This window comes from Lynx rufus, unplaced genomic scaffold (genome assembly GCF_022079265.1).
Source record: "Lynx rufus isolate CCGP_SWC_20201006 ecotype Redwood Valley unplaced genomic scaffold, mLynRuf1.p SCAF_12, whole genome shotgun sequence".
NCBI classification, from domain to species: domain Eukaryota; kingdom Metazoa; phylum Chordata; class Mammalia; order Carnivora; family Felidae; genus Lynx; species Lynx rufus.
The window spans coordinates 68,157,167-68,677,577 of record NW_025814826.1 but is presented as its reverse complement, the minus strand read 5'-3'; the positions used below and the strand labels follow the sequence as shown (position 1 = coordinate 68,677,577).

The 520,411-nt window shown below is 59.8% G+C and overlaps 34 protein-coding genes, 1 long non-coding RNA gene and 1 other non-coding gene across 64 annotated transcripts; 18 read left to right on the top strand and 18 right to left on the bottom strand.

Moving 5' to 3' along the window:
* Positions 1-1,208: 1,208 nt before the first annotated feature.
* Positions 1,209-5,846, bottom strand: GPT (glutamic--pyruvic transaminase). Its single transcript, XM_047074353.1, has 11 exons — positions 3,869-5,846; positions 3,635-3,724; positions 3,447-3,555; positions 3,132-3,265; positions 2,723-2,966; positions 2,515-2,594; positions 2,298-2,434; positions 2,010-2,184; positions 1,759-1,914; positions 1,543-1,655; positions 1,209-1,472 (listed from the first exon to the last, which is right to left on the bottom strand). Exons 1-11 carry the CDS (start codon positions 4,028-4,030, stop codon positions 1,382-1,384), a joined length of 1,491 nt encoding a protein of 496 aa, XP_046930309.1. The 5' UTR covers positions 4,031-5,846; the 3' UTR covers positions 1,209-1,381.
* A 337-nt stretch (positions 5,847-6,183) lies between these two features.
* On the bottom strand, positions 6,184-46,678 carry PPP1R16A (protein phosphatase 1 regulatory subunit 16A). 2 transcript variants are annotated; one of them, XM_047074351.1, is made up of 11 exons: positions 46,563-46,678; positions 10,957-11,979; positions 9,658-9,728; positions 9,435-9,580; positions 8,179-8,282; positions 7,988-8,112; positions 7,774-7,899; positions 7,610-7,685; positions 7,407-7,536; positions 7,076-7,241; positions 6,184-6,818 (listed from the first exon to the last, which is right to left on the bottom strand). In XM_047074351.1, exons 2-11 carry the CDS (start codon positions 11,219-11,221, stop codon positions 6,444-6,446), a joined length of 1,584 nt encoding a protein of 527 aa, XP_046930307.1. In that variant the 5' UTR covers positions 11,222-11,979; positions 46,563-46,678; the 3' UTR covers positions 6,184-6,443. The 2 variants fall into 2 exon arrangements, with proteins under 2 accessions (XP_046930307.1, XP_046930308.1); XM_047074352.1 differs by lacking the exon at positions 46,563-46,678 and adding an exon at positions 43,318-43,407.
* Positions 46,679-48,947: 2,269 nt separating this feature from the next.
* Positions 48,948-50,705, top strand: FOXH1 (forkhead box H1). The gene is made up of 3 exons (XM_047073893.1): positions 48,948-49,316; positions 49,670-49,774; positions 49,863-50,705. Exons 1-3 carry the CDS (start codon positions 48,948-48,950, stop codon positions 50,703-50,705), a joined length of 1,317 nt encoding a protein of 438 aa, XP_046929849.1.
* A 133-nt stretch (positions 50,706-50,838) lies between these two features.
* Positions 50,839-58,429, bottom strand: KIFC2 (kinesin family member C2). Of its 2 annotated transcripts, XM_047074349.1 has the most exons (19): positions 58,030-58,429; positions 57,706-57,787; positions 57,374-57,531; positions 57,117-57,255; positions 56,831-56,955; positions 56,682-56,747; positions 56,464-56,592; positions 56,017-56,094; positions 55,787-55,901; positions 55,600-55,709; positions 55,066-55,174; positions 54,799-54,956; positions 54,546-54,619; positions 52,960-53,029; positions 52,721-52,842; positions 52,509-52,632; positions 52,243-52,372; positions 51,896-52,152; positions 50,839-51,810 (listed from the first exon to the last, which is right to left on the bottom strand). In XM_047074349.1, the coding sequence occupies exons 1-19, from the start codon at positions 58,126-58,128 to the stop codon at positions 51,556-51,558; spliced, it is 2,400 nt and encodes a 799-aa protein (XP_046930305.1). In that variant the 5' UTR covers positions 58,129-58,429; the 3' UTR covers positions 50,839-51,555. The 2 variants fall into 2 exon arrangements, with proteins under 2 accessions (XP_046930305.1, XP_046930306.1); XM_047074350.1 differs by lacking the exon at positions 54,546-54,619 and having other exon boundaries at positions 52,925-53,029; positions 58,030-58,425.
* Positions 58,430-58,689: 260 nt separating this feature from the next.
* TMEM276 (transmembrane protein 276) lies at positions 58,690-60,478 on the top strand. Its single transcript, XM_053722176.1, is given in 3 exon segments — positions 58,690-59,468; positions 59,676-60,005; positions 60,007-60,478. Coding segments are annotated over 3 exon segments (579 nt in total). The 5' UTR covers positions 58,690-59,375; the 3' UTR covers positions 60,163-60,478.
* Positions 60,479-61,681: 1,203 nt separating this feature from the next.
* LOC124507898 (cysteine and histidine-rich protein 1) lies at positions 61,682-74,179 on the top strand. The gene is made up of 4 exons (XM_047074348.1): positions 61,682-62,074; positions 70,603-70,841; positions 71,609-71,820; positions 73,421-74,179. Exons 1-4 carry the CDS (start codon positions 61,697-61,699, stop codon positions 73,810-73,812), a joined length of 1,221 nt encoding a protein of 406 aa, XP_046930304.1. The 5' UTR covers positions 61,682-61,696; the 3' UTR covers positions 73,813-74,179.
* Positions 74,180-77,954: 3,775 nt separating this feature from the next.
* Positions 77,955-91,077, top strand: TONSL (tonsoku like, DNA repair protein). Of its 2 annotated transcripts, none has more exons than XM_047074346.1 (26): positions 77,955-78,037; positions 78,132-78,227; positions 78,560-78,702; positions 79,303-79,486; positions 79,838-79,967; positions 80,135-80,306; positions 80,391-80,505; positions 81,033-81,178; positions 81,279-81,431; positions 81,673-81,798; positions 81,940-82,126; positions 83,348-83,430; positions 83,533-83,622; positions 83,972-84,044; positions 84,122-84,285; positions 84,360-84,483; positions 84,623-85,371; positions 85,467-85,543; positions 85,946-86,099; positions 86,186-86,264; positions 86,810-87,111; positions 87,272-87,443; positions 88,159-88,334; positions 88,859-88,932; positions 89,469-89,602; positions 90,819-91,077. In XM_047074346.1, exons 1-26 carry the CDS (start codon positions 78,013-78,015, stop codon positions 91,007-91,009), a joined length of 4,119 nt encoding a protein of 1,372 aa, XP_046930302.1. In that variant the 5' UTR covers positions 77,955-78,012; the 3' UTR covers positions 91,010-91,077. The 2 variants fall into 2 exon arrangements, with proteins under 2 accessions (XP_046930302.1, XP_046930301.1); XM_047074345.1 differs by having other exon boundaries at positions 85,464-85,543.
* A 286-nt stretch (positions 91,078-91,363) lies between these two features.
* On the top strand, positions 91,364-97,259 carry VPS28 (VPS28 subunit of ESCRT-I). Its single transcript, XM_047074347.1, has 10 exons — positions 91,364-91,477; positions 93,681-93,748; positions 94,378-94,406; positions 94,519-94,556; positions 94,867-94,956; positions 95,725-95,830; positions 95,952-96,053; positions 96,601-96,654; positions 96,767-96,858; positions 96,946-97,259. Exons 2-10 carry the CDS (start codon positions 93,712-93,714, stop codon positions 97,061-97,063), a joined length of 666 nt encoding a protein of 221 aa, XP_046930303.1. The 5' UTR covers positions 91,364-91,477; positions 93,681-93,711; the 3' UTR covers positions 97,064-97,259.
* Positions 97,260-101,452: 4,193 nt separating this feature from the next.
* On the top strand, positions 101,453-105,664 carry SLC39A4 (solute carrier family 39 member 4). Its single transcript, XM_047073847.1, has 12 exons — positions 101,453-101,650; positions 102,149-102,433; positions 102,903-103,098; positions 103,215-103,366; positions 103,456-103,627; positions 103,923-104,095; positions 104,256-104,393; positions 104,474-104,596; positions 104,805-104,859; positions 104,998-105,150; positions 105,257-105,444; positions 105,536-105,664. The coding sequence occupies exons 1-12, from the start codon at positions 101,453-101,455 to the stop codon at positions 105,662-105,664; spliced, it is 1,962 nt and encodes a 653-aa protein (XP_046929803.1).
* A 3,450-nt stretch (positions 105,665-109,114) lies between these two features.
* CPSF1 (cleavage and polyadenylation specific factor 1) lies at positions 109,115-127,985 on the top strand. Its single transcript, XM_047074342.1, has 38 exons — positions 109,115-109,143; positions 109,240-109,398; positions 119,780-119,807; positions 119,900-120,042; positions 120,147-120,227; positions 120,342-120,493; positions 120,573-120,719; positions 120,849-120,988; positions 121,070-121,180; positions 121,260-121,353; positions 121,475-121,562; positions 121,640-121,762; positions 121,849-121,900; positions 122,003-122,097; positions 122,169-122,243; positions 122,323-122,403; positions 122,485-122,574; positions 122,827-122,937; positions 123,013-123,154; positions 123,232-123,410; positions 123,492-123,628; positions 123,714-123,888; positions 123,964-124,170; positions 124,318-124,407; positions 124,501-124,644; positions 124,717-124,869; positions 125,707-125,823; positions 125,903-125,993; positions 126,064-126,148; positions 126,217-126,358; positions 126,443-126,595; positions 126,672-126,848; positions 126,928-126,994; positions 127,076-127,123; positions 127,197-127,352; positions 127,434-127,563; positions 127,656-127,794; positions 127,873-127,985. The coding sequence occupies exons 2-38, from the start codon at positions 109,255-109,257 to the stop codon at positions 127,918-127,920; spliced, it is 4,335 nt and encodes a 1,444-aa protein (XP_046930298.1). The 5' UTR covers positions 109,115-109,143; positions 109,240-109,254; the 3' UTR covers positions 127,921-127,985.
* Positions 127,980-145,377, bottom strand: ADCK5 (aarF domain containing kinase 5). 2 transcript variants are annotated; one of them, XM_047074344.1, is made up of 16 exons: positions 145,287-145,327; positions 141,461-141,522; positions 137,097-137,203; positions 136,133-136,282; positions 130,531-130,606; positions 130,199-130,399; positions 129,981-130,121; positions 129,780-129,893; positions 129,547-129,678; positions 129,395-129,478; positions 129,219-129,300; positions 129,062-129,140; positions 128,885-128,976; positions 128,558-128,810; positions 128,361-128,477; positions 127,980-128,274 (listed from the first exon to the last, which is right to left on the bottom strand). In XM_047074344.1, the coding sequence occupies exons 4-16, from the start codon at positions 136,231-136,233 to the stop codon at positions 128,169-128,171; spliced, it is 1,578 nt and encodes a 525-aa protein (XP_046930300.1). In that variant the 5' UTR covers positions 136,234-136,282; positions 137,097-137,203; positions 141,461-141,522; positions 145,287-145,327; the 3' UTR covers positions 127,980-128,168. The 2 variants fall into 2 exon arrangements, with proteins under 2 accessions (XP_046930300.1, XP_046930299.1); XM_047074343.1 differs by lacking the exon at positions 141,461-141,522 and having other exon boundaries at positions 145,287-145,377.
* Positions 145,378-169,491: 24,114 nt separating this feature from the next.
* On the bottom strand, positions 169,492-172,229 carry SLC52A2 (solute carrier family 52 member 2). Of its 4 annotated transcripts, none has more exons than XM_047073845.1 (5): positions 172,172-172,229; positions 171,269-171,461; positions 170,273-171,158; positions 170,054-170,177; positions 169,492-169,973 (listed from the first exon to the last, which is right to left on the bottom strand). In XM_047073845.1, exons 2-5 carry the CDS (start codon positions 171,396-171,398, stop codon positions 169,563-169,565), a joined length of 1,551 nt encoding a protein of 516 aa, XP_046929801.1. In that variant the 5' UTR covers positions 171,399-171,461; positions 172,172-172,229; the 3' UTR covers positions 169,492-169,562. The 4 variants fall into 4 exon arrangements, with proteins under 4 accessions (XP_046929801.1, XP_046929798.1, XP_046929800.1 ...); XM_047073842.1 differs by lacking the exon at positions 172,172-172,229 and adding an exon at positions 171,861-172,165; XM_047073844.1 differs by lacking the exon at positions 172,172-172,229 and adding an exon at positions 172,035-172,165.
* Positions 172,230-172,381: 152 nt separating this feature from the next.
* On the top strand, positions 172,382-175,458 carry FBXL6 (F-box and leucine rich repeat protein 6). 2 transcript variants are annotated; one of them, XM_047074341.1, is made up of 9 exons: positions 172,382-172,804; positions 173,088-173,246; positions 173,412-173,475; positions 173,784-173,915; positions 173,990-174,097; positions 174,184-174,297; positions 174,366-174,597; positions 174,673-174,919; positions 175,208-175,458. In XM_047074341.1, the coding sequence occupies exons 1-9, from the start codon at positions 172,398-172,400 to the stop codon at positions 175,356-175,358; spliced, it is 1,614 nt and encodes a 537-aa protein (XP_046930297.1). In that variant the 5' UTR covers positions 172,382-172,397; the 3' UTR covers positions 175,359-175,458. The 2 variants fall into 2 exon arrangements, with proteins under 2 accessions (XP_046930297.1, XP_046930296.1); XM_047074340.1 differs by having other exon boundaries at positions 174,366-174,919.
* Positions 175,459-175,546: 88 nt separating this feature from the next.
* TMEM249 (transmembrane protein 249) lies at positions 175,547-177,876 on the top strand. Its single transcript, XM_047073886.1, has 8 exons — positions 175,547-175,560; positions 175,655-175,821; positions 176,053-176,096; positions 176,172-176,322; positions 176,624-176,718; positions 176,831-177,026; positions 177,278-177,363; positions 177,574-177,876. The coding sequence occupies exons 1-8, from the start codon at positions 175,547-175,549 to the stop codon at positions 177,757-177,759; spliced, it is 939 nt and encodes a 312-aa protein (XP_046929842.1). The 3' UTR covers positions 177,760-177,876.
* Positions 177,877-192,893: 15,017 nt separating this feature from the next.
* SCRT1 (scratch family transcriptional repressor 1) lies at positions 192,894-195,960 on the top strand. The gene is made up of 2 exons (XM_047073841.1): positions 192,894-193,008; positions 195,023-195,960. The coding sequence occupies exons 1-2, from the start codon at positions 192,894-192,896 to the stop codon at positions 195,958-195,960; spliced, it is 1,053 nt and encodes a 350-aa protein (XP_046929797.1).
* Positions 195,961-202,274: 6,314 nt separating this feature from the next.
* On the top strand, positions 202,275-213,461 carry DGAT1 (diacylglycerol O-acyltransferase 1). Its single transcript, XM_047074339.1, has 17 exons — positions 202,275-202,681; positions 207,121-207,208; positions 209,261-209,301; positions 209,395-209,480; positions 209,564-209,616; positions 209,769-209,874; positions 210,022-210,135; positions 210,269-210,343; positions 210,431-210,534; positions 210,622-210,660; positions 210,743-210,784; positions 210,879-210,923; positions 211,013-211,125; positions 211,208-211,273; positions 211,358-211,445; positions 211,567-211,629; positions 211,726-213,461. The coding sequence occupies exons 1-17, from the start codon at positions 202,479-202,481 to the stop codon at positions 211,879-211,881; spliced, it is 1,482 nt and encodes a 493-aa protein (XP_046930295.1). The 5' UTR covers positions 202,275-202,478; the 3' UTR covers positions 211,882-213,461.
* Positions 213,462-213,635: 174 nt separating this feature from the next.
* Positions 213,636-237,432, bottom strand: HSF1 (heat shock transcription factor 1). 4 transcript variants are annotated; one of them, XM_047074335.1, is made up of 14 exons: positions 237,194-237,432; positions 219,021-219,132; positions 218,554-218,690; positions 218,077-218,201; positions 216,832-216,907; positions 216,697-216,758; positions 216,467-216,563; positions 216,242-216,378; positions 215,881-216,156; positions 215,407-215,487; positions 214,455-214,560; positions 214,318-214,383; positions 214,139-214,208; positions 213,636-214,057 (listed from the first exon to the last, which is right to left on the bottom strand). In XM_047074335.1, exons 1-14 carry the CDS (start codon positions 237,308-237,310, stop codon positions 213,852-213,854), a joined length of 1,668 nt encoding a protein of 555 aa, XP_046930291.1. In that variant the 5' UTR covers positions 237,311-237,432; the 3' UTR covers positions 213,636-213,851. The 4 variants fall into 4 exon arrangements, with proteins under 4 accessions (XP_046930291.1, XP_046930292.1, XP_046930293.1 ...); XM_047074336.1 differs by having other exon boundaries at positions 219,021-219,129; positions 237,194-237,431; XM_047074337.1 differs by lacking the exon at positions 215,407-215,487 and having other exon boundaries at positions 237,194-237,428.
* A 252-nt stretch (positions 237,433-237,684) lies between these two features.
* On the top strand, positions 237,685-262,740 carry BOP1 (BOP1 ribosomal biogenesis factor). 2 transcript variants are annotated; one of them, XM_047074332.1, is made up of 16 exons: positions 237,685-237,805; positions 238,871-239,071; positions 249,088-249,168; positions 259,790-259,944; positions 260,023-260,140; positions 260,219-260,320; positions 260,398-260,610; positions 260,700-260,861; positions 260,953-261,033; positions 261,108-261,177; positions 261,260-261,392; positions 261,501-261,681; positions 261,770-262,058; positions 262,158-262,242; positions 262,323-262,430; positions 262,523-262,740. In XM_047074332.1, the coding sequence occupies exons 1-16, from the start codon at positions 237,710-237,712 to the stop codon at positions 262,674-262,676; spliced, it is 2,229 nt and encodes a 742-aa protein (XP_046930288.1). In that variant the 5' UTR covers positions 237,685-237,709; the 3' UTR covers positions 262,677-262,740. The 2 variants fall into 2 exon arrangements, with proteins under 2 accessions (XP_046930288.1, XP_046930289.1); XM_047074333.1 differs by lacking the exon at positions 238,871-239,071.
* SCX (scleraxis bHLH transcription factor) lies at positions 256,307-258,143 on the bottom strand. Of its 2 annotated transcripts, XR_006961166.1 has the most exons (3): positions 257,571-258,143; positions 256,745-256,850; positions 256,307-256,625 (listed from the first exon to the last, which is right to left on the bottom strand). XR_006961166.1 is itself a non-coding variant. In XM_047074334.1 (2 exons), the coding sequence occupies exons 1-2, from the start codon at positions 258,141-258,143 to the stop codon at positions 256,587-256,589; spliced, it is 612 nt and encodes a 203-aa protein (XP_046930290.1). In that variant the 3' UTR covers positions 256,307-256,586. The 2 variants fall into 2 exon arrangements, 1 of the variants encoding a protein (XP_046930290.1); XM_047074334.1 differs by lacking the exon at positions 256,745-256,850.
* Positions 262,741-262,885: 145 nt separating the features above from the next.
* On the bottom strand, positions 262,886-326,238 carry MROH1 (maestro heat like repeat family member 1). 7 transcript variants are annotated; one of them, XM_047074328.1, is made up of 43 exons: positions 326,217-326,238; positions 315,058-315,124; positions 313,912-314,057; positions 308,864-308,995; positions 308,184-308,346; positions 307,917-308,015; positions 303,641-303,792; positions 302,904-303,044; positions 302,454-302,546; positions 300,485-300,563; positions 300,136-300,249; positions 290,543-290,616; positions 288,736-288,858; positions 286,980-287,087; positions 286,636-286,780; positions 286,448-286,488; positions 286,059-286,200; positions 285,734-285,786; positions 285,173-285,280; positions 284,745-284,864; positions 284,463-284,585; positions 283,519-283,665; positions 283,387-283,413; positions 282,319-282,441; positions 282,020-282,099; positions 281,809-281,920; positions 281,634-281,729; positions 280,907-281,011; positions 278,661-278,796; positions 278,443-278,555; positions 277,437-277,589; positions 272,230-272,384; positions 269,390-269,555; positions 268,613-268,809; positions 266,116-266,253; positions 265,586-265,700; positions 264,945-265,091; positions 264,530-264,718; positions 264,084-264,239; positions 263,878-264,012; positions 263,701-263,803; positions 263,547-263,612; positions 262,886-263,148 (listed from the first exon to the last, which is right to left on the bottom strand). In XM_047074328.1, the coding sequence occupies exons 2-43, from the start codon at positions 315,077-315,079 to the stop codon at positions 263,063-263,065; spliced, it is 4,923 nt and encodes a 1,640-aa protein (XP_046930284.1). In that variant the 5' UTR covers positions 315,080-315,124; positions 326,217-326,238; the 3' UTR covers positions 262,886-263,062. The 7 variants fall into 7 exon arrangements, with proteins under 7 accessions (XP_046930284.1, XP_046930281.1, XP_046930282.1 ...); XM_047074325.1 differs by lacking the exon at positions 326,217-326,238 and adding an exon at positions 326,009-326,193; XM_047074326.1 differs by lacking the exon at positions 326,217-326,238 and adding an exon at positions 326,078-326,193.
* A 2,548-nt stretch (positions 326,239-328,786) lies between these two features.
* On the top strand, positions 328,787-332,708 carry LOC124507583 (testis-specific serine/threonine-protein kinase 5-like). Its single transcript, XM_047073885.1, is given in 10 exon segments — positions 328,787-328,857; positions 329,020-329,103; positions 330,039-330,284; positions 330,608-330,715; positions 330,914-331,023; positions 331,026-331,116; positions 331,220-331,275; positions 331,530-331,662; positions 331,751-331,866; positions 332,314-332,708. Coding segments are annotated over 10 exon segments (1,410 nt in total).
* A 189-nt stretch (positions 332,709-332,897) lies between these two features.
* On the bottom strand, positions 332,898-336,403 carry HGH1 (HGH1 homolog). The gene is made up of 6 exons (XM_047074324.1): positions 335,158-336,403; positions 334,985-335,085; positions 334,780-334,878; positions 334,486-334,577; positions 334,270-334,392; positions 332,898-334,186 (listed from the first exon to the last, which is right to left on the bottom strand). Exons 1-6 carry the CDS (start codon positions 336,102-336,104, stop codon positions 334,010-334,012), a joined length of 1,539 nt encoding a protein of 512 aa, XP_046930280.1. The 5' UTR covers positions 336,105-336,403; the 3' UTR covers positions 332,898-334,009.
* A 1,657-nt stretch (positions 336,404-338,060) lies between these two features.
* On the bottom strand, positions 338,061-347,342 carry WDR97 (WD repeat domain 97). Its single transcript, XM_047074323.1, has 23 exons — positions 347,128-347,342; positions 346,799-346,926; positions 345,992-346,620; positions 345,730-345,851; positions 344,868-345,567; positions 344,655-344,797; positions 344,330-344,566; positions 344,164-344,254; positions 343,841-343,973; positions 343,623-343,744; positions 343,291-343,351; positions 342,943-343,092; positions 342,583-342,840; positions 342,375-342,500; positions 342,194-342,277; positions 340,769-340,897; positions 340,481-340,672; positions 339,925-340,401; positions 339,714-339,835; positions 339,472-339,634; positions 338,597-339,141; positions 338,450-338,511; positions 338,061-338,373 (listed from the first exon to the last, which is right to left on the bottom strand). The coding sequence occupies exons 1-23, from the start codon at positions 347,255-347,257 to the stop codon at positions 338,171-338,173; spliced, it is 5,007 nt and encodes a 1,668-aa protein (XP_046930279.1). The 5' UTR covers positions 347,258-347,342; the 3' UTR covers positions 338,061-338,170.
* Positions 347,343-347,380: 38 nt separating this feature from the next.
* Positions 347,381-350,299, bottom strand: MAF1 (MAF1 homolog, negative regulator of RNA polymerase III). Its single transcript, XM_047074322.1, has 8 exons — positions 350,209-350,299; positions 349,275-349,400; positions 349,053-349,181; positions 348,810-348,975; positions 348,549-348,670; positions 348,347-348,466; positions 348,044-348,193; positions 347,381-347,918 (listed from the first exon to the last, which is right to left on the bottom strand). The coding sequence occupies exons 2-8, from the start codon at positions 349,355-349,357 to the stop codon at positions 347,897-347,899; spliced, it is 792 nt and encodes a 263-aa protein (XP_046930278.1). The 5' UTR covers positions 349,358-349,400; positions 350,209-350,299; the 3' UTR covers positions 347,381-347,896.
* A 547-nt stretch (positions 350,300-350,846) lies between these two features.
* On the top strand, positions 350,847-355,864 carry SHARPIN (SHANK associated RH domain interactor). Of its 3 annotated transcripts, XM_047074318.1 has the most exons (9): positions 350,847-351,293; positions 351,582-351,756; positions 354,468-354,599; positions 354,677-354,818; positions 354,894-354,984; positions 355,062-355,215; positions 355,294-355,412; positions 355,501-355,626; positions 355,706-355,864. In XM_047074318.1, exons 1-9 carry the CDS (start codon positions 351,090-351,092, stop codon positions 355,787-355,789), a joined length of 1,227 nt encoding a protein of 408 aa, XP_046930274.1. In that variant the 5' UTR covers positions 350,847-351,089; the 3' UTR covers positions 355,790-355,864. The 3 variants fall into 3 exon arrangements, with proteins under 3 accessions (XP_046930274.1, XP_046930276.1, XP_046930275.1); XM_047074320.1 differs by lacking the exon at positions 351,582-351,756 and having other exon boundaries at positions 354,472-354,599; positions 354,901-354,984; XM_047074319.1 differs by lacking the exon at positions 354,468-354,599.
* Positions 355,865-356,649: 785 nt separating this feature from the next.
* LOC124507882 (cytochrome c1, heme protein, mitochondrial) lies at positions 356,650-359,075 on the bottom strand. Its single transcript, XM_047074321.1, has 7 exons — positions 358,947-359,075; positions 358,154-358,350; positions 357,942-358,068; positions 357,697-357,854; positions 357,447-357,607; positions 357,037-357,137; positions 356,650-356,951 (listed from the first exon to the last, which is right to left on the bottom strand). The coding sequence occupies exons 1-7, from the start codon at positions 359,073-359,075 to the stop codon at positions 356,847-356,849; spliced, it is 978 nt and encodes a 325-aa protein (XP_046930277.1). The 3' UTR covers positions 356,650-356,846.
* Positions 359,076-366,254: 7,179 nt separating this feature from the next.
* Positions 366,255-369,682, bottom strand: GPAA1 (glycosylphosphatidylinositol anchor attachment 1). 2 transcript variants are annotated; one of them, XM_047074315.1, is made up of 12 exons: positions 369,520-369,682; positions 369,062-369,241; positions 368,868-368,979; positions 368,528-368,675; positions 368,347-368,448; positions 368,062-368,258; positions 367,791-367,912; positions 367,542-367,695; positions 367,297-367,392; positions 366,953-367,143; positions 366,701-366,871; positions 366,255-366,589 (listed from the first exon to the last, which is right to left on the bottom strand). In XM_047074315.1, the coding sequence occupies exons 1-12, from the start codon at positions 369,591-369,593 to the stop codon at positions 366,346-366,348; spliced, it is 1,791 nt and encodes a 596-aa protein (XP_046930271.1). In that variant the 5' UTR covers positions 369,594-369,682; the 3' UTR covers positions 366,255-366,345. The 2 variants fall into 2 exon arrangements, with proteins under 2 accessions (XP_046930271.1, XP_046930270.1); XM_047074314.1 differs by having other exon boundaries at positions 367,791-367,987; positions 369,520-369,681.
* A 1,082-nt stretch (positions 369,683-370,764) lies between these two features.
* EXOSC4 (exosome component 4) lies at positions 370,765-373,155 on the bottom strand. Its single transcript, XM_047074317.1, has 3 exons — positions 372,667-373,155; positions 371,286-371,492; positions 370,765-371,173 (listed from the first exon to the last, which is right to left on the bottom strand). Exons 1-3 carry the CDS (start codon positions 372,835-372,837, stop codon positions 370,814-370,816), a joined length of 738 nt encoding a protein of 245 aa, XP_046930273.1. The 5' UTR covers positions 372,838-373,155; the 3' UTR covers positions 370,765-370,813.
* A 3,585-nt stretch (positions 373,156-376,740) lies between these two features.
* LOC124507995 (small nucleolar RNA SNORA70) lies at positions 376,741-376,872 on the bottom strand. Its single transcript, XR_006961202.1, has one exon. It is a non-coding gene; the product is annotated as a small nucleolar RNA SNORA70 (small nucleolar RNA).
* A 13,782-nt stretch (positions 376,873-390,654) lies between these two features.
* OPLAH (5-oxoprolinase, ATP-hydrolysing) lies at positions 390,655-400,602 on the top strand. The gene is made up of 27 exons (XM_047074311.1): positions 390,655-390,691; positions 391,203-391,426; positions 391,504-391,695; positions 392,255-392,354; positions 392,431-392,554; positions 392,638-392,833; positions 392,912-393,077; positions 393,192-393,330; positions 393,426-393,493; positions 393,633-393,898; positions 394,035-394,147; positions 394,235-394,405; positions 394,593-394,730; positions 394,817-394,955; positions 395,057-395,169; positions 395,397-395,548; positions 396,293-396,453; positions 396,537-396,638; positions 396,721-396,895; positions 398,434-398,618; positions 398,744-398,890; positions 398,985-399,119; positions 399,262-399,411; positions 399,503-399,660; positions 399,742-399,902; positions 400,043-400,140; positions 400,394-400,602. Exons 2-27 carry the CDS (start codon positions 391,256-391,258, stop codon positions 400,538-400,540), a joined length of 3,867 nt encoding a protein of 1,288 aa, XP_046930267.1. The 5' UTR covers positions 390,655-390,691; positions 391,203-391,255; the 3' UTR covers positions 400,541-400,602.
* Positions 400,216-402,743, bottom strand: LOC124507876 (sphingomyelin phosphodiesterase 5-like). The gene is made up of 7 exons (XM_047074312.1): positions 401,818-402,743; positions 401,650-401,722; positions 401,347-401,487; positions 401,183-401,272; positions 401,029-401,092; positions 400,815-400,950; positions 400,216-400,742 (listed from the first exon to the last, which is right to left on the bottom strand). Exons 1-7 carry the CDS (start codon positions 402,643-402,645, stop codon positions 400,650-400,652), a joined length of 1,425 nt encoding a protein of 474 aa, XP_046930268.1. The 5' UTR covers positions 402,646-402,743; the 3' UTR covers positions 400,216-400,649.
* Positions 401,631-408,468, top strand: LOC124507878 (uncharacterized). 3 transcript variants are annotated; one of them, XR_006961163.1, is made up of 4 exons: positions 401,631-401,813; positions 403,202-406,771; positions 407,322-408,166; positions 408,311-408,468. It is a non-coding gene; the product is annotated as an uncharacterized LOC124507878 (long non-coding RNA). The 3 variants fall into 3 exon arrangements; XR_006961164.1 differs by lacking the exon at positions 401,631-401,813 and adding an exon at positions 402,188-402,255; XR_006961165.1 differs by lacking the exon at positions 401,631-401,813 and having other exon boundaries at positions 402,616-404,470; positions 404,767-406,771.
* SPATC1 (spermatogenesis and centriole associated 1) lies at positions 405,044-433,230 on the bottom strand. Its single transcript, XM_047074313.1, is given in 9 exon segments — positions 405,044-405,376; positions 412,105-412,244; positions 412,362-412,557; positions 412,559-412,863; positions 412,983-413,711; positions 427,309-427,647; positions 427,872-427,993; positions 428,803-429,012; positions 430,483-433,230. Coding segments are annotated over 8 exon segments (2,250 nt in total). The 5' UTR covers positions 428,892-429,012; positions 430,483-433,230; the 3' UTR covers positions 405,044-405,046.
* A 12,024-nt stretch (positions 433,231-445,254) lies between these two features.
* GRINA (glutamate ionotropic receptor NMDA type subunit associated protein 1) lies at positions 445,255-448,575 on the bottom strand. The gene is made up of 7 exons (XM_047074309.1): positions 448,453-448,575; positions 447,099-447,456; positions 446,901-447,013; positions 446,632-446,832; positions 446,388-446,516; positions 446,083-446,226; positions 445,255-445,979 (listed from the first exon to the last, which is right to left on the bottom strand). The coding sequence occupies exons 2-7, from the start codon at positions 447,430-447,432 to the stop codon at positions 445,830-445,832; spliced, it is 1,071 nt and encodes a 356-aa protein (XP_046930265.1). The 5' UTR covers positions 447,433-447,456; positions 448,453-448,575; the 3' UTR covers positions 445,255-445,829.
* Positions 448,576-451,568: 2,993 nt separating this feature from the next.
* On the top strand, positions 451,569-457,988 carry PARP10 (poly(ADP-ribose) polymerase family member 10). The gene is given in 19 exon segments (XM_053722175.1): positions 451,569-451,656; positions 451,738-451,913; positions 452,033-452,136; positions 452,138-452,202; positions 452,205-452,285; positions 452,362-452,599; positions 452,601-452,674; positions 452,677-452,978; positions 453,092-453,216; positions 453,218-453,339; positions 453,460-453,480; positions 453,483-453,522; positions 453,684-453,886; positions 453,889-454,086; positions 454,894-454,961; positions 457,417-457,549; positions 457,552-457,620; positions 457,623-457,663; positions 457,761-457,988. Coding segments are annotated over 19 exon segments (2,376 nt in total).
* Positions 457,989-458,443: 455 nt separating this feature from the next.
* Positions 458,444-515,062, top strand: PLEC (plectin). Of its 5 annotated transcripts, XM_047074305.1 has the most exons (33): positions 458,444-458,511; positions 459,667-459,865; positions 490,927-490,988; positions 491,370-491,459; positions 492,293-492,370; positions 492,457-492,549; positions 493,850-494,016; positions 494,703-494,818; positions 494,899-495,005; positions 495,090-495,209; positions 495,287-495,382; positions 495,541-495,668; positions 495,924-496,017; positions 496,488-496,642; positions 496,737-497,046; positions 497,135-497,212; positions 497,303-497,464; positions 497,598-497,702; positions 497,810-497,905; positions 498,103-498,228; positions 499,343-499,495; positions 499,590-499,744; positions 499,830-499,956; positions 500,059-500,242; positions 500,320-500,477; positions 500,592-500,770; positions 501,930-502,068; positions 502,157-502,513; positions 502,596-502,679; positions 502,852-502,956; positions 503,057-503,155; positions 504,135-507,515; positions 507,632-515,062. In XM_047074305.1, the coding sequence occupies exons 2-33, from the start codon at positions 459,673-459,675 to the stop codon at positions 513,848-513,850; spliced, it is 13,716 nt and encodes a 4,571-aa protein (XP_046930261.1). In that variant the 5' UTR covers positions 458,444-458,511; positions 459,667-459,672; the 3' UTR covers positions 513,851-515,062. The 5 variants fall into 5 exon arrangements, with proteins under 5 accessions (XP_046930261.1, XP_046930260.1, XP_046930264.1 ...); XM_047074304.1 differs by lacking the exons at positions 458,444-458,511; positions 459,667-459,865 and adding an exon at positions 479,411-480,072; XM_047074308.1 differs by lacking the exons at positions 458,444-458,511; positions 459,667-459,865 and adding an exon at positions 485,638-485,764.
* Positions 515,063-520,411: the final 5,349 nt, after the last annotated feature.

The window sequence follows — 520,411 nt, the reverse complement described above, 5'->3', positions numbered from 1 at the left end:
AGGCCAGGAGAGGAGGGCAGGCGGGCCCGAGTCTTGCCAGACTCCAGCCGGCTCTGTGGAGGGACGCGCCCCTCCAAGCGTTTCATGCCTTCTCTCCCCTGCCCAGAGCTGCATCCCAGAGGGCTCCCGAGGCCCAGAGGAGGTAGCGGGTGTGGCCCAGGGTTAGGAACCACCTCCAGAGCAGACAGAGCTAGAGTGCTAGTACTGGCTCCTAACCCTTGACCCCCTGAAGCCAGCCCAACCCTGAGAGCGACAGCTGGTGCAGCCACCGAGTGGGTCTCCTGTCACTTCAACAAGTTTCCTCGTCTGTAAAAAGGGGACTGCCATCCCTCCGTAAGAAGACTGCAGTGACCCACAGAGTGCGCACACCGTAGACACTAATCCTTGCTCTAGTGGCAAGGACAGAGGGCTGCACACCCGCCAGGGCCTGGGCCTCCCCAGGGTGCCCCTTTGTCAGCATTTTACACACTCGTGTTTCCACCCCTGCCCTTGGGCGCTTGGGCTTGGGAGGGGCCTCCACCCTCACTGGCCCCAGGACTGCATTTGCGCTAGGATATCACATCTCACACTTCAAATCCATACAAACAAAGCAAGAGTCGCTTGCTCATTCTTCCTCCCCTCCCCTCCCCTCCCCTGCTTTCCAGCAGCCTCAGGTGGCAGCACCAGGCCATCTGCCCATTTAGGAGGAAGACCAAGACGTCCTCCCTTGAGTGCTGCCCACCCATCCAGCCAGCTCCAGCCTACAGTTCACTGCTGCCAGGAGAGAGGTGGACAGTACACCAAGGGGAGCCAGGCCAGGGGACACAGCTTTCTGTGTCTTCCTTAGGCTACTGTTTCTGATGTGGCCACCCTGGGACTCAGTTCCCCTGTTTCTTTGTCCAGCGTCATCACCAACCCTAACGGAAAGGCCCAGTACCTTCCTTCACACCTCCTTCTCTTCCTAATTTTTATGTGAAGTTTGCCACTCTCTGCCTTGGGACCAGACACCAGAGTGGAAACGCAGCCCATGAGAGGCACCGCATCTGTTGTAAGGTCGCCTCCTCTGGGAGCCCTCCTTGACCACTCCTCCTGAAGGCTGACAAATGTCACCCACCCACCCCCCAGCCCCGCCGCGCAGGCTCTCCAGGCCCGCACAGAACCCCAGCTCAGAAAGGAACTCCGGAGTGGACAAAGGCAGGGGAAGCTCATACAGGTACGCACACCTGAAGTAGTCAGGCTGCTTCATAGCTTTATTGGGGGCCTGCAGAAAGGCAGGGGGCCCAGCCCCGCAGGCAGCAGGAGCAAGTCCTGAGGGCTCCAGAGACCCCCAGGGCCCTGGGCATGGTAAGTCCAGGGTCGGCCCTGCCGGCCCAGCCTGGCCCCAAAGCGGGGAGGGGAATGGTTAGGAGTACTCTCGGGTGAACTTGGCGTGGAACTGGCTCAGCTTCTCCAGCAGAGGCCGCAGCTTCTCCAAGGGGGGCAGAATGGTCATCCTAAAAAGGGCGGGAGGTAAGCAGAGGTGTCGCGGGCTGCGGGGAGGAGCCGCGCGGGGCCGGGCCTCACCGGAAGTGGTAGGTGCCTTCCTTCTGCCCGAAGCCACTCCCGGGCACCACGCAGATGCCGGTCTCCTCCAGAAGGCGCAAGCAGAAGAACATGTCGGGCGCCAGGCCCAGCTCCTGAGGTCGGGCGGCGGGGAGGAGCGGTCAGGGCTCGGCGCCCAGGCCCCGCCCTCCCCCGGGGGCCCCGCCCCGCCCCGCCCCGCCGGTCTAGGCCCCGGACCTGAGCGTGCTGCACGGCGCGCGGGGGCAGCTGCACGCGAGGGAAGGAGTACATGGCGCCCTGCACCGGGTTGCAGCGGATGCCGGGAGCCTCGTTGAAAACTTGCTCCGTGAGCTTGGCCTTCGCCGCCAGCTCGGCCAGGACCGCCTGCCTCTCCTGCGGCGGCGGAGGGCGGGCCGATCAGGCGGGGCCGGGCCGCGGTCGCGCAGCCCCCTCCGCACCCCCGCCCCCCTGGGCTCTTCCCCGCTCACCGCCTGGAACTGCGCGAAGGAGGGCTCCGAGGGTGCGGGAGGGCTGACCACCACGTCCAGCAGGAGCTGGCCCGGCACCGGCGGGCACAGCCGCACGCTCATCAGTTTCTGCATCTGGGACTGCACCGCGGGGTCCATGTTCACCACCTCCACGTAGCCGCCGCGGAACCCACACCTGCGGAAGAGGACAGATGTCCAGGCAGGGTCGGCGAGGCGGGGGGGTGGGGGGGGAAGGGGGCAGGCCGAGGATGGAGGCCGCGAGCCCTCTCCCGCCCGGCCTGCACGCACTCTCCCATGTAGCCTTTGGAGACCGAGTGGAAGGAGGCGAGCTCCTGCTGCGCCGCGTAGGGCGGCCCCATCTCCGTGAGCACCTTCTTGAACGAGTGGAACTGCGAGCCCTCCGCGTACACGTTGTCTTGGTACACCTGGGCGGGCGGACGGGCGTCACGGGGGGCAGCCGCTGCTGCCCTCCGACCGCAAGCCCCAGGCGAGCCCCTGCCAGCACCTCATCCGCCATCAGGAAGAGGCGCTCCTCAAAGGCGAAGCGAATCACGGCCTCGATGCACTCGCGGGCTTGCACCTGCCCTGGGGCGCGGGACATGCAGCAGGTCCGGGTCAGACTCGGGGCGCGGCGCTCAGCGGGGAGGGGGAGCAGGGAGAGAGGGCAGACTGACCGCGGCGGGGGAGGGGGTGGGGGGGAACGGGCGGCGCACCAGTGGGGTTGCCGGGGTTGATAACGCAGAGTGCGCGGGGGCAGCAATGATCCCGCGCCTGGGCCAGGGCGCGCCGCAGCTCGGCCACGTCGAGGGCCCACGCGCGCTCCTCGTCCAGGTAGTAATCCACCTGCACAGCGTTGAGCTCGGCCAGCGCGGCCGAGTAGAGCGGGTACTGAGGGATGGGGATGAGCACACCCGTGCGCGTGCGACCCTCTCCAGCCACCAGCAACTTCAGCACCGTCTGCAGGCCGGATGGGGAGGGGAAGGGAAGACAAGGTTGGTGAGGCCAGGGGCTGCACCTGTCCCCCGCCCCGCCTGGAACCGGTGCCAGGGTGCCAGGAGGAACAGAGTCCTGCCGGCCGCCCAGAAAGAGCCCCGGTGTCCTCCTGCCTCGGCCCTGGCCTACCACGATGGCGTCGCTGGCCCCGGTGGACAGGTAAATGTTACTGGGGTCCGCGGGAATGCCTCCGTCGCGCCGCTCGATGTACCTCGCTACATCCTCCCGGATCAGCTGGATGCCTGAGCTGATGCTGTAGGCCCCTGAGCCAGGAGGCGGGGCAGAGCGGGTGGGAAGAGAGGACACGTGAGGTCCCTTAGCAGCCCTCCCAAAGATCTCCGCCCCTTCCAAGCGGGTGGGCGGATCCACCCCTCCCTTGGGACAGCCTCCCTCCAGCTCCTGCTCCTCCCTGGGGCTTTGGCTGGTTGGGGCACTGGCACTTACCCAGGCTGTGTCCCCCGCACGCCTGCAAGATACGCTCAGCCCTTCTCTTGGCATCCTCGGGGAAGTCCGGGCTGTTCAGGAGATCAGGGTGGACGCAGAGGGCCAGGACCTGGGAGGAGCGAATGCTGAGGCCCGAGCACGTGGGCCGAGGGGGGAGAGGCGCCGGGGCAATGGCGAGCCAGCCTCACCTGACGCAGGAAGGTGATGGGCTTCTGCCCCATGGCCTGTGCATCCCCGATGTTGGCGCGAATGACCTCAGTGAAGGGCTTCTTTACCCCCTAAGAGGGAGGGGGCACAGGCAGTGAGAACGGAGCCTTTATTACTCTGGCAGGTCCTTGTCCTACGTGACTCTGGGGAGGAATGGAGCCGACTCAGCTGCCCAGGTGGAGCCTGGAGGACAATGGTGGGGCCCAGAGCCATACCTGCCGCAGCTCCTGCTCCAGCTCAAGGGCACGCAGCACGATGGGACCTCGCACCGCATACTCCACCTTCCGAACACAGGGGTTCATGGTGTCCAGCGTCAGCACCTTCTCCTTCAGCCCGTTCATTGCAACCTGGCTGTGGTCACCTGCCCTCAAGGCCATGACCCTACTCAGACCAGGCAGGAAGGTCAGGATGCGGCAGGATTCGGAAGTGGGGATAAGGGTAGCTGGATCCGGGCTCAGTGGGCTGGGGCTGGAAAGAGGGAGCCTGGGTAGGGGGGCTCAAGGTAAAGGGCACCCTCTTCACTGCAGCCTGCTGGCCCCACTGAACGGGACAGAAAAGGCTGAAGAAGGAGCTGGGGCCACTGGGCCCCGCCCCACCAGTCTGGGCACAGTTCTGCCCCAGGGAGCCATAGGGAGTGCATGAGGAGGCAGGCGGGGCTTGGGGCGAGGCCCAGTGCCCGCCCAGTGGCGCGCAGTGTCCCCACGATGGGGGGAGCAGGAGACCTACGTGGGGGGTAGGGACAGACAGAAGGTTCAAGAAGCTCTAAGGGACTCAGCCTGTGGGGGTGGGGGAGGTGCGCTGAGTGCCCTGAGGGGTTGGCAGGGCTGAGCAGGGCTAAGCCCCGAGGGGAGACGGAGCTGGGGCCTCTGGAGATTTACCCCAGCAGGGCTCTGCCAGGGCCGAGCCCTCTCAGGCCCCCCATCTTTGCTTGGGCTAGCAGGCCTGTCTCCCAGGCAACTGAGCCAGGCCTCTATAGAATCCTGGGGTTATCGGGGGAGGGGAGCAAAAGCTCAGATGCAGGGTTCCATCCGGCCCCTCCCAGGCTGGCAACCATGGCCCATAGGCTGCAAGAGCCCTGTGGTTGGACCTTGGTCCCAGATCAGCAACTGGTAGAGGCCAGAGTCTCCGGGCTGACGTGTTGGAGGCGGGGGCAGGGCAGCTCTGGGCCTTTGGAGGGCCCTCGGACACCTGGGACACCTGGGACACCTCCACTGCTCTTGGTGGCTGTCCTGCCCTTTCACCAGGCCCCAGCCTAGAGCTGCCCTTGGGTATCCACACCACAGGCCAGGTGACCTCAGTTCCCCTTCCCTGGAGCTCCTGATTGGTAGAGACAAGGGGAAGCAAACAGTGATAGGCCCTCTGAGCCCCACCTTCCCAGGCCCTGAAGGGAGCTGATAGGCCATGCCCAGGGGTGGCTACCCCAACTGCTGACATCTGACAAGGTCAAGGCACCAGCCCTTTGACAGGGGCTGTGGGCAGCCAGTCAGGCCCGGGCTCCTTGGCTCCCGCTGGCTGGAAAGGGAAGAACAGGACCCCCAAGCAGCCAGCCGGTGTCTCACCTCGCACCCCTCGTCTCGGCTCTGTGCTACCTCGGGCCCCCAGCGCACAGGCCTGCCCCTCCAGGACCCAGCAGCCCCAGGCGGAGCCGGCCCCCTCCCGCCCCTGGCAGGAAGGCCCAAGTGGCAGCTGTGTTAGCAGGTGGGCCTTGGCAGCTGCACCGCCCCACACACTAAATTTACCCAGCAGCCTACCCGCTGGCCCGCCCCAGTCCTGCCGAGGACACCCCTCCAACCACTGATGCTCAGGAAAGGGAGGGCCCTGCAGACACAAGGCTGACTGGGTCAATATCCACTGGGGAGGAGAAGGTGACCTCAGCCCATTTCACCCAGCTCTGGTGGCCATGCAAAGCTGCCCACCACGGACAAATGAGCTGGAAGTGCCCTCAGCCCTCCCACTCGAGGCCCCTAAAGGGCCCCTGTCACCCTGACACATCGTGCCCAGCCAGCTCAGAATCTGGGCGGCCAACCACTGGCCCCCTCTGCCAGCCCGGGCAGAGGCTGGCGGCCAGGTCCCGGGATCAGGGCTACAGGCCAGGAACAGGGGACTCATCCCCCAGGGAGGTTTCTGACTCTGGCCTTGTACTGATTCTCCCCTCCGGCTATGGCTCGAGTCTTGTGGAAACACCCCCCCCACCTGCCCTTCCGAGCCAGGATCCCTGCCCCTCTGGCATGGATACCCCCAGCCGTGACCCACCCCCCCCCCGCCCCCTGCCAAGGAATGTCCTTCCAGAGCTCCCTGCTCCTCTCCGGGAAGTGAAGAGTTACAGAGGAGCCTCCAGGAGGCTGAGAGGCAGGAAGGAGGGTGCAGCATAGGCCAGGCTCCTCGCCCAGTGGCCGTGGGCCTCACCCCTACGCAGTGCCAGGCAGCCACAAGCACCTACAGGCCCCGAACAGGGACAGGCACACCCAGGAACAGCAACACGGCACTCCCCACCCTCGGGACAGCGGCCCAGCTGACACACACGACAAGGCAGGTGGCAAAACAGCCCTTTATCAAGTCACAGGATGAAACTAGGTCACTGCAGCCAGGAGCCCCCAGGATGGCTTCTGCCACAGGCTCATCCCTGAGTGAAGACGCTGGCATCCTAGATGCAGGAAACAGGGAAGGCCCTGCACCGGCCGCCCCTGAATAGCAGCACCGGGCACACACTGGGGTCTCCGGAGCGGGGTCCCGAGGTAGCCTCTGGCTGGGCCTGGCAACGGGACCCTCACCACTCTCCGTGCCAGCCCCTCACATGAGCAGGCAGCACGGCCTCTTCCCCGTGGGGGCCTCCTCCGAGGGTGCCGTGAGCTTAAGCAGGGGCGGATCTCCGCCAGCCCTGGAGCTGCGCTCGGGCTGGGGGGTCTCGGCGTCCACATGTAGGCCGGACTCCGGGACCTCGGGCCCCTCGGGTGGGGGCCGTTGCAGCTTGGCAGCAGCTCGCTGGCGCTTCAGCTCCGCCAGGGTGTGGTGGGCCTTGGCCCGGGCCAGGGCGTCAGGCGCTGTGCCGTCCAGGGGGCTCAGCTGGTAGGAGACACTCCGGTCCAGCCGCTTGGAGTACAGGTGTCGCCCTGGGGTGCCTCCAACTTGGCCGTTGTGTGGCCTGGCCAACTCAGGGTCCTCCTCCTGTTGGGGAAGCGTGGGCCCAGAGGCCATCAGGAAGGCCTTCTCTGGCCTCCCTTGGCCTTGGGCCCCAGCATGCACGGTGGTCAGGTGGCAGAAATGAGAGTGGGGGCAGGAGCCGCCCCTGTGGCACACTAGCCCTGTTTATGGGCACAGGGACACTGCTCCCGCCGGCTAGGGAGTCACCAATGTCACCACCCAGAGAGGGCAGGGCCTAGGCCCCCAGCCAGCATGCCGGAGGTGGACGGCGCAGGGCTCACCTCGCCGGACGTGGGTCGCAGCTCTGCATCCGTCTGGCCGTCTTCGTCCTCCTCGGGTGGTTCTGGGCTGGTGGGTGGTGGCTGTTGCCACACGATGGCCTCCTGGGCATGCTCCCTACGGTACAGGCTGGTGCGCTGGGTCAGGCTCACCCTCCTCACCACCTTTCTGGGGGAGGGTCGGGGGAAAGGCTGTCACTCGCCCCGCAGACTGCCCAGAGCTCCAGCTGGCACCTGAGCGCCGCCGGCGGGGGCAGGGGTGGGGGTGGGGGGGCGGGAGGGGGGGGGGGTCTGCCCGCGGAGGGTAGGACACCGGGGTCGACTGCGCGCTCACCCCCGGCTGCCCGCGCTGGAGGTGCGGCGGCGCAGCAGAGAGCGCTGGCGGCCCTGGGCGCGCAGGAGCGCATCGTGCTTGTGCTTCAGCTCCAGCAGCTTGGTCCGCACCTCCTCGTCCCCACACACGTCTGGGGAGAAGTGGGTGGTCACCGGTGCCCTCTCAGCCACCCTCTACAACCGGCGGAGGCGGCCCCAGCTCACCAAGAGGTGTCTCGTCCATCAGAGACCTCCCGTTCAGGTCGGCCCCGTGCGCCACGAGCAGCTCCAGCAGGTGCACCTGAGGGGCCAGCGAGCCCGGGCTGCTGAAGGCCTCAGAGGCAGGAGCCGCCGGCCCGGGCCCGGCTGCCCCCGCCCCCGGCGCTCACCTGGCCCCAGTAGGCAGCCGCGTGCAGCGGCTCCCAGCCGTCCTGGTCCTTGGCGCTCAGGCTGGCTCGGTGTTGAAGCAGCAGGGTGGCCGCCTCACTGAACCCGTTGGCGGCAGCGATGTGGAGCTGCAGGCACACCGCCCGGCCCTGAGTCCCCGCCATGCCCCTCCAGCGGCCACCTCCCGACCTGCAACCCACGTGGCCCCATCGTCACCAGCGTGGCCCCGTGGTCCCGGGGGGCGTCGATGTCGGCCCCTGCCTGCAGCAGGCTTCGGATGTCGTCCAGCATGCGCAGCTCCGGCAAGGCCCGGGCTTCCTCGATGCCATCCTGGGTAATGCCTGCAAGGCAGCGGGGCTCAGAGCTGGCACCCGGGCACCCTGGCAGGCAGGTGGGGCCGTACTCACCGCGGTCGGCCATGGCTGTCTCAAGGCAGTCCAGCGTCCGCTCATCCTCACACAGGTCGTAAGGCATGTTCCCGTCAGTGTTGACGGCCAGGAGGTCAGCACCACTGCACGCAGAATGGACAGGGGCTTTGGCCACAGAACGCTTCTCCCCCACGGAGGCCTCCAGTCCACCCGCTGCAGAGGCCCTCGGCCTAGGGCTGCTCTCCTGGACGGTGTGGGTTGAATGTGGAGGAGGCCCAGGCCCCTGGTGCCCCTGGGACCATCTGGCTGTGGACCTCAGCTCTGGATCCTGTACTCACACCAGGCAGGCCACCCCCCAGTCTCCACCCACGTCTGAGCTCCAGGTTCCTGACACCCATCTGTCCCTGTCAACCTGCACAACGGGCCCACGTACCAGGGGGCACTGCTGGGACTCTAGAAGCCTTGGGGAGCAAAAGACAGAGGGAGGAGAGCCCAGATGACAGAAGACAGCTGCAGAGAACGGGGCTCAGGCAGGAACATGGCCCCAGGGAAAGACAGGGAGCTGAAGGGAGCCCAGAACACAAAGGTGGGAGCTCGCTGTGGAGAGGAGCAGGGAGGGGGTAGGGGCTGTCTGTGCACATCTATCCCTCCTACTCTGCGGCATCTGTGTGTGAAGGGGAGAGACTGCCACCCGCCCACACACCCACCATCAGCACCTGGACCACTCCGAGGACAGCCTGGGCCCCTGGCCGTCTGCTCTACTACAGGGGTCCCTATGGGGGGATTCCTGGATGCCCCTTTCTGTTCACCAAGGCCTGTGTCCGAAGCAGCTCTGCCCTGCTCCGCCCTCCTTGTCAAAGGCCCCACCTCCGTCTTCACCACTGCCACCCCCATCATTCTGCCCAGAGTGGCAGTTCTCTGGGCAGACCCCAGGGAGGACCGGAGCTAGAGGTCAAGGCCTGCCCTCAAGGAGTTCCCAAACCCCTAAGAGTGCTCGGCAGGAGGGTGTGCCCAGGCTGACAGCCTGCCGGGCAGACAACCACACTGCCCTGGGCACACGCTTGTCCCCTTGGCGTCAGTGTCTGCAGCCTCTGCCCAGGCCCTGATCTCCACCAGCATGAAGTCAGGGTAGGCAAGGGTGAGAGGGAACACAAGAGGCCAAGGGCCAAGTGTGCTTCCTGTGGAGGGGACAACAGGCTCGTGTCTCAGGAAGAACTACTATCTGCGAGGAAGGCCCTGCCCGCTGGCCTGGCTGCGGCCCCTCCCCAGCTCTGGCCACACCAGCGGGGCCCTACCGGGCAATGAGCAGCTCCACCAGGTGCAGGTGGCCACAGGTGGCCGCGGCGTGCAGGGGTGTCCAGCTTTCGCTGTCACGGGCGTTGACCTCGGCCCCGGCGTCCAGCAGCTGCCGTACCACGTCCCGGAAGTCATCGATGCAGCTCTACGAACCACAGAGCCTGAGGCCAGCGCCCCGGCCAGCGCCCCCTCCTCTCCCACCCCACCCTCGGCGTGGCTGACCTGGTGCAGCGCCGTCAGGCCATCCTCGTTGGCCAGGTCAGGGCTGACCCCGCTCTCGAGGAACTGGCGGACTGTGAGAAGGGGGCGGGAAGCGTGGTCAGGACGCAGGGCTAGGGGTCCTGCCAGGCCAACACTGTTCAGCCCGGGCGCCAGGTACCTGGGCGGACTGCTGTGCCACAGCCGGGAGCAGAGAGTGGTGAGGAAGACAGAGGTGTGGGTGGCAAGAGGGACACCCGAGTCCAGGCTGAGGGCTCAAGAGTCGGGGCTCTGGGTATCTGTCGGCCCCCAGGTGGGCATACACAGCAGCCCTCTGCCCCCAGCACCTAGCAGGACCCACCCCTCCTGAATCAGGGCACTCCCAGCCCTCAGGCTCCCGTGTGAGCGCAGGCCCCCTGCCCAGCTGCAGCCTGCAGTGTGGGCCCCAGGCATCCAGGCCCACCCCCTCCAAGGTCTCCCTCAGTAGAGCTGATCCCTGTCCTCACTCTTCAGTGGTCCCATCTGGGGCCTAGCCTGTCACCAAGGTCATCCCAGACCTCCTTACTGGCCTGGCCCTCCCAGATACGCTCCATGGGCAGCAGGGTGATGCACCCCACTTCCCACAGTTCCCTGAGCCTGGGCCAGCGGCACACCCACCACGCCCTCCTCTACCGCCCCTGCCTTGAGGCACTGCCTGCCTCTCCTTGCCCTCTGCACCCCAGCCTCTGCCCTGGAGGACGGCAGGACGAGCCTTCAGGAGCCCCTCAGGGACAGCAGAGGGGCCATGAGCACACAGGGTGCAGGGGAGGAACGAGGAGCCTGTCACTGCCCAGGGCGGTCCTGATGGGGAGGAAGAAGTCAAAGATGGGCAGAGGCAGGTGTCGAGAGGGCTGGCCTGCGGGGACCCCTGACCCCGCACTCTAACCTGCTGAGGTGGGCGTGGCCACCCTCCTTTACACAGGTGGAGACAGGGCCCAAGCAGGTGGTGGCCAGGCCTCTCCTGGTCATCGCCCAGCACCCTGGCCAGAGGCACCGAAGAGGATGGGCCACTCCCAGCCCACCTGAGCCAAGCCCTGGGCACTGCCCCGAGCTCCTGTGGGCTCCCCGATGCCCCTGCCCAATCCCATCAGCCTCACCCCTGCAGCAGCACCCCAGTGTGCTGCGCCATCACGGGTGAGCCTCAAGTGGCCGACCACTGAGAGCAAGCGCCCGAGGACACCAGGCCAGCCCCGGGGCCTCCGCAGGACAGCACTGTGCCCTCCGCAGCTCTCTCCAGGACTGAGGTGGAGGACAGGGTCTGCCCTTGGGCTCAGCCATGCTCACCTTCCTCCAGGTCATTTCGGGCAGCAGCCTCCAGGAGGGCAACGCTGGGAGGGAAAAGGACCCGCTTCTGTGGCCGGCCGCTGGCTGCCTCCTTCCATGGCCGCGGCCGCTCCTGGCGGCCCTTCTTGCCCTGGGCCTCCTTCTCAGCCTGGGCCCACATCTTCACCTGCTGGGCACGCCGCTTCTGGGCGTGCTTCAGCCGCTCCTGTGTGCTCATCCTGCCCACCATGGGCATCTCTGCCAGCAGCTCCAGGTGCTCGGCCATGGCGGGGGCCGCCTGCCCGGGGGACTGCTCGGGGCACCAGGTGGGGGAGCACCGGGGCCAGACTGGGCCTGAGGGGTGGGGCAGCTGGCTGGACTGGCACCCTTGGGGGCATCCCCTCCCCAAGGCTCAGTGGTGCCCTCCGCCCCTGGCAAGGCTGGGTCACGAGGCCCCACGCCGTGACCAGGCCCGGGCAGAAAGGGCAGGGTGGGAGGGCACCTGCTGCCTGCCTCTCAAGAGCCCCGGCACCTCGGCTACTCAATGGGCAGGGCCTCACCTCCCTCTTGGGGTCAGGGTGCACAGCCTGTGGGAAGCAGCCCACGACCTGGCCAGCCTCGGTCCAGGGTCTGAAGCTAATTACCTAGATAAGAGAGGTGCAGCGTCCTGGCACTTGGATGAGGGTGAAGCGGGGGCAGGGCAATGGGCAGAGGCCCCCTCACCTTCCAGGCCTTAGGATCCTGGGTGGGGCCTGGGAGCAGCCATGGCCTGGCCTCCCCTCCCCTCTCCCTCACTCTTCCAGGGTCAGCACGTTAGTGCTAACAGGGGGGTGTGGCCAGAGGGCGGGCCCCACAGCCACAGAGAAACCGGGGCAGGGCGTGCCCTCAGAGTCCTGGGGTCTCGGCCCCGAGTGCCCAGGAGTGAGACTGTGTGAGCAGCCAGGGTACCAAGGGCACGGCAGGCCTGGCGACTATGTCTTCAGGAGGGCCTCCTTTTGGAAGAGCAGTTGATCAGGCCGCAGACAGCAGGTGGCATCCACCAGCCTGTGGAGGAGAAACAGGAAACAAACACATCAAGGCTGGCTCCAGGTGGGGCAGGCCAGCAGGGAAGAACACTAGCCCTGCCCTGTCCCAGCCAGGGCCACGGGACACATGGGACAACATTCCTGGCAGGGGGTGAGGGGGCTCACTCAGAGTTCCCAGAAAGGGCAGTGCAGCTGAGAGCAGAGAGCAAGGACCGCTGTGCTGACAGCCACAACGGAGACTTCCCCGAGAGGCTGCCCCTCCAGGGAGTTGTTCTCCGCAAGTTTCTCAAGGCCCCAGGCTCTGACCCTGGTCCCCACGGCCACACTGACCTATCTGCCCCAGGCTTGACTGCACAAAGTCACGGTCTCCTTGGGCTCTCCTGGAAGTGCTCCGAGGGCTGTGCCAGCTACAAACCAGGGCGAGCGCCCGTCTTCTGCGAGATTATCCTTCCCTCCTGGCCACTCACAGCCCCTCCCTTCATGCTCCCCCCACCCCCAGGAAGCAGGCCACCCCACACACACTTGGCCACAAGGTGTGACTGTCACCTCTCTGGGCCTTCCAGGGAAGCTGACCTGAACAGCCCACCCCAAGAGACCATCAGCAAGGAGCAAGGCAGGGGAGGGGGCCCACAGAGGATGTGACGATGCCCCACCCACAAGGAAGGTGGCCCACCTACAGGCCCCACAGGGCTGCAGGGGCCAGGTTCACTTCTCAAAGGCAAGGACAGGCACCAGTCCCAGAGCCACCACCCAACTGCCAAGTTTAGCAAGATTTAGAAGGCATCATCCACCCCATCACTCTACAGACAAAAAGATTCTGATGCCCGCGTCCTACAGAAAACCAAGAGCAATCAGCTGTGCAAACCGAATACACGTCTTCTGGTTTATTCATTTTAAAGGCCATCCATGAGAACTCATCGCTGAGCAGGATCTGGAGAGCACCCCCTTCCCCCAACTAAGCCACAACAGGAAGAACCCCACAGCTAACATGGGTCCTCAGCCCCCAACTCTGGCGGCCCCAGCCTCCTGAAGCCCTGGTGTGCTGTGGGCCCCTCCAGCAGCACTCCTGGCTGTTAGATGCCCAAGGGCAGTCTCCATGTACCCTTGGGCAGGTCCTCGGGCTGACGACTATCTCCTCTAGAGCCCCAGTGACCCTAGGGTGACCCGGGGAGTCCCAGGAAAACACTGCAGTGGATGCCGGATGCCAGGACAGTCTCCCTCAAGGAGTGACACAGTGCCCAGTGCCTGGCCCCTCCGGGCTCAGCCCTAAGCTTTCTGGCCCCCAGCCCCCTCCCAGCCACAGTCCGGGAACAGCTGCCACAAGTACAAGAGTTGACCCTTAGCTGAGCCACCAAGGCCAGGGTGGCTTAGTGGAGTCCCACCGAATGGCCACGACGCCACACCCACGTTGCAGGGTGGTGGGGGGTGCGGGACGGTGGTGGGGGGCAGGTAAGCAAGGCTTCTCCTGCCTCGTCTACAAATTTTCCCCCAAGTCTCTCTGGAATGTCAGAGAGAATCTGAGTGGGTTTTTTTCCAGGTCTCAGCTCTGTGCCCAGGTAAGCCGCACAGGAGTGTGGGAGTGAGATGGGAAAGACAAGAGGAGCCTGAGGACAGCCCTCCCCCCTCAGCCCGCACCACTGGGCCATCCCCAAAGACTGTGGCTGAAGGCGCAGGACCCAGAGCCCAGCCCGGCGTGAACAGACCCATGCTGGCCTGAGTGTCTCTGCAGCCTTGCCGCATGACCCCCACAGCGCCTCCAGCAGGCCCCATTTGCTACACAGGGAAACTGAGGCCATGCTTACACCCAAAGCCCCCTGTTGACTACTTCACCACATCACACCCTCAGCGTCTGGGTGAGGATTAGAGATGGTGCCACAAGAGCCCGGAGCCATGGCTTCACTCGCCCACGGCCTTGTTCAGAGAGGGCAAGAGACTGGCGGTGGAGGCTGGGGGAGTCCACCTGCTGGGGGGCCACACAGGCAGCACGGGGTGGTCACTGCAGGGAGCACAGAGGGCCACTGCAGGGAGCACGGGGGGGGGGGTCACTGCAGGCAGCGGGGGGGGGGCACACAGGGAGCACGGGGGGCCACTGTAGGGAGCATGGGGGCCACTGCAGGGAGCACGAGGGGCCACACAGGGAGCACGGGTGGCCACGCAGCACTAAGCAGGGGTGGGGGGGAGGCTGCTTCAACACACAGCCACGGAGGGCAGGATCCACCTCTGTCCTCACACCAAAATCAACTCCAGACTCATCAGAGACACAGACCTAAGGAAAACTAAAGCCACAGGAGTACAAGAAGGAAAGAGTATCTGTGTGATCCCAGCAAAGGGGAAAGCCTTTCCAAACTGGACACAAAACGCAGGAACAAAAACAGAAAACCGATCAATCCAGTTGCACTACATGTTCCAAATGCACAGAAAAACAAAGCAAATCAAAGCAAAACCTTACAGGGGCCCTTGGGGGGGGCTCAGTCGGTCAAGCGTCTGACTCTTGACTTCCACTCAGGTCATGATCTCACAGTTGGTGAGTTCGAGCCCCAAGTTGGGGTCTATGCTGACAGCACAGAGCCTGCTTGGGATTCTCTCTCTCTCTGCCCCTCCCCTGCTCTCGCACACTCTCTCTCTCAAAATAAATAAACTTAAAAAAAAAAAAAACAACTACAAAACCAGAAAACACATGGTCAGCTGGCCAAAATATTTACAATAAACATGACAAAGTGGTCCTCAAGTCAAGTGGCGGGGCAGTCCAAGGCAGTTGACAAGACAAAGGGCACAGATCCCATCAGAAACATCCAGTCAGACAGTCGCCTCCCTAATAATTAACAGTAGGATGGGAGCTTGGACAGCACACATGGCTGGGCCACAGAGGCCAGCCTCTAGAGAGCATAAAAGGCTGTAGACCAAACACTCTGTTCGAGATACTTCCCTGTGGATACACCTGCCACTACTCAGAAGACAAAGGTGAAGACACCACTGCCAGCCCAGCAGAAGACCCCTCGGAGAACTGGCAAGGACACGGTGGGGGCTCCACCTCCTCAGACCTCGGCTGAGATGGAAGGGAACACAGAGATAGGCTGGATGAGGGGAGCAGCATCGAGGAGGGGGCTTCTGACCCTGTTCTCAACCCCCCGGTTCTGAAACCCTCGCCACCAATGACCTCAGCCCTGTTTCTGGGCCTTCACTCTCCCTTGGGAGTCCCAGGTCCCCTCCACCCTGCTCCCTTCCCGCCAGCCTTCTCTCCCCACCTCAGCCACCCCCCCCCCGCCCCATTTCTCGCTGTGGCCTGCAGCCCCCTCCCCCCTCCTCTCCATAAGAGTCCCAGCCGACGACGACGTGAGCCATCAGCTGTGCCTACCACCCACACCAGCCCTTGCTGTGGGCATCGCCCCACCGCCGCGCCAGGCCTGAATTCCTGGTGGTCTCAATATTCCCGTGACCATGTTCAACGCCCTGCCCCCCAGTCTCGACCTCTTCTTCCTGCCAAAGGCCTCGCCCTCTGCCCCAATTATGCCCTCGACCCTGTCACCACCAGTAACTGTCCCCTGACCCCCACTCTGGCATTTCGGCTCAACACCCCCTTCTCAGGCCAGCACCTGCCCCAGCTCAGTCCTGCTGACCCTAGCACTCCAGAGCCCCCACGTCCTCATCTGCAACTTCAGGCCGTACTCAGCCATCACACACTCTGTGACCCTCCTGACTTACAGCGCCCAGATGGGAAGCCCGGCCTGTCCAGCACCACTGCCCCAGCCCCGAACGAACCAGCAGAGCCAGGAACTGAAGGCCACACATCAGACAAGCGCAGGGCCCACTCTGTGGAGGCTGCTTTTAGGCAGCAGGCTTGAGCAATGGAAGCCTGAGTAAGTAAGGGCACTCGTGGCGACCACCCACGGGGCTGAGTACAAACAGGCCCCTCACGACCCGCCTCAAAACAGCCACAGGTCCCAGCTGACCACAGTGGGTTACTGACAACCCGGCAGTTACCAAAAGAAAATTCTATAGTTTCCATACCTCCTCACTCCCTGACTGAGCTACAGCTCCCCCCACCCCCACCCCCCCGCTCCTGACAGTCTCCGCTTTGCTGTCCTGCCTGCTGCAGTGTGTTCAATAAACTTCTGTCTCCTTTGTTCTGTCTTGGATGAACTGTGTCACCGTCCAGGTGGCCAGCGTCCACCCAACTGGGAGCCCCACACACTCCATGGCACTACTTCTTCCAGAAACCTCACAGCTTCCCTTGCCTCTTCTCCCATATTTTCATGCTCAGCTGCTGACACGTTTCATGAGAAGACAGAAGCCTTTAGACACAGATGTCCACCTAGTCCAACGACCCACCTGCCACTGGCCCCCCGCCACAGTGCTTCACCCCACAGCAAAGACCCAGACCCATGCCCAGTGGACCTCTCTAGGACCCGTCTTCCAACGTCGGCTCTCTCCTGCCTCTGGGTCCTGCCATCCCAACCTAATTGAAAAACAACAAACCTGCTGGATGAGACAAGGATATTTGTATCACTACTTCGAGTCATATTTGTACTAAACTTCTGGCTAGTGCACCTGGGCACGAAAAAGAAAGAAATGGAATAAGGATAGGAAGGGTGGAAAAAACTCATTATGTGCAAATGACATTGTGTAGGATAAAAACCTGAAAGGTCTTTTTCTTTTTTAAATGTTTATTGAGAGAGGGAACCAGAGCATGCATGAGCAGGGGGAAGGGCAGAGAGAGAGAGGGAGAGAGAGAATCCCAAGCAGGCCCCATCCATACTGTCAGTGCAGAGTCTGACGTGAGATCACGAACCTGAGCTGAAATCAAGAGACAGATGCTCAACAACTGAGCCACCCAGATGCCCTGAAAGATCCTCTAGGAAAACTATTGAAATTAATTAAAACAGAAGAATATTGGTAAATACAAGAGTAATGTAAAAAATAATTGTATCAGGGCGTCTGGGTGACTCAGTTGAGTGTCTGACTGTTGATTTCTGCTCAGGTTGTGATCCCAGGGTCATGGGATGGAGCCCCTTGTCAGGCTCCGTACTCAGTTTGAGATAAGATCCTCTCCTCTCCTCTCCTCTCCTCTCCTCTCCTCTCCTCTCCTCTCCTCTCCTCTCCTCTCCTCTCCTCTCCTCCCCTCTCTCCTCTCCTCTCCCCTCCCCCCTCCCCTCCCCTTCCCCAACTCTCCTCTGCCCCTCTTTCCCCTTTGCACTCTCTAAAATAAAATTAAAAGATTTTTTTTTAAAAAAAGAAAGAGGGGCGCCTGGGTGGCGCAGTCGGTTAAGCGTCCGACTTCAGCCAGGTCACGATCTCGCCGTCCATGAGTTCGAGCCCCGTGTCAGGCTCTGGGCTGATGGCTCAGAGCCTGGAGCCTGTTTCCGATTCTGTGTCTCCCTCTCTCTCTGCCCCTCCCCCGTTCATGCTCTGTCTCTCTCTGTCCCAAAAAAAATAAATAAACGTTGAAAAAAAATTTTTTTTAAAAAAAGAAAGTGGGCAAAAGGTATGAACAGACGTTTCACTGAAGGGGATATACATATGGCAAAAATGCCCATGAGAAGATCTTCAACAGCATCAGCCATCAGGAAAATGTAAATTAAAACCACAGTGAGATATCGCCGCATGTCTATCTGAATGGCAAGGGTTTAAAGAAAATGGGTCTCACACACTGCTGATGGGCATGTAAAATGGCACAGCCACTCTGGAAAACAGTTCGGCAGTTTCTTACAAAGAGTAAATGTGTGTTTACCATAGGACCCAGGAGGGGCACTCTTGGGCATTTGTCCTAGAGAAATGACATCCAAGTTTACACAAACACCTGAACATGAACTTCATAGCAACTTTATTAGTAATAGCCCCAAACTGGAAACACCCCAGCCCTTCAACGGAACTCTGGTCTACCCACATCATGGGACACTCTTCAGCAATGAAAGGGTCCAACTATGGATGCACACAGCCTGGGTGGTCTCAAGGGCACTGGGCACCTAACAGTCACACCCCATGTGATCCCAGTGATAAAATATCCTCGATGTGGTCAGATCCTAGGGTGTGGGGTGGGGGCTGAGGGAGAAGATGGCCATGGTTACCCAGGCAGCACAGGGTCCTTGTCGTGGAGCTGCTCTGCACCTTGATTCTGGTGGTGACAAAAACCCACACGTGTGACAAGAATGCGCAGAAGTAAACACACACGTGTGTGCACACACATCCAGGCACACATAAAACTGGAAAAATCAGTGTGGACGCTAGTGTCCCAGACGTCTTCAGGGGACTGTCTCTCTGAACTACTTCCTACAACTGAATGTAAACCTGCAGTGATCTCCAAATAATGTTTAAAAATAAAAAGAGTGAAAAAAGGATGGCCTGGAGAAGGAAGTGGTATTGGCAATACATAACCAATCGATAGAAGAACTACTAAAAAGCAAAAGGAAACCTTCCGCCAAACAGGGAATGGGCCAACGACCTTCCAAGACCCCCTCACGTCATCCACAGAAGGTGCCCCGCCCCGCCCGCCAGGCCATCAGCCACCAGGGAGACACTCCCTCAAGAGCTGGGGAAGGCACCGGGGACCTGTGGCTGTCCCGGAATGGTATCCACATCCTCCAACAGCCACCCCACTGCAGGCACTGCCCTAGAAGAAGCGTGCCCGGGTCCCACACTGAACCTGCTCCAGGGGCATGGCTGTACAGGACATTCCCAGGAGAGCTGGCCAACTGGGACACTGGGCTGTGGGCTCAAATGCTCAATCGATGTCCATCTCCCTGAAGCTTCAGGAAACGCATGCTCAAGGGTCAAGGGCACACATGGCTCCCTGAGCACCTGGCCTCATTGGCAGTGGGGAACCCCCAGGATCATTCCAACAGAATGGGAGGGATCGGCCGCCACATAACTCGCCTGTCACAGCATCAGGATGACCTTCAGAGACCTGCTCTGTGAGGCTGGGGGGATCATCATCCTCACTTGGCCCAGGGCACCAGAGGATTCTCAGGGGAGGAGCCACATCCACACTGTGCCACGGTCACCTGTCATTCTAGGCTTTGAAGTCTCTCAAAGCCAACACAGGAATGGGGTTAACGGCCTCCTACTCTCAAAGCGTCCTTCCTCCATGTCCTAATCTCTCAGAGTGGCATATGCCTGTTCCTCTGTCCTTCTGCCTGTCTCCCACCACAGTCTCAGGGACCCATTACGGGCAGCCCCTTGGTGGACCTAACTCCAGTTCTGCCTGTGCTACTGCCTGGGGCCTGGGACCTCCTCCGGTCCCTCAGACTCCCCTGGTACCAGCCTCCACCACCCAGGAGAACCCCAGGACGGGAGTGCCTGCTCTGGTTACGTCCTTGGCACTAGCCAACCCCACCATGGCTCAACGACCCTGCCACCACAACGGCTACCAAGGCAGACCTGGGCTCCAGAAAGCCCACATTCCCTGCTCATTCACTCGTTTCTTCCACAAGCAGCAGTCCAGCTCCTGCCTCTCCAGGCTGGCATTCAAGGGAAGGGCGCTAGGTGACCATTTACAAGGTGCCATCCCATGGGCAGGAAGGAGCAACCAGTCTGAGTGAAGGGTCAGCATAAAGGCCCAGAGGGAAGACACCTGGTGAGTTCGAGAACTAGGAAGCAGGTAACAGCAGGAGTGGGGAGGCCCACGGGATGGCCCACGGCGTGGCTGGACCCTCTTGCCAGGGAGGGGAGGGGAGGCCCCGAGAGGCAAGGCCGGAGCTACCCCTGGGCCCCGACTCCCACTGGGTCTGTATCTTTCACAGGTGCTGCTCTGCTCCCAGCTGGAGCTCCAGCCTGTCTCCACACCGCAGCCCCAGGGCACTGAAAATGCTAACCTCAACCCCCTCACCTCTGCATGAAGCACCCCCATGGTCCCGACAGCCCCACGGAAGGCCAGGGCTCAGACACACAGCCCAGACGCCCTGGACTCAGGGCCTGCACAGGTTTCCACCCCAGCACTCGGCAGCCCTGCTCGTCACCCTGGCGGGACGCCCTCCCACCACTGTGCGGCCAGCCTGGATCTCATGGCAGCCGTGCGTGCCTGGGCCCGGGACGGACAGGCTTCCAACATTTCCCCCAGTGTGTCGGGGCCCCCTCCGAAAAGTCTTTTTTACGGGGAAGTGTGATACAAACACAGAAGATACCCAACACACACCTAAACTGGAGGCAGAACCATGCGAGCGCTACCCCCTCAGGACGGGGTCAGGGCCTCCCCTCACTCTTCTGGCGATCGCTACCTCGGGTGTGGTTTTTCTACCTATGTGTCCACGCACACCTTCCAGGCACGGGAGCACGGCACGTCCAGTCGGAGCTCTGTGGCTCTAAGGGGTTGGCCTCTTATGACTGTAACAGTCCGTTATGGGACCGTACACGCTCCAATTCACTTTTCTTCCGTCCTGACCTCCAACTGTCCCAGCACCGCTTGTGTGGTGGCTGCTTCCCCGCACACTGCTCTGTGGCGCCACCTTGGACATAAAGCAAGTTCCCACACATCTGAGGCTGTTCTAGATTCTCGACTCTGTTCCACTGGTCCATTTATCGGTCCCTGAGCCTGCACGAGGTGTCCTACATGCTGTGGCTCTATAACCCATCTCCTCTCTGGCTCCCTGGCCTCCCATCAAGGACTAACTCACCCGGTCTCAGCTTCCTCTGAGACCCTCACAAAGAGCCTACATCCTTTCTCAGCGGTCTCCGTGCTCCTCGGAGCCCCCTACCATGACACAGACCTGTAGAGCCAGACAAAATGCAAGCTCTCCGGGATTCTAACCCACAGAATGAAATTTCGCTCCGCTCAGTCACAACTGCCGTGTGACAATCCTGCGAGGGGGTCCTGGGAGTGAGGCCCCGGGGGCCAGAGCAGGCTCTAGACACAGGCAGGGACCACAGCGAGCTCTGGTGGCAGTGCCCACGAGGGGCCAGAGTCCGGCGGGCCTCTCCCCAGAAACCAGAGGCTCCAAGCCTCCCTCTCCCCTTTCCTCACCCTTTGCCACCCAGCTCCAAAATAAACTGAATGAACTAACAGCAAGGTGTCAGGGGCCTAGACGCCCTAATGAAAGAAACTTGGCTGGAGGCATCTGCACTTGAAAAGAGGCTCACTGAGGACTGAAGGGAAAAGCCAGCTCTTGGCTAGGAGACAGAAAGGACTTCCAGAAGCTCCAGGTCACCTGGAGGCCAACACAGGCTCCAGTCCCTCAGCAGCCGCACTGTCCCATGGTAGCCTCGGTTAGCCTAGTCCCTCCAATGGGCCAGGACCCCATCATGCAGATCTGGAAAGCAAAGTCCGTCAGATACAATAAGGGCAAAACCACAACGCTGTAACCCTGGGTCTGCTCTGACTCAAACCTCTCTCCCCAACAGACGATGACCCTTGCGCCTCGGAAGGAAGGGAAGCTGGGGGCGTGAGGGGTGGAAGAGGCATGGGGGCCACACAGCCTTAGAGCAAGAGATGTGTGGATCTGAGCACACACGTGCCCAGGGCGAGACCCCGCCCCCCCATAAACCCAGTGGGAGAACTAGAGGGGCATCAGAGAGAAAGGGAGTTCATGATTAGCATACAGATTCCTGGAAGCTGGAGGCAAGAATGGTGAACAGAGAGGACGGCGAGAGGGTGTGTCCATGCAACAATGGAGGTCAGAAAAACTCAAGGACATGATACAGGGGACAGGTGACACATAAAACAGCAGAATCCCCATGAGCCTGAAGCCAGCAAGAACACTGTTCTTCTAGGGGTACAGGACCTGGGTGACGGGACACACAGACAAGAGCCCATAGTTCTGCATCTGGCCTAACTCTGCAACAGAAAGACTGACATCGTTTCCAACTTTTGCAACACAGGATTATGAACAACGTGACAATGTAACTTCTACCACACTTGCCTTGTAAACGTGGTGGCATAGTCCACTTTAGGACATACACGCAAAAGAACTGAGGACAGGGACTCAGATATCTGTGCACCAATGTTCACAGCAACATCATTCCCAATAGCCAAAAAGCAGAAACAACTCAAATGTCCCCTGACAAAAGAAAAGATAAACCAAATGTGGTATATACGTACAAGGGAATATTCAGTCATAATAAAAGAAGGAAAATCTGATACATGCTACAAACGTATCTGACCAAAGGGCACATGTAGTAGGATTCCACGTCTATGAAGTACCTGGAATAGGTAAATTCACAGAGACAGACACAGAAAGAATGGTGGTTGTCAGGGGCTGGCAGACAGGGGTGGGAATTGTTTAAAAATGACAGGGTTTCTGGGGCGCCTGGGTGGCTCAGTCGGTTGAGTGTCCAACTTCAGCTCAGGGCATGATCTCACATTTCATGAGTTCGAGTCCCGCATCGGGCCACTTGGAGCCTGAAGCCTGCTTCTGATTCTGTATCTCCCTCTCTCTCTGCTCCTCCCCCACTCATGCTCTGTCTCTCTCTGTCTCAGAAACAAATAAACATCAAAAAAAAAATTTTTTTTAGGGGCGCCTGGGTGGCTCAGTCGGTTAAGCGTCGGACTTCAGCTCAGGTCACGATCTCACGGTCCGTGAGTTCGAGCCCCGCGTTGGGCTCTGGGCTGACGGCTCAGAGCCTGGAGCCTGCTTCCGATTCTGTGTCTCCCTCTCTCTCTCTGACCCTCCCCCGTTCATGCTCTGTCTCTCTCTGTCTCAAAAATAAATAAACTTAAAAAAAAATTTTTTTTTAATGACAGAGTTTCTGTTTCGGTTGGTTAAAAAGTTCTGAAAATGGGTATTGATGATGGCTGCACAATACTGCAAATGTACTCAATGCTACTGAATTGTACCTAAAAATGGTTACAATGTTAAATTTTATATTACGTACATTTTACCACAATTAAGGGAAAAAAACAGTAGGGGTGCCTGGGTAGTCTAGTTGGTTAAGCATCCAACTTTGGCTCAGGTCATGATCTCCCGGTTCGGGAGTTTGAGCCCCACATTGAGCTCTGTGCCGTCAGCACCAGTCTGCTTCGGATCCTCTGTCTTCCTCTCTCTGCTCTTCCCTTGCATGCCTTCTCTGTCTTCCTTCTCAAAACGATTATTCAGTTTTGAGAGAGAGAGAGAGCAAGTGTAAGTGGGGTAAGGACAGAGGGAGGGAGACAGAGGATCCGAAGCAGGCTCCACGCTATCTGTACAGAGCCCAACGCGGGGCTCAAACTCACGACCGTAAGACCATGACCTGGGCCCAAATCAAGAGTTGGCCACTTAACCCAATGAGCACCCAGGTGTTCCGCATTAAGAAAATCAGACAAACAAACAAAGTAAAAGGCACGGGGGACTAGAGGAAGAGGAGGAAAAGTGCCAGCTCCAAACCCCCCCTTGAACGAGGCAGGCCAGGCTGCTGAGAACTGCTGGAGCAGGATGGAGGTTCCCCACATCCTGTTTTCAATAATCATGTTACTGGCAGTGATGCTGGTATTTTTACCCTAAGACCATCCTAGGCTTATTGTGGGATGCAACAGATAAGTAGCTCACACCTATCGCTTGTAAGATAACAGTACTGTCATCCTGGCTCACAGAGAACCAAGATTCCGGGCATGGGAGAAAAAAAGATACAAACGTAAGAGTAAGGAGGTAAAGTTCCTGTGGTCCTAAATATGACCTGGAAGCCCCCATATAAACTTGTAATGTGGGGGTACCTGGGCGGCTAGGTCAGTGAGGCCTCAGACTCTTGATTTTGGTCCAGTCATGATCTCACGATTCGTGAGATCGAGCCCCACGTTGGGCTCTGTGCTGACAGCACGGAGCCTGTTTGGGATTCTTCTCTCCCTCTCTCTGCCCCTCCCCTGCTTGCATGCCCTTTCTCAAAATAAATAAAAGCTTAAAAAAAAAAAAAAAGAGTTTTCTTTCTACAAAAAGATTTAAAAAATATTTACAGAGTGAATGATATATTTGAGATTTGCTTCAAAATAACATAAAAAGTTTAGGTGAAACAAAACTGTCATGAGTTGGTAATTGTTGAAGTTGGGTGATGAATATGTGGGGACCATTATATCCTGTCTACATGTATAGACATTTGAAATTTTCCATTAGTAAAAGCTAAAATTTTTTTTTTTTTATTTTACCAGGGTAGACCATATGCTGGGACATAATCCAAGATTCAGCAGATTGATAAGGAATGAAAGCACACAGAATATGTTTACCAACCACAATGGAATTAAATTAGAAATCAATAACAAAAATATATCTAGAAAAACTCCCAAATATTTGGAAGCTTAAAAGCATATTTCTAAATAACCTACAGGCTAAGGTAGAAATCAAAATGGAAATTAGAACATATTTTGAGCTGAATGAAAATGTAAACATAACATATCAAAATATGTGAGATGCAGTTAAAGCAGTGCTTGGAAGGAAATATTTACCTTTGAAAGTTTAAATAAGAAGGTCAAATCAATGACCTAAGCTTCCACTTAAGAAGCTAGAAAAAGAGGGGAAAATTGGGGCACCTGGGTGGCTCAGTCAGTTAAACGTCAGACTCTTGATCTCAGCTCAGGTCTTGATCTCAGGGTTGTGAGTTCAAGCCCCTTTTTGGGCTCCACATTGGGTGTGAAGCTTACTTAAAACAAAACAAAATAATGTAGTAGTAGTAGTAGTAGTAGTAGTAGTAGTAGTAGTAGTAGTAATAGCAATAAAAAAGAGAGGAAAATTAAACCCAAAGTAAGTAAAATACAATACTAATAAGAACAGAAAATAATTAAATAGAAAATAGACAAATAGAGGAAAATGTTGAAACTAAAAGCTGTTCCTTTGAAAATCTCAATAAAATTGATACTCTTACTCAACTGATCAAGAAAGGAAAAGACAAAAACTACCAACATCATGAATGAAAAAGTGGACATCACTACAGATCTTACAGACCATTAAAAAGATTAAAATGACAGTGTTCTGAACAATTTATGACAATAAATTCAACAACTTAGGTCAAGGGTCAACAAACTATAACCCATAGACCAAATCTGGTCTACCACATGTTACTATAACTGAAGCTTTATGAGAATATAGCTATACTAGCTTGTTTATGTATTGTCTATGGCTGTTTTGTGCTACCACAACATAGTTGAGTAGCTGCAACAGAGACCACATGACCTGAAAAGCCTAAAATATTTACCATTTGGCCTTGTATGGAAAAAACTGCCATGTTTAACTTAGATAAATGGGCAAATTACCTGAATGAAACAAATTATCAAAATGAATTCAAGAAGAAACAGAAAATTTGAATAGCCCTGTATCTATTAAAGAAATTAAATTTACAGTAAGAAACTTTCCCCAAAAAAGTAACTCTAAGCCCAGATGGTTTCACTGGTAAATTACATCAAACACTTAAGGTAGAAATAATACCAAATCTACAAAAGCCCTTTCTAAAAATAGAAGAGAAAGGAACACGTCCCTAAGTCATTTTGTAAGGCCACTATTACCCTGACACTAAAACCAAAGACATAACAAGTTAAGAATACTATATACCAGGGTGCCTGGGTGGCTCAGTGGCTTAATCATCTTGACTTCAGCTCAGGTCATGATCTCAGAGTTTGTGAGTTCGAGCCCCACATGGGACTCTGTGCTGACAGCATGAAGCCTGCTTTGGACCCTCTGTCTCCCTCACTCTCTACTCCTCACCGTCCCCTGCTTGTGTGTGCACGTACTCTCCCCTACCCCCCACCCCACCCTGTCTCTCTCCAAAATAAACAAACATTAAAAAAAAATACTACACACCAATTTATTTATGAATAGCTTCAAAAATCCTTTTAACATTATTATCAAATTGAAACCAGCAATATATAAGAAGAATAATACATCATGACCAAGTCGGGTATATTTCAAGAATAAAAAATTGGTTTAACACTTTAAAACTCAAAATACAATCAAATCAATAAAAGTAGAGAATGCATTTGGCAAAATCCAACATCTGATCATGATAAAAATCAAACAAACTTTGGGGCTCCTGGTGGCCAGTCAGTTGAGCATCTAACTCTTGATTTCAGCTCAAGTCACCATCCCAGGATCATGGGATCAAGCCTTGCATCAGGCTCTACACTGAGCGTGGAGCCTGCTTAAAATTCTCATTCTCTCTCTCTCTCTCTCTCTCTCTCTCTCTCTCTCTCCCTCCCTCCCTCAATTGCACTTTCTCTGTAAAATTAAACAAACAAAAAAACTTTGAAAACTAGGAATAGAAGGAAAATTCCTCAGCTAAATCATGCCTAATGGGAAAGGAACGAACACTTTCCTCCTAGGATCAGGGACACCAATCCTGTTCAACCTTGTACTAGAGGTCCCAGCCAGTGCACTAAGCCAAGAAACAAAAAGCATGCAAATTGGAAAGGAAAATGTAAGACTCTTTAGATTCAGAAAGCATGTAGAAAGGTATGTAGAAGATATGTAGAAAATCCTTAGGAGGGCACCAGGGGGCTCAGTCAGTTAAACAGCCAACTCTTGGGTTTCAGCTCAGGTCATGATCTCACAGTTCGGGGGTTTGAGCCCCGAGTCAGTCTCTACACTGACAGCACACAGCCTGCTTGGGATTCTCTCTCTCCCTCTCTCTCTGCCCCTCCCCCACTCGTGCTCTGTCTCTCTCAAAATAAATAAATAAGCTTAAGAAAATCCTTAGGTATCTACAATAGAGATACTAGAATAAAGAAGTATATTTAGCAAGGCTGTGAAATACAAGGACAATGTCAAAATTAACTGTATGTCTGTACTGGCAACGAACAACTGGAAAGTGTAAAATGTTCATTATTATCTACAAAATTAATATCACAAAGTATGGAATACTTTGATACTCCCTTCAAAAAGTAGAGCCTAGAGCGCCTGGGGGGCTCAGTTGGCTGAGCGTCCGACTTCGGCTCAGGTCATGATCTCACGGTTTGTGGGTTTGACCCCCACGTCGGGCTCTGTGCTGACAGCTCGGAGCCTGGAGCCTGCTTTGGCTTCTGTGTCTCCCTCTCTCTCTGCCCCTCCCCCTATTCATACTCCATCTCTGTCTCAAAAATAAATAAATGTGAAAAAAAATTAAAAACAAAAAAAGGTAGAGCCTAATCCACTTCTCCCTCAGTATGGGTTGGATTTAGTTACTCACTTCTTTTTTAAGTTTATTTATTTTGAGAGAGGCAGAGCATGAGCGGGACAGTGGCAGAGAGAGAAGGAGAGAGAGAGAATCCCAAGCAGGCTCTACACTGTCAGTGCAGAACCCAATGTGGGACTCAAACTCACAAACCTCAAGATCAGGACCTAAGCCGAAATCAAGACTCTCAACCAACTGAGCCACCCGGGAGCCCCTGGGTACTCACTTCTAACAAACAGAAAACAAACAAAAGCAGAAATGGCAGTGGATAACTTCAGAGGTTAGGTCATAAAAGGTCATGCAGCCTCTTGCTTGCCCTCTCTTGGATCTCTGAGGCTGGAGGAAATTAGCTAGTATGCTGAGGCACTTGAGGAGTCTATGGAAAAGCCCGTGAGCGAGAGCTGGGGACAGCTAGCTTGTGAGCAGGTCCTCCGGCCCCAGTCCAGCCCTCAGCTGATGCAGCCCTGGCTATCCTAACGCAACCACATGATAACTTGAACGGGAACCACCTAGCTAAGCCATTTTTGAATTCCTGACCTACAGCAGCTGTTAGATAACAAATGTCTGCTGTTTCAAGCCCCTATCTTTTAGGGTAACGTGATACACATCAATAGACAATACAGTGTGAAATTAATAAAACGAAACCTTATTTAGAATGGAGTCTGGCGGCCAGCAGAGGGAGCTCTCGTGTCAATTACGCACCCACCAGGAGCCTTCCAGGGGGCTACTGCTTTCCTGCCTCTGCCTGCTGCAGGACTTTTAGTTGCCAACAGCCCCTCCTTCTCACCCCCTTTCCTCCCTAAAGAGCCTTGCTCTCCTGTGCTTTGCAGACCTGCCTGTGCTTCTGACAGAGCTTTCTTGTCCCGGGATGCAATTCCCTGCTATTCCCAAATAAACCCATTTTCACGGATAAAATAAGTGGCAGTTTGGGGCGCCTGGGTGGCTCAGTCGGTTAAGCATCTGACTTCGGCTCAGGTCATGATCTCGCAGTCTGTGAGTTTGAGCCCCGCGTCCGGCTCTGTGCTGACAGCTCAGAGCCTGGAGCCTGCTTCAGATTCTGTGTCTCCCTCTCTCTCTGACCCTCCCCCGTTCATGCTGTCTCTCCCTGTCTCAAAAATAAATAAATATAAAAAAAAAAAAAAGTGGCAGTTTTATCTTTAAGGTTAACATTACTTGGTGATCAGAAGTGAGGCCCGGAAGACCCCCAACAAATCTGAGGCTGTTGGGCAAGCAGGTACTCGTACCCACAGCGCCAACTGAGCTCAGTGCTTTCTTACCCACCCTGAAGTGTGAGGGGAAATTTTCTCCTAGATTCCAAGCTCTCCTCTCTGTTCGAGCTCTCAATGCTGTTCAGTGTCTGTTTCAAGGCCTTGTTTTTTTTTTTTTTTTTTTTTTTTAATTTTTTTTTTCAACGTTTATTTATTTTTGGGACAGAGAGAGACAGAGCATGAACGGGGGAGGGGCAGAGAGAGAGGGAGACACAGAATCGGAAACAGGCTCCAGGCTCTGAGCCATCAGCCCAGAGCCTGACGCGGGGCTCGAACTCCCGGACCGCGAGATCGTGACCTGGCTGAAGTCGGACGCTTAACCGACTGCGCCACCCAGGCGCCCCAAGGCCTTGTTTTTTTCTGAGAATAACCCATTTGGCCTCAGTCCGACTCCCACTTGGAACTAGACTGTTCCTTTTGGAACCATGCTGGCCTTTGGTCTGATTCCTTCTGGAGCCAGGCTGTTCCCACTGAAAGTGTGCTGTTTAGGGATTATTCTCTTTGCTCTAGAGAAAAGCCTCTAGGGATCATAAGTGCTTTGAGTATGTCCTCCCTACTGGTTTTAAGTTTGAAAACTATGGTCTCAGGGCACCCAGGTGGCTCATCTGGTTAAGCATCCAACTCTTAATTTCGGCTCAGCTCATGATCTCACAGTTCGTGAGTTTGAGCCCCACGTCAGGCTCTGTGCTGACAGAGCAGAGTCTGCTTGGAATTCTCTCTCTCTCTCTGCCTCTCTGCTGTGCTCACTCTCTCTCAAAATAAACAAACATTTAAAAACTATGGTCTCAGGTGGCTCAGTTGGTCAAGCATCCGACTTTGGCTCAGGTCATGATCTCATGGCTCGTGAGTTCGAGCCCCCGGTTGGGCTCTGGGCTGATAGCTCAGAGCCTGGAGCCTGCTTCAGTTTCTGCCTCTGTGTGTGTGTGTGTGTGTGTGTGTGTGTGTGTGTGTGTGTGTCTGCCCTTCCCCCGCCTCATGCTCTGTCTCTCTGTCTCAAAAATAAAGAAACAATAAAAAAAATTATAAAATAAGGGGGGGAGCACCTGGGTGGCTCAGTTGGTTGGGCGTCCAACTTCAGCTCAGGTCATGATCTCACAGGTTCGAGAGTTCGAGCCCCACATCAGGCTCTGTGCTGACAGCTCAATGCCTGGAGCCTGCTTCAGATTCTATGTCTCCCTCTCTCTCTCTGCCCCTCCCCTGCTCGTGCTCTGTCTCTGTCTCTCAAAAAGTGAATAAACGTTAAAAAAAATATTTAAAAAAATAAATAAAAATAAAAACTATGGTCTCTCCACATGCTCATTTATAAGTAAATGGACTGACTTAACCAAAAGTAATTTAGAACTTTAATGGCCATTATGGGGAAGGGAGGGGAAGGGAGGGGAAGGGAAGGGAAGGGAGATACTCTGAATGGGATGCCTACTTTATTTTATTTTATTTTATTTTATTTTATTTTACTTTATTTTATTTTATTTTTATTAATTTTTGAGGCAGAGAGAGACAGAGCATGAGCAGGGGAGGGGCAGAGAGAGAGGGAGACACAGAATCTGAACCAGGCTCCAGGCTCTGAGCTGTCAGCACAGAGCGTTGCCGACACGGGGCTCGAACTCACAGGGTGTGAGATCATGACCTGGGCTGAAGTCAGACACTTAACCGACTGAGCTACCCAGGCGCCCCAGGGATGCCTACTTTATTATATAAAAAAAAATATTTTTTAATGTTTATTTATTTTTGACAGATAAAGAGACAGAGCATGAGCAGGGGAGGGCAGAGAGAGAGGGAGACACAGAATCTGAAGCAGGCTCCAGGCTCCGAGCTGTCAGCACAGAGCCCGATGCAGGGCTCGAACCCACAGACCGCGAGATCATGACCTCAGCTGAAGTCAGACGCTCAACCAACTGAGCCACCCAGGCACCCCTTGGGATGCCTACTTTAAATGGTATCTTGAGGCTCCCAAATGTTTTCAGGATTCTAAATTTGCCTCTTTGAAAAATACTATTTTGGGCACTGGGGTGGCTCAGTCAGTTGACTGTCTGACTTCAGCTCAGGTCATGATCTCATGGTTTCAGAGTTCGAGCCCCGTATCAGGCTGTCTGCTGTCAGTGCTGAGCCTGCTTCAGATCCTCTGTCCCCCACTGCCCTCCGTCCTCTGCCCCTCTCCTGCTCATACCTTCTCTCTCAAAAATAAATAAACATTACAAAAAAGAAAAGAAAGATACTATTTCTCTTTTAAATGTATTCATTTATTTTGAGAGAGAGAGAGAGAGAGAGAGAGAGAGAGAGAGCACCCACACGCAGAGGAGGGGCAGAGAGAGAGGGAGAGAGAGAGAATCCCAAGCAGGCTCCACACTGTCCGCATGGAGCCCGACTCAAGGCTCAAACTCACTGGCCGGGACACCATGACCCGAGCGAGATCAAGAGACCAACACTTAACTGATGGGCCCACCCAGGCGCGCCGAAAAATACTGTTTCTAAGTTAACTGAGGCAAACCAACAATTAACAGGAGTCACAATGGCTTCTGAGGCCTCCTGCCCCTTCCCCATCCTCTTTGTCTGCAGACGCAGCAGCTACTTACGCCCAGTGCTTTTTTCCTTTCTCTGCCAAACTTGCCTTTTCCTTTGAACCTCTCCCCTCTCCCCCCTCTACTGAATCTATTAAAACTTGGCCCTTCAAAGTTAAGTCTTCTGGGGGCGCCTGGGTGGCTCAGGGGGTTGAGCATCCGACTGTTGATTTCAGCTCAAGTCATGATCCGAGGGTTGTGGGTTCGAGCCCCGTGTAAGGCTCTGTGCTGACAGTACGGAACCTGCTTGAGATTCTCACTCTCTCCCTCTCTCTCTGCCCCTCCCCACCCTCTCTCCTCCATTCTCTCTCTCTCAAAATAAATAAATAAACATTAAAAACAAAAAGTAAAGTAACTGAAGACTCTCCTGGGTTTGCTGAAGAGTTTAACATAGTGATTCAAACTTCTCTACCTGGTCTCTCAGATTTTTATCAATTAGGCCACACATATTGGTGAGTGCCAGGCCAAATGTAGGATAAAGCTAGCCAAAAGGGAACATCCTGGAGGGATCTTAGAGAAACAAACCCCTAGCTGTGGGCAAGATACCAGCACACTAGCTAGAAACCTCTACAGAGCAAGGACAGGTGAGCCAAATTTGGACTCTTAACTGCCAGAGCCACCCAGATGGCCCTCAACAGCTTTTCTCAAGCCTGCAGACTGGAATAAAAGTCAGGCTTGTACACAGAAGCCTGATGAACCTGTTCATAATTACAACTGGCTCCAAACTGTCTTTAAAAAAACTTCTGGTCCTCCTTCAGCAACTGGCTCCACCCAGGGAGCGCTCAACTCTGCGGTTACAAACAGGCTAAAGTGGTCTTTCTCCTTTAGTTAAAAGGACCAGGATGCAACGATGTCAGCCCCAGATTTAATCTGGCAGACCACATCAGTCATATGCTAGATGAGTCACATAACAGAAAGACCAATAAAATTCTTAATTTTCAACTCTGGGAAAGAAGCTCCCGGAACAAACCAAACCCCTCAAGTCTCTGTTGTCACCGCAGAGTGCCAGGACACCGGCAGAGCACTCCAGGTGCCCTCAGCCCTCTCGCCAGCCTTTGCAAAGTCCTCATTCCCCATGGTGGGGCTCCGAGGGACTACAAGGCTCTTCACGGCCCTCCCTCTTGGGATCAGCTTGGAGAAACCACTCCATAGATCAGGAATGAATGTTTCTGTCCTAACGGACAGCACAGCTACAATCCTGGTGCCCGGCTACCTGCCTCGAGGTACTCAAACAGCTCAGACAGTCGGGGTCTCTAGTAAACTTGTAATAAACCTGTCTCTGAGCCCACTCTCTGTCTAGGCCTCTGAGAGACACCTACCCTTTTCTCCTTAGTTCTTCCAACCTATTCAGTTATTGGATTGAGGTCTTAGAAAAGTATCATGCCAGAATTTTTTTCTCACAAAGGAGGAAAATAATTCTAGGATTTTACAACAGTAATCAAAATAGCCAACCAGGGCAGTTAAATCACGCTTTGCTGTCTTTTATTTTCTGTTTCTGACTCTCACTGCCACCCTGTTTATGGGCAAAATCCTCAACTGATATTTGCAGAATCCACAAGGCACCTCCCCTCAAGATTCCAATGGATCCCTCGAGGGGTGTCTGGGGGGCTTGGGTCATGATCTCACGGCTTGTGAGCTCGAGCCCCGCGTGGGGTTCTGTGCTGACAGCTCAGAGCCTGGAGCCTGCTTCACATTCTGTGTCTCCCTCTCTCTTTGCCCCTCTTGCACTCATGCATTTTCTCTCTCTCTCTCTCTCTCTCTCATAAGTAAATAAATAAATACATAAATAAGCAAGCAAACAAACAAACAAACAAACGTTAAAAAAAAAAATAGGTCACCTCAAACCCTCTCCCCAGAATTAATACCTATAGGTAAGCCCTGGAAGGCATCAAGCCCATAACAGGTTAGGAGGCTTAGGGCCCCATCATCCCCTGCACTAGTCCCTGTAATACCATTTTACCTGTAAGAAAACCCAATGGCCACAGAAGGGAAGTTTGTCCAGAACCTCCCAGCAATAAATAACACTGTTATCCCTCAACACCCTCTTGTTCCTAACCCACATGTGCTAACGTCCATTCCCAATGAAAGCAAATTTTTCACTGTAATTGACCGAAGAGTACATTTAGTTTTCCAGCCGATAAGGATAGCCAGCCAGAATCTGTTTCCCTTCACTTGGGAAGAACAGGAATCCGCCCGGACAGTAATGCCCTAGGCCTACAGAGACTTCTTCTTACTTTTCACAAACCTTAAAAGCCAATTTGGATGACAGCAAGTTTTCTGCAGGCTCTACTTTGTCACAATATGTAGATGATTTGCTTCTCTGCTCCCCTCCTCCTGCCACTTCACAGGAGAGCATCCACATGTTAAAACTTTTGGCCTTAAAGAGACAGAAAGTGGGAATGCAAGCTGGTGCAGCCATTTTGGAAAACAGTATGGAGGTTCCTCAAAAAACTAAAAATAGAACTACCCTATGACCCAGGAATTGCACTACTAGGCATTTACCCACGGGATGCAGGTGTGCTGTTTCAAAGGGACACATGCACCCCCATGTTTATAGCAGCACTATCGCCAAGAGCCAAAGTATGGAAAGAGCCCAAATGTCCATCGATGGATGAATGGATAAAGATGACGTGGTTTATATATACAATGGAGTATCACTCGGCAATCAAAAAGAATGAAATCTTGCCACTGGCAACTACGTGGATGGAACAGGAGGGTATTATGCTAAGTGAAATTAGTCAGAGAAAGGCAAATATCATATGATTTCACTCATGAAGACTTTAAGAGGCAAAACAGAGGAACATAAAGGAAGGGAAACAAAAAGAATATAAAAACAGGGAGGGGGATAAAACATAAGAGACTCATAAATATGGAGAACAGAGGGTTACTGGAGGGGTTGTGGGAGGAGAGATGGGCTAATTGGGTAAGGGGCATTAAGAAATCCACTTCTGAAATCATTGTTGCACTATATGCTAACTAATTTGGATGTAAATTATATTAAAAAATAAATAAGTAAAATAAAATATTGTTGTTCAATCTCCAAATTAAAACAAAAAGAGAGAGAGAGAGAGAGAGAGAGAGACAGTCTCTCTGAACCCCACAAAAAAACCTTCAATTTGCTCAAACTCAGGTTCAATACTTTGGGCATCTGATCTTGAAGGAAAGACTACATTTGGACCCAGACAAAACCCCTCATGACTGCTTAATGCTGACAGATCACCTTCTGACCCCCATGACAATTTGCAGGAAACTCCTTTAGCCAATGCAGATGTTTCATAGTCTACTAATGGTTCTTAAAGGATGAAAATGGGACTGGCTGGCTCAGTCAGTGGACCATGTGACTCTTGATCTTAAGGTCATAGGTTCAAGCCCCACGTTGGGTGTAGAGATTATTTAAAAATTTTTTAAAAATCTTAAAAAAAAAAAAAAAGAACGGGGCGTCGGTGGCTCAGTCGGTTGAGCATCTGACTTTGGCTCAGGTCATGATCTTGCCGTCTGGTCTGTGGGTTCGAGCCCCACAAGGGGCTCCGTGCTGACAGCTCAGAGTCCGGAGCCTGCTTCAGATTCTGAGTCTCCCTCTCTCTCTGCCCCTCCCCTGCTCGCGCTCTGTCTCTTTCTGTCTTTGTCTCTGTCTCTCTCTCTCAAAAATTAATAAACATTTTTTTAAATGTTAAAACGATAAAGGATGAAAATGGTAAATATGGTGCTGGGTATACTATTGCACCCTCTTGAAGTCACTGAGACGGCACCTTGACCTCCGGCCACTCCAACACGATAGCCTGAGCTCTGCAGCTTACTCTAGCTTGTATCTTCATCCATGACAAAACCAGAAACATTTTCCATAGAAAAAATGCTGCTTTCAAGGAAACCAATGGCCAAAACCTTTGTCATGGTCCAAAAGGATGTTCTCCCAAATGATGATTTGGAAAAGTTGATAAGAGATATCCAAGAATTGGCCCCAGAGATGAAAAACAGTATTGGAAATCTAGTAATTACCGGCTCAACAAGAAGAGAACTCTGGTTTGAACCAAATAACAATCCAGCCTTCCCAGAAATTCTAAAGTTCGCACTACCTCCCTCCATACATGCATTAAATCATGGTCTACTGACAGAATGGTAGCATTCATGAACCACTATCTGTGGAGAAATAGAAGAAAGGGTGCCCATAGCATCTACCTTGCTTTCCCACCAATCCAAAGTATAATCCAGGGAAATCTGTTCACACAAGTGGATTTCACACAGCTTTCCCATCTCGCAGGTATAAATATATATGTTTTAGTCATGGTTTGTATGGTTTCTCACTGGACCAAAGCTTTCTTTTCTAGACGGGCCAATGCTTCTTCTGTGGCTAACATTCTATTAGAAAAGGGAGCGCCTGGGTGGCTCAGTCGGTTAAGCGTCTGACTTCAGCTCAGGTCATGATCTCAAGGTTCATGGGTTCTAGCCCCGTGTCAGGCTCTGTGCTGACAGCTCAGAGCCTGGAGCCTGGTTCAGATTCTGTGTCTCCCTCTCTCTCTGTTCCTCCCCTGCTCATGCTCTGTCTCTCTCAACAATAAATAAACATTAAAAAAAAAATTACATTCTATTAGAAAAGATTATCCCTACCCAGGGATCTCCTCTTGAACTTTGCAGTCATCAGGGAACTCATTTCACTGGCCAGTTCAACAACACATTCAATTTGTACCCTACCTTCAATCCTCAGAGTTGGCTGGGTGTACTAACTGTGGCATTGAAACTCAACTAGCACAGTTGGTAGGGACCCTCCAAGTACCTTGGCTAAAAGCATTGCCATTAGTCCTTCTAAACCTCAGATTCACTCCCTTGGAAACTCACAAGTTTTTAGCCTTTGAGGTAGTCATAAGACATCCAGTGCACTTGGCTTCTCCCTCCTTTGACTGACAGTTGAAAAAAGAAGATGTATTTCAATATTGTAAAGCTATAATTGCTTCTAATAAAAGCAACCATGCTTTGGGGAGCCTGGCTGGCTCAGTTGGTAGAGCATGTGACTCTTGATCTCGGGTTATGAGTTTGAGCCCCACACTGGGTGTAGAAATTACTTAAACAAAAATGAATAAAATCTTTAAAAAAAAAAAAAAAAAAAAAAAAAAGAAGTAACCATGCTTTGATAATCTCTTCACCGTGCATTCCCAGGAGACAATGACCTGGAGCATCACACCTTGTAACCTGAACATTTTAGACTCTAACTTCTCTGAAAAGGCCCTTATCAGGTCCTGTGACCACCCTTTGTTCACCAAAGTCTTTGGAAGAGACTCTTGGATTCACGTGATACATCTAAAGAAAGCACCAGAGCCTGCCTAGCCCTGCACATCTGGTCACCTGGAATAAAGACCCCCCCAAACTGAGGCAGACGGCATCTGAAGAGACAGCTTTCCTAAGACGTCCAGACTAGGCCTCTGTACCTTTTTCTCACTGTTGTTTCTTATCTCTTTTTCATGGAAAGACAATGCCCTTGTCTGCATTTCCCAAGCCCTTGGGAAAGGGGGAAACTTCTATGATTATGGCCCTTCAGAAACAACCTCATCGTGATCCCATGAGAAATTAATTTTTCACTTGCTTTTTCTGAAGGGCTAGAAGGTTCAGAATTCACAAAAGTCTTCTTTCAACTGAAATATTAACTGACTTTGGATTCTTATTCAAATTCACGCCTCTGAATTTGCAACCCTATAGGCTATACTATCTGATCTGTAACACGTTTGGTTCCAAACAATTCTTTTGAGATAACAATTCTGTTTTAAACCATCTTTGAAGTTTTGCTGTTTTGCACAAAATTCATCAGCTATCGCTTCATGTTTATACCGTCACTGCACCTTCTCAAATGCACCTGGTTAGTTCCTCAGTGTGCTCCTCTGCCTTCATGAAGGTCTAGGTGGAGACCTCCAGGGGTATCTGGGGGTCTCAGTCGGTTAAGCGTCAGACTCTTGATTTCGGCTCAGGTCACGATCTCACAGTTCGTGGGATTGAGCTCTGTGTTGGGATGTGCACACGCACTTGGTCTCTCTCAAAATAAACACTAAAAAAAAGCGGGGGGTGGGGTCACCTGGGTGGCTCAGTCAGTTAAGCATCCGACTTCGGCTCAGGTCATGATCTTGCGGTTTGGGAATTGGAGCCCGGCATTGGGCTCTGTGCTGACAGCTCAGAGCCTGAAGCCTGGTTCAGATTGTGTCTCCCTCTCTCTCTCTGCCCATCCCCCACTCTCACTCTGTCTCTCTCTCTCTTTCTCTCAAAAATAAATAAACATTTTTGGCACAAAAACAGACACTCAGATCAATGGAACAGAATAGAGAACCCAGAAATGGACTCACAAACGTATGGCCAACTAATCTTTGACGAAGCAGTAAAGAATAGCCAATGGAATAAGGACAGTCTCTTCAGCTGGGAAAACTGGACAGCAACATGCAGAAGAATGAACCTGGACCACTTTCTTACACCAGACACAAAAATAAACTCAAAATGGATGAAAGGCCTAAATGTAAGACAGGAAACCATCAAAATCCTCAAGGAGAAAGCAGGCAAAAACTTCTTTGATTTTGGCCACAGCAACTTCTTACTCAACACGTCTCTGGAAGCAAGGGAAACAGAAGCAAAAATGAACTATTGGGACCTCATCAAAATAAAAAGCTTCTGCACAGCAAAGGAAATAATCAGCAAAACTAAAAGGCAACCGACACAATGGGAGAAGATATTTGCAAACGACATATCAGATAAAGAGTTAGTATCCAAAATCTAGAAAGAACTTGTCAAACTCAGCACCCAAAAAACAATCCAGTGAAGAAATGGGCAAAAGACATGAATAGACACTTCTCCAAGGAAGACATCCAGATGGCCAACCAACACATGAAAAAATGCTTATCATCACTCATCATCAGGAAAATACAAATCAAAACCACAATGAGATGATACCACCTCACACCTGTCAGAATGGCTAACATTAACAACTCAGGCAACAACAGATGTTGGCAAGGATGCGAGGATGCGGAGAAAGAGGATCTCTTTTGCATTGTTGGTGGGAATGCAAGCTGGTGCAGCTGCTCTGGAAAACAGTACGGAGGTTCCTCAAAAAATTAAAAATAGAACTACCCTATGACCCAGCAATTGCACTACTAGGTATTTACCCAAGGGATACAGGTATGCTGTTTTGAAGGGACACATGCACCCCAATGTTTAGAGCAGTGCTATCACCAATAGCCAAAGTATGGAAAGAGCCCAAATGTCCATTGATGGATGAATGGATAAAAAAGATGTGGGGGCGCCTGGGTGGCTCAGTCTGTTGGGCGTCCAACTTCGGCTCAGGTCATGATCTCGCGGTTCATGAGTTCGAGCCCCCACTTCGGGCTCCATGCTCACAGCTTGGAGCCTGAAGCCTGTTTTGGATTCTGTGTCTCCCTCTCTCTCTCCTCCTCCCCTGCTTGCACCCTATCTCTCTCTCAAAAATAAATAAACATTAAAAAAAAAACTTAAAAAAATATGGGGGCGCCTGGGTGGCTCAGTTGGGTAAGGCTCAGGTCATGAGCTCACGGTTCATGAGTTTGAGCCCCACATCAGGCTCCGTGCTGATGGTGTGAAGCCCGCTTGGGATTCTCTCTCTCTCCCTGTCTCTCTGCCCCTCCTCTGCTCTAACTCTCTCTCAAAATAAATAAATAAACTTAAACAAATTTTTTAATAAAAAAAATATATGGAAGACAGATGGGAAGTACCTTTGAGTTCTCTGTCCTAACCTTCTTTGTTACTCAAATGTGGCCTTAAGTGAAATGCTGTGCAGTTTCCTTCTCACATAGGACATGACGATCAGGAAAAGTCTTCCCTGGTACTAAGGGGCAAAACCAGCAAATGTGGAGAACCTGCCTCTTGATTAGTGACACCCGCAAAGAGAGATTTTAATCAAAAGGGGATGTGAGGATCAGTAATGAGAAGTCAGTCGGGAGGCCAGCAGGGGGAGTCCTCGCTGACCCCGCCCCACTGCTCATCAATTGCACATCTCTTAGGAGGAGACAAACCATGCCCAGCCTTACTGCTTTACTACCCTAGCAAGAAGATTTCATTCTCCTGCAGCAACAGCCCAGCCAATGATAAGCCAGTATACTTACAACCCCCAGTTTACTCCAACCCCCCTCTCCTCTATAAAACGGCGGTCCTCTGCTTTGCTCTATTCCTCCCCTTCCTTGTGTACACTTGCCTGTGGCTTGCTTGTCCGAGATTGCAATTCTCTGCTATACACAAATAAACACAAATTTTTGCTGGCAAAATAAATGCATTTTTACTTTTATGGTTAACAACCGAGAACTAAATAAATGTAGAAATATACTATTTTCTATATTGTTAAAATATCAATTCTCCCCAAAATAGATCTAAAGCTTCAATACAATCCCAATCAAAATCTCAGAGAGCCATTTGGAAAAACTGACAAGCTAATTCTAAAATTTATATAGAACTGCTTAATATCTTGAAGAGCCAAAATGACTTGAAAAAGAGAAGAAGCTGGGCGCCCAGGTGGCTCGGTTGAGCATCTGACTCTTGATTTCAGCTCAGGTCATGATCCCAGGGTCGTGGGATTGAGCCCCACATCAAGCTCTGCACTGAGCATGGAGCCTGCTTAAGATTCTTTCTCTCTCTCTCTCTCTCTCTCTCTCTCTCTCTCTCCCCCTCTGCCCCTCTTCCCCATTCATGCTCGCTCACTCTCTCTCTCAAATAAAAAAGAGAGAAGACAAGTTGGACAACTTACACTACTTGATCTCAAGAATTATTATAAAGCTCTAATAATCAGGTCTGTGGGATATTAGCATAGGATCAATGAACAACATAGAAAATTCCTGAAAATACACCCACGAATAAACCGTCAGTTGATTTTTTTTTTAATATTTATTTATTTTGAGAGACAGCAAGCGAGCGAGAGAGCAGGGGAGGGTCAGACAGAGAGAGAGAGAGAGAGAGAGACAAAGAGCGAGAGAATCCCAAGTGGGCTCTTTGCTGTCAGCACCCAGCCCAAGGTGGGGCTCGATCTCACAACCATGAGATCATGACCTGAGCTGAAATCAAGAACCGATGGTCAACTTAGCCACCCAGGTGCCCCTCAATTGATTTTTTTAAATTAATTTTATTTTTTTAATTTACATCCAAATTAGTTAGCATATAGTGCAACAATGATTCCTTAGTGCCCCTCCCCCATTTAGCCCATCCCCCCTCCCACAACCCCTCCAGTAACCCTCTGTTCTCCATATTTAAGAGTCTCTTATGCTTTGTCCCCATCCCTGTTTTTATATTATTTTTATTCCCTTCACTTACGTTCATCTGTTTTGTCTCTTAAAGTCTTCATGAGTGAAATCATATGATATTTGCCTTTCTCTGACTAATTTCACTTAGCATAATACCCTCCCGTTCCATCCACGCAGTTGCAAATGGCAAGATTTCATTCTTTTTGATTGCCGAGTGATACTCCATTGTATATATAAACCACATCATCTTTTTTTTTTTTTAAATTTTTTTTTTTCAACGTTTATTTATTTTTGGGACAGAGAGAGACAGAGCATGAACGGGGGAGGGGCAGAGAGAGAGGGAGACACAGAATCGGAAACAGGCTCCAGGCTCTGAGCCATCAGCCCAGAGCCCGACGCGGGGCTCGAACTCACGGACCGCGAGATCGTGACCTGGCTGAAGTCGGACGCTTAAACCGACTGCGCCACCCAGGCGCCCCTAAACCACATCATCTTTATCCATTCATCCATCGATGGACATTTGGGCTCTTTCCATACTTTTGGCTCTTGTCGATAGTGCTGCTATAAACACTGGGGTGCATGTGTCCCTTGGAAACAGCACACCTGCATCCCGTGGGTAAATGCCTAGTAGTGCAATTGCTGGGTGGTGGGGTAGTTCTATTTTTAGTTTTTTGAGGAACCTCCATACTGTTTTCCAGAGTGGCTGCACCAGCTTGCATTCCCATCTCAATTGATTTTTTTTTTAATTTTTTTTCAACGTTTATTTATTTTTGGGACAGAGAGAGACAGAGCATGAATGGGGGAGGGGCAGAGAGAGAGGGAGACACAGAATCGGAAACAGGCTCCAGGCTCCGAGCCGTCAGCCCAGAGCCTGACGCGGGGCTCGAACTCGCGGACCGCGACATCGTGACCTGGCTGAAGTCGGACGCTTAACCGACTGCGCCACGCAGGCGCCCCTCAATTGATTTTTAACAAAGATCTTAAGGTAACACAATGGGGAGAGGATGGTCTTCAAAACACGGTGCTAGAATGACAGCATATACATGTGGAAAACTACGACACTTCCTCTACTCACACCATAAAGGAAAAAACACTGACAAACTGGACTTCATCAAAATTAAAAGTGTCCCCTGCTTAAGATACTGGTAAGAAAATTAAAAGGCAAGTCATAGACTGTGGGAACAAATTTGCAACATATATATATATATATATATATATATATATATATATAATCTATATATATATATATATATATGTATATATGTACATATATATGTATATATATGGCAAAGAACCCACATCCTGAATATGTAAAGAATTCTTAAAACTTGATAAGATAAACGATCCATATTGTAAGGGCAAAAGATTTGAACAGACACTTCACAAAAGAAGATATACAAATGGCCAGTAAAACACATTTGAAAAGATACTCAACACCATGGTCATTGGGGAAATGTAAATTAAAGTTTCAATGAGCTACCGTCTCACATCCACGAAAGTGGCTAAACTTTAAAAGGATGGCAACACTGAATTGAGAACAAGGAACAACTGGGAACATAAAATGATAGCAAACGTTTTGGCAAATAATTTGGCACTTTCTTATGTAGTTACTTATACACTTCGACCCATCGTTTCTATCATTTCAGCAAGAGAAATAAACATACATCCACATATAGACTTGTATACATGAATATTCACAGCAGCTTTATTCACAATAGCCCCAAACTGGAGAGAAACGAAATGCTCATCGACAGACGTAACTACAGCTCAAATAATGGTATATCTATTCGGTGGAACCGCGCAGCAAAGAGTGACCTACTGATACCTGTACCACCTCAATTTCCAAACATTATGCCTGGTGAAGGAAGTCAAACACAAAGTGTTCACTCCACGGCATTCCATTTACGTGAATTCTAAAAAAGGGACACTGAAGCTACAGTAACAGCAGATCAGTAGTTGCCTGGGGCCCAGTGGAGGGAGGACTGGCCACAGAGGAATGAGGGAACTTCTGAGGGTGGGAGAATGTTGTACATCTGGACTATGGTGGATTTACAAAGATGTGTACATCTACCAAAACCCAGCAGACCACACATAAAATAGATGTTTTATTATATGTAAGTTATACCTCAATAAAGTTTGATGTGAAAAAAAGTACCCATTCCCAAAGTTTTATCCTGGCCTCTACACCCTATGTGGTCTGGCCCCTGCTGGCCTCGCCATCTCCTTGCACGCCTCCCTCTCCACCTTCCACTCTATACCTGCTTCCTGCTTCCTGCTTCCTGCTTCCTGCTTTCTACACCTCGGAAACCTCCAGCTCCAGAGACCACAGTGGCTGGGAGCTGAGTTCAGGAACCAGACTCAAACTCTGGGTTTGAAGCAGTGGGAAGCTGAGGAGACCGGTCAAGTTTCTTGACCTCTTTTCCTCAGTTTTCTTATCCATAAACGGAATGGTAATAGTCCTTTCTTCACAATGTCCTGAGAAGGATTCAGTGAGTTGACGCAGCATTTTCGGTGTCTAGCACAGGGCTGGCATACTACTTCCTGCCATCTGGTTTTATACGGCCCATGAGCTAAGACTTACTTTTACATTTTTTAATAACTGGGAAAAAAGTATTTTTTGACACATGAAAATGATAAGAAACTCAAATTTCAACATCGACGAATAAGGTTTTGTTGAAAGAGAACACTCGCACTTGTACTGTCTGTGGCTCCCTTCCCACAAAGTCGCAGACTTAGAAGCTGCATCGGAGACCACATGCCTGCAAAGCCTAAAGTATTTACTATCCAGCTTTTCACAGAAAAAAACCACCACCACCCTGCCAACCTCTGGTCTAGCATGTGTCCATCTTCAGCGTCAGTCCCACTTTGCATTAGCTGTTCCTTGTATCTGGAAGGGTCTTCCACCAGATCTTAGGGTAGCTCACTCCCTTTCTGTAACTCAGACTGCAACTGAAACGTTACCTCCTTAGAGGTCTTCTGTGGTTACCTTGTCACTCTCCTATCTTTTCCCTCTGTTCTAACGTTTGACATGTCCTTCCCCCCCAAGTTCTTGGAACTGAACCTCATGCCTGACTCTCAGGAAGTGCTCAGTAACTGGGTTCCTGGCACTTCCTGACCGAAGGTAACCCAGGAGACTCTGAGCTTGTGGGGGAGCTGGTGTGATGGAAGAGACCATCACTCAGCGGCGCATATGGGTGTGTCAGGAGGTTCATCAGCCATGGCAAGGCTCTGCCCCCGGCCCTGATGCACAAGGAGGGACACCGAAACCTACCCGTACAATGGGAGGGCTCTGCAGGAGACTGAGCCTTCATCTGAGGCCTGGAGGCTCCCAGGGAGTCCCTTGCATCCACACCATCCTCCCTTCCTTCAAAACAGGAAGAGGTTCTGGGTAAGGGGGTGGGGGAGGTGAAGCTTACACAGCATATCACGCAAAGTCAACAAAACCATAATGGTCATATCAAAGAAAGGCCCAGGCCTCAGGGAATCCTGGGACGGCAAGTTGGGGCTGAGCGTGGAGAAGACACAGGCCTCTTCAAGCCACTCTGCACTCAGTGCAACCACCTCCACTCTGCAGCCCAGCCCCCTTCTATCTGCAGGGACCGTGAAGTCATCAGTTACTCCTCTGCCCAAGTCCAAATGCTTCTGGACCTCCATGGACCTCCCTATTCAAGCCAACTCCCATCCCTCCACCTCCCCCACACTCTCCTCTCCTTCACACTGAAACTTCCTTGAAGACTTGTCTGCAGGCCTTATCTCCATGACCCCACCTCCCACGTGCTCTCCGCCAGCACCAATGTGCTTTGTCTGTCACAGCTGCCAAGGAAGGACACAGCCCAGAATCCAGCATCCCCCATCGGACCTTTTTATACCTGCCCTAACAGGGTGCCTGCTCCATGGGACCCTCTCCCCTGGGCATCTGGAGAGCCGGACATTCCTGTATCTCTCTGTCCTTCTTTCTCAGCTGCTCTGTTGATGAGAACTTGCCCAAGGTCACAGAGCTTAGAAGGGGTGGGGGAAGGTTTGTTCTCTCCCTTCCACCACCACACAAGAGTTAAGTATGGTGGCGGCATAACACACACATGGAAAAGTGCTCAGGGGTCAACCGAAGGGGCACAGGATGGGAACTACTCTGCACAGACAGGTGAGTGTTATTCAGAAGTCCACGAGGAAGTTTCAAGAAGCAAAGTACAAGAATCAGATTTGCATTTCAGATCAATCACTCTAAGATGAGAAGAAGGGGGGCAAGGGGCTACAACAGAGCCAAGACCAGTGAGGGGCAACTGCTATAATCCCAGAGACAGGCTATGTGGTGGAAGGGATGGACAGGAAGAGCCAGAATCAAGAATATCTGGGAAGAAGTTCTGAGAGAGCCTGGAGGTGAGGGAAGAGCCTCCGAGATGTCTTACTTTGGCTAACGAGTGAACCGTGGCACAGGCACCAGGGTGGGGTGCTGCAGACAGCAAGGTGGAGTCACTCGGGTCCAGCGGGGGCCTGTGTCAAGCAGCGACACAGGCAGTGAAGGACACCGCCGCTACGAGATCTCGGCCAGACCGGCATCAGCGGACACCCCGGAACTGACGACAAGCAGAAGCAGAGGAGGTCCGCTGGGGCCCCGGGACCAACTGAACCCCCTTCAAAGGGGCAGACTTTTGCAGCAAACCGTCAGACTCTTCAGACACGACCCCTCTATGTGTGACCACCTCAAAAGGGCAGCTGCGGCCGAGGCCTCTGCCCGACCGGTCTCCGAACAGCCCCGAGACCCTTCAGGGCTTGAACGTGATGAGCAGTGAGTGCCGAGAGCCGGCTCGGACGGGACCGAGGCTTCCTCTCCACTGTGCGCCCGCAGACTGACTTGGCGTTTGTCCCCCTTCCGTTGCCTGGTCTGTCGTGTGGCCTGTCTCGTGTTCTGCTCCAGGTGCCGTGGAAGAAGCCAAGTTAATCACGTGGCGAAACGTCCCTGCGTTTGGAACCCAGAACCTGCTCTATGATGGCGTCAGCCTTGTTGGGTGACTGAATAAAGCCGTCACTGTGGAAAGACACAACCCGTGTGTGCGCCTTCACAGCGTGCTCATGACAGGGCTCTCAGGGAGAGTGGGGACACATCAATGTTACCACTGCCGCCAAAATCCACCCAGCCAAATGCACCCTTGTATTTGGTGTGCTATAGGCTGAAGTTCCCAAACACACACAGTGGAGACAGGCTGTCGGAAGAGACCAAGGACTCAAATCCCTAGAACACAGCTTCCAGTGTAGAGCCTAGAGGCACAGCGGCCCTCTTCCTAGGTGCCTGGCAGGGAGAGCAAAGTCCAGGCACACCCCGAGCAGGTGAGGGATGAGGCCATGACCGACCAGCGGAGCCAGGGGAGGAGGCTCCAGCCAACAGGGAGGAAATCCAGCCCCTGCACAGGAAGGGAAGGGAGGAAGCACTTTCTAAAGCTTCCCCATCCCAGCTGTGAGCAAGAGCTTGGGGAGCAGAGAAAGGGGGACACAGCCTCACAATGAGGAGCCCAGAGGTGGCCTTTGTGCAAGCTCCTTCAGGCAGCCACCAGCCCCTTCCGTAACTCGGCCCGAGAGCTCCAGGCAGGGGCTCCCCTCGGTGCCCCTGAAGCGCACTAGGCAGCACAGCCAGGAGCACACAAGCCTCTTCAGCATTTCTGGGATTCAGAGAAACACACCAATCCTGCCCAGGGAGGACACCCACGAGGGCTCACTGCTCGGCCAAGACAGGGGCTGACAAGGGCAGCACGGTGCTCCCACAGCCACCTCCCCCCTCAAGCTAAAGCTCCCGTAAAAGTAAGGCAGGAGCTTTGAGGAGGGCCAGCCCTTCTCAGGCTTCCCTGAGCCTGGCATGGCTCCAGGCACGCCTCCCCTCTCTGCACCCATGGAAATTAATCCCACGGTTGCCTCAGCCTCTGCTCCAGGACCCAGAGGAGCCCAAACCAGTCACGGATACTCCGCCACGGGCCTGGAGCACACGGCCCGGCACTCTCCGCACGCCAGAGCTTCTCACTCTGACCCCAGTCTGTGAGGAGGAGCCCAGGATCCCCACGAGTGAGGTCACCCGAAGCCCTGAGAGGCTCCAGTTTCTCCTCTGGCCGAACTCCAAAGCCCACACAAAGCCCGGGCGTGTCACTCCCGCCGGCCTTCATTTCCTGGCTGCAAATGGAGATAAGTCTGGCGCTGCCCACCTGGCCAACAGGTTGCAAAAATGAAAACAACTCCACAGACAAAACGTGAAATGCCCTACCGGCGGCCTTCACAGGCGGCCACTTCCAGAAGCCGGTCCTGACCCCTTGGCGCCCTCGGCACCCGACTGGAGCCTGGACAGACTTGTGCCCTGGGCCTGGCCTCTCCGTGTGCCGGCCAGACACCGCGCCCTGCCTTCGGTACCTCTCACCTTGCTCTACCGCGCTCGTCTCCCCTCTGCCCGCTCAGCTCTGCCCCCCTCCCCCCGCCCCTCTCTCCCCCGGGCCGGGTCCCCTCTACCGCCGCAGGCCCCGGAAGTGCGCGCCTCACCTTCCGCCTCGCGCAGCCCGCCGCAGCGTAGACGATCAGATCCCGGCGACCGGTCAGTCGGCCCCGCGTTCCTCTGGGCGCCGCGGGGGCGGGCCCCGCGCCCGGCTCTCGCCATGGCAACGCTACACTTCCGGGCCGCACCGCCCAGAGCCGGAAGCCGCGGCGCCCCCTGGGAGCCAGGGGGCGTGGCCGAGCTGCCAGGGGGCGGGGATTGCCCTTGGAGGTTGGCGGTCCGCGGTGTTGTGTGAACCTCTAGCGGGGGCATCCTCGGCGCGGATAGGGTGGAAAGGGCAAGCAGTCAAAAGGCTCTCGGGAGGCGGTCATCTATTTATGCTGAGCTTTTAAGGAAAAGTCGGGGTTCACCCGACAAAGCAGAGTCATCACGAACAGAGGGGGAAGCATGCCTATAGGTGGAAGGACCCGGTGCATTGGAGCAACGGGAAGGTGGTGGTTTGGGAGAGCGGAGGAGAATAGTCAGATATGAGTAGTCCGGACACAAGGAGCTTTGAACGTCAAACCAAGCAAAGGAGGACCCGTAAGGGAGGGAGGGGTGACTTAAGACTTGTAGGAGAGAAAGACGTCTTTGCTGATGGAGTGAGGCTAGGAGGCCATAGATAGCAACAGCATGGTTAGACACAAGGACCCCCTCAACTAGAGCTCTGGGAACTTAAAAGAGGTGACATCGGAGTTCAAGGGAATCCATGTGACATCTGAAGGGAGAGTCTGAGAATGAGGGGAGTGTGTGGAACTTCACATTACATCATCCTTTTCAGCCCCAAACTTCCTCCTCCAGTGCACCTCTACCACTCATGCCTTCCCTCAGCACCTTCCATCAGTTGGGTACCTACTGCAGATTTTCAACCATTTAAGAGTATAATGTGGGCGGGGGGGGGGGGGACTGCCCAAGAAAAGCTGAATTCTTGAAGTAGTGATATACTTCATATCATAGTGATAACAGCATCAGCCACCACTGCTAGTGTCCTGGGCCTGATACCCCCTTGGGCAAACTTGCTGGTAAGGAGCAGGGCTGGACCTTGGGGCATGGTACAGAGCATAGGTCTTGACGGACTCAAAGGCCTTAACAGATCAGATAGCCAGAGAGAAGGTGAAGGGACAGAATAGGGTGTGGGAGGAGCACCTGTCTGGCTCAGTCAGTAGAGCATGTGACTCTTGATCTCAGGGTCATGAGTTCAAGCCCCATGTTGGGCGTGGAGCCAACTTAAAGAGTAAGAAGAGAAGAATAGGGTCTGGGAGTTAAGAGGACCAGTCAGTATCAGGGCACCTGCCAGAGGCATTTTTCTGGAACCGCACTTCTAGGGAAGGTCCTGTGCCTGCTAAAACCCTCAGAGGCTCTAGCCAGGCCCAAGCAGCGAGTGCTGACCCCTCAGACCTCCCCAGCCTGAGCCTCCACTCTCCTACCTAGAGTGTCCCATCTCCACTCAGGCCAGCCTCCACCTGCCCGGGGAACATCTTCTATCTAGACTAAGCTTCATGTCCCTGTGGCTATCTGAGAATCCCTTCCTGTGTACTCAGGCAAGGCACCTGCACTCACTCCTGTCCAGAATGAAGCCAGATGGTCCTTGCACACTCCCCTGGGCAGGAACTATGACCCATGAAGCTCTATCCTCAAGGTCTGGCACCAAGAGGTGTCCAGTAAACCCCTAAACCCCTCCAGCTAGACTTCTTCCCCCCCCCCCCCCCCCGCCCATGCGCACACACACACCCAGGAGCACTGCCCAAGTGCCCCCAGAAGAACAAGAGGCATCGTCCTGGTAGCAACCTTAAGAGGATTGGACCCAGAGGACCAAAAGAGGAGGAGAGAGGCAAGCCTGCCTCCAAGAAGTCCTCTGGAGCCAGGCAGGTCCAGCTCACCCAGGGCCAGAGGGGTGCACATTTAATAATGAGAGCTGTTCGGCTCCCACTGTTAACAGGCACCATGGAGGTGAGGAAAGCAGCCTCCAAGACCTTGGGAATCTGCCGGGGCCCTGCAGCAACCCCTGGGAAAATTTCTTGAATCCACTACCTCCCTATTTTGTTCTGAGGTTTCCTCCAGGAAGCCCTCCCAGACCACCATCTAGGCCCTGGAAGCTGCTCAGCCTTGAACTCCCAGCAGGCCCCACCTATTCTTGGCAAGTCAGTTTTGAGTAAATCAACTCCCTCATCTATTAAATGGGAGCCTGAAGGCCAACCCAGACAGACAGGATAAAGTAACTATGGGTCACTGGCCCCTTCCAAAGGCTTTTCCTCCCAGCTTGTAGGGGGTGCTTAAGGCAGCCCAGGGGTGAGGAATGAGGCCCTGGGTGGCTGCCTGCAGCCCCCACTGGAATCTTCCCTGCCCCTCCCTTCCAGATTAACTGAAACCTGCTAATTGTGGCAGCCTTCTGCATGCTCCCTTCCCCCACCGACGATTCGTCCCTCCTTTTGCCTCCCCTCCCCTCCCCCTTCCATCCGAATGATAAAGGGTCTGGCCCGCCAGACCCGCGGGCCTCAGGCCCTCAGCCCTGCCTCACGCTACATAACCCCATTGCCTTGTGCCGTCCACGGGGCCGGGCCCCTGCCCACGTTGGTTGCCTCCCCTGCATGGGGCCCTGCAGCAACCCACGCCTGGGGCTTCCTGGGTCGGAGTCGTCATCGCAGCCCCCGAAGAGGAGGAAGAAGAGATACCTGCGTCATGACAAGCCCCCCTACACCTACTTGGCCATGATTGCCTTGGTGATCCAGGCCGCACCCTCCCGCAGGCTGAAGCTGGCCCAGGTGAGAGGGACCCCCATTCTCCCTCACACTCGGTGATTGGACCTTTCTCCAGACCCGTCCCCCACCTATTCCTAAGCTCAGGCTCCGGCCTCCGACCCCACCTTACCCTACCCAGCTAAGTCAGTGGGGCCAGTCCCGGCCTGGGCACCAGGGGGGAAGGAGTTGAGGTGCTCGGGCAGGACCCTTCCCTCGATCCTTTTCTCCCTCCGGCGCAGAGGTGTTCTGTTAATGGGGGGGGGGGGGGGGCGGCGCGACGCTCCTAAGTCAGGCTGTGGGGGAGGGGCGGTGCTGCCCCACTTTGCGTCCCGGTTCAGGGCGCCGGCCCAGCCACCCACCCCCGGTCCGTGTTTCAGATCATCCGTCAGGTCCAGGCTGCATTCCCCTTCTTCAGGGACGACTACGAGGGCTGGAAGGATTCCATCCGCCACAACCTCTCCTCCAACCGATGCTTCCGCAAGGTGGGGTAGGGCGAGGGTCGGAGCCCGGGCGGAAATCCTGAGTATCTGGGGTCGGACGGCCCCACCCAAGCCTCCCCACCCCCTCCAGGTGCCTAAAGATCCTGCGAAACCCCAGGCCAAGGGCAACTTCTGGGCGGTCGACGTGAGCCTGATCCCGGCCGAGGCGCTGCGGCTGCAGAACACGGCCCTGTGCCGTCGCTGGCAGAGCAGGGGCGTGCGGGGAGCCTTCGCCAAGGACCTGGGCCCCTACGTGCTGCACGGCTGGCCCTACCGGCCGCCCAGTCCTCAGGCGCAGCCCAGTCCTCAGCCACCACCCAGTCCTCAGCAGCCGCCCAGTGAGGGCTTCAGCATAAAGTCTCTGCTAAGGGACCCCAGGGAGGGGGTGCCACAGAGCAGCCCGGGTCACACAGGATCTGGGCACAGTGGGGAGAAGGTGGTGCCTGCTCCACCCCTGCGCTCTGAGAGGCCTCTGTGGCCCCTCTGCCCCCTTCCCGGGTCCAAAAAAACAGATAGGGAGACTAATTCGCAGGGGGGAACCAGCAGGCCTTCACCCCTCTCCCCTGAGCACAGAGCCTGGCCCCTCCACTTACTGCAGGGTTCCCCAGATGCTGGGGGACTGCCTGGTGGGAGTCACAGGGCCTCACTTTGGGGGCAGCTGCCCACCTCCTACTTGCCCATCTACACTCCCAATGTGGTAATGCCCTTGGCTCCGCTACCACCCACATCTTGTCCCCAGTGCCCACCTTCTACTAGCCCAGCCTTCTGGGGGGTGGCCCCTGAAACCCATGCCCCCCCAGGGCTGCTCTGGGATCTAGATGCCCTCTTCCAGGGGGTGCCACCCAACAAGAGCATCTACGATGTGTGGGTTAGCCACTCCCAGGATCCAGCTGCTTCCAGCCCAGGCTGGCTACTCTCCTGGTACAGCCTGTGAGGCCCCCCCGGGGCAGGGGCTGCTTCCCTCTCCTACCCCTTCCTGCCACCACTGGCTTGTTGGGGAACCAAGGCCAAGAGGACCCAGAGGTGTTCTGTGGCCACAGCAGCTTTGAAACACCAGGCACCAGCGATGCTGAGAATCCACGATATTTATTGGACTACCCCACAAAGGTGGTGGTCTGGCTAGGCACCACCCTGGCCCCCAGGGTCCGTCATGCCTCCCCTACCCCCAGAGGCAAGGCTGGAAAGAGTGGGGACTTTGCTTGCAGTAGCCCCTTCCTGATCCCACTTTCTCTGACCCTCTCTGTCCGTCCATCCTTCCTTCCATCCATCCATCACCATGTGTCACTTCCTCTCCCTGGCTCCACGCTGGGGGAGGGAGAACCTAATGGTGGCTCCAGCCTGTCCTGTCCTCCCTCATCTGCCTGGGAATGAGGTAGCACCTTTTTGGGGAAAAGAAATCAAGACCCTACTCGTTTTGGGTGGTGGTAGTGGGGAAGATAACAGTAAAGGAGTAGACAACATTTTAATGCCAAGTCTGATTTTTGGTGATGGGGTGGTGATCTGGAGGGTAAGCACTTGGTCGTCGGGGGTCTACCTCCCAGGGCTCTCTCATCCCCTGCTGTGCGCCGAGATAACAGCAAATGGTGATAAGGAGGAAACTGAGGGCCTGGGGGAGGGAGGGCCAATCACGCCCCTAGGCTTGATACTCCTCGGGGGGGGGGGGGGCAGGGGAGCCAACTCTGGGGGGGGGCAGCGGGCCCCCCCCAGAGATCGAGGAGGTTGTGAGGGCGTAAGAGATTTGCTGCCTCTGCCGGCAGAGGCGGACTGCAACTCCGGGGGCTAAACTACAAGGGCGCGTCCTTTTGGGTCCCGAGGCCCGAGCTGGAGCCGCTGCCCGGGCCGGGTCCCGGAGGGCTGCCGGGGGACGGCGTAGGAGTGCAGGGGGTCCCGGTAAGTGGCGTGTCGGTGCTGAGCGAAGAGGGCGTCCCGGAGCGCGGGGCCCTGCAGCGCCGGGCTGGCCCCAGCTCCACTCGGCCCACTCGCTCGGCGAACTTGAGCGAGCACACGGTCTCGCCGAGATCCTCGGGCCGCGTGGAAATCTGCGGGGAAGCGGCGCTGGTGGGCGGGCCCGGGGCGGGCGGCGCCGGGCTTGCAAACCACCCTCCCGCGCCTGCGGCCGCCCACCTGCAACAACAGCACCGCGGTGGCGCCAGGCCCGAGCGCCGGCTGCAGCAGGCGCGTGAGCTGCGAATCGCGGAAGGGCACGTGGGGCCGGCGGGCGCGCAGCGCGGCCATCACGCCTCCCAGGGCCAGCAGCGAGCGGTTGATAGTCCGGGCCTCCCGCAGACGCTGGGCGCCGTCTCGGTCTCCGCGCGACGGGCCGGCCGCCCCTGCCTTCCAGGCACGCTCCGATCCGGCCAGGTCCACCAGGTGCAGTGTGCCTGCAGGGGCGAGCGAGCCCGTCGTGGAGGGAGCCCTGGTTTCGGGTGCTGCGAGGCCCCCCCGCAGGGCTCAGGCGCGCGCTGCGGTACCTGCGGTGCCTGGACCGCGCGGTGGGGACGCCGTACGCAGTGTCAGTGTGACCAGGGCATGCGACCGTGAGCTGTGCGGGTTCTTGGTGGTGGCGGCGGTGGCCCGGTTGCTCCTCCCCAGGCTCAGCATCTGGAGGGCGGAGCGATAGGGCCTGCCTGCTGCCGGGTCTGCGTCCCCAGGTGGGAGCACAGGCGGGGCCCTGAAGGCCTGCGGGGAGGCGGTGGGTGGGGGTGGGGTGAGTGCAATGCCACCCGGGCAGCCTTACCTGGTGAAGCATCTCCAGGTCGGGCACGTCCCAGTAGGTGAGGCCAGCCACCTGAATGCCCCCCTGGCCTGCTGGGCCCTGCCTCACGGCCAGGCGCTCAGGAGGCCCTGGGGCTAGCAGGTCCCTGCAGAGAAAGAGAAGGGCTTGGTTTCTGAGGGTCCTAGGGTCACTGACAGGGCACAGGGTACGGAGGAGGCGCTGCAGGCCCTGACCTGACAGCCTCATTGTAGATCTCCACCATGCTGAGAGTCACACGGTGCTGCCCTTCAGTCCCCATCTCCTGGAACAGTGACTGCAGTGCCCTAGGAGCTATGCCAGGGTCCTCTGGTGGGCCCTGGGCACAGGGTGGGGTGCCACATCAGGCTCCCATCCGAGCCCCTGGCCCCAGGAGCCACCCAGGGTCCCCCCCTTCCCACCTCCATACTGTAGGTCTTCCCTGTCCCTGTCTGACCGTAGGTGAAAATGCAGACACTGTAGCCTTGGAGGCAGGACAGCACGGCTGGCTCCAGCTCCCTGAAGACCTAGGGGTAGGAGGGGTGGGAGGAATCCTAAGCCCCAGGACCTGAGACACAGTTGGAAGGAAGCTTGATTCCCCTGGGAGGTTGGCCCTAGGGGAGCATGGTGGAAGTGTGGATCTCCCAACAGGTAGAAGACGCTCCCCGGAGAAGGTGGCATTTAACAAGAATTTGCCAGGCAAAGAAGGGAAGGGATGTGACAAAAGAAGAAACAGGAGATGCAGGGCACTGGAATTCTGAGGTCCACTAGGGAGGCCCAGGGAGCAGCAGCCAAGAGCCCAAATGGTGGGCTTGGCTGCCAGGTTCAAACCCCAGGTGTGATTGGAAGCAAAGCACATATCGTCCTTTCAGGCCAAGATTTTCCTTCTGTAAGGTGATGACTATAGTGGCACCTGCTGTAGGGAGTAAAGGGGAGCATGTACCAAGAGGCCTAGCAGCATTTGGCTTACAAATGATCAGCCCAGAAAGGCTCCACAGGTGTGCAGGTTGGTGGCCAGCCAAGATCACTGGAACCCTGGCCTTGCAAGGGTGCAGAGAGGCGGCTGAGGGGGAGGCGGGGCTGGGACTTGTATCCTGTTGGCAACCGGACCCCAACGGCAGCCTTTTGAGCAGCAACATGGCCAGCTTTTGTGGCCCGGGGGGCTGGCAACTGAATAGCCTGTGAGTTCTGCCTCATGCGTTGGCTGCCAACAATGAGGGCAGAATCCAGAATTGCCAGTGAGGTCACCAAGATTCCATGAACGGAAGGAAGCACTGGGGGTAACCGTGATGGAGGGACTGTGGTGCCCTTGCAGAGATGGGAAACACAGGTGAGGGGGCCCAGTGAAAGATGCCTTTGTTTCCTTTATTCAGACCCATTGAACTGGAGAGCCCTGTCCAGAGGGCTTCCCAGAAAGCAGCGGACAAGGGGGGCCTGCACAGGGCTGCTAAAGCTTGGGATGCAGGCTGAGGCCAGGGGAAGTGTGTGAAATAGAGAAATAGGTGAAAAACAGCTGTGGTGCTCCAGGAAGTGGGGGAGGGAGCCCTGACCACCTGCCAAATACTCATCACACAGTGTCCCTGTGAGGCCAGGTTGGAATCTGTTAGCGCTGCCCCTTCCCTAATCCCCTCCCAGCTCTGAGCCTCCATTTCCTGAGCTTTGGAAGTTCTGATGGGGAAGCATGTAGACAGAGACAGGGAGTGTGCGAAGGCCAGGTGGCTGGCGGGCCTGGCAGGAAAGGGGAGGAGGGAAGGAAGCAGGGTCTGCACCAGGCAGTGGGAGAGCACTGGGGCTGGACACCACCTGCTCACCCTTACGCCCTCACTGCCTTCTTGGCCACAGGGCAAGGAGGTGAGCCTACCCTCAAAGCTGGCCCACTCCCCCAGGGCTGGAAGAGGGGGAAGGAGGTCACAGCAGTGTCCCCACCACAGCAACACCCTAGCTGTGCTCTGCAGCCAGCTCTGCATGAGCAGTAACCATCATCTCAGACAAGTTCATCTTCCTTAGTTTCTTGGTAAAAAAGTTACTTTTTAAAATGTTGACCTTCCTGTTAAATCAGAAAAGGCTCGTTTCCACTGGAACTGCAGAGCTTGGTGGGGGGACGCAGATGGAAATTTCTGGAAGGAAAGGAGGTACCCAGCTAGGTTGTCATTCCTGCCTCCCAGATCTTCCTGCTCCCTTCCCTTCGCTGAAGTCCAGCCACTGGGGAAGCCAGATGAAAGGGGAAACCCGAAGCCTCTTCGGACTCTGGGGCAGCATGAGGGAAGGTCAGCACAGGGCAAGGGCGGAGCATCACCTCCTCCTGGCTGGCCTCTGGAGAGAAGACCCAGTCCAGGCGGAAGCGACGCTGGCGCCCTCGATAGCAGGTGGTGACAGTGCCGCTGGGGCCAGGCTCCAAGCTCACCAGGCTGGAGGGTGTCCCTGGCCTCAGTCGACACAGCACACGGATATTTCCTGGGATGGAGATCAGATCAGTAGGCTGCCTCCCACGCCCCGAAGCGTGCAGAGGCTCCACTTCCTCCAGCTTGCCGCCCCACTCCTCCACTTCCCAAGCCTGCCATACCCTTGAGCTCCAGCAGCCGCCCCGGGCATCCAGTTGGGGGCCCCTGCTGCTCCTCAGGGAGCTGAGTCCCAGCCCCTCCAGCTGACAGAGCCCCCAGGGCCCAGGATACCTGGTGGAATAGGGATGCGAGGAAGTGGGGGCAGCAAAGGAACTGGGGGTGGGGCGGGTGCTGAGGGCAATATGGTACCACCAGCTGTGGTGACCTACAACTTTCAGTGGCTTTGAGCCCCTAGGGGCATCATACAGTGGGCCCAGGATGGAGACTCAGAATCTCAGGAGGGAAGACCTTTGTCTCCTCTGGGGTTGGCCATCTTATGAGGGGTTTACAGTCCCCCCAGTTTGCACAGACAGAAATGAGATCACACCCAGGGTGTGTGAGATCACAAGCTGTTCTGGTTCCAGAGCCTACAACCTCCATTAGAGCAGGCAGCTCCCGGGGGCTGGGAAGGAAGAAAGAACAAGGGCTCCCCATGGAAGAACAGTGACTGGGCTGCCCAGAGAGCATGTTCTGGAGAGAGGGCAGATGGTCCTGACCTGGCCCCGGGCCTCACTGAGCGAACACTGACAGCTCTGGGTAAATGTGCTGACCAGTCCTCGGAGGTCCCCACAGCCCTGTCGCAGACTGGCCATACGTGCCCGAAGTCCTGGCAGGGAGAGTTTGTTGTGAGGGAAAGCCCAGACCACATGGCCTTCCCATGAGCCCTCTGGACCCCGCCCTTACCTGCCAGCTGCCCAAGCATCTGCTGCAGCTCCCGTCTGCAGTTCTGCTCAGTCTCCTGCTGGAGCTGCCGAAGGGCCCCCCGAAGGCCCTGCAGCTGCACCTCCTGCACCCCCAGCTGTCCCACCCAATTCCACCCCTGTCACTGAGGAAATAGGCACTTACCAGGCCCTGCCTCAGATACCCCCCTCCCAGTGCACCAGGACTTCCCGGCCCCTGGGCTCAGCGCCCACCTGGACCTGAAGTGCTTCTGTGGTGTCCTGGGCTTCCTGAAGCCGACTCTGGAGCTCCACCAATGCCTCTGCCTCCTCCTGTGGGAAGGGTGGGAGCTGTGTCAGCTATGGAGCCAGGAGGGAACTCAGGGAGGGGCACTCCAGCAGCCCCATTTCATGGATGGGGAAGTCAAACAGACAGGCAGAGCTGCTCATGAATTCATGTCTCCCAACCCCAGACAGGACTCCTTTTCCCAAGTCCCTCTGCTCTTCTGGGGTCCATCACTTGGAAAGCCATGGGACAGGGTCGAGGTATTCTCCCATGGGCATTGGTCCCTTGTTGGGGCAACTTTGCCCCCTGCCTCCCTTCCAGCAGCGTTAGATCCTGAGGAAGCGTGGGCAGTGTTGCAGGAAGCCAAGTGTTCAGGAGCCCCAGACTGCAAAAATGGTAGCAGCTAAGGAGGATACCTGGGGGGCCCTGGTGGAGGGGCCAGGGCCCCAGTGCAGCAGAAGGTCCCGAGTGAGGCTCAGGCTCTGTTTCAGAGCCTCATTCTCCAGGGTTAGATGCTGAACCCTTTTCTCTGAGTCTGTCGCCCCCTGGCGGAGAAAGAGGCCCTCTAACTCACCTGAAAGCTGGGGCCCCCTCTCGTGTCCCCCTCCTGGAGCCCCACCCCCAGCAGCCTTACCACGCCCAGGCGCAAGCGGCCCAGCTCCTCTTCCTGCAGTTCGAGTTGCTGCTTCAGCTCCTCTAGCTGGGAAGGAGGGAGGGGCACAGGGTGGAGCATGTCCTTCCACTCCCTCCCACCCCAGTCCTGGGCCCTTCCGGGCCCCTCACCTGTCCAAGGATGAGCTGCTCCAGCCGCTGCCAAGCTCTCTGGTCCTCCTCCAACTGGGGAGGGTTCTGCCCTTGGGCCTCACCCCTTGGTGAAAGGGAAGGGCTTTCTTCTTGAGGTGGGGATCCTGGGGTGGGGTGGACCCAGTTAGGACTGATCAGGTCTCTAACCTGAAGGAGGGGACACCTCGGGAGCAAGGCTGGGCATGGGCCCCGAACAACGAGCCACTCAGTTTCTGCTGGACTTCACTCCCTCCACTCCCTTTTCAACTCACTACTCCTTACGCACCAGCAGGTGTGGGAGGCTGCACCTCCGAGGCTGGATGAATACCCTGGGGCAGGGCCTGCCTCCCCCTGGGGCTCCGAATCCATGCCAGGAGGGCCAAGAGCTGACCGGTCACCGTCAACAGTGGCGGGACATCGCTCGGCTGTAAAGGAGATAAGAATCGGAGCGAAGGAGACTGAGGTGATGACAGCCATGGGGAGACCCAGGACTAAGGATAGAGTATGAGTTTCCCGAGGAAGGACGCTCGGCAAACCGCTCACCTTGCTCAGGTCAGGGTTCCGGCAGCTCTCTTCCGCCCCCAGCTGGACGGAGAGGAACTCAGCAAGACGCACGAGAGCCTCTTCCAGGGAGACCTCGGTAGAGCGGCCCTCGGCTCCCTCTTCCGGCCCATCCTCAGACTCAGAGCAGCCTGTGAGGCCTGATAGCGGGAAAGGGAGGCTTGCGGTTCACGTGTTGGAGGGTAGGCCACCAGAAGGCACCAGCTGTGTTCCTCCCTCCCAAAGAGGTCACGGGCACCCCTCCCTCTCTCCGACGGCAGGGTTTTCTCACGGTCCCGGGGACGCAGCTCTCCCGATGCACCGACAGCACCTACCGACCAGGCCTGTCAGCTCTGTCCACAGTTCTGCCGTGGGCTGGTCGGGGCGGCGGCGACCCCCGGGCTTGCCACCGGCACTCTAGGGAGGGAGCAGCGAGACCCCGAAGGAGTGGGTAGGCAGCCTGTGGGGCTCTTTCCCCCCAGGAACCTGGCCAAGGGAGTTGCGGCTGAGGTCTCCGCTTCCAACACCAGAAGAGAGACGGGGTCCTCGGCACGGCCCTCCTCCCCAGCGTCGGCGCCCTGGGAACGTGCGCTGCGCGGGCCCGCAAAACCCGCTCTCGAGAAGGGGGTCGCGGGCTGTGCAGCGCCGGCTCCGCTCACCTGGGCGGGGTCCCCGGGGTCGCTGGCCACCGCAGCCCCGCCATCCCTACGGAAGAGGCTGTAGAAGATGTAGATGAGCAGCGAGTAGAAGGCGTACATGGGAGCGCGGGGCGGCAGAGGGCCCCGCTTCGCGCCGCCCCGCGTCCCGGCGCCCCGACTCCGCGCCCGCGCGGTGCAAAGCCGGTGCGCATGCTCGAGACGGCCGCCCCCACGGCCCCGCTCCCGCGGGTGGAGGACGCGCGCGCGAGGAAAGGGGATGCCAGAAACAGGGGCCCCCGGGGCTGCACCCGGACACCTGCCCCGCGCCTCCCACTCCCACTTCACGGAGACCCCGGGCTGAAAGCGCCCACGGCCTCCACACACCCCCTCCTCGGAATCCTTCCTAAGCCTCGGCGGAGGCCCCCACAGCTCTCGCCCCTTAGAGCCATCAGCCCCGGGGAATCCAAGAGCCCCTCCCCACGTAACCCCTTCCTCATAGCTCCGCCCCAGTCCCGCCCAGATCTCTTCACAGCCCCTCCCCACTCATCCCTCCCCTCCCAGCTCCGCCCATACCGCTCACAGCCAATCCCCTCCCCTCAAGGCTCCGCCCACGACCCTCCCCTTTCTCGGGCCCATCCCTTCACAGCTCCTCCCCTCACCACAGAGTCCCTCCAAACCACTTGGCTATCGCACCGGGGCCGTGGTACAGAGCGGCCTCCTCCTAGTCGCCTCTCCGCCCTGACAACCTCTTCTTGCTGTCCTAGAACGTCCTCTTCGTCCAGGCCCCGCCCCCCCCACCCGCCGCTCTAGCCTCCGCTCCTCTCGTTGGTTCGCGCCCGGACAGCGCCGGGAGGAAGCCGGAGACCCGGCGGCAGCCGGCGGGTGGCAGGGTGGCAGGGTGGCGGGCGACGCCAATCTACAGCTCGCCCCTGGGGTGGGGCCTCGCAGCTCAGCCACCGCTGACGGCCTGCGCCCTAGCTCCTTCCAGGCCAGGTTCTGAAAACGGCGCTTCCCAGAGCGCAGAGACCAGGCCGAGTGGGCCTGCGCGCAACTCTCCCCAAGGTCTGGCACCCCGACTTGGATTCCAGGGCCCCAGAACTCACGTCTAACCAGGTCAGGCCCTGCGCCGCTTTTTCCCTTCTTTTCCCAGCCAAATTAGGTTCTTCCTCCCCACAATTGTGTCCAGTGGCCCCAGGGCTCTGGAAAGTTTCGGGTGAGCCTTTCCCAATATTTAGAAATGGGGCTCTGGAAACTGGTAGTCCTGGAGAGTCTCGCTTAGGGCTCCTGGTCGCCGGCTTCTGCGTTTTCTTCCAATCCAAAGTTGAAGATCCCCTTCTTGTTTCACATTTACTACCACCCGAGGTGGCATGGCCCCCAAGCCGTGGAGTGAGTGGAGCACGACCCTGTCCCACCTAGCGCTGGGAGTGGTGTCTCTGCACGCAGCGGTGAGCACTGCCCAGGTGAGTACACTGGGGCCAGGCAGGGGTGTATCCCACTCCCAGATTGCAATGACCTGGATCAGGTCCAGTTACCCGGATCAGGGAAAGGGTGGTGGGAGGTTGACTGTGGGGGCCAGGGTTGCATGAGACTTCCACACTCTTCCCTCCTTAAAGGGAAGTCCTGGCTACCTGCCCCCCCCCCATCTCCTCCTATCCTTGTGCTGACAGGCAAGTCGAGGGGCCGCTGCTGGCTTCCTGCTCCAGGCCTTGGCCTCTGCCACCTTGCTGGCCCCAGGGCTGGGCACAGATGAAGACTGTCTTGCTGGAGCCTGGGTGGCCACTGTCATCGGCCTGCCCCTTCTGGCCTTCGATTTCCACTGGGTGAATGGGGACCGCTCCTCTGCCAACCTACTCCTGGGAGGAGGAATGGTGCTGGCAGTGGCTGGTGACCACCTTGGTGCTGAGGGCCGTTCTGTAGCTGGTCAGGCAGTGGTGCTGGTGGTTGCAGTGACGATCCTCATTGTGGCTGTTTTCACGACCAACACTTATGGAATGTGGGGGGGGCGCAATGTTGGGGGCTGCAGGCCTCCTGAGCCGGCTGGAGGAGGACAAAGTTCTGCTGCTTCCAAAGGAGGATGTCTGTCGCTGTGCCCTGGCTGCAGGCAGTTGGGCCTACCACCGAGCCCTGCACACACAGCGCCTGCAGTGGGAGTGATGTTTGCAGACAGCAAGGTGGGGCTTCAGCCCTGGCTACCACCTTCCCCTCCCACAGGCCTGCTCCTATGGGCCTCCTCCCCTAAGGACGGACTCTCTTGCCTCCCAAAGAGAGCTTGCTGCACGGTGATGGATGCCTTGGCCAGGAGACAGAGTCTGGGCACTGTCCCTCCTCTGGCTGAGTTTGGGGACTCACCTAGACAAGAATTAAGGAGATGGGGCCCCAGGCACGTTTTGGGGCCTGATGCCAGGCAGGCCATGGTTTTGGATTCAGAGAGAGGCTTGGTCTCCAATAAACCTTAGGGATTCAGCAGGAATATGGAATCTGCCCATTCTTGAAAGGGATCGAGGGAGGGGTCCTCCAGTGAGTTTTCTAAAGCTCCAGGGCAGCAACTGGTTTCCCTGTGCAAAGAAAGGGGCTGCCCTGGAACTAGCCCTGGGGCATCACCCAGCCTGACCTCCTGCTGTCACCTTTGTCGGGAGGGCCCCTAGATTGAGAAGACCTACTTCTGGGCCCTTGCTCTCTTGGGACATAGTAGCGTTCTGAATATCCTTGGTACAACCTGGCAGGTGGCACTCTGGGACAGTGACCTTCACGGGCTGCCTGTTGGGGTGGGGGCAGGGAAGGGCTGTATTACAGCTGTATTACAGCTGTCCTCAGAACTGCACAATCCCACTCAGCTGACTTGACATGTACTCATCTGCCCGCTCGCCTGTGTAAGGCAGGTCCTGATTTCCCAAGACCCTCACTTTTCTCAATGGACCCCTCCTCAGCTCCTAACCCCAGGGTTAGGAAATGGGTTTGGGCAGAACAGTGGGTTAGATTCGGGGTCCAGGGTCCTTTCTCGAGATATTCTATGCTTGCGTCTATTCTATGCGTGCTTCCTGTGGAAGCACACCTGGTCCCACACAAGAAGGACCTGAGTGGCCGACGGGGTTTTTCACTCCAGCGAGCCAGGCCAGAGATTCTTGCACGCAAGCATGAGTGTTGGAGGACAAAAGCGCAAGCACATCCCAACGTGGCGGTCCAGGGATGCCCACCAACCGGGTGGCCTCGGCTAGTGGGCCGCACCCTAGACGGACCGGAAGCGGCGCGCACGCCCCCAACCCTAGGATTTCCCTGCCCCGAGCGCGCGCCCCTCCGCAGGTCGCCCTGGGCCCCGCCCTCTTCCTGCCTACTTTCTGCAGGGGCGGGCCCTCGGGCGTCTCTGCGCGCCCATTGGGTCTGGCTGACGTGCCATCTAGCCCTGGGCGGCTCTCCCATTGGCCCCGCACGGCTCACGTGACAGGGAGACCGAGGGGGCGGTGGCGGCGGCAGGGGGAACGAGCAGCGAAAACAAAGATGGCGGCCGCGCCGGGGTCGGTGGCCGCGGCGGCTTCGGGGCGACGCGCGGGCCAGACCCACTGAGGCGGCGGCGCAGGGAGCGGGGTTGCGGGGTCGCGGCGGCAGCGAGAGGGCGGCGGGAGCGCGCGGCGCCCCTAACCTCCAGCCGCGGGTGCGCGCCGGCACCCGCCCGCCGGGCCGACCGGCCGCGATGTCCGGCGCGGAGGAGGCCGGCGGGGGCGGGCCGGCCGCGGGGTCTGCCGGCGCCGTGCCAGCTGGGGCCGGGGTCGGGGCTGGGGTCGGGGTCGGGGCCGGGCCAGGGGCGGCCGCGGGGCCGGCGGCGGCAGCGGCTCTAGGCGAGGCGGCGGGGCCCGGGCTCCCGGACGAGGCGGGCCTGGCAGGCGCCCGGCAGCTGCAGGAGGCGGCCGGCGACCCCGACGCGCCGCCCAAGAAGCGGCTGCGGGCGGCCGAGGCAGCCGAGGCGGCGGCGGCGGCGGCAGCGGCGGGCAGCGGGAAGCTGGAGGAGCGTCTCTACTCGGTGCTGTGCTGCACCGTCTGCCTGGACCTGCCTAAGGCCTCCGTGTACCAGGTAGGGCCGCCGGCCCGACCCCGACCCAGCCCGGCTGCAGCCCCGCCGCGGCCGCCCCCCTCCCTGGGCACCGCGTATCCTCGGAAGGCAGGTCTGAGCTCCGGGGCCCAGCAGTCGGGATACCGGCGGCTCTTCGGAAGCTTTACATTCTCCTTCTGTTAGCACTTTATTTCCTACTGCTAACCAGCTTCTTGTACTGACTTCTCTTGTTCCCAGATCCGAATCTTTCGCTTCTTCACTTTTCGGGTTTCCCCACTGCCCCCACCTCAGCACTCCCCAGCTCACCCTCTCAAGCTGCCCCCAGGGAAAGCTGGTGACAGATACCCACATTCCGCGCCCCTTCGCTCTCCTCCCCCCGCCCCCCCCGCCCCCCCCCCCCCCCCCAGCCTGCTTCCCTCATTCTTGAGCTCCCTGGGCTTGGGGAGACCCTGGTCTTTCCTCTTCACTCAACAGCTCTTTCTCTATTCTTTTAGTAGCCACACCCCCGAAACCTGCCTTCAAGCTCTTGTCATGTACCTTCCACCTCTTTATTGAAAGAACTCTCTTTGCCTTTCATTTTGGAAGAGAATTGAAAGGAGTGGATCACCTCTTTTCCCTTCCCCTCATTTCTTCCTCTGGGTGAACTACCTGCATCAAACCCCACAGTCTGGGTCCCTCCTCTCTTCCCAGGCTGACCTTATGCTTTCTGTATATGCTATGCCTTAAGTTAGATTCCCACCCCTTCCTACTTTACCCACACCAGGCCTGGCTTCTCAGGCTACCAGCACTCCAGGAGGTGTGTCCACCCTCCTTTTACCATCTGAGAATCCAGAATGTTGGCTTGACTCCGTCCTTAACCAGCCACAGCCATCAGAGAGGGGACTTGGCCCAGGTGGATCTTACATGGGCGTCACAGAGCAGCAGGGGCCACACCTTGGCCCTAGAATTAGTTTACAGTGTGCTCTCTTCTTTGTCCACCTGTCTCTCTCCCCACCCCCAGCCCTCTGATAGGCTTCCTCCCAGAATCCTTTTGAGGAATGGAACAGGTTCTCGGTCACCTTTCTTTGCACTTATAGGACTGGTGATGGCTGATGGGGCTTTGTTCTGTTACTCAAACAGGGGGCCATGGGCGAGAGGGCCGTTTTTGTAGTAAGCAGTACCGGGCTAACCTGGGTTGCCATTTCCCCCGCCTCTAGATCTCCAAATCCTTTCCTGCTTTGGCATGACGTAGCTTAGGAGGACCCTGGTGTACCCAGGTGACAGAGGAAAGAGAAGGCATTGGCAGGGAAGTGGGTTGAGTTCTTTGGGATGAGGGCACTGGCTCTCTGCCTAACCTCCTGGCCAGAGGCCTGCCTTAGCTCAGGAATACCACAGGCCTTCTGACCCAATTGGAGGAGCACTTCCCATGGACCCGCAGCCTTGGAGGGACCCTTCAGGAATTGTCCCCTCTCCAGCCCATTTTCTCCTTGCCGGTGACCTTTTGATCCTCTCAGGTGGAAGAAGTCTTCCTTCCTTGGGTCTTAAATGAGAGCCCAAAAAAGCCAAGCCAATGATGGGTTGTGGAGGAGGGTCCCAGGGGAATTTGGGGTTCTCCCCCCGTCCTGTGAGTGGGCTAGACCTGGCCCTGGCACGATGACAGGCCACATGGTGCTGCTTCCTGGTCCACTCAGCACAGAGAGCCAAAGCTGTGCCTCTGGCCAGAGCTACCGGTGATGGGGCCTCTGAGCCTGGCTGGTTCAAACCGGCCTGCAGTGTGCTGGGAGCTGAGCTCCGTCCTGGGCAGACTGGAGGCAGGCAGCTAAACAGCCGTGATGGAGAGAGTAGAGGAGCTGAGATAGCCCTGACCTGTGGCCTTCCCATGACCTAGTGGGCTCTGCTCAGCAGCTTCCCTGGAAACAGGCCTGCTGAGCAAGGAGAGACCATGACGCTGAACTGTAGGCTTTAGCACCGGCCCCTGCCCTACCTCCATTCTTCCAAAGTGACAGCTGGGCCTTGATAGGGAGTTGTTTCTCTCTCATCTCTGGATGCCTAGAGAAAGCTCTAGAACATGTGATCAGTGGTAGAGCCCTTGGCTCTAGAAGGGTTGACTAGAGTCCTGCCACGGATCGGAACGTGCTTTGGTTGCTGGAAGCCATGCCGTGGGTGGGGGCATGCCTGGCATGGATGTATAGCAGTGCCCACGAGGGGCCTGAGGGATGAGCTGGAGGAAGGAGGGAAGGCTTCTTGGTGGCTCCCCACCGCGTGTGACCTGGAGGGGGCATTGAGGGTAGGGGTGGGGACGAGCCTGGATGCATCTGAGCTGGGTTTGCTCCCAGGAGGATCTGGTCATAAATGGCGTAGGCCCTATACATGCTGTCTCCTAACCTTCTTCATGTCCCTGGTTGGGTCCCACTGCTGACCATTATCTCTTGGCCTGGCCTCAGCCCCTCCATTTCTGGGGGTCTTCTTTGGTATGCCGTGTTGACTGTCCTTTTCTGATGGGCTGGTCTCAGGCATGTGATGTGTTCCATTCTCTGTTCCTACCAGCAACGTTTCTCCTGACTCCACCAGGACACACAGCTTGGAGCAGGCACCAGCCACGCTGTGCGTCTGGGGACTGTCTCAGATGGTGCCCAGCTCTGGGGTGAGGAGAATTACCAGTGGCCATGGTGAGCCCAGTGCACCGTGCCTGGCTGGGTCTGCAGGGGACAATTCCATGGGCCTCTGGAGTTGGCTGAGTGCGTGGCAACTTGAGAGTGCTGTGGCCACCAGCCCCCACATCCATGCCACCAGGGGAGCCTTGGTGGTGGCAAGAGCTCACCTGGAGCAGACTTCTCCGGCTGTTGTGGAGCCTGAGCCCCTGGCTTCACACAGCTGGCCCTCCCACACATCTAGCACATCAAACCACACACCTGCTTTCGTATAAGAGCAAGGCAGTCATGCAAATGGTTTTCACCATGGCCTACTTTAAGGTAGGTCAGGTCAGATCAAGGACAGAGTAGGTTCAGCAGATGCTGGCTTTGATGTTCTTTGTGTGGGCGTTGGGTGTGTCCTTGGTGACTGGCCCGACATCTCCAGAGTCGGCAGCACCCAGGTGGGGGCAGGAGGACTGGAGTTGCAACAGGGACACTCACGCAGGAGTGAGCAACAGGCACCTGCTGTAGATACAGAACTGTGGTGCCAGGGCGATGTGACCTGGCCCCCTCGGCATATGGGAGCGCCTCCTCTGGGGGAAACAAAGGCAGCCTTTCTGGTGACTGGAGCATTGAAGATGCAACCTTATCCTGATCTCCTTCCCAGGCTGTCCCCCAACCCTACACACAAGGCCCAGTGTGTCCTCTGTGTGACACACCTGGTATGACCCTGCAGACATCGCCTAGGCCCTCAGCTGTGGTCCAGCATCTGGAGGGAAGGGCCACAAGCTCTCCCAACCCCTCGCTGGGCTCTCTGCCAGAAAAAGTTCCCCGTGACCTCCATCAGGGTGAAGGAGTAGGCAGGGGGGTCTTTCACAGGCTGTGGCCCCAACTGGCTTTCTGGCCCACCACTCCTGGCCTCAGACCTTGGCCTGCCAGCAACACACCTCACCCCTCCAGCCTTTTGCTCCTGTGCCCCTTCCGCCTGCGTGCCCCGTCCCCACTCCTACTTCTCTTCTGGGGCCCTACAGAGGCAGTGACCCTGTTCTGTAGCCATTGTCTCTCCCTGCTACAGGATGCTTGTCCTCGCTTCACGGGGCACTTGCCAGTTTCTGCCCTGTGGGAGCACAGGGGATGTCTTGCTGTGCCTCTCGCCCCCAGGCCTCCGGTCTCCACCAGGACCTGCCTCATGCCCTGGCGCAAGGGGACTGGATACTTGATTGGCAGTCACGTTGGTAAAAAAAAAAAAAAAAAAAACCTAGGAAACGGGTGGGTCCACCTCTGTCCAGGCTCCAGCCAGTGTGCTCACAGGCCTTGGGGGGCATCCCGTCACTGTCAGCATGCCTGATGCTGCAGGCTCTATTCTAAATGATGTTTAAGGAATCCCCTGCGGGGCTGCCTGCCCACCTGGCCTGGGATTCTCTTCTCTAGCTCCTGGCTCTCGCCTTGAGGTGAGAAAGGTAGCAGAAAAGAGCTACAGAAGTGTATCTGCCTAGGTATCTGAAACAAGAGCATAGAGAGGGCAAAGTTTCTGGACTCTGGCCACATGAGAAGTTTTATTTTTTCGTGGTGGTGGTTTGTCACTTGAGTTGCCTTTTGATCCAGGGCGTATCCACATTCTGAGCAAGAGCCTCAGTCCTGACTCCGGGGTTAGCATGATGACAGGAGCCCAAGGTCCGGGGCTTAAAACCAGAAATGTGGTGGAGAGCTAGAGTCCTGGCTTTACCTAAAACACCTTTGTTCCTTGGACACAGTGAGGTCCCTCTTAGGCCACCTGAGTTAAGAGATTGAGGAGACCTCAGGCCAAACGTGGGGGGTGTGGAGTGCCCTGCAGCCCTGATGGGCATGGTGAAGGGGGGCCTGCAGCTGGGCTAAGGAGCAGTTTTGCGGTTAGTGCCCTCAGCTATGCTTTTGATGGTGAGCTGCTCTCACGGGCCTAGGATTTGAGGGGACGATGTATGCCAGGCTTGAAAGAGGGCCTGAAAGGCCGACTGACCAAGGCTTGGTTTCCAGAAGGCAGGGTGGGGTGGCTGGGTGTTTTCTAAGACCCTCTCATAGCCCAAGGCCTGGGGTCAGGGCTCCCCACTCATGAGTCTGGAAGGTACGTTCAGCTCCTTAGCCCAGGGGGAAGCTGACCTGGGTGCCTGTAAGCTGCCTGTGCCCAGGTAGAGAGAGGGAGGGACCGCTGGGTGACGTCCTGCAGGGACGGGTACAAATGCCCATTCCTGGGCCATTTGCGGAGCGCTTTGGAGGGGATTGCTGTGGCTTGGATGGGGCTAGGGACTTCAGGGGTGAGGGAGGGGCTTTTGCTGAAATTGCACACCTGTGCCAGGAGTCCCTTCTGAGGCTCTGCAGGTGGGGGCCTTGTGACTGGCCGGCCAGGCTCTGCTCTGTGATGGCCATGGTGAGTGTTTATTCTGTGCCTGTCATGTGTTGGGGGCCAAGCCATGCTGTGGTACGTGTTGTCTCACCCCACATGATGAAGTGAGTCGGTCTTTGTCATTCTTTGTGCCTAAGTAGAGTGAGGCCCAGAGAGCGAAGCAACAAGCCAGGGTTATGCTGCTGGTGACCTATAGGCTAGAGTCTAAGCCACCATCTGTCCTGGGAGGCTCTGTAATGTTCTGAGTTGGGAGGCCCTTCTTCCTGCCCCTCCTCCCATCAGGATCTTACCGGCAGCCCGGGTGGGCGCCGCAGGAGCTGCTTCTTGGGGTACCCAGGCTCTTGGGAGCTTGGCTCTAGCATGTGGAGTGGGACATTCTGGCCTGTTCTGGCTGGGGCTGTCCATCAAAGGCTTGGCGGGCAGCTGATACTGTGCAAAGCCCTTTGGGACTCAGCTTCTGGCTGGGCAAATCAGGGTAGGTGCAGTCCAGCCTAGCCACTGAGGAGGCTGGGTCTACATTAGCACGTGGCCAGGCCTGCATGTGGAGTCAGGGTCTTGCTCGGGAGGACAGTGAGGGCCTGGATAGCAGGGAGGGCTCTGGAGCCTGGTGACTGCCCTGCTGTGGACAGATCTCCTGGGCTGGGTGTCAGCTGGACCCAGGCCAGCCACCTTGTTTCCACCCAGGAGCATCCCGTGGGTACCTGGTGAGGCGCTGGCTGTGTGTGGGTATCAGCTTGTCTCTTGGCCGGGCTGCAGCATCTTGCTGGCTCACTGTCTTCCAGCTCTCAACTGAGCTGTTGGGATCTACGGGGCAGGGGCCCTACCTCTCCCCCAAGGAGGGCAAGTTTCAGTGCTTCTTTGTGGAATCCTATCACCTAAACCCGTGTTGGGTCTAGAGGCTGCAGGAGGAAAGGGGTGGGAGCTGGCGTGAGAGCTTGGATGTTCCTGCAGCCCCCGAGCTCTAAGGAGGGGCCTATTGGGAGGGGTATGCAGGCCACCTCTCTCTGCCTCAGAATAGCGGGGTTTCAGGGCAGTGCCGGGAGGTGAGCAGTCACACACGTGGTAACCTTGGTGTTCCTCAGGTCTTAGGATGCCATCCAAGCCTCTCACCCTCAGGTCCACACACCCCCAGCTGGGCCACCCTGAAATAGAAGAGATGCCAGGTGGGTGTTGTCGCTGTTCTGCTCAGGCCAGTGGTGACTGCAGAGCTGTGCCCTGCCCGGGCAACCTCTCACCAGGAAGCATCGAGAACTAGAGTGCATATGGAGTGGTGTGGGGCCCCGGGCCCTGCGGGGACGGGGGGGGGGGGGGGCGGGGGGAGGGGGGGGCAGGGTCTCATAGTGTGCATCTGGCCAGGCTTCCTCATTGAGGGTGCCGGGCACTGGTCGTGGCTTCACTGAATGTGGTTCTCTGTGGTTTGGCCTCCCTTCTAGGGGGCGGCCTGAAGTCTCCCCCTCCTGTGAGTTAGTAGTTAGATCGCGTGTTCAGCTTCCCTGTGCCTTCTGCACACCCCAGCAGTCTTCTCTCTGGGGCTCGGGTTTGGCGAACCCAGGCCTCTGTCGGGCTCAGGCCCGCGGTGGGGGCTGTGATTAAAGGTATGCCCCAGGCCCTTGGTCTCTGTGCTTCCTACAGGGTGGCAGGGGCCTATGGCATCTGTGTCCCCCTCCTCTCCAGTCACCGCATCTCTGGCTTCTCCACTGCCCTCTGGGAGTAGACAGGGTAGACTGCCTTTCCAGCCTGCTCCTCCTGTGAGCAGGCCTCAGCCCTTCCCAACTACTTCTCGGATCCCTTGGGTAACTGGCAAGGTGCTGGCTGAATGTGGGTATTGGCTTGTCCCTTGGCTGGGCCAGCAGCACTCTGCACCTAGCCTGTGTGTCCAGTGCTGGCACAGGCCCACCCCCGTCAGACCCTTTTCCTCCAAACCTGAGCCCAGCCAGCGCCTCTTCCACATCTTGCACATTTTAATTTTTGACCTGACTTAGAAATTGAGATTTTAGTGCAGATAATCTGTGGGGCGTTTGTGTGGACGCGGATTCAACGTGTGAGGCCTTTGTCCCCAACCAGCCTACCCCCACCGGTCCTCAGCACGTAAGTCCCACCACTCACTAGACCCCAGGCCTGGCATATGGGTGCCAAGAGCTCACAGCCTACCCTAGCTCCCCAGCTCTGGGTGCACAGCCCCCTGAAGTGGTGGGATGGCAGCGGGTGTTTACTGAGGACCCCGTGTGTGTGGATGTGGCCAGGCCTTTACTGCACTGCACCCCCCTCCCAGAAGGGTCCTGGACCTCAAGGGAAGCTTGTGGCCCAGTGGCTTTCTGGAGGTTTGCCACAGCCTGTGAGCCCAGGCTAGCTGCTGGCGAGACCTCTGATGGCGCTGTCTGCCCTTTTACCCCCAGCTGGCTGTGGGAGAGTCTCCAAGTGGAAATCCAGCCACCCTTGGCAGAACCCCCATGTGTCCCCTCAATGTTCCCTGACCTCTGCTCCTCCCCATCTGCCGCTGCAGGTTTTTACTAGTCAGGATCAGGTCTAGGGAAGGTGTGTCTGCCCTCAGGGGACACTCAGCTCAAGTCTTTGCTCTTGTGTCTCTTGGTTTCTCTGTGGGCCTCTCCTGCCCTTCTTACCAGGAGCCCCTGGAGGGCCAACCCCACAGCCTGTGTATCTCTCTCGACGGCACCAAGTGAGCACTCAGGAGGTATGTGTGGAATCAGTCAGAGACCCAACACAGGACTTGAGCAGGCAGCCCACTGCCCACACGCGCAAGGACTCCCAGCAAGGCGCAGGTTGCTGGCAGACAGTGTCTCGGCCTCAGATCTGCGGGTTCACAAAACGAGGGGGCCCGGCTCCTACCGACCTAGTTCAGCGATATGTCCTGCCTGTAGCTCCCATTCTCCCCTCCAGGCATGCCCTGTGCCCACACATCCTTGTCCCAGGCCAGCTGGGCCTCCTCACCTGCCACAGCTCTGTGCAGTTTTTAGGAAGTCCCTTGCCGGTAGCCAGCCTTACTGTGTGGGTGGCAACTACACTCTCGCCAGTGCTGGCCAAGGAGGGCTGGAGTGGAGGGGCCAGGCCCCCAGCCGCCAGCACAGGGGAGCAGTGTCTACTGCCCCACTTGACAGCTGCTGGCCAAGTGCCACAGCCATGCCCAGACAAGAGCCTGTGTTCCTGTAGGCGTCCCGAAATCAGGGCCTCTGGGGGACTCTCGAGGCAGTCCCTAGCTCCTGGGATGGGAAGAGGCCAGGCTTCAAGCCCCAGTGTGGCCAAACCAATCACCACTAGTGGGCCTGCCTCGGTGGAGATCTGTTACCTCTGTAAGCCACGAGGGGCCACTTTTGAGTCACCCACCTCTCCACAGGAGCTCCATCGGCCGTGTCTTTGCAGTGTTCCAGGAAAAAGGCCTGTCCTACCTGAGCAGTGGCTCTGTTTGCTAAACAACAGCGTGCCTGTGCCTCTCCTCGCCAGCAGTCCCTTCTGCAGCTGGAGCTGGCAGGGCATGCTGGTGCGTGCGTGTGTGCACGTCCTGCAAGTCTGTGAGCTCATCTCCCTTTCCTTCTTCGCAGTGTACTAACGGTCACTTGATGTGCGCTGGCTGTTTTATCCACCTACTAGCAGATGCCCGGCTGAAGGAGGAGCAGGCCACGTGCCCTAACTGTCGTTGTGAGATCAGTAAGAGCCTCTGCTGCCGCAACCTGGCTGTGGAGAAAGCCGTGAGCGAGCTGCCCTCCGAGTGTGGCTTCTGCCTGCGCCAGTTTCCCCGCTCCCTCCTGGAGAGGCACCAGAAAGAGGAGTGCCAGGACAGGTAACCGCCTGGGCCGGCCTGCCCACCAGAGGCTTAGCCACGCGTGTGGGGCCCAGGACGGGTCTGGAGGCCACCCTGGTGCAGGCGAGGCCGCAGCATGTGGGATGCTCTGGCTGTGTTGCCCTGGCCTTGGGTTCTGCACACATGGCCCGGTGACAGCCTAGAAGGAATGGGCTAGGGTGGAGCTACACAGGACCCAGGCCCTCGACGGGCTGGGGGTGGGGGTGGGGCCCCACAGAGGGCAGGGGGCTTGGATCTGGACCCAGTGCCTGTTTGGACAGCACCCTGGCTCTCCAGGGTTCTCTGGCTGCACGGTGGCCTCTTAGAGGCTATCTGTCCTTGGCATCCTGGGGCCCAGGAGAGCATGACAAGTTCTAGGAACTTGGTGTGAAGCTGCACGGGCACCCCCACCCAGCCCCTGCTGGTTGACACTGCCATCTGCCAGTAGGGCCAGGCCACCGAGCCTCGCTTGGCGTGAAGCTGCATAGGGTGCAAGACCATGGTCAGTGGCCACTGTTATTAAGCAGGAGAGAGAGTCCTCACAGCAAAGGGTGTAGGTGGCCTGTGTAGCCACAGCTCTCATGTGCTACTTTTCTCTCACACACACTCTGACCCCTTCCTGAGAGCTGGCACATGGGGAAAATGGCCTTCGGGGGTTAGTCTGTATATGAGCAGGGCTAGGCAGAGGCCCACCTTTGGAGGACCACTGGGCAGAGCCACCTCCCGCAGGGCGCAGGCCGTGACCACGGTGCTCGCCTCCTCCCTAGGGTGACCCAGTGCAAATATAAGCGCATCGGCTGCCCGTGGCATGGCCCCTTCCACGAGCTGACGGTGCATGAGGCTGCGTGCGCCCACCCAACCAAGACGGGCAACGAGCTGATGGAGATCCTAGACGAGATGGACCAGAGCCACCGCAAGGAGATGCAGCTCTACAACAGCATCTTCAGCCTGCTCAGCTTTGAGAAGATCGGTTACACAGGTGAGGCGCCCCACGGCCCACTGCATGCCACACAGGCTGAGGGGGGGTGCGGCCGCTGGGAGCCTGGGGAGCAGTGGGCTCTGAGCAGTGAGCACAGGCCATGCTGGATGGCCAGGCTCTGGACAAGCTTTTGGCGAATGGGAGGACACCTTGGGGGCGAAGATGTGCCAGAGGCCGAGCAGGGGATGGGCCGGGGCAGGACCCCGGGGGCACCTGCATGGCTCTCAGAGGCCCTCTCACCTGTCCTCCCCTCCCCGGCCCTGCCACCCTAATGACGTGGCATCCTACTGCGTGGGGCTGCACAGCCTTGGGACAGTCAGGGTCTAAGCAGAAGGTGGGTGTGTCTTGGAGGGCCCGGGAGCTAGAGGCCTGTCCTGTGGAGCCAAAGGCGAGAAGAGCACTCAGCACATCCGGTCCTGCCTGCAGGCAATTACTGCAGTGGCCTCGGGCTTCCTGAGGCCATCGAGAAGATGCTCAGGGGCGGGGCTCCTGAATGAGCTGAGGGTGCCCGGCTCAAAATGCAGAGCCGGGAGTGGACGCCCAGAGACGGGCAGGCTGGACCGCACTCGGGCCCACTGGATCTCATGGGCTCTCCGGGCCACGGCCACTGCCTTTGGACATGCTGGGGAGCAGGAACCAGGCCAGAGCCTGGTCCAGACACAGAGAACAGCGAGAAGCACCTGCTGCCACTGGGGCCACTCAGGGAGACTACGACCCTCTACTACTCAGCCCACACCAGGCAGCCGGCTCAGAGCGTCAAGGGCGGTCGCAGGCAACCAGTCACACCATGCTGCCTGGACTAGGCCTTGGCTAGGTGTAGGCCTGCACAGGCCCGGGAGGCCGAGGGCCAGCAGCCTCAGCAGCAGCAGGTCATGGCCCCTGGTTAGTTGCAGCCTCAGCTGCCCTGGCGGGCGCCATGGCACAAACAGTCCGGGCCGGGCCTTGTGGGTCTGGGCAGGCCAAGGCATCATGATTGTGGCGGTGGCTGGGCAGGGATCCTCGTCCACACAGGAAGGACTGGCCACCTCCGTGGAGGGACTCGCGGGCCGTGGGCCCCGGGCTGTGCTGAGAGAACTGTGTGACAGCACAGGAGCCCAGCACTGGGCCACACGCCAGCGCTCTGCCTTGCGCCCCGTGCGGGCTCACGTGCCGCCTGCCTGCCTGCCCGCCCGACCGCCCGCCGGCTTCTCTGGCAGCTCTGTATCAGAACCAATAAAGTGCACTTGTTCTCAGAACGCATCCTGTCTGTGTGTCTGCTTACCCACGCCCCTGGGTGGGCCTCCCTCTGCCTGGGCTGGGCCCTGGGGGAGGCGAAGAGGGAGGCCGGCGGGGGTCGGGCCGCTCACTTCTTTCAGCCTCTGGACTCCCTGCAGCTAATGCGTGTTACTTCTGTTTGTAGTTGTTTCCCCCAAAGCTTGTGTGCGCCTCCATTTGCCATAATTGCGTTTGATTTGCCTTGTGACAAGTAGAGCACGCTGTGTCCTCCTGGTAAGTCGCCTTCCTCCCTGGCTGAGCCTGCATCCTCGGCCTTCGGAAGGCACCGCCACCCGGCCCCACCCACACTGACTGCCGGCTCTTCCCGGCCTGTCTGTCTCCACAGAGGTCCAGTTTCGGCCATACCGCACAGATGACTTCATCACGCGCCTGTACTACGAGACGCCAAGGTTCACGGTGCTGAACCAGACGTGGGTCCTGAAGGCACGCGTGAACGACTCGGAGCGGAACCCCAACCTGTCATGCAAGCGCACGCTCTCCTTCCAGCTCCTCCTCAAGAGCAAGGTCACGGCGCCCCTGGAGTGCTCCTTCCTGCTGCTCAAGGGCCCGTACGATGATGTAAAGATCAGCCCCGTCATCTACCACTTTGTCTTCACCAACGAGAGCAACGAGACGGACTACGTGCCACTGCCCATCGTCGACTCTGTGGAGTGCAACAAGCTGCTAGCCGCCAAGAACATCAACCTGCGGCTCTTCCTGTTCCAGATACAGAAGTAGGCGGCGCCGCGCTGCCCGCGCCTGCCCCGCAGCGGCCTCGCAGTGCCGTCTGACCGTTTTAGCAGAGGAGAAGGAACAGATGCAAACATTGGGAAGGTCTGCATGCGTGTGCGAAGGTGTGAGTGCTCTCACCTCGCCCTCCGCCCCGCCTCCCCTGTCCCAGGCACCGGAGGCCGGGCCGCCTGCAGAGGAGACGGTGGCTCAGGGACACAATGGGGCTAAGCCCGTGGCCATGCCCTGGCCCCCATGGCGCAGTGAGGCGCACCGTCTGCTCTGGGCTGCGCCCGGCCCCTGGGCCGGGCTCAGGGAGCACGCTGACTTCAGACGGCATATTTGATTGCAATTAAAAAGGCACCCTTGTTTCCTACTTTCTGTTTTGTTCGAGGGAAAGGTGTGGCTGTAATTGGACATCGGGGGAGCTTTGGTTTGGCCTGGGGGTCAGAGCCCGCAGGTCCTTGTTATTACGCCTCCACGCACGCCCCCCGCCAGAGACTCGGAGACACTGCCCCCTCTGTCACAGGCTTGGGCAGGGGAGCAAGCAGGACCCGGGTCTTGCAGCAGCCCCAGCGCACACATGCGTGCAACCACGCACACACACACACACGCACACACACACACACCAGCTGCTCCAGAGAGATAGGACTTGGCCGCCAGGGCTCAGCAGATGCTTCGGAATGCAGGGTGAAATTCTGTCTCTTTCCAGGAAAACAAAATTAAACTCTTCACAGGCTCTTCTATAAGTTATGTAAATTTAGCAAGAGAGAATCTATTTTCTGTATTCAGCCTTGAAAGCGCAGCCTCCCCAGCCTGTGAGGGAAGCTGTGGGGGCCGCAGGCAGTGAGCTAGCCTGGCTGGGAGGTTTCCAGTGGGCTGGCCATCCCCGAGCTCCTATCAGGAACTGGCTGCCACCTCCCAGAGGTCAGTCCCTGGGCGACGTGGCTTCTCACTGGAGGGAGCTCTTCACGGCCTCAGTGAGCAGTGAGCAGGCCCCGTGTGGGGGCCTCACAGGGAGGGTAGGAGCCCTGTGTGGAGGACCCTGAGACCTTCGGAGCCGCTGGAAAGGGGAAAGCTTGGCTCCCCTCCTTTGCTTAGGAGACACATCTCTTTTGCGATAGGGTTCTGCTGCTTCAATACCAAAGAACCGTTTCCTTCGACCCAGGCCTGGCCTATCCCACGCTTCAGAGCAGTCTCTGCCCTCCTCCACCAGCCTCGCTCCCCATTTCCGGGGCCCTGTAGGCTCAGCACTTGGGGCAGCCCTGACAGTAAGCGTGCAGAGCCGCAGGCCTGGCCTTTCCCTGTGGTCCCTCCCTCTCCTGGCCCGAGAGTTGGGGGCTGAAAAATAGAGGTAAGGAGCCATGCATGGGGTAGAGTGAGAGTCTCATCCCAGTGCCTAGCTCAGGCAGCCCTCTGAGCCAATTTTCACCCCAGGGCAGCTCGCTTAGTTCTACTGAGAAGACTATTTAGCTTCCTGTTTCCAGTCTAGGGCGTGGGGCTTATGGGGCAACCCCCTCCTGCAAGGCCACCTGTGCCTGGCCACTGAGGACACCCAGAGGTGCTACACTTGGTTTCCTACCCTCCACAAAGACCCCGTGCCCTGGCCCCCAACACATCCTTGGGAGCACACCCTGGCATGAGTCCCCCTGTCCTCAAGTGCTGCCCACCACCTCCCCCCCCCCCCCCCCGCCACACACACACCTGGCAGATACAGAGGATGACATTCAGGTAGCTGTGTGCTAGGTCTTGTGTGTAGAGGGGATGGTCCCATGTCCCTGGATCTCTGCATCTCTCAAGGATGGACACCCTCTGTGTAGGGTTTCTGGATTTCTAAGTGACCATGTTGGGGAGAAGTCAGGGTAGGGGCAGGCTTGCCTGGTCCGCCTGTAATTTAGGTTTGTGTGTGAGAGATTTGAGTTGGCAGAGGAGCAGCGCCCGAAGGCTCTCCTGGGTGGGGTAGGGTGGGAGGCAACATCTCTATGCAGGTCAGGTATGTGGCTGCCAGAGGGGACCAGGCCGGGGGCTGCAGGAGGGAGAAACCAAGGCCAGCTGGGCCTTCTGCGCCCTATCCCCACAGTCCTAGGGCTAGCAGCTCTTAGATGGGGGTGGTAGATGGGCTGGGCTCTGCAGCACCAGGGCTCCCGGGTTGCCGGGGGCATACAGCCCACTATTTCTGGCAGCGCAAGGGCATGTCTGGGGGGTGCCCAAGAGGAGTAGTAACACATCCCAGCATCGCCTTCCCCAACACAGCCCCCACTCTGACGGTCACCTCAGCAGCCGAGCCTTACATCCTGGTGGAGGCAGGTACCTTGGGAGATTGTAGTGTGTCGTGGCCACTCTTGGAAGCTGATGCCACAAACCTACTTGTGGCATCTCACCGGGGTCATCGATTTACTGGGGATTTCCCAACCTCCTTGTTAGGAGAGAACACCAGTGTTCTGTCTCCAGGACCCCTTGCCATTTGGCATCCTGAGCTAGAGAGAGTGGGGGTGCAACCTTGGCAGATGTGGAGGAGGCCTGGGGGCACACAGCAGGCTGCCCCCTCCGCCATCACCACTCCCCTATGTGCACTACATCCCTCAGTTCACCCAAGTGAGACATTTGCAAAAATAATAAAAATAATTTTTTAAAGAGGAAAGCGAGAGGTGTTTTTATCATTGTGGGAAATGACTTACATGTCACTATCATGGTCTGCGTTCTCTTTGGATATTTTCTGTATGTAACTATATAGTTTCAAAAAAATTCCAAACCGTGTTTTGTCTGTGTTTCCTTATGTGAAAAGCCAGCCTCATGGATGCATTTCCCTGGGTGAAGCCAGCATCCTGGGCAGGACTCAGCTGCTGCCCCTGCCGGCCCCCACTCCTTGGACCCTGCTCAGTACTGCCCCACATACACATCTTGTCTGACCAGTGGGAAAGCTGAGGCATAGAGAAGTGGGGTCCTCTCTGGGCTGTCTTGTGAACGCTGACATTGGAAGGGGAGCCCCAACACAGTCTCTGCCCTTGGCCTATTGAGCTGAGCCAGTCTCTACCCCCGTTGGCCTCGCTCTCTCACCCCTACCACATCTCCACTTACCCCTCACTGTGCTCCTCACACTCCAGCAGCCTGCCCTCCAAGCAGCTCTTTTGGTTTCAGGGCCTCCCTGTTGCGCTCCCCACCCACCAGACCCAACTAGGGACCTGCAGAGCCCTTCACCCTTCCAAGAGAAGAGGGTTCCCTGGATCCAACTTCCCATCTCCTGCAGTTCCTCAGACTTGCCCTTGCCCCCGCTCCTTGCAGCCTCATCACCGGTCCTGGGCAGTCTTCCCTAGACCCACAGACCCATCTACCCCCTCTCTCACTTCCTCCACTGTGGGCCTCATGGTTCATCCACCGGCTGAGAGTTCTACCCTATTGGGTCTGTTTTGACTTCCACAGAAAATAAATGCAGCCACCTCACACTCTTTCCGGGCCTCCCCTGGGGTCTTTGGACACCAGTCTCATCACCCTGCATCCGGGGCTGGATGTGCTGTGTAGTGGGGACTGAAACCTCTAAGGCATGGCAGGTGTTGGTTCCTCAAAGCAGTGGATACAGGACAGGCATTTAGAGGTCTGAGGCCCGGGTGCACCAAGCCCTCAAGAGTTCGTTGTGTGCGCACTGAGGAAGAAGTACTTTGTTCACTTTGGAAGACACATCCATCCCCCCTTTTCCCCCAAAACACGGGGGGTTGTGTCCTTGAACGCGACGGCTCTGGGGCTGCATTCGCGGCTGTTCCGCGGGCTCTGTGAAAAGGGGCGTATTTGATTACATGCACATATCCAAGTACTCAAGGGTATTAGATCGTAGATCCCTTCATTTCCTTTTATATGAAGGCAGTGTGTCTCCCACGTAAAGTCGCTCACGCAGATAGGCTTTGCGCGTGTGTGAGTGGTTAGCGGCAGTACGAGCGCAGGAGACCGCACCCCAAGGGCGGCTGCGGGGCCGGGATCAGGGGTGAGGATGGGGCTCAGCTTCCACGCGACCCCAAGAGCCTACGGAGGTGCCGATCCTCCCGCCGCCCTCTCACTGTCCTTCCTGACCGGACGTCAGCCGGACTACAGCTCCCACGATGCCTCGGGCGGCTGGACTACATTTCCCGGGATGCCCCCCGCCTGGCGGGGGCGGAGCCGCGGCGGCGGCGGCAGGGAACGCGGGAAGTCCGGATCCCCGCGCGCGGCTGATCGAAGATGAATGTGGAGCGCGAGCTTCGTCGTGAGTCTCCGGGCGGAATGCTGGGCGAGGAGAGGGTCTGGCCCACTCAGGCGAAGAAGCTTAGCGTTCCTGCCTCGTCTCCCTCTCTCTGCAGAGCTGAGCAAGGCCAAGGCCAAGGCCCAGAGAAGCGGGCAGCTGCGGGACGAGGCCGCCCTCTCCCACCAGCTGGGGGAGCTCCTGGCCAGCCATGGTACGTGCCCCGGGCCTGGCCCATCTTGTGGTCCAGGGCCGGGAGAACTGTAGGGCTGGAGGTCGGAGCCCTGGGGGGCAGGAAGGGATGGGGGACCGGGCGAGCCAGCGGGGACGGGGGTGGGGGTGGGGAGAGGGGGGCGGAAGGCCGAGGGCAGGGGCCAGGAACCTTGCTGAGCCAGCCGCCCAGGGCCGGCCACGACCTCGCTCGCCCTCGCTCGCCCTCGCTCGCCCTCGCTCGCCCTCGCTCGCCCTCGCTCGCCCTCGCTCGCCCTCGCAGCCTCTGGCCGACTGCCCAGCCAGGGCTGAAGCCTGCCGCGCCTGCCTGCCCAGGCCGCTACGCAGAGGCCCTGCGAGAGCACCAGCATGAGCTACAGCTCCTGGAGAGCATCGATGACCCTCTGGGCTGTGCCGTGGCCCACCGCAAGATCGGAGAGCGACTGGCTGAGCTGGAGGATTACTCAGCTGCCCTGAAGGTGGGCAGAGCCCACTCCCACCCCCAGCACCCATGCTGACCACACCCGGCCCTGCAGAGCCCACACTTCGAGCTGGTCCCTTTCTGAGGAGAGAAGCACAGTTTTCACTGTCTTGGCCTCTGGCTAGAGGGGGACACGCTTGGACGTGGCCTCTTCAGGCAGCCCTGTGTCAGGGAATTGTAGTCTGGTCTTTGGGTAGGCACATCACAGCCTGGGAGTCTGGCCCCACAAACCATTAACGAACATAACACTTGAGCTGTGTTTGTGTTTGTGGGACAGCTGGGGAGTTGGCACAACTGTCCACAAAGGGCCTGCTCGGGTCCTGGCGAGTGGGGCTGCAACAGCCCAGCTAACTCCCAGTCAGCGTCTCCTCCATATGATGATGATGGCTGGTTGGAGTGTGGCACCGCTGTCCCCACAGGCGGCCCATGGCACAGAGGATATGGGACTTGCGCAGCCTGGCTTTGTCCTGCTCTGTGGGGATTTGGGGGGTGTAGGGGGTTCTCCTTGGCAGAGGTAGGCGCCTCCTGGAGTTGGGGTACATATGGGATTTGCTTGAGGTGGGAGCTGGCTCACAATGGCTATTCCTTTGCACCCCAGCACCAGCACCGCTACTTGGAGCTGGCCCGTTCCCTGTCTAATCATACTGAGCTGCAGAGGGCCTGGGCCACCATTGGCCGCACTTACCTGGACATCTATGACCACTGTCAGTCACAGGACGCCTTGCTGCAGGCACAGACTGCCTTTGAGAAGAGCTTGGCTATTGTGGACGAGAAGCTGCAGGGTGAGGGCCCTCAGAGGCCAGGCCTTCCCAACCTCTGCCTCCTGACCTGCTAGCAGAGGAGGCCACGGCTCCAGTGTCTGCTCTGTCTGTATGGTGGGTTCTACTTGCCTGGGCCCACCCTTTGCTAGGCTGAGATCTGTCCTCAAAGCCTCCCATGAGGAGGTGCATGGCCTGTGCTCCCCACATCCTCACATCTGGGCGTTGTCTGCTCCTTCCCACGCTCTGTCTACAGCAGGAGCTTGTCACCACAGCAAGAGACAGGAAGAGGGGTGGGGGAGAGGCTGCACAGACCCCGAGTTAGATACCCCAAGTGGGGATGAGGCCCTGAGGATTTGTGGGGGCACCTTCTAGGGACGCTGACCAAGCGAGAGCTGAGTGAGATGAGGACCCGACTCTACCTCAACCTGGGCCTCACTTTCGAGAGCCTGCAGCAGATGGCCCCGTGCAATGACTATTTCCGGAAGAGCATCTTCCTTGCCGAGTAAGGCCTCCGCCCCTGGAGGAAGGAGCCTCCTGAGAGAGCACCGCCTGCCCTCCCTGCTCACCTGCCGCGCGTCTGTGGCATAGAGCAGGCTTGGCTTAGCATCAGCAGCTACATGTCAGCGCTTGGGTGCCCCCAGTCACTCTGAGCCCTGTCGCCTCCCACAGGCAGAACCGCCTCTACGAGGACCTATTCCGTGCCCGCTACAACCTGGGTGCCATCCACTGGCGCCGAGGGCAGCACTCCCAAGCCATGCGCTGCCTGGAGGGGGCCCGTGAGTGCGCACGTGCCCTGAGGAAGGAGCTCATGGAGAGCGACTGCTGCGTGCTCATCTCGCAGGTGCCCACTTACAGCTCTGGGCCTTGCCTGCCGAGGGGCTCGGGCTCCAGGGAGCCTGCAATCTCACCTTTCTTTTCTCCCCAGATCTTCCAAGACCTGGGGGACTTTTTGGCTGCCAAAAGAGCCCTGAAGAAAGCCTACAGGCTGGGCTTTCAGAAGCCTTTGCAGAAGGCGGCGATCTGCCGGACCCTTAAATATGGTGAGCCTTGGAAGGGGACCCAGGGTGCTGAACTTCCCCCGGAAGGGGTGAGGAGATGGCGGCACCAGTGTGAGGCCTTTTCCTGCTCCCCACCCCCTTCTTGTTGGGAAGAGGGCCCCCCATCTCTCAGAGCCTTCAGCATGGTGTGTCAGAGGGGGGACACATTGAGGGTGCTCAGGAGGCTGGCTGGGCATTTATAGACGAGCCAGGATCTTTTGGGCAAGGCGGAGACGAAAGTGTTGCCAGAGAGGATGGGAGAGCAGACGGCGCATGTGGCCCGTGAGGACTGACAAGTGGCAGGAGCTAGTAGCTCCCCTTGTGAGCCAGGTGCTTCTTCGAGGTGTCAGTTACTAGTTTCCTGATCCATGCAGTAAGTCCACGAGGTGTGTTTTGTTACTGCCCCCTTACCTAGGGGCGAGCAGAGGCCTAGAGACAGTGGACGGCCCACCCAGGGCTCACGAGTCACAGGTGGCGGTCGGGTCGGGGCCCCACGCTGTGTCCCCTCTTCACTAAGGCTCTTCTTGCAGTGCTGGCAGTGGTCCAGCTGCAGCAGCAGCTGCAAGAGTCGGAGGCCAGTGACCCCCGGCGTGCCATGGGCATCTGTGAGCAGCTGGGGGACCTGTTCTCTAAGGCAGGCGACTTCCCCAAGGCGGCCGAGGCCTACCAGAAGCAGGTGTGCGTCCCCTGCTGGGGCGGGAGGAAAGGGGCGGTCGGGACACTCTGGGCTGGTGGGGTGTGAGGCAGCCCTGGCCTCGCTGTCACTGCCTCCACAGCTGTATTTTGCAGAACTGCTAAGCAGGCCGGGGCCCGAGCTGGCCGTCATCCACGTGTCCCTGGCCGCCACCTTGGGAGACATGAAGGACCACCGCCGGGCCGTGTCCCACTATGAACAGGAGCTGAGGCTGCGTGGTGGCGACGCCCTGGAGGTGAGCAGTAATGGCGTCCGGTCCCACCCGGGGTGCAGAGGGGCTATGCGAGTAGGTCTCCACGGCTCTGCCTCAGGACCGCCACTCTCGAGCGTTTGTGTGGACAGGCATTCCCTTTCTAGGGCTGCCGTCCTCCTGTTTCGTGGGGGCAGCAGTGGGAGCTGGGCCTTGGCCGGGGCCAGTTCCATGGGGCGGACAGCAGCCACAAAGCTCATCCCTCCTCCTCCTCCTCCTGCTCCAGGAGGCCAAGACCTGGTTAAACATTGCGCTATCCCGAGAGGAGGCCGGCGATGCCTATGAGCTGCTGGCACCATGCTTCCAAAAGGCTCTCAGCTGTGCCCAGCAGGCCCAGCGGCCCCAGCTGCAGGTACAGAAGCCCATCCACGCACGTGGAACCCCCCAGTGCAGCTTTCCTGCGACCTGCCTGTCCTCGTCCCCCACCCCCATCTCCCCGTTCAGGGTGTCTAGTGCCCCTGGAGCCCTGAACTGGGCATCCCCTGCCCCTCAGAGGCAGGTCTTACAGCACCTTCACAGCGTGCAGCTAAGGCTGCAGCCCCAGGAGGCCCCTGGCACTGAAGCCAGGCTGCAGGAGCTGAGTGTGCCCAGAGACCAGGAGGAGGACGAGGATAAGGAGGAGGAGGAGGAGGGCGATGGTGACACCCCCGAGGCCAGCGACGTGGAGCTCTCGGAGAGTGGTGAGGCCCGAATGCTGCCTTGGCCCCTATGCCAGCTGCACGTGGCATTTCCTCCCTGACACCTGCTGGGGCTGGGCCCTGGGCTGGGCCGGGCGAGGGTGGAGTCCTCATTGGGGCTGCTCACCGGCTCGCGACAGGAGGATTCAGCCTTGTGGAGGAAGGGCGGTCTGTGCTGGTAGATGGAAGAGGGGAGTGGGGGCGGGGGGCTCTGGGGCAGCTCCGGAACCTTCCTGGAGGAGTCATTGATGGGAAGGCTAGTGGGTGTCTGCTGGGGAAGGAGGTGCAGGGTCAGACCTGGAGAAGTGGCACCACGAGAGGAGGGCACAGGGCAGACAAGAGGGGAGTGGAGACAGCACGCTGGCTGCCAGGCACAGGAGCTCAGCACTTCCTGAAACCCTTGAGAGCTGGTGCAGGCTTTCTCTCAAGGCTGGCAGGGTCAGCCTTGTGGGAGGTGGGTGTGCAGGATAGGCTGGAGCCATCACCCAGGGGGTGCCGGGCTGGTGGGTGCAAGCCGGTGGCTCGCTTCTGGCTGAGAGGCGGGAGGTGGGAGACCTGTCCCTGGGGCCACAAGGAACAAGTTCAGTTTTGAATTTGAGGGGCTTCCAGAACCTCTCAGTGAGCGGCCAACGGCTGTGGGAAGGTTATGCCATGCTTTAGAAGGGGGTTAGGCTGCGTGTCACCGGTATGTGGGTGTAGGCAGCCAGAGGAGAGTTAGAGGACCAAAGCGGGAACTATAGGTAATACCACTCAGCAAGTGGTCACGTAAGAGGAGCCCGTGAAATAGAAGAAGGTTCTAGCAAAGACCAGCAGCAGAGGGAGTAGAGGACAAGAGCAGAGAAGAGGAGTGGGGTCAGCCAAGTGAGTTGGGGGAGGCAGATGCAGACAGGAAGGCCAGGCACGTGCAGGTGGAGGGCACCTGGGCTCACGGGATGAGCTATTTGTAATGTGAGCGTGACTTGGCCCAACAAGGGTGCTTCCCAGGAGGGGACAGAAGTCTGGGGTGGGGAGATCCTCAGCACATGATGGATAGGGGTCAGGTGGGCAGAAAGGTCGGGTGCATCCCCTGTGGGCCGGGGGTCTGTGAGTGAGGAACAACCACGGACAGGGCTGGGAGTGGAATAGCAGTCCACACTGGACCCCCATCCTCCAGGCCTGGAAGGTCAGGGGAGCCTGGGGACGGGGGGGCTTGGCTTACGTGGAATGGGCCGGGCTCTGTTCCAGAGGGTGATGCTGAGGGCTGGTCCCAGCAGCCGGAGGAGGACGAGGAGCTGCGGGCCTGCCTGGGCCGGCAGAGGGTGAACAAGGTGAGGATGGTGTGGGGGTACTGCGTGTGTCCCTCCCATGCTTGCCAGGACTGCCTGGTCCCCTCACACCTCTGCTTCCTGTCCTGGGACAACTGTCCACAGTGGAACCGGCGCAATGACGTTGGGGAGACTCTGCTACACCGAGCTTGCATCGAGGGCCGCCTGGGTCGTGTCCAGGACCTTGTAAGGCAGGTGGGTCTGCTGCCTCGTTCTAGCTACTCTGTGGGTCATGGGGACGCTCTCCTGGGGTGCACTGTCTCCCTGAGGGGATAGGGCAGGGCATGGGGGCTGCAGGGTGCATCGTGGCTGCTGGGCCTGCACAAGTCCCTTTAGGGGCCTCCCTGAGATGATGCATCCTGTGTGGGGACCACCTCTCTCCGCTAGGACCTAGGCCAGGGCAGAGCCAGGCCTGAGGGTAGACTTACGGGGCCCGTTCTGAGTTCTGAGACCCAGGCCCTGGCTCTCCTGGGACCTCAGAGCCCCACAGTGAGGCCAGCCTGAGGGATACTCAGGTTAGGCTCCTTCCCATCCTTGGTCTCAGGGCCACCCCCTGAACCCTCGGGACTACTGTGGCTGGACACCCCTGCATGAGGCCTGCAATTACGGGCATCTGGGTGAGTACGGGGCTGGTACGTGCCAAGGACGGGGGCCAACAAAGGCTGGGAGCTAGCGCACATCTCCTGGCCCACAGACATTGTCCGCTTCCTGCTGGACCACGGGGCTGTGGTAGATGACCCAGGCGGCCAGGGCTGTGAAGGCATCACCCCTCTGCACGATGCCCTCAACTGCGGCCACTTCGAGGTGGCTGAACTGCTCATTGAACGGGGAGCGTCAGTCACACTCCGAACCACGAAGGTGAGTGGGGGTACAGGCCAGGCCGTGGCGGGTGGGGTGCTCCTGCCGGCCCTGCTCAGCCAACCGCCACGCAGGGGCACAGCCCACTGGAGACACTGCAGCAGTGGGTGAAGCTGTATGGCAAGGATCTGGACAGCGAAACCCGAGAGAAGGCTGGTGCCATGGAGAGGCTGCTCCGGGCGGCCCCCTCAGGCCGAGGCAAGTACAGACCGTCTGCCCCTGGGGACGGCTCTCCCTGACCTGAGAGTGCCCCAGGCCCTGATTCCAAGTGACGTCTTAGCATGGGTGGTTGGGTAGTGACGGACGCTGCCTCACACGAGATTCTTTCCCCCCACAGCTCCCCACGGCTCCCAGGCTCCCCACGCTCTTCCACGTAACCAGCTGTTTGACCCTGAGGTCTCTCCTCCCTCGAGCCCCTGCCCAGGACCCCCAGAGACCTCTCAGGCTCGTGCCAGGGTCTCTCTGGGGCAGACAGTTCCAGCTGTGACCAGGCCTCGGAGGAGCAGGCACAAACTGGCCAGCAGTAGCAGCTCAGAGGGTGAGGACAACCCAGGCCCCCCCCGACCGAACCAGAAGAGGCCCCGGCATTCTGTCCAGCCACAACAGGACAAAGCCTGGACGCCCGGATCCACCAGCAACCGGGAGGCGGCGGCAGCGAGTGCTCCCTGGGTGGGCGTCCGAGGCGTGGGCAGTGCCCAGAGCTGCCACCTGGGGTCCGGCCCACCTTGGGGTCCAGGCGAGGCCACCCTGCAACGGCCAGCACTCATCCCTGAAGAGGAGTGTCTGGCCTCAGACTGGCTGGAGGACGACTCACCACTGCTCCACAGCCGCCAGGATGGCCATCTGCCCCGCTCCCCAGGCAGTGGTGACAGTACCGGTCGTAGTGCCTCGGGGTCAGGCAACAAGAGCTCCAGCAGGCCCCGGGCCCGGGCCAGGCAGAGCCGGCTGCCCCGTCTCAGGAGTTGCGGTGCACTGGTCAGGGCAGGTGGAGACGGTAGCTCGGCTGCAGAGCCTCCGTGGAGCCCGGATGTCTCCAGGGCCTCGGGGCCCAGTGGGGAGAAGAGCCCTGTGGCGGGCCAGCCCTCGGTGGGTGCACTCCCTGGGTGGGGGCGGTGGGGGCAGTGAGGCTAGACGGCTGTGTTTTCTGACTGAGGCTGTTGTGCCCTGCCCCCACCCAGCAGGGTCCGTCTTTGCCCCCTCCCATCCGGGTGCGAGTGCGAGTTCAGGACAGTCTTTTCCTCATCCCTGTCCCACACAGGTAAGGCGTCACGTGCCCTCCGAGTCCCAGCTTCCCCGGCACCCCTGGGAGAACCCTCACGTTTGCAGATCAGATGGCGCGGGTCGCAAGGGCTTACTTTGACTTGCGTCACCTTGCTGTCCAGGGGCCCTCCCATGGCTGACGTGAGGTTGCAGGCCAGGGCAAGAGTGCCCCGCAGGAGCACAGACAGGGCACTGGAGTGGTTAGGCCAGGCCCCGTGGCCCCTAGGAAAAGCGTGGAAGAGCTGCAGAGAGCACGGGCATGTCCTGGGCAGGGGCAGCGGGAGGGGAGGGGAGGGAGCCAGACAGAAGAGCTATAGACCTAGAGATGGCAGGACCCCAGGGGCTTTTCCTCAGTGTGTGCAGGGACCCGGCCAGCTCAGCTTCCCCTTTGTCCCTGCAGCAGGGAGGTCCACTCTGTGGCCTGGCTGGCTGATCAGGCTGCCCAGCGCTACTGCCAGGCCTGTGGGCTGCTGCCGAGGCTCGTCTTGCGAAAGGAGGGAGCCTTGCTGGCCCCACAGGACCCCATCCCTGATGTGCTACAGAGCAACGAGGAGGTGAGTGGTAGGAGCCTGGGCCCTGAGCACAGGAGAGCCCCCAGCGTGGGGGGCCCCCGGGGCTGTTTAGTGACGGTGCTTTGCAGGTATTGGCTGAGGTGACTTCGTGGGACCTCCCCCCGCTGGCTGACCGCTACCGCAGGGCCTGCCAGAGCCTGCAGCAAGGTAGGAGCCCAGGAGAGCCTCAGGTGGCCTGGGCAGAGGGGCTGGGTGTTCATGGTCCACTTTCGTGTGCCACTCCCAGGTCTGTGGGCCTAATGTCCCAGAGCCCTAGATATCCACCGAGGCACCGTCCCCCCGACATCTGGCCTCAGGTTTTCCTCCTCTGCCCAGTGCCCACACGTGTGGGTGTTCCCCAACACTGGCCCTGTGGGAGGCGGGATGGCATAGAGTCACCAGAGCCACTGAAGGGTAGGTCCAGGGTGGCTCTCCAAGGGAGCTTGCCTTGGGCCCTGAGATACGGCGGTGACAGAGGTTGGAGCCCTGCCGAGAGGACCTGACAAGTCAGAGAAGGGACATCCCCACCCACCAGCCACGCGTGGGGGCTCAAGTGATGCTGGGCCCACAGGCTTGTGGGATTGGGCTCTGCAGCACCTCTGGGGTGTCCCAGGGCTCATGAGTGAGGAGGGAGATGTTTGGTTTGACCCCCCAAGATTCCTAGGGCAGAACGGCAGGTTCTGGTCCTGGTGACGCTATATCCCCCCCTCCAGAGGAGCACCAGGAGGTGCTCCAGGCCATGGAGTGCCAGGGCTCGGGCCCCTCATTCAGCGCCTGCTCCCTGGCCCTGCGCCAGACCCAGCTCACCCCACTGCTGCGGGCCCTGAAGCTGCACGCGGCTCTCCGGGAGCTGCACCTGGCAGGGAACCGGCTGGGGGATGGATGTGCTGCTGAGCTGCTGGCCGCCCTGGGCACCATGCCTGGCCTGATTCTCCTCGATCTCTCTTCCAATCACCTGGGCCCTGAAGGCCTACGCCAGCTTGCCACAGGCCTCCTGGGGCAGACCACCTTGCAGGTAGAGGCATGGGGAGCGGCAGGCTGGCAACAGGGCGGCATCAGAACGTTTGCAATCAGCCCGTCGTTGGGTGGGAAGGTGCAGTGGCGAGTGCTGACCTCTGCCCAGCTCTGGGATGGCAAGGAGACCAGATTCTCCAGGGGGCCCATGTCTTCCACAGAACTTGGAGGAGCTGGACTTAAGCATGAACCCTCTCGGGGATGGCAGTGGTCAGGCCCTGGCATTCATCCTGCAAGCCTGCCCCTCCCTCAGTACCTTGCATCTCCAGGCCTGTGGCTTTGGCCCCAGCTTCTTCCTGAGCCACCAGGCAGCCCTAGGTAGTGCCTTCCAAGGTGAGCTGATGGGCATGTCCACTCCCTGGCCCCAGGGTTCCAGTTGCCATCAGAAGGGCATGTCCAGGGGCACAGAGAGCCTTGAGCAAGAGGGGCCCCGGGCGACCAGGCGTGGTGTCTAGGAGCACATAGGTGGATGTGCTAGGTCTTCCTGGGCTCGGGTCATTCCCCTAGGACGTGCCATGGGCCGCTGTCCCTGTCTCCCTATTCTCACCGGCTCTTAGCGTTCCGTTTGCCTTAGATGATCCCACCACGGACACTGAGGCCGTGGAGAGCCTGAGAGACTGAGAGACTGGGAACTAGGAGTCCTCCAGGGGGCCTTTCTGCAGAAGTGGTGGGCTAGGAAGTGGGGCTTGGGGATGTGAGAGCAACAGCAGAGGAGAGGCTGGGATTAGGGCAGCAGGAGGTGCTCTCCAACCCCACCCCATCATTCACAGACACCCTGGCCCAGGGCCTGTCTCAGGTACTCCGTCCTGGCTTGGGCTGGGGGAGGCAGGTAGCCCAGAGATGGTGGGGAGAGGGTGGGCTCGGGAGTCTGGCCCTGTCCCCTCCCTGCCTGGGAAACCCCAGGTGGGAGTTCCCTCAGTTCTGCATGCACAAAATCTCAGGGATGATAGCTTCCCCAGAGGGATCATGAAGGTGTTGGGCCTGGGACTGCAGCTGGGCTGGGTTGGTGACCGTGTGTGGCTGACAGTGGTTCTGGTCCCCCGTGCAGACGCCAAGCACCTGAAGACACTGTCTCTGTCCTACAACATCCTGGGCGCCAGTGCCTTGGCCCAGGCCCTGCAGAGCCTGCCCGCTCACACCCTCCAGCGCCTGGAGCTTAGCTCTGTGGCAGCTGGCAAGAGTGGCTCCGACCTCGTAGAGCCTGTGGTCAGATTCCTGACTAAGGTGTGTGTGCGGCTGGCGGGAGAGGGGTGGGGGCGGGGGGTGCCATGGCAAAGCAAGGCTGGGCTGTCCGGGCTACAGTTCCGCACCTGAGACCTGGCAGGGGTAGGAGCAGCCTGGGAAGAGGGTTGCAGGTCCAGAAAGAGCAGCTGTGGGTGAAGCTTTTGGGAGAGCTGCCTGCCTCGGGCTGTGAACTCCTGGCCGGCAGGAAAGGTGCCTGGGACCCCAGGCAGATCCCAAGGTCTGGCCAGGCTTCCTAGGGCTCTCTCCCCTGACTCTTCCATGTGGGGCTGATCCCTGTGATTTTCACATGTCGGGTATGACTTAGAAGGGGAGGCGTTTCCTTTTGATTTTCACATTGAAGGGATGCTGCTCCCCTCTGGTGCCTTGGGGGTCAGGCAGTCTTTGGCCCCTTGTTTCTGAGGAAGAAGGAAGGTATCTGACCTGGGTTTGGGTCCTCTGCTGGGAGGCAGAGAGGGTAGGTGCCCCACTCAACCCTACTCCTTTTGGGCCTCTGCTGTGTCTAGGAAGGCTGTGCTCTGACTCACTTGAGCCTGTCTGCAAACCACCTGGGCGACAAGGCGGTGAGAGAACTGAGCAGGTAATGCTGTGCCACCCACTCCTGCACTATTCTGAGGGAGTCTGATCTCAAGTCCCAGTACCCTGGAGCGCTGGGTTGGGCAGGGAAGGGAGGTGAGCTTGGGGACCTACCCGAGGCCCTGGTAGTAACAACTGGTAGTAACAGCTTCTTCCCCTCACTCCTTCCAGCTTTCAAGCCTGCCTCCTTGTGTTTCTTCTTCCCGTACTCCTGAGGCTCCTGACAGCCTTTCCCATTACCCTTTGTTGTAGCAGCCCATACCGGGGCCACTCATGACCCTCCAGCCTCAGCTGGCTCTTGGCGGTGTTGGGCACCCAAGCCAGGGAGGCATATACCCAGGCCTGGTCACTATGGTCCTGGCCCTTGGCAGTGTCCAGCTGGCCCTAGAGAAGTACTTGCACCTGTGCATACTGGGGCAGAGCCTATAGGGCCTGGCCTATGGCTCCCAGAGCTGTGGTTTGTCTGGGGCAGCTTTCTGCAGTACTGGGGGCCTCCCTCCCTAGAGGCTGACCCCTTTATTTCTTCCCTTGTTGTCTTAGATGCCTTCCTCTTTGCCCCTCACTCATTTCACTGGACCTGTCTGCCAACCCTGAGATTGGCCGTGTTGGCCTGGAGGAGCTCCTGTCTGCCCTCCAGGTGCGGCCCCAAGGCCTCAGTTTCCTTGGCCTGTCAGGTGAGCTTGGGGACCTACCCGAAGCCCTGGTGCTTCCTCTAAATGGGCTGTCACTGCTACCAGCCAGATGGCAAAGGTGGGCTGGGCTCCTTTAGTTAGATACAGTGGGGAACAGTGACCAGTGTGACTGGAAGGGGGTATAAGCCCGGTTCCTAACACAGGGCAGGGAGGACCATGGGGGCTTTGCCTTTGGCCTGTTCAGCCTGAACCTCAGAGACCATGGTGACTGGGGTAGGGGGACGGGGGTGGGTCCCCTTTCACAAGGATTTCCTAATTACCATTGGCAAAAAGACAGAGCTCAAGATCAGGATGGCAAAAACTTGCCACCGAGGGATTTTCCCACTTGCAGGCAGGGCCTGCCCTGACTCTACCTTCCCAGCCTGTGTATTCTCATTTTGGCCACACCCAGGCACAGTACCCTACCAGAGCTGCCTTGACGATGACCCCAGGAGACATTAATTTGGTAAACTGGCCACCCAATAGCCTGACACATCCAGCCAGGGCTTGGGGCAGGAGAGTACCAGGCTTTGCCCTCTAGGAGGATAAGGACTAGGAGTGGGTGTGTACATAGGGAACCCCTGGGTTCCTCCTGCTCCTCACTCCCACCCCACAAGGCCAAGCCGGCTCCTCCAAGAAGGCAGCCCTGAAGGCAAGCTGGTGGGATATCTGCACACAGCTAAGGGGCTGCTTCCCACACACCTGGCATCTGTACCTGTCCTCTCCCCTAGCTCCCTAGGGTCCTGAGCCTGTTGGGCACTCTGGCCTCCCTGGAGATCAAACCTTGACAGCTTAGTGTCTGTCCTCTTAAGACCCACAGGCATTCCTATAGTGTCCATTTTACAGATGGAAAGACCCCAGGCATTGTCATAGAAACTGTCAGAGGCACAGATGTGATTGCAGCATTTATTTTAGCCAGTCTCCCTCCTGCCTGCCTACTGGCTATGAAAGGAGCCCACGGACCGGGTGGCCTCTCTGGAAGCACGCCCGCCTTCCTAGGGTGTTAGTGGGCCTCTCCTGGGCATCTGCCCAAGCACCTGGTTGTAGCCCCTGGGGCTCAGGGGAAGTGGCCTCTTCCTGAGGACCACGTTGGTAGAAAAGAACACAGGCCTGGGAGTTCCATAGGTGTACTGAGAACGCCACTGGCTCCTGCGGGATTTCCCCGTCTACCTCGCTGGGGCCTGCTCCCTGAGACCAGCTCCCCCCTCCCCCCCTGCAGGCTGTGCTGTCCAGGGCCCCCTGGGCCTGGGCCTCTGGGACAGGATCACTACGCAGCTCCAGGAGCTGCAGCTGTGCAGCAGACGCCTCTCCACCGAGGACCGTGACGCCCTGCGCCAGCTGCTGCCCGGCCAGCCTGGAAGTGCGTGCACACTGGACCGAGGGACCCAGCTCTTCTACCGGCGCCTCTGACAGGCGGCGCTGCCCTTGCCCTGCAACGCACCCTCGCCTCAAATAAACGATCGCCGCTGCTGCCTCCACCCCCGCTGCTGCCTGGAAGGCGGGTGGGAGGGGGAAAGCGGGGGTTCACTTTGCTGTAGGGGAGCTGAGAGCCCGCTGGAACTGGGGGCAGCTCTGGTCATTTGGTGGTTACGCGGAGAGGGCAGTCTCCTTTCCCGGAGCCCCTTCCCGTCTGTGGGTTGTACGGCCGCGGGCGTGGCCAGGAGTCGGGACGCGCCCATTTCCGGGTGCGCAGGCGCGGACGTCATGGTGGTAGTCGATTGGGAGGGAGGTGTGCTCAGGAGCAGACCTTGGTGATCGAGCGTAGATTGCGGGAGCTAGGGGTAAATGCGTGCGCAGGCGCAAACGTCAAAGAGAGCGCCGAGCGGTCGATTGGGAGCGCGGCGCCGCGGGTCCCCCCGACCGGCAGAGCGAGCGCAGGTACCCCGGGCCGGGTGGGGCGAACTAGGAAGGGCCAGCTGAACCGGATGGGAAAAGGCCGCTGGGCTAGGTCCGTGCGCGTCGTCTTGTCGCACAGGGTCCCCCTCGCGCCCAGGCACCTCGTTCCTCATCTTGGGGTAGTCTCTTTAGTCCCGGCCCCGCCCGGCGTTGCGAAGCCATTTCCCCGGGTTTGACGCCCCTGAGAGCGGCGTTCCCAGCGGGCGGGAGCCCCGGGTGTGTCCCGCGGGTGCCGGTCCGTCCCGAGCCGCACGCGGACCTCGCGTGCACCCTCCGCATCCGGTCGGGCCTCACCCCCACGGTCCGCCCCACTCGGGGCGCCTCATTGCTCGCTTGGACCCGGGGGCAGCCTGGGCGGCATCTACACAGTCAAATGTGGGCATTATCTAGAAACTCGCTTTTCGGTTCAGTGTCCGGCCTCTGAGATTTAGCTATATGTTCGTTTGTAGCTAGGGGACATTCGTTTTCGCGACAGAGTGGAATCCCGCCGTAGAACTGCAGGCGCTTTCTTTATTTCTCCGCTCTTCAGTCCTCTCCGCCCGGGCACCCCCTCTTGGAAGCTCGGGACGGGTTGCTGAGTAGTCTCCCAGCTGCCACCCGCTGGACTTCTGTAATGCATCCGCCTTCCCTGACAAGATCCCTCCCTCGGAGACGTGCTCCTTAACCCTTTCCCTCTGGTCCCTCTGATCCCTGGGTACCCTAGGGCTCCAGCCTGGGCTGCTTTCTCTCTTCGTTCCCCTGTTAATCGTCCCCTGTGTGACGCCACCTACCCCCAGTGTCAGGCGTCAGCGGTGCTAGCTAGCCTGGCCTCTCCTCTGGCCTGAACTGCCTCAGCACACCCTGGATGACTGTGGAGCCTCTGGAACCCCACACAGCAGCGCCAGGGCGAGCGTTCCTGGGAGCCTGCTCCTTTTCCATCTCTTCCGACTCAGCTCACGTGACTGTCATTGGGCCAGAAATAGGGCACTTGTTCTTGATTCCTTTTCAACTAACATTCTGTTTCAAATACTTCTTCGGTGGGTTTGGTTTCACGTCCAAAGCATGGCTGAAACTGACTCTAGGCACTGCATCAACTACCTGAGTGGGCAGGACCCTCCCAGCGGCCTCATGCTTTTGTTCTTTCTCAGCCCACTTCCCCCCTGGGAGCCCCAAGAGCTTATGTTTAATCTGTCAGTCCCGCTGCGTTAGTATAAAACTCAGTTCTGATCGCCAGAGCTGTGTACCTTGGTTCCGCCTCCATCCTCATTCGGAAAGCTCTGTCCCCCGCTTGTCTATCCCTCTCACTGCATTCCTCTGAAAGGCCTTGTGTTATTTACGCTTTTCTCTCTGCCCAAATGCTCCTCCCCTGGTCTTCTGAAACTTGCCACCTTCTTATCTTCTGCCTTGCATCCTTCAGTGCGCCCCCACCCCTCGCCACTGGTCTCTCCTCTCCTGAGATGCTCCTCAGCACCCACTTCCTCCTGACAGTCTCTAGGGCAGAACTGGTGTTCTCACCACAGCACATAACACCTTGTGTGTTCATCACTATGATGTAGGCAGGCCAGGTCCAGGGGCTCAGAGGGGGTCCCTGCTGGACCAGCCAAGAGGGTCCTTACCTTCACACAGGTTAGAAATCAAATGTGAGCCTGAAGGAAGTGAGAACAGAGTTTATTGAATAGCATAACTGACAGAGCATAGCAGAGGGAGCATCTGGGAAATTCGGAAAGCAAAGAATAGTGAGTCTCTGATTGGGGTCAGGAGTTTTTATTGAGGGTTATGTCCTCTCAGGCATCCAGACATTGGTCGGGACAAAGACATATCCTGGGGGTCTTGACATCAAGATGTCTAAAGTCCCATGGCAATGGCCTGGAATATGCACAGGACAGCCTTGCCCGGTCACTCTTCAGATGTTATCTACTGTGCTGACTCCAAAGAAATTATTAACTTCTTGACCTTTACAAGGTAGACATACATCGTTTGTGCTATAAGGCATGTGCAAGGCAGGGGTACAGGTGCTAGCTAGAATAAAAGCAGAATAGGACGTAAAAAAGCAGATATTCGTGAAGTTCTTCAGTTCCCCTATCTCAGCTATCTCTCGTCTGACTCTGACTCTGCTGAGGGCAGGGAAGCTCTTCATGAGGTCCAGCACATGAGACCCAGGGGTGTTAGGGGTCACCTTTGATTTGGCATTGGCTCTACTCCCCAGGTCTCTGCTGTGGCCCCCTGAGCCCTACAAGATGTTTCACGGGATCCCAGCCACTCCAGGCATGGGAGGTGAGTGTGGCCCAAGCTGGACCCAGGGACCCAGAGGGTCCAGGCTTTCAGGCCCTGCTGCAGAGGCCAAGGGTTGGGGGGGTGGGGTGGGGGAGGAGCTATAAGTGTCTCCCCCATACAAGCCTCAGTGGGCAGCTAGGGACTGGTGCAGTTTATCACCAGGGGGCCCAGAGATGACCTCCAGGTGGGACCCACTTGGCACAAAGATAAGAGCTTTAGTGTGGCTGGAACCTCAGGGGGTCCTGGGTATCCTGGAGTCAAGCCAGGGGAAAGGTCACAAAGCATGTGACAAACATCATTTGTGCCCTGTCCCTGCACCGTAAGCAAGGTGTGGTGACCCTGCTATAGAGTGAGGTAACTGAGGAGCAGCAGTGGAATGAGGAACCAGGCCTGGCATGTGTCTCCCTGGCTCCAGAGGAGTGTCGTGTGCTCAGGTCCCCCACTCCGCGACAAGTTGGCGGGGTGCTGGGAGTAGAATTCTATCTTCCAGTTCCCTCTGGGCTCTTTGGGATGTTTCACAGGGTGAGGCCTTGGGTGGGCTAATGAAATGGGGCTGGGATTAGGGCCAGTGGACAAGCCCCCTGGGGTTGCCTTTGCGGCCAGCTTGCTAGCTCTCTGCTCTGTTGCAGCCCCTGGAAACAAGCCGGAGCTATATGAGGTGAGTGGCAGATGTCCACCTGGCCAGCATTGGCCAGCACCCGTGTGAGCCTCACCTAGACCCCGCAGCCACCCTGGTACCATGGGCTGACACACTGTCCTCTCTCCAATAGGAGGTGAAGCTGTACAAGAACGCCCGGGAACGGGAGAAGTGAGTCCCGCCCCTGGACTGCCCCCACCCAACACACACTCTCTCACACACACACACACACACACACACACACACACCACACACACACACACACACACCATGTTCACCTGCCTCCCCTGAGTAACTTCCCCCAACCTCTGGACCACCCCCATTCTGGGGTCAGGCTGGCGAAACAGTTCCCAAGGAGCCTCTGCTGGGGCAGGGGGGGAGAGGCCGCTGAAATGCAGAGCTCTGCCACAGCTTCACCTGGGAGGGCTAGTGCCCTCCCTGGGCTTTGGTAGCCGTGGCCTGATGGACACACTATCCTCAGATATGACAACATGGCGGAGCTGTTTGCGGTTGTGAAGACAATGCAGGCTCTGGAGAAGGCATACATCAAGGACTGCGTCACCCCCAACGAGTGAGAGCCCACTGACCTTGCACCGGTGATAAGAGCCAGTCTGTGGAAGCTTGTTTCTGCCTTCCAGGGCATGGGTGCTCAGGAGGAAGCAAGAGCAGGGGTCTGAGGCCTGAGCTGGGGATTCGTATGGATCCTGCCTCCTCCAGGCTGTGAGGGGGTCCACTCCTGTGGGAACCACCCAGCACAAGGAGGCTGCCCCTGGGTGCTTGTGGCTTTGGCACCATCTCAGCCAGGAAGTCCTAGTCGTGGTACAGAAGTGTCTCAGGAGGAGAGACCTGTCTACCACCTTGGTCGGGGGTTCCCCCTGTGCCGGGGGCTCTCCCTGGGCACAGATGTCCTCATTGACAAAAGGGCTTCAGAAGGCAAGCAGAAGGGTCAGGGAGATCAGCATGTGAGGCGCTGTTGGCCAGGCCTGGCACTTAGGAGATACACGGGGCCTTTGTTCAGTGAGATAGGCCTGCCTTGTAGGTCCACAAGCTGTCGATGTGGAGGTGTGGCCAGTGTATTCCAGAAGAGGGGGCTGGCCAGGCTTCTGCCTGGGTCTGGGCTCATCCCGTGTGGCAGCCAGCCATATTTGGGCCACTTCCCTCTTCTGCTTACTGTCCTCCCAAGGTCTTGTATTTAGACTCCAAGGGAAGCCTCAGCCTTCGTGGCCCATCTCTGATCTCTCTGAGAGCTGCCCTGTGTCTGGATGGGCCGAGAGAGAGAGAGAGGAGGTGTGGGCAGGGCTGGCCTGTACTGAGGGCAGCAGCCTGGCCCTCTCCCTAGGTACACTGCAGCCTGTTCTCGGCTCCTGGTCCAGTACAAAGCCGCCTTCCGGCAGGTTCAGGGCGCAGAAATCAGCTCCATTGATGAATTCTGCCGCAAGTTCCGTGTGAGTGAGCTGGCCCCTCCATTTCCCGGGGAACAGCAGGCGGGAGGTGTGGGTGCTGTTGGGGAGGGTCTGGCCACCTGCCCCGTGAGGCCCAGTACCCATGGTACCCGCCCTCCCTCAGCTGGACTGCCCACTCGCCATGGAGAGGATCAAAGAGGACCGTCCTATCACCATCAAAGATGACAAGGGCAACCTGAACCGCTGCATTGCAGACGTGGTCTCGGTGCGCTCCCGCGGCCTCGGGGAGCTATGAGGGGCCAGAGGGGCTCCTGCGGCCTCGGGGGCCTACGAGAGGTCAGGGGGGCCAACGCTGCCTTGCCGTGGCCACCGTGTACACAGAAGCCCGGGGCTCCCAGGGCTGCGCAGCCCTCACACACACCGGGAGGGGGTCTTCATAGTTAGGAATGAGGGGTGGGCAGGACCTTCTCCCTGGGCAGCATCCAAGAGAGACCCCTGTGGGAGGCACCGAGGGTCAGTGCAGCCAGGGTTCCCATGCACCCACAGCTCCAGGAGGCCTAGCCAAAACCCTGTGGGCCAGGTGGCATAGAGGAGAGCTCATGGGCTATGGGAACAGGGGGGTCCAGCAGGGACCCAGTGACCAGATAGCCAAGGAGAGAGGCTGAGGAGGGAGACAACGGGCCAGACGGGCTGGGTGGGGGCTGACCTGGGCCTGGCCCCGCAGAGGAACCAGGCCCGCGAGCTGCAAGGAGTCCCCCACCCTGAGCCCCTACGGCGGGTCTGTGGTACCTCACACACACACTTCTTCCCAGCTCTTCATCACGGTTATGGACAAACTGCGCCTGGAGATCCGTGCCATGGATGAGGTGCGGCTCCCGGAGGGGACAGAGGGATGGAGGGGTGGCTTGGAGAAGGGAGTGGCAGGGGCGGGGGTAGGAGAGGGTTCCTGGCAGAGGAAGCCGAGCGTCCTGTCCACAGATCCAGCCTGATCTGCGGGAGCTGATGGAGACCATGCACCGCATGAGCCACCTGCCCCCCGACTTCGAGGGCCGCCAGACCGTCAGCCAGTGGTGAGCATCCCTGCCCGAGACTTCCCTGCCCCGCCAAGGACCGAGAAGCCCCTCCCGTGCACACACCTCAGTGCTGTGCTCCCACAGGCTGCAGACCCTGAGCGGCATGTCGGCCTCTGATGAGCTAGATGACTCCCAGGTGCGCCAGATGCTCTTTGACCTGGAGTCGGCCTACAACGCCTTCAACCGCTTCCTGCATGCCTGAGGCCCCCTGTCCCGGGGTCTGGGGAGGAAGGCTCTCCGGTGGGCCCGGTGGAGGGGCTGCAGCTGCGCTCCACGCTCGACCCCTGGGTGGTCTGCATGCGCCTTGCTGTTCATAGCAGCTCCTCCGTCTGTGTGTCCGTCCACCCCAGAGCTCTCTCCCTGCCCTCCCCACAATAAAGATGCTTTCTCACCCCCCATGCCTGCTGTGGCTGCCCTCCCCCAGCCGGGCCTGCCCTGCCTTTTTGTCTTCCCTCTGGGCCTCGGGTGGGATCCTGCCTCGCTGGAGCACAGAGGCTCTGAACGTGCGGCCCGTTCCTCAGGAAAGGGTCTGACGCCAGCTTCCCTGGGTGATTGGGAGCAGGGGCCAGGTAAGGCTTGAATCTGACCACAGAGGAGGCTGCCTTTCACATCCGCTTCCCCACCCTTCACCTGAGAGCTCTAAGCAGCTGGGGGGCCGGAACACTGCTGTGCTGCCCCCGGTACCTCTCCCCGCCCTGGGGGACGCCACAGGCCAGCGCAGGGCATTGTCCTTGTAGTGGTTCACCGGGGCCCCAGTAGATGACTCACGGGACAGACAGTTTGTCCTGCCCACCACAGAGGGTGTCCCTTGCTCGGGAGCAAGGTCAGGTGGGGGAAGCAACGGTCCTCGGGTGGGGACACGGGTGTTCACGGGCCGATGCTGGCTCAGTTACCAGTGTTTACTGCACCTGCTGCGAGGCCAGGGGCTGTCAACCCTGCAGAAGCCCTGGCCCCCGGCGTCACAGCCACCTCCTCACAGGCAGCTGGCAGCAAGCCACAGACCCAAGGCTCTGGATTCCGGGGTGCATCGGGTCACGTTTTGGCAACTACGGCACTGGGATGAGGGACAGGCTAGAGCTTAATTGTAGCATTCCTTTTTCCTAGTAGTACTTCTGGATGTCTGTAGCATTAAAGGCAATCAAGTAAGGTGTGTAGTGTTTCGGATGGTGATAAAGTCTGTGTGTGAACTGGCTGCCAGTTGGGGAGGTGCCATTTTGCACGGGGCAGGCGGTCAAGGATAGCAGAGTCGGCAAGGAAGAGAGGAGTAGAGAGCCATTTGGCAGAAGGGGGGCAGAGAGGCCAGGTGAGGACTTGGGATTGTACCTGGAGCCCTGGATGCCAGCAGGGGCCTCAGAGCGGAGGCGTGCCCCGTGTCCTTTGGGTCTTAGTAGGGAAAGACAGCAGAGAGCGGCGACTGGCATGGGGGGCCTGGCCCGGTGGGGGCTGGGGGGGCAGAGAAGGGTCCTTCGGTTCTGGGTGTGGGCCGTGCTGTGTGTCACACCCACAGTGTTTGCTGCTGGGCTGGATGCGGTGTGCAGTGAACACCCAGGCCTTGCACTAGAACAGCTAGACCTAGGAGGAGCTCCTGTGGACATGTGGACACCTGCACCCAGAGGGGCTCCGTGAGGGTGTGGCCAGAGCTGTCGGCACAGGCGGCATCTAATTGTGTCAGCTGGCCAAGGGCATCAGGTGGGTGGCTGGACATCAGAAGCTGGAGTTTCAGAATGAAGGAAGTGAACACGATGAAGGCTTTTTAGCTCCATGGCAAAAACTCACTCTGATAGGTGCCAGGAACTGTACCCAAGAGGCCCTGGGACTGGTACTGTCACAGTTGGAGGTTGGGGATAGAAACACCACAAAGGAGCGGAAGAAGGGATGGCTGGGGCCAAGGAAACCCAGAGACGCCCTAGCCGCGGACAGGCAGCTGGGTCCAGGGCAGACTGAGATGGGGAAACTCGCCACTAAGAGGCCTGGGGAGCCCTCGGGGACTTTGACAGGATTGGGGTGGGGGGGGCTTCAGGGGAGCCTGGAAGAGACTGCCAGTGCCAGAGACCCCAGATCCTGATGTCGATGGCAGCTGAAGGGGCAACGGAGGTTGTTTTGGTCGGTACGGTTTTTTCTTTTTACTGTAATTAAGCGCAACATAAAATTTGCCTTTTTTGGTAAAGATTTTATTTTTTTTTGTGGGGCTTGAACTCCACAACCCTGGGATCAAGAGCCACACGCTTTACCGACTGAGCCAGCCAGGCGCCCCGACCATTTTAAACGTTTTAAAGCTCAGCGGCATGAAGTACACTAAGAATGCTGTACAGCGATCACCACATCCAGACAGAAACTGTCCTCAGTAAACACTAGCTCCCCGTTCCCCTTCCCCAGCCCCTGGCCGCCACCATCCTGCCTTCTGTCCCTAGATTTTGACTAGGTGCCTCCTACAAGTGGAGTCATACAGGGTTTATTTTTTTTGCGATTGGCTTATTCATGTTGTACATGTGTCAAAAATTTTTTAAAGTGCTATCCCCAATGTGGCGCTTGAATTCACGACACTGAGATCAAGAGTCACAGGCTGTACCAACTGAGCCTGCCAGATGCCCCTAAGTTTCCTTCCTTTTTAAGGCTGAGTTCGCCCTCCCCCCACCCCCCATTCATGCTGGATGGCACCACAGTGTGATATCCCTGGGTCCTAAGGAGGGCCTGGGGCAGAGGAGATAGGAAGAGCCTGCCAGGGTTCCCGTTATATTACATAGACCGTATTTCATTCATCCATCCATCCTTCAGTGGACACCTGGGTTGTTTCTGGGTTTTGGAGGTTGAACTAGTGCTGCTATGGACACAGGTGTGTCTGAAGACAGGAGGGACTGCAGTGTGCATGTTGGATGATGGGATGGTGTAGGAAGGGCCCAGGGACACAAGAGAGGGTGCAGCACCCAGAGGGTGACCCCAGCACCAGGGAGGGGGCAGTCAGATGTGCAGGGGCACTGGTGATGCCTTCTGCGGCCGCTCTGGGCTGGGATGGAGGGCATCTGCTGGGAGAGGTGGAGGGTGCGTGAAGCAAAGGAATATGGGCCAGCATGAAGTTCCTGAGGTCAAAGGGGCTGCCCCAGGGAGTGCCAGCCACAAGCCTCAATGGCTCACGCAATTCTGCCCCTCAGCCCAGGGACCTGGGAAGGCCAGCCTAGAAGGCTGGTCTGAGATCTTTGCCCAGAAGTAATAGACCCTTGAGCAGTGGGTGGCCTGAGGCAGCAGCCAGGTCCCCAGTTCCTGCTGCAGCCAGCCCCGTGGTCCTGGTGCAGTGGGGTAGGAAAAAGGCCAGTTTGTGCCTACAGTCTCCAGAGTGCCTGAATCTCTCCAGCTTCCCTCCTTGCTGACTCAGGGTTCCAAGAATCATCCAAATCCCTGTCAGGCTCTTCCTATCTCCTCTGCCCAAGCCCCTTCTTAGGACCCAGGGGTATCACACTGTGGTGCCATCCAGCATGAATGTGTGGGGGTGCGGGGGCGACCTCAGGCCCAGGACTCTGCCCTCAGCATGATGCCCTGCCCTGGGCCCACGGGACTCTGGGGACAGAGTCCCTTGGGCCTTGGCTCCCAGCTGCCCCAGGGCTTCACCTCTTCCATCCCAACCACACCTCACAGGGCTCAGGGTCAGTGGCCAGCTGAACCAGGTGGGGAAGGGGACGCCCACACACTCCCTCCAGGAAGCAAAAAAAAAAACCCCACAAAGGCTGCCCTGAGACCTGGCCAGGGGTGCGAGCTGGCTCCCTGGGGCCTGCCCCTCCCCTGCCAACCAGGCAGAGATAAGCCAAGAGGTTCAAAGGCCAGAGACGGAGCCAACAGGGAGGGGCGGGTGCAGAGCTGGCAGTAACAGCCCTCCCTGGAGCCCCTGGGCCTGGAGCTTGGGATCCTGCCAGGAAAGCCCAAGAGACCTCTGCCAGGAGGCAGCAAGCAGAAGGCCCAGTGGGCTCCCCTTGCATCCTGTGGGGATTTGGCCATTTCCTCAGGCGTTTTCCCCAGAGTTTGGGAAGGGGAGGACGACTCCCCAACGCATGGGAGAAGAGGGCCCCACCTCCCCACCCCCAACTGGGACCTAAGGCTAAGGGTGGGGTGAGGGTGTCTAAGCTGCCTGAACCAAGGAAGCCAAGCAGGGAAGGGGCTGAGAGGGGAGTGGGGCAGGGGTGTGTTCAGGCCTCTCAGGTGGAATGTTGGGGACCTCTGGCCCAGGCCCCCCTTGTTGGCGGCAGACCTTAGAGAGAGGGTTACCCCTCGGGCATAGAAAACACAGCCCTGCCCCACAGTTCTGCAGAGCCACAGACAAGCTAGCAGATGCCCAGGCTGTCCTTGCAGAGGAAGGGGCCCAGCTCTTGCCCCCCACGGGCAGTGGCTCCAACCTCGGGGAGGACCTGTGGCTGGAATGGTTAACCTGAGGTGCCTCAGTCAGCCAATCACAGAGCCCTGCAGGAAAAATACCTGGGAGAGGTCCTCACGCGTTCGGGCGGGTCAGAGCCCAGCCCCAGTCCGGCCCTAGGCGACCCGAGAGCCCCAGCCAGCCCTGGCGTCAGCGGCCTCCCCAGAGCACAGAGTGCACAGGGGCCTCAGCATGACCATGACAGTCCTGGTTCGACTCCAGCTGGGGCTGCTGCTGTCTGTGCTGATGGTGACCATGGTGGCAGCTCAGCCTACCCGTCTGCTGACCTTGCTGTCCTCGGGCCAGGGTGTTCTGGACCGTGTGGTGCTGGGCAGCCTGTTAAATACACTGGCGGACCGTGTGCACTGCGCCGACGGGCCGTGTGGAAAGGTAATTGCCGCACCCGATGGGTCCCCCGGCCCAGGCCCGCTCCGCCCCAGGGCTGGAAGCAAAGGGCCTGGGCAAACTCCAGGAGGCGGGCCGAGGCGAGGCCGGGTGGCCAAGCACCCAGGCCCTGCCTGCAGGCCAGCGCCCACCTTCCTCTGCTCTGAGTTCAGACAGGCCTGCGCTCCCAGGATCGGGGGCTGTGACGGATACATATAGCTCCAGGATCCCAGGGCCGCCTCCTCCGTCAGTCCCCAGGCCATCAAACTGGCAGTGGTTCCGGGAAGAAGCCACCCTGGGATGGGTGGACCACGGCCCCGAGCCCTTTTGTGTGTGTGTGTGTGTGTGTGTGTGTGTGTAATCGAGAGGGTGGTGACGGTGGGAGTGTGTGAAAGAGTGATGATGGAGGGGTGGGTGGGAGAGAGGGAGGGCGAGACCAGTGTGTGCGGGCCCCACAGGGAAGCAGGCAGCTCCCTGACCATAGGCACCTGTCTCTGCCCATAGTGCCTCTCTGTGGATGATGCCCTGGCCCTGGGCAGGCCTGAGAAGCCAGGGCTCCCCGGGGGGGCAGTCCTGGAGCACAGGCACATCGCCCGCTTCAGTGCCGCCGCTGCCCTCTACCTCAGTGACCCCAAGGGCACATGTGCAGATGTCCAGGCTGGCCGCTGGGCCACCCGTGCTGACCATCTCTTGGCCCTGTTGGAGGGCCCCAAGGCCCTGACCCCGGGCCTGAGCAGGCTGCTGCAAAGGATTCAGGCCCAGGCTGCTGGCTGGCCTGCTGCAGAGAAGGTGAGGGCCTGGGTAGGTGGGGCAGAGGGACTAGATGGGGAAGACCTAAGGGGATCCAAGGAGAAAGGAGACCACTTAGGGGGCTGGGCCTGGCTGCAGTGGGCAGAACATCCCACAAAGCCTTCCTGGACACCTGGGGGAGTCTGGGGACCTACTTGGGAGGCTCAGGGATCACAAATGGATGTTCGATACCACTCAGGACAGGGGCCTGGGGAGCCCCCGGGGCCCTCAACAGACAGGGGCTGAGAAGAATCCTGGGCCCATAGGGAGGGCCCTCGGGGAGGGGTCAGACCCAGCACAGGCCGTAGGCTGGCAGGGTTAGGTGGTGGTGCTCTGAGAAGCCTGATCTGGCACCGTGTGAGGGCGGGTCTCGGGGTCGGTGGCATGCAAGGGCACTAGGGTTGATGGTAGAGCTGGAGGCCAGGAAGGCCACCCTGCAGGCAAGGCTGAGCCCTGACCCCTCCCCCAGGCCTGTGTGGACCTGCCCCGGCTGCTGGAGGAGGCAGCAGGGGCAGGAGCTCCCAGCAACCCTGGCCTGGTCCTGGCCGCCCTGTTGGACCATGTCAGCAGTGGGTCCTGTCTCCATGCCCTGCCGACCCCCCAGTACTTTGTAGACTTTGTGTTCCGGCAGCACAGTGGCGAGAGTCCCGACATCACACTGGCTGGTGAGGCTGCGGCGGGGCCAGAGAGTTGGGGGCACCCTGAGTCCCCGACCTCCGTGTCCTTGGGGAGGGCAGGCCTGGAGCCCATACACACTCTGTGATTCTGTCCCCCCTGCCAGAGCTGGAGGCCTTGATGCAGCGCCTGGGGGTAGGGAGAGTGGCGGAGACACACAGTGACCACGGCGACCATGGTCATCTGGGAAAGGGGGCCAACCACCGGGGCCCTGTGCCCCCTGCCACCCCTAACGGCAGCTCCAGCATGTGGGACACAGTGAGCAGCCCCTGCACCACCGTCCCGGGGAGAGGTGGGGGCTCATGGGTCTGCTCAGGTCCCTGACCCCCCTTCCTGCCGCCCCTCAGGTATGCCTGAGTGCCAGTGAAGTGATGGCCGTGTACGGGCTCTCCGAGCAGGCGGGGGTGACTCCAGAGCTCTGGGCCCAACTGAGCCCGGCCCTGCTCCAGCAGCAACTAAGTGGGGCCTGCAGCCCCCAGTCCAGTCCCCCCACTCAGGACCAGCTCAGTCAGGCGGAAAGTGAGTGCCCGCCTCCCCAGTTGTGCCCGCTTGCCGTACCCATCGGTGCTGGGCGCTGGTGCCACAGAGGTGGGGCCTCACGGGGAGGAGGAAGTGGCCGCTGGGGTCCCAGGGAAGTGTGGGGGCCTAGATGGGCAGAGGATGGGGCTTCGAGGGTTAGCGTAAGCAGAGGAGCGGCCGGAGCCTGACCACCTGCGTCCCCGGCGAGCCGGCTCCGGGGCCCTGCTCGGACACCCTCCCCTGGGAAGCAAGGAAGGCTCCCATCTCAGCCCCGTGGCCCCCGCTCCCTCTCCAGGATATCTGTACGGCTCCCTCGCCACGCTGCTCATCTGCCTCTGTGCCACTTTCGGCCTCCTGCTTCTGACCTGCGCCACCTACGGCGCTGCCTCCCACTACATCATCCAGACCCTCCTGAGCATGGCTGTGGGTGCACTCACGGGGGACGCCACCCTGCACCTGACACCCAAGGTCCGCCGCTGCCCCTCCCTCCCCAGACGGGAATTTCCCTGCCCAGTCCTTCGAGGCCCATCCTCCTGGAGACAGCCCTTCCTGTCTCCCTGGCCTCTCCGTCCTTGCCCCCGGGGGTGGGTGGGGTGGGGGAGGCCCTCAAGCCCCCTTCCCTCCCCAGGTGCTAGGGCTGCACACGCACAGCGGGGAGGCCCTTGGCCCACAGTCCACCTGGCGCCTTGTGGCCGTGCTGGGTGGCCTCTACACCTTCTTCCTGTTTGAGAACCTCTTCAACCTCTTGCTGCCCCTGGACCCTGAGGTCAGGTGGGAGCTGGAGGTGGTGGGTGGATGGGGCGGAGTCATGGAGGCCCATTGGGCCCTGAGCCACTGTCCCCACAGGACTCAAAGGGTGGGCCCTGCAGCCACAGCCACGGTGGCCACAGCCACGGAGTGTCCCTGCAGCTAGCGCCCAGCGAGCTCCGGCCGCCTAAGCAGCCCCACGAAGGCTCTCGCGCAGACCTGGTGAGCTGGCCCTTCCCCAGTGTCTCCACCCCACACGGAGTTTCCCCTGCGAGAACCCCTTGCTGCCCCCGCCCCCGCCCCCGCCCCGCCTCCACCCCAGCGCTTCTGTCCGTGGCCGCCTCTGTTGCTGATCAGGAGACCCAGCCCCGCCACGCCCCTCCTCACCTCCCTGCCCAGGGGCTCATCCACACGGACCTACCCCCTCCAGGTGACGGAGGAGAGCCCGGAGCTGCTGAGCTCGGAGCCCCGGAGACTGAGCTCAGGTGAGCCCCGAGGGAAGCCCCAGAAGGATTAGGGGCTACGGATTTGTGCCGAGCGCCAGCGCGGGCCTGGGGAGCAGAGGTGGGGGCGCCGAGGTGGGGGACCAGGTCGGCGCCGACCCACGTCCACCACACCCGCAGAGCTGAGATTGCTGCCCTACGTGATCACGCTGGGCGACGCCTTGCACAACTTCGCCGATGGGCTCGCCGTGGGCGCCGCCTTCGCGTCCTCCTGGAAGACCGGGCTGGCCACCTCGCTGGCCGTGTTCTGCCACGAGGTGCCACACGAGCTGGGTGAGCAGCGCGAGGCGGGGCCTGGGGACCCGGCCGCCGGCCAGGGGCGGGGCCTGCCCGGCTGTGGGCGGGCCTCTCGGCCTGACCCCCGATCCGCCCACCCCAGGGGATTTCGCCGCCCTGCTGCACGCGGGGCTGTCGGTGCGCCGGGCTTTGCTGCTGAACTTGGCCTCAGCGCTGACTGCCTTCGTCGGCCTCTACGTGGCGCTCGCTGTCGACGTCGGAGAGGACAGTGAGGCCTGGATCCTGGCGGTGGCCACTGGCCTCTTCCTCTACGTGGCGCTCTGCGACATGGTCAGGACTGAGGGCGGGAGTCGGCTGCCCCGGGGGTGAGCCGAGCAGGGGCTCAGAGCTGGTCGCTCACCTGTGCCTGACTCCTCCTCAGCTTCCAGCCATGCTTCATGTGCGGGACCGGCGGCCCTGGCTCCTCTTCCTGCTGCACAACATGGGTCTGCTGGGCGGCTGGACCGTCCTGCTGCTGCTGTCGCTGTATGAGGACAACATCACCCTCTGATGCCCACCACCCCCCCCCACTCTCGGGCCCTTGATGCTGGCTGCTGGCCCCCTGGGCTTTCTCAGCTCCTTGGGTGTGCCAGCCAGCGTGGAACCTGTAGCTGGGTACCCAGAGAGCCCCAGGCCTTTGAGAGTCTCCCTCTCACATGCCCCAGCATCCCTATTCAATAAAAATATTCTTGCCCTTGGAGCCCACTGCTTTCCTTGCTGTTAGGGAAGTTTCTCCCACCAAGAAAGGCAGCGGGGCGGGGGGCGGGGGGGGGCAGTACCTCTCTTTCCCCCTGGGGCTCCGATGAGGCACCAGGAGCCTGTGCTAAGGGATCTCCAGGCAGCCAGCCCCAGTCCTGCGTGGGGAAATGTGGGAGCCCTGTGTGGGGAGTGGACTCAGAAAAATTGGCCAGAGTCTGCAGGTAGCAGGGGGACCCGGTCTCCAATCAGGAATCAGACTTGTTTAACTTCTCACAGAAGGGCCGAAACAAGCACCGTGCTCACAGAGACGAGGGTTTATCACTACTTGGAGGTAGTCGGACCCGAGTATGTGACAGCCCGTGGTCAGTGGGGCCCCAGCCCCTTCTGACTCTGCTGCACTGTCCTCGGCACAAGTGTCCATCCTCACAGACCCTTGTAGTCCCCTAAGGTTGTAGCTCAGCCTATCACAAATTAGGTGCCTTAAAACAACAGAAATTTATTTTCTCACAGTTCTGGAGGCAGAAGTCTAAATTCAAAGTGTCCGTAAGCCGTGCTCCTTCTCAACTCTCTATTTTTTTGATGTTTATTTGTTTTGAGAGAGCATGAGTGAACAAGCGGGGGTGGGGCAGAGAAAGAGAGAGAATCCCAAGCAGGCTCTGTACTATCAGCACAGAGCCCGACGCGGGGCTTGAACTCATGACCTCAGGTGAAATCAAGAGTCGGATGTTCAACCAGCTGAGCCTCCCAGGTGCCCCTGCTGCTCAACTCTCTAGAGACAATCTATCACATGAGGCTGTCCTGGCTTCTGGCGGCCACGTGTGGTTTGGGTCTTGTAGCAGGCATAGCTCCAGTCTTCCTCCATCTTGTGACCTTCTCTGTTGTACCTCTTCTCTTCTGATGACACCAGTCCTACCGATTACCAGCGTGCCTACTCCAGTATGACCTCATCTGAACTAATTCCATCTGTCGATGATTCCATTTCCAAATAAAAGTCACATTTTGAAGTACCGAGGGTTAGGTTTCCAACATATCTTTTTTTGGGATCACAATTCAATCCACAACACCCCTCACAGTCCAAAATGGCTGCCAGAGCCCTAGCCCTTAAATGCACTTTCCAGGTAGCAGAAAGGAGGTGGGAGGAAAGACCAAAAAGAGGAAGGGGTCCAGGGGACATCAGATTCGGCCTGTTGTTCACACACACAGACACAGAAGCGCGAGAGTGGAAGTCAGTCTTATGTTACGCTCCGTGGGTCCACCTGTGCTGGAGGGAGGTGGAGGCTGCATGCCAGTAATCTGTGGCAAAGCACGCAGAAAAGGCCACATCTGAGAACTCCCGGGCCTGACCCCGGTAGACAGACGCTCCGGCCTCTCCAAGAGGTATTGATTCTCCAAGAATCTTCACCAACAGCACAAAAGAGAAATGTGGGAACTACCACCTTCCTCCTAAACCTGGTCTACAACACGGAGATGGCCTCTTGGCACGGAAGGAAGGTGCAGAAAAACCACTGCCTCCCAGCACAGCGCTGCCTCAGAGGAGCAAGAGCATGGCCTGTAGTGTCCACTAGCCCCAGGGCCCAAGCTCAGGGTCAGAGGGCAAGGCCAGGGCTTGTACTGGCATTCCCCCCCCCCCCCCACCGCCAGCCTTGGACGATTCTTCAGCCCATCATGGTCCCTCCCCAGCAACTTCAAGCCCCAGATCTGCTGATAGGCCCCTACCTTCATCTCTCATTGAGAAAGTACATCCACCCGGCAGGCTCACCTCTGTCTTCCCACTGCCAACCTTGCAACCTCCTGGTTCCGCTGCCCACCTTCTCCTCTCCTCTGACTGGGATGGAGCCTCATCCTATCCACCGCTGCCCTCCCCGGGACTGTGCTCCTTCAGGATCTCCAGCCTTCTCTGCACTGACCACCTCTCTCACAGATGAGTTCTTGTTCATTTGTTAGGGCATTTTCCAATGTGCCAAGCTCCGGTCCGAGGGTTCTGTGGGCCCTGATTTTTTCAATCATCACAGACGTCCTATGATGTGGGCACCATGACTGTGCCCATCCGACAGAGATGCCAAACTTAGTGTCCCGGCTACAGTTTTTCTTATGACCTTTAAAGGGGTTTGGTGTGGCTCAGGGGTCACACGCCTGCCTGGGCATTCGAGTGACCCCTTTGTCCACTACAAAAGGGTCAGCCTTGTTGCTGACACGAGCAAGTGGGCAGATATGGGTGCAACATAAACCATGTTTCTATGTCATTTTCTTGGGTGTAACTATACTTTTTTTTTTTAACTCATTATAATTTTTATTCGAGAGAGAGAGAGAGAGAGAGAGAGAGAGCGCGAGCACACACAGGAGCACGGGAGAGGGGCGGGGGAGAATCCCAAGCAGGCTCCAGGCTCAGCGCGTAGCCGGACGTGGGGCTGGATCCCATGACTCTGATCATGCCCTGAGCCGAAATCAAGAGTCAACAGACTGAGCCACCCAGACGCCCCTTACTTGTTTTATTTCTTATTATTCCATTCCTAAGTCCCAGGCCTGTACAACGGTACCCAGGGCGAGTCCCTGCCAAGCGAGGAGACATCTCCGTTAGCTGTGCTTGGTCGTGGCTCCAGAGTCTTCCACGTGGGCAACTGTGCTGGGCCTGGGGAGGAAGCAGAGGACGGGAAGGGCGAAAATCGCTGCCCTGGGGCGAGCGCTCACGTTGTAGAGGGCGGACCGGCATACCTGCAGGGCGAGACCTCCTCGGGAGGCGGCAGGGACGCGGCCAGTCATCTCTCCGGGAAGCTTTCCCGATCCCCGGACTGCTCGGGCCGCCGCGGCCCTTGCCGAGAGCCTCACTGGGCGCATGTCTTCCCTCACGGCCTCCACACCGCGAGGCTCTCCTGGCCCACCCGGGCACCGCGTCTCGCCCACGCGGGCCTGGTGGGGGCAAGTCGCCTCTTCCTGCGGCCTAGACCCTCCTCGGTGACCCCACCCTGCGTCGGGGAGAGCGGCCCCCGGCCCAGCGGTCCCTGAGCCGCCGCACCCCCAGCCCCGTTTCCAACCCCGCCGCCGGCTTCTCCAGGGAGCCGAGCGCAGAGCGAGCTCGGGGTTTCGGGGCTCCGGACGCAGAGCCTCGGAGCAGAGCCGCGAGGCTGCCCTGCCACCCCCTAGCCACCGGGGGTCGCTGTCGCGCGCGCAGCCACTCTGCCGCCGCGGCGCTGTGCAGGCGCGGGAGCCCGGAACCCGGGCGCTCAGCTTCCGGGTCCGGCCGGGCCGCGTCCGCCGCGGTGCGGTTCCCCCACGAGCCGGCTCAACTGCCAGGTGGGCGGGCGCGCGTGCGCGCGCGCGGCCGGGGAGGGGGCGCCGGGCCGGGACCGTGCGCGGCGGCCCTGCTCATCCCGTCGCGTCCCCGCGCAGCTCGGGCTCGGCGCCATGTACGCCGTGTACAAGCAGGCGCACCCGCCCACCGGCCTGGAGTTCTCCATGTACTGCAACTTCTTCAACAACAGCGAGCGCAACCTCGTGGTGGCCGGCACCTCGCAGCTCTACGTGTACCGTCTCAACCGCGACGCCGAGGTAGGTGCGGGCCGCGCCGGCCCCTCGCAGCTCCCTGCAGCCTCCCGAGTACTCGCCGAGGGCGGCGCGCGGCGGCGGACGGAGAAGCGAGCCCCGCCGAGCGCGGCGGCCTCCGGGGCGGCTCTCCGCGCCGCAGCGCTCCGCCTGCCTTCCGCTCCCCGCGCCCGTGCGTCTTCTGTGCTCTGCGGTCTTTGCAGCAAATCACGCAAGCGCCTACTGTGTGCTGGGCAGTGGAGGTACAGCGGTGAGCAAAAGCTACCAAGACTCGGCGGCAGAGACCGCGCGCGAAGTAGAAACACACCTATAAACAGGCTTGGAGGTTGGAGCGAGTGCAGCTGAGGTAGAGGAGGGAACGAGGGAGACCAGAGTGTCAGTCCGACAGGAAGACTGACAAAGACGGGACAAAGTTCCTGGCCAGAGGAACGAGGCTGGGTCTCGTGTGGGGCCAGAGAGCCCACAGGAGTTTTTCTAGAGTGTGATGGACCCATCCGTAGAGGAAACAAGTGCTCTGGTTGCCCAAGCGGTGAGAGTTGGTCCACGAAAGTTTCTTGCCAGAGCTGGTTTCTTACCTGTTCTCAAGGGGGCAGTAAGACTTCTCCAGGCACAAGGATGGGGAATGGAGGGTGTTCCGGGCCGAAGGAATAGCCGGCACACAGGCCAGAGCAGCTGAGGATGGCGGGGGCAGGCACGGTTGGACTGGGGTGTAGAGCGGAAGTGGGGTGGGGGGAAGAAGGCACATCGTGGTCAGGATGGTTGACCCCAGAGCAGGGAGGAATCACCGAAGGCTTTGAGTAGGGGCTGACGCAGCATGCACGTGGGGTCAGAGGGGCGGACGGAAGGAGGCTGACCTTCCTGGGCACCTACTTCAGGACACGTGTGTTTGTTTTTGCATTAAATATGTAGAGTACTAGGGGCGCCTGGGTGGCTCAGTCGGAAGAGCATAGGACTCTTGATCTTGGGGTCATGAGTTTGAGCCCCGTGTTTGGCGTAGAGGTTACTAAAAGTGATTGAATGAATCCGTCAGTCCCCATATTGTATGAGAGCGTCTTTGCTGTAATCACTAAACTAGAGTTTTTTCACTCCTATGTTCCAATAAAGTTCCCCCTTCTCTGATGCCTGTCATCCTTTGGAGACAAATGGGAAGCATTTACATCGTTATATATTTAAAAAATTTTTTTACATTTATTTTTGATAGAGACAGAGCACAAGTGGGGGAGGGGCAGAGAGAGAGGGAGAGAGAGAGAGAGAGGAAGACAGAGAATATGAAGCAGGCTCCAGGCTCTGAGTTGTCAGCACAGCCTGACGTGGGGCTCGAACTCACAAACTGCGAGATCATGACCTGAGCCGAAGTCAGAAGCTTAACCGAGCCACCCAGTCACCCCTACATCATTATATTTTTTACATAAGGTTTCACAGCCCACTGGAATTCGCTCGAGTCTTTTCAGCAGATGTTTGTTAAGCTTGTTTTGGGAGATGTTGGTGAGCACTACAGATAGAGAGGCTTGCCCTTGTGGTGCTGCTGTTCCAGTGGGTGACAGACCGCACACAGCCAGTAATACCATGGGCTAGAGTTCGTTTATTTGTTTTGTTTTTTTTGTTTATTTTTGAGAGAGAGAGAGAGCGAGAGTGCGTGCGTGCATGAGTGGTGGAGGGGCAGAGACAGGGAGACACAGAATCTGAATCAGGCTCCAGGCTCTGAGCTGTCAGCACAGAGGCTGATGCTGGGCTGGAACCCATCCATGAACTGCGAGATCATGACCAGAGTCGAAGTCAGATGTTTAACTGACTGAGCCACCCAGGCGCCCCCCGCCTTGGGCTATAGTTTAAAGTGCTGCGGAAAGCATCAGAGCAGGGTCGGGGAGTAGGGAGCCAGGTGTGGTGTTAAATTTTGCCTCCTTGCAGAGTTGAGATTTGAGTAGGCAAGGAGGAGGGGCTGGAGAGAGCTTTGTGGGTGTCAGGTGAAGGTTCCAGGCAGGTGAAGGCCTTAGGGCAGTAGGGACTGGTGTTCCAGAACCAGCCAAGAGATGGGGCACCTGGGTAGCTCCGTTGTTTAAGCGTCTGACTCTGGATTTCAGCTCAGATCATGATCCCCCAGTTTGTGAGTTCAAGCCCCACATCGGGCTTTGCACTGGCAGTGTGGAGTCTGCTTCGGATTTTCTCTCTCTTTCACTCTGCCCCTCCCCAGCTCTCTCTCTAAAAGTAAATAAATAAACTAAAAAAAAAAAAAAGGAACAGAACCAGCCAAAAGGCCCCGAGGAAAAGAGGAGTGAGTGCAGAGGGGCGCCTGGCTGACTCAGTTGGTGGAGCAGGTGACTGACTCTTGATCTCAGGGTCATGGGTTCGAGCCCCACAGTGGCTGTAGAGATTACTTAAAAAAAAAAAAAAAAAAGAGGGGCGCCTGGGTGGTGTCAGTTAAGCGTCTGACTTCAGCTCAGGTCATGATCTCGCGGTTCATGAGTTCAAGCCCCGCATCGGGCTCTGTGCTGTCAGCCCAGAGCCTGGAGCTTGTTTCAGATTCTGTGTCTCCCTCTCTCTCTCTGCCTCCCCCCCCCCCCCGCTTGTGCTCTGTCTTTCTCTGTCTCTCAAAACTAAATAAAAACTTTAAAAAAAAAAAAAAAAGAGTGAGGAGAAGACAGAAGGTCAGAAAGGTGGTGAGGTGGGGGCCCGGTATCAGCGTGTTGAGCTTTTAGGCCAATGTAGCGATTGACTGCTAACTCTGAGGTGAGGTTAAGGAGTGACAGGACCTGTGTTTTGCAAAGGTCACTCTAGGTGCTGTGTTGAAGAGTCTGTAGGGAGGTGGGAGGGGGGCCTGCAGGGAGACCGGTCAGCAGCATCAGGTGGTCGGTTGGTGGAAAGCAGTCAGATTCAGGATGGACAGGATGTGGGATGTGAAGGGGTGAGGCGCCACGGGCAATGCTGAGGTTTTGCCAGGGTGCAGTTTTGGTCTGAGCACCGGGAGGGGCGGAGTTGCTGTGACCTGACATGGCGAAAGGGACGTAGGAGCTCCTCTTGGGACATCATGTTCCTTGTTGCATAACAGGGAAGGCACCCCCAAACTTAGAAACTTAAAACAACAGACGATATCCCCCAACTTCTGGGGGTCAGTGGGTGGCCCCCGCTCAGTCTCTCGCCGCAGTTCATGTTGGCCAGGGCTGCCGTCCTCCGAAGGTCCTTGTGGGCTCGGAGCTTCTGCTTCTTACTCACACAGCCGGCTGTCGGAAGGAGGCCTCGGTCCGTCACGCGAGCCTCACCACAGGGCGGCCTCCCCCAGAATGAAGGCTGAGAGAGAGAACCGCTCACCCGGGTGAAAGCACAGTGTCTTCGTAACCTAATCTGTACATGGCACGCCGTCCCTTCTGTCTCAGTGGGAAGGGCTCACAGGTAATGGTCTCTGAGAGGCTGGAGCCGTTGGGACTTTCTTGGACTCCAGACGCTGACAGGTGTACCGGGGTGCCGACGGAACAGCGCACTTCGAGGTTGCGGGAGAGTTAGAGCAGCAGTCGTGCTGAGGAGCAGGGTGTGGCCTGGAGCTGAAGTTGGGCCCGTCAGACCCTCCAGCTGGTTGGGGTCACCCAGAAGGTGGCCATCTGGGCCCTGGGGTGCCCCGGCGTTGAGCGGTTGGGAAGAAGAGAGGAGGCCGAGGAAGACTTGGAGGAGGTGTGGCCAGGGAGGAGGGAGGAAAGCCCAAGCCCAGAGGAGGTGGCAGATTGGGACCCTGGGTCTCCCACTGCTGGGCCTCGGGTGAGGCCCATGATCTGGAGGCCCTGGCGACTCTTGACAGGGGCGTTGGGGATGTGGGCCTGCAGGGTTCAGAGCCGAGCAGAGAAAGAGAATTAGTACCGGTGAACATAGACAGCTTTCTGGAGATTTGTGCAAAGAGGGAATCAAAGAGATGGAGTGGTGACTGGCGGGAGAAGAGGGTTTTCGAAAGACGAGTGGGAGAGCAGGGTGTTGCCCGCCGGCGCGGAATCAGCCAGTGCAGCAGGCTCGCCAGCCTCCCCCACTCGCGGCCCACTGAGACCCACGGGAGCTTTGTACACCCTCAGGGTTGCGAGAATTCAGGAATTCCAGACTGCGTGTGGCTGCGAAGGCCAAGGCAGGTAGTTGCTGTTTGGCCCATCGTAGGAACGTTTGCAACTCTCGGGTCAGAGAAGCGTGTGGGGCGGGAGGTGGAGCTGATGGGGGGAAGCTGGAGAGGGCTCCTCGGGTGGGTGAGAGCGCTCGGGATCGGTCTGGTCATTGCCGTGGAGGCTGCCCCGGAGCTTCCAACAGCAGTCTGGTACCACGGACGCATACGTCTGTGAGTCCCTTGGGGGTTTGGACAGGGCACAGTGTGGACCGTGGAGGCACCTGGCCTATGCTCTGTGAGGTCTGGGCTTCCACTGGGTGACTTGAAGGGTTGGGGGCAAGCCGGGTGTGTCTGTCTCTGTCTCTCTGCTCCTCTGTCCCCACGCAGCTGGCTTGGTTTTCCTGGCATGGTGGCCTCGAGGTGGTTGGGCCTCTTAACTTGGAGTGCTTGCTTACTCGGAGGAAGAAGCTGCCAGTGATCCCAAGGGCCGGGCCCTGGGGAACCTGGTCCCCCTTCCGCACGGCCTGTTGTTGTTCAGAGCTGCCTCCAGTCCAGACTCAGGAGGGGGGCGATGGGCCCCGTTGAGGCTGTCTTCAGTCTGCCCCCGTGGAATCTAGTGCAGGTGGCTGCAGTGGGGTGACAGGAGTGGGGAAGTCCTGGAGCACAAAGCGGGTGGGGATGTGTGTGGGGTGGGCAGTGTGGCTGGGGCCTCCGTCCTTTGGGTGAGCTGGGAAGCAAGGGCAGTTCTGTCAAGAGGCAGGGGGTGCAGAGCAGAGAAGCTGTGTGTGGGAGGGGGGTGAGTGCGTGGCCTGGGGCCGCCTAAGGGGTGCAACTGGGCAGCAGGAGAGGCCCCTGTGACCTTTGGGAGGGAAAATACATTGTGGTTGATTGAAATTAACAGAAGCCCCAGCTAAATAGAAAATAGATCACGGTTATGGATGGAAAGTCTCCACGTTGTATAGATGTCAGCTTTCCTCAGGTTAACCCATAAATTCAGTGTCTTCGAAGTGGCAGTAGGTTTCTCATTAGATTTAGTAATCTGATTCTCAAATTTACATGGAAGAGCCAAAAATGAAGAATATCTAGGATAGTTTTTAAAAAATTTTTGAAGTTTATTTATTTATTGGGGGGGGGTGTGGAGAGGGGGAGAGGGAAAGAGAGTGAGAATCCCAAGCAGGCTCTGCACTGTCAGTGCAGACCCCCATGTGGGACTTGCACCCACGAACTGTGAGATCATGACCTGAGCTGAAACCAGGAGTCGGAGGCTTAACTGACTGAGCCACCCAGGTGCCCCTAAGATGATTTTAAAATGACCAACGGGCACTTGCCCCATAGGACTGTCGAGAATTTTGTGTGTTGTACGTGTGTTATTAGGTACATACGAGACAAATTTAGCGTTATTTTGGGGGTTGCCTGGGTGGCTCAGTGGGTTGAGTGTCCAACTCTTAATTTCAGCTCAGGTCATGGTGCCAGGGTTGTGGGATCGAGACCAGTGTCGGACTCTGTGCTGATCATGGAGCCTGCTTAAGATTCTCTCCCTCTGCCCCCTCCCCATTGCATTTTTTTCCTCTCTCTGAAGTAAAAAAAAAATAATGTTTTAATTTTGAACTGAACTTTTTGTGATGAAATATCCCTTTTTGCCTTTTTGTTTCTAATATTTTTTGCCTTAAAATCTAGTCTGTCCAATAGCAGTGTAGCTATCTCAACTTTGTTCCCGTTTTTTGTTTTTTTGTTTTTTGGGGTTTCTTTTGGCGTGAATCTCTACACCCAATGTGCGACTTGAACTCGCCACCCGGAGTTCAAGATCGAAGTCCGCATGCTCCAGTGACTGAGCCAGCCAGGGGCCCCTCTTTTTCTTTTTTTTAAATCTGTGTCCCTACATTGAAAGTGACTCCACAGCAGATAGTGGGTGTTATCATTTTGCAGTTTCTGTCCCCTAATTGGGTGTTTGGCAGGTGTACACTTAATGTAATTTTGTGTGTACTTGAGCTTGAATCACTGTCTGTCTCACTGTCTTTCTAACCACACCCTCATTCTTTTTCCTTTTCTGTGCTTTGTTTTGGGTAAGTGAGGACTTTTTAAGTCATCTTATCTTCCTGTTGGCTTTTAGTTACGTGTTTCGTATTATTTTCTAGTGATGTTAACAGTTACGCTAGGCCTCCTGGATTTATTACAGTTTGGCTTAGATGAGCATTTTTGCTGCTCCCGGAACAGTATAAAATCCTTTATACTTTAGCCCTGTTTATCTCCCTGAGCCCCTGGTTTGACCTACGTTATCAGCCCTGCAGTACGTTATTACTGTTTTTAGCCTCTCGATTTTACATCATTTCAGACTCGAGAGAAGTTTCAAGAGCATTCATTTCCAATGTACCTTTACCCACAGTCCCAGATGGAACATTGTGCCATATCTGCTTGCTTGCTTCTCTTTTTTTCCCTAAGCCTGGAGAGTAAGTCGTAGACAGGAGGCCTCTCAGCTCCTGGAGGTCAGCGCGTCCTGTGCACCCTGACAGCATGGAGGTCTGTCTCTTGCACAGCCACAGAACAGTGGTCTGATGACGACAGTGACACTGGGAGAAGGCCAGGCCTGGTCAGATCCTGCCAATTTACCCCGGTATGACGTCTTTTGTAACAGAAGATGTCTCTTTGTATAGTCACTGGGCTGCTGGCTTGGATGGCGGGGTTCCCCCCGGAACATCACTGCGTTTCCCGTGGTAACTACTAAGTACCTCGTGGGACATATTTTGAGGTTGTGTAAACGTTGTCTTACTCCTCAAACTTTAATTTACTCCTGTTGGTTCCACCGATGGTTTTTGTTTCGGCTGCTTTTCCTGCCTCTTCCCTCTTCTAATTGTGTGGGCTTCCTGCCGCCAAGAGTGCTCCTTTCTCCCACGCGTCCTTCATCCCCTTATATCCTCCCAGCCTTATGAGCTCTTAGCAGCTTATAATCCTTTTTTATGCTGGGCTTTTCAACCTGAAGAACTTCCTTTAATAATCCTGCAGGTTTTCTGCTGGCCGTGAGTTTGCTCCACTTTTGTATTGGAAATGCCTTTATCTCAGCTTCCTTTTCGAGGGGCATTTTCACTGGGTTTAGAATTCTAGGTTAATTGTTTCCTTTCGGCGCTTTCAAGATGTTATTCCACCGTCTGTGGCTTGTATGGTTTCTGGTGAAAATCAACTTTTATGGGGGCACCTGGGTGGCTTAGTTAAGCGTCTGACCCTTGATTTCCGCTCAGGTCATGATCCCATGATCCCAGGGATTGAGTCCCTGGTTGGGCTCTGTGCTGAGTGTGGAGCCTGCTTGGGATTCCCCCCTCCCCCCCCCCCCCCCCGCGCTTGCTTGAGAGTTCTCTCCCTCTCTCCCTCTCTCCCTCTCTCCCTCTCTCCTTCTCTCCCTCTCTCTCTCTCTCTCTCTCTCTCCCTCCCTCTCTCTCCCTCCCGCCCTAAAAAAAAAAAAAAAGTGAAAACCAGCTTTTATGAAGGTGATGTCTCCTTTTTCCTCTGGCTCCTTTTAAGGTCTTTTTCTTTGTCCTTGGTTTTGTCTTTTTTTTTTTTTTAAATTTTTTTTTTAACGTTTATTTATTTTTGAGACAGAGCATGAACAGGGGAGGGGCAGAGAGAGAGGGAGACACAGAATCTGAAACAGGCTCCAGGCTCTGAGCTGTCAGCACAGAGCCCGACGTGGGGCTCGAACTCACAGACCGTGAGATCATGACCTGAGCCGAAGTCGGACACTTAACCGACCAAGCCACCCAGGCGCTCCCTTGGTTTTGTCTTTTTACTGTGATGCACCTGGTTGTAGTTTTGTTTTCTTTCTCTTTTTTCAACAAGAAAGAAATGGCTTACTCCTGTGGCAGGGCATTTGTAAACATAGGGCTGAAGTCTAGGTCAGGGGGCTCTGTCCAGGGCCGGGGCCAGGACGAGAAATGGCGTGTTTTCTGGACTTGCCTGTTCTCCTCCTGTATATCCCCTCTCACCCATTGTCCTTCCTCTCTGGTTGTGGCTTCGTTATTATTATTGTTGTCGTTGTTATTATTATCTTTTTACTCAAGCTTATTTATTTATTTTGAGAGACAGCGAGAGCATGAGCAGGGGAGGGGCAGAGAGACAGGGAAAGAGAATCCCAAGCAGGCTCCGCACTGTCAGTGCAGAGCCCGACATGGGGTTTGAACTCAGGAATCGAGAGATCATGACCTGAGCTGAAATCAAGAGTTGGACGCTTACCCGACTGAGCCACCCGGGCACCCCTGGTTTGCTTTATATTTATCTTGTTTTGGGGTTTGCTGCTCTTCTTGAGTCTGTAGATTGATGCTTTTCGTCAGTTTTGGAAAACGATTGGTCAACATCTTCATTTATTGATTCTGCCCTTCCCCTTGCTCCGTCGATGCCAGTGGTATGTTAGAGCATTTGACTAGGTCCATATGTCTTTTGAAGTTCTTCAAGATTTTCACTCTGCATTTTGCTTGTGGGTGGGACTACAGTTGGTCTGTATGTGTTGACCTCACCCCCGGCAAGGGGAGTGTGGGTGTCCCGGCTGGTCCTGGTCACAGAGGTGACTGGGACACTTCACTCCAGTGGGACCTTGTTGAAGGGTTGTTGTAGATGTCCCTTGTTTGGTTGAGGAAGTTGCATTCTTGGCTTACTAAGAATTAAAAAAAAATTTTTTTTTAACGTTTATTTATTTTTAAGACAGAGACAGAGCATGAACGGGGGAGGGCCAGAGAGAGAGGAAGACACAGAATCTGAAACAGGCTCCAGGCTCTGAGCGGTCAGCACAGAGCCCGACGCGGGGCTCGAACTCATGGACCGTGGGATCATGACCTGAGCCGAAGTCGGACGCTTAACCGACTGAGCCACCCAGGCGCCCCTTTAATTTTGATGTTTATTTATGTTTGAGAGAGAGGCAGAGTGTGAGTGGGGGAGGGGCAGAGAGAGGGGGAGACACAGAATCAGAAGCAGGCTCCAGGCTCTGAGCTGTCAGCACAGAGCCCAAAGCGGGACTTGAACTCGTGAACTGCGAGATCATGACCTGAACCGAAGTCGGACGCTCAACCGACTGAGCCACTCAGGCGCCCCAATGTTTATTTATTTTTGGGAGACAGAGAGAGAGAGAGAGGGAGAGAAGGGGTGGGGGAGGAGCAGAGACAGAGAGGGAGACACAGAATCCGGAGCAGGCTCCGGGCTCCAAGCTGTCAGCACAGAGCCCGACACGGGGCTTGAACTCACAGACTGCGAGATCATGACCTGAGCCAAAGTCAGACACTTAACTGACTGAGCCACCCAGGAGCCCCTCTTTTCTTTAAGAAGGCTCCGTGCCTAGCGTGGGGCTTGAACTCATGACCCTGAGATCAAGAGTCACGTGCTCTCCTGACTGAGCCAGCCAGGCACCCCCTAAAATGCCTTTTCTGAAATGAGTTAATTATTTGGCTTTTCTCAAGCAGCTCTTTTCAGGACGTTGCCCAGTAGCACAAGTATGTCATTAAAAACGATCTTGTTTCTTGTTATTAAAATTTCTACTTTGCTTTGAAGTGACGATTTACGAGTGTGTGTGTGTCAGTGTGTTGTTACCACTAACAGAAAACAGTCTCTTATGGACACGAAAACGTACCGAAGCTTGGAGCCCTTGTTTTTCTGTAAAAGAAAAACGTGCCCCTGCGTGGCGGTACCGCCAAGCCCTCTGTGTGGCACAGAGGACGGCTGCACTTGCCGCGGTTTCATTACCCGAGGTTACGGACGCTCTGCGTTCTGGATAGCGCAGTCCGGACGCCCTCTCCCACCCTGGGGAGGCCCTGGCCGGCTGCGGGATCGGGCGAGGCCACGGCTCTCTGCGGCAGCATGCCCGGCGCAGGCTCAGTGGGCACCCTACGTGTCAGGGGAGCCGGGGGCGGTCGCTCGTGGTCGGCAGCTGGTGGCAGCTCTCAGGGCAAGCTGGACGCCTGTCTTGTAGAGTGATGCCCGTGCTGTGGCTGGGCCCAGGGGTGAGTTTGTGGGGGGCACGGCCAGGCAGGTTTGAGGGTGCACGGAGAGAGCTGCCATCCAGCCTCTGACCCTGAGCACTGCTAGCATCGGAGTGAGCGGGCTGTCGGGAAGCCAAGTTGGGGACTCAGGCTGTGAGCACGAGTTTGTGCACGTTGGGTTGGGGTGTGCACGGCTGTCTCTAGAAGTGTCTGGAAGCATGGTCCCCACTGCAGTGAGGGTTTGGGCAGGGCTGGCCCTGCGTTGTCTCCCCTCCTGGTCCCACCATGAGGTAGGACTCGCAGATGTCTGGCTGCAGCAGTGTGGTTTCACTGCCCACCCTCCTCTTCCCTCTCCCAGGCGCCAACCAAGAATGACAGGAGCACAGGTGAGTGCGGGGGAGGCTGCCCTGGCCCCAGACCTGGGGCCGTGGGGGCTGGGGTGCGGGCCCAGAGCTGTACCCACCGGCCTCTCCCCCAGAGGGAAAGGCCCACCGGGAGCACCGGGAAAAGCTGGAGCTGGTGGCTTCCTTCTCCTTCTTCGGCAACGTCATGTCTATGGCCAGCGTGCAGCTGGCGGGTGCCAAGCGGGATGCCCTGCTCCTGAGCTTTAAGGATGCCAAGGTAGGTGATGGCCTTGGAGGTGGGAGTGGGTGTGGGAGGCCTGTGGGGGGAGGGGGGATTGGGGGGAGGGGAGTCTGGGGCCATAGCTCTGACCTGCCCTCCAGCTGTCGGTGGTGGAGTATGACCCAGGCACCCATGATCTGAAGACCCTGTCTCTACACTACTTTGAGGAGCCTGAGCTACGGGTAGGTCCAGGCCGTGCCCCCAGCCCTCCCTGCCCCCCTCCCTCCCGCCCCAGCCCGTTGCCCCCTGCTCCCCTCCTATCCCCAGGCTGGCCTAGCGGTGCCCTCTGCCCCCAGGATGGGTTCGTGCAGAATGTGCATACGCCGCGGGTGCGGGTGGACCCCGACGGACGCTGCGCGGCCATGCTCATCTACGGCACACGCCTGGTGGTCCTGCCCTTCCGCAGGGAGAGCCTGGCCGAGGAGCACGAGGGGCTCATGGGGGAGGGGTGAGTACTGGGGCAGGGGAGGGGCTCGTCCAACCGGAGCTCTCTCCTTCCTCCGCCCACTAAAGCCTGTCGCCCCCAGGCAGAGGTCCAGCTTCCTGCCCAGCTACATCATCGACGTGCGCGGCTTGGACGAGAAGCTGCTCAACATCGTAGACCTGCAGTTCCTGCACGGCTATTACGAGCCCACCCTGCTCATCTTGTTCGAGCCCAACCAGACCTGGCCTGGGTGAGGCCCCTCTGCTGTGGCTGCAGCTGCCAAGGCCTGGGGTGGGTCTCATTTGGGACTAGGACTGGGCCACCCCGCCCTTGGAGTGCTGTGACTGGCCCCCTGGCTGACCTACTTCTTTGTCCCCAGGCGGGTGGCTGTGCGGCAGGACACGTGCTCCATTGTGGCCATTTCACTGAACATCACGCAGAAGGTCCACCCTGTCATCTGGTCTCTCACCAGCCTCCCCTTCGACTGCACGCAGGCCCTCGCTGTGCCCAAGCCCATCGGTGAGCCCCTATGGGGCTGGGGGTGGGGGGGGGGGTGGGGGGAGGGCGCCGAGCCCCGCCCACCAGCATGTCCATTTCCAGGTGGGGTGGTGGTCTTTGCTGTCAACTCGTTGCTGTACCTGAACCAGAGCGTCCCCCCATACGGAGTGGCTCTCAACGGCCTCACCACCGGCACCACCGCCTTTCCCCTCCGTGAGTGTGGGCTGGGGCAGGACCGCAGGGCAGGGAGGGCAGGAGGGCTGCGGAGTCTGTCTAACCGCACCCTGCACAGGCACCCAGGAGGGCGTGCGGATCACCCTCGACTGTGCCCAGGCAGCCTTCATTTCCTACGACAAGATGGTCATCTCCCTCAAGGGTGGTGAGATGTGAGTCTCCCTCCCTTCGGTGAGCCCCGTGCCCTCCGCCCTGCCCACACCCTCCCTTCGGTGAGTCCCGTGCCCCCCCCCCCGAGCCCTGCCCCCGGCTCAGTGCTCCCCGTCCTGGCAGTTACGTGCTGACCCTCATCACGGACGGCATGCGCAGTGTCCGCGCCTTCCACTTCGACAAGGCGGCCGCCAGTGTCCTTACCACCAGCGTGAGTTGGGACTGGGTGGGTGGGAGGTGGCCCTGGGTCTGGGCCTGGTTTCACCCTGACCGCCCACTGGTCTTCAGATGGTCACCATGGAGCCTGGGTACCTGTTCCTCGGCTCTCGCCTGGGCAACTCGCTCCTCCTCAAGTACACAGAGAAGCTACAGGAACCTCCGGCCAGCGCCGTCCGAGAGGCTGCTGACAAGGTGGGTGCCCGGGGCCTGTCAGGACGCTGGCCTCTTGTGCAGGGCCAGCCTCAGAGGGCTGCTCACTGTCCCCTCCTGCCTCGCAGGAAGAGCCTCCCTCGAAGAAGAAGCGAGTGGACTCCACGGTGGGCTGGTCAGGTGAGGACAGGCCTGCACGGGACAGGGAGGGGCTGGTGGGGTTAGGCCTGGCGGCCAGGCAACCGGGCGTCCTGGCCCGACGGGGTCTCTTGTCTGCTGCAGGGGGCAAGTCGGTGCCTCAGGACGAGGTGGATGAGATTGAAGTATACGGCAGCGAGGCCCAGTCGGGCACACAGCTGGCCACTTACTCTTTTGAGGTGAGGTTGGGCACAGGGAGGGGCCTCCCACGCCAGCCGGCCTGCCTGCCTGAGCACTGCTGTGTCTGCAGGTATGTGACAGCATCCTCAACATCGGACCCTGTGCCAACGCTGCCATGGGCGAGCCTGCTTTCCTCTCTGAAGAGGTGCTTTTGGGTGAAGAGATGGGGGGCAAGGGGCTCACGCAGCAGTGGGGCCCTGTCCTCACTCTGAGCTGCTGTGCAGTTCCAGAACAGCCCCGAGCCAGACTTGGAGATCGTGGTGTGCTCCGGCTATGGGAAGAATGGGGCCCTGTCGGTCCTACAGGTATGTGGGGGCTGGCGGTATGGTGCCTCCTGGCGGGACCTGGGTGAACTGATACCCCCCGCCCCCCATTCGTCCTTCTAGAAGAGCATCCGGCCCCAGGTGGTGACAACGTTTGAGCTTCCTGGCTGCTATGACATGTGGACAGTCATCGCCCCTGTGCGCAAGGAGCAAGTAGGTGTATCCCGGGCTGGTGAGGAGGCCCTGAGTGGGGCAGGTGACCCGTTGCTGCGTCCACATGGACTCAGCCTGAGCGTGCGGGTGGCTTGGAGGCAGTGGGGCCCAGGACAGGGCTGGCCGTGACATTTCAGGCAGGCCTGGGTGCACACTTGCTCTGGTTTGGCTGGGGGTCTGCCCTCCCCCCACCCTCTTCCCAGGCACCCCTGGTTGGGTGGTGTGATTCCTGCTCTCCTTCTGCTGTCACAGGAGGAGACCTCTAAGGGGGAGGGCGCAGAGCAGGAGCCTAGCACTCTTGAGGCGGAAGACGATGGACGAAGACACGGGTTCCTTATCCTGAGCCGGGAAGACTCCACCATGGTAAGGGGTGGGGGTCCCGCAGCCTGGGGCGGGGTCCCACGGTGAGCGTGCGCCTCACTCTCCCATTACCTGCAGATCCTGCAGACAGGGCAGGAGATCATGGAGCTGGACACTAGTGGCTTTGCTACGCAGGGCCCCACGGTCTTTGCTGGCAACATTGGGGACAATCGCTACATCGTGCAGGTGTCGCCGCTCGGCATCCGCCTGTTGGAAGGAGGTGGGCTCGGGCGGGTGGGCAGGTGGGCAAGGGTGGGCGGTGCTGACCACCCGGTGCTGACCGTCCTGTGCCCACAGTGAACCAGCTGCACTTCATCCCCGTGGACTTGGGCTCCCCCATCGTGCAGTGTGCCGTGGCTGACCCTTACGTGGTCATCATGAGTGCCGAGGGCCACGTCACCATGTTCCTGCTCAAGAGCGACTCATATGGGGGTCGTCACCACCGCTTGGCGCTGCACAAGCCCCCGCTGCACCATGTGAGCCACCCTCCCCTCGCCACGCCCACAGCCTGCTGACTCCCCTTCCCCCGGAGCTGAGCCCCGCCCCTCTCCCTGCAGCAGTCCAAGGTGATCACGCTCTGCGTGTACCGTGACGTCAGCGGCATGTTCACCACTGAGAGCCGCCTGGGCGGGGCCCGTGATGACCTGGGGGGCCGCAGTGGCTCAGAGGCGGAGGGCCAGGGCTCCGAAACCAGGTATTCTGGGTGGCCGGGGCACGGGCTGGGGCCAGGTTCCCTGTGGCAGGCCACGCGTGACCTGTCTTCCGGCCCCGGCCTCCAGCCCCACGGTGGACGATGAGGAGGAGATGCTGTACGGGGACTCGGGCTCCCTCTTCAGCCCCAGCAAGGAGGAGGCCCGAAGGAGCAGCCAACCCCCTGCTGACCGGGACCCTACCCCATTCCGGGCCGAGCCCACTCACTGGTGCCTACTGGTGCGGGAAAACGGAACCCTGGAGGTGTGTGATGCCCTGCACCCCACGCAGCTCCCTGTCCCCTGCTCCCTGCGGCTGCTAATCCCACTCCCCACACAGATCTACCAGCTCCCTGACTGGCGGCTGGTGTTCCTGGTGAAGAACTTTCCCGTGGGGCAGCGGGTCCTGGTGGACAGCTCCTTTGGTCAGCCCACCACACAGGCTGAGGCCCGGAAGGAGGAGGCCACGCGCCAGGGGGAGCTGCCCCTTGTCAAGGAGGTGCTGTTGGTGGCGCTGGGGAGCCGCCAGAGCAGGCCCTACCTCCTGGTGAGTATGGGCCCTCTGTCCCCTCATGGCGGCTCTGCATCGCCCCCCTGCCCCTCCCCCTATGACCCTGCAGGGCGCCCCCCCTTTCCCGTGGTGACCCCACAGCGCGCCTTTCCTTTCCCCTGGTGACCCCTCACTGCCGCACAGGTGCACGTGGACCAGGAGCTGCTCATCTACGAGGCCTTCCCCCATGACTCCCAGCTCGGCCAGGGAAACCTCAAAGTCCGTTTCAAGAAGGTGCGGTGACCGGGTTGTGCTGGGTGTGGGGTGGATGTGGAACGTGTGAGGGGGGAGACCCGGCCCTCATGGTGCACACACCTCCACCCCCAGGTCCCTCACAACATCAACTTCCGTGAGAAGAAGCCAAAGCCATCCAAGAAGAAAGTGGAAGGCGGCAGCGCTGAGGAGGGGGCTGGGGCCCGTGGCCGTGTGGCACGGTTCCGATACTTCGAGGACATTTATGGCTACTCAGGGGTAGGCAGGTGGCTTTATGGGGGGCCCGTGGGGGGTGCAGATGGGGCTTCCTCTCATAGTACCTGCCTTCAGGTGTTCATCTGTGGCCCGTCGCCTCACTGGCTCCTGGTGACTGGCCGGGGGGCCCTGCGGCTGCACCCCATGGGCATCGATGGTCCCATTGACTCCTTTGCCCCATTCCACAACGTCAACTGCCCCCGTGGATTCCTGTACTTCAACAGACAGGTAGGGAGACCCCAGGACTGAGGCTGCTTCACGTTGCCCTCCTCACTTCCATCTGACACACACCAGTGATGCCTGGGTCAGGAAGAGGTGCGGGGGCCCCCGAAATGAGGCCCTCAACAGCCCGTCACAGGGCAGGATCCTGGGTTTCATCTGGAGGGTCAGGGAGCTGTCTAGACAGTGGACAGGGCCAGGGTCAAAGAGGTGCAACCTGGGGCTTAACACTGGGAAAGCTTGAAGGACAGGGCAGGCGGCAGTGGAGACCGTAGCCCACAAGGGCACCCGTTTGCGGGGCCAAGGCCTAGTCACTGCTCTGTGGCTCAGACCCCAGCCCTGCCCTTCAGGAGCTGTGTGACTCTGGGCGAGACACCCACTCTCTCCGAGCCTCCCATTTCCTCCTCCACGATGCCAGTATGTTGATAGAGGTGACCCCAGGTGACTGAGAAAACAGCGATGATAGCACGGCCAGGGCTTTGTAGATGCTGACACGCTTGGGACCGTGGGTGAAGGGGGGCCCTGGCAGGGGCTCCCTTGCCCGTCTGTGCAGACTCTGGTGTGGTCAGTGTACCGGTAAGCTTTTGCTTCTAGCCTCTAGCTTCCTGTGAGCCTGGTCCTCCCTTGCCCTGGCCCAGACAAGTCTGTGGCCAGCATCCCAGTCCTGGGTGAGCCTGGGGGAGGGGACAGCAAGCCGGTGAAGCACAGGACAGCTGGTCTCAGCCCCTTGCGCACACCTGTGCCAGTAGAGCTGAGGGCTGTCCGCACGGAGCCCTCAGAAGCCTGGGATTTGCCTGGCCTTTGGCGGGTGCCTGGCTTCCCTGACCCTTGTACCCCGCCTCCCAGGGTGAGCTGAGGATCAGCGTCCTGCCTGCCTACTTGTCATACGACGCCCCGTGGCCTGTCAGGAAGATCCCACTGCGCTGCACAGCCCACTATGTGGCTTACCACGTGGAGTCCAAGGTCTGACCCCGTCCCCTCGAGGCCAGAGACCCTCTGGGTCTTGCCTCCGGCCTGCCCGTGACGCCCTCCACTCTCCCAGGTGTATGCTGTTGCCACCAGCACCAACATGCCGTGCACCCGCATCCCACGCATGACCGGCGAAGAGAAGGAGTTTGAGACTATTGAGAGAGGTGCGAGATGCCCAGAGGGGGGCTTGCCGTTCGGGATGCCCACCCTGACCGTCGCCTTTTGTCCTTGCAGACGACCGGTACATCCACCCGCAGCAGGAGGCCTTCTCCATCCAGCTCATCTCCCCAGTCAGCTGGGAGGCCATCCCTAATGCCAGGTGGGGCTGGGTCTGGCTGGGGACCCGGGGCCAGCCCCTAGGCTGCATCCTGACCCTGTCGTGTGCAGGATCGAGCTGGAGGAGTGGGAGCACGTGACCTGCATGAAGACGGTGTCGCTGCGCAGTGAGGAGACCGTGTCCGGCCTCAAGGGCTACGTGGCTGCTGGGACCTGCCTCATGCAGGGGGAGGAAGTCACGTGCCGAGGGCGGGTAAGGGGCTAGCAGGAGGGGGCGGGCCGTGCCCGGCAGCCCCAGCACCGACCCTGTGCCTCACCCACCCTCCTTCCCCGGCAGATCCTGATCATGGATGTGATCGAGGTGGTGCCTGAGCCTGGCCAACCCCTGACCAAGAACAAGTTCAAAGTCCTGTATGAGAAGGAGCAGAAAGGGCCAGTAACTGCCCTCTGCCACTGCAACGGCCACCTAGTGTCTGCCATCGGCCAGAAGGTGTGCCCTCTCCCACTGCCCTGCCGAGTCCTGCCCGCTGCCTTCCGCTCGCTGCCTACTCCTTCTGTCCCCCTAGATCTTCCTGTGGAGCCTGCGGGCCAGCGAGCTGACCGGCATGGCCTTCATCGACACCCAGCTCTACATCCACCAGATGATCAGCGTCAAGAACTTCATCCTGGCCGCCGACGTCATGAAGAGCATTTCGCTGCTGCGCTACCAGGAGGAGAGCAAGACACTGAGCCTTGTGTCCCGGGTACCCGTGGGGCCTGCGCACAGTGCTGGGTGGGTGCTGGCCTCAGGCCGACCTTGACACCCCTCCTCCCCGTCCTCAGGATGCCAAGCCCCTGGAGGTGTACAGTGTGGACTTCATGGTGGACAACGCCCAACTGGGCTTCCTGGGTGAGCACGGGGCCTGGGGAGCTTTGGGGTCTTTCAGACCTTGCGGGTGGCCGGGCTGACCCTGGGCGCTCTGCTCCCCAGTGTCTGACCGTGACCGCAACCTCATGGTGTACATGTACCTGCCAGAAGGTGAGTGTTCCCTCTTCCCCTTTTGTGGGGCTGGGGGTTGGGCGGGCAGTGACCTGAGCTCCCTCCGGCTTAGCCAAAGAGAGCTTTGGGGGCATGCGCCTGCTCCGCCGGGCGGACTTCCACGTGGGCGCCCACGTGAACACGTTCTGGAGGACCCCATGCCGGGGGGCTGCCGAGGGACCAAGCAAGAAGTCAGTCGTGTGGGAGAACAAGCACATCACGTGGTTCGGTGAGTCCCGGGTCAGATGGGGGCGGGTGTGTGGCGCGGGGCAGGGGACGGTCAGCCCGGCTCACCCCGTGCCTCCCGCAGCCACGTTGGACGGCGGCATCGGGCTGCTACTGCCCATGCAGGAGAAGACCTACCGGCGGCTGCTAATGCTTCAGAACGCGCTGACCACCATGCTGCCCCACCACGCCGGCCTCAACCCCAGGGCCTTCCGGTGAGTTTGCCCCGCTCCCTCCCCCAACTCCTCTTCCCCCCCCCACCCCACCCCCCACGTCCTGCTGCCCTGCTGCCTGCCTGCCTCCCCAGGATGCTGCATGTGGACCGGCGCATCCTGCAGAACGCGGTGCGCAACGTCCTGGACGGGGAGCTGCTCAACCGCTACCTGTACCTCAGCACCATGGAGCGCGGCGAGCTGGCCAAGAAGATCGGCACCACCCCCGACATCGTAAGCCCACCCCGTCTGCCCCGCCCCGCCCTCCCCACTGCCCCCTACCCCCTCACCAGCCCCTCTCTCTCTCTGCAGATCCTGGAGGACCTGCTGGAGACGGACCGCGTCACCGCCCACTTCTAGACCCACCCCCGTGCACCACCCCCACCCCTTTTTGTACAAAACACGAGGAAAAAGAGTGATTTGAAGAGAGTTTGTGGTCATTACAGGGTCTCCCGGCTGGGCTGTGGCCACAGCCCCGTGTTGTCCCCCACACCTGCTCCAGGCCACCGCTGCCTCAGCGCCCCTGGTCTTGGGGCACGTGCACCTTCAACCCTGATCTGTTGCTTGGACGCTGGGTGAGCTCTGAGGTCTGCTGTCCCTGGGGCTCCCTAGGTCTCCAGGTACTGGGAGAGCTCCTGGGTCTCCGGCAGGAGGCCCAGCTGGAACAACAGCCGAACCAGGAGGGCAGTGAGCCGCATCGATAGGGTCTCCACCCTGGGGTGGGAGGGCAGAGGGGTCACAGGTTGGTGGGGAGCAGGTATTGGCGGCCTGCCCCAGCCTGCCCCCTCCCACCCCCTCACCTTAGGGCCACTTCAAATTTGAATGTCTCCCAGATGACCTTGATGTGGCGCAGGAGGCTGGCACCGTAGACGCTCTGGTACGCCACACCCGCCAGGCGGCTCCAGCCCCTGACCGCACTGCCCAGAGACACGGTCGGTCCGGCACAGTCATTCCACCCCCCGCCACCCCCCCCCGGGCATCACCAGCCAGCGCCCACCTCTTGGCCATGAGGAAGTAGCGGTCAACGGGGGCGCCCAGGGTGGTGGTGATGGCGCGCACGGTGTTGATGTTGCGCAGCACGAGCAGCATGGACCGCGGCAGGGCCTTGAGCACCCGCACGATGTCCGCGAAGTGCTCTCGCGCCATGGCCTGCATGTAGGCTGCCTCCTCGCGGCTCAGCAGGTGCGAGCGCCACAGCTGCCCCAGGCGCACCGGCCGCTGCATGAGCATCTCGGAGAAGAGGATATAGTCTGGGGGGGCGGGGGGACAGTGAGCCAGGCCCGCGCGCCCCGCGAGCCCACACGCCTGCACGCCCCAGCCTCACCTTGCACCCCAAGTGCGGCTGCGTGTGTCTTCATTGCCGCATCGTCCCTCAGGATGATGGCCCGCCACAGCTGGCACAGGGCTGCCCGGTCCCTAGGGGAGCTCAGCAGTAAGGCCAGAGGGCCCCGGCCAGTGCCCCCCCCCCCCCACCTCCCCCCCCCCCTTGCTCCCTGCTTACTTCTCATCCAGAAACTGGTAGAGCCCATGGTCCAGCAGCACCAGCTGTGCCTTCCCATCTGGGCCTTTCCGCACCAGGACTAGGGACACAGCACATTGGCTCTCGCCCCCCTACCCCTGGCCCCCCACCCTCACCCCGGGGTGGGGGTTCTTCCTACCATTGCCAGGGTGGGGGTCAGAGTGGATGAAGCCTGTGTAAAATATCTGCTCGGCAAAAGTCTGAATGAGCTTCTCTGCTATCTGGAGAGAGAACGGGACTACGCCACCATGGCCCTGTGCTCAGGGCGCCCACACACCCCTCCCACATCCACGCGCCGACGCGCACGGCACTCACGTCCTTCACTGCCAGCCCCATGGTCTTGATGGCCTCCACATCGTTGACCTTGCAGCCTTCACAGAATTCAGCTGTCAGCACACGCTGGGAGAGAGCAAGTGGCTGAGCTCAGCAGGCCCGTACGTTCCCACCCAGGAGGGGGCCCAGCCCACCTTGCTGGACGTGTCCCAGTACACGCGGGGGACCACGATATAGCGGAAGTGCTGCAGCTCCTGTGCACAGCGCTCAGCGTTTCGGCCCTCGTTCTCGAAGTCCAGCTCCTGGGCCAGGGTGCCCTTCAGGTCCTGGGGGCCACATGGGCAGCTGGGGGTCCAGGTCAGGGACCAGCCCACCCCCAGCACACACGTGCAGACACTGCTCCAGCCTGCCTCTGGGCAGCGGTTACCTGGAGGACCCAGCTGAAGCCGAAGCTGGGGTGCATGAACTCGATGAGCTGGAGCAGGAGCTCCAGAGTGTGGATGTCGCCGTCAAAGCGGTCCCGCAGATCGATGTACTGCACCTGCGTCAGGCAAGGCTGCAGGGAGGACCCAGGGCCGCCACCACAGCCCCAGAGCCCGCTGTGGAGCGGCCCCCCCCCCCCCCATACCTTCACAGCCACGGCCGTGCCGTCGTGCAGCTTGGCTCGGTGCACCTGGGCCAGGCTCGCAGCAGCGATCGGCTCGTAGTCAAACTCCTGGAAGAGCTTGTGGGGTAGGGCCTGGAAGTCTTCAAGGAACAGCTCGTCCACCTGGCACGAGAGGCTTCTTGGAGCAGCGTGGGGGCCGCTGCAAGGCCCCCAGCTCCCAGCCCAAGAGTAGGGCTCACCTCCCGGAAGCCGCGGGTGAGGGCCCTGTCCTCCAGCACACGCAGGGTCCTGATATACTCCGGGGGCAGCAGGTGGTTGAAGGAGCACAGCCCCTGGCCCAGCTTCACGTAGAGGCCCCCGTTGCTGATGGCCCCGGCCACCAGCGCATCAGCCGCCCGCTGGTGACATGCAGACATCACCTCCAAGTACCCCGGGCTGTTCTGACCACAGGCATGGAGGGAAGGGATGGGGGCAGGCAGGCGCCTCCTTAGTGCCCCCAACACCTACCTCCACCTGGCCTGTCCCCTTCCCCTGGCCCTCCCCCCACCGTGGCCAGGACACGGGGACAAACCTCTTCCACCCCTCGCAGGACGACGTTTGCACACCACCAGTAGTCCAGGGAGATCTGGAGGCCGACCCTCAGAGACCTGTGGGCACAGGCTGTCCTCAGCCCTTGGCAGGCACTGGGCCTCAGACCCCCCACTAGCCCACCAGACCAAAGTGAGCACGTGGCAGGGGCTGTGGGGATCACAGGCCGGACCAGGACACAGAGGACGGGCTCTGGTCTAGCCTCCTTGCTCCCGGACAGCATTGTCGGCAGGGCGGTCTCCGTTCCTGGTCTGCACAACGGGCAGCCCGCGTCCATGCAACCCCTGTCCCTGAACGCGCATCAGCGAGCATCCAGGATGTCTGGGGACGGCTCGCGCCCTACCAGTCAGGCATGGCTTCTTTCTCATTCTTTCACAGCACCTGAGAACTGGTGCAGCGGTGATGGCCGGCAAGCTGGCTGCTGTCACCAGCTCCTATGTGCAGATGTGACCTGGCTCCAGGCCCCTCCGTACTGCTGGCCCTGCCTCTGTACTCAGCCTCCTTTCCCGGACTGGGCTCTGCCAGCCCCCCAGGCACTCTCCACACGTCCCCGGACAGCTCCACGGAGCTGTCCTGGGGGCCCAGGCCCCTCCTTATGACAGCGAGGGTACTCGCTCCCCGCCCTCCAGGCTGTGGACAGGGACCCTGGGTCTGGAGAGGGAAAAAAACCAGGGCTGAGTCCAGGCCTCTGGCGTCACAGACCACAGACCCTCAGACCTTTGAGTGGGGTGTGGGGCTCCTGTTCTTCAGGAAAAAGCCCTGAGAGGACCTGAGGCCACTGGTCAAGCCAAACCTCTACCTCCCTGCCTCTCGGCCACCTCTGCCACAGAAGGGTCGGAATTAAAAGGCAGGAAGGAATAGGCTGCTAGATCCTGGATAGGTTTGCTTCCTTGCTGCAGTACACGCTGCTCCCAGCAGTCACGTAGAGCAGCGTGTGAGTTCAGCCCATGCCCCGTGCCTTCCAGACTGTCCCCCGTAGACCAGCTCTGCCCCACTCACCCCCCAGCCCGACACAGGAAACAAACAGGATTGCCTGTGAAGAAGGGAATGCATGGTTGGCAGGGTGAGCAAGGACACAGGATTTCTCTGAGCTCCACAGACGCAGGGGAGAGGGCTTCCCTCCCTGAATAATTCAGTCCAAAAGCCAATGCAAGGTCTGCAAAGGTGGGGGGGGGGGGGCTGGGTAACTGCTTCACGCAAGGTGACCGATCGAATAAGCCACTAAATTAAAGACGGGGAAGCCAGGATTCTCCCAGTTGGAGAAGGGCGTCACAGATATAGAAAAGGAGAGAATGAGAAAGGTCCCTGTGGGGAAGTATCTGTGTGAAAGCAAGGTTTGGCAGGAAACAAACACACCTAAGTACGCGCGTGTGCACACATTCACGTGCCCTAACGGCCCCCAGCGCTAGTCTGGGAGGGCCTGGGAGCACACACACCCAACGTCTACATCATCCTTAAGACCCTTCTCCCACTCCCTTGGAGAGAAGCTGACTCCAGGCCTGGGAAAGAACAAGATGAGCCTGGAGTATCTCAGTGCAAAAGGAGGAACCAAATGCTCCAGAAATGGAGACATGCCAAAAGGATTCAGGGGTAGGAATTGATGGGAGAAAAGAAAATAAAAAGCTGAGATGTTAATGGCAAAATCTACGTTCACTGCATAGTGTCTCCAATTCCACTGTTTTTTAAGTGTTTACTATAAAATGTTGGAGATAGAAGGAAGGATGTACACCTGAAACAAATAGTACACTATGTTAGCTCATTGGAATTTAGATAAAAACTTGGGGGGGGGGAGGAAAAAAAGGATCGCAAAGACCAGGTTGAAGGGGCTCCCACCAGCCAATCCCGGAGCAGTAGGCAACAAAAAAATCCACAGTGATGTCAACAGAGAGCGACCCACAGAATAAAAAATCCATGAGTCCAGACTGACACGAATAAATGGGGAAAAGAAATTTTTTTCTTACAGTACAATGACAACTAACAAACGTGGAAAGACTGAATTAGAAAAAAACACCATCTGGCGAACACATAAGAATGAATTCACCTGAGACGCCCCGGGAGCCCTGAGGCGGTGGGCAAGGGGCGGCAGGAACAGACATCGACATGACGCAAAGACTAGGAACCAAACAGCAAAGCTCACTGGGACGCACTGAAACCATGTGCCACCTGACAGGTGCAGAACGGTGTCATTTCCGTGCTGTTCCTGCCCAAACGCACCAACTGAATCCAGCTGTGAGCACGCATCAGACAAACCCAACCAGAGAGGCCTTCTACAAAAGGGGTCAGCAGAACTTTTCTTTACAGAGTATTTTGGGCTTTATGAGCCACACGGTCTCCACTCTGCCGTTGTAGCGAAAGCAGCCGCAGGCAACGTGTACACAACAGACGTGACTACGGTTCCAAGAAAGCTTGATTTATAAAACACGCAGCAGCCACTTTTGGCCACAGTTTGCTGACCCCTGTTGTACATTACCGGCCTATAAGCCTCCAGATGTGTCAAGGTCACGTGTAATGAAGAATTAGCTTTATTCAGAAGGGCCTGCCTGGCCTTTGCCCCAAGCTCCTGGCAGGGGGCCTCTAAAACCGTGGGATTTCCTGAGTGACAGGAGAGTCCGATTCGTGATGGGCCAGGATGGTTCATGCTAACGAAGAGCTCAGATCTCTAGAAAGATCAACCATGTGACTAGAGTTTTGGGGGCTCTGAGCCAAGATATCAGCCCAGCTGGGGAGGGGAGGGAGACTGGACCCTGAGTTCAATCAGGAGGCCAATGATTCAGTTGTTCCTATGTAATGGAACTCCACTAAGAACTGCTTGCCGAAGCTCAGGGAATACCCAAATGCACGGTCACACAACAACAAGGCAGGAGTGGGGGTGTAACGTGTCACTGAGGACATGGGAGCTCTGAGTTTGGGACTCTCCTGGACCTTACTCTGTCCATCTCTTCCTTGGGCTCATCCTAATTTGTATCTTTTTTGCTTTGATAACAACATAATCCAGAGGCCAGAACTTTCCTGAGTTCTGTGATTTGTCCTAAGGAACTATCGAAACTGTCTATGGGGATCCCTGAGGACAGCCCTAGGCACACATGGGGGTCTGGGGGACCATGCTTGACCTCAAGTTTAGCCATAACAGCCAAGGAGAGGAGCGCCTGGTTGGCTCAGTCGGTTAAGCATACAACTCTTCATTTTGGCTCAGGTCATTATCTTGCGGTTTGTGGGTTTGAGCCCACATCGGGCTCCACACTGTTAGTGTGGAGCCTGCTTGGTATTCTCTCTCTCCCTCTGCCTCTCTCTCTGTCTCAAAGTAAATAAATCAACTTGAAAAAAAAGAGCCAAAGAGACAAGGGGGAATGTTCCAGACCGCAGGAGATTAGAGATGGGCCTAGCATGGGATCCTTGTGCTAAAAAGGTTATTGCCATACGTGTGAATGAGCTAAGGTGGTTAGAGGCTTATAACGTATCAGCTTCCTGACTGTGCTTATGGAGAACGTCCTTGTTTAGGAAATACACTCAAGGTTTCAGGGATAATGGAGCACACTGACAACTTATTTGCAGACGTTTCAAGGAAAAAGAAAAAGTTCTTTTGTATTATTCTTACAACTTTTCTGGATATTTGAAATTGTATCCAAAAAAGGAAAGCCCAAAAGTTTCTGAAAAGTTAAAATTAAGTAAGCGGTGGGATAAGAAACCAAGGCCTTGGTGTGAACTTTCCACCACCCCCGTCTTTGAGTCCTCACACATGTACGACATGTTCTGATCTCTGCTCTCTGCACCAGAACAAGCCCCCGACTCTCCTGGTGCTGAGCCGGTCCTGACCTGCCCCTGGCCTGTGCTCCGTCCGTGGCTCCTGAGTACACAGTGCCCCTTACTCCAGAGGCCCTGTGGTCACCCTGTGCCCAGCCTGCCTCTCCTAGCAACTGCTGGGGCTTACAGCTGACAAGGACAGCTCCCCTCCCTCTAATCCCAGCTCAGCCTCAGAAAGCAAGCTGTAAAATTACATTTTCTTTTTAAAGGTTTAACTTTTTTTTTTTTTTTTTTTTTTGAGAAAGAGAGAGAGAGCGTGAGCAGGGGAGGAGCAGAGAGAAGGAGACACAGAATCTGAAGAAGGCTGCAGGCTCTGAGCTGTCAGCACAGAGCCCAACATGGGGCTCGAACCCACGAACCGTGAGATCATGACCTGAGCCGAAGTCGGACGCTTAACCGACTGCGCCACCCACGCGCCCCTGTAAAATTACATTTTCTCAGGAAGGAAGCAGAGAAGACAGGCATGCCAAGCCTGCTGACGGGCCACCCGATGCTGGGAAACAACAGCACATGAGAGGCAGAAGGTGAGACAAGCCCAGACCTGCTGAGTGCGCATTTCAGAAGCAGGCTGCATGGGGACAGTCCCCAACAGTCCTGCACAGTCCCACGTGGCGGAGGCTCACAGGAGACAAGACTCCGGGCCTGCCCTCGTCAACCTGAGGGCTGTGGAGACTGTGCAACCCTGCAGGACAGAGAAGTCATGGCCCAGAAGCTGCCCTCGAGCAAACCTGACCACCTAGGGAGACAGCCATCAGTGAGCTAAGAAGTGATGGGTTTGTGTCCTCACAGCAGGAAGTGGTCAGGCATTCAGCTCTCCAGCCATCTATGGCCTCCATTAGCATAAACCTCAGAGAAGTTTCTGGCTAAGTGCTGAAGGCCTTAGCAGTCCTAAACCTTCCCTTGAGAAATGACCCAGGTTTGAGAGGCTGCAGGTGCTCAGAGCTGGCAGAGCAGGACCACCCCCACACCCCGACCCCGCAGCCACCTTGACCAAGGTCTCCTGTGAGCCGCTCTGCTGAGCAATCACGTGCACCCCCGGCCCAGCCCGACAGTGGGTTTCGCTAGAAGGAGGAGGTTTCACTCAACGCCAAGAGCTGCTCGTCAGGACTTCTGGCTGTAGGAGCTCCTGGATCTGACCAACAGCAGAAATGTCTAAGGTGCTCCAACAGGAAGATCACCCTTACTGCCTCCCTCCAAGAATCTTGCACTGAGACATAAGGGAGCATGAAAAGGGCCTTTAGTTTAAGGCACCCTTGATATTAACGACCAGACACAGTCCAGCTCTAGTCCAGTCCAATGGGAGTACAGGAGGCATAACAGCCCTCCTCTCGGAGCCCCAATCCTCTCTGGATGCCAGCTTTCCGTGGGGGCGAGGAGGGGGAGGAGGAGGGAGAGGACGAGAGGGGCGAGAGGGGGGAGGGGGAGGAGCGGGGGCGAGGAGGGGGAGGAGGAGGGGAGGAGGCGGTGGTGGCAGCAGCCCGTCTGCCCACCAGCTGGCCGAAGCCTGAGGCAGGGGAGGCACCAGCTCTCCTCCCCCCAGCTGGTCAAAGCTGATCTGAAGGGTCTGCAGAGGTGCGGCCCGTGTGGGCGGCTCACCGGCACTTCGCCCACGTGGACCCTGCGGCGCTCAGCTGCCTCGGCCGGCGGCACGAGGGCGCCTGGAAGGCAGCCTGCAAGCGCCAAGCGGAACCCCAACCCTTCCTGGCCCCAGCTCGAGCCCACACGTGTCGTGTCGGGACGGGGCTGCGCCGGGGAGGAACCGCGCCGCCCCCAGCCCCTTTTACCTGCTGAAGCGCCCGACACCGTCCACTACAAGCCTCATCCTTCTCTTCTCCTGAGGCTCTGCGGTGAAATAGCGGATCCCAAGAAGCAGGGGTACCCCCATCACCGTGGCAGACAGCGCCTTCCTCCACAGGGGCCGGCGTCTCAGGGACCTGGAGGGAGACAGGTACATGGCTCATGGCTCAGGTTACTTCGCTCCTGCCCCTGCCCACCGGGGCCCGGCTCTGCAGCTAACACGGGTTCCGGGTGCCCACGTGGACACTCGAGTGTTGCCGGTCACCTTGGACGCCGGGCTCCGAGGGGCCGCTGAGCACAGGAGGGGGCCCCTTGGCTCCATGGGAAGCAGCTCGCAGGCAGAGCTGTGACCCTCGCGGGACCGGGGCCTCCTGCGCCGTACGGAGCTATAGCCCGTCACCTCCACGACGGCCCAACCAGACGGCAGAGCGTCAGACAGCGGCGCGGGGCAACACGCACAGGTGACGGCTACTACGGTGCGAGGCCGCCAGGAGCCCAGCATCCAGTCACACGTCTGCCCCAGGCTCACCAAGCAGCAGCTCCACCGGGCCCGGATCCGGCCTCCTGACACCGCCCCTCAAGGCTGCCCCACCCCACCCACGGGCCCCAGGCCCGGAACCCCCTCACCCACGTTTCTTGCTGCCTCCACCCCTGGCTGTGGCCCCATCCACCGCACTCCCGCCCTCCTGCACCGGCCTGGACCGGGCATTCTGTCTTCTCAGAGCACACGGCTCTAGCTGCGGTCTACCGGCCGCCGCTGGCCGGGAGTCCTGCCCCGCGAACTCTGGGCCCTGGCGGCGGGGGTTCCAAGCCACCTCACCAAAGAGCAAACGATCTGTCTTGGGGTGGAAGCAGAGAAGCCCAGCCTTGGGCCACACAAGACAGGTCTTCCCTCCCTGCCTGGCAAGAAGCACGCGCCCTCGAGGGCACCTGTGGCTGCGGAGAACTCACCACCTTGCAGGCAGGACCCCGAGGCTTCTCCTGAAGAAGGTGGCAGGGGACGGGCAGGGCTCCTGCCCGCTCCGCAGCAGGGCAGAGTGGACGCGGCAGAGCTGGGCCTGCAGGGTGAGCGAGCGGCAAGGGGTCAGACGCGGCAAGAACTCGCCCTCCAGCTTCCTGCTGCCCCGGCATTCCCAGGCCTGGATCTGAGGGGCACCTGTGCCTTCCGGTGCCCAAATATGCCATCGAAGCAAGTCAGCATTGCCGGGCCCTGTGCGCGGGGCCCGGCCTGCATGTCTGACTCAGGAAGGCAAAGACCATGCCATCTCCTGCGAGTAAGGCCAAGATCCGGGAATCCCAGGAGACAAGGAAAGGCTACACACAGTCTGCACCTCGACAGGTCACTAGAGACATCCCCGCCTCTGACACGCCTCAGTCCCTGCCTGACACTCCACTGGGGCCCTGGGACCTATGACGCCCGCCTCTGACACCCCTCAGTCCCTGCCTCTGACACTCCACTGGGGCCCTGCGACCTATGATTTACTCTTTTTCTGCTGTTTGCCCACTGACCAGCAGCCTCAGGAAGTCATTCTTAATTTCTAAAGGAAAGATCAATAATGCTTCATCACACAATCAGAAAGATGTCAGGGGGCACCTGGGTAGCTCAGTCGGTTAAGCATCCGACTCTTAGTTTAAGCTCAGGTCATGATCTTGCAGTTCGTGGGTTCGGGCCCGCGTGGGGCTCTGTGCTGACAGCGTGGAGCCTGCTTGGGATTCTCTCTCCCCCATCCCTTCTCTCTCTGCCTCTGCCTCTCTCTCTCAAAATAAATAAATAAAGGAAAGGAAGAAAGGAAGGGAGGGAGGGAGGGAGGGAGGGAGGGGCGGAGGGAGGAAGACAGATGTCAGACTCTCAGGTGGAAGGCCAGAAGCAGGAAAAAGTTGTTCTGAGAGCACGTGCTAGGACCCAGAAGCAGGGACCCGGAGCGGGGCAGATGCACCGAACCAGAAAGAGTGCAGGGACTGCCTGGGGCGCCGCTTACTCCAGTGGCCATGGAAACCTCATGGCTCTCCTGCCCCGACAGCCTTGCTCTCTCGATCTTATTTTAATTATGAAATAAGAGTTCCTCAACCACAAATTCCCCAACTGCAAATTCTCCTTTTAGGGAAGAAAAGGTGGTGCGTAGTAAGTCATGACCCACGGCACAGATGCTAACGTTATCATCGTGAAGCCAGGCCCAAATAAGGAACTGACTTTCCTAACATTTTCTGGCCAATGCACACAGCCCTGAAGACAATTTCAAGGACTGCAAAACAACACAAAAGTCAAAGGAAAAGGTCCATGACCTATTGTCCCAAGAGGAGAGCGCAGGCTGACAGAAAACCTCTGCTCAGCAAGGCCACACACAGTGAGTGCAGATGCCCAAGGAAACCCCACAGAGGCCAGAAAGGCAGCCACAGGCAGAAGGACGGGGGCAGGCAGAGTCCCTAGGCTTTCTGTGCAAGGGACAGCATGGCCCAGCGCCCCCACCGCCCTCAGGGCACCCCACCCCCCCACCGCCCTCCAGCCCACGTGACCTGATTTGGCCACGCTGAGGCTCACCAGAAGAGGAAGCCCAGAGAATGGGCGTCTGTGAGCTCAGACATCTGGGGGACAGCTGCTCTGAACACTAGTATGTACCTGCAGGATGTGTGGTTCCCGCCAGGGTCTGCCACCTTGTTTGTCACACCCAGACCGCACACTCCCCTCAGACGCAGCTCTGTCCAGGCTCCGTCCGGCCCCCGCCTGTTCCCTTCAAGGTCTTCGGATATCGTACGCCTCACCTGATCCCGCATCTTCTAGCACACATACGCATCGAACAAACCCTGCCAGAGATGCCCAGGGTGACACCGGATCCTGCATGTGACCAGGGACCTCAGACAAATGCAGACAAAGCCCAGAAGTCACAAGGACAGTGTGAGGGCACAGGGAGGGAGGATCCGTGACCTGGCAGCAAGTGGGACTTCCACGTGGACACCGAAGACGGTCTTCTATGCAGAGGACGTGGGTTCAGGGAAGGCCTGAAGCCAGGAGAGCACAGGGCACCTCTGGGGAGGAGAGGTCCGCGTGGAGACACTGTATGCTCACAGGTGCAGCGGGGAGGGGGGCCGCTGCCCGAAAAGACCAGACTGGGGAGCAAGGTGAGCTGGGGCCAGGCAGGGCACCCCAAGGGGCCCTGGGGGTTTCCTGCAGGGAATGGACGACGTGCTGGGGAGGTCAGCCCATGAGGAGGGGGCTGGGTGATGGAGCCAAGTGGATTCAAGACAAGTGCGAGGGACCGGCAAGACGGCCCAAGGCTGGTGCCTGAGAGCCTGGGAGTGTCGCGATGCCGTCACTCGCCAGCTGCCCGAAATTCTGGCCAGCCAGAGCTGTGCTAGGAATCTGATCTCTGGAAGACAGTGAGCCCACTGAGTAAGAACAAGCCCACCGAGCAAGAACTGACGACAGCCACCAGCTGCCAGCCACTGGAGCCCAGCACTCAGTATCAGTGACCCTGAGCACACCCAACAAGTAGATCCAGGCCGTGGGACATTCTGTAAACAGCCTGCTCTCTTCAGAAAGTCATTAGGACCCATGACTTGGGAACACTGGTGCTGGGCACGGCCATTTGTTAATTATCTCTACTTCTGTAAATATTTTCCGGTTTTTATAACAAGAAGTTAAAAAAAAAGCCACAAGAAAGAAAAGCGGGAAGACTTCCAGATCGAGAGGCTAAATAGACATGATACCGCGACGACGCACTTCAGGCTAAAAAAAGGCGCCTGCAAACACATTTCTGGGCAAATGAGCAAGTCAGAATATGGACAGACATTACAGGATTATTGTTCACATCTTTAGGCACGATTAAGCGAGAATCTTCTTGTTGAGGGCATGCACACTGGAATGTTTAGAGACTGTTTATGTCTGCAACCTACTTTGAAATGGTCCAATGACAACAAAATACACAATTTCAAACAAAAATAAGAACAACTAGGGCAGGATATTAAAAACGGGTGGATCTAGGTGGCCAGTAACTGGACAATTGACGATGTGGCAGCGTTCTGTCAGAGTGTGTCCCTATATTTAAACTTTCTCATGATCAAAGCTGCTATGATGCTCCAAGTCCCAGCCAGGAAGGTGGCATTGTTTTTGTGGTTTTTTTAAATTTATTTTTTAAATGTTTATTTATTTTTGAGAGAGAGAGAGAGAGAGAGAGAGAGAGAGCGCGCGCGAGCACACATGCTTGCAAGCAGGGGAGGGGCAAAAAGAGGGAGACAGAGGATCTGATGCGGGGCTCGAACTCACAAACCTTGAGATTATGCCCTGATCTCAAAGTCAGATGCTCAGCCAACTGAGCCACCCAAGGGCCCCTGTTGTTTTTTTGACTTAACTTTTTACCTTTTTAATTATCCTATCGTTTCCTTTATAAACTTTTAGTTCGTTGCAATCACTTACAAAGCTTTGTGTAGTTAACACAAATGACTAAACTACGAATTCTCTACTTGAAATATAGTCACAAACTTTTACCACCTCCTCCAAATGCAAATACTTTTATACGCTTTCAATTCTATTTTTAACCTTCCTGACTTTTATGTTATTGTCACGCATTTTTTAAAGTTTATTTTAGTTTCAGTATAGTTAACACACCAGGTCGGATCAGCTTCAGGTGTAGGATATGACTCGGCACCTCCATAGGCCACCCGGTGCTCATCCCAAGTGCACTGCTTCACCCATCCCTCACTCCCTCTGGTGGCCAGCAGTGTGTTCTCCGGAGTGCAGAGTCTGTATTTTGGTTTGTCTGTTTCCCCCTTGTACTTGTTCTGTTTCTTAAATTCTATGTGAGTGAAATCACACAGTATGTCTTCCTCTGACTGACTTACTTTGTTTAGCATTATTACTCTCTGGCTCTATCTGTGTTGTTGCACATGGCAAGATTTCATTCCTTTTTATGGCTGAGTAATATTCTGGTGTGTGTGTGTGTGTGTGTGTGTGTGTGTGTGCACGCGCGCGCGTGTGTGTTCGCACGTGCGCACATCTTCTTTACCCAGTCATCAGTCGGTGGACACTACAACTGCTCCCGTATCTTGGCTACTGCAAATACGCTGCAATAAACACCAGGGTGTATGTGTCCCTGTGAATTAGTGTTTCTGTATTTTGGAGGGAAAATAGCTAGTAGTGCAATTACTGGACGGGAGGGTGGTTCTATTTTTAACTTTCTGAGGAACCTCCACACTGTTTTCCGCAGTGGCTGCACCAGTTTGCATTCCCACCAATAGTGTACAAGGGTTCCTTTTTCTCCGCGTCTGAGGAAGGTGGCATTTTGAAGATGAGGCAGCTGGTGCAGGGCAGGGGTACTCACCGGGGGGGACTGTGTGCCCAGGACGTCTGGCACTGTTTGGAGACACTCTTAGCTGCCACAACCTGGGGAAAGGGGTGCTCTCGGTATTGAATGGGTGGAGGCCAGGGACACTGCTCGACACCACCCAGTGCCCAGGGTGGCCCTGCCCTAGAGACTCAGGCGGAGCCAAGGCTGAGGAGCTGGGGCAGACTATGAACCCAGACTTCTGAGCCTGTTAACTGGGATGCAGGCTCCGGCAAATGCTATCTGTGCAGTGTGTGTGGGTAAGTTACTTCCCTCTCTGTACCTTAGTTTCCCCATCTGTAAAGCAAGGACCACTGTACTATTAACGTACAGGACAAGTGAACTGACATTTGCAAAGCAGTCTGCACAGTGCCCAGCCCACACGACAGGCCAGGCAGATGGGCATGCTGAGGTCACGCTGGGGTCAAGGAGAAGCTACTCTCCACAGCCTTCCTGTGCCATGCCACCTGTGGGTCCCCATGCCCTTACTCTCCTGCCAACAGCCTTGTCCCCACAAGCCCACACCACCTAACATGAAGAAGTACATACCTGCTAGATTAAAGAGAACTACTTATATTAAAAGATCATCAGCCTCTTACTGCTTTTTCACAAGGAAGAAAAGCGGTTAGCCAAGAAGATGAGAGAGACTATTTCCAACATACGTAAAACTTGGAGATCGGTTATATACAGAATATGCAGAAATGCTTTAGTTAACTGGAGAAGGGTATGAGCAAAGTGAGAGGGCAGAAGAGTTCCGATGGGTTCATTGGTTCAGAGGCTGCACCACTGCAGGTGAAGCAGGAAAACGCCCAAAGCCGATGGACAACGATTATTCTGAGACATCAGCTTTCAGAAGGGAAGGGAATGATCGGGGAGCTATTCCAGCCAACGAACTGGAGGAACAGAGCAAAAGGCCTCACGACTCGGAGGCTGAAGCAAGGGTTGGCCGGGAGTGCAGCCTGCCAGCACCAGGCGTGGCTGCCTGAAGACCAGGGGCTGACCCCAGACTCCCCAGAAGCCCAGACCCTCCGGATGGCCCTGTGAGCGCTGAGCGGGAGGGGCCACGCTCGTGTTCTTTCACGGAGGAGAATGCTAAATCTGAATTATCTTTTATAACTGAGCACATAGTAATAAATAACACATTTATGACTAAAGCACAAGGCCCTGGCTGCGCCCCAAGCTTCAGGGTGGGGGAGGCCAGAAAGGTAACAGCCCCGGCCATAGCCCCCAGTAACAGTTTTCTGTTTTCTTAGATGAAGCTGCAGCAGGAGTGACTCCTCAGTCACCTTCCCATAACAAAGATCCCTCTGGTGGACCCCAGACAGCCCACGCAGCACCAGGCCCAGGCCTTTGTCCAGGCTGCTATTCTGCCTGGAACACCCTTCGCCAGACCCTAAATTCATTAGTCCTGTCTGTCATCCCCCCATCCGCCTCTGCACCTTGCACACACCTCTCCTGCTGTCCTTATCACACTGGAGTGTGACTGTTAGCTTATAGTCTCTGCCCCCCACCAGACTGTGCAGGGCTCACCTCTCCATCATCTCTGTGCTTCTAGGATCTAGTGCAGTGCCTGTTAGATAAAGCAGGAACTCGAGGAAGGCTTGTTGAATTGAGACAAACGGTGCTAAGCACAGAACGAACTAGCACCCCCACATGGCCCAGCCTTGGATGCTAGGTGAGCAATATGCACAGTCAGGTAAGAGATGACAGCAGCCCGGCTCTGGACAGGACTTCTAGGAAGAGGCCTCATGCTGACAACTCCAGAGCCCCCACCAGGGTCCACAGGCACATTCCAGAACCTGGCTCCCTCCAGTCTGGGATGCCCAGTGCTCCTCAAGCTATCCCCATCACCCAAGAGACATCCCCAAAGCCCAAAGAAGGCATGTGGCTATAAACACAGGGCAGAATTTGCAGCCAGACCTTCGAGGAACCAGCCCAGGACAACGGCCACCACATCACATATAACCCAAACCACCCAGAGCTTGGGCACCAGGACACACCAGCAAACAGGAAGAGAGAGAGCTGTGGCTCCCCAGAATATCCCCCCCCACACACACACCAGGCCTTCTCACCAGGACGGCCACATGCCCTGGCTTGCCTGGGACAGTCCTGGCGCATGCGTGTCTCAACGGCCACCACTTCAGAGCCTTCCAGTTTGCATGAGCTGAACTGGGCCTCCTCTACCCCAGCCTCTCATGCTTTCTTAGAGCGTGTGCACAGCCTGCCTGCAGACACAGTGTTCATCTGGAACTCAGCTAACAACCTATAAAGTAGCAACAACAACAAAAAGCTCTCAGTAGTCAGAATCAAACAGATATTCCAAAGTCAAAGACAAGCTGAGCTGCCGGTTTTTCTAGCACCCTGTCGATCACTGCAGGCGACCCAGCCCAAAGCGAGAAGAAGCAACTGCTGAACCTCACGATGAGGCCCTAAAACAGGAAAACTAGAGGTGACGAGAACCCGGGCACTTTCCAGCAGGGAGGAAACCAAGGCACAGCAGTGTTCCCGTGGGTAGGAAGTGAGACTGGAGAGGGCTCTGAGGGCCACGAACAGCCTGCCCTTTCTTTTCCAAGGGTCTGTGGCCTCTTGGCACCAGTCAGGACCCAGAAGCTGAATGGGCTCTGCTCCACTCGGCGGCTGTGAGCAGCCCCCGATCAGAAGCTAACGCCTGCCTGCTCCTTAGGCTGCCGGATTAAGTGACCCGACTATGTGCAGAAGGTCCGTAAGCTGTAAAGCTGTGCCCAGGCCCACTCGGCGTCTCTCTGCTGGACTCGGACTAACCCTGTTCCACCTCAGACTACAACGCCTGTGCAGGGCAGCTACTCCTGGCAAGGCACGACGCCGACTCGGCTAGGCTCACTGGACGAACACAAGCTCTGCGCAAAGCTCCAAGGTGAAGGTGTCTTCAGCTCTAAGCCCTCTGACGAAAAGCCCAGATCCCTGGGGAGGCCGTGGCTAGGACCTGGGTCAGTGATCGTGACAGCCGGTTTAAATGGTGCCCGTCCTAACTGCAGATACAACACAAGGGGAGGCCCAACCAAGACAGAACTCGAGTAGCACCGCGATGGCAGGACAGCCGAGGGCCAGGCGGAAGTCTGGGTGGGGGTGGGGGACAGACCGCCTCCGAGCCAGGGCCGCTGTCAGCCCACCGGAGACACCGCGGCCCCCACACTCCCCAGAGTCCTCTCATCTCCTCGCAAGCCGGGGGCAGGCGTCAGCTCAGGACGGTCTCAGGTGGCTTGGTGGCCAGGGGCAGGGTTCCCAGGGGAGCAGGCAGAAGGAAAGATGGGGACTCCGGTCTGGGATTCTGGCAGAGATGAAGCAGTGAGGGGTAGGAAGGGTATCCATCGGTCCAGGAAGCCAGGGCAGACTGCCCTGGGAAAAGGTGTGTCTCTGGACAGCGGTGTCCACGAGGGGATACGGTTTAGAGTTTGTCTCCGAGGCGGGTCCCTAACCCAGCACACGTGCTTCCGGCGAGAGGAGAGAGCTCTGCGGTGGGCTCGGGCTCCTAGGTGGTACCCAGCATCTCCCAACACAGCCTAGGGGCTTCTACCCTGAGGAACAGGGACTCTGAGAGATGTGAAGGACGCCCCCGAGAGCCCTGGGGGCCTCTGCCGGGCAGGGGGTCAGGGTCCCGGGGAGGGGGGGTTGTGGGGGGAGGGTCCCTGACAGGTGGGAGCGACGGTCCCGGGGCGGGGAGGAAGTGTCGGTGGGTTGTGAGGGTCCCTGACGGCGCCCAGGACGGGGCGGCTCTGGGGTGGCTCCGAGGGCTCCGGACGGAGACTGACGGGATCTGTGGCGCCCGCGCGGGGGGACGACTCACCGGCCGCCACATCTTCCAGGCCGCCGCTCGGCTCCCGCTCGCCGCAGACTCGCGTCTTCCGGCCCAGCAGTCCCCGCGAGGCGGGGAGCAGGGCGCACGCGCGCCCGGCCCCGAAGGCGGTGGGCGGAGCCCGAGGCCACGCCCCCGCGTGCTGTCCTCCGCGGCGGAGCAGCGCCTCCTGGCGGCGCCCGTGAGCTTGCTTCAGGGCTTGGACAGCGCCAGGCGCCTGGGCCGGGGAGGACGCGGCCCGGGCGGCGGCGGCCAGTCGGACAGGCAGTTCCCGGGTCAGGGCCCACTGCCGCTCGGGACGGGGAGTGGGGGGTCTTCTCCCACCCGGATGGAAGCTGAGGCTCGGGGAGGTCTGCGCACTCGCTCCCCAGGAGCTCACAGCGTGGGCGGACGCCGGAGGGAGATGGGAGCGCACGGCGGGCAGGGGGCCGCTGCTCAGAGAGCCGGAGCCCCGCCGGTAGGGCGGGGAGGGGCGGCCCGCCAGCTCAGCACAGCTGTGCCACGGGTTAGGGTGAAACTGCTTTGCGGCTCGCTTTCCTCGCTGCAAAATGAGGCTGTGACTGAGTTGCCGAGGCAGCTCCTTGTTCCGTGCAATGCCCTTGTTCCTTGGACCCAAGCCGGGGATGCCTCGGAGCGCCTGCTGTGTGCGGGGCGTCAGGGAAGGCGGGCAGTCCAACACGCCGGGATTGGGGCGCACAGGGCAGGCAAGGCCCACGGGCAGTCTTCTTCCTCCCGCACCCGCCCGCCAGCCGGCCCGGACGGCAGGGCAGGACGCCGTCCCCTCCCCTCAAAGGCCCTCTGAGCCCGGGCCGGTGCTCCTCCTCCCTCCTCTCACCCCTGCCAGGGTAACCCCACTCGCTCGGGGTTCTCTCCTCAGGCAGTCAAAACCCCGCCTCCCCGGTACCCCAGCCTGCTACCACCCAGCGGCGCTTCCCCAAAGGCCGCCTCAGCGCCGAGCTCGCGCCGCCCCCCTCCCGGCACCTCCTCTCGGCAGCCACGCCCCTCGAGGTCGGGGACTCGGGGACGGAGCCTCCAGCTGCCTGGCCGTCCTGCAGCGGCCGCCCTGGGCCTGTGTCCCCTGCTGCACACCTGCTAGCCCCACCGTCACGTGGACTGCCCTGAAAGCTTTCTCCACGTTGGCCGATCCCACCTGGCAGCTCCTCCCCTTCCTCCCACATTGTTCCTTTCCTCCAGCACGGCCCCCTCTCCTCCCACCTGGTTCCTCCCTCTCCTCGTAGTTCCTCCCCGTCCAGCCCAGTGGTGCCTGCTTTTGGTCGCTACCCCTGGGCCAAGTGAAGCCAGCGTCTCCGGCCACGGGACACACCACCCCAGGTCTCTTCTGCTACAACATGGCTGGCTATCCAGAAGCACCTTGTTCCCGTTGTCCGCAGTATGACAAATGCTGGGCTCCATACTCTGGCCGAACACAGACAGCTGCCTTCACTGTTTTGTGGTGGTTGTTGTTGTCGTTGTTGTTGTTCTGTCTGCCTTGCCAGGAAGACAGTCTTCACCACCGCGTCCCTGGAGTCCAGGCCATGGCCTGACAGTGGAACTTGAGCCCCTCCCAAGGCCAGGCTTTCTGGAATGTTCCCAGTTGCCCACATTGAGCCTCCTCACCTAACCCCACAATGTTTAATGAAACAGGTCCAGGAGTTACCCCGTATGGAAATGCTCCCCGGGTGTCTGAGACGTGACCCTAGCAAGGCTGAGAGTAGCAACATGAGCTCCGACACGGACACTCAGGAAGCCTGGGCCACCTGCCCTGGGGCTGGGAGTGGAGGTGGGTGAGGGGCTTTCTTGTCCACTTTTGGGAAACAAGGGACAGCCAGTTACCACTCCCCAGACTCACAAAGGAATGACCTCCGTTCTGTTGCCACATCAGAGGACCCTAGTACTGACTGGGGCTCCTGTCCCAGGCACAGGCACCTGGACTGAATGGGGGGCTCTACCCCTGGTGGTGCTATGTGAAGTTATTTCCCCAAAACTGAGGCAGCTGGGTCCCAGGAACAAGAAAACCTTCTACCAAGTGACCACTACTCCTGGTCCACCCAAACCGCACACACAGTCCACTCCAGTGCTGTCCGCCAGTCCCCCATGCCAAGCACATCTCCCGAATCTCCCAGCAGCCCTGTGTTCCCAGGCCTTTGAGTCTACAAAACTGTTGTTGTTTTTTAATGGATTTACTAAGAAGCATGACTCTCACACAAACATAAACGAACATGTGTCTGATGACTGAACGGTGTTCCTGCAAAAGACAGGTCCAGGTCCTAACCTCTGCATTTTGTGATAGGACTTTATTTGGAAATAGGGGTGTTATGGATGTAATTGAGGTAAGGTTCTCCTGATGAGATCATCCTGGAGGAGGATGGGCTCTAAGTCCAGTGGCTGGTGTCTTTAGAAGAGAGAAAGAGACCTGAGACACGGGGAGAAGCCGATGTGAAGGCAGAGTTGGAGACAGAGGGATGTGGCCACGAACCAAGGGACACCCAGGATCACTGGCAACACCATAAGCAGGGAAGGGCCTTGGAACGGGGTCTGCCTCAACATCCAGAAAGAGCCAGCCCTGTCAACACCTTGATTTCAGGTCTCTGGCTTCCAGCACTCTCATGGAATAAATTTCTGTCATTGTAAGCCACCAAGTTTGTGGTGATTTGTTTCATCATTCCTTTTTTTTTTTTAATGTTTAATGTTTATTTATTTTTGAGAGAGAAACAGAGTGCGAGCAGGGGAGGGGCAGAGAGAGAGGGAGACACAGAATCCGAAGCAGGATTCAGGCTCTGAGCTGTCGGCACAGAGTCCGATGTGGGGCTAGAACCCAGGAGCTGTGAGATCATGACCTGAGCCGAAGTCAGATGCTTAACCGACTGAGCCACCCAGGCGCACCTGTTTCATCATTCCTAAAAAACCAGTACAGTGTGTCAAAGGTTGACTAAACTCTTAACTAATGAGAGAACAAGGAAGTGACTACAGATTCAAAACCCACAAGTTTATGTGGAGTAAAGAGATGATGAAATGAATTTTTTCTTTTATTTATTTATTTATTTAAAATATATTTTTAAGTAACTTTTACAGCCAACATGGGGCTCGAACTCACAACCCTAAGATCAAGAGTCACACACTCTACCAACTGAGCCAGCCAGGTGCCCCTGTTTGTTTGTTTTTAAAATTCCGTTTTATAATCTGTAAAATAAAGTGTTTATGACACTTACATTTTTTGAAATGAATTTAAACATAGATGGAGATTGGCATTTTCCACACACAAAAAAGCAATCGAATCTCCACCGAACCACATTTATTCACAAATCTATGAAAACGAAATGTCTGCATTGTTATTGGTCATCTACGATTCAGAGAGCTGTAAGACAGCTCCGAGGGGATGAGAGGTAGATCTGGTAGAATCAGAATTGAATAATCCAGAAAGGTGGACTCTGACCAGGTGTGGTTTTCTGTTAGAAATACCACTAATGTGGGGCACCTGGGTGGCTCAGTCGCTTGAGCGTCTGACTCTTGATCTCAGCTCAGGTCATGATCTCACGGTATTTATTACATGGTACTAATACATTTTGTTTATTCCAAAATTTAAAGTGCTTATTACTGTCTCCTCCCAACTTCCAATTAAAAACAATTTTTTTTTTCATGGGACACACGGGTGGCTCGGTTGAACATCCGACTTCAGCTCAGGTCATGATCTCACCGTTAGTGAGTTTGAGCCCCACAACAGGCTCACTGCTGTCAGCACAGAGCCCTCTTCGGATCCTCTGTCCTCCTTTCTCTCTGCACCTCCCCCACTTGTGCTCTCTCTCAAAAATAAATAAGTATTTTAAAAATTTTCAAGAGAGAGAGAGCGCACGCTCATGTGTGCATGCACATGAGTGTGTGTGGGGAGAGAGAGAGAGAGAGAGAGAGAGAGAGAATTCCAAGCAGGCTCCGCACTGTCAGCACAGAGCCCCATGCGGGGCTCAAACCCACAAACTGTGAGTTCGTGACCTGGGCTGAAATCAAGTCAGAGGTCTGACTGAGCCACCCAGGCCCCCAAAAATAAACGTTTAAAAAAATAAATAAGGAGTGCCTGGGAGGCTCTGTCAGTTAAGCGTCTGACTCGTGGTTTCAGCTCAGGTCATGATCTTGTGATTCATGAGCTCAAGCCCCAAGGTGGGCCCTGCGCTGATGGTGCAGAGCCTGCTTGGGATTCTGTCTCTCTCCCTCTCCCTCTACTCCTCCCCTGCTTGTGTTTCCTCTCACTCTCAAAAATAAATAAATAAACTTAAAAAAATTTTTTTTTCAAATAAGATCACTCTGGGCCATAAAATGAGGCTGGTCTTAGTAAGTGTGATCCAGTCATTTATGTGGGTGTAACAAGTGTTAAACCATAGATTTGCTTTGCTGGAAGTTTTCATAAGAAATCTCGGAGTGAAGTTTCAAAAGTCTCTATTATTCTCCCAAGGTGCGAAACACAATACCTATTAGTTGGGTGAATTTCTACATTCCTGAACCTGCTAGGAAGTGAGTCTTCCTGACCACCTCCTGTAAGGCCCAGAATCCGAGGAGGGTTTTGAGTCTTTTTTTTTTTTTTTTTTTTTTTTTTTTTTAGTGTGGCTAAAGTTTTCTCACTTTTGTTGATCTTTTCAAAGAACCAGCTCCTGCTCACTTGATTTTTTTAGTTTCTGTTTCATTTATTTTTGCTGTAATGTTTATTATTTTCTTCCTCATATTTGTTTTGGTCTCTGTTCTTCTGTTTCTAGCTATTTCAGGTGTAAAGTTAGGTTGTTTATTTGAGATTTTTCTTGCTTCTTGATGTAGGCCTGTATTGCTATAAACTTCCCTCTCCCTCTTAGATCAGTTTTGCTGCATCCCAAAGATTTTGGACAAGTGTGTGTTCATTTTTATTTGTCTCCATGTAGTTTGTAATTTCCTCTCTGCTCTCTTAGTTGGCCCACTCCTCGTTTAGCAGCATGTTATTTAGCTTCCATGTGTCTGTGCTCTTTCCAGATTTTTTCTTGTGGTTGATTTCTTTTGGTTGCAAAAGATGCATGATATGACTTCAATCTCTTTGAATTTGTTGAGACTTGTTTTGTGGCCTAACATGTGATCTATTCTGGAGAATGTTCCGTGTGCACTTGAAAAGAATGTGTATTGCAATCCCTATCAAAATAACACCAGCATTCTTCACAGAGCTAGAACAAACAATCCCAAGATTTGTATGGCACCAGAAAAGACCCTGAATAGCCAAAGCAATCTTCAAAAAGAAAACCAAAGCGGGAGGCATCACAATCCTGGACTTCAGCTGTATTGCAAAGCTGTAATCATCAAGGCAGTGTTGTACTAGCACAAAAACAGACACTCAGATGAATGGAACACAATAGAGAACCCAGAAATGGACCCACAAATGTATGGTCAACTAATCTTTGACAAAGCAGGAAAGAATATCCAATGGAATAAAGACAGTCTCTTCAGCAAGTGGTACTGGGAAAACTGGACAGCGACACGCAGAAGAATGAATCTGGACCACTTCCTTACACCAGACACAAAAATAACCTCAAAATGGATGGAAGGCCTAAATGTAAGACAGGAAGCCATCAAAATCCTCAAGGAGAAAGCGGGCAAAAACCTCTTTGATCTTGCTCGCAGCAACTTCTTACTCAACACGTCTCCGGAGGCAAGGGAAACAAAAGCAAAAATGAACTACTGGGACCTCATCAAAATAAAAAGCTTCTGCACAGCGAAGGAAACAATCAGCAAAACTAAAAGGCAACTGACAGAATGGGAGAAGATATTTGCAAATGACATATCAGATAAAGGGTTAGCATCCAAAATCTATAAAGAACTTATCGAACTCAACACCCAAAAAACAAATAATCCAGTGAAGAAATGGGGAAAAGACATGAATAGACACTTCTCCAAACAAGACATCCAGATGGCCAACCAACACATGAAAAAATGCTTATCATCACCCATTATCAGGGAAATACAAATCAAAACCACAGTGAGATATCACTTCACACCTGTCAGAATGGCTAACATTAACAAATCAGGCAACAACAGATGTTGGCGAGGATGCGGAGAAAGAGGATATCTTTTGCATTGTTGGTGGGAATGCAAACTGGTGCAGCCACTCTGGAAAACAGTCTGGAGGTTCCTCAAAAAATTAAAAATAGAACTACCCTAAACCCAGCAATTGCACTACTAGGTAACTATCCAAGGGATACAGCTGTGCTGATTCGAAGGGGCACATGCACCCCCATGTTTATAGCAGTGCTACCAACAATAGCCAAAGTATGGAAAGAGCCAAATGTCCATTGACTGATGAATGGATAAAGAAGATGTGGTATCTATATACAATGGAGTATTACTCACCAATCAAAAAGAATGATATCTCACCATTTGCAACTACGTGGATAGAACTAGAGGGTATTATGCTAAGCAAAGTCAGAGAAAGACAAATATCATGTGACTTCACTAGTATGAGGAATTTAAGATACAAAACAGATGAACATAAAGGAAGGAAGCAAAAGAAATATAAAAATAGGGAGGGGACAAAACATAAGAGACTCTTAAATATAGAGAACAAACAAAGAGTTGCTGGAGGGCTTGTTGGAGGGAGGATGGGCTAAATAGGTAAGGGGCATTAAGGAATCTACTCCTGAAATCATTGTTGCACTATATGCTAACTAACTTGGATGTAAATTAAAGAAGAAAAAGAAAAAGAAAAAGAAAAGAATGTGTATTCTACCCTTTTAAGATGAAGTGTTCTGACTATATCTGTTAGATTCATCTGGTCCAATGTGTCTTCAAAGTCATTATTTCCTTGTTGATTTTCTATTTGGATGAGTCGTGCATTGACATAAGTGGGGTGTTGAAGTCCCCTACTATTATTGTGTTATGATTGATTGCTAACTTTATGTTTGTTATCAGCTGCTTTATGTTTTGGGTATTCCCATCTTGGGTGTATAAATATTTACAATTGTTATATCTTCTTGTTGGATTGTCCCTTTTATGATTATGTAGTTTCCTTCTTTGTCTCTTATTGCAGGCTTTGGCTTTTTTTTAGGTTTATTTATTTATTTTGAGACACTGTGAGAGAGAGCGAGAGAGAGAGAGAGCAAGAGAGAGGGCAGGAGCAGGGGAGGGACAGAGAGAGAGGGAGAGAGAGAGAATCCCAAGCAGGCTCTGCCCTGTCAGCATGAAGCCCAACACAGGGCTCAATCTCACAGACTGGACCATGAGATCATGACCTGAGCCCAAATCAAGAGTCAGATGCTTAACCTGCTGAGACACCCAGGTGCCCTGCAGGCTTTGTTTATAGTCTATTCTGTTGATATACGTGTTGCTGTCCCAGCAACTTCCACTTACATGATTAATCCTTTCCCACCCCTTCATTTTCAACTGCAGATGTCCTTACATCTGAAATAGGTATCTTGTAGGCATCATAAATATGGGTCTTGCCTTTTTTTTAAAAATGTGTATTTTTGAAAGAGAGAGAGAGGGAGGAAGGGAGAATGAGCTGGGGAGGGGCAGAGAGAGAGGGGGACAAAAGATCTGAAGTGGGATCTGTGCTGACAGCAGAGAGCCCAACATGGGGGCTTGAGCCCACAAACCATGAGATCATGACCTGAGTTGAAGTCAGACGCTTAACCAACTGAGCCACCCAGGTGCCCCGGGTCTTGCCTTTTTATCCGTTCTATCACCCTGTGTCTTTTGATTGGAGTGTTTAGTCCATTTACATTGAAATTAATTATTGACAGGTAGGTATTTCTTGCCATTTTGTTTCTTGTTTTATGGTGGTTTTTGTGGTTCTCTGTTCCTTTCTTCTCTAGCTCTCTTCTCTCACGTCTTGCTGGCTTCCTTTAGTGGTTGGATTCCTTTCTCTTTATTTTTTGTGTATATATTATAGGTTTTTGAGTTGTGGTTACCATTAGGTTTGTACACAACCTCCTCTGCATATAGCAGTCAGTCTGTGTTAAGTTGATGATAGCTTAAGTTTGAACGCATTCTTTACTCCTCCCCACCCCACCATGTTTTAGGCATATGGCATCATACTTGACAACCTTTTATTTTGTGAATCCTTTGACTGACTTTTATAGATATACTTAATTTTGCTGCTTTTGTGCTTCCTACTTTTTTTTTTACTCTTACTCACGGTCTTTTCTTTCCACTCAGAGTTCCCTTTAACATTTTTTGTAGGACTGGTTTAGTGGTGATGAGTTCCTTTAATTTTTGTTTGTCTGGGAAGCTCTTTCTCTCACCTTCTGTTCTTTTTTTTTTTTTTAACATTTATTTATTTTTTAACGTTTATTTATTTTTGGGACAGAGAGAGACAGAGCATGAACGGGGGAGGGTCAGAGAGAGAGGGAGACACAGAATCTGAAACAGGCTCCAGGCTCTGAGCAGTCAGCACAGAGCCCGACGCGGGGCTCGAACTCACGGACCGCGAGATCGTGACCTAAGCCGAAGTCGGACGTTTAACCGACTGAGCCACCCAGGCGCCCCTCTCTCACCTTCTGTTCTAAATGATAGCCTTGCTGGATAGAGAATTCTGGCTGAAAGTTTTTTTTCTTTCAGCACTTTGAATATATTATACCATTCCCTCTGGCCTGCAACGTTTCTGCTGAAAAATCCCCTGATAGCCCTATGGGGTTTCCCTTATATGTAACAGTTTTTCTTTCCTGTTGCTGCTCTTAAAATTCTCTCTTTATCACTACTTTTTGCCATTTTGATTACTATGTGTCTTGGTTTGGACTTCCTTGGGTTGATTTTGTTGGAGGCTCTCTGTGCCTCGTGCATCTGGATTTTTGTTTTCTTCCCCAGATTTCAGAAGTTTTCAGCTGTTATTTCTTCAAGTTAATTTTCTTCCCCCTTTTCTCTTTCTTCCTTTTCTGGGGTCCCTATCATGCGAATGTTATTATATTTGATGGTGTTGCTGAGTTCCCTTAACCTAGTCTCAGTTTTTATTATTCCTTTTTCTTTTTGCTGTTCAGCTTGGGTGCTTTCCATTAGTCTATCCTCCAGGTCACTAATCTGTTCTTCTGCTTCCTCTAATCTGCTATTTATTATTCCTTTTGATATATTTTTATTTTCAGTATTGAGTTCTTCATCTCTAATCAGTTCTTCTTTGTTTTCCATCTGTTTGGTGAGGGTCTCACTGAGGTCCTCCACTCTTTTCTCAAGCCCAGTGAGTATCTTTATGACCATTACTTTAAATTCTCTATCAGGCATATTACTTACCTCCATTTCATTTAGGTGTCTTACTGCGGTTTTGTCCTGTTCTTTCATTTGGGACACATTTCTCTGTCTCCTCATTTTGTCTAACTCTCTGTGTCTGTTCCTATGTTTTAGGAAATTCAGCTACAACTCTTGTTCTGGAAAGTAGTGGCCCTTAAGAAGAAGTCCTATAGTGCAATGTCCCCCGTTCACCCAAAACTGGTGCTTCGGGGTCTCTTCCATGTATGTTGCATGCACCCTACTACTGTGACTGAGCCACTTTTTTCTTCAGTCCATTCATCTGTAATGGCTCTCTTTGCCTGTTGTGGGCAGGGTTTGGTCCCTGTGTTGTTAGTGGGCCAGTCTGGGGCCATCTTGTGCTTCAGTTGAGTCAGACCAGGCATTTGCCAGAGCTGTGGCAGCACTGAACTGCAGGGCACCTTCTCTGTGTTGTCCCCTGAGCTTTTACTGAAGTCAGACTAGGAGATTTTTTTTTTTCCAGACTAGGAGAGTTTTGTAGGCTGTGACTCCATAAAGTCAACCCAAGCTCCATAGAAGTGGTCAATCATACCTGATTAGTGAGTGACACTCTCAGCATAGCAGTCTGAAAGACCTTGAGTGCATAGCTGGTTTTTCCAATTTTGTCTTGGTAAAAAGGAGGATAAGCTACTGAACATATGTAAATATCTATAGCGCCATGAAAGGTACAACACTCAGTTTCTGACTATCAGGGTCAAGGAGGTGACTCAGTGAGAATTGAATGTCATTTAAATGGAATATTGGGGCACCTGGCCAGGTAGAAGCACATGAGATTATTCATCTTGGGGTTGTGAGTTCAGGCCCACACTGAGTGTAGAGATGACTTAAATAAATAAACAAACTCTAAAACAAACAAACATGTAGATAAGTGGAATATTACTCAGAATGAGATCTTGCCATTTGCAACAATATCAATGGACCCAGAAGGTATTATGCTAAGTAAAGTAAGTCAGACAGAGAAAGACAAATACCACATGATTTTACTTATATGTGAGATCTAAGAAACAAAACAAATGAACAAATAAACAAACAAAAGACCCATAAATACAGAGAACAAAATGGTGACTGCCAGAGGGGAGGTAGATGGGGGAATGGGCAAAATGCGTGAAGGGGAGTGGGAGATACAGGTTTCCAGTTATGGAATGAATAAGCCATGGGTATGAAAGGTACAGCACAGGGAATATAGCCAATGATATCGTAACAGTATTATACGGTGACAGATGGTAGCTACACTTGTGGTAAGCACAGCATAACATATAGAGTTACCAAATCACTATGTGACACACCTGAAATTAATGTGACATTGTGTGTTAACTATACTTCAGTTAAAAAAAAAACTGAGGGGGTGTCTGGCTGATGCAACCAGGGTGTGCAACTCTTGAGCTCAGGGTTGTGAGTTTGAGCCCCACATTAGGTGTAGAGATTACTTAAAAACAAAATATTTTAAAATATAAAGATTGCATTTCAGTTTATAGAAAGAGTCTACCAAATTGATATGGTTACAAATAGCTTGAGGGAAAGAGAAAGGGCCTCGTTAGGTACCCAGGAAATAGAACATTAAAACGTCAATGGTATTCAGGCAAATGACCGTAGTGACATTTGCCTTACCTGCACACACAGTCTTGTTAGCAATCCTTGGTCTGCTGGGTTTGGAGTGAGCATCCAGCCCATGGAATCAGCTTCTTCTTGGTGAGAGACACTAACTCAGCCCCAGAAGTGGTTTGAAAGTCACCTGAGTGATGCCAGCAGAAGCTGTACCCAGGGTCCATTCTCCAAGTGGTCAATAGTTCGAAGTCTGCTTCTTTTTCTAGGGGGTTTTGGGACTGTCCTTAATTGAAGACACAGCCTCCCCCCTGTGGCTGACTGCAGAGCCTCAGGCCAAACAAAAGATGACAGAGACTCAGTGGATGTGGTTAATTTACTACTGAACATTTTCAAATGTAAGAGGTCTTATGAGAGTTCAAAATAAGAATAATGCAACCGATAAAGAAATTTGGTTGTTTCTGTGACATGCAAGGCAAAGATCATAAAACGAATTTTTAAAAAATGTAGATAAAATCTCTTTAAACCCGTTTAAACCTGATTTAACCTGTTTTCAGAGAAGATGGTTAATGTTACATCTGATTTATAAATGTGGGTGAATAATATCTACAGTGGAAAAAAATTACGATATATAACAGTAATTCTGAGGCAAAATATACACCAAAGCCAAAGAATATGCCAAAAACACCAGTAAAGTAATTCAGTGAGTCTGAAGCAGGGCTAAGATACCTGTATTTTTTATAAAACTCCATGGATGAGTCTGATGTGCATCCCAGGTTGAGAACCCAGAATTAGAAGGTGCTAGATTCAGATTACAGAAGTCAGAATGGGCTGAGCTAGATTTAAATAATAACTGAAAGTTGGTGATTAATATTGCACTCCTGTTGCCAAAGACCATCAGGCAAAGGGCCAGCAGGACTCCTGCAAACGTAGGGACATGTGGCAGACCTACTGCATGTTGTGACAGATGTTTCACTGAGGTTAAAACATTATGGACAATGTGAACTTTGGCAAATCTCCAGGGACTTCCCATGGCGCTTTCCCATGGAGTATGTGATTTCTAAAATGTTTTTGTTAAAACCTTTTTACCTGTACAAATTTGACCTGGAGAAGGCTGAGCACCTCCTCTGTTAGGATGCCTCTTTACAATAATGGCATATCTAACAAACATGATTAATTCTAGAGTCTCTCTTTTCATAAAGTAAGAGGTCACGGGGCTCCTCGGTGGGTTGAGTGTCTGACTCTTGATTTCAGCTCAGGTCATGATCTCACAGTTTGTGGGATTGAGCCCTGTGCCAGGCTCTATGCTAACAGCGCAGAGCCTGCTTGGGATTCTTCTCTCTCTCTCTCTCTCTCTCTCTCTCTCCTCGCCCTTCCCCTGCTTACGTGCACGCGCGCATACACACACACTCTCTCTCTTACAAAATAAACATTAAAAAGAATAATAGTAAATATAAACGTTTTTAATTTTGATGAAGTCCAATTTATCCACTTTTCCTTTTGTATGCTTTTAGATTCTGAAATTTTATTCCTATGTTTTCTTCCAAGAATTTCATAGTTGCAACTCTTTTTTTTTTAATTTTTTTTTCAAAGTTTTTATTTATTTTTGGGACAGAGAGAGACAGAGCATGAACGGGAGAGGGGCAGAGAGAGAGGGAGACACAGAATCGGAAGCAGGCTCCAGGCTCTGAGCCATCAGCCCAGAGCCTGACGCGGGGCTTGAACTCACGGAGCGCGAGATCGTGACCTGGCTGAAGTCGGACGCCTAACCGACTGCGCCACCCAGGCGCCCCCATAGTTGCAACTCTTAAATTTAGCTCTATGGTCTGTTTTGAGTTAATTTTTGCATATGGTGTGATGTAGGGGTTCAACTTCATTCTTTTGCTTGTGGATGTCCAATTGTATAAAAGATTATTCTTTCAACATTGAATTGTCTTGGCACCTTGTCAAAAATCAAATAACCATAAGTGTAATGTACCATCTGAACTTCAGAGTCTACCTTATTGACCTTGCGTGTATTCTTACGTTGGTACCATACTGCCCAGTCTTTTTTTTTTTTTTTAAGTAATCTCCATGCCCAACATGGGGCTTGAAATCATGACCCTGAGATCAAGAGTCACATACTCCACCAACTGATCCAGCCAGGACATCAGTACTGCCCAATCTTTTGTTTTTTTAAATGTTCATTTATTTATTTTGAGAGAGAGAGAGAGAGAGAGGTGGGGGGTGGGGGTGGGGGTGGGGGTGGGGAGAGAATCCCAAGCAGGCTCCTCACTGTCAGCACAGAGCCAGATGCAGGGTTTGAGCTCATGCCGTGAGATCGTGACCTGAGCCAAAATTGAGTTGGACGCTTAACCGACTGAGGCACCCAGGTGTCCCCATAATTTCTCTTCAAATTGTTCATTGTTAGTGTATATAAATACAACTGATCTCTGTATATTGATCTTGTATCTACAACCCTGTTAACTTCCTTTTTAGTTCTAACAGGTTTTTGTGAATTCCTTAAGATTTTCTATACCTAGAATCATGTCATCTGAGAATAGAAATACTTTTACTTCTTCTTTTCCAGTATAGATGTCTTTTATAAATATTTCCTGCCTAATTACCTTGACCAGGACCTCCAGTACAATGATGATTAGAAATAGCGAGCAAACATCCTGATCTTGTTCCTGACCGTAAGAGAAAACCTTTCGGTCTTTCCCCAGTGATACGACGGTAGTTGTGGGTTTCTTCTGTCCGTCCTTTATCAGGTTGAGGAATTTCTCTCCTAATCCTAGTTTGTTGGGTGTTTGTTTGTTTTACCATGAAAGGGTGTTAGACTTCATTAAATGCTTTTTCTGATGCTAATTGAGATAGTCGTGGGTTTTGTCCTTTATTTTATTAATATGGTGTACTATATTGGTTGATTCTCATATCTTTTTTCAAAATGTTTATTCCTTTTTGAGAGAGAGAGAGAGAGAGCAGGGGAGGGGCAGAGAGACAGGGAGACACAGAAACTTAAGCAGGCTCCAGGCTCTGAGCTGTCAGCACAGAGCTGGATGCAGGGTTCAAACCCACAAACTGTGAGATCATGACCTGAGCCACACAGGTGCCCCTGATTTTCATGTCTTAAGCCAGCTGTCATTCCTGGGATAAATCCCACTTGTTCAGATGATATATTCCTTTTTAGATTCTGCTGCATTCAGACTGCTAGTATTTGGTGCAGGTATCTGTGCCCACGTTCATAAGGAATACTGGTCTATAGCTTTCATTTCTTACGATATATCTGTCTGATTTTGGTACTCTAATCTTTATTATTTCCTCCCTTCTGCTTGTTTTGGGTTTACTCTTCTTTTTCTGATTTCTTAAGGTAGAAATTAAGGTGTTCTTAAGTTATTACTTAACGTTTGTTTATTTATTTATCTTTGAGAGAGAGCATGCAAACGGGGGGGCAGAGAGACAGAGGGAGACAGAGAATCCAAAGCAGGCTCAGGCTCCAAGTTGTCAGCACAGAGCCCAACGTGGGGCTCGAACTCATAAATTGTGAGATCACGACCGGAGCCGAAGTCGGACGCTTAACCGACTGAGCCACCCAGATGCCCCCAGAAATTAAGGTTATTGATTTGAGATTTTTTTCTTTTCAGTTTACTGATCTAAATTTTCCTCTAAACACACCTTTCACTGTATTATATATATTTTTTGTATATAGTATATTCATTTTCATTCATATCAAAGTATTTTCTAATTTCCCTTGTGATTTCTTCCTTGGCCCATTGGTTATTCAGAAGTGCAGTTTAATTTCTACATACTTGTGGATTTTCCAGCTTTCCTTCTGTTATTGATTTCTAATTTTTAATTTTTTAAATTGTAATTTGTAGCCAGAGAACGTACTCTATGATTTCAATGCTTCTAGAATTTTTAAAAACTATTTATTTTTGAGAGAGAGAGAAAGAGCATGAGCAGGGGAAGGGCAGAGAGGGAGACACAGAATCCAAAGCAGCTGTCAGCACAGAGCCTGATGGGGACCCGAACTCGTGAACCGCGAGATCATGACCTGAGTCAGACGCTTAACCGACCGAGCCACCCAGGCACCCCAATCCTTCTACATTTATTGAGACTTGTTTTATGGCCTGACACAAGGTCTGTCCGGGATAATGTTCCATGCTCACCTGAGAACAATTTGTATTATGCCGTTGCTGGGTGGAGTGTTTTCAAGAAGTCATTTTACGATGGTTGGATAACAGTGTTATTCAAATATTCAATTTCTTGTTGATTTTCTGATCTAGTTCTTTTACCCATTATTGTGAGTAGGGCATTAAAATCTACGAATATTATTCCTGAATTATTCATTTCTCCCTTCAATTTTGTCAGTTTTTGCTGTATGTATTTCAGGACTCTGTTGTTAAGTGTATGTATGTTTATAATAATTATTTCTGGGCTGACATTTTACGTTTCACTTTTTTTAATGTTCGTTCGTTTTTGAGGAGGGGGGAGGGACAGAGAAAGAGAGAGACAGAATCTGAAACAGGCTCCAGGCTCCGAGCTGTCATCACAGAGCCCGACGTGGAGCTCCAGCTCATGAACCGTGAGATCACGACCGGAGCCGAAGTCGGACGCTTAACCGACTGAGCCACCCAGGTGCCCAGACATTTTAATTACTGTAAAGTGTCCTTCTTTAGCTCTAGCAACAATTTTTGCTTTAGTCTATTTTGTTTGGGGGCGCTTTGGTGACTCAGTTGGTTAAGTGTATGACTTCGGCTCGGGTCTTGATCTCATGGTGAGTTCAAGCCCCACGTCCGGCTCTGTGCTGACAGCTCGGAGCCTGGAGCCTGCTTCAGATTCTATGTCTCTCTCTCTGCCCCTCCCCTGCTCGTGCACTGTCTCTCGAAAATAAACATGTAAAAACTTAAAAAATAAATAAAATGAAGGCTATTTTGTTTAAAATTAGTATAGCTACTCTAGCTCTCTTTTGGTTACTGTTTACATGGAATATCTTTTTCCATCCTTTAACTTTTAACCTAATTGTAATTGAATGTAAAATGCCTTTTGTAGACAGTAAAATGTGAAGTCATTTAAAAAATCCATTCTGGGGGCGCCTGGGTGGCTCAGTCGGTTAAGCGTCCGACTTCGGCTCAGGTCGTGATCTCGCGGTCCGTGAGTTCGAGCCCCGCGTCGGGCTCTGTGCTGACAGCTCAGAGCCTGGAGCCTGTTTCCGATTCTGTGTCTCCCTCTCTCTCTGACCCTCCCCCGTTCATGCTCTGTCTCTCTCTGTCTCAAAAATAAATAAATGTTAAAAAAAATAAAAATAAAAAATCCATTCTGTGTGTAGTCTGTTGACATTTAATGTACGGACTGATTAGGTTAAGATTTACATTTGCATTTTGCAATGTGTTTTCCTGTGTCTTTTTGTCCCTCTGTTCCTCCATTATTGCCTTCTTTTGTGCTATTTTCTAGTGTACTATTTTTTCTTGTTATTTCTTTTACTATGTATTTTCGTTATTTTCTTAATGATTTCCCTGGGGATCAAACACTTTTATTTATGAAAATCTTGTTCATATTAGTACCAACCTAATTTCAATAATATATAAGAATTTTACTCATATATTTACTCCCATGTATCTCCATTCCATCCTTTCTTTTTGCCGTTATTGTCACATGAATTATAGGTTTATGTTATAAATCCATCAACGTGGGTTTATGATTATTGCTTTATGCAATTATATTTGAAGTCAGGACAAATAAGTTAAAAATGCATGAATACTGAATTCTGTATTTACTTACGTAGTTATCTTTACTTACAAGTGCTCTTTTTTATGTGGAATTAAGTTACTGTTTAGTGTCGTTTCATTTCAGCCTGAAGGATCACCTTTAGTATTTCATATGGGGAAGGTCTGCTGATGACAAATTGGTTTTTTTCCTCTCAGTTTTTATTTCTCTGGGGATGTCTTAATTTTCCTTCATATCTGAAGGAGAGTTTTGCCGAACACACAATTCTTTGTCAACAGATTTTTCTTTCGACACATTGAGGAGGTCATCCTACAACCTCCATGATGTTTGATGAGAAATAAGTTGTTAGTCTTGCTGAAGATCCCTCGTAGATGGTGAATCCCTTCTCTCTTGCTGTTTTTAAGATCGTCAGTCTTTGACTTTTGGCAGTTTGATTATAATGTCTCTAGGTGTGGACTCCCCTTTTTTATCCCACTTGGAGTGAGTTGAGTTTCTTATATGTTATATTAACATTTTCATTAAATTTGTAAAGTTTTCAGCCATTCTTTTTAAATGTTATTTCAGAGTGAGAGAGCATGTGAACAGGGTAGAGGGACAGAGGGAGAGTGAGAGATTATCAAGCAGGCTCCACATTCAGTGTGGACCCCGATGCAGGGCTCGATCCCACGACCCTGGGGTCATGGCCCGAGCCAAGATCATAAGTCGGAAACTCAACTGGCTCAGCCACCCAGGCACCCCTCTTTTTTTTTTTTTTAAGTTTTAAGTAATCTCTGCACCCAACATGGGCTCAAACTCATGACCCCGAGATCAGGAGTCGCATGCTCCACTGACTGAGCCCGCCAGGTGCCCCTCAGCCATTGTTTCTTTAAGTATTTTTTCTGCTACTTTCTCTCCTCTCCTTTTGGGACTCCCATCATGTGTATGTTTGGTATACTTGATGGTATCCCATATGATTCTGAGGCTCTGTTCATTTTTCTTCATTCTTTCTTCATTTTCTTCCCTAGGCTGGATAATGTCAATTGACCTATCTTCAAGTTTGCTGATTTTTTCTTCTGCCAGCTCAAATCTGCTATCGGCCTCTTTAATGATAATAGCTGAATGGTCAAAAACAAAAAATTAACAATCCAGATTCTCCACTGTGTCCCATCCAATAGACACTAGATGTCTATAAATCGTTAGTTCGTTTACAGAGCTCACCAAATGGTCAGACCATGAAACCAATAACCCCCTTGCTCCACTGCTGTCAGCAATCAGGAATAACTTACTGGCCACAAACAAAACCCACAAAATAACTTGAGAGGAAAGTTATAATTAGAAAAATTACATTTAGAAAATCACAAATCTAGGGGCACCTGGGTGGCTCAGTCAGTTCAGCGTCCAACTTCAGCTCATGAGTCATGATCTCACGGTTTGTGGGTTTGAGACCCTCATTGAGCTCTGTGTTGACAGCTCAGAGTCTGGAGCCTGCCTTGGATTCTGTGTCTCCCTCTCTCTCTGCCCTCCCCCCACTCACACTCTGTCTCTCAAAAAATGAATAAACGTTAAAAAAAATAAAGAAAATCACAATTCTAGGGGTGCCTGGGTGGCTCAGTCAGTTAAGCATCTGATTTCAGCTCAGGTCATGATCTCACTATCCGTGGGTTCGAGCCCCACGTTGGGCTGTGTGCTGACCGCTCAGAGCCTGGAGCCTGCTTCAGATTCTGAGTCTCCCTGACTCTCTGCCCCTTCCCTGCTCACACTTTGTCTCTCCTTCAAGAATAAACATTAAAAAAAAAAGAGAGGGGCGCCTGGGTGGCGCAGTCGGTTAAGCGTCCGACTTCAGCCAGGTCACGATCTCGCGGTCCGTGAGTTCGAGCCCCGCGTCGGGCTCTGGGCTGATGGCTCAGAGCCTGGAGCCTGTTTCCCATTCTGTGTCTCCCTCTCTCTCTGCCCCTCCCCCGTTCATGCTCTGTCTCTCTCTGTCCCAAAAATAAATAAACGTTGAAAAAAAAAATTAAAAAAAAAAAAAAAGAGAGAGAGAGAATCACAATTGTATTGCCACTTCAGACTCCTCTGTAGAAACCAAGAGCAGACATGCCTGGGCTTAGCCTGTGAGGTATAAACTCGGGAAACACAGCTCACCCAGGTCAGTCAGGGGGTTCACTGGCCATCTTGGCGGAGGACCTCCAAAACCGTTACAGGATAACATTCAGGAAAATGCAGAATCATTTTTCTTTTAGTTCTTTTAATGTTTTTAATTATTTATTAAACATTTTTTACTATCTATTTTTGAGTGAGAGAGAGAGAGAGAGCCTGAGTTGGGGGGGGGGAGGGAGGGAGGGAGGGAGAGAGAGAGAGAGAGAATCTGAAATAGGCTCCAGGTTCTGAGCTGTCAGCACAGAGCCTGACACAGGGCTCGAACTCAGAAACAGCGAGGTCTTGACCTAGGCCAAAGTCAGACGCTTAACCATCTGAGCCACCCAGGTGTTCCTGTTTTTACTTATTTTTGAGAGAGAGAGAGATGGAGAGAATGAGTGGGGGAGGGGCAAAGAGAGAAGGGGACAGAGGATCCAAGCAGACTCTCCACTGACAGCAAGCCCTATGTGGGGCTCGAACTCACAAACTGTGAGATCACGCATGACCTGAGCTGAAGTCAGACACTCAACCAACTCAGCCACCCAGGCACCCCAGAAAGAGGCAGAATCTTAACTCATACACGTATAAAATTAACACGTTAAAGACCTTAAGTCATTTTAAAAACGAGATTCAGGAATGTTACAATTCCTTCAAAGACATCAAAGAATCACAAATCTATATAGAATAAAGAAACGTTGGAGTTAAAGGAAACGACTTTTTCCACAACTGGAGGAGAGAAATCACTTGAACTTCCACAGGGACAGAATTCATTTTCAAGTCTATGGAAAACAATTATTTCCATTGCTACTAGTTATCTACAGAGTTGTAAAATGGGTTGAAGACAACTGAGAGGCACCAACCTCATAAATCCAAGAGCCTGGCAAGATGTGCTTTAAACAGAGCATAGCTTTCCTTAGAGACACCAGTAATCTGCTCTGCTCATTTAGACTTTTTTTTTTTTTTTTTTTTTTTTTTTTTTTTTTTTAGGTAGGCTTCACACCCAGCATGGAGCCCAACGCAAGGCTTGAACTCACAACCCTGAGATCAAGTGTCACGAGTCTGAGCTGAGATCAAGTCGGACGCTTAACCAATGGAGCCCCCAGGCGCCCCTGTTCATTCAGTTTTGAACTTTTTACAGCCTGGGCCCCATCCCCTAAATGCCCCTGATTTTCAGGCCCCAGGATTCCCAGACTCCAAGCCCCTCCCCGAACCCTGCTCCCAGACCACCTCCCCAAACCCCAAGTTTCATCTCTTGTCACCCCAGCGACAAGTCTAGTCTCCACCTGCCACATCCTCAGGCCCCAATTCCTCAAGGTCTTGGCCCTCGAATCCCCCCACTCAATTCTCCCCAGTTTGCTCTAGCACAGCTCTGATGGCAACTCCCACGGACTGGAAGCCAGACCGCCTCCCACCCTGCCCAGAGCCCCTGTGCTTCTAGCACACCCGGCGAAAGGGGAGGCCCAGTGATGGTTGAGCTTGGCTGACCTCTGGCGCGGTGGGTGGAGGGGAGAGGGACGGTGACCTTTCATTCAGAAAAATAAAGCGTGATGTGACGTTCCTCACGTCAAGAGTCCTGGGGCCAGGTGCCACCACACTGCTTGGGAGAGTGACCCAGCCGAGCGGGCCATCCTCATTCAGCACAGCGGACCCTCAAGGGGAAGCCCACCCCCGCTCCATGTTGAGGAGAGCTCAGCGGGCGGGGGTGCCCGGCTCCGGGCTCCCAGCCCGACAGTCATCTCACCACCAGCTCGCCCCACTCCTGAAGGGTCCCCCCACCTCACCACAGACCACAGGCACCTTTCTCCCCCTCTCTGCTCTTCAGGGGAGGCTTCCAGACCCCCAGCTTCTCTGAGTACCTGCTTTCTTTTCCCCTCTGCATTTGTCTGCAACACCTTCTCTTCTCTGCCCTGTGTTCTCATGCCTTCTGGAGGCTGGCTGGAGGCCTGCCTCCCCAGAGACTTGCGTGCACTCAGCCCTTTGCAGCCACACCACACTCTCAGCAGGTGCCATCCACAGAATGACTTTTCAGAGAGAACATTCGGGAGGGCTCAGGGGGTGCCAGGAGGCGCCGGGCAGGAAATCTCTTCCAATCTGCTTTCGGAACTAGCTTAGTTTTCTCACCGCCCTTGCAAAGGGGTATAAATTTCAAGTTGTTCGTAGCTTTTCACTGAGTCAAAATGCTCATACTTTCTGCAAACAGAAAAAACACTTCCCCTGGGAGCGGGCCCGGGGAACTTATCTGGGTAGTCGAGCTGAGGAAGTCCCTGCCTGCCACCTGCCTGGCTGGGCTCTGGGTGTTCTTCTGAGAGGCTCAGATGCCTGGGGAACTCTCCCTTGCTGTCAGGAGCAGGTCAGGGAAGCACTCTGCTAAGGAGCTGGGATGGCCTACTAGAGGGAGGGTCACGGGCAGTGGGACAGGGAGAGTCGCCAGAATGATGAACTCTCCCCCAGGCAAGGAAGGATGGACCACTGCTGGGTGTCCAAAGGTCTGAGCTCCCTGAGTGTCTCAGGGAAGGGACGCCCTCCACCACGCCCTCAGCTGTGACGGACAGCAACCCACTCTCCTTTGCTTAAACAAGCAAGAAATCGTGGGCCCACATAACTTGGAAGTCCAAGGGTCTGGCCTCAGGGGTGACTGGATCCAGGCGATGCCAGCATGTCTAGGCTCTGCCTCCCTCCACCTCTCCCCCTGCTCGCCTCTGGGCTGCCTTCCTTCCCAGGCGCGCTCCCCGAATAGTCTGGGTAGCTTTTCATAGTTCTTGGCATGACGGACACACTAGGGGAGATGTCACGGTAGGCCCTGATTTGCTCCACAGAGGCAACGTCCCTCAGTACGGTGGCAACGGGCAGGAGGCGTGCACCCGGACTGGATCACCTGGGCCACCCACCCAACCACAGGGTGGAGGCAGGTGGTCCTGTGACTAACGCCCCATCAGAACCCCCTGGAAGGTGCAGGGGAGAGAACAAGGCCAGTGCTTGGAGCAGGGGACACCCAAGTGGCCTGTGGCCTCAGGCAGTTAGCTTCCCTGAGACAGGGTGGACGCGACCAGAACAGCTGATTCTGGAGACCCAGACGCTCCCACATTCCCGTTTCTGGTGCCACAAAAGCTAGGAGGTCCTTTTGAATCCCATGGAGGAGAGGAAGCCCCCCAGAAAGCTATCATCCTGTGTCCCCAGTCAGGCAGCGGGGGCCCCGAGCAGAGGAGAACGAGAACGCAAGCATCTCATTTTCCGGGAGTCGGAGCCCACACCTCCCCGGGGACCCCGCAGGACTGAGGACAGTGAAGGCTCTACCTTTCCTCATCCCACCAAAGCCAGGTGAGGCCTATCCGGACACTCGCGAGCTCTGTCTCGGGTGCGGTGGCCACACGCCTGGGAGAGGGGGCTGCACGGGGCAGATTCTGAGGAACCAAGGAGCCTGCTGCCGGTGGTGGCACAGGCAACAGTGGCCCTGAGGCTCAGGCCTCGCTCCTGCCCAGGGAGTGCCCTCTGGGGACAGCCAGGCACCAAAGGTCCTGCCTCAGCCACTGCCTCCCCTCTGGGTCTCCTTCAAATTCCCCCAGCCCTGAGTTTGAGAAAGCCTTTGGGCAGGGCTGTGAGCCTGAGTGGCTGGCTATCTGCTGTCCAGCTGGAGGTGTGGGCACCCTGGCGACCAGCTTCAAGTAGGGAGAGTGTGCCGTGGCAGCTCTCGAGAACTTGGCTCTTCGGCATCTCCCTCCCCTAGTTACTTCCCACGAGGCGCTAACAGGAAGGCCCTCGAGGCTTCTAAGGGCAGTGGCTTCCTCAAATTGTCTACCTCCAGCCCTGGCCTCAGGCTCAGGGCCACCTGCCCCTCTCTCCAGGAGACCGTGCATGTCCCACACAGCCTTCCTCCTTTGTCGCCCCCTGGCCTGGTACAGCTAGTACAAAGGCACACGTGCGCAGACGGGAGGCTCTCGCAAATACCTTTGATCATCTCCTGATGGAAGAGAGGGCAGGACGGAACTGGGAGGCAGCTCCACAAGCTTCAGTCCCAAGGTGGGCCGGGGACAGTGCTAATGGGTCTGAGGGCAGAGGCTGTGCCGAGGCGCGTGGCTACCCGCCCCTGCCACCCCCACCCCCCATGCCCTCATCCTCCTCCCTCAGAATCTCTCCACTGACAACCACCAAAGGCACTTAGGCAGCTCGCACCCCACCTGCCAGCCCCCACTCCCAAAGGCAAACAGCCACATGAACCCCCCTGCCCCTGCCTTTTTTCTAGGCCATCAGCATCCCAGGAGGCTAAGGCCTGGCAGGTGGCCTCCCGTCCTCAGCACTGAGCTGTGTCTGAGCTACTTGGGAGCCTGACTCCACCCAATACTTGACGTGACCCCAGACCAGAGGCTCCAGTGGTTAGGGCCTGGGGGTCCTTCCCTCCTTCCTGCTCAGCTGGTCCTGTTAAGCGGGGGGGAGAATAAGGAGCCTTCAAAAGCCCACATGCAGGCCAAGTCAAGGACAGGCAGCTTCTGAAGTTTAGAAGGGGCGTGCGGAAACCAGAACAATCGTGGGAAGGGGCTGGGTCAGCAGGAGCAGGAGCCGCTATTCCCAGCCCCCACAGTCATCAGGTGAGGTCCTTGCAGCTATGGGCTCCCTGCTGCAGAAATGACACCCCTTGTCTGGGAGAATGGGATCTCAATTCCACACCAGTCACGCCGGATCACAGCTCAGGCGTCCCGCCTCCCCTGTGGAGCCCGTGTCCCCCATGGGTCTCTGCTTCCTGCTGGCCTAGGCAGCCAAGAGGAGGGGCCAGAAGCCCCGGCCCTTGTTCACTGCAGCTTCCTCTCCTGAACCCCTGCAGCCCTCGGTGCAGGAGATCGACGCAGCCCGCCACAGGCTGCGGTAAGGGCTACGGCTCTGCTCCCTGTGGACGTGAGGCAAGCACAGACCCAGACCATTGTCCCAGCACTGCGGCAGATGTAGGCCGCTCAGGGGCAGGGGCCATTTACCAGAAGCCCAGAAAAAAGGTAGCTGCTGCCTGTCTGTCTGAATAAAGAGCTTGGAATGTTTACAGGCTTGATCACACAAGGAGCTAGAAACTAAAGGCCTGCGGCTCAGGAAAAGGAGCGATGCTTCTGACCAGAAGGATCCCAAGATTGGCTGAAGCCTCACACCCCAGTCTCTTCTAAGCCCCACTCACTGAGCCCCTCTGTGCCTGCACCTGGCGAGAAGCCCCTGGCAGGATGCTCCCGCAAAGGGACAGACGCTACGATTGCTAGGTCACAAAAAGACAGCCCATTCTGCCCGACCCTCGCACCCAGCTGGCCCAGCACAGCACACAGCCCAGACACGCTTGCTCAACAGTGGCCCTGCTGGGAAGAGGCCTCGCCACGCAGCTGCACATCCTGGATGAGCTGACGTTGGGTGGGTGCCACACTGCCTCTGACCGCCACAGCCTGTTCTCTGAGGAAATTCCGAAGAGCAATGGAGGGAGGGGGGCAAGAGTCTGGGGCTCAGAGGGCGCAACCCCAGGACGTAGGAGAGCAACCGGCCAGGGGTGACGCGGCCCCGATGGACAGTCCAAGTCACCCCAGCTCCGTGGAGGTCTGTCTGCACAGAGAGAGGTGCTACACAAGTCCGCTACTCTGACCCAGGAAACGATTTATTGTGCAAAGCCCACACAGGCTCCAGGCCCGGGCCGAGTCCGAAGCTCTAGCTGGGCCCTGGCTCTGGGCCTGTTCTGTGGTCCCCACCCTGGCCAGTGTCTGCTGTGGAGTGTACGGGTGTCCGTGAGCGTGCCCATGTGTGAAGAGGGCCTCCTTGGGTCATGGGCGCTCGGGCGTTGTGGCATCCCAGCCCGAAGTCAGGTCCCCATCTGCTCAGGCTTAGGGACCACACTGGTCCACACAGTCCTTCCCGCTGCGGAACACGTGATAGATGCTGGTGGGAGGGAACATGGCGACAGCACCGAGCAGGGAGCCCACCTGGATGGCCACACCAGCTGCCAGCAATGCCGGCCGGCCGCCACCATGCAGCAGGGAGCTGGCGGCCACCTTCACGTACGAGAACACGCCCAAACACAGCACCCAAGACAGCACCTGGGAGGGTGGACACGGCAGCAGGCTGAGCAGGAGATGCTCGCTGCTCTGAGGCAAACCCCCTCCCCACTGCCACCCTCTCTGCTTCAGTGTCCCAGTACTTACCACGAGGACCACTCCTGCGGAGGTGCCCACCAGGGGTGGGCAAGGACTCAGGACTGCCAGCGCCATCAGATAGGCCCCAAAGAGCATGCCCAGCACGGAGAGACCTCCCAGCCCTGCCAGAGACCTGCAGGGGCGGAGCGGAAACTCAGGGCTGGCTGCACCACGGCCCAGCCCCTATCCTTCAACGCCACCCTAAGCGGCCTGGGCATCCACGTGTACCTGCACAGGACGCCCATGGCCAGGAAGCAGGCGAGGGGGTTGGCAGCACTGCCCAGCACCACCGCCAAGTGGTAGGCCAGGCGCCCATAGGGCAAGCAGGAAAAACTCTGCACGGCAGGCAGCACGCCATTGGTCAGTGCGTTGGTGACGGCCAGCAGGCCCAGCAGGCAGGCTCTGTGCACGGGGAGCAGCCCGTGGGCCTCAGGGTCTGGGCTAGCAGTGGCGCCTGTTGCTTGGCTCGGTGACTCCCGCAGTGGCAAGGCCTCTTCCTCCTCCTCCTCCTCCTCCTCCTCCTCCACTCTGGGGGCTCTCACCTGCAGGTCAGACTCTGGACCTGCTGTGGGTACAGACGGTGGCGACGGCAACAGCAGCAGAAGACCCTGGAAGGCGGCAGCTGAAGTGACCAGAAGGGCGGTCAGCATCCAGAAAAAGGTGCTGGCAGGAAAACGCTCCGGGAAGTCGTGGGGGAGCCAGAGGGTGCCACTGTTGGGAGCTGGCAGACATTCAAGGTGGCCTACACCCTGCACTAAGGCCAGCACGCAGGGCAGCAGGGCACTGAGGCCCTGACCCAGGAAGAAAGAGCGCAGGAAGGGAGGTGGGAGGTGGCTCAGGAAGGGCAAGAAAGTGACGTTAGAGGCACAGCAGGCCAGTGCCAGCACCAAGGCCAGTGTTAGGAAGGCCACAGAGTGGAGCTGCCCTGCCACTGGGGCCACGTGGTGCCACAGTGGGGCCAGCAGGGCTGTGCCCACCACGCTCAGTGCCTGCACCACCTGGATGGGGGCCTGCTCGCTCTTGCCAGGGGCCAGCCGTCTCCACAGGGTCACCACCAGCAGACCCAGGTTCCCCAGCGCTACAAGCACAGAGAGATAGGATGGGAGGCTCCAACCTGCAGGGAAGGGAGATCACGTCAGGGGCTAGATGCTCAGGGACAAAGAGCAGCTGCCATCCACCTCACCTGGCACATGTCCCCCCACTTCCCTGCACACTCCCACTCACCCTCAGGAAGGTCTTTTACCACCACAGGCAGCTCCACCCAGATCCCGTTGATGGCCGCCCAAGAACCCATGCCAAAGAGGGCCACCAGCAGGTGGGTCAATACCAGACGGCCCAGCGGGGGTGCTGCCATTCAGCCCGAGGCTGGGTCCTTCCGAACAGGACAGGGTCACACAGCCTGCTCCTCTTTCCCCACCTAGGTCCAAACAAAAAACAAAAAACAAACAAACACAACGCTTCAGTTCTTCTGGGACCTCATGACTTCTTCCACCTTGAAAGTTAGTAGACCCGTATTCGGGATCACAGACCAGAAACGCAGAACTGGACTCTGAAGAGGACCAGACCGCCTAGACCAGGAAAACGGGAAGGTGCCCGGGGGTGGGGGCTGAGGTTGAGACGGGCCAAACATACCAAACAGCACGGCTAGGTGTGCGAGCAGAGAAGCAGAAAGCCTGCCCAAAGCGCCAACGGCCCCAGAGGAAGATGGGGAAAGAAAGACCCGATCTGCGGGTCTGAGTAGCCCAGACCACCACCACCCTCACTCCAAAACGGACACGACTCCGAGACAGAGACACCCATCAGGCGCCGCGCACACCTCCGCGGCTTCTGCGCCCAAATGGGAGACCGAGGCTTCAGCGAGACCCAGTACCGCAGGAGTCAAGACCCGCGCGGCGGGGAGGGGAGGGCCCGGCGCCGCCCCTCTCTGCATCAGGTGGGCAGCGAGGAGCCGGCCCGTGCGCAGGGGTGCGTGCGCCTCCTGATCCAGCACCTGCGCGCTCCCCGACCCGACAGCCAGTCGTCTCGCCACGCTACGAGGGCGCTGCCTCCGGCCCAGGATCGCAGCCTCGACCCAGAGCCGGTGGGACTGGGAAACGCTGCCCGGACGGAGCGAAAACTCCAACCCACCGTGCCAGGGACAAGGAAGCCGCGGGGGCCAGCCCCCGGCATGGCCTGTCGCCGGAAGCCCCGCCCCGGAAGTCAGTGCTGAGCCGACGCGGAGGGGATTGGCCCGGGGCCCAGGCCCCGCCTTTACGCGGGCACGCTGCGCCTCCGCCCGGCGGCCTCGCCTGTTCCGCCACAGGCCCCGCCCCATCCGCTCCCCTGGGGCGGCCCGGGAGTTTGACCGGTAGCTATGGCTCCCGGGGTGGCGCGGCGAGCTCGGCGGCGGCCCCCGCGCAGCGTACGGAGCGCACGGCCGGTCGGGGTGCGGGCTCGCTCGGCGGAGGACTGGTGGTGGGACCGGCTGGCGCCGAGCGGCTCCGGTTACCATCTGCTGCAGTCGGACAGCATGCTCCTGGTGCTGCCCGGCCCTGGGCCTGCCCGCACTCGCGTGCAGAGGCGTGCAGCCCGCCGCACTCAGCGGCCAGTGCCCCCAGCGTCCCGCGCCGCGGCGGTCAAGGCTAGGCCCAGACCTGCTCCGGTTTCGGAGCCGCAGCAGGGGCCCGACCCAGGCTGGGGCGACCGCATCCCCCTGGAAATCTTGCTGCAGATTTTCGGGCTGCTGGTGGCGTCCGATGGGCCCATGCCCTTCCTCGGCAGGTACCCCAGGCCCAACGAGCGCAGCAGCATGGCTCAGGCTGACCTCTTGGCCACCGAGCGGGTGGCTGAGGCGGGGGCCGAGGGCGAAGCCATCTGAGCGTTCACACACGCAGACGAGAGAGCACAGTCTCTCACGAGGTCCAGTTAGAGCCCCGAGGGCCTGTCTTTGTGCTGAGGTGTCTGCAGCGTTGTGAGAATAAAATGGGACAGGTTACTCCTCTTAGAAAACCCCACAGCGGCGGCTACGGAAAGGCCCAGCCCCTCAGCAGAGATTTTCTCCCAGGGCTGCACGCGTGTGCCGCCGCTGGCACGAAGCTGCCTCCCAGCCTGCGCTCTGGCACACCGTGACCCTGTCGCCCCCGTTGGCTGGCCGCCTCGCCAAGAGCGGAGCCAAGGCGGAGAAGAAGCTTCTCGCTTCTCTGGAATGGCTTATGCCCAATCGGTGAGACGTTCCCTCTTTTCTTTTATGCCCTCATTTCATCTCTGTGGCTTGTACAAAGCCCCAAGCCCCTTCGTGTTTCCACATACCAAAGTGATGGGTGGGGAGGACGCCAGCGGAGGGGCACCGTGGGAATACTACGCAGCTCTGCCTCTGCTGTCGGCCCAGGTTTTCACAGCTCCAGAGGCTGACCCTCATCCACTGGAAGTCCCAGGTACACCCTGTGTTGAAGGTGAGAGCTCTGGACTGCCCTCCGCACCAGTCATGACACTTTGGGGTTGCCCAGTACTTCCAGGGAGTGGGGCAGGCACATGGAGCCCAATGTTGCCCCGTGGGGAGGCCTGCCCGGTTCTCATTTCCTGTTGTTTGTTTCAGTAGAGAGGTGTTAGAAGTGGGAGCACCCATGTTGGCCTGGCATGGGCAGGAAGGAGATCATAGTTGAGTCACCAAAGAGGGTTTGATGTCAGCCACTGGTTTCTTTCCTTTGTGGACCACAGCTTGCCTTCCCCCCAATCTCTGCCGGTGCTCTGTCTTCCCCAGCTGGTTAGCGAGTCCTGTCCTCGGCTCACCTTCCTCAAGCTTTCTGATTGCCACGGTGTGACCCCTGATACGTTGGTCATGCTAGCCAAAGCCTGCCCCCAGCTCCACAGCCTGGATATACAGCACTCCATGGTGAGCCCTATGTCCCCAGGGGCCCTGAAGAAGCCTGGGCCGAGGTGACAGGTACCCATGTGCTGGGTTCCCAGGTGGAGTCTACAGCCGTGGTGAGCTTCTTGGAGGAGGCAGGGCCCCGAATGTGCAAGCTGTGGCTGACTTACAGCTCCCAGACGACAGCCATCTTGGGTGCGCTGCTGGTAGGTTGGTGGCAGGTAGGAGCAGAACCAGACGCTGCGCCAGGCCAGCCGGGCCGCTGACCCTGTGTTCTCTTCCACCTCTGTAGGGCGGCTGCTGCCCCCAGCTCCGGGTCCTGGAGGTGAGCACTGGCATCAACCGCAACAGCACTCCTCTCCAGCTGCCTGTCGAGGCCCTGCAGAAAGGCTGCCCCCAGCTGCAGGTACCCGACACCCCTCTTCTCCCACCTGCCACTCTCCCTCCCCACCTGCAGCCTAGGCCTTGCTCCAGGTGCTGCGGCTACTGAACTTGACGTGGCTGCCCAAGCCTTCCGGGCGAGTGGTGACTCCTGGCCCAGGCTTCCCCAGTCTTGAGGAGCTCTGCCTCGCCGGCTCCAGCTGCAACTTTGTAAGCAACGAAGCCCTGGGCCGCCTGCTCCACCATTCCCCCAACCTGCGCCTGCTGGATCTTCGCGGCTGTGCCCGCATCACACCTGGTGGCCTGCATGATCTGCCATGTCAAGGTCAGCTTTCTCTGGGCAGGAGGGGTGTGGGTACCCTTGCCCACCCCACAGCTCATGCCTGCTCTTCACCTCCAGACCTGGAGCAGCTTCACCTGGGTCTTTACGGCACGTCAGACAGGCTGACTCTAGCCAAAGAGGGCAGCCATCTGTTGACCCAGAAATGGTGCCACGCTCTGCGGGAACTGGACTTGAGTGGCCAGGGCTTCAGCGAGAAGGACCTGGAGCAGGCCTTGGCCGCCTTCTCAGTCACGCCTGGGGCCTCACACCCAGCCTTGTGCTCGCTCAACCTCAGGGGCACCCGGGTCACACCGAGCACAGTCAGGTCAGCCTCCCCTCCCTCGGTCCTTGCAATCAGTACAGCTTGCCTCCCTGACAAGCCTGGTTTGCAAGCTTCAGGGATCCAAAAGGGGAGCACATACGGACCAAGCCCCTGCTCAGGATTGACCTTAGGGATGCCAAGGGGGAACTGGGCTCGGGCCTCAGTGGCTGGGGGTGGCAAAGCCAGTTGTGGCATGGGCAGAGAGGGCTCCTTACCCGGGCCTAGCCCTGCCAGGGCCTGGGTCTTTTGGAGCCAGTGGCTCAACTCCCCATGGCCTGCCCTGCCCCACAGCTCTGTGATCAGCAGCTGCCCAGGCCTGCTGTACCTCAACCTGGAGTCCTGCCGCTGCCTTCCCCGGGGCCTGAAGCGGGCCTACCGAGGCCAGGAGGAAGTCCAGTGGTGCCTGGAGCAGCTGCTCACCAGCCCCCCTTCTTCCAGCTAGGCAGTTCCAGACCTCAGACCCTCGGGCAGCCTGCGGCGCCCTCCACCCTTTTCCAGTTGCGATGTTTGAACGTTTTGTTACAATAAAACATTTTTAGGAACTCTGTGTGGTCCTTGGGGTGTGGTTGAGAGGACAGGTACTGTGCCTGAGGAACCATTCAGGGCTAGGGCTGGGGGAGAGCTTGTGCCATGGGGGAGGGGTGGTCTGCCAGGGCTCCTGAGGCTGCGTGTGCTGGTGCCTTGCTGACTCGCTGCTGGGCTTGAGTCTTGGACTGGGTGTGTGTATCCTGTTCTCAGGGACACTGAGATATGTTTGTGCCTGTGGTTGTGCTTGAAGCTCTGCCTGGGCAGAAGTGGCAGTGGAAAGGGGGAGGCCCTACTCAGCCACGGGGTTCAGTGTGGGGCGCCTGCCTGCAGATACCTCTGCAGCTTAGGCCTGGGACATCCAGCCACCTTCCCTTCAGGTGAGGATTGTGAACCGGGCTGCTCAGGGGGCCGCTGGTGGTGTGGGGACTGGCGGGGAAGAGCACGCTCACTTCAGGGTGGGGCTCGAGGACTCCCGGCAGAAGGGACAGTCAACAGAACAGCCCCTTCTGGAACGCGCTGTGCAGAACTTCTAGAACCCGGGCTTCGCCCAGCCTACACCAGCCTACACCACCACCTGGTGTCTCTCTCCTCTTCTCTTTGTCTGAAAGCCGCTCCTTCCTGGACCGCAGCCCTGGAGCCTTTCTTCTCCCAGGTAGAAGTGCGACTGTGAGCCTCTGGGCGGTGCCAACCTCCTAGCAGCCCAGCTGACCCTCTGTGCCTACCCCAGACCCCCAAGGGCCGGGTTGGCGGCCTGCCCACCACCTCCGGCGGCAAGCGCTTCCAGCTCTGGGCCCTAGGACTGTTCTGCACCGAGCGCCACCTGGCCAAGCGCCTTAAGAACAACAGCTTCTACCCGTTCATCCAACAGCAGCCCAATGGTGCGCGCGGACCCGGAACCCGAGCAGGGCGGGTGCGGGAGCCGGGGGCCTAACGTCTGAACCTGGTGGCGGAAAATCCCGGGCGGGGTTGGCGGCGGAGGGGGCGGGCCTGGACCCGGGGTCTGCGTGGGGGCGGGGCCTGGAGTCGGAAGGGGCGGGGGCGGGGGCGGGGCCGAGCCCTGGGCTGGCGGCGACGCAGCTTGCTCGGGGCCGGCTGCTCCGGGCGGAGCTCCGGCGCCACCCCCGCCGGCTGCCAGAGGGGACCGGCTGTCTTCACGCACCGCCACCGCGCCGCCCCCAGTCTTCGTGCTTGAGTACTACCTGGACACGCTGTGGAAGGGGACACTGCTCTTCGTCGTCTGCCTCCTCCTCGTCAGCTTCGGCTTCGTGAGCCAGGTCTGAACTCCTGGGCCCGCCCCCCACGGCCTTCCTCCCGGGGGGCTGGACTCACCTCGCGGTGCCCCGCCCCCGAAACCCCGGGCTGCTCAGGTCCCTGTGGCTGCCGCAGGTGCAGAAGCAGGAGACTTGGGGCTTCCCCGCGTGCGGAGTGGTCGTCGGCCTGTGGCTCATGATTTCGTCTTTGCCGCGGCGCCGCCTGGTGCTGAACCACACGCGTGGCACGTACCACTTCTCCGTCCAGGGCCGCACCGTGTGCCAGGGCCCCATGCACCTAGTCTACGTGCGCCTGGCGCTCAGCTCCGACGGTGAAGCCCGGCGCGGCCACGGACGGTGGGCGGGGGGAAGGGTGTGCAAAGGAAACAGCTCCGGGAGTGTGGCGGGGCTGGCTAGACGGCCCACTGTCCCCCCGACCCCGCCACGGTCCTCAGAGCCACACACACACACACACACACACACGCGCCCCTTCTCCCCTCCCTCATCCCCCCCCCCCCAGCTCTCTCCCCACCGGAGCTGCTATCCCCTAGAGCCTCTGGCTGAGCCCCTTGCCCCTCTCCAGCTTATGGAAGGTGCTTCTTCCAGTTGGTTCTATGCGGCCACAAGCTGGAGCCGCTGGTGCTGGTGCAGCTGTCGGAGCGCTACGAGGTGGGTCTTGCCCCAGTCCACCCTGGGGCCCCTTCCCTCCTTGGTTCCACAGGAGGCCTGCCACTGCTGAGGGTCTTCAGATGGGGCCATTTCCCAGGCAGAGTGTGAATACCACGTGGTCCTTGGCCCAGACTTTAGTGCTGGCAGCTGGTGGAGAGGTGACAGGTCCTCTCGGTCCAGGTGAGAGCTCACCGCCACCCGTTCCCACAGCAAATGGAATACTTGGGCCGTCACATTGCCCGGAAACTCAACATCAATTACTTTGACTGCCTGGCCAAGTCGTACAGGCACGTGGTCCGTCACTGGCCGCTGGGGGCCACCTTCAGCCCCGGCATCGTGCAGCGCAAGACCGGCACTTATGGCCAACAGACCTTGCAGTCTGACCTGGACGTGTGATTCTGAAGGCAGGTGCCCCAGCGCTGCCCCTGCCCCTCAGGCGTACAGTCTCCCTTTCCCTGTGATTTCCCACCTTCACTGGACCTTAGTCTTCCCCTCAATAAAGCCACCTCTTGCTTCCAGGCAAGTGTTTCCTCTGCGGGGGGGGGGGGGGGGGGGGAGGGGGGGGAGGCACAGCTCGGGGGCCTCAGGGAGCAAACCTCGGAGTTTTGAGCTGGTTGAGGGTAACCGGAGGAGCAGGGTGAGTAATGAACAGCAGCGCCGCCAGGAATTTGGAGTCCTCACTGGACAGGTGTGGGACCCACGGCCTCCCTTGAGCAGCAACACTCACCTGGTCCTGTCCGGGCTCGGGAGTGCAGAACAGTGAGCAGCGTGCAGGGGTCAGAATTTGACTGGTCAGCCTGACTCGGTGCCTGGTCCCGTCAGCAGTGGGATGGAGCACAGCTACAGGTCCAGCCTTGTGCCCAGGGTACAGCTTGGCAGACGGCCCCCAGAGTTGCTGCTTCAGTGCTCCTAGGGAGTAAGCTGTGGAGCCCTAGACCAGAGCTCAAGCCTGCCGTGCGGTGCAGGCCCGTGTGTCCCTGGAGCTTGCCCCCCACACCTGCTGGAATACCAGTCCCATATGCCCTAATCCAGTGGGTGTTCCCACGTCCTGGGCACGGGGAGCTGCTGCGGGCGCAGAGAGGGCAGTAGGCCATCGGGGACCCAGCAGAAGTGGCAGCTGGCGCTGTCCGCGTGGCTCTCTTGGTCAGCATGTCCCCCTCAGCGCCATGCTGGTGACCCGAGTCTTTGGGCATCGTGTCAGTGAGTGTCACTGGAACCAGAACCTTCAGGCCCCATGTAAACTGAAAATGCGGAGCCCCTTGTTAAAAAGTTACTGGGGCGCCTGGTGGCTCAGTTGGTTAAGCATCGACTCTTGATTTTCCGCTCAGATCATGATCTCACAGTTCATGGGATTGAGCCCTGCGTTGGGCTCTGTGCTGGCAGTGCTGAGCCTGCTTGGGATTCTCTCTCTCTGTCTGTCTGCCTCTTTTCTCGTTCTCTCTCTCTCTCTCTCAAAATAAATAAGTTTTAAAAATAATTATTAAGAATTTCCAGAAGGAGACGCTAGAGTATCAAACCCAGTATGGGGGAGCCTGGCTGGCTAGTCAGTAGAGCATGTGACTCAGGTTCTCTGGGTTGTGAGTTCAAGCCCCACATTGGGGTAGAGTTTGCTTAATTAAAACAAACAAAACGACAACAACAAAACCCCGTATGGGCTGGGATTGGGGCCCTGTGTGACTGCCCAGGTCACACATGCTATGAAGCTGGCCCTCCCTGGAACCATGGCTCAGAGCCACTCACTGACCAACTCCTGATCCTCAAGCTGGCCAAACCCAGTGGGGCACCAGCATCCCTGCCTGTCCCCAGCAGGGTCCAGGGACTGCTGGAATTGCTTTAGGCAGTCCCGGGGAGCAATTGTTATTCATGGCACAAATGCAGGGTCCTCTTGCCCCTCTGAAGAGGGTCTAAGTTGTCTGCCTACAGACAGACAGAGTGCCCTGCTTTTACCAGGGGGACAGACTGGAGAGGGTGGACAGAGCTCAGCAGTGATGGGGTTGGGACAGGTTGGGGGACAATGTTATGCGGGAAGGTGACAAGTGTAGGCCATGGGACTAGCCTGACTGGGTGAGTGCCATGTGACTGAGCCAGACCTGGGGCGCCCAGGCTGCCTGTCAGTTTTGGGTGGGTTAGAAGGGCATGCCAGTCCCTTGGGCTCTGGGAGGCTGCTCAGATCTCTCAGCCTTCAGGTTGCGGACTCAGTTTCATCTAGGAAGGCAAAGTTCCCTCCCTCCTGGAGCTGACGATCATAAGAGGCACATCTATTGAGGAGCTAACTTCTATACCGCTGAAGTGGCTGGAGGTGGGGTGGTGTCCTCTAGCCGGGGGGGGGGGGGGTGTCAGGGAAGACCTTTCCAAGGATGCAGCACTTGAGCTGATACAAGGAGGCGGGGGTCATGTGGAGCTCTGGGGAAGGGGACAGGAAGTGTAAAGGTATCATGCAGGAACAAATTTCTTGGCTGGGCAGAAGATGAGAGGATTGGGAAAACATGGCAATTGTAAGCAGGCTCTCCTTGCCCATCCTGCACTAGGCATACGGTCCCACAGAATAAAGACTGCATTTCCTACTCTCCATTGCAGATAGATATATGTGGTCTTGAGACTAATTCCTGGCCGATGCAATATAAGAATCAGTATGTATAATTTCCAACTGTGTCCTTAAAGGGAGGGGTTTGGTATCTTTGCCATTTCCTTTTTTCTTATGGCCTGGAATGCACCCACAATGACTGGAGCTCAAGCAACCAACTTAGACCGTGAGGTAGAACGCATGTGTTGAGGATAGCGATGCAACAAGATAGAATTGTGGAACTTGAAGACTGTGCAACTGTCCTGCCAACTCTGGATGGCTTATGTAGAACTCTATGCAAAAGAGAAAAACTTGGGGCACCTGGGGGGCTCGGTTAAGTGCCTGACTTCAGCTCAGGTCACGATCTCGCAGTTTGTGGGTTCAAGCCCCGCGTTGGGCTCTGTGCTGACGGCTCTGAGCCTGGAGCCTGCTTCGGATTCTGCGTCTCCGTCTCTCTCTGCCCCTCCCCTGTTTGCACCCTCCCTCTCTCTCTCAAATAAACATGAAAAATAAAGTAAGTAAAGGATGAGTATAGTTTTGTGTTTTTCTCCAGCAGAGTTTTGCTGCTTGGATGCAGGGGTGGAATAGGCAGATAGCTTGGTCTAACAAGGGTTGGAGATTACTAAGGACAGTATTGTAGGAGTGTGGGGTCAAGGGAGCGGTTGTCATTTTGGGCCATGGGACCTGAGCTGGGCAGGCAGAAAGTGAGGACAGGAGTCGAGGGGCAAAGAACAAGGGCCTCAGTTCTCTATTGCCGCATAACCAACCACCCTACACTTAAGGGCTTAAAGCAGCAAATGCTTTCTCATTGTTTTGCCGATTGGGTGGGCCCAGCCGGCTGGTGACCCCGCGTGTAGCTGGGGTGCTCGTGGCTGCATCAGCTGCAGCTCGGCTGGGGCCAGATGTCTAGGTTGACCCCCATCCTCCAGGGCCTCTTTCCAAGTGGTGCCTGATCATTCAGCAGACTATTTTGCTCCTGGTTTCCAAGAGAGAGAGTTGCAAGAGGACTAGCCCCGGTGCCCCACAATCCCATTATACCTCTGCATGCATCACTCGCGCTAATATCCCAATGGCCAAGCCCAGAGAGTCAGTGTGGAAGCGGTCTACCAAGTACATGAAAACCAGCTTTATGGGGGTCATGATTGTAGGCAGTCCATGACAGACCACCCTCCACGGCCCCCCAGTATGTCACCTTGGCACCCAGTTCAGTCCTCGAGTCCGGGATCTTGCATCTAAGTCAAGTCCAGGTGCAAATGAGGGTTCCCAGGTGTCCTTCCGGGGGTTCAACCCAGCTGTGTGGATGCTCAGTGCAGAGACCTGTGAACTAAAAAGAAAAAAAGAAAAAAACAAGCTCTCTCCCCTCCCCCCACCCCATGTGCCTCAATGAGACCGGCAGACTATCTTCAATAGACACTTCTATGAAAATACGGGGGAAGCCTTGGGTGTGGGCTGGGTTTAGTCACTTGCACCCAAAGAACAGAGTATGGAAGAGGAAAAACAATAACTTTAAAGTAGAAAAACCTGGCAGACACCGCCTTAAGCAGGCGATTAAGGTTAACGTCATCAGTGATAAGTCGTGCTGACATCGTGTACTCTCTGTTCTGATACAAGGAGAAGACCACATCACCTCTGTGATCTCCTCTCCAAACCCTAAGCTCCAGGCTAACTGCAGGAGAACATCACACAAACCTCAGGTGAAGGACATTCTACAGAAGTGACCGTACTGTCAATCAAGGTCATGAAAAGGAAGGAAAGACCAAGAAATCCTCAGACCACAGGAGACTAAGGAGACTAAATGCAATGTGGTGCCTTGAACTGGTTGCTGCAACCAATGAAATGTTAGCATATAAAAAAGGGGGAGGGGCGCCTGGGTGGCTCAGGCGGTTGAGCGGCCAACTTCAGTACGGGTCTTGATCTCGCAGTTAGTGGGTTCAAGCCCCGCATCGGGCTCTGTGTTGACAGCTCGGAACCCGGAGCCTGTTTCCGATTCTAGGTCTCCCTCTCTCTCTGCCCCTCCCCTGCTCGCTGTCTCTCAAAAATGAATAAACGTTTAAAAAAATTTAAACAAAACACAGCAAACTCCAAATAAAGCCTGGAGCTCCATCAATAGTAACATACTAGTGTTGGCTTCTTGGTTTGTGACAAACGTACCACAGAAATGTAAGATACTAACATTAGGGGAAGATGAGGGGAGAGTGTACAGGAAGTATCTGTATTATCTTTGCAACTTTTCTGTAAATGTAAATTTATTCTGAAGTAGAAAGTTTATTTAACAATTTTTTTCAAGACAAAACACTTTTATTTCTTTATATTAAACATAATTTATTGTCAAATTGGTTTCCATACAACACCCAGTGCTCATCCCAACATATTTAAAATTTTTAATGTTCATTCATTTTGGAGAGAGAGAGAGAGAGCACGAGTGATGGAGGGGCAGAGAGAGAGAGGGAGACACAGAATCCGAAGCAGCTCCAGGCTCCGAGCTGCCAGCACAGAGCCCGATGCGGGGCTCGAACCCACGAACCGCGAGATCACGACCTGAGCCGAAGTCGGACACTTAACTGACTGAGCCCCCCAGGCGCCCCTGAAGCACAAAGTTTATTTAAAAAACGGGAGGGGTGGGAAGTATGTAGCAATTATGGTCAGTAGAAATTCTGCAATGCAGTTGAGCCCCCGTTGCTAGACATCTGCTCCGGGAGGAAGCCTTCCCTGACCAGGACCCATCTATGCTTTCCGCTAGTAACTTCCTGGTTGGTTGGTCTCAGAGGCCCCTGACTCTGCTCTCTCACTTCTTGGCTCTCTCCTGAGTCACCCTTTCTTTTCCATAGGAAATGGCCCGTGTTCTGACTTACTATCTGCACACAGAAATTTTGAACCCTAAAGGTGCTTTTTCATTTTGAACAATCTCTATCTCTTTTAGTCCAAGACAGTATGATTCCTTTAAAAACCCCATGTAGGTTTTCTGTATATCAAATTATACCCCAGTACATTGAACAAGATGTACATCAAGACGTCTTTTCTAGGCAGACCTCATTTTACTTGGATTGCAAATCAGAGCGTTGCTGGGGTTTGTTTGTTTGTTTGTTTGTTTAAGTCATCTCTACACACAACATGGGGCCCCAATCACGGCCCAGAGATCAAGAGTCACACCTCTTCTGACTGAGCCAGTCGGAAGCCCGGAGTGCTGTTGACAGTGTCCCTGAGATCCTTAGAAGCCCTTTTCTCGAGCTGACGGGGTCTACGAGATCCTGCTTTACGTCTCTCGGGGGTCTTAGGGCTTCACTTTGGACTTCATCTGTACATTGAGAACGCATTTCTGTGGTGGTGCTCTGGGTCTGATCTTTGCTCAGAGGCCATTTCTCACTCTGAGTGCCTTTTACAAGCTGGAGAGACTGGGAATGAAAAAACATTTTACTTTTCAATCCAGCAAGTCCTAAGTAGGAAATAGTTTCTCTAAATTCTTCATGAAAACTAAACAGTTCCCTCTCCAGCTCATTCATCGCTTGTGATATCATTCATTGTGAAAATAAGCCAGCTGGCACTGCACTGGTTTCCTACGACTGCCGGGTGGATGAAAATAACAGCACTATATTTTCTCATGCTCCTGGAGACCAGAAGTCTGAAATCCAGGTGAAGGCAGGACTGGTTCCTGCCAGAGTCGCTGAGTGAGAATCTGTTCCAGGCCCCTCTTCCAGCTTCTCGTGGTGCTGGCGGTCCTTGGTGTCCCTCGGCTGATCTCCCTCCGCTTCTCATGATGGTCTTTTGTCTTGTGTGTGTGGTTTATCTCCTTGTAAAGACGCCGGGCCTGTTGAATTAAAGCTCCCCCCTACTCCAGTTATGACCTCCTCTTAACCAATTACATCTGTAATGACTTTATTTCCAGATGGGTCACATCCCGAAATACTGGGGGCTAGGACTTCGACAGAGCTGTGTTTTCTTTTGGTCGTTGTTTTGTTTGTTTGGTTTTGCAGGTGACACGATTCAACACGTGGCAGGCCTTCTCACCGTTTTCCTGGAAAGCTCGCCCAGAACCAGCTCATTAAGTACATTTTCCATCTTCCGTGTGGCGGTAGGCAGCCGTCTCACTGATTTTTCTGCTAACGTGGGTCCACACTCTATAGCCTCTGCTAACAGTCTCCTCAATCTGGGTGCCCCGGGAGCAGCCATGGCCTTCGGCTCAGTGGGACTGTAGCTGTGTCCCTGGCAGAGACGCTCATCCTGTGGGACTGACCCCGGAGCTGTGGGGACAGAGAGCCCAAGCTCCCAGTGGTTCACTGGGCGGAGTGTGTGTGTGGGGGGGGGAGCCACGTATGCTCTTGCCCCGTGGTTCCCGGACCCGTGCGGCCCGCCGGCAGGGACAGGTGCGTCACACCCTAGTAGCGCAGCCCCTCCTGGACGTTTCTTCTGAAGAACACTGTAACCCACTACAGCTCTTTTGGGGTTTAGTGCTTGCGCCCCTTTCCATGCCCACAACATGTGTTGGGATGGGTTAAGCTACGGCTTTCATTCGAGCCACAGGCTCTGGGGTGGGAAGTGGAGGCCGACCCTAAGGGCGTCTCTGAGGTCTGAAGAGGGCATGGTCCCTGTACATCTTCAAGGAGAGGAAGCACTTCTGCAGGCCCAGATCAGGGGGTCCGGGAATCCAAGATGTCCAGCTATCCGCATCCCACGTGTCAGGCTGTCCTTCATCCCCAACCGGGACGTGGTCCCGGCACAGCTTTTGCCGAAAGGTTAGCCTTCTTTGAAACAACCCTCTCGATCCCTGGCAACATTCTTTATTTGGAAATCTGCTTTGTCCAGTATGAACACAGCACCCTGCCTTCTTTAGCGCTTACGTGGGGGACTTTCCCGCCCTGATTCTGACTCGTCTTTACGCACCACCCGCTTGCTGTTGGCGGCATGTAACCGGGCCCTGCTGTATCTGAGCCAGCGCACGGCCTCTGCCTTGCAGTCGGGCGCTCCCGTCATTTCCAGGTAACGTGACGACTGACACGGCTGCTTCGGACCCATCTCGCCGTGTGCCTTCCTTCTCCTCCTTCTCCGCCGCCTTCTGGATTTGTCGAGAATTTTGTATGATTTCTTTTCCTTGCTATCGCCTGCCACTGTCGTGCTGTTTTCATTTCCTTACTCCTTACAGATACATCTTTACCTCCTCACAGTCCACGTTCCAGTGACTTTGCCACTTCACTTAGGCTGTAAGAACTCTGCCTCCTGTCCTCCCATTTCCCCGCCCAAACACCATCCTATCTAGGTACACATTTTACTTCCATACATGTTATAAATTTCACATACATTGTTAATTCTATTTAATCATTTGCTTATCTTTTAAATAAAAAGAAACAAATTTAAAAAAATTTTTATATTTATTTATTTATTTATTTATTTATTTCAACGTTTATTTATTTTTGGGACAGAGAGAGACAGAGCATGAACGGGGGAGGGGCAGAGAGAGAGGGAGACACAGAATCGGAAACAGGCTCCAGGCTCTGAGCCATCAGCCCAGAGCCTGATGCGGGGCTCGAACTCCCGGACCGCGAGATCGTGACCTGGCTGAAGTCGGACGCTTAACCGACTGCGCCACCCAGGCGCCCCTATATTTATTTATTTCTGAGACAGAGACAGAGCATGAGAAGGGGAGGGACAGAGAGAGAGGGAGACACGGAATCAGAAGCAGGTCCAGGCTCTGAGCTGTCAGCACAGAGCCCGACGCGAGGCTCGAACTCACAGACCGTGAGATCATGACCTGAGCCGAAGTCGGTCGCTCAACCGACTGAGCCACCCAGGAGCTCCGAAACAAATTTTTTTAAAAGTTTTATTTATTTACGTAATCCCTACACCCAACGTGGGGCTCCAACTCATGGCCCCAAGATCAAGATTTGCCACTAAGCCAGCCAGGCACCCCAGAAACAAAGTTCTTACATTTACCTAGTTACAATTTCCATACTTTTCATTTCCTTGTGGAGATCTAGATTTTCATCTGGTGTCACTTTCTTCTGTCTGTCAGACTCTCTTTAGGATTTCTTGTAGTGTGGGTCAGCTGGTGATGAATTCTTACAGCCTTCGGGTGTCTGAAAAGTCTATTTAATCTGTGTTTTTGAAAGATATTTTCATTGGGTATAGAATTCTAGGTTGACAATGTTTTTCTTCCAGCACTTTGTTTTACTTAAAAAAAAAAAATTTTTTTTTAAATGTTTACTTATTTTTGAGAGGAGGGGGATAGGGGCAGAGAGAGAGGGAGACACAGAATCCGAAGCAGGCCCCAGGCTCTGAGCTGTCAGCACAGAGCCTGATGCGGGGCTCAAATTCAAGAACTGTGAGATCATGACCTGAGCTGAAGTCAGACACTCAACTGACTGAGCCACCCAGGCACCCGAATGTTTACTTATTTTTGAGAGGAGGGGGGTAGGGGCAGAGAGAGAAGGAGACAGAATCTGATGCAGGCTCCAGGCTCTGAGCTGTCAACGCAGAGCCCGACGCGGGACTCAAACTCACAAACCCTGAGATCATGACCTGAGCCCGAGTCGGATGCTCAACTGACTGAGCCACCCCGGTGCCCCTCTTCTATCTTTAAAGGAAGGTGCCCCTTTAAAGATGTTGCCCCACAGTCTGCTAGGTTAGGTCTTGCTTTATTTCCATGGGAAATCTGTCGTCGTTATTTTTGCTCCTTTGTACATAGCATGTGTTGATTTCTGCCCTCACCCCTGGCTGGCTGCTTTTAATAGTTCCTTTTATCCTTTGATGATGATGTGCCTTCGTGCGGTGCTCTTCCCGTAACATATGCTTAGGGTTTGTTGACCTTCTTGGGTTTGTCACTTTATAATTTTCATCAAATCTGGAAGCGTTTTGACCATTTCTACGTTTTTTTCCCCCAATCCCTCTTCCCTCCCGGGATCCCGTCACATGCATATTAAGCCATGCGAAGTAAGGCCACAGCCCACTAATGTCCTGCTCTGCCTCTTCCTGTTCAGCCTTTTCTTCCTCTGTGTTCTAGAGAAAATGTGGAAAGTGTGCAACCCCAGGGGGAGGTCAGGGAGGTGGGGGCAGGAAGGTCCACACGGGAGTAAGAACTACAAAGTTGTCAGCTGACCCCTGGCCGAGCTTCCAAGGAACACAGCCTGTTCACTGCTACCCGAGTGTTCCCCCTGGTCGCCCTCTCTTCCCTGCACCTCCTCCCCTCCCCCAGGGCCCACTCTCCTGCTCCTCCTTCCCTCTCAAGCTTCCTTTACAAGTCCCCCAAAGAACTGTCCCGGAGAGAGACGGAAGTGTCCTGTGTCTCGATAGGGGCATTGGTTAAAAGAGCACTTGTATTTGTTAAAACGGATGGAACCTCCACACGTAAGGCATTGTACTGAAACTCTGTCTCGGGCTTGCAATGAGGCCAGAGGGTCTGACCAGTTCAGGCAGTTGGGCCCCTTGGAACAAAGTAGGACCTGGGCCACTTGGGCCTCTCTGATGGCCCTAAACACAGGCAGCTGAGGGGACATCCTTTCTGAAGCAAGAAGGGGGCAGTGCCCTGTCACATCTGGTGCCCCCAGCCGGGGCTGGGTCAGCTCAGGGCTGGGGCAGAGGCTCCCTCACACAAGTCCTGTGTCACTCTGTGCTCTCATGTCATTGTTTACTTGCCAAGAGAAAAGTGGCATTTTGTGGTATGACATCTGAGATTTGGTGAGGGGGGGGGGGAAGGGGGCAGAAAAGAATCCAGACTGGCTGTGAGCCGGTCTTGGGTGATGGTGGTGACGGCCACATGTGTCATTATCTGACTTTCTGCACTATTATGTACATCTGATATTTTCTATAATAAAAACATTTTTAAAAACCCTGAAATTTGTATCTTGTTTAATTTGCATGTTTTTTCTGGTAAGGTCTCTTATTTATTGTGTAGTAAATTGCCTGTTAACCCCTTGAGGGTGTCAGCATCTTTGTTCTGTAGAATTCATTTATAGCAACTATTCTAGAATCAGAATATTAACTCCTTGTTATACAAATACTGTACTTCCTGCACTTTGATGTTTGATCTTTGTTTCTCCTTGTGTTTTCCAAGTAGACAATTTTAGTTGCCTTGTGGTCTCACCTCTCCCTTGTAGCTCCAAAGCTCCTGTCCCAGCGGGAACCTGTTCTGCCTCACGCCCTCGTCCTCACCTAGTACACATCACCTGTTCTGGAATCCAGTCAGGCACCAGCAACCCCTCCCACCAATGACCTCAGCCCTGTTTCTGGGCCTTCACTCTCCCTTGGGAGTCCCAGGTCCCCTCCACCCTGCTCCCTTCCCGCCAGCCTTCTCTCCCCACCTCAGCCACCCCCCCCCACCCCATTTCTCGCTGTGGCCTGCAGCCCCCTCCCCCCTCCTCTCCATAAGAGTCCCAGCCGACGACGTGAGCCATCAGCTGTGCCTACCACCCACACCAGCCCTTGCTGTGGGCATCGCCCCACCGCCGCGCCAGGCCTGAATTCCTGGTGGTCTCAATATTCCCGTGACCATGTTCAACGCCCTGCCCCCCAGTCTCGACCTCTTCTTCCTGCCAAAGGCCTCGCCCTCTGCCCCAATTATGCCCTCGACCCTGTCACCACCAGTAACTGTCCCCTGACCCCCGCTCTGGCATTTCGGCTCAACACCCCCTTCTCAGGCCAGCACCTGCCCCAGCTCAGTCCTGCTGACCCTAGCACTCCAGAGCCCCCACGTCCTCACTCTGTTTGGATGCCACAGTCACTGCCACCTCTCCCTTGCACACCCCCTTGGCTCAGATGCCCCTTTCAGAAGCTCACTCGGCAAAAGCCCAAACCTGGATAAATCCAACCGTTTTGCTTACTACCCCCCGCCCCGGGCTTCCTGCTGTTCCTCAAAGATCTGCGACCCCATCTCCTCCGGAGCAGAGGCCAAAGCACACACTGTCTCCCAGGCCTGGTCTCTGAGCCTTCCTGCTCTCACTCTCCAAGCTATGGTCTACTCATCCTTCTGGTTAGCATCTGCGTCCTGGGCTGGACCACAGGCTCTAGGAGCAGGTGGAGAGTGGATGCTCCGAGCTGCGAGTCTCACCCCACGGATAGGAAACCGGGGGGTTGAGCCAGAATGAGCAGGTCAGGGACAGCCCACTATGCGCACAGGATCTGAACTAGCTTCCAGGTAAACAAAACACCACTCCCCCACCCTACAGGAGAGAAGGCTGAGGAAGGGGGTTTGGGTGCCAAGGAGGCAGACCAAAAGAGGCTCCTAACCAGGGTGGGATCTTGGCAGCCAGGGAGAGGGATTCCGAAGGAGGAATGGACCCTCTAGGCTAGGCTAGACTGGACTGGAGCTCAACTAGAGTGCAGGCAGGTGAGACAGTGGCCACAGGGCCCACGAATGAGCACACCCAGGGCCCCTGGCTCTGCTGGAGGGTGGGGTGCTGGGGACATAACACTGCGAGTCTCTCCTTTGGCCACATGGGGCCTGCACAGGGCTGGAGGTGGCACACCCAGAAGCAGAGGGAGGCAGGACATAAAACCAATACCACATCCCCCCACCCCAGATGGGTAAGAGGCTAGAGGTCAGAGGGAACAGAGTCTCTGAGGACCAGAGACTCTGTGGGGACAGGGTGGAGAGACCAAGCACGCTGGGTGCTAAGGCCCTGAGGGTCAGAGTATCCCTCAACTGGCTGGGTCTTCTGGGAGCCAAAGCAGCCTTGTTGGACCCTGTCCTCTCCTGCAACAAAGTCCCCTCCCCACCTCCCCCACTCCGCCTCCAACCCTCAGCGGGAGATTCAGGGTGGCCTCCAGTGGAGGAGAGCTGAAACTTTCCACAGGCATGAGAATCACCATCTCTCCCAGCTGGACCCCAGGACTGGGGCGCAGCGACCTTGGGGATGTCGGCAGGGGAGGGAGGGGTGCTGGAAAGGAGGTGGAGCGAGGAGGCCCAAGTAATTGAGCCCGGGCCGCATGTGCGTTCTGCACGCTGGCCACTGCGGACTGATGGCCAAGGCCCGGGCCCACCTGCCCCTCCCCGCCAGGCGCCCCGAGGGGCTGCGGACTCCACCCAAACGAGAGCGATCAAGGGCTGCCCGAATAGTCCCCTCGGGAGCACGCGGCCGTGGGACACATGTGTCCGTGCTCTGACGCCCTGTCCGTCAAGAGGGTTTGGAGCCCAGGGGGCGGGGAAATTGACAGGGAGGCGGGGACTCGGACAGCGAGCCAGGGGATGGAGGGACAGAGAAGTTGGATGGAGGGATAGAAAAATGACGAAAGAGGTGAAGGGGGGAGGCACAGAAGACGTGGACAGGACAGCTGGCTGAGCGGAAGAATGACGGAAGGGGTCGGGGAAATGCAAGCACAAGGCTGGGGGACAGGGCGACCGGGACCGGCGGAGGGGACAGGGGTGTAGTCAGAAGGAGTTAGGGGGCGGGTCGTCCGAGAGGAGACGGCAGAGGGGGGCCGGAGGGGGGGGGGGACGGGGCTGGTGAAGGGACTGCGCCGGGCACGTTCCGCCGGCGCCCGGAGGGTTTGCCCGGTAATTAGGCCTCGGTCCAGATGGGCCCCCAGTCCCGCAATCAAAATGCTAATTGGCCCCGCGCCTCCGGCTGCGCCTCGGCCGGGCCCCCCCTGGGAGCGAGCGGGGACGATAGTCTCTACCGAGGCTGGGGGGGGGGTCCCCGTCCCCGCCCCCACTTTGGGCCTCGCCGGCTGCGGCTCCGCGATAAGGGGGCGGCGGCGCCCGGTCCCCGCCCCTCGGGGACTCCTGCCACGCAAGATGAATATCCAGCCGCGGCCGCTGCCACAAAGCGGCCCTGGAGTCTCCGCCGCGCCCCCCCCCCCCCCCATGCGGGGCCAGCTCGCTCACACCCTCGCTCGCGTGGCTCCGGGGCCGAGGCGCGGGCGGAAGCGGGGCGCCGGCAGACGGCTGCGTGGCTCCCGGCGCCGCACTCCCCGCACGCGCCCGCACGCACGCTCCCGGTGCGGCCCGCCCGCCGCGCGCTCCCGGCCGGTGTCCGCGGTCCCGCCGAGCCGCCCTGCACAAGGTCACTGCGTGCAGCGACGGGTGCGCGCGCGCCCCCACCTTGCACGCGCTCCCGGCTCGGCCGCGCCCGGACACTCCCCGGAGCCGCCCCCGCGACCTTGGTACTCAGTGACAGCAGGCCGCGCGGAGGCGCGCTCCGAAAGAGCGTGGACACCCGAACCACCCGGCGCAGGCGAGGGAGGGGACAATGGCAGCGCCGGGCTCTAATTGAGGACATATGTCCCCGCGCGCGGCCATTGTGCGGCCTGGAGCCCCCGACACCCCCCGCTCCCGGCCATTGGCGGCTGGGCCTGACGTCATGGGGGCTGCAAACTCGGGGCGGGCGGCCGCGGGAAGGGTTATCCGCCTGGTTGCGGAGCCGCCGGGGGGAGCTGCGGCCGCGCGGAAGGGTGTAAAACCACCAATGAAGTCGCATTTCCAGAGCAAGGGCATGGCAGCCCCTCTCCCCCTTCACAGCCCGCTCGCTGCGTCGCCGCTGCACTCGACATCCACCCCTTGGGAAAGAGGCGGGGGTGGAGGGAGGCCTCTCCAGCGGGCACGGGGTCAGCCCGGGTGACCGAGTGGCAGGGAGACACTGCGGCACGGGGCGCGCGCTGCGCTTCCACACTGCGCTTTCGCTGCCTCAGCATTCGCTCCTTCGCCTCACGCCTCCCCCTCTCGCCCCCGAAGATCCCTAGCCTCCATACCCGAAAGCTAGGCAGGCTGGACCAGACTGGGATCCGCCCTGCGTTCCTCCCCCAAAAGATCCCCAGTCCGGGGCGCAGGACTCCCAGGCCTGTTTCTGCCTCTCCCCCCACGCACGACAATGCCGCAGACCGCTGGGCCTCTATTCCCGAAGCTGCCTGGGGGAAATCCACACACGCGGGGGCCGCGGCATCCCCAAGACCCCTCCCAGGAGACCCTGGACGGGCCCGGCCCTGCGCAGCCATTTCCGCCGGCCTCCCCTCCCTCCCCTCCCTCCCCCTCCCTCAGCTTCTGGGCTTTAAAAGCCGGAGGCTGGGCCCGGCCGCAGGCAGAGGCGGCCGCGGGCGCAGGAGGCCGGGCCCTGGAGCTGTCCGAGCGCCGAGCCCCGCCCCCGGAGCCCCCGTCCCTCCCTCTCTCCTTCCCTCGGCCCGCCTTCCCTGCGCACCCCTCCCCCCGAGGACCCCCGCCCCCCGCTCGCCGCCGCCGCCGCCGCCGCCGCCGCTCGCTCGGGCTGCAGAACAATAAAGCAAGCCTCCCAGAGACCCCCGCCGAGGACCCCCGCCTGGCGGCAGAGCCCCCGCGGCCCGCCCCTCGCCGCCCGCGGCGGCTGAGCGCGCCCGGTCGCTGGCCGAGGTGCTGGCCGGGCCGGCGCTGGCCGCGGTGCTGAAGCTGCTGGCGCTCCCGCCGCCGCCGCCGCCGCCGCCGCCGCCGCCGCCGCCGCCGCCGCGTTCCCCGGGCCCGGCGCCTCCACCCCCAGGGGCATGGGGGGTCGCTGACTGAGGCTCCGCCGCGGCGGTGGGGGGGGAGGGGAAGGGGGCCGCGGAGCCGGGCCAGCCCTGCACCCACTCGCAGCCTCCGGGCCCGGGACGGAGCCGCTCCCCCCTTCCCCACCCCCCACCCCCCGGCCTCCTCCCCCGCCTGTCCAGGGGCGGCACTGCGGGCTGGGAAGCCGGGACCAGAGGAGGGAAGGAAAGAAGGAAGGAAGGAAGGAAGGAAAGAAGGAAGGAAGGAAAGAAGGAAGGAAGAAGGAAGAGAGGAGAAGAGAAAAGAAGAGAAGAGAGAAGAGAAGAGAAGAGAAGAAGGAAGGAAAAGAAGAGGCGTCCAGAGGAGGAGAGGAGGAAAGGCAGGGCAGGCAGGAGAAGAGAGGACGGCACTCCAGCGGCAGCATCCAAAGGCCAGAGTGGGGACCCGTGCTGCCTCCGCCGCTCCTCGGATGGTGACGGGGCCCCGCCGCGGCCGCAGCCCCCCCCGCGCCCCGGCTCCGCAGGCCCGCAGCGCCGGAGCCCCGCAGGAATCATGCCCAGGTCCTTCCTGGTCAAGAAGGTCAAACTTGACACGTTCTCCTCGGCGGACCTCGAGAGCTCCTACGGGCGCGCCCGCAGCGACCTCGGAGTGCGACTGCACGAGAAAGGTGCGAGCTGGGCTGAGTCTGGGGGCAGCAAGGGGCCCAAGGCAATAGCTGGAAGGGGCAGAGGGCCAGAGTGTGGGGCTGGAGGGGTCAGGAGCCCCCGGAAATAGACCCGAGGTAAGCAGAACCAGAAGGAGGCAGTGGCTGGAGCCGGACTGTGGAGGAGGGTGGGGAGAGGGGAAAGCAGAGGCAGGCCAGAACAGAGCCAAGACCCGGGCAGGGAGAGTGTCAGTGCAGGAGAGAAGGTGGGGAACAAAGGTCAGAAATAGAAAGTACCCCACACCTTGAGCATGCGAGGACATATACAGTCATATGGGCACTTGCTGACATGACAGGACCTGGATGCATGCAAACCCACACCCAGAAACCTGGGCCTTCCTCAGTATCCTCTCTCTCTCTCTCTCTCTCCCTCTCTCTCCCCCTCTCTCTTTTGGCTATGGTTAGCAGAATGCTGTGAGTTCCAGGGAGTAGGCATGGGTCCAGTGGGGGCCGCCACCTGTCAGGACTAAGGTACCAGCAGAGGCAGCAGCAGTATTTCCCCTGCAACCAGGGTCAGGGAGGAGAATGTGAGCAGGAGGGTTGTAGGTAGGGAGGTCCATGGTGCTGGTGTCAGGGGGAGGCTCTTTGTGTAAGGGTGCCCAAGTTCAAGGACAACTGTTAGCATGCAGGCAAGAGAGCTGGGGGTGCCAGCAGCGTGGGGTGGCAGAACCAGTGTGACCTGAGCCTGTGTGAGCCTGTGTGTGAGCCTGTGTGCGCCCATGTGACTGCGTGCAGCCATGTGACTGTGTGCGCTTGTGTGTGACCCTGTATGAGTGTGTGCCTGCCTGTGTGCCACTACATGGGACCATGTGACTCTGAGGCTGCTGGGCACCCATGTGACTGGCGACCCTGGCTGAGAGTGTGTCCAGGGTGGCCGCATGTGTGACCCTGCATGAGTAGGTGGTTTGCCGGGATCTTCGTGCAACCCACCCGGTGAGGGCACTCCAGGGTTGACCGTGGCTGGGAGGCTGGGTGTAACCCTGAAGAAGCCAGAGGCAGCATCGTTCGGTGTGTGCATTTGTGACTCTGAGGCTGTGAGATTCATCTTGTGCCTTGAGAACAAGTGCAGTTGCCAGCATGAATGATGCTGCCTGCCTGCAGCTTGTCCCACGGAAGGTGTCCCCTTGCGGAATGCCCCTGCACTCTCCAACAACACAGCGGCTCCCTGGTCACTTGTCCTGAGGCTTGGGAAGGCGCCCACAACGGGTTAGGGCCTGGGGGAAGAGGGCAATGTGTGACAAGGTAGGACCCAGGGGATGACCGAAGGGAGCTGGGGAAGAAGGAGAGTGGATGGAGGAAGATAAGGCTGGAGCTGGAAGGGGGTCAAGTTCAGTGAGTAGTAGGAGACCTGGGAGGTAAGAAGGAGGGTGGAGAGGGTAGGAGGGCCTGCCGGAGGCAGAAGTCTTCAGGGCTTGTTGGGGGGCCTAGGGGACCAAGGAGGGGCAGCATCAAGGCTGGGCGCGAGTTCCAGGTGCCTCGGGGAAGAGCAGTTGGGAACCTCGAGAGGCGGGAGCTACGGGGTCCCTCGGTGGGCGGTCCTGGCTTTGTGCGCTGCGGGTCCGCAGTGTGTTGCATAATCAGGGAAAACTGCTGAAGTGGGGAGAACCCGAGGGGGAGGAGGGGTGGAAGAAGGAGGGCGAGGGAAGCGCCGCCCCTCCCCCCTGACCTTGAGGCTCCGCGGAAGGGGGGCAGCCGCACCCGAGGATGCGCCTCTTTCCCTCCCCCTGTGAGGGTGGGGCCGGCGGGCGGCGGGGGCGGAGCCGGGGCCCAGCCCAGTCTCATCTCTCCTCTCTTCTCTTCCCCTCCCTGCCTCCTCCGTCCTCCTGGCCCCGCGGTACCCCGGCCCCTTCTCCTTTGTCCTTCTTCTGGTCCCCTCCTTCCCGGACCCCGTGTCTCCCGCCGCCTGCCCGTGTGTGTCTCGCCCGCTGCCCGCCTCCCCTCCCTCTGTGTCTGCCTGTCTGTCCGCCTCGGCCCTCAGGATACCTCAGCGACTACGCGGGGCCCGCCTCCGTCTACGATGGCGATGCCGAGGCGGCCTTGCTCAAAGGGCCGTCCCCAGAGCCCATGTACGCGGCGGCCGTGCGTGGAGAACTGGGCCCGGCGGCCGCGGGCTCGGCACCACCTCCCACCCCGCGCCCAGAGCTGGCCACAGCCGCGGGCGGCTACATCAACGGCGACGCGGCGGTCAGCGAGGGCTACGCGGCTGACGCCTTCTTCATCACCGACGGGCGCTCGCGCCGTAAAGCAGCCAACGCCGCCGCTCCCTCCACGGCCTCCGCGGCGGCTCCCGACGGCGACGGCGGAGGCGGGGCCGGGGCGGGCGCGCGCGGCGCGGGGGCCGGGGCCGCGGGCCGGGGCGGCGCGCGCGCGGGGGTGAGCACGGAGGCGCGCGCGGGGCCCGGGGCCGGCGGCGCAGGGGGCCGGCACGCGTGCGGCGAGTGCGGGAAAACGTACGCCACGTCGTCGAACCTGAGCCGCCACAAGCAGACGCACCGCAGCCTGGACAGTCAGCTGGCGCGGCGCTGCCCGACGTGCGGCAAGGTGTACGTGTCCATGCCGGCCATGGCCATGCACCTGCTCACGCACGACCTGCGCCACAAGTGCGGCGTGTGCGGCAAGGCCTTCTCGAGGCCCTGGCTGCTGCAGGGCCACATGCGCTCCCACACCGGCGAGAAGCCCTTCGGCTGCGCGCACTGCGGCAAGGCCTTCGCAGACCGCTCCAACCTGCGCGCGCACATGCAGACGCACTCGGCCTTCAAGCACTTCCAGTGCAAGCGCTGCAAAAAGAGCTTCGCGCTCAAGTCCTATCTCAACAAGCACTACGAGTCCGCATGCTTCAAGGGCGGCGCGGGCGGGGGCGGCCCCGCGGCCCAGGCGCCCGCCGCCTCGCCGCAGCTCAGCCCCGTGCAGGCCTAGGGCGGCGGTGCCTCCGCCAGCCCAGCCGGGGCGGCTCTCAGCAATACGGGCCCCCAGGGAAGTCTCCGCCAGCGCCCGGGCGGGGGGGGGCGGGGGGGCGGAGGGCGGGCCCCTCCTCACAGCAATAGAGGGAGGGGGCCCGGCCCCGCCCCGCCCGCCAGGGGCCTTGTCGGCCCCTTCAAGCAATAGGGTCCTGAGGGGAGACCCACCCCGAACCCCCTCCCTTCCCCTCCAGGGTGCCCCAGGCTTTTTCCCAGCAATAGGGTCAAGGAGACCCAGAACCGAACCTCATCTCCGAGTTAGGTCTCTGAAGACCGGGGTGGGGTGAGGTGGGGAGCACCCCCCCTCCTCCCTCCTCTGCGCCCCTGGATCGCGTCGCAGAGACTCAGGTCTTCCCCACTCCTTTCCCAAACCTTCCAAGGGCCAGGCCTGCGGCCTAGACGTCCGGGGAGCAGACCGGGGAGGGGGGGGAGGAAGAGGGGGTAGAGCAGGAGGGAGGGGCCTGCAGAGGCGTCCCTACTCCTCAGTCTTCGCTGAAGCCCAGGAGTGATAGACGCGTTGGGGATCGGGGAGAGAGGCGGACGGCGGCACCCCTCTCCCTCGGGTTCTTTCTGGGGCCTCAGTCCAAGCCGCTCTCCCACCCTCGCCCCGCATCCTCTGCCAAATCCGAATTCTTCCAGCCCAGCTTCCCGGGCTCTGTCCTTCATAACGAATAATAATGACGCATATCGAATCGCATGGACTTATCCGACCTCCTCAGACCCCACTCCCGCCCTGCCCCGGGGCCCCCTCCCTCGTCCCCCGGCATTCGGTGTTGGAGGACGGATCCTGGGGCCCGGCAGGCAGGCCTGGGCACGGCCCATTACACACCTCTCTGTATTCGCTTTGCGGGTAAAGCCCCCTGGGGGGGTTGCGGACGCGTCGGGTTTCTTTCTTTCTGTATTTGTACGTTTTATTTATGAACGGATTGCACTCGGGTCAGGGAAGGGGCGCTGAGGCCCCCATCCTTCCCGCCGACGCCCGGGGCTTGGGATGTCCGGGATCACTTTCCCCGCCCCCGAACCCCGCCCCCACCTGGGCCCCACCCTCGAGCCCCAGGCCCCGCCCCCACTCTGTTGCCAACTTTCGCCCGTCTATGCCAAAGCCTCGGCGGCGACCCCGCCCCAAGGGCCCGCCCCATTGGCCGCCGCCTTTGTGACGTCACTGCATGCAGCCCCAGCCCTCCTCCCGTCCCTTCCCGGGGCTGCCCGCTCCCTCTCCCTCTTAGTTAGTCCGATGCCGACTATAGAGCAATAATGCGCACTGCATGCGAAGCTGCCGCCGCCTCTAGAGTTACTGAGAATCAGGTATCCCCCTGCCCTATCCACCCCATAGGCCCCTAGATCAGGGACATTGCGCGGGGCCGGACGCGCAGACTTTCTTCCCCTCCTCCTCCCTACTCCCCCCACGGCAGAGCCCTGCGGGTGTAATGGTTCCAGGGGGCAGGGGCGGGGTGGTTGCCCCCAAGACCCCTCCTTCAGTCATCCATTACCCACCAACTGTTCATTGGGCACCTACTATGTGCCAGGCCCGCTGCAGAGTCGGCCAGGGATGCAGCCGCCTGCAGGGGCTGCACGCTCGTGACAGGCGTCCATCAGGTTTGGGTGGGCCAAGGAGGGCCGCACATGCAGAGAAAGGCCTGGCCCCTAGACCCAACCCTGCATCCCCTTTACCTCTTCCCCACCCCGGCCCGGGTCCAGTGCTGGGTGCACTTGGGCTCTACCTTTGACTTGGGCCTAGCGTTCTCAGCTCAGGTGGCACAGACCCAGGGCCCCCAAGGCCCAGCGCGACCAGGGCCACCCATAACGACTCTCAGTCCTTCCATCTCTCGGCCACTTAGGCTCTGCTGTGTGGGGCCAAGGCCCCAGGCCAGACAAAAGGTGCACACTGCAGTGTATGACCTGGTCAGCGCCACCCCAGTGGGCACCGAGTTGCCGCCGAGCCGCACCTGCAGGAGCAGACTGAGGGCCCAGCGCAGCAGGGCCCGTATCCAAACCCTCTATACCGCAACTCGTGTCCACACAGCTCCCAAGCTGGGGCCTGCCCTCCTGTGCTGGGCACACCCGCATGCACACGCACACACAGGCGCCCCACCCAACCCCCACACGCCTGTCTACCTACCTAAGGAGAAGGCCAGAGGGCCGTGGGCCGGCCAGGGTCTCCCGCTTCTCCGTACACCCCGCCGCCGTGGAAAGCCATGGGCCCCCTCCCGCCCCCATAACTAAGCAGCACAATAACCGACTTAGCGAATTCAGGTAGAAGGAACGTTTAGGTAGCACCTATTTTGTACTGATTCTACGAGTAGGGCCCGAGATGCGGGGGCCCTCGGGTGGGGGTTGCGGCCGCCGGCCTGCCCCGCCCCCACCCCCGCCTGCGCCCCGCCGCCTTGTACATACTCCCACCCGGAACAGGCCGGGATTTTTACTCGGGCCGCGCCCCTCTTCCGCCCCCGTTTGGGGCTGGGCCGGCCGGACAGACGGACGGACGGACAGACCTCCTTCCTAAGCACAATAGCACCAGCTCCCCGGAGCGCCGCACCTCCACGAGGAGAATAAATGCCACTCTTGATAGAACTTGGAGTGTCGGGTTGATGTATCCAGTGCCGGGCCCATGCCACAGGGGGTGCTGGGATGTCTGGGGGGCGGCTTCCTAGCCCTAATGCATCCCAGAGGCAAGGTTGGTGCAGGTCCAGTGCTGGGAGTGGCAGCCTGCCCACACAGCCCTGAGGCCATGTCACTACCTTTCGTGAGGGTGTGGCACTGTCCCCTTGCTCGGGAGGGCTATCTTCTTCCCCATGGGAGGGCCAGCTTGGCAGGCCAAGCCACGGGAGAACCGCCCCCCCCCCCCCCCCCCCCCCCCCCCCCCCGTGCAAAGCAGCTGGCAGGTTAGTCTGCTCTGGGCCAGGAACTGGGGTTAGGGTTAGGCTCTGCTGTTCGGCTCTGCTTAGGATCTCCAGCCTGAATTCAGGCCTGGCCCAAGAGTGATCTAGAATCACCCGAGTAGGTACAGCAGGGCCTGCAGAGGTGTGTCTGCTCTTCCCATAGGGGTTCCTGCTGCTCCTCAGGCTTGACAGCCACCAACAAGCCCTTCTCAATGCCAGTGGAGAAAATGGGAACGGGAGAAGGTGCGAAGTGTGGCCTCTTTCTGCTTCCTGCTGCTCACATCTTGACCCCCACTGTCTGAGGAGGCCTCCACAGACAGCTGACTCATGCTGCTTCTGGGGAGGGGCCACCCAGGGGACAGAGAGGCTTCCACAGCCACCCACAGCCCTCAAGCTCTAGACAGGATGAATTGAATTGAGATGAGGGGTGGGACTGTGCTGGTCAGGGACAGGCCAGGAACAGGGACCCCCCCTGCCCCAGCAATGCCCCCTGATACTCAGGTTGGCAGGTATGAGCTGAGAGGCCCAAAGTCTTTGGAGACATGAAGTCAAGCCAGGTCCTCCCAGAGCCAGCTGAACCCCAGCAGAGACAGGCCTGCCGAGACTTCATCAGAGTGGACAGCAGGGGCGCCTGACCTTCAGGAGGATGTCAGTGGGTAGGCTGCTCGTGGTGGGGCTCACATGGAGGTGGGCACCCTCTTCTGGGGAGCACTGTCAACAGTAAAACCCTAGGAGTGAAAGCCCCTGTTATTGGTAGAGGTCAGGGACCTTTGACCTTCACTGTCCCCAGGCTGGGGTAAGCATTCGCCAAATTTGCACGTGAACAATCAGCGGGGAGAACAGCTTATCCAAGGCCTGCCTTTGACATAAGTCCTGTCCCAGTACCTCACCCAGCCTACACCTGGAGTCACCCCTGGGTGGGTGCCAATGGCAGGGAGGAATGCCCATTCCTTCCCAGCTTTGGAGTCTAGACTGGTGATTTCTGCTTCTTCAGGACCCTGAGGGGCAGTGGGGGTGGAAGGATGAAGGCTGACTCCCTGAGGCCTGGGATGAGTCCAACCCTCAGTCTCCACAGACTTCCGTGGACAGGGCTTTGTATCCCAAAGAATGGGCCGCATGGTCTGCTAACCACCATGTCCCACGTCTCCCGGCTGGCCGCACCCTTCACAGACCTCAGTGGCCTGCCTGTGGCACCTCAGCCACAGGTTGAGGTTCTAACCTCTGAACCTCTTCCAGCCAGGCCTGCAAGGCTCCTGGCCTCTAGTCCCTTAATCAGTTGCTGCCCCTGGCAGGGAAATCCCCACTGAGCTTTCTTCCACAACCCCTCTTGTACACCTTCGTCACCAAGAAACCCCACCTACCTTAACCTTTACCCTCTCCCCTGGTGCCCTGGATCCTAAGGTAACTGGAGCTTCCGGGGTAGGGGGAATTCTAAAGCTGCTGCACTGGCCCGCTCTCCCTCCCAAGGCCTGGCCCACACTCTCCCACAGGCAATGTCCCCCTCCAGGACCAGCCCACACCAGTACTGAGGCTCTTCCTTATTGGTGTTCTCACAGCCTGTGCCTACCTCTTAACTTGATGCCTGGCTTTCCTCTCACTCAACTCCAGTGCCAGAACCTTGGCTGTCCCACCAGTTCCCCACCAGACTGGTCCTCCCTGGTGATCCCTTGTCCACTCTGCTTGCTTTACTCCCACTGCCACTTGACAGCCGACGGTTTGGAGCTGGGGTGTGGGCACAGGCAGCTGCCTCCAACATGACCCTTCACTCATTATTGACTACTGCACTCGGCCTCTGCAGGCCTCCTGGAAGCCCGAGTCGCCAATCTCTGCCCGCCTGGGCGGGGCCTCCAGTTCTTGGCGCTGTATTGAAGGATGGCACGGCCAGAAGGCACGCAGAGACTCGTGGGTGTGTGTGGCAGAGCTCCCAGGGCTCACTCCTCCATGCTGGCCTCCCGAGAGGACCCTCTCCTTTGTTCCCCCTCCGTTGGGATCAGTACTCAGAAAGGCCTAGCTCTGCCTGGCCCAGACCACCCAATGAATAGATGAGAGTTTTGGAAGACTGGATAGGAGACAAGATTGATCCTGACTCACCCAAGTTGAGCTGCGTGGGTGTGTGGGAATGGCTCTCCAGCCCCAGTCAGGGCAGCCCGGTTACTCGAAGCCACCTATCAGATAGCCCTAGCCTGCCAGGTAGAGATGCTAGGCTGGTTATCAGTCCTAGATGGCCCAGTGGCAACAGGAACGTGTCACTAGGGGGCCCAGGCACTGTGGTGAAGGTGGTGGAACAGGGGTGTGCCCGGGGAGAAAGGCAGTGGCCAGCCCATGGAGGCCACTAACCTGAGGCTGAACCTCTCAGTTTATTTGCTTCTAGACAGGTGCTCTTGGTCCTGCTCACCTTGGGAGTGAATGGCTAACGCATTTTGCTGCTGGGTAAACCCTCCCTCAGCCTCCAGTGAACCCTCACACTCTGAAATCCAGGGTGCTCACACTCCATGCCCTATGCAAAGATGTGTGTCAAGCTAAGGTGGAAGGCACACTTGCTCCCTAGCGGGGTGTACTGTGCGGTTGTGGAATGATACGGAAGCCTCTGGGTCCCCACCATCCGACACTCCAGGCTCCACGAGCCCTGGCAAAACTCGCCGGAGTGGAAGTGAGGGAGGCCCTGCAAGTCTGTGGAGGTGGGTGCAAGGGGGGCCGGGTGGAGGCGGGCCACAGTGTGGCCACGCGGGGATGGGAGTGGGGGGGGGGGCTGCACCTTCCCTGTCCTTGCAGGGCACTTTGAGGTAGGGTCAGTGGGCCGGGCAGGCTTCCCAGGGACACGGGGCCTGGGAGGGCTTTCTCTTGCTCCATCTTTTGGTCCGGCGCTTGTTGGAACAACCTAAGCCGAAGTAAAGAGGGTGCTTCTGCGGTGGTAACCAGAGGGCTCGTGGAGCACAACTGCGTCGCGCCGCGCGCTCCGGGACCAACACGCTGGGTGGTGGGCGAGGCGAATCCCCAGGGACGTGGGCGGCCGGACGGTAACGCAAGAGGCATTTCTCCATAATCTACACCCCACACTGCGCGCCTCGGCTGGGGAATGACGAAACCCGGTGTTTACACAGTGGGAGAAGAAGCAGGCAAGCGGTCAGGGGCGGCCCGCAGCTGCCAGGAAGCCTGACGAGTTCCGCAGAGACGCTGAGGCCCGCGGGGCAGTGGCCCCGTCGCGGGCCGTCCGCCAGCAGACACGCTCCCGCCTGAGCCCCGCTATCGTGACTCCCAGCGTGCGCCGCGCTGGGCGGCCCCGGCTCCCAGGGTGCCGCGCGCGGGGGGGGGGGGGGGGGACCACGACTCCCAGAATGCCCCTCGCGCCCGCGGACTACAAACGGGCGCGCGCCGCCGCGGCTGGCCAGTTAGAGGCTCCCGGAGAGACCAGACCGTGGTCCTCGGGCTGCCCGGAGGGCGCGCGCTGATTGGCGGCCCGGGCCTGCGCGCGGGCTACGGCGTCCGGCAGGGGGCGGTGGCGGCCGTTGGCCGAGAGTCCGGAGGCGGGGCCGCGGGCCTTGGGCGCTGCGAGCCCGGCGGGCCACGACTCGGCCGGGACGGGGTGCGGGCTGAGGCAATGGGCGACCGCGGCGGCGCGGGCGGCTCCCGGCGCCGGAGGACGGGTTCACGGCCTTCGAGCCAGGGCGGCGGTGGGCCCACGGTGGCGGAAGAGGAGGTGCGGGACGTGGGCGCCGGGGGAGACGCGCCGGCGCCGACTCCGGCCCCGGACAAGGGCGAGGACGGAGACTCCGACGTGGGCAGCGGCCACTGGGATCTGAGGTAGCGAGGCGTCTCACCCCTAACCCCTGCCCGAGACCCTCCCCACATCCCCGGGCGTGACCGCAGCAGCGCGGGCTCCGAGTCGGAGAGCCTGGCTCCCGGACTTTGGCGTGGACAGGTGTGCCCCCCTTGGGCCCCTGCGGGGGAACTGAGGCATAGGAGTGGAGAGTCACTTGCCAAGGTCACCCACGTGGGGGCCAGAGGGGAGCCGGGGGCAGTCCGGCTTTCAGACCCCCACCCCTCTCTCTACACATCCTCATGTGGGTCCTTAGGCTCTTCCTCAGGGTAACTCAGGACGCTGACCCCCAGGCCGGCTGGCTTCTGCTACGCACAAGTTTTCTGTGTCTGGAAGAAGGAGGGATCAGGTCGTTTGTAATTGAGGAGGTCTCTCCTGGGGGTTGTGAGGGGTGCCTTGGTGGTAGGAGGTCTCCCATAGGAGGGTGGACCTGCTGGGGAGGCAGCCGGCAGGAGCCTGGGACTGCCTGAGGGTCGGCACAGGGCAGCGTGAGAGTCTTTCTCTCCCTGCAGACCCTCCCAAGAGTCGTCTTCGAGGGGGTCCCTTCCTCCCTTCCTGACACACTCGTCCCTCCGTCACCCAGTGCCTGGCTGGGCTGGGGCCCTGCTTACCTTGTCAGAACAAGTTGGGTCCTATGTTGGGACTCTCAACCCCTGGTTGGGGTACAGGAGAGGGGTTCGAAGTGCCCACAGGTGGGCACCCTGTTTATCTGAAGGTCTGGCGGGAAGGGGTTGGGGGAGGAAACCTGACTGACTGGGAGGACTTGGAAGGACAGGGTGTCGGCTGCCTCCAACCTCCTTCTCCCACTTCTGGCCTTCAGTGTGGCCCGGGTGTCCTCGGGGGCTCTGGCTTTGGGGGCGCCTTTGGGGCTAGAGCTTATCAAGGAGGAAGTGGGCAACTAGGCAGTCTGTTGGCAAGGATTTGCTCTCTCAGTACCCAAGAACGGAGGCTTTCTTCACTGTGCTGAGAGGGTGGGTGAGGCGGCCAGGGGCCTTGCCCTTGTGGTGCTCCCAGTCCACCTGAGAGATAAGATGATGTCAGCACTGAGCAGTGTGAGCAAAGGTCAGGCCCAGAGTCCCTGAAGGTGCTGTGGCCGAGGAGCAGAAGCGAGGAGGAGCGTGCCTTTCCTGCAGGGGCGGGGGTGGGGGGGGCGGGGAAAGGGGCTTGTTTCCTGCGGGCCTGGGAAGGTGCTGAAGGAGGCTGCAAAGGACCGAGGGTCCTGGAGTCCCCTCTGCTAAGTGCTGGTCAGGAGGCAGGGGCGTGGCTAGCATGCTCTCCTCCAGAGGTGGCAGGAGTTGGTGTCCTTTTGTGTAAGATGGGGAGTGCTGACTTTGGGCCAAGTTGCCACTCTGGGATGGGCAGTCACTTCCCTGCTCTGCCAGGGCCAGCTGTCCAGAAGCCTCTCCCATGTCCCTGAGAGCTGGGCTGAGCAAGTGGCAGCCCCGTCTGCCAGGCCTGGAAGTCTGGGCCCCCTGGGAAGAGGAGCAGTAGATGGCAGGGGTGGGCCTGCCCAGGGCTGGGGAGGGAGCTGGCAAGGACGGTCCTCTCCTGGTCTCCAGGTCGTGCAGGCTGTGTGTGCTTGTTTCTCAAAGGCCGATGACCCAGGGCCCAGAGGGCCGCCAGGGTCAGAGCTGGCTCTGGCTGCCCTCCTGGGATTTGGCTCCTACTCATCTCCTTGTCAGCCTCCTCTCAATTGTCTCCCCTCCTTTCTGCTTATTGCCTTTCCCTCCATATTCCTCCTTGCTCCCTGGGCTCTAGGCCTCCTCCCCTCCCTGCACTTCCTGCTCGCCTTGGCCTGGGCAGGTGGGTCAGGCTCTGGGTGTGAACTCATTTCTTCCGGGCCATGGCCAGGTGTGGCTCTGGGGCAGGAAGGAGAGGGCACCCCACACACTGCCCGTGCCATCTGGCTCTCTGTTCATGGACACTCCCAGCAGGGCCTCTCCCAGGGTGTTTGTTCCTGGGTTGCCCTCTGTTTCTTCCTTTCCACTGGGGTCTTCCCAGATGCAGAGCCTGCCTCCTTACCTTGTACCCCAGGGCTCAGCCCCGAGGCCCGGTGAAGGAAGTGCTGAGGAAGTGGCAGCTGGGAGGAGAGCTGACAGCCTGCCCCCTCCTGGCTCCCCTTGGCCCTGGAATTGGACCACGTGGTCCCCAGTTGTGATCCACACTTGAGGGCTGTGCCCCTGGGGAAGCTTTGAACTTTGGCCAGGCTTAGTTTTCCTTTGCACCTACCTCCCAAAGTTGATGGGAGAGTTGAGTGAGATGATACATGTGATGAGTTACAGTGGCCCTGGGGAGCAGGTGTGGGACCGCTGGAAGGCACAGAGGTGTGGGTGGCCCTGGTAGTAGGGGAGAGGGTGACAAAGGTAGCTCTGGAGACTGTGGCCATATCCTGCCTGCCTGCCCTCTGGCCCACTGCTGCTGAGCGCACCGGCAAGGCTGGGCCTTATGGGTTTTGGTGGGTGGTGGGCTTCCTTCCCTGGGTCTCTGATGTGCGTGGAAGTGGGGTTGCCTGGGGCAGGGGGATGGTCGGGAGCCCTGTGGGGGGACCTAGGGAGTGGGTGTGGGCAGGTTGGGAAGGCCTTGAGAGCCTGACACAGGAATCTGAAAAAGCTTTTATAATATCATTTGGTGTCAGATTTGGAAAACAATACCCGTTTCCACCCCTGTTTTCATCTTAGAGATTGCTGAAAATAAAGCCGGCATGGTCTCCTTGGTGGCCCGAAGCGGGCAAGGGGTCACACTGTTGTGAAACGTTGTGCAGATGGGGGTGGCAGGTTGTGGCACCAGGGCCTCTGGGACACTTCCAGTGAAAGTGGACAGATTCAAACTTGGCGGAAGGGCTGGGGAGGCCCCTGTCTAGTGGACAGGCCCAGAGATTGTCCCCTCTGGGGAGTGAGGCCCTGGACCTGTGCTGGCCTCACAGGAAAGCAAGTGCAGAGACTCGGGGAGAAGAGGGCCCCTGTGGCCTCACCGCCAGGCCCAGGACAGACTGGGAAGCTGGATGCAAGGAGGTCAGACATGGGCCAGGTGCGGTACAGACCTTGCCACTGCTCTCGCTAAAGAGTGCTGAGTAGCATCTCAGCCTTTCCAGTCCCTCACTTCCTGTGTGGCGCTGTCTAGGTGTTGACCCCGACCAAAGGAAGGCTTGCCACTGAGGTGGGGTCAGCACTGAGAGGACATCTGTGCTGTCGTGACTCTGGTGTGTGCACCTGAGCCCACTTTTCCTACCTGGGTGTCTCAAGAGGTGGAGATGTGTGTCCCTGGCCTCATGTCTTACAAAACCGGAGGCCTTGCTCAATGTTGTGTGGGGCTTCCTGGTGGCATGGCAGCTGGGGTGGGGTGGGGCCGCACACAGAGAGAGCTGGGAGCTGAGTCTGGGCCTTGCCCCAGCCGTGCTGTGGCCCTTCCTCTACCTCTGTGTCACCCGGAGGATCAGGCAGGGATGTGAGAGTCTGCTTATGTGTCCCCGACCTCAGCAGTAGGTGGGAACTCTCATGGGTGGGCACTGAAGTTGCCTTTTCCTGCTTCTGGGGGAGACCTCTCTGCCCTTAGGCATCTGGCACCTGGGTGGGCTCCTCTCACCCCCCTCGCTCTGGGCAGGAACACAGCGCTCATCCTGTGGCCGAGCTGGGACAGGTTATGATTTTTTAGAAACAATTGGAGGCTACGTGAACGTATGAGGGTTGGGCCTCTGACCCCGGGAAGGTGCATGTAAGTCCAGGTGCTCAGCTGGCCTTGGCCGGGATCCCTGTGCACCCTCAAAGCTGTGTAGGCCAAATGGAGGAGGAGGTTGTCTGAGGTCGGGTGGGGGGGGGGCCCTCAGGGTGCTGGGTGGTAGGATAGGCTGACTCGGTGAGGCCCTCGCTTCTGCACAGCATTGCAGGTGGGCCTATAGATCCTGGAATGGACTCTTCCTGTGGGCCTATCACCACTCTGTAGCCAGCGTTCGTGGTGGCAGCCAGAGGCCTCTGGGGAGTGAGGCCAGGCTCTTGGCCTGGGGTGCTCCAGCTGCACGTAGCCCTGGGCTGGGCAGGGCCAGCTGTGCTGTTCTTGTTTGTGGCATGACCCTGCCCACTGCCTGGGAGGCCAGGCTTCTGGTGGCCCTGAGAGCTCGTCCCTGCCTGGCTCTCCTGTGACTGTAGATGGGGAGTAGGATGTGTGGGCAGAAGAGAGGGCTGGGTGGGACCCGGACCACCCTGCTGGGCCAGGATGGGTGAGAGCCGCTCAGGGGAAGGGGCTGGGGTCTGCCCTGCCCTGGGCCCTGAGGTTGGCTCCTGAGGGGCTGAACTTGGCTGGGCTCTTGGGCCCTGACCTGCCCTTGGACTTGGAGGAGTGAGCCCGCTTTTGGTCCTGCCCAGGGTTCTCATGGCCCAGGGTGCTCTGCCGGTGCCTACTTACGAGGGTGTGCCTCCTGCCCTACCAGGTGCCACCGCCTGCAAGATTCTTTGTTCAGCTCTGACAGTGGCTTTAGCAACTATCGTGGGATCCTGAACTGGTGTGTGGTGATGCTGGTGAGTAGCATGGTATCGGAGTAGGTGGCCCTGTGGCCAGGGCTCCGTTCGGGGCTGACCTTTGCCTGGGTACCAGCTCTGCCCTCTGGGGGAAAGGGGCCAGCGCTTATGTGGCTGGGTTGTGTGGGGCACTGGGCTGGTGGGGGGAAAGTTATGGTGATGGTCCCTGCATCGGCCACACACGCAACTCTCGTCCCTGTTGAACCCAGGAATAGCACATGTGAGTGGTCTTGGGGGTCCAAAAAAGAGTTTCTTCTGCTGTTCTGAATGGCCCTTGTGGGCGTGGGACCCCTGGCAGGCCTGGCCTGGCGGGGAGCAGGGTTTAGTGGATGGCTCTTGGGCTTAGTCTGGCAGCCCCAAGCCCCGACTCTGAGGGCACCTGGCCTCTCTCCCTCAGCCTTTGTCCTAGGTGCCCCCACGGAGGGATTAGACGGAGCTCTTGCCTCCACCTCACCGTGTGGCCTGGCTGTGGCCCCTGCCTCTGGGGCCCGGTTCCCGCTGGCACCTTGTGGGGGTGGGGCCAGCAGCCCTGGCCCAGAAACGGCTAGAGCCCAGGGCTCAAAGGGGCAAGCCCACAGGGTGGGGCGGGGGGCAAGCTCCTGTCTGGGTCCAGCCCCCACCGCTCAGACTGATGTGGCCAGAGACCTTTGACCCTTGCCCCGACATGACGGCCTCGGGTACGGCTCCGGTGGTTACCCGTGTGGAAGGGGCTCCAGGCACACCCACGCCCTCCCTGCCGGTGGCCCCAGGAGGCTCTCCAGGGAGCTGTGGGGGGCAACACAGTCTGGTGGGTGGGAAGCTGGCTAGGCAAGGGGATGGTGGGTCAAACGCCTGCCTGACGTCATCTCAGGAGGTGTTGTGTCCTTGGCCTCTGGAGGCCATGCTTGGGCTGGGTTTGTACTGGCAGCCTGAGCGGCAACCTGTGTTCCCTGCAGCCCTTGGGCCTGCCTGGCCCTTTGGCGCAGACCCAAAACCTTTCCCCTGCTTCCGGTGCCTGGCGCAGACCCAAAACCTTTCCCCTGCTTCTGGTGCCTCCACTGCCCCCTTGCTGAAGGAGATTGTGTCCCATGTTTAGGCTGCTTGCTGCGTCCCTCCGTGGCCTGGGCCTTGAGGTGAGCGCTGCCCGTTAGCAGCTCTGGCTCCTGCCTGCTGTGGGCTCTCAGGACAGGCCACTACCAGGTGTGACGGCAGCACATCTGTGCCTGGCAGGAGGTTGGCAGGTCAGGCGGGTGGCCCGGGAGGGCAGGACCCCCGTCCCTGTTTGTCATCTCTGTGCGAAGTCCTTACCTGGCAGTCAGGGGACCCATGAGTGTCCCCTTGCTGGCATCACTTTTCCACAGGACCTACCATGAGCCCTGGTCAGGGCCTGAGCTTGGGGCACTTGGCAGGGTGTGTGTGTTGTGGGTGGAGGAGGAGACCCGGGTGCCTGCAGAGGGAAGCCGCTCCCCAGCCCCAGGCTGGAGCCAGGAGCCCAGCTTGAGGGGGTTTCTGCCCTTGGAAGCTGCTCTGGGGCCACGTGCCCAGGCTTGGATGCTACAGGGATAGCGGGAGAGGGGCAGGGGCCCAAGCACCAGGTGGCACTCCAGGCCTGGCTGCTGAGCCCCTTAGAACTCTGGTTCGCTGCTTCTCCCCACTCCCCAGGGTGTGGGCACCCCTGGTGTGGCACCTGCCGCTCACCCAGGCACTGCAAGTTTTGGGTGAGGCACTGCAAGGACATTCTTGGGCAGGCTTGGGCCTTGGGGCCGTCACCAACTCAGTGGGACAGATGAGGGCTGCTAGGCGTCAGGTCATTTTGCAACACTGCAGACGCCAGTATCGTGTCTGGGGTGATGCGGGCAATGGCAAGACTTGCTGTCCCTGCACCAGTGTGGGGTGAGGTGGATGGTAAGTCTCAGCGTTGGCGTGGAGGTCAGACAGGGCTTGCGTCCTGGGTTTGCAGGTGCGGGTTGCCATCCGGACCCAGGGCTCCTGCCGCTATAGGTGCTGGGACGAGCTGGGGTGGGTGCCCTGTGGCCAAGGCTCATGGGGCTGTGCCCTTCCTCTCTCTTGCAGATCTTGAGCAATGCACGGTTATTTTTAGAAAACCTCATCAAGTGAGTATCTTCCCCAGGGCCCCTACCCTGCCCCTGAGGCCTCTCCCCACCTGCTCAGGCCCTCATCCCCACCCCCCACCCCCCCATCCCCAGGTATGGCATCTTGGTGGACCCCATCCAGGTGGTGTCTCTGTTCCTGAAGGACCCCTACAGCTGGCCCGCCCTGTGTCTAATTATTGGTGAGCTGGGAGCCAGGGAGGGCTTCGGGTGGGGACAGGCCTTGACCTGGGCCTGAATCGCCCCATGGCACTTCCATCCTCAGTGGCCAATGTCTTTGCTGTGGCTGCATTCCAGGTGGAGAAGCGCCTGGCAGTGGTAAGCAGTGCCTTCGTGTCCCCTGCCCTGCCTAGAGGTCTGCTCTCCTCATTAGGCCTGTGTTTCAGGCTGTGTGTAGCTTCCCTGGGAGGGCCTGTGCCCAGGGAGTGGGGGCTCTGGCTGAGCACGCTGCCCCCGCCCCCCCCCCCCAGGGTGCCTTGACGGAACAGGCAGGGTTGCTGCTGCACGTGGTCAACCTGGCCACCATTCTCTGCTTCCCGGCTGCTGTGGCCTTGCTGCTTGAGTCCATCACTCCAGGTGTGCCCCTTCCCTCATCCCACCCGTTCCCACCTGTCTTGGGCCCGCAGGAGAGACCCAGGTCAACCACAGGGGCTGTGCCTGTGGCCGTGGCTCTCCCGCGGGTGGTGTGGGGGGGTATGTGGCCTGAGCCTGCCTCTCCCGCAGTGGGCTCCGTGCTGGCTCTGATGGTGTACACCATCCTCTTCCTCAAGCTCTTCTCCTACCGGGACGTCAACCTGTGGTGCCGAGAGCGAAAAGCTAAGGCCAAAGCCAAGTCTGGTGAGGGGCTGCCTGGGGCTGGGGCCTTGGAGCCTGTGCCACCTGCCACGGGGTCAGACCTGGGCAGCAGCGAGGCCTCACACGCCACCCCCCCACCCCCCACCCCCCCCCCCCCGCCCCAACTTGCTTGTAGCTTCTGCAGGTAAGAAGGCCAACGGGGGAGCGGCCCCGCGCACCGTGAGCTACCCAGACAACCTGACCTACCGTGGTGAGGACCCTTCCCGGGGTGTGGCTAGAGGGCAGCCAGGGAGGGATAGCGTGCAGCAGGCCCCCTAGCCCCGCCCTGCCATTCCAGATCTGTACTACTTCCTCTTTGCTCCTACTCTGTGCTACGAGCTCAACTTTCCCCGTTCTCCCCGCATCCGAAAGCGCTTCCTGCTGCGGCGGCTCCTTGAGATGGTGAGATGGAGGCGGGGCGGTGGTGCCTCGAGGGCTTGGGGTCTGCTGGCTGCCGGGGGACTCAGCCTGCTGCTCTTCTTCCCGCAGCTGTTCTTGACTCAGCTGCAGGTGGGGCTGATCCAGCAGGTATGCGGGGCCGGCGGGCCGGGCCGGGCCGGAGCGGGAGCTCAGGGTAGCCAGGGGGCTGACGGCGTGCCCTCTTTTGCAGTGGATGGTCCCCACCATCCAGAACTCCATGAAGCCTTTCAAGGTGAGGGGTCAGGCTCTCCTGTGGTGGGGTGGGGGAGGACGGGTGGGGCTGCGCGCGGCCGGCCCCGGGAGCCAGCTCAGCTCTGTCTCCGCAGGATATGGATTATTCACGCATCGTTGAGCGCCTGCTGAAGCTGGCGGTGAGCCACGGGGCTGGGTAGGGTGGGGCACGAGTGAGCCGGTGGGCGGGGTGTTCTGGAACCTGGCACCTGCCTCCCCCCAACCACAGGTCCCCAACCACCTCATCTGGCTCATCTTCTTCTACTGGTTCTTCCACTCCTGCATGAACGCCGTGGCTGAGCTCATGCAGTTTGGAGACCGGGAGTTCTACCGGGACTGGTGGTGGGTGGCCTTGGGCGTGGGGCTGGGGGCTGGGCCGGGCCATGGTGCCAGCCGGTCACTCGCTCCCGCTGTCTGTTCCTAGGAACTCTGAGTCCGTCACTTACTTCTGGCAGAACTGGAACATCCCTGTGCACAAGTGGTGCCTCAGGTGGGCGCGGGCGGGAATGTGCCTGGTGGGCGTGCAGTTTCGTGTGGTCCCGGGCACCCATCCCACGGCCCCCTCCCTCCACAGGCACTTCTACAAGCCCATGCTTCGACGGGGCAGCAGCAAGTGGGTAGCCAGGATGGGGGTGTTCTTTGCCTCGGCCTTCTTCCATGAGGTCAGTGCTCTGCAGGCATCATGGCCTCACCTTAGGGGTGTGTGTGTGTGTGTGTGTGTGTGTGTGTGTGTGTGTGTGTTTTAGCCCGAAGTGGCAGCTGATCCTTTCACTCCCCCTGCAGTACCTGGTGAGCATCCCCCTGCACATGTTCCGCCTCTGGGCCTTCACAGGCATGATGGCTCAGGTGAGCGTTCCCTCTGCAGCCACCCTCTCCCGCTGCCCCGGGAGCCGCCAGCCCTCTGGTCACTATGGCCCACTGACCGTGGCCCCGTGTCCCCAGATACCCCTGGCATGGATAGTGAGCCGCCTCTTCCAGGGAAACTACGGCAACGCAGCTGTGTGGCTGACGCTCATCATTGGGCAGCCAGTGGCCGTGCTCATGTATGTCCACGACTACTACGTGCTCAACTACGAGGCCCCGGTGGTCGCGGCCTGAGCTGCCCCACAGCAGGTCCTCGCTGCCGATGGCCAGGGCCCATCACCCACCTGTGTGCTAGGGAGGGGGCTCGGCTGTCCACTGCCTCCTCCCAGCCACGCCCCCCTCCCCCGGAAGGCCTCTCTGCCCTCATGGGGCTCCTTCCTGCCCTGCTCAGGGATGGCAGACCAGGCACAGGCCAGCGCTGGTGGGAAGTGCCAGTGCCCCAGGAATCTGTGTGATCCTGCCCAGGGGTCTGAGGAACTCAATAAAGTACTGTCCAGAGTGGCTGCCCTCAACCTGCTGGGGTTGTGGGGTGCTAGTTGTGCTCTTGGGAGGGGGAGCTGGGTCCCACTGGCCTTACTGGTGCCTATGCCCGTGTCTCCTGGGGTGCTGTGTCCTGGAACACCGCCGGGCAGGGCACCATGGTGATGTTGAGGCTGGGGATGGGGGCCAGGTATTGGTGGTCAGGCAGATTCCTCCTCCTGGCACACAGCTCATCACAGGTGGCAACTCCCATTTGCCTAACAAGGCTCAGCGGAGGTGACACACCCTGACCTTGTCACTGCCCTTGTTAACCTTGTGTGCGAGTTTGTGGGGGGTGGTGATTAGCTCAGAGCTCCGTGGTCCCTGTGATAGGGCCTCAGTAGAGGCTGACCAAGGACTTCCCGGCAGCGGACCTTGGCCCGGGGTCGTGGCTGGAGACTGGGGTGTGTAAGAGGGTCAAGAGTCAGGACCAACCAGGGGGCTGGCGGAGTTGAACTGCATGTCGAGTGCAGTTCTCAGACAAGGCCATGGAGCTCACAGAGGCTGTCAACGGACCCTTGGGGAGCTGCTGCTGCCCCTAGGGTGGCTACATGCTGGGGTGCTCACCGGGGACAGATGCAGAGCCTCGGGGACCCTTGCCTCTTGGAGGAGGCAGGTGGCCTGGCCCAAGCCTTGACCTGGGTCTCCCTCATGAGCACACGCATCCGTGGAGATGCTTCAACACCAGCTCTCTGCACCTTCTGGGTGCTGTTGGCCTGAGGCCTGCCCCTTCTCTGTACTGGAAACCCCAAGGCCCTGTTGGGTCAGATGTGCCCTGACTCACAGATGTGGCCTGAGAAGACAGGGGTCTTCAGGAGGTGTCTGGGCGGCCGCCTCAAGACCTGTGCTGCCCCTGCCCCACCCAGCACCTGTTCAACTCCACATCCTCCTTCCCTTTGGCTATAGTGGAGTTGCCACGGTGGGGATGGGGGATGGGGAAGGCTCCCTTGGGGGTGGGGGGAGGGGTTCCTTTTTGGATCCCAGGGTGGAGGCAGTGTCTCCCTGGCCCCTGCTGAGGACGGTGAGCAGGGAGTGAACTCCTGGGGGCACAGATCATCAGGCAGGCTGCTCTGGCCTGTCACCTCCCCACCCCTCGGCACCCAACCCTTCCCCCCAAACCAGTCCAGTGCCTTGTGAATGCATGAAAAACGGGGTGCCTCTGCCGAGAAGATGTGCACAGCCTGCCTGTCTGTCCATGCCCCACCTGATCCCATGTGGGGAGGCCTTGGGCAGGGCATTCCTGTGGGTCTGTCCCACCACCCCCTCCCTCGTCCTTTAATAAAGAATTCTGAGCACACACGGGTCCTGTGGAGTCAGGCGCACACGGCTATGCCCTGGACATCTACCTTCTCCCCGAGGAGACCATCATGGCTCAGACTTCCAGCCCCCTTCTGAGAACCCCCGCCCTGGGGCCCTCCCCCCCCCCGGGGGGGGGTGTGGCAGGAGGAAACAGACGCAGGAGGCCACCATGTAGAGCCTGTCGTTTATAGGTCTCTGCCGGTCTCGTCCGTCTGTCTGTCCATGTATGTGTTTCTCTCTACTGAAGGGGCAAGGGGAACTCTCACGTAAAAATCCAAAATACAATCCTGCCTGGGAACGGCCACAGCGAGGGGCAGTCCACGCGTGGCTGTAAGGCCTCGAGCTGCCACGGCACACAGGGCTGCCCAGCCTTCGCCCTGGGGCCTCTAGGAGACAGTGGGGTCCTTGGCTTTGGGGGGTTCAGAGCCCGTCAGCAGGGAGATGGTGGGGTCATCTGCGTAGTCGTCCCCCTCCGAGAAGTAGGAACCCTCCCCCAGCTCGAAGAGCACGGGCAGGTCGCTGCTTCCCATATCCACGGAGCCCGGGTCCACCAAGAACAGAGGTTGCGCCGTGTAGTGCACCAGCTGCTTCCCTGAGGGTGGGGGCTGGGTCAGGGCACTGGCGGGTGGGGACACTGGGCTGGGGCAGGGCAGGGGCTCAGGGCTTGGCTCACCTGAGTCAGGGCTGCTGTTCTCTGCCTCAAGGGGCCTGGGGGGCTCCTGGGGAGAGAGGAGCTCCTGGATCTGCCAGGGCAGGAGGGGGCAGAGTGAAGGTTCCTGCTCCCTGCCCGCCCCCCTCCCCCCCCTCCCCCCCCTCCCCCCCCTCCCCCCCCCCCCCGCCCCGCCTACGCACGCTGGCCAGGCTGCTGTCAAGGTCGGGCAGGCTCATGTCGGGCACTGTCACTGAGGGGCTGAACAGCTGCAGGGAAGGGAGGGCGGTCAGGCTGCGCCCGTGAGCTGTGAGCAGGGTGGGGGTAGGGAGGCACTCACGTCCAGCAGGGCGCTCGTGTCCACACTGAAGCCGTGGCTTGTCAGCATGGTCTGCAGGTTGTCCAGATTGGAGTCCATGGCGTCCAAGTGGTCACTGAGCTCGGTCCTAGCCAGAATGAGGAGGGCAGGTAAAGTGGAGCCCTAGGCACCCCCAGCCAGGTGCCCCCCTGCTGGTGATCACACCCACCAGACAGAGAGGGGCTGTCCTCAGCTATACCCCCACCCCGCTTGGGCTCACGGGAAGCCCTCCGAGGCGGGGCCCCATCGCACACCTGGTGTGGGCCTGGGGGGAACGTGTGTGGGAAAGGGCCAGGGTGCTTGGTCACTGGGGCGAGAGCGGCTCAGGCTGTGCCAGCCGGTCCTGTCGCTGTGAGGCCCAGTAAGGCCTCTGACAGCACTAAACGGCTGAGCCAAAATGACAGGGGGGCTCAGGATGGGCTGGGGGCGGTGTTCAGGCTCGGCAAGGTCTTGTGTCTACGTTGGAAGACAGCAGGGATGGGGAGAGGGAGCTGCGGGCAGGGTACGGAGGGCTGGTCTCTACTCTGGTGCATGCCGGGAAAGAGACCTGGGTCTGGAGGCTGTGGCCGAGAAGGCCCCGGGCCACCTGGTGGACCTGTGCCGTTGGACAGGTGGCCAGGCTGGCTCTGGGAGGTGTCCACAGGGCCCTGCCCCAACCTGAGAGGAAGCCAGTCAGCACGGCAGCCAGGAGCCTGGCTGCACCAGTGGCAGTGCCGGGCGGGGAGGCCCATCTCTGTCGGTCAGTGAGCTGGGGCACCGGCTTGGGCCCCAGAGCCTGGGGTGGGGGGGCTGCTCCCTGCTGCACAGGGCCCGGGACGCCCGTTCACCAGGCAGGGCCAAGTGCTCACGGCCAGGCCAGGGTCTGGTCCGAAGCTGGGGAGGGGCCTGAGCTCTGGCGGAGCCCTCCTCCCTCCCCAGTGGGGACGGCGCTAACCCTGGCTGGACTCGGCCATGCAGAGAGGAGGGGCAGGGGAAGAGGCGGGCGACCCCAGACATCTGTGGAGCGCGAGCCAAACTGCAAGATACAAAGACAAGAGCCCCCCGATTGCAGGTGGGGGCCAGGTGGACTCCGTGCCCCCCGCCCTTGCTTGCCTGGCCTCTGGGGCAAGCCCTCTGCTGGGCAGGACAGATGCAGTGGCCTGTCGCAGGAAGGGGTGACAGCAGCGGCCAGAGCGGCTCAGAAAGCAGGTGCGACAGACCTGCAAGGCTGCACACCCTTGGCTCCTGAGGCCCTGGGGATGTGGGACAACGGGCTCTGAGCTCAGGGCCGGGTCTGCTGGCTCACCCCCCGGCGCCCCTGCGCCCACAGCCTGACGACCGCCCCACACCAGCCCTCCAGGACAGCGCTAGCTAGAGGCCCAGACGTGCTTCCTGAGGCTGCGGCGGAGGCGGGTGGGGCGGCACTCACTTGTCCAGGCAGGCTACGCTGAGGCACTTCTCAGGGGCCGAGGCAGGTGGGGGCGAGGGTGAGGGGCGACGGCCCCCCGCATCCGTGAGGGGTGTGGCCGGGGCGGCAGGGGCAGGCTCGCTTTCCCGCAGGATGGAGTCAATGAGGGCGGTCGGGGACAGGGGTATCTCCACAACAGAGGACGGGTGTCCAGGACTGGCCTCCTCCACCCGGGGGCTCCGAGGAGGACTCGGGGGCTCCTCCTTGACGCGTACCAGGGGGCTGCCGGACACTGGCCTGCACGTCGGGGGACACACACGTCAGCAGCTGCCGCCTCTGTGGGCCCACCCTTCTCCTGACGGTTGGGTGACGTGGCCCCCACCTCTCATCTACGCTTCCGCCTGGGGAGGCCAAAGGGCTGCCGGGGGCCAGCTCGGTGATGTCGGAGATGATGGGTCCGGAGTTGGCGACGGTGTCTGGGGAGTAGAGGCTGGAGCTGCTGTAGGCCGGGGAGGGAGCCTGCCATCAAAGGGAGGTGACCTGTGTGGCAGGCGATGCAGCACGTGCCTGCCCCGCCCAGGCCAGTCCTGCCGCGCCCGGCGCTCACCGAGTAGGGGCCCGAGCCATGGATGTGCTCCAGGGAGTATTGGCGGCCGTACTTGGGCATGGAATGTGCCGCACTGCTGTCGTTCAGCATCAGGGGGCTGCGGGGGGGGAGGGCGGTAAGGGGTGGGCTTAGGTGCCTCCCCGAGACCTCAGGGCCACCCGGGCCTCAGCCAGGGGGAGACAGGGTGGCCCTGGGCCCCGTGCTGGGGACGGGCACCCCCTGTGCCTCACATCTTTCTCTTCACCCCCAGGATCCGGTTGGACTGCACCAGTGAGATGAGGAACTGGATGAGCTGTGGGCAGAAGGGCACAGTTAGCCTGGCCCTGCGAGGGGCCCGCCAGGCTCCCCCTAGGCCTGCCGCACACCTTGTTGACGACTTTCTGCTGCTGGGCGTGCTTCTGCCGCAGGCTGGCCACTTCCCGCCACAGGGCCTCGTTCTCGCTGTAACACAGTGGGCGTGGTCAGCAGTGCTGGGGGCCCTCCACAGAACCCCCCCACCCCGTCCCGCCCTGGGCAGGCGTGGGGTCTGGGGTGCGGCGGTAACAGGGCTGGGGGCAGACCGCCAGGGAGGACACGCAGGGGTGTGTCAGTTGTGGGGGCGGAGGCAGAGCACAGGACTGGGTGTGTTGGGTGGACCCCAGGGTCCTGGCTGAGACCTCCTGGACACCCTTGAGTGTTGCGCACCCCCCCCCCCCCCCCGTCCCTCTGAGCCATCTCTGCCCCACCTGAACCTGAGGAGAGGAGGGAAGGCCAGGGGTACAGAGCAGCATATGGCAGCTGTCCTATGCCCGTCCTATGTCACTAGGTCTGGGTGAGCAGGGCTGTGAGCAGCCTGGCCCTTCTGATGGGCCCCCAAGTGTCTTACTGACATGGAATTGCCCCTCTTGGCCTCGACCTGCAAGGCACCCATGTCCCGGGAGGCCAAGTTCACCTGGCCCCACACCCAGATGTCCTACAGCCAGAGGCTTCTGCCAGCCCCAAATGTGGAGAGAGCGCCCAGGAGCCTCTTCCAGGACTTGGGGGTCATGAGGACCTGCCCCCTGAGAGGCTTTCGGGCCACACCAAGCTGAGGACAGCCACCCTAGGCTGCGGTTCCTGAGGTCCCCGGGGCCCCCAAGTGCATAGGAGGCGGCCCAGGCCAGCCCTGTTAGGGGTCCTGGTTGAGGAGGGGAGCACAGGACCGGTTACTGGTGGCCAAACGTGCCCCAGCGGCAGTGGGGGCCAGCGGGAGCGTTGGCGCTGTGGGGGCGGTGAAGACCAGCCACCCCGGCCTGTGGAGTGCACACTCGGGACGCAGTGTGAGGAGCCGAAAGGGGAGGCAGGTGCCAGGAGCCCAGCTCTGCCCGTTGGGGCGGGAACTGGGTTAGACCCTGTCTCCCAGGGCGCGCGCACAAGTCCAAATGTAATTCTGCGCTTGGGAGAAGCCTGGAGCGTCCCTGTCTCAGACTGTAGGAGGCAGGGCTGGTGGGAAGGGGCCCCAGGAGGGGGTGGCCAGTTCCCAGGCCCGCACCTCTCCTGTCTGCTCTTTCCTCAGGCTGCCTCCCACGGGTCCCCTTGTCCCGCCACGTCCCCTGCCAGGCGCCCCCCTGCACGTGCCGCATGGAACCTACTGCTTCATGGCCAGGAGTTTGGAGTCCATGCTCTCCTGCTTCCCCTTCATGAGCTGGACGTCAGTCAGCAACTTGGTGACACTGTCTTGGCGGATCTTTATGTCCTCATTCTTCAGGGTGGATACCTGGGACCCGGTGGGGGCGGGGGGGACGGGGAAACAGTTACTGAGATGCCCACCCCCCCCCCCCCGGGGGAAGAGGGGAGGGCCTGGGATGCCGCAGAAGGGCCAAGGGGCTGGGCTGGCAGTCTGGAGAGGGGCCTTCAATGTGGTGGCTGATGGGGGAACGGCCAAGGGGAGTCCCAGATGGACAAGCAGGGAGGAGAGGGCCCATCAGGAGGAGGGCTCAGGGCGGCCAGGCCAGCAGCTGACTGCCCTTAGCAGTCGTAGGTCCAGCAGGACAGCAAGTAGCCGCTGCTCCCTCTCATAGTCTGGAGGAAGGTCTGAGGAGGCAGAGAAAGGGAGGCGGACTACTCACGCTGGTCACTTTCCTCTTGATGTTCTCAAGGAGCTGCTCCTGGCCACGCAGGAAGCACGGGTGCTGGAACTCAGTGTCGTCCCTCTCTGGCTTGACCAGGCCACCCTGCTCAATGTGGACCACCTTCCGGAAGCCGTCTGCACATGACGGGGTGGAGCAGCTCTGCCTCAGGGCCGGGCACCGCCCCACCGAGGGACAAAGGGAGGGGTCCGGGAGGAGGGCTATGCCTGGCACGGCTCTGGTCACACCACTGCCTGCGGCAGCTGGGTGGTCTTGGTCTAAGGGAGACCCCACACCCCAGACGACAAGCCCTCACCAGTGTGTGCGCCTGTGTCTGGCTGGGACTTCAGAGACTCTTCCCTGAGACTCTGCTCCCCTGGGAAGAGGCGCCCTGGCCGCAGGCCCCCCAGATGCGCCAGGCTCTGCATCATGCCCCGCCCCACACGCCCAGATAGCAGGGTACTCACACATGTTGAGCTGCCGCACGAAGCTGGCCATATTGTTGTGCTTGAAGTACTTGGGCAGCACCTCCTTGGCAAACTGGCCCTGGTCGAACACGTGGAAGCTGTTCCCGCTCTGCTGGGAGGCACGCGGCAGAGTCACACGCAGCCCACGAGGCACAAGTCCCCAGATGTGCCCGGTCCCTCTGCTCCTGCGTGTGCCCTGCTGGAGGCCCGGGACTGGGTGACAGAAGCCACACGGCCAGAGAGATGAGGGGACCTCATCGCAGCCAGGAAGCCCTGCCCCGGGGCTCCCGAAGTTGCCTGAAACACGCGGCACCTCACGCCCAGTCTTTAGGGGACCTTGTTTTTGCTTTAATCAGATTTCCCCCAGGAACAACCAAGACCCCAAGGTGAGGCAGCCAAGAAAATGGGAGGAAAACACACAGTTGTATTCAGAAATGCAACCTCGTTCTTCTTTCGGCATCTGAGGCGGGAAAAAGAGGTTGTGAAATGGTCACTGCGTTACTCATCTTCTATCCCCTCATTTTTTAAAAACACACATTTTTAAAATTTTTATTTATTTTTGAGAGAGAGAGAAAAAAGGGGGTGAGTGGGGGAGGGGAAGAGAGAGACTCCCAAGCAGGCTCCGCACTGTCAGTGCAGGGCCTGACACGGGCCTCGAACCCACGAACCTGAGCCGAAACCATGAGTCAGATGCTCAATCGGCTGAGGCACCAGTCACCCCCATCTTCTTTCTGACCTCAATCCAGAAGCTACCAGGAAGGTTGGCAAGGCCAGCCTCTGCTGGAAGGGCCTTGGGGTGTGGGGCAGGGTCCTGGAACAGGGCCAGAGAGTGGTGAGGGGAGGAGGGGGTGGGGGGTGACAGGACATGCTACCCTTGAGTCCACCAGGGACACTGGGCATGGCTTCCCCCATCGAAGAAGGGGCTGAAGGTAAGGAGAGAGAGAAGCCAGAGGAACCCCGGTGGTAGGCGAAAGCTAGAGCCTTGTGTGTCCACACACGTGCGTGCATGTGAAAATGAACCCAGATATAAGCATGTGAAGGGGTGGAGAAGGTGGAGAAAGGGCCTCTGAGAAGTCTTCTCCTCCAAAGAAGCAGTAAGAAAACCGGCCAAAACGTTACAGTGCGCTTTTTCAGAACTCTGAAAATCAACAGCAACACGGGAAGCCTTTATTCAAGAAAAATGACTCTCCTGCAGTAAGATCAGTGAGCTTTGTGGTGTTTCGACTTGCCCTGTTCCCGCTTCCCCTCCTGTAGCCCCATTCCCAGAGAACTACTCTCGGACCAGTCAGCTCCCTGGGAGCTTGCACTTGTAAAGCTGTCTTTGCTTGACTTGACCCAAAGCTCTCCCAGTACAAAAAGCCTTTTCCTTAGGGATGTTTGTTGATGACATCAAAAGAGGATTTCAAAACTTTGTGGTTGTTTCAGGCAGAGGATAACAGGGCAAAAAACAGGCTAGCTAGAAAACCTCAAAAGGAAGAGCTAGGGAATGAGACCTCGAGAGGGGTTTTGAGAAGCTCCAAAACATTCCTGGGCATCCGGAAGTCACACGCACGCGTAGGGCCGTGTGGACAATCAGGGAAGACCTGACGTGGCCCTAGGCGCGCACCTCTGGCTGACTTGGAGGCTCTGCACAAGCAGGAAGCAGAGGACAAAGCAGAGGCGCCACCTACCTGGGCTGTGTGCCGAATGCAATAAATCCCCCAACACCTACACGGGGTCCCCCGGCAAAGAACAGGGCATTTATTGGTTCCAGGGGGCAAGGGAAATTTCTGTTCCCTTGACTAGCTCACTACTAAGCTAGCCAAGCAGACTTCAGTGGTCACGAACAACGAAGACCATAAGTCATCCAGAATTCATTCAGAAAAGTCACTAAACAAACAAATACCAGCAACTACAAGAAATAGCAACAGCAACAAATCTGGGGAGGAGGGAGAATCTGATATTCAGAACCTAACACATACCACATTATATTAATTCAAAGTCCAGTTTCCAATGAAAAAGTATGAAACCTGCAAAGAAACAAGACATGGCCTATACACTAGGGAAAAAAAGCAATCAATTGAAACCATCCCTAATGAAACTTGTAAGTTGGATTTACTAGACAAGGACTTTAAGTCAACAATTTCAAATCTGTTCAAAGAATGAAATGAAATGGCAGCTAAACAAATAAAGGAAAGCATGAGAACATCTCGCGGAATGAAGAATACCAATAAAGATAAAAATGAACCAAATCTGAATTAAAAAATATAATTGCACCAACTTATGCCCAATGGAAGTCTCAGGAGAGAAAAGGACAGAAAGAATAGCTGAAGGAATAATGGCCCCAAATTTCCTAAGTTTGATAAAAAACGTCCAGGAAGCTAAACAAACTCCATTAAAAAAAAAAAAAAAAAGATTAAAACTGATTTCTCATCAGAATCCACGGAGGCCACAAGGCAACAGGATTACATTTAAAGGGGCCAAAAGGAGGGGCACCTGGGGGGGGGCTCTGTCAGTTACATGTCTAACTCTTGGTTTCAGCTCAGATCATCACCTCATGGTTCATGGGATCAAGCCCTGCGTCAGGCCCCATGCTGGCAGTGCAGAGCCTGCTTGGGAGTCTTTCTTTCTCTACCCCTACCCCGCTCTTGCTCTCTCTCTCAAAATAAATAAACTTAAAAAAAAAAAAAGTAAAGGGGCTGGAAGGAAAAAAACCGGTCAACCAAGAATTGTATATCCAGCAAAGCCTCACTTTGAAAAGTAAGGAGCAGGGGCGCCTGGGTGGCTCAGTCAGTTAAGCATCTGACTCAGAGCTCCAGGCTCAGAGCCTGCTTCGGATTCTGTCTCCTCTTTCTGCCCCTGCCCCACTCATGCTGTGTGTGTGTGTGTGGGGGGGGGGGGTGTCTGAAAAATAAACAAACATAAAAAAAGTTTAAAAAAAAGAAAAGGAAGGAGCAATTTCCATTTCTGGGATTCAAGTGTGAGATCTACTGAACCACTCCCAAGTGAAACAAAGCTTTTTTTTTTCTTTTTTTTAATTTTTAATGTTTTTAAATTTATTTTTGAGAGAGAGAGAGAGGGAGAGAGAGAGAGGGAGAGAGAGAGGGAGGGAGGGAATGAGTGGGCAAGGGGCAGAGAGAGAAAGAGACACAGAATCCGAAGTAGGCTCCAGGGTCTGAGCTGTCAGCACAGAGCCCGACGCGGGGCTCGAACTCACAAACTGTGAGATCATGACCTGAGCTGAAGTCGGATGCTTAACCAACTGGGCCACCCAGGCACCCCTATTTTTTCCTTTTTAAAAGTTTACTTATTTTTGAGACAGTGTGCTTGTGCAAGTGGTGGAGGGGCAGAGAGAGGGAGACAGAGAACCCCAAGCACGCCCTGCACTGCCAGCACAGAGCCTGACACGGGGCTCAATCCCATGAACTGTGAGATTTCCTCGGGAGAGAGGCAGTCAGAAGGAAAGAGAGCTCTGAAGGGGCTCCCCAAGGGAACTCACTTTATTTGAAACAAAACGTAAGGAAGTTCAAGCGTAAGGCTGCTCTTGAAAACAACGGCACCTCTTGGTTCAGAGTAACCAGCTCAACCAGGCCCAGCCTGTTCTACAGGAGAGAGGCAGCTCACAGCCCTCCCAGAGTCAGAACAAACCTCAAAGACAGGCCTTCAACACTACCACTGGTTGAATTTAATTGGGTTAGACCGCTCAACAATTTGTGCCCTGGGGCACCGTCAAAAAACACCACCACAATCAGGCAGTAATTAGAGCCTAAAGTCTGGGTGTAATACCCTGGGAGGCAGTAGAGTTAACACTGAGGTCAAAGAGAATGCAGACTTCACTAAAATAACCCAGCTAAGTCACAAAACAAACCAGCACAAAACAAAAACAAGCGTGGGGGGCAGGTGGGTGGTGGGTGGGGTGGTCATCCAGAAGTACTACATTACCTAAAATATACTTTTTCAACAAAACTATGAGACACGAAAAGAAGCAGCAAAGTGTGACCTGTGCACAAGGGAAAGGAGAAAAAGCCAACAGAAACGGAGCGTGAGAGGGACAAGGTGTAAAGTTTCCTCAAGACTTCGAAGCAAACATCACCTATATGTTTAAAGATGAGGTGACAGTGCCTTGCCAAAGAGAGAATCGCAACAAAGAGACAGGACTTGTAAAGCAGAGTCAGATGAAAATTCCAGAGCCCAACAGTACAATAACCAAAATGAGGAATTTACTAGAAAGACTCAACAGCAGATGTGAACTGGCAGAACAAAGAAATCAACAAATTTGAAAATGGATTGATAGAGATGATGAAAGCAGAAGGACAGAGAGAAAACAGAGTAAAGAAAAATGAAAGGAGTCTCAAAAAAACAAAACAAAACAAAACCCAAAACCTTTAACTGCCTCAGCGTACGTGTAAATGGAGTACATTTCATCACAGGAAAGAAGGACCAGAACAAATACTAAAAGAAATAAGGCCTGAAAACTTCCCAAATTTGCTTCCAAAAATCAATAGACATGGTATGCCATTCCTGAGATCAACTCTGCTTTGTTTCGTAAGTGTTTTTACAGGGGCGCCTGGGTGGCTCAGTCAGTTGAGCGTCCAACTTCAGCTCAGGTCATGATCTCACGGTCTGTGGGTTCGAGCCCTGCATTGGGCTCAGTGCTGACAGCTCAGTCTGGAGCCTGCTTCGGATCCTGTGTCTCCCTCTCTCTCTGCCCCTCCCCCACTCTGTCTCACTCTCTCAAAAATAAATAAATGTAAAAACAAAAATAAGTGTTTTTATAATCCTATAGTTTTGGTATACAGATCCCTGCATGTTTTACTATGCTTGTATTTAAGTTCTCATCTTTTAAAAAAATTTAAAAATGCTTATTTTTGAGGGGGGGCAGTGTGAGAGGCAGAGAGACGGAGGCAGACACAGAATCCGAAGCAGGCTCCAGGCTCCAAGCTGTCAGCACACAGCCTGACGTGGGGCTTGAACTCCCGAGCCATGAGATCATGACCAGAGCCAAAATCATCTGCTTAACGACTGAGCCACCCAGGCTCCCCAGTAGTCTTTTGGAGCAACTGTAAATGATATTAAAAAACAAAACACATCAATTTCCTATTGTTCGTTAGAAATGCAATTGATTTTTGTATGTTGACCTTGTATCTAGTGACCCTGCAAAACTCAATTCTTTAGTTTTAGGAGTATTTTTATAGATTTCTTGAGATTTTTCTGTGTGGACAATCATGCCATCTATAAATAAGGTCAGTTTTATTTCTTGCTCTCCAATATATATTCTTTTAACTTCTTTTTCTTGTCTTCAATTACTAGATAGGACTTCCAGTACAATGCTAATTAGAACTGGTGAAAATAGAATTGTACCTTGTTCTATCTTAGGGGAAAAGCATTCAGTCTCTCCTAACATTAAGTATGATGTTAGGTGTAGATCCTTTTTTTGTTATCGGGCTGAGTATGTTCCCCACTATTCTCAGTTTCCTGAGTTTTTTGTTTTTTGGTTTTTTTTTTTTTATAAATGAACATCAAATTTGTCAAATATTTTTTCTGCAAACAATATGATCATGTGGCTTTTCTTCTTTACGTTGTTAACACAGTGGATTACACTGACTTAATTTTAAAATCCTGGACCACCCTTCCATTTCTGGAATAAGTTCCTTGTGTTGTGACATCACTCTTTTTATATGTTGCTAGATTTGCTTACATTTTACAGAAAACATTATGAAAAATGCTGGTTCTTAGTTTTCTTAGACTATTTTTGTCTAAGTTTTAAAAAAGTTCATTTTTAAATAACTTCTATACCAAACATGGGGCTCAAACTCATAACCCTGATATCAAAAGTCACGTGATCTTCCAACTGAGCCAGCAGGTACCCCTGTGTGTGTTTTAAGGTTTATGTATTTTTGAGACAGAGAAAGACAGAGTATGAGCAGGGAAGGGGCAGAGAGAGAGGGAGACACAGAATCCTTAGCAGGCACCAGGCTCTGAGCTGTCGTCAGAGCCGGCCGGGGGTGGGGGGTGGGGTGGCTCCAACCCACAAACTGTGAGATCATGACCTGAGCCAAAGTTGTGGGGCTTGAATCCACGAACCATGAAATCATGACCTGAGCTGAAGTCCGTTGCTTAACCAAATGAGCCACCTAGGTGCCCCCCCAGGTGCCCCTGTGTTTGATACCAAGGTAATGCTTGCCTCACAAAATGAGCTGCGAAGTGTTCCCTCCTTTGGTTTTCTGGAGAAAGTTGTGTATAATTGGTGTTATTTCTTCTTCAAATGTTTAAATTTGGCAGTAAAATCATTTGGGCCTGGACTTTTCTTTTTAGGAGGTTTATGACTAGGAATTCAACTTCTTTAATAGAGTTAGGACCGTTAAGGTTATCCATTTCACCTTGGGCAAGTTTTGACACTTTATGGTTTTTAAGGGAATTGGTCCATTTTTATCCACGTTGCCAAATGCACACGCATACAGCTGCTCAAAGCACTTCCTTATTACCCTCAAACCGTCAGAGGGGTCTGCCGTGACACATATCCTCTTTGTTCCTGATATTGGCAATTCAGGTCTTGTCTGTCAGTCATGCTACAAGTCACCAATTTTTATCTTTTCAGAGGATCAGTTTTTGAATTAATTTATTTTACTGTTTTACCATTTTCGGTTTCAGTGACTTCTTCTGTTGTCTTTCTCATTTCCTTCCTTATGCTTGCTTTGGGTTTACTTTGCTTTTTTTTCTACTTTCTTAAGGTGGAAGCTTAGAAGCCATTCTTATTTTCTAATGGGATCACTTAATTGTATAACTTGCCTCTGAGCACTGCGTTAGGTGCTCTCACATTTTCAGGGAGCAGGCATTTGGTGGACTGCTGGGGGACATCCGTGGGACAGGAGATGGAGTCCCCCTCGGATGGAAGATGGAAGAAAAGACTGCTCCTTCTAGGGCTGCACACTCTCTCTCAGTCTTGACGGAGGCGCTCCCAGGCTGCATCTGTCATCCATGCGCATGATGTAGACCGTGTCTTGTCTCGTCCCCAGGACAAAGTGTTTGCTGAGTTACACTCTTGCTGACTAGGTATCTCTACATAACTGGCCACCAGGGACACCCCCCCACCCCACATTTTTCAAACGGGAAGATACAATTACATCAAGTTTATAATTTAAAATGCATAGCTTGATCCACTTTTGACATACAATTGTTTACCACCACATGCGAGAACCGAAGACATTTCCATCACCCCCGAAATTATCCTTATGCCCCTCTGTGGTCAACCCCCACCCCAGGCAACCACTGACCTCATCTTTGCTCCCCTGGATTTGCCTTTGCCAGAATATCACATAAATGAAATCACAGAGTATGCAGCCTTTTGTGTTTGGTGCCTTGCACTTAGCACAACAGAATGCTTTCAAGGTTCGGCCACAGAGTCTCCCGGAAAGCTGTTCACTCCTCTTCAGTGCTGAGTGGAGCTCCCTGCGGGGGGCGCCGCCGCTTGTCCGGCCACTCCCCAGCAGGCTGACCTGTGGGTCGTGTCCTATTTTTGGCTCTTGTGAATAAAAGTGCTATAAACATTTGCATTCGGGTCTTTACTTTTTTTTAATGTTTATTTACTTTTGAGAGAGAGAGAGAGAGACAGAGTGCGAACAGGGGAGGGGCAGAGAGCAAGGGGGACACGGAATCTGGAGCAGGCTCCAGGCTTCGAGTTATTAGCACAGAGCTGGACGTGGGGCTTGAACTCACCAACCAGGAGATTATGACATGACCTAAGCTGAAGTTGGACGCTTAACCAACTGAGTCATTCAGGTTTTTTCCTTCTAGAAGTTTTCTAGTCTTAGCTTTTACATTTCAGTCTGATTCATTTCAGTCAGTGTTTGTACACGGTGTGAGGCACATGGCGAGCTCACATCTGTGTTTACAGGCGCCCAATTATTCCAGCACCACGTGTGGAAAGACTATTCCTATAGAATTGCAATGGCACCTTTGTCAAAAATCAATGAACTTTAAATGGGTGGGTCTCTTTCTGGATTCTCTAGTCTGTTCTGTTTATATGTTTACAGTTATGCCAATTTCACTCAGTGCCGATTATTACAGCTTTATAGTAAATTGTGAAATCAATTTGTGTGAGCATTCCAATTGTTCTCCTTTAAAAAAATGTCTGAAGGGGTGCCCGGGTGGTTCATTTGGTTAAGTGGCCAACTTTGGCTCGGGTCATGATCTCTCACCGTTCGAGGGTTCGAGCCCCACATTGGGCTTTGTGCTGACAGTGCAGAGCCTGCTTGGGATTCCCTCTCCCTGTCTCTCCCTGTCCCTCCCCCACTTTTGTTTGTTCTCTCCCCCCCCCAACCAAAGTGAATAAATAAACTTAAAAAAAACTGTCTATTCTCTGTTGAGAATGTTTGGCTTTGCTTTTTCATATAAACTCTAGCAGGGATCACTTTACCAACATTTACAAAAATGTCTGCCGAGATTTTACTGGGATTGTGTGAAATCTGTTTTTATCTTACCAACACCGGGTCTTCTGTTTATGACCGTGGCATTTCTCTCCATTTACTTAGATCCTCTTTAATTTTTCTCAGCAGTGTTCTATAGCTTTCCGTGCACAAATTTTATACATGGTTTACAAGGTCCACACCCGTGGTAACTGGTCTACAGGCAGCCCCCAATGATCCCTGCCTCTGGGGGCTCACACCTTGTGCTGCCTTCTCCTGTGCTGTGGCTGGGTTGTTCTTGGTGACCACCAGCACTTAACAGGTGACATGTATCCGAGAACACATTACAAAGGCCACACTGGATCCCTTGCTCCGGGAGCAGCAGGCTGACAGGCCGAGGGAGCAGGCTGAGGGGCTCCTGTGGTGAGGAATGGAAGCCACTTGCCACCACGCACTTGAGCGAACTCAGAAGTGGGTCTCTCTTTGCAGCTGAGCCTCGAAGTGCCTGCAGTCTCGTGAGAGACCTCGCGTCAGAATCAGCTCGTGACTCTCAGAAACTGTGAGACGTTTGCTGTTTAAAGCAGTTAGGTTTGGAGACAACTGGTTACACAGCAAGAGATAATACGGCCAGTAAGTATTTTGTGTTTTTTTAATGCTATTGTTAAATATTTCCATTTTCAAGGGTTCATTGCTAGTATACAGAAATAGAATTGGTTTTTTTTACATTAACCTTGAATCCTGTGACCTCAGCAAACTCATTTACTAGTTCTAATCACTTTGGTATTTTCTTTTTTTTGTAGATTTCTTGGGACTTTCTAAGCAAATTACAATGTTTTCTATAAACAGAGCCAGTTCTATGTCCTACCTTCCAATTTCTCGGTCTTTTATTTACTTATATCTGCCAGACTACCCGACCAGGGTGTCACACACATCGTTGAAGAGGAGTGGCAGAAGCACCTGCTTTTTCAGGGTTAAGTACAATGTCAGCTGTAGGTTTTCATAGCCGCTTCCTATTAGGCTGTGGAAATGCCCTTCCCAGTTTGCTGAGCTTTTACCACAAAGTGAGTGTTGAGTTTGTCCAATGTTTCCCCTGCCACCATTAAGGCGTCGTGCGGGTTTTCTTCTCTTTGTCCGCTGATGCGGTGAGTTACAGTGGGTTCTGAATGCCCACCAGACTTCATCCACAGAGCTCCCTTCTGGCCTCGCATCTCACAGGTGCTGAGTCAGTGTTGTTCTGGTCTGGGTCCCTCTCTGTGCAATTCTTTCTTTTTCTGGCTGCTTTTACGATTTTTTCTTCATCGGTTTTCAGTAATTTGTTAGTGATATGCCCTGGGTCTTTTTGTTCGTTTGTTTTTTGTGTGTGCTTATCCTCCTTAGGAATTCTTACAAGTTTTGGATCTGTGGGTTCACAGCTTTCCAAAGATTTGGACAACTATGTCTAAGCATTCCCTCTCCCGTTACTCTGGAACTCCACTTGTGTGTCAGGCTATGCGATATCATCCCCGTGAGGCTCTGCTTCTGCTCACTATTTCCAGTGTTGTTTTTCCCTGTACATCACCATGGACAGCATCTACGCTTACTCTCGTTCAGTGATCTTTTCTTCTGCAGAATCTAATCCGCTATTAATCCCCAGTAGTGACGTACAAAAAAAAAAGCTTTGAATTTTAGAATAACTTTACTTTTTTTATTTTCGTTTTTTTAAGAGTAACTTGAGATTTACAGAAAAGTTGGGAAGACAGTACAGAGCTCTCACATAGCCCTCACGCCGTTGTTAACAGTGTTAACTAACACTGTTGTCACAAGGAAAGAATCAATATGCAGGTTTCCCCTGCTGCCCGGAAGTACGGCGTTCCTATGCCAACATTCACAAAGCCAAGAATTACTGTTAATTGACATGGAAAAATTTAGAGTATTCCCAGACCCAAAAAATCACCTCTCTTCAGCTTTTCTGATACCTAAGAACACATCTTGCAAACAGATGCACAAACGAAGCAGAGATGAATCACAAATGCTCACGGACACAGAGCACTAGCTCTAGCAGCTTGATGCGAGATCTGAACACAGTTCCTGAGCAAGGAGCTTGGCGCGGCCACCCCTGCTGCTCGGAGCGCACGCTGCCTCTGTAACAGCTCGCTGCAAAATCAATGCTGGATGCTATTTTTGCTTTTGCCTTTTTTTGTAAAAATGAAACTCCTCTTCGGATTTCTTTCAGTTAGTGAAAACAGATAGTAATGTAGGTCTTTTGTTATAAAAGTGAATAGCGTAAAATGAACTCCCTCTCAAAAAAAAGTGGGATATTGGGGCGCCTGGGTGGCGCAGTCGGTTAAGCGTCCGACTTCAGCCAGGTCACGATCTCGCGGTCCGGGAGTTCGAGCCCCGCATCAGGCTCTGGGCTGATGGCTCAGAGCCTGGAGGCTGTTTCCGATTCTGTGTCTCCCTCTCTCTCTGCCCCTCCCCCGTTCATGCTTTGTCTCTCTCTGTCCCAAAAATAAATAAACGTTGAAAAAAAAATTTAAAAAAAAAGTGGGATACCTGCACTTTATTATTTACTAAATAAAGTCTCTATCTTATTCAGATCTCCTTAGTTTTTACCTACTATCCTTCTGTCCCAGAACTTCACCTAAGAGATTACACCACACTTTGTTGTTACGTCTCCTTACGTTCCTCTTGGCTATGACAGTCTCTTTGACTTTTCTGGTTTCTCATGACCTTGACAGTTTTGAGGAGTACCAGTCCAGTATTTTGTAGAATTTCCCTCAATTTGGATTTGTCCTGTGTCTTTTCCTCACAGTTATGAGGTTAGTTGGGGTTACAGAAGGTTCTGGAGAGGAAGACCATAGAGGTTAAGTGCCTTTGTCATCACACCACGGCTGGACACTTACATGAGGCCATGTCTGTCGGGGGTCTCCACTGTAGTTTACCCCCCACCCTTTCCCACTCGGTGCTTCTTGGAAGTCACTGTGTGTAGGCCACAGGTACAGGTGGGGAGATATGTGTCACCTCCCTGGAGGGAGTGTCTACACAAATAATGTGGAATTCTGCACGATAGACTTTTCCATTGCCATTTTATTTGCTCCTTCCTCCCTCTCTCTCTCTCTCTCTCTCTCTTCCACTGTCTTCATGGTTTTGCTTTGCTTCTTTGAGCACTCAATATTTTTACAATTGCTTTAAGGTCTTTGTTGGCGAGTTCCCATCACCCCTGGGAACACAGCTACGACTCCCCTTCTTTGTCACAGGATGCACTCTCACGCCCATTGGCTCATCTGTTAGTTCTGACTGGGCCCTGGACACGGGGGTCTTTACGTTGCATCTGGGTTTTGTGGTATTCCTCCTGAGAGTGTTTCGTGTGGATCAGCCTGATCCTTTCAAGGCTTGTCTTTACACTCGGTTACACTGCATTTGGGGCAGCCTTTCTTAATTCAGTCCCACCTCCAACTTGTAGGTCTTCTGGTCCTTGTTGAACGCTCCACGTGTTCAACATGGTTCCTCTGCTCTGGCTGTGAGAATTCAGGTAACTCATGGCCCTGTCTGAGCTCTCCTCAGTGACTGTTCCTTCCCTAGAAGGTTCTCAGGCTGGCTTCATAGGTCTCCTCCTGTGGATGGGTGAACCAGAACTCTGCTGAAGCCTGAAGGGGCTCACGTGCAGACTCCTGGAGCTCTTTCTTAGGCCAGCTCCCTTCTCTGGTACCACACCTTGCAAATTCTAGATGCCTCAGTTTCTCCAAAGTCTGGGCTGTTAAGTTTCCCCTTTCTGTGCTGGAGTTTGAAAACTGCCTCTAGGTAGAAAGACTGGAACCTGTGTGGCTCACCTGTCCTTGTTTTCCAATCCTGAACACTGTTCAAGGGTTAAGCCCACATTGCACGTGTCCTGTAAGCCCTACCTGAAGGGCCATCAGGAGTTTCAGATGTCTCCTGGTGAATCCATCACAGAACCCGATGTTCTCTCTCCCTGCCTCGTGGTTCAAGGCCCCGCCTTCTCTGCTGCCTCCAGGGAATCCTGGAGGTGATCTTAGCTTTTCCTAAAAAGGCCTCTGATTAGAAATACGGAAGGAACAGGGAGAAGTGAGTGCCCATCTGCTTGCTGGTAACCAATGCCCTCACCCTGAAATGCATTTTTTTTAAAAAAAGTAAACTCTAGGGGCGCCTGGGTGGCGCAGTCGGTTAAGCGTCCGACTTCAGCCAGGTCACGATCTCGCGGTCCGTGAGTTCGAGCCCCGCGTCAGGCTCTGGGCTGATGGCTCGGAGCCTGGAGCCTGCTTCCGGCTCTGTGTCTCCCTCTCTCTCTGCCCCTCCCCCGTTCATGCTCTGTCTCTCTCTGTCCCAAAAATAAAATAAAAACGTTGAAAAAAAAAATTAAAAAAAAAAAAGTAAACTCTGGGGGCTCCTGGATAGCCAGTCGGTTGAGCATCTGACTCTTGGTTTTGACTCAGGTCATGATCCCATGGTCGTGGGATTGAGCCCCATGTTGGGCTCCACACTGAGTGTGGGGTCTGCTTAGGATTCTTTCTCCCCCTCTGCCCCTCTCCTCAGCATTCATGTGCTCTTGATAAATAAATAAATAAATAAATAAATAAGTAAGTAAGTAAGTAAATAAGTAAATAAATAACAACGACCCACAAAACTCTACACCCAGCATGGGGCTTGAATTCACAACCTCAAGATCCAACAGTTGCATGCTCCATGCACTGAGCAGGTTGGGTGCCCCAAGATGCACTTCTTGGTAACTGCCAAGTCTCATTAAATTTGGAGCCTCTGGTCTTATTTTTGATGGCCCTGGGAACAACCTAAAATGAATGCAAAATTCTGCAGGGATGTATGTTTTTACAGACAGGGTCTCTGTCTTTGAGTATTTTCTCCAAGGGCTCCACGACCCCAAAGGGTTAACAACCACTGTATTCCATGAGGGAATACCACTGCATTTTTCAAGTATCTGCCCCAGGACACCTTAGTCCCCCGTTTTTGTTCCTCAAAAGTCAATCCAAAGACCAGTCTGCACGATGTGCTCCGTTCTGAATGTGGCTGGCCGACTACTCTCTGGGTTCCAGGAACACGGGCATTAGAGGCAGTGAGAGTCTGGCTGGAGCCAACGTGGCCACAGAAGCAGAGAAATCCGGGTGTAGAGTGAGGTGTCAGGGGGCGTGAGGCTGGTCCAGAAAGGGAGAGCCACTGAGGACCCCCTCCTCTACCCTGGCTGTGTCCTTATCTCAGTGTGAGACCATCTGCACCATCACGTCCTTTTCTGGTTTCTGCTTAAGTTCACTTTATTAGTTCCTGCAACACAGGCACCAATACATCCCTCCTAATCCTTGGCCCTCTGGCCACTGGCCCCGGGACTCACACCTCCAGACCATCGAGCACGTGCAGGTTAGTGACTCTGCTCACTCTGACAGCTTTCAGGGTCAAGAAAGGAAGAGTCGGTGGTGCTGGCTGCTGTGCTACCAGGACTGGGAAGCATTTGAGGGCAGCTTTCCTCGTTTCACAGCCTCCTTCCAGAGCTGGAGAGAATCCCGCAGCCAGAGCTGGAAGCCCCAGGGTGTATGGAGCGTGAGGACCCTGGCTCAGTCCCTGGTGATACACGACGGGAGCTCTTTGCACCTCCCAGGGTGGGTCCTGCAGGTTCCACTGCCCCCTCCCTGGTCCTTTAATAAAGAGTTCTGAGCACACCCGTCAACGGCCCAGACTTCCAGCCCCCTTCTGAGAAGCCCCGCCCTGGGCCCCTCCCCCCTCCCCACCCCGGGGCCGCGGGGGGGGGGGGGGGGGGCAGGAGGAAACAGACGCAGGAGGCCACCATGTAGAGCCTGTCGTTTATAGGTCTCTGCCGGTCTCGTCCATCTGTCTGTCCATGTATATGTTTATGTCTACAGAAGAAGAAGGGGAACTCTCACGTAAAAATCCAAAATACAATTCTGCCTGTGAACGCCTGCGGCACAGGGCAGTCCAAGCGTAGCAAGGGTCTAACTAAGAAAGCAGGTGAGGGTGGGGCCGGCGTCTTGAAGTGTGGAGCGCCGGGAGAAGGCAGTCAGAGAGCAAGAGCTGGCCATCACCGGGAAGATGGTGGCCTTCAGGTCCAGTTTAACCAATCCCCAGCTTTCTTTGCTAAGTTTCCTAATGTCTTTGAGACTCAGTTTTCTTCTCTACGAAATAGCCATTTGTCACCTTCCGGCATGGCTGTGGATGGAGAACAGATACAAAAAGGCTCAGTTTAACCTCACGCTGCAGGCAAGGTCTGGACAAGCACACCTGTGCTGCTCTTGGCAGCTGGTCCTGCAGCCGTCTGGGTTCAGGGAGGCCCTGGGAGCCTCCGGGCCCTGCCATGTGCCTCCCAGCCTGCCACTGGGGAGCACTAACCCGGGGTGCCCCTTCAGCATTTTGGCTCAACTGACAGATCCCCAAGGGCAAGATCCAGAGGGCCTGCCCGGTCCTGCCGGCTGTCTGAGAACGAGCTCAGCAGGCCTCACCTGGCTCTCAATGCCAGGAGAGGAGGAGTGTTCCTGCCAGTCATGGGAGCTCTGGAAATGTTCCATGGCCAGCTCTGAGTGTACGGGTTGCACGCAGACCCGTTCGAGTAGTCTCACAGGGAGCTGATGACCTAACTACAGGAAGTGCTGTGCCTAGGACTCTCCACCCAGAGACCCAGCCCCTCCAGAGTGAGCCTCCGACCGCTGGCACTTCAAGGGCCATCTGGGACAGGCCCTGGCCTTGGCGACCTCCAGTTCCTAGGCCTCCACCTCCACACAATCCTATTAGGTTCATTCCTGCTCCCAAAGAAAAGAGAATTGCACAGAGCAGACCGGTACCAGGGTGGGGCCAGAGAGGCGCCCAAGGCCAAAATTTAAGGAGCCCCCCCACCAGGGCCTCCTACACGTGGCCCTAAGAAAAAGTGCCTCCTTAAACTGTGCCGTCAAGCACCTCCCAGCCTCACCCAGGCCTGATCCCTAGGCCAGACAGGCCCAATTCACAGAGAGTCCCAGTGGGTGTGGGTGGTAAGGGGAACAGCACAGGCTGCTGGTCAGAAGCGCTGGGGCACACCCACAGGCTACACTCATGCTCACCGAGTTCCGTCCCTACAGCAGCAGGAGCTGCGGGGTCTTGTGGGACCTCTAAGGACCCGCTGAGATGCCGTGCCCAGGGTGTCTTTAACTGTATGAGGATCTGAGAGTGAGTAAGCCAACACGACTGTCTGGGGGCAGTGACCTGTTGGTCTGTCCTTCAGGCTGGGCACAAGAAGCCCAACGCTCTGGGAACGCAAGCTGGTGCAGCCACTCTGGAAAACAGTACGGAGGTTCCTCAAAAAACTAAAAATAGAACTACCTTACGACCCAGCAATTGCACTACTAGGCATTTATCCAAGGGATACAGGTGTGCTGTTTCGAAGGGACACATGCACCCCCATGTTTACAGCAGCACTATCACCAATAGCCAAAGTACGGAAAGAGCCCAAATGTCCATCGATGGATAAACGGATAAAGACGCGGTATATATATACAATGGAGTATTACTCGGCAATCAAAAAGAATGACATCTTGCCATTTGCAACTATGTGGATGGAACTGGAAGTTATTATGCTAAGTGAAATTAGTCAGAGAAAGGCAAATATCATGTGACTTCACTCATGAAGAGTTTAAGAGACAAAACAGATAAACATAAGGGAAGGGAAACAAAAATAACATTAAAACAGGAAGGAGGACAAAACAGAAGACTCATAAATATGGTGAACAAACTGAGGGTTACTGGAGGGGTTGTGGGAGGGGGGATGGGCTAAATGGGTAAGGGGCATTAAGGAACCTAACCCCTGAAATCATTGTTGCACTATATGCTAACTAATTTGGATGTTAATTTAAAATAATAATAATAAAAAAGCCCAACGCTCTTTGGACCTGGCCCCACTGGCCAGGGTTTCTGGGGATGAACCGCTTCCCCCACCTTATTCACCTTTGAGAGTCAAGCACCAATCCTCTGACTGCCCCTTGTCCCTTAGGTCAAACGTGGTGAGTCTCTCTTGGTAGGACTGAGAGAAAACTTCCAACACAAAGGAAAAAACACCAAAAGCAAAGACATCAGAGCTTTCCAAGGCCTCTGAGAGCCGGACTCCGGGCCATAAGTCTGCAGAAGGCCCTGTGTGAACTTTTTTGACAGAGGCCACAGGTATAGGACCATCTCCTGTCTCTGAGCCAGGCAGCCCAACAGCCTGGAAAAGGGCTTCCTTCCACTGCTGAGCTACTGTTGTGATTTCTCTATTCACTGCTGGTGCCAGCCCTTACCACTATGTCCTGCTTGACCTGCATACAAACCAGGAAGGATCAAATACTTGTGCTCCAGCTGGTTCCCCATCCCCCTGCCTGGGGTTCATGGGTGGTGCAGCCACTCTAAGTGAAGGCTGTCACAGGCCTGACCATTCCTGTTCAAAGGCCTTGCCCAGAACACAGGCTGTGGGTCCTGGAGAGTACGCTGGTGACACTTCACCCACTCGCCTCACAATCTCTAAGCAGAAAAAGAGAGCAGATTAAGGGGCACCCTAGCAGGTGGGGTGGATCACCCTAGTAGGATTAGGCTTGGAATATTCCAGAGCATTTCTGATGCCCCTCCCTGGTCTGGGTTAAGAGTGTGTCCTGGGAGTTAGGGGAAGGAAAAAGAGGAAGAAGGAAGATAAAAGAAGACAGAAATATGAGCCCACTCCCTTGGGTCAGAAAAATGCAAGGTCTGGAACGAGTGGATGGCACTAACACGGCAGCCTTTGGGAAAGCATGCTGCCCCTCTTCGGGACTCCAGTCTGTCATCAGAGTAAACAGGCAGTGCACTGAGAAATGGAGAGTGCCCACACAGGCATGTCACTGAAACCAACACAAAGCGTCTCCCAAAAGAATGCTGCATGATATCTAGTTTCTTTATTCCCAGTCTTCAGGCAGCAAACTTGAGCAAACAGACCGCCCAAGAGAGAACTTGGCCTCCAGCTAGGGGCTAGCTTCAAGCTAAACATTTCTTCATTCCTAATGGCCTAAGAGCATGAAGGAGAAGTACTTAACAAAGTCTGAGAAACCCAGCGTTTTGGCCCTCAGGAGGTCAAAGCGTATTTGGAGGCACCCATAGGCTCTGCATGACCAGAGTGGCCTTTCTTCAGGTCACCCACTTGCCAGCTTGGGGTATGGCTCTGGCCTTCCCAGACACGACATCACAGCTCGGATGGGAACAGCAGATTCTGAGCTTCAACTCCATACACACTCTCTGATTTACCTCTGCAAAACCGGAGCCGTCCGGTCTTGCAGGGTCAAACCATGTAAACAAGCCTGCTGCCAGGCAACTGGAGACAAGGACTTGAATAAACTCGTCCTGTGAAGAATGAAAACCAAAGCTGCTCTAGGAAAGCCCAACTCTACTATCTCTGGACATGGGTTCAAGATCAATCTGAACTTTATGACGTTTTACTTTCTGTTTTCGCTCCCTTTCCTTTCGCACTAGAGCAACGCCCTCCGATTCACGCGCCACGTCCTAATTTTCTCCAAATAGCTGCCGACCACACCACCCTGGAAACTCATTTGAGAAGATTCAGAGGATCACCTAGGCTGACTGTTCGCCAGCGAGATTGGGTACTGTTCTAAGGACAGACACACTTCCGCGATTGTTCAACACTTAGCGAAAGACCAAAGAAGAGGCCCTTCCTCCCCAGCCCAGGGACACTTGGCGCGGCAGGGGCCGACAAGGAGCGGGCCCCGCACGTTTTCCTCCGAACCCTGACCCTGAGCTCCCGCCCCCACATCCCACCCCTCACGGGGACTCGCCCCACCCCCTCACCGGGCTCCAGCAGATAAGCGCGTCGGTGTCTGGGTCGCTCACGAGGGTCCACAGCTTGGTCAGGAAGGCCGGGACGTTGCTGGGCCCCGCCGCGCCGGGGCCCACGGGCAGGTCCATACCGTGCAAGGCGGGGAGAGGCGGTGGTGACGACCGCGAAATGGGGCCGAGGGCCGGGCTAGCGCCGCCGCCGCGCCTGCCGCCGGGGCAGCGCCACCGCCGCCGTCCGCTGCGCACACACGGCCCCGCGGCCTAGCATGGCCGCCGCCATCTTGCGACGGGCGCGTTCCCGCCGGCGCCGCCCGCCCGCGTCACCCCGGCGCGCGCACGCCGGCCCCGCCCCAGGCCCGCGCGTTCCTGCCGCCGCGCGCCTGCGCCCGCTGGCCCCGCCCCGCCCCACCAATCGGCCCGGGCGGGGCGGGACCGGCCGCGCCCCCTGACCCCGCAGGCCCCGCCCCCAGTCCCCACGCTGCCGGCGCTGCCGGAAGTGGCGGCGCGGGTCCGGACTAGCCGGGTAGCATGGCGGGTGCTCGGGGCGCGGGGCGTGCGGCGGCCACGGGGACGCGGCCTGGGAAGCGGCCGTCGGAGCCCGAGCCGGAGTTGGAGCCGGAGGAGGTGACAGCGGGGACGGGGACGGGGCCGGGCGGCGGGTCGGGCGGCGGGGTCGGGCGGCGGGGCCTGTGGCCGCACGTGGTGGCTCTTCTGCACACGGCGAGGCCGCCCGGCGCGCTGCGGGCCCGGGGATGCGAGAAAGAAGGGGCCGTCTGTCCGCTGCTGGAGGTGGCCTCGTGGCGAGCGTCCTTGGCAGCAAGCACCTGCGCAGGGGGTGGCTGGAGTGGGAGGCGGAGTAGAGGTGGCATCTGTGCAGCAGCCTCTCAGACCCTTTGAATTATGCGTCCTGCCGTTGTGTAAATATCTACACATCTACACGGCGCTTAATGCGATAGGCGTATTCTGAAGGTAAGAGACGAGATTGAAAGAGCCTGCCTGGAACCCAGGGTTTACTGCATTGGACATGATTTTAAGTGGACTCACGGCCACGCCTGCTGTCCAGCTAACCCCAGGTCGGTTGCGTGATGTCATTACATCTGGGTTGTAGAAAGTGTTAGGAGGCATGTACAGCAGCCTTTCTCAACCGACCCCACTTAGCTGTGTCATCAGGCTCCCGCGTCACCTGGTCGGGTGCCCTCCTGCCCTACCAGGAGGTAGCTGTGGGCACCAGACTTGGTTGCTTCCACCACCTGGTCCGTACTTCGAGGAGCTGTTTGCCTTTGCGGTATTTGTTTGCTGTCATCACTGTGCACCTGAGTAAACGCCAGAGGTAGACGGTGCGGCGAGCTGTAGCAGGGTCGTGTCCGTGGTAACTAGGTCGCGTACCGTGGGGTAACTTTTATGTGTCCAAGAAGGTGAGGGAGTTGCAAACTTAAGAAATAGCGAGTCCGTGACTCTGTGCTTCAGTGCTTCCTCAAGGTGTACGATTTCCTGTCGTTCAACCTTTTCTGGTAAAGGCAGTGACCAGGTCACGAACTGTATGCCGTGTCCTGCAGAGTCAGGGATGAGATGCTGTCCGGTGAGCAGAGCTCTGCTGAAGAAGCCTGAGGGCTGTGGCCTTGGAGCAGGGTGCCTGGTGGGCGGAGGGTGGGTTGGACACCTGGCTGTCACCAACACTGCTTCTTGCAGACCGCCCTCGTCTCCGCGTCGGCCGCCAGCCTCCGGGATGGCAGTGATTCTGGCCTGTCTGAGAGCGAGGAGAGCGTGTTCTCAGGCCTGCAGGATTCCGGCAGCGACAGTAGTGAGGATGACCCAGCCGAGGGAGAGGATGGGGCCAGCGGTGATGACAGCCCCAGCAGGATGGAGGAGACCTCTGGGCAGCAGGTGCAGGTGGGTGAGTGAGGAGCCTCCTGGTGGGCCCTTCTGGCATGAAGGTGGCCAGGAAAGAAAGCGACCCCCAGGCCTCGGGCTCTCAGCGTCCTCACTGCTGTTTTCGAGCTTCCTGGTTGGAGCTGGAGCGCTCCGAGTCGGGTGCTGTTTTTCACAGTTATGCGCTCTGTTCTCAGGAACTCGAAAAGTCCACCTCCCCGGGCCTCCCCCTCAGGTGATTCTGACGTCACCTTTCCATAGGACTCAGCCCTCTCTGCTAGACTCAGTCGCAGCCTGGGTTTCCCAGGGGCAAAGCCTGAGGTGGGGATTCATGCGCAAGAGACTGTCTGGCGGGAGCTCCCAGGACACACATGAGGGAGCCGGCCCGACAGGAGCGCCGTTCCACTCGAGCCTGGCCCCAGAGAGCCTTGCCGGTTGACGCTTCGGCATCGTGCCCACCCCTGTGGTGATGGGGAAGGGGTACTTCGGCTCTTGTCTCAAGCGAGAAAAATGAGAGAAAAGCTTAAACTAAAATAGGACATTAGCTGTTTGGAGTGTTTTAGTTACTGGTTTTAAAAGTTTATTTATTTATTTTGAGAGAGAGACTATCACCAGTGGGCTCCCTGCTGTCAGCACTGAGCCCCAGGTGGGGCTCGAACTCACGACCCTGAGATCAGGACCTGAGCCGAAATCAAGAGTCGGACACTCAACGGACAGCCACCCTGGCGCCCCTGGAATGTTGTAGAAAGTAGTTTATAACTATATTTCCAGTGGGTCTCGTGTTCTGGAAGTTACGACTTTGAATCATACAGAAGTCCACCCCCTTAATAGAAACCAAAAAGCCGTGCTTGTTCTGTTTCCTGGGAAGAAAAGATTTAAAGTCACATTTCAACCTTCCACTCACTCAAGCCTTAGTTGTAATGCTGGTGTGCAGGGAGAGATGTGTTTACTGTAGTGACCATGGTTTGTAGGGTGATGGCCAACGATTTTTCCCTCTTTTTAACTTTATAAAATTATAAAATAGGGGCGCCTGGGTGGCTCCGTCCGTTAAGCATCTGACTTTTGCTCGGATCATGATCTCATGGATCGTGAGTTCAAGCCCCGTTTGGGGCTCTGTGCTGACAGCGTGGAGCCTGCCCCAGATCCCCTGTCCCCTCTCTCCCTGCCCCTCCCCTGTTTGAGCATTGTGCGTGTCCTCTCTCAAAGATATATAAACATTTAAAAACATTACAAAATACACTTTCTTGACAAAAATTACATGTTTTCTCAGCACTGTTCGGTACAGAGTGGGAGTTCTCATTCCCTGCATTTGCTGTGGTTCGTGACCACAGCTAACAGTTTCATCACCTTCCCGTGTCTTTTCTCCTCCTTTTAAAGTTAAGGGTCCACACACTGACATATTTGTTTAATTTAATTAATTAACGTATTTTTTAAGCAGGTTACACGCTCAACGTGGGGCTTGAACTCATGACCCTGAGATCAAGTCACATGCTCTACAGATAGAGCCAGGTAGGTGCCCCAATTTTTTTTTTGAAAAAAATTTTTTTAAAGTGTATTTTTACTTGAGGGAGGGAGGGAAAGAGAGAGAGAGAGGGAGCCCATGCGCATGCAAGTTGGGGAGGGGCAGAGAGAGAAGGAAAGAGGATCCAAATTAGGCTCCGTGCTTATAGCACAGAGCCTGACGCAGGGCTCGAAATCAACCGTGAGATCATCAACTAAGCTGAAGTCAGATGATTAACCGACGGAGCCACCCGGTCGTCCCCCCATTTTTTTTTTTTTTTTTTACAAAGGGTTTTTTGTCTTTGTTTATAAACAGAATTTTAAGAGTAATTTTTAAAAGTTAAATAAGTTTTGGGGCACTTGGCTGACTCGGTCAATAGGTAGAGCACACAGTCTTGATCCAGGTCCTGAGTTCAAGCCCTGTGTTGGGTGTGGAGCCTACTTAAAAAAAATTAAGTAACTTTTTTAATAAACATTTCTTTCTTTTTTTTTTTTTTTAAACCTTTATTAATTTTTGAGAGAGAATGTGAGCGGGGGTTGGCGGGGGCAGAGAGAGGGAGACACAGAATCTGAAGCAGGCTCCGGGCTCTGAGCTGTCAGCACAGAGCCCGACGTGGGGCTCGAACCCATGGAAGCGAGTTGATGACCTGAAGTCAGGTCAGACAAATGAAGTCAGACACTCAAATGACTGAACTGCCCGGGCGCCCCTTTAATGGAAATTTTTTTTTAAGTTCTCTAAATGAGGTAACAGTGCAGGTACCTCAAGAGGATGTCCAGGGGGTCTGATGGAAGGGGCGCATTCTGCGTGTGCCCACGCTCTGTCCCTTCTGAGCTGCTGGGCACGTGCTTGTCCACATGGGTCCTTCTCAGGTTTCTGTGCCAACGTGGCCGGGTGTTCCCTGCAGGGCCGCCTTCTCGGTCTGCTTGCCGGGCCATCCAGCAGGGACTGGGGCCACAGCCCAGGAGAGAGCAGATGCCTTCCCTTGTCAGAAGGTGGGGCGCAGCCCTCCGTCCGGGGGAGCTGGCTCTGCGGCAGCCTGGCCTGCCCCCCACTTGAAGCCGGGACCGGGGCCCCTCCGGTGTGTGCCATGCGGGGGCGGCTTCAGGACTTCACCCTCCTCGTCTCCTGCCTGGGAGGTGTCCCTCCTTCCTGCTCACGCCCAGGCCGTAAGGCCATCCCTGTCTCTTGTGGGCAGTCCTGGACACGAGACCCACGAGCCATGAGCGGTTCTGAGTCCCACACACACCCTGGATGGCCACCTCAGGGTCCTGCCCTGCCCTGTGCCAGTCAGTGTTCACATCTCTGGCTTTTTTATGCTTTCATTGAGGGGTACAGGTGGCCTGTATTGGAGCACTTCCTGTTCTAATCACAGTTGTCACGCTTAGGTTTGAACTCCTCAAGGCAGAGAGAGGGGATTGAGGTGTGGGGGGAGTGTTCTCTCGCTTAGTGGAAATCTCCCTGTCTCTCCTTTTTTCCACCTGTTCCTCAAGCCTTTCACACCCATCCACCTGATTGAGCTGGTTCCCCCTCCGCGTTTTCTGCCCACACCCCCTCTTTGGATGGTCTGAGCCCCGTTTGCAGCACGTAGCCTCGTAGCCAGAAACTGAGCCAGCAGCAAGTCACCGCTTCCCGTGTGTTCCTATCTGCCCGAACGTGGCCGTATGGGGCGTCCAGAGTGGCCCCCATGACAGCCCCGGTCAGGCCTGCACTCCACCGTCTGAAGCCCTATGATGGGGGGGTTCCCCTGGGTCAAGGTCCTCTCGGGGTTTCACCTGCTGTAGCTAGGGGCCTGCTACCTGTCACACCATGGAGGCTTTTGTCAAGATGTCAACCTGTCTTGACAAGGTGTTCCTGCCACCCGCACGGGCCATCAACCCAAGACCCACTTCCGTTGAGCAGCTTCTAGAATCGGTGTCCCTACCACTGTCAGCTCTATGGGTCCCTGCCAGCAGTGATGCCAGCTTCTGCTCGTGTCTTTGGTGGGTGTCCCAGCTTTTTAACAGGAAGCCCCAGCGTTCTCTGGCTTCTGGCCGTGGCCGCCTCTGTGGTCTTGCAAACAGTGGCTGTAGGTGAGCTGCTTGTCAGGTCGAAGTGGCGTTTTCCCAGGGACCCACTCCAGCTTGTACGACCAAGCACAATGTTCTTCCGCTCTTCCTCCCGCTCCGGTGCCTCCTTCCTGGGGCTTGGTTCTTGCTAGGTGCTGACGGCCACTGTGCCGTGAGGCTTTGCAGTAACTTCTCTCCCCGCTGCGTGCTCCCGTCTGTGACTTGGCTCCCGTCGCCGTTTCTTCCACTTCCTGTACACAAGCTGTCTCCAGGCTCCCCCCACTTCCAAGGAAGCAGGTGGCCACACTGCTTCACGTGTCTGAAGGGCATCCTGCCTCATTGTCAGGCTGCGTTCTAACGTCACATCAAGGACACACATCCTGGGGCAGAGGCCAGCAGGAAATAGGTGCTAATTGTGGGTACGGTCCTCTGGGCTTTTCCGACTGTCTCTGATGCCCCCTGGCCCAGACACACTGATCAAGTGACGCAGGCTGCCGAGGACCTGTGCAGGCGGGGGCTGCCGTATTTGCCTAATGGTTCTGGGAGGTATGGGGCTGATAGGTCATTGTCCGGGGACCTTGCCCCATAAGTCCGTCCACGGGTTCCACGTGTGGCTGCCACAGGCCATCCCGGGCAGGCCACGAACATCCTGCTGGGACCCTCCACACGTGATCGTGGATGGCCAGGTGGTCACAGGCGTGTTCTCTGGAGACTGCCCTGAGTGTCCACCTTCCTTTCCCACGGGGAGAGATGGGGTTACGTGGCCCAGGTGCTCAGGGTCACCCACTTCGGTGTCTGGCTGCCCTGGGTGCCACCGTCGGCGAGCTCCTCCTCCACTTCCTCCTGGGGGTTTGGTGGCCGTGCAGATGTGTCCACTACTTTGTTAGGGTTGCGTGGAATATGTGACGTGCATGGTAGGGACACAGCAGAGCGCTCGCTCGGGAGCTCCTGAGGGTCGTTCCTCCCGCCCTGCCCTGCCTTCTGCTCCTGCACGAGGGTGAGGACTGTTTCCGGTCCCTGGGTCTCTCCAGGGTGTTCTTCGCACATCCAGGCGCCCGTTTGTGTCGTGTCTGATGGCTTCCTAACTGCCGTCTTCTGTCCTGCTCTTCTCTGTCTCAGGACCACCCTCGCGCGCGGTGCCTGCAGCGTGCACGGGCCGCCAGTGGGTGGGCACTTGTGACCTTGTGCTGTCCCGGTGGTCTTGCGATGCTCCCCTCGTTTGCTTGCACGTGCAAGCAGGTGTTCGGATACGTTCCGGGAAGCATCTCTGGGTCAAAGGCCGATGCGTTTTTAGCGGAAGGAAAGTGTGCTATTTGAACTCGCCACACCCCCCGAGGCACCTGTTTCCCATCCCACCGAGACAGTGCGTGGTGAAACCTCAGTGTTTTCTTACTCTAATACGTGGAAAGTGGCCTCGTGTTGCACTGTGATTTTTTTCTTAAGTTGGGAACGAGGCATCTTTTCCTGTGTTTCTGGGAGCATGGTTCCGGCTGTGTGCCCCCCAAGACACAGTTTCCATCACTGTCCTATTTCTCGAAGGTCAGGCTCTGCAGGCCCCACTTCTGTTCCCCTTCACGTGGGTCAGGGAGTGCCACGTGGACCCCTGGCGTTGGGGGCCTTGCATCCCCTCCCCGAGCCCCGCCCTCTGCTCCCCACGGGCTCCAGCTCAAGGCCGAGGTGGGGCCCAGCCCCTGCCCCTCGCTCTGTGCACGGCGCGTCTGCAAGCCTGCCCCAGCCGGACGGTCCTCGGCACACGCTCACTGAAGGAGGCTGTAGAGGGGCCCCGTGCTGCGTGTTCCCTGTGTGCCGGGTGTCACCTCTGCCCCACCCCCCCGCCCAGCCTCTCCCTGGCTCTCGGCCGCCTGCCTGCGTCCCTCCTGTGTCCACTCTCAGGCATGGGGAGCTTCCTCAGGCTCCCCCCGCCCCAGCCCGCCGACCCCTGCCCTCCCTGCTCCCGGATCCCTGGCTTCCTGCTTGGCAGGCAGGAGCGTGCTCCCTTGCCGGCGTCCTCCCCGGCAGCTCTCTGCGGTCCCCTGGGAAAGGCGAGGTCCTCGTGCTTCTTCTGGACTGCTTGTGTTGAGTGGATTTGTGTATTGAAAGTCGTCTTACCCTTTTGTGCTTGTTTAGGACCCATTTTTCCTCCTTGTTGTATTTACTTGGGTCCTTGTTTACGTGGGGTTTTCCTACTTTGTTTCTTTCGTTCAGAAGTTCCCATTGTTGGCTCATTAGTCTGCTCACCGCGTTCAAGAATGCGACCATACAAGTGATCGTGCCCGTGAGTAGTGTTCTGTAGGTATTTCAGGAAGAGTTCTGCCTGTTGTGTGCTGCAGACCTGCGGGCAGAAGGGGCCCGCCTGGGTCTTGGCACCGGTGGAGCTGTGGCTTGTGGGAGGCAGCTGGGGGCACATCCGATGACTGTCCCCAGCTAGTTAATGGAGCGCCTACCATAGGAGCGAGGATGCGGCCCCGTGGGGGAGGGGAGGCAGTGGTTCCTCCACCTGCCCTGCCACCTCCAGGCATGACACATTTTGTGGCACTCTCATTTCTGGGGATCAGAGTTCAGGCAGGGTGAGGAGCTGTCGTGTCCGGGTGACATCGTCAGTGGGATTGGGGGTTCCCACAGCCTCCCTCAGCCGCGTCCCTCCAGGGTTCTGGTGTGTTCTGTCTAGCAGGACCATCAGTCATCACACCCCTTGTTTGGGGGGCTCAGGTGAGGGTCCTGAGGAAGAAATCTGGGGCCTCTCCACTCGTGTCCAGGCTGGGGCAACCTGCATGATGGGCACTCACTGGGCAAGTCTGCCTGCCCGTCTGGGACGTCCCCACCGTCGGGGCTCTGAGGACAGGCTGTCTGTTACACGGGGCAGATGTGCAGGAGCTTCATGGTCTGGACCCAGAACTCACGCATCGTCAGTCGGGGCTGCTCTCCTCGGACAGGTGAGCCGGCCACAAGCCCGCTCAGATTTGGGGAGGGGGCACGTAGACTGCCCCTTGGTGGGAGGAAAGTCAAAGATTTGCAGCTATGGTTTGGAACAGCTACAGCGTCCACCCCCGCCATCCCTCTCGGACCCTTACCTCGTGGCCGTGTTGGCCGTGGCCTCGGCCCGAGGGTCTCGTGTGAACCAGGTCTAGGTGCCGGCAGGTCCTCGGCCTCCTCCCCTGCGGCCACGTGCAGCAGTGGCTTCGAGTCCCACTCAGTTTTTCTGTTGTAAATGGGGAAGCGGGTCGCCCTGCGTGGTCAGCGGTCTCTGGTGTCCTGATGTTGGCCAGGCAAGGGCAACCATCTCCTTGTGCTGGGCCGGGTCCTGCTCCGGGGCATGACCCTGGCCCCGAGTCTCCCTCCTTTATCTCTGAGAAATGAGGGGTGTTCTTATCTCATGTTCTCTCTGGCCTTGGTGGGCCCCGGTGGTGCATGTTCTCTAACACGTGTACCTCCTCGGCGTCAGTCCGTGCTCCTGGTCAGACTGGCATGTGCGCGGACGGGCGTGTGCACGGAGCTCTTCGACCCCGGCCCTTCCCTGAGCTGGGCCCTGAGGAGGCTCCGCAGCAGCGAGGGCCAGTCCGGAGGGTCTGCGGATCAGGTTCTTGGAGGCTCCTTTGTGCACGGGGTCTTTGCTCCTCCCCTGGGTCGCTGAGAACATGTGTTACCAGTAGCGCTCTGGATGTGACCCCTGCTCCGAGGTGTCAGGGACACTCCCGAGCCCGGCACGCCTCCGGTGGACCTTCAGGGTGTGGTGGCTGCTGTTTCCTTTCTTCTGAGTCTCTTGACAGCACCCTCTTGTGAGCAGTCCTGCCCGGGACCCCGCAGGGAGGGCCGTGCAGGGAGCAAAGTTTCAGCTTGGCTGACCTAGTCTGAGCCAGCACAGCCCGCGTCGGGAGGTCGGGGAGCCTGTGTTGTCACATGCGTGCTTGGCGGTGGCAGTGGGGTGTGGCCGGGCTGGGTCTGTTGCAGCTGCAATGAGATGCCATTTGGGCTGTCAGAACCCCTTCGGGGCCCCTGCCTCGGTCTTCACGGTGTATTACAGTCTTGGGGGTGGGTAGAGAAGCAGGAGCGAGTTCCCCTGAGGACCAGGTCCAGAGGCCGCCCAGGATTCAGGGACACGGCCTGACCCGGGCTCCCAGTGCTGTCTGCCCCGTGGCCCTTCACCCAGGGGTGCCCGCTGCTTGTTCCGCTCCGAGGTGGTCCCGGCCTGCTGCCCAGCTGTCGACACGGCCTCCCTCTCCCTAGTGCTCGGCGTGCCCTTGCGTGCCTCTGGCCCTGCCTGGACACTGGCCCCCAGACTGCCTGCCTGCTGCTGGCCTCTTTGCTGATGCCCCACAGTTCCTTGCGCCACTGTACACGGGTCTGCCCTTCGCTCCTGCTGTGCCCTGGCCGGGGGGGCACTCGTCGACAGAAGGCTGCCTCTGTCTGTGTCCACCAGTGTGTCCAATGTGGGCACATTGAGGGGGCAGTGCCACGCAGGGCTGAGCCTGTCTTGAGGTGGGTGCTCGTGTCCTGCAGACGGTGTGGGTCTGGGCAGACCCCGGCCTCCTGGATTCTGCGCCTGAGGACCACTGTCTCCGACGGTGGCAGGGCTGCGCCGAGTGAGAGACAGGAGGCAAGGATGGTGGGGCCCCCGTTCTTGGGTTCGCGTCCTTTCGTGTTTCACGTTCCTTTTAAGTTGTCTTTTAAAATTTTCCTTTTCCTGAATGCCCAGCAAAGGGTCTCCAGGCTGTGAAGGGGTTGCTCCCGGAGCCGCCCCTGGATCCTGGAGCTGGGCTGCGCCCGCGCCTCTGCTGCCCCCTGGTGGCCACCGTGCTGCCTGCAGCACCACTTCTGGAGAGAGACCAAGGAGGGCTGGGGGTCCAGCTCTTTTGTGTGGGAACTTGCTGCCCGCTGCTGGGGTGCCCCTCCTTGCCGGGTCCGGCCTGTCTCTGGCTCCCTGCGCCCCCTCCTTGCCAGGGACCGGCCTGTCTCTGGCTCCCTGTGCCTGCACGCTTGCCCGGGGCGCTGGCCACACCCAGCATAGGACGATGTGGGGTGCGCTGGAGGACAAGGGGACCCCATGACCGTGGCCTGAGGCGCAGGTGATGTAGGGCTCTGCAGGGTTCAGTGCTGCTGGAGAGCATCAGCAGGCCTGGTTCTGTGGGCGGCCGTGGAGCCTGGCCGGGGCCGCCACCGTGGACCTGCCGGCCGTGGTCTGGCGTTGGGGGCACTTGCTGAGGAGGCCTGGTGCCCGGCCCTGAGCCTGGGGCAGGTGTGCCCCTGGGCCGCTGCTGCAGGCGGAGCTCCCTTCGGGCAAGGATGGGAGGAGAGCTCTGGGCCCTCCTTGCCCCCCACCCACGGCCCGCACCCATCAGGCGGTGCTGACCCACTTTTAGCGGGCACGGCTCCCACAGCGCGTGCAGCATGGGGAGCGGGGTGGGGGAGACATGGAAACCGAATCCCGCCTTGTTCCTGGCCTGGAGAAAAACTTAGTCTCCCACCCTCCTTATACTGAGGGAAAAAACAGGCGAGAGGAAGAGCCGCCTCGCAGGCCCTTGGCTCTTGCCCGGCCAGGGGGAGCGGGGCTCCGGCGGGGGCGCCGCGCTCAGGGGCTCCTGCTCCAGAGTACTTTACTGCGCCCAGGAGTGAGAGGCAGGGCTGTTTTCCCCATCAGTCCTGGTTCCGGTACACCCGATCCCCCCACCCCGTGAGGGAAGGATCTGTTTTCCAGGTTAGGGTGTGAACGTTCAGTGGCGCCCACTCACTGACCTGGTGGACCGGGGTCAGCCTGGGGCCGTGGACACGTGGGTGGGTGGGTGCCAGAGGGCTGTGTCCCCCGCAGCGTTCTGCAGGTTAGGGGGCGCCTCTCTCTCAGCTGCTGCAGACCGGAGGCCGCCTTGGGAGGAGGGTCTTGCCCTAGGAGTGAGCCGGCTGTGGCCTCGTGACCACCAGCAGCAGGTGCCACAGGCCTGCCTCCAGAGCGGCTGGCCTGGGTGTGGGTGACCCCCCTGCCCTGCCCTCACTTGCTGCCCCCGAGTGGCCTCTCCCACCTTGCCCCTGGACCCTGGGCTCTCCTGAACCTGGCAGGGCCGGGTAGGGGCTGTCGGGCCAGGAGCCCTGCAGCCGGTTTTTTCGTTAACTGGTGCGGGGGTGGCCAGGCCCTCAGCTGGTGGCTTTGTTGCTGACTGTTCCTTTTCCAGTCTGGCACCAGGTGTCAGCCCTTCCCTGGGGTCCTTCCTTGGAGGAACTTGAATGTAGTGACGGGGCTGGCCCTTGACAGGACCCCAGGTGAGGCCCACGAGGCCTGCTTAGACCTGGGGTGACCCTGATCTTGTCTTGAGGCCCAGGGCCAGGTTGGAGCTGCCTAGAGATTGGGGGCGGCGGGAACCTCGGCCTCAGCATCAGCGAGAGGGATAGTTTGTTCCCGAGCCTCCAGTCCCAAGGAGGGGCCAAGGGACTTCGGGCCTGGGCTCTGTCCGAGGTCAGAGGGCATCACATCCTGACATAACAATTGTCCCTTCTCTCTACAGGCTGGCATCCCTTCCCCAAGGACAGAGGTGGCGAGAGCTAAGGGCTACGAAGAGTACGCGGAAGACAGCTCTGATGAGGAGGTGCGGGCTGGGCTTGCCTCCTCCCCAGGGGGGCTGTGCTGTGCTGGGTACAGAGGAGTCAGGCCACAGTGAGGGGCCCCCCTCGTGGTTTGGGAGAGCGATTTTGGGGTCAGGACACCTGTCTGCAGGAGGGTGAGTGTGTGTGGGATCACTAGGAAAGGAGGGAGGGTGGATGTGATGCAGTGGACCCCCAGGTGTGTCTGTGGGGCGGCCCCTGATGCTGGGGTCCCCCGTGCGCTCTGCGGAGGCTGTGCTTGTGCTCTCGGTGGGCACGGAGAGGTTGGGGCCGGGGTGGCTTCTGTCGCACCAGCTGGCCTGTGCTGGGCCTCGGGGGGTGACGGGTCTGGGTGCTGAGGGCAGGAGGTGGGTGGCCTTTGGGTGTTCCGCCCCCGCTCTCCTCGGTGTCCTCGAGGAGTGGCCTGATGTGGCTCCAGTGAATCCGGTCGCTCCTTCACGTTTGTCGTCTGAAGGGACAAGCGTGGCGGTGCGCAAGTGGTGCCCAGTCTGGCGTCCGGAGGCCCTGGTGTGTGGGCCAGAGGCTCAGCTCCCTGGGCCTGCCTGATGTGGGAGGGCTGGAGGCTGAGGAGCTCTGAGCCCGGAGGTGGCCATCTCCTCCTGCCTGTCCCCTCCCACGTGTGTCCCAGTCACCGGCGGGGCTGTGGCCCCGCGCCTCCCAGGGCCCCGGTGGGCGCCCAGGTGTGTGCCTCTTTGGAGCTGCAGGGGGATGGCTTTGGCGCATGGCTTGCAGGGACAGCGGCACTCCAGAGCTGCCTGTCAGGGGCTGTCCCGGGGCCTGGGGAGGCACGCGCCCCCTCCCCTGTTCGGCCTCCGCCCCCACCCTCACGCTCTCTTGGCAGCGGCTGCAGGAGCCTTGGCTGCCCGCCCGATCTGGCCTCTGTGCGTTTAGAGAACAGAGACAAAACAAAATAAATTGGTTTCCTGGCCGGAGCAGCGGGCGCACACGGTGAGGGGGGGCCAGCGCAGTGCGGCTCCCTGCCTGTCTCCCCCCTCCCAGGGGCTCTGGCTGTCGGCAGCCACATCCTGTCGGCTACTTTTTTATATTTGGTATTTTGAGAAATCGATGATGGTTGTAAATGGAGTGCAGAGGCGGGGGAGGGGCCTCGGCCTGCCCACAGGGAGGCGCTCCTCCCGGCCCGGCCTGCGGGGGCCGCTTCCTCTGGCAATGACTATCCCATATGTGTGAGTGACAGGAGGGGGCCCGATGCCCGCCTTCCTGAGCTCTGCCAGCACGGCCGGCCTGCGGCTCGAGGGGGCGGCAGAGCCCAGCCTTCAGGAGCCGCGCCAGGCCCGGCGGACGCTTCCCTGAGCAGCACGTGTGCCTGGGGTGCTCCGGGTCCTTCCGTGCTGACTTTGTGGGTGTCTCTGCCATCCTGGCAAAGCGGGGTGGGCTTCAGGGAACAGGCCTGGGGGCCAGGCGGCGAGGGGTCCCGTCGGGCACCTGAACAGACCCGGCGCAGAGCATAGGGCTCGGGGGCCGCCGTCCGGGCACATTCCTGGTGTCAGAGCTACACCTTCTCCCTGCAGCGTGCTTAGAGGTGGTCGGCACCGGGTGGACCCCACTCGGGCTCTGGCCGGCGGCAGAGGTGTCCTCACGGGTTTCGTGCTCCTGGGAGAGAGAATCTTCTTGGATGCTGCTGTGTGGTGGCCACACCTGGAGTCCCTTCCCCTGGGCCCTGCCCCGCCCCGCCCCACCCCTGGGTCTGGATCTGAGGCCTGAGCTGGTGTGTGCTGGGGCTTCTGGACCCTCTGACTGCTGGCCTCGGCTTTGGGGAGCCCCCCACCCCAGATGCTGACTGATGAGTGGCAGTCTGCCCTCGTGGGATGGTCTGAGTCCTGTTTCCGTACGTTTGCCCTCCTCAGTCCCCCAGACTCACATCCCAAGCCACGTTGGGGCCCAAGTCCCCTGGACGTGCCGCTGGGTCTGGCGGGGGGCCTGGAGTGGGGGGAGTCCGGAGCAGCCGCGGGCTGTGTCCACCCCACCCCCACACGTCCACCTCACTCCTCTCCCACGGCACCGCACCTCACAGACGTGATCTCATCCAGCCGCCGGACCCGGGGGAGGTGGGGCGGGGTGGGGGGAGGGGGCCGGCGGCCTTCGCGGCATCGGGGCCCCTCTTTGTTCCAGGCAGCTGGGAGAAACTGAGGCCGGCGAGAGGTGAGAGGTGAGGGGTGGCTGTTGAACTCTGGCCAGGGAGACCGGGAGGCATCCACCTCATCCCAGTCCCTGAGCCCCAGGGCCTGACCCCCTCCCGTCCACCGTGGGACCCTCCTGTGCCCGGAGAGACCTCCGCGGCGGGCGGGGGCCGGGCCGCAGCCCTGGCCGGCTCCGCGGCGCCCTGGCCTCCAAGTAACTTGGGATCCCGCGGGGACGAGCCCAGGCCTGTCTGCATCCAGAGCCCGCGATCCCCTCTGCTCTCTCGCCAAACGGCCGTTAATGGCTTCTCCCAGCTACTGAACCGGCAGCTGCCTCCAGCGCTGGCGGCCTCCCGCTCCTCCCGGGGCCGCCGCCCCGCCCATCCTGGCCGCCCGCGCGCTCCGAGCGCTTGCGTCGCTGCTGGCAGCGGGAGCCTGTCGGCTCAGGTTTCGGGCTGTTTGTGGAGAGCGCCCGGCGCTCAGCCTGCTCGTGTCGGCCTGACACCCCCACAGCCGGCCCGCAAGCGGGGCCGCCGGCCAGGCTCTGGTCTGTCCCTTCCCGCCGGTCTGACCCACGGCCTTGCAGGTGGTGGCCACAGGGTGCACTGGGTGTGACGGCTGTGACCGCAGAGTGCCCCTCGGTGCCTCTGCCCGGCTCCGCCTCTGAGCCAGGCCTGCGGTGCCCGGTCGGAGGCACGCCCTCCTCTCCCCAGTGCTGCCCCCCCTTCCCCCCCCCCCTCCTGCTGCCTCCTTCCTTAGGAGAGAGGATTCCCTCCCGGGGGTGGGGGCGGGGGCGGGGGCAGTGAGGAGCGTGCAGTGGCTGAAGTAGCTGTCCCTTAAGAGGGATGTGGTACGTGTCCAGGGATAGCCCCGGGTCTCTCAGTGCGGGGCCCGTGTGGCCGCTGGCAGGTGAAGGGGGGGCTGATTCAGAGCCCCGGCACGTGGGTGGTGGAGGCCCCGGCCTGTTGCTCGTGCCCACTCGGAGCCAGTTTCCTTGACAGCAGGAACCCAGCGGGGCAGGTGGGTGGGAGAGTGCCTGGAGGGACCGGAGGGTTTGCCCTGGGGCTGGAGGTGTGGCTGCTGGCTTGTGGAGGGAAAGGTGGTGGGGGGGGGGGAGGGGAGTGACCGCAGAGGGGGCTGGGGACAGGGGCCACAGGTAGGGGCTGGCTGTGTGCAGGCAGTGCTTGGGGCTGAGGTGAGTCCTCCGGGGTAAGATTCTGGAGCTCGCTGGAGATGGGACGGGGGCAGGTGTGGAGCTCTGGGGACCAACCTGAAGCAGCAGCAGCTCTTTGAATAGTGGGTCTTGGAACGGGGTCTCCACCACTCAGCCGGGGGCCCCGAGCCTGGGCCCCCACGCAGCACTCCAGAGGGGTTTCTGGGAGCGCCTGCCTGCAGGTAGTCAAGAGTCAGAGGGCCCCAGGTGGGACTGCTCACTGCACCTTGATCAGCCCCAGGAGAGGGGCAGGTGGGTGGGGGTCTGGGGTAGCCGAAGACCTGGGAGCTGGGGCAGCTTCGGCACCCTCTGCCCACCGCGTGGACCCCGTGGGGGCCAGGCAGTGGGCTGGAGGCCTCTGTGCTAGCACGTGATGGCTCGGGCGGGCCTGGCCGGCAGCACTTTCGAGAGCGACGGGCAGATGGGGGTGATGGTGTCTGGGGTCGGCCTCTGTGGAGGTGCCCTGCTACCTGGGTTAGCAAATGTGAGTGGCGGTCTGATGGAGGAGGTTTGGGAAGGTGGCTCCGAGCTCCCTGCTGGGGTCTCCTCACCTGGCTTTGGCCTTTGGGGCGGGAAGAGGCCGAGTAGGACCTGGCTTTCTTCCCTTTGGCCCGTGAACCAAGACTCATCCTGCTGGAACCTTCGATGGGTTCCGAGGCAGCAGGTGAGCCTGGGGCACACAGCCCGGCCTCCTCTGCCCGGTGCTCTGACAGAGATTAAACACCATGGAGGAGCGAGGAGAGGCCGAGGCTCAGGAAGGCTGAGTGGTGCTCAGAGACAGGCGGGAGCTTCGTGCAGGGGGAGCGGAGCGAACACTGCCGGCATTGTAATCGGAGAGGGGCAAGGGAAAAGAGAGAGCCTGAGCGAGGGCGGCTGACCCCACGCTCCCAGGGGACAGGTGGGAGAGGCAGAACGAGGAGAGAGTGAAGGATTCCAGAGGTGGGCCGGCTTCCTCTCTCGCAGACAGACACGGGAGGGAGGTGGGCAGCCGGCCAGCGCCCTACCTGCAGTTCCAATCTGCGGTCCTGACAGCTGCAGCCACTTTGGGGAGGGGGAGGGGAGGGGCTCCTCGAGAGCGGAAAAATCCCAGCCGACACATCAGCCAGTTGTTGCTTGCCGCTTGTGTCCGGTGCAGTCTGGGGGGTGGGGTCCCCCGCTGGCCTCATCCCACAGGCTTGTGCTTGGGGCACAGAGGCCCCCCCCAGGAGAAGCACGGGGGTGTCTGTGTCCTCAGCCTGTACTCCGAGCTCGGTGCCTGACCTGGAGGGGTCGGTAGGTGCTTGCCCCCGCGGGGTCACATGTGCTTCCTGGCAGCCCACAGGTGCTGAGCAGGGTGGGGGCCGGCTGGCCTGCGGGCTGAGGCCTGGTGATGAATCATGTGGTGCCGCCAGCAGCTCATTCCCCCGGCCGGGGACAGGGAGCTGACAGCCGGGGCCGATCAGAGTGTTTCCAGCCCAGCTTGGCCCACAGAGGCGGCTGCTGGCCCAGGGCGCGGGCTCGGCCCCTCCTTTCCAGCTGTCTCTGGGGCGCGCACGCAGGGAACCCGGGGTCTTTGTCCCTCTCAGTGGACGACGAGGCTGGCCTTCTGGGAGGGAGGCAGGGCCTGCAGCGGGCACAGAGCACCTGCCGCCCCAGCCCAGCCGCCGTAGTAGCTGAGTGGACTCCGGTGGGGCTGCTGGGCTCGGGCTCGGGCTCTGGCTGGCCCTCCACCCCCGCCACCCGCCCCCCCCCCCCCCCCCCCCCCCCCCGTCTGGTTTGAATTTCTGGAGCAGTGAAGGGTGACGGAGCGCTCCTCCCCCGCCCCTCCGCTCTCTCCTGTTGGCTGGCGGGCCAGGCCCTCGCCGCCGCCGCTGCCGCCGCCGCCCGCCGCCGCTGCTGCTACCGGTGCAGCTCGGGGAGCGCCGGGCCCACTGCCCAGGCCCGAGTCGGCCAAGCTGCAGCCACTGTTCTAGTCACAGGCCCTGCCGTGGAGAGCTGGGCCTGTGTGCCCTGGGCCCTGACGGGCTGGGTCTCTGGGGACCATCCTTCTGTCTTCTCCCACCCGTTTTCCGGATTCGGAAGACCCCCCGCAGGGTCCTCCTGACACCCCGTCAGCTCTGGGGCTCGGGGTCCCCTCCGTTTGCGCTCTCAGCCTCGTGTGTGGGTGCGGCACTGCGCTGTGGTCGCAAGGTGGGCGCCCGCTCGGGTACTCGTCATCTTGGGGGGCTTCATGAGGGGGGTCTGCGGCCCCCCATCCAGGCTCGGGTGTGGAGATGTGATTCTAGTAGGGGAGGGGCAGGTGGGCCATGCCCCCTCCCCCCACCCCCACAGAACCGCACCCGGTGCCCAGTGAAGCAGGGGGGTGAGCACAAAGATCCTGGGGTACACCTGCCTCCCTGGACACCTCCCCCAGGTCCCGCCTGGGAGGAGAGGGGATGCCTTTCTCAGCCCCCCATCTGGACCCCCGTGTCTCCGGCCTGGGTCCTGGCTCCCCAGGCAGGCGGGTGGGGTGGGGGCTTCTGCAGTGACCCGGCTTGCCCTCTCCCTCCTTCCTCTGGCCAGCTGTAGGCTCCTGCAGGATTAAGGAAAGGAAATTTGGGGTTGGGTTTCTCTCCGAATGGAACCTGCCGTGGCGACTTTTTATCCTGTTATATTTCTATCACGTTGGACAGAGCCCCCCTCTAGCCCTTAATGGCTCTGGCTTTGAGAATTTCCTCCAGAATTACTCCACCACTTCCTGCTTTGCAGGTCCCCGGAGCCCCTCTGTGCAGAGGAGGGGGGCAGCTCTGGGCCTGCCCTGTTGGGGTGCCCACGTGGGCCTTAGCACCTGGCCTCTCCCCGGGGCCCGGGGGAGTGTGTCAGTGGGGGCCCCTGAGCCTGTGCTGAGGGCTGGGAGGGCCCAGGGCCGACACCTGGCGCCCTCGGCCATTCCCTACCCGGTCTGGCCGGAAGTCAGGCTGCTGGCCCGCCTGGCCAGCGTGGGGGAGGTGGCTCGTGGAAGGCCGCCCCCTGCCTTTCTTCTGTGCTGTGCCAGCAGAGCTGGAGCCACTAAACCGTAATTGTCACCTGCAGGATTTTAATGGTCAGCCAGCTGTGCACAGCTCGGGGAGGGGGCCTGAAATTGCCCTCCTCACAGGCAGGTGGGGCCTTTGGAGGAGCTCGGCGGAGCAGGGCGGTGGGCGGCCAGGGTTCCTTTCCGTGTGAGCAGCGCTGCAAGTGGCTGGGTGTAGGGCTGGGGGAGCCAGGGCAGCCCCCGCAGGGGTGGGCACCCCGAGGTGCCTGCAGATGGGTGCCACCTGGCCCGCACCCTTAGGCCCGCCGAGGCTCGGAGACCCGCTCCAACGGCAGTGCCCCTCACTCAGCCTCTTGGCTGAGCGTCCACTTCTTGGGTCTCTGCGGCGAAGGGTGAGGCCCCAAGGCTTGGCATGATTGTGCTGCCGGCCCTGGATTCCTCACCCCTGCAGGGGAGGCATGGGCGCCAGGCAGGCCCTGGGAGTGGAGGCCGGACTGCTTGGTCCCTTGCCGTGGGGCAGTGGGCTCCCTCTCTCCTTTCCTAGCCTTGCTCTCCCCCACCCGTCTCCTTCAGCCACCAGGCCGGGAGGAGGTACCTCGCTGTGCTCAGGCCTGGGAGGGACGGCCCAGCCCCTGGAAGGTGGACGCCTTCCCTGGGAGCTGGTGCCTCTGGGCCCAGGGAGGATGGGGCACGAAGAGACCGCCCTGAGAGCTGGGAGTGTGGTCTTGGGCTGGGCTCAGGCTGGATTCTGAACCTTCCAGAAAACAGTGCTTCCACGGTTGGACGATATTGTTTTGTTTTTAATTACACAAAGTTTCCAGACTTTATATTATCATATCAAAGACACAAAATACCAGCACGTAGTGACCAGAAGAAAACCCAGGTAGGAAGCCAGCACGGAAGGTTCCAGTGGACCTGGGCCAGCTGGGCCAGTGCAGAGTCCTGCCGCCGCTTGTCCGTCCATTGGCCCCAGAGGAGCCTGAGGCGCCCTCACAGGAGGCCTGTGCCTGAGTCGGGTCCACGGGGGGGCTCTCTGTGGAGAGCCCAGCGGCGTCGCCTCTAACTCCGAATCGTAGTCTTTCTGTCTCGGTCCTTGCTCTGCAGAGGGGAGGGGGTGGTGTCAGGGCCCGGGTGGAGACCCAGTGCCAGCCCGCGCCTGGGCTTCCCCGCTGGGTGCTGTCTCGGGTGGCGGGTGCTGCACCCCCTTCCGCGCTCACCCCGGCGTCCCCGTGCACTTTGGGGAAGAGAGCACGGTGCTGCACAGCCGAAACTGTAAAATTAAGTTTCCCAGATGTTCAGGCCCCAGGAGCTCACGCGTGCCGTCTGGAGAGGAAATGGGGATCGGGAAAAGCCGCGCCGCGTTTTCTCCCTGCTCACCCTGCTTTTCCGGTGCCACCGAGCGCAGCAGCAGCAGCTGTAAATCACAGCCGGCCAGCGCTCCCGCAACGTGCCCCTCTCCCCCAGCCTGTCTGCAGACCCCACAGCCACACAGAGGTCTGAGTGGGCAGCCCCAGGGGCGTGGGCCAGGGCCGGAGGAGAGGCAGCAGGTGCCCGATAAGCCTTAGGCCGGCGCCAGGGGCTGTGGCAGGGCCAACGGATTAGGGGGGTGATGTCCCCTTCCTTCGGGGACAGGGTGGGTGGCCAGAGTCGCTTGAACTCTGGTCTGCTCCCAGCCTCTTCCAGTTTTAGTGGCCTCCCTGCTTCGTAGACTGCCGCTTCCCCCCCCACCCCCCCACCTGACCCTGGGTGGCCCTCTTCGGTCCCCGTGGGAACCTGTGGCCCTGGGGGGGGGGGGAGGCCCAAGAAGGTCCAGCCCTGCCTGCTCCAGCTGGGCCCTTGCTGGGCTCCTCCCTCCCCGGGGCCCCGGGGCACAGTAGGTCACAGGTGCGGCCGGGGGTGGGTGGGGATGGGGGGGCGCTCTGCCTGCCTCTGGCCCCACTCTCTGCCCGACAGGTGTGGGTAGTAGCTAGGGTCCTACGGAAGCAGGGGCCGCCACATCCTCCTCGCCTCTCTTCCCACGGATGCCCGGTGGGCGACACTCACCAACTTTCTCTGGTTGCTGAGGCAGAAGGTACAGATCTGTTTGGGCTGGGCGTTCTCGCCGTCGCGGGTGGGGGGTGGTGGGGGCGGCGGCGGGGGGCTGCCGGGGCGCGCAGCGTGGAAGAAGGCAGGCCCCGAGTGGCACGGCTGCCCGTCGCCGCAGGCCTCGCCCACCAGCAGCACGTTGCCCAGGTGCGAGATGTAGCTGGAGGCCAGGCGCAGCGTCTCGATCTTGGAGAGCTTGCGGTCGGCCGGCTCCGTGGGGATGAGCGTGCGCAGAGCCGTGAAGGCCGTGTTCACGCTGTTGGTGCGGTCCCGCTCGCGCGCGTTCGCTGTGTGCCGCTGCCGGGGCTCGCGGCCCGGCCGCCCCCCGGGCCCCGGGGCGCCGCCCCCCGCCCGCCTGCCCCCGGCCCGCCTCCGGGTGCCCTGGAGGCCGCAGCGCGCCGCGTGCACGCGGCAGGGCTTCTCGTCGGAGCCCGAGCTCTCGCTGCCACGGTCCTCGTCCTCCGACAGCGGGCTCACCTCGGGGTACAGGTAGCGGCCGGGCGGCGCCGAGCGCAGCATGGCGAAGGACATGGGGCCGGCGGGCGCGCCGTCAGCTCCGCCTTGCGCGGCGCATGCCGCCAGCCGCGCGGCCGCCCGGGGGGCCGGGGAGGCGCGGGTCTCGGTGGCCCGCGGTGGCGGCTGCGGCGCCGCGCGCACGTGTGCGTCCCGGGCTGGAGCTGGGCCGCGGGCCGGGCCTTTATAGTGGCGGCGGCCCCTCCCCCGCGCCGGCCCGCCCTCCTCCCCGCCTCCCAGCCCCCGGAGGCCGCACGGAGCAGGGGCCCTCGTCCCTCTGCCTTCTCGCGCCACGCTGAAGAAGCCTGGAGCATCTCGCTTCCTCTGGGGACGCGGGGAAGCGGGAATCCCCTGATGGGTGGTACCAGGGCTCTGCAGCTCCCTCCCTCTCCCTCAGCGGAGGGGGGGGGGGTGGGGAGGTGGGCAGGAGCAGGTCACAAGTGGGACCCATGACCCAGGCTGGTCTTCTCCCCTGGCACGATCAAGTTAACTCAGATGCCCTGGCCCTGGTGCCTGGCCACACCCTGTTTGTCTGTCTCTCCCTCCTGTGTACACTTGAGCCTTTTGTGCCAGGCAGAGTGGGGAGGGGGTACAGAGGAGCCCTGAGGGGTGGAGTCGTGTGTGGGGTCACCCGGTGGCACACGTTCTGGCGTCAGCTGTACTCTCTGCCCGGGACCCTCCTCTTTCCCAGCTCCTGCCTGTATCCCTGCTCTGGGAACCCCCCACCCCCACCCCCACCCCCACCCCGCCATTCCCGTTTTGCATGCTCCGGGGTGTGTTCAATACAGGGATGGCCGCATGGACTGGAATTGGGCCTGTGTAGAGTGGGAGCCCCCCCCTCCTGTGCAGAGGAGGACAGGGGCACGGGGGTGTGCCTGGAAGATGGGCTTGCTGGGAGAGGAGTACACAAGTCGGCAGGGCTGGGCTGGGCAGGTGCAGATGGGGAGAGCCCGGGGGGCGGGGGGGTCCTGTGCCCCTTGCAAGGGGCCTTTGGGCTCCCTGCTGCGCTCAGTCTCATCTGGGCCCCTCCCCCTGTGGCCACTGTTCAGGAAGCGGCCGCCTGGGCAGCAGTCTCCGTGCTGGGCGGAGGGAGGGTGGTGGCTGGCAGGGGCCTCGACCAGGAATGTGTGTCCAGGAATGTGGCTGCTCTGGGATGGGGGGGGGGATGGGGGGCGGCGGGCAGCACCAGGGAGGGTTGCGGGGGGGGGGGTCCCTGAATGTCTGCAGGGCAGAAGGCAGTGGTTTCTCCCTCCCCTTGGAGCGGGTTGTGGGGTCTTCCCTGAGTCCCTGCCCGTGGCTACCCGTTTTTGCCTAAGGCCCCCACCAGGGGAGGGAGCCCATGGGCGATGAGGTCACCCTTGTCTGTGGCTGCCCAGAGTCCTGGCCAAGGAATCCAGGGGGGAGGCTCTGGGGTTGGCACCACTTCAGTGGAAAATGTGAAGGTACAGCTCCGGCGCCTCTGAGGGCCAGTCAGGGGGGCGGTGGGGGACAGCACTGGCCGCCGTGCCACGTCACACCCCAGGGAGAGGGCCTGTGTCAGGGTGCCTGGGGACTGTCCCCCCGGCCTCCTTAGGGACCCGCCCTTGCCTGAGACTTGGGGAGCTTGAAGGGAGGGGTGGGCACGGTGGGTGCCCGGTGCCGACGCGCTGGCCTGCTGCCCCCAGGACATCCGGAACACGGTGGGCAATGTGCCCCTGGAGTGGTACGAGGACTTCCCCCACGTGGGCTATGACCTGGACGGCAGGCGCATCTACAAGCCCCTGCGTACCCGTGACGAGCTGGACCAGTTCCTGGACAAAATGGACAACCCTGATTACTGGTGAGCAGGCTCGGGGCAGGGCCTGTGGGGTCAGGGCAGGGGGGGCCCGGAGCTTGGCTCTGACAGGTGGCTCCCCAGGCGCACGGTGCAGGACCGGACGACGGGTCACGACGTGCGGCTGACGGACGAGCAGGTGGCCCTGGTGCGGCGGCTGCAGAGCGGCCAGTTTGGGGACGTGAGCTTCGACCCGTATGAGGTAGGTGGCAGCAGCTCGCCCCGGGGGTCCGGGGCGGCTGCGGGGCCCCGGCCCACACATCTGTGTCTGTCCCTCCAGCCTGCCGTGGACTTCTTCAGCGGGGACCTGATGGTCCACCCAGTGACCAACCGTCCCGCTGACAAGCGCAGCTTCATCCCGTCCCTGGTGGAGAAGGAGAAGGTGGGTGCAGCGCTGCATCCGGGGCCGTGCGCCCCTGCGCCCCCCGTGCCCCGAGCCGACCTGGTCTGCCCTTGCAGGTGTCTCGCATGGTGCACGCCATCAAGATGGGCTGGATCCAGCCTCGCCGGCCCCAGGGCCCCACGCCCAGCTTCTACGACCTGTGGGCGCAGGAAGACCCCGACGCCGTGCTGGGCCGGCACAAGATGCACGTGCCCGCTCCGAAGCTGGCCCTACCCGGCCACGCGGAGTCCTACAACCCGCCTCCAGAGTACCTGCTCAGCGAGGACGAGGTGGGCCTCGCGCCACGGCGGGTGGGGGTGGGGGGCACTGGGCCCCGGCCCCGGCCCCGAGCTCCCAGCTCCCCCCCCCGTCTCCGCAGCGTCTGGCGTGGGAGCAGCAGGAGCCGGGCGAGAGGAGGCTCAACTTCCTGCCACACAGGTTCCCGAGCCTGCGGGCCGTACCCGCGTACGGCCGCTTCATCCAGGAACGGTTCGAGCGCTGCCTTGACCTCTACCTGTGCCCACGGCAGCGCAAGATGAGGGTATGTGGGCCGGGGGGGGGGGGGGGGGGAGGTGCGCCCGGGCAGGGGCACAGGACGTGGGGATGGGGTGACTGTGCGCTCTCCTATCCAGGTGAACGTGGACCCGGAAGACCTCATCCCTAAACTGCCGAGGCCGCGGGACCTGCAGCCTTTCCCCACGTGCCAGGCCCTGGTAGGCTGTCGGGCGGGCGGGTGGGGGAGGGAGTGCGTGGGTGCGTCCGTCTCCTTACTCCTCCTCCTCTGTAGGTCTACAGGGGCCACAGCGACCTTGTCCGCTGCCTTAGTGTATCCCCGGAGGGCCAGTGGCTGGCTTCAGGTGAGCCTGAGGTGGGGGCACTCCCAGCTCGGGGGGCCGGGTGGGAGGACCAGGTGGCGAAGGCCTTGTTCGCTGCGTCCAGGCTCCGACGATGGCTCCGTGCGGCTCTGGGAGGTGGCTACCGCCCGCTGCATGAGGACCGTGCCCGTGGGGGGCGTGGTGAGGAGCATCGCCTGGAACCCTCACCCTACCCTCTGCCTGGTGGCTGTGGCGGTGTAAGTGCGAGGCCCCGGGGGGGCGCCGGTGGGGGGGGGGGGGGGAGGGGAGGGGGGCGGCGGGCACGGGCCCGAGCCTCAGGGGCTGTGTGTCACTCTGGCCTGCAGAGAGGACTCGGTGTTGCTACTGAACCCGGCGCTGGGGGACCGGCTAGTGGTGGGCGGCACGGACCAGCTGCTGAGCACCTTCGTCCCGCCCCAGGAGCCCGCCGTGCAGCCTGCCAGCTGGCTGGAGGCCTCGGAGGAGGAGCGCCAGAGGGGCCTGCGGCTGCGCGTCTCCCACGGCAAGGTGCGGGGGCTGCGGGGTCAGGACGTGCGGGGCGGGGGGGAGCGGTGGCGGCCGGGGGACCCAGCTCAGCCAGCGTCGCTTCCTGCAGCCAGTGACGCAGGTGACGTGGCACGGGCGTGGGGACTACATGGCCGTGGTGCTGGCCACCGCCGGCCACACACAGGTGCTGATCCATCAGCTGAGCCGGCGCCGCAGCCAGAGCCCCTTCCGCCGCAGCCACGGACAGGTGCAGCGGGTGGCCTTCCACCCTGTCCGCCCCTTCCTGCTGGTGGCTTCCCAGCGTGGCGTCCGCCTTTACCACCTGCTGCGCCAGGAGCTCACCAAGAAGCTGAGACCGAACTGCAAATGGGTGTCCAGCCTGGCGGTGCACCCCGCAGGTGAGGGCGTTGTGGGGGGGGGGGTGTTGTGGGGGGGGGGGTGTTGTGGGGGGGGGGAGCGTGCACCCCGCAGGTCCTCACGACCCCATCTGCTCCCAGGGGACAATGTCATCTGTGGCAGCTATGACAGCAAGCTGGTGTGGTTCGACCTGGACCTTTCCAGCGAGCCGTACAGGGTACTGAGGTGAGGCGCCTATGCGGATGTGGGTGCTGGCCTGTCCCTCCCCTGCCCTAGCTTGCCCTCACCCCGCCCCCGCCCTGCAGGCACCACAAGAAGGCCCTGCGGGCTGTGGCCTTCCATGCCCGGTACCCGCTCTTTGCATCTGGCTCCGACGACGGGAGCATCATCGTCTGCCATGGGATGGTGTACAAGTGAGTGCTGGACCTGCCCCCCCCCCCCCCCCCCCCCCCCCCGCCTGGGGGCTGCGCTTCCCTGACCCGAGTCCCTCTCCCCTCCCCCACAGTGATCTGCTGCAGAACCCACTGCTGGTGCCTGTGAAGGTGCTGCGGGGGCACACGCTGACCCGAGACCTGGGCGTTCTGGACGTGGCCTTCCACCCCACCCAGCCGTGGGTCTTCTCCTCCGGGGCCGACGGCACTGTCCGCCTCTTCACCTAGGCCACCCTGCGTCCCCAGGCGCACGTGTGTTCGGGACCCTTAATAGAGGTGTTCTCCCTGCTGACCGGTGGTGTGACCTTGACTTGGGCTTCCTGACCAGCTCCCACCCCCCCACCCCATAGCTTGGGGCCTTTTACGCCTGGTGCGCAGGGGCACCCCACTGACCCACCCCACCAGGGCAGGCTACGTCCTGGCACGCCTACGCCAGCTGCTGAGGAGCGGATGGCTTTATTGGAAACCAGGGGTTACAGCAGCTTGCCTGCCCTCCCGGCCTCCAGGGGCCTTGTCTGGAATGGCAGGGGTTGGACCCTTGGCAGCAGGGAGCTCCTCAGGGCCCCATCGTGGGGGTTCAGGCGCAGACCCGGGCTGGCACTGCCGCGGGAGCCTCAGGCGAACTTGACCAGGCGGCCCAGGGTCTCGGCAGCCTTCGCGCGCACCAGGGGGGCTGGGTCCTTGAGCAGGAGCTGCAGCGCTGGGGGACGGGGAGCCACTATCAGGGTGTCCCGGCCCCGCCCCCTTCCCGGTGCCTGGAGCCTGGGGGGCCAGGACCCCGTGGTGCACCCCCGCCTTGTGCGGGGGGCCACCCGCCCACCGCCCTCCTAAGACAGGCCTCTGCCGGGAGCGCCTGGGAGCCAACGGAAAGATAGTTTTTCCTTTTTTAGTGTTTTTTAAGCTCTTTTGGAACAGTTAAGAAGTTTCCGTGAATTACTAGAGACGATGAGGTCACCAGTGACAGGGGAAAAATCCTTGAAATCCAGGAAAATCACTTAGTCCCCTGGTGCCCACAGGTCAGGGAGGCCCCTTACAGGCGGCAGGTTGGGGGGGCGGGGCTCAGCAGCCAACAGGTTGGGGGGGCGGGGCGGGGCTCACCTGCCGTGATCTGCTCCAGGTCCACCTGTGGCTGGTGCTCGGGCTCCGCGTGCAGCACCAGGAACCCTGCGGCAAGGGCAGGGCAGGGGCAGGGCAGGGTCAGGGTAGGGCAGGGGCTCACACAGGTAGAAGGGGACGGTGGGGCAGGGCTCACCCATGAGCATGGGGGCGGCAGCACGGACGTCCTCCCAGCTGCTCTTGAAGTAGAAGAGGCTGGTGGCCGCCAGGCGGCCCAGCAGTTCCGGGAAGTGGTACATCTGCACAGAAGGCCTTCGGTCTCGGTCCCGGGCCCCCGGCCCCCTCCCCGGTACCCAGTGCGCCCCACCCTCACCAGGAGCTTGCAGGTGGCGTTGAGGAACTCCCCGAAGTGCAGGCCCCGGCCCTCCTGTAGGTGCTTCTGGAAGACGGCCGCCAGCTCTTCATGCTGCAGGTTGGGGCCGCACAGGCGCAGGGCGAACCTGCAGGCCTGCAGGGCGTGAACTTGAGTCCCTGACCCGTGAGCGGGGCCCGGCTCGCTCGTCCCCGCCGGTGACTCACGTTGGTCACAGGGGCTTGGGGATCCTGCAGGTGCAGCAGCAGGGGCACCAGCCCAGCAACAACCTGCTCCAGGAAGACGTCTTCACAGCCCCCGTGGCACACCTGGTTGAGGTGCCCAAAGAGGCGGATGGACGCAGAGCGGAGCTCCGTCTTCTCCTGGTGGGGCGGGGCGGGAGGGCAGGTGTCAGCCAGCGCCGGGCTTCGGGCCCCCTCCCTGGGCCACCCTCCTTGTCCCTGTGGCACGGGCGCCTGGGGACTGACCGAGACAGGCTGGCATGGGGAGCAGCTCCAGGCTGAGACCAGCCCTGAGCTCTAGGGGTGGGGTGGAGGTGGGGGTGCCACGGCCCGCGGGGGCCCGGGGAGCAGGCTCCAGGCCGCCTGGCAGGGGTGGGGGGAGGGGGGAGGCCGACCGGCCTGTCGGAGCCCCTGCACCCTGCCCGGCCTACGCTGTCGAAGAAGGGCCGGATCCGGATGGCAACGTGCAGCAGCACGGAGCGCAGGTCCTGGCGCTTCACCAGCTCCAGGAGCCTTGCCAGGCCCACCATGGCCTCCAGGGCCACCAGGCTGTGAGGGTCGTCCCTGTCGTCCAGCCCGCCGATCATGGCTGTCAGGAGCTGGGGGCCGTGGGCCTGCACCTGGGGGTGCCCCACACCCAGCTGTCACGGGGCCAGGGGGACCCGGCTCCCCACCCCGCAGGCTCGCCCCCGCTGTGCTGCTCAGTGGGCCACCTCCCTGAAGGTCCCCGCTGCCCACACGGTGTCTGTCTGGGTCTCCCTGCCCACCGCAGCTCTTCTGTCCCTAAGCCACAGGCAGGGCAGCGGGGACTGGGGGGGGGGTGCGGTGACTGCCCTGCCCACTCACCTTCTCCGGGGAGCTGGAGGCGATGTTGGCCAGGCCTCGCAGCACCAGCCGCCGCACGCTGGCGCTCGTGTCCTTCTGCCGCGCCGCCAGGTTGTCCAGCAGCGACTCCAGAAGCATCAGGTCGTTCACCACGTTGCTGTTGAGCAGCTGAAGGCAGAGGTGCTGTGACCGCCTGCCACTGACCCTCCCCCACCCCGGCCGGTCCGGGCTGCCTCCGCAGCGGCGCCTGCTCCCCGCCACCGGGCAGCTCACACGCACGAGGAGTGGACGTGGCAGAGGCCAACTCAGGGCCCCCCTTGGTTCTCTCCAGTTCCCGACCCCGGCCACACCCCAGCTCCCGATGCCGTGGCCTTTGGGCAAGTCTTGGCATTGTCGGCCACAAGGGGGCATCCAAGGGAGGCTCGGGCCTTGTGGCTGCTGGTGCGTCCCCCCTGAGGGCCCAGCACAGACCGCACAGCCGAGGCCTCCACTGAACAGAGTGGGATTGTCACCAGGCCTGGCCCGGCGGCCTCTGGACCCAGCAGCGCCCAGCGGGAACTGGGCGATGGCCCTGGCTGGGGAGGCCGGTGCCTGCCTGTGTGGAGGGGGCTTCCTTCCCCACCCTCCCAGGCCCTCAGCAGATCGGAACAAGTGACAAGTACCTCGGCCAGGAACGCTGTGGAGGTGACCCTCTGGATCTCATACACACTGCTCTGTGTGCACACGAGCGCCTTCATCACCAGGGGCAGCCGGGGGCCTGCACACTTGGCCATGGCGCTGTGGAAGGAGGCCACACAGCACAGGTGCTGGGACCTCGGGCTGCTCCAAAGCCACCCAAGCCGACGCGGACCCAAGGGGTTGCCCCCACCTCCCAGCCCGCTTGGTCAAGGGCCCCGGCCCAGAAGGCCCTCGCCCCAGGTGCCGAACCCTGAATATCCTGCCTCCCTAGCATCCTAGCCCACCTCACCAGGCCTCCGTAGAGGGGCCTTCCCGCTGCCCCCCACCCCGAGACTGTCCACGTGGCCAGAAGCTCAGAGCTGCGTTGGTGGCCTCTCCGCTTCCACACACGTGGCAGAGGCCCCAAGCTGGGCTCACTGGCTCCCAGGTGCCCCTAGATATCTGCTGTCAGAGAGCCTGGCCTACTGTGCCTCAGCGGTGCTGGAGCCTGTGTGCAGGGGCACGGCCCCCTTACCTGGCCAGCCGGGTGACCCCCTCCTCGTGTCCTGCCGAGGTCCTGAGCAGCTGCCAGCCCCCCTCCAGCTCCACACGCCGCACCACGTCCTCATTACCCCCCCGGAGCAGCATAGCCTGCAGAGCATCCACCGCGCAGCTGCGGGACACGCGGGGGTGGGTTTGGGGGGCGGGGTGAGGGCGGCAGAGGCCCCGTGTGTCCCTCTGCTCCGTACCATACGCACAGACCCGTGCTCTTGGGGAGCAGCCTCCCCTCCTTTCTGGTCTCAAGCTGCTGAGACATCTGGCCACCCATCCCCCACGATGGGCAGCGTCCCCAAGACCCTCTGGAAGCAGGCAGGGCCCTCCGGCACTTTTAGGGTAACAACCAACAGCTTTTGTCCCTTGCTCTAAAGACCTTCATTAATTAAACTAAGATGAGAAGAAAAAGAGAACAAAATCGTTAACAAAAATGAACCCAAAAGACAGATCGGCGTCTGACTCTTCTTGGCTGGGCAGCACGGAGCCTTCGGATGAGTGCCTGGGAAACCCAGCGTCGGTGGGCAGGGCGGAGCAGGGGCTCCAAAGGCCTGGGGCTGTGGCTGCACCACAGACGTGTCTGGCCTCAGACGTGCCCGACAGCCACCCTGAGAATCAGGCTCTGTTCCTGCACCCAAGTCCCCTGCTTTCGCGTGCGCGCAGCCACACCCACCCTGGGACACCCCGGAGCCCAAGGAGGGGACCACAGATGGGACTCTGTGCCAGCGAGGAAGGGCCTCCCACCTGGGAGCCAGGATGTGCCCGGCTCCCTCTAGAAACTCGGCCAGGGCTGGGCCGGGCCGGGCTGGGCTGAGCCTGCTGCTGTGCGTGCCCCCACGGCCCTGCAGGCACTTGGCGGCGGGCAGGCCGCAGGGGCACGGCCCGTGGTCCCGGGTCGGGGGTGGGGGGTTGGGGGGTGGGGAGCAGCATCGGTCTGGCACCCGGGAGAACCTCACGCCAAAGCCCGAGGCCCGAAGAGAGCTCGTCGGGGCTCTCGGAACCCCACGCGGGGAGCCTCGGGGCCATAGCAGCCCCGGCCCGGTGTCGACCTCGCCCCTGCGAGTGGCCACCCCTCACTCCAGGCCTCACACCGGCCTGCGGATGCGTGTGGCCCCGCACCGCCGGCCCTGGGAGCTCCCGGCCCAGGGTGGACGCTTGACCTGACACGGCCAGCAACCGAGGTAGGGGCATCCACCAGGTGGCCTGCCTTTGGCCAAGACGGCTCATTTAGGGCGATTTTTGGCTACGGCCAATCTAAAGTGGGGAGATGCAGGTTTGGCCGAGAAGGCGCCTCCCTGGCTCGTCCACCCCGCTGCCCGGAGCTCTTACGGATGCGGCCCGTACCGTGGCCTGACGGGCCTCCTCTACCTGCGCCTGGCTCTGCGCGCGTCTCAGCTCAGGGGGTGGCAGCCCAGGGACCCCGCTGAGGGCTCGCGAGCCGTGGCGTGCGGTCCCGGCGGTGTCTGCCAGCGCATTCGCATTTTCTGCTCGGTCTGCGCAGAGCCGGGCGGGCTCCGGGCTCCGGCACGCGGCCCCTCCCAGAGCGCCCGGGCCCGGGCCGCTCCGGCGGCGGGGCGGGGCGTACTGACGCTGCCCCCGTCTGTCCCCACCACGGGGCACGGGGCCCGTCCGGCCCCACGGGCCCGGAACGGGTGGGGAGCTCTGCAGGCCCTGGGGTATCAGCTTCCTCCCTTTGCCCTGTGGCCCCGGGGCCGTCGTTTGGGCTCCGAAGTGCCACTATGGTGGGCCCAGGGACGACCCCAGGGACCGACGCCCGAGCTGTTGAAGCCCTCCGCCCACCACCTCCCTCAAGCAGCCCCACCCTGCCTGTCCCGCTCTCCCGCCCCAGGGCCCACTTGACAGACCACCAGGGCCCATACCCCCAAAAAGAGCAGAGAGGGAAGGTGCCTGCACAGGCCAGTGGTGTGGGGGCTGGGGACCTGACCCCTGTAAGGGGGCCCTGGGGAGAGGCGGTGAGGCCACTGCACGCCTTCTGCCTGAAGAAGCCGCTCTGGTGCAGAGCGTAGAAGGAGCAGGGACCCAGGGCTGAGCACCGAGGCTGCAGACACGGGGGTGGAGGTGGGGGCTCAGCCCAGGCCCCACATGCACCCCGAATACTCCCTGTAGCCCCACCTCCCGAAAGGCGGTGCTACTCTGGGCCCACCTGAGTGTCCCCACACAGCCCCCGCGGGCCACCCTGAGGACGGCACCGCCCCACAGACTTGGGGCCGCCTCTCCCACGGTGCCTGTCCCAGACACAGCCCGAGGAAACCGCACCGTCAGGGTGGACAGTGTAGCCTGGAACATCATCCCCGGGGTGGGGGGCGGCGGGGGGGGGGGGTCCCAGCTCCCCAGGCACACACTAGCTCCTGAGTCTGAGTCGGGGCCCCAGCGTGGTGCCCGCCCTTCCCATCCCGTACGCCCCCGCCAGGACGCCAGGCACGCAGCGGTGCTGCGGCGGCAGAGGAGGAGCCGGTTACCTGCAGGGCTCGAGGCTCCTGGGGGCCACGGCCGAGCCCACGCTCCTCCTCTCCTTGGCCTGCAGGCTCCGGGGCAGCAGGACGCCCAGGGTGCAGCTGACCCGCAGCAGGAGCGCGGCAAACAGCTGTGGGTACAGCTCGAGCACCGCGGGCCCAGACTCCAGGGCGCTCAGGACCTCGTGCAGGGCACACGTGGCCTGCGGACAGGGGCCGCTTCAGGCTCAGCCCTCCCGCCGGAGCCCTTTCTTAACGGGGCTGGCGACGGTGAAGGCTGGGCTCTGCACCCCAGAACCGCACCAGCCCGAAGCCCCCGCCGGGCTGAGAGGTCTCGGTCCTGGGGCGGGCGGGGCGGGGGGGGGGGGGGGGGAGGGGGAGCGGGAGGCCCCCGGGGCAGGAGGCAGGCACGGGGGCAGCGTGACCCCCTTGGGGACAGGCCTCCGACCATCTGCCCTTGCTTCCATAGCGGGAGGAGGAGGAAATTCTCACAGCTGCTTTTGCTGCTGGAAATGTTGCCAAGCCAGGCTTGCTTTTTTCCGCAGGATGAAACGGAGCGGTTTCCCTTGGGGACCAACACCTGTGGGGCCTTTACGAGCCTGGGCTCCGAGCTGGCCTGGCTCCGGCGCCCCCATTAGCTGCCAGGTGCCCGAGGGGTGGCACCCAGGCCCCCTGTGGGGTCCTCCTCCCGCCAGGGGCAGCGCGGCCCCTCACCCGGCCCCCTCACCACGCAGGGAGCAGGCAGAAGGGGGCAATGCGCATCAGCCCCGGGGCCCCACTCACCGCAAGGGGCAGCAGCGTGGCCTCGCGGCCAGGAGAGCTGCTTAGCAGGAAGGCCCGGGTCTCCTTGAACGGGACGTCCCTGCTCATCTTCTCCAGGAGCAGCCCCAGGACCTGTGTGGTGAGGCTGGGCTCCAGGGCCAGCGCCCGCCACAGGGTGCAGGTGTGGCTGCCGCAGGGCAGAAGGACAGTCACCTCCAGGCCACCGCCGGCTCGGCTCCACACCCCAGATGCACCCACAAGACTCCAAGGGCTCCGCTCCGGGCAGGCGGTGCCCCGACCTCGCATCCCAACGAACCCACCCCGTCCCCCGACCCCGGTGAGCAGCACTGGCAACAAAGGGCAGGGAGAAAAGTCTCGGCCTGAACAGAGGCCCTGAAGTCCCCCGGGAGCTGCCAGAAGCAAACAGGAGGCTTTCCTGCAGGAGACAGGCCTCATTCGGCCTCGGGGGCGAGACCCCGCAGAAGCCACAGCCCTTAATACGCTTACAGACCGAAACGACAGACCTCAAGCACCTAATGGGAACCGGAAACTCCAAAACTCGATAAGCAACTTCCAAAATTTATTTGGAGAGAGAGCAGGGCAGAGGGGCAGACAGAACCCCCAGCAGGCTCTGCAGCGTCAGCAGAGCCCAACGCGAGACCCGAACTCACGAACCGTGAGTTCACGACCTGAGCCAAAACCAAGAGTCGGTCACTTAACCCACGGAGGCCCCCCCCTCCGCCCTGAGGTGCCCCTCGATAAGCAACTCTGAAAGAGAACCCACGGCCCTTCGGAAACGACACACGGGACGCTGCGCCCTGCAGAGGCAACTGGCGCCAGCCTGAGCAGAGCAGGGGTGACGTGGGACAAGTGGAAGGTCACGGGAAGAAGTCACCTGAAGTCAGCACAAGAAAGACCACAGTGGAAACTCAGAGACCAGAACCAGAGACGTGAGGGGTGGGGTGACAGGCTGTCCCGGAAGCACAGGGTGGAGAGAGGATCTGAAAAGACAAGGGCTGGCAAGTGTTCAGAACGCACGAGGATGAAGGAAAGCGGGCTGCGGGCCCCTGCCGGCAACAGGCAGGACACCAGTGACAAGCGCCCGGCCCGTGCGCAGCGGAGAAAAGCCGGCGGGCTCCCTTCAGAACGACAGCACTAGTGAGTCCCGTGGGAGCCAGAGAACAGCCGCGTGCCCCCTCCCGGCACGGGAGACCGGCCCAACCCAAACGCCGACCCTACCAAAGTAATATCCCCGGAGGGCGGCCAGAGGAACGTGTCTTCCGATGGCCAGTAAAGAGCTCGCCCCCCCGCAGTCTGGAGGACCTACTTCAGGTGAAGGAAAGCGAGGGGCCAAGATGCCACCAGGAGAGAGGGACACCGGGGAGGCACGGGGCTTCGCCGCTGGGCAGCCCCGTCCACCTGCATCCAGGGCAGGGCACGGCACGCTTCCGACACAGACACCAACGCGGAGGCGAATGGGTGTGCCACGTTCCGAGAATACTTCGCGTGCGGGCAAATTTTAATCCCGTGTGATTTTCACACATCGTGAAATACTCTTTAAAAAATTTTTTTTCTAACCGTTTGTAAGTTTAAAATTCATTCTTGGCTCGCCAGCCGTACAAAAACAGGCGGCGGGTCACATCTGGCCCCCTGCGCCAGGACCGTCCGGCTCCTGGACGCGGCCGGCGTGTCGCCCACGGCTGCATGCAGCGCAGCATGACGACGAGCAGCGGCACGTGCACCGCGAAGACAGCGCGCTACCCCGAGGAAGCCAGGAGAAAATTCCGTACGATTCTGCTTACACTGATTCTGTTTGAGTTCAAGATCAGGCAAAATGCCTGTCTGACGGCAGCAGTCAGACAGCGGCGACCTTCGGGTTCCGAGGAGGGCCGGGCGGGAGCCGCCTGGGGGATGGCCGCCTGCAGGCACGGGACGCTGCAGCCAGTGGTGCGGACAGTGTGTGCTCTTCAGCGAGAAGCAGGTGGCAGGTGCGTGAGCAGACCCAGCAGGGGCACTGACGGCGGGCAACACGCGACCCTACCCTGTCCTGTAGGTGAGGACGTGCGGGGGGGGGGGGGGGGGGGGTGGCGGGCAAAGGCCCGGGCTGCCCGAAGGGAGGCAGTCGTGAGCCAGGCTCTGCGCACACGGGGTCACTCTCAGGGCAACCACTAGAACAGAAAGAGGGCTGACAACTTCCAAACTAATTCAGGGCAAGACCAATCTATAAAAAGAGCCCGTCGGCCACAAGACACAAGAAAGACGATCAGGACAGAAGAGGAGCGGCAAAGAGGGGTCCCCGCTGAGGCTGCCGTCCCGTCCCACCGCGTCGGTGGGGAGATGCAGCCACTTACGCTGGAAGGACAGATGGACGAGGAAAGGTTGGCGGGGACGGGATGGAAATGCAGAAGGCACTCCCGGGGAGGAGGGGTCGTGACCGTGCGCTCACCCCCGCCCAGCGGCACACCCCCAGAGTGGACACGCGTCAGGGAGAATGGCGGCGCCCGACGGCGGGCAGACGGTACCAACCGCGCCGGGGTCCGAGACCACTCCCAGCCCTGCGCACAGCAAAGGCAGGACCAGGGCATGGTCCTCGGCCGGGAGAGACGCTCTCCTGTGAGGCTCGTGGGCGGAAACTCGGGAGCTGGGGGTGTGAGTGGGGGTGCACGGGGTGGGGGGCTGGGGATGGCGACAGGCGCCCTGCAGAAGAGAAGCGGGGACAGAGAACGCGGGAAGGGGCCAGGGGTGCCGGGGCGCCACGCGGGGCAGACGGGACCCTCGAGTGCCGAGTCTGGGCTGACCTCGGCTTGCGGCCCAGGCGGCCGGGACCCCATCCACCCCAAAGGCCGGCAGGCGCAGGGTACCTGTCAAAGGGCAGGGGGCCGCCCAGGAGGCTGGACACCACGGCCGCGCAGTGCTGGGACGCCAGGAGGTACACGCTGTGCTGTGCGGCCTGCAGGACGTGCTCCTCTCGGGTCTCCTGCAGCTTCGAGCGCAGAACACTCACGATCTCGGGCACCTGTGGGGCGGGGCGCGCGGGGGTCAGGCCCTGGGCACACCCACCCCAGGAGGCGTTCCAGCGCCATCAGAGCCGCCAGCTGTGAGCCCCCCAGCCAGGGTCACGGGGGGCGGGAATCCCGCGGGATCACCGCCGGCCACCACGGAGAGAGATGCCACGTCCCGGTGCGGGGACCCAGATTCCACGTGGGAGGCCACCAGAGCGGAGCGCGTGCCAGGGTGCACACGGGCAGCGTTCGCGTGACACACGGAGCACGGAGGCCGGCAGCTGCGATGGCCCCGCACGCCCCCACGTGGGGACGCAAGCCCCGGGCCCCTGGAGGCAGCGCGCGGCCGCCCTCGCCCAGCAAAGGCAAGGTAAGCGGTGGGCTGCGACAGCGAGGACCAGGAAGGGGACGCTCGTTCTTGGACCGCGGCTGGCAGGCTGCTGTCATCCCAGAAGCGAGAGGGGCCATCCGGTGCAAGAAGGGGCAGCCAGAGCACAGCCCAGGCCCCGACGCGGCAAGCGGGCCCTCTTCTGGGCACGGGCTTGTCACTGCGGGTGCCCAGGGCTCTTGGGAAAGGGGTGCCAGGCCCCACCACGGGGATCGCCTACTGCCCCGGCTGCGCAGCGGGAAGACACCACAGTCCAAGACGACAGCAGACAGACGGCGGCAGGGACACAGTCCCTGGACAGGGACAGCCAGCCGACTGTGGACTCGGCCACCTCCCAGGTGCCCGGGCGGAGCCGGCCGAGGAGCCCACCCGACGGCCGGGCAGCAGGAGGAGCAGGGAGGTACAGGTCTTGGCTCCGACCTGGAACCTTCCAGGCCAGGCCCACGCCTGCTCGTGTGGTAGAGTCTTGCAAGCGTGCGGGGCACAAGAGGTGCGCAACTCGGATGTTAGGAAACGTGGGAGGCCACGTGCCTGGAGTGGGGCAGGCCAGCGGTCCCTACCCGGCCATGGGGACCGGTGTCCTTACCACCGTTTCTCGAAAGGCTTGTCACCACGATGACACTCGCTTCACAACTGTGGGTGCAGCAAGTGGATCCTGCTCCCACTGCCCGCCCTCTCCCCCCCCCCCAGCTGCCGGGGTAGAGAGTGTCCCTAACCCCGGCCCCAGGGCTCTGGCAGGAAGGAGGTGTTTTCCACACCGGCTGGGCCGGGGCCTGGCTCCCACCGATGCAGGAACATCCGTGGGCCCTTCCCGTCCGAGTTCACTGCTGAAGCGGCCAAGGCCAGCGGCGCTCCCCCTTCCCCTGGGCTCCCGGCCTGGACACACGCCTCGCTCGTGCACGTAACGTTCCCGCCCTCCGGCACTAACGTAACCGTGGATCTTCCCCACGTGCGTCCGTCCCAGGGCGGGTTTTCGAGCCGGACCGTGGCGGCTTCTCCTCCTTCCTTCACTTCGCTGCCTCCTCTCCGGGATGTTGGCTCTTTCCCCGACTTGTCTCCTCAGAGGTGTTTCTAATCGTCTCCGTGGGTTTATCTGTCCTCTCTAGCGTTTTCCTTGCTCTTGCGGATTTTCTTCGGCGGCCGGAACCCACTGGGGCGCGTGAACGGCTCCGATCCGTGCGACTCGTGAGCGTGGCAGCAGGCCCCGGTGCTCGGCCGCGGGGGGCCCGCGGGCCGGGGTCTGTGCCGGTGAGCCGGCTCCGTCCGGTCTCAGCCGGGGGTCTGCGTTCCGACGGCCCGTGCGCCCTCCACCTTCCGGGCAGCTCCAGGGCTCACCTTCACCGGCCCTGCGCCCGTGCCCCAGGCTGAGGTCCACCCCTCACGGCGCGCTCTCTTCACGGCTCCGCCGAGAGCGGATTTTGACTGTGCATATTTTGACTGTGGAAGCCTCCATAAAAATCCCAAAAGAGCGGATGGAGAGAGAGCGGATTTTGACTCCGCCGAGCCAGGACGCGCCACGCAGTCCAGCCCTCGGCGGTCTCTCGTACAGACACAGGGTCGTGCCGCGCGAGGACACTGCCATCACCCCAGAGAAGCTGCGTGTGCGTTAACCACCCGGCCCCGGCCCCTGACCCCCTCCCGGCCCTGCGGACTCACACACTAGGTGGCCTCTGGTGGCTGCTGTCTTTCACGGGGCACGACGTTTTCAAGGCTCATCCACGCGGAGCGTGTTTCATACTTCACTCCTCCGGGTTGCCGAGCAGCATTTCAGCGTACAGGTGGGATGTGTTTTATTTCTGTTTATTAACCGACAGACATTCAGGTTCCTTCATTTGGCCATTAAGCACGACGCTGCCGTGAGCGTCTACGTGCCGGTCTTCGCGGCCACGTCTGTCTCCACGTCTCTCGGGCACGCGCCTGAGCCGGGGGCCGCCGGGCGGCCTCCACAGCAGCAGCCCCGTTTCGTTTGCAGAGGGTCTCCTCTCACCTGTTCCCCTTGGCTTCGCCAGCACACGTCCCTCCAGCCCAGAGAAGGCCGTTCTCCTCCCTCCCGAGACGACCCAGGTCAGGAGCCGGCGCTCTCCCGTCTTGCCCTCTGCGCTCACGCTACGACACGCTCTGTTTCACCATTGCTGCACGCTGGGGCCGGGGGCCCTCGGTCCGGTCACGCCGCCCGCCAAGACCACGTTTTCTGATTCCGTGTCGGAGACATTCAACAGTGTCCTGGTGTCCCTAAGAGGGCCCCCTGCCAAGGCCTCTCAGGGCAGGGAGGAAAGTGGTGGCCCGCGTGACCTCCGCGGGTGCAGGATGCGAGCGTGCCCGTCACGCGGAAGACGGAGGTGCGTGTCACAGACGCGCTGAAGCACGAGCCCGGCCGTCAGCAGTCCCGCTCCGTGGGGCGAGGGGGGTGCGTGTCGTGTCTGTGGGCCGAAGCTGGGAAGGGTACCGTGCAGGCGGCAGCACCCTGAGCCCCCGCCGGCTGGTGAGGCACGCCGGGCCCATGAAAGGAGCCTTCCTCTGTCGGGAACGGGGGCTCCAAAAAAACAAACCAGGCAGAAGCTTCACGACAACGGATTTGGTGGTGATTTCTTGGCCATGACACCCAAGGAACAGGCAACGAAGGCAAAAACCTAGGCCTGCGTCGGATCGAAAACCTTTTGCGCACGAGGAGCACCTGGCAACTCCTGATCTCAGGGCCTAGGTTCAACGCACCCCCCACCCCCCACCCCAGGCATGGAGCCTCTTACAAAACGACAACTTTTAGGTGTCTGAGGACACAATCGAGGGCTACAGAATGGGAGAACACTCCCGGGTCAGACACCCGATACTGTGCCGGTGGCCAGGCCATACAGAGAACCGCACAGCCAACAACAGACCAAACAACGTCATCTCAAAATGGGCGAAGGTCACAGACAGGTCTCCCAGAAGACAGACAAATGGCCAAGTGCATCGTCAGCAATCCTGAGGGAAATGAAGTCAAAACCACTCTGAGGTGCCACCTCACACCCAGCAGGAGGGCTGCGACCAACAAAACAAAAAACAAGTGTGGGTGAGGATGCGGGGAAAGGGAGCCCTCTGCACGGCTGGCGGGAACGCGAACCGGTGCAGCCGCCGTGGGAACAGAGGAGGCTCCTCCAAACGTTCAAAGAGGCCTGAACGACCCAGCGCCCCCGCCGTGGGCAATTCACCCAAGGGCCAGCCGTCCGCACACCCGTTACAGCCGCACTCACAGCCGGATGGACACACGGAGTGCGGCCCGTGTACCCACGCACCAGGAACACCAGCGGCCCCGGCCTCCAAACTGGCCCGTCCCCTCCGCGCGCATGGGGCCTCCGGGGCCCCTTTCTACCACTCAGGTCCAAGCGGGGGGGCCCCGCTGAGTGAATAAAATCCAAGCCTTCCCCCAGCAAACCCTACCGTGGCCGTGCCCTCCCGTCACACCTGCGGCCCGTTGACAAGTGTCTCCTGAGGGGACACTCTCTCTCTCCAGGGGTCACCACGCACAGCTCTCCTGCCACGTGGCCCTTTCTGATGCTCTTCCACCTTCTCCGTCAGCAAACTCCTGTTCGTCCCTCCCTGAGAAGGTACTGGTGACATACACATGTCCGTGTGCCCACGTGTGCGTGCGTATCTCTGACAGAGAACTCGTATCCGGAATATATAAAGTACTGGCACAAATCAACAGGAGAAACACAGACAACCCAGAATAAAAATGGGCAAGACGCGGGCGTCTCCAGCTGCGCACGGCACACGCGTACAAAAGCGTTCAGCTTCACAGGCCACCAGAGAAACGCGAGTCCCGCTCAACATGGAGCCGCCACTCACCCCCAGGACGACGCGGACCGGTGCCGGCAACGGCGCGGCCTCTCCCGGCGTGTCCCCGACAGAAACACACCCTCATGCGGCCCACGGCAACGCGGCCCCTCCTGGGAACTGCACGCGTGCCCCCTGAGGCGGCAGCCAGGCGGTGCGCAGGCGCGGGCGACGGTGTGCGTGACCTCACGCCGGCAGGGGCGGCACACGAGGGCACGAAGGGTGCGAGTCCGTCTCTACGGGGTACGAACCAGCCGGTGCTCCGCACTGCAGGGAGGCAGGGGCAGCCTGCGGGGTGTCGGCTTGGGGGACCAGGGACTCCGGAGCGGGCGGACGCCTGTGCGTGCACATCCGTGGGGACCCCCAGGACAAGTCCGTGCTCTGCTGGGACGCTCCACTTCCAGAGGGAGCCTCAAACCCCTCCCGGCCAACAGGTCCGCCTCTCGGGGATTCACAGGGCGGGCGTGGTAGCAGCCACCCGACCCCTGGGGCCCGCCTCGCACCCGCGGGGACCCGAGCGCGGAACGTGCGTGTCAGCTGTCGCTGCACACGCGCTGACGCAGGGCCCCTGCGGACGCACGACTGGGAACAACTACGCAGACGGCCACCTGAGCTCCCAAGGGCACACAGAGGTGACAGGGTGAACGGGAAGGCCACAAGGAGCAGGCGGCACGTGAGCGCCCCGGGCAGGGCCCCCGTGGGCCAGCCAGCTGTGGGACTCTCCGAAGGGCCCGGAGCAGAGGGCCCAGCCAGCGCCCACTCGCCGCGGGGCTCCGCGCCCCCCGCATTTTCCTTCCCCTTCCCCTTCCTTTTTCCGGGCCCCAGCCCGGCCCCTCCCCTCCCTGCCCCGCCCCGCCCCCCTCACCTTCTCCTGGAGCATGCTCCCTCGCTCCCTCAGCAGGCAGTTGACCGTGATGGTAGCCGCCCTCGAACAGTTCTTGTCCGGGTCTCCCAGACTCTCAAACAAGGTCAGCAGGAGGCTGATGAGTTGCTCTGGCGGGAGGCGCTTGGCAATAATCTAGGACGACGGCTGTGTCAGAAGAACTGAGCCGGTGGGGACACAGACCCGGCATCCCGGGGTCGGGGGCTGCCGGGTGCCTCCTCCAGCCGCCCTCGCCCCCTCGTGGGTGCGGGGGCGAGGTGGCGGCTCACGCACAGGAGGCGCGCCGGGGCCGAAGCCTGGCCCTGCCGGGACACGGGGTGCCTCAAGGACCCGCCTGACCCAGGCCCCTGGAAGGCAGTCTGGGGGCGGCTGCCCTCCTGACCCGTGGGGTGGCCTGCAGGTGTCCAGACTGCAGGGTCAAGGGTGGGGGGTGGCACATCCACCCTGAGCAGCCCAGCCACGGACCGGAGCCCCCTCCTCGTCTGGTCAGCACAGCAGAGCGAGCCACTCATTAAAGCAGACAGACAGCACACAGAATGGAAGGGACACAAAACCACAAACGGCAGCCGCGCCACGTCTGGCCTCAGCCGCACACCTCCCACTCCGCCCGGAGTCCCCCAGGGCTGCGTCTTTTCCTCCCGCGGAGTCCTCCCTCCCCACCCAGGAAGGGCCCCGTTCACCCCCTCCCCTCCTTCTTCCGCAGGAGAGCACGCCGCCTCGGGACCCGAGGGCCGGGTCCAGACACCAGATGGAGTAGGAGGGCCGTCCCGGCGTGGGGGCTCACAGCGCAGGCTGGGGCAGCTTCCTCGGCTCTCTGGAGCCGGCAGCTGAGCTCCTGACGCCCCTGCTGCTGGGCCTCGGAGGGCTGACCCCAGGAAGGTGGAAGCAGGGCCAGCCCGCTGGCCCCGTGGCACACCCGCCCGGCGCCCTGCAGAGCCCGTGGCGTGCTCGGAGCTGGCTGCTGTGACGGCGCCACCCCGGCGGGTACCTGGGCTATGCTGTGGCAGGTGTGGAAGAGGACGGCGGGGTCGGGGTGCACGAGGCCTTCTCTGAGGGCGAGGAGCTGCTCGGCCACATCGTCCCGGTAGTCACGGGAGAAGCCTTCAGAGGCAAGGCAGAGGGAGGCCGGGCAGGTGCTTCCCCGGCCCCCAAGGCCCAGGCTCCACCCCTCCTCCCTCCAGCAGCTCTGTCCAGCCAGGGGCTCACCCTCATAGCCCAGCTGGAGGTACAGCAGGGCGTGGACGCAGCTCACAGCCTCCTGGCGGGTGGCAGGCCACAAGTCCGCGCACCGTGGGGAGAAGAGGCCAATGAGGAGGCCCAGGTTGTGGAAGGGCACCAGGGCCTGGAGAGGCAGAAGGAGGGGGCCCTCGTGCAACACTGGGGGGGGGACAGAGAGGAGGGCCGGGCCCCCCAAGATGCCAGGAGTGGGCAGGTGTCCCTGCACCAGCTGGACCCAGGCACAGGCAGGGGTGTGACCAGTACAGCTCCTCGGTGAGCTGCTCCCCTGCCAGGACCCCTAAGAGGAGGAGGGTCCGGTAGCAGGTGTGTGCAGGCAGAGGGGCGATCAGGAGATAAAGAGGGAGTCCCCACGGGCAGCAGAGGGGGGCAGGGCTCTGCTGATCCTGGCCAGGAGGTGTGGGACGTTCCCTCCCCTAGAACACAGGTCCCGTCAGGTGAAGGGCTGCGTGAGATCTCCTTTCGCCCTAGCGGGGTCCCGGGCCCGTCTTCCGGGGCCTAGTCTTCCTGGCCAGATACAGAGCCCTGCCTGCCCCACACTGAACAAACGGCCTCGCGACATCAGTCGCACACCCCTCGGTCTCCTGCCTCCACCTGCCCCCATCGGCCCGCCACGCATGAGGCCTCCTGGGGAAGCGCCCGCACCCTGTCCGTGCACAGGCGCCTTTAAGGGAGAGTCAGGCTCCGCTGCTCTGAGGGCTCGGCTGAAGGCCCTCACCCCAGCCGTAGGCTGCAGGGAGGACCTTGGGGGCTAGCCACCGTTCCTCCCAGCGAGACCAGACATCTGTCACCCCACACACAAAGGTGAACTCTACTTAGACTGGGCTTATGTGAAAAGCAGGCCAGGAAAGCATTTGTGGGAAAAGGCCGCCTAAGCTCGCTCAGAAGCGAAAACCATCCAGACACATGCGGCAGGTCCAGCGAGACAATCAGGGTCTGGGTAGGTGAAAAAAAACAAAGCAAAACAAACAAAAAACCAAGAGAAAAGACCACAAGCATCTACTCCTGATAAACATCCTCATTAAGACAGACCAGGGGTGCCCAGGTCGCTCCGTCGGTTAGGCCGACTTTGGCTCAGGTCACGATCTCACTGTCCGTGAGCTTGAGCCCCAAGATGGGCTTCGTGCGGATGGCTGCATACCCTGCTTGGGATTCTCTCTCCGCGCCCCTCCTCTCCTCTCCCACCCGTGTGCGTTCTCCCTCTCACAAAGTAACAGATAAAAAAAGAAAGACGCAGCTGGAACAGGATAGAGAATGCCTAGCAGTGCAACTATCTAGAGGCCGGGGGCTGCTGTCAGTCCCCACTTTGTTCTGGAAACACCAGGCAACACGAGAGGCCGAGAGGCACAGGGGTTGGGGGCAAAGGCCAAATTATCAGCATCTGTAAGCGACACGACCGTGCTTCTGGAAGCACAGGAGAACTAACCAACGCTCATTAGAAACGACGACGGGGTCTTACGAACCGCCTCGCGTCTCAGAGTCCACAAATCCACGCTTTCCGTGGGCACCAGCTACAGTCAGTTACTGACAGCGCTTGCAGAAAGCGCTTCACTGGCAAACGCACCAAAATCTCTCACGGCAGAGCCGCGTGAAGATGCCGTCCCGCGTTTCCGAGCGGCCTGGGTGGAAAGACCCATTACTGACGGACGCTCAACGAGTTAATCCATCGGTCCCACGCAATCCCTACCAAAATCACAACAGGGATGTTTCAGGACGACGCGAAATTTATCCGAGGATCACCTAGACCAACGGCCTTGTGCGCACAGCCGCGAAGCCCCGACAGCGTGGCCCCGAGCCCCCCCGCCACCCCCCCTCCGCAGACGCCGAAGTGCCAGACACCCACGCGCTTCCCGGACTGAGCCCCTTCGCAGCCCACCCCTACCGCTCCAGACCCCCTGCCTCTGCCCAAACGTCCTCGCTTTCTTTTACCCCGCCCCCACCTCCCCTTCTCCGCAGCTGACGCGGGGGCTCCCGAGGAGAGGGGTGCCCGTCAGGTTTTACTCTGAGCGGCCAGCCCTGAGGACGACTCCCGGTCCTGACCGGCCCTCTGTGCACGTCTCCGGAAAGAGGATGGTGGGGGCCCCCGGAATGTGGAACCGCCAGAGGAGCACCAGGGAGCTGGGAGGGTGCTGTGGGACGTGGGGGCCACACACAGCAGCCCCCAGGCCAGGGGACCCAGGACCGAGGCCGGGGCAGGGGAGTCGCCTGGTACTCACGCTGACGTGCAGGTGCTCCAGGAAGTGCTGCAGCAGGCAAGCGCTCAGGCCCAGCGCCCGCACCCTCTCGTGGCCCCGTGGGGACCTGATCCACGGGCTCAGGTGCTGGGGGAGAGGGGGCTTCGCATGGGTGCCGGGGCAGGGGTGAGCCCGGGAAGCAGCAGCCTGCGCGCTGCGGGCGGCTCAGCATCCCTGCCGGGCCGCCCGTCCCCGGCCGGCGGGCCAGGTCACGGCAGGTCGCCTGCTACAGCTGGGGCCCTGTCCCCGTCCTGTTGGCCCGGCCCACAGACGTGGCCGCCCCAGGCGGACCGAGAGCGAACCAGGCCTACCAGGGGACGGGCCGCTTTTGCAAGCAGGTCAGTCTCGCCCCTGCAACTGCAGCGCCGGAAACGGCAGGGAGGGGTGCGGCTTGGCTACCACGTGCCCGCTCCGCCATGCCGACAGCCCTAGACGGCCAGGAGCTCACATCGGTGCCTGAGTGGTCTCTCCATCCCCGTGCCACGCGGTGGAGGGGAGGCGACGATAGGCCCCTGTGTGGGCCCACCCCCATCCGCCCACCCGTCCAGGCAGGGCAGCCCTCCTGTTCACAGACGCCCCTCCCATACACTGGCAGAGAGCACCAAACTCCCCAGCGCCCCCGGAGCAGGCAGCGCCAGGAAAACCAGGCATGGGGCCGGCTGCCGGGGTCGGGGGGGCACCCCCGGGGCAGGGCACACCCACAGCACACCTCCACCATGATCTGCAGGCCCTGCGGGGTCATGTTCCGCCGAAGGAGGCTTGTCAGCAGATCCTCAAGGGCGTGCATGGTGTCCAGGTACAGGGACTAGAAAGAGATGAGGCCACCAGTGACCCCGGTGCCTGCAGCGGCCTGCCCGCTGCCCGCCGTGGATGCAGGGTGATACCTCCTGGCGGTCCTCCTCCCCCTCGGGCTCAGGCAGCACAGCCATGACGCTGTGTAGACAGCCGCGGATCAAGTCCGCCTGCACTCGCTCTTCCAGCGCTGGCTCCAGGGAGCTGAACCGCAGTCAAGGCCCCGTGCCACACCCCTTGTCCAGAGGGCACGTGCACAGAGGGCCCCCCCACAGCCCCCCTCACACCCAGAGGAAAGGATACACCAGGTAAGTGCAGGCAAGCATGGCCTTCTTCCGAATGGGCGTTCTCAGGGAGTCTGGGGGCTCTGCCTTGATGAACTCCTAGGGGAGCCAGCCCCGCGACTCAGCCCTTGGCCCAAGCGCCAGCCTTCCTCCTGGTCAGCCATCTGCCCGGCGCTGGCTTCTGGCCAACTCTGTCCCCCAACCCAAGTGGGTGCCGGGCCCCTCGCTGCACGCAGTCGTCTCCAGGCCCAACTCCCCCGTCTAGGGCCGCGCCCTGGGAGCCACCCTAGCACCGGCCGGGCCCCGCCCAGAGCTCACCATCATCTGTGCCACCAGCTCGGCTTTCCTCGAGAAGTGGAAAGAGCCAGCTTGGGCACTGCTGCAGATGGCCTGGCTGGCCATGCACACACTCTGGATGAGACACAGCTTCAGAGCCGGGTCCTGGAAGGACACAGGACTGCAGGGGGGGGCCACCAACGCCCGCCCCCACAGCACAGCTCTGCCCCGAGGTGGGCGGCCGCTGCCTCTCGGCCCTGGGGGTGGAATCCAGAACAGGAGGCCACCCAGAGTGACAGCCCTCAGGCCCCGCAGCCACACACGTTCCTCCCTGAGGGGCTCTCAGCCTGTCCTCCTCCAGCTCTTGCCACGCAGACCAGGGGGCCTGGAGCCCCTGCGGCACTCAGCTCTCCGCCTGGCTCGGGCAGACAGCACGCTGTGTCCCCTGCACCCTGGGGTGTGGCTGGAAGGGCATCTCAAGGTGGGAGGAGAAGGGAACACGCCCAAGAAGAGCCCCGGCAGAGCGGGACTGTCCCCTGCCTGTCCCACCGACTCGGCCTCTGGGGAGTCAGGAAAGGGGGTGTGGGGAGCTGTCCTGGGGACACGAAGTCCAGGAAGAGACAAGTCTCAGAATACCCTCCCCTCCAGCCAACCCCAGGAGACCCCAGAGGGTCTGCTCTTCAAGGGGAAGGCCCAGCCACTCCTAGAGAGGCGTTAGTGCCCAGTTAGTGCCAGAGATCCCAGAGAGGAAACACGTTAGTGAGGCTCGGCAGGAGGTGGGCGTCGTGAGCATCGGGGAGCAGAGCCCCAGCCTGTGGGCCTGCCAGCCAGCCGCTCAGAAGCCCTCCGGCCATCTTCTGTCCACCCACCACCCAGCATCCAGGCCGGGACACTAGCTCCTGGGCCCCTACTGTGGCTGTAGGAGGAGAAGCTGCTCCAAGGTGAGTGGGGACCCGTCCTGGCGCGATGCTCCCAGATGCTATCCCTGGGGACTGGGACCGGGGAGCCCCAGGGGGCGTCCCCCTGGCTTCCGCCCCTGAAGCTCACAACCAGGCCAGCCCAGAGAAAAGAGAAAAGGCATAGTTCACACTTAACTCCTACACACTGTACCTTGGTCTCTACCTTTATTCCCAGAACCTGAACAACAAAAGTGAAGGGAGTTAAAACGCGAAGCTCTGGCGGTGACGTCCCTGCCCCGCCTGCATGGCGCCCCCCACGCAAGCAGTCTGCCGAGGCGCCCACCTTGGTGCTGAAGTACTGGAATATGTTCCGGAGGATGTCCGACTCGACCTTGGCCAGCACCAGCTCGCGGGGGGCCCGTGCTGCCACGTGGCCGTAACACAGGATCAGGGTTGACTTCACCTTTTCCACCTCATTCTCACTTCGGTCCTGAGAGGCCAGAGGGGTCGGCAGGGCCTCAGTTACAGGCCATTACCTGCCCCCAATAGGAAGCCTTGCGCTCAGAACCCCCAGGTCCCTCTGGAAGAAGGGCTGAGCTGGCCAGCAATGTCAGAGGCATAACCGAAGGAGCGGAGGGCGCCATCGGAGAGTCCCTCCGCCGGGGACAGAACGGGACAGGCAGGCCAGCCACGGGCCCGCTGGGGACAAAGCAGCAGAAGGGAAAGCACTGAGCAGTGGACCACTATGGGAGAGGTGGGCAGAAGGGAGGGCTGGGAGCTGACAGCCAACTCGGGGGCCGGGGCAGGGGGGGCAGGGGCCCCTGCCCTCTCAGTGGCTGCTCTGGAGCCCTCCCACCCGGCCCGGACTTGAGATTCTGTAACTGCAACAGGCACCGGGAGACGAGGACTGGGGTGGCGGACGGGGCAGTGGTCCATGCCCCTTGCATCAGGCTTCCCCAAGAATGCAGCCTTCGCTGGCCACCAGGGGGCAGAGGACACGCAGACAGCAGGAGGGCAGTCCCATCCTGGCCCCTGGGAGCCCCTCAGAGCCCATGGCCAGCACAGGACTGCCCCTTGTCATACCCACCAGCCCCACCCACAAAGAGGCATGGACCGGATGCCACCTCCCTGCCCTGCCCCCAACCGGCAGCGTGCCTGAGCCCAGGAAGCTCCAGAACCCGCAGCCGCAGGACCCCAAATCACAGCAGCACAGCCAAGACAGAAGCACGGCTGGTCCCACCCAGATGCCCCCCACCACCGCCCCAGCGGTCACCCTGACCCCCGTACCTTAAAAATGTTGAAAATGCCGGTGGACCTTCTGAACACATCTGACCTCATGAAGTCCTCCAGCTGGGCCAGGACATCATCCAGGTGAGAGGTGGCACAGATCCCAAAGCAACAGGCCAGGCCCTGGGAGACGCACAGATGCACTCACACCTGGGCAAGGACAGGGGTGGGAAGGAGCACCCTGCACACGCACACGCTCCAGAGAGGTGCAGTCACACACGCACGCACACACACACACACTGAGTGCCTGAAGGGGGAGAGAGGCTCTGGGGAGGGCACCACCTCGCGCTCGGCCTCCTCCTGGTGTCTGGCCGTCTCCAGAAGCTCTTGCAGATGCTTCCTCACCACCTCCTTGCTCGAAGCGGCACCCAGCGTGGTTCCAATGCATTTATACAGGAAGTTCTGCAACAGGGCCAAGGAGCACAGCCGCGCCCGACGCCTGAGTGCGGGAGCGCCAAGCAGATGTGGGAGGGGCTGCCGGGCACCCACGACGGTGGCCACCGCGAGGAGTGGGGGTGACGGGCTCCTGCACCCCCAGCCGTGGGCCTCTGGGAGGAGGCTCACGGGCCGTCCCTCTCTGGCTCTGCCAGGGCCACAGGCCACTGGAGACAGGTTCGTGCAGAAGATCACATGGAATCAAGGCAAAAGAACAGTAGCCTAAGGACGCTGCCCAGAACCCCCCCCCCCGGGGCACCCCCTCCTCCGTGCACCTTCTCCTGGGGCGTCCCGTTGTAGCAGGGCAGCTGTCTGCACATCTCTAGGCTCAGCTGGCAAATCCACGTGTTGTCAGACACGACAGCCAGAGTGTCCCGAAGGAACTGTGGGCAGGGGCCAAAGCAGTGAGGGGCCAGGAATGCAGCCCTTCACGGGGCCGGGGAGGGCACTGAGGCCCCGTGACGTCACGTGCAGTGACCTCAGGGTGGTCCTGTGCTGTGGCTCTGAATGGTCTGTTGATGACCTTCAAGCCCAGGCAGAGCAAACCCTGGGTGGTCAGACATGCGGTGGGCCTGGCAGGGGACAGGAGAGAGGATTCCCGGGCCACAGAAGCTCAAAGCCCCTGAAATCTGGCTCTGTCACAGCAGGGTGAGCGACCTGTGAGGGCAGCAGCAGGTGGTTCCCCCCAGCCCCCCCTCGTAGCTCCCCCATCCTCCCCCGCCCCCCCCCCAGCGCCTACTGAGCTCCCTGAGCTGTCCTGACCCAGGCTGGAGAGGCCTCCACCCCCAAGACAGGCCACGGCCTTGCCCTCCCCCCCCCCCCGCCCCCATCCTCACCGCCAGCAGCCTTTCCTCCCACTCCTTCTGGGACAGGGTCTCTTCAGTATGTTCTGAAACGACCAGTCATGTTGTCAGCTCGGCCCGCGCCCATCGATAGAAGCAGAGTTCACCCAGAGCCTCCCGGGCTGGCCTCGCCCTGTGTTCAGGAGGACCAAGGCGCTCCCACACCCCAGATGCTCCCAGGGGACACCCTGCAGGGAACGCCTTCCCCGCCTTGTGTCCTGAACCTCCGTGGGGACCGTTTCTTCCACCTCAGAAAACGTGGTCTCTCCAACCCGGACGCAAACCGGCAGAGGAACACCACCCGCGCCCGGAGCCTCACCATCCAGGTGTTCCAGCAGCAGGGGGACGGTGGTGGCCCACCGCTGACCCAGCTGAGGGTGGATGTTACGATGCAGGACGCTCAGGAGACGCAGCGAGGCGGCCCCGCGGCCGTCCCCCAGGTAGGGGTTGGAAGACACGGTCTGAGGTAAGTAGAGGTGGGAGCTCTAGACCCGAGGGGCCACCGTGCCCCGCAGAGCCGCCCTCCCGGGGAGGCGGAGGCAGAGACGGCTCAGGTCCCCCCAACCCCATGGGGAGCACCTGCGAGACAGCAGGGGTCAGGGGACAGGGGGACCGAGGGGAGCGCCCAGGCCTTCCCAGACCCCCTCGGTGTGCCGTGGTCAGGGGACACGGCGCCACCGGCACAGAGCGCCGAAGCGCAACGCTTACCAGGAGTCTCGTGGTGATGGCGTAGGGTGAAGGGAGGGTCACTGGAAAGGACGGGGGAGAAACGCTCAGGGGGCCGCCTGCCCACAGAGCCCCCGGCCCCTGACTGCACCTGGGGCGGGGCGGACTTGGGGGCGGCTGCGAGGGTGGGGTCAGGCATCAGGGGTGGCACGGGGAGAGCAGGGGCGCACCGTTGCTGTCGTACTGGATGAGGAAGGCATCGGCCCCCACCTCCTCCCTCTTCTGGGCCAGGTGCACGAGGCTCCTGCAGAGCGGGGTCAGCGCCCCGGTGAATCGCACGGGGGTGAGAAACTCGAGCAGGTGCGGCCAGAGGACCTGGGGGCAGAGCCGGGGTCTGTCGGCGGCGCGGCTGCAGGAGCTCCCACCGGGCGCCGCGGGGGCTCGGCAAGGTCGTGGGGGGGGAGGGAGGCGAGCGCCCCTGCCCCTGCAGCTGCGCACTGCAGGGTTCAGCGGTCGCAGGGCCAGAAGGTCAGGAGGGGGGAGCGGTCACTCAGAGGGGGGTCTGCACACTCACGTGGCTCATCCTGTCCACGGTGGTGCTGACCAGGTAGAGGGTGCTGATGCTGACGTCCCGCACACTGTCCGTGGCGGGGTCCTCGCTGTCGGGACCCGGCTTCTGAGGCTGGTGTGGGGGGGGGGGGGGGGGCAAAGGCAGGCGCACGCGTGGGGCCACCACCGCTCTACGCGGCTGTGGGCTCTGGGCCGTGAGGACACGGCCCGTGTGCGAACAGGGCAGACCCTGTCCGGCACCTGCCGGGGGCAGGTAACACACACTGCGCTGAAACTGCCCAAGGACGCGGGCTCACCTGGCTGAGCTCTCGTCCCCAGAATAGAGGAAACCTTGCACGTTCCCTGCCAGCCACGGGCTTCGGCAACACTGACACGCGTAGAAAAAGGGAGGCCTTCGTGGAAATGACAACCACCTGAGAAGACTCCCATTTTCTACCAACTTGCGCAGCCTGACGTGGCTGACGGTTCGGCCAGAGACGCCTGCTGTCCTCTCTGGTGAGACGGCGCCCCAGAGCCCAGCTCCCTGGGCAGGTTCCAGGCAGGAAAATGACTCCTGTTCTCTAAACGTTCTGTCCGAGCCTTCCGTCTGTGCTTTCAAATACCAAGAAGCAAGCACCGAACAACCAAGAGACAGCAGAACTTCGATGACTGTAGCAGACCTACAGTCCTCACGCAGACGTCAAAGGCCAAAAGCAGAAAAAATAGGGGTGCTTAGGCCTCGAATGACAATTTTAAAGCATGTTCTATAAATGTAGATAGAACTTCATACTGAACAAACATGAACCACTTTGGAGGTCTGATCATCTGCTAGATCAAAAGGACAATCTCTCAACGATTTTTTTTTTTTTTTTTTTTTAATGATTTTGCTTTTTTAAGTAACCTCCGTGCCCAGTGTGGGGCTTGGACTCACAACCCCGAGATCAAGGGCGGCTCGCTCCTCCCGACAGAACCCGCCAGGTGGCCCTCCCAACAGAGTCTCAAAAGCAGGAATAAACCTGGTTAGATTCACAAGAGACAGTACAATAAAAGTACAAGTCCGCAGTGGCCGCAGAAAGCTACTCACCTGGACAGATTTTAATATCCTAATAGACACCTTCAAATCCCCAAAACACTGGGAACTAATAGGCTACACCAGAGGACTCGATTCTCTCCAGCTTAGGCCCCACAGCCCCAAAGCGGCGGTGACAATGCAGAGGCCAGAATCAGCCAAAGCAGCAGTGGACCTGGCCCCCCACAGGCCTGCGGGAGCAGCGCCCAGCGGGACCCCCTTCCCGAGGGCCGGCAGCATCCACTAGCGCGGGTTACACCCCGGCATTTCAACCTAACCACAGAGGCCCATGTGGGGACATACGTGTCCCCTCTGAGCTGACCTGGGCAGGCAGGTGGCTCTGTGGGCACGAGAGCCCAGGCCAGGGCGGGCTCAAGGCCGTGACACTGAGACCACCCCGTCATGCCTGCGTGTTCCTGCCGTCAACCTTGCTCTCCCTCGAGAAGAAACTTGGATTTGCTCGGTAACGCTTTTAACACAAAAGCCCCAGGGAGGACCAAGCGTCTGTTCTGCCTCTTTTCTGAGTGCTGGGAGCTAAGGAAGCGGGGCGCTGCGGCTTGGAGGCCCCACCTCAGACACGGGAGACAGGTGCTCGGCACGCGGACCGAGGCCCCGCGCACGGACCCACCCGCCTGCCCTCTGGCCAGGCCTGCTCCCAAGAGGCCGCCAGCTCGGGAGCCCCAGGGAGGGTGGGTGAGGGGCCTGCCCTTACCTCGGCCTCGGGGGGCAGCGCGCACTGCTGCACGATGTACGCGACCATGGCCTCTCCTCCAGGCTGTTCCAGGTAGCCGTGGTGTGCCATGGCACTGATCACCTGCACCACTGCCCGCTTCACCTGCCCGGACCCGAGGGGGGTCAGGGAGGCTCCCCGAAGGGAGCCCTGGCCAGCACCACAGCAGTCCAGCCGGGAGGGGGGAAGCTCTCCCTCTCCTCTGCCTGTGCCCGCCCCTGCAGCCACACCTGTGCCACAGCTAAACGTGCACCTGTACCAGCACCCACGCCCACACCGGATCCGCCTCGGTGCCTCGTCCTCCCTGCCCCGCAGCTGCGCAAGCGGCCCTCCGGCCAGCCTGTGCACACGCTCACGTCCTCAGCGGAGGGCCTCCCGCCCCCCACACCTCCCCCTTTTCCTGGGCACTGGACATGCTGCTACTCTGGCTCTAGACATGCCTCCCCTCTGCCCCCCGCCCCCGCCCCCGCCCCGGCGCAGGACTGCTGTCCCTCAGGGCGGGCACCTCTCTGGTGCTTCGGGGCGAGGACCCCGAATCTGCAGCTGTTTCCCAAACGTTCCTGGGATTGAGCCCGCTGCCCAGCCCCCCTCAGTGGCCCTGCCTGGTGGCTCAAAGGCACAGCCAGGTCACTGTGGCCGAAAACCCTCTTCCCCAGAGCCGGCACTCTCCCCGGCCCTCCTGCTTCTTCCGGAGCCCTGGGGCACAGACCCTGCTCTAATGCCCCCTCCCTGGGGTCCTCAGGTCCTCACGACACCTCTCCTTTGCACGTCAGGTCAAATGTCACTGCCCTGGGCCTCCTTGGCCACTCACAGCTGTGTGTCATCCCCCGTTATACGTGTGCCCCGAGTGACTGTGGGAAGGGGCAGATGTGGGCGAGCAAACCATCCGGTCGCATAATGAGCGCTCGGGATGAATGCATCTGGCCACGGGCACTGTTGGTGGTACACGGTGTGGCCCTCTCAGGGGTGTCCCGGAGCAGCATCAGCGAGCAGGAAGGGATTCCGGGGACTGTGCATGGGAGTCTGGGACACGTGTGGCCTCAGTGGTTTGGGCTCCATTTGGGTAGTTTCTAAAATCCTCACGGAAGGTCCCAAAGAGCAGGCCTGATGATGGAGCCTGGTTAACCTGGTGTGCAGGAAGGGTCGCCCCTGCCCTCGGCTGCTGGGAGGTCCCCGCCAAGCCCGGGGACATCCAGAGTCCAGCGTCCTTGTTTCCCCGGGGCTCTGGGCCACACGGGATCGGCTCGGCCTCCCGAGGGGCCGGAGACTGAGGTCAGCCACGCGGGCAGTGAACCGGGTCTACGCGACGGAAGCCAGATAAAGGCCTCGCACGCCGGGGCTGGGGGCTTCCCCGGTTGGCGACGCTGGTGCGTGCCATCACGTCGCTGCCAGGGGAGCCAACGCTGCCCACGACCCCGCGGGGAGAGGGCGGTTCGCACCCTCCTGGGCCCTGCCCGGTGCGCCCCAACCCCTGGCTGATGGTGGTGTGTGTCCTTTCCCCGTGAAAAACCTGACTGCGAGCGTGACGCCCCCCCGGGGGTGCTGGGAGTCCTCCTGGAGGACGACCCAAACCGAGGGGGTCCGGGGACCACTGCCCCACTCCGTGTCTCGTTAACTGTATAAGGAGTAGGATGTGGCGAGTCAAGGACTGACCGCTCAGTGGTGTGCCCTCCCTCTGATGTCTGGGTGTGGCTGAGGGGCTGCTGCCTGGTCAGTGACACCTCCCAGCCCAGCCCGGCCACACTTCCTGCAGCTTCTCGCGGTGGAGCTCAGGCAGCGCCCCGTCTACCTTGCTGTTGGTGTCCAGAAGAGGAAGCCTCATGGAGGAGAGAATAAAGGGCTTCTTCACTTCCATCTGAGAAGCTGCAAGAAACCAGCAGAGGGTTCGGTCTCCCCAGCACGATGAGGCTGGCCAGCCCGCCCACCCCCACAAGGCCCAAGACCTCATCACCAGGGTCCGGCTCAGCATGGCCCTCAGCACGGGGAAGGGACGGCGCCTAAGCACAGCCCACCCACTTTCTGGGGGACAAATGACCTTCTTCCCAAATAACACTATTTTGCCCAATAAAAAGCTAGAAGATTGGTAATTTAGGGCAGCAGGCGAAAGAGTGTACTGAGTCAGGTCAAGCCAGGTTCAAGGGCGGGGACTCCAACAGCACCCCAGTCCCAGCAGGCCTGGTAAAACCTGCAGGTGCACACATTTCCAGTTTTGCTCACACTGCTGGTCTGAGGACCCCACCTTGAGAAGCAGCAACATAACCCTCTGTTTCCCGATATACGTTTTTTAAATGTATGTTTGTTTGTTTATTTATTTATTTATTTATTAATGTTTATTTTTTGAGAGAGAAAGAGAGAGACAGCGTGTGCAGGGGAGGGGCAGAGAGAGAGGGAGACACAGAATCGGAAGCAGGCCCCAGGCTCCGAGCTGTCAGCACAGAGCCCGACGCGGGGCTTGAACTCCCGAACCGTGAGATCGTGACCTGAGCCGAAGTCGGACGCTCAACCGACTGAGCCACCCAGGCGCCCCTAAAGGTTTTATTTTTAAATAATCTTCACACCCAATGTGGGCCCCGAACACACAAAACTCCAAGATCAAGAGCTGCACGTGCTGCTAACTGAGCCAGCCGGGCGCCCCAGGGACGGCACTCTTCTTCCACATGACGACCCCGGGAGAGAGGTCACTCCACTCCGACCCCTCTCGCACCACGAGCCTGGGGCTCCCGGGCCGCTTCTGGCCCGGGTGCCTGTCGCACACGCCCGCGTCCAGCACCAAGCATGGCACCAGCCGGCTGTAAGACGGCGAGGGTGGGCTCCCGCGACGCAGTAACAGCAGGAGACGCGCACCACACATGCTGGGAAAACACGACTCCAGACCCAGCTGCGAGACAAGCCGCCCCTTTGGTAAGAGGCTGCAAAGGACCCTCGTGCACGCCCAGCGGGACAGCAGAGCCGGAGCCACAGGAGGGCGGAGGAAGGTTACGCAGACGCTCGGGAGGGCAGGAGGCGGCCTGCGAAGTGGCCACCGGGGCGGAGAAGAGAAACACAACACGCAAGCAGAGACCTCGTGCCCTCAATGCGCAAGAGAAGCCCAGGCGATCGATGACGAAAACACAGGCAGAGCAACAGAAAAGTGGGCAAGAGAGCTGACCAAGCCCCCACCACCGACGTGTGATGCCACCGGACCCACCACCTGCTGGCCGGGGAGGTGGGGGACGGCAGCCCAGGGGGCAAAGACAGAGAGGGCCAGGCACCGCAGACCCCCGTGTGAGACCCGGAGCCGGCCGGGTGCCGTCGCGAACGCTGAGGGTCCGCACAAGTCCACTGGAGCCAGGACGTCCGCGCGGGATGTCAAGCCTGGCTCGGTCCAGGCTACGAGCTAGGTCACAGCACCGACGGCAGCCAGGGGACACCAAAAACATCCTACTGGGTGAGGGCGCGAGACGAAGCTTCTTGGTTCCCCCACGTGATGCTCCCGACGGGCGTGACATATCCTCGCACCGCGGGAGCGCACAGCAGGGGTGGGGTGCCACTACGGGGCTCGGGGCTCGCAGAGGGGCCAGATGTCCCTGACCATGCATGTGCTCTGGGAGCTTTCGTTCACATTTTACATTCTCAGGAAAAGGTTACAAAAGAGCAAAAAATGCAAACCACTCAATAGAAAATCGCACAGATTGTGGCAGGAAAAGGGATTGGGGTGGGGGGGGCAACAGACCAGGGCTCAAGGGCGTGGGGACACGGCCAAGGACTGACATCAATCCAGTGCCACGTCCCTGAGGCTCAGAACAACAGATGAGTATCAAAGTGCGAGCGAACACAATGTCCCCCCCATCTTCCTGCCACGCAGATGACGGCCCTTGACACAGTGCTGTCACCCGCAGCTTCGACGCGCGGCTCGAGTTTACGCGGAGGCCAGCCGTGAGCCAGGCCCTTGCAACATGCTGAGAGAGCAGCACAGAGCAAGGCAGACGTGGCCCTGCCCCCGAATAGTGTGTGTCCTAACAGGGGGGACAAGAGACACAAGCAGATAATGAATGAGACCATCACCAGCTGTATTAATGTCCCGCAAGGTACTGACGAGAGGCAGAGAAGCACAGCGTCAACGGGGTACCCGGTCTGGACAGGCAGTCAGGGTCCGGGGCCCTTCTGAAGGAGGCACATGGGAGCTAAGAGCCCGGCAGGGTGCAGGGGAGGGAGCCCCCCGCTCCAGGACGCCCGGGGTGGCTGAGCAGACAGCGCACTACAGTCCGAGCAGGGGCTGCTGGGGCAGCAGCGGAGGGGAGGCCGTGGTCAAGAGGCGGCGCCCTGCTCTCTCCACGGTGCTTGACCCTGAGTGACCAACATCAGGGCATTCGAGTAAAATTACTGGACTTTAGAAATAAAGAAGAAACCCTCTGGATGTCTGAAAACGAAACAAAACAATAAAAAAACCCCACACACGTCACACAAGAGGAAAGAGAATGAGGTTAACGTTGGCCTTGAACAAGAAGTGTTTGCGCCAGAATAGACTATGAGATGAACACGGTGCCCAGGTGAATCTGAATCTCAGATAAACAACAAATCATCTCTTAGTGCAAGACTGTCCCGTGTAACATTTGGTGCATCTTGTGTTTATAAACCTGGCAACCCTACGTCACAAGAAAACAGAGTAATGACAAGGAAATGTGAACAAAGGATTTTATAATCATCAAAACTAAGTGTCACGTACAAAAAGCACAAATAACACTTTATCAACACGAGCCTTCCCTGTGGACTCCGCCAGAGAATAGGCCTCGGGCAAGGAGAAGCATCCTCTCTGCAGCTGCCAGGAGGACAATGACGAACAAGGGCCGAGCAGGGGAGAGGACGGCAGGGGCTGGCCGCCTGCCGGGACAGCGCAGACGCGGCTGCGGCACAAAGCCGTGGCACAGGGAGGGCGAGGAAAGTACATGCAAAATACCCGCCGTGCGCTCACCCACATCAGTGGTGACAGCATCGGCCTCTAGGGTTAGTTACGTGTGTAACACGAGGGAAGACGAGAGCGTCTGGGATGTTCTAATTCTGCGTGGCTTGAGAACCAGATTCATGGGAGGAAGGAGATGCAGATGTAAGAGAAAAGAGTAAATGGAAAGACTCGCTCGTCGGGCTGCGGAACCGGAAACATCAGTACGAACTCCGGGCTTTTCTACCTTCTGTCTCTACTGGTCACGCTATTTGGTCCCATCTCCTGAAAAGGCCTGGAACGGTGACCACCCAGAAGTAACAAGCACCCGACTACTGTCTTTGAGGGCAGTTTCTCACTGAGGACATAGGGCTTTTTGGAGAAATGGCTGATTCCAGGTCTGGGGCAAGAAATATCTAAGATGAGCCTGGAACACCAGCCGCCCAAGACCCTGAGGTCATGCCCAAGGACTCGACTCGGAAGAGGCTGACGTGATCCAAAGGTGACACAATGTGAGCATCACTGGTATGGATCGCACTGAACCGAAACCCATTAAATGTGTTAAAATCCATGAATGTGTAAGATTTTTTTAAAAGGGCCGCCTGGGTGGCTCTGTGGGTTGAGCGTCTGACTTCGGTTCAGGTCATGATCTCCCAGTTCCGGGGTTCAAGCCCCGCCATCAGGCTCGCTGCTCTCGGCAAAGAACTGGCTTAGGATTCTCTGTCTCCCTCTCTCTCTGCCTCTACCCTGTACTCTCTCTCTCAAAAATAAATAAACATTTTTCAAAAAGGCTTGAATGGGGGGCTTGTTGTTTAATGGGGACCGTTTCCATTTTGCAGGATGAAGAGAGTTTAGGAGATGAGCTGCCCAGTGGGAACGGGATTAACGCTGCTGAAGTATACACCTGAAGATGGTTGGGGTGGTAAATTTTGGGTGTTTTATAACAATTATAAACAAAATGGCCACAGTCCAAAAAGAGACATAAATGTACATACCAACTGTTTTAATGACTAAACCTCGGGTGTACATGTCAGTGATAGATCATCAAAACTACAAGGAAGTGGTTACTATACAATCAGGAGAACTTACTTATCAGGTGGGTGAAGAGGTTCTTACTGGAACAGGAGGGTGTAGGGAAGGGCTTCCGCAGTGACGAGTTCAGTTCAAGAGCCCTGATTATAAATACAGAAGTGTTTGTATTTTTTTTAAGGTTATTTATTTTGAGAGAGAATGAGTGGGGGAGTGACAGAGAGAGAGAGAGAGAGGGAGAGAGGGAGAGAGAGAATCCCAAGCAGGCTCCGTGCTGTCAGCACAGAGCCCGACGTGGGGCTCAAACCCACAAACCGTGAGATCATGAGCTGAGCCTAAATCAGGTGTAGGACACTCAACCGACTGAGCCACCAGGTGCCCCAGAGGTGTTGGGTTAAAACGAGCTATTGGGGCGCCTGGGTGGCTCAGTCGGTTAAGTGGCCGACTTCAGCCCAGGTCACGATCTCGCGGTCTGTGAGTTCAAGCCCCGCGTCGGGCTCTGGGCTGATGGCTCAGAGCCTGGATGCCTGCTTCCGATTCTGTGTCTCCCTCTCTCTCTGCCCCTCCCCCATTCATGCTCTGTCTCTCTCTGTCTCAAAAATAAATAAAAGTTAAAAAAAAATTTTTTTTTAAATTAAAAATTAAAAAAAAAATTAAAAAAAAAAAAAAACAAAAACGAGCCGTTAAGTCATATGTTTATATTCCGTGGTTTCTGCCTGTGATCCATCTTATACCGAAAAGATTTTTTTTAATGGAGACGAGCAGTCTTGAACAGAGTTGAAGGCGGTGCACTCCCAGACCAGAAGACCTCCTACGAAGACACAACGATTCAGGGCGCGTGCTGTTGGTGTGGGGAGGTCCGTGGGACAGAAGAGTCCCTGAAAGACACCTGCTAACCCGTAATGTCGAGTCCCTACTCTTAGTACCTCGGAATGTGATTTTGCTTGGAATAGGGTCCCTGGAGGTACGATTCGTTAGGTCAGGATGAGGCCACACTGGAGTAGGGTGGGCCTTTGCTCCAACACCACTGTGCCCTCACGAAAGGGGAATCTGGGACACAGGCACACAGGGAGGTGCCCGCAGGGATGAAGACGCAAACGGAGGTCAGGGCGGCGCCGCCACAAGCCGGGCGATGCCAAGGGCCCCAGGAGCTCCGGAAGCTGGGCGGGGGCCTGGGACAGGTTCTCCCTCACCCTGCTGGCACTCGGACCTCTGACACCGAGACTCGTGGTGACAGTGACACCGTGAGACAATACACCGTGGCTCAGGCACCCAGGTGGCGGTACTTCGCTAAGGCAGCCCCAGAAGACCAGTACGTCCAGAAAGCACTAGAACGACGGGGAAAGGAAAGTCTGCACAACAAGCAGTGCTGGGGCCACAGGGTGCCCATGTGAAGATAAGTCTTCGCTCCCTGCAGCTCACACCATCCCCAAAATTAATTAGAAATGAATCAAAGAACCGAATGTGCGAGTTCAAACAATAAAGCTCCTAGAAGAAAAGAGAGAATCTTCACGTCCTCTGGAAGGGCAGAGTCTTCTTAGACACAAAGGTGCTGACCCCAGGAGGAGGCACACCCCATCTACACGGATCTGACAAACGACTCGTAGACATGACCATAAGAAAAAAAAAAACCCAGTTTTAAAATGGGCAGAAGACTTGGACCAAAACGATATCTGAAGGCCAACAGGCACACAGAAAGATGCTCACCCACTCTACTCTTAGAAAATTCCAGTTCGAGCCGTGGAGAGGCACCGCTATCACACAGACACCAACACGGTGAAAATGAAGACTCCGGGCCACGGCCGGAGCGGGCCGGGAAGCCAGGGTTGCTGCAGCCAGCCCCCCCCCCCCGCCCCATGTACTGCGCAGGGCTGAGCGTGACTATCGGGTAAAACCATATGGCCTTTCCGGGAATATTAAACATGCACTTGTCCCACGGCCCCGAAATTCCACACCTGGAGGTATGAGCGCACACGCCCACACACTGGTCCATCCAAGAATGTTCACACCAGCCTTCTTCATAATCTCCCCAAACCGGGAACGATCCACACCCACTAACAAAAAAACATGTTTTACTCACAAGACATGATGGAATATATCTCAAAAATATCATGCTTGGTGAGAGAAGACGGACACAAAGGTCACCTGCTATAGTGAACTCATTTACATGAAATCCCAGTACAGGCAGAATCAATTTAGGGTAGAGGTGCTTCTGTCTGAAAACAACCACGAGGAGACTCTGGGTTCCGGAAACACTCCACAGTTTGAGTAACGGTCACGTGCTTGAACAACATGTAAAATGTCACCAAGTTGTACACTTGAGATTTGTGCATTAAAAAAAATTTTTTTTAATGTTTATTTATTTTTGATACAGAGACAGAGCATGAGTGGGGGAGGGTCAGAGAGAGAGGGAGACACAGAATCCCAAGCAGGCTCCAGGCTCCGAGCTGTCAGCACAGAGCCGCACATGGGGCTCGAACTCACAGACCGTGAGATCATGACCTGAGCCGAAGTCAGATGCTCAACCGACTGAGCCACCCAGGCGCCCCGAGATTTGTGCATTTTACTGAATGCAATTTGTTCTCAATATTAGAAAGTGAAGTTCTTTTTTTTTAATCTTTTTTTTGAATGTTAGTTACTTTTGAGAGAGAGAGAGAGACAGAGTGCGAGCGGGGGAGGGAAAGAGAGAGGGAGACACAGAATCCGAAGCAGGCTCCAGGCTCTGAGCTGTCAGCACAGAGCCCAACATAGGGCTTGAACCCACGAACCACGAGATCATGACTCCAGCCGAAGCTGGGCGCTCAACCAACCGAGCCACCCAGGCGCCCCTAGAAAGTGAAATTCTGAAGAAAAAAACAAAACAGGAACCAGAGGCCAAAATACTTGAAAGCATTTGATGTAAAAGGTACAGAAGGCAGGCAAAGAGGCAAAGAGAACACAGCACACCTGACAGGGCGCTAAAGAGGAGTCTGGAAACAGCTGAGTATCGAAAGCCTGTTAAAAAAATCCCAAGACAAAATAAGATCGGAAACTACGGACCGAAAGGGCACTTCACAGACGTGGGCAGAATATCGCCCCAGAACAGCCAACACAGTCAATAAAATTTCTGGATTTAGAATAAAAAAATAAAAATCCTTTGGACATCCAGGCAAAACAAACCAAATCGCTTGCGAGGAAAATGAGTACCAGATTTCTCAGTGACAGTAACCGAGGCTAAGGGACAATGCAGCAAGGAAAGAAAGCGAGAGGCAGGAACCTCGCGTGCGGCCAGTCCGACGGAACCGCAGAGCCCACCCACGCAGGACACGGCTTCCCAGACCACAGTGCCTGGGAATCCAACTACGGCCCCAACTTTTTAGTCATATTACAGCGTTTTGCTTCTTTAATTTTTTAAATGTTTATTTACTTTTGAGAGAGAGAGAGAGAGACAGAGAACGAGTGGGGAGGTGCAGAGAGAGGGGGGGACAGAGGAGCCCAATGCAGGCTCAAACTCTTGAACTGTGAGATCATCACCCGAGCCGAAGTCGGACGCTCAACTGACTGAGCCACCCAGGCACCCCTAAACAGAATGGCTTCATCCACTAAGTTGAGCATATGCGTACCTTACAACATGAGACTCTACTCCTAGGTGCGCACTCAGCTGAATGTGCACAGGACAAACGTCACTGGTAGCATCGTGCATGACAACAGATGCCACGGGATACAGCCCGTCACCTGCCTGCAGTGGGGCGGTGGAGCATAGACTGACCCCCTGGAACACTTCACGGAAAGGGAAGGAGTGGGCCACGCCACACGAACACGTCCACAGACAGAGTGTCGAGGGCCGGAAGCCAGGGACGAAGTAGTTCACGTGCTAGGATCCTATCTGCACCGCATGTCAGAAGTCGAGCCGGGGCTCCAGGCCTGCGGGGCCGTGCCGGGGCCTCACAGGCTCGTTAAGCTGAACGGCAGAAGCGTGTGCTGTTTGGTACGGGGCTTGCACTTCAAAATACAAGTAATAAAGCACACTGACGCTAGTAACTCTCTAAGGTATAGTACAGAGTGAGAAAGCGTGCTTTTGAACGGTGTCATTTGAGACTTAGAAAGTCTATTTCTTTACACACACACGCACATAAATGCCCAGAGAGGGAACCCACAAATAAAACCCATGAGCGCAAGAGAGTCTGAGAGCATGAAGGCCGCGGGGCGATCGGCAAAGGACGGGCAGTGCCCTCAGTCGCGGGGAAGTCCAAGCATCTGAACGCACAGTAGCTGTTGTGCCTGCGCCCAGTCCCGCCACCAACACGGCGGCCACGGCCCGAGCGGCAGGCAGGTCCCTCCACCTCCCTCACCCTCAGCTTCCTGATCAGTGAAACCAGGCTCGTGTGGGGGCCGCGGGAACCAGGCGAGGGTGCACTGCACTTCCTGTGTGGCCGCCACCGTCCTCCGAGGTCAGGAGCCCTCCCCCACGAGTCGGCGCGCTGCTGGCTTCGCGGCACACTCTGGGCCGCAGCCCCGGCTGCCACCGTCCTCCCGTGTCCCTGCCTCTTCCCAAGGGGCATCGTTCCAAGTTCCATAAGATGTGCCCCGGGTCCACAGGCACTGTGTGTGACCCAGCACCGACCCACAGTGAACCTCGCGGGACAGGGGTCAGCATACGTGTTCCCTAGAGGGCCAAGCAGAAGCTATTTTAGGCCAGGGCGCCTGGGGGGCTCAGTCTGTTGAGTGTCTGACCTCGGCTCAGGTCATGATCTCACGGATCTTGAGTTCGAGCCCTGCGTCAGGCTCTGCGCTGACGGCTGGGAGTCTGCTTTGGGTCCTCTGCCCCTCCCCCACTCACACTCGCCTTCTCTCCCTCCCTGTCTCAAAAATGAGTAAACATTAAAAAAAAAAGAAACAAAACTATCTTAGGCTTCAAGGAACATATGTGACCTCTGTCATATCCTTCTTTGCTCTTACGACCTGTTAACGTGAAAAATCCACTCACAGCTTGGGCTGTCTGAACGCAGGCTGCAGGCCTACCGTGGCCCATGGCCAGTGTTTACCGACCAAAACTTATGGAAAAACACAAGCTCGGGTGTGAAAAATGTCCAGGCTGTTGCTGGTTAGATTAACCTCGGAAGCGGAAGGCGGAACCCTTCCATGTGACTGTGCGGGAGCCAGACACACACAGATCGCAAGGCACTCTGCAGGACAGCCGGCCCGCACCCTTCACAGAGCCCCGCACCCAGGACACAGATCACCAGTGCGTGTCCCTGACCGGCACCCGCCCCCCAGGGGCAGTCGTGACAGACAACGACATCGGGCCTGGGGGTGAGCGGCCAGCGCCTGGCCCAGCCCCGGCGTCCACAGCCACCTATCAAAGGCCAACGTCCCCAGATCGGAGCAAGATCCTTTCGCCCAAAAGATGGTCACTATCTGCCTCTTTCAGGCGCTGCCCCACACTGGCCACTCACCAGCTGAGTTGATGACGTGCCTCACGACCTGCAGGGTGCCCACGCGGGTCCTCTCGTTGTTGGCATCGAGCTTGGGCAGCAGGAAGGCCAGCAGGCGGTCAGGCGAACAGCACGCTGCCGGGCAAGCACAGAGCCAAATAATCATTTGTAATAATCTTTGCTCCCTGCTCACTGTTGGCACCTGCAAGCCCCGGGGTCCTCCCGGGGGCTGCAGCCCACACACCGAAGCCTCCTCACCTCCAACCCACGCCCAAAGCTGCCACCACCCCATGCACACGAGCGGTCCACCGGCCCCCACGTGAGCAGACGTTCGTGTCCGCAGATGGCCCCGCGTGGGCTGCCGGCTTACCCAGCACAGTGAAGCAGCGTAACACCTCCTTTCGGTTGCTCACCACCAGAGGGCTGGACGACTCCACGGGCACACAGATCTGCTCCAAGGGACAGACGGCAGCAGTTACAGGGGATGCTGCCGTCTCCCAACGGCCCAGCTAGCCGGGAGGGAAGGTCCCTCCTACGGTACCCAGGCCTCATGGCCTCTACCTCCCCCACGGCCGGTCGGCTCGCTCCGGCTCTTTCTCATGGGGCTACAGGGATGCACTTGCCCCCGTGGTCAGAGGCCCTCGCGTCTCCAGGGAAGAGAGTCTTGGCCCCTTCAAACCGCCTTTTCCCACCAGCAGCCAGGACACAGCCTCCCACTTCCTTTGGGCACAGGCAGGAAAACATTAATCTCCAGAATATAGAAAGTACTAGAAACCAAAACACCTAGCGTTGGTTCATCCAAAATTATTAAAAAAAAGAAAAAAAAAAACCACACAAAACAAAAACAAAAACTGAAGAAGCTATGGGCAGATGTGTCTTTGGGGTCCCCTGCGTCCCAGCGGGGGACATGGAAGGTCCCCGCCTCCCCCACCCCCAGCATCCCAGTCCCCCTGGTCACAGTCATGACAGCAGGGCCTCTGCACAAAAGGCTCAATGGCAATTCTTCGGGACAGCCCATCTTACAAAGAGGTGGCCAACAGTGCAGAGCATGTCCCCAGAGCCACAGGCCCCACCCCAAGCTGGACCCTGCTAGCTCTCAGAGAACGGCGGGGAAGGTGGGTGCAGGTGCTGGCCCCAGGGCCCGGCCCCAGGCTCCCGGGCACCTCCTCGTTATTCCCGTTGTGGAGACTCAGGGGGTCCCAGAAGGCACGGCAGCAGCCTCCCACCTGCTCCCCGGGAGCTCTCCCTCCGGGGAAAGCCAGCTGCCGAGCGGCCAGAACACTCAAGCGGCCCAGGGAGAGAGCCACCAGCCAGGGAGGAGGCCTCCAGCGCACGGCCAGGTGAGGGCACCATCGTGGAAACAGACCCCCTGGCCCCGGTCGAGCCTTCAAGCTGTGACCACGGGAGGCCCCAAGCCAGAACCGAGCAGAGGAGCTGGGCCTGGGCCCCTGGCCGGTAGTGACCGTGGATAACAACGGTTGCTGCCTTAAGACGCTAAGTTTTAGAACACTTGGTTACACAACAGAAGAGGTGCAAAGGGTAGTCATCTGGAAAAAAGATAAAACTGGACTCTCACTGTTTCCCTAAAATAAATTCCAAGTGGATTAAACTATACAAGTACATTGGAAAATGGGAGAATCTGAAAAATAGTTTGCAGAATTCAAAAGGCTTTTCTAACTGTAAGAAAACCTACGTTAGAACGTAACAGACAGACGTGTAATGATGTAAAAATTAAATAATTTCGCACGGCAGAAGATATCATAAATGGAGTCAAATGATGAAAGACAAAGTAGGAACAAGAATTTTACGTGAACAATAAAAGACCGTCAGTAACTGCTACAGGTCAATATGGGAAAACCCAAAACCCAACAGAAAGACAGACACGAAGGGACAGCCCTAAGAAAGGCGAGTATCTCCCTTCTCAGCTGTGGTCTACTTGTGTTTCCCTTTTAACCCCTTCTCCACAGACCATCACTCCTTCTTCCCCACAGGCTCTCTTCTCAGCTAGGCCCACACCCACGACTCAGAGAACACCCTGGCTTCCGCACGACTGGGCTGGACCACCCATCCCACTCTTGCTGCCTGCAAGCCTCAGCAGACCAGAACCCCCGTCCCTGCCATACCAGCCCCATCCACAGTGCGTCCCCAGGGCCCCTGTCCCAGGGGCCCTGCCCCCAGCGCCCCTCCCCCCAGCATGCCCTCCTGTACCCGCCCCAGGAGCCCCAGCCTGCCCCATCTCAGGTGCGACCCCCCCCCGCCCCGCCCCGGTCCTGCCCCCCCCCGGCCCCTCCACGTCCTGTCCCACGGTGTCCCCTGGTCCTGCCCCCTGCACATCCTACCTGAGCGTGTAGAGCTGCCAGGAGCGCGTCCAGCTGGGCCTCCAGCGTGCGGCTGCCCACGCTCACCGCAGCCTCAAGGATCTGGCCCAGGCTCTGCCCAAGACGGGGAGGAGAGAGGCCATCGGGCCTATGTCAAACCCCCCAGCCCCACCTCCTGGCCACAAAGACCCCACCTCAGGGCTCAAATAAGGAATCCCTACCTCCACGTCAAGAACAAAGACAGGAGGAGAAGGCTCAGAACGGCGGCACGGACTTGGGGTAAGGCCAAGGTGAAGGTGCCCTGGGCAGGGCAGGGCAGTGAGGAGAAACGTGCCTGGGCCCCACCCACCACTGAGTCCAACAGCCCTCTCTGCGCTTCCCCTCCCGGGTGTCCACACCCTCCCACCTGAGCCGGGTGGGCACCGGTCGGTGGACAGAGCTCTGCACAGGCCGCGGCGTGCAGGCGCGCACCTTGGACACGTGGAAGGTCTCGGCGTGCTTCCTGTAGAGGGCCAGGACCCCCGGCAGCAGCTTGGGGAGCTGCTCCTCCAGCTTCTCACTGGGCAGCAGGTGGCTCATGGGCCCCAGAGCCTCCACCACGGCGAGCCGGAGCTGCGAGGAAACAGCAAATGATGCTCACGTCCAAACCAGCACGGCAATGCTGGGAGGTGCCCCGAGCGGAAAGGCAAGAGGCCTTCACCAAGAACCCAGGGTCGGAACGAGGAAACCCCGGGTACCCTGTGACCAGGGGGTCCGAAAGGGGTCCGAAGGCAGAGAGGTCAGAGTGACCACGGCCAGGGTCTGGACGGTGGCCAGGCCGGGGAGGCCGTGAAGGCAACACCCACAGGGGACTCGTCACGCCTCAGCTCAGCCCGCTACCCGGACGGTCCGGGAGCCTCCGGGCAGAGTGGGGTCGGAGGGCAGGAAATAAGCCATATTCTGGGAAGACCTCACACAGGACACCTCCACTCCCTGAAGAGGCTCCCGCCTCCCGAGCCGGGGTGGGGGGTGGGGGAGGGGACACGGATCGGGCACCGGGAAGCATGTGTCCATAGCTGTCTCCACCCCGCTCCCCGCAGTCCCCTCCCCCAAAGCCTGCAAAACGGCACACGAGGCTCAGGCCTCGTGGAGGTGGGCCGAGCTCAGGGGTGGGAGACGGCAGCCGGCAGGGTGAGGCCACGGGTTCCGACAGACTGCAGAGGTTATACCTTGGCCTCACGGCTCTGTAGCCAGTGGTTAAAGAGGATGTCGTAGGCACTGAAGATGTCAGTGGCAAAGGTGTCCTTCCTGACCGTGGGGTCTGGGGCTTGGTCCAGGTTGGCCAGGTACTCCAGGGTGCTCTCGCTGAAGTGCTGCAGAGCTACCACAGGGCGGGTGGCTGTAATACGCCTGCACCGCCGCCCCTTCTAACGCCCCCCCCCCCCCCCCCCCCCGCAGGACACCTTCCTGAGACCGGGGCTAAGTGCGGGGCTCCGGGACTATGCCGGCATGGAGGGTCCCTCCACATCCACGTCCGTCCCAGAATCTCAGGAAGGGACCTTTTCTGGGAACGAGGATCTCTGCAGGGATAACTACATAAGATGTGACCGTGTCGGGTAGGGTGGGCCGTAAATCCAACACAACCGTGTCTCGGGAAGAGAGCACACAGACCACAAAGAAGACGGCAGAGTGACAGCAGGGCACAGTCTGGGGCCCACCTCCAGATGCTGGGGGAGGGACGAGGAACAGAGTCTCTCTCTGAGCCCCGAGGAAGGGCTCCGAGTAACACTTTGATCTCAGGCTTCTGGCCTCCAGAACCGTAAGAATACGTTCCTCTTTTTCTTTTTTTTTCAAAGATTTTATTTTTAAGTAATCTCTACATCCAACGTGGGGCTCGAACTTACAACCCTGAGATCGAGAGTCACTCGCTCCACCGACCAAGCTGGCCAGGCGCCCTGCATTTCTAAGTGGCACTGTGTGACAGCAGCCATACAGACCTGGCACAGACACCGACGTCCCCAAACGGCCTCGGTTCACAGCGCCCACCGCGAGGCAAAAAGAGGAGGTGCTGTGCCCACCTCACTCCTCACAGACAGACACAAATAACACACAGTTTGCAAGGGTCGCTGTGCCCAGAAGTCCCGGGTGCAGGGGGCGTGGGAGGGCACTGAAGGTGCAGAGTGTCGGGCTGAGGCAGGGCGGGCCGAGACAGTGGTGTCTACGAAAGTGGCTGTGCTTGGGGACATCCAGGTGGGCAAGTCTGTGCACAGATGAAGACCTACGAGTGGTCAGCAAGGGCTGAACCCGGGGCCAAAGGAAAGGACGGGGATAAGAGGAGAGAGGCGAGGCCAGGCCCCTGTCACGCAGCCCTGAGAAGGGCAGGGTAGCGGAGGAGCTGGGGGGGTGGGCGGGGCACTGCACCAGCCCCTGCCCAGCACGGCTCTCACCCAGGCCACTTACACAGCTAACTTCTCAGCCGGGGCTCCCCAGTCCGACAGAGAGAACAAGCCTGATCCCTGTGTGTATGTGACGGCAATCAGCCACAAGTTCCCAAGACACAGAAGCTAAAGAAAAAGTTTTCTGAGGAAGAGAGAGTTCACATGTGTACAAGTGCTTGTGCGAGCAGGGGAGGGGCAGAGAGAGACGGGGAGAGAGAATCCCAGGCAGGCCCCACACTCACTGCGGAGTCAGATGTGGGGCTCGATCCCATGACCCGGGGATCGGCACCTGAGCCAAAATCACAGTCGGACACTCAGCTGACTGAGCCACCCAGGCGCCCCAACAACTTTTAGAAGAAAATCGCCTCCCGGAGGGAGCACTCCTGTGCCACCGGCCGCCCTTCTGCTTAGGAGGGGCTCTCGGAGGGTCCAGCCCAGGCAGACTCCGGCCCCACCAGAGCACGAGGAGGCCTCGCGTCCCCACCTGCCGCACGGCCCCTGTTGCTTGGAGGAGGGACGCAGCCCCGGCCCTCTTCCTCCCTGTCCACCCGACGCTCTGGCCTCCTTGAGCTCTGTAGTCAGGAGGCCGCTCACGGACCTGCGTCTCTCAGCACCTTGTAGCGAGGCGTTTCAGGAAAACGGACCACTCTATTGCCGGAGTGGCCGGAAGCAGGAAGCGAGCCCCCCAGGTTGTTACTAGGTTTTACTTTTTGATCCGTTATGCACACACACACCTGGGGTAGAAGGGCAGTTCTCGCATACCGGCCCCTCTCCTCCAGAAGCGTGCACGGCTGGTCTTCCCCCTGCTAACAACGCCGGGGCGGCCAGCTCACTTCATACCAGCTTCGTTTCCCTCGGGGCCTTCCGCTTTTCCAGGCAGGGGTCACCGACCAACCTCTACCTCCTGCCGGCACCCCGGGTCTCCCCCGGCCACGCCCGACAGGGCCGCGCCACTCAGACAGCCGTGGGCAAGGTGCCGGCGGGGGAGAAGGCCGTCCCACTCCTCTGTGTCCTCTCGGACCACTTTCCCCACCAAAGTGTCTTGGTGTGGACGCTGGGAGGTCCCTTCCTTCTGGAAGCCGCAGCTCCGGGGCATCTGTTACTTGAATGAGGCCTCATGGCCTGGCCTGCCACCCCTTCCCCCTCTGTCTCCCGTTTTCCAGGTTCGCGTTTTTGCTCTATTTTCTGGGGCATTCCTCGACCTTCTCTTCCATTCTCGCTGCCATCTGTCGTCGCTTCTCTGACCCCGAGAAGCTCAGCTGTACTCCCTGAATGCGGCTACTTCCCGGCAACACGCCCTGCTCTCACCTCACCCCCCGAGGGAGTCATCATGCCTGGTCTTTTGTGCCCGTTTTCTTCTCCCTGGACTGTCTGCTCGCCCAGGTCTTGGAGCTCTGTTTATGCTGCTGCCGCCGTCGCTCTGGGAGACGCTGGTCGCGGGCAGCAATCCGGGGCCGCCGTCAGTGCCACACGGTGTGGTCAGGCTGGCCGCGCACCGGCTGTCCGGGGGACGCCGTCTCCACCTCCGGGCGTTCTGGCTCTTCTCCCTCCAACCACAGCGTCAGCAGACGCAACCGGGAAGGACCCTGGGGCACCAACTTCTGTTCGTGGCCCCGGGCCAGCAGACACGGGAGGCCTCGGCCCCCTCACGGCCCACCATGCCAGCGGGAAGGGCCGCTCCTCCTCCAACGGCAGGCGGGAGCGTCCGTCAGCGGAGAGCACCACGTGCCCCGCAGACAGCACGTCCGGCGCAGAGCGAATGCTGCTCACACACGACGGACGCGGACGCGGTAAAACCGTCGGTGGCATTAGAAGGGTCGGTTCTTCGGCACCTCGGGCCGGCCCCCCGCTCGCGGCCTCGGCAGCTGCAGGGATGGAGCTGCGTCCTTCCCGAGGAGCCCTCGGCTGCGACGCGGGGTCTCCTTACTCCCCCTCCAGCCTGGATGCGCCGTCCTAGGTGACCTCCCAGCTCCCCACCCCCCCTTGCTTCCAGCACCTGCAAACACATCCCCACGCCCCACCTTCTGGGTCCTGCTCTGCCATCCAGCCCAGTGGGAATCCCCGGCTCAGCTGTCCCAGGACCCTGACGAAAATTCTCGTTACCCGAAACCAGGTCAAGGAGGGTTCCTACAGTTTAACCCGGGGAGTCTGCCATCACCCGCGGTGGGAGGAGCGCGTGAGAAGAAGACAGGAAGGAGGCCGTGGCAGGGACAAGGGACATGGGAGCGAGGAGCCGCAAGGACGGCCGGCAGGAGCTGGAGCCCCTCCCCGGGGCCCCAGGATCCGAAGCCCCCGCGAGCGGGGCGGACGAGGGCCCCGGGCTCCAGTATGCTGCTGTGAAAGGCCCCAGGCACCCCCAAGTACACGGCAGGGAGTGGGGGCAGCAGGCCGGCCGGCAAGTACCCGACAAGCCCTCAGCTGAGCTCCAGGTGCCCTGACCCTGTCCAGTCACCACACCCTTCCCTTACCGAGGACCCTCCTAACCGGAGCCCTGCTCCCCACTCAGCGCCAGGGCTGCGGGCGTTCCAGAGGGAGCCACGCAATGTGGGCGCAGCCGCCCACGGCACCTTCCACGCTTCAGGACCCTCTGCCCTCCTCCCAACAGGAACGCCTCCCTTGCCTCGAAGGGCCCGCCGTGAGGAGCCATCCCCCCCGCACCCCCTCCACACCGTGCACGGACCCCGCCCTGAGAAGCCGTCCCTGCTGAGTGCACAGAGGGCAGCAGACCCGGGAGGGAGGGGAGTAAGGACCCCTTTCGGAGATGCCCAGTACTGAGCAGGGAGAGATGTGGGAAGTCTCTGCGGCTCTGGGGAGCTTTCTTCCCGCACCCCCGCAAGCGTCCCGGCCTCGGGGAACCACGCTGTGAGGTACAGGGGCCCTGCCAGCGGACAGAAGCAGCCGGACGCCCAGGCCGAGTCCCCCCTGCAGCAGTGCCCACCCGCCCACACGTCCACAGCCACCCAGGGCCGCTCAGCCCTCCTCCGCCGCCCAGAGGACTCATGACCCTCCCCAGACCCAAGGGGTGGGCAGGCGGCTCCCAGCCCCCGCCCCGGAGACCCCATCTTACCACAGCAAAACGCCACCCTCATCGTATCGTTCTTGGCCATGCCCAGCATGGGGAGCATGGTGCTCAGGATGGACGTCAGGAAGGGCACCATGCCGAACACTGCAAAATGGGGGGGGGGGGCGTCAGGGAACCCCCGCTTCACCTGGCCTGGCCGCCGTGCGCCCGCCCCGTGCCCCCAGGCCACACGGCCCGGGGCGGGTGGTGGAGAGGTCCCCCCTCCCCCACTCGCTCCGGAATGCCGGTGGGGGCAGGCCAGGCGGAACCTACCGTTGGAAGCCGCCAGGTTGGCGAGGGTCTGCACGACGAAGTAGTGCGGCAGGGCCCCAGGCTGGAACTTGCTCAGCACCTCCTCCATCACCAGGCCGATGAACTGCTTCCCAACAGCCACCAGGACGTTGCTGGCAGCCTGCTGCCAGTCACACACCAAGTCCTGTACCCCCCGCCCCGAAAACGTGCACTGATGCCCCGATCAAGCAAGGGACACAGGACCTCACCCTGAAATTGCCCAAGAAGCAACAATGGGACGTCGTGCCCTGTTCTCAGGCTCCCCGTGAGCACCTGCTACAGAACTCTCCCAAGCCCCCTCCCCCAGTATCCCCTGCTCCCCCCTCCCCCCAGGAGCCGAGCACCTGCCCCCTCCACCTGCAGGGAAAGGAAAGTGCTGCCACCGGGAGCCGGCCCCGCGCAGAGCCTGGCAACGTCCTCCTCACGCTGGGGGGCCGGCACCGGTGCCCTTGCATCTGCCCTGAGAGTTCCAGAAGTTTGTCTCTGCTCCAGCTCCACCTCTACACTTATGGGCGGGCCTCCCCATCCCAGCAGGGCACTCAGTGTGCAGGAAGGGGCGGCCGGCCCAAGGCAGCCAGATGCGAGCCCACGTTCCCAATGCGCTCGGGTCAAAGTCCTAGGAAAGAAGCTCCCCTCCCCGAGCAGGCAGGTGCCCCCCATACCTTCACCCTGGTCATCTCGCTGGAGGCCAGGAAGATGACAGCCCTGGCCATGTCCTTGTCCAGGTCACTGATGTGACTGCTCACGACCGTCTCCATGGCCCTCAGGATCATCGTCCGGTAAGGATGTGCCAACTGACCAGAGAAACCATCGAGGAAGGTCCTGGAAGGGGAGCTCGCACCCAGGCAGCCTGCTGACACCTGCTTTCTCTATAGGGGTGACTCAACTCACAGTCACCCCTGGCTGCCCCAACGCGGGAGGTCAGGGCACGCCTGGCCACTCCTCATGCCCCCAGACTCTCGGGGCCTCGCACAGGAAAGGACCGTGAGAAGCGGGTGAGGGCACGAGGTCGTCAGCAGGTGCCAGGAGTGTTCTGTGCAACACCCGCAGTGAACAGATGGTGGCCCTCGTGCTGTGGCCGGGGTCTCCGGGCCAGAAGCTCTCCTGCCCCGAGAGGTCCTATCACAACAGAGTTTGCTGCCACCAGGAAGTTTTGGGGCTCCCCAGGGAGACCGGTCAGAGGAGACTGCTTGACAGGCCCTCTCCTCACTCAGGCGCGCCCCGCCCCGAGGGGGCCTTGTCTGTCACACCCCTCCCCACGCTTCTTCCGACCTCGCCCCAAGGGCTGAGGCTGGACGGTAAAATGACGGCACTGCCGGCCCTGTCCTAGGGCTCCTCCCCTGCTCCGGGTGGGCCCTCCACCCGCCCAGACACAGTCCTCGTCGGCACCTGGCAGCCGTGGCCCCACCTGGCACTCATCCTCGCCTCAACTGAGGACGTGCGGTGACGGCTGGGAGCGGGGTCCGGGGCCAGGAAGCCAAGGTGCCTCGCTGCAAGGACAGACCGCAGCAGAGGTGAGGTGAACAGAGCAGGGCGCAGCCAAGGGAGAGGCTCCATCGGGCCAGGAGCCCCGGGGCGCTCACGGAGACCGGAGGGGAGGGCAAGAAACAGGCAGGGGGCAGGGAAAGACCAAGACCGGCCTTCCCGTGAGGACCTCCCGCCCCCAGGAGCGGGGCATCCAGGTGGAGGGGGGTCCGGCACACACGGCAGCACGCGGTGCCCTGGTCTGTGCCGGGACAGGACTGAGCCTGGGCGACCAGAGGAAAAGGGGCCAGAAAGACGCGCGACTTGGGCTGGTGGAGGGCGCTCTGTAAAAGCAGGGGTTCCCTCCCACGGAGGCCACCAGCAGCCTCCTGCACTGTGGGGCCCACCCATGGGCACGACTTTTGTTCCTGAAAAGAGCCAACGCAGATGGTAAACACCTCTAGATGGACGAACAGATCCCACGAAACCTGCCTCAGATTCCCGGGGGAAAGCTCCAGTGTTAGCTTTTGTTCTCCGGGTGATAAACTGCGTTAAAATTCATTTGACCACATACACAAAGGTTTTTCCCGGGCTCTCGATTCTATTGCATTCGTCTCTACGCCCGTCTCTCTGCCCCGTCTCTCTGCCCGTCTCTCTGCCCTGTCTCTACGCCCGTCTCTCTGCCCCGTCTCTCTGCCCCGTCTCTCTGCCCGTCTCTACGCCCCATCTCTACGCCCGTCTCTCTGCCCGTCTCTACGCCCGTCTCTCTGCCCGTCTCTCTGCCCCGTCTCTCTGCCCGTCTCTCTGCCCCGTCTCTCTGCCCGTCTCTCTGCCCCGTCTCTACGCCCGTCTCTCTGCCCGTCTCTCTGCCCCGTCTCTCTGCCCGTCTCTACGCCCGTCTCTCTGCCCGTCTCTCTGCCCCATCTCTCTGCCCGTCTCTCTGCCCGTCTCTCTGCCCCGTCTCTATGCCCGTCTCTCTGCCCCGTCTCTCTGCCCGTCTCTCTGCCCGTCTCTACGCCCGTCTCTCTGCCCCGTCTCTCTGCCCGTCTCTCTGCCCCGTCTCTCTGCCCCGTCTCTACGCCCGTCTCTCTGCCCCGTCTCTCTGCCCGTCTCTCTGCCCCGTCTCTCTGCCCCGTCTCTCTGCCCGTCTCTCTGCCCCGTCTCTCTGCCCGTCTCTCTGCCCCGTCTCTCTGCCCCGTCTCTCTGCCCCGTCTCTACGCCCGTCTCTCTGCCCATCTCTCTGCCCCGTCTCTACGCCTGTCTCTCTGCCCCATCTCTCTGCCCCGTCTCTATGCCCGTCTCTCTGCCCGTCTCTACGCCCGTCTCTCTGCCCGTCTCTCTGCCCCGTCTCTCTGCCCCGTCTCTACGCCCATCTCTCTGCCCCGTCTCTCTGCCCCATCTCTACGCCCGTCTCTCTGCCTGTCTCTCTGCCCCGTCTCTCTGCCCGTCTCTACGCCCGTCTCTCTGCCCCGTCTCTCTGCCCCGTCTCTCTGCCCGTCACTACGCCCATCTCTCTGCCCCGTCTCTCTGCCCATCTCTCGGCCGGTCTCCACCGTGGTGTTCGGCTCCAGCGGCCCTGTAGTAGGCCTTGAAGTGAACGAGTGTGAGTCCCCAGCTCTGTTCTTTTTCAAGACTGTTTTGGCTGTTCAGGATCCCTTGAGGTTTCGTCTGACTGTTAGGATGGCTTTTTCTATTTCTGCAAAAACCATCCCTGGGATTTTGATGGGGATCGCAACAGTCGCCTATTTTTAAAGAAAAAGGTTTTCTGTTTCCATTTTACGTTGCCCTTAAAGTTCAACGGGCAGAACACTAGCCCCATCGGAACAAGATGTAGTGCTCCGCGGCACGCGGTGATAAAGCCACGGGCCTGTCACCCGAGCAGGGCGGGAACCGCGCTGGGGTGGCCCAGGGACCGGCCGGCCCAGAGCGGGCGTGGGAGATTTCCGGCTCCACACTCTCACGTGCTGCCAGCAAGCCCGTCGTCCCGCCTTCCCCCCAGCGCTGACCGGTTCTGCTCAAGAGCTGCTCAAGAACCTGCGCCGGGTTATCTGCAGGAAGGACCTTCGCCACGGGACGCAAAGGTCGGACAGTCACCACATGGTCCCGATGCATGAGGTGACTACCAGCACCCGTCTGAGGTCCTGACCTGGGTCAGTGGAGGAGTCGACTCGCTGCTGAGCACGCTGGGATTTTAACCCCTAGCAGAATAACTCAGCGCCAAGTAAACTCTCACACACGTCTCTCTCTCGGAATAAATAAACAAACATGTAAAAAACAAACGAAAGACCTCCCTTGTGTTAGGATGAGATTCTACAGAAAACCAGACACGAATGCATGAAGTTGAAACCAGCCAAAAAAAAGAGAACAAACAGAAGAAAACCTTTAGTTACCAGTTCAAAGTTTGATTTTGCTATTGCTACAAACCGTCTCCCCAAAATGCCTGTGCTGAAACCTAACCCCAAGGTGACAGTATTGGGAGGAGGGTCTTCAGGAAGCGAGCAGGTCAGGAGGGTGCAGCCTCAGGGTTGGGATTAGTGCCTTCTAAAGAGGCTCCAGAGAGCTCCCTCCTCCCTTCTGCCGTGTGAGGACAGGGTGAGGAGAGGGCCGCCTATAGAGTAAGAAGCGGGTCCCCACCGCACACAGAACCTGCCGGCACCGTGACCTCGGACTCCCGGCCTCCAGAACTGTGAGAGACCCGAGCCTGCTCGTGCTGGAGGGACCCTGACCGACCCAGACGACTACTTCCGCCTCTGTTCCGCCAGCCACTTCGCGCCCATGGGCCTGAGAGCCACCGTGCAGGGACGGTCTGTCCCCGTGTGCGCCCCGCCCACGCCTTTTCCAGGGAGTCAGTGGGAGGTGAAACCCCATAACGCACGCACGGTGTGAGGATGCCAGGCAGGCGGCAGGAACTGGGGGCAGGGGGGGGGGGAGGCGTAGGGACAGAGAGAGGTGTCTGGCGAGGAGCTCAGTCGAGAGGACAGAACTTCCCACTTCATAACTTTTACTGCAAACACGCAAACGTGAAAGGGACAGCTTTCTTCTTAAAGTGGTGAAAGAAAACCCAAAAGGCTGGAAGAAGTGCAAAACCCTAGATGAGCCAGAAAACGGCCAGCACGAAGCCCACGACGTCTTGCTGCGTACGGGTCGCTAACAATCACAGAGGCTCTCAGCCACACACGGGAGGGCCAGCGCCCGGCACGTGAGCAGCGCGAAGCTCCACGAAGCCACGGAAGAGCCGCGGTGGACACGCACAGAGCCCGAGCACGAGCGTGCCCTCTCCCCCCTCGCTCTATGCAGTCCCCACGGGCGGCCCTAGTGTGCATACGCGCACATAAAAGGCCAGAAAGGCTAAGAGAGCCAAAGCTGGGATGGGGGGGGGGGTGGCCCTAAGCTGCCGTATGATCAGCTCAGTGGCCGCCTGCTGGGACTGACCTACTGCCTAGGAGATGGCGGTCCCACATGAGAGAGAAGTAGCTCCCGCCGTACAGAGATCCCCTTTGCCACCTCAAAGTATTAGATCGAACACAAGGAAAACTGGTCTTTTAAGGCTGTGAAAGTGCCTCTCCCTCCGAGGAAGGGCCCAAAGCACACCGAAAACAACTAGAGCCGCACACAACCACTTCAGACCCGGGGCCGGCGGCGACTCCGGAACAGAGAGCTGGCTCCCAGCGTCCTCTGCGGCACCGACGGGCACGCCCGCGTCCCTGCAGGGCTGCCCTGGTCACGGCCAGCACGGGGGGCCCCGCGGTCCGAGGGAGGGCGGCGAGGGAGAGGGCCCGGGCTCCGCGGGTGGCCCCGCTTCGAACGCCTTCCACCCTCCCTCACGCGCTCGCCCACCCGTTCCTCTGGCGGTCCCTGACGGCGAGTGGCCTGCCCTCTCTCCCTTGGAGGACAGCACAGACCCCGGCGAGGAGAGCTGCCCGTCCTCGAGCCAGCGAGTGAGCGGGGACGCCGACACAGCCTGGGCTCGTGAGCAGCTGGATGCCGTGCGGCTGACCGCCTGACGTGCCCACCCGGTGCCCCCGCGACGGGACGGACCCACAGGCCACAAGTTGAGGCGGCTCGCGTGTCCCGGAAATGCCCCGTGTCGGGGGAACTTGGACCGGAAGGGGCGGCTTTCTACTCACAGCAACCGGGACCCCGGCTTGGCAGCCACCCCTCCCCTACAGACCCCGCCCCGAGGGCCCCGGAGCGCCTAGGGGAGCGGCTCACCCCCCGACACCCGCCAGCCACGGGCCGGGAATACCTTCTCGTGCTGCCACAGGTACTCCTCACAGGCTCGGAGCACCTCCGCTGGCTGCGCCTCTCCGAGGGCGCACAGGGCGCCACAGACCTGCTCCTGCACCAGAGGGTCCTTGTCGGTGATGGCCTCCAGCAGGACGGTGGACAGCTCTACGGAGACAAAGCCCGGCGTGCGTGCTCAGGCCCGGCCGACCCCGCCAGCCACCGCCTCGGCCTGTGAGTTGGAGGACGCCTACCCTTCCCCGACCCCTGTACTTTCCCGTTGCCCCAGCAACCTCCCCCAGGCCCCACCGCCTGGCCACCTCGCACACGTCGGCCGCACACACCCGAGGCACTCTTGCACACACACTGCCTCCCTCCGGCCTGCTCGCCAGGGTCTCTGTCTGGGACCCACTGGCCGGCTGCTCCGAGGCCACCCTGGCTAACCCCTGACCTTCCGTCCCAGGCTGTTTGCTTCGTGCCCCCCCCCCCCCCCCCACCGACCGTGGCTGCTGTAAAAAGCAGGTGTTATAGACTCAGGGCTAGGTGGCCATCTGCCCCACACCGGGCAGCACCCCAGGTCTGCCACCTGCCCCCAGAGACAACTCTCCACCGTCCCATCCCTGCTGGTCAATGCTCCACACTCAGAGCCAGACCTCTCCGGCTCGGTGCCCCCGGACAGGACCCTGCCATCCTCAGTGTCCCCAGAGCCCAGGGCCCGGGGCCTGCGAACGGCGCTTATGGATCCTCACTCCTGGGGGAGGCGCTCTGTGGGGCGAGGACGTCTCTCCCCTCGCCTCAGCAAACCGCTGGCCCTGGGGGCAGGGACAGGGTGGACAGCCAGGGTGGCTGCTGGACCCAGGTCTTGTGTAGAAAGGGGCAGAGGCACAGGGCCCCCCTACTCAGAGCACAAAGCCCCCTTCACCCGGCAAACATCACTCCCCACACCACACGGAGCCTGCAGCCCAATCGGCCCCCTCTGATTCAGCAGCTACGCAGACAACGACCTCGTTTTCTTTTCTTTACCGAGAGCTCGGAGAGAGCCTGTTCACGCCATGCGACAGTGCCTCCCTCAAAGCCCGTTCACTCAACGCCACGCTCGGCCGGGTCCCAGACTCCAAGCTGGCAGGCGCTCCACTGCCCCATGTCCCTGCCCAGCCCACTCACTCACTCTTCACGTAGGGCTCTGCCATCTCGGCCGCCTCACCGGCGTCGGCTCGGGCAGCTTCTTCTCAAACCTGGAGTAACCGAAAACACATTTAAACCGTAAGAGTCCTCGGTTTACAGGCCGTCACTGTGTTTGTATAAACCACGATTTCAGGGGCGCCTGGGGGCTCGGGTAAGCGGCCGACTCTTGATGTCAGCTCAGGTTACGATCTCACGATTTATGGGATGGAGCCCCCCATCAGGCTCTGTGCTGACAGCGCAGAGCCTGCTTGGGATTCCCTCTCTCTCTGACCCTCCCCTGCTCACACACTCTCTCCCTCCCTGTCTCAAAAATAAATAAATAAGTAAGCTTAAAAAAACAGGCGTGAAACAGGACATCAGTGCCTTCTCGCGAGGGAGCCATCTGGCACACGGCAGATGGCGGTCACGGAGGGCGGAAGGCGCCCTCCCCCCACGGTTCCCAGCTCCCCTCTGCCGCACCCGGCAGCCCGGCCAGGGTGATGTGAGCCCGCACGGTGAGAGGGGCAGAGGTGCCCCCCGACTCCACCTACAGCAGCTTCCGTCACTCTGTAAACGAGAGAGGGCGCGCACCAGGCTGACGTCACCCGTCACCCGCAGTCTGTGCACAGCAGGGAAACCTGTCCCCGAGAGCCAAGGACAAGGCGGATCACCACAGGCTTGACACCCCGTGCCTGAGAATTCTAGCACAACGAGAGACGCTGGGAGGGCAGCATGGGGTCTGGTGGGTTCACTGGCAGAGGAAACCAACCATCCAAACCGCCCCTGGCATTTGAGAGATGTGGCTTTCAGGCACTACACGCGTCGAGGCAGCCCTTGCAGCAGATGGGCCCCGAGAGTAAAACCCACCAGGAGGCAAATGCCCCTGCCTCTTCAGCGCAGGGCCACGCTCGGACCTACGTGACACTCTCCAAGGTCCTATAAGGTCAGAGGGACCTCAGGCCCTCAGCGCTGTAGCTGATGGCTTTCTAACACTGATGTCTTCCGTGAGCTGGCAATCCCACCGCCCCTCGATGGGTCACCTCCATCTTGGACCCTCCCCTGATCACCTCTCATCCATAAAAGGACAGAGACGAGAGAGGAGGTGCCATGACCTGGCCCTAACCAAGCAAGAGGACACTCATCTGGCTACGAACACAGGAAGGAAGGAAGTGAGAAATCCCGGGGCGAGTGGTGGCAGAATTATAAGTGAGTGACAACACCACACATGCCCAGGAAGGCAGACCGGCCCAAGCACACACACGTGTCCCACCAAAACCTCAATGAGATGACCAGAGAAGATGCAAGTACTTTTTTTCAATTTTTAAAAAGATTTTACTTTCAAGTCATCTCTACATCCAACATGGGGCCCAAGCTCACAGCCCCGAGATCAAGAGCCCCGTGCTCCACGACTGAGCCAGCCAGGTACCCCGAAGATGCAAGTTTTAAAAGAATAAACCCACAAGAACACTAGAAAACAAGATAAAATTAGCAAACCAGAAATCTCCAGGAATCCCAGGCAGAGAGAAAGCAGAAGGAGAAGACACTGGTTCAAAGACGCTGGCATCAGCAAGGTGTTTCCCCTTTCTTCCTGGAAAGCATCTAAAAGTAACAAGGAAAACAAGAAATAGAAACACACATTTCACTTGTGGCAGAGCAAGAAGGCGGCCAAAAAACCCAAACCCACAAAGGATGAAGGGCTGAAAGGTCGCAGCCATCAGGCAGGGTATGAAGTATGCTGGCAGCAGGTTCCAGAAAGAATCCGAAGATCTTCTCAAAGGCAGTGGCGACACATGCTCAGACAGAACCCAAATCCCGATGCCTAGACCTGGTCTGCATCTACGAGACAAGCGGCTGTTCCCAGAGGGGACACGGCTGCCTGTCTCCACTACCCAGGAAGAAACAGGGTTAAACCAACTCAAATTCCAAGTTCGAAACGCTCTTCCTACAAGTGCAAAAGGCCACGTGCACCCAACTCAAACAGGAGCAAAGAGTAAGGAATAAGTGTAAGAGGCTTCAGCTCCCAGCCCAGACGGGAGTAACGGACCAACTGCCCTCCTGACCCAAACCACTAGAAAGCTGGACGAGGGGCGCCTGGGTGGCGCAGTCGGTTAAGCGTCCGACTTCAGCCAGGTCACGATCTCGCGGTCCGTGAGTTCGAGCCCCGCGTCAGGCTCTGGGCTGATGGCTCGGAGCCTGGAGCCTGCTTCCGATTCTGTGTGTCCCTCTCTCTCTGCCCCTCCCCCGTTCATGCTCTGTCTCTCTCTGTCCCAAAAATAAATAAACGTTGAAAAAAAAAAATTTAAAAAAAAAAAAAAAAAAAAAAAGAAAGCTGGACGAAACACATGGACCTGCAGTTCTCAGGGTGACAGACGTCAGGAAATGAAGGATGGGAGCCCTGTAGCCACTCCAGCTCACGGCCCGGAGGGTGCATCCAGGCTGAGGAGGAATCACCGGGACCCGGCAATACCCCCGGCTTGAGACAACTGGGAGCATCTTGGGAGACCTAGGTCCTGCCAGTCTATAGACGCTAGCACCACAGAGAACTCCAGAGATCTGCAGAGGGTCCTGGCGGACTTACTGGTCAGTGCTGGGCAGCAGAGTAATGTCCCCAAAGATGCCTACGTCCTCACCCCCAGAACCTGTGAATATGTTACATGTCAAAAGGGACTCAGCAGATGGGATTAAGGGTACAGACCCTGAGGTGGGGGGACTCCCCTGGCTTATGCGGGTGAGACTAGCGAAAGGGTGTATGTAAATCCTTAAACTGCAGAGAACCCCTCCCAGCGGGGCAAAGAGAGGAGATGGAAGGAGGAGGAGGAGAAATTTGAAACGTGAGAAGGATTCAACCCCCCCCCCCCGGCTGGCTTTAAAGACAGAGGAAGGAGGCTCTGGACCACATAATTTGGGTGGCCTCTAAAAGCCGGACGTGTCCCTTAGTTTACAGCCAGCAAGGAAACAGGGACTTCGGTCCTACAGCCACAACGAACCAAATTGTGCCAACAACGTGAAAGAGCAGGAGAGATTCTCCCCAGAGACCCCAGCAAGGAGCACGGCCCTACTGCCTCCAGCCTAAAGTTCTCAGGGACTCTAGGATAATACATATACATCATTTAAGGCACTAAGTCCGTGGTAACTTATCATAGCAGCAACAGATAACTGATTCAAGCACCATATCTGAGAAAAAACTACCAAAGCCAGGGAAAGAACTACCCAAAAAACCCAGCAGAAACAATCGCCAGAACTCACAACAGACCAGGAACGGGGCTGTTCCCAGCAGCCCAAGGGGAAAACGTCAAAATTCAGAGCATTGGGAAGAGCACTCAAAAGGGTTTTGCCTTGGTAAAAAAATAAAATTAGCCATAGGCTAAACGCTGTCTGCTCTCACCTAACAAAGCTAAAAGTAAGACCTGAAGGGGCGCCTGGGTGGCTCAGTCAGTTAAGGGTTTGACTTCAGCTCAGGTCGGGATCTCATGGTTCGTGAGTTCAAGCCCCACATCGGGTTCTCTGCTGTCAGCTCGCAGCCCACTTCAGATCCTCTGTCTCCCTCTCTCTCTGCGCTCCCCCCCCCACTCACACTTTCTCTTTCTCTCTATATATATGTCTCTCAAAAATAAATAAACATTTAAAAACAAATAAAGTGGGGCACCTGGATGGCTCAGTCGGTTAAGCGGCCGACTTTGGCTCAGGTCATGATCTCATGGTTCGTGGGTTCGAGCCCCGTGTTGGACCCTGTGCGGACAGCTCAGAGCCTGGAGCCTGCTTCGGATTCTGGGTCTCCCTCTCTGCTCCTCCCCCACTCACGCTCTGTCCGTCTCTCTCTCAAAAATAAATAAAGCTTAAAACAAATTTTTTTAAATAAATAAAAACAAAAAAAGACCTGAAAAGATCAAATTGTTCCCAAGTAACTTAGCTACATCCCAGCAAAGTTCAAGAATAATAGCAACACAAAAATACCTATCACCAGCAAGGTAAAATAACGATGTCTGACATCCAGCAAAAAATTACTCGGCATGCAAAGCAAAAAATAAAAAACAAACAAAAAAAAAAACCCCAAAAAACATAAAAGGAAACAAAACAAAAACAACCCACAATGAGAATGAATCAGTCAATATAAACTGATCCAGAAACGATGCAGAAGAATTCATAGACAAGGACAGCTAGACAGTTATAACTGTATTTCACAAGAAACCACAGGAAAGACCACACATGTTAGCATAAAGAGGTTAAAAGGCTGGGCAAAGAAAAACGAGGCCGACACCAGTCGCAAGAAAGCTGGAGTAACTATATGGATAGACAGAGTAGGTTTCAGAGGCATAACGATCCTAAACGTTTATGTGCCTAATAGCAGAACTTCAAAAATCACAAAGCCAGAACGAATAGAAATGCAAAATGAAATAGAAAAATAGAAATTATAGTAGAGATTTCTCTATAACTGACAAAACAATTGTACAGATAATCAGTAAGGGTACAGAAGACCTGAACAATACTGTCAACCGACTTGACCTAAGTAGTATTTATAGAACCATCCATTCATCACAAGTAGTATATTCCTCCCAAAAGCACATGGAATGCTAACCAAGACTGACTACATTCTGGGCATTAAAACAAATCTCGGCAAATTTAAAAAGTCAAAAATCTTCCCGTAGAGGGGCACCTGGGTGGCTCAGTCAGTTAAGCGTCCAATTTCGGCTCAGGTTGTGATCTCGCGGTTCATGAGTTTGAGTCCCGCATCAGGCTCTGCACTGGTGGTGCGGAGCCTGCTTGAGATTCTCTCTCTCCCTCTCTCTGTCCCTTCCCCGTTTGCTCCCTCTGTCTCAAAATAAATAAACTTAAAAAAATAAAAAAATAAATCCTCCCAAAGAGAAAGTTCTAGATGAAAGGCCTAAATGACTTCCCTGGGGAATTCTACCAAACATTTAAGGAAGAAATAATACCAACTCTACACAAATTCTTCCAAGAAAATTGAAAACAAGGGAATACTTCCCAACTGATTCTATGAGGCCAGCATTACTCTGATAACAAAAGCAGGCAAAGTTATTACAAATAATGAAAATCATAGGCCAATATCCCTCACAGGCACAAATGTAAAAATTCTTAACAATATTTTACCAAATCATCCAATAACATATAAGAAGAATAGTACATCAGGGGCGCCTGGGGGACTCCGTTGGTTAAGCATCCAACTCTCGGTTTCAGCTCAGGGCATCATCTCGTGGTTCATCAGTTCAAGCCCCATGTCAGGCTCTGTGCTGACAGCAGAGACAAAACAGATGAACATAAGGGAAGGGAATAAAAATAATATAAAAACAGGGAAGGGGACAAAGCATAAGAGACTCATAAATATGGAGAAGAAACTGAGGGTTACTGGAGGGGTTGTGGGAGGGGGATGGGCATTAAGGAATCTACTCCTGAAATCATGCTGCACTATATGCTAACTAACTTAGAGGTAAGCTAAAAAATATATATGTATATAATATTTTCACTATGAATAAATTATATGCAACATTAAAAAAAGAAAAATAGGGGCTCCTGGGTGGCTCAGTCTGTTGAGTATCTGACTCTTGATTTCGACTCAGGTCATGATCCCAGGGTCATGGGATCGGGCCCTGCATTGGGCTCCACACTGAACGTGCGGCCTGCTTAAGATTCTCTCTCTCTCCCTCAGCCCCTCTCTCCCGCTCACGCGCTAAAATAAAATTTTTAAAAAGTTAAAGAAAACTTAAATAAATGGAGAGATATACTGTGCTAAGATATCAGTTGTTCCTAAATGGATCTACAAATGCATTCCAGTCAAAATCCTAGCAGGCTTTTTGTAGAAATGGACGAACTAATTCTAAAATTCACCTGAAAGTGTGAAGACTTAGAATTGCCAGAACATTTCTGGAAAAAAAAATTGGGGGACGTACCCTACCTGACATCAAGACTTATATGGCCAATTGATTTTTAACAAAGGTACAAAGTCTATTCAGGGGAGAAGGGATAGTCTTGTCAACAAATAGTGTTGCACAGCTGGGCATCTGCATCCAATAAAACAAACCTCAGTCTAAACTTCACACTACGTATAAAAACTCAAAATGATTTACAGACCGAAACGTAAAAGTTAAAACTGTAAAACTTGAGGGAGGAAAAAAAAAAAAGAAGAAAATCTCCATGACTGACACCAAAGGCAAAATCTACGCCAAAAAAAAAAAAAAAGACTTGATAAACTTAAATTCATCAAAAAACTTCTCCTCTTCGAATACACTGTTAAGGGGATGAAATTAATGGCACCAAGTCACACCCCTCGGTGACAGACACAGTGTAATAAACGTCAGCACCCCCCACTGCCCTCCTTCCCCTCCTTCTGCCCTTCACTCAGGCGGTAGACGCCCTACTGCCCGCTGAGGTCCTGTACCCCGCCTGTCTCATGGACCGTCCTGCCTGGGCCACCCCCCCCACACCTCCTCCGTGCCCAGAGTGCTGACCTTTACAAACGCTGACCCCAGCAGGCCTCACCGCGACTTACCAGTCCTCCTGCTGCCCACAGAACCTAACGCCTTCACCATGGGCTGTCGTGACCCAGACCCAGGCCCAAGCCCCTCTCTGCTTCTTTCTCCGTCCTTTACGTTCTAGGTGTCCTGGCCACCTGCAAACCCCTGGCCACGGCCTGGACTCTCAGCACCTCTGCAAGGACGTCCTGCCTGGCCTCTACCACGGGACTCCTGCTCACCCAACCTTCCGGCAAGTGATGGGATGTTCCCACAACCCTTTGTTCACACGATGAATATAAGATCAGTTGTATGTTCCAGTTTCCCTGTCTTCTCCACTGCACTGCAAGGGAAAAAGTTTTGGTTTTTACCCTTAGTGCGCGCAGAATTTTTTTAAATACTGCTCATTGAAGGAATAAAATCAAAATCCTTCCGTATGATTCAATATTGTAAAACTGTCAACTTTCTGAATGTGTAAATATATGATTCAGGATACTGGAGGGTACTTGATGCAATGGTTCCAAAATTCATAGAGAAGAATTAACACGGGGGCGCCTAGGTGGCTCAGTCGGTTGAAGAGCTGACTCGGTTTCAGCTCAGGTCATGATCTCACAGTTTGTGAGTTCAAGCTCCACATGGGGCTCTGTACTGTCAGTGCAGAGCCTGCTTGGGATTCTTTCTCTCCTTCTCTCTCTGCCCCTCCCCACTCACATGCTCGCTGGCTCTCTCTAATATAAATAAATAAACTTAAAAAAAGAATGAACATACACGAATAGCCAATTAAACTTTTTAAAGTATATGAAGAGGATTTATATTAAAGTGTACTAAATCAACAGAACTATATAGAAAGTCCAGAAATGAACACCAATAAGGAGGTAAACGTATTATACAAGAAAGGGTTTTACATCCTACAGACAGATTAGTCAACAATAAATAGCATTGAAATAGCTAAACACTAGGGAAAACGTTAGCCTCCCCACATCCTTCTTTATTCCAACACGAAGTCTAGATGCACATAAGAGTTAAATGGAAAAATGAAATGTAAAAGTCCTGGCAGAAAATACAGGCAGGGGCACCTGGCTGGCTCAGCCCATGGAGTATGTGGCTCTTGACCTTGGGGGCATGAGTTTGAGCGCCACACTGAATACAGAGATTGCTTAAATAAATACAGTTTAAAAAACAAAGAAAATATAGGTAAATATTTTATCGTCTTGAAGTAGAAAAGGACGTTCCAAGCCCCACACAAAAACACAGACACCTTAATGAACACTGCTCAGTTTGACAATATAAAAGTTTAAAGTTTCTGAAGGTCAAAAGCATACATAAGACTTGAAAACCATATACGTACACTTATACCTAAGCACACAAGCCTCCGTGCGCACACAACTCATCCAACCACCAGAGCAGAAGGTGAACAAAAGAGAAAGAAGGACAACTCACTCACAACAGGTGTAACAAGAGGAAAACGTGTCCCACATTAACATGCAGAGGAGCTCACCTACATCAGGATGACAGCAGGAAAATGGACAAAGAGGGTACACAATTCCGGAAGAGACAGCCGGCAGAGGGGCAAGCCCTGGCCTCCCCCGCACTGGCAGGCAGCTTAGTTCAGGACCCGGGCACGGGCTCCATTCGTGTCACAAGGGAAAGGCTTGCAGGGAGGCCTCCTGCTCCACCAGCATCGGACGTCATCGGTGCCGTAGTCACTGCACAGCGGGGACAGGCAGCAGAGCCTGTGGGACATCTGCTGAGAGCCCTAAGGGTCACACCGTGCGATCGCGTCACCCATCTTCTGACACCCACCTTCTATCTACAGAAACCCTCACACAAGTGCACAGAGATGTTAAAAGAAACACAAATACCAATCAGAGATCTGCTCAGATTTGTATAAAAAAAAACAAAAACAACCAATGAGAGAAAGTGGTGGGTAGGTACATTCGTATGAACCACAGTGCAAGGAGCAGAGCTTGACCATCAAACGGAAAAGGAGAGTGTGCCCAGCTGAGCAAGACCAGTTTTGTAGGGTCCCGTCCGCTGCCCCTGCCCCAGGCCGGGTGGCCCGTGTGCTGACACTGGACCCACAGGGGCAGCAGCACAGACGCTGCTCTCTATGAAGACAAACCAACGGCGAGCAGACTGCTGACGGCAAACCAAGACGAAGGCTCTGCAGGGGAAGAGGGTGCAGAGACAAGGAAGGGTCTGGAAGGCACCCTGCATCTCACGGGCAGCGTGTGCCGAGCACTGACCGCCCGGGCGGTACCTTAGAGGCACCATCTCTTTTAACGCACACAGAGAGAGACACATCGCTAGGTAACAGCAGGGCGGGACCCAGCCGGGACCCACGCCCTGAAGCGCCCGCAGAGGTCACGAGGGCAGGGTTCACAGGGTCTTCCCTGTCTGCATCCTACACCCTGTAGCGAAGCGGAGAAGCGGCTTCCTCCTCATTCACCTCAACTAAACAGTCACTGAACCGCATTTAGTAAGCCGACCAGGTGCCGTCCAAGCCCAGAGTCCAAGCCCCCGGCTTGAAGGGCACCCAGGTGTATTATGGTTGCCACATGGCACGCGGAGGGCACAGAGATGCTGGGCCAACTGCAGCGAAGTGTCAGAAGGGGGCATGGGAGGTGAGGAGGCCATGGGCACCACTGCCCAGAGGCAGCCATGAGTCCACCTGACAGGCGTGTGGGAGACTGGGAAGTGAGGGCACCCTGTGGGGTCACAGGAATGCCCCCCACCCCCGCAGCAGGCCCCGGGACTTCCCCTCTAGCACAGGAGCCAGAGGAAGAATAGACTTCCAGAGTTACCAACAAGGACGTGGGCTGATGACCTGGGAGAGGCAGTCCACGGCTCGTTGCTCACAGTCACTTGATTACGCTATTTCTCAACGTTAGTCATGCCAAGCTGTGTCACCGGGTTCACACGCAACCCCCCAAAGCCAGGTAGCCCTCCAGCTCGGCAAAGAAACCACAGTCCTTGTAACTCCGGCAGCCGGTATCCCCTAAGCACCGGCCAGGAGCCACGGGGGCTTTCCTGGAGCCCCCACCCCAAAGAGATCAAATAACTTGGCTCATGGGACTCACGAGATCTGCGGCTGCAGACCAGCCTCAACCCGACTGCTCACCTGGGCCTCAGCGGACCGTAGGCCTGAAAACCAAGCGCAAACACCTGCTTCCAAGCACACGGGACTAGCGATGCATGCAGGTGCCACCTCTGATCCAACCATGTTTGCAGACAGCTAACAGCCCCGGGGGGGGGGGGGGTGGGATGAGAAACTGAGGTGCAGGTCTGAACAAGCCGGCAGCCTGCATATTGGTTTCAAGGTAACCAAGTGAGCTCAACTCCGGTCACTCCTCTGTGATACCACGGAGAGACGGGAGACCCCGGCCCGCTTGAACCACGACGGCCTGAGGCCTGGAAAGGAGGACGCTGCGGAGAGCAGCATGCTCAGGCCCCTGGGCTGCCAGGACTACAGGCGTGAGATGGAACCACATCACAGTCAAGCCGCTGCTGAAGTTTCGCATGACTGGCGCTTCCCACGGGGGTCTCCTGGGGCCCAGTGCCCGCTGGGCATCCCCATCTGGACCAGGCGCCACCACTCAACCCCGACAGCTCTAGCACTCAACTCACCACCTTTACCCCTGACCTCTCCATGGCCCCCAACCCACCTGCCATGTCTTCCTGTCACCAGGCGCTCAGATATCTGGGCCAGGAACCAGCACCACCCCTTCCTGTTTCTCCACCTTGGCCGGGCACTCTACGGTCCGCTCACTGACCCTCTTCTTCTCACCCCTACCACCATCCCTTTCCAAGGTGGTCGCTGCCTCCAAGACTGTTGCCCCAAAGCCAGCCTCCACCGCAGCCCCACCTGCCCCTCCCCAACCGCCACACAGCCACGCCTCTGTGCCCCCCCACCCCTCTGTACTCAGCTCGCTTGAGCGGGTCAGCCCCGCCCCCACCTTGGCTAGGCTGGCGAAGGGGAGAGTGTGCAAGTGTGTTCAGTCCAGCCCTGCTCGCTCCGACAGAGCCCTCTCCTGGGGGCCTACCGCTGCACTGCAGGAAGGTCGGAGCCCAGCATCCGGGCCTGGGGGCCAGCCCCGGCCGCGCACCACCCAGCTCTCCCCTGGACTTGAGAGCTGGGTTTCCTGCGGCCCTTCCAGCTTTGCGACCTACACTCTGTGACCAATAATCCTCGTGACTTTGGACAAATTACTTCCCCGCTCCGGACCGCCTCCCTGAATGTCGGAGAAATCGGAAATGCAATGCCCCCTGAGCTTTGGGGGCTCTCAGAGTTCAGGCTTGGCTTGCTCCATTGGACACCCCGGTGTCCTCGCGGCGGGGAGCAGGGGCGCGGACCTCACACCTCCCAGGGAGGGCACGGGCACCGGACTCGGCATCCCGAGTCTGCGTGAGGAAGGTGAGGGGCCAGGCAGCCGGGCCTCTTCCGGCTTGTGACGCGGCAAATCCGGCTCCTCCGGGGACTGGACGCACCTGAGCCCAGGGAAGGGGGCGGGCTCGGCCCCGCGACGCCCGGGACCCTCCTCGCGCTCGTCCGCTGACCTTGGAGAGGCGCCTCCCGACTTGGATTCCCGCGCGGCCCGGCCGAGGGGGTGGCCCCCAGACTCTCGGGCCCAGGCTCCCCCGAGGGGCGCCTCTGCGAGCGAGCGCCGCCGGTCCCCGGCTCCCGGTCGCCGTTTACCTGAGAAGCTGCGGCCGCGGCGGCCCGGGCGCCGCCCTCCCGCCAAGCCCCGGACCGGAGTGGGCGGGGCCGCACGCCGAGCCCGCCCCCGCCGCCCTCCGCCAACCGCGGCCCGGCGCGCGGCAGTCCGGCCCCGCCCCCACACGATCTCTGCGCTCATTGGCCGGAGTCGCGTCCCTCTCCCCCTCTCTCCACCCCGCCCACCAGGCCCCAGAGAGCAGGAGTGCGCAAACTCCGCCTCGTGCTCCGCCCCGCCCCCGGTCGCCCAGAGCCCGCAGCTGCTGACTGTTGGGCCCGAGCGCGGCCGAGCTGGCCGCTAGGGGTGCGGCCGGTCACTGCGCAGGCGCGGGGCGTGCACTTCCCTCTTCCTCCGCCCGGGACCTGGCCTCCTCCCCCGGTCTGTTCCTGTCCTCCTTGGGCACTGACACCTCAAAGATGTCTGCACGCGGCTCCACGCGCCGGGGAACGCACCGGGGGCCGCACCGGGGACTCGGGCTCGGCGCGTCACGGTGCTCCAAGCCAGTCCCCTCGCAAACGCACACCTGTCCAGGCGCACACGCCAGGTGGACCCAACCTGGACACACACGAGCAGTATCGTGCCCTATTATCTCTCACACAGGAATGCACCCACTGAACACGCAACAAATAGCCAGAGACCCCGGGGCCGTCGACTCCTCCGCGAACAGATAGATGCACGTTTAGTCGGCCAACGAGATGAGCAGGTCTCTGCATTGGGGACCCGGGGCTCTGGAGAGAAGAGCAGATAGGTGATAAGCAAACAAGACACACCAAGCACTGTGAGGCGGCGCAGCTGGCAGGTGGAAGGAGGTGTGTTCGGACTCAGAAGGGAAGAAGCTGCGAGAGAGCTGCACCCCAGGCAGGGACACTGGCACCTGCACACCCTCAAAGGCTGAAATCATGTAGACATGTCTAACCAAAAAAAAAAAAAAAAAGAGTGGCGTTCCAGAAGCTCAGAAAGTGAGAAGAACGACTTGTGAAGGAAGTGGCCAACAGCACAACATCCAGGGCCCAACAAATGTCTTCATCTTGCAGCAGGTTGTGTCTGCAGAGAGCTGTGGGTGATGGTGTGGGGTGCAAAGTAGGGGCCCTGCTGCACACACTGGGGCAGGGGGGCTGCTGAACAGTGCAGGGAGGGACATTCTTTGTCCAAAGAGAGAAGGCATTCAGCTTGCTCTGTTGCAGGGATGGAACCCAAAAGACAGGGACAGAATCCAGAAGGCTGATGGTGAGGGGAGGCGCTCTGCAGAGGGGGGCTGGCTCCTCAGGAAGAGCACTAACCACTCCAGCCCGTCACTGGGTGAAAGGGGGAGGGGCTGACCACAGCATCTAGAAGTTGCTAGGGCGGTGCAGGAGGCAGGCCTTTTGGAAGCTCACATCTGGAGGACTCGCTTTCCTTACCAAGCCCTGCCTCAGCACCCCATGGCCAGTGCCCAGCATGGCCCTCTGGCTCTGCCCCCCTCCCCAGCCTCAGCCAGACTTCACGCCCCAAGGGCACAGGCTGTCCCAGCACACATCACAGCTGTCATTTGACTTTATTACGTTACATATATATATTTAAAAAAAATTTTAATGTTTATTTTTGAGAGAGAGACAGAGCACTAGTGGGGGAGGGACAGAGAGAGGAGAGGGAGACACAGAATCCAAAGCAGGGTCCAGGCTCTGAGCTGGGTCAGAGCAGGGTCCAGGCTCTGAGCTGTCAGCACATAGACCGACACAGGCCTCGAACTCAGTAACTGTGAGATCATGACCTGAGCTGAAGTCAGACGCTTAACGGACTGAGCCACCCAGGCGCCCCACGTTACATATATTTTTAATGTTTATTTTTGAGAGAGACAGAGTGCGAGCAGGGAATGGGCAGAGAGAGAGGGAGACGCAGAATCCGAAGCAGCTCCGGGCTCCGAGCTGTCAGCACAGAGCCTGAAGCAGGGCTCGAACCTACCAGCCGTGGATCATGACCTGAGCTGAAGTCAGATGCTTAACGGAAGGAGCCACCCAGGCACCCCAGCTTTCCTACATTAATGCCAATCTCTATGAGAGAAACGCCCATGTCTGTGACTTGCTCCCAAGTGCTGAGCACCAAGCCAGGCACATGATGGGTGCTCAATGAATTTCATAGAATTGATGAATGACTGAGAGTACAGAGAGGGGAGGGCAGGAAAGACTTTGCAAAGGGAGGGTGGACGGAGCGGGGTCCTGCCTGTCTCCTCACAATTCTCACTGGCTTCCAGTTGTGTTCTGGCACTGATGGGAGTTGGGAAGCTCAGAGGGGCATGGTTCCCCGGCTCCACAGCAGCAACTCAGAGGCACAGACACCCCCGGCCAGAGCCACACGGTTTTCCCTTTTGCTAACACCTAACGCCTGAATAACAGCCCCTCTGCTCGAAACCAGGAGCCATTTCTCTTTCCTACCCCCTCAGTCAGCAAGGAACCTGTTAGTCTGCCCATTTTCCATGTCGCAGGCAACTTGCCCAACAAGGGCGGTGGGTGGGCAAGGGAATATTAAGCAGAAGCCTACTCTAAGGCGGCTCTGGTCCAACAGGGATCAGAAAATGGGTCCGTCCTACCAGGGCGTCCCCAGGCCTTCACTGCAACAGGCACACTGTGACCGCTGTGGATCCCGGTGGGGAACAAGTCAAGTCCACAGATTCACCAAGCCCTCCACCAAGACCCAGGCTCTCCTGCTGTCTCCAGGACAGCAGCCCATAGCACTGTGCCCTCTAGCTCACAGCAGAAAGGCTGCATGTTTGAACCTCCACTGCCCAAACTGTCACCCGTAAAACAGGAATCACTTGGTGGTGATCCGGTTTGAGCCCCCGGATGTGAACGCCCACCATGGGATGGGCATGTTGGGCACGGCCTGTGAACAGTAAGCAGGGCTGAGGGAGGCGGCAGCCACAACTCCTGTGACTCTTTAGGGCAGTGCCTGGCACAAGGCAGGTGCTCAGGCCAACATTAGCTGCTACTGCCCAGGGCAACGGTGCCCAGAGAAGACTCTGGAGGCCAGGGGAAGAAGGGCCGACCACGTTGGCTACCGTCTCCTAGAGCTGGAGGGTTTGAGGTGGGGGCTCAGACCAGGACTGTTGCTTGCCTTGGGGATGTGTCCAAGTCTCCAGAGAGCTCTGGGGGGCAAGGCCTCTTGCAGTTGACCTTGGCCTGGGTGAGAGAAGCTTCTAGGCCACAGCAGAAGAAAGCCAGAGGGCTCCCACCCAATGCCCTTCTGGCTCAGCCTCTCCGGCAGCCCGCCTGGCTGCCACCTTGGTACCCTCTCAAAGCACGAGGGGGCTTTGCTGAAACAGTTGCTAGTATGTGTTGTGCTTCCTTTTCTTTCTTGATGTCCTTAGAGACCCTGCTGGCCTTCCTGTGGCTACCCTCCCCACATGCTCCCCACAAGCTTCTTTAAAGGTCCCTGTGGCCAGTCACGTTTCGGATGGCCCACAGAGGCCTCACCCTGCCTCAAGGATTCTCACCCCACAAAGAGTGGACCCTACAGGGGACAAGGTCGGTTCCGGCAAGACGTTCTCAGGGAAGGCAGGTCCTGGGGGAGAGAAGGACACCCCTCTTCGAGGGCACAATGCAGGGGCAGCTCTAGAACCCTCCATTCTAGAATCTGCCCCTGCTTTCCCAGAGTCTGCCCTGCCCCACACCAGTCCACGGCTGTGTTAGCCTCCCACCCCGAGCTCTCAGCCCTGGTCACTGCCTGGCCTCTGCCCCGGTCCCACCAGCCTCCTCCAGCCCTGTCGCCCTAGCCCATCTGACACAAGTCAGGCCTCAGCCCTGCTCCCTGACCCCAACTCCCTGCAGTGAGCTGGACCGCCCTGCCCCCTTCCATGGCACCCTGCCCTCCGTGAAGGGCAGTGCCAGGCGAAAGCTGGGCCAGCGAAACTTCATGGAGCAGGTGCGTGAATGCAGGGACAATGGCTACCTGCTCTCTTCCAGGAAGATCGGCTCTGGGGCCTTCTCCAAAGTCTACCTGGCCTGTGCCACACGTGAGCGCATGCAGCACAACGCCAAGCTGGCCTCCGACCTGCGGGGCAAGCACCGTGCCATGGTGAGGTGGGCAGCAGGCTCGGCCACCGCCCTCTAGCCCAGCCCCAGTGGGCCCTGTCCTAACCCCGCTGAGGCACCTTCCTGCTGATCTGGCGTCCTCTCTGGAGGCCAAGGCTCCTGCAAGCTGGCTACTCCCAGTTCCAGAACCCCTTGAGCACATCAGTGCCAGGAAAGAAGGGGAAGGCCAGCACTGCCCCCCGAGCATGCTGCTTCCCAACCTCACCCCAGCCAAGCTTGGCAATGTGCACAAAGGACACGGGGCCTGTCCGTGTCCCCCTCCAGGGGCTGTGGTCTACACACAACGGCCACCCCCCACCCCTGCGGGTGGCTGTCAAGATCATCTCCACCGCCGAGGCCCCTGTGGAGTTCTCCCAAAAGTTCCCGCCTCGTGAAATATCATCACTCAATGCTACCTATAGGCACCCGGATGTGGTAGGCAGAGGCCCCGACCCAGCCTGTGCCCGTCCTGCCCATCCCCCGCTGCCAGCCGTCACCATTCCAGCTGCCCAGGCCCACCCCCTCTTCCACCCAGGACCCCTCTGCTTGGGGCTCAGCCCCATCCCCAGACCCCGATCCAATGCACCGGACAGCCCCTCCTTGGGTGACAGCAGGCGGGTGGGGGCCTGGCGGGTGCAGCTGTACGAGACCCACCAGAACAGCCGGCGCTCCTCCTTGGTGCTGGAGCTGGCGGCCCGCGGCGACCTGTCGGAACACATCAACTGGGCGTCGGAACGCCGCTGCAGCCGGGGCTGGGTGGGGAGGAGGCCCGCAGACTGTTGTGGCAGCTCGTCAGTGCCGTGGCCCACTGCTGCGGCTCCGGCATGGTGCATCGGTGAGGGCGCTGCCGCCTCTGCAGCCTACTCCACACCCGCATCGAGAGGCCACCCGTCTGAGCCCAGGGCCAGCACCCCTTCCCCTTCCCCTTCCCCATGCAGGGATCTGAAGTGCGAGAATATCCTCCTAGATGACCGAGGCCTCCTAAAGCTGACCGGTGAGCCTTTGGCCCAGCCCCTACCCTCTTCCCTAGATTATCCTGACTCGTGACCCAGCTGGACCCTCCACCCTCCCAGGAGGCCCAGCCCCACCCCTGCCCACAGCCGCACTTGCAGAAACCTGCACACGCCACGTCTGCCCCCCAGTCATCCCGCCCGAGCCCTCGCTCTCTCGCCCTCCTGCTCCTCACCTGGGGGACTGCCTGCCCTGTGCCCAAGCCCCACCCCACCCCACCCCTTCCCCACTGCAAAGACTTTGGCTTCGCCAGCCATTGGGGCCTCAAGAGCTTGCTGCCGAGCACCTTCTGTGGCTCCGTGGCCTATACAGCCCCGGAGATCCTCGTGAGCAAGAAGCGCAATGGGGAGCAGGCTGACCCGCGGAGCCTGTGAGTGGCGGCCGCAGGCACCCCATCGTAGGCAGGACCCGCGGGAGGGCAGGGGAGGGGGCACGCCCTGAGGAGCCTGTGCCCCCAGGGGCATCACCCTTTGCGCCACGGTGACCGGGAAGCTGCCCTTCAAGGAGCACCAGACCCACCGCATGCGGCACCTGACGCACCATGGCCCCACCTTCAGGCCGGGCATGTCCCCAGGTGAGTGAGGACACCCTGTGTCCCTCCCGGGCCCCAGCTCGGGCCTGGAAAGTAGGCAAGAGAGACCTGGGTCCAGAGAAGGGTCATGCTGCGTGGAGGGAGTGGCGTGGGAGACTGACCTGGCACCCCACCCCCAACCCAGGCTGGTAAATGGACCACAGCAACCAGGGGACAGGGAAGCCGGGCTAGAGGACGCCCCGATTCAGACTCCTTGCCTGGAAAGGCAGCGGCCCCACCGAGCTCTGCACCAGCCCAGGGCACGCTGCCCTCCCTCTCCGCGCCCCGATCTCACGATGGTGAAGCACTGACTCTCTCCAGGCATTTGGGGGGTCCGAGTGGGCTGACTCCTCTACGCTGCCAGCCATCACCGTTGTTGATGGTGATGGACGCGGCTGGGGGGAAGAGAGTGGGCGGTGGGAGGCCACAGCTGCGAGCCCTCACCCACAGAGTGCCGGGACCCGATCCGGGGCCTGCTGCAGCTTCGCCCGTGTGCGCGCCTGGGCCTGCAGCACGTGGCCGCGCACTGCTGGATGCTGCCCGCCACGCACGCGCTCTCTGGCACCACGCGCAGGCTGCCGCCGGGTAGGGTGGGGGCCCTGGGAGGGGGGTGTGGGCAGGCGGCCGGCCCCTCGGCGCCCCTCCTGATCCCCCACTGCTGTCGGCTGCAGAGAAGCCAGCTAAGCTTGAGCACTCGGAGCCCGGCAGAGACTCGGAGCCTCCGAGGCGGCGCCCCCGGCACTGCTTCTGGGCCTCCGCCTGGGCCGCAGAGGCCGACCCAAGAAGAGGTGCGGGCTCTGCCCAGCTGGGGCTCTGGAGCGCGAGGACAGCCAGCCTGGGGGTAGGCGCCTCCAGGTAGCTCCTATCGCGGAGCTCCACATCTGCCATCAGGACCACGCCTGGGCACTACCTGGCATGGGTGGGCAGAGGCGAGGCCAGATAAAGCGTTTATTTTGTGGAGGGGATGTGGATGTCTCTGTGCAGGAAGGGCAACCAGCCACGGGGAACCATCCCAGGAGAACAGAGAACACGCCTCCGTGCCACGTTTTTAGTTGAGAGGAGAAGAAAACTACAGAGAATACCAGAGAGGAAAGAGATACCTCGTACCCGCGAAGCGACCGGCCTCAACGGGAGGAACCGGAGTGGACCCCCAGCTTCGCAGGCAGTGCCAGGACTGAGGACACGCGGAGTGGGGGGTGCTGGGAGCTCTCGCGGCAGCGGCACTCCAGTGCCAGAGCGCAAGGGGCCTGGGAAGGCCAGGACTCTGGAATCCTGTGCCAAAGATGGCCCTGGGAAAGGAGCGCGGCAGGGGGAGGGCCACACTGACCCTCTACCAGGCCTGGAGTGGCAGCTTTAGAACGGAGGGACCACACAAGGAGCTGGGGAAGGACAAGGTTCTTGGGCCCATAGGAGGCTCCAAGGTGACAAAGGGCAGGAAGGGGAGAGGTCTGCTTAAGAGCGAGGATGCAGGCACATCACAGAGACACTCTGAGTGTGTCAGGCAAAGGGCTCGGACACTCAAGGAAGCCTTCCGAGGACAGGGCCCGATCAGAGCGGACAGCAAGTACGTCACAGCAGGGCGGGCCAGAGAAGACAGCAAGGGGCTGAGGGCCGTCCTGGGGCACAGGTCAAGCAGGAAGGTGGAGAGAATGATGGGAACACAGCGCCCAGCAAGCACTCCAAGGACAGACCAGGGGGTCACAGCCCTAGGAGATCCCAGGACAGGCTGATGCCGAAAGTCTCACGAGGTCAGTCCTTTGAGGCTGGGTCTCAGGCAGGGCACGTTGAGGACCCCAGAATAGAGGACTTGGGGTGGGCCTGGCAGCAAAGGGTACTGCTTATACCTGGACGCCCACCGATGCACAGACCTCGACGGTGCCCTCCGGGGCTGCTCGGGCTTGCACTGTTTATCCGTCCCGCCCGTGAGCCATCTTCCTGGAGGCACCTGAGAGTCCTGGAGCACGGCTAGCTCTGACTGACCAGCGCCGCTCCAAGCAACCGGAGTTGCTGGAAGTCACGGGGCACAAAGAGGTCCCCTCGCCCTCCCAGGCGTATTGGACCTTCACCCCAGAGACCTCTCGGCAGGGAACAACCTCTGAGCAAGGAGACCCAGAGGCCCACAGCTGGCCGCGGGAAGGCCCGGAGCTCAGGTGGGTGTAGCGCCTCCAGCTCGTGGCTCCGGAGCCAGCTCCTCTGACCGCTCCCGGGTGTGCCGTTCCTGCTCCTGGCGGTCCAGCCGCCGCAGCTGCTGTTCCACGTCTTCAGGCACCTGCACCTCCAGCAGGTTTTCCATGCCCTGCTCTGGCTCATCCCCAATGAGCACCTGCCAGCAGGGGAGGCAGGTGAGCAGCCGGGGCTGGCGCACCGCGGACATCCCGCCCCCTTCCCCACCAACCCCGCCCCCACCTGAATGAGTTTCTCGCAGGCCACCCGCACGTCGGGCTCCGGCTCCCAGCTGTGTAGCTCACGCAGGATCAGGTAGGCTCCCTGGTTCCTCACCTGCTGCCGACCGGGTGCTGTGGCTGTCAGCTGAGAGAGGGCAAAGGTTATCCAGATATGAGCGTGCCCGCGCGTGTGTGGCATGTTAGGAGCCGGCATGAATACAGCAGGGCCTCTGCTCACCAGCATGATGGCTTCAATGAGCATCTTTCGGATGTCGGCATCAGGCTCCCTCTGCTTGTCTGGCGGCAGGTACTGCAGGTCAACGGGCAGCCCTAGGGGTGTGTGTGCGAGCCACTGGGTGCCAGCACCAGGCATCAGGCCAGACCCAACCTGGGTTAGCCCCGTTCGTGCTCAGCAACTCCCTGGCTGGAAGGTTTCAGCCAGGTCAAGCCCTGGGCATCTTCTCCCTCCCCCCCCCCCCACTGGCGTCCCCTTCTGCCCAGCGAACCCTGAGGCTCCACCCAAGCCACTCACGCTCCATCTCCTCCTCGGAGAAGTCCTCGGGGCCAGCCAGGGGCAGCAGCAAGAAAGGGAGAATGTCCACCTCGGGCCCAAGCAACCACTCGTGGTGTCCTGGAGGGGAGGGGGAACAGGAACGGGGGGGGGGTCAGTCTAGCGGGGCCCCAAAGCCATCTCTCCGTCCCATCCCCCCAAACGCCACACCCCCACCCCTACTCACGATGCTCGAAGCAGCAGTTTCGGAGAGTCCCCACCACCCCGCCCCTGCGCACGGAGGAGTCTGGGAATTGGGTAAGGGGCAGCAGCCGCTGGACCACGCACCTGAAGGAAGGGATCGCTCAGTGCCATCCCTGTTCACCTCCACCCCCTCCCCGCGGGAGCCCCGGGCTTCACCTGTCGGGGTCCAGCAGGAAGGCGCGCGCCGCGGGACGCTGGCTGAGGTTGGAGAGCATTGGCCCCAGGTAATGCAGGGGCGCGCGGGCGTTGTAGCCAGGCGTGCACAGCGCGCGCACCAGCCGCCCCAGGCCTGACTCCCCCGGCTCCGCGACCTCCAGCGCTGCCATCAGCGCGGCACACGGCGCCGGCTCTCGGCTGAGGTTGGCCAGCACGGCGGCCGCCTCCTCGGCCCAGGGCCACTGTGGATCCAACGCGCGGCCCAGCAGGCGGGCAGGCAGCTCGGGCTCGGCCTGCAGCAACGGCTCGTGCAGGCCGGGCTCGGCAGCGAGGTTGACGAGGGCGCGAGCGGCGTCGCGCGCCGGGGCCGGGGCCGGGGCCGCGGCCAGCTCGACCAGCGCCCGCAGCAGAGCCGCCTGGCCGGCCAGCAGCGTCCGCCCGGGCCCGGAGCCGGTCAGCTCCAGCACGTGCCGCGCCGCCTCCGCCTGCAGGTCCGCCCGCGCCCCGGGCGCCAGGAAGGGCAGCAGCTTCGCCACCTCCGCCTCCAGGCCGGCCTCCGGCATCGGCGACCCTGCGGAAGCTAGCCCACTAGCCAACGCGCCCGCGCCAGTCCTGGCCTCCCCCATGCCCGCGCGGATCACCCCAGCCGCCACCCGGCCTGAGACCCGGCCCGTCAGAGGAACGGAAGCCGCAGCCACCAGTCGGGAGGCTGCCCACTCCGCGCGCGCGGGGCTGGGTCGGCGTGCGGAGGCGGGGCCGGCGCCCGGAGGCGGAGCCACACCGAGGGCCTGCGCGTTGTGGACTGCGTGCTCCGCCCCCAGCCCCACGCCGCGGCCGAGGGTGGCCCTGGAGGCGCCCGCAAGGAATCGTCGCATGTGGTGTGACCCCGGTCCTAGGGGGACCAACCAGCCAGTGGTAGCTGACGGATTACGTGGCCCCTCTTCCATCGTGGGTGGGGCAGAGTTCTATCCTCACTGGAAGAGTCACATGGTCCATTACTTTGACTTTTTTTTTTTTTTTTTAAGTAATTTCTACCCCCCAGTGTGGGGCTCGAACTCACACCCCGGCACCAAGAGTCGCATGTTCCTTAGACTGAGCCAGGAAGGCGCCCCTGGTTGACTTTCTAATGTTAGACCAGCCTGTATTTCCTGACGTAACCTCCACCTGGTCATGATATATTTTCATTTTTTTTTTTTTTAATTTTTTTTTCAACGTTTATTTATTTTTGGGACAGAGAGAGACAGAGCATGAACGGGGGAGGGGCAGAGAGAGAGGGAGACACAGAATCGGAAACAGGCTCCAGGCTCTGAGCCATCAGCCCAGAGCCCGACGCGGGGCTCGAACTCACGGACCGCGAGATCGTGACCTGGCTGAAGTCGGACGCTTAACCGACTGCGCCACCCAGGCGCCCCTATTTTCATTTTTTAAATGTTTATTTTGAGGGGCGCCTGGGTGGCGCAGTCGGTTAATCGTCGGACTGCGGCTCAGGCCATGATCTGGTGGTTTGTGGGTTTGGAGCCCCAGGTCAGGCTCTGTGCTGATATGGAAAAGCCTGGAGCCTGCTTCGAATTCGGTATCTCCTTCTCTCTCTCTGTCAAAAATAAGCATTAAAAAAAGAGTTCGTGGGAAGGCATGGGAGTGGGGGAGGGGGAGAGGGGGAGAGAGAGTCCCAAACAGGCTCTGTGCTACTTTGCACTGATCTCCTGACTGGAATCGTGACCTGAGCCCAAACCAAGAGTCAGAGGCTTAAGTGGCTGAGCCACCTAGACGACCCTCTCATGTTGGTATTTTTACAAATATATCTATTTTTACTTATTTTCTCAAGCTCTATGCCCAATGTGGGACTTGAACTCCTGAGTTCAAGAGTCACACACTCTACCAACTGAGCCAGCCAGGTGCCCCTCTCATGTTGGTATTTTAAAAAGAACTTAATGGCTTTATAACTTAAAGCATGAAACACCTGTAGCAGCAGACCGCCCTAGGCCTCCTGGTCCTTGTCTTAGCTGGCATGGGTCCTTTTATACAAAGGTCCTGGGGCTTCTTGCCCTACTCTGCGAGGAAAGGGCCACCCTCTTGGCAGCCCCAGAACAAGAGCGCCCGCACAGTTCAGGGCCTGGGGCGGGCGGGTTGCAGACAAATTCTAACCAGAAAGCCATGGAGAAGAAACTTCTGAAGTCGGAGGCTGAAAACATTCACAGGAAACAAACTGCTGCTTGACGGCCCAAAAGAAGGATGTAAAAGCTAGACTGGCCCTTCGCAAAGGCACACCCCACAGCCAGTGCACACCTGGGCCCTACGAGTTGTCTGGCCAGTGTCCTGGGAGCTTTCGACAGCTCAGAAGGAAGCCAAGGCCCTCTGAGCCCTCTGAGACTTCACATACAAGGTATGTCTCCTGACAATTTTCAGGTAGAAGGGTCCAAAGGGTTGCTGTCCCTCTATTGCTTCTTGAATAAAGCACATGGGACTCCATCAATTCCTCTCCCTTCCAACCCAAGGGTAACCAAGGCACCAACAGATTCTGGTCTCACCTCCGGCAAACAACTGCAGGCTCCCCTCTCTTACACTTACACACACACACACACACCCCTGTGGTCACCTAGACCCTCCCACTCCCTCCATGCCTGGCCACTTGCTGGCCCACAAGTTCCCACTGCCATCTTGACCTCAGTAATTTACTGACAAACACTGGCTGAGTGCCTGAGCAGGGACATGCCCGCATGGGATAAGCCCCTCTCCAGGCAGACAGCCCCCGCCCCCCCCCAAGTGCTGACCATGCCAGACTCCGGCGTGGCCCTGGCTCCTGCCTTGCACATGCAGCTGGCCACTGGGAGATTCACAAGACACAAGCAGGACCCCCCCCCCCGTGCACCCTTGCAGCCCCCAAAGATGAAGGTGGCACCCAGTTTTCTGGCCACGACCTCTGGACTTTATTTCTAGGGGGAGAACAGTTGGCTGGAAAGCGGCTTCCTGACTCCAGGCTGGAGGGAAGAAGAGACTGGGGCCACCAGCCTGGTCAACTGTAGCTGTCGGGGTTCGTGTCATCTGGCAGAAAGTAGCGCTGTAAAGCAGGCTGCAGGAGCAGTGGGGGCAGCGGACGGGCAGGCCTGGGCCAGGCCGGGGGGAAGGGACGAATGTCCACCCTCGGCAGGGGCAGTTTCAGCATGCGGATGGAGCCATGGAGGGCACTGCCCACCCGGAGCCGGGACGGCATCCGGCCTGTGGGCCAGCAGGACAGTGAGGTCTCAGGCTGAGGTGGAAGTCAAGGTCTGGTTCTCCCCCTGTCCCTACTCACCTCTCAGTCTCATCGGAGACCTCTGGACCTTGGCCTCCTGAAGCCGGAGGATAGGATAGTGCCTGGAGGGGTAAGGAAGTGGGTCTGGCCCCGTCAGCCCCTCAGCTGCCCCACACAGGCCCTGTCCCGGCCTGGTGGCCCCCTCACCAGCGATCCCAGGGCTGCGGTAGCACTGTGTTGGGCACAGGTGGGCGCAAGCTCAGGCATGGGCTCTCGGGCTCCTCCTGCAGGCGACTCTGCTGCCGGGCCCGCTGCTGCTCACAGAAGAAGTTGAGCGCATCGATCGGCCTCAGGTCCAGCATCTGCGACTGTGACCAGTCCGTCTGCTCCAGTGGCAGTGGCTTATCCGGCAGCGCAGTGGGTACTGAGGGGTGCAGATGGACCTCGGACGAGGGGCAGAAGTGTCGCAGTGTCTCTGACAGCGTGCGTCTGGTCCGCCGGAAGCACATTGGTGGAAGCATTCGCTGGGCCTGGGACCCAAGGGTGGCCAAGTCCAGCTCCCCAGGTGAGACCACCAGTGAGGGGGCCCAGGAATGGGCTGAGGGTGTCACCGAGACATGAAAAGGTGACCCAGAAAGCACGGAAATCTGAGACGGGGCCTCCTTGGGAGGAGGGTAAAGTGCCGAGGTCCTGGAGACCTTGGGCAGCACCTCTGACAGCTCGGCTACTACAGAAGGCTGCAAGGATTCCATCTGTGGGGGAAACAGCCAGTTGAAGATGCCGCCACGCCCAAGGCAGAGGCTCTCCCTCCCCCAGCAGGGAGGCCTGAGTGGCGCTGCCCCTGGCCCCAAGCTTCCGACCTGGCTGCAGACTGCCTCCTGGGGAGGAGCAGGAAGATCCCCAGAGACGCGGGGTTGGGGGACAACAGGAGAGGACCGATGAGCACAGGTACAGAGCAAGCCGAAGAGCCGGCCAGCCGTACCTGGATCCCCCCCACCCCGACTTGGGAAAAGCCTAGGGAGAAAACAAGAGGCTCCACTGGCAAGTGGCCGCCCTCCCCCCCCCCCCCCATCCACCGGGACCTGTAGCCGCTCCGTCATTTCCTCCAGCTTCTGGCAGCAGCGTTGGCGCAGTGCAGCCTTGCAGTTGGCGTCCGGGCCCTGGACCCAGGTCGTCATCTCCTTGAACAGGAAGCCCTGCGGATCCTGAAGGCCTAGCCCTTCCAGCAGCTTCTTGAGCCAGGGCCTGGGACAGTGGTGAGCAGCTAGCTTATCCAGAAGCCTTCCTCAGCTGGTGGTGAGGATGAGTAAGGAGCAAAACTCACCGGCAGGAGGCTGGCGAGTAGAGGAAGTAGGACATGAGCTCCAGCACCACCTCGTGGGACTCCAGGGAGCAGGCCAGAAGGAGCTGCAACGCCAGCATCACGAACCGCTTCTGCGTCAGGTCCTGAGCGCAGAGGGGCGAAGCAGCCGGGTAGGTGCTGGAGGCCCGGGGCGGGCCGGTGGGCGGGGCTGGGGGCGGGGCCAGGGGTGCACCTCGAGGCTGGGGGGCTGGTCCAGGTTGAGCGAGCGCTCCAGGACGCCCCGCAGCCGGTTACAGAGGTCTCTGCTCACGTCAGGCAGCAGCCGCAGCAGCGCTCCCAGGATGTGCACGCGGTCTGCCCAGGAGGCCTCGTCCAGCAGGTCCATGAGCAGCGAGGCCAGGCCCTCCGCCGTGCCCACTTCGGGATACACCTGTGATACCCAGCGCCGAGGCCCTGTTCCTTGCACTGCCCACCTCCCCGCCAGCCTGTGCTTCCCAGGTGCCCGAGACCCCCGAACCTTCAGGTTGAAGATGGGGAACAGCTTTTTGAACCAGTTCTGGCAGACGAAAAACTGCAGAAACCTGGGCAGATGGCCGTAGCGCTCTTCCCAGAGCGAGCGCCTGAAGGGGTACGAGGGGCCCCGCGAGGCCTGGGTCCCGGCGGAGGCGTCACGAGAGTGCAAGGGCTTCGGGGTCCAATCCTCGGGGCTCTGCGGGGCAGCGGCAGCAGCTGCAGGCCCCCCTCTCCGCTCCTGACCTTGGCAGCCCCGGGGCCTAGTGGGTGCCTACCTTGGCCTCCTCCAACTCGGAGAGGTGCCCGCGTGGGCTCAGGGAGTCGGAGGCCCAGTCCAGATACAGCTCGTCGTCCTCCTCCTCCTCCACCTCCTCTTCCCCCAACCACCGGATCAGCTTCTGCTGCCACTTGGCGTGCCACTGCCTCCCGCGTCGTCGTGGCAGCCACATGTCCTGGCTCCCACCTGGCTGCAGAGGGGAGAGCACGGGTGGCCGCTGGCATGCGGCAGGAACTCGGGCCCCCTTCCACAGAGCCCAGGAGCGAGCCCCCCGGTCCTGCCTTGCCTGGTGTCTGCCGTGGCTGGTGAGCGGGGCGGGGGCTCCGAGGCCGCTGACCTCCCTGTGCGGCCACATCTGCTGCAGCACCACGGAGTTGGGCACGCTGCCGGGGAAGTGGACGGGCCTGCGCGAGGGCTGCAGGTGGACACGGCGGGGTGGCCTGAGAACCCGAACTCCACCCGCCCTCCCACCCCCCTCGGTGGCCAGTCCAGCTCCGCGGCCGGGTCTCCGGGAGCTGAACCGGGCTCGCGCCCCCGTCCACGTGCACCTGTGTAACACCCCCGGACCGTGCAGACTGGGAACTAAAACTTCATCCTCCTTTTGAAAGAGGAACTGCATGGAGCTGGGCAGAGGCTCAACAGTGGACTGCGGCCCTGAGCTCTCGGGCGCAAGTGGACACTCTAGCTGCTGGGTGGGTAGAACGTGCAACCCTTGATCTTAGGGTTGTGAGTTCAAGCCCCACACTGGGCTTGAAAATAAAATCTTGCGAAAAAAGGACACTCCGTGAAAACTGGTTTCCGGTAACCAGACTAAAGTGCCCAGAAAAGCAGTGACGTGTACAACGTGATTACATCTTCTAGCCACAACTTTTAGAAAGCAACCTGTGTGAGTTCCCTAATGCCTCTGCAATTTGCGAGTGAAGACCCCTGGCTTTTGCTCGTCAACAGGACTCAATCTGGGTTGCTACCAAATCTGTGCTACCCGGATCGTGACTCCCTGTTTTCTCAGTCAACACCCAAAACGCTCAGACAGGCAAAGAGAACCTTTAGAAACCAGGTGGAAGGACAGTCAAGGGAGGCATCAGCTGTGACGACTGAGGAGGAAATCTGGGCAGCCTCTGGGGAGCCATGACACCCCCACACCCTCTCCACGGGACTTGGCCCCCAGCCCTGGAACCGGGATGTCCATAAGAATTGGTGCTAGGAGCCTGGAGAGGTGGGCTGAGGGTTTGGGTAGATGGCACGGCTGCAGGAAGGATCGGCGACACCCCCCCGCCCCGGGCAGATGACAGTGCCAGCGTGTGCAGGGAGTCTGGGATGGAGACGTTGGGAAGCTGGCAGAGTGCAAGGGGCCAGCTCCTGTGGCCTCTGCTCCTGTAAAGGGAGAGGACTCTGGTCTTCCAGACAGTCCGTATGGCACCGGCTCACCCAGCACTTTCACTGGGGAGGAGGTGTGCCGGCACAATGAGCTGGCAGAGGCCTTGGCTGTGCCTAGTGTCTTCTTTGGGAGTCTCTGGCCCTCTGGCCGCTGGCCCCCAGAAAGCAAGGAGTCAGGGCCCACAGACAATAGCACCACAGCTGGGCTGGCCAGGAGGTGGGGGGAGGGCGACAGGCGGCTCGTACGTAGGTCAGACTGGACCAGGAGGTCTGCAGCAGAGGGACGAGGGGGTGCGTGAGAAGGCTGCCACCAGAGAGAGCAAGGGACCCTTACCTCATAGGGCTGAATGGTAGCAGGAAAGAAGCCTCGGAGGTTGGAGAGGAGCTCCTCGGGCCGCCTCTTCATCAGGAGGGGGATCTGGGACAGCAGAGGGGCTCAGAGCCAAGCGTGGGCCCCCAGTGCCCCTGCAGCTCTGCTCCTGGGTGGGCAGCCCCCACCCGCCTGGGCGCCTCACCCTGTGCTGCACGTGGGGGGATGGTAGGCCCGGGACCACAGGCTTCTCCCCTCGGAGCCGCTCCAACTGCAGCTGCAGGTCTAGACTGCGGCCCAGGCTGCCGCTCAGAGAGGAGCGGGCCAGCAGCTGAGGGGAGGGAGGAGGAGTCGCAGGGTGGGGGGCAGGGTCATGGGGGCAGGGTCGAGGTGGGAGGGGCGGGAGGCCTTACCTGGGAGGCCCTGCCGTGCACCCCCCGGTGGGGGTGGGGGGTGGGCAAGGGGACTCGGGGAGGGGGGGCGAAGCGCTGGCCCCCGGTCCCCAGGTCCTGCAAGGGGCGAGCTGCCGGCCCTCTTAGGGCTTCGGTGCAGACCTCAGCCTGCCTAAGATTGAGGGCAGCTGTGGGCGAGGCACACACATCGCAGCTCTCTCTCTCCAGTGTGAGGGTCACAGTACTCCATTGCTGGGACTCTCTTCCAGAACGCATGCCCTGGAAGGGGTGCAAAAGGGATAGGCAGGGGTGAGGGGTGAGGCCCCGGGGTGAAGGGAACGGCTGGAGTCTGGGCTGAGGCTGGGGAGGCTCTATACCCACCAGCAAGCCAGGGCCATAGACGAAACGCAGATAGTTGTCAAAGGCCTCCTGCCGCTGTTGCCAGGAGGGTGGGGGCTGGGCTGCGGGGACCACCAGCCCCAGTCTCAGCATCTGAAGGTCTTCATCCCGGGAAACTAGGGCTTCTAGGTCCTGGGTGGGGGTTAGGGGTCAGCCCATTCCTCCTTCAGTCTTGCCATCTGCTTTCCAGACAGCCACGGGATCCCACGCCTGCCCCAGGGGCTGAAGGAGAGTGGCCTGAGCCCAGGGAAGGTTGCAGGGCTGGGGCTTTGGGACGGTGAGGGGGTTGGGGGTTGGGGGTTGGGGGTTGGGGGTTGGGACCCACCCCACCTCCTCCAACACTGGCTGCTGAGGTGTGGCCGTCTGGTGATGGATGAAAGACAAGTCCGTGCTGCAGACAGGGATGGGCACAGGTGGGACACTAGCTGTCATCACCAGGGGGACTGGGCAGAGGCTGGGACCAGCACCTGGGGGTGGGCATGGCCAGGCCTCTGTCAGAACACAGCCCAACAGCCAGGAGTGGGGATGCCAGGGCTGGGACAGGTTGGGGTGGTCTAAGTGGCCTGGGAGCTCTGGGTCCCCGAGCTGGGTGCAGGCAGCCAGGCCCTGACTCGGGGGAGCTAGGCAGGGGCCTCTAGAACAGTTCAGCTGGGCCAGCAGACCTAAGACTGGCCACCCCACGTAGGCTGGCGAGCCTCTGCAGCTGGGCTGAGGTCAGCGACTCCTGGGTGGTCAGTGGCAGGGGAGGGTCATCCACCACATCAGGGACCTTCCGGCATAGCTTCTGAACAGGAGAAAGAAACCTACAGCTCTGGCCTGGGGGGGCCTGTCTGCCCACAGCAGCCTCACTCTGCCCAGGAATCCTGTGCCCACTGCATACCTTAACCAAGTAAGATGTGGGCAGGTAGAGCCTATGGGACACCAGGCAGAGTCGGGAGCCCAGAGCCAGCACCAGGTCCCCACTGTCGCTGCAGAAGGTCAGGGCCTGAGGGGCGCCATTCAGCCGCAGGAGCCTGGAGGGAGTGGCCAGGGCGAGAATCCAGCCCTGCTCCAGAGGAGGAAACTGAGACACGACACTAGCAGGGGCAAGCCCCCTTTCCCCTGTCCAGCCTCTGGGCTCTGCTGGGGGCAGAGGTAGGGGAGCCCTGCTGGCTGCCGACAGGCTCCCAACACCCCCCCCCCCACTTCCCAGCCCCAACCCACCTCAGCAGGCGATTCTCGGCTGTCCAGATGCGGATGGTGCAGTCCAGGCTGGAACAGGCATACAGCTTGAGTGTGGGACAGCAACACAGGCCTGAGGGACCAGGGCTCAGCGTGAGGGACCAGGGCCAGAGGATGGCCTGGGCTTTATTTTTGGCCTGCCCCTCACCAGTGATGTGGTCCGTGGGGTCATCCTGGGGCCGGTGATCGTAGCGGAGGCTGTTGCCCAGGCCAAACTGCACCAGGCCGTAGGTGGCGCTGTCTGGGTCCTCAAAGCCCACAGTCACCCGCTTCCCCAGAGCGCAGAGCACCGTCGCCGGGTGGCAGCAAGAGAAGGTTCGCAGCAGGCAGAGGCTCTCCTCAGCATAGGGGAAGACACGCCACATCTTCACGGTCAAGTCTCCGCCTGCTCAGGTGGGAGGCAGGACTGCGCCTTTGTCTGGGGAGGGAAGGGGTTCCCAGGCCAGCCCCCTGGGGGGAGGAGAGATGCTGACCAGAGGACACAATGCAGTTCCAGGTAGATGCAATGGCGGTGACGGGGCCCGGGCTGTGTGCCTCGGTTTGGAAGACGGGCTTCGACCAGCGCCACTCAAGGACCGACAGGGTGCCATCCGTGTGCCCCACCACGGGCAGGTACCTACGCATGACATTAGCCAGTCGGCGCGGGCACCATCACCTTGCCCCACGTGGGCGGCTCCGGCACCCACCGGTTTTTGTCCTTCCGGGGTCGGGCCAGGTCACTGAGGCACAGCTCGCCCCCATGCTGGCGTACGATCTGCCAGCTGGCGAATGCGCTGCTGGGGTCTGTGAGGTGGCTGTATAGGTGCAGGCAGCAGGGCCTGGGCGCAGGGGCCGGGGGCGGGCACACCCGGTTTAGCACGCGCATGGGGCATCGTGCAGCGTTGGCACACACCAGGTGCCCGGCGCGTGTCAGCAGCCACAGTGCTTCGCGCGGTAGGCAATAAAGCAGCGAGGCTGCGCCGTCCTCCGGTTCGAGCAGCAGCGCGCTCACCGTGCGCCCGGTGGCGACCGACACGAGGTAGACCGAGCCATCGGCGCATGCGCACACAAGGCGCATAGGCAGCGGCGGGCGCGCGGGCGCGGGCAGCGCGGGCGCGGTCTGCAGGTGGAGCACCGGCGCTGACAGCTGCGCCAACGGCGAGTAGAGCTCGCGAAGGAGCCACAGCTCCACGCTGCTCGCGCTCAAAGAGAGCACTGGCCAGCCGGGGCCAGCGGGCGCCAGCAGGCGGTTCACGTGCCCAGATGGCACCCCTCGGCCCCGGCTGCCCAGCGCCACCTCGCCCACCTGTGCTGACGCCTGCAGGTCCCACGTGCGCAGCGTCCCATCCTGCGAGGCTGACAGGACTAGGGCGGTGTTCGGCAGCACGGCCACAGCTGTCACTGGGCCTGTGGGAGGGGCACCAGGGGATCAGGGAAGGGGAGCGGGCGGCCCGGGATGCAGCCGGTGCAGAGAAGCTCGGGGAAGGGCTGACGGAGACTCCCGACCGCCGGAGCTCTTACGCAGGGTGGAGAGAGAACGGGCCTCAGAGCCTAAGTGGTATGGCGCACCTGTGTGGCCCACGAACACCATCCGGACCTGCCAGTCGGCCTCCCACACCTTCACTGTGCTGTCGCCAGAAGCCGTCACCATGGCCTCTACCTCCTTGCAGTAGGCCAGGTCCGAGATGGTGCTGAAGGGGAAGAGAGGCCTCCGCAGACTCAGCACCCCCTGGTGTGTGAGCCCCGGCGCCCCTCCATGACTTGTTTTCCCTCCTGGATTCACCCGTCCTCTCTCGCCCCACCTTCCTCCCAGTCCCTAGGCACCCCTCACGTTTTATGCAGGTCCCGACGCACGTCTACGAGAGCCCAGCTGTCCAGAGCAAAGGTGAGCACAGCCGAGCCACAGGCCGCGAAGCAGCATGGGGCTTGGTGGGAGGGCAAGGGCCCGAGAACCAAACGGGTGACTGCACCTGCAGGGCTTGGTGGCAGCTGCAGAGGTGACCCACACGGCACCAGGCAGCGGCCTCCTGAACGGAACTTCCAGAGCACCAGGCTGCCGCCTTCCTCTGCCACCAGCAACAGCCCCAGGCTGGGCACCGGCAGACAGCAGACGGGCTGGTGGCCCGGCACCCTGCCCACCCCTGGCTTGCTCAGCCACAGCAGGCTGAGGTCAGGCCTTAGTATGGCCAGCCCCTCGGGGCCCCAGCCCACGAAGCGGCCCACAGCACCCAGAGGGCCTGGCACCGCCACCAGCCCCGTGAGCACTGCTGGGGCACACAGCTTCTCGTAAGCCCAGCCGTCTTCTCTGTGCAGGTGCAGGCGGCCCGCACCATCCAGCACCACGAAGCGTCTGCCCGCTGGGTCCTGCGCCACTGATCGCAGCCCAGCTGCCACCGTCAGGTGGCGCAGCGGCTCCAGCCCGTGTGTCAAGCGGCCCACGCACAGCTCGGCTCTCTTTTCCTGCGGGCAGGGGCGAGCAGGCCTGCATTCAGCTGGGGGAGGGGGGGTGCTGGAGGAGAGGTAGTGCCCCTGCCTAGGGGAGCCAAGGGGATCCGGGCTGGGGGCATCCTAGGGACAGCGAGGGGAAGAAATGGGCCAGAAAAGAGGCCTCGAGGCAGGTGCCACAGGCAAGCCCCACCTTTTCCACGAAGTCTCGGAGGCCCGTACGCAGGAGTAGCCATAGCTGGCGGGCACGGGCGCGCGGGGTCATGTTCTGCCACCGCAAGCTGCTGGTAAAAAGCCCTGGGACCGGCTCCGAAAACGACTCTGCGGGTCAGCAGTGGAAACACTGTCGGTGTGTGGTCTTGGGCCCCAAACTCTGGAGGCTGTAGGCAGCCAGGGGCCCTCCCGAGTGCCTCGCCAGGTTAGGGGACTCCCCACGGAGTGTTGTGTCGCGGCAGACAGAACCGGTGCCTGAGCGAGGCCTGTCACGTGGGGATCTGGGCCGGCGAGGCCAGGCCACCTCACCATTCTTCTCCTTGAGCAGCCCTGGATCCGGGACGTCATAGCTGTCGGCATCACACAAGTCGAGATCCAGGATCAGGCTGTCGCCTTCTACTGAAAAGGGGTTGCTGACATCTGACACTCCGGTCTCCATTTTGGCCTCTGCAGGTCCGGCCCGCTCAACAGCCCCTAGGACCGTTGCTAGGATACCGGAGGCAGTAGCCCCGCCCTTGACGCAGACCCCGCCCCACACGCAGCACGGAGTCTAGGTCCCCACTAAATCACAGAAATTTTTTATTGGAAACAAACCAGCTGCAGCAAAGTGACACTCAGTGCACGCTGCCCAACGGGCAGGGTACGGGGGGAGGGTGGTACAGGTGGGCGTCGGGGGCTGGCCAAGCCCGGCGTGGTGACCGCAGGGGCCTGCTTACTGGGTCTCGGGCCCTTTGGGCTGGAGTGTGCAGGCCCAGGCCTGATCCGGCACGAAATACAAAAATAAACTCTGTAGTCCAGCTGTCCCTGCCGGTGTCAGTTCGTCGGGGCAGGGCAGTGGCTCTTCCCACCAGGCCCTGTGCTGTCCAGCCCGACCACAACATGGGCAGCTGGAGCCCGTGGGAGTGAGCAGCCGTCTGCGGGCGGGAGCCAAAGGGCTAGGTGGGCGTGGCCTTGGGCGGCGCTGCAGCCTTGGCAAGCCCGGGATGACCACCAGCTGGGGAGGCCTCGGGGCACCCTCAGGTGAGGGTTCCAGGCACTGGCTGAAGCTGAACGAAGCCGGGGCCTCTGCTCCTCGTCCTCACATACAGATCACCGGGACCCTGGGCAGAAGACGGCACACAGTGAGCTTCCAGAGCCAGCTCCCAGGAGGTCAGGCAGAGGGGCACCCACTCTGTGCTCTCGACCCCTGGCTACAGAGAGCCAGGCCACAGCCACCGTCACACACCTGTCCTCCTCCATGGCGCTGGTCTCCTCGGGTCCGCCCTCGCTGCCTCCACTTCCGCTCTCTTCTTCCTCCTCCTCCTCTTCCTCCTCCTCCTCGCCCAGCTCCATGTCTAGCTCGTTGCCGGCCTCCGAGGGAGTATACGTGGATCCGCTGGGGGAGGTGTGGGAACGGGTCTTAGGACTGCCTGTCCCTGACCCGTTGCTGACCCCAGGGAGGACAAAGTCAGCAGCGGGGTGGGTACAGCTGGGGAAGTGGCAGGTGACAAAGCAGGGGCTAAGGGAAAGGAGGCGGCCAGGCGCCCACCTGATGGACCGGCAGCTGAAGAACACGACCCGCTTCAGCCGCTTGTTGTAGAAGAAGTAGTTGAAGGACCAGAGGCTGCCATCCTCCCCAAAGGGGTCTGAGTCCAAATCCGGGTTGTAACTGCAGAGCGTGGGACGAGAAGTGGCATGAAGGCCCAAGTGCCACGTACACCCACGGCCCTCCTGCAGGAATGGCGGCCCACCTGTAGATGTCACACTCGGACAGGCAGATCTCCTCATCTACCGCGTTCCAGAGCTGCGGCTTCAGGGCCTTGAAGTCCTCCCGGACGGCCGAAAACAGGCTGCAGTTGACTGCGTTCACCACCTAGGATGGTCACGGTTGGGACTGGCTAGGACGCAGAACGGGAGGCATGAACTGGGCAGAACCCAGGGGCCACTATAAGTCGGAAGGACAGTCGAGACAGCTGTGGGGCTGCGGGTCCCTCCCCCCACCTGACCCTCACCCAGCTGAGGCTGGGTTCCCTGCTGAACTCATGGCTTCGGGCTGTGCTGAAGTCATAGTCAGGCCGGAAGGACTCGTTGAGCGTGGCAATCAGGTAGAAGAGCGTCTTGCGGCTGCACTTGTCGCTCAGCGGGCCCTCATCCTCACCACCTTGGCTCTTGCTCAGTCTGCAGAGAGAGAAGCATCAGCCCAGCACTGCCCTGAACCCCACAGCCCACAGCAGGCACGCTCTGCGGCAGCTTACCTGCTGGGGCTGAGGCCCGACGTCTGGGGTGGAGACAGCGCCTCCAGCACGTGGGGCTGGCCCTCCTGGCAGAACTGCTTAAACATGTGCTTGTCGTCTCCCGCCATCTTACACGAGTAGCTCTCAATCCTGCAAGGGGCACGTGGGACCACGGAGCATGCCACCCATCAGGCTCCACTCAAGGGTCTCTGAGACACCAGCCTACACAACCCCCCACCTCACCTGCCAATGATGTGGGCGTCTCCAGTCTCCACTGTCAGCTGCGAGTTGATGGCTTCGAAGCTCGAGTTCTCCAACAGCTTCATGTCCTTGGGGAGGGGGTCCTGCGCTCAGAGGGGCTAGTGCTGCCTGAGGGTGGGAGACCGGTCCATGAGTATCTGGCCCCTGGGGCTCAGCCTCTGGCCTCCCAACCGGGTAGGTGGAGCCGCTGTAAACAAGCCGGGTCCCTCCTGTGGCTTACTCCTAAGCCCTCCGCGTTGGTAGGAGAGGCGGATTAGATCCTGTTACCTGAGAGTGGTGAGCTGAGGCTCTGGCTCGGCCAACACTCTCCCCGTCCCCATACCTGGGGGCGCACCAAAGATCTTGCTCATCCTGGGGCCTCTGGTTTATCTCCCTGGACACTGCCCACCGCGACAGAAGAGCCTCCTCCACCGTTAGGGGTGAGGGTCACTGTGAGCCCCCAAAAGTGCGGGACTCCTGCAGTACCCCTCCGGCCAAGCTCCTCAGCTAGGCTAATAACCCGCACCGGGTTAGGATCCAGGACACCTGGGGCTGGGGCCCTGCGGTCACCTGGGCGCAGCGCTCTTCCCTGTTCTACAGGCTCTCTATCCAGGTAAAGAGGAGAGCCATAGGCTTCCTCCGTTCTTCCCCGCGCCTAATTTCTTCGTAAATTAGTGACGCCACGGAACAGAGGCAGGCACCAAGACCCCCGAAGGGGCCGGTCGGCCGGCCGCTAGCGCTCCAGCGTCAGCCTGGCCGCACCCGCCTCTCCGCCGGGCTAAAGGGAAACCCCAGCCTAGTCGCGGAGAACTACAAATCCCAGGAGGCAGTGCGCCCCGGGACTCGCGCACGCGCGCACGCTCGCGGGCGCGAAGACCGCTGGGGGCTGGAGTTCTGAAGGCCCCGACACGGCGCCGGTCACAGAGCGGACACCTACCTGCTTGCGCAGCGCTCAGTGTGGCCGGGCCGGGTCTGGCCGGTTGACTTCGGCGCGGGTAAGGAGGCGGTGTGGGCTCCGGGCAGCTCGGGCTCCTCAGGACCGGAGGGCGGCGCCGCGGCCTCCGTTCGGGCCGCACTGTATCCGGGGGAAGAAGCTCCGCGACGACGTCCCGTTACTCCCGGCCCTGCCGGCCCTGCCGGGCTGCCACCGCGACATAGCCTCGCCCCTGGAAGGCGACCGACTATCGCGACCGACCTGCCCGCCGACCGCCACAGAAGGCCCGAGAGAGCAAAGGACCGAGCGAGCGACCTCTGCCTCTCCGGGCCGGACAACAACAAGCGTCCGCAAGGTCCGGCCCCCCGCCCCTGAATGGCCTGGTCCAGCCGCCGGGATCGAGAGCTCGGCTAGCCATTGGGGGCGTCTCCCGCCGTTCACTCCTACCGTCCACGTCTACTGGCTGCCCTGCCTGTCCGTCACTCTTCGAGGCCGTGCGAGCCCACCTCCCTTCCTGGCGCTCATTGGCTGCGCCTCCTCGCTCATCCCGCCCCTGGTGTCAGCCCGCCTTCCCAGGAGTGGCTGGCGGACCAACGCGGGGCCCGCCCGCCGGGCAACCTGCGGCTCGGAAGGAGCCTGGGAATAGCGTCTAGCCCCGGACCGGCGCGGGGGGTAGACGCGGACCGTTCGGCTGCAGCCCCCGCCCGCCGAGCCTCTAGGTCGTGTCCATCCTGGGTAAGACAGGAGGGTCAGAGCCGGGCCCCGACGCTCTGGCCACGGCCGGAACCCCAGGCTCGCGGCCCCAGTTTCCGGTCGGCGGAGGCGCTCAGGGGCCCGAGCCCACGGAAGCGGGCTTGGGGGTCGGGGCCGGGGCCGGACAGGAGATGGCGCCGCCTGCGGGTGGCGCGGCGGCGGCCTCGGACCCGGACTCGGACTCGGCCGCGGTGCTCCTGGCTGTGCACGCCGCGGTGAGGCCGCTGGGCGCGGGGCCGGACGCCGAGGCACAGCTGCGCAGGCTGCAGCTGAGCGCGGATCCCGAGCGGCCCGGGCGTTTCCGGCTGGAGCTGCTGGGCTCGGGACCCGGCGCGGTGAGTGGGGGCGGCGGGGGCGCGGGGCCCTGGGCCAGTCCCCTCCGCTAGACAGCTTTGTGCCCTTGAGCAGTTCTCTTTCCCTTGTTGCCGTTTCCTCGCCTGTAAAGTGGGGGTAAATGCTCCGCTACCTATCTTTATAGGAGTTCTGTGAGGGCTTCCTAAGGTGATAGGAGTAAGGGTCTTAGGACGGGGCACGTGGCCTGTAAATGTTACGTGGTGCTCCTTTGGTCATCATGCAGGGTGTGCTGGCGGGAGGCACTGAGCCCGCACTCTCCCCTTCCTCAGGTCAGTTTGGAGTGGCCCTTGGAGTCAGTTTCCTACACGGTCCGAGGTCCCAGCCAGCATGAGCTGCAGCCCCCGCCAGGAGGGCCTGGGACCCTCAGCCTGCACTTCCTCAACCCTCAGGAAGCTCAGCGGTGGGCAGCTCTAGTCCGAGGTGCCACCATGGAGGGACAGAATGGTTAGTGCTCTGGAGCGAAGACTCCTTTTGGCTGGCCGGGCACTGCGAGTGCTGGGAGAGAACGAAAGTAGCCCAAGCCCCCCAGGCCTGGATGGGGGAAGGAGTGGGGAAAGCTGGGCCCACCGTACCCCCTTTTGGGTCCTGGGAAGGCTCCCAGGAGGGAGAAGGTGGAGAAAAGGAGAACAGGCTGGAAAGCTTGAAAAGCTGGAGCCTGGAGTAGCAGACAGATGTGGAGGCCCAGCAGGCAGGCCCTCAGGGTCTGAGTGAGGAGTGCATCAGGAGCATGGAAATGTACTCAGTGGAGAGTGACAGGTTCAGATTCGAGCTACTGAAGACTGGTTGAGGGGCGCCTGTCGGTTAAGTGTCTGACTTCGGCTCAGGTCTGATCTCAACGTCCGTGGGTTCCAGCCCTGCATTGGGCTCTGTGCTGACCGCTCGGAGCCTGGAGCCTGCTTTGGATTTTGTGTCTGTCTGTCTGTCTCTCTCTCTCTCTCTCCCTCCCTCCCCCCCCCTCCCCCCCCGTCCCGCGTGCGTGCGCACTTTCTCTTTCTCACTCTCAAAAACATTAAAAAAAAAAAAAAGTAAAAGACTGGTTGAGACCTCCCTTTGTGTGGGGGTGGTGTAGCAGATAGGGCTGGAGAGAAGGGTGTTTTCAGAGATGCTTAGGAGATGGAATTGGCTGGATTTCATGGCTTTTAAATGGAAGAATTCATGGTTGAGAAAGAAAGCTGGAGAAACAAGGTACTATGGAACTCCCAGACAGAGGCCCTACGTGGAAGGGAATGGAGGTGGCTAGGTTCTTACACATCTGTGGGGAGAAGAACCAGGTGGATCTGGGCTGGGGTGGGGCCCTGGAGAGGTAAAGATTGGCAGTAGCAAAGTTCAACCCAGGTCACCAGGAGAGAGAAGCAAGAGAGGGTCTGACGGGTAGATAATGCAGCAAGGAAAGGAAAGGAAAGGAAAGGAAAGGAAAGGAAAGGAAAGGAAAGGAAAGGGCCCGCAGACGTGTCAGAAGATCTGCCAGAGGGAAAAGAAGAGCCTTACCATGAGACGTAAGAGAGGCCCAGACAACACAGCACTTGCAGAAGGAGAAAGACGTCCTTCGTTCGTTCGTTCATCAGATGTGTATCCTGGCACCCGCTCTGTGCTGAGCATGTTAGGCTTTGGAGACTTAGCGTGAATGAGACTTGGACTTCCTGCCCTCTTGGGACTTGAATTTCCAGAGAGGAGAACGTATAACATTGGTAAGCATAGACTTGTGGTGCACACAGCATAGCGTACAGGCTTCTGGAATCGCTACGTATACCTGGTACTAGTGTAACCTTGTGCGTCAAAACATTTAAGTTGGAAAACAAGTAAAATTCTGCCAGATGGTGGAAGAAGAGAGGAGTTTGCAATTTACACACATCTTTTTTTTTTTTTTTAAAGTTTATTTATTTGAGAGAGAGAAAGACAGAATCCCAAGCAGGCTCCACACTGTTAGCACAGAGCCCAACACAGGGATCAAACTCGCGAACCTGTGAGATTGTGTCCTGAGCCGAAATCGAGAGTCAGATGCTTAACCAACAGAGCCACCCAGGTGCCCCGGGAGGGGTTTGCAATTTAAAATTGGGTGGCAGAGGGGCGCCTGGGTGGCGCAGTCGGTTAAGCGTCCGACTTCAGCCAGGTCACGATCTCGCGGTCCGTGAGTTCGAGCCCCGCGTCAGGCTCTGGGCTGATGGCTCAGAGCCTGGAGCCTGCTTCCGATTCTGTGTCTCCCTCTCTCTCTGCCCCTCGCCCGTTCATGCTCTGTCTCTCTCTGTCCCAAAAATAAATAAACGTTGAAAAAAAAAAAAATTTAAAAAAAAAATAAAATTGGGTGGCAGGGAAAGTCTCATTAAGGTGATGGTTGAATGAAACTCGAAGGTCCTCGTGTGATCACACCCACGTGGCCAGGAAGCAGCAGGCACCAAAGTCCCGAGGCAAGTGTGTGTGTTGTGTGTGTATGTGTGTGTGATCTTTGGGACTAGGTCAAGGCTGGGCCAGGCCTGGTCCTGGGTGCTCAGGGGTCCTGTTCATCACAGTGGGCAGATAGCTCAGAACACTGAGGGCCTGAGGTCGTCACAGGAGCTGCAGGACAGGTAGGCTGGGCCTCAGGAGGAAGGTAAGGGGAGACACAGGTGTCCTGCCAGGCAGTGGCCCAGGGGGTTTTCTGGGGATGGGAGCAGCCCGAGGTGTTCTGTGCTGGTGGTAGAGCCAGTTGAGAGGAGGGGTGTCCCTGAGGGCACCAAGAGACTACCTGATTGCAGGCCTCCTGGTGAGCAAGGGGCAGGCTTCTGAGGACCTGTTTTGGTTCCGCAGTGAGGCCAAGGGAGCATCCCTGGCTGGCTTAGAGGGCATGTAGAGGCCAAGGGAAGTGGCCTGGCTTCTTTGGAGGAGGGGCATAGGTGAGGCTAGACAGTAGAAGCATGCAGAAGCATTCCAGAGCAAGGAAAAGCCAAGTGCAGCTTCAGCTCTGAGAGGAGTTGGTAGGAACCTTTTAGGGGTTTTTGAGGGCCAGGGTTGGGTGGGGGGAGGCCTGGCTTAATGTGTGGCCAAACGCCAGGGAATGGGGTGTGAGCTAGGAGGTGGCAAAAGTCCCGGAAACCTGGTCAGCAGAGGCCTGGGTGAGTAACTCGGCTTGGGGGCCGAGTCACAGGAGACCCCAGCCCAGCCCTCATCTTCCCTCCTAGGCAGCCTGCCCCAAGCCCTGGGCCTAGAAATGTGCCCTGTTTCCCCGCCCAGTCCCCCTGGAGTGCCCACACTCCGGGCCCCACAACCCAAGGTGGATCTTTGCTGGAGCCCTGGAGACTTGACGGAGAAAGGTAAAGGCAGGTGGCTGGAGGGGGTTGGAAGCAGCAGTCTGTGCTCAGCCCTGATGGCTTTTTGTCTCTCCCTGCAGAGGAGCTGGTGGGGCGCCTGGCCCAAGCCATCGAGGGTGGGGACGAGAAGGGGGCAGCCCAAGCAGCGGCCACCCTGGCCCGACATCATGTGGCTCTGAGTGTCCAGCTCCAGGAGGCCTGCTTCCCTCCTGGCCCCATCAGGTGAGGTCTTCTTTACCCTGCCATCCTAGCCCTCCCGGGTCCCCGTCCTCCCTCCTGACCTATACTCTGGCCCAGGCTACAGGTGACAGTTGAGGACGCCGCGTCCTCTGCCCACGTCTCACTGCACGTTCACCCCCGCTGCACCATTGCGACCCTCCAGGAGCAGGTAAGCATGGGGTCGGGGGGAGCCCTGTGCGGGGCAAGGGGCCTTCGAGTGACGCTGCCTTGATGCTCCGGCCCCAGGTGTTCTCGGAGTTTGGCTTCCCACCAGCTGTGCAGCGCTGGGTCATTGGGCGGCGCCTGTGTGTGCCCGAGTGCAGCCTTGCTTCCTACGGGGTCCAGCGGGATGGGGACCCCGCTTTCCTCTACCTGCTCTCAGCCCCGCGAGAAGCCCCAGGTCAGTCCTTGGTGTGGATGGGATGAGGAGGGGAGGCGCAGCCCGACACGCCCCCGAGCCCCACCTCCTCTTCCACAGGACGCAGCCCTCAGTGTCCCCAGAAGATGGATGGGGAACTAAGTCGCCTGTTTCCTCAGTCACTGGGGCAGCCCAGAGCTCCTCTGCCAGCCACCTCCAGCCTCCCCAGCCCCCTTCAGGTAGGTGAGGGACTGGGCACCCTGGGCCTGGGATTCTCTGGGCATCAGAAGGAAAGGGTAAGCAGCAACGATTTCCCCACCTCCACAGCCTGGCTGGTCCTGCCCTTCCTGCACGTTCATCAATGCTCCCAGCCGACCCGGCTGTGAGATGTGCAGCACCCAGAAGCCCTGCACTTGGGACCCCCTTCCTGCAGTTTCCACCCCGCTGGCAAAGGTACCAGAGGCTGAGGAAGGGAGGGGGATGGGCAGGGGGATAGGACAAGCAGAATGACTTCTCTTTCCCTCACCCCCAGGTCACAAGGAGAGAGGATGGCCCTGTCCCTCCAGGCTCAAGGTCCCTGGACCCCCTCCTAAAACTCTCAGGAGACCTTTGCTGACTGCTTAGCCCTAGGGGTCAAGCCAGGGTTGTGGAGGGGCCACAATCTGGAGTCATTAAAGGCACTTCTGAGCCAGTTGAGTACCCCTTCCCTGTGCCTTTGTGCGGATCGATCTGCTGGGAGGACAGAGTGTGGGCATCGCCCCCTTGGGACTCAACTTGGCGGAGGCAGGGCCTGGTCGTCAGCTGGTGGGACATCCCAACCAGGCCCAGGTGACTATGCTTAGCCTCCAGATCCCAGAGATCCTGGAAACACATGGGGCTGGGATCTCTTCCCAGAACCCAAGGGCACACAGAGCCCCCTCCCTAACACCTGGCCATGCCTCCTGTTGTCCACCCGGAAACCCTCAGGCACACCCTCTCCTTGCTTCCACCTGGCTCTTGCCCTTCCCAGTGGCCACCAGTCTTAGGCTATTCCAGCCAGGATGTCCCTCACGTTCCCTCCTGGGGACAAGAAAAGCTCAGAAGCTAGGACCCGAGTGCTGCCACCGCCACCCTCCCCTTGCCCTCACAGCCTACTCCTACCGCTTGCCTCGTTTGTCTGACCCAGACTCACCCCAGCCGCCCTGTGGGTTGCCAGGAGGTGCTGTCCCAGAATACCTCTACCCTGCCCCCTCCAGTTGTCCAGCCAAGAGATCAGGAGCACACTCTGGGTGGCCTCTGCCTAGCTCTGCCTCCTCAGCACTGCTGCCGGCTGCCTCCCTTCCCCACCTCCAGTGCTGCCTGCCACCTCCCAGTCCCCAGCCTGTACACGGCAGTGTCGGTCACACTGCATGGGACGACCCTGACAGCTCGAGAGCAAAGGTCTTAGTCCCAGAGTCCCCTGCAAACGTGTGCTCCCATCACACAATAGCTCAAACATGTGTTGAGAAACTTAATTTATTTCCATGATGGGGGCTGAAGGATCTGGAGCTAGAACCTGGTCTCTTGCCCCTTTCCCTCTTGTCCCAAAGAGAGGAGCTTGGCCAAGCGGGCCAGCTGAGGCCTGAACAGGTCCAGGGTGGCTCCTTGGCTTGCGGGCCTGTTCAGGCAAGACGGCAAGCAGACGTTGGGCAGGGTCACTTGGGTGGCCGATATGCCAGCTTCCGGCTCTTCAGGACTGACCACTTATGCCGCTTCATGGCATAGACCAGAGGCAATAGCAAGCCCATCATCATCAACATCTGGGGATGAGGCAGGCTCAGGAGGAGGAGGCAGAAAGGACCCCAGCCCATTTCCCAGCCCCTCTCCCACGCCCGGCCATTTCACCTTGAGCCCCATGCGTTTGCGATGGTCATGCTCTGGCTCGGATGCCCAGCGCAGGAAGGTACACACATCCTTGGCTACCTGGGACATGGTAGCTGGGGTGCCTGAGCCAAGAATGAGTGTTAAGGGCTGCCCTTGGGGGTCCCTCCCCAACCTGGTACAGCCCTAGAGCAATCTCCTCCATGCAGCTGAGATGGGCTCCAGACCGAGGCTTCAAAACCAATGGGACCCCCCCCTCCCCCCAGCACGCAGGGGCCTGGGCTAGACGGGGTTGCGAAGGCTGCCCGTAAGCTGGCTCGGTGCTGGAGCCAAGAAGAGTGCACGACCTCTTTCTGTGCATGACACAGAAAGCATCCCCGGCAGTGGGAAAAGGAAGACCCGGCTTGTCCGCACCCAGGGTGGGGGCTGCTCACCATCGTCATACTCCAGGACCTCAGTGTAGATGGGAGGAGCCATGCCGATGGCCTGGCCAGGAAAGTAGGGGTTGAAATAGAGACCTTCTCGCAATGACACACCAGTGGGCGGCTCGCAGTAGCCGGTTAGCAGGGAGAAGACGTAGTCCTCACCACCGTGCCTGGGACCAGATCCATGCCCTCCTCAGCCCTGGCACAAGGTGGACTTTCCTGCCCCCTCCCCACACCGCCCCGCAGGCAGCCAGCGTACCTAGCTCGCACGATGTAGCTGAGGTCAGGGGGCAGTGCTCCATTGTTGGCTGCTCGAGCGGCCTCAGGGTTGGGGTAGGGCTTGGGGAAGTAGTCAGACAGCTTCCCTGGCCGCATGAACATCTCCCCATCCTCGTTGGGGCCGTCCTGAACCTCCACCTGCCACCAAGAGCCCCGTCACAGCCCTGCCGTCCACCGCAGCCGGAGCCCCAATCCCCGGGGTCCTCCTCATCCCCAGACCCACACCTCTTCTGCGAGCGCCTTAGCTTCATCTTCCGTGTAGCAGACACCCACCAGGTGGCGGAAGGCCACGTAGTCCATGCTGTGGCAGGAGGAGCACACCTGCTTATACACCTGGAAACCCCTCCGGATACTAAAGAAAGGGATAGGGTTAGGGGCGCCAGGGCCTCCGCCCCACCAGACCGCCCAGAAACCACCCCAGTCAGCCGGCAGCACACCTGGTGTGGTCCAGGGAAGACAGGAAGCCACGGTGGGACCACGGATAGCTGGGGGGGTGCAGCTCCAGGTCACTGGCGCTCACGGCCGAATGCAGAGCCACGGCTAGCCCTGCACCCCCTGCCGCCAGCATGCCCAACGCTGAGAGCATCACTTTCCGGCCCCGGGACAGACCGGCCTTCGACGACAAGGACACTGCCTGCAAGAGCCCCGCTCAGCGCCTGCCAGAACACCACCCGGCCCTACCTGGGGATCTGACTCTCAGCGCCTGCCTCTCCCCACCCATCCACCCGCGCCCGCCAGCTCCTGCGGAGCACCACTGCCCACCCCGCTCCAGCCCACTGCCGGCTCCTCGACCGTGATTCGGCCCCGAGGAGGGGGCGCAAGGCATGGTTTTGGATCCGGGGCTGGGGATGAGGTCGATGTAAAGCAAGGGTGCCGGGGCAGGCCAAGGTCACAAGCCGCGGTCCGAGGTCAGGCTGAGGTCACTTCAGGACGCAGGCCGTCTGGAAGGCCGGAGCGGGCCTGGGCGCGCCCCCCGGAGAAAGCCCCCGGCCCCGAGCCGGCAGCGAGCCCGCCCCGCCGCCCCCCACGCTCGGTACCCGGCGCCTCCGCTGGTCGGGGGAGTGGGCGCCTGGTCCTGCTCCCCGGCGCCCCATATCGGCAGGCGGCGGGGGTCCGGCGGGGGCGCCGGAGGCCGCTCCCTCGCTGCTGGGCCCGCGCCCAGAGCCTCCCCGCCGTGACCTTCAGGGGCTGCGGGGCCACACCGCGGCCGGGGCCGCGGCCAGCGCTCACCTGTGGCGTCCGCAGCGGGAGCTGGCAGGGCCGCGCGCCGCACAGCAAACTCCGGGCCCGCGCGCCCGGCAGCCCCGCGCCCCGCGGGCCCAGCACCGCCCCGCGAAGCGAAGCCGCCGCCGCCGCCATGTCGGCCCTCTTCAGCGCGGCCGCTGCTCCCGTCGGCCCCTGCGGCGCCGCGGGAGCCCAAACGTCGCGAGAGCCTGGGAGGGCAGGGGCGGGCCGGGGCCTGTCCGTCAGGTAGTCGTGGAAACCGGAAGTAGGGTGGGAACCAGTGGTGTCTTCCTGCGGGCAGCACCTGCTGTCGCGGCCTGTCCGCTGCCCGGACGCGGTTCTTCCGGCCTCGGCGGTGCTTAGTCCTTTACGCTCGGGCCCCTCAGTCCGGCGTCCACGGCATCTTCGAGGCCATCGCTCACTTTCGTCCAGCAATATTTCCAGACCTGGCGCGGTGGCCATCCGTGTCGCAGCGCCTACAGACCCCTAGAGCGAAGGGGCGGCCTGCCGGGGCCAATCAGCAAGGTGGGGTGGGGGTCTCGAGGCCCACTGCCGCGGTCTCTTTCGCCCCGGTCAGGGTCCCCACTCCGGTGGAGCGTGAGCAGTGCCGGAAGGCTGGGGCCTCCGGGCTTCTGTCCCCCACCCGGCCCGGCCCACACGCGTGGTTGTGGTGGCGGTTCTCCAGGCTGAGCAGGGGTTTGACAAGGATTTATTAGGCACTTATTATTACCCAGAAACTGTCAGATGCAGGAGCCGTGACTATGACAGCCAAGGGTCCCTCAAAAAATTACGGTCGGCCTTCATTGAGAATGGAGGAGTAAGGACCTCGGAAAATCTGCATCCCCTTCCCCCTATAAAAGCAAGGAAAAGGGGCGCCTGGGTGGCGCAGTCGGTTAAGCGTCCGACTTCAGCCAGGTCACGATCTCGCGGTCCGTGAGTTCGAGCCCCGCGTCGGGCTCTGGGCTGATGGCTCGGAGCCTGGAGCCTGTTCCGATTCTGTGTCTCCCTCTCTCTCTGCCCCTCGCCCGTTCATGCTCTGTCTCTCTCTGTCCCAAAAATAAATAAACGTTGAAAAAAAAAATACTTTAAAAAAGCAAGGAAAAGACTAGCAGAAGTTGTTGGAGTCAACTTTTTCAGAATTCTGGAAATTAATCAAAGGAGTGCAGCATCCCGACAGTGTTTATTGAAGAAAACTGAATCTCGGTAAGAACAGTGAGTTTTGCGGTGTTCTGGTTAAGGCTACTCTCCAGCCCAGTGGTAACCTTGGAAATTACAGCCCACATTCCTGGTAGAATGGAGCAGGGAGACATAATCCTGTAGAGGGAGCAGAACACCTTCCTTGCAAATAATTGCCATGATTTAACTTGTCTGAGGGCTCCCTGGAAGACCCCTCTTACAAAGCTCACTCAGCTTGCCTAGGGCCAATGGTCTATGCCCTGAGGATGTTTGCTGAAGGCAGTTGCAGGCAAGTTGTAATTTCAAAGCTGCCGGGAGCAATGGATAACAGCTGCACCTGATAATAGAGTAACCAAAAAGCTTAAAAGGAAGAGCTGGGGAATACAGTGTCCACAGGGATGTTCAAAAGCCCTACATATTTCTGGAATATAGAAGGTCACAAACATAAATAGGGTGTGCACGGGCTCATGAAAGACCTGAAAAAGCATCAAATGCTTACCTCTGGCTGGCCTTGAGGCTCTGCACATAGGGAAGTGGAGCCTCAGACAGTTGCAAACAGGGGGCTTTGGTGCTGAAAGGCATATGCCCCAACAAGTACACAGAGCTATTTGGGAAAGACTGGGAAGTTTATGGATTTTAGGCATTTAAGAAAATCTCTGTCCGATCATCAGCTGAGCATAGGAACTTTAGTGGCTACACGTGACATTACAGACTAGACAGAACAAGTTCAGAAAAACCACTACACGAGTTCAACTACTACAAGCAGCAACAACAAAACCTGGCATCTGATTTCTAAAATCACAACATTAAAAATGAAAGGCCTGTAGGACACCAGTAAGCATACCAACCTATGCATAATTCTCAGGAACAGAGAAGAGAAAGGGGCAGAAAGAATATCTGAAAAAATAATGCCTGAAAAATTCCTAAATTTGATGAAAAACATGAATCTGCACATCTAGGAAGTTCAGTGAACTCTAAGTAGGATAAACTAAAAAGGATCCATTCTTAGACACATCATAAATTGTTGAAAGCCAAAGAAAAAGACTCTTGAGAGCAGCAAAAGAGAAGCGATTCATCACATACAAGTGATCCCCAATAAAATTACCTATTTCACATCACAAACCATGGAGGTCAAAAGGCAGTAGAATGACATATTCCAAGTGCTGAAAGAGTAAACCTACCAGGGGCACCTGGGAGGCTCAGTTGGTGGCAGTATGTGACTCTTGATCTTGGGATTGAGGGTTGGAGACCCACCCTGGGTGTAGAGTTTACCTAAAAATACAATCTTAAAAAAATAATAAATGTAAATGGATTAAAGTCTCCAATTTCAAGGCAGAGATTGTCATAATGGCTTTTATACACACACACACACACACAACTCTATGGTGTCTGTAAGAAACAACCTTTATTTCTTTTTAATTTAAGAGAGAGTGTGCACATACGCATGCACTGGAGCAGGAGGGGTAGAGAAAGAGGGAGAGAGAGAATCCTGAGCAGGCTCCACGCTGTCAGCATGGAGCTGGACTCGGGGCTCGATCTCATGAACCATGAAATCATGTCCTGAGCTGAAATCAAGAGTTGGATGCTTAACTGACTGAGCCACCCAGGCACCCCTGTAAGAAACAAACTCTATTATTTATTGTTATTATTATTATTATTATTATTTTAAGTAGGCTTTGTGCCCAGCACAGAGCCCAATGCGGGGCTTGAACTCATGACTGTGAGATCAAGACCTGAGCTGAAATCAAGAGTCAGATGCTTAACCAACTGAGCCACCCAGGCACCCCAAGAAACAAACTTTAGAATCAAAGACACAAGTAGAAAGTAAAAATGTGGAAAAAGATATACCATACCAACAGTAATCAAAGGAGAGCTGGAGTGGCTATACTAATATCAAATAGTATAGACTTTAAGACAAAAATTGATACAAGAATTAAAGAAGGACATTTCATAATGAAAAAAGGACCAACTCCTCAAGAAGACCTAACAATTGTAAAGATATGTTTGCCTAACAGCGCCCCGAAATACACGAAGCAAAAGTTGACAGAATGGAAAGGAGAAGTAGGCAATTTAACAATAATAATTGGAGACTTCAATATGCCACTTTCAGTAATTGATAGAACTAGACAGAAGCTCAGCAAAGAAGGAAGAGTTGAAAAACTGAACAATGCCGACTAGACTTAAACATCAATGAACCACTCTTCCAGCAGAAGAGTACATATTCTTCTCAAGTGCATATGAAACATTCTTCAGGACAGACCATATGTTAGAAAATAAAACCAGTCTCACTCATTTTTTAATGTTTATTTATTTTGAGAGAGAGAGAGAGAATGAGCAGGGAAGGGGCAGAGAGGGAGGGGGAGAGAGAATCCCAAGCAGGCTCCACTATGTCAGCACAGAGCCCGACACAGGACTTCACGTTAGGAAGCCTGAGATTATGACCTGAGCCTAAATCAATATCAGGCGCTTAACCAACTGAGCTACCCAGTAAATCTAAAAGTAGTAAAATCATACAAAATACGTTTTCTCACCACAACAGAATGAAATTAAAAGTCAGTAACAGAAATTTGGGGAACTCATAAATATGTGAAAGTTACATAACATATTACTTTTAATGTTCTATTTATTTTGGGGGGGGGGGGGGGACAGAGGATCCAAAGAGGGCTCTGCACTGAGAGCAGTGAGCCTGATGTGGGGCTCGTACCTAAAAACTGTGAGATCATGACCTGAGCCAAAGTCGAATACTCAACCAACTGAGCCACTCAAGCTCCCCTAACATATTGCTAAATAACCAGTTAAAGAAATCACAGGAAAAATTAGAAAATGAGGTGAATAAAAACAAAACATACGGGATGTATCAAAAGCAGTGCTAAGAAGAAAATTTAGAGCTCCAAATTCCACTTCTAGGTGTATGCCCAAGAGAAAACATATGTCCACACAAAAACTTGTTCATGACTGTTGATAGGCACATTGTTCATAACAGCCAAAAAGAGGAAATAACCCAAATGTCCATCAACTGATAAACGGGTAGAGTGTGGCATGTCCATTACGTGGAACATTATTTGGCCATAGAAAGGAAGTTGTGACACATATGTATGAGGGCATTCATATTAAAGTGCAGATTAGGCAAATCTGGAATTAGAAAGTAGATTAATGGTGTCAGGGGCTGGAAGGAGAGAAGTAGGGTACAGGTTGCTTTTTGGGGCAAGGACAATGTTGAAAAGGAGCAAGCACAGGCCTTGGAGACCAAGGTGGGGAGTTTGGTTCTATCCTGGGGGTGATGGGCATCCCCTGAAGAGAGACTAGGTTGACCCTGGGTCCAGGCCTGGGCGAGCGTGCTAGGGGAGAAGGTGTATGTGGGGTGGGAGGTGTTCAGGTTGAATACTGTGACTTAGAGGTGACCATCACACATTCAGGAGGCAGAGGTGACACACTGGGGCCTGGCAGGAAGCAGGAGACAGGACCTGAGTGGGGGTATGAAGGTAGCTGGGGCTTGCAGAAGCAGTTTTGGATAATGGTGTCCAGAGCGGTCCCCAAGTTGTCTACATTGGAGCCTCGGGAGGAGTGGGGGTAACCAGGCAAATGGCTTGAGAAGAGCACAGGAAGCCTGGGACACCGAGGTGAGTTGCTAGAGGCGTCCCAGGGCCAAGTAGAGCATCCGCACGGAGCCTGGTTGTGGGGAGGCTGCCGGGTGTTAAGTGGGTGGAGGGTGGCCTGCCGGCTGGGGCCTTCACCTCACCCTCCTGTGCTCACCCCACCTCCCAACACAGGCGATCCTCTAGCCCCTGCGGAAGCTGTCAGGTCTGCCCCCTGGAGCCTCCTTCTGGACCTCCAGGTCGTCTCCCTCTGATTTCCCTTCATTCAACAAATACAGATGAACATTCTACCGTGTATCTGGCCCTGAGCTGGAAAAGTAGCAGGAAATAAGACAGTGTTCCTGCCCCCCCCCCCCATGACACTTCTGTTCTGGGGCCTAGAAAGCAAGCAACAAAGGAGTATGTACTACTAAGTACTGATTATCAACACAATAGTGAAATACTCCCAAATTCACCCAGCGGACACCCTCCACTCTGAGTCCTCACGTGAGTTGGGCTCAGCAATGGTCCCTCTTGTATTGGTTGGAACTAGATCTGAGTGTCAGAAAACTCCAAAGGACAGTGGCTTACACAAGGTACAAGTCTGTTTCCCTTTCTAGTAGATGAAGCCCAGTTTAGCAACCCAGGGCTGTGTGAAGCCCAGGGAGTCCCTGCTCCTCTCCATCCATTCTCGACACGGGCTGGACCTCATGTCCTAGACACAATTCACGTTCCAACCATCAGTTCCACATCCCTGTGGGCAAGAGAAAGGATGGGGCTCAGAGGGCCAGTCTCTCTGCGTGAGGTCTTTGCTTGGTGTTCACCCTGGAAGCTTCTTGTTTATCCTGCCGGCCACAGCATAGTCACGTGGCCACACCTCAAAGCACAGGATTCAAAATTGGGCTGTATGACTCCAGAGAACAGATACTGGGTTCGAGGTACAGGCCCTACCACCCCATCAAGTAGAGCGTTTATGTATGACCTATACTCACCGCTATACGCCTGACCTACATTTCCACAGCCTAACATTTCCTTGTTTTAAGAAATGTATTGTACAGGTGACATTGCTGAAAATCAGAATAGAAATCTTGCTTTCCTGACAAACCAACTCTGTCATTCCCATGGTCTCAGAATTTTTTGTACAAAGAGTTCTGCACAAGTTCAGAATACAGTTGAGATGATCTCTGTGCTTCTGCCCCCACTTGTGTGTTCCCTGATTTAATAGATTTTCATGATTTGTGCTTTAAGTGACTGATCAAGGCCAAAGCCTGGGGAAAAGGCTTGGGAGGGATTCTGGAGTCCCTTGGAAGGGATACTAGCTCACAAAGAGAGAGACAACAGACCAAGGCAAAACAGAGGTTTTTGTGCGTCTTAGAAGACAGGAGGACTCTTGTCCTGTGACTTATCCGAGCACAGGGTTGACAGAAGCCAGCCTGGGAGGCACGCTGGGAGGCTGGGGGCTGCAAGTCTCTTCCCAGCCCCGGGGGAGGTGGGGCAGAACAGTTTGTTCAACACTGAAGGGACCAGAGGTTCCGGCCGGACTTGGGAACAGTGGGCAAAGACAGGCTCCTGGCCCCAGTGGGGTCTCCAACGCCCATGCTGCACCCCCACCCCCAACAATGCTGGACAGAGAGCATGTGGCCCCCTCAGCAGAGAGCCAGCAGTGACCCACAGAGGGTTGGGTCTGGGGGCTAGAGCTTCCTCCCAGACCCACCGTTCTGGGTGTGACACCGAAGGGCCACGGGTCCTGAGCGGACTCCCCAGGCGGGGCAGCTCTGCCTTCCTTCCACACTGAGGCCGGTAGGAGGTTGACTGGTCTAGCCGCCACATCAGGCGCTGGCAGGGGTGCCTTGGCCCTCGAGGAGTTGCCTCTTGACCTGATGTGACCCTGAAAAGCAACATTTTGCTTTTCTCCCCTCCAGAATGGACACTAGACATTCCAGTTCCTTTCAGGGGTCTCGGTATGTGGCCCACCTGCTCCTAGGCGATGCCGATGCCGGGTGGGGCTCTACCGCTCCACCTCGGCCCTGCCTCTCACGGGTGGCTGGCTGGCCTGGGCCAGTTGGCTCCAGGGAAGCTGGGCGGGGCCACTCCCGGGCCTTGGCGGGTGCCATTCCCCATGCCCCAGGGCTTTTCTGCAGGGCTCCAGCTCAAGCCCTTCTGCGCCTTCAGCTCCAGTGCTGAAGACAGAGCAGTGTGGTCTCTGGGCACTTCAGATCCCATCAGGCCCCAAGCCATACCCACCACAGCGCTTCCTCCTACCCGGCACCCTGCCTCCCACTGTGATACGCAGGGAGCTCCCATAATGCGCGTGGGGCTGGGGCCAGGGCAGGGTCTACACGTGCCATTTCCAGATGCCGAGCCCAGTGTCCATCCGAGGCTCTCCCTGGAGGCTGATGTGGCGGCTGGGGCCCTCATTCCTGCCAGCAGCAAGTGGGCCAGGGCAGTGCCCTCCAGGAAGGAGGTATGTGGCAATGCCAGGCCCTCAGACAGAGCTTTTTGTCCACGTGCCTAGGAGCTCCAAAAGGACAGCAGACAGCGGGCCACGAGCCCTAACAGCAGCTGAAAACAAAACACCTGTTTATTTCCCAAAAAGAGAACACCGGGTGCTTGGGGAGTCCCCACCCCGGTCTGTACCACGGGACAGCCACACGTCACTTCCAGAAGAGCACGTTCCAGAAGAGCAGCCAGCAGGGATAGAGGCCCAGAGCCAAGAGCGGGAAGAGCAGGGCGCCGTAGGTGTGGTGGTCCAGCACGCCCTGCGCCAGTGCCGCCAGGAAGAGCTGCCAGCCCTCGGCCGGCGACAGCGGGGCCTCCTGCAGCTCCCGCCAGAGGAACAAGCACCCCAGGAGAGTGGCCGCGGGGCTCGTCAGCACCAGCAGGGCGGCATACAGCGGCCTGGGGGGAGAGGCAGGGTCGGGCCGGGCTCTGTGGCGAGCAGCACGGGCCCCGGGTTGGGGGCAGGGCGCCTCGCGTGGACTTCTGCGACGGGGGCCGAGCGGCACGCACCGGGGCCCACAGGGGTGGGTGAGCGCGGCAGCGGGCACCATGGTGGCGGCCAGCAGGAAGCCCAGCGAGAAATTGGTGAGGGCGACGCAGGCCAACTGTAGCGCCAGGTAGATGAGAGCCACTAGCTTCAGTGCCATCCAGCCTCTGTCTGGGGCCTGTGCGCCCATCACCCTGCAAGACAAGGGGCTCAGAGGCAGCTGCCTGTGTGTCCAGGGTACCCTCTGTCCCCGCCCGGCCGGCCCGGCTGCTCACCGGTGGGTGCTGTGTGGAAGGGCCAGGCCGGCCGCATAGATGGCCAGCAGCGTCAGCACCACGGCCTCGGCCTCGGCCACGGGGAAGTGCTGGGTAGCCACGTGTTGGCCCAGCACTGGCAGGACGTAGAGGGCCAGGCCCGTGGCCTGTGAGATCAGCAAGGGAGCCACAAGCGAGGCCAGCCCCACGCTCTGCAAGGGCACATGGACACTTGGGACCTGGGCCCTAGGGCCAGGGGGGCCCCGAGGATCCTCACCAACACCCCACCGGTGGAGACTGGGTGGCAGCAGTACCAATCACCGGAACCCCAGGAGCCCTCCCCAGCAGGAGTGGGGGGCCATCACCTGTGCCGGAGGGACGGGAGGACCAGGTCCAGAGGCGCCCCCAGCCTCCTGAGGGCCCGCTCCGGCCTCATGCAACTGCATCCACAGTTCCAGAGCGTGGTCTAGTCAAGGACCCTGACGAGAGCTGTGATGGGATCTGCCCGGCGGGGGCCCCAGGGCCCATCCCACTCCCCCACTCCAAGGCCCACGGGCTCTCCCAGCCTAGAGTGGAGGGGACCCGAGGCCGGCCGCCCGTCAGAGGATATCTTGAGACCAAGGACCAAGAGCAAAAAGCCAGCAGCGGGCATGTAGAGGCCGATGGAGACGAAGCGCGAGAGCGCGGGGAGCACGTAGAAGAAGAAGGACTGGTGCAGGCGCTCCAGAAGGTGGTTGAGCTTGCGGAACATGCCCTCTAGGGCCCTGCCGGCGTGGGGCAGCGTCAGGGCCAGCCGGACCCCCCGGCACCCCCTCGCCCCCCCTAAGCAAGGAAGGGGGGAGGACCAGAAGCCACTTACTTGCCCACTGCCACTAAGTCATACTTATACTGTCGGAAGCTATTGATGCCACGTATGGTCAGGGCCTCCACACGGTAGCGCAGGAAGAGGCCGTGAGCGCCATGGGGGCGGCCAGAGGCCTGCTGCAGAGTCATGAGCAGGAGTGTCTGCAGACCCTGCAGCGGCCCGTCTACCGACGTCCAGTCCTGGGGCTGCAGCTTAGAGGGTTTGGGGACGAGGTCAGATGACCCCCACACAGGTCCCAGGCTGCCCAGGCAGGCGGCCCCCTTACCTTGCCCTGCAGAGTACACAGCAGTCCCCCTTTCTGACAGAAAGTCTGGAAGAGGTTGAGCAGATCGAGATTGGGCAGCTGCCCGTTGAGCCCCTCCACGGCCACATCGAGGCTAGTGACCACGTCGCTACTGAGCTCCAGGGCCAGGGCTGCCTGGATGGCCCCAGCCCGGCCCTGCAGAGGGGATGACTGCATGCCTGTAGGAGCAGGTGAATGAGGTGCCAACGGAGGGCTGGCGCGTGCAGTGGCCCTGAGAGAGGGGCGGGGCAGGGCAAGAGCACCCACCGGTGACGTTGGTGTCGTGGTAGGCCTCAAGCCAAGCCTCAGTGCCCAGAAGGTCTTGCTCTGTCACCAGGAAGATGATGTCTTTGGCCCAGTAAATCTGCCCTGAGGACCAGAAGCTGGTCAGCAAGGCCTGGTACAGAGGCCGAACCCTCCCTTGCCAGCAGTAGCCCCTGAGCCTCACCCCGAAAGTGGGCAGCAAGCGCCAGCAGCAGCCCCACAGCCTGGCTGTTGGTAGAGTCGGGGCCGCAGGGTACAGTGAGCACCAGGGATTCGGTGCTGGCGGCGCGTGGGGCCCGCAGGATGCCATACACGTTGGTACCGGCCACCATCTGTATGCAGTATTGGCGGGGAAGCCTCAGCACCACCCCACCCTAGAGTGCTGAAGCCTCTCCCCTTTTCGCCCTAGGATGCCCGTTAGGAATTTCCTGGGCCCCAGGACCTGGCACCACTGAGCTTCCCGGTCCCAAGCCACCCTCTCAAGGTCTTTTTTGGTCCCAGACACATCCTCTCCCCCACAGTACATAGCGCTCGCGGGTCTCATCAGGAAAGGGCAGTTTCCGGGAGAAACTCTGCGTGTAGACCTCCAGCCCCACTGACCGCATCGTCCGCTCCAGCCAGGCCACTGGCAGAGCCCTGGAGGCACAAAGAGAACCTTTAAGAGCTCCCTGACTTTGACCACCACTGTTTTCCCCAGACCCACAGCTCTACCGCTCACCCCGTCTTCCTGCGGTGGGCAGCGAAGTCTCGGGCGAAGCCTCGGGCACGCTCTCCGCCCGCAAACTGCTCCTCCACCATGGTGGAGCCCATGGCGTTCTCCGACATGTATGTGCGCTGGGTCAGGGGCGGAAAAGCCAGCGCCAGGAACCAGGCGATCCCCGCCACGTAGCTCAGCACGCTGCAGGGAGAGGGGACGGAGGAGACCGGCGGAGCGTTAGGGGATTCTGACACCGCGGCCCGTGGCCTCCACCTCTGCACCGGGGGTGGCGGGGGCGTGTGTGAGGGACCTGGCCCTGGAGTCCGGGGACCCGGGACATCGGACGGGAGAGCTGAGCCCCGGGCCTGCTGCCCCGAGCGATGCCGGCGGGAACGACGCGACTGGCGCTAGCAGCCGGAGGGGCCGCCGGAGGGGCCGCCGGCGGCCGCAGCGCCGGGTTCCCCGGGCCCCGCCCTTACCAGAGCGGCGCGTTGAGGCGCAGCACGAGGCGGGCGAGGGCGCGCCGGCGCACCGGGTCCGACAGGAGGCCCATGGCGAGGAGGGGCGGCTCCGGGACCGCGCTCGCCCGGCCGGCTGCAGCCCCGGGGCCCGGCGCCTCGCGCCTGCCCGACGGGAACCGGCGCGCCCGCACGCACTTCCGCTCCCGAAGGCCAACGCGCCGCCGCGCATGCGCGGAACGGAAGCGGTACTCGGGCGGGCCGGAGAGCGGTCTCCAGGGGAAGTAGCGGGAGGTGTATACTACGCGAGCAAAGCAGTGGAGACCGCTGGCTGCTGGCCGGGGGCAGCGAGAAAGCTCCGATTTGCAGAATCAGAGAGGGGATGAATAGGGCGGGAGGGAGGAAAACCGCAGAGCACGGAGGCTGCTGGCAGTGACAGGTCCAAATGCCTGGGGTGGGTAGACAGGAAGAGGGCTTCCGTGGACCGCGAAGCCAAGGCATTGGCTGATTCGCTTCTGTGGATGTCGGTCAAATATGGTGAACGCAGAAGTGAAGTCAGTGTGAGTCCAGCACCGAGGTCATCAGGGCCAGATGACCACAGGGAGGAAGGTGCAGATAGTACCGTTGGCCAAAATGGGTTTCAAAGGAGCTGGGACATGTGGAGTAGAAACTGGGGGGCACTCCTATTCAGATCAAGAGATGCCAGAGACATTAGGGGAGAAGCAGCCCCTGGGGGAGAGCTGCAGGGGCTGGTGTTCAGTGCTCAGGCAGGTGCGCGCGCGCGCGTGTGTGTGTGTGTGTGTGTGTAGACAAGACCCCCTTAGACAACATGTATCTATTGTACTTTTGGAGCCCGAGACTAAGTAGGCCCAAAGGGCTCCTAGGTTGAACGGGGCCATTCAGTCCAAGCCATAGTCAAGACGATGTGAGACACGGCCCCCACACCTCCATGGTGGGTTCCCAGAGCCAGCTTGAATTCTCCCTCAGCCCTTGTTGAACTCAGGGCCTCGGGTGTGCGGGGGTGAAAACAGACTCCAGAGTCTATTGGCTTGGCCATTACAGGCCATGCTCAGCTGCCTTGAACCCTGCCTGGCACAATTGCTCTTCATCCACGGACACACTCCCCCGACCTTCTTCTTCAGGGTTTGAATCTTGAGGTTGCAGGCATGTGTGGGAGATGGTCCCTTTCCCCCCCCACCCCCCCACCCCCGGAGCAAGTACCAAGCCACGCTGGGAGGGTGTGGAAGTGCTACCGGGCGATCAAAGTACAGCGCACTGTGTGTGAGTTTTATTCCGGGCCCGGGGGGCCAGACGCTCAGTCCCCTAGCAAAATGGAGGCCTCCCGTACATGCTGCCGAACCACACGGTCCAGCAGGGTGTGCACGTCACGGGCAGCCCGGGCAGCAGCCTCCAGCACCTGCTCCAGGTGGTCTTCGTGCAGCCTGGCGTCCATTTCAAGCAGTGCAAGCTGGCCTGAGGCTGGCAGCAGGGCCAGGGCGAGCTGGGGGCCACCAGCTGCCTCCTCCACGTGGCTGAGGTCCGCCAGGGCCGTGCTGTCCACAAAGCCAGCCGAGCAGGCGCACACGAAGTCCCGCATGGGTATCCCGGCGTCCAGCACTGCCAGCGTGGCTGCATTCACGCAAGCTGCGTAGGTCCCACCGTCGGCCTGCAGCACCTGCAGGAACCGCGCCCACCAGCGGCATCAGCGTATCGGGCTCTTGACCGCGGACTCCCAACCCCCACCCCATCCCTCTCCCTCCCCAGGCGGATAGCTGCTGCCTGCTCACCTGCACATAGATATCGATCTGGGAGCGTGGGTGCAGCTGTGTAAGGATGGCCGCCTCGAAGGTCTGACGCAGCTGCAGGCCCATCTCACAAGACTTACGGTCCCCATGTGGTCGCCGCTTGCGTTCGCCCGTGCTGAAGGTCGCAGAACTATACTGACAGTTCACCAGGGCCCTGTCAGGCAGGGCTCGTGCCCGGGAGCCCCGGATCTGGGGGAGGAAGGACACATGAGCCAGCCTCACTCCTGCCAGCTCGCACTACACCTTCCTCTAGCTCAGGCCCCGGACCTCAGGCTCCTTCCCACCCCTCCTCCTTCTTCCAACATCTCAACAACACAGCTACTTTACCTTCAAACGCCCCACAGGAGGGCCACTTGGCCCATCTCTAAGCCATCATCCCCCCTCAGGTCTCCCCGTTTCCATCCTCGCCTCATCCCCTCCCAGCCCATTCTCCATTTGTAGCCAGGGCCGGTATATTCACAAGTATCAAGTCTGACTTTGTCTCCTCTACACGCTCACATATGGTACTGCCTTCCCAAAGCTTCCCCATCACGTGACACAAAATCATAAATACTTTCCCTGGTCTGCGAAGCGGTGAGTTCTCACCCTCCTAGAAAGCCCTCAATCTCACTTTGAGTAATCCCCCACCTCCCACCAGCAGCCTTTCCACTCTGCAGACGTGCCGTGTTTGTTTCCACCCCAGTGGTCTTCCCTTCTCCAGCAACGGAGACAAGTCCCTTCGGGGCGCCTGGGTGGCTCAGTCGGTTAAGCGTCCGACTTCAGCTCAGGTCACGATCTCACGGTCCGTGAGTTCGAGCCCTGCGTCGGGCTCTGGGCTCATGGCTCAGAGCCTGGAGCCTGCTTCCGATTCTGTCTCCCTCTCTCTCTGCCCCTCCCCCGTTCATGCTCTGCCTCTCTGTCTCAAAAATAAATAAACGTTAAAAAAAAATGTTTAAAAAAAATAAAAATAAAGTCCCTGTCCTCACGGAGTTAGACTGCCGTCTGAAGTGACCGATTACCGAAAGGCAGGGAAGTGTGTGGTCGTAGGGGAGGGGGCTTGCCACGTGAGGAAGGCGGTCTGGGGAGGCGTCACCCGGAGGATGACGTCAGAGTAGAGCGCAGAGAGAGGACGCGAACGCGGGAGAGCGCGGGGCGCTTTGAGGAAGAGCAAAGAGGAGGGCAGGGCGGAGGGGAGAGAGGCCGGTGAGAAAGGCGGGGACCACGGTGCACCACGCTGCCAGGACTTTGGCTCTGGAGCCGAGCGAGCGGCGGCGGCCCTGAAGATGGGCTGGGTGGACGCGGCGCGCGCCGGCTGTCGCCTCGGCATCTTCAGCTCAGCCTGGAGGCCCCGCGCACCCCGCCCAGCTCGCGCACGCCCACTCGCCTCGTGCGGCCCGTAGACCACCGCCAGCGCCTTGGTGTTGCCTTGCTCGATGTAGGCCGAGCCGTCGGCCTGCGCGAACACGCCCATCCGCGCCTGGATCTTGCGCAGCTCCCCGGCGCGCCGTCCGTCTACCCGGTAGCCCTGATCCGACAGCAGCTCCAGGCCCGCCATGTCGCCCGGCCGCTAGCCACGCTTCCGCCTCCCGCAAAACTACAGTTCCCGGCGGCTCTGACCCTCCCTTCCGACCTCCCGGCGGCCTGCGGTTTCCGGCGGCCGAACGCCCCACTTCCGGCCTCGGAGCACTAGGGTGCCGTGCGGCCCCGCTTGCCCTACTTCCTGCCGCGGGAGTCTTGGGCGGTGCCGACCGGGGGCCCGAGCGCTGTGCCCGCGGGCGTTTTGGGGCGCTGTCCCACGGCTGCCAGAGGTGGAGACCGGCAGGGAGAAGGGTCCCCCGGCCGCGCCCCTTCGGGTTTGTCGCGGGGGCGGTTTTAACGCTCACCCCCCCCCCCCGCCCGAGACCTCCCCGGACTTTGCCGCACGCGCCTACACCAGGTCCCAGAGGGCCGGGACCTGCCGCGCCCGGCCACTCCTGCACCCCACCTTCGGGGACCGCGCCTGCGCCCTGCCTGCTAGTCCCTGGCCGCGGAGGCTCCTCGGAGGTTGGGCGGGAGAGCGCAGCGCCTGCTGCGGGATGCGGCGTCCCGTCAGCGCTGATTTTCTTGCTCTTCCGCAGCCGTAAAGGCATGCGTTCTCCCAAGCCGAGACACGCTTTGTGTTTTCTTACCGCTTAGGTTTTACATTTGTACATTTAAAAAAATTGACACATAATCTGTACGGTACACACACATGCTCATACTCCTTTGATAGAGCGTTTAAGATTTTCTTTCCCATGTTGGCTGAGTTCTTTCTGCCCGCATCCCCTCTGCCCCCACACCCTCTTCCTTACCGTAATAAATAGTTCTTTCCAGGTTTTTCTCCAGACTCAAATGTGATCACATGTGAATCAAGCACAGATACACGCCGTTGTACAGTCATGTAGCATTTGGATCTGTGGTGGTTATTACTATTTAATGGGAATCTTATATGCACTTTTCTGTTTCTCACTCAACACCTTATGAAATCCACGTAATCTTGTGGAACTCTCATTAATTTTTGATTGCCAGGGATGTATCCCCGCTACTGCCCCACGTGGGCAGGGGGTGCCTGTCGAGGGGCTTAGGCAGTGGGGATAGAATCCCACAATGCGGATTCCCTGAATGAAGCGTAAACGTGAGAGTTCCTTTTTCCCCTCTCTTCCCACCAAGAGTAACTGTTACATTTTTACATAATCCTTGCCAGTCCTGAGTGTTCCTGACTTCACCTCTCTTTCCCCTATCCTGACTTGGTGTATTCCAGCACCTGGTGGCAATCCCACAGGAGGGAACTGCCAGTGTGTCTATAGGGGGGAGATATGAGGGGTTTTCCTCCCCAGGTACCTCCTGCTCCAGGTGTCTCTGGTTCCCAGTGGTCAAGGTCCCCAGCAGGAGGCTCGTGTCCCCCCTTCCAGCGGCATGACTCAGCTCCTCTGCAGTGCTCAGGAAGCCAGAGCCCGTGCTCCAACTTTGGAAGTGGGAAGATGAGCCGAAAGGGTTGCCACACACTGAGAGGAGGTGCTAGGAGGAAAGTGCACAGGCCCCGCTGCCAGCATGCCCTCCGTTTACATCCAGCTCCCGCAAAGCCGGAAAACGGGCCACCCTTTTCCTCTGAGGATGAAGATAGCCTCACCCTTTCCAAAAGGGGTTGCGTGGAGTTTGCATGTCTGTTTATCTCTTGCTGCATAACCTTAGTGACTTCAAATAACAAAAAATTATATTATCAGACCTTGCAATCCAGAGGATTGCCTGGGCTCATCTAGGTGGTTTGCACTGGGGATCTTTCCTGCCCGTGGTCACCGTGGACACTGACAGGTGTGGTCTTGAGGGCTTCCTCTCTCGCATCTTTCGTGGTTGTTGCTGGCTGTTGGCCAGGGCCTCACTGGGCCCGTGAGACAGCATACCTGCCCACAGCCTCTCCATGCACCCCATGCTTCCTGGAAGCATGGCGCCTGGGTTCTACGGTGACCTCAGAAGACAAGGTGGACACGTGGTGTTTTAAGACCTAGCCCCAGAAGTCACATAGTGTTATTCCCACCAGACTGCATGGGTCAAGGTGGTCACAAAGGTCTTGCCCAGGCTCAAGGGGAGGGACACGGACCCTGCCCCTCAATAGAAGCAGGATTAACGTCATGTCCGGAGAAAAGCGGGCAGAATGGACACAGTGTAATAGCAGGAGCCCAAGTCCTGCAAGCACAGCGTCCCCGCCGAGGTGGTGGTCTCTGAGCTGAGTACAGCACAAAAGCTGTGAGTCGGCCACGGCCCTGCCACTGTCCCTGGTCTAAGGCTATGATGGCCACCGTCCTCCGCAACCCCCCACCCACAGTCTCCCTGCCGTCAGTTCTTCGGCCGGACCCAGCCGGTTACTGGTGGTTTGATCCAGCCTTTTTCTCTCAGCGGTTTGAGCTCGGATTGTCCCCGTCCTTGCTGGGTCAAGATTGCAGTAGTTGTCCATTGACACAGGTGGAAACCCTACAGGGGTCCCCGCATGTGTCCTGCCCCAGTTGCACACCCAAGACAATCAGAATAAGGTTGGTCCTGGCCTGCAGAGCCCCGAGCTCCAAGTGGCTGGGTGATGGCTCTTCCCTCCAGATCAGTGGAACCCTTGTTGTCCTTCGGTGGAAGCGTCCCCTCCACCCCGGCTTCCAGCCTGGCAGCGTCTCCAGTTTAGGGGGCCATTCCTGCCCCCCTGGATTCTCTGACCCTGTGTTGTAAACACAGGTAGATCCAGGTTTGGGGGGCCTCACACTTGTACAGATTTGGGAGCTGTGTCGGGAATTCCGGGCCACTCCTGGATTCAGTGATTTGCTTGGAGGACTTGTAGAATTTGGCACAGACTGTTGAACTTGTGGCTGAGCTTTATTCCAGAGAACGGGTGGTAATCAGCATCAGCAAAGGAACATGTGGCAAAATCAGGGCAACAAGCACAGCTTCCAGAACCCTCTCCCAGAGACCCCGCAGGACACACTCCCAATTCCCACAGCAGCAGGCGGTGACAGCATGTGTGGAATGCTGCCCACTGGGATGCTCACCGGAGACTCAGCACCCAGGGTGTTCACAGGGGGCTGGTCGTGTTGGCGCCCTCTGCCTGGCACAAACCCCGATTCCTAATGCCTAGGAGGAAGTCAGGAGTTCCCCATAAGCCATATTTATTTGTTGAGTTTAGGCTCAATGGGCCACTCTTAGGGAACGGCAGGAACCTTCTGGAAACTGAAGCTCCCAGACACCAGCTAACCCCGTGAGCACATCTTCCGAAGGAGAGCCGTCTCAGCCCCGCCGTGTTAACTCTTTCCTGCATAGTGCTGTTTTCAACAAATAGAAGACAAAATCACATACGCGAAATTAAGTGAACAGAGTGACAAGAGAAACCCTAATACGTAACGTAAATTTTTAGAGTTCACCAAAAGCACAAACATCACAAAACAAAGATCAACATAATGTCGTGAATTGTCTTCCCGAAATATTTCTCTAACACGTTTCCCTTATGCTTTTGGGGGGTTTTTTCGGTTTGCTTTTTGTTTATTCAGGCAGGAAGCAGGATTTATTGGTGGGCATGAATGGGGACAGGCAGTCTGAAGTTCTCGTGAGTGCAGAGCCCGCCATTTGTCCAAGGGGCCGTGATGAGGGATGTATTTGACCCCATAGCCATCTGGGATGGACAGCTTTTCAGCCACCATGTCTTCAGATTCGTCCGCATTAAACTCAGTAAAGCCCCACTTCTTGGAGACGTGGATCTTCTGGTGGCCAGGGAACTTGAACTTGGCCCTGCGAGGGGCCTCCGTCACAGGCCCCTTGTTCGCAGCTTGGTACGGATGGACACGACGACTTGGCCAGTGCGCACCCCCGGCCACTGTGCCCTGGGGCTTTCCAAAGACACCCCGCATACCTGTCTGCAGCCTAGATTGGAGAAAGCATGTGATCAGACATCAATCTCCACTTGAAGCGCTGTCTCCGCGGTCCCTTAGGGCCACCCGTGCAGTCAGTAGGCTGCACACACTACCGGGGAGGCTGCTGTTGGCCGCCATCGCACAGCAGCCTCCGCGGGGAAAGGCACAGCCAGAAACCCTGACACCGAGGACAGCACAGACGCGTCCCGACAGCGTCCCACCCTCAGAGGGGCTAATAGTCGGCTGGGAGTGTGCAGGACCCTCAACGGGCTGTCACTTTCCCATTAGACTGAAGGGGAACTTGGGAAGATAGGTGAGTCCAGGGTCGTGAGCTCGTTGCCCCAGGCCATCAGCTCTAACTGGGGTCCCTAGCGTGCAGCGCTAGCCAGTGGGAGGTACGGCAAGCCTGGGCAAGCCAGGAGGGTGGTGCTAGCAGAGGGACTCTGGGTGGGAGGGTCCAGGGTCACGGGTCACTGCTGCACGGGTGGGGTGTTTAGCAGCAGCAGTGAAAGCTGTGCAGAACCACCCGCTGACCCCCGGCCACTCCACTCACGGGCATTTGCCTAAGCAAAGCTGTGATGTCTTTGTCTGCTAAGTGCAAAATCTGGGCTTCAAAAAGCAATTAGTGTTACCTATCTCTCCCGGGCAACTACCACACGATCCTGGTCCCTTGCACAGTTCAGGATTTTCTGTTGAAAACTGGACACTTAAATTTTTTTTTTAAGCTTACTTATTTATTTTGAGAGAGAGAGAGGGACAGAGAGCACATGTGGGGTAGGGGCAGAGAGAGAGAGAGAGAGAGGGACAGAGAGACAGAATTCTAAGCACTTTCCGCGCTGTCCGCACGGAGCCTGACGAGGGGCTCGAACTCATGAATTGTGAGATCATGACCTGAGCCCGGATCAAGAATCAGATACTTAACCAACCGAGCCACCCAGGCGCCCTGAAAACTGGACATTTTAGACGAGCCGTTATAGTGACTGTGGATTATGATTGGTTCATCATTTGTTGATCTTGCTGTTTTGTTAGTTTATTTGTCCAGTGGCTTCGTTTATTATTATTTTGTTAGTTTTCATGTCTAGTCTGGACAGTTCCGTGAAGTCTATTCCTCCACAGTGCGTAGCCTATGATGTCACTACTCAGATCCCCACCACCCGGGTCTCATACTGAAGCCTGGCTGCCTAGAAGTCACACGTGGGTCAGGACAGCTTGGGGTTCAGCCACCAACCGGGCAAAGATTGTGCTTAAGCGACCCCCCGCCAGTGAGGTGCCATCCACGGCTGATGGGTCAGCGTGCGGCTGGAGAACGCCTCGTGTCCAGCCGGTGTATTAGGCTGAGGGATACCCTCCAAGGCCCCAGTCCCCCAAAGCTATGAGTGTTACCTTACGTGGCAAAAGGAATCTTGCAGGTAAGATTAAGTTGAGGATCTTGAGATGGGAAGACTGTCGGGGATTATCCAGGCGGGCCCTCAGTGTCATCGCGAGTATCCCCTTTAGTCTGGTCGCCAAAGAAGAGAAGGCAAAGTGTGGAGACAGAGACTGGAGCGATGTAGCCCCAAGCGCACAGCATGGAACGAATTCCCCCCCCCCTCCCCGGGCCCTCCAGAAGGAACCATTCCCGCGAGCACCTCGATTTTAACCCATAGCACTCGTCTGGAGCTTCTGGCCTCCAGAACTGTAAGAGAATAAATGTGTGTCGTTTTAAGCCTTCGAGTTTGTGGTCATTTGCTGGAGGCTTTTCATAACTTTTCAGCACGAAGATCTCAACATTGACTCCTACGGCACCACACTCAACACCCAAAGGAAGTCAGTCCTGGGCGGGGTCTGGGGGAACTGGGGGCCGGACAGAGGAAATGCCCCTGGTCTTCAAGTGTGTGTTAGGGGGATGGTAGCCTCAGCTTGTCCTGCCCAGTGTGGACCCTCTCACGTAGGGCTGGGCGCCGGGGGGAGGGGAGTCCCCACGTTCTCGGCTAAACCCTGTCAGGATGGAACTTTCATGGTTGGGAACAGGGCTTGGGAGGGAGGAGGTTCTGGCTCAAATGCCACACATTCTGCTCTTCTCACCAACACTTACTAGACCTCCTAGGATAAATGCCGCTTGCCCTTTGGTCAAAATCCGGAGTCAGCGGGTCCCACAGCCCTCCTGGAAGTCCTGCCCCTGCCAGGCCTCTCGAGGTCAAGGGTTGATGCAGGCGTGCTGTCACTTCTACCGCATTCTTCTGGGCAAAATGAGGCCCAAGGGCCAGTCCAGACTCCAGGGGCTGATAACCGGATCTCGTTTCTTCCAGGGAGGGCGGTGTGTGTACCTCCCGTGGCAGCCCGTGTTTCGCCATCTACCCCCGGGTGCGGACACCCCCGGGGCTCCTCCGGTACGTGGGAGGGGCTACTTCTGCGCCCCAGGGGCCGCGCAAGATTCAGCCTCGGGGCCCCGCGTCTGTCGGAGGAGAGTGTGCGGCAGCCCCGCCTGGGCCACAGGTCCTGGATTCCCTCCACCCGGAGGCCGTGCGCCTTTGCCGTTGCCTCAAGTGCAACGGCTGGGCACGACATCAGTGTGTTAATTCATAGCTCTCCCAGCCAGGAGTCTTGGTACGGCGGTCGCATCGAGACACTGGACTTCAATGACCATCTGATGTGACTTCCTTTCAGCTTGAAGAATTGTCTTTTTGTTAAGTTTGAGGTAAAATGGATAGATAACATTATACAGAAATTTCAGGCATACGATCTTATATTCGACATCTGTATACACTACAAAGTGACCACCACCAGAAGACGACCAATATCACCATACAGTCGATCCACTCACACATTTTGCCCCCCCCAACCATCAGTCTGTTCTCTGTATCTATGAATTTATGTTTTGCTTTGTTCGTTCAGATTCCACAGGAGTAAAATCATATATTTGTCTTTCTCTGCCCAACTTATGTCCTGTGGCATAATACCCTCAACTCCATCCATGTTATCAAAAAAAGGCAAGATTTTATTTTTTTTTCTGGCTGAGTAATATTCTATGAGGTGTGTGTGTGTGTGTGTGTGTGTGTGTGTAACATCCTCTTTATCCATTCATCCACTGATGGACACTTGGGTTGTTTCTATATCTTGATGACTGTAAGTAATGCTGCTATGCACATAAGGGTGCAGATATCTTTTTTGAATTATTGTTTTTGTTCTCTTCAGAAAAGCGTCCAGAAGTGGAATGGCTGGGTCATGCGGCAATTCTACTCTTAATTTTTTGAGGAACTTCCATACTGTTGTCCACAGTGTCTACACCAATTTCCACTCCCACCAACAGTGCGCGAGGGTTGTCTTTTTTCCCACATCCTGGCCAACACGTGTGATTTCTAGCCATTCTAACAGGTGAGAGGCGGTGTCCGTCTCATCGTGGTTTTGGTTTGCACTTCCCTAATAATTAGCGATGTTGGACGTCTTTTCATGTGTCCGTCGGCCACCTGTTTGTCTTTGGAAAAATATCTATTCAGATCCTCCGCCCATTTTTAAATCAGGTTGTTTTTTTTAAATTGTTGAGTTGTATGAGTTCCTTACTTTTTATGAGTTCTTTATATATTTTGAATATTAAGCCCTTATTAGATGTAGGACCTGCAAGTATCTTCTGTTCAGTCGCTACCTTTTCTTTCTGGTTCTGGTTTCCTTTGCGGTGCAGAAGCTTTTTAGTTTCCCGTTTGTTTATGTTTGCTTTTTGTTTCCCTTTCTTTGGAGTCAGATCCACAAATATATTGCTAAGACCAGTGTCAAGGAGCTGACTGCCTATGTTTTCGCCTAGGAATTTTATGGTTTCAGGTCTTATACTCAAGCCTTTAGTTCATTTTGAGTTAATTTTGTGTATAGCGTAAGATAGTAGTCAAGTTTCATTCCTTTGCATGCGGCTGTCCAGTTTTCCCAGCACCATTTATTGAAGAGATCGTCCTTTCTCCATTGTATGTTCTTGGCTTCTTCATATTAAATGAATTGTTTATATGTGTGTGGGTTTATTTCTGGGCTCTCAGTTTTTCATTGATCTGTGTGTCTGTTTTTATTCCAATACCATACTGTTTTGAGTACTATAGCTTTGTAGTATAGTTTGGAGTCAGAAAGCATGATACCTTTGGCTTTGTTCTTTTTCAGGATTGTTTTGGCTATTTGGGATTTTTTTGGTGGTTCCTACAAATTTTAGAATTATTTATTCTAGTTCTGTGAAAAATGTCATTGGAATTTTGATAGAGATTACATTGAATCTGTAGATTGCTTTGGATGGTATGGACATTTTAACAATAGTAATTCTTCCAATCCATGATCATGGGATATCTTTCCACTTCTTTGTGCTGTTTTCAATTTTCTGTCATCAGTGTCTCATAGTCTTCAGTGTTCAGATTTCACTTCCTTGGTTAAACTTATTTCTAGGTATTTTATTCTTTTTGATGCAATTGTAAGTAGGATTGCTTTCTTAATTTACGTTTTTTATAGGTAATTATTGGTATATAGAAATACCACACACAAAAAAGAAATGTCACAGATTTCTGTAAATTGAGTTTGTATCCTACAACCTTATTGAATGTGTTGATTAGTTCTAATAGGTTTTTGGTGGAGAATTTAGAGTTTTCTATATAGTATTACATCATCTTCAAATAATGACATTTTTACCTCTTTATTTCAAATTTAGATGCTTTTTATTTACTTATCCTGCCTTATTGTTATGGCTGGGATTTCCAATACTGTATTGAATAAATGTGGTAAGAGTGGACATTCTTGTCTTGTTCCTGATCTTAGAGGGAAGGCTTTCAGTTTGTCACGGGTGAGTATGATGTTAGCCATGGGCTTTTCATATATGACCTTTATTATGTTGATGTTCCCACTATACCCAATTTGTTGAGAATTTTGATCATAAGTGGATGTTGAATTTTGCCAAATGCATTTTTCATATCTATTGAGATGATCATATGGATTTTCTTCTTCCTTTTGTCAATGTAGTGTATCATGTTGATTGATTTGTGGATGTTGAACAAATAAATAAATCCTACTTAATCATGGTGTATGATCCTTGTAATGTATTGTTTAATTCAGTTTGTTGATATTTTGTTGAGGATTATTGTGTCTATGATTATAAAAAAATATTGTCCTGTAATTTTCTTTTTTGTTGTTGTTGTTGTGTCCTTGTCTGTTTTTGGTATCAGGGTAATGCTAGCCTTGTAAAAGGAGTTTCAAAGTGTTCTCTCTTCTTCAATTCTTTGGAAGAGTTTGAGAAGGATAGGTATTAAATTTTTTTTTGTATGTTTGATAGAATTCACCAGCAAAAACATCTAGTCTTGGACTTTTGTTTGTTGGGAGGTTTCTGATTACTGATTCAATCTCCTTACTAGAAATAAGTGTATTCAGATTTTCTATTTCTTCCTGATTCAGTCTTAGAAAATTGTATGTTTCTAAGAGTTTATCTATTTCTTCTAGGTTGTCCAATTTGTTGACATTTAATTGTTCATAGTAGTTTCTTACGATTCTTTGTATTTCTGTGGTATCAATTGTAACTTCTCTTTCTGTCTGTCTTTATTTGATCCCTCTATCTTTTTTTTTCTTGGTTAGTCTAGCTAAAGGTTTGTAGGTTTTTATCTTTTCAAAGAACGATTAATCTTTTCTATTCTCTTTTTAGTCTTTATTTATTTCTGCTCTTATCTTTATTATTTCCTTCCTTCAACTAACTTTAGGCTTTGCTTGTTCTTTTTCTAGTTCTTTTAGGTGTAAAGTTAGATTGTTTGTTTGAGATTTTTCTTCTTGAGGTAGGCCTGTACTGCTATGAACTTCCCTCTTAGAACTGATTTTGCTGTATCCACAGATTTTTGGCATGTTACATTTTTTTTCAAGTATATTTATTTTGAGAGAGAGAGAAAGTGCGAGTTAGGGAGGGGCAGAGAGAGAGAGGGAGGGAGAGAGAATCCCAAGCAGGCTGCACACTGTCAGCATGGAGCCCAATGCGGGGCTTGAACCCACGAAATGTGAGATGATGACCTGAGCCGAAGTCAGATGCTTAACTGACTGAGCCACCCATGCGCCCCTGACATGTTACATCTCTGTTTTCATTTGTCTCTAGGTGTTTTTTTTAATATCTTCATTGACTTATTTGATGACCCATTGTTTGTTCAGTTGCATGTTGTTTGATTTTTAAAAAAGATTTTCAGTAATCTCTATACCCAATGTGGGGCTCAAACTTATAACCCCAAGATTGAGAGTTGCCACCCAGGTGTCCCTATTTTTAAACATTTTTAATGTTTATTTTTATTTTTGAGAGACAGAGAGAGAGAACATGCGAGCGGCGAAGGGGCAGAGAGAGAGGAAGACAGAGAATCTAAAGCAGACTCTGTGCTGTCAGGAAAAAGCCAGATGTGGGGCTCAAACCCACAAACCATGAGATCATGGCCTGAGCCGAACTTGGATGCTCAACCAGCTGAGCCACCCAGGTGCCCCCAAGTTTTATTTTTAAGTAATCTCTATACCCAACATGGGGCTTGAACTTACAACCCCAAAATCAAGAGTCACACGCTCCATGGACTGAACCAGCCAGGTGCCCCCATGTTTTGTATTTTTGATGTCACATTTTACATCTTTTCTATTTTTGGTATCGCTTAACTAATTATTGTAGTTTTACTCCTGATTACTTTCGTCTTTTAACCTTCATACTTGCTTTATAAGTGATTGATCCAGTATCTTTACTATATATGTACATTTCCAGTGAGATTTTTACTTTCATGTGTTTTCTTATTATTAATTAGTGCTATTTCTTTTCAGTTTTAAGCAGGCCCTTTAACATTTATCATAAGTCTAGGGGCTCACGGGTGGCTCAGTCAGTTGAGCATCCGACTCATGTTTTCAACTCAGGTCATGATTTCATGGTTCTGGGTTCAAGCCCCATATCGGGCTCTGTGCTGACAGTGCAGACCCTGCTGGGGATTCTCTCTCTCCACCCCTCCCCCTCTCTTTCTCTCAAAAATGAATAAATAAACTTTAAAAGATTATCATAAGTCCAGTTTAGTGGTGATGAACTCCCTTAGTTTTTCCTTATCTGGGAAACTCTTTTCTTAAAGTTTATTTATTTTGAGAGAGAGAGAGAGAGCACAAGTGGGGGAGAGGCAGAGAGAGAGGAACAGAGAGAACCCCAAGCAGGCTCCACGCTGTCAGCTCAGAGGCCAATGTGGGGTCCATTTCACAAACTGTGAGATCATGACCGGAGCCCAAATCAAGAGTCTGATGCTTAACCGACTGAGCCACCCAGGTGCCCCTTATCTGAAAAACTCTTACTTGTCCCTTCAATTCTGAACGATAACCTTGCTGGAGAGAGAATGCTTGGCTGGACGTTCTCTCCTTTCAGCACTTTGAATATGTCATGTCACTCCCTTCTGACCCGCAATGTTTTTGCTGAAAAATCTGCTGAGAGCCTTATGGGGTTTCCCTTATAAGTAACAGGTTGCTTTTTCTTGCTGCTTTTAAGATTCCCTCTTTAACCTCTACCACTTTGATTATAGTGTGCCTTGGTGTGGATCTCTTCAGGTTCACCTTATTTGGAACTTTCTGGGATTCCTAGGCCTGGATGTCTGTTTCCTTCCCCAGGTTGGGGAAGGTTTGAGATTAGTATTTCTTATTTCTTCAGATAAGTTTCCTGGATCTCTCTTTCTCTTCTTCTGGGATCCTCATAACACAAATGTTATTTTGCTTGGTGTTGTCCCAAAGTTCCCTCAAGTTATCTTCACTTTTTAAAAATCTTTTTTCTTTTTGCTGCGGTGTCTGGGTTCCATTGTTTTATCTTCCGGCTCACTGTTCCATTCTTTTGCTTCATACAGTCTTCTGTTGAGCCCCTCTAGTATATTTTTCAGTTTAGTTGTTGTATTCTTCTTTCTGTGACTTCTCTTTTGTACTTTAGTGTATTTTTTATCTTTGTGTTGAAGTTTGCGCTGTCTCACCCATTCTTCTCCTGAGTTTGCTGAGCATCTTTGTGACCATTACTTTGAAATCAGATTGCTTATCTGTTTCATTTAACAGATAAGGTTTTGCTTTGTTCACTCACTGGGAACATATTCCTCTGTCTCCTCATTTTACTTGACTCTCTGTATTTGTTTCCATGTATTAGGCAAATCAGCTGCCTTCCCCGGTCTTGAAGGAGTGGCTTTGTGTAGAAGATGTCCTGTGGGATTCAGAAACACTATCCCCTCTGGCCACCAGAGCCAGGTGCTCAAGCAGCGTCCTCTCTGTGAGTGACAGGAGCCCACCTGCTATGGTGGGGTCACACTGTGGCTTAGAGGTGGGCGGGGCTCTCACCTGGCCCAGCTGTGGAGTGGTCATGGTGGTGGTGGGTGGGCAGGACCCTCAGCAATCTGTGCTCTCTGGTGCTAATGAGTTAGAATCAGATCACAAAAATGGTGCCTGTGGTAGCTCTGTCTCTGGACAGAGTCTCAACAAACAAGTTCCTTCCTCTCTGAAAAAAAATTTAGGATTAGTAAATGGGTCTCATTCATATATGGTCTACGTGCTTTTCAAGCTGCTGTTTTTGCACTGGGTCCTGGGGTGAGTCAGTCTGTGTGTGAGGTTTGTTTTTTTTTTTTTTTCATTTTTTTCAATGTTTATTTTTGAGAGACACAGAGAGACAAAGTGTGAGTAGGGAAGGGGCAGAGAGAGAGAGGGAGACACAGAATCTGAAGCAGGCTCTAGGCTCTGAGCTGTCAGCACAGAGCCCAACAGGGGACTCAAACCCAAGAACCACAAGATCATGACCTGAGCCAATATCACGAGTCGGATGCTTAACCGACTGAGCCACCCAGGTGCCCCTCCTCTACCTGTTTCAATGCTGCCATTTAATCCTTTGTTGTGGAGGCTTTGTTCATCCAGCTTCCAGGGCTTTTTCAGAAGACATTTCTCCACGTGTAGTTGTCAATTTGTTGTGTCCTTGGAAGGAGATGACTTCAGGATCTTCCACGTGTCCATGTTGTGAAGAACTTTCTTTAGTATTCCTCGTAAGATAGGTCTTCTAGCAGCAAATTCTCTGTCTTTGTTTATCTTGGACTGTCTCTATTTTACCTTAATTTCCAAAAGATCATTTTCCAGAATCTAGGATTCTTGCTTGAGTCATTCTTTCCGGAACTTGGAGTATGTCATCTGGTTTCCTGCCTCTGTTGTTTCTGACGGGGAGTTGGGTGTTCATCTTATTGTTGTTTTCATCTGTGAGGAGTCATTTTAATCCTGTGACTTTGGAGGTTTTCTCTTGGTCTTTTAGTGTTGTGACTGTGATATGCCAGCTCCTAGAGGCCACCCGCACTCCTTGCCACGGGGCCCCCTCAGCAGTGGGGACTCTCCCGGGCATGGAATCTCCTTCACCAGGAAGAGACCTATTCTTTTAAGGACCCACCTGATTCAGTGAGTCTCATCCAAGGTAATCTCCCTTTATTCCTCAGCTGTGCCACATAAATAACCGAATCATGGGGTAAAATCCTTTTTATTCTGGGATTATGCAGGGCCCGTGACCTCGGGGGCCTTAGTATTCTGCTCACAGACCAGTCCCGGCCGCGACTGCCCTGAGCCTGTCACGCCCTTGAGGTAAGATGTCTAGTCCTTTCAGAAATACTCGACTCCGTCATGGTCAGAATCAGGACACTTCCTAGTTATAGGAACTGTTAAAATTGTCACCATTTCCTTTGAGATTGAGCACGGGTCCCACCCCGTCCCCTGGGGCACTGCTGTCAGCCTCCCCTGCAGTCTGCTCTGTGAAGACCCCCGGAGCTGGCCAGGCCACATTTAAGCAGCCGGGGAAGGGCGTGCAAATCCCAGGAGGACTTCGGGTCTACAGGTGGCAACTGTGCTGAGGGGGTCAGCGGCAGGAGATGATGGCGAAGTAAACGCCAATCATAATACAAGGAAAGGACAGACAATGACAGCGGAGGCAGAGAGCTGTGCCGGTAGAGGGCACATGGCATGAAAGAAGGAAGTCCTTCATATGCTCTAAAACGTAAGCTGGGTGGTTACTCTTTGGGGTGGTTCCCCTGCGGCGGGGGCGTGCCGTGGGGCCTGCGGGGTATAGCATACTTTCCGGGCGGCCTGCCCTCCACCTGACACAGCTGCCCCTGCCATCCCTGCCCCATCTCTGTGCCTCCAGCCCTGTCCTGATGCACTTGCCGACTTAGCCGCGTCCCCCGGACCCTGACCCACCACCCCCCGCCCCTGCCTCGCTGTGCAGCTCCTGCTATTTCTAGGCCAGAGGCGCCCCTCCCGCGGGGCAGCTCAAACAGCCACTGTCCTGGCCCCTTGAGATGTCCTGCTGGCTGTGTGACCACCTCGGGGACCGAGCCGTCGCCCAGCCCCGTGAGCCGGCACGGGCAGGGGGGGAGGCTGCAGCTGGGGGCCAGCGGGCAGCCAGATGGGGGATGGGGAGGCCTGGGTCTTTTACTCCCACTCCCTGCAGCACCTCCGTGCCAGGCTGGCATAACGAAGCTTCCGTCCTCCAAGAGGGCCATCCCAGGAGGACTCCAGGCTCTCGGCAGGTCTGGGCTCCTCTAGTCATTTGGCCCTCAGGGACCAGAGGTCAGAGGTCAGGTGTGCCCTGCTCAAGGGGCCTTGGCTCTGACACCCGGAATGCGGCTGAGGCCCGGGGGCAGGGGCGGCCGCTGACCTCACAATGACGGGGTCCGCTACTCCTGGCCAGGCGACAGCTGCTGGCAGCTGCCCCCCCTGCTGCCGGGCATGTCCCCCCTCAGCAGCTACGAGGGTCTGCGGCGGGAGATCCAGCGGCTGGCCCAGGAGAATGAAGAGTTGCGACGGCTTGTGCAGCTCATCCAGGAGAACCAGGAGCTGAAGCTGGTGCTCCAGACCCGGGGCAGAGGCCTGGGCTTCTGTGGCTCCGGGCTCCTGGCCGAGGTGGCCACCAGCCCCCGGCTGCCCCGGCGCAGAACCATCAAGTTCAAGGATGCCGAAAGAGGTGAGGAGCGCCAGGGCCCGCGGGGGCTCTTCTCAGATGCCCACGAGGCTTCACTCATTCAAGCTTGTGCCAAGACAGGGGAAAGCGGCGGGGGCGGGGGGGCGGGGGGGTCCCTGCTCCCGTGGGGCGATGGCTCGTCAGGTGCGGAAGGTGCTGAGGAGTGATGCGGGGGCCGGGGCCTCTTTAGGAAGGCAGCGGGGAGACAGTAACATCTCCGAGAAAGTGACATTGGAGCAGGACTGGACCAAAGTGAAGGGGCCACAAGGCTGGGGTAGAGCTGAGGGAATGGTCCGTGCAAAGGCCCTGAGGTGGCAGCGGGTCGAGTGTGTTGAGGCACAGTGCTGAGGCACACTGGAGAGCAGGTGAGGACCAGGAGGGTCTTCTAGGTCGGGGTCGTTCTCCTGGTGAGAAATCACAGGCTTGGCTAGAAGGGGGAGTGAACAGTGCCGGGGGCTCTGGATATACTTGGGCGGGTTGGGCGTGCTGGTGGGAAAGTGGCACTTGAAGGCAGTTCCTAGGGTTTGAGCAGTGCAACTGGGGCGCTCCCCCTGGCACGGGCAGGCTGAGGGGACCCCAGCTCTCATGGGGACAGGCACCACGCTTCCCGGAAGCCTCTGGCTGTGCAGATCCACCGGGAGATACAAGTGGCCAGGGAGCGTGTGGGCCATGTCAGTCCTGGCACAGTGTCCCGTCCCTGCTTCTGAGGGCCCGGAGATGTTAACAGGCAGAGAATGGTCTCCGGAGAGGCGGTTCAGGGAGTGTGGGCTGCTCCATCAAACCACCACAGGCTGGCGACTTCAACAATCCACTTCCCACAGTTCTGGAGGCTGGAAGTCGGAGATCAGGGCGCCGGCACGGTTCTTGGCGAGGCTCTCTTGCTGGCTGAGAGCTGGCCACTGTCCGGCTGTGTCCTCACATTCTGGAGACAACCCCTTCCGTCTCTTGTTAGAGGGCACTAATGCCATCATGGGGACCCATCCTCATGACTTTGTCACCCCCCTAAGGTCCGGTAGGCTTCAGTACAGGAAGTTAGGCAGGACACAGTTCAGGGCAGAGCAGAGGGGAACGTCTCAGGACACACGCGTCAAGAAGATGCGGTAAAGGAGGCTGGCAGGAGGGAGTCGGTGAGGCGGGTCAGGACCCCATGCAGAAGGGGCTTCCCAGAGACAGAAGTGGGGAGCGGGTGGACGCACAGGGAGGCCAGAGGCCTGGGCACTGGGGCGGCTCAGGGGGGCTTCTCTGGTCTTGCCTGATGTGATTTGTGGGCCTGGAGGCTAGTGGAGGTGGCGGGGGGCCCTTCCACGGACGTGCACCCTGAGGAGCAGAGCGCTTGCGGTGCTGCTGGAGGGGCGTGGGGGCGGGGCCTCTAGAAGACACGGTTGGGCGCTGAGGGTCACCAGCCGTGGGCTGAAGACGGGCGTGGGGGCGGCCAGGCTGACGCAGTGAGGAGGCCTGGCTGAGACCATGGGCAGCCTGGCCGAGTACGCACCCCAGGGGTGGTGGTGTGGGTGGGTCGTTGGAAGCCTCTCCGGATGGACTCTCAGCTGAGCATCAGGACGAAGACGCCACGTGGGGGAGTTGGCGGAGACGGGCAGGTGGGACAGTCACCCAGTGATGGGGGAGCGTGGGCTGGATGCACCTGCCGTGGAGGCGTGAATGGAGACCCGGTGGGGGCTGCAGGCGGGGGTCCTGCCTGCAGTGGGGCCGCCGACCGCCATCTCGTGGTTAGCTCAGAGCCGGGAGGGTAGAAGGTCCTGTGCGGTGGCCACAGTGACGGTCTAGGCATCCAGCTGGACGAGAGGGATGGGGAAGGTGACAGGGAGGTCAAGGGGGTGGGGGTCTGGGGTCAGTACCTTGGCTGGCACCTGCCGCCGGGGGCACAGTCATCTGGGCACGGTCACAGCCCATCCTCCGCGGCGCGCGCGCAGGGCGGCTCAAGTCCTAGGTCCAAGCAGGGCTGGCGGTGGCGAGAGACCGACGGAGCCTGCGCTGGTGGGAGAGGCCACGGGCCACCGTCAGAAGGCGTGAGGTGGGGTCGGAGGCCACAGACACTGCCACTGCCCTGAGTCGCTGAGTCTCTTGTGTCTTTCTCGGTGCAGTTCTTTCCAAACCCCTCACCCCCCACCACGTGCACAGAGAGAGGCTGCAGAGGCTCCGGTCAGAAGGGAGCCCCCGCTGCTGCCCGGGGTGCGGCCCCACCTCGCTCTCACCTCCAGGGACCAAGCAGGCCTCCAGCGCCAGCAAGGCTCCCAGGGGAGGGGGAAGTCTGGGGCGCGTGGGTGGGTGCCCCTGCCTGTCTGGCCATCTGGCCTGGCACCTTGGGTGAAGCCCCCTTCACCCGCTGTTCCCTCTGCTTGGGTCTCCCCCCTCGCCCCATCCCCACTATTGCCCCCTGGGAGCTCTAGACGGCCTGCTCCTGGCCCTGCACGGTGGGTGTCCACTCCGAGCCTGGACACCTTCTGCCCCTGGGGAGACAGGCCAGGGTGGGGCACGCTTCGCCTCATCGTCCGGGCACCGGTCACGGCTTCTGGGGACATCGGCCCTGATGTTGTGAGGGTCCCGGGGCGCCCAGCCTGGGCTGTGGCAAGGCTGGCCCTGGGCGGGCAGCAGCGGGGTTGACGGCTGCGGAGGGGCCCTTGCCCGCGGCCCCTCCACGACTCCCCTCCCCAGCCCCGTCCCTCACGGCGTGACTGCCCCGCGCCAGGGTGCAGCCCGAGCTCGTCTGGGCTCTTACTTCTTCGGAGGGTGGCCTGCTCCGCCTTCCCCGGGGCACCTCGAGTGGCCGGCTGAACCGAGGTGGCCGGCGGCCGGGGACGCGCCAGCACGGAGCCGCCCCTGGCCCAGCTCGGCCCCGCGCCCCGCGGTCCCCCGGCGTGGCTCCCGGCGGAGGAGGGAGGCGGCTCCCGGCGAGCCGAGCCTGACGCAACCCGGAGGGCCGTGGGCGGCGGGACCGGTCGGGCGGGGGGCGGGCCCCGCTTCCGGGCGGGGGGAGGGGGGGGTGCGGCGGGCAGGGCCGGGAGGGAGCGCGGCCCGAGCGGACCGCGAGCGCCTGGGAGCCGACCCGCCAGGTGGGCCCCGCACCCGGACCCTCCAGGGCCCCGCTTCTCCCCGCCTCCCCCCCCCCCCCCCCCCGCCCCGGCCGCCAGTCCCGCCCCCTCCCAGGCGCAGGCCCCGCCCCGTGCCCCCTGTCCCACTCGGCCTGGGCCCCAAGGTCGAGCGACTGGGGAAGTCACCTGCCCCCAGCCCCCGTGCCTCCTCGTGCTATAGGAGCCCAGACCCACCAGCCCGTGGGCTCCCCGGGGCGCCTCCGCCTCTGGCGGGTCCGGGGATTAGCGCCGCAAGCCGGGGCCCTGAGAACAGGGTAGGGGGGGGGGCGTTAGGTCTGGCGCCCCCCACCTGCCCGGCTGCGGCCGCGCCTCAGGCGGCGCTCTGAGCTGGGCCTGCAGCCCCGGGCTCGGCCCGGGCGCCTCCTCCAACCCCCCACCCCCACCCCTTGCTCCCCTCAGCCCGGCTCTGCCCAAGGCTCCCAAGCCGCGGGTGACCCCCGGGCCTGTCGCCTGATCTGCTGTCTCCCTCCAGTTCTCCCAGGACTGCCGGCTGAAGAGTCAGTGCTGGACTCCAGCCCTGTCACCATGGGCAGCCCCGAGGGGCGTTTCCACTTCGCCATCGACCGTGGAGGCACCTTCACAGATGTCTTTGCCCAGTGCCCTGGGGGGCAAGTGAGGGTCTTGAAGCTGCTCTCAGAGGACCCCGCCAACTATGCGGACGCCCCTACTGAGGGCATCCGCCGCATCCTGGAGCAGGTGGCCAGGGCAGGGCAGAGGAGCGGGCTGGGGAGGGACCTGGGACCGGGGCCTGACGCTGACCCTGTGGTTCCCAGGAAGGAGGCGTGCTGTTGCCGCGGGACCAGCCCCTGGACACCAGCCGCATTGCCAGCATCCGCATGGGCACCACGGTGGCCACCAACGCGTTGCTGGAGCGGCGGGGGGAGCGGGTGGCGCTGCTGGTGACGCGTGGTTTCCGAGACCTGCTACACGTGGGCACCCAGGCCCGAGAGGACCTCTTTGACCTGGTGAGCGCACCCACTCCAGCTGATGGCTGCGTCGTGCAGCTCATGGTTTCCCAGGGATGCCGTGGCCCCTCGGGAGGGCAGCCCTTGGAAGGGTCAGTGTTGGCCCCAGGCTAGCAGCTTATAGGCAGAGAGAAGGTTCCAGACACTCCTAGCAGGCACTCTGTCCCCCAAGCCCTCAGAGTGGTCACAATGTCTTGCTCCTGTCTGTCACCATGCCCTGTTCTGGGTCCTGGGTGTGGAGCACCCCAAGACATACTGTTCGGGGTGAGGGGTAGGAGCCACCCCCACTCTCCCACTCCCCTACCCCCACCCCTACTGCTGGGCCCCTCCAGGGAGCTGCCCTTGCGGGGGTGGCAGTTGGCTGCACTCAGGTGCCTGGGGGCAGAGAGCCACTCCTTGGGGGTGGGGGGGCCTTGCTGGGGCTGGCCCCGTCTGTGTCTCCTGGGCCTATGGACTGGACTGCCGGGACACATCCCCTCGCCCGCACTGCCCCACCCGCGCAGGACCCCAGCAAGGACCCTCGGGCCTGGGTGTCCTCTGAGCCTCCGCCTGTCCCCAGGCCGTGCCCATGCCTGAGGTGCTGTACGAAGAGGTGCTGGAGGTGGACGAGCGCGTGGTGCTGTATCGCGGGGAGCCAGGTGCCGGGACACCTGTCAAAGGTGCGGGTGCCTCGGGGCTGGGGGCACGGGGGCAGCAGGGTGGGCCTTTGACGGATGGTAACGGGCCTCCTGGCAGGCCGCACGGGGGACCTGCTGGAGGTGCGGCAGCCTGTGGACCTTGGGGCTCTGCGTGGGAAGCTGGAGGGACTCCTGTCCCGAGGCGTCCGCAGCCTGGCCGTGGTGCTCATGCACTCCTACACGTGAGCGTGGCTTGGCCGGGGCTCTGGGCGGTGGGCCGGAGGCCGTGGGCAAGAGGCGAAGCGCCGTGGGGTCGTCATTACAGGTGGGCCCAGCATGAGCAGCAGGTGGGCGCACTGGCCCGGGAGCTGGGCTTCACCCACGTGTCACTGTCCTCGGACACCATGCCCATGGTGCGCATCGTGCCTCGGGGGCACACGGCCTGTGCCGACGCCTACCTTACCCCCACCATCCAGCGTTACGTGCAGGGTTTCCGCCGTGGCTTCCAGGGCCAGCTCAAGGTGAGGCCCCCTGCCGGCCCGCTCCGCCCGCCCCACCCCTGCCTGCCCGGCCCCTTACTGGCTGCCGCTCTCCCACAGGACGTGCAGGTGCTGTTCATGCGCTCCGATGGTGGCCTGGCGCCCATGGAGTCCTTCAGCGGCTCCCGGGCTGTGCTCTCTGGCCCCGCTGGGGGTGTGGTTGGCTACTCGGCCACCACCTACCGGGTGGAAGGCGGCCAGCCCGTCATCGGCTTTGACATGGGAGGTACGGAGGCCGGACGGGTGGGGTCAGGAGGAGTCTCCAGCGCGGCCCCCCGGGGCTGAGCAACGCGGGCGTCCAGGTCTGTGCGGTGACTCCTCCCACCTCTCTCTCCTCCAGGCACATCCACCGACGTGAGCCGCTACGCTGGGGAGTTTGAGCATGTCTTTGAGGCCAGCACGGCTGGTGTCACCCTCCAGGCCCCTCAGCTGGACATCAACACGGTGGCAGCTGGTGGGGGCTCCCGCCTCTTCTTCAGGTCAGCCCCCGCACCTGGGTTGGGCACTCCCCTGCCCCCCGCCCCCAGCCCTGCCTCCCAACCCACCTCTAAGTCCCGTCCTCCCTGCCCCAAAGGTCCGGCCTCTTTGTGGTGGGGCCTGAGTCTGCAGGAGCCCATCCCGGCCCCGCCTGCTACCGCAAAGGTAAGAGCTGGTACCTGCCCCGCCGGGCCCCTTCCCACGCTGCCCAGGCCTACCTCCGCCCCCCCACCCCCACCCCGCCGCCCTTCAGCCCTGACCCTGCTGCCCAGCCCCCAACCCCCACACCCCGCACACCTCCCAGGGGGCCCCGTGACGGTGACGGATGCCAATCTGGTTCTGGGTCGCCTACTGCCTGCCTCCTTCCCCTGCATTTTTGGGCCGGGAGAGGACCAGCCACTGTCCTCTGAGGCCTCCCGAAAGGCCCTGGAGGCCGTGGCCGCTGAGGTCAACAGCTTCCTGACCAACGGGCCTGGCCCGGCCTCCCCGCTGAGCCTGGAGGAGGTAGCCATGGGGTTCGTGCGTGTGGCCAACGAGGCCATGTGCCGGCCCATCCGCGCACTCACGCAGGTATGCCCGCCTTTGCCCTCGCCTTCGCCTGCCCTGCCCCCCACCCCCTCACCTCCCACTCAGGCAACCCCATCAGGGTGAGGGGTGGGGGGCCAGACAGGGCAGGGCGCGCCACCGACCCCCTCTGGCTTCCCAGGCAAGAGGCCACGACCCCTCGGCCCACGTGCTGGCTTGCTTTGGGGGAGCTGGCGGGCAGCACGCGTGCGCCATTGCCCGAGCCCTGGGCATGGACACCGTGCACATTCACAGGTACGTCTGGGAGTGGTGCGCCTGCCGGGGGTGGGGGGCTGGCTTTGGGAGGCACCCCCACGTAGCCGAGGCCCCCCGTCTACGTAGGCACAGCGGGCTGCTGTCAGCGCTGGGGCTGGCCCTGGCGGACGTGGTGCACGAGGCGCAGGAGCCGTGTTCCTTGCCCTACGCACCTGAGACCTTTGTGCAGCTGGACCAGAGGCTGAGCCGCCTGGAGGAGCAGTGTGTGGACGCCCTGCGGGCCCAGGGCTTTCCCAGGTGGGGCTCACAGGGGGCAGTGGAGGGGGGAGCTGGGCCAGGCAGGAGGCTGGCAGCATCCCAGCCACCCCCTAGTCGGCCTTCCCGCCCGACGTGCCGGGTGGCGTGGTCCGGGAGGGCTGGCGGACGCGGGACGGGAGTCCCCGGGGCACCGTGTGTGAGTGGCCCGCCCGCCCCGCTGCTGCAGGTCCCAGATCAGCACCGAGAGCTTCCTGCATCTCCGCTATCAGGGCACGGACTGTGCCCTCATGGTGTCTGCCCACCGGCACCCGGCCGCTGCCCGCTCGCCCCGTGCTGGCGACTTTGGGGCCGCCTTCGTGGAGAGGTATGCGAGCTCTGCGTCCCGGGAGCCCTGGCGGGTGGCCTACCGGCCCGGCCCTGATCGTTTCCTCGGGGCCGGCGGACGTGCAGGTACATGAGAGAGTTTGGCTTCGTCATCCCCGAGCGGCCGGTGGTGGTGGACGACGTGCGTGTGAGGGGCACTGGCCGCAGCGGCCTTCGCCTCGAGGATGTTCCCAGAGCTCAGACCGGGCCTCCCCGCATAGACAAGGTGGGCGGCTCTGCCTCGCAGGGACAAGGGGACGGGTGTGGAGGGGGAGAGGCAGGGAGGGGCTGCACCTGGGAACCTCACTCATCCCACGCCCTCCTCAGATGACCCAGTGCTACTTTGAGGGGGGCTACCAGGAGACCCCTGTGTACCTGCTGGGAGAGCTGGCCTATGGGCACAAGCTTCAGGGGCCCTGCCTCATCATCGACAGCAACAGGTGGGCTGAAGCCTGGCCAGGGTGGGGCCGTGGTGGGTGCAGTTGCCGGGGCCTGGTGAGCTCAGGGGCCCTGCAGGGGCTCTCTGGCCCGAGGCTGCAGGAACAGAAAGGACTCCGGCGTCCCGTTATGGTTGGGTGTCCCCCGGCCTGGGGACGTGGGGTCCCTATTTGGGACGGGAGGGGGGGTCTGGCTCGGCGCCCCCAGCCTCTTGCGCCCCTGCCTTCAGCACCGTCCTGGTGGAGCCAGGCTGCCAGGCAGAGGTGACTGATACCGGGGACATCCGCATCTCTGTGGGGGCTGAAGTCCCGAGCCTGGTGGGCGCCCAGCTTGACCCCATCCACCTGTCCATCTTCTCTCACCGCTTCATGAGCATTGCTGGTGAGTGGCTGCCCGGTCCCCACGGCCCTGCTCCCTGGGCAGAGGTAGTGCAGGCACGTGGCTGGCAGGCCGTGCAGAGAGAGACAAAGTGTGGCCCGGGGAAGGGGCAGAAGTGGAGTCCCCGCTGGCGACAGGGCCGCCCTGGGACGGCCAGCCCCACCGCACCAGCCGGCCTTGGGCAGTGGGAGCACCTAACTCCCGCCAGCAGTCATGGGGCCTGAGATCGCCATCCTGTCTGTGGACGGAAAGAGGCTCGGCCCGGTGAGCCCTTCTACGCAGGGTCGGCTGGGGCTTGCTCGCCCCGAGTCCTGTGCCTCAGCACCGATTTCTTGCTGTGCTAGGCAAGGTGGAGAGTTGACGTGGGGTACCGGGTTCTTGGTGAGGCCCTGAGCAGGGATGGAGAGGAAGGGGGGGCACCTCTCACACAGGCAAGACACGGGGCCCGCCTGCAGCCTCGCTGTGTCCGCCGGGCCACCACCGCCTTCGGGTCCTGGGTCTGGGTGTCAGAGGCCTTGAAGGCAGCAGTCCTGCCTCTTCGTCCTCTAGGGGTGTGCCGCGCCGGTGGGTGGGCGGGCGGGGCGGGGCCGTGCCGCGGGCGGGGCGGGGCCGCGAGTGGGCGGGCGGGGCGGGGCTGTGCCGCGGGTGGGCGGGCGGGGCGGGGCGGGGCCGTGCCGCGGGGGCGGGGCGGGGCGGGGCCGCGGGCGGGGCGGGGCCAGCGGGTGCCCGCTCATTCTGTGCCCCCAGAGCAGATGGGCCGCATCCTGCAGCGCACAGCCATCTCCACCAACATCAAGGAGCGTCTGGACTTCTCCTGTGCCCTCTTCGGGCCCGATGGGGGGCTGGTGTCCAACGCCCCCCACATCCCCGTGCACCTGGGCGCCATGCAGGAGACCGTACAGTTCCAGGTTCGGCGGCCCACCTCTCGGCCTCCCTGACCCCTCCCCTCGCCTCCGCCCCTGCCGCCTCCACAAGTGTCTTCTGGTCTCAGATCCAGCACCTGGGGGCCGACCTCCACCCTGGTGACGTGCTGCTGAGCAACCACCCGAGCGCTGGGGGCAGCCACCTGCCAGACCTGACCGTCATCACCCCGGTGAAGGCCGCTGCCTGGGTGTCTCCGGGGGTGGGGGCGGCGCGGGCTGCTAGCACAGCTCACGGTCGCTCTCCACCCCCAGGTGTTTTGGCCGGGTCAGACTCGGCCTGTGTTCTACGTGGCAAGCCGTGGGCACCATGCGGACATTGGGGGCATCACGCCGGGCTCCATGCCTCCCCACTCCACCACACTGCAGCAGGAGGGCGCCGTCTTTCTGTCTTTCAAACTCGTCCAGGGAGGAGTCTTCCAAGAGGAGGGTGAGTGGGAGTGGGCTTGGAGTGACCTCGAGGTCGGGGGGGGGGGGGGGTAGTTCAGTGGACCAGGCCGATCGGGGCGCTGTGGCAGCGAGTGAGTGGCGGAGGCCTGCCTTGAGGCTGGGGGAGCCGGGGTAGCGACCCCAGAGTGGTAGCAGATCATCTTTCAGAGATGATCGGAGGCACTGAGGTGAGCTCCTTCTGGGCCCAGGAAGGCTCAATGGTTTTGGGGGTGGGGAGCTGGCCAGGACAGTCACAGGACTGGGCACAGGAGGGAGAGGGGCTGTTTCAAGGTCAGCAGCTGCTCACGGTGGTGTCTGCCTTGTGTTTGCACTGGGTCTGTGGGCTACAGAGCAGTGAGAACGGGGGCCAGGGCCTGCAGACTCGCGGAGAACTTTCCTGGGCCTGCACTGGTCTGCCCTACACCATGAAAGTCCCCAGCCCATGTGCAGAGTAGATGGGGGGTTGAAGGCTTGGAGTGGGGAGTGGGGTAGGGGGCGGCTGCAGCTGTGCTGAATGATACTGACCCTCAAGCAGGGCAGAAGTGGGGGTAGGTAGGGACAACTGTTTTGGAGATCAAGGTTGGTATTTGATGGGATCTAGGGATGAAGATGAGAAGTCAAGTTCAGACAGCCGGAAGGTGGAGGGAGGCTGTGTCACTGAGTCGGCACAGAGCAGTGAAGTTGGGACAGAAGCCCAGGGACAGGGGCAGTGAAAACAGCTGGTCTGAGGCTGCAGGTGTCTAGGAGCCCAGGCAGGCATCTGGGAGTGAGAGGAGGCAGCGGGGGGGGGGGGGGGGGTGACAGAGCCACAGGCTGCCGTGGGCGGAGGACACAAAGAGAGTGACCCAGGCCTGGTCATTCCCTTGGTCAGTGTGTGTGGTGGGGGCAGAGGGCAGGGGGCAGGGATCATGGGAGGGATATGTGCAGGCACGTGACAGAAGACGCAGTGGCCAGGGAGCCTCAGCGGATACTGTAACCTAGGTTAGGGAGAGAGTCCTTGCCTGGGTCTCTGGGGATCGCCAGGGGGCGGACGCCTGGTTCAAATTTGTTTGGAGGTGGGGCAGGAGGCCCAGAGAGCTAGCTGATGCTCTTGCAAAGTGGTTGAGAGGGGGCCAGTGAGGGCCATCGGACTGAGGGCAGTATGAGTTGGGGCGGGTCAGGGGAAGTGTTTCTTCTCCCGGGAGTGGGGAGGGAAGCCCAGAAAAGGCAGGAGGGAGTGGGGCAGAAGGAGTTAAAGGTAAGAGGACCCCCCTGCTCCTCCTCAGGCACCTCCAGTTCCTGTGAGGTCACAGGAAAAGCCTAGGGTGCCCTGGGGGGCTGGGCTTTGGGAAGAAGGTTGAGCAGATGGCAGGAGGCTGTGGGTTTGGGGGTGCCGGGGGTGGGTGTCAGCAGGGTTGTGGGGGGCCAGGGAAGGGCCAACGTGGGGAACTCCCCATAGTGCCCAGCAGAGGAGGAGTAGGTATGGACCAGGGCACTGGGCAGCGCAGCCCCCCATCCGACCGGGTGGAGGGTGGCTCAGCGGTGACCCCATCCGTGCAGCGGTAACTGAGGCCCTGCAGGCCCCAGGCAAGATTCCCGGCTGCAGCGGCACGAGGAACTTGCACGACAACCTGTCGGACCTCCGCGCCCAGGTGGCCGCCAACCAGAAGGGCATCCAGCTGGTGGGAGAGCTCATCGGGCAGTACGGCCTGGGTGTGGTGCAGGCCTACATGGGCCACATTCAGGTGGGCCTGGGGCGCAGGAGCAGGGGGCAGCTCTGTACCTGCCCCCTGGCGGCCAGGCGGGGAGGTGGGCAGCCCCCGCCCACCTGGAAGGCAGCGTGGCTGCCGCTGAACGTCCCGTCTGCCAGGCGAACGCGGAGCTGGCTGTGCGGGATATGCTGCGGGCCTTCGGAACCTCCCGGCAGGCCCGAGGCCTGCCCCTGGAGGTGTCAGCAGAGGACCACATGGATGATGGTTCCCCCATCCGGCTCCGCGTGCAGATCAACCTGAGTCAGGTCAGGCCGCAGCAACGGGGCCGTGGGCACCCGACGCGTGGCCGCGGGGCTGCTGCTGACCCACCTCTCTCCCCCACCCCCACCCCGTGGGCAGGGCAGCGCAGTGTTTGACTTCAGCGGCACGGGGCCTGAGGTCATCGGCAACCTCAACGCTCCTCGGGCCATCACGCTGTCCGCCCTCATCTACTGCCTGCGGTGCCTGGTGGGCCGCGACATCCCGCTCAACCAGGTGCGCGGCGAGTGCTGTGTCCCTGAGCGAGCCTGGGGGCGGGGTCGGCCCGACACCGGACTGCTCTAGGAGCGCGGGGGTAGGGCGACGTTTATTGCCCAACCGCCCTGAGAGCCGCCCCCCCCCCCGCCCCCCACCTCAGGGCTGCCTGGCGCCAGTGCGCGTCGTGATTCCCAGAGGCTGCATTCTGGATCCGTCCCCCGAAGCGGCCGTGGTGGGTGGCAACGTGCTCACGTCGCAGCGCGTGGTGGACGTCATCCTGGGGGCCTTTGGGGCCTGCGCCGCCTCCCAGGTGTGGCGGGTGGGTGGGCACGCTTGGGGCCGCGGGCGGGGAGGGTCTCGGATGCCTCCAGCCTAGCGCAAATGCCGTTCGCCCCTGCCAGGGCTGCATGAACAACGTGACCCTGGGCAACGCCCACATGGGCTACTACGAGACGGTGGCGGGCGGCGCGGGCGCGGGCCCCGGCTGGCACGGGCGCAGCGGCGTGCACAGCCACATGACCAACACGCGCATCACCGACCCCGAGATCCTGGAGAGCAGGTGGGTGGTGAGGGCGCGGCCGGGGCGGGGAGCAGGAGCCCGAGCCCGGGTGGACCGTTCTGAACCCCCTGGCCCGCGCAGGTACCCAGTCATCCTGCGCAGCTTCGAGCTGAGGCAGGGGTCCGGGGGCCGCGGGCGCTTCCGAGGCGGGGACGGCGTCGTCCGCGAGCTGCTCTTCCGCGAGGAGGCGCTGCTGTCCGTGCTGACCGAGCGTCGCGCCTTCCGGCCTTACGGCCTCCACGGTGAGCGGCAGCGTCCCTGGATCCCCGACTCCCGCCCCACCCACCCACTTCTGCACGGTGTCCTCCCCTCTGCCCGCCCGCCGCCTCTGCCCCTCCCTTCCTTGCCTTCCGGGCCAGCCTCACTTTGCCTCTTCCCGCAGGGGGCGAGCCCGGAGCCCGGGGCCTAAACCTGCTGATTCGCAAGGACGGCCGGACGGTGAATCTGGGCGGAAAGACGTCGGTGCCCGTGTTCCCCGGGGTAAGGATTGACATCTGTCCTTCCTCATTCCCGCGCGCCCTCCAGCGGCCCCCTTTCCACAGAGGGTGAGCAGAGTTGCAAAAATAACCAGCGTCTGAATTTAATTTGGTTTCCGAAGGAGAGGGCGCGCAGTGGGCCTCCGTGGGCCAGGCCGGCCGCCGTGAATGCGCTGCCCCGGTGGGGATGGGACTGCAGCGAGAGGCAGGGTTGGGGGCGTCCACGCCCGCAGTGAGCCTGTCCCTCTGCTCCACAGGACGTGTTCTGCCTCCACACACCAGGCGGGGGCGGCTACGGGGACCCGGAGGACCCCGCCCCACCGCCGGGGTCGCCCCCGCAGCCCCCAGCCTTCTCTGAGCGCGGCAGCGTCTACGAGTACCGCAGAGCCCAGGAGGCGGTGTGAGGGAGGGCCCCCACAATAAACAGCGAAGTCACCGCGTTCCCGCGGCAGCCGGCCAGGCTCACGCTCTGCGTCCGCGTCCGTCTTTCCAACTGTCGCCTGCGAGCCTGCGTCAGGAGGGCACGGAAACTCGGAGGCGAAGTCCCACGGCCAGGTGGTCTGTGAGCCCCGCCAGGGCGGTGCTGAACGTCACCTGTTCCACCTCCTGGGGGCGGGAGTCAGACTGAGGAGTCGCCCTAGCTGCAGCCGGCCCAGCGCCCTGAATTCTGGCACTTACTGGGCTCAGCGGGCCTCCGACCGCTCCCCGGTACATGATGTAGTCCAGGCGCCGGCCCCGCCAGGGCTCAGCCCGGCGGCCTCCGCCCAGAGGGCCCGCCAGGTAGCGGCGGCGCCCTTCCTCCTGCTCCAGGGCCCTGAGGAGGGGTGGTGTCACCAAGGCCAGGACTCCCCGGCGTTCCGGGCGGCGTCTGACCCCCCAGATCGCCACTCACCTCCTTAACATCTCCGGGGAGCAGGCCACCGAGTGGCGGAGGGTGGAGGTGCTCAGTATTGTGCCTGGGGGAGGGCGGGCGGAGGGCGGTGTCAGCGGCAGCCGCGGCCCTCGAACCGCACCCAGGTCGGCTCCCCACCCGGTTGCCCGCGTACCCAGAGCCCAGGGCTGATCCCGGCGCGTGCCCAGCCGGCAGGGGTCCCGGAAGTGGCTGAAGAGCTGGTGCTCCTGCTCCTGCGCGTGGTCTGCGGGGCGAGATCAGCGCGTGGTGGGCGGGGCCAGGCCGCCCCGCCCCCGCCCCGCCGCAGCCTGCCCTCACCTGAGGAGCAGTTGTCGAAGTTTAGGTCGCCCAGGAGCACGCTGAAGGCCACGGCCTCGCCACTCTCGCGGCTCTCGGCTTCAAACTGCTCGATCCAGTCCAGTAGGAGCGTCAGCTGTTTACAGCGCAAGGGCCCGTCCTCTGCGAGGGCGGGAACGGAAGGCTCAGCGGGGCCGCGCTCCCCGCCCCCCCCCACCCACCCTCCCCGGGGCTCGCGGTGCCGCGGGCAGTGAACCAACGGTCGGGGGCGCGGAGAGGCCAGACGGCCTGCCCACGCGCCGACGATCCCGTCCTCGGGCTCACCACTCGGCGCATGCAAGTGCGTGCAGTGCAGGAAGCCCACGACGCGGCGCCCGTCCAGGATGCCCACCTGCGCCTGCAACACCACGGAGGGCCCCAGCAACCGTCGCCAGTTCGAGCCCACGCCAGCCCTCTCCCCGCCAGGAGGCGCCGCGGCGGTTGGGCAGGTACCTGTGCGGAAAGCAGTCCCTTGGAGGCCAGCGCGTCCTCGCGACGGGCGTGGGGGAAGGACCGGAAGGCGGCGCGCAGCAGCGGGTAGCGCGAGGCCAGCAGCAGCCCGCTGCCGAGCAGCTTGAGGTGCGGCCCGGGCTGCAGGCCACACGAGCCCACGTCGTGCAGCACCGGGCCCAGACTGGGCGCTAGGCGGCTCACGAGGCGGTGCGCCGAGCGCAGGTCGAACACCTCCTGCAGGCACACGAATTCCAGACCTGCCGGCACCTCGGCTGTCAGCACTCCGCGGGGCGCCCCCGGCCCCGGCGGACTGCTGCCAGTGGCCCCGCAGCGCGAGGGCCGCAGGCCGGCGAGCAGCGCGGCGCCCACAGCCTCGGCCCGCCGCTGGCTGTGCTTCAAGCTGCTGAAGCGCGCCAGCCCGTCGGGGAGCAGGCACAGGTTGGCGCTGAGGAAGCTGAAGCAGCGCGCGGGCGCGGCCGGGGGGCGCCAGGGCGCGGGGGGCTCCCAGCACTGCGGCGGGGGCTGGTAGCAGAAGGGGCGGCGCCAGGTCTGCAGGGGCAGCCAGAGCGGCAGCCCGAGCAGGGCGGGGGGCAGGCCGCCCAGCAGCAGCAGCAGCAGCGCGGCCCCAGCGCCGGCAGCGGCCTTCAGCCGCCGCAGGCCGCTCGGGCGCGCGGTCGGCGCGCAGCAGCCCAGCAGCCGGTCCAGGGCCCAGTAAGCCGGGAAGAGCAGGGCTCGAGCCAGGCGGTGGAGGGCGTGCAGTCCCGGGTGCGGGAAGGGAGAGGGCCGTGGGGCCGCGGACGCTGGGGGCCAGTCCGGAAGGGTCTGCATGCTGTGCGGGGCCCCTCCGCCTCGCGGCGCCCCTGCGACCCAGTGGCTGCCGGCGTGCGTCCGCGGGAGCTGCGGGGGTGTCACGGGGGTCAAGGTTACGTGGCGCCACCTGTGCGCGGAACGGCGTAGGTGCCGCGCCCCGGGATCGCTGGGGCGCGGGCGCAGGCGGCAACCGGCGCGCCCGGGAAGCCGCGCTCTCCTCTCCCGCGCGGAGTCTGGGCGGCCGTTGGAGGGAACAAAAGGGAAAGCGAAAGAGACCCTGGTTTCGCAGCCCCGCCCCCAGAGCCTCCTCGCCCCACTCTGCCCCGCCCTCCCCTGTCCGCCACCGGGAGAGCCCCCAGACCTGCCCGACGCGAGCGGGGATTGGGGTGCAGCCTACGGCGGATGGAGAGCGACCCTCTTTCGTGCAGGCGGGCGCAGCGCCGGTGGAGGCAGTGCGGTGCGTGCTGCGTCCCGCTCCCTCCGCCGGCCCGCAAGTCCGCGCGGAATTGCCGGCGCCCTCCAGCGGCCCTGACTTCGGGGTCTACCCCAGCACCACCCGTCTCCCGGGGTTCAGGTGTCCCGCAAGCGAGTTCAGAGACACAGCTCCAGAGGAGGGACGGACTCAGAACGCCCTAATCTGCCACCCCGTGAGAGCCCGGCAGAGCTGCCCTAAGAGGCCCGTCCCCCGTGGTGACAGACCGCTCCGTGACCCTACCCCGAGGAGCTTCCAGTCGGGAGGTGAGGGGCCGTTGGTGCGGATTTGCGCCGCCGCAGCCTCAGGACACGTGAGCCACATGGAAATGAGCTCCCCATCCGGGGGCCCTCTTGTACCTGCTTCCTTGGTTCCCAGGACCCTGCTGCCCCGCTCTCTGTCAGGTGCTGCCGGGCCCTGCTTGGGCCCGCCTCTGAATCATTTGAGCCGTGAACCACAGCCCACCGCCCTCCCGGTTGGGTCTTAAATTGCCCAGGAGTTTGGATCTGGGCAGCCATTCACGACTGCTGCCAGGGAGGAGGAGGGACTTCTGCCCCCCACCCCACCCCCAATTCTCCAGGAGTCCCTGATCCCCTTTAGAAACCAAGATCTGGTGCTGGGCGTGTTCACCGCGACTGTCGCGTCCTGCTGCTAGGCCTTGTCGGCAGACAGCTAGGAGGTTTCCGTCTCTAGATCTCACACTTCTCTGTGTGGAGTCCTTCCCTGCCTTTCCGCGGGGGTCTGGCTGGATCCCCTGAAGTAGCAGGCCTGGAGTGGAGAGGGCGGGGAGCTCCCGCGCCAGAAGGCCCTAGCACACCCCACAACCCTCTCCCTCCCTGCCTTCCTTGCTGGTTGCTGATACGCCGCCTCTGGTTGAACCTTGGGACTCTTCTGTTCCCTCAGAGCGCTCTGGCTGGCAAGCACCGGCGTTCCGGGAGCCTCCTCGCCTGGGGTCCTCACTCCCACCTCCTCAGCCCACCCCTTGCCTCCTATCGCAGCTCCAGCCTCCTTCCCTTCCTCGGGCAGGTCCTCTCCTTTACCTCTCGTGGGCCAGAGGCCACTCTGTGGGCTTTACCCCACTGCCCATCTCTCGTGCACACCCTGGCAAGGACCCCCATCCTGGCCTCCAGTCCTCAGTTTGCTGCACTATCCACAGGCCCCTCCCCTTAGTCTGCAGGTCACCCCTGGCGGAGTCCCATTTTACACGCCCCCGCCCTCTGCCGCGCTCCCTTGGGCTTTCCCGTTCTGCCTGCGCTCTGCCCCCGCCCCTGCCGCAGGTGGGTTCTGCCGGCTCCGGCTCTGAGGCTCGGAACCCTGTGGAGCCTTAGGAATCGGCCACATCTCCCTGGGCTGCCCCTCGCTAGGATTTGGGTGAGTCTACTTTCTCCGGGGTCCCGTCCATCTAATGTCCCCTTGCCCTTAGTGAGGGTCCAGGAGCCCTCCCTGCCCCCTCTCCCGCCGCCCTCTTCCTGGCCTGGGACAGAGGGAAGGGTTCCCACGTCCACATCCTTGTCTTCTGCCTTCCACTCCGCACCCAGGCTTTAGCTCTCTGTACAGCGCTAACGCTGCTGGCACAGCCACGGCCCTCCCCTGCCGGGTCGGCTCCTCCTTGCTTCCTGCTCTTCCCCCTCCGAGTCTCAGGGGGCTCCTGCTGCTCTCACCCGCAGGCCGGCGGCAGCTGGGGACCTTTGAACACCACCCCCCTCAGCGGACAGCTGCCAAGCTTTGGTCTTGGGGCTCTCTCCGAGGACCCCGGGGTGGGCCTGGAGCCCCAGGGCAAGCAGGATTGAAGGGGTGCGGGGGGAGGAGGTGCTGGTGGGCCACCCCGGCGGAGGCAGCACCCCCAGGAGTTCTGGCCCGGGGCCCAGCGGCTAGCGTGTGTGGGCAGCTTTAATGGCCTGGCACCGAGGAGCGGGGCAGAGCGGGCCTGGCTGGCCGGAGCCGGCATCACCAGATGAACATAGGCTTGCCATCGTCATGCGCCAGCTGGTTGAGGCAGGAGAGCAGCAGCAGGGCGTCGGTGAGCATGCCGGGGTGCACGGTCTCCACCAGCACGCGCTGCAGGAAGTCCACGGTGTAGGAGCCGCCCTCGGACGCGGCCAGCTCTGGCCTCTCACGCAGGATCCCGTAGGCGTTCACCAGCTGCTCGGTGAGCGCCGGGTGCACCCGCCCGTCGTAGCCCAGGCTCTGCAGCCGGTTCATGATGCTTACGTAGCGCTGCGTGAGTGTCCGGCACAGCTCTTCATCCAGCTTGTGGTCGCTGGGGTTCAGGGAGGCCTGAGGGGAGAGCGGCCGTCAGGGCCCCTCCTGCTCCCACCGCCACAAAGGCAAGAGAGGGGCAGGTGCGGCCGAGGGGTGTGGCTGTGGCGATGTGCTGGAGGGAGGTGTCCCGGAGGCCCTGGGAGAGAGGTCTGGGGACCGGCAGCAACCCGGTGGGTCTCCGCCCGCTTCTTTACTGCCCGTGCCTTCCAACCGGGCAGTGACTGCATCCCGCGGCATCTCGCCAGGAGAGCGGCCCCTCCTCCCCACTCCTGCCGTTGCCTCTCGGGCATGTGACCTGGACGTTCAGTCAGGGCCCCGGCTCAGAAGGGCCCACACTCAGCTTAATGTCCTGCTGTAGCCATCTTGAAGTTCTTTATAGGTTTTGAACAGAGAGCCCTGTATTTTCATTTTCACCGAGTCCTGCACATTACGTCTCTGTCACACGAGCAGCTGCCCCCAGGCCCACAGAATGTCAGGTCTGAGGTAGATGGGGTCTCTTGCCTGAGGCCCTCCTACACGTCCCACCTCTTGGGGCCAGGCCTGACCTGCAAGGTCCCCACTCTGGCCCTGCTCATCCCCTTCCAACCGTTCCTGGATGCCCACCTGCTGGTTCCTAACCTGCTGGGACGAGCTGCTGAGGCGTCACTTTCTCCGAGAATGTCCCCTGTCCTTTCCTCCCCAGGTGGCCTTGTGAATAGAGCCCTGGACTCCTGGCTCGGCTCGGCCAAAGTAACGCCTGACCGCTGGCAATCGTACCTGGAGCCCTGTGCTCAGCACCCCCGCTGCACGGTCACTAGAGTAAGCTCATCTCCCTGCCTCTAGGCTCCTCCCGGCCCCCGAGCCTTCTCCCTCCTTTCGCCTGCTCCTGTGCCGTCAGGCAGGCTGCAGGAGTTCAGCCACCATCTGTGGGTGACAAGTGGGGCCGCTGGACGGCGCGGAGCACAGTGAGTGGGTAGCTTTAAGCCCCAGCCCCCCAGGACATCAGAACCCATTATCTGCTCACTCCGGGGCTGTGGCTGAGCTCCTGCTGTGTGCCAGACGCGGCGCGTGGAGCTCCAGACAGGAGCAGAAGTCGGGGGTGGGCACCCTGCGCCCACCCTGCCAGGGTACTGGACGGGGAAGAGCAGTGTGGGCACACTTACACTGAGACGCAAGGCTGCGGCTGCCCCGAGGAGGTGACCTCTTGAGAGTGGAGCACAGGTGAGGCAAGTGAGGGGGGACAAGCAGGACAAGCACTCCACAGGAGCGAGGGAGCAGCGGGCACCGAAGCAAGAGAGGGGGAGGGCTCTGTTCTGCAGATAATTCGCAGCCCTCCCCTGTGCAGGGCACCATACCAGGTGATGGGATTCAAGTGTGAGCAAAGCCCTCTGAGTTTATGGTGATGACAGCGCCAAGGAGAGGGACGCTACTGTGAGTGTTGCCGCGGGGAGGGGACTCTGGAGGGGAGAGGGTGCTGGGCTGAGGTCTGAGGGACGAGGATCTCAGGAGGAAAGAAACTTCCAGGACAAGGATACAGCATGCGTGGCTTGGAAGGTACCAGGAGGCGGAGCACAGAGCAAGGAGAGGGGCCCACAGGGAGGGCCGGGTTCAGGGACCGCTTCTGTCCCCACGCTGGGTCTGAGCCTCCCCTGCTCTGACACGGAGGAAAGCACACCACCTGACAGCTGCTTTGAAGAGTAAAGGAAATGTCTCTAGGGGTGCTGAGCACAGCATCTGTACTGGTGTGCACCCCCTTGAGGCGGTCCCGGCTCCAGGGGACACATCGGTGGGCTCTCACGTTGAGCAGAATTGTGTTTCAAAGGAATGGAGGAGGGGTGACATAGTTGGCCAGGATGAGGGAAGGAGGCAGCAAAGCCATCTCAGTGCCTAGCTCCCAGCCTCAACTCTCCTGCCCCCCGTAGCATGTGTCACCCCCTGGACCTGTAGCATACATATTTATGGCTTTTCTTATTTATTGAAGGCCTCCCCAGGAGTGGGCGAGCTCCTGGAGCGCAGAGACCGTCTGACATAAACTTGGTATGCACTGAATGCTCCATAATAGGAGTGAAGAGATGGAGGGGAAGGATAGTAAGGTGCCAGCAGTTTAGTCCAGGGCCTAGGTGAATGTAGACGCAGGCGTATACATGGGAAACATCTTTAGAGGGAGACTCAGCAGAGGACCTGGTGCTGGACCAGATGTGGAGGAGAGAACAGGCGCTACCAAATACGCACGCACCTGCAAGAAACTGAGCACATGTGTTCACCACCCAGTCTTTCCATTCTGGAAACGACGCCGACCACGTGTTCAGTGCTAAGGGAAACGGCGGCAAAGGTTCAGCCGTTGTTCCCGTTAGGAAGCAACGCTCAAGGGGCGGCCGCACGTCCCTCAGAGGGCGGAGACTGGAGTGTGCATCCTGACTCTTGGGTTAGAGAGAAAATCCAAAGCAGTTTGTGAAATCCTTACACCTGAGAAGCCCCCGCCCGTGGGTGGGAGGCCACCGGGCCGGGCGGGTCCACCTGCTGCACCACTGGTTAAATATAGAGCGAACTGCCTTGCCCCACACGTATTTCCAAACACAGGCTGTGTAAAATAAAATGACTTAAGTGCTCAGCCCAAGAAGGAGGAATAAAGCAAACCAAAAGGAAGCAGAAGGAAAGAAAGAGCTGAACCGAGGAAACAGAATCCTAAGGATCAACAGAGGATCAGCAAGAAAACCCCGCGAGCGCACCGAAGCCCCGCCTTCCCCTGCGGAGGGAAACTCCCACCTGCGACCCCGCGTCCGCGACGGCCGCAAGGCCTGACGTCACCGAGACCGGGCCAATGGGGTGAGACTGGGACCGTCAGCCCCGCCCCCTGGGCGGAGTCCGGGACCCGGGGCCCAGACGCGCGCCAGGGGGTGGGCAGCGGCCGCCGCCCCACGGGGAGAGGGACACGCGGCTTCCTGACGTCCCTTCTTTCTGTCACGGCAGTTCGGCGTGTTCGCGAGATAAGTAGCGAAGCTGCAGAAGTCGTAAATAACCTAAAACGGCATCTGGAGGCGTTAAAAACACGAGGGTGGGGCGCCTGGGGGGCTCAGCTGGTTAAGCGTGGGACTTCGGCCCAGGTCATGATCTCACGGCTCATGAGTTCAAGCCCCACGTTAGCTCAGAGCCTGGATCCTGTTTTGGATTCTGTGTCTCCCCGCGCCCCCCCCCCCGCTGCCCCTCCCACACCTGATCGCGCGCCCTCTTTCTCCCCCTCTCTCAAAAACAAAAACACCAGGATACAGTGCGGTTTATGATCAGAATACCTTCTCATGTGTCCTTCCGAAATGTTAAAAGGGAGGGAGGGAAAACTCGTGTGATCTTTTCAATGAAAGGCAGAAAATACATTCATAAAAGTATTCATGATTAAGAAAACCCCCCAAAGGTGTCAATGAATGAGGAAGAGGAAAAACTTAACCTGATGTGGCAGGGGCTGAAGCTGCCTCATCAGGCTTCCGTTCTAGTAATTCTAGTGCTTTTCTGAAGCTGAAAGCCTTTTCCAGACTCGCCTGTGGCTTAGGGACCTCTGCGACCTGGGCTTCTGCCCAGCAGGGCCCGTGAGTGGAACTTGCAGGCGGATGTGGATGCCGGGAGACAGTGGTGCCCAGGGGGAGCAGGGGTCCCCGAGAGTGCAGTGGCTATGACCCTGGTTCTTCAGGGGCAGCCATATCAACTTCTGTGCCCAGTTTTGTGTCCTCACCTAAACATGTATAATAAACCTCTTTCTGTTTACATCAGCTAGTGTTGATTCTGTTATCTGCAACCAAGAACTGTGACTGAAGAAGATTTGGCAAAAAGCCTGGACACACATTGTACTTAATGGGCAGACTTGACGTGTGTGTTTGCAGTCAAGCCAGAAACAGGATGAGGTTGCTGTATTATCTGCTTCTTGTAAACACTGTACAATATGACCGTCTACATAGAAAAGCCAAGATGATATACAGGCTATTAGAACCAGAACAAGAGTTTGGCGTGGTAGCTGGAAACAAACCATCATCCAAACACCACAACTGTTGTCAGCAGGCCAGTGCGTGGGGCTCCAGAGAGCACTAGGGGGCCCAGGACCCAGCTGGACACAGCCATGAGGTGCCTCTGTGACCCTCACACGGGTGCTGGGCTCAGGTCTGCTGTGATTGCAAGCTGAGAGGAAGGTACTCGGAGCACCCCACCCCCACCTGGAGCAGAAGATGTTTGCAGCTGGGGAGAAGAGGTGACAGGTCTGGGCACCGGAACAACTTTTAGTTGAGTTTAAAAGATGGCACAGCTGACTGTGAACTTATAAAACAGATGACCAGATTCATTGAAAACAGTCAACAAGTCCTCATTCGGCAACGGGGCTCTATTGAAACTTGTCAGTCGTCAAACTATCCAGCATTCGTGAAGCAAACGAGCCAGGTTCGGACACCAGGTTTGACCAGGGGTGGTGGGTCTGGATAGAATTTAGGGATTCTAACAACGACCAACACTGGAGTTCACCGCGCAGAAAAACAAGATGTTTTCAGAAAAGGAAATAAAAGTCTAGGCAAAGTGGAATTGGATCCTGATAGGAATCAACAAATGGGCCAGGCCAGCAGGCAGGATGGATGGCCTTGAGAGCGTTCGTGCTCCTCGGGTGGAACCAGACAGGGTCACCCTGCGGCGGGCCAGCTGGGGGAGTGTCAGACCCCGAAGACAACGTCTGTGCGGGTGGGCTCGGCAGGGCGCTTCTCAGGAGCTTGGGCACAAGTGTAGGACCCTGGCAGCACTGGTCATTGCTGATGGAAGGTGAATGGGGCCAATGGCTCCGGGACTGGGGACGGAATGAGTGTTTGGTGCCAGCCACAGCCCCTCCCCCACAAGCACTGGCCCAGGGGGCACCGAGCTCCTTGACTTCCTCAGACGCCGGAGAAGAGTGCCTTCGGTACATCCCGCCCTCATCTCCCTGCCTCTCCTCTAGGAGTTACCGGCTGGTGCTGTGACTGTGGAGTCCTGGGCAGAACTGCCGGCTGCCGCTAAGTGGAGAGGGGCCGCGGACCAGAGGGCTCGCACGGCGGACTCAGGGCAGAGTCCCGTGTCAACGGTGATACGTCTTTATCACCTTCCGTCTAAAGGTGGGTTTCAAACAGTGGGAAAGCTCTACCACACTTTAAACCAGACATTGTAATCCAATGTCCTCTTCGCCAACTGGATACCAGCTGCAACACTGTAGAGACGTAAATATTGTGCTTACGCCCGTGTTGTTTGCCGGTTTCTAACTAGCCGTGGCCAGTCTGCACTTGAGACCCAGCCTTGGCGGCGGGGGTCCTGGCTGTGCATCAAGGACCCTCAACGTGACCACGGTGGGCCCCACTGACATGGGCAGCAGAAATGGCAGGGGTATCAGAACAACCGACACCGTAAAGACGTGAAACGTCCCCCTGTTCAATCTGGGAAGTGATGCAGAACCAAATACTTGAATGAGGTTTTTCCTGGAGCTTGACGGGTGCTCCTAAAATTCACACTGAGCGAGAGGCCCAGAGGAGCTGAAACAATCTGGAAGAAGAGAGGTGCCGGGCTCTGTCACTGCACCAAGGAGGACAGCATGGGCTGGGGACAGTCAGAGCAGCGGTTGGAGAGCCCCCACACATGGGGCTGGGTTGGGGGGGGTGGGTAGCGGGATGGATTCAGGGCTGGGCCCAGCCCTCTACCGCTGTAGCTTTAAGGGAGTCATGAAAAGTACAAACAAAGGGAAAGGTAGATTATTCTGACCACATTAAAATTAAAAACGGAACCAAAGGACACACACACCAAAGGAAAAGGCGAGCTCAAAACCGGGACTCAGATGAGCCCACGGTAGCCCTGAGCTATTCCTGCCGATCACACACCAGGTCTATAGTCTACAGATAAAAACGCTGGAGAGAAAGTGGCCAGGAACAGAGGCCTGTTTCCCAAGGAAAGCCCCAAAGGCTCGCCTCTCCCGTCCCCCGGCGTGGGGGCCCAGCCAGAGTTGGCGCGCTGGTGGGAGAGGAGGCACAGGCGATCGATCGTTCTGGACAGCCTCCTCTGGGCATCCAGCCAGGCACAGCCCACACCCCGTGACGGCTCCCCTCCCAGTGTCTTCCAAGGCTCCCAGTGCCCTGGACACCTTTCGGCCACTGGGGCTGAACACCAAGCTTCCCGCACTCGGTGGCGAGGTAGGCGTGCCCAGAGAAGCCCTGTCTGCCGTGTCCCTCACAGGAAGCAGGCTCAGTGGATGGCGTGCTAAGAATGTACCGGAACGAGCCTGGGCCTGAGGTCCCTGGTCATGAGGCCACCAGCTGCTCAGAGGTTCTGGGACCTGTCTACCCTGTGCCACCTCAGTGACCCTAGAGGGCACCAGCAGCGGTGGGGAGGTGGGGGGGGGGGTAGGCATCAGCTCTGTTAGTGGGGGAAGGGCCCCTGGGAATGAGGGCTGGCCATCTGGAAGCCACTGCAGTGGCGAAGGGGGGCAGTGCAGACGTGACCGTGCTCAGGACCCTGCCCTGCACCGTCCCCTGGGGAGGCCACGTGGCTGGGCCCACAGGCTCCTGCTGCCAGGCGCCCTGGACACCTTTCGGCCACCGGGGCTGAACGCCATGCCTCCTCCACCACAGGGTGCCCGCGGACTCTGATGGGCTTGGCAGGCTGGCGCGCAGGGCCCCCCCCCCCCGGCGGCTCCTCCAAGGCCCGCACCCCCCCCCCCCGACCCTAACGGGTGACAGGGGCAGGGCCTCTGTGGTGAGGGGGAACCGGGCACCGGGCACCTGGATGATCTTCTCTGGGATGTTGGAGACGGTGAAGCCGTACAGGCGCACGCGCTCGGGGAAGATACTGGACAGGATCCTGCGGTCCAGCTGGAAGGCGATCTCCCCCACCAGCCGCTCCCAGGCCAGCCGCCTCGACTCTGAGGACAACAGGAGGTGGAGGGAGTGGTCCTCGGCCCAGGCCGGGGCCAGGGAGGGCCACAGGGGCAGCGGGGGAGACCCGGCCCGACTGGTGTTGCTGCACTTGTGTCACAGACCTCGGGGGCTGTCCGGAAACTTGCTGATCTTCCTGTGGGCTAGCTTCCGTTCCAACTCCACCATGCTTTTCCGAGATGTTTCTGTGCCGCGTGGACCCCGGGGGTCGTTGACTGAAGCCGGGGAGGACGAGGTTCGAGGTGGGGAATGGGGATTTCGAGGAGGGGAGTGGGGGGTGGATGAGGGCTGGGTGGGGGGGGTGGTGTGCCCGGGTGGGGGACGGGGGTGGGCACTGGGCAACGTGGGTGGTGCCGGGGGAGGCGTAGTCGGTGGTAGCTTGGGGGGCAGCAGTAGGGGCGACGGGGGCAGGGGCAGGAACTGCTTGTCCCTGGGGGGCACCGGGCTGGGCCCGGGCGTCCGAGGTGCTGAAGGAGAAGGCCGTCCCGGGGCCAGCTGCGCCCTTGGTCTCCATGGGGGTAGAGGTGTGCAAGGGCACGCCCACAAATGTCACGCCGAGAGGCTCCAGGTCCTGGGTCGGCTGTGGGTGCTCAGTGGACATTGGGACTAGTGACGTTGTGGGGCAGAGAGGAGAGAAGGAGGGTCAGAGCAAGTCAGGACCCAGGACCGGCCTGGCGGGGGCTGGGGGTGCCCTCCTGTCCCTCCCCCCGCCCTGCACCGGGTACCTTTGGTGGTGCCAGCAGGCCCTGCTCCAGCGGAGGGATGGGGTCCAGACGGGCATCCTCGGAACGGCTCTGTCAGCCGCACCCTCTGGGCCTCCGGCAGCACCAGATTGCTCACGGGGTTGGCCACAAGGTTCTGAGAAACACCTAGAGGGGCAGCTGTGGAGGTGAGCAGAGGGCTGCTCAGAGAGATGGCCACTGTGCCTGTCGTAGGTGCCATCAGGGGGCTGCCCGGGGTCAGGGGGCCGGTGGAGGCCGTGCCCATGGAGCTGCCCAGTATGCCTCCTGGGGCCACTGCCAGGGGCCCGGCCAGGGGGCTGCTCGGGGTCGGGGGGCCGGTGGAGGGCAGGCCCATGGAGCTTCCCAGCGTGCCTCTTGGGGACACTGCCATGAGGCCGGCCAGGGTGCTGCTCGGAGTCAGAGGGCCGGTGGAGACCGTGCCCATGGAGCCGCCCAGTGTGCCTCCTGGGGCCACTGCCAGGGGCCTGGCCAGGGGGCTGCTCGGAGTCAGGGGGCCGGTCAGGACGCTGGAGAACAGGCCGCTCGGTGACATGGGCCCTGGACCGGGCAGCAAGGTGCTGAAGGGGCCCGTCAGGGGGCTCACGATGGGGCCTGCCGTGGGGCCGGGCTGCGGGCTGTTTAGCATGTCGGCCAGGGGTGCCAGAGCCACAGCGCCCACTTCTTCCAGGACGGGCTCGTGTGCTGCTGCCGGGGACGGGGGCAGGAAGACACCTGGGGGACACAGAGAAAGCACTGAGACCCCGGCGGGCCCGCTGGGGGAGGGCCCGGGTGCTTGCCTGCCTCTGACGAGCTGACCAGCTCTGCACCTGTCTCTTGGGTGGCCGGACAATGACCCTCCCCCGCTGACGGGGTCTGTGGCGCGACTCGGCAGATCCCACCGGAGGGTCTGGCCCGCTTCTTCTCCGTCCTCTGAGGCAGCCTTGTCCCCCTGGGCTCACTTCTCTGCACACCTGCCCCCCCACCAAGTCACAGGGACCTTCCACAGCTGCCCAGCCCTCCATGTGCCCATTGCACTGAGCTACTGACCCCTCACTGAGGAGGGTCTCCTGGCGGTGGTCCCCCAGGTGGCCAAGTGGACCCATCCATTCCCTGGTGGGGAGCAGTGGGCCCGGGCCTCCTGACCACTGTCCTTGTGGGGACAGCAGAGCTGCACCAGGTGTGGGACCCTCAGGGAGGCCAGAGCTGGGACAGGCACGGAGCCTCAGCGGCACCGATGGTGGCTCGTCCCTGCCTGCCCGCAGTGTCCCCGGGAATAGCGAATGCAGGTTCAAGAGGGCGGGCTGGCCCAGACACGGCTGCTTCATACTCCTGGGTCCCTGGGCGGGGGTGGGGGGGGCAGACAGCCCATTTCCCTTGGGTTCCTGAGGAGCGAGCCCTTGAGTGACCACTGTTTTGGGGGAGAAGACCCCTGGGGGCACGGAAGCTGGGGGAGGGCGCAGTGTGAAAACTGGCAGTTAGGCGGTTGTCGTTAGGCGTCACGCGCTCGCTCACTGCAGAGAAAGAATGGAGCTACGGAAAAGTCCAAAGAAAGATCAGAAACCGTCGTAGTCCTGTCATCCTGCCGTTAGGCGTGATGAAAAGCTCCGCGTTGCCTTGAAGACTCTCTCCGTGAGTTTATAGATCAGGGGTAGACGGACCTTGTCTATTAAGGGCTGGTGGTGAATACGGCCAGTTTTGCGTCCGGTCTCTCTTGTGACCAATCACCTTGGGGGCTGTGGTACCGGCGTGGCCCCAGACGTCACGGAAACAAATACGGTGGGTCTGTACCAATAAAACTTTATTCAGAGACGCTGATGTTTGAGTTTTGGGTACTTTCCGCATGTCCAGAAATAGTATTCCTCTGATTCTCCTTCAATCACTTAAAACCGTAAACTCTGTTCTTTGCTCCTGGGCCGTCTCTGTCGCCCGTGTCCTTCCGTCCACTTGTCGTCCGCTGGGCCCCCACGCGGCCTTCCAGCGGCACCCTTCTCTGAGGACGCTGCTCCGTGGCCGCTGCGGTTCCCAGCTCCCCCACCTGCCACCATGTGGAGCCTCCTCGATCGATGGGCATCAAATTGACCAATTTTCCCAATGACAACTAATTCTACTACCTAAATCTTTTTTTTATTAAGTTTTCAATTTCAATTCCAGTCACTTAACAAACAGTGTAATATTAGATTTTGGAAAATAACATAGAAAACCGTCCCTTCCATACATCACAAGTGCACCCCTTCATCCCCCCCCACCTAGCTCACCCGCCCCCCACTCCCCTCCCCTCTGGTGACCTGCAGTGTCTTCTCTGGAGTTCAGAGTCTGTTTCTCGCTTTGCCTCTCTGTTTCTCTCTTTCTTTCTTTCTTCCCCCCCATTTGCTCGTTTGGTTTTTTCTTCAATTCCACATGTGAGTGAAATCACATTGTCTTTCTCTGACAGACTTATCTTGCTTAGAACAATACTCTCTAGCTTCGTCCATGTTATTGCAAATGGCAAGATTTCATTCTGTTCTTGGCTGAGTAATAAATAGTCCGTCGTGTGTATACACACGTCTTCTTCATCCATCCATCAGTCGACGGACACTTGGGCTCTTTCCGTAACTTGGCTATTGTTGAAAGTGCTGCCACAAACACTGGGGCATCGAATCTGTATTTTTGCGTCCTTTGGGTAAATACCTAGTAGTGCAATTGCTGGGTTGAAGAGTAGCTCTGTTTTCAACGTTTTGAGGACCCCCCCCCCATGCTGATCTCCAGAGCGGCTGCACCAGTTTGCATTCCCACCAGCAGGGCGAAAGGATTCTGCTTCCTCCACATCCTCGCCCACGCCTGTGGCTTCTGGTGTCGTTGATTTCGTTCTGACTGTGAGGTGATGGCTCCTTGTGGTTTGGGCGTCTCCCTGACGGTGAGTGATGCTGAGGTTATACTACAAAAGTCCTTCTTACCGATTCTTCCCCCTGAAAGTAGACATCCTAGAGGTCCTTAACGCACACTGCTAAATCTACCTTCTTTAAGACCCCTCAGAAACATTGTGGCATTCCCCCCGGAAGTCCCTGGGCTGTGGCTCAGACGTCTGCCCAGGGACCGTGTGGCAAAAGGTCCGGTCACTTTACTTTTGTTTCAAGTTTTGTTACTTGTGTTTTCCAAACGAATACATTAGAATTGCACAATCAAGTCAAGCAGTCGGTTGGTTCTTTTACGATTTCTGGTTTTGGCTTTTTGGAGATTTTTGCTTTAGGATCAAAGAGACAATGAAAGTGTGGGCCAAAGAGAAGGAGCCGTGGGGAGGAAGAGCCCGAAAGGGAAGGGCAGCGGGGCGCAGGTTAGGGGAGGGCCTCAAGGAGCCGAGGACAGGACGAGGACGGCAGGAGGAAGCAGGGACGCAGGTGGGACCCGGGCCGTCTGTCCTGCTGGGCTGTCTCCCCTGAGGGTCCGGATGATGTGGGAGAGGAGCCGCACAGTCGGGAACCTCAGGAGCGTCCAGTGGTGCCCCCCCAGCGCAACCAGCCCCCCCCCCAGACCTGGGGATCAGGTTCCCATGTGGCTGGCCCCCCACGTCTCTCCTCCGTGTCCCTCTAAGACGTCCCCACTCGTCATCTCCCTCCATTTTCTCCTCTTGCTCCCACACCCTCTCCGGCCAGGCTTTCTCCCTCCTTCCACCCGGACACTCACTGAGGGCAGCGGCGGCCCCACACTGCAGAACCCGCCGCCGGTTTTCAGGCCCCACCTTCCTCGTGGGTGGTGCTCACACAACGGAGCGCTCCTCCTCCGTGAAACCCCGTCTTGGTTTGGCATCAGGCTCCCGGTGACCTGGTTTCCTCCAGGTTCCGCCGGCCCCGCCTCATCTGCCTTCCCGGGGCGCCTCGGGCTCCCCGAGTCTGCTCGTCCTCGGCGAGCCCATGTGTCGTGGGCACCGGGGACCGGCCCCATGGCCCGCTGGCTCCTCAGGCTGGACCCCAGGCGGTGCAGTCAGCCCCAACACTCGTCATCAGGCACACCCCGCCTCCCGCCTGCTTGCCGCACCCGCTCGTGGGCCCTGAGTCGTGCACGCGCACCCCTGCACGGCCTCGCCCTGGTCCATACCAACGGTGCCCGGCCAGACCGTCGCAGGAACCTCCCGGCTGGTCTCCTGATGCCAGCTCTCGCCCTCCAACGTCTGCCAGTGTGTACCAGTTAAAGTGCCCATCAGCTCACCATCTTGTTTTTAGTGCTAGATCATTCGGGGCCCTCCATGATCTGGCCCGTCACCTCTCTGACCTCAGTTCTCCCCGTCTCCCCCTTGCACACTCTGCTTCTGCCCCTGGGGCTCCTTTCTGCTCCGGGAGCGCTCCGGGCACACGCAGGCCTCCGTCTGTGCGCTGACTGTTCCCTCGGCCTGGAGCGCTCGACCCGCTGCGTGGCGGCCCCGCGCTCCACCCATGCCGTCATTCGCCATTCGTCATTCGTGACCTCCTCGGTGAGGTCCTCCATCCGAAATCACCAGTCCCCTCACCCCAGCCGTCCCGTTCCCTTCTCCTGCGCTATTTCCTCCTGAGAGGCTGTGGATGCTCTACATTGACTTACAGTTTGACCCGTCTCCCCCCATTAGAACGGACGCCTCGTAAGGGCAGGGGTGGGTCTGTGGGCCACTGTGTCCCTCCTCCTAGAACAGTGCGTGGGCCACAGCAAGTGTTCCATAAAGAAGAAGAAAATGATGTGTATGCGAGTGGAGATGAAACTTGGTGATGAAAAAGAAATTGGTCAGGATAGGAACTGAGATCTATCTGTGCCTTCAACCACTGAGAGCTTAATCGGACCACAGAAGGAAGTGTCCACAGAATGACCAGAGAAACTGTGGCCACTGAGAGAGCCATACAAGATCCAAAATTCAATCAGATAGCATGTCACTATCTGAACAAGGGTTGTGTGGTCCTCAGGATACAGAGAGTGCCAGATTCATCAGGGTCTACAAAAGTCAACTGTATTTCCAAACATTTACAATGAATATTTCAAAAATAAAAAACAGCATCAAAAGAATAAAATATTTAGAAATAAATTTAACAAAAGAAATGTAGGGCCCCTGGGTGGCTCGGTTGGTTAAGCATCTGACTTCGGCTCAGGTCACGATCTCACGGTCTGTGGGTTCGAGCCCAACATCAGGCTCTGTGCTGACAGCTCAGAGCCTGACGCCTGCTTCGCATTCTGTGTCTCCCTCTCTCTCTGCTCCCCCCCCCCACTCGCACTCTGTCTCTCTCTGTTTCTCAAAAATGAATAAAGGAAAAAAAAAGAAATGCAAAGCATATTGTCTGAAAACTACATTTTTAAAAAAGTTTATTGTTTTTTTTTTGAGAGAGAGAGAGAGCACAAGTAGGGGAGGGGCAGAGAGAGAGGGAGACACAGAATCGGAAGCAGGCTCCAGGCTCCGAGCCGTCAGCACAGAGCCCGATGCGGGGTTTGAACCCATGAACTGTGAGATCATGACCCGAGGTGAAGTAGGACGCTTAACTGACTGAGCCCCCCAGATGCCCCAAACTACAAGCATTTTTGAAAGAAATTAAAGAAGATCTAAATAAACAGAAAAACGTCCCACGTTCACAAATTGGAAGCCAATTTATATTAATTTATATTGGAAGTAACAATATTAATATTGTTGCTAGCAGTGCTCTCCAGGTTTATCTGCAGATTCAGTGCAATCTCCGTCAGGATGCAAACTGACTTCTTTGTAGAGACGGCCGAGCTGAACCTTACATTCACAAGGAATTGCAAGGGACCCAGAACGGCCAAAGCCACATTTTAAAAAAGAGAACTCATTGTTACAATCACTGCTTAGCCTGCACTTCACTCTCTTACACTACCTTAAAAAAAAAAAAAAAAAAAAACAGAGAGAAGAAAGAAGCGAAGGAAGGAAGGAAGCAAGTTAGTTGAGGACTCAGTTTCAGATTTCAAAACTTGCTACAGTAATCAAGATTCTGTGACTCTGGCATAAGGAGGGACATATAGATAAATGGAATGGAATAGGGAGTCCAGAAATAAACCCATGTATCTGTGGTCTCGTTTTTGATGAAGAGGCCAAAACAATTCAATAGGGAAAGCATAATCTTTTCAAAAAATGGGGCTGGGACAACTGGAATCCACGTGTGAAAGAATGAAGTTGGACGCTTACCTCCTATCATATGCAAAAGTTAAATGGATCAAGGCTTTACTGTAAGAGCTAAAACTGTAAAATTCTTCGAAGGAAACAGGGGCAGGAGTGCTTGGGCGGCTCAGTTGGTTGAACATCCAACTTCAGGTCACGACCTCATGGTTTGTGGGTTCGAGCCCCACATTGGGTTCTGCATTCTCAGTGGAGAGCCTGCTTGGGATTCTCGCTCTTTCCTCTCTCTCTGACCCTCCCCCACTCGTGCTCTCTCTCTCTCTCAAAACAAAATAAATACACTGAAAAAAAAAAAAAAAAGAAGACATAGGGGTAAATTTCCATGACCTTGGATTTGGCCATGGAGTCTTAAAAGTGATCCCAAAAGCGTGAGCAACGAAAGAAGCAATAGATGAGATGGACGTCATCCAAATTAAAAGCTTCTGCTTCAAAAGACACCTTCGAGAAGGTAAAAAAGACAACCACGGAACGGGAGAAAACACTTGCAGGTCACGTATTTGGTAAGGGACTTGGATTTAGAAAGCACTCTTACAAGTCAGTAATAAAAAGATAAATGGCCCAACTTAAAAACGGGCAAAGGACATGAACAGACATTTCTCAAAGATGATATACAAATGGCCAATAAGCACAGAAAAGATGTTCAGCATTATTATGCACCGGGGAAATGCAAATCAAAACCACTTCACACTCTAGGATGGCTATAATTAAAAAATCAGATAATAAGTATTGGCAAGGATATAGAGAAATTGGAACACTCATACATTGCTGGTGCGAATGAAAAATAGTGCAGCCACTTTGGGAGACGATCTGGCAGTTTCTCGAACAGTTAAACATAGAGTTACCATATGACCGAGCAATGCTACTCTTAGATATATACCCCAGAGAAATGGAAACATAAATCCACACAGAAACTCATATATGGATGTTTACAGCAGTGTGATCCATGGTACCCCCAAAAGAGGAAACAATCCAAAAGTCCATCAACTGACGAATAAACAAAATGTTGTGTAGCCATTAACGAAATATTATTCATCCCCGAAACAACAAAAAAACCGCAATCCCAACTAAAAGTACTGATTTATGCCACAACATGGATAAACCTTGAAAACATTATGCTCAGTGAGAGAAACCTCACCCAAAAGCCACGTATGTGTGATTCATTTATAAGAAATATCCAGTGGGGCACCTGGGCGGCTCAGTCGGTTAAGCGTCCAACTCTTGATCTCCGCTCAGGTCTTGATCTCAGGGTCACGAGTTCAAGGCCCACTCTGGGCTCCACGTTAGGCGTGAAGCCTACTTAAAAAAAAAAAATAATAATCCATGGGGCGCCTGGGTGGCTCAGTCGGTTAAGCGGCCGACTTCGGCTCAGGTCATGATCTCGCGGTCCGTGAGTTCGAGCCCCGCGAGTTCGAGCCCCGCGTCGGGCTCTGTGCTGACAGCTCAGAGCCTGGAGCCTGCTTCCGATTCTGTGTCTCCCTCTCTCTCCGACCCTCCCCCATTCATGCTCTGTCTCTCTCTGTCTCAAAAATAAATAAACATTAAAAAAATTAAAAAAAAATCCAGAATAGGCAAATTCATAAACACAGAAAGCAGATAAATGGTTGCTGAGAGTTGTGAAGGGGTAGGCGGTAGCAGCTAGCTGACAGGTTTCTTCTTGGGCTGACGGAAGCGTTCTCAAATTGTGGTGCTTTGTACACACCTTGAGTATACAAAAATCTGCTGGATCACACACTTTTAAGTGGGCAAATTGTATGGTATGCGAATTGTATCTCAATAAAGTTGTTATACTGCTGGCCACCAGAGGGGGTGGGGGATGGGTGAAGCAGTGCACTCGGGATCAGCACTGGGTGCTCTGGGTGCACTGGGCGGCGTATGGAGGTGCTGAGTCATTATATCCTACACCTGAAGCTGATCCGACCCGCTGTGTTAACTAACGGGAGTGCAGATCAAAACCAAAACCAACAACAAAAAAGAATGTATAGTATTTCTGAAGATGGGTGTGAAGATAGAGATAAAAAGAGAAGGACCAATAGAAAATCCACTTAGCAACAAATCCCCTCTTCGCCTCAGCTTGGTGGATGACTGCCTTGTTTATTCTCACCCCCACTGAAGTCTGCGGTTTTATTCTCTGGAGAGGTCTCTAAACGGCAGGAAAACAGGCCCACACCCTCACCCTGGCCCTAAAACAACAAACAAACAAACAAACAACCCTACCCCTTATTGTGGCCCTAAACCAGACCCTAATCCTGGATCTGAGGGAAAAAGATGTAGTGTAAATACACAAGGGAACATTACTCAGCCACGAAGAGGAAGGAAATCTTGCCGTTTGCAAGGACGCAGATGGAGCTAGAGGGTATTAGTGTCAGCGAAATAAATCAGAGAAAGATTTCACTCACATATGGAATTTAAGAAACAAAAAGATGAAAGCCTCAAAAAACAAGGGAGGGAGAGGCAAACCAAGAAACAGACTCTTCAGTACAGAGAACCCACCGCTGCGGGAGGGGAGGGGTGGGGGGTGAAGGGTCGCAGGTGGGGTGAGCACCAGGTGGTGCGTGGGAGGGTTGATCACGTGGCGTACACCTGGCGCTGGGATCGCACAGCAGGGGCTGCCTGGAATCTACATAAAAACTTAGGAGATTTCAGTCCCATAGCTTTGCATCCTAATGCAAAATGTACTTGTGATTGTTTTAATCTTTTCCTAATTTGTATCTAATTGATTTAGATTTGCAAGTTGAAATCTTCCTAGGCTTAGGTACAGTATTAGAGCCTCAAAGAGTTTTAGATTCACCGTGTTTATAGTTTATTTTATAGGTAAGAATTACCTAGGGTCTAAGAAGGTTTGCTCGTTACATCGGAAGATTAATGTTAAAACGATAAGCAAATGTCTTAGATTTGCAAATGCAGCTTACAACGTTTTAAAGTGCTTAACTGGGACACCTGGGTGGCTCAGTCCGTTAAGCTTTGGGCTCTAGATTTCAGCTCAGGTCATGACCTCACAGTTCACGGGCTTGAGCCCTGAGTTGGGCTCTGCCTTAAAGTGAGGAGTCTGCTGGAGATTCTCTCTCTGTGCCCCCCCCCCAAAAAACTGTCTTTCTTTCTCAAAAGTAAATAAACTCAAAAAATTTTTTTAATAAATAAATTGCTTGACTGAACTCTGATCCCCCCAACCTGCTCCTCTAGGGCAGTCCCTCGCTTCCCTCCGAGGCCCCATTGGAGTCCTCAGGTCAGCAAGGCCCAGGGGTAGACCCTGGCCCGGCATCCCGCCCAGGGTCCTCTGGCCTCCACCCCGCCCCCCTGAGGGAGGCGGTCGCCGGTCTCCACAAAAACCGGGTTCTCCCACGGCAGGGGACGGGGCCCTCGCAGTAGCGAGATCCTCACGGGGCCAAGACGAGGCGAGGCCCGAGGGCCCTCATGGGGCGGGGCCGTCACGAGGCGGGGCCAGAGCACTGGGCGGGGCCGTCATGAGGCGGGGCTAGAGCCCTGGGCAGGCCCTCACCGGGCAGGACCCGAAAAGGGCGGGGCCGTCATGAGGTGGAGCCAGAACACTGGGCGGAGCCCTCATGGGGCGGGGCCTTCAGGAGGCGGGGCCAGGGCACTGGGCGGGGCCGACACGAGGCGGGTCCAGAGCACCGGCGGGGCCCTCACGGGGCGGGGCCAGATCACTGGGAGGAGGATCTGCGTGGAGGCGGGGCCAGAGCATCACAGCTACAGTGTTTGACCCGGGAAAATGGAGAGGGAAGCTGGGCCACAGAGGGGAGAGTGGTCAGTGGCTTTAGCTGAGGGTTCCAAGATTGCTGGGGCGACAGGAAGGGGGGAAAGAGCCAAAGGGGATGATGACAGGGCCTGGGAGAGAGGGCTGGCCCTGAGTGGGGGTCTAGTCCTGGGGGCCTGGTGGGGGGATGGGTCTCGATGGCCGGGAGGGGTGTCCAGGAGGAGGACGGATCCTAAGAGGAGGACGGTCCCCAGGGGGGGTGGGTCCTGGGAGGATAGGCCTAGGGTGCTTAGAGTCAGATCCTGGGATGGGAGGTAGAGGGGGGGTCAGGGTAGGGATAGGAGCCAGGTGGGAGTTTGTATCCCGGAGACCATGGTCCTGAGGGGGAGTTGATCCTGATCCTGAGGGGTGTGAGAAGATTTGAGGAGGGTGGCTGGGATTCTGATGCAGGAGGGACGGGTCCTGGGGAGGTGGGGAGTATGGAGAAGGCCCCGAGAGGATGGACAGACTTGGAGGGGAGGGAAGCCCCTGGTTTGGGGGCAGCAAAGGGGTGGGGGAGGTGGTGGGGAGCAGGGGTGGTAAAAAGGAAGTAGGCCGCACCCCGCGGCAGAAAACTTCCACCTGCCTGAAGCTCCCAAGAGGATAGACAGAGGGCAGCAGGGGCTGGGAACAGAGTGGGCCTGGGTAGAGAAGGAGTCCGGGTGGGGGAGGTCCCGGCACAAAGAGGAGCGGAGCCCTGCCCCCCCAGCTGACCTGTCCTGACAGCCACTGTTGTGGTCCCTTGTGCACTCAGTTTGGCCCTCATTTCCTCCCTACTCCAACAGCCCTGATTTCCCATCCGTCTTCCATCTGCTGGGACATCCCAGGGCAGGGCTCCTGGAGCCCAAATCCCATCCTGACTCCACCTCCCACCTGCCATGCTTCCAGGGCCAAGGCCTGAACCTCGTGGCACCTGTTTTTCCCTGTGAAGTTCATTCCGCCTGCTCTGGTTACCCACACTGAGCGTGCAGGAGTGCCTTCTGCCCCGCTCAGAACACTTGGCACCCGGCTTGGAGCCTCTCTGGATCTCGAGCACACGGGCGTCTTCGTTGCCTCCGCGTCCCACAGCTCAGCTGGCCTCCGTTTCCCTCTGTGAGGTGCCCAAACCCGTCCTTGCTCCGCCTGCCTGCGTCCCTGCCGCCTCCCCTGCCTCCAGAGCCCCAAGCAAACGCTGCTGACCAAGTTGGTGGCTTGCCGCCTTTACGGTCTAAGGGGTCCAAGGGGTCCAAGGCGGGTGGCACCATCCGAGCTCCCTGCACAGCCAGACGGGCCCCCCCGGGTCCCACTCTCAGCTCCCGCCGCATCCACGGTGTCACACCTTCCTCATCTTCGGCTCCCACGGTGTCATTTTTCCAGGGAGAATGGAAGCCATGGTTCCGGTTTCCTCAGCCTCCTGCCCTCCCTCCCCTCTGTAGGGGCACCTCCCAGCGCCTCTCCTGGCTCCTTCCCGCCGCAGAGGGACAAGGTCAGGTCTCGGCCATCTTGAGGAGCCTGGCTGCGTCCGAGCAGCTCCTGTCTGCCCCCAGCCGCGCTTCGGGAACGGAGCGTCAGCCGCCTACTGTGCCGTTTTCTCCGTCACTCCTCACTCTTCACCTCACAGCCCGGGCCGCTAGCACCTGTGGCGGAGGTCAAGTCTAACCGAGCTCGTTCACACCAGGTCAGCAGAGGCCCCGGACTCTTCAGCCTTTATTCTGTTGACACTCTGCCCCCTCGAAGCTGTGCCTTGGCTTCTGTGACATCACACTCTGAGGTTTCCCTCGTCTCCCCGCTTCTCTCATGCACTGGCTGCGCTCGCCCCTCTCAGGTGGCCTCACCCCTCCTGCGGCTTCAGTGGTCAATACTCCTGAACCTTCTCCCTCCAGCCCTGACGTCTGCCGGAGCTTCAGGACTGTGTCGCCGCCGCTGCCTGGTGGCTCCACGCAGGCGTCTTCCCAGCCGGGGGTAGCCCTGCGCCGCTCGAGCACAGGCACAGCCCGGGCTGCCTCTCCCGCGGGGATGGGCCTGAGCCCCGCACCGCGGGCCTGAGCCTACCCAGAGTGCAAGGGCGAGCCCGGAAAGAGGAACTGGAGGTTGAGCTCACAAGAGGCAATCAAGAATGAAAGCCTGACTCCACGAGGAAGGTGAGTCACAAGGAGCAGGCAGAAGCAGGAAGTGGCCTGAGAAAGAGAAAGTTCCTCCGAGGCCACCACAGGGATCCTCCTTCGCTGGGCGCGGGGACGGAGAGTTCCGCAGTCTCAGGAGGTCACGCTGCCAGGCACCCCACCGCCTCTGCCCGAACGGAGACACCTTCTGGACTCCCTTGTCCGTCCTGCACATCCAAGCAGTTAGCTTGAGTCAGTTTCTCTTTGCCCCTAGTTCGGCCGCGGTCTGCCACCCGCAGGGCTGCGAGGGCCTCAGCGTCCGCCGGCGCGGCCTCGCTCTCGTCTCCTCCGAATCCCGTCCCCACAGCAGCTGGAGGGACCCTTCCGCAGCAGGAGCTCGCTCACTCCGCCACAACCACCCGGCCCTGCTCTCTGCCCTTAGGAACCGGCCTGTGTCCCCACTGATCTGACCTCTGCTGACCTCTTTAGCCGTACTGCTCAGTGTCACTGGCCCTGATAATACCCCACACAGTCACGGATATAACCACATAGATTTCACACACACAGATACAACCACATGGACACTCACAGATACAATCACACGATTCTCACACAGTACAAACACACTTAGCCGCCCCCCGCCCCCCACGCACCCAGTACGCTCACCCACACACAGCCTGGGCGTCAGCCTCACTGACCGGTCCCGCGTCCCTGCTGCCCCCTGGTCCTGGCGTTTGCAGGAGCTGCTGCTTGCCCGCTAATGCCTTCCCACCACCGTGGGCTCACCCCCTCCAGAAAGCCTTTCCTAACCCCCTAAGCCAGGCCCCTCAGGAGGGGGAAGAACCAACGTGGCCCAAGGATTCTGTTAAGAATCAAGCCCAAAAGGAGAAGACTTACTTTTTTGTGAAGCTTTGAGATTTATTTTGTATCTCCCCGGGTCTTTATTTTTGCCGACGCATTGTCTCAGTCGTTACAATAAAGTCTTTCCAAGGAGAGGCCTGTGCTCTTGTGGCCAGTGAGGGGGTGAAGGCCGCACGGATGAACAGTGTGGTTCAAGAGCAGGGAAGCCGGTGTGTGGAGACCAGAGGGAGGCAGCTTCCAAGAGTAAGGGCCTGGCGTGGGACCCTCAGGGCAGGAGCACAGACCTGGGAGGGCTTAGCGTCCCAGTGGAAAGGCCAAGTTCTCAATCAGAAACGTGTGGTTGGGAGTGAGCCGAGTGCCAGGGAGTTGCTGGGCCTGCACGACTCTCTGCAGGGGCCTCCAGCCCCGTGGAGGATGGGGGCCCGTGCTGGGCTGGCTGGCGGTGGAGCGCGGGGCCCGGGCTGGCCCGGAGCAGGGGGTGGGTGACGCTGCCGAGGGTAAACCCAGAAAGAGGGAGGTCATCGGTCCCAAATTGCACGCAGAGGTTTAGAAGGATGTGGCACTTAGGAAGCCACCTGTGACCTTCCCGGAGCAGCTGAGTGTTGTGGCCCACGGCCGAGCTGCAGGGGCCCCAGGATGGGCAGAGTCCTCCTCTCGGGGAGGAAGACCATTCTGGGCCCGACTGGGGACGAAGAGGCCAGTGGGAGGGCGGGGCGCAGGGCCTTCTCTGGCACAGGGAGGACCCTGTCGGGAGGGCACGGCTGCGGTGTGACCACTGCAGGGTTTTATCGCCGGCTCGCCCCGTGTAACCTTCACAGCACACTGCCAGCCGCCGACTCCTATCGCCTCACCGTGGGGCCTTGCCACCCCCAGAAATTCCCCCTCCGTTATCTTCAGTGCCAGCCAGTTTCTGCCCACAGCTTTCTGTCCCCAGCCCCTCCCTGCCCCTATCACCACACTCAGCCTCGTGGCCTCCCAGCCCCCTCCTGGCTCAGTCCCTGCTCCCGAGGCCCCAGCCTGCCGATCACCACTTTTTCTGCAAATGCCCGCTAGTGCTTTGCCTCTTCCGTCTCACCCTACATCTTCTCCAGCCCCAGGGCTCTGCCACACGCTAATGACTCCCAGACCTCAGCTTCGGTCCTGGTTTCTGTCCCTGGCTCCTGGATCTGGGCTGTCTGTCAGTGGCCATCTCTAGGCGCAGGGCCCTGGGGGGTGCTCGGGGGGAGGGAGGAGGGGGAAGGAGGGCAAGCGACACACTAGACCCAGGAGCGCGGCACATTTGGATCCCACAGCTGGGAAATTCGCAGCCTTTGGGGCTGCTTGGACGGTCAGCCTAGAGGAGGGGGGCGAGCGGGGCCTCCTCCCATCAGGGTGCAGGAATTGGTGCCCAGCTCTGCCCTCCGTCCCGATGGTCCTGTGTCCTCCCCTGGTGGGGCCACCGTCCCACCCGCTCGGTACTATCCGTGCCCTGTCTCCAGGACTCCCAGAGACCCCCTCCCCGCCCCAGTCTCTTACAGTTTCCCTGGTGTTGAGGAGTGGCCGCCATCTGGCCGAACCCGGCGCTGAAGCCGCTGATGCCCAGGCCGCCCGCCTGCGTCTTGATCGCCGACTTGAGCTCGTGATTCTCCCGAATGAGCCGCACCAGCTTCTTTAGCTCCTCGTTCTCCCTCACCAGCCTCTCGATCTGATGCCGGAGCCCCTCATAATTGGCGAGTAGAGACATGCCCCGGGGCAACGGGATGGGTGCAGCCCGAGTCGGGGCTCTGCACCTGGAGACTGCCCAGGGCCCCGGGCCTCGCCCGGGCGGGAGGAGGGCACCAGGGTTTGCCAGAGGCAAGGCTGGCCCAGTGGGCCCTGGGTATTGTGAGGTCAGAGGCTGTGCCCCGCTCCCGGCCCTCTCTGCTCTGCCAGGCTCAGCCCTCCGTGCTCCAGGCCTGTGCACAGGTCCTGCCTCGGCTGGGATGCACCGACCCCACCTGTGTCTGCAGGGGCCTGCTCCCTCAAGCGTCCTGTCACCCCAGCGAGCTCATTCTGCCCTCTAGGCTTCCCTGCAGCCACGCCCCCATCACAGCGCTTACCTGGCTCTGTGCACTTGGCTGCTGGTGCTGTTGGGCTCACTTTACGGTGACGTGGGTGTGCTGTAGCTCCCCAGCACCCAGCAGACGGCCTAGGTGCACGGCAGGTGGGTAACCAGTGATCTGTGGAGTGGAAACTCATCACCCGTCTTCCTGGCTAGGGCACCCTTTCCTTGGGACGCTGGGCACACCTGGAGCTAGCCTGTTGGCCTCTCTCCAGGACATTCTACCTTGGGCCCCTGGACAGTGGCCATACTTTCTTCCAACCCAGGTGCTCAAAGCCTGTCTCTGACTGCTGGCCTGGGGGCTCCCTTGTCCACGCTCCTGGCTCCCTATAGCTTGGAGTCTCCGCTTCTGGTGACTCGGGGCCCCACCCTTCCCCCCACGGCACCCGCGTGAGTTCAAGACCCAAGACTGTGTTCTTCGGCAGGTCGTCAGGTTTCGGGAATTCAGACCTGGGAGTCCCCGTCATGTTCCCTTTCTTTTAAAAAAATTTTTTTTAATGTTTATTTATTTTTGAGACAGAGAGAGACAGAGCATGAACGGAGGAGGGTCAGAGAGAGAGGGAGACACAGAATCCGAAGCAGGCTCCAGGCTGTCAGCACAGAGCCTGACGCGGGGCTTGAACCCACGGACCGTGAGATCGTGACCTGAGCCGAAGTCGGACGCTCAACCGACTGAGCCACCCAGGCGCCCCTGTGCTCCCTTTTTAAGAACTGCCTGCTCAGAAATCTTGGGGGGGGGATCTGACCTTGGGAGTCAAGTGAGGCGGTGTCCTGGGGTGTCCACCCAGGCGGAGAGGGCAGTGAGGCCCAGGTCTAAGCCGGAGGTGGGGGTGAGGACTGGTTCGGAGTCAGCCTGAGTTGAGCATTCTACCTGGGCCTCACAATGGGGGAGGACAGTCATCGAGGCTGCGTCACTGTGGCCCCTTTCACCTGGTGGGGGAGGGGTGTCGTCACCACTCTGCTGTTCACAGTGTGGGGAAGTGAGCTTCTCATGGCTTTCCCACTCGCCTTCTACCATCCAGTCTTGCCTGGCTGTAGGCCTCTCCTTGGGCTGATGCAGCTGGGGTGGTTCCGTTGACGGGTCAGTGGGGCTGAGCTACGGTGCCCAGGTGTTTGGGCGAACACTGGTGTAGATATTGCTGTGAAAATATCTTGCAAAGTGACTGGCATCTACAATCAGTTGATTTGATGTGGGTAGGCCTCATCTAAGCAGCTGAGGGCCTCAGGAGCAGGAAACCTCAGGAGCCCAGGTTTTCCAGGGAGGAAGGAATCCTGCCTCGCTGCTCTCCCACACGGCTGCCTGAGTTTCCAGCCCGCTGGCCTCCTCTACAGATTTGGGACTTGCCAGTCCCCACAACTGCACGAGCCCATTCCTTAAATCTCTTAACATCTGAGGAATCCGACCGATACTTCCCTTAACACACTGCTTTTTCCCTCCGAAAACGGTATATTGAGCACCTACTGTGTGGCGGGCATTGTGTTAGAAATTGGGGGTTTAGTGAATCACTATATTGTACCCCTGGAGCTAAAATAACACCGGAATTGTTCTATTATCCTTCCCCTTCCCACCGTGCAGCCTGGGGCCAGGGCAGACTGCCGCCCCCCCACCGGGTCTCCGGGTACCGCGCCGCGGCCGGCAGCCCGTCCCGTGCGGACAGCCCAGGCCCCCTCTGGTCTCTGTCCCTCCACTCTTATCTCCCTTCCTTCCAGTTCGCTTATCTTGTCGTTGTTCTGTCCCGTGTACAACTGTCCTTCTGTGCCCAAACCTAGCGGGCTTGAGTTTGGGACGAAGTAGCAAAAGTCTGCAAAGAGCGAGGGCTTCGGCCAAAGCTTTACCCACAGCAACTTGGATGGCGTGACGGGAGCGAGAGGGAGTGGGCGGCCCTCCCCGCCTTCTCCCTGACTCTTCCCGAAGGACTGGCAGGAAGCTCCCGGCTTCCCGGCTTCCCGGCTTCACGCGGGGTTTGCTCTGCCTCCCTCACGGCGCATTAGGAATTCACTTCACACACACCTCCAGTGTCCCCACTGGTGCTGAGTCAGGCGTCTCCACTGCTGGTCTCGGGTCACTGGCTTTGCACAGTTTGTCCCCATTCAAATTTGCCTCCTGAGATTCCGCTCAGCACAGCAGCTTGGCGAGGCCTCAGGGGATCTTTGCTCCCTTCTTGGCTTGGGACTCTTTGTCAGTTTCCTTGTAAAAGCCATCTTCTCAAGGCAAAAAGTTGCTACAGAACAGGGACCTTTAACCTGGAGCCCTCTGTCCACACCCCCTCCTACCTCCGTCCACACGGGCGGGCTGCGGCGTGCCGTTCTGGGCTTGTGGGAGGCGGTCCCAGGGAAGGAACCGTGCTGCCCGTGGCCCTAGAGTCCTAGCAATCCTGGCTGGGTGATCATTTCCGTGCTGCCTGCTGTGCCCCTTACAGCCTTGGGGTCCCACCCTGTGGCCCACAAGGAGCTCCTGGGAGGAATCTGCCCAGTCTGTGCTCCCACAGATCCAGCTGGCACTCGAGTGCAGTGCCCTCCTGGATGCCAGCCGCCACTCCTCCCTCCCTTTCCCTCTCCTTCACTTCAGACAACGAAAGGGCCGTGGCCAGCTCGGTTTGGGTGCTTACCATGTGCCGGGCAGTGTTGTAACAGTCTCCGTCCTCCAGGTGGGGACACCGGTGCACAGCCCTCCATGTCCGGTGCCTGGTCCAGACCTTCCCCGGGGCGCCCGGATCCCCACGGCCAGTCGGGTCTTCCCACCTTTCCCAGCGGTTGGGGCTGGGGCTTGGTGCAGGTCTTGGAGCCTGCTCTTTGACCTGCTCTTCCTGCCTCCAGCCTCACCCCTGCTCAGGCCGCGCGTGTGTGTGTGTGTGTGTGTGTGTGTGTCTCCCACAGCTGCCAGGGGAGGGGGTCTTTCTGACCCCCCACTGGCCCTCGGTTCTGTTCAGAGCGAAGACCCAGGGTGGTGTCCCAGGAGAGGACAAAGGCCCCGCCGTGCGGTCTCCACTCTGTCTGCATCTAGAGTCCAGCACAGGCCCTGGCACATGGCGGGTGCTCAGCAAATGTGTGAATACAGTTTTTATTCAACCCTTAAATTTTGTTTTTCCTAGAAGCATTCTCCCCATGAAGCTGGAGGAGATATGCTGGCAGAAGAAACAACGCAGGCGCTAACTGGCCTGCTGAGTGTCTGAGGATGTGCCCCTAGGTTTCTGAGGGACCGGTTGTCCCCTCCTGTCGTTGTCCCCTTAGGACTGCGATGGCCCCGCTCATCCAGGCAGGGCCCGACCAGCCGGAGCTGGGAAGGGGTGCCTCAGGGGAAGGTCTCTCCAGGCCTGGGCTAGAGGCAGCGTCTTCTTCTGTGAGTGTCACTTGGTCACCAACCCCACGGGTCCATTCGGTCGCTCCTCAGGAAGGGCCGAGGGGCCAGCGGAGACCAGGAGGCCTCTGTCGGTCTCTGGAGCTCGTTAGCTACAAAGAGCTTTGTTCGGAAGGCGCCAGGAGGGGAGAGCCCAGGCGGCCTGCAGGCTAGGGGCGCCCAGGGCCGGGGCTGCTGCAGGCGGGCGGCGGGGTTCCGGACCCTGGGCTCCAGGGGTGGGCCTCCCAGCCGCCTCCCCCCAGCCCTGACCCTCCTTGATTCCTCCTCCTTCTTCAGACCTCGGCTTGCGAGCCGCCCCCCTCTTGCAGGCTCTGCCTGCGGCTTCACTGTGTCTCCTCCCTGCGCCTCGCCTCCTCCATCTGTCCAATGGGGGAACGATGCCTCTCTTCCCCCTAGTGCCCTTCCGAGACCCCGGTGAGCCCCAAGGTGCAGCAGCCTGTATCGTGTCCCTGAGTCCACAACCAGCACTTTCTCTCACGAGCCCTCGGGCGGCAAGAGCCCGGCCCGCCTGTCTCTGCTGCGTCCTCCACCCTCTCGGCCTCCAGAAGTCCAGCCTCTCCACCAGCCCTCGTCTGGGGCACCCCCCACGGCACCTCTTGGGCCTTAGGCCCCTCCCCCAGAGCTTCCCCACCCTCACCCGCCTCCTGTGGGCTGTGCCCACTCAACGTGCCACGTGAGCCTCCCCTGCAACGGACCGGGGTCTGAGTGGTGCCTCTGCCGGCCCCGCAGCCAGGGCCGACCTGCTCCTGGTGGGGGCGGCGGGGGCGAGGGATGAGGAGTCGGCCTCTGCCCGCCCTCACTTAGCACACTCGCAACGGACCTTTCCGAAGGAATTCTTATCAGGAACCTCCAAGAGCACAGAGGGAAGTGGTGAGCCACAGAGGGCCTGGTTCTAGGCCCAGCTCGCCTTCTGCTGGCCGGTGACCGTGGGAATGTGCGGTCACCGCGGCTGGGCTGATCGCACCCACCCTCCAGTTTGTCTTCCGGTTCGATGATATGTGAAGGTCACTGCGAGGTCAGGCTTGCACGTGGCGCCTGACACCTGGCTCCGATTACGGGCTTCCGAGGCTCGGGGTCCCCACGCCCCAGTGCTGCCGGAGGAAGGGGCCTGAGGCCCATGTCCCTCAGACGGGGGCCCTAGGGCCCCCACCCCCCCCTTCAGCCTGTCTGGGTCCCTGAGCCTCAGTTTGGGGAATAGTGCGCTACACGTTTCCGGCCGCAGGGGAGCGGGGGTGTCTCGTCCTCAGAGCGAACCCGACACAAACACGGAGGGTTTTGCTTCGGTGCTTATTGCAAACGTGCACTGTTTCCGTGCGGCCCATACACGCGGCCGGTCCCGTTCGTTGGCGTGCATTTTGCCCACCAGAAACGTTAGGTGGAAGTGGAAAGCAAATGCTGCACCCGGCGGAGCAGACCCGGCCGCATAGACGCGTGCCAGACACCCGCCGGGCCACGCCCGACCTCGCCTGTCGCAACTTCCCAGCTGGTTTCCCGATAACCGGCAGGCCCCGCCCCCGCGCCCCCACCGCGGGCGGGCCTTCCAGTAAACACCCCGGTAGGTCGTGGGGGTGTCTGTGTGTCCTCACCGGTCGCACTCGTGCACTCGTGCGCCGGGACACCGTCTTCCCTGGGTTTCTGCCCCCTGTCGCTGAGGGTGGGGACTGGGGGCGGCCAGTGACCGCGCCAGGCCACTGATTCGTCCCCTGTGGTCTGGCTCCGGCCACCCCCCCCCCACCCCGGCCGGGCTGTTTCTCTGTCCTTTCGCAGCCGCGTCCAACGCGTCCCAGCTGCGTGCACATGCGCTCGAAGCCCTAGGCACACGGTGTGGGCGAGACTGGAGGGGTGCCCGGCACCGAGGGCGAGGGTCGTGCAGGGGTATAGGGTGAGGGGGAAAGACGGGCAGGGTGGGCCGTAGGGCCTCGGAGGCGGTGTTGCCGCCGAGGGCGGGGGATGAGGAAGCAGAGCAAAGGTCCTGAGGCAGGAGGCAGCACCGCACACGGAGGGACTGGGAGAGGACTGTGGGGCTGGACGGTGTGGGCAGGGACGAGGAGGCGCCGTCAGCGAGGGAGGCTGCGGTGGGAGCACAGGGGTGTAGGCAGGGGGCAGGGCAGGGTGGTTTGGAGTCTGTGCCGCGCCAGGCGGGTGAGGGCCTGGGAAGTGCTCGAGGCAGCAGCTGCTGTTCGCCTGTGGGAGCCGGATGGAGGTGGAGGTGGTGTGGGAGTGGGGCAAGCGGGCGGGCGGTGCTGAGGTCCGTGAGGGGCCACTGGGAGGACGTCGGGCCACCGTGCCCTGGGACCGCCTCAGGACAGGGTGGGCAAGGCCTGTCAGAGGGGGCTAAGAAGGAGTGTGGGGCAGGCCTGCACCCCTGGGGGGGGAGAGACACACCGGAGCCTTGGGCGGGGCGGGGGGAGGGGGAAGAGGTGTGTGGATTTTTTTTTTTTTTTTTTTTTTTTAAAGGCAAATGCCAATTTTTTTTTTTTATTTTTTTTTTTTCTCAACGTTTATTTATTTTTGGGACAGAGAGAGACAGAACATGAACGGGGGAGGGGCAGAGAGAGAGGGAGACACAGAATCGGAAACAGGCTCCAGGCTCTGAGCCATCAGCCCAGAGCCCGACGCGGGGCTCGAACTCACGGACCGCGAGATCGTGACCTGGCTGAAGTCGGACGCCTAACCGACTGCGCCACCCAGGCGCCCCGAGGTGTGTGGATTTGAGCCCAGGGCCGGGAGGGGAGTGCCCCCGAGGTAGAGTCCTTGTGCAGGGCCTGTCGCCTCCAACTGGAGCTCGCGCTAAGGGGGAGCCTCAGTGGGCCTTGCTTTGGGAGCCTGCAGGCAGGAGGCGCCTGAGGAAGGTTGAAATCCTGGGGGGCAGTGCCTGCAGGGGTGAGAGGAGGCGGCCAGGGGGGGAAGGGGGTGGGCAGGACCGACAGGAGGGGCGGGGGCCTGAGGCTCCGTGACCGGGACCTTCCAAGGGGAGCATTGCAGGGGCGGGTGGACAGAGGGCCAAGGGGAGACGGACAACAGGTAGAGAGATGCTGTTAGGGCACATCCAGGAGGAAGCCAGACACTGGCGGGAGCACGTGTAGGTCCCCCCCAGTGCCCCAGGCCTCCTCCTGGCTGGTCCTCGGGCCGGCCGCCTTCTGCTGAGCGGCTCTTATGTGAAGAACTGGGGACACAAAATAAACGAGAGCTTGTGCCCCGAGTTCGGTGTCTTCAGGGGACAAAGCGGCCAGCCTTGGCAGCGGGGCGCCCAGGAGGGCAGGTGTGACGCCTGAGGAGGGGGCTGGGCGCCCAGGGAGGGCGTGACTCCCGCTGGCCCAGTAGGACCTTGGCTGCAGGAGCCACAGCCGAGATCAGTACAGGCAACGGTAGCCTTTGGGGGGCCTTTAAGCCGGGAGTGAGGTCCTCGCCTGTGTGTCTGGTCCAAGACTGGAAGTGGGGAGGCCGATGCCCGAGAGGCTCTTGCAGGTTCAGGCGGGAGGCCACGTGGGCTTCAAGCAGGACCGAAGCACCGTGAGTGGAACGGGGGTGGGGTGGGTGGGGGCACAGAAGGAAAACCGCCCCGTGCGTCGTACAAGGCGAAAGAGGCAGATCCCGGAAGACGGGCATCGGTGAGTGAATCACCTCTGGCGGGGCTACTTCACTTTCTCGGTGTCCCAGACCCTCCGGGGGCTGTCCCCGTCCCACCTTCCCCTCCGCACTGGGCTCCGGGAACGCGGCACGCTCTCTAACGCACAAGGCAGTTCCCCAAGGGCTAGATCCGTTGAGCGCCAGTCGGGCGCCGCATCTCGCGCGAGGCATCGGGGTAGCCGTGGTCGTGCCGCGGCCACTAGAGAGTCACGTGAAGTCGGACGCACCTGCCGGCGGACAGGCCACCGCCACACGGGGGGCAAGGGTTCTGCTGGAGGAGCGGAGGCAAAGGGCGTGGAGCCCCGGATGGTGGGGGTCAGGGGAGCGCTCCAGGGGGACGGGTTCTCACATCTGATCCGGAAGGAGGAGCCGCCCGGGTTGAAGGAAGACGAGGTGGGGACGATGTGCGCGGCTGACGTGTGCACGGTGGGGGCGAGTGGGAGGCGAGGGCGGTGGCCGCGCAGGCATGTCACGTGGGGCCTGAGGTCACATCAGGATGTGACTTCATCCTGAGCGCTGAGGGCTGTGGTTCTCACCAGGGGCTCTGCATTCGGAAGCATGGGCGGGGGTGGGAGGGTGGTTTTCCTGCCGTCACAGGGACTTGGGGTATCAGTGCCCTCCTGTGCTGCGCTGGGCACTCTGCCCAGACGACGGGGTGTCCCCTTATGGTTAATTTTCTAATTGCGCTGCCTTGTGGTCAGAGGACAAGGTCAGGGGAACCGGTATTCTGTGCACGCGCCACGATTTACACGCCCGTAATCTCGTCGGCAGACGTCTAGCCGCTTACAGGGTTCTGCTAGTGTAAACGGTGACACGGCGAACGTTCCCACGTGTCTGCAGACGAACACGTGCAAACGTTTATCCTGGGCACACGTGCAGATTTCCGGGTGGCAGAAGTGCAAGTTTTCCACCCGACGTGATAATGCCAAACTGGCTTCCTAACTGACTTGCTCGCCAACGCACAAAGTGATTCCTGGGGCTGCGTGACTTCTCCGACACCTGATATGCCGGGCTTGTGCATTTTTTTCTGGTCGAGCGGACATTAACTGGCATCTCGTCGCGGTCGCGGCCTCAGTCGTGCAGGTGTTCGTTGAGCGCATACGCTGTGCCCGCCATTACTTGCCTTCCCCTGATGATTTATGCGGTTGGACCTGCCACTGTGCGTGTTATGGCCATTTGTGGTCGCTCTTCTGTGAAACAGCCGTTGCGGTGTCCCCCAAGGGGCCTCCGTCTGCGGGATACCCAGCCCCGGCCACAAGGTAGCCAGGGGTCTCCCTTGGCATCCGTCTGCTCACAGGGCAGGGAATGGAGCTCGGCCAGCACCGCAGCTGCGTCTTCCTTTTCTGACGAGTCACGGAGCCGACAAGGCCACCTCCGTGGACCCGCAGGTGTCAACTCACACTCAGGGAGGTGAGGTCCACGTTGGGCAGGGCGAGAGCTGCCCTGGCCTCCAAAGCTTGCGCCTCACGGCAGTCGTCGCGCCTTGGGCCCTTCCACGGACGGAGCTTCTGGGGTCCTGATTCGAGAGCCACTGTCCCCCAGGGGGCTCAGAGTCCGGCTTCCCTCGGGCATTGCTGCTTCCTCTCCACTTGCCCCCTGTCCACGGGCCGCTTACCAGTAGGGCAAAGTGTTACCATAAGCAGTGCTGCGAGTCAAACCGTCAACATTCTACCTCTACCTGGTTACCGGGGGTGCACAGGGAGTTCACCGAAGGCCACACTGTCAAGCAGAAGAGGAAAGGGTTTTGTTAATCTTTTGCCCACATTCACACTTTATTTTTTATTTTTTTCACGTTCATATTTTAATTTGAGAGACAGAGGGAGAGAACAGGCGGGTGAGGGGCAGAGGGAGAGAGAGAGAATCTTAAGGGGGGGATCGATCCCGTGACCCTGGGACCGTGACTTGAGCCAAGACCGAGCGTTAGACGCTCAACTGACTTAAGCCACCCAGGAGCCCCCACGTTCCTATTTGAAAAATCACCTTTAGGGGCGCCTGGGTGGCGCAGTCGGTTAAGCGTCCGACTTCAGCCAGGTCACGATCTCGCGGTCCGGGAGTTCGAGCCCCACGTCAGGCTCTGGGCTGATGGCTCAGAGCCTGGAGCCTGTTTCCGATTCTGTGTCTCCCTCTCTCTCTGCCCCTCCCCCGTTCATGCTCTGTCTCTCTCTGTCCCAAAAATGAATAAACGTTGAAAAAAAAATTTTTGAAAAATCACCTTTATTGAGGTATAATTCTTATGCAATAACATGTACCCATTTTAAGCAAACAATCTGATGAGTTTTGACAAGTGTATGTACCAAGTGACCCCCACTACAACGAGGGATAAAACATTTCTGTGACGCCAACAGTTCCCTTGTGCGCCCTTCCCTGGCAAGTCCCGCCTCCAACCCCTGGCCCTAACAGTCTTTTTTCTTTCTTTCTTTCTTTTTATTTTTTTAAATGTTTATTTATTTTTGAGAGAGAGAGAGACAGACAGACAGAACATGAACGGGGCAGGGTCAGAGAGAGAGGGAGACACAGAATCTGAAACGGGCTCCAGGCTCTGAGCGGTCAGCACAGAGCCCGACGCGGGGCTCGAACTCACGGACCGCGAGATCGTGACCTGAGCCGAAGTCGGACGCTCAACCGACTGAGCCACCAGGCGCCCCCCTAACAGTCTTTTAATCAGACTGTGCTATTCTTTTGCGTCAGGCGTCTCTTGCTCAGCGTTCTGATCTTGAGATCCACTCACGGGGCTGTGTTACTGGCTCACTGCTCTTTATGGCTCGGTGGCATTTCATCACATGACTGTGTCACAATTTATCCACTCACCTTTGATGGACATTTCAGTCATTTCCATTTTTGGCTCTCATGGATGAAGCCCACCGTGAACATTTGTGTATACATCTTTGGGTAAAAATCTAGGAGCGACGTTGCTAGGTCGTATGGTAAATAGCTGTTTAGCGTGGTAAGAAACTGCCAAATTGTTTTCCAAAGTGGTCGTACCTTCCACGTTTCTGCCACATGACAGCCCTCGTTGTTCCGCGTTGCCGACGTTTGTTATTGTAAATCTTTCTGTTTTCGCTGTACTGGTCGGTGTGGACCGGTATCTCGTTGTGGCTTAACTTGCATTTCCTTGATGCCTAACGATGTTGAAAATATTTGCGTGTGTTTGTTGGCCATTTGTGTATCTTCTTTTATGGGGTTCCTAAAGTCTTTTGACCATTTTTGAAAATTAGGTTGCGCGCCTTCTGATTCTGAAATTGCAGAAGCACCTATGTGGTCCAGATATAAACCTTTGTCAAACACGTGCATTGCACATATTTTCTCCAAGTTGTGGCTTGTCTTTTCATTTCCTCAGCAGTGTCTTTTACAAATTTTTTTGAACATTTATTCGTTTTTTGAGAGACACAGAGAGACGGAGCGTGAGCAGGGGAGGGGCAGAGAGAGAGGGAGATACAGAATCCGAAGCAGGATCCAGGCTCTGAGCTGTCGGCACAGAGCCTGACGCGGGGCTTGAACCCACGAACCACGAGATCATGACCTGAGCCGAAGTCGGACGTTTATCTGACCGAGCCGCCCGGTGCCCCTCCTCAGCAGTGTCTTTTAGAGAGTAAAAGCTTTTAGCAAAGATTTTTTTAGTGGTTCGTGCTTTCTGCGTCTTATCTAAGAAAGTTGCTTATTCTAGGGTCGTGAAGAGATTCACCTGTGTTTTCATCTAGAAGGGTTTTTTTAATATATAAATTTAGCTTTTACATTTGGGTCTACGAGCCATTTCAAGTTAAGTTTTGTGTGTGATGTAAGGTAAGGATCGAGATTCTTTCCTAGTGGTATCTGCTGGTTCCATCAGATGGAACCATTTGTTTCAAAAAATACGTGTACGTCTCTTTCTGGATCCTCTATTCTGTTCCACTCACCTGTGTCCTCCTTATGATTATTGTCACTTCACAGTAAGTCACGAAACCAGGTGGAATAGCTTCTCCAACTTTGTTCTTTTTTCAAAACTGTTTTGACTTTTCTGCATCTTTTGCATCTCCATTTAAATCTTAAGACGTTTGTCAATTTCTACAATAAAACCCCCTGGGATTTTGATTTTGATTTGGATTGTGTTGGATTTCTATATCAATCTGTAGAGAATTGACCTCTTGACACCCTAAGTCTTCTGATCTATGAATGTAAATTTCTCTGTTTAGGTCTTTAGAAATACCTCTCAGCAATGTTTGTCGTTTTCAGCGGACGTGGATTGCACATATCTTTTTAAATGTATTACTGTGTAGAAAAGGCCTGAGACCACGCCCCTGAGAAAGGTCTTTCTGCAAGGCTGGCCCTTGCTTCTCATCTAGCAGCCTGATGTCGGGAGGATTCCCACAATTCCCAGAACCGATAGGCTGAAGGAACTGTGCCTGAGCTGTTCGTTCAAACGACATGGCTTCTGCCGAGCGTCTGGTTTCCTTCTGAGAGTCTGGGGTTGCTACAGAACACGGGCAGAGGGTGCCTATGTGATCAGCCCCTATAAAAATCTTGGGCGCTGAGTCTGCAGTGAGCATCCTTGATCGACGACATTTCACACATGGGATCACAGCTCCTTGGTCAACGAATTAGGTTCACCTTGTGTGACTCCACAGGGAGGAGACCCTTGAAAGCTTGCACTTGACTTCCTTCAGATTTCGCCACATGAGTTCTTTTCCTTGCTGATTTTGCTTTGTAGTACTTCTCTTTAATAAATCCTAATGGTGAGTTGGAGTAGAGGCTAAGTCCTGTGAGTCCTAGCGAATCATCAAACCTGAGAGTGGTCTTAGGGAGCCTCTGCCATAGTCCCTAAGCACTTGATGGTTTTTTTAATGTATATATAGTGAATACATACGTATATAGAGTTTTAAAATTTCACGTTCATAGCAGTGAACAATTACATAACGTTTTGAGCAATATGAGAATTTATTTATACGACACACCTTTACTATCTTACGGTTCCGTAGACGAGAAGTCTCATAAGTCTCGATGGGTTAAAAACCAGGTGTAGGTAGCACCATGTTTGTTTTCAGAGGATCTCGGGAGAATTTGTCTCCTTGCTCTTTGCTGGTTCTGGAGGCCACATGCCTTCCTTGACTTGTGGTCCTAATACGTATATGGCTTTTAAGTAATTAATTTAGAGAGGCAGAGACAGAGGGAGAGAGAGAATCCCAAGCAGGCTCCACACCGTCAGCACAGAGCCCACGAACCGCGAGATCATGACCTCAGCCAAAATCAAGACTCAGACGCTTCACTGACTGAGCCCCCCAGGAGCCCCGCGTGACTCTTTTATTGTTGACCTTGTGTACTATGATCTCGTCAAACTCATTTGTTTGTTCTAGTCGTCTTTTTGGTAGATCTCAGAGGATTTCCTGTTTACGTGGTCGTGCTGCAATAAATAAACGTGCCCTTTTTTCTTGCCTTATCATACTTGCTAGAGCCTTCAGTATGACATTTTTGTTTTTGTTTTTGAGAAAAGTCACCTGACATCTTTATTGTTTTGGGTAGGGGTGCCAGGAACTCTTTACCATCACAGGCCTCTGGCTGCACAGAGACGGCCCTGGGGTGGCGGTGGCCCTGGGGTGGCGGTGCTCCTAAGGTGGCGTCCACCACAAATCAGAGTGACACTCGTAGATTGTGTGCCAGCCGCTGCTGAGGTGGCCCGGGATTCTTGTGACGGTGGGCTGCACGCGAGAGGTGGCCGGCCCCGCTGGCTAGATCTCTGCCTCTCGAGCACCGGGACACCTTGGCCATCCGCCCTGGCCCCACGCTCACAGTCCTGTAGCACAAGGGGTTTCAGCCTTCAGATTCTGGGGTTCGGCCCTGAGCGTCTGCCTGTGTCTCCCAGTCAGGAAGCTGGGGCAGTCCCGCTGTCACTTGTGGCAGATGGGCAGACACAGTGACAGCTCCTCTCAGGCAGGGGCCAGAGAAGGAGAAGGCCCCTGTGCCCAAGTTTCCCCTTTTCATAAGGGCGGCAAACACACTGGATTAGGGGCCCACCTTACTCCGGTGTGACCTTGTCCTAACTCATTACACCTGCTGTGACGGGATTTCCGGACAAGAACACACAGCGCGCGCTCGGGGTTAGACTTCAACGTGTGAGTTTTGGAAAGACGCGTTTCAGCGCATGCTCATGGGCTCATAACAGAACCTGGGGAACTTTACGAGGTCAGCATAACGCTTTTGTGTCAGTTTTGGTAGATTGCGGGTTGATGTGTCACTGGTTTTGGAAGTTTTTCAGGCATTATCTCTTCAGACGTCTCTTTTCCGCTCTCTCTTTTCCTTCCAGAACCGCACCTACCTTGCAGCCTCCTGCCCCATAGCAGAAGCACATGTCTACATTTTCTCTGTCCGTCCCTTCTCTCTCTTTGGGAGTTGGGATGTCTTCTATTGACCTCTGGGCTCAGTAATCCTTTCTTCTGACTTGTCTAATCTGGTCTTAAATGCAGCTACTGAATTTTTAGTTTCACCTAATTGTAGTCCTCCGTTCAGTTTGATTCTTTACATAGATTCCAACTCTCTCGGGGAATTCTCCATATTCTCGTCCATGTTTCTCTACTGCCCCCTCCAATTTTTCTTAACGTATTAATCGTATTTATTTTAAAGCTCCCCTTTTTTTGCTACCTCCCATCTTTGAGTCACCCCCAGGTCTATTTCTGTATCTTATTTTTCCTCTTGGAAAAATAGTCATGTGGTCTTTTGAAATGCCTAGTAATTTTTAATTAAATGACAGCCTTTGTGCGTTAAAAAAAAAACCCTGTAGAGGCTCCAGATGATGTCATCTCCTTACCAGGCAGACAGAATGGAGCTGATTACTTTCAACCACTAGGGACAGAGCTGAATCCAGCCTGGGTGTGGTTCTGGTTAAGGGTCTGTGCTTTAGTCCCCCAGCTGGAGCCCTCCAGGCTTTCCGTCAAAAGCCTGGGGTCTCACCAAGCCTCTTTCCCTCGTGGGTCCCGGGTGCTAAGTCTTATTTTTTTTAGCAGACCTCTCCAAGTCCCGTGGCTGTAACTCTTCCCTCACAGCTGAGGTGGTCTCTGCTCACATTTGTTTCTTGCATTGCTGTTCAGCGATGTGTACTTAAAACTATAAAAGTATTTTATCCAGTAGTCCTGTGTGTTAAGAGTGGGAGTTGAGACCCCAGATCTGGACTGGAAGTCCCTTGAAGGCACGTAAGGGGGCTCATCACCGTCTGCAGTGCTAAAGACGGGTGGGGTTGTGGCCTCGACTCGGGAGAAGGGTGGAGATAGGAGAAATGCCACGGGTCGTGAGAGCAATGGGGGTGGAGAGGGTTTTTTTTTTTTTAATTTTTTTTAATGTTTATTTATGAGAGAGAGAGAGAGAGAGAGAGAGACAGAATCCGAAGCAGGCTCCAGGCTCCGAGCTGCCAGCACAGAGCCCGACGCAGGGCTCGAACCCACGAACCACGAGATCATGACCTGAGCCAAAGTCGGACACGTAACCGACTGAGCCACCCAGACGCCCCAGGGTGGAGAGGATTTTGAACCCATGCTAGCGTCCTCCCCGGACCGGGAGCTGGCCGGGCCACAGGAACGCAGGCCAGGGCGGGATGAAGGAGCACAGAGGGCACAGACTGGAAGGAGGCATTGCCACACGAGAACCTAAGGGCGTGGAGGTTGCCATTTCGGAGGATGTGGATGGTGTCACAAAGTGGGTCGGAGGGGTGAAGACCCCTGGGGGAAGAGGCGCCTTCAGGGCTGAAGACGGGAGCTGAGAACTTGTAGGGAGAGGGATCTGCATTTTGGACACGCTAGAAGGTCTCCAGGGCCCCACACGCCCGAGACCGAGCGAAAACAGTCAAGAGACAGAATGTTCTGCAGGCGGAAGAGGCCAAGCTTCTCGGGCCGGGCCTCCCCTCAGTGCCTCCTCTGCCCCCGCCCTGCGCCTTCCCCGCGGGCCCGCACTCATCGTCCTGCCTCCACTCAAACCACTGCCGGCCCCTTCACTGGAGGAAGTGCTTCCTCGCTGCCCACAGGGTAGACTCCAGACTCCGGAGGCTTCTTTCCTCGGTTGTCCGCACCTGGCCCTGACCACCCGTGACTCTGCACGCTCCCCCCTTTCTTCCATGCGGTCGTCCCAGATGTGCCTCAGTGCGTTCTCGCGGGCTGTCGGTTTTGCCGTCCGCCCTCCTGAAAAGCCTTCCCACTGACGCTGAAGCTGAGCCAAAGTCCTGAAAGCCAAGTCTGTCTCTGTCCCTGGTCCTGGGGCAGCCAGCGCCACGTAAAGTTCATGCATTCATCCTATGGCTGACGCCTGTGCTGTGCCGGGGCCTGCACCGGGTGCTGGCCCCGGGCGTTAGAGAGCCGGGGTCCTATGCCGGCCTCTCCGCGAGGCTCTGCACGGCCACTGGCCGTGTTGCTCGGCGAGGAGAGTGATGGAGGTGCGCACTGTGTCTGTTCATCTCTGGAACGAGAACGGATTTAACGCTGACCTGCGTAAATAGACATTTCGGTTGGAGAATAAATTAGCCTTCTTTGGCCTTAGTATAGTTGGCCGTGACCGTGCCCTTGGGTGGAAGCTCGCTGGACACGGCTGCACGTGCACAGGCCCAGCTTATGGCTCAGTGCGGCGAGGGGACCTCAGACCCCAGGGAGCCGCGGGGTCACAGGAGTGGTGCTAGAAAGGACCTATGAGGGGGGTTGGCCCTTCTGGGTGACGTGGGGAGGGCGTAAGGAAGCAGGGACTTGCTGCTGGCCCTCGTCCGGCCCCTGCCCCGCACCTCCAAACCCTGGCCGTCCCGGGGGAGCCGGGCGTGTGCTCCTCCAGCTCCTTGAGAAAACACTGTCCCTGCATGTTACGCTTGGCCATTATTCCGGACTTTCGTTCACCTCAACCGATATTCTCCTTCACCATGCGAGCACCCCGTGTTTCTTCCTCGGCACGAATCCCTGATGGGTCTGTGAGCGAGCACTGAGCGGGTTCCTGCATGCTTAGAGCCCCGGGTAGGGCGGGGCACCTGCTCAAGGAGCCCGCAGTCGAGGGGAGGCGACAGAGGGGAGCCGTGCTGCCTGCCTGGCAGAGTGACAGAGGAGCACGGTGTCACATGAAGCCACCGTGGACTCCAGGAGGGGCCCCGTGGTGCACAGCCTTGCCCCGGGGAAGCGGGGCCTGCCTGGGGCTTAGGCCGTGCAAGGTCAGGTCTGGGGGTTGAGCGGCGAGGGGACGGGGAGGCCAGCTGGGCAGCCAGCGGGCAGATGGCAGGGCCTGTGTGCTGGGCAAGGAGGGTGCACTTCATCCCACTGGTGACCATCAGAGGGTTTCAAGCAGGCAGGTGGTACGATCGGGGTTTTGGGAATACACCTGGCCGGCAGAGGGCTGGTGGATGTGAGCCCACAGGTAAGCATGGGGAGGCCTTCCCTGGCAGGGGAAGGTGGGTAGGGAGAGGACAGAGGGCAGCTGTGGCTCTGGCCTGGGTGGCCGGGGTGGAGACCATTGGCAACGACGAGTTGGCGGGGAGAACGTACTCGGTTCAGGCCCCAGTCGAGGTGCCTGTAGACACCTTGCAGTGCGGGGGTCCCTTCACAGACGCTGGGCTGCTGGGCCGGTTAAAGGATTGGGTTAATGGGCGGGGGGCTGGCGGGCGGAGGGGCCCCAGGAGAGGGTTCTCAAGCCAGGCTGGATGGGAGGGCCCTGCAGGGGGAAGGCCGTGGTGATCTCAGGGCAGGGGGCTCCTCTGAGGGAGCCGGGCCCTGGGCCGTGCAGGAGCCCCTCTTTCGGGGCGTGAGGACAGGGACAGCTGGCTGGCCTCTGGATGCGCAGCCTGGAGCTAGGGTGGGCGAGGGCCCGGAAGTGAGGGAGCAAGAGTGGGGGTGGGGTACCCAGAACAAGCTGGGACTGAGGTGAGGCCAGAAGAAGGTGCAAGAGGCAGGCCGAGGGACCCCACCGGCCAAGCCCCTAGTCTTTGTCCAGCTTTCCGCCAGGGGCTCCGGGCTGCAGGTGTCTCATGGGGACGGCATGGGGAGGTGCACGGCCTCTGACTGAGGCAGGCCCGGGCACTGGTGGGCACGCTGGGGCCTGGCAGAGCCGGACTGTGAGGGGCGCCATGGGCCTGCTCTGTCAGTGGCCTGTGCTGCTCCCGGGCCCAGGGCTGGATGGTGAGGGTCTCGCAAGCCCTTCGTCTGTTGTGCAGTTCCCGGGAGTGCAGGGCAAAGTCACCATCCCCTGGCCCCATGCTTAACCTCAAGAGGCCTTCAGTTTCCCGTGCGAGTCTTAGGCCTAGACCCTATGATGCGGCTGGGGAGGTGGTGGGTGGGGTGCAGGTGGAGAAGGGTTGGCTGCTGTTCTGTCCTTGACCTCCCCTCCCAGCAGGCCAACCTGCTCCTCCCTCTACCTGGTGATGCTGAGAGCTTCTGCCACCCACAGAAGCGGCCGTGCCAGCGACGGGAAGGCAGAGAGCAGAAGGTCCCGTTTATTGGAATTTTAAAGACAGCAAGACGAGAGGAAGGCGCCCTCCTCCCCTGAAATACTCTCAATCTCTCTGCCCTCAGGGCTCAGCACAGGGACAAGATCCTCAGCCCTCAGGCCCCCAGAGGGCAGCGCTCCAGGGCGGGGGAGGGGAGGGGAGGGAGAGGGTTCTCTATGCCAGGCATGGGGGGGGGGCTGGAACCGGAGGGGAGACGTGCACTCGCACCTCCTGGCTTCACCCCTCTCCCCTGGGACCTGGTGTCGCCCCCAGACCCTGGGGTGGGCTGGCAGACAGGGCTCATGCAACAGTGAGTGGGCAGGAGGAGGCATGGAGACCTGGCCCCGCTGCCCTGTGGCGGGCCGGAGGGCTAGAAGGGGCCATGCTGGCCACGGCGGGTCCAGACGGAAGTATCTGCAGTATACACACAGGAGGGTCGGAGGGGGGGCCCCTCACTCCCAGGCGGTGCCCAGAGAGAGAGAGGGGAGGTATGATGGCACTGCCACACCAGGGGCAGGGTCCAGGCCATCCAGGCCACCTGAGCGGGGCCCGGGTGCGGGCTACTCCTTGGCGCGGCCGATGATGGTGAGGATGTACAGGAAGATGTTGATGATGTCCGTGTACAGGTTCAGCGCGGCAAACACGTACTCCTCCGGGCTCAGGGACAGCTGCTTGTTCCCCAGCAGCAGCTGGGTGTCCACTGCCAGGAACTGCAGGCGACGGCAACGGGTGCTGTTGAGGGACAAGCCTGCACGCTGCGCACCCCCCCCCCCAGCCCCCCCCTCCCGGGGGCCGCCCACCGCCTCGACTCACGCAGGTGAAGAGCAGGGCGCCCAGCGAGGCGTACACGATCTCCAGGATGCGGTTCCGGATGAAAATGCAGAGGATGGCAAAGATGACCAGCACCACCATGCTCACCAGGAGCACGCCCATGCACGAGGTGAAGTCGTAGCGGGTCTGCGGGCAGGGGGGAGGGGGGGCTCTGGGTGCATGCCCATGCGCGAGGTGAAGTCCTAGCGGGTCTGCGGGCCGGGGTGGGGTGGGGGGCGAGGCTCCGGGTGCCGGGCCCCTGGGAGGCCTCTGGGCCCTCCGCAGCCCTGCCTTCGGGGGCCCCTCACCTGCATGGAGAAGATGACCACCGTGAAGCAGACGGTTGTCGTGATGCCCACGGCCATGATGACCGCCTCAGTGTTGTAGAAGCTGGCGATCATCCCCACCATGTAGGACAGGCTGACGGTCAGGATGGACTGTGGGGAGAGGGAGCCTTGGGTTGGGGAGCCGCTTCCAACCCCCACCCCCATCCTCCTCTGGCGGGAGCCCCCCCCACCCCAGAACGTGGGGGCGGGGCAGGGGCGGGGTTACCAGTGCAACCAGGTTCCAGGGGTGCTTCCGCCGGAAGTCTCCGCAGCAGCTGAGGACGATGAGGGAGACGAAGAAGACTGCATAGGACACATAGTACGTCCACACGTTCTCCCGGACGAAGCCCTTCACCTCCCCGACAAAGGTGAACACGGCCACAGTGGACAGCGTCACGGACAGCTGCAGGGTCAGCACCAGGAACACCTGGGGAGGGAGCCAGCTCAGAGCCCCGCCCAGCGCGGCCCCCGCCCGCCCCGGCCTCTTCTGCCCACCTTCCGGATGAAGGCCTGGCGGATGCTCTTGTCATCCCAGTTGGTGGCAGGAAAGTCCTGGTTGTCGTAGTAGGACGGGGGACCCTCTTCATGATAGTTTCCACGCTGAGGTGCTGAGGACCAGGATGGGCTGGGTCAGTGCCCCTGGAGGGCACCTAGAGCCCCTGCCTCCCCCCCTGCTTCCGCCCCACTACTCACAGCCAGGGTCCTGTGCCGGGAAGGCCTGTGGTTGTCCGTAGGGGTTGGGGGGAAAGGGGCTCTGCGGATATGGCCCCTGCGGGTAGCCCCCTTGAGGGTACGGGCCCTGAGGGTAGCCTCCTTGGGGGTAGGGGCCCTGAGGGTAGCCCCCTTGAGGGTAGGGGCTGGGGCCCTGGGGATACCCTGGCTGGCCATATGGGGAAGGCTGGAAAGGGGGCTGTGGGTAAGGGGCCCCCGGGTAGGGAGGCATGGAGGGCTGGGGCCCCCCAGGATATCCAGGATTGGGGGGAGGATAGCTGTCCCCAGACACCAAGAAACTCTTTTCATGGGGCATGGCCTCAGGTTCTGTGGTCTCCCCCTAGAGGAGAGAGAGAGAAGTCAGCCCTGCGGTGACAAGTCCCCGGAACCAGCCACCGCCGCCCCGCCCCACCTGCTGCAGGGAACCAGGACACAAAGGGGGGCACTCATGACTTTTGCCCCCAGGGCCACTGGCAGCCCGGCCTGAGCAGAAGGGTCTGGAGAGCCAGCGGGGACTGGGCAGCTGGGCGCGGGGCCTCACAAGGGGCCGCTCTGAGACGACCCCAAAAGTGGAGGAGGGGACAGATAAGATGATGACTTCGTCGGCTTCGGGATTTTTGGCTTCGGTTGTTTCTTAGAAGCAACTGGAGGAGGTTTATCACCGCTGCTCGCGTCTCCTGGGTCAGAGCTCGGCCCGGGTCGGGGCTGGGGGCGCGGTCAGGGACGTGTGGGGGTGTGCCCGGACCCTCCCCTTCGCAACCCGCCCCTTAAGCAGCTTTAAGGGGCCAGAGCCGGCGGCTATTTCTATCCCAGGAAATCCCCAGGCCATCTGTGAGCAGCGAGAGCCCTGACCCTTGTCCAAAGGCAGGCCCGACCGTCCCTCGCTCCCCAGGTGGGGGCAGCAGGCCCGGATCCGCTTGCCGGGGTGCCTGCCAGGAGGGTACGCCAGGAACAGCGGGGTGCGGGGGTGTGTGGGGGATGGAAGCGACCAGAGGGCGTGCGGGGGAACAAAGCAGGCGAGACGGCGAGGCGGGTGGGGGCGGCGGCCTCGGAGCCCGCACCCAGGGCGGGTGGGCCCGGCGGCCCGGTCGGGGGTGGGGGTGCGCTCGGGACGCGGGGTCCCGTCGCTGCCGCCCCCGCCCCCGCCCCCTGCCGCCCGCCGCCGCCGCCGCCGCCGCCGCCGCCGCCGCGCCCGGCCCGAGCGGGCCGTGCGCCCCGGCGGGACCTACCGACTGACCCTCGGCGGCGCCGCTCGGCTGCGCAGGGCCCGCGCGGGGGCGGCCGGCCCGGCGACCGAGAGGGTAGCCACGCTGCCGCGCTCGGGCCAGGGACTCACCACTCGCGGGGCGCCTCCGGAACGGTGCGCACGGTGTCCGGTGCGCGACCGCGCGGTCGATGGCGGCTGCGCCCGCACCCACACCAGCACCCGCTCGGCGGCCGGCTCGGCTGGGCCTGCGCCTGCGACTCGGGAGACGCTGCGGGGCCTTGTGACGGGGCGGGGCCGGGGGTGGGGCCGAGGGTGCGGGGCGGAGCCTGCGGCCCGGAGACGCTGCTGCGGGGCCTTGTGACGGGGCGGGGCCTGCGGCTTGGAAGATCGCCGGGCTTTGTGACGGGGCGGGGCCGGGCGCGCGGGGCGGGGCCTGCGGCTCGGGAGGTGCTTCGGGGCCTCGCGACAGGGCGGGGCCTGAGGCCGGGGCGGGGCCTGGGGGCGGTGGAGCCGGGCTGCGGGCGGCGCTCTGCAGGGAGGGCCGGGCTTTTCCCGGTTGGATCCTACCCACTGTGGCCGCCTTACTGGCTCCTTTCCGGGTCCCAGGCCTGCGCCCTGCGTCCCGCCTAAGGGTAAGGCTTGGGCCGTGAGGGCTGAGACCCTACAGACAAAGGCCTGGTCTGGCCGATTCGGCTCAGGGAGTTGGGAAATGTCCTCCTAAATCTGGCATATGCAGAGTCTGCCAAGGACTCTCTATGCCTCCTCGGTCTTAAAACATCGCTTTCTCTTTTCCCTTGCCCTTTCGTCCGAGTCTATCCCAAACCCAGAGGCCTGATGGCTTAACGGCTCCATCCTCTCTAGCAACCATTGAGTACTATTTCCAGTGGGGTCCTGCGCCTTTTATCCTTCCTGTCTTCATCACGTCTTTAGGTTGTAAAGGTGGCATTCTTAGCCCTGCTTCATTGCCAGGACTGGAGGCCAAGTCAGCGTCTTCCCTTAGCTTCAGCGGTCCTCTTGACGATGTGCTGACTGTCACAGCCATGGACGATTTCTGCAGCAGTGCCTGGGGACCTTCCTGTGCCACGGTTGGCCTCTCCCAGACCCGCAATGGCCCGGAAGATGTTCTCTCCTGTACGCATGGTGTGCTGGTTCAAAGTTTGAGACCCGCAGCTAGCAGGGGAAGCCCTGATCTCAAACTTTTGCACGTGCTAATGTCACAAACACACCCATTTCAGTTGATTCCAAGCTACCACCGGTTTAACAGCTTGTTCACAAGAATTCCTGAAAGCGTAATGATCTGAGCTACCCCAGTACATTGCTGCCAGTGGCAGAGCCTCTACGTCAGGGACTCGTGTACTAGGTAGGTTACATGGTACGTTAGGAGGTGATGAGTTCTACGAGAAGGGAAAATACAGAGCAGGCAGGGATAGATTCAGGTTCTGTAGAACCAGAAGCTCATACAATTTGAGGGGCCCAATCTGAGAAAAGGAATTAAAAAATGACCCATATGAAGTTGAAGTCAGGGCCTTGGATGGGGCCTACGCAAGTCAGAGGTCCTTAGAGACTTGAGGTTCGGGTTGAATCTAACAATAAGGGTGGGGTAGGGGAGTCATGGGGGTGGGGGTCGGGTGGGAGAGGCCCATCCAGGCAGAGGGCAGGGCCCGTGCATGGGTGCTGAGGTAGGAGTGATCTGCTGCCTTGGAAGAAGAGGATGGGGGATGGGGACAGAGGGGGCGCTGGGGCCTGGTCAGGCAGAGCCTGGACTTCGGCTTTTGCTGCGAGAGACTCAAGCTGTGGCGGCTGTTGTGCCGCTTTACGAGGCTCACCCTGCCCTCTCTGTCGGGGATGGATAGTGGGGTGTGCAGGAGTGGCAGAGGGAGATTAAGAGGTTAGGGCAGGGATCTGGGGAAGCGACGATGGAGGCACAGGCCAGGGACGCTCGGTGTGCAACTTGAGGTGCAGGCTGGGCAGGTCCTCAGCCCCCTGGGGGAGTAGCCGGTGCTGAGGGGTAGACGGGAGGTAGGAGATGGAGAGCAGTCATGGGAACAACTCTGAGAGGCTGAAAGCAGATGGGCCGGGGGTGGGGGCGGGGGCAAGAGTGGGTGTGGATCTAAGGGTGCAGCCTGGGCGAGGCCCGGCACTGCCTTGGGCCCTGGCTGACCCTCCATTTCCCCTGCAGCCAGCCGTGTCAGCAAAGCGCCTGCCCCTTCTAGGTTAGCCACGATGACGACGAGGGCAGTGATGGAGTCGGATGGGAGGACCGGCAGGTGCACAGACGGGAGAGCCACAGGAAGGCGAGCAGAGGACGCAGAGCGTGGCTGTGCTGGGAGGGGCAGAGGACTTGCGGGCCGAGGACAGGAGCCGCTCGCCTTCACTCCTGAGGCGTGAGGCCTAGTCACCTGCTAGGTGTGAGGGCTGAGCAGTGGGGTCTGCGAAGATTTCTGGAGAGAGGTGCCAGCCAGCCTCAGCCAGGAGCAGGCCTGGCCACCCAAGGGGAAAGTGACACCGAGCTCGAGGTCCCTGAGTGGGAGGCAATGACTCAAGACCCCCGGTTGCACTGAGTAGGGAGAGTGATTGGCCATTTTGAGGTTCACAGGGAGAGGCCAGTGGGAGTAGAGGACCCCCAGGGGCCACTCCCCACGCCCCACCAGCCTGTGAGCTGCGTTGGGACAGATGGGGCTAGTGGGCTGAGCTGAGGGGTCAGACCTGGCCACACCTCCTGGTCGGCCAGGGGCTCTTTGCAGGCACAGGAGCTGGGGTGAAGGGTCCTACAGGAGGGGCCTGCCTGGAGGAAGAGAAACACCTGGGAGGCGGTCCCCAGCCCCCTCTCCCTTCTCTCCCGCAGTTTCACTTTTGTTTTCCTGCCCCAGGCCTTCTGGCTGCAGAGCAGACTCAGGAGTCCAGTCTGAAGGCAGGGGCTGGGGCAGCTCAGGGGCTGGGGAGTGTGAGATTCCCCGCTTCAAACACACAATGCGATAGGGGGCGGGGGCACGTCAGACCATGCTGCTGAGGGTCCTGGAAGGGGCTGGAAGGAGCAGGGTGGGACTGTGGCGCCACTACCCTTCCCGCCGGTCAGGCCCCAGGGATGCGGGGACGGGGGTGGGGTGGGTGGGGTCCCCCCACCCTGTGGGGTGGTCACAGGGAGGGGGGTGTGGGGGGGGGAGGGGTGGCGGGTAGCAGCGGAGCTCCGCGGGCTGCCCCCTGATATCGCGGACGAGGCGCTCGTGCTCTGCTTAGAGAAGCCGATGCTGGGGGTGGGGGACGGGGGGACCCCTGTGCGGAGCTGGCGGAGACCCGGCCGAGGGGGCGTTGGCACTTTTCAGGAGCCGGCAGGTGAGGGGGCAGGCGGAAGGGGCAGCCTGAGCGCCCTCTGCCGGCTGCGGGCTGCCGGCCCGACGCCCCTCTCCGCCCCAGCAAGGATGCAGCGAGGGTCTGGGCCCAGAAGGGGCGCATGCTCCGTGGTGCCGCCGTGTTCCCTTGCCCTCTGCTGTGCACCCCAGCGCCTGGAGCCGCAGAGCCAGACCCTGCTGCGTGCCACGGGGCACCCAGAGCATCCCTTCCATGCCCTGGACAGCCCCGGACCAGACCGGGTCCTGGCCCAACTGCTCCTGCCCTTCTGGGGGGGGGGCGGGGGGAGGGGAGAGGCAGGACTGGGGTGGGGGTGCCTGTTGGGGAGATGCTCTGAGCCGACTTGCACCCTCCCCCATAGAGGTCCGCGTCCTGGGGGAACAGGCCCGGGGCCCCGGCCCGGGGCCTTAGGGGGCTGAGGTGTCTGTCCCTGGCCTGGGTGCCCCAGGCCTGAGCTGTGCGTGTGTGAGGGGGCATCCCCCCCGCACCTGCTGCTGCTGGAGCTGTCCCTGGAAAGTGTGTGTTGCGGTGGCAGGGGCCCCTGGAGGGCCTTCGCAGGCAGCCTGGGCTCCTGGACACCACTGTCTCCTTCCAGCACTGGCAGGGGGAGTGGGGCTAGGTAGACTGAGTGGCCTACGCCTCCCTATCCCTCACACCGCGATGGCCCTCTGTCCTCGCCTTTCCCCCAAGTGGCCCAAGTGGTTCTACACCAGGACCACCGGCTGCAGGAATCAGAGCCGAGCCTCCTCCCCCATGGGCCTGAGAATCTTGCCAAGGACACCAGTGGAGGGGACTGCCCGGTCGAGTTGGAGCCTGGGGCCACTGAGCATGCTGTCCTGGAGGCCGGAGGGCCAGCAAGGGCACTGAAGGGTGCAGGGACGGTGACCCTGGGCTCTGAGGAGGCACCAGCACAGGTAGGAAGGAGCCTTTCTGCAGACAGGTCCTATAGGGTCTCTTGGAAAGGCTGGGCCAGTCAGCTTAGGGCTCGTGGGGTCACTGGGACATGGGGGCTGGTGAGCCTGGGGCCAGTGGGCTCTTCAGAGGAGGCAGGGCTGATGAGCCCGGGAGTCTGTGGGGTCTCCAGGCCCAGCGGGCCCCATGGAGATCGCCCCAGGGTCTCTGGAGCATGTGGGGTGGGTGAGCCTGGGGCCTGCGGGGCCACCGGGGTGGGGGTGCTGGTGGGTGTGGCGCTGTCCCTGGAGCCAGGAACCATGCCTTTCATACAACTTGACCACGAGGACCTTCTTGCCGGCCTGGGACGTGTTGCTGTCTTCCCGGTGGGAGGGCCAGATCTGATGGGCTTTTGGGTGAGTGTCCCAGGAGCATTCCTCACCTTTGGCTCTCCTCCCACTGGAGGCTCTGGATACCTTTCCGGTGCCCTGAGCCTGCAAACCGCTCCCCTCCTACCATGGTCCTACAGCTCTGGGGAGCCCTGGCCCCATGCCAGGGGGCGGAGTAGTTTCTGCAAAGTCCGCTAGGGGGCATTGTCTGTCACGTGCTGAACCTGAAGGCCCAGAGCAGGGCCAGGCTCCTGGGTGGCCCAGACCCAGACCAGCGCTTCGGGGCCGGGGGCTCAGTTCCGATGTGTCTTTGGGACAGAGCGTCTGGCCAGGGCTGCCCTGGACACAGACCCTGAAGAGGTAGAGACAGAGGCCACCCTGCCCCTCCCCTCTCCTTCATCACAGCCCCAGGTGTCTCCCCCACTCTTGCTCAGGGGCCTGGGCGGGGTGGGTGCCTTTGGGCCCTGACATTCCCTCCTGAAAGGTGGACCCAGTTTCCAGGCCCCCTCTGGCCACTCCCACACCCTGTGGCCCCAGACAGTACAGGCAGTGACTGGGGGAGCATGACACTGGGGACCCCAGCACATCCCATGGCCCTTTGTTGACCTCACCATCTACCTTGCCCTACACCCGCACCCATTTTGTGGCCCTGGGCCCGTAACGTTCTCTCCACCTTTCACTTGAATTATCCTTTCCTGCAGCCGCACCCTGGCTGGGCTTGGCCACTGACCCAGAGGAGGTCCGAGGGCTGATGGCCACCCTGGAGGACCCCGATGGGGAGGGCTGGCCGCCTCCAGAGCTGGGGACAGAGAAGCCTGAGGGGGAGTCTGCACCCAGGGCCGGGAGGGGCCCAGGTGGCTGCAAGCGGAGGCGTGCTGGCCGCGAGCGGTCCCTGGAGCTTCAAGGCCGGGCGGCCCAGCAGGAGGACGCCGTGTGCCGCAGTGAGCCCTGGCCCTCTCCTTGCTGGATCCCCTGTGTTGGAGGCAGAAGATGGGCTCCCAGGTGGGGGGCACCGGTGGCCAGGCCTGGCTGGTGGCGCGTGTGGCCTCTGAGCAGGATGGGGGTAAGCCGGAGGGGGCACTAGGGGCGTTAGAGGTATGCCTCCGGGAGGAGATGGCGGGGTCCTGGGGGGCATGTCGCCTGCAGAGCTAGACCCCGTCTGGAGCGGTGCCGTGGTGCGAGCACTGCCCTTGACGGTGACCGCGCCGTCCTCCATGGTTTTGGGACACAGCGCTGCGGGCTGGCCTGCGGTCAGGGTTTGGCCTTCCTCTTGACAGCTTCGGGCCCCTCCCCCCCGCCCCGTGAGGCTGTGCCCCGGATGGGGGAGGGTGGGGTGGGCCGGCCATCAGGGTCCAGCGCTCTAGCCGTGGCCCGGAACCCCTTCCTCTCCGGGCGTCAGCGCCACAGCAGAGGCTGAGGGGCCCTTGGACGGGCTGGGGTGTCTTCCCTGCCCCCCTGGATGCCGCTCATGGCAGGGTGCGCATCGACTGGTCAGGTCCACGCTCCGTCTGGCCGGCCTCGCGACCTCCTGGGTCATGGCCACCACTTTAGCCTGGCAGAGCCTGCGGGCCGACACTCTTGCCTGTGTCGGGGTTGGGGGACGAGGCAGCATGGGGCTCCTGAGCCCTGGTTCCTGCCCAGAAGGTTTTCACAGTCGGGGGGGGGGGGCAGGATCTGACAGGCCTGAGCCCGGGGACCCATTGTGCTGATTACGGCCGACGGTGAAGGACAGGCCTCTCCCTGCCGGGTTCCTGGCCTGAAGCATGGGGTGGTGACGCCATCTCGCGGCTACCGTGAGGATTGCTCGTCTCACAGACAACGTGCCCGGCGCCGTTCTGGGATCTTCTGCCTGCCACAGCGTCTGCCCCAGCAAAACCAGGGCTCGCTGCAGTATTTTTACTTGCCTAGACGTGGAAACTCTGAGCGTGGGTGTGCCTCAAAGACCGGGAGCCACCGGTGGGGAACCGGCGCCCCGAGCTGACAAGCAGCAGGACGAAGGGTGGCCGCAAGGTGAGGGCAGGGACTGGTCTGAAAATGAGCCGGTCACTTAGGAAGGAGGGCAGGTCGAGCGCTCACGGCCCGCAGACAGGCACGCGGGAGGGGACTGTGGAGCCCGGCTCGTCACTGAGGCACAAAGCTGTGGCCCTCCCCCGACCTGGCCCAGACACGCGCCACCGCCGGCCCCACCGCTCTCCTGCAGGTGAGCACTGTAACTGGGTGAAGTGCTTTCCCTCCGGGTCTGGACTTAGCACTCTAAAAGCGGAGGCCCCGCTGCCCTCACCCCTTCCTCCTCTGTGGGTTCAGTTCCTCACACGCACATGACTCTGCCAGGGAGCGCCTCTGTGACTTTACATGGTACACTCGAACTTCCTCCACGGAGGACGAGGACAGTGGGCTTCCTTCCCCTCCTGGGTCTCCCCTTGCCTCTTCCATCACAATCTGGTCAGGTACGTTACTTTTATGATGTCACCAAGGCTGACCGACGTCATCTTCTGTCTACAGCCATCACGAGGCTCCGTGTTTGGGCCGTACGGTGATGGACAGAGAGCGATAATGAAAAAATATTCACCGTTAAACCACAGGGGCAACAGGGAACTGAAATCCTAGTTGTTACAGCTGTGTTGCATGAAAGAATACTCTAGGGCTCAAGGACTCGTGGCACTTAATTTTTTTTTTTTTTTACTTTCTTCCTGTTTTCTGGGTTGTGTTCGGCTGCCTGGCACCCCCTCGTTCCCTTCCTGCAGATTCTTCACCTGCTTAGTAGAGGTAACTCCTTGGGTGGGTAGTAAATATCCTGGACTCTTAAATCTATTTTGCCTTTTACCGTTACAGGTCATTTGCATCTATCAGTTGATATTGGAATAACTCCCCCCCCCAAATGACAGTTGCCGGGTGTTTGGGACCTTCCTGTGAAGCTGGGTATGTGCCGCGAGTTCTCGTGTACCCGAAACTGTGCTCGTTTCCTCCCACGATGTCTGTAGCATCTCTGGCTACGGCATTCAGGGTCAAAGTGTTTCCTTCAGATCTTTGAAAGACAGTACTCTTTTCCTTTGCTCTTAAACAGTTTGTTTTTTGGAAAGCTAAACAAAAATCCACTTGTGGTCTCTTAGCATCAAGCAGTTTTGTGACGAGCATGTGGATTTTTTCCCAAGATTTTTGTCCCGTTTGCATGTAGACTTTGGGTGTGTGTGTGTCTGGAGACTGGCGAAGTTTTCTTTTGCTTTGAAAGTCGGGGCGCCTGGGTGACTCAGTCGGTTAAGCGTCTGACTTTGGCTCAGGTCACGATCTCACGGTTCGTGAGATCGAGCCCCACGTCGGGCTCTGTGCTGACAGCTCAGATCCTGGAGCCTCCTTCGGATTCTCTCTCTCTCTCTCTCTCTCTCTCTCTCTCTCTCTCTGCCCCTCCCCCACTAGCACTCTGTCTGTCTCTCTCTAAAATAAATAAACATTAAAAAAAAAGACAAAGTGTGACTTGCAAAAAAAAAAAAAAAAAGTTGAAGGTTCCCCAGCAGGTAGGTGCCGGGGATGTGTCTTTCTCGGCCCTTCGTGGATCGTCTCCATCGGCGACGCCGCCTTCAGCACAGGGAAACTCCTCCCCGCATGCCCTCACTTGCGGGCCGCCACCCGTGCCCCGTTTTCTCGCAGAGGCCCGGTTGTGCAGGCCTCAGACCCCTGTGCGGGCCGCCCTGTCCCCACGGGGCCCCCACCGCTGGCTCCGAGTCACGCCCCCCGACTCCACTTCCTGATCTCGTCACCCGGTCTCCCCCCTGGACTCAACTCAGACATTCCATTCTCCGTGTTTTCAGACTATTTCCTTTTCACAGAAGTCAGTCTTGTTTCACGGATGTGATACTCTTTTGCACCCCCCTGAAGAGGTGAGTCAGAATTTCTTCAGAAGCTCTGTCTGGGCCCCTGAACTGGCCCCCCATGACGGACAGCGGTCTTCCCAGTGCCGAGAGGTCCAGGACAGGCCTCGGTGTTCCGAGGGAAATCCTGTGAGCAGTGGGCGCCCAGCCTAGCTTTTCTCTGCAGGGGGCCCGGATGTGGGTGCCGCGTTCTGGTGGGTGCTTGGGTTGGCCCACCCGCAGGCCTCGGGGCCCCACCCGGGCAGCCAATGTCTGCCTGGCCTCCGCAGCCGGACACAGCGTGATTGGAGCCGCGTGGTCTCCCTAGACCCTGGCTCCACCAAGAGACGGCTCTTGATTTCTCAACTTTTGTTGGGGTGGCCCAGCAGGTAGGGCAGGAGGCTCTCCGGAGAGCCTGGCCCTGACTGGCTTCCCAGCAGGTGGAGCGTGTGTGGCACCCGCTGCAGCGGTCTGCGAGAGGCGGCCGGTTGAGCGGGTCCTGTACCTGTCACATGGCGTGGGCGGTCCTTGAGCTGACATCTGTGCTCAGGCTGTAGCTACTGCAGCCTCAACAGTGAGACAGTGAGACAGGGCAGCGGGGACGCGGGCTCTGCTGATGCCTGGCGACCCTGGCCCTCAGCTGTCCCCCCCTCCTCTCACAGGCACGCTCTTTGGGCAGGGGAGCAGGGTGCCCCTCCCTGTCGCTTCAGGACGGCTACTGGCCCCCCAACGCTGACGGCCACAAGGTGGTGTTCGGGCACTCTTGCTGGCGGGTGACGACAGGCAGGGCCGTTGAGGCCTGCGGGTGCCCCCTCTGCGGGCCCCTGGCACTTGCTCCTGGGCTGCCTCCACCGGCCCGGGATCTTGGTCACCTTTCACACCAGGCTCCCCCAGGGGACCCGGCTGGGCTCTTGGGCCACTCTCCAGCCACCTAACCCGAGGGCCCCCTCCTCGCTCGGCCCAGCAGTCCCTGGCGCCCGGCTCCCCGCGGCGCACAGCCCTGCTGGCCCCTCGGCTGCCTCCGCTGTCCCTGGGGGCGCCCCTGCCTCCGGCTGCTGTGCGTGGGCAGGTGGGGGCCGGCACGGAGGGCCAGGGCTGTGTCCCCGCTTGGGGCCGACCCAGCCGCCAGGGGTCAGCAGAGCCCGGGAGGAGGGTGGGCCAGCTCGACACCGCCCACCCCGGCCCGACCTAGCCCGAACGCAACTCCGTTGTTTGAATAAACGTGTTTGTGAAACCAGGCGGCGGGGCCTTCGGGAGCTCCCGGTCACCCCCGCCCCCCGCTTGGGGGGGCGAGGGACCTCGGCGCGGCTGGAGGCGAGGGCCGAGGGGCAGCGTCCGTGGCTCCTTCGAGGCGGCCCTGGGCGACGGGCCAAGGCGCGACCCGGCGCGCACCCCTGCGACCCCACGTCGCCTTAGTGTCACGCACGCTCTCCGACAACGTCTCCTTGCCGACCGGCCCGCCCAGTACGCACGGGGAGGGCTGCGCCTGGCGGGAGGGGCGAGCGCTGCTCCGGCGCTGCCCTCCGAGCCGGACGCGCGTCCCAGCCTCGGTGAGGCCCCGGCCCCGAGCGCGCTCGGGCGCTGCCACCGCACGGGCGGCGCTCGGCAGGGACCGGGGCGGGGCTCCGGGCTCGCTCCGCCCGCACAGCCTCCGCGGCTCTCCTGGCCCAGCAGTCGGGCTGCGGCGGCCGAGCCTAGCCGAGCTGAGCCACCAGGCACGTAGGACCGGGGCCGGGATGGAGAGGCGCGCAGGGTGCGGGAGCTGCGGGGTGGGGTTGGGGCGGGGGGGTGCTCTGCGGGAGCAGGCGTCGCGGAACTGGGGCTGCGTCGCGGCCCATCCTCCCTCGGGACGACACCACCTCTGCGCGCCCCAGACTGCGGAACTGGACGGGCGGTGCCCCGAGTGTGGGCAGGAAAGGCTGCCGGGGAGGCGCGGCCGGCAGCGGGGGGCCGGGGCGGCGGGCTGGGGTGGGGGGAGCGGCAGAGGTGCCGGAGAGCAGCCTGTGGGGGCGGGGCGGGTGGCCCCCAGCTCGGTGCCCGCCGTCTCCTCCCCAGCCCTGAGCCCAAGGGCGGAGGCACAGAGCCCACATTGTGCCCCCACTGCACTGCACCCTCCGGGACAGAGCCCCATTCACCTCCCGCACGCCAGCGCTCGGGGACCGGAGCAGAGCAGCGGGCACGCGTGGGCGTGCGTGTGCTCCGGCAGCCGGCGGTGCGGGCGTGCATGAGGCGCTGGGCGGGCTGCCGGAGGGGAGGCCGGGCTCCTGCGGCCCACGCCGCTGCGGCTCCAGATATTTATAGGCCTCCACTGCGGAGACCGAGGTGGGACCGCACGGGGCTGGGGGCGGGGAAGGACGATGGGGGTGCTGGAGGCTGAGGCTTGGGGCTTGGAGGTACAGCGCCAGCGACCAGGGGGCCGGGGCCGCGGTCCTTCCCTGACTGGCAGAGGGAAGGGAGTGCGGTCCTGATGGTCCGGCTTGCCTGCTGATCGGAGGTGTAGAGGGGACGTCCGTCCAGGTTCGGGTGGGAGCCAGTGGACGCTAGTGTCTGAGTGGTGGGATGAGCCCCTGGGTGACAGTGTGTAGGTGCCAGTGTCCTGGTGAGAGACAAGGGAGTGAGGTCAGTGTTGGAGGAGGGGTGTCTTTGTGTGGGTGTCCCAGAGGTGAGCTGGTCGGGTCGAGGCCAGTTGTGGGTGGGAGCAGAGAGTTGTCAATGTCTGGGATGAGGGGGGCGGTCAGTATGTGGGTGAAGCGGGACAAGGAGGAGTGAGGGTGGAAAGGGTGCGGTCAATGTCTAGGTTAACGGAGCGGCTGGTTAGTGTGCGGTATCCGCCTAAACACAGAGGGTGACCCCTCCCGCTCCCTCTCCAGGAGGCCATGTCGGCCGAGGACCACGAGGTGCGGGCAGTGGCCGAGGATGCCAGCGGAGGCAGCAGCAGCTCGCCCAGCCCCGGGGACACGCTGCCCTGGAACCTGGGGAAAACGCAGAGGACCCGGCGAGGTGGAGGTGGCTCCGGGGGCAATGGGAGCGTCTTGGACCCTGCTGAGCGGGCAGTCATCCGCATTGCAGGTAACGCCGAGCGGCCCCGTCTGTCCGATTCGGACATTAACCCTGGCTTGTTGACTGAGCTGTTGCTGCGCGCTACCTGCGGGCGCTGAGAGAGGGCGAGCCGGTCCGAGGGCCCCGGTCTGTGGCAGGTGATCGCGGGCAGCACAGCGCCACCTGCTGGCACCCTCTTGTCAGCTGCAGGAGGCCCGAGGTGGCGACCGCCGCAGGGGTGCCATCATTGGCCTCGCAAGGAGCCAGGGCCCGGATGCCCTGACACCTTCTTGGGCTCCTGCGGGCAGAGCCATCTTCCGGGCCCCTGGGTCTGCTACCGCTGGCGGTGCGTGGAAGCACACAGGAGCGGGAGAGGAGGGGCCGCCCGGTTGGCTAGCGTTGCAGCCCCCCGGGGGGATTCGGGGTCCTGCCTCGCCCTCCAGCAGCTGCTGCTCTGGGCAGGCGGGTGGGAAAGGCCCAGTCGAGGCCCCTGAGAGTGTGGGGCGGGCGGCTGGGGAGTGGGTGACCCAGGGCTGGCGGCCATCAGGCAGGATGTGCTGGGAGAGGGAGGAGCCAGCTGAGGGTCTCCCCGACAGTGGCTGCAGCTCTGACCCCCTTCCTCTCTGCGGACAGAACGATGATGAGGGCACCTGGACGGGACCCCGGCTGGCCCCTGCAGGAGGCCCGGAGGGCACCCTGAGGCCGGTGGGGACAGGCCTGGAAGGCCAGCTGTGGGGCAAGGATGGGACTGGGGGCCGTGAGGGGTTGTGGGTGGAGACACAGGCCAGAGGTCAGGGAGATGCCCCAGGACAGTGGGTGCGGGCGCAGGACCCGCCAGGCTTCAAGCGTCACATACGGATTTGAAGGATTTTTGCCCACTGGACAGCAAATCGTGGATGTCCTTCTCAGGCCTGGACCTTCCTCGGGGTCAGCCCCTGCCCTGGGGGAGGGGGGGGGGACTTCAGCAGTCCCTGCCGTCAGGGCCGCAGGGCGCGACCCTCGCGCACGACCTCTGTGCTAGGACGGATTCCGTGACCGATTCTGGTCACGGGGTAGCAGCCCTGAAGGCTGGGGTGCAGTACTGCCAGGGGCGCCCCACCCGGACCGTTGTCCCCCGGGGCGACCGGGTCTGTGCCCATTTCAGGGACGGGAAAGAATTTGTCTTCTGTTTTTACCAAACGTTTTGTTTCCTTTCCTCCGCAAATCGCCTATTTCAGCCCTTTCATACTTACATGTTTCGTCTTGGGGGCTCTTTTTACCTCGAAGACACCAAGTCCTCGGCCTCGCGGCGGGAGGGCGGAGGGGAGGGGCGCGCCGGGGGAGGGGGGGCGGCCAGGTGAGGTCGCCGGCGGGGAGGGGCCGCGGGGCCCGGGACCCGGCCGGGGGCGGGGAGGGGCGTGCGCCCCGGGACGCGCGTGGCCCCGCGGCCCCGAGCCTGCCCGGCGCGGCCCCGGCCCCAGGGCCCCTCGCCCGGCCCCGCCCCGCCCGTGGGGCATCCTGGGTGCGGGGGGCGGGGCGGGGCCGCCCCTTTGAGCGGCGCGCGGCCGGCCGCGGGGACAGTGGCCGCCGGGGCTGGAGGCCGCTCTGCGCCGCCGCGTCCCGCGCCCGGGGATGGCCGCCCGGCTGCCGCCCGGCCCGCCGCCCGACGAGCTGGACTTCATCCAGGCCTACGAGGAGGTGCGGGAGAAGTACAAAGGTAGGGCCCCGCGCGCCCCGCGGGCGACCTGCTGTCCGGCCGGGGCCCCGGCGGGTCCTCCGGCCTCTGACCCCTTGTCCGCGGCCGCCGGTCCGATCGCCGCCCAGCCGGAGCCCGGCCCGCCCGACACCCGCAGGCTGCGGCGCCCGGCGGAGCCCCCGCCGTCATGCCCTTAATAGGGCATCTCGCGGCGCGGGCGGTGGGGTGGGCCCCGCCGGGGCGGGGGCTCGCGGGGCCGGTGTCCAGTGTCCCCGGTCTGAGGCCAGCAGACACGTGGGCCCAGGCTGAGCTGTCCGCTGCCCCTCGGCAGGGCGCCGCCCCCGCGTGGGGTGGGGGCGGCCGCCACACCTGGCAGTGGGTCACATACTTGTGGCCTCTCCTCACCTCCCCAAACTGGCCAGCACCTAGACTGACACCCTCCCCTGGCAAGGAGCTCCTCACAGCCCTTCTCTGTCCCCTGGGGCGGGGGGCAGCTGGGGGCTGGGGAAGACAGAGCAACCCTCTCTTCCTCCTCAGAGAAACTGGCTCTGTGGCTTTGACAGAACCCCTCCCCCCTCCCCCTCCCCCTCCCCCTCCCCCCTCCCCGGGGTCTCTGGACCTGCCCAGGGCCTCACTGCGGTCAGCTGCCTGGGTCGCTCCAGCAGGCACCAACGTGGCCCTGGCTCCTGGCCCACAGAGGCTTAGGGCCCTGAGAGTGAGTGGCTGGAGAGGGTCGAGGTGGGGGCCGTGGGCAGAGCTGACCAGAGCTGTTTCCAGCTCCACGTGGCTGGTTTTGCTGGCTCTGACCCCAAGGGCAGCTCAGGGAGAGAGGTCCTGCTAGGGCCTCGCTTTCTACCCACTGCCCTCACCCAGGCGGGGAGAGAGGTCTCACAGGGCCTAGGGCTCACCCCTGCCCGGCCACCCTCCCCTCACGGCCTTTGCTTGATCTCTGGCAAGGTGGATGTGCTGTGTGGTTCTCCAGCTCGTCTGCCTGGTGCCGGTAGAGGTGATCCTGTGACAGCGGGCTCCTGAGGGAGGGGGGTGGTTACCCAGAGGGCCGGCCGGCCGCTGCTCTCACCTTCCACAGCTGGCCTAGCCTTGGGCTGGGGGTGGGGGTCCCCCTGGATAGGTCCCGCGCAAGGAAGCAGCGGCCCGCGTGGGCCACAGCTCTCTGGCATACCCTGGGACAGACTGCTTATGAACTGGACACTCCGGTGAGGATGCCTACACAGAATGAATAGTGGCCCGTTCCAGAACCTTCCTTGATATGATCAGGTCGCAGAGGTGCGTGCGGTTCCAGAGCCTGTCCCGGGCATCAGTCTGCGGCATCCTGGGCTGAGTAGCCGTGTCCCCTCTGCTCCCTGGGGTGGAGGCCTGCCTCCCAGGAGTGAGCGCTGACAGATCCCTGGGGGTCCCATCTCAGCGCCCGTGCTCCCTGGACGCCAGGCTTGGTGTCAGACACACGGGGCTGTCTCAGTCTGTGTCCGCATCCTGCATGTGGTGGACAGAGGTGAAGAGGGCAGAGGGCAACTCTCGCCTGCCTCTTGCCTGTGGGCGCAGGGGCACCTTCCCGAAGCAGACCTGCCAGTGCCATGGGGCAGTTCCCCGGGCGCGTGTGGCTCTGGCGGCTGAGCACTGCTGAAGTAGGGTAGCAAGGCGGGGTGGGGGTGGGGCGTCCGCGCATGTCTGGGAGTCAGGAGAAGTTCTATGTCACACGAGGCACCCCTGTGACTCCTCAGCCCCTCTGGGTGAGGGATGGGGGGATGCCTGTGGCCGGGCCAGGGCCACCGCCAAGGCCAGGAGCAGCCTAGAGGAAGCCAGAGGCGGCTGGGCCATGGCCGCAGGCCTGACCGTTGTGAGCCCCTTGGACCACGGAGGACTGAGGCCCATCCTGTCCCTGGAGGTGGAGGGCTTCCCCCAGTGAGGGAAGGAAGGCATGGCGCCTGATGTCAGCCAACGTGTGGGTGGGGCGGGGGCCACAGCCCTCCTCTCCTGGGGCCTGGCACAGCACCAGCTGTCTCTGCCTGGGGGACTGCCACCCAGCCCTGCCCGGGCACTCCTGGTCCCTGCTGGGCCCACGGAGGGCTCTGGCCTCTTTCTGCCTCCTGATTTCTACCCCAAGCTGGCACTCACTCCCCAGCCCCACCCCTGCCCTGCTCCTTCCCCATCTGCCCCTCCAGAGTGTGGCCACTCGGCCCCTCCCCCCAGGGATGGTCTCCCTCCCCAGTCCCACAACACCCCGGGCGCTACCCTGGACGTGTCACTCATTCCTGGGCTCTCCCCCTGGAAATCCCCGGCAGTGACCCTGCGTGGTCATTGCCCCTCCCAGAACATTCTCAACTTCCTGTCCGCCTGAGCCCTTGCCCCTCCCCAGCCTCCCTGCCTTCTGTCTGAGGCAGATTCCATGTGGGGCCCGGAGTGGCGGGGCCCTGTGGGAGAGCCTCCTGTGCTGAGGGGCTGTGTGGAGGGGTCCCGACCCCCAGCTCCCCACATCCTGGCCTGCCGCAATTCAGAGGCCGGGTGTGGGAAGGGTTTGGGGTGCAGGAGAATCCAGGTGGGTCAGGTGGTCGGGGTAAGGGTGTCTGTAAAGGAGCGGCCCAAGTCCCCCAGTAGTGGCGTGTGCGGGGGGGTCGGGGGCCATGGGGTCAGGGCGGGGAGTGGGGAGTGGGGCTAGCCAGGAGGGCCCAGGCAGCCAGGGTGGAGACTTCAGGCTTGTCCCATCAGGCTGGGGGCAGGGCGGTAACAGAGTCGGCGTGGGTCCAAGCGTGGGTGGCGCTTGGGGTGCCTTGGGGTGTCGACAAAGCTGCTGTGACGGTCCCGGTCCCGGGAGGGGCAGGGCGTGGAGAGCGTAGGGTAGCATGGGGGCAGGGCCTCCAGGCAGGGGGTTGGAGAAGGTGGCTCTGGAAGGTCGCTGGGAGGGGGGGGCCACGTGCCCAACGCCTGTCTTGTGCTTTCTTAAGACTCAGCTGGAGGGGCTTCCCCAGCTCCCTGGCAGGGCTGCCGTCACGCCCGGCACCTTCCTCACATGTCTCACCTTTTCCGGTCCTGGACTCTGAGCTGGGTTATGTGTGTCCCTGGCACCAGCCCCGGGCCCTCAGCCAGCATTTGCAGGGTGCTGGATGGGTGAGGGGGTGATAGCATGGGGTGGCATCTTTGGTGGCCAGAGCTCAGCTGGAGGGAGCGGAGGCTAGCAGTTATTTGGGCTTGGGAGAGCACTTTTGGTGTGTGTTCACTGTCACAAGTAAAGAAAGAAAAGAAAAGAAAACAAGAAAGAAAGAAAAGAAAGAAAAAGAAAGAAAAGAAAACAAGCAAGCACTATGGAAGTACACAGAGAAACAGTTAAAGTCACATGTCTGGCCCCAGTCTCACTGTGTGTGTGTGTGTGTGTGTGTGTGTGTGTGTGTGTGTGAGAGAGAGAGAGAGAGAGAGAGAGAGAGAGAGAGAGATCAATGGTTTGTAGCGTGTTAATAGGCTCATGAGACCACCACTACAGTCAATTCCAGAACACTTACGTTCACACCTCAGCCCCTGGCAAACCCTGCTCCACCTGCCGTATCTATGGATTGGCCTCTGTTGGCCATTTCATATAAATGGAATCAAACCATTTTGCACCTGGCTACTTTTACTTAGCCTCATGTTTTCAAGGTCCGCCTATGTCGTAGCATGTCAGGGGACCTCATTCCTTTTTCGGCCGAGTAATACCGAATGGCGTGGACCCCTCAGACCTTGTTTATCTGTGCATCAGTCGGTGGACGTTTGGGTTGTTTCCACCGTCGGTTATTATGAGTGATGCTGCCCTGAACGCTTGTGTGCAAGTGTTGGTGCACGCCTATGCTTTCATCTGCCTTGGGTAGGTCCCAAGGAGTGAGCTTGCTAGGTCATGTGGTCATTCTATGTTTAACTGGTAGAAGGGCTGCGAGACTGTTTTCCACCCAGCTGTACCCTTCTGCGTCCCCCTGAGCGGCGTGTGAGGTCTCCGATTTCTTCACGTCTTCGCCGACACTTACTATTATCTGTCTCTCAGATTATAGACATTCGATCCTAGCGGGTGGAAGTGATATCTTGTTGTGGTTGGGATTTACATTTTCCGGTGGCTAATAATGTTGAGCCCCTTCTCTTGTGCTTAGTGGTGATTTGTGTCCCTTCTTTTGAGACGTGTCCATCCGGATCCTTTGTCCATTTTTAAATTGGGTTTTTGTCTTTTTACTGTTCAGTTGTAAGTGTTCTTTATGTATTCTACATACATGTCCCTTCCCGGATAGATGATTTGCAAAATTGTGTGATTCTATGGGTTATCTTTTGACTTTCCTGTGCTTGTCCTTTGAAGCACAAAAGTTTTTAATTCTGGCAAGTCTAGTTAACCTATTTTTTTCTTAGCGCTTGTCTTTTTGGTATCATTTCTAAGAAATTCTTGCGTATTCCCAAGTCATGAAGATTTATGCCTATATTTTCTTTCAAGATTTTTATCATTTTAGCCCTTACATTTAGGTCTTTGATCTGTTTTGAATTAATTTTTGAGTATGGCATGACGTGAAGATCCAACCTTGTTCTTTTACATGGGGATTCCAGTTGTCCCAGCACCATTTGTTGAAAAGATTGCTCTTTTCCCATTGAATGGTCTTGGCCCCTCATGCTTGCTTGCTTGCTTTCTTTCTTTCTTTCTTTCTTTCTTTCGTGTTTATTTATTTTTTTTTTTTTTAATTTTTTTTTTTTTCAACGTTTATTTATTTTTGGGACAGAGAGAGACAGAGCATGAACGGGGGAGGGGCAGAGAGAGAGGGAGACACAGAACCGGAAACAGGCTCCAGGCTCTGAGCCATCAGCCCAGAGCCCGACGCGGGGCTCGAACTCACGGACCGCGAGATCGTGACCTGGCTGAAGTCGGACGCTTAACCGACTGCGCCACCCAGGCGCCCCTCGTGTTTATTTTTGAGAGAGAGAGTGACAGAGAGCAAGAGAGAGAGAGCACACAGGCAAGAGTGAGTGAGGGATGGGCAGGGGGTGGGGGGAGAGACGATCCCAAGCAGGCTCTGTGCTCAGTGAAGGAGTCCTACTCGGGGCTCGATCTCAACAACCGTGACATGACAACCTGAGCCAAAATCAAGAGTGGGAGGTTTAACCAACTGAGCCATCCCAACGCCCCACCCCCCTTTTAAAAAAATGTCACGGATACTAAATATTCCATTACATGGAAATACCACAGTTTATTTACCGGGTCCCTTTACGTGGACATTTGGGCTCATCGTTAAAAATCATTATATTTCTGGATTGCCCTCTGACATAGGTGAATGCAGGATATAAGACAAACTAGTCCTCCGATTCCTTGCCAGTTGATTGATGAGAAAATCCTAACTGTTTTAATTTGCATTCTTTGATTCTTAAATAAAGTGAGTTTTGTTTCCTAGTTACTGGCTATTTTCACTTTTTTTCTTTTACGAGTCACCTATTCACCCATTCAAAACCGTTGTTCGGATCTAGGAGGGAGGCAGGTAGGGATCCAGGGTTTAAAAAAGAAAAAAAGAGCGTTGTTCATTTCTCTGTAAGATCTTATGTTTCTTTTTGAATTATAAAAGCTCTTCGCACATTATGAATATTAACTTCCTTGTTTTTTTAAACGTTTCAATCTTTTCACCAGTTTGTTATGTTTTTAAACTTTTTATTGAAGTGTAACATTCCTACAGAAAAGCGAGCAAATTTTACACACAAAGCTTACTTAAATTTCAAAGTTGCCTTGTGACCAGCACGCACATGACGAAACAACTTGTTAGCCTCTTAAAAGTCCCCCTGGTGCCCCCAGTTGCTGTCCTGACAACTCACACCATGACCATTTTGGGTTGATTGTTACTTAATCCTGTCTGTGGTATCTTTAGCCGTATCAGCTTTAAAAACTTACCAGTCTTGGGGCGCCTGGGCAGCTCAGTCGGTTAAGCGTCCGACTTTGGCTCGGGTCATGATCTCACAGTTCGTGGGTTCGAGCCCCGCGTCGGGCCCTGTGCTGACAGCTCGGAGCCTGGAGCCTGCTTCCGATTCTGTGTCTCCCTCTCTCTCGCCCCCCCCCCCCACTCTGTCTCTTTCTCTCTCTCAAAGATAAACAAACACTAAAAAGTATATATTTGCTGAGGGTTTCTGGGTGGCTCAATTGATTGAGAGTCCAACTCTTGATTTGGCTCAGGTCCTGATCCCGGGGTCGTGGGATCGACCCCATGTCGGGCTCTGCCCTGAGCGTGGAGCCTTCTTGGGCTTCTGTCTCTCCCTCTGCGCCTCTCCCCTGCTTGTGCTCTGTCTCTCTAAAAAATAAAAACCAAACCATAAACATTTGTTGAGAGTTTCTTCCAGTTCTGATGCTTGTTTTTGTTTTCTTTTTTGTAAATTTTTTTAGTTAGAAAATTATTTTTTAACATTTATTTATTTTTGAGACAGAGAGAGACAGAGCATGAACGGGGGAGGGTCAGAGAGAGGGAGACACAGAATCTGAAACAGGCTCCAGGCTCTGAGCTGTCAGCACAGAGCCCGACGCGGGGCTCGAACTCACGGACCGCGAGATCATGACCTGAGCCGAAGTCGGCCGCTTAACCGACTGAGCCACCCAGGCGCCCCTTGTTTTTGTTTTCTAACAAAACCTCTTGAATCCGTCGGCATTTGCTTTGGGCTGAGAGGTGGGCTGGAGCCTTGGGGTGTCACGCTCAGGGTCCGGACTTGGGTTGGTGGGTGACAAAGAGGACTTTAAATATCTCCTTTCCCACCAGACAGCTTTCTGAGGGCCAGGTCTGTGTCCTGCTGCACCTGTGTTATGTGACAAGCGTGGCTTAAAAGTGAGGGGACGGAGGGGAGGGAAAGGCGGGCCCCCAGCCGGAGCCCTGTGGGGGTGCTGGTGGCATGGTGACTCCTGGGTGCCCCCAGACAAGTGGCTGAGGAGAGGCGCGGAGGTGCTGAGGTGGCGGCAGGCGGGGTGCTGGTGCGCGGAGGTCCAGAGGGCGGGACAACGGGAGCGTGGACGAGGGCGTCCGGGCCGCAGGTGAGTGAGCACACGGGGACCCTGGGAGGCGGAGGCCAGGCTGGGGACAGCACCCCAGGGCCCCCACAAGGAGGAGAAGAGGCCCATGCTCCGAGCCCGGGGGCAGCTGGACAAGCAGAGCCGGGGGCTGGGGCAGGGCAGAGCCTTATACTGGGCGCCCCGGGGAAGGGGTGACAAGCCAGAAGGCTGCCTGGGCGAGGGGTCTCGAGCAGGATGAGGCCCGAAGAGTGCCCAACACTTGATGATAAGTGACACTGGGGGCCTTGGTGAGATCCGTTTGGGGATGTCATCGGGCTGGAGGTGCCGAGGGGTAAGAAGGGTCGTGTGGGGCTGTAAGATGTCCAGCGGTGTGGGAGGGAGGACGTCCTCCAGGACAGAGAGGAGGCAGGCGGAACACTGGCCTGAGGTCCCTGGGGCAGGGGAGGCCTTGGCCCGGAGGGGCGTCTGTGGCCTTCGGCGTCGTGGGCACCGTGGGGTGCTGGGCCCGTCCACACGTGTGGGGCTGAATGTGATCACCCCTTGCCACTGAGGGCCATGTGGGGTGAGCAGGGAGGAAGGTGCCCACTCAGAAGATGTGGGACAGGAGGCTATGGGGCCCGCTCTGTCTCCTCTCCTCCCCTCTTCTGCTCCAGGACAGCTTGGGGCCAGGCTTAGCTGCAGAAGGGGTGTCCTGTCCAGGTGGTCAGCTCTCGGCAGGGACCTTTACTGCCGTCCTGAGGCAGAGGGGTTGTGGGGCCAAGGACAGGATGGGGGGGACGCTCTGCTGCCCGCTGTGGCTCCGGGGCCGGGGACAGATCCGGAACCAATTCTGCAGGAAAGGAAGACTCTAGAAGGTGTCTGCTGTAGCTGGTCTGGGGTCTGGGTTCAGACGGGCCGGTGGCCAGGACGGTGGGGTTAGGGGGGACCCCCCGGAGGGTGCGGGGTGCAGGACTGCAGGTGTGAGGCAGCTGTGGGAAACCAGAAAGAGGTGTCCCTTATGTCTTTTTTCCGTTCTTTGGTTTTTCAAGTGAGTGTGTATTTTGAACTTTTGAAACGTATCCTTTCCCCCTTCCTTATTAGGCGAAAGGCGGCAGGGAAAGCTTATAGAATAGGCACCAAGGTGGCCCTGAGGGACGTGGGTGGGCTTTGCTGTTGTCTCCTTAGCAACTCGCGCCTGCTTACGAGGACAGACAGCCCTGTGGTAGGTTCCTGCGGCTGCTGGAGTAAGTTGCCAGCATCTGGTGGCCGGTGGCCCGAAACAACAGAACTCTGCTCTCTCACCCTTTGGAGGCCACAAGTCCAGAATCCAGGTATCGGCAGGGCCGTGCTCCCTCGGAGGCTCTGGGGCAGACCCTGGTGGCCGTGGGCGTTCCCTGGCTTGTGATGGCCTCTGTCCAGTACCTGCCTCCGTCTTCAACGTGGCCTCCCCCGTGTCCTGCCTCTGCCTCTTGTAAGCATACGTGTCCTTGCCCTTGGGGCCTCCCTGAGTAATCCAGGACGATCCTATTTCAAGATCCTTAATTATAACTGCAAAGATCCCCCCCCCCTTTCCAAGTAAGATAACATTCGTGGGCTCTAGGGATTTGGAGGTAGACATGTATTTTGGGGACCACCATTGAAACCAGTGCCCCCCGCCCCCCTAAATCCACGTCTGTCACGTACAGACTACATGCATCTGATCCGATATCGGTGAGGGTCTGGATATGGTCCCTGGGGCAAAACTCCTGTCTGTCTGTGGATTTGTGAAACTAGCCAGCCAGTCTTAACGCTTCCAGAAGACAGTGGCGGGACTGGCATAGAATAGACACCCCCATTCCAAAAGGGGGGAAATAGAAAGGGATAGAGGGCTGACCAGTCCCCAGCAAGTTTGAACCCACAGGGCAAATTCCTGAGAAAACTCCTCTCTGGCTTGATGCTCTGCTGTCCGGCCTCCGCCCCTGGCCTCTGCTCTGGGGTCCCCTACTCCTTGTCCTTGCGGGGCAGCCCACGAGCTAACCTGTGAGCACATGAGAATGCTAACCACCTTCCGTCCTTGCATCCTGCCTCTGCCCCCTTCCGTCCCAGCTGGTGGTGTTTCTGCTCCTACAACATTCTCACAGACCTTGTGTGTCACAGGGATCTGTGGCTCCGGACAAGAGGGTTCTCCACGGGACTTTTCTGGGTGACCCCTCTCCGTTCCCGGCTTCTGCGGAGACGGTTGACTGGACCAGGGGGCCGGACGTCTAACCTGGTCGGCAGGGGGCTGTGTGGTCGCGGCCTTGGCACTCTCTCCAGGGCCTGCCTTCCCACCAGGTACACGTTCGGCCACCTGAACAGGTTGTGACCTTCCTGGGTCATCAGTGCCGGTTCCCTTTTTGCGTAACAGCCCCTTCCACAACTTGCGTCTTTCCTCTCTATCTTTCTGATCTTTCCCATGCGGTGCAAGAGGAGGTGGGTCACCCCTCCCGCTTCCCCCGGGAATCTCCTCGGCTAAAGGTCCAAGTTCACCACTCGCAAGTTCGGCCTCCACCTAGCAGCAGGACAGCGTCCAGTCGCGTTTCCTGCCACTGTTCCATAGGGGTCTCCTTCGTCCGCTTTCCAGTGCGCGTCCCTCTCCTCCTTCTGAGTCCCCACCAGCATCGCATCCAGCATCTGGGTTTCCACCAGCGGTTCACCGCAGCCCGGGCTTTTTCCGGCATGTTCTTCAGTCCACTGCCCGATTCCGAAGCCTCGTCCACACTCTTAGGTGTTGCTCACCGTGCCCCTAACGAAACCTTGACCGGTCTCCTGTGTCTGCCGTAGCGCATTGCCACAAACACGTGGTCTAAGAACCAGAAATGTATCGACTCTGTTCTGGAGGTTAGAAGTCCAAAGTCAGCGTGTTGGCCACACCTTCTTGGGAGGCTCTAGAGGACTTCCTCACCTCTTCCAGCTTCTGGTGGCTGCTGGCATTGCCTGGTTTCTGGGGCTTTTCCTCCTAGGGTCTCTTCTGTCTCTCTTAAGGACGCCTGCCACTGGGTTGAGGGCCCACCCACGTGATCCAGGGTGATCTCATCTTGAGACCCTTCACTTAGTAACATCTGCAAAGACCCAATTTCCAAATAAGGTCACAGTCGGTTGTAGGCACCAGGGGTTCAGACGTGAAAAGATCCTTTTTCAGGGTCGCCACTCCAAGCCCTCCCCCCAAGTGTCCCTCCAGTGTTGGTTGATGTATCGTAAAACTTTCACGTCTCTTTATTTTGTGCTTGTTGTTTAAAAAAAAAAAAAAAATGCATAGCATTTTGTAGTACGGTTTAGTTTATGATTTTATAATTTGGTATTATAGAGTATTTTTAGACACATGTAACTTCTCTTTTACTTAACGTCACAACAGGAACATCTTTCTATAACATTTATTTACAATATGGTCACGTAACATAATATGCCTTTGTATGGTAACCACATCCTATTTATTTATTTATTTATTTATTTATTTTTGGGACAGACAGAGACAGAGCATGAACGGGGGAGGGGCAGAGAGAGAGGGAGACACAGAATCGGAAACAGGCTCCAGGCTCCGAGCCATCAGCCCAGAGCCTGACGCGGGGCTTGAACTCACAGACCGTGAGATCGTGACCTGGCTGAAGTCGGACGCTTAACCGACTGCGCCACCCAGGCGCCCCAACCACATCCTATTTAAACTAATGCCCTCTAAGAGAACATTCGGGTTATTTTTGGTTTTTCAGTTGTTTTCATTTTTTGCTTTTTGCTGCAAGGAGTGGCTTTGGAGCTGGGTTGTCGGGTGTATCTATGACATTCGTTTGAAATAGAATTTCTGGGTCAGTGGTGTGTAAAATGTAAGCCTTGTCTGCACCAAGATACAAGTTTTTACCTATCAGATTGGCAAAAATCCAAAAACTTGGATTTCTGGATTGTATTGGTGAAGCTGTGAGAGCCAAGCCAGTGACGGTGCACATCCCATCCAATCTGATCAGATCAAGCACCGCTGGGAACCACGCTCCCGAGGGGCCTCCCGGGTGACAGGCCTCCGGGGGTGGGGTGGGGGACTGATGGAAAACCGAGGGTCAGACAGGACACGGGAGGTGTCACTTTTTGTGTTAAAAGGAGAAAAATCAAGAATCGTGTTTGTATTTGCTTGATTTTCCATAAAGAAACTGGAGAGGAATAAACAGGAAGCCAGCAACGGTGACTCCCAGGCTGCGTGTGGGTGGGAGGGGACAAGCTAGGAGACTTCTCACGTGCTTGCCCTGCTGGAGGCAGGTGGGCGTTTTCTGTTCTAACACAGCGTTTAAGGGGTTTCTGAGATGTTTGCTGGGTCCTGCACTTGAGTCTGCTGCAGTCCCTGGGGACTCCCTCCTCTCCCTGCCCGTCACCCACGGCTCCCACGGCACCCACGGTAGAGCCCCTCCCTCCCCCCACCCAGCAGCCACGGTAGGGCTTCAGGCAGACCACGGAACCTTGCTGCTCCGTGAGTGAGGGGCTGAGGTGGCTGTCCCAGCGGGAGGGGTGATGAGAGCTGGAGTTAGCATGAATGCAGGGGTGAGCTGGGGGAGCATGAGTCCCCCCTTCGTGGGCCCCAGTTTTTATGCCTGGGGGGCCCTTCTGCACTTCAGTTCTGATTTTTGTCTCATTCTAGAGGGGTTTATATCTAGCATTGCTAACGAAGGGTTTTTTTCTATTACATTAAAAAAAATTTTTTTAATGTTTTTTATTCATTTTTGAGAGACAGAGACACAGTGAGAGCGGGGGAGGGATAGAGAGAGAGAGAGGGAGACACAGAATCCAAAGCAGGCTCCGGGCTCCGAGCTGTCAGCAGAGCCCGACGCGGGGCTCGAACCCACCGGCCGTGAGATCGTGACCTGGGCCAAAGTCAGACGCTTAACCAGCTGAGCCGCCCAGGTGCCCAGGTGGTGGTGGGGGGGGGGGTGGGCAGCAGGACCGTGGAGGGACCTGGCCCGTGTGCAGAAGTGGCCTGCCTGCTGTGGCAGAGTCCTGGGAGTGGGACGGCGTGGGCCACCGGGAGGTGAGAGAGGTGCTCGCCAGGCCCAGTGCAGCGGCGGAGGCGCTGGGGGTGGGAACAAGGACGGCGGTGGAAGATACTTGAGGGCAGAATGACGGAGCGGGGGACGTGGGGGTGGGAGCCGGCATCCCGCAACCGTCTCTGGCAGAGGCCTGGTAGCCATGCTGTTCTTGAGCGGGGCTGCACGGAGACAGCTGGACGGGGCCCAAGGTGAAAGCCTTCGCCAGGGTGTCCGGGAGCCCTGGCGGGCACCCAGCCTGCTGCTGCAGTGGGCCTAGACTTCCCCGGGGCCTCCCAGAGCGGCTGGCCTGGCTGGCTTCCTGCTGTCATCATCCTGCAAGGGGCGGCTTCCCAGGCGGGACGTTTGGCTCCTGCCCCGGCCCGAAGCTTCCCGAGGTGTAGGCAGACGCTGGGCCGGGGCTGTGGGGCGAGACGGCCCCCGTGCTCACACTTGCAGGGCTCAGTCTGCGGGGTTTCACTGGGCCAGGCCTTCGCCGGGTGATTGTCGGGGACCCTAAGTGGAAGGTCTCTGCTGGCACGACCTGTGTGGGACCGCCTGGATCCCTTGCTGGCCCCCCCCCCCCGCAGGGCAGGCTGCCGTGGGGCGGTGGGGGGCAGGTTTGAAGCTGGGGAACCATAGGGAGGAGTGCCAGGCTGAGGGCGGGTGGGGTCTTGGGAGCAGTAGGACTCTCCAGATGGCAGATGAGGTTGCGTGGGGGCAGGGGCAGGGGTGCTTCCTTGGCCCTGGCCCATGACTCAGCCTGTCGGCGTCTTCCGCGACTTGTGAGGAGGGCTTTGTTCCAGATGGGGGTGCTGGGAAGGAGGGGGCACCTGGTTGTGGTGTTAGGGCTCAGCTCAGGTCCCAGGGACCCCGAGGGCGTGTGCTGCCTCCTGGAATTTGCAGAAAGCTTCAAGAGGGTTTGGCCTCGCTCGGGGTGAGAGTCCGTGGCCCGGGCGACCTGCTAAGGGCCCTAGTTGGGCATGAGAGAGCCATGCTGCTGGGTGAGGCCATCTGCCCTGTTGAGGACCTGGAGATGAGGCCTCCTGGGCAGCGAGGTCGGTAAAGGCTGAGGATGTAGGGGGGGGCCAGAACCTTCCCGTCTCTCCCACGGGACCTGGATAACCTGCGCCCTTTCCTCCTCACTGCCCATATCTCTTGCCCCCGGGGCCCTTGTCCGAGGTAGTTTGAGGGACCTCCCTAGCTTGGTGAAACCCACCGACAGCTGTTTCCAGCCCCTTTCTCCCTGCTCTGGCCGTCTCTAGTCTTTGGGGCTGACCGGACCCTTCTCCTCTTTCTCTGGGCCTTTGCACGAGTGGTCTGTCTTCCTTTGCTTGCTAGAGGCAGCCTGTCTTTTGGCTCTGACGTCACTGCCCCTTCCTCTGGGAAGCCTGCTCTGAGAAGGGACCAAAGAACAGGCCCAGTGTGTCCTGTGGAGCCTTTCCAGGGTCCGCGTGGCTGCTCCCCACTTCGGAGGCCACACTGCGGCTGCTGTTTGGGGCACATTCGGCAGCAGCAGGCTGAAGACACCTCTTCACTGGATTTTCCGGCTGCCGCCACTTTCCTGGAAGCCCCCGGTTGCACGTAGCGCAGGGGACTGCAGTGGCCACTTACAGGTGGGCAGCCCCATGTGAGGGGACCAGTGAAAGGTCTGGGACACTCCTCTGGTTGACCTGACGAGCGGGCCTGCGGCCAATAAGGGTGGCTGCTTGGAGGAGGTGGCCCGGCCTGGAAGGAGACTGAGGCAGGCTGGCCACATCTTGTGGCAACAGGACACCACCAGCGTGGGAAGGCAGGGTGCACCTGGGGCTCACATCTTAGGTGTGGGCACGGCTCCTGCTTTATGGCTTTGTGAGGTGCGATGTTATAGACTCCACCCTGGCCCCGCCCTGCCAGTGCCAATGCCCGCATTCTGCCCCAGAGGCTGGCAGTGACAGTCTTCTGCTGTGGCTTAGGAGACTGACCCCCTCAGCAGTGACAGCGACAGTAGGGGTGGGGGGAGCCGGGAGATGTGCTGGGGCCTGGACTGATGGTGGCAGTGGTGGACAGGCTGGAAGGTAGAGCCCCAGGACCTGTGGGGCTGGCCGTGCAGGGATGTGCGCTTGCACAGTAGCCCCAGGGGGGTGGCCTGCACTGTGGACGGTGGATAGAGGTGCACCTGGAGCTGGGGGGACGAGGGCATCCCAAGACAAGCTTGATTGGGATCTGCTGAGTGGAGAGCTAGAGGCTGGGGTGCAGTGTGGAGTCCTGCTGGACATGAAACCCTAGCAGTCAGAGTAGAGAGAACATCTTGAGTCATAGGACTGAGTGAGGTGGCCCAGAGGAGAATGGGGGGGTGGGGAGGGCTTGGCCTCCCGGGGAGAGGGGGGTGGGTGGGCAGAGGCAGAGCCGCTGCGGCGTGAAAGGTGGTGAAGGGGCTGATTTAGGGTCCTGGGGTACCACTGCGGGCAGGCCTCCGGCTCCTGCCCTGGTGGGATCCACCTACCCGCCGCAACCAGGGTGCTGGTCCAGGAGGTCGCGGGGCGGCTCAGACCTGTGGGTATCTCTTGGAAGGAGTGAGTGGCCGTGCGCGAACGAGCCAGAGGGCACTGTGAGGGACTGTGCGGTGGCCGGGGGTGGGCCGTCGGAGCGCACCTAGGGCCCGCAGTCCGGCTGGAGTTACCGGGGTCTGGCCGCACGAGGAGGGGGCCGGAGGGTGGGGGCGGCGCGCCGCGGGGGCTCGCGCCGGGGCTGCCGTGCCAAGCGCATCGATCAGCCCAAGCCCCGCCCCTGACTGGCAAGCCCCGCCCCGGGCCTCTCGGCTCCTCCCCCAGGCTGCGGCTCTGGCCGGGGCAGTGCGTTGCGGGGCTGGACTCTGCGTGGCGGCAGCCGCGCCGCCCTCAGTCCCGACGGAGACATGGACCCCTCGAGAGCCATCCAGCAGGAGATCAGCTCCCTCAAAGGTGCGGGCCGGGGCCGGGGCCCGAGCCAGGGGGCGAGGACCAGGCAGTGACCTCCAGCTGCGTGCAGCCCCGCGCAGGGCCGCGGTCAAGGTCTGCTGCCCCTGGAGTAGCCTTGGGGATGGGGAGCTGGGGCCGCAGGAGCCCCCAGGCCCGTGCACCGCCAGGGCTCCAGCTGGTCGGGGTCCGCCGGGGGTTGGCCGGGGGCTACTCTTGCCGCAGCCCTGCGGCCCTGCAGCGAGCGTCGGGGGGCGGGGCGGGCTGCTGCAGCGGCGGAGGCGGGTCGGAGGTGAGCTCTGGCTTGGGCTGCGGGTCCGCCCCTTTTCCTCCCGGACTCTGCGGAGCCCCCGCCCCGCTGCCGCCCTGCAAGCCCAGCGTCCGAGGGGACAGGCCAGGGCAGTGGGTATCACTGCGGGGAGGCGCCAGGCGGGCTGGCCCCGGGCAAGTCCACACTGCGGCTCTTTGTTCCGGGGTGGGGGGGCCGGGGGCTGCCGGAGGGCTCCGACTGGTTGCCCTGGAAACCTGGAGGGCCCGGAGTGCGAGGGGAGGAGGCCGCCCTGCCTACCCGCCTTGGCCCTCCCGGCGCCGAATCAGCCGCTGCGGCTGCGGTTCTGCAGGGTGGGGGCGGGGCAGAAAGGGGGCATCCTTCCAGCCCTGGGACTTTGTGGGGGGCGCCCCCACCCAGGCGCGGAGAGGGGCGAGCGGGGGCGGGGGGTGCGGTGTGGCGGAGCAGCGGAAGCTGCCGCGAACATCTTGCTCCAGGCTCCTACCTGCTGCTCCCCTCGGCCGCTGGGGGCGCCCGGGCTGCTGGGAGGGAGGGGGATTCCCTACCATGCCCCGCCCCCTTTCTGCGGAGCCCCACGTGGCTGCCACCTCGAGCAGGCCCGTGTAGGAGGAGAGACCTTAGGTCCAAGTGCTTGGGAGGCCTTGGGGTGGCTTGGAATCATTTTGGGAGGGGGGGCATGGGTTGGCTTGGGGGGCGGCTTGGGGATTTGGGGGGATGAGTTCGGGAAATCCAACCAGGAAGATGGCATGGGGGGGTAAGCATGGGGGGAGAGCAGGAGGTGAGTGAGGGGCTATGGGTGGGCAGGGGAGAGCAGGAGGTCTGTGGGGCAGGGCCGAGGGACAGGCCAGGAGAGTGGACGAGCTCTTCGCACACAGGGCTGGGGGAGCGCTGGGGGACTGCTGTCCCGAAACACAGCTGCCGCTGGTTCTCGAAGCCCCAGCCCGGGTGGCCGCGAGGGCCCGCAGGCGCCCCTGGGCTGAAGGGGCGTGGACGTGTCCACCGCCGCGCTAGCGGTGCGTCCTCCCGGAGCCCGTCTCCGTGTGGGCTGGCCGGCTTCCTGCCCGGCTGGCTGCTGGGGACTGGCGGAGGGCGGGGGGAGGGGGGAGGGCGCCGCAGTGAGCCGGCGGGCGGGGCCATGCGGACCGGACGGTTGGCTGCGTCTTCAGTTTCCACCGCCGCGTCCGCCAGGACTGGGCGCACGCGTGTGTGTGTCTAATGAGTGTGCGTGTGCATGTATGTGTGAACGTATATGTGTGCATGAGTTGGGTGGGGGGCGGTGCTGTTTGGACCCGGCTCTGCGGTGCCATGGCAACCGCCCCATAAACCCGCCCCCACCCGTTGCCAGTTGGCCGCCTGCCCACGGGCGCCTCCCACCTCGGGATCCCCCACCCCCGCCCTGTTGGCCCTATTTATAATCAGTTCCCGGGTTAGCTGCGCTTGGTGGGAATGGGTGTGTCGGCTTGGGGGAAGGGGAGAGCGTGGCTGGGTGCGGGTCGGGGCAGCACGGCGTGGAAGAGTGCGGTACTGGGTGGAATGGGGGAGGCACGGGACATCCACGGCTGGGTCCTCAGCTGTGGGAGCCTGGAAGTGACTGATGGGTGTGGCCGGCTCCGGCTCCAGGGCCCCACCGGGCAGCTCCTGGACCCTGCTGTTGGTCCCCCTTTGACTTGGGCCCCTGACCGGCTTCTGGTGTGGCGCTGCTCCCCCTGCTCCTGCCCCGCTGGTCCACGGGCGGGGGCACTCAGGCCACCCAGGGCGGGGCGTCTGTGTGGCAGTAGGGGCACCAGGCCTGCCTGGGGTGGCAGGGATTTGGTGACTTTGATTTCCTGTGGCAGCTGAGAGTTTCTGGCTTCCAACAGCTGGCCTGGGGCTGCTCAGACACCCCTACCCTGTGCCCTGCTCAGAGTGTTTCGGGGTCCCCTTTGATCTGGCCTGGCATGGGAAGTGTTAAAGAGGGTGGCCACGGTCTTGGGCCTGGCATTTGGAGGTGGGGGCTCTGTCCCTTTGCCTGCGTGATGGACAGCGGCCAGTGGTGTCCAAAGCCCGCCTGTCCACATGCCACTGCGGTCCCCCCTCCGACCTCTGCTCCCCAAGACCCCAGCTTTCCATCCAGATTTCTGCCCCCCAAGACCCCAGCTCTCCCCTCAGACCTCTAGTGCCCCGCCAGGCCCAGACAGCCCGGTACCCGCCTTCAGATCCTGCCTTCAGATCCTCGTGAGTCCGAGAAACCTGAGACCACAACCCTGAATTGGGTCCCCAGCCTGAGCCCCCCCTCCCCTGCTATTCCCCCCCCCCTCCCCTGCTATTCTGCCACCATTGTAGATTCCAGGTCCGGAGCCACTGTGGTACCCCCTCCCCCTAGTCTAAGAAACCTTGAAGGAAGTGTTTAGAAACTGACGTAATTTCTGACGCGGGAGCTGTGGGGCCTGGAAAGGGGGGGCCTGCCGGGGGGGGGGGGCTGCCATGGCAAGGTGCCCCCCACTCTGCGAGGGGGCCCCCCACTTTGCGAGGGGCCCCGGGGGCTGTGGGTGGGAGGGGCCGCCCTTGCTGCTGAGTCAGAGGGGGCCGGCCTGGGCGTCCCGGAGGGAGGGCGGGCCGGCGGGAGGCTCGCGCAGGCGGTGGGCAGGCGGCAGTGCCGGCCGGAATCTCAGCGAGCCAGGGAGCCCGGCTCGACAGCCACAAGCCGCGGAGCCCGTGCCCTCGAGCCCAGCCCGCCTGCCAGCCTCCGTCTCGCCCGGTCCCGAGGTGCCTTGTGGACCTCCTCCCTGTGCCCCGCCCGTCACCCTCGCCTCTGGGGCTCTGGCAGCCATGGTGGCGGGTATGCTCATGCCGCTGGACCAGCTGCGGGCCATTTACGAGGTGCTCTTCCGTGAAGGCGTGATGGTGGCCAAGAAGGATCGGAGGCCCCGCAGCCTGCACCCTCACGTCCCCGGCGTCACCAATCTGCAGGTCATGTGCGCCATGGCCTCGCTGCGGGCCCGGGGCCTGGTGCGGGAGACCTTTGCCTGGCGCCACTTTTACTGGTACCTCACCAATGAGGGCATCGCCCACCTGCGCCAGTACCTGCACCTGCCGCCGGAGATCGTGCCCGCCTCTCTGCAGCGCGTGCGCCGCCCTGTCGCCATGGTGATGCCTGCGCGACGCGCCCCCCATGTGCAGTCTGTGCAGGGGCCCCTGGGCTGCCCGCCAAAGTGGGGGCCGCTGCCCGCTGAGGACCCTGCCCGTGAGGAGCGGCGGGTCTACCGTCGGAAGGAGCCTGAGGAGGGGGCACCCGAGCCCCCCGTGGTGCCCGCCACCGCCCCGGGGAACCTGGTGAGGCCTGGCCCGGAGCCTGCCCCAGCCACAGGTCAGCTGCGTCCTGCCCCCAGCCCTGGGGGATGGGAAGGGGGTGCCCGGGCGCAGCCCTCGTGGGCTGGGGGTGGCAGTGCACGTGGGGGAACTTCGCTCACACCAGCAGGTGGTGCTGTCTCTGCCCGAGGGTGCCGGACCCACGTGGCTCCTCCTCCCGGCTTGAGGACCTTGGGGTGGGTGGGCCACTGCCAGCCCAGCCCCAGGCTCCCCTTCGGGCTAGGGGTGGGGCTCGCAAAGCCTGGACTGGCAGGACCAGCTGTTGGCACAGCCCTGCCCCACACCAGCTAGCCTCTCTCCCCAGCACTGCCCTGTGCCTGTGCCCCGCTCGCTCCTGTCTGCCCCTAGGCCCTCTCTGCTGGAGACGGTAGCTTGCAGGGAGGAGCCGGAATAATGTGGGGGGCACTGCTCTCCAGCAGCGTAGCCCAGGTGAACTGGCTGACCTTTCTGAGCCTTGAGTCTGTCTTGGGGGGGGGGTGACATCTGCCCCCATGGTTTTGTGGCCCATATGGTTTCGTGATGCGGTATTGTTCCTGGGAGCCTGGCCGGCTTGGAGTTGGTGAGGGCCGAGGGGGCAGCTCTGGGTTGGGGGAGAGGAGGAGACAGCTGGCAGACGCACTGCCTGGCAAGCCAGTGGCCAGGGTGTGGCGGCACCGGGCCCAGACCCTTTCCGGTGGAAGCCGGGTCACAGAGGATGGAACAGGTCTTAGGGCCCCAGGGGTCCTTCCTCTGTGTCATCCTCTGTCCCTAAGCACCTGCGTTGGCAGGACCCAGGTGGGCAGATGACTGGTGTCCCACGGAGCGTGAGGCTCACACATGTACTTTCAGAGCTCACTGGCCTTGGTGCTGATTTGGGGTGGCCCTGGTGCCCCAGCAGAAGGCAGGCTTGGCTCCTGCTTCCTTCTTTGTGTCTTCTCACCTGGGGAGGAACCTGGTGTGGAAGGGGCTGGGAAAGGGGCCTGGCCTGAGGCTAGCGGGGTGGGCAAGAGTTTGCCAGGTGAATGGGGGTCAAGGGATCGAGGTGCAGGTCCAAGGTGCTGAGCGGGACCCAGTTCTGGTCTGGGGTGGGTTGGTCCTGCTAGAGCTGTGCCTTGGGAGCTCATCTGGGAGGATCAGTGAGGTGGTGGGGTAGAGGGATGATCTCTGGGCTTTCCCCATGGCCTTGGACAAGTTGCGTGGCCTCTCCAAACTCTTGTCGGTGGGGTCACAGCGTCCCCCACAAGGAGACGAGTGCTTGGCGGGGTGCGTGGTCAGCACTGACTAGCCTTCAGTGGCCAAGTCCCAGCCCAGGGGTCCTTTCATCCTTGCCGCGGAGCCCCTGAGCTGTCCCTGTCTTGGGTCGTGGGTGTGTTGAGTATAGGCTCCTCCTTCCTTTCTCCCCTTCCTTCCTTGTCTGTGGCCAGGCTGGGCGGGCAGATGGTAGCGGGGCCAGGATGGGGGACTGGGTGTGGCTGCAGCGGGCAGAGAGGAGGGCACCCCCAGCCCTGGTGGAGGTGACTCAGTGTTGCCTCCCGGCCGCAGCCACAGGCGGCAGCTCAGAGTTTCCAACAGGAAATGAACTCCAGCTCCAGGCTGAGTCAGGCCTGCGGGTGTGGGCTCCCCAAGGGCCGAGCACCGGACCTGAGGGCCACCCTTGGCCGGGGGCACCTCGGGCATGCTGCATGCTGGCCGTGGTGCGGGTACATCCTCGTCTGTGGGGTTGTGATGGCTCCGCGCTCAGGCTGCACCTGGAATTGCCTGCTTTTCAGAGTTTACAATAACGAGCACACGGACCCCTTCCTCGCTGGCTCTGTCCTCTCCAGTCAGCTGGTAGGAGGGGAAGGCAGGGGTGTGTGGGGCCCACTGCACCGATCACCAGAGTGGCCTCGGCCAGTGGGCCGCCTCTGCCTGTCCAGCCTTGGCCAAGGAGCCGTGGGCGCCGCGGGCAGTCCCATGTGCCCTGCTGCACCTCTGTCCCCTCCTGGGAGCCCTGGTGGTCTGCTCATCCTCGTGGGAAGGCACCCACTGCTCGTTCGGCCACATACCGGCCAGACCCAAACCAAGCCCCCAGCATCTGGGGATGGACTGGATGAGGAATGAGCCAGGGGGAGGTAGCTCTAGGAGCAATCAGGGAAGATCCCCCTGAGGAGGTGTGCTGAGCTGCGCCTGACTGCTGGGGAGCTCCTACTCCAAGCAAGAGCAGTCCCGTAGGAAGGTGGTCCCCGCAGGAGGGTGGGCGGGGTGGGAGCAGGAGTTTGAGCTGCCCTTGTGTGGTGGAGAGTGGGGGCCGTGGGCTTTGGTATCTGAATTTCATTGACCTTTCAAATAGTAACGCTTGGCCCAGCTCAGAATTCCACACGAGCAGCTCAGCGCAGCTCTGGAGCCGTTGCCGACGGCGGACGTGAGCGGCCTTTGACGGCACTGCTTCTGCCCACCCCCAGCGCACCCTGGCCTTCCCCCGTGGCACTCCTGTCCCAGAGGGAGACCGCACTCTACGCACCACTGACTTGCTCTCTTCATGGCCGTGTGGCGCCACGTGGTGGGACAGGTTTTTGCAGCAGCCGCTGGCTTTGGGTCCCTGTCTGTGCACGTTCGCTGCGGCATCTGTAGAACTCAGTGGGTTTTGAAAGCAGAGTTATGGCAGGATTAGATGGGCTTTTCCCTGGGTCTTGCTCAGCTCGTGGGAATGGAGAGGCAGGGACACATGTGTGGCATTTGCCTAGGCTGGAGACCAGGGGGGCTGGGACTGAGCTGCTTGTGGGGCCTGCGGAGGAGGATGGGGCTAGCCTTGGGGCCTGGGAGAATGAGGGTGTTGAGGAGGGTGGGGACGTGCAGGGCCAGTGGGCCTGTGGAGGCTGGGGGGCAGGGGGATGCCCAGGCGGGCATCAGCGGGCAAGACTGGCGGGCCCCGTCGGCTGCACTGAGGCTCCGGGATCTCGGGCGGGCCCGTCCAGTGTCCCACCTGGGCTGGTTGGACCCGTTGGTCCACTGGGCTTGGGCCTTGCTGGTTTCAGCTCTGCTCCAGTCGCTGACTAAGGGGTGGCCGTGAGGAGGAGTCACCGCTCCCAGAGCTGGGTGGGGAGGCCGGGCCCGAGTGAGCCCTCCCTCCGCCGCCCACCCTTCCCTCCTTCCTGCCACCCCTGCCTTTCCTCTCTGCTGCCTCCGCGGCTTGGCCCGAGCTCGGCCGCCATGGACAGGTACAGCATGGAGGAGCTGATTCAGCTCGGCCAAGGTAGAGCAGGGCCCGGGTGGGGGGCCGTGGGCACGTGGGCTCCAGCAGGGCTGGACGGGGTTCGCCCAGGCAGCCCGTGGCTGGGGCCCTGGGGGCTCGAGGCTGCCGGCCTTGCCTGGGGCATCAGAGCTAGGAGGCGCAGGGAGGAGCCAGCCTCCCTCTCAGAGCTGCCTGGGAGCGTGTCTGGTGCGGGAGGCCGCCCACTCCAGCCTTCAGGGGCCGGTCCTCCCAAAGTCTGTGGATCCCCCCCCCCCCCCGGGCTCCTCTGAGGCTTCCCTCAGCTGCCTGCTGAGCTTCTGAAATGCAGGTTTGGTCCCCAGGAGTCTTGGGGGCCCAGCGCCCATTCCTCAGAGCTCCTGGTCCTCCCCAGATGGACCACGGTGCCTGTACCCCAGCGGTCGGAGGCCGAGGGTGGTTCGCTGCCCTTTGCTGCAGAGGGACCACACATAGCAGACACTGCCTGGGCTCAAAGCACAGCCTTGTGTGACCAAGGGCAAGCTCTTCGCTTTTCTGTGCCTCAGTTTCCTCGTTTGTACGATGCGGTAACAGCATGAGACTTCCATTGTGGGGTTCTCTGAGAATTGAAATCGAATGGTGCCTGACACACAGGAAATGCTACAGAATAGGATGCAAACCCTTCCATCCGACCCTTAACCCTTCGTCTGCCAGGGCCCAAGGGCACCTGGGAGGGGAATGGTAGGAGGGTGACCCCCATGTCCTGTCCCCCCCCCCCCCGACGCTGAGGTCCCGGTCAGTCCAGGATGTGGCTCGGGCATGCCTGCTGACAGGGACCTCCGGCCCCAGGCTTCTGCACACGGGAGGCTGCCGAGGGTTCTCGGGTAAGGCCAGGGCAGCATTAGGGGCAGCCTGGGGAGGGGAGGGGGCTGGCCAGCTTCCTGTGGCCCAGCCTAGTTTGGGGCCACCTGGGTGTCTGGCCGGGGGTGTGACCTTGGGGAGGCTGTCCTGTCTCTCCCGGACCTGGTGTTGTGTGGAGTGAGTTGTGTGGTGGGGCCCTCTGGGAGAAAGGGATCGGTGTCTCCCTGCCTTCCCCGAGTGCACCCCGCTACTTCCGGCACCCCGAAAGGCTGGCGGGGTTGGGCAGGGCAGGGACTGCGTCTCCTCCCAGGCGACATGAGCCCCTCAGGCTTTGAGTGCCCGTGCTAGGCCTTGTTCTGAGGCAGATGCTGACGCCAGGTGGCTTCTTATTATTAGAATCACGGGCAGGAGCCTGGGGGGTGAGTGTGGGGTGGTGCCGCCGGCCAGACTGGACTCGGGTGAAGGCCTGGGCCCCAGTGCCCTAGCGTCGGACGTCATGTTCTAAGTCTGGACGAATGACGGCCTCGCTTGCTCTCCTCAGATATTTATATCCCCCCACCCCCCCTCCGGCCCCCTGCCCACCCCTCCCCTCCCCCCATGGACACAGGCAGTGCTGCTGACCGCGGCTCGGCCAGCCGTGCCCTCCTCCCACCGCCACCGCCACCGCCACCGCGGGGCTCACGGCCGCCTCAGAGGGGTCTGTGACCCTCTCCACAGTCTGCTCCCACTCCCCGTCTGCCCCGTGGGCTCCTGCCGCTGTCCCTAATGAAGATCGTGCCGGGTAGGTGGGCAGCCTTTGGAAGCTTTTGTGAGAGCCCAGCAGGAGTCCCTGGGGGCACTGGGGGGAGGCTCCGACCTTACTCCCCCCCCCCCACGACCTGCCCTCCCAGGCCATCACCCCGGTCCTCCCTTAGACCCTGTTCGCAGGCCCACCTGGGGGCGTTGGGGCTCTGTGGGGGTGTTTGTCATTGAGGGTGGTTGGGTCAGCTGCAAGCCTGGGGGGCCAGCGGGGCCTGGGGTGCTGGCATGCCTCCCCCTGATGGGCGCCTGTCCCCCTGGTGGGCTCCTGGCAGCTGTCACCAGAGGGCACCCTTGGAGGCAGAGTGGGGTGCTCGGACACTGCCGTCACCCTCCTGGGGAGGAATTGGGGGGGTGTGCGGAGGCTGGCTGGGCTGTGCTGGGGGGGGGGGCGCTGTGCGTCACTACAGGCCCCTCCTCCGGGCGGGTGTGGCTGTGGGTAAGCAGGGGTTAAGGCTCCAGCTAACCTTGAGCGTGATAGCCGTGCGTAGGGACAGCTGAGCCGGGCGCTGTGGGAGGTGGGTGGGGACCTCCGAGTGGCCGGGAGGGAGGAGGCAGAGGAGGCGGGCGGGAGCACAGTTGGTGCCGTGGACGGCACTCGTCTCTGGGGCGCCAGGCAGACGGTACAGTAGGGCGGTCTTGCAGGCAGGGCGGTCACAGGCCCCGGGCGCGGCCCCCCCCCCCCCCCACCGTCTTCCAGGCAGGGAAGGGAGGCTCCGCCCGCTCTGCCCACAGCCGTGCAGCCCCAGAGCCATGGAGCCCTCGGGCAGCCTGTTCCCGTCACTGGTGGTCGTGGGCCACGTCGTTACCCTCGCCGCCGTGTGGCACTGGCGCAGGGGGCGTTGGCGGGGGCAGGAAGTGCAAGGTAAGCGCCTCTGGCAGCTACCGTCTGGGCCGCGCCTGGGCAGCGGGCTCCGGCCACCGCCCCTGCCCTGGGGGCTGGAGGCGGGGCAGGGTGAGGGGCCGCCTCCCTCCAACCCCTGCATTTCCCTGTGCCCTCCCCTTCCTGTCCCTGAGCTACGCCCCAGCGCTGCACACGGTGGGAGAGCGGAGTCCCCCCGCCCCATCCCGCACCCCTCCCCTCCATCTCTTCTGCTGCTTTGAAGACCCTGCCTGCTTTTCTGGGGTGGGGCCAGGGTTCAGAGGCTCTGTCAGTCTGGAGCCCTGTCCTGGTGGGAGAGGAGGAGTTTGGGGAGGCTCCAGACTGGGGCCGTGAGCAGGAGAGGAGCGCCCCCACTGCCAGGGAGGCCTCTGCACAGCTGGCAGGTGTAGGGCAGGTGCAGGGCTAGTGTCCTAGGGCAAGGGCCTGGGAGAGGCTCCTGCCCAGCACTGAGGTGGGGCTGGGCCTGCGCAGAGCCTCCGAGGTGAGGCAGGTGTCTGAGCGCCCTCGGTCAGGGTCCAGGACTGCCAAGGGGCAGGCAGCCAGGCTGCGCTCCGCCCTCCCCCCGCTCAAAGTCACCCGCCCTGGGCTACAGCCCGCAGCAGCAGCAGCAGCAGCAGCAGCCAGGACTACCCGGCGCAGGATGGGGTGGGGCCCGCCTCCAGTGAATGGAGCCGGGTGGGCGGGGCCCTGGGCTTGGGCTTCGGGCCCGAGGGGCTGTCCTAACCGGGATCTGGAGTTGTGTTCTGGTCTGTGCCTGGGTGGACAGGGTGCGGGCTTCGGCCTGCGGCGAGGGCGTCCAGAGCTGCCCCTGGAGGGTCTGCCCAGTCTCAGCCTGGGTGCCAGAGCCGCTAGCCCGGAGGCCTGAGTCAGGATGGGGCTTCTAGGCGTGGCTTTGGGGACTGGGGAGCGGCTGGTGACTCAGCTGCAGGGGCGTCCAGTAAAATGCGCCGTCAGGGCTTCTCCTCCCTAGAAGTGACCTTTCCTCCCTCCCTCGGCCCACTTTGTTCCCTGCCCCCACGTGGGGAAGGGGCTTCTCTGCCGTCGCCACCCTGGATCCTGCCCTGCAGTGCTCCCTCGGGGCTTTGCTGACCCTGTTCTGCTCGCGGCTGTTCTCAGACGCTGCTCCCTGCGCGGTCCCCAACCGCCCGCCTCCGGGAACGTAGTCCCGTGGGCGTCAGCCTAGGGGAGTTTCCCGGCGCCTGGGTGTCCCCCGAGGCTCCCCTCCGCGGGAACCTGGGCGGCCCTCGAGTTCCCATGCCCCTTTGTTCTATCGGGCAGCCTCCCTCTGCCCCCGGCCCCCCAGGCCTAGCGGGGGCCTCTCCTTCCAAGTAGGGGCGCGGCTTCCCGGCGCGCTGGGCGGGGCGCCCCGCTAGGGGCAGGTTCTTCGGGTCTGGGCGGTGCGCCCGCTGCCGGCCTCCTCGCGGCGTGGGCTGTGGAGCAGAGGCTGCGCGCCGTCCTCCTCGCTTCGCTGTGGGCGACCCCAGGGCGCCCGCGCTCATGGCTGCGGCCGGCACCGGGCGGGCGGGCGGCGCCTTCGCCCTGCGGAAGGAGGTGGTGCTGGAACGGCCGTGCTGGCTGGACGGGGGCTGCGAGCAGGCCCGCAGGGGCTACCTCTACGGGCAGCTGTGCTGCGTAGGTGGGTGAGGCTGCGAGGGGTGGGAGGTGCGGGGGGGGGGGCACCGTCTCCCGGACCGGGAAGGGGCGGAGCCCAGCCCAGGTGCAGCCCCGCCCCCACGCTCTGCTCCGGAAACACCTGGGAAGGAAGGCGGCGAGGTCCCCTTGGCCCGATTTGTTCCTTCCTTGGAGAAGGGGGATGGGAAGGTGGGCGGGGCCGGCTTGGGCTCCGGCCCTGATTTCTTTTTGCTTCGGGCACCAGGCCGTAGACTGTCCCGACGCCAGAGGAGGGAGGGAGGGCGGGGCTCTCTTCGGCCTGTAGGTTTTCCAACCCAGGAGCGTCTTCACGAGCTGTGGGACCTCCAGCCTCAGTCTCCACATCTGTAAAAGGGGGCGACGATACCTCGCAGAGGGTCATGGGCAGCTCTAGGGGACCCTGGCTGGTGCCAGAAAATCTGTGGCCCGCTACAGTACTAGGGTCAAGCGGTTGTACGGAGCACCAGTGCCGCGGTGGGGGGGTGTTTTCCTGGGGAGTGCAGACTGAGGTCCTCTGCAGTGTCGGAGGCCGCTGTGGCCCGGCTGGAAGGGAGTGCCTATTGGTTTGAAGGTCTGAATGGAAAGGACAGGGGAGGGAGCCTCTCACCACAGCCAGGGTCAAGGGGGTGGGAGGGGTGGGGGGGTGGGGGGGAGAAGGGAGGAGGCGGGAGAGGAGGAGTCTAGAGGAAGGAGGCTGCGGAACCGGGAGAGCTTCCTGCAGAACCAGTGTGGGAGCTGCCCCCACTCCCAGCATCCCTGCAGACCCCGAGTGGTAGAAAGCTGGAGAAGGGACTTGGGCTGGGGGCTCACACAAGTCTCGGACTTTAGGCCCTGACTCCTGGTTCCTGCTTGTCCTAGAATTCCCTGCTCCCATCTCCTGACCCCATACCAGGGACCTGAGGTGTCTCCACCCCTCACCAGAGTGACACCCGCACCCTTGCCAGAAGGGACCCCGCTCCGCTGTTACCAGCCCAGAGACTGCATGTTGCGGGTGTTCAGGAGGGGCCTGAACTCGGGTTCCCTGCTAGGGCCGGGGGGTCCTCTGAAGAGGCCTTTGTCCAGGCTCCAAACCTGGGGAGGGGCCGGGAGGGTGTGTGGGGGGTCAGATTTGGGATTTTGGAGGGTCAAGAGCTGGTGTGTGGTGGGGTCGTGGGGGCTGCCGAGCCAGGCTGAGCCAAGCCTCCCCAGGTGGCCTTACCTCCCCAGGCCCTGCCCGGTTGAGGGTGTGGGGTGCGTAGTGCCGGACCTCAAGCCAGGTTCCAAGTCGGGGCTCCAAGCCTGAGGGACTCTCTCCAGACCTGGGACGGGACAGAGCCCTGGGGGTCTGGCTGTGTCACAGATGTGGAGGAGCAGGGTTGTAACCAGCTCCTTGCGATTGAGTACCCCTTGCCCCTTGGTGTTTGGGCGCCCTCCGGTGGCCACAGCGGGGCAGCACGGTCGGGGGTGGGGTGCGCTTTTCCCGGAACACTGGCTGGGAGGCTCAGGGTAGGGGGGCAGCGGCTCACAGCTGGATCACATCAAGCGGGATGCTCCGACTGGAAAATTCTTGTGGCTGGTTCGGCGGCCCCAGGGCAGCCCCGGTGCCGGCCATAGGCGGGTCTGTCCGAGAGCGGAGGGAGCCAGGCAGCACCCTGCACCCTTTGCTCTGCCTCCCACCTTTACGATCCTTAATAGCTGCTATCTGTGAACCCCGCCCGACTGCAAACAGCCCCCAGGTGTGGCTTCCTTTCCCGTGAGTCACCGAACTTGGGGCCCCCTCCCCAGCCCTGACTCACTGGCGGCCCCCCCTCCCTCATGCTCCCCACGGCCCCCTGCATACCCTCCTCCCCCCAACTTGGGGCAGAGTTCCTGCAGATTGGGGCTGGGCGGTCCTGCCTGATGAGTCAACGCTCAGCTATGTGCCCGCTCCTGCCCCGCCGTGTGCTCTGCTTCCCAACGGGGGGCACCGCTCCAGGATGTGCCTGGTGGGCAGCTCGGAAAGGGCCAGGCCCGCACGGGACTGTAGTGGAGCCTAGCAGGGGGCAGGGGCCACAGGCCCAGGGTGCGTAGGTCTGTGAGGAGGGATGACTTACGGGCCTCGAGAAAAGGACGGGCAGCTGGCCCCGCAGCCCGCCGTGTCTCAGTTTGGGGTCCTAGCCAGCAAGGTGGGCAGGCCGAGGGGTGGTCCTGGATTTAAGCTCAGAAGGGAGGTGTGGGCTGTGGGACACCGGGGGCCAAGCCCCACTCAGGCACCGCTCCCTGTGGTGGGGTGGTCCAGGGCATGGTGTGTGGTCCTGGCACCAGGAGGTGCCCCTCGAACCCCTGGGTGCCCCCCCCCCCCCGGGGACTGTGGCTGGCCGGGTGGGTGAGGAAACCCCTGGGTTTCCTGTGTCTGTGGGGCCAAGGGTGTGGCTGGGGGGGAGGGGCCACCTTCCTCCTTCCCTCCTCCGGGGGGTGGGCAGGGCGGGGTGGGGCTCCCGGGGCGGGGCCAGCCCTGAGAGGGAGTACAGCGGGCAGGGAGTGGCCACACCGACTCTGCTTGGCGCTGCGCTAGCCTGTGAGTCCGGTGGGGCGCCAGCCTAGGGCCGCCCGTGTGCCACGAGAGCCGGAGCTCAGCACCTGGGGCCTCGGGACCGAGCGCCGAAGGGGCGGGCGCCACCATGTCTCAGCACCGGCTCCGTGTGCCTGAGCCCGAGAGCCTGGGGCACAAGAGAACCAGCTCGGAGGATAACCTCTACCTGGCCGTGCTCAGGGCCTCAGAGGGCAAGAAAGGTAGTGGGCGCTCCCCACTGGGCAGGAAGGGCCCACTTCCTGCTGCAGGAAGCCTGGCACCGGGTGGGGGTGGGGCCCCTCTCCGAGAGGGTCCGAACGGAGGGGCAGAGTGTGAGCCGGGCTGGGCTGCGGGTGTGCCTCGAGTCCTGGCGCAGGTGCAGGGCTGCGGGGGCCCGGAGGGGGGCAGGTAGCCACCCGTGCAGGGAGAGGGCCGGCCCGTGCTGGCAGGGCAGGCAGTGGCCTCTGGATCTGGAGTATAGGGCCGTGGTGGGTGGGGGCTCTCTGCGGCCTGGTGAAGTCCGCTGCCCTGTTGGGAAGGTACAGCTTCCCCCTCACTACGCCCCTGACCGGTCCTGGGCCCTGGCAGGGAGAAGTTTCTGCTCAGGTCTGCAGAGGCAGCATGTGGGGGTGGGGCCGGCCAGACTTACTCTGTGGGCTTTGGGTGTGGCTGCGAGCTCTGGACCCTCCCATCCCCAGAGGGAGACAATAGGGGGATTGAGCAGCGGCAGGTTCTCCGTGTGCCTAGCACCCCCAGGCCCCCACTGCGTGGGCAGGGTGGGCGGGGGGGGGGGGGGCCTGGGCACCTGAGTGTCTGCCAGTCCACGTGGGGGGGGGGTTGGGTCTCCGCGTATGATCCTGAGGCCCTCTTGGGGTGCCACCCACTGTGTCGGCATGGTGGTCCCCTCCCGGGGGCTCCTGTGGCTTCTCCCAGGCCTCAGGGGACCTGGTCTTGTCTCTTCCAGATGAACGGGACCGGGTGCAGAAGAAAACCTTCACCAAGTGGGTCAACAAGCACCTCATCAAGGTTGGTGGCATGCGCGCGCACACGTGGCCGTGGGGCAGGGGACATGGAGGGTGGGGGTGACGGAGGGTGCCCCTGGTCCTCCTGTCAGAACAAGGGCTGCCCCCACTGTCGGCCTGGGAGCTCATCTTTTCATCTCTGAAACCTGTTATTTTCTGTCCTCTCCCTGCCTTCCCCCACGCTGCTCCTGCCTCCTGTCTCTCTCCCTCTCCTCTTCCTCCTTCTTCTCCGGGCTCTCCTGCTCTCCCTGTAGCACTGGAGGGCAGAGGTAGGTGCCTCTGTGGGGGCGGGGCACGTGTGGGGGTCATTGCCTGCCTCCCCTGCTGGGGCCTTGCTGGTGGCTGTGGGGAAGGTGCAGCCAGCCCGGTTCCTCTGTCCCCACAGGCCCAGAGACACATCAGCGACCTGTACGAAGACCTCCGTGATGGCCACAACCTCATCTCCCTGCTGGAGGTCCTCTCAGGGGACAGCTTGGTGCGTGCGCCCGCCCACCTGCCCCCTCTGGAGCCCCGCCTGCCTTTCACCCAGATACCCCTGCCTGCCTGCCTTCCTTCCTTGGGGCCTTTCCCACGTACCCAGTCCGCATCCGGCCCGGCCGCGGCCCCTGCTGTGTCTCCCAGCCCGGGAGAGGCCCCGATCCCTGTGCCGCGGGTTCACGGCCCCGCTGGTCTCCGTGTCGGAGCCCCGACCCATAACCTCATGCTCTGCTCTGCTTCGGTTTCTCTGCTGCTTGGACTGTGAACCTTGGCCTCTGCCCTTTACCCTATGCCCTGCTCTGGCCGGGCAGCCAAGAGAGCGGGACGTAATCAGGAGCTCGCGCCTGGTGAGTGGTCGTGCCTGCTGGCTGAGGCGGCGCGTGGGCTCCCCAAGGCTGGGAGCCCGGCTCACCTGGGGCTGGTGGCCCGTCTGGCCTGACCTGTGCCTGGCGCTTGGTGGGGCAGATGGCTGTGCATCCAGCTGCCTCGTGTCCTGCCTGCTGCATTGCCCGGGGCCGGGCCTGGGGCCCACGGTGGGGGGGGCGGGCTGCCACCCCGGCCGGCCGGGGCCGGGAGGACGCCTCCCCGTGTGCCACTGCCCTCCACCCTCGGCTTCCTGGCTATTGTCTCCTCCCACCCCTTCCTTCCTTCCCGCAGCCTGGGCCTGGCCTCCCTTTTCCAGCTGGGGAGGGTGCGTGGGGACGTGGGAAGGGCTGCTGCCCCCCTGGGGAAGACCTCGGTGCGGTTGCCACGGACGCCTGGGGGTGCCGTGGGCAGATGGGGGCCGTGGCGGGCTCTGTGGGCGCTGACCGGCCACGCCTGTCCCCACAGCCCCGGGAGAAGGGGAGGATGCGTTTCCACAAGCTGCAGAACGTTCAGATCGCCCTGGACTACCTCCGACACCGCCAGGTGAGGCTGCCCGCCCGGCCACTGGCTGCCGTCCTCCTTCCCCGGCGGCCCGTAGGTAGGTGTGACTGAGGGCAGCTTGCTCGCAGGTGAAGTTGGTGAACATCAGGAACGATGACATCGCCGACGGCAACCCCAAGCTGACCCTCGGCCTGATCTGGACCATCATCCTGCACTTCCAGGTGGAGTCTCTGGGGCTGTGGCCTGGGGGCCCGGGCCCTTGGTGTCCTGCCCCCCCTTGGTGTCCTGCCCCCCCTTGGTGTCCTGCCCCCCCCCTTGGTGTCCTGGCCCCCCCCTTGGTGTCCTGCCCCCCCCCTTGGTGTCCTGGCCCCCCCCTTGGTGTCCTGCCCCCCCCTTGGTGTCCTGCCCCCCCCCTTGGTGTCCTGCCCCCCTTGGTGTCCTGGCCCCCCCCCTTGGTGTCCTGCCCCCCCCCTTGGTGTCCTGCCCCCCTTGGTGTCCTGGCCCCCCCCCTTGGTGTCCTGCCCCCCCCTTGGTGTCCTGGCCCCCCCCCTTGGTGTCCTGCCCCCCCCCTTGGTGTCCTGGCCCCCCCCTTGGTGTCCTGCCCCCCCCCTTGGTGTCCTGCCCCCCTTGGTATCCTGGCCCCCCCCCTTGGTGTCCTGCCCCCCCCCTTGGTGTCCTGCCCCCCTTGGTGTCCTGGCCCCCCCCCCCCCCAGCCTCCCAGCCCTGTCCTTGCGCCATGGCCTGAGGGCCAGGCCTCTCTGCGAGGCCTGCCTGTACTGTGCCCTCTGGCCCCAGCTGGGCAGGGCCCGCAGAGCCTCCCTGCAGAGGAATGCGTTCTGTGCATGCAGCCCCTGCCCCGGGGAGGGTTTTGGAGAAGCATCCGCTGCTGCGCTGGCTGACTCACCCCTGCCTGCCCCGGCCGCACAGGAAGCCGCAAATCTGAGAGCTGAGCAGGCTGGCTGGCACGGCAGCTGAGTCACATAGATTGGCAGGCCGGCAGACAGACAGACAGACGGACAGGCGGTGGGGACAGGCAGGCGGGTGTACAGACAGGCTGGCAGACCCGGGCTGGAAGGGCTGGAAGGGCTGGATTCAGTGTGGGCCTGGAGGCCAGCCGTACCCCCCGAGACCCAGGGCCCTCCCCTGAGCCTGCAGCAGGAGAGGGGGCTGATGCAGCCCCCACCCTGGCGGTGACAGCCTTTCCTAGGCCTGGGGCTCCTGGGCAGCGGCTCTCCTTGGGCCCAGCCTCCATCAACCCAGGGAGGTGCCCAAGGTCCCCGCCATGTGATGGCAGTGGGGCCTGGGTGCTCTCACTTGTGTGGCAGCCACTGGCTGGAGCGGCCTAGGCCTGTGGCACTGAGGTATGGGGGTCCCAGTGGCTCCCCTGATGTGGGAGGGACCCCCGGAGGCTTCGCTGTGCCTCAGCTGGCCCGGTGGTTCCCGTGTGCTCGGACGAGAGGTCAGGGGCGCCAGGCGGGGTATGTGGCTGAGGTCCTGCCTCCTGCCCGCTGTGTGGGGCAGATCTCGGACATCCAGGTGAGCGGGCAGTCGGAGGACATGACGGCCAAAGAGAAGCTGCTGCTGTGGTCGCAGCGCATGGTGGAGGGCTACCAGGGCCTGCACTGTGACAACTTCACTTCCAGCTGGCGTGACGGCCGCCTCTTCAATGCTATCATTCATCGGCACAAGTAGGTGGCCTGGGGCCACAGGGGCTGTTGGCTGGAGCTCCCCGGAGCACCTCAGCTGGGCAACTTCAAACAAGTTGGGGCAGGGATGGTGGCGGGAGGGGTGCCTGCCACCGACAGGAACCTGCAGCCTCGGGCGGCTGAGTCCCAGTGCCAGCCCACCCCTCTGGAAGGGTGCAGGCAGGCTCGGCCCCACCCACACCCCTTCCTCCTCCGCCCAGGGCCTTTCCAGAGGCTCTGCTGACTGCCTCGAGGTCAGGGGCCCAGTGTCAGCCCCACATGGATGCCCCAGAAGGGGCCAGGGTAGCCAGACCACGGTGGGAACGGTTCTCGGTGGACCCCTGCCCCCCCCCCCCCCCGTAGGACCTGGGGCCTGGTGGGCAGGGCAGCTGCAGGAATTCTAGGCTGACCTTTACCCTCACTCGGTATTCCACCCTGCACCTATGCCCACCGGAGGCCCCTTGAGCTCCAGGGGGCGAGGCCTGAAGTGCACAGTGTCTGCACGCAGGGCCACACAGGTGGACAGTATGGGGCACTAGCGGGGCGGGTGGTGTATTTTTTGGGGTGGGTGTGGGGTTGGGGTTGTGTGCTTGCAGGGACGTGGCGCGGGGGAAGCTGGTTCTCCGCATCCCTGTCTATGTGCCGACCCGCCCCATGGCCCTCACTGTCACACCTGCCCGTGTCCCCAGGCCCATGCTCATCGACATGAACAAGGTGTATCGTCAGACCAATCTTGAGAATCTGGACCAGGCCTTCTCCGTGGCGGAGCGGGACTTGGGAGTGACCCGTCTCCTGGACCCTGAGGGTGCGTGCCACCGCCCCTTCTCCCTCGGCCCTGCGTGCCCGTTCGCCGCGCTCCCTCTGACGCCTGCCCTTCTCCCACAGACGTGGACGTCCCTCAGCCCGACGAGAAGTCCATCATCACTTACGTGTCTTCCCTGTACGATGCCATGCCCCGGGTGCCCGATGTGCAGGACGGGGTGAAGGCCAACGTGAGTGGGAGGGGAGGGGAGGGGAGGGGCGGGGCGGGCGGGGGGCGGGTGGGCGGCCCCTCACGGCCTCCCCCTCGCCTCCAGGAGCTGCAGCTGCGCTGGCAGGAGTACCAGGAGCTCGTGCTGCTGCTGCTGCAGTGGGTCCGACACCACACCGCTGCCTTCGAGGAGCGCAGGTTCCCGTCCAGCTTTGAGGAGATCGAGGTGGGCCCGTCCTCCGCACCGGCTCCCGCGCCCCCTGCGGGGCCCCGGCTCAGCCGCTGACACCCTGTTCCCCACAGATCTTGTGGTGCCAGTTCTTGAAGTTTAAGGAGACGGAGCTTCCGGCCAAGGAGGCCGACAAGAACCGGTCCAAGGGCATCTACCAGTTCCTGGAGGTGAGTGGGGGTCCTGGAGGGCGGTGTGGGGGGGTGCCGTCCACGGGCCCGGACCCCGGGGCACGGCCTCATTGCTGGGTTTCTGGCACCCGGGCTGTGCCAGGTGGGGCAGGCCGGGGGGGGCCGGGCATCCCTCCGAGCTTGGCCCCTGCCCACAGGGTGCGGTGCAAGCCGGCCAGCTTAAGGTGCCCCCTGGGTACCACCCGCTGGATGTGGAGAAGGAATGGGGCAAGCTGCACGTGGCCATCCTGGAGCGAGAGAAGCAGCTCCGGGCAGAGTATGAGAGGTGGGTGCGGGGGTGGGGGAGGCAGCGGGCGGGTGGGGCCCTGTGGCGGGGCGGGAAGCCACCCGAGGGTGAGTCACTGCCTGAGGAGGAAACCACCCCCCCCAGGCTGGGAATCCCACACTGGGGCCGGCTCCGCCGTGAGCCGCAGGCGCAGGGCCGGCAGGGAGGCCTGCGGCGGGAGGGGCGCGGTCTGTGGCCGGGAGCCCGGGGGAGGACCGCACTCACGCCGGCTCCCGTGGGTGCTGTGGGCCGCAGGCTGGAGTGTCTTCAGCGCATCGTGAGCAAACTGCAGATGGAGGCCGTGCTGTGCGAGGAGCAGCTGAAGCAGGCCGACATCCTGCTTCAGTCGGTGAGGGGAGGGGCCGGCAGTGGCGGGGGGGGGGGGGGGGGGGGGGGGGGGGGAGGCCGGAGGGAGGCTGGTGGCCCAGAGCCTGCCACGCCCTGTGGCCAGTGGGCGGAGAGCAGGCCCCAGCTCCTCTCCTGCTGTGCCGCCAACTCTGACGGCTCGCTTTGGGCAGAGCTGATGTAGAAGAGGCCACCGTCCTCCGTTCCAGGCCTGAGAGGCGTGCCGGTGGGAGGAGGTGGTGGAGAGGGCTCCAGACCCACAGGGCCCAGCAGGGGCAGGGCTGTGAGCTCGGGCGGGAGTTTGTGGAGGGAGAGGCTGGGGCACGGGAGGAGGAGGTCCAGCCCCTCGGACCCGGCGGAGCCAGGGGCTGGCAATCCGGCCAGAGGTGCCTGTTAGCGGCGAGTGCAGGGCTGGGTGGTGGAGGGGAAAGGATGGGTCAGGGCCCCGGAGGCAGCTGTGGGTGCCGCCTGCAGGATGTCCGCCTGCTGGCCGCGAACAAGGCCCCGCAGCGGGCCGCCGAGGTGGAACGAGACCTGGACAAGGCCGACGGCATGATCCGGCTGCTGTTCAACGACGTGCAGACCCTCAAGGACGGGCGTCACCCGCAGGGGGAGCAGATGTACCGCAGGTGGGCCATGCCCCGTGCTGGGGTGGGCGGAGGGGCTGGGTCTCGGCGCAGCCTGGCCTCAGCTCAGCCCTCCAACTGTCCCCACCGTCCCCAGGGTGTACCGCCTGCACGAGCGCCTGGTGGCCATCCGTACCGAGTACAACCTCCGGCTGAAGGCAGGCGTAGCTGCCCCCGTGACCCAGGTGACGGTGCAGAGCACGCAGAGGCGGCCCGAGCTCGAGGACGCCTCCCTGCGCTACCTACAGGACCTGCTGGCCTGGGTGGAGGAGAACCAGCGTCGGGTGGACGGTGCCGAGTGGGGTGGGGACCTGCCCAGTGTGGAGGCGCAGCTGGGCAGCCACCGTGGCCTGCACCAGTCCATCGAGGAGTTCCGGGCCAAGATTGAGCGGGCGCGAGCTGACGAGGTGTGCAGGACCCCGGGGGGTGGGCGGTGCGGGGGGCGCGGGGGCGCACCCCGGCCGCCGGAAGGTTCACCACTTGTGCCTCCCGCAGGGGCAGCTTTCCCCAGGCCCCCGGAGCGCCTACCGGGACTGCCTGGGCCGGCTAGACCTGCAGTATGCCAAGCTGCTGGTGAGTTGGGGGGCTGGGGGGAGAGGAGGGGGGCGGGGGGCACGGGGGCGGGCGCTGTGGCCTGCTGACCCCGCTCTCGTCTACCTGCAGAACTCCTCCAAGGCCCGGCTCCGTGCCCTGGAGGGCCTGCACGGCTTCGTGGCGGCCGCCACCAAAGAGCTGATGTGGCTCAGCGAGAAGGAAGAGGAAGAGGTGGGCTTCGACTGGGGGGAGCACAACTCCAACATGGCTGCCAAGAAGGAGAGCTACTCGGTGAGGTCACTTTCTAGCGCCTTCCGTGACTGCCCTGCCCCAGTTGGGTCCCAGGATGCCGGCTGGTGTTCCACCGGTGGACCCTGGTGTGGCCCCGACACCATCCCTGAGACCCCCGCTGTCTGTGTGTCAGGCCCTGATGCGTGAGCTGGAGCTGAAGGAAAAGAAAGTCAAGGAGATTCAGAGCACCGGGGACCGGCTGCTGCGGGAGGGGCACCCTGCTCGGCCTACAGTGGAGGTGGGGGCGGGCCGTGGGGACCCCCAGGGCCAGCTGGGGGTGGGGGCCGGCCGTGGGGACCCCAGGGGCCGGCAGGGGGCCTGACCCGGTGCCTGGGCGGGTGCCAGTCCTTCCAGGCCGCCCTGCAGACCCAGTGGAGCTGGATGTTACAGCTGTGCTGTTGTATCGAGGCACACCTGAAGGAGAACACGGCCTATTTCCAGGTGAGAAGCGGGCCCTCCCCCCTGCCTCAGTGGCAGCATCCCCACAGAGCCCCAGACCACTACGGGGGACTCCAGGCCCCCGTCCGCGTCCGTTAGCATGCAGTTAACGGGTCACGGCACCGCCCCGCAGAACTTGTGTCAGGCGCTCAGCAGCCCGTGGCCCCACTGGCCCCGCCTGACCCCTTCTTGCATTCTAGTTCTTCTCGGACGTGCGGGACACTGAGGAGCAGCTACGGAAGCTACAGGAGACGCTGCGCAGGAAGTACACCTGTGACCGCTCCATCACCGTCACGCGTCTGGAGGACCTACTGCAGGATGCCCAGGTGAGTCGACTGCCTCGGCCCCTGCTGGCTCAGGGCTCTCCTGCAGAGAGGTGGGCGCTGAGGCCCCGAGGGACGAGGGCAGGCAGCCGTCAGCAGGGGGGGCAATGGCACAGGCAGGGGCAGGTGGCGGGGGGAGCCGGAGGGGACGGGCTGGCATCTGAGCCGCATGGGTGCTCAGTGAAGGTCTCTAGAGGTGGAGGCATGGTGAGGAGAAGGGCAGGGGCGTTGGGGGGGGAGATGTGACAGAGGTTGGTCAACGCAGCGGGAGGGGGGTTGGGGAACCGGAGGGCTTAGCGGCAGGGTCACGGAGTAGTGGCAGGTGGCTGCCCGAGCCGCTGTGAGGTCCTCCACTGCCTGAGCCCCTGGAGCGCCCAGAGCAGCAGAGGCCTGGCTCAGCCACACTGTGTTGGCGGTCAGCGGACACAGCCCACCAGCACCGTGGGCCCGATGTCTGGGCAGGCCAGGTCTGAAGGGCTGTGTAGGGCGGAGGGGCAGCTGGGCATGGTGCCCGTGTGCCCTGGGGCTGGGCCCCCCTGGGGAGCTTGGCGGGGAGTGACAGATGACAGAGGAGATGGGGAGGCCCTGCTGGCTGGGGACTCCCGTGGCCAGGAGTCGGGGTCAGTGAAGGCTGGGAAATCATCCTGGGACAGACAGGAGTGACACGGGCACTTTCAAGGTGGACTCTGACCGCAGCCCCCGGACAGTCCTTCGTGGGGTTTAGGTTTAGCCCCTTGGAGAGGCTGCATGGGAGGGGGCGGATGACCTACATTGCGAGGGGGAGAGGTCGAGTGCGGCCAGAGTGCAGTGGGGCTGCTCTCCTGGAGGACACGGTGTGTCACCTGGGGGCAGGGGGCACTTACTTCTGGCCAGGAAGGAAGGACGAGCTGTGGGGTCTGTGGGGGGGCCAAGCTCTGGGTCGCCGCCCTGGCCCTGCCTCCCACTCTCATGTGCCCAGCCCCATTGTACCCCAGGACCAGCAGCAGGGCACAGAGGTGGGGTACCAGGAGGGCTTGCTCGTTGCCTGGGGCGGGCGTGTGGGTCTTCACGGAACGTCATCTAGGCACGTGGTGTCCGGGCGCTGGACCGTGGTCTCTGAGTGTCCCCTCCCTGGCAGGATGAGAAGGACCAGCTTGGCGAGTACAGGGCACACCTCTCAGGCCTGGCCAAGCGGGCCAAGGCCATCGTGCAGCTGAAGCCCCGAAGCCAAGCCCACCCCGTGCGGGGTCGCGTGCCCCTTCTGGCCGTGTGTGACTACAAGCAGGTGGAGGTGAGGGCCCGGCTGAGCGGACTCGCGCGCTGGGCGGGGCCTGCCGGGGGGTGGGGGGGCCTGGTCACGCTGTGACGGCCCTGGCTCCCCACAGGTGACTGTGCACAAGGGTGATGAGTGCCAGCTGGTGGGTCCCGCTCAGCCGTCCCACTGGAAGGTGCTCAGCAGCTCCGGCAGTGAGGCCGCCGTGCCCTCCGTGTGCTTCCTCGTGCCCCCGCCCAACCAGGAGGCCCAGGAAGCCGTCACCAGGTGGGTGGCCCGGGGCCTGGCAGGTGCGGTGGGCGGCCGCGGGCCCGGGGCCCAGACGCCTCTGACCGTGCTCCCGACCCACCAGGCTGGACGCCCAGCTCCAGGCTCTAGTGACACTGTGGCACCAGCTGCACGTGGACTTGAAGAGCCTGCTGGCGTGGCAGAACCTCAGCCGTGACGTGCAGCTCATCCGCTCCTGGTCCCTGGTCACGGTAGGACTTCCCCACGGGCCGCACTCAGGACGGGGGGGGGGGGTGAGGGGTGGCCTCTCCCGGACCCCCCCCCCCCCGCTCAGCCCCCAGTGCCGCCCGCAGTTCCGAACTCTGAAGCCGGAGGAGCAGCGGCAGGCCCTGCGCAGCCTGGAGCTTCACTACCAGGCCTTCCTGCGGGACAGTCAGGACGCCGGCGGCTTCGGGCCTGAGGACCGGCTGCAGGCCGAGCGCGAGTACGGCTCCTGCAGCCGCCACTACCAGCAGCTCCTGCAGAGCGCGGAGCAGGGTAGGCGGCGGGCAGGCCCCGGCGGGCGGGTGGTGGGCGGCGGGCCGGGCCGCCGCCTGAGCCCGATGCATCCCCAGGCGAGCAGGAGGAGTCCCGCTGCCAGCGCTGCATCTCGGAGCTCAAGGACATCCGGCTGCAGCTCGAGGCCTGTGAGACGCGCACTGTGCACCGCCTGCGGCTGCCGCTGGACAAAGAACCGGCCCGGGAGTGTGCCCAGCGCATCGCCGAGCAGCAGGCAGGCACCTGCCCGTCCCTGCCCCCCCTCCCCGCCCCTCCTCCCCGACCCTCCCTAGGGCTGTGGGTGCGGGGCTCCCAGAGTCAGCTTGTCTCCTGCCCGCTTTCTCCTCAGAAAGCCCAGGCTGAGGTGGAGGGGCTGGGCAAGGGGGTCGCCCGACTCTCCGCCGAGGCCGAGAAGGTCCTGGCCCTGCCCGAGCCGTCACCCGCTGCCCCCACTTTGCGCTCAGAGCTGGAACTGACCCTGGGCAAGCTGGAGCAGGTCCGCAGCCTGTCCGCCATTTACCTAGAGAAGTGAGTGCACCTGTGTGGGGCCGGGGGCGGGGGGGAACCTGTAGCCACGGGAGGGTCCTAAGTGTGCCTGAGTGCTGTGCCCTGGCTGATGGGTAGGGGACAGGGTCAAGGAGGAAAGATCTACTGACAGATCTGGTTAAAGGGGGGTGGGTACAGACCAGGGTGGTGGTTGTGGACGTGCCCTGAAGACGGGACTCCTGGGGACCCAACGTGGGGAGAGGGCTCAGCTGTGCCTCACCGGGGCCTAGGGGCGTGCAGGCGCAGGGAGGAGACCAAGGAGAAGCCGAGCGAGGAAGTCGAGAAATGGGGGTGGCCCGTGGCCAGTTAGGTTCAGACAGGGGCTCAGCCAGGGGTGGGGGGGGCACTTCTAGTCGGAGGGTGGGGAGAGGAACCGCAGAGGGCAAGCGGGGGATTGGGGGCTGGTGGGTGAGTGGGCTAGTTGCCAAGGTCTTTGTGAGGGGCCTGTGTTTCCCTCTTGGTCTCCCCACTCCCCTCCCCATGATCTGTGCTGGCTGCCCCCCAGGGAGATGCAGTCCTTATCAGGCACCTTCCTCCGCTGGCCCCTTGCCACCACCCCCCACCCCCCCACAGGCACGTCTTTCCTCCTTTGCTGTTCACTTCGGCACACGTGTTCACAAAGCTCAGGCTCTCTTTTGGGTGTGCAGTCGTCCGCCCCCCTCCCTCAGTCTCACCGCTGACTGGGCTCAAAGGGCCCGGTGTCTGTAACGTCTTACAACGCCACGAGAGTAAACAACACTTCTCACCGTTGGCTGTTGTTTCACCGTGAAGGCAAATACGGTGTTTCAGAGGAAGGTCCCCGAACGGCACGTGGTATTGCCCCTTACCCAGTCTTGGGGCCGGAAGGCTGAGAGCTTCTCCCAGGCCCCAGGGCAGCAGATTGGGGGGGTCTCTTCTGCCTCAAGATGTTGGAGCTTTGTGTCTCCTGGACAGCACAACCTGTCTTCAGGACTCAGTCCACAGCCGAAGCGTCCCTGTGTCCCAGAGGTCTCCAACCACCACCCTCTCCCTGAGGCCCCTGTTCTCTCCGAACTCTGTGACCCCAGGGGTCAGCTGACCACCAGGGCTCGGGTTCTACTGCGTCAGATTTGCCATACGCCTACACCCGCCAGCCCCGAGCTGAGCTTCGTTCTGCCCGCAGGCTCAAGACCATCAGCCTGGTGATCCGCAGCACGCAGGGGGCCGAGGAGGTGCTCAGGGCACATGAGGAGCAGCTCAAGGAGGCCCAGGCCGTGCCCGCCACCCTCCCAGAGCTTGAGGCCACCAAGGCCGCGCTGAAGGTGCGGCCGCTGGGCCTGGGCCTTGCCCCCGGGGTGGGAGGCGGGGCCCTGGGGCTGAAACCACGCCCACCTCTCTGGCCCCCAACAGAAGCTGCGGGCCCAGGCGGAAGCGCAGCAGCCGGTGTTCGATGCCCTGCGGGACGAGCTGCGCGGGGCGCAGGAGGTGGGCGAGCGGCTGCAGCGGCAGCACGGCGAGCGGGACGTGGAGGTGGAGCGCTGGCGCGAGCGCGTGGCCCCGCTGCTGGAGCGCTGGCAGGCCGTGCTGGCCCAGACGGACGTGAGGCAGCGTGAGCTCGAACAGCTGGGCCGCCAGCTCCGGTACTACCGGGAGAGCGCAGAGCCGCTGGGCGCCTGGCTGCAGGACGCCAAGCAGCGGCAGGAGAAGATCCAGGCTGTGCCGCTGGCCGACAGCCAGGCCGTGCGGGAGCAGCTGCGGCAGGAGAAGGTGGGTGCGGGTCGGGCGTGGCCGGGGGTGGGGCCGGAGCGCGCGCCTCGTGGCCGCTGACCACCCCGCCCCCGCCCGCCAGGCGCTGCTGGAGGAAATCGAGCAGCACGGGGACAAGGTGGAGGAGTGCCAGGAGCTTGCGAAGCAGTATATCAACGCCATTAAGGTGAGGCTCCCTGGCTTCCTGCGACCCTCACGGAGGCCCGGCACGTCGAGGAAGTCTCGCTGGGCCCTCAGGGGGCACCCTGAACCCAGGCCACACTGGTGAAAGCCTTGGGCGGGTTCGGGGGCAGGGTGAGAGAAGGCGAAGCTAGCAGCTGACCAGCGTGTCCTCACAGGACTATGAGCTCCAGCTGGTCACGTACAAGGCGCAGCTTGAGCCAGTGGCCTCCCCAGCCAAGAAGCCCAAGGTCCAGTCTGGGTCTGAGAGCGTCATCCAGGAGGTAGGGCCAAGGGTGGGGCTGGTGGGGCCGGGTGGGCTGCATGGGCCCTGTGGCTCATGGCAGGGCTGACTCTGGCCGCATCCTTCCTCCTGCTCCCCAGTACGTAGACCTGCGGACAAGGTACAGCGAGCTGACCACGCTCACGAGCCAGTACATCAAGTTCATCAGTGAGACCCTGCGGCGCATGGAGGAGGAGGAGGTATGGCCTGCTGGGGGTGGGGGTGCCGTCTTCCCACCCGCCCCGCCCAGGTGCTGCCCCTGGGAACCTGTATAAGACCACGTGGTACAGCTCCCTCCCGCCCTCCTGCCTGGGGCCGCCAGCACCCTCTCCTTGCAGCACGGCCTGCCCCCAGGCTCCCTGCACCCGTGGCCTGCCCCACCTTGGCCTGGCGCTGCACTGCTCTCCCCGTGGTGGCTGGCGCCTCCTCTTTCTCCTCTGTTGGCACGTGCCCCCGACCAGGCGTCCTACCGGCACTCGTGTGTGTGTTCCTCCTTGGGATTCCACGCGGCCTCTGCACTTGGCCACTTGCTCCGGAAGAGCTGGGGAGTGTCAGATCACCGGGGCTAGGGAGGGGGGGTTCCGGCGTGTCTCGGTGGGCCAGGGTGGCTACCTGTCCTGTTCCTCCTGCTTCCTGGGTAGACTCGCCGTCTGGCTTGCAAGGCCCTCAGATCTGCTCTGCTGTTTCACACTGGCCGTTGTATCCTGTTCCACCCCGCTGGGCGGCAGGAACGGGCCCAGGTCCAGAGAGAGGGACCCTGCAGCCAGAGCCAGGCGGGCAGGTGTTCGGCGGGGCTCAGGCAGGGCTGTGTGGTGGGTGCGGCTCGCACGCCCTGCGAACTTCCTGCTTTGCTCTCTCTCTCTCTCTCTCTCTCCCCCCCTGTCCATCTGTCTCCATCGCCTGTCTGCGGGAAGAGGGGAGGACGCCTGGGCCTCCTTCCCCAGGCTGGTGAGCACGGTGGGGCCAGGCTGCGCTCGCTGCCTTGAGTGCCCTGGGCGGGTGCACGCTGTCTCCCTCCGCCGGGCTGTGACCTCTGTCTTCCCTCGACCCCCCGCCCCCAACCCCCGCACCGCGCTGTCGGAGTGAACTGTGGTGGTGCCGTGTCATGTGAGTGCCTGGCGGCCCACTCTGTGCTCACCGCTCTCTCTGGTTCTCTCCCTCTCTCTGCCGCGGCCACAGAGGCTGGCTGAGCAGCAGCGGGCAGAGGAGCGGGAGCGGCTAGCCGAGGTGGAGGCCGCGCTGGAGAAGCAACGGCAGCTGGCCGAGGCGCACGCCCAGGCGAAGGCGCAGGCAGAGCGGGAGGCCCAGGAGCTGCAGCGGCGCATGCAGGAGGAGGTGGCGCGGCGGGAAGAGGCGGCGGTGGACGCGCAGCAGCAGAAGCGAAGCATCCAGGAAGAGCTGCAGCACTTGCGGCAGAGCTCGGAAGCGGAGATCCAGGCTAAGGCCCGGCAGGCGGAAGCCGCGGAACGCAGCCGGCTGCGCATCGAGGAGGAGATTCGCGTGGTGCGCCTGCAGCTGGAGGCGACCGAGCGCCAGCGGGGTGGGGCCGAGGGCGAGCTGCAGGCGCTGCGCGCACGCGCGGAGGAGGCCGAGGCGCAGAAGCGGCAGGCGCAGGAGGAGGCGGAGCGCTTGCGGCGGCAGGTGCAGGACGAGAGCCAGCGCAAGCGGCAGGCGGAGGCGGAGCTGGCCCTGCGCGTGAAGGCGGAGGCCGAGGCGGCTCGGGAAAAGCAGCGGGCCCTGCAGGCGCTCGAGGAGCTGCGGCTCCAGGCCGAGGAGGCGGAGCGGCGCCTGCGGCAGGCCGAGGCCGAGCGGGCCCGCCAGGTGCAGGTGGCCCTGGAGACGGCGCAGCGCAGCGCGGAGGCGGAGCTGCAGAGCAAGCGCGCCTCCTTCGCGGAGAAGACGGCGCAGCTGGAGCGCACGCTGCAGGAAGAGCACGTGGCTGTCGCGCAGCTGCGGGAGGAGGCGGAGCGGCGGGCGCAGCAGCAGGCAGAGGCCGAGCGGGCCCGCGAGGAGGCGGAGCAGGAGCTGGAGCGCTGGCGGCTGAAAGCCAACGAGGCGCTGCGGCTGCGGCTGCAGGCGGAGGAGGTGGCCCAGCAGAAGAGCCTGGCGCAGGCGGAGGCGGAGAAGCAGAAGGAGGAGGCCGAGCGCGAGGCTCGGCGCCGCGGCAAGGCAGAAGAGCAGGCCGTGCGGCAGCGGGAGCTGGCCGAGCAGGAGCTGGAGAAGCAGCGGCAGCTGGCGGAGGGCACTGCCCAGCAGCGCCTGGTGGCGGAACAGGAGCTGATCCGGCTGCGGGCTGAGACGGAGCAGGGGGAGCAGCAGCGGCAGCTGCTGGAAGAGGAGCTGGCCCGGTTGCAGCGGGAAGCGGGGGCGGCCACCCAGAAGCGCCAGGAGCTGGAGGCGGAGCTGGCCAAGGTGCGGGCCGAGATGGAGGTGCTGCTGGCCAGCAAGGCGCGGGCCGAGGAGGAGTCCCGTTCCACCAGCGAGAAGTCCAAGCAGAGGCTGGAGGCCGAGGCCAGCCGCTTCCGGGAGCTGGCGGAGGAGGCCGCCCGCCTGCGTGCCCTGGCCGAGGAGGCCAAGCGGCAACGGCAGCTGGCAGAGGAGGATGCGGCGCAGCAGCGAGCGGAGGCGGAGAGGGTGCTCGCCGAGAAGCTGGCCGCCATCGGCGAGGCCACGCGGCTTAAGACCGAGGCGGAGATCGCGCTCAAGGAGAAGGAGGCGGAGAACGAGCGCCTGCGGCGGCTGGCAGAGGACGAAGCCTTCCAGCGGCGGCGGCTGGAGGAGCAGGCCGCCCAGCACAAGGCGGATATCGAAGAGCGGCTGGCGCAGCTGCGCAAGGCGTCGGAGAGCGAGCTGGAGCGGCAGAAGGGGCTGGTGGAGGACACACTGCGGCAGCGGCGGCAGGTGGAGGAGGAGATCCTGGCGCTCAAGGCGAGCTTTGAAAAGGCGGCCGCCGGCAAGGCGGAGCTGGAGCTGGAGCTGGGGCGCATCCGCAGCAGTGCCGAGGACACGCTGCGCAGCAAGGAGCAGGCGGAGCAGGAGGCCACGCGGCAGCGGCAGCTGGCGGCCGAGGAGGAACAGCGGCGCCGCGAGGCGGAAGAGCGCGTGCAGAAGAGCCTCGCGGCGGAGGAGGAGGCTGCGCGGCAGCGCAAGTCCGCCCTGGAGGAGGTGGAGCGGCTCAAGGCCAAAGTGGAGGAGGCGCGGCGCCTGCGCGAGCGCGCGGAGCAGGAGTCGGCTCGGCAGCTGCAGCTGGCGCAGGAGGCCGCGCAGAAGCGGCTGCAGGCGGAGGAGAAGGCGCACGCTTTTGCGGTGCAGCAGAAGGAGCAGGAGCTGCAGCAGACGCTGCAGCAAGAGCAGAGTGTGCTGGAGCGGCTGCGGGGCGAGGCGGAGGCGGCGCGGCGGGCGGCCGAGGACGCGGAGGAGGCGCGGGAGCGGGCCGAGCGGGAGGCGGCGCAGTCCCGGCGGCAGGTGGAGGAGGCCGAGCGGCTGAAGCAGTTGGCCGAGGAGCAGGCGCAGGCGCGCGCGCAGGCGCAGGCCGCCGCGGAGAAGCTGCGCAAGGAGGCGGAGCAGGAGGCGGCGCGGCGGGCGCAGGCGGAGCAGGCCGCCCTGCGGCAGAAGCAGGTGGCCGACGCCGAGATGGAGAAGCACAAGAAGTTCGCCGAGCAGACTCTGCGGCAGAAGGCGCAGGTGGAGCAGGAGCTGACCGCGCTGCGGCTGCAGCTGGAGGAGACGGACCACCAGAAAAGCATCCTGGACGAGGAGCTGCAGCGGCTGAAGGCGGAGGTGACGGAGGCCGCCCGCCAGCGCAGCCAGGTGGAGGAGGAGCTCTTCTCCGTGCGCGTGCAGATGGAGGAGCTCGGCAAGCTGAAGGCGCGCATCGAGGCGGAGAACCGCGCGCTCATCCTGCGTGACAAGGACAACACGCAGCGCTTCCTGCAGGAGGAGGCTGAGAAAATGAAGCAGGTGGCGGAGGAGGCCGCCCGGCTGAGCGTGGCGGCCCAGGAGGCGGCCCGGCTGCGGCAGCTGGCGGAGGAGGACCTGGCGCAGCAGCGCGCCCTGGCCGAGAAGATGCTCAAGGAGAAGATGCAGGCGGTGCAGGAGGCCACCCGCCTCAAGGCCGAGGCCGAGCTGCTGCAGCGGCAGAAGGAGCTGGCGCAGGAGCAGGCCCGGCAGCTGCAGGAGGACAAGGAGCAGATGGCCCAGCAGCTGGCCGAGGAGACGCAGGGCTTCCAGCGGACCCTGGAGGCGGAACGGCAGCGGCAGCTGGAGATGAGCGCCGAGGCCGAGCGCCTCAAGCTGCGCGTGGCCGAGATGAGCCGGGCCCAGGCCCGCGCCGAGGAGGACGCCCAGCGCTTCCGCAGGCAGGCCGAGGACATCGGGGAGAAGCTGCACCGCACCGAGCTCGCCACACAGGAGAAGGTGACGCTGGTGCAGACGCTGGAGATCCAGCGGCAGCAGAGTGACCGCGACGCCGAGCGCCTGCGGGCCGCCATCGCAGAGCTGGAGCGCGAGAAGGAGAAGCTCAAGGAGGAGGCCAGGCTGCTACAGCTGAAGTCCGAGGAGGTACCGGCCCCGCCCCACGGGCGCACGTGGGCGGGCCCCGGGGGGGGGGGGGGGCCTGCTCTGCCGCCGGCTCGCCGGCCTCCCTGACTGTGTCCTCCCCTCCCTCCCCCTTGCAGATGCAGGCGGTGCAGCAGGAGCAGCTGGTGCAGGAGACGCGGGCCCTCCAGCAGAGCTTCCTGTCGGAGAAGGACAGCCTGCTGCAGCGGGAGCACTTCATCGAGCAGGAGAAGGCCAAGCTGGAGCAGCTCTTCCAGGACGAGGTGGCCAAGGCGCAGAAGCTACGGGAGGAGCAGCAGCGGCAGCAGCGGCAGATGGAGGAGGAGAGGCAGCGGCTGGTGGCCAGCATGGAGGAGGCCCGGCAGCGCCAGCATGAGGCCGAGGAGGGCGTGCGGCGCAAGCAGGAGGAGCTGCAGCTGCTGGAGCGGCAGCGGCAGCAGCAGGAGAAGCTGCTGGAGGAGGAGAACCAGCGGCTGCGCGAGCGGCTGCAGCGCCTGGAGGAGGAGCACCGGGCCGCGCTGGCGCACTCGGAGGAGGTTGCCGCCTCGCAGGCCGCGGCTGCCAAAGCCCTGCCGAACGGCCGGGTCGCCCACGACGGCCCGGCGGCCGAGGTGGAGCCCGACCACGCCTTCGACGGCCTTCGGCGGAAGGTGCCGGCCCAGTGGCTGCAGGAGGTCGGCGTCCTGAGCGCCGAGGAGCTGCAGCGGCTGGCCCAGGGCCGCACAACCGTGGCCGAGCTCGCTCAGCGGGATGACGTGCGCGGCTACCTGCACGGCCGCAGTGGCGTTGCCGGGCTGCTGCTGACGCCCAGCAACGAGAAGCTGAGTGTGTACGCGGCCCTACGGAGGCAGCTGCTGAGCCCGGGCACGGCTCTCATCCTGCTGGAGGCCCAGGCTGCCTCGGGCTTCCTCCTGGACCCTGTGCGGAACCGACGGCTGACCGTCAACGAGGCCGTGAAGGAGGGCGTCGTGGGCCCAGAGCTGCACCACAAGCTGCTGTCGGCCGAGCGCGCCGTCACCGGCTACAAGGATCCCTACACCGGGGAGCAGATCTCCCTCTTCCAGGCCATGAAGAAGGACCTCATCGTGCGGGAGCACGGCATCCGCCTGCTGGAGGCCCAGATCGCCACGGGCGGCATCATCGACCCGGTGCACAGCCACCGCCTGCCCGTGGACGTGGCCTACCGGCGCGGCTACTTCGACGAGGAGATGAACCGCGTCCTGGCGGACCCGAGCGACGACACCAAGGGCTTCTTCGACCCCAACACGCACGAGAACCTCACCTACCTGCAGCTGCTGGAGCGCTGCGTGGAGGACCCCGAGACGGGCCTGCGCCTGCTGCCCCTCACGGATCAGGCTGCCAAGGGTAGGGAGCTGGTCTACACTGACTCGGAGGCCCAGGACGTGTTCGAGAAAGCCACCGTGTCCGCACCATTTGGCAAGTTCCGGGGCAAGACGGTGACCATCTGGGAGCTCATCAACTCAGAGTACTTCACGGCAGAGCAGCGGCGGGACCTGGTGCGGCAGTTCCGCACGGGCAAGGTCACCGTGGAGAAGGTCATCAAGATCGTCATCACGGTGGTCGAGGAGCACGAGCAGAAAGGGCAGCTTTGCTTCGAGGGCCTGCGCGCCCTGGTCCCTGCCGCCGAGCTGTTCGAGAGCGGGGTCATCGACCGCGATCTCTACCGCCAGCTGCAGCAGGGCGAGCGTTCGGTGCGAGAGGTGGCCGAGGTGGATGCCGTGCGGCGGGCCCTGCGGGGCGGCAACGTCATTGCTGGTGTGTGGCTGGAGGAGGCGGGACAGAGGCTGAGCGTCTACGAGGCCCTGAAGAAGGACCTACTGCAGCCAGAGGCGGCGGTGGCCCTCCTGGAGGCCCAGGCCGGCACCGGACACATCATCGACCCCGCCACGAGCGCCCGGCTCACCGTGGACGAGGCGGTGCGGGCCGGCCTGGTGGGGCCTGAGCTGCACGAGAAGCTGCTGTCGGCCGAGAAGGCCGTGACCGGCTACAAGGACCCCTACTCAGGGCAGAGCGTCTCCCTGTTCCAGGCCCTGAAGAAGGGCCTCATCCCCAGGGAGCAGGGCTGGCGCCTGCTGGATGCCCAGTTGTCCACAGGTGGCGTCGTGGACCCGAGCAAGAGCCACCGTGTGCCCGTAGACGTTGCCTGTGCCCGGGGCTACCTGGACGAGGAGACCAGCCGAGCCCTGTCGGCGCCCAAGGATGAAGCCAAGACCTACTGCGACCCCGGCACACAGGAGCCGGTCACTTATGGCCAGCTGCAGCGACAGTGCCGGCCCGACCCGCTGACGGGGCTGAGCCTGCTGCCGCTCTCGGAGAAGGAGGCCCGGGCCCGGCGGGAGGGACTCTGCTCCGAGCTGCAGGCTCGCGAGACCTTTCAGAAGACTGCCGTCGAGGTCCCCGTGGGCAGCTTTAAGGGCAAGACGGTGACCGTGTGGGAGCTCCTCAGCTCTGAGTACTTCACGGCGGAGCAGAGACAGGAGCTGGTGCGGCAGTTCCGCACGGGCACCGTCACCGTGGAGAAGATCATCAAGATCGTCATCACCATCGTGGAGGAGGTGGAGACCGTGCGCCAGGAAAGGCTGTCTTTCAGCGGCCTCCGCGCCCCGGTGCCGGCCAGTGAGCTCGTGGCTGCCGGCGTCCTCAGCAGGGCCCAGTTTGAGCAGCTCAAGGACGGCAAAACGTCCGTGAAGGACCTGTCAGAGGTGGACTCTGTGCGCACACTTCTCCGGGGTAGCGGCTGCCTGGCCGGCATCTACCTGGAGGACTCCAAGGAGAAGGTGACCATCTATGAGGCCATGCGGCGGGGCCTGCTCAGGCCCAGCACGGCCACTCTGCTGCTCGAGGCCCAAGCGGCCACCGGCTTTCTGGTGGACCCTGTGAGGAATCAGCGCTTGTATGTCCACGAGGCCGTGAAGGCGGGCGTCGTGGGCCCCGAGCTGCACGAGAAGCTGCTGTCTGCCGAGAAGGCCGTCACCGGCTACACGGACCCCTACTCCGGCGACACCATCTCCCTCTTCCAGGCCACGAAGAAGGGCCTGGTCCTTAGGGAGCACGGCATCCGCCTGCTGGAGGCCCAGATCGCCACGGGCGGCATCATCGACCCGGTGCACAGCCACCGCCTGCCCGTGGACGTGGCCTACCGGCGCGGCTACTTCGACGAGGAGATGAACCGCGTCCTGGCGGACCCGAGCGACGACACCAAGGGCTTCTTCGACCCCAACACGCACGAGAACCTCACCTACCGGCAGCTGCTGGAGCGCTGCGTGGAGGACCCCGAGACGGGCCTGCGCCTGCTGCCCCTGAAAGGAGCCGAGAAGACGGAGGTGGTGGAGAGCACGCAGGTGTACACGGAGGAGGAGACCCGCAGGGCGTTCGAGGAGACGCAGATCGACATCCCTGGCGGCGGCGACCGCGGCGGCTCCACCATGTCCCTGTGGGAGGTGATGCAGTCGGACCTGATCCCAGAAGAGCAGCGAGCCCGGCTCATGGCGGACTTCCGGGCCGGCCGGGTGACCAAGGAGCGTATGATCATCATCATCATCGAGATCATCGAGAAGACCGAGATCGTGCGCCAGCAGAACCTGGCTTCCTACGACTACATCCGCCGCCGCCTCACGGCCGAGGACCTCTACGAGGCCCGGATCATCTCCCGCGAGACCTACGGCCTCCTCCGGGAGGGCGCCAAGAGCCTCCGAGAGGTGCTGGAGGCGGAGTCGGTCTCACGCTACCTGTACGGCACGGGCTGCGTGGCTGGCGTCTACCTGCCGGGCTCCCGGCAGACGCTCACCGTCTACCAGGCGCTGAAGAAGGGGCTGCTGAGTGCCGAGGTGGCCCGGTTTCTGCTGGAGGCACAGGCGGCCACGGGCTTCCTCCTGGATCCCGTGAAGGGCGAGCGGCTGACCGTGGACGAAGCCGTGCGGAAGGGCTTGGTAGGCCCCGAACTGCACGACCGGCTGCTCTCGGCCGAGCGGGCCGTGACCGGCTACCGGGACCCCTACACGGAGCAGACGATCTCGCTCTTCCAGGCCATGAAGAAGGACCTGATCCCTGCCGAGGAGGCCCTGCGGCTGCTGGACGCCCAGCTGGCCACGGGCGGCATCGTGGACCCGCGCCTGGGCTTCCACCTCCCCTTGGAGGTGGCCTACCAGCGCGGCTACCTCAACAAGGACACGCACGACCAGCTGTCGGAGCCCAGCGAGGTGCGCAGCTACCCGGATCCCTCCACGGACGAGCGCCTCAGCTACACGCAGCTGCTCAGGAGGTGCCGTCGTCACGAGACCAGCGGCCAGCTGCTCCTGCCGCTTTCGGACGCCCGCAAGCTGACCTTCCGCGGCCTGCGCAAGCAGATCACGGTGGAGGAGCTGGTGCGCTCGCAGGTCATGGACGAGGCCACGGCGCTGCAGCTGCGGGAGGGCCTGACCTCCGTGGAGGAGGTCTCCAAGAACCTGCAGAAGTTCCTCGAGGGCACTAGCTGCATCGCCGGTGTCTTCGTCGATGCCACCAAGGAGCGGCTGTCCGTGTATCAGGCCATGAAGAAGGGCATCATCCGCCCCGGCACGGCCTTCGAGCTCCTGGAGGCGCAGGCGGCCACCGGCTACGTCATCGACCCCATCAAGGGGCTCAAGCTGACTGTGGAGGAGGCCGTGCGCATGGGCATCGTGGGCCCCGAGTTCAAGGACAAGCTGCTGTCGGCCGAGCGCGCCGTCACCGGCTACAAGGACCCGTACTCGGGGAAGCTCATCTCTCTCTTCCAGGCCATGAAGAAGGGCCTCATCCTGAAGGACCACGGCATCCGCCTGCTGGAGGCCCAGATCGCCACGGGCGGCATCATCGACCCCGAGGAGAGCCACCGGCTGCCCGTGGACGTGGCCTACAAGCGCGGCCTCTTTGACGAGGAGATGAACGAGATCCTGACCGACCCCTCGGACGACACCAAGGGCTTCTTCGACCCCAACACGGAGGAGAACCTCACGTACCTGCAGCTCATGGAGCGCTGCGTCACGGACCCCCAGACGGGCCTGCGCCTGCTGCCCCTGAAGGAGAAGAAACGGGAGCGGAAGACGTCCTCCAAGTCCTCGGTGCGCAAGCGGCGTGTCGTGATCGTGGACCCCGAGACGGGCAAGGAGATGTCCGTGTACGAGGCCTACCGCAAGGGCCTCATCGACCACCAGACGTACCTGGAGCTGTCCGAGCAGGAGTGCGAGTGGGAGGAGATCACCATCTCCTCTTCCGACGGCGTGGTCAAGTCCATGATCATCGACCGCCGTTCAGGCCGCCAGTACGACATCGACGAGGCCATCTCCAGGAGCCTCATCGACCGCTCGGCGCTGGACCAGTACCGCGCCGGCACGCTCTCCATCACCGAGTTCGCCGACATGCTCTCGGGCAACGCTGGTGGCTTCCGCTCCCGCTCTTCTTCCGTGGGGTCCTCCTCCTCCTACCCCATCAGCCCCGCCGCCTCCAGGACCCAGGCGGCCTCCTGGTCAGACCCCACCGAGGAGACCGGCCCCGTGGCCGGCATCCTGGACACGGAGACGCTGGAGAAGGTGTCCATCACGGAGGCCATGCACCGCAACCTGGTGGACAACATCACCGGGCAGCGGCTGCTGGAGGCCCAGGCCTGCACGGGGGGCATCATCGACCCCAGCACCGGGGAGCGCTTCCCCGTCACCGACGCCGTCAACAAGGGCCTGGTGGATAAGATCATGGTGGACCGCATCAACCTGGCCCAGAAAGCCTTCTGTGGCTTCGAGGACCCGCGCACCAAGACCAAGATGTCGGCCGCTCAGGCCCTGAAGAAGGGCTGGCTCTACTACGAGGCGGGCCAGCGCTTCCTGGAGGTGCAGTACCTGACGGGGGGCCTGATCGAGCCCGACGCGCCGGGCCGCGTGCCCCTCGACGAGGCCCTGCAGCGTGGCATGGTGGACGCCCGAACCGCCCAGAAGCTGCGAGACGTCGGCGCGTATTCCAAGTACCTCACCTGCCCCAAGACCAAGCTCAAGATCTCGTACAAGGACGCGTTGGACCGCAGCATGGTGGAGGAGGGCACGGGGCTCCGCCTGCTGGAGGCCGCCGCCCAGTCCAGCAAGGGCTACTACAGCCCCTACAGCGTCAGCGGCTCCGGCTCCGCGGCCGGCTCGCGCTCCGGCTCGCGCACCGGTTCCCGGGCTGGCTCCCGCCGCGGCAGCTTTGACGCCACGGGTTCCGGCTTCTCCATGACCTTCTCCTCCTCCTCCTACTCTTCCTCGGGCTACGGCCGCCGCTACGCCTCGGGGCCCGCGTCCTCCCTGGGGGGCCCCGAGTCCGCGGCGGCCTGACCCGCTGCCTGCACCCCTGCCCTCCCGCTCTGCATGTGGCCAGGTTCCCTGCCCAGGCGTTGGGGTCTTTAACGTTTCAAAGGTGTCTTCCTCCCAAGCGGTGCCTAAAGTCTAACCAAAAAGAGCCGACTAATATATTAACGATCTATCTGCTGTCCAACAGCCTGCGTCCCAGGGAGGCGGTCAGGGAGGGAGCTGGTGCGGACCCGCTGACCAGCTCATCCCCCAGGCCTCCCTGCTCCTGTCTACCTGCCACTCACCACAGCCAGGTGCCTTGGAGGGTCCCGGGCCCGGCCCCAAGCCCGGCCCTCCTAGCCCTCCCGTCTCTCTAGAGGGTATCGTCTGGGCAAGGTTCCCACCCCCCACCCCCCCACCCGCCGCCCCGCCCCAGCCCTGCTCGCTGGGCTCACTGACACCCAACCACTGATCCTAGCCGCCCGGGGGAGCGGGGTCGGCCCCGTCGCTGGCAGGGCCCTCGGAACCAGCTTCTCTTCCTGTTTCCAGGACTGATTTCCTTGCTCGGTGGGCCTTGCTGGGGAGGGAGGGGGTCCGGGGTTAGTCATCTCTTTTCCAGCCTGCCCGTGGGAAGATGAGGGTCCAGTCTACAGAACCAGCTGGCCCGGGCCAGGCCTCTCCCGTGCCCGGCCCGCGCCTGGCCCTGCCCAGCCGCAGGCGCCGTCCCCAGCCCCTAGCCCCTGACACTGTCCCGAGACCCCAGGCGTCCGGCTTCAGCCTTCCAGCCTCAGTCCCTTAGTAAGTGCCTTCAGTGTCCTCCCTCCACCCCAGGCCCCGAGGACCCAGACCTGGGGTGGGAGACAGACCCTCCCGGTGACAGACTCCCCACCGGCCCAGCTCCCGGGCGTGCCAGCCCCGGGGCCCGGCTGGGTATGGCCGGGGCTTCTGCAGGACTCTGCTCCCCCGTGGGTCCCCCCTGGGTGCTTCCTGCCTGTCTGTCCGCGACAGCCTCACCTCCTTGTCAGGCCCGGGCACAGGCAGCCCAGCCCAGTTCCCTCCCCTCTTGTTCCATCCAGCCCCTGGCCTCGGTGGCTTCCACCCCTGCCTCCACTCTCTGATGAAGCTTTGCATGTTCCACTAACCCAGGCAGGCGGCGGGTGGAGGCGCCAGGCTCCGGCTGCCTCCGTGAGGGCAGAACACTAACCCGACCACGGGTGAGCCTGCAGCGCTCACCCCAATAAAAGCAATTCCAACCTTCCTGTGGGTCCTGTGTTGTTTTCTCGTCCCCGGGTCGGGTGTGTGCCGGGGGCGGGGTGGATCAACGCTGCGGCCCCAGGCTCTGAGCTTGGCCGGGCATCTGGGCCAAGGGCAGGGGAGCAGGGCCTCCGTGACTGGCCTGAGGCCTGTGTTTCCAGTACCGAGCGGAGGGCAGGGCGGAGGCTTGCTCCCGTAGGGTCCTCAGCCCCTGCCGCTCGTCCCGCCGATGGCCTGTCACTCTGCCGGGCCCACACACCCAGTTCGCAGGCGGCGCTGCTGAGGGGGTTCCGTGCTCTCCCGTCAGCCAACGTTGCCTGTGCCCCTCATGGCCCATCCTTCGGAGGGAGCCCAGGTCAGCTGGTTCGGGCAGCAAAGGTTAACGCCGCGGGGAAGGCCGTGCTCGCGAGCCTCGGCGGCTGGACGGTGAGCGAGGCATCAGGGTCTCTGCTGCGGTCCTCCCGTCCCCGTCGCCCCAAGTCCACACACCGCTCCTTACATCGGGCTCGTCCAGCCTCCCGGGTTCTCTCTGGGGAGACTCACGAGGGGAGGCTGCGCGGGGCCGGCCGCAGCCCTGCTCAGCCACTCGCCCTGAGGCCACGACGGAGGCCCACCTGCCTGCTCTGCCCAGGGTGGGGGCGGCTGACCGAGAGCCTCGTCTTTGGGGCCTGAATCCTGGCCATCGTGTCCTTATCGGGCTCCGCTCCTTTGCCCGCTGCCGCGTACGGCAGAAATAACCAGGATCCCCACCGGGATGGGATCCGGAACAAGGAGTCTCCGTGGCCGGGTGGCGGGGTCTTCCTCCTGGGGACCGGGACTGGCGGCTCCTCACCCTAACGTGGCAGGCTCGCTCCCGGTGGGTCTCTGGAGTATGGTGGGCTGGCCACTGCTTCTATTCCTTGTTCCCAGACTCCTGTCTCCACCCGCGGGGCCCACGGACTCCGGGTAAGGCCCGTGTCCTGGGGGATGGCGCCCCAGTTCCGCCAGGCCGGCAGCCTCTGCCGGGCATGCCGTCCCCTGCGGCCCCGGGCCCTGCCGCACACCCTTGCCGTAAGGGGGCCTGAGCGCCGTGGCGATGTCCCGCCGAAGTCCACCCCGCAGGCCTGAGCGTGGCCCCTGGAACGTGAGTCGGAAGCGACGGATCCCCCACTGGCCGGCCGGCTCTGGGGTCTCTGCCGCCGGGCTGACGTGCAGCGTCACACGGCACACGGGAGAGGAGCGGGGCTGGCCGGGGAGGGGAGCTGTGTCGTCGGCCCTAGCCGGGCCCATCTCCACATCTGGGCATCGGGTCGCGAGCCTGTGTGAGCCCCGGTGGCCGGTGAGCACCTGCCAAGCTGTCCTGTCCACCGGTGGCTCGGTGGGCGCCAGCATGCGGCACGAGACCGCGCTCCTCGTCCCCCAGCGCCTCCTTTCCGCAACCCCCGCCCCCGTCCTGGGCCCCTCAGGCCCCGAGCAGCCAGCCGCACCATCCTGCCGCCGGCCGAGAGCCCCCGTGCCCCCACCCCCACCCCCCGCCACTGTGAGGGGGTCTGTCCGTCCCAACGTGCCACGCCGGCCGTCGCGAACCAGGACCGGGCTTTGTCCTCCATCATCTCGCCGGTGGGAGCCTCCGTAAGGCCAACAAGCCGACCGAGGTCACGTTCCTGGTGTGTCAGCTGGTATCTCAAATTCACAGAGGCCGACCGGGTGTAGGGCTTTTTCCTTAGAGGCAAGAAAGGGGAGGCTCAGACTTTGTCCGTTGCCTTGGAGAGGGCGTCCCAGCATGCCTGAGGAGAGGATGTCCCAGCATGCCCCTTGGAGAGGCTCCTTGGAGAGGATGTCCCATTATGCCCCAGGCTCCTTGGAGAGGACGTCCCAGCATGCCCCAGGCTCCTTGGAGAGGGCGTCCCAGCATGCCTCAGGCTCTTTGGAGAGGATATCCCAGCATGCCCCATTCTTGGAGGTGGTATCCCAGAATGCCCAAGGAGAGGATGTCCCAGCATGCCCCGGACTCCTTGGAGAGGACATCCCAGCATGACCTAGGCTCCTTAGGGTATCCCAACATGCCTGAGGAGAGGATGTCCCAACATGCCCCAGGCTCCTTGGAGAGGGCGTCCCAACATGCCCTATACTTCTTGGAGATGGTATCCCAGAATGCCCAAGGAGAGGGTGTCCCAGCATGCCTCAGACTCTTTGGAGAGGATGTCCCAGCATGCCCCAGGCTCCTTGGAGAGGATGTCCCAGCATGCCCTAGGCTCCTTACAGTATCCCAACGTGCCTGAGGAGAGGGTGTCCCAGTATGCCCCAGATTCCTTAGAGTGTCCCAACATGCCCAAGGAAAGGGTGTCCCAGCATGCCCCAGACTCCTTGGAATAGAATGTCCCAGTGTGTCCCAGACTCTAGAGATGAACTCCTAGTGTGCCCCAGGCTCCTTGGAGAGGACGTCCCAGCATGCCCCAGATTCCTTGGAGAGAATGTCTTAGCATACCCCAGGAGAGGATGTCCCTGCATGCACCCAGACATGCATCAGACGCTCCTGAGTGCACGTGTCTTACCAGGGCATTCAGAATACTTGCCACTTCCTGCTTATTAGGCCTGCGGAGGTTATCAGCGAGCGGACGGTTGTGTTTTTCTGGGCATTGGTCAGTCTACACTGGGACAGAGCCACAAAGCTGACGTGGTCCAGAGCAAAGCGCACCTATTGTTCATCTCACACGGGCATCTCAAACTGTCGGCAGGGCCGGTCCTCCTGAGCCTTTTCCCTGGCGTGTGGGGGGCGTCCCCTCCCCGTGTCTTCACGTGGTCTCCCTCCCAGTGCCCGTCTGTGCCCCTGGTCACCCCTTCTTGTGGGGACACCAGTCAGCCTGGATCGGGGGCCCCAGGGCCCTCCTTTACCTCAGTCACCTCCACAAAGGCCCGCCTCCGAGTACAGTCACCCTGCGGCCCTGGGGGTGGGACTCAGCAGGTGGCTCTGGGGACACGGCTCAGCCCAGCACGTGACCGTGCGTCGCGCCCTTCCCTGCTCCGTCTGCTCCCACTCCTTATGCACCAGCTGCGCTGCGAAGCCGCCGGGGCTGGGAACACCCACCCGGCAGCCCGCAGAGTGAGTCCTGTGGCCCGCCGGCCAGTGGGCACTCTACCCGTGGAGTGTGCCTCCTGCGGCCACACCTGGCACCACGTCTCTGGTCGCTTCCCCAGAAGCAGAGCCGGTGACGGTGACTCACGTGCGTCTGGAAGCCTGCTGTCGGGAGAGGGTGTGAAGGCAGCCGGGGAAGCGGTGCGCTCGGCTCGAGTCGGGCCGTAGTCTGATACCCAGGGGTGCCCAGGGGTCCGGATTTCACCAGAGAGGTGCCTTCTCCAGCGACAGGGGTCTGAGCCGCTACCCCCACACCAGCCGTTGGCCGCGGGCTGCCCTCGGGGAGGGGCGGGTGGTCCCGGGCATCTCTGCGCCGGCAGCTTGGCCAGCCCGGGCGGCCCTCCGGCTCAGGGGGCTTGTGCGAGTCTGCAGCCCTGGAGGGGGGCACGCCGGCCCCCGAGAGGGGGGTTGAGCGGCTCGCCGGCGGCATCTGCTCTAACAATGACGGTTTTGCAGCAGCAGCAGCGTGAAAGACCCAGATACCCCGAAGGACCCTCCCGCCACAGATTTCCTGGGCAAAACCCAACACGTGCCTGCTCGGGTACCGGGGTCACGACCCAGCAAAGGAAACCCGCGGCGGCCGCCGCCGCGCACCTGAGCCACTTGCTGGCCCAACGCCTCGGGCTCGGACGGGTCCGCGGCGCAGGAAACGAGGATGTGGACCTGCCTGAGCAGAGGCTCTGTGTGAGATCTGGGTCCTCAGGCGGCCACGCGAAGTGGCAACGTAGGCCAGAGAAGTCCTGCGCACCGGCGGACGGCGCCAGAAAGGAAACCCACCGACTCTGCCTGGACCCTGCAGGAAAACTTTCCGCTGGGCATTTAGAGTTCAGGTCTCCCCCGGCACACCTGGGGGAACCGCACGCAGAGAAACGAAGTCAACGTGGTCCCAGATGGGTTACGAGCTGATACCTGGCACGAGCCGACATAATCTTCTCTGGAGGTCTCGTCCCCCAGGGCCCCACAGGACGCCCAGGGGAAAAGCTCGGGCCTTCAGACGTGATCTCACAATTCAAACTTTAGAGAACGAGGGGCACCCGGGTGGCTCAGTCGGTTAAGCGTCCAACTCTTGGTTTGGGCTCAGGTCATGATCTCGCAGTTGGGGAGTTCAAGCCCCACATCGGGCTGGGCCGGAAGCGCTGAGCCTGCTTGGAATCTCTCTCGCCTCTCTCTCTGCCCCTCCCTGGCTTGCTCTCTCTCTCTCTCTTTCTCTCTCTTTCCAAACAAATAAATAAATAAACATTAAAAAAATTTAGAGAATGAAAACAGTGCGCCTGCCGGATGGAGTCCTGACAGGAGACGGGGTGAGAAGAACTTAACAAAGGGATCCTTTATAAAGATGTGGGCAGGGGAGGCGGGAGGCGGGCCCGGGGGTGGGGGGGACGGAAGGGGAGCTCCTCTGACCCGCCAGCCAGGCTTGCAGCTGCTGCCTCAGGCTGAAAACCGCCAAGCCAGTTTCCGTAGACCGAGTGTCTCCTTTCCCTGTTTCCTAGAGTGTTTTTCCTGCTGATTATTTGCCTGGTTCTATCAAGTCCCCAGGTGACGCTATGACAAATTCATGGTCAAAACAGCTGACCCCCGTCAAGGAACGTGCAGTCGCCTGGAAGTTCTGGAAGCCCAGTGATCCTCACACAGGCTGCCGGCGGGCACGGCCTGGTCGGGCAGGCAGTCAGGCTGTCCCACGCCACTGGGCTCCGGGAGCAGGTAACTCTCCCCCGTGCTAGGGACGGTGGAGGCGGGCCCGGACAGGGCCCAGAGCCCCCGGGACATCTGGGTGTCACGGTGGAGGGAATGAGGCAGTGCGGCGCCCCCTGGCCTGAAGCGGAGCCCATCAGTCGTGGGGGGAGGCCCTGTGGGGACCGTGCTCGCTGACAGCGCAGGGCCTGGCGTGGAGGGGGGAGGCCCGCGGGCGGGGGCGGCTCCACACGCCCTGAGCCCACGGGGTCCGGCTGAGCGTCTCCCCGGGCAGCTCCAGCACACGTGGGTGGGGCCTCGGTGGCAGCAGTGGCGTGCCCTACTTGTGCACAGGCGGGAAGGACCCAGGTGTCCTCTCCCCTAAACTCTCACCCCTTCCCGTTCGCCCTCCGGGGTCCGGGGACGGCACCGTGCCCACGCTCAGCATGACTGAGCCGTCCTCGTTTGCTGGGGCCTCAGCGGATTCCAGCTGACCCCTGTGTTCTGCCTGTCCCCTCTCTCCCGCAGTCCCCACCCTGTAACTGGCCGCGCCGTGAGCCCGGACC

What these genes read in the sequence shown, in the direction of transcription:
- GPT (XM_047074353.1), bottom strand. Translation starts at nt 4,030, where the DNA reads ATGGCCTTGAGGGCAGGTGACCACAGCCAGGTTGCAATGAACGGGCTG. An exon ending in TCTTCCTGATGGCGGATGAG is followed by an intron (nt 2,435 to 2,514) that starts GTGCTGGCAGGG and finishes CCGCCCGCCCAG; the next exon opens with GTGTACCAAGACAACGTGTA. An exon ending in TCCAAAGGCTACATGGGAGA is followed by an intron (nt 2,185 to 2,297) that starts GTGCGTGCAGGC and finishes CCTCTTCCGCAG; the next exon opens with GTGTGGGTTCCGCGGCGGCT.
- PPP1R16A (XM_047074351.1), bottom strand. Translation starts at nt 11,221, where the DNA reads ATGGCCGAGCACCTGGAGCTGCTGGCAGAGATGCCCATGGTGGGCAGG. An exon ending in GTGGAGCTGCTCATTGCCCG is followed by an intron (nt 8,283 to 9,434) that starts GTAGGGCCCCGC and finishes TTCTGCGTGCAG; the next exon opens with TGGTGCTGACCTCCTGGCCG. An exon ending in TGCGACCCACGTCCGGCGAG is followed by an intron (nt 6,819 to 7,075) that starts GTGAGCCCTGCG and finishes CTTCCCCAACAG; the next exon opens with GAGGAGGACCCTGAGTTGGC.
- FOXH1 (XM_047073893.1), top strand. Translation starts at nt 48,948, where the DNA reads ATGCTCCCTTCCCCCACCGACGATTCGTCCCTCCTTTTGCCTCCCCTC. An exon ending in GCAGGCTGAAGCTGGCCCAG is followed by an intron (nt 49,317 to 49,669) that starts GTGAGAGGGACC and finishes TCCGTGTTTCAG; the next exon opens with ATCATCCGTCAGGTCCAGGC. An exon ending in CCAACCGATGCTTCCGCAAG is followed by an intron (nt 49,775 to 49,862) that starts GTGGGGTAGGGC and finishes CACCCCCTCCAG; the next exon opens with GTGCCTAAAGATCCTGCGAA.
- KIFC2 (XM_047074349.1), bottom strand. Translation starts at nt 58,128, where the DNA reads ATGTACGCCTTCTACTCGCTGCTCATCTACATCTTCTACAGCCTCTTC. An exon ending in GCGGCTGCTGGAGCTCAAGG is followed by an intron (nt 54,957 to 55,065) that starts GTATGGCAGGCT and finishes TCTCCATCCCAG; the next exon opens with GAAATATCCGTGTGCTGTGT. An exon ending in CCGCGGTGCTGTTGTTGCAG is followed by an intron (nt 51,811 to 51,895) that starts GTGGGCGGCCGC and finishes GCTTCCCCGCAG; the next exon opens with ATTTCCACGCGGCCCGAGGA.
- LOC124507898 (XM_047074348.1), top strand. Translation starts at nt 61,697, where the DNA reads ATGTCCGGCGCGGAGGAGGCCGGCGGGGGCGGGCCGGCCGCGGGGTCT. An exon ending in AAAGAGGAGTGCCAGGACAG is followed by an intron (nt 70,842 to 71,608) that starts GTAACCGCCTGG and finishes CCTCCTCCCTAG; the next exon opens with GGTGACCCAGTGCAAATATA. An exon ending in TGAGAAGATCGGTTACACAG is followed by an intron (nt 71,821 to 73,420) that starts GTGAGGCGCCCC and finishes CTGTCTCCACAG; the next exon opens with AGGTCCAGTTTCGGCCATAC.
- TONSL (XM_047074345.1), top strand. Translation starts at nt 78,013, where the DNA reads ATGAATGTGGAGCGCGAGCTTCGTC. An exon ending in TGTGGACGAGAAGCTGCAGG is followed by an intron (nt 79,487 to 79,837) that starts GTGAGGGCCCTC and finishes GGCACCTTCTAG; the next exon opens with GGACGCTGACCAAGCGAGAG. An exon ending in GCGGTGAGAGAACTGAGCAG is followed by an intron (nt 88,933 to 89,468) that starts GTAATGCTGTGC and finishes TTGTTGTCTTAG; the next exon opens with ATGCCTTCCTCTTTGCCCCT.
- VPS28 (XM_047074347.1), top strand. Translation starts at nt 93,712, where the DNA reads ATGTTTCACGGGATCCCAGCCACTCCAGGCATGGGAG. An exon ending in GACTGCGTCACCCCCAACGA is followed by an intron (nt 94,957 to 95,724) that starts GTGAGAGCCCAC and finishes CCCTCTCCCTAG; the next exon opens with GTACACTGCAGCCTGTTCTC. An exon ending in AATTCTGCCGCAAGTTCCGT is followed by an intron (nt 95,831 to 95,951) that starts GTGAGTGAGCTG and finishes GCCCTCCCTCAG; the next exon opens with CTGGACTGCCCACTCGCCAT.
- SLC39A4 (XM_047073847.1), top strand. Translation starts at nt 101,453, where the DNA reads ATGACCATGACAGTCCTGGTTCGACTCCAGCTGGGGCTGCTGCTGTCT. An exon ending in GCCCCGGAGACTGAGCTCAG is followed by an intron (nt 104,860 to 104,997) that starts GTGAGCCCCGAG and finishes CCACACCCGCAG; the next exon opens with AGCTGAGATTGCTGCCCTAC. An exon ending in ACGTGGCGCTCTGCGACATG is followed by an intron (nt 105,445 to 105,535) that starts GTCAGGACTGAG and finishes ACTCCTCCTCAG; the next exon opens with CTTCCAGCCATGCTTCATGT.
- CPSF1 (XM_047074342.1), top strand. Translation starts at nt 109,255, where the DNA reads ATGTACGCCGTGTACAAGCAGGCGCACCCGCCCACCGGCCTGGAGTTC. An exon ending in CCCCTGTGCGCAAGGAGCAA is followed by an intron (nt 122,575 to 122,826) that starts GTAGGTGTATCC and finishes CTGCTGTCACAG; the next exon opens with GAGGAGACCTCTAAGGGGGA. An exon ending in GCCGGGAAGACTCCACCATG is followed by an intron (nt 122,938 to 123,012) that starts GTAAGGGGTGGG and finishes CATTACCTGCAG; the next exon opens with ATCCTGCAGACAGGGCAGGA.
- ADCK5 (XM_047074343.1), bottom strand. An exon ending in GCTTCAGCTGGGTCCTCCAG is followed by an intron (nt 129,679 to 129,779) that starts GTAACCGCTGCC and finishes TGTGGCCCCCAG; the next exon opens with GACCTGAAGGGCACCCTGGC. An exon ending in AAATTTGAAGTGGCCCTAAG is followed by an intron (nt 128,275 to 128,360) that starts GTGAGGGGGTGG and finishes CTCCCACCCCAG; the next exon opens with GGTGGAGACCCTATCGATGC.
- SLC52A2 (XM_047073845.1), bottom strand. Translation starts at nt 171,398, where the DNA reads ATGGCAGCACCCCCGCTGGGCCGTCTGGTATTGACCCACCTGCTGGTG. An exon ending in GGTAAAAGACCTTCCTGAGG is followed by an intron (nt 171,159 to 171,268) that starts GTGAGTGGGAGT and finishes CCTTCCCTGCAG; the next exon opens with GTTGGAGCCTCCCATCCTAT. An exon ending in CCGCAGGAGTGGTCCTCGTG is followed by an intron (nt 169,974 to 170,053) that starts GTAAGTACTGGG and finishes TCTCCTGCTCAG; the next exon opens with CCTGCTGCCGTGTCCACCCT.
- FBXL6 (XM_047074340.1), top strand. Translation starts at nt 172,398, where the DNA reads ATGGCTCCCGGGGTGGCGCGGCGAGCTCGGCGGCGGCCCCCGCGCAGC. An exon ending in TGGATATACAGCACTCCATG is followed by an intron (nt 173,916 to 173,989) that starts GTGAGCCCTATG and finishes CTGGGTTCCCAG; the next exon opens with GTGGAGTCTACAGCCGTGGT. An exon ending in AAGGCTGCCCCCAGCTGCAG is followed by an intron (nt 174,298 to 174,365) that starts GTACCCGACACC and finishes GCCTTGCTCCAG; the next exon opens with GTGCTGCGGCTACTGAACTT.
- TMEM249 (XM_047073886.1), top strand. An exon ending in TCCAGCCACCTTCCCTTCAG is followed by an intron (nt 175,822 to 176,052) that starts GTGAGGATTGTG and finishes TTTGTCTGAAAG; the next exon opens with CCGCTCCTTCCTGGACCGCA. An exon ending in CCTGGCGCTCAGCTCCGACG is followed by an intron (nt 177,027 to 177,277) that starts GTGAAGCCCGGC and finishes GCCCCTCTCCAG; the next exon opens with CTTATGGAAGGTGCTTCTTC.
- SCRT1 (XM_047073841.1), top strand. Translation starts at nt 192,894, where the DNA reads ATGCCCAGGTCCTTCCTGGTCAAGAAGGTCAAACTTGACACGTTCTCC. An exon ending in AGTGCGACTGCACGAGAAAG is followed by an intron (nt 193,009 to 195,022) that starts GTGCGAGCTGGG and finishes CTCGGCCCTCAG; the next exon opens with GATACCTCAGCGACTACGCG.
- DGAT1 (XM_047074339.1), top strand. Translation starts at nt 202,479, where the DNA reads ATGGGCGACCGCGGCGGCGCGGGCGGCTCCCGGCGCCGGAGGACGGGT. An exon ending in ACTGGTGTGTGGTGATGCTG is followed by an intron (nt 207,209 to 209,260) that starts GTGAGTAGCATG and finishes TCTCTCTTGCAG; the next exon opens with ATCTTGAGCAATGCACGGTT. An exon ending in TTTTTAGAAAACCTCATCAA is followed by an intron (nt 209,302 to 209,394) that starts GTGAGTATCTTC and finishes CCCCATCCCCAG; the next exon opens with GTATGGCATCTTGGTGGACC.
- HSF1 (XM_047074335.1), bottom strand. Translation starts at nt 237,310, where the DNA reads ATGGACCTGCCCGTGGGCCCCGGCGCGGCGGGGCCCAGCAACGTCCCG. An exon ending in ATGGCTCGGGCCCCTACTCG is followed by an intron (nt 216,379 to 216,466) that starts GTGAGCGCCGGG and finishes CTTTGATGGCAG; the next exon opens with GCTCCCTCCCCGGCCTACAG. An exon ending in GGCGGAAGCGTAGATGAGAG is followed by an intron (nt 216,157 to 216,241) that starts GTGGGGGCCACG and finishes CCCGACGTGCAG; the next exon opens with GCCAGTGTCCGGCAGCCCCC.
- BOP1 (XM_047074332.1), top strand. Translation starts at nt 237,710, where the DNA reads ATGGCGGGTGCTCGGGGCGCGGGGCGTGCGGCGGCCACGGGGACGCGG. An exon ending in CGGAGTTGGAGCCGGAGGAG is followed by an intron (nt 237,806 to 238,870) that starts GTGACAGCGGGG and finishes TGCTTCTTGCAG; the next exon opens with ACCGCCCTCGTCTCCGCGTC. An exon ending in CCTCTGGGCAGCAGGTGCAG is followed by an intron (nt 239,072 to 249,087) that starts GTGGGTGAGTGA and finishes TTCTCTCTACAG; the next exon opens with GCTGGCATCCCTTCCCCAAG.
- SCX (XM_047074334.1), bottom strand. Translation starts at nt 258,143, where the DNA reads ATGTCCTTCGCCATGCTGCGCTCGGCGCCGCCCGGCCGCTACCTGTAC. An exon ending in TCAGCAACCAGAGAAAGTTG is followed by an intron (nt 256,626 to 257,570) that starts GTGAGTGTCGCC and finishes TCCCCTCTGCAG; the next exon opens with AGCAAGGACCGAGACAGAAA.
- MROH1 (XM_047074328.1), bottom strand. Translation starts at nt 315,079, where the DNA reads ATGGCAGAGCCCTACGTGAAGA. An exon ending in CCATCACCACGAGACTCCTG is followed by an intron (nt 286,201 to 286,447) that starts GTAAGCGTTGCG and finishes TACTTACCTCAG; the next exon opens with ACCGTGTCTTCCAACCCCTA. An exon ending in TCCGGCCCTTCTTCGACAGC is followed by an intron (nt 264,240 to 264,529) that starts GTAGGCCGGGCA and finishes CCGCCCCACCAG; the next exon opens with GAGAAGACGGAGCTCCGCTC.
- HGH1 (XM_047074324.1), bottom strand. Translation starts at nt 336,104, where the DNA reads ATGGAAGAGGGGCCACGTAATCCGTCAGCTACCACTGGCTGGTTGGTC. An exon ending in TTCCTGCTGGACCCCGACAG is followed by an intron (nt 335,086 to 335,157) that starts GTGAAGCCCGGG and finishes CCCTTCCTTCAG; the next exon opens with GTGCGTGGTCCAGCGGCTGC. An exon ending in AAACTGCTGCTTCGAGCATC is followed by an intron (nt 334,879 to 334,984) that starts GTGAGTAGGGGT and finishes CCTCCCCTCCAG; the next exon opens with GACACCACGAGTGGTTGCTT.
- WDR97 (XM_047074323.1), bottom strand. Translation starts at nt 347,257, where the DNA reads ATGGAGACCGGAGTGTCAGATGTCAGCAACCCCTTTTCAGTAGAAGGC. An exon ending in GAACTGCATTGTGTCCTCTG is followed by an intron (nt 344,567 to 344,654) that starts GTCAGCATCTCT and finishes CCACCTGAGCAG; the next exon opens with GCGGAGACTTGACCGTGAAG. An exon ending in CCCCCCACGTGCAGCACAGG is followed by an intron (nt 342,278 to 342,374) that starts GTGAGGCGCCCA and finishes CTGCTGTCCCAG; the next exon opens with ATCCCCCTCCTGATGAAGAG.
- MAF1 (XM_047074322.1), bottom strand. Translation starts at nt 349,357, where the DNA reads ATGAAGCTGTTGGAGAACTCGAGCTTCGAAGCCATCAACTCGCAGCTG. An exon ending in GGGAACCCAGCCTCAGCTGG is followed by an intron (nt 348,671 to 348,809) that starts GTGAGGGTCAGG and finishes TGACCATCCTAG; the next exon opens with GTGGTGAACGCAGTCAACTG. An exon ending in TCCGAGTGTGACATCTACAG is followed by an intron (nt 348,467 to 348,548) that starts GTGGGCCGCCAT and finishes CACGCTCTGCAG; the next exon opens with TTACAACCCGGATTTGGACT.
- SHARPIN (XM_047074318.1), top strand. Translation starts at nt 351,090, where the DNA reads ATGGCGCCGCCTGCGGGTGGCGCGGCGGCGGCCTCGGACCCGGACTCG. An exon ending in CACCATGGAGGGACAGAATG is followed by an intron (nt 351,757 to 354,467) that starts GTTAGTGCTCTG and finishes CTTCCCTCCTAG; the next exon opens with GCAGCCTGCCCCAAGCCCTG. An exon ending in AGCCCCGCGAGAAGCCCCAG is followed by an intron (nt 355,216 to 355,293) that starts GTCAGTCCTTGG and finishes CCTCTTCCACAG; the next exon opens with GACGCAGCCCTCAGTGTCCC.
- LOC124507882 (XM_047074321.1), bottom strand. Translation starts at nt 359,075, where the DNA reads ATGGCGGCGGCGGCGGCTTCGCTTCGCGGGGCGGTGCTGGGCCCGCGG. An exon ending in TCCCGCTGCGGACGCCACAG is followed by an intron (nt 358,351 to 358,946) that starts GTGAGCGCTGGC and finishes GGGCTCTTGCAG; the next exon opens with GCAGTGTCCTTGTCGTCGAA. An exon ending in CTAAGGCGCTCGCAGAAGAG is followed by an intron (nt 357,855 to 357,941) that starts GTGTGGGTCTGG and finishes TCTTGGTGGCAG; the next exon opens with GTGGAGGTTCAGGACGGCCC.
- GPAA1 (XM_047074314.1), bottom strand. Translation starts at nt 369,593, where the DNA reads ATGGGCCTCCTGTCGGACCCGGTGCGCCGGCGCGCCCTCGCCCGCCTC. An exon ending in GCCCACCGCAGGAAGACGGG is followed by an intron (nt 368,980 to 369,061) that starts GTGAGCGGTAGA and finishes TTGTGCCTCCAG; the next exon opens with GGCTCTGCCAGTGGCCTGGC. An exon ending in ATGAGACCCGCGAGCGCTAT is followed by an intron (nt 368,676 to 368,867) that starts GTACTGTGGGGG and finishes TACTGCATACAG; the next exon opens with ATGGTGGCCGGTACCAACGT.
- EXOSC4 (XM_047074317.1), bottom strand. Translation starts at nt 372,837, where the DNA reads ATGGCGGGCCTGGAGCTGCTGTCGGATCAGGGCTACCGGGTAGACGGA. An exon ending in TGGTCTACGGGCCGCACGAG is followed by an intron (nt 371,493 to 372,666) that starts GCGAGTGGGCGT and finishes TTCCTCCCCCAG; the next exon opens with ATCCGGGGCTCCCGGGCACG. An exon ending in AGATCGATATCTATGTGCAG is followed by an intron (nt 371,174 to 371,285) that starts GTGAGCAGGCAG and finishes CGGTTCCTGCAG; the next exon opens with GTGCTGCAGGCCGACGGTGG.
- OPLAH (XM_047074311.1), top strand. Translation starts at nt 391,256, where the DNA reads ATGGGCAGCCCCGAGGGGCGTTTCCACTTCGCCATCGACCGTGGAGGC. An exon ending in TCCGCCGCATCCTGGAGCAG is followed by an intron (nt 391,427 to 391,503) that starts GTGGCCAGGGCA and finishes TGTGGTTCCCAG; the next exon opens with GAAGGAGGCGTGCTGTTGCC. An exon ending in CCGCTTCATGAGCATTGCTG is followed by an intron (nt 395,549 to 396,292) that starts GTGAGTGGCTGC and finishes CTGTGCCCCCAG; the next exon opens with AGCAGATGGGCCGCATCCTG.
- LOC124507876 (XM_047074312.1), bottom strand. Translation starts at nt 402,645, where the DNA reads ATGCAGACCCTTCCGGACTGGCCCCCAGCGTCCGCGGCCCCACGGCCC. An exon ending in GCACTTGCATGCGCCGAGTG is followed by an intron (nt 401,488 to 401,649) that starts GTGAGCCCGAGG and finishes CCGCCCTCGCAG; the next exon opens with AGGACGGGCCCTTGCGCTGT. An exon ending in GGATCAGCCCTGGGCTCTGG is followed by an intron (nt 401,093 to 401,182) that starts GTACGCGGGCAA and finishes GCCCTCCCCCAG; the next exon opens with GCACAATACTGAGCACCTCC.
- GRINA (XM_047074309.1), bottom strand. Translation starts at nt 447,432, where the DNA reads ATGCCCCATGAAAAGAGTTTCTTGGTGTCTGGGGACAGCTATCCTCCC. An exon ending in CCCGGCACAGGACCCTGGCT is followed by an intron (nt 447,014 to 447,098) that starts GTGAGTAGTGGG and finishes CCTGGTCCTCAG; the next exon opens with CACCTCAGCGTGGAAACTAT. An exon ending in GCGCCCTGCTCTTCACCTGC is followed by an intron (nt 445,980 to 446,082) that starts GTGAGTCGAGGC and finishes CGTCGCCTGCAG; the next exon opens with TTCCTGGCAGTGGACACCCA.
- PLEC (XM_047074304.1), top strand. Translation starts at nt 479,535, where the DNA reads ATGGTGGCGGGTATGCTCATGCCGCTGGACCAGCTGCGGGCCATTTAC. An exon ending in GCTATCATTCATCGGCACAA is followed by an intron (nt 494,017 to 494,702) that starts GTAGGTGGCCTG and finishes CCGTGTCCCCAG; the next exon opens with GCCCATGCTCATCGACATGA. An exon ending in AGAACACGGCCTATTTCCAG is followed by an intron (nt 497,906 to 498,102) that starts GTGAGAAGCGGG and finishes CTTGCATTCTAG; the next exon opens with TTCTTCTCGGACGTGCGGGA.